Raw genomic sequence first — 519,308 nt, 5'->3', positions numbered from 1 at the left:
AGTGACAGAAGACATCCTGCTTGATGCTGGAAGTTAGCATCTATGCTGCTTTTGCCTTTCTTCTCTCCAGTAACCTGGAACCACAATGCCTAAACTGGGGAGATGGGGGACATGTGAGGGGCATGGCCATCACTGCATAGTTTGCTTCCTTTTTTCTCTAGGTGCCTATTTTCCTCCAAATGTGGTTTCAAGTCAGTCTTGCAGCACTTTGGACCTGTATAATGGTTTTGACACTGGATGTAAACTTAGCTGCATGACTCGTGCCACAGTTGAATCTGAGTCCTGCCTTGAGCAATAATAAATTTCTGATCTAAGCTGCTCTGCTTGCACTGCTGATGCATGTCATGTTCTTCTCCTCTTCCCTGTCTCTTCAGACTGCAGGCCACTGGGAAGAGCCTGGGAGAGACCTTCAGCTCTGTGCTCCTGCTCCAGGGGTACAGCACAGCAGTCATTCCACTGCCCTGTGCATCCAGCACTTACTGGATAAGCACTTGCATAAGTGGCAGGAGAAGGCACAGAAGGAGTTAAACAGTGCTGGAAAAATTGGTATTTAATCCATTGCTGTCCCTTCTAGCAAACCTAGATGGGAAAATGCCTCCCTGTTGGAAATAGTGCCTTTCAAAAATGGAAATGCAGGATGGCTGGGGATTAGGGTGCCTATCACTGGAAATGGGTTTCTTATCGTCCCTCTGAGCTGAATTGGTGGGACAGCCTCTGAAAATTGAATTGCCTTGCCTGTTTCGGTCTCTGCCATTGCATCCCTCCTGTGTTCCATCTTTGTACCCACCTTCCCAACCTCTGGCCTGTCTTGTCCCCATCCTCAGCAGAGCAGGGGCTGCTGCTGAGTGGGTCTATGTTTGTGGAGAGGGACTGTCCCAGCTGCAAGGTGGGCAGGACTGGCTACATCTGGGAAGATTCATCCTTTCGGTTGTCAAGTCCAGGAGGATGTAGTCACTCTTTCTAAGCTTCCCTCTGACCTTGAAAGGGCAGTGGTGGCCTGGCAGAGCCTGGTTTAGGAAAGCATGAGTGAAGATGTGAAATGATCAGAAGACATTAGCCACTGCTGGAAATGACAGCTGGTGATGAGGAGCTGGAGCCAGGATGGATGAGAGGCAGAAGAGATGAGGGAGGTATAAGAGATCAAGGAGATCTCCACATTGAACATATTAGAGCAGGAATGAGCATGATGGGCAGCCTGAGCCCCGGTCTGTGCTATGCCAGGTGGGGGCATCTCTCCTACTAAGCACTCAGGCTCTGTTCTGGGATGGCCAAGGTGGCTCTTCCAGTTCCTCCTCACAGTCTCTGCACGCCACAAACACCAGCCAGCCTGTCCCCAGCTCTGTCCCTGCAGAACCTGGGGTGTTCACTGCTCTCTTGGCCTATAATGGGCGAGGCTGAAAGCTGATCAAACCTTTTCTCATGGTGCAGACTGCAGGCCACAGCCCACATATGCCCAGGTGTGCCAGCGATGGATGTCTGCTCACAGTGCAGGGACTCCTTTAAAGGTCTTTTTTCCAGTGTTTGGTTGGGGGATGATTATCTTTTACTGAGCTGTATTTTTCCATAGGTTGCCAGTGCCTAATTTCATCCTTGTCTGTGTCACAGTATGGTTTTTTTGAGGTATTTCCCATCCTCTGTTAGAATTAAATGTGAGCCATAGGCACAAGAGCTGCTGAGTGTCCACCTGTCTATGGCTTTTCAATTCACCAACCTGCACTTGTGCTGTTCCAACATACAGTTGGTGCCCTTGATTCTTTGTCTGCCAGAACACATTGAGTTTGAAAGTAAAAATTATTTAGAACTAATTGGGGAATTTTTTTTTTATACTCTTACGGAGCTACCATCCATAGTTAACGGAATCTGAAGCAGATCTTTCTCTCTCAGAATAGCCCCTCTGCACTGAGCTGGAACACATAAAGTAATGCTGGCTGTCAGGGCAAAGCACTAACCAAGGGCCTGGCTTCTCTTGGAAGAGCAGGCTGTACTCAGGTTGCAGAGTCTTCCTGTCTGCCCTGAGAAAGAGAAGTCCTCTCTTCTTGCAAGGGTGCTGTTCTTGCCCTCTGCTGAAGGACTGACTCAAATTGCTGACAAATAACAGAAGAAAGCTTACATTTAATCGTAAAGGTGCCTCCTTACATGCTGAGGGGCAACTGTGGTCAGGTCTAGCAGCATGAGAGGGGTGGGACCTTTATCTCTGCAGCAAATTATGGCCAAAGGCTTTATACTGTCTGAGGGCCCTGTTACAGAGCTTATTTCTGGAGTGGGATGCAGGTTTGCTCATTGATCCCTAGCAGCATTCACACTTGCATGAGAGAACACACTGGTTTGTTATGTGTGACACAGGCTCAACCTGCAGTGGTGGCCTGGAAAGGAGGAACAGAGAAGAGGGAAAACCAAAGCCACAGAGCAATCCTTAATGCTATTTTACAAAGTGTTATTGTTGCCAGTCCCACATGCACTGGAGTGGGCTGCCCAGGGAAGTGATGGAGACTCAGTGTGGCACTTAGGGTATGGTTTAGTTGATATGGTGTTTTTCAGTCAAAGGTTAGACTTGATGATCTCAGAGGTTTTTTCTAACCTTAATGATTCTGTGATTCTATACTTCTTCACAGCCTCAGTCCTGTCTCAAAGCCCTGTGCTTGGGGAATGGACCCAAGGAATTATCCCAGGAGTATTTTGCAAAGGGGTTGTTTTCCCAGCTCTTGGTCCAGGTCCACCCGCACTTAATGCAGGCCAGCACAGAGCTGCCCCTGTGTCATCTGTCAATGTGAAGGGTCACCAGCTGGGTACAGGTGCCCTATGGAGCCATCACAGACCCCTGGTCATGTGTCATGTGTGGTCATGTGTTTAACAGCTTGTCCAAAGCAACTTACTATTTCATTTTGGGTTAAAACTGATAAATCAAGGTGACTTTGGGGAGAGAAATAATTCCTTTTGCAGGATTTGCATAATCCTGGCTGGTGATATGATAATGGTGTTTGTTAAAGACAGAACACAATGAATTAATACTGTTAAGTTGCTGCTGCAAAATGCAAAGCAGGTAATTTACTGTGGGTGCAAGCAAGAGTGTGAGTACAGCAGGCTCAGCAGTGGAAGCATGAGGCCCAGAAGACTCCTTGCCACAGGTCCAGCCAGGGTCTGGCACAGAGTCAGCACTGAACTCTGCTTGGCCCCAGCTAAAGGCTGTGCTTGGCTTTGCTGGGGGAGGATTGCCTGTTTGAGTCCCTTTTCCCACTGTCTCTGTGGGACTGGGACCTGCTTTGTCCCCCAGATCATTCTGGAAAGCCAGCCTCCCTGCTGGAGAAGAGACAAGGGAGCTGAGGGTGACATGTGTCATGCTGGTTCTGAAGGTATCTCTGGGCCCAGAGATGCCCTGGTAAGGAGATGGGTTGTGGCACCAGCCTTTGTGCCATCTTGGCCACCCCTAGGAAGCTCTTGAGGCCATTCATTCCTCCCGCAGCAAAGACAAAATCCCTGGGGTGGGTACAGCAGCCTGGGGACCAGGCAGCTCTGGCCTCAACCCTCAGTTCTCACCTTGCCCAGCCAGGCTTAGCTGAGTGAGGATGAAGAGCTGGTGTGAGGCAGAGGTGGAGGGAGGTGTTTGGGAAAGGTACATGGGTGTCTTGCTCATTCCCTGGGCTGGTGCTGCACTTCCAAAGCCATCCTTCCTGCCAGACCCCACTGGAATCCTAATGCACTGTTTATCTCTGCAGTTCCACAGCTCTGTGAGAGGGAGATGCTGTGCGGGAGCCAGAGCAGGATTTCAAGCTAATTGGATTCTGTGTCTCCGTGGCTTCCCGTGTAGGCAGGCGACTAGGATTAGTGCAGTGTTTCTGAGGAATGGAGGAGAGCAGGGATGACCTGCATAGGGATTTCCTCCTCCATAGCCTCTGCTGCTACCTTCAGGAAAGGACCGAGCAGGAAAGGTTTTGAACAGGCCATCAAGGTAGAGGGGCCCAAAGCAGCCTGTCCCCACTGTCCAAATTGCTTCTTCTCTTCCTAAATCTTTGAGCCAGGTGCAATCCCCTTCCCAGGGATGGAAACAGCTCAAACACCTCCTGAGCTTAAGCCAGCCTGACATGGGATTGATCTCTCTTGCTGACTCCTTGTCAGGGAACCAGAAAGGGAAATCAAAGAACCAGTGGCTCCTGTGCTCCGCCAGCCACCTGCCTGGCTTTGCTTCCCTTTCCCTCCCCAGACCTGGCTACTGGCTGGGAGCAGCACACATTTGAACCTTCTCCCTTCTCCCTTCTCTCCTGTTCCTTGCTGAGTTTCAGAGCCTGTCAGGGCAGGCGCAGGATCCAGCTCATTAACACAGATTTATTCCTGTATAAACATTTCATTCCTTTAATTGCACGGCAGTCATGCCGCCAGCAGCAGTGGTAATGGTTCCGATTGCACCAGGTGTATGCGCCTGCAGCCGGCACACGTGGCTGAGCACTCACACCCTTGTGACACACACCATGGTGCCCACGGGTAGGAATCTGAGCTGTGCAATGCAGAATCAGCTGGTCTGGAGAAGTGTGGCCCCAAGCACGGTGCTATAGGATCCCAGCAGGTCTGTGGGGTTGTAGAATCATACATAGAATCCTATAATGGGTTGGGTTGGAAGGGACCTTAAAGGTGATCTCAATTCCAACACGCTATCATGAGCATGAACTCTTTCCACTGTCCCAGGTTGCTCCAAGCCTTGTCCAGCCTGGCCTTGGACACTTCCAGGGATGGGACAGCCACAGGTTCTCTTGGCAACATGTGGTAGTGCCTCACCACCCTCACAGGGAAGAATTTCTTCCCAGTATCCCATGTAACCCTATCCTCTGTCACAGGGAAGCCATTCTCCCTTTATCTTTTCACTTCATAGCCTTGTCCAAAGTTCCTCTCCAGCTCTCTTGGAGCCCCTTTAGGCACTGCAAGGGGCTCTAAGGTCTCCCTGGAGTCTTCTTTTCACTAGACTGAACAACCCCAGCTCTCTTAGCCTGTCTCTAGAGCAGAGGTGCTCCAACATCACTCTGACTGTAGTTCTGTGGTAGGGCTGGAGTATTTTTCTTGCTGTGCAGAGGAAGGGCAGAGGCCTAGAGGTGCCCAGCCCCTGACTCTACAGGCAGTGTAGCAGAACCTTGAATGAACCCCTGAGTCAGCAGCTGTGCACCCTGAAAGCTGCTGGGATGATGGGTGTCAGTGTCTGTGCTGTACTGATGGACAGCCCTTGGGCACCTGGACAATGGGAGGGAGCCTTGACAGGGTGCTTGTCCCCACAGCACAGACTGAGCCATGTAGGAAGTTGAGGGTAGAGAGAGGGTCTTAGCCACTGTGAATGCCAGGGACGGGTCTCCAATGAGATCTAGGATGTGGCCTGTTCCTGCCCTTGCCACTTACTCCCCATGGCACTACCAAAATGCTGCCATCTCCCAAAAGCTTTCTGGCAATCCCTTTCTGGCAATGGAGCACCTCTGGGGCCCCACTCAGTCAAACATCAGTGCAGGAGGGTGCACCCAGTCAACACTGCCTGCTGGACTCTGAATGTAGGAGTGGCAGGTACTCGAAAACCTGCTGCTGCAGCTCATGGTCTCTTCTCCCACATGCTCATTCAAATGTTAATTTTATGGACGCCTTTATAAATCTTGTGGCTTTCCCCTGTCCACAGGCTACATAGATTTCATCTTGTTGAGAGGTGACACTTCTGGCCTTTGGTACCAAGCTATCAATTTAATATTCTGAGAGTAGTAAAAAACATGGGACCATATTAACTCACAATTACTCTGCTGCTCCTTCCTGTAACTCTTTCTATGCCATCTGAAATGCCAGGATGATAAATAGGTGCCTCAGCTGCTGGCAGAGCCACAGGCATGGAACAGCACCAGCCAAAGCCAGCCTCCTAGCTGGAACAGCTACATGGTGTCCAAATTGTGAGCTGTTATTCTTCTGCTTGCCAAGAAGACAGAGGTTCGTGCCCACCTCTTTGTAAGACCTGGCAGTCTGGAGAAATGCTTGTACCTTACCTTTGAAGCCCTTCCATGTGTTCTGAGCAGGGCACACCCGCAAGTCTGCCAGCCACCCAGCACATTGATTTGCCAGGCTGAAAGGAAAAGGCAGCCCTCTGCTCACTCTGAGGCAGCCTTGCTGCCGACCAGACTGGAAAAACATGTTTAGGTCATTCCATCAATGTAAAGGTTAAATGTTTAACTGAAGCTATTGAAAACAAAGCAACAGCAGTAACAACAACAGCAGCAGAAGAACTGGATACCTTATCAATGTCTGGAATTAAGTTCTGCATCTAAGCACCTACCAGGCACAGTGCACTGAGATTCTGTCTGGGCCATGCTGTGTTGAGAGTGTTGCCTCTCAGCATTTTGTGGAGCTGCCCATAGGTGACAACAGCTCAGCCCCACTTCACCCCAGCTGACAGCTTTGCAAAACAGATTTTCGGACTCTTATTTTTGCCTGGGAATTTTGAAGAAGCACCTGATGTGCTTTCTCTGCTGATGAAGAGGGCTTTTTTATGTTGTATCCTTACTTTCAGCCACTCAACCTCTGTGATTTTGCTAGTGACCCACTGTAAGAGTTATTTGAATACGAGTCTTTTGTTTTGAGTAAATACGGACCTGGAGGAGTCATCATTTTTCTACCCTGCGCATCTCCTGTTTCAGTAAATCAGTAGATTTCTCATATATTTATCTCTTGCTGCTTTGCAAAAAAACATTTTATATTTTAGCATTGTAGAGCAGGTTGTCGTTTGGAAAACAAGGCTCACAGCTTTCATGGCTCCATAACAAGTTACAATATGCATATTATTAAAAGAAAAACTGAATAAAAAAGAAAAACGTCATAATGCCATATATCTAAGAGTCCCATAATGCCTGAATTCCTTCTTCCTTTAACATTTGTGGGCATGGCACAGCAACTACCCTGCTGCCTGGCTGTTGTCTCTGGAGTCTGAATTTACCCTTTGCAGTCATGTGCTTGGAAGAACTGCAGAGCCCAAGGCAGACTCCAGGAGACATGGGCAGAGGTCCTGCTCCATGTATATTCCTCCCTGTGCTCTGTCTCTCTGTGTGCCAGTTCTTGTCACCCTGTCTCCCCGCGATTGTTGTTCTTCCAGGCTCCTGCTGGCACAGTCACCCTGTGATAAGGCCCTTTGGGCTTGAGCTATGATCCACTGCAATCCACAACCAGCAGGCTCCAGTGACCAGCAGACTGATCTACTGGGGGACTTCATCAAAAGGCTCAGTGGCAGCAGCCCTGTGACTCTGCTGGCCCCTGAACTGAGCTCTGGTGTGATGCTGTGGCTCATGTGCTGCTGGGCATCAGCCCAGCCACAGGCTGCTGCTCTGGGGTGCAGGGACCCAGTGAACACCCAGGTCTCTGCTGGGCTGTCACCTGAGGACAGCCATCCTGATGGATGTGGAAAGCCTTTAAATTCAGCACATGATCAATACTAAACTGATCTTCTGGAGTCTCTTATAAGATTACCCCAGCCTCATGCATCCAATTGCAAAAAAATCACTCAGCACACTAGGGAGATGTGAGAAACACTGCAGCCCCCATTTAGGATGCATAGAGCCAGAGTAAGTGACTTCACAATTGTTTATTGCAGTAAATAATTCATCCACTTTACATTTGGTTTTTTGTTGCTATCTCCATGCCCCTGCCTCAGTTCCTTTCTCTCAGTTTCCCACTCTTGTGCTAAAATTCCCATGCTGGGTCGTTTCTGTCATCATGATTCCCAAATACACACACAGAGACACAAATCTGTTTCAGTCCAACTTTTCCTGAGTGCCATACCAGGGAGAGCAGTGCTGAGGGAGAGGCAATGCTGGTTCACTGCTGGGCTCAGCCCATGCCCAGGCCTGGCTTTGCTGCCTTGGTCTCTGCCCCAGTGCTGCTTTCACATTGTGCCAATGTGCAAGAAGTGTTTGGAATACATTAACATTGCTAATAGTGTTTCTATACTAATTAATAATGACATTTGAACAAACTCTAACACAAATTATTAGCTGGCCGGGTGTGGAGTGAGGGTTACAGCTGAGACAGAGCAGTAGTGAAGGAGTAGGTGCTGCTCTGGAGTGGGACCTGGCTGGGGCAGGTGCACCTCGCCTGGCACCTGTCTGGAAGCCTGGGCTTCCCCACACCGTCAGAGACAGGAGGGACAAGGCAGGTGGATGGGATCCAGTGTGGGAGTCATGCAGCATCTGAGCTGGAGTGCCTGGAGGGCTCTGCCCATCGTGATAACACACACTTGCCAGGGTGGACTCTGGTGGGCTTGCTGAGCCTGACAGCTCCTATGTCAGTGCAGGTTGTTTCAGCTGCTAAAAACAGATTGATGAGATTCTCTGCCATGGGATGAAGCTTTTCAAGTCCTGTCAACTGAGACAAGACTGTTATATACATCTCTGAAGCCCTTGGCAGCATACTAACTCCTGCTTCTGGATAGTTTTGTGGAAAAGACTGAGTACAAATTGGCACATATCTCTTTGAACTGAAAATTGTTGCAGTCTGGGAGAGTGTTAGAAGAGCATCTCACCCGCATGCTGAAGGCAATTGCTCCTAGCCACTTTGGAGACACAACACAGGCTAGGAAAAGTTTTGATGCTCCCTGTGGAAACCATTTTGACTGTCTGTGCATTGGAACCTCGCAGACACCTTCCTGGGAGTGCTCTCATTTGCACAGGTGGGCGCTGAGGCTCTGATCCTACCTCTGGTTCTGTCCACCCTGATCACTGTGAAGGGCTGGAGAGTTGAGATCTTGGTGACAGTGGTCTAACCTCAACTGCATCTTCAGGGATGGATCCTCCTTTACAGGCATTGCCCAACCATCTCCACTGGCTCTTTTAACACTTCTTCCAGCAAAGCAGCAGGTGACCATTTGGAGTAAATTGATCCCAGCATCCACATGGTATTTTGTATGTTCTCCCCTTCAGATCTGTAAGTATAGGCCAAATCAGCATTATCCTCATCCACTGCTTTCAGAGGTGCCACTGAGATTTCACCATCTGGGATAAAGTGGCTGCTCTGAGCAATTTTTTTCTCCAGGACAGAATCCCTGAAATGCCTCAGGGTCGTTTCTTGATGTGCCTATTTGGGGCCCTTCCTACCACCTGGTTTTTTGGGGGCTGGAGGACCTCAGGCACAAGCCAAATTGTGATTCCACCTACACCCTCCACAGGAATCTATCTGCAAAGGTGTGAGTCCAAGGTCCCCAGTGCCTTGGGCATGCAGAGCATTGCTGCACACGTTTTAAGTTGTACGACCTATGGTGATGAGCCCCTGTGACCCACTGCCACAAGCTGCCATCAGGGGCCTGGGCCAGGCTGGAAAGGTCTAAAGAGCCTGGAGCTCCAGGCACAGTGGGGCTGCAAAGGCCCCAACATTGCTGCTCCTGCATCTTTCTGACAGGGAAAACCCAGGTAGCGTGTTGGGGTAATTAACTAGGGTTAGGGTTAGGGTTATGCCTAGGGTTAGTGTTGAGAGATCTAAAGGGCCTGGAGCTCCAGGAAGAGTGGGTCTGGAAAGGGCCTTCCGAGATGATTTCGGCAAGACCCTAACCTTGCTGCATGTGTGCTGTCTCGGCGCCAGTCCTTGTAGCAGAGCACTCTGGATACTCCTGTGAATGGCTGGTGGTGACACTCAGTGCCTCTGGGTGCATTCTGAAGGCTCTGAGTTTGTTTCCATTCAAGCATTGTGCCTTGGCTGAAGCCCACGTTTCCCGTCGGTTTTTGCAGGCTGTGTCCATGGGGCTGGCTGCTGACAGCCCTCCTCTGCCAGCAGACTGCAGCTGGGCCTGGGCCTGCACTCGGCTGCATCAGGCTCAGCTGACAGGCCTGGTGTGAAACAAGATGAATGGGCTGAAGTTGGTGAAAATTATTCTGATTTATAATCTGCTGCTTTGTGGAGCTCCCCAATTAATTCTTTCTAGATATACAAGTAGGCCACATGTTTACTTTGCTTCAAATGCAATAAACATTACACTCTGTCCCTTGCTTTTGGTACTGGTTCCTGTCAGAGCATTATTCCCTGTAGCTAATTCCTCACACCTGTCTCCGAGGCTCCTGGGACCTTGGCTGAGCACGGGGCGGAAATGCCAGGCTCCAGGAAACTTGTGGCATGGAGAGATAAATTGCTGATCAAAGGGCTAGTGCACAGTGCCTCTGAATATTTAGTCACAGGCAAGGCAGCCCAGCCCACTTGGGAGAGGGCTTTGTTCCTGATGGTGCAGCGAGCAACCAGGGCGGGATGGGGTGCTGGGTTCTGTGCAACCCCAGGCCACAAAGAACTGGGGAAGAGTGGGGCCCATGTGGTGCAGTGTCTGTGGGGAGCTGCTCTTTGCAGCTCTGCTGGGGTCTGGATGTCAGCACAGGGCTACTGCAGCACAGAGGCACCAGCCCTGGGCAACAACATCAGCCTCTCTGGCTGGTGCAGAAGTGACTCCTGCACCCATCCTCAGGGAGGAGGACTGCTGTTCCTGCCCTCCACAATGTTGCAGAGCAGGAGCTGAGCACAGCCACGGCCATGGAGTCAGACCAGGAGCTGCAGTCTTGTTGCCCAGAAATCCTGGAAAAGCCAGGAAGAGGTGGGAAGGTTCCAGCAGATAGGAGCCAACAGTTCCAGAATGTCCCTGGGATATTCATGGCCCTGAAGTGTCAGGATGCCCAAGGAAAGGCCCATACTGCCTGTGCAGCCAAGGACAGTACAGCCCAAGGGTTCGGGCGCTGCTGGCCCAGCCAGTGCTAGTCCTGCTGGGAGGGGGAAACAGAGGGGATGGGCAATTCCTTGTTCCTTCTGTGCATGTAAAAATAGGACCAATTTTGTAATGCCTTGCTGATCCCTCTCACCTCCTGCCCTACCTGCACGGGATGGAGGCTGATTCCAAATTTGCTGATAACAAGGGTGCACAGAGGTTTGCAGAAGTAAAAGCCAAGTGCTGGATGTTGGGCTTTGTTTTCTGTTTTGATTGTCATGTGACTGATTATGGCCATCACTCTCTGCCTTGATTTCTGCTTCCTTCCCTGGTACCATCAGTGTGATCTCTTCATCTACCTAACAAGTTAAGCCCATCTCACAGGCAGTGAGTGTGAAAGTGGGTTGAAAAGCCCAGGTTTTATCATTGCTGTCACATCCATCCTCCACCTAAATTCCAAGAATTGCCAGCACTGAGGCAGGAAGTTGTGATGCAGAAGCATGCATAAACTTTTACTGACCTAGAAGTGACCCTGCTGTTTGTCCTGTTGCCTGTGGTTTCCATGGTCCCCAGGCATCAGGAGACTGTTTCCAAGCCTTCCTCTCCCTTCTGCAGACAGGAAACACTCTCCATCCTTGCCTACTTTCCCCAGCCTGCTCAGTACTCTGGCCTTGCTCTGGTGCTGTGTTGGTTCCACGGGTGAAGCAGTGCAGAGCTACTTTGCTTGCTGAAACGCCTTTGGTGGAGGATGAATGAACTGGGGCTGGTGCCTGCTGGTAAAGGTGCCCACTTCCACCTGGTTTGATACAATGATGCCTTGCTGTTTGCTGTGCAGAAAAGTGGGCGCAGTTTACTTGGCACTTTCTTTGCACCATCTGCAGAGGAAAGAGAATTTTAAAAATGAGCTTAGAGCATAGTTTAACGGTGAATTTTAGTATTCCTGCCACTAGCACTGCCTTGTTCTTTTCTCTCACCTGGCTTTACCCCACACACACAGCTTCTCTGCTGCCATCCAAGTGCAAGAAAGCACCTGCCTGGCCTTTGGCTCCTGTCCTGCCCTGGGTGGTCCAGAGCCAGTATCTCCCTGCCTTTCAGTGAGTCTTGGGACAGGGATGAATTCCGTGAGCCCTGTTAGGGGAGAGGTGCTGGCTTTGCATTCTGAGCCTCAGCACCCAGTTCAGTGCTTGCTGTAGGCATGAGGAATCTGCCAAATGTCTGAGCACACCAAGGGGACGCACTTGCTACCTACCCTTCACCGTGGGGGCAAGCATTGTATTTGCACTCCCTTGGAATGATCCAGCAGCAATGTGTTGGGGGCTCTCAAGGGGAGAGATGCCAGCCTGGCCTTGGGGCATGTGGCCCCTCTGTTTCCTGGAGTCCCAGACATAGGCACTTGTGTGCCCTGTGCAGGTCTGCCAGGGAGGGAAGCCAAGCAGCCGCTGTTATCAGGCTCACACAGACCTTTCCCATCTGGCTGCTCTTCTGAGGAGTGATCCACATGCCCTGCAGGTGCCGGCAGCCATCACCATTGCGGGAGGTGCAGCTGATCTCTCTGCAGGGTCTCAGGCTGCCCCCTCCAAGCCTGACTGGTGCAGCCCCTGCTGCACTTGCAGCCCCTTCCTTCACCTCAGTTACACAGGTTGGAGCTGACAGGGATTTGAGTCGGCTCAGGCAGCTTGAGCTGTGTTGCAGGGGGTTGGAAACACAAAGCTCAGTCTGGGTCAGTGTCTGCAACCAGCTCTGAGTCCAGAGTACCAGGGATGGAGAGCTGGTTGGCAGCAACAAGAGGATGCTCAAAGCCCTTGCACTTCTCCCAGCTGCTGTGAGGGGCAGTCCTCTCTGAGTCCTCCCCCCAGTCCTGCTGAGATCTGCTAGGGCACTGAACACCCAGGGGCAGGGATCTGCTGGCAGACATAGTCTGTGTCAGCATTGATGTTCTTTGTCCTCCCTACAGCCGTTTGCAATGTGCCCCTGACAGCACGTGGAGGTGAAGGCAGAGCTGCCCATTAGCCTGGATGGAGCTCAGAATGAACACCTTCCCTGTGGTTTTGTCAGGCTCTGTCTGCAAAGCCACTGCGGCTGAGCCAGGACATTGTCACCTCTCCTGTGTCTCCCAAAGCTATCCCCTGAACTTCTGGGAAGGCCTGAGCTAAGTGGGTGTCCACCACGTTCTTGGCAGAGGTGTGGGGCTTGGACTGGCTGTGCTGGGGAGGTTGAGCTGGGCTGCAGCCACACCACTGCCTGCAGACACTCCTGCATGGCACAGGGAAAGCAGCAATCCCTCGAGTGCCTGCATCTTGCTCAGTCCCTGGCAGATGGGGAGGGGCGCTGGCTCCTGGGGAGCTGTGCCAGGACACGTTTCCAGGCTTGAGATGGGAGTGTTTCTCCCTGATGGATGCAGTTTGTTTCAGAGGTGATGGAGCACTTGCTGCAGAGCAGACCAAAGCTGGTGGGCACAGGGGCAGCCAGGCTGGTGAAGCGAAACATTTTAAATGCTTTCCATTCCAGCTCTCTGCAGCCTGTGCCTTGCCAGGAGCTGCTCTCTGTTTTCAGTTAACTTGGTAACGGCATCAGGACCAAGGAAACAAGCTTTCCAAATATGCTGCAGGAGCAGCTCTGGGCATCTTGGTCATGTTCCTGGGGACGGTGCTGCTGAGCATTGCTGATGCTGTGACACAGCCACTCCCACACCTTGGCTTTGGGGATCCTCAACACCTTCTTTGGGCAGATTGAGCCAGAGGTCTCGCTGTGGAGAGGGAGAGGGCATCCCCCAACTGCATCCTTGGAGAGCAGGACTCTGCTCTCAGTTTGGGCTGGACACTCCAACACAGCTCTGCACAGGTTTCCTGCTCTTTTCTCCTTCCATCTTCACCACAGACACAGGACAAAGGACCATGAGGAGTTACAAGAGGTAACAGAGCTGAGCACCTAGAACCACAAAGCCCTGTCTTTCAGGTACCCCACTACTCAGAGAGCTTCCAGTGTCAGACACCCCACTTCCCTTTCCTGGCCTGGCTCCTCTTCTGAATATATTTTTACATTTTGTGACTCTCAGAGGTTTTTAAATTTAATGGGTTCCTCTTTTTTCTTTCCTCCTTCTTATCACCTGAGCTGGATCCTCTCTGAGCTGCTGCCAGCTCCAGGGATTACAAGTGAATAATTTACGTCTGATGGCACGTTTGAAGTTTAAGAAAAGGAAATGGCAAGTGTAGCCTTCTCCTCATCCCTGCCCCAGAGGTGTGGTGCAGGCTGCTGCTGTTTCTCCAAAGGCAATTCCAAGGATTCCCTAGGGAGCCATATTCTGCACATGGCATAGCCCAGCTTGGGCATGGCCATCCAGATCCCAGCTGCCTGGAGCTGAGGGCTCCCAGGGCACCACAAGGACAAAGGGCTCATTTTCATCCAGCTGCCCTTCCAGGCTTCTGCTCTGCCACAAGGCAGCTCCCCAGCACCAGCACGAGGATCACTGTGTGTGCCGTGGACTGTCCTCCCTGCCTGTGGGAGGGACTCTGGGCCCCACTGGCCAGCCCCCTGTCAGGAGGGGCTTACTACCAAACCAAGATGTGTGTGCTGGCAGCTCTGCAGCACAGCGAGGAAGGCAAGGGGCAAACATGCCCTGCTGGAGAGCTGATGCTGGGCTGGCTCCTGCTGGTGGTGCCTCGAGGATCACCAACTTGTCTCCAGGTGCCGATGGAGGAAGGAGAGCCTGGCTCCCTCAGCTTTGCTGAGCACAGCACACATCTCTTCTTGACCGAGCTGCACAGGGTCTGGAGAAGAGAACTCCCTCCCACATCCAGGGGCTGTGCTGCCACTGATGGGCTCTGGGCCGGGCTTTCAGAATGCCAGGCTCGTTGCTAATTCTCAGGACAGGGGCCACAGGAAGATACTCTGGGAAATTATTTTTAACTCCCCGCGATTCGCTCTTCAGAGCTAAGTCACTTTTATCAGCGCTAGTTCAGCCCCACTGAAGGCAATCTTTCCTCATACATACACTTCTCTCTGCAAGGTGGCTCTGACAAAATTTAAATATGAACTTTAGTGGTTTCCAGGAGCTCTTGGAAGAACTAACAAGCGTATCACAGGGTCCAGCATTAAATCCTTCCCTGCTGGGATGCAGTAGAGAACGGAAACTGTCAGGCAGTTTGAGATCCACTTAGCAATTAGTGCAGATGAAAGAAGCACTAACGCGAAAGCCCTGGTCTCTGTGCTGCTGGTGGGAGGAAAGGAACGTGTAAAAGAAACATAACAAAATGCGACTGTGTATCCCACAAAACAATGAATCATTTTAACATTACCAGTCCTTTTCAAGCAAGCAGAAACAGTTGATCAATATGTGACAGAATTAAAGATCTGCAATAAAACCTTGGAGCTGAGGATCTGTGAGAATTGTGAATGTAGACTAATCTGTGAAATTCTGCATATGGCAAGAGCACACCAGGAAAGACCAGCATATGTACGAGAGCCAGAAGCTGCAACAGTACAAGTCTGCTGGGCAAGAAGGCTCCTCTGCCCACCCAGAGGAACACCCACTGCAGAGGAGAAACCAGCATTGGCAGTGGATATGCAGCAGCTACAGAAAGCAGGAGTATTTCCCAGAAAACTCAGAGTTACAACAAACGTGGCCCTAAGCCATATCCTTGTAAAAGCCTGCAAAAAATGTGATTCAGAATGTGTATTCATAAAAGCTGCAGCCACAGCTGTGGCTCTGGAGGATTTTGGGCCAGTAAGAGCATCTCATTGCCTTTACAGTCTGAAGTAGTGAAAACAGCTGAGAGATGCCATTCCATGACTGTGCCACAGCTAACTTCAGGAAAACAACAATTTCAGGGTATGTTAGGAGGACGGTATCCCTGGAAAAAGGAAAGGCAGGTGTACAACATCTAAACAGGTGGCTACTTAGTAATGTGCTCAAGGGACATGGTGGACTGTGTTTGAATCTGTTCTAAAAATATCTAAACTGGATGATTTGAAAAGTAGTAAGGAGGACACAAGTGCACAGTTTGGAAATACTAATATTTTTAGAAAGTTAGGATAGTTGTTTGAGTCCTGGTAATTGAGTGAGCATAGGAACTCCACATGATGCACTTAAAACATGTCTTTGGGAGGTTCAAATTGCTGTTTTGGGAAAGCTGTAGAACCTTGTCATGTACTCAGAGAAACCTGTTAGTCACGACAGCAGGACAATAAATGGCACAAAGAAAGTGTAACTTTAAACTCAGTGCAGTGGGACTGCCAGGGACTAAGGAAGCCAGGGAAGTGGCTGCATGTGCACATATATTGTGAGTTAATCTAATAGTGGTGGTGGCTGAGCAGGATTTGAGTCAGAGGGAATGGGGCATGATGAAAGATAAGCAGAGCTGGGGCTGATGTAGCCCTGAGTAGGGCTTCCTTTCCCTTGGTTACAGGAGGGCTTTGCTAGTCCCTCCCAACCACATTCTGGTGCTCTTCTCAGCCCAGAGTGCGTATCCTTCAGAGCGCTGGACTCAGCACTGGGGTACTCCAGAAGTGCTCACATCACTCTTCCTTTCTGGGATGTGAGTCCAAAGACCATCCTAGTAATGGAAATAAACAACTGTTTTCCAGTTTACAGCCCCTCCAATGCTTTTTGCAGCCAGACTGTGATTTTCACTGTACCACAGTTCTCCTGCTGTTTTTATAGGAAGATTCCAATTGCTTTGAACCCCGTTTGTCTCTGCCCTTGGGTGACTTCAGGGATGCAGAAGAGTGTGTGTGAGTGTGTGAGTGTGCCTGCATGTGTGTGTAGCAGGGAGAGGACAGAGGGAGACTGTATCATGGTCCACCTGCCAGTCAGCCCTGGTCCTAAGCTTTCCATCTAGCTCGGATCCTTGAATGCAGCCCAGACCTGATAGCCCCAACCTCTGCCTTTCCTCATTATCTTTGCTCTGTCTTTTTTATACTGCCTATCTGTGGCATAGTTTCAACTATTCATTCTGTTGCAACACCTAGGTGGTGAGCTGTCTGTCTAGATGTAGGTCTTGGGAGCAAAAAACTTGGAATAAGTCCCTGTGCCACTGAAGGAGGGCACTTTGTGAACACATTTCACAGCAGGGGTAATTCATCTGCCTACCCAGTAGCAGAGCCAAGCACTTGTCATTGGCCTTTCTTGAGTCTGGGCCTGGACCAGCAAAGCAAATGTTGAATGACTGCTACAAATAACTGCCCCAACCACCAATTTTTATAGGCAGAGTGGCAGCATTTCATGCTGGGCACAACAAGCAGTGGAGATGAAAGCTCAAAGCCAAATAGACATCACAGAGCCAGTACAGATGTGATTTATTAAAGAAATGTCTGGATTGCAGAGGAAGCAGAAAGGTGTATCTTGAAAGGAACCTTTAACGCCTGTGACTGAAAAGGAACAAGGGCTGGGAAGCAAGAGAAGCTGCCAGGGGCAAAAGCTAATGGACCTGGTCCTGGGGTGTGCTGTCAGCAGGGGATGTGTGGCTAGAAGCCAAAGGGTAAGCTGTGTTGCTTCATCTGTAGCCATAAAAGCAAGAGCTGAGCAAAAGGGCTGCCCAAGCTGAGATGAGAGGCAAGAGAGTGCTTCTGGGGAAGGGAATATCCCCAGGCTCCCACTGGGAAGTGACATTCTTTACTGTGGTTTGTGTGGAGAAGCCAATAACCACACACTCTTGTCAGCAGGACACATTGTATTCTGCACCCTCCCAGGGACTCCAGCTCCCATCTGGTTGTCCAGATCCAGTACCTCAGCTGCCAGGTTCTGGACAGACTCCTCATCCATCCCTCCTTTCTCATTGTGCCAGCACAGTTACTCCAAGCTGGTTTCAAACCTTGAGTCTCCCATCACTGCAAACAAGCCTGCCCTGTGGAAGGACAAGTGTCTAGCCTCCAGAAGCTGACCAGGCCCTTCCAGCTGGACATGCTCTGGCATGAGGTACTTGTGGGGGGAGCCTTAGGCCTTCCCTTCCCTGTGCTGTTGCCCACCACTGCCCAGCCTATCCTCCCATGCCAGCACACAGCAGGGACAGTGCCAGCACATGTTGTCCCCAGCCCTGGAGCCACTCTGAGCAGCAGAATCTGCTGCATTAGGTCGATTTCAAGAGCCCCTCCAGGTCAGTTAGCAATTACCTGCACCAGATACACGCTTGGAAAGGAGCTTCTGATCTCTTCAATGCACTCGTTTTCCTCTTTCAATTTCAAATTCGCCTCACTGGAAATAGGCACTTCAGCCTCTTTTACAGACCATGGTAAATTAGGATTTCGTCCAGTTCTGTTGGTTTTGCTGATATAGATGTTTTCCTGTGCAGAGGCGATGCCACGGCCAATCTGAGGTGTGTCCAGACCCTTCCTGTTCAGCCACTTCCAGCTGAGCCTGCAGGTGATGTCATGGTACAGAGTATTCCTGCACAGACCACTGGCCCTTGCATGTGCTGAGCATCCTCTCCTGGGATGGGCACCCTCATCCCAAAGCTCCTGTTATCAATTCAGTCTGGTGCTCCATGCTGTTGAGACATGGCCAGTGAGGAATTCCCTCACTTGAAGAGTTAGCTGAAGAGCAGGTTTTGATCTGCATACTCTAGTCTTGTCCTGGGAGGGGAAGGACCTGAAAGAAATAAATCTGATGCATCTTTGCATGCATCCTTATCCTTGTGCTTAAACCTGACTGCCATCCACTTGTCACAAAGACATTTTCCACAGTGACATCCTTCCTGCAAAGCTCTTCCAGCATGGCACTGGTCACACTGTGGGAATCCTCCAGCTGGTTCATTCTGCTGCTCAGCTGAGGAAGACATGTCTCCTGCCTGTGCCCGAGGACATGCTCCCAAGGGAAGGGAGGCTCACTGCAATCCTGCAGCTGGTGCATCTGCAGCAGTCTCTGCTGCCAGTGTGGAGCCATCCCCTCATGGCCCCTCACAGGCTGCTGGGGAGGGGGTCTGGCAGTTTTTTTCTTGACTCATCATAGGGCACCTGGAGCCTGATGGGGTCACGCAGCACCCTATCCCAAAACCGGGGTTCAGTGCCCAGAGGCAGAAGCAATTTTACATAAAGTTCAATTAAATATTTGCTTTATAATTGCGCAACAAATTATTCATAAAGGCATTGGAATCTAATCACAAGGCTGACACCGTGGAGTCTGCAAATGACACAGTACTTGAAGAGAATAAAGATGGGGGGGAGCTGCCAGGCTCTGGTGACAGGCAATGCCCGAATCTGTGGGACAGTGGGAACACTCCCAGAAAAAGCCCCACAGCAGCACAGAAGAACCTCAACAGGCAAGGTCGTTTGGCTGACTAAGTGGGGTGGCATGTGAGAAATGGCTCTGGGCAATAGCTTGGGGGGTTTGGCTCATGTGTGCCCAGCAAACAGGGCAGTGCTGGGCTGTGTCCCTCCCAACCATGTTGTTTCACCTCCATCTTCCTGTGGACATGCTCTATGGTGTGTTACATAGTGTCCCCACCTCTGCAGGACCTGTGTGAGCACAGTACTGCTGCCTTCAGCTCATCCCCCTATCTCCAGCAGGAATCACGGTGCTGGACCTTTTAAGGGGTGCAGAACCTCTCCCATAGCCATGGGCTATGAAGGAAGTCATGTGGTGCAATCTGCCTGTGGGGTCCATCCTAAACCTGTGCCAGAGCAGCATCCAGGTACAGGCAGGAGGCAATCTGGTCATGTAATGGGGCATCCCACACTGCAGCCCTCAGGAGACAGGCAGTGTGAGACAAGGATGAACAGCTGTCAAGAAATGGCTGAAAAGCACAGCGGGACCCTCTGCAGGGAGTGGGGCTGGGGGACTTGCTTCCATGCAGCTTCATGGCATCCTGAGCTGCAGCTCCGTGAGCACAGCCCTCCCTGCCAGTCCTGACACACCGTGTTGAATTCCTTCCAGGGTGAATTTTGGAGGGCAGAATACTAAATCCTGCCCCCAGAAAGAGTGAGACTGGTGGGACTGAGCTGTGTGCATCTCTGTTGGTTTGGCTGAGATGAGGTAGGGTGTGGTCAGGAACTGAACACAGCTCTGCCAGGCAGGTGCTGAGCCTAGCAGCCACTGAAGCCAGGGATCGCTTTGCCTAACAAGTGCCCATCCAGCCCAGATTCTGTCCCCTGCTGTCATCCTGGGCAGTGGGCTGCAGGCTGCCCTTGTCCTGCCAGGGAGGAGCCCTGCAGGGCACCCAGCATTTGGAAAGCTCTGACTGACAGGGGAGCTGGATCCTGGACAGAGCTGGACTGGAGATGGATTGCCTGCCTGCCAAATGTGGACATTAGACAGGGAGTTAGATTAATGGGAGATGGCTCTGCCAACAGAGAGGTGAGTCACAAAGCTTGTCCTGTGCTGAATCTGTTTCTCCAATAGGGAAGGAGTAGGAGGATTTAGCAAGATTAATCTCTCATAGAGTTGTGAGAATAGCCAAGATTCATGGGCTTCTCAGCAACAAATTTCCAAGTAAGCAGACAGCACTTGGGCTTGCTCCATGTGACACAGCACAGATCTGTACTGGTAACTCTGGAGTTTCCTGCCACTGGTCACAGGTAAGATTGACCATACTCCAGTGCTCACCCATGAGCCAAAGCACAGGCTGCACAGAAGCACTGAGCAAAGTGGCTTGAAAACATCAGTTCCCTGAATTTCCCTGAAGTGATCTGCATCTGCTCTACCCAAAACAAACAATTTTGGACCTTGCACAGAGCACGAGAAGGATCTAAGAAAGAACTCCTTTTGGCAGCTGGGATGAACTGGTGACACATCAGCTGGGAGAGTTTCCCAGGTCTCTGCCATCTTTGCATGAAGGAAGAGTATGAGAAGGGCTGGACAAGAGCCAGAGCACCTTTCCTGGTGTGACCAGCACTTCCCTCTGGATAGCAGTTTGTGGTAAAGCACTGTAACACGTGGCAGGACCTCCTAGAGATGGGGGAGGGAGAGCAGATTGGTCATGGCTAATTTTTGGCAGATGATGGGGAGCTCTTGGGCACCCCTCTGTCAAACCCCCTCCAGACCCAAACTCTTCAGGGAGGAGGATGAGGCCAGGAAAAGGAAATCTTGGTAAATGGGTTTTATGTTTTGTTTTAGAGAGCTGTTGAGAGAAAATCTCAGTGCTAGTGAACCAGACATATTTTTTTTGGAAAAGGAAGATTTCAATTCCATGTTGGGAGTCCTGTTTCTTTCTGATATTTCTTCAGTTGTTCATGTCATGGCTCTTCAGTCTGAGCAGTTTTACAAATGTGTTGTGGAGATGAAAGCACCAGGGAAAGCTGCTCAGGATCAAGTTGGAAAAGCTTTTAACTTTCAACTCCTTACAGACAAAGGCACACAGAAGAAGGGGGGGAGTGCAAAGACTAGGAAAAGGAAGAGGAAGAAGCAAAAAGAGATGAGGAGAATAGATGAGTGAAAGGGACAGAGCAGAGAAGACAAATCACAACAAGGAAAGGAACAAGGCACCAGCAGAAAGAAAGGGAGAGATAGGGAGAGAACAAAGCAAAGGGGCCTGGAGCTCAATTAGATGGGGAGAGTGTATCAGAGGAAGAGAAGAGTTGCTGCAGGTAGAGGAGAGCTAAAAAATACAAAAGAGCTATTTGAATGATGGGGTAAAGCAATGATGGGAATAAGAGGAAAGAAGAAGCCAGATGAGAACTAAATTCCCATGGAGATAAAGGGGATGGCAGCAAAGTCAGAGGATAACCCGTCCATCCTTCTGTCACTGCGAATACAAGACCTGACATGAAAGTGACATGTCAGCTTCTGAGAGAGGCTGTGAGACACAGCTGTGGAGGCTGCATTCACTGTTTGTGGGGAGCCACACTCACAACAGGAGTGATCATGTCATGGGTGGTCCTTAGTTCTCCTGCTTTGCATCTTCCATCATTCCTTCCCTGTGGTGGCTCCTGGCATGTGCTGCCGTGTGACCTGGGCATACTCTGAAGCACTGCTGCTTTCAGGTCTCATGGAAGGACTGTCATAAAGTGCCTTGTTATGGTGTTCTCCAGGGCTCATCTGAGAGCTGAGCTGGGACAAACTGCCTGGCCTTATCAGTACCTGCATGGCAGCAGCAAGAGGGCATGGAATCATTGAGTCATAGAATGGTTTGGGTTGGAAGGGACCTTTAAAGGTGATCTAGTCCAACCCATATGCCATAAGCAGGGACTTCTTTGACTAGATCAGGCATGGAGCTGCTGTACCACAGGGGAGGGGGCGATGGTAAGAGAGACAAATCTTCTGTGTCTCTAGAATAAGGGTGTCTTAGCTAAAACAGGCTGGAAAAGGGCACCATGACTACACACAAGTGCTGGGACCATCTTCTCCCAGTATCACACCAGCTTATTGGATGCTTTCAGCCAGGTGGGTTCAACTCCATATGCAGTGTGGGAGGTGGCCTCTTGGCTGTCCCAGGGAATGGATGGGGGTGTTCCCAGTGCCAGTGTCAGTGTTGGCACAGGAGCCTCACAGCTGTCCTAGGTCTAGTTTGGCAATGAGCACACGGTCTCTGTTTGCAGACTGTGTTAGCAGCGGAGCAGCTGTGCTTCAGGCTTTGCTCCTTTCCCTACAAGAGCATCAGGCTCAAGTGGGATCTACTTTGGCAGCAGTGCTTGCAGCTGGGAGGTCTCTCACTCTCACGCTGGGATTGAGGACATTTCTAGATGCTTCTCTGTCTGAAGAGGCTGATACGGAGCATTTCCTAGGATGTCTTCAGGGCCCCCTTGGCCTTTGAGGGTGGGAGTCACACCATAGTAGGCTGGTGGGAATCCTTGTGCCGGCCAGTGTAAAGGTGGGAAGGACAGCTACCAGACCCTGCTGCTGGATCTGCGTTCTGCTCATCTTTGGGTCCTGGAAAGGAAGAGCAGCTCCTCCTGGATCCATGATGTAGTCATAAATCTCTCTTTTGCTTTCCACTCACCTCTCCCTCACCTGCAGGCCCCCTGCCTTTGCAGGAAAAACCTGATCCAGGTAGCTTCTTGATAACATGCTGCTGGGTTACTACACTTTCTTGATCATATTGCCCGAGCAGAGGATTTGTTTTCCTTGTGCAAGGTGCTGTACACCTGGAGCAACACAGCATTCCCTCCTCAGTGCTCTCTTTTGCCCCTTTCAGGGCCAAACTCCAAGGCCAACTAACAGAGGATTCTGTGGACACAGAAGTGCATTTTCTCCCAGTAAGATGTGAGTCTCTGGGCAATGGAGACTGGAAAATGTCCCACTGGGGTCTGTTTGCCTGAGCTGTGACTAAAACCTGACTTGCGAAATCAGATTTATATGTCCCCAAACAGTATTGCAGTCTCACCAGCCTTGAGTTTCCCTGCTTCCACCTTCCACTGGTTCTGATCATGCACAGAGTGGTCTGTACCCCCAGGATCCTGCTGCTGGTGTGTGACTCTACTGCAGGCAACAAGCTGTGCTGCCACTTCTGCGCCTGCACCCCCAAAATACTGCTGGGTTAGGACAGTGCCCACCACACTTCTAGCAAGACTCTGGAGAAGGTACCAAAGACCTAAGGTGGGTGCTGTGGATGCCAGCGACCATGGCCACCCTCATGCACAGCAGGAGCAGGTCTGACAGCCCCAGCCTCAGCCCCAGAGGTGCCCAGAGCCCCTGACAGAGCTCCTGCCACGATGCCACTGGGTCATCAGTGTCTGGCACCATTCAAAGGCTGTGGAAGCATGGGCTGCAGTCTCTGTCCCTGACCTGTCCAATGCCCTGGCATCCCAGCTCTGTCCTGTGCTCCATGCACCGGGCACAGAAGGGCTGGCTCTAACCCGGGGGGGCCAGGTCTGCCCCTGTCCCTGTCCTCGCCCCGCTCCCGTCCCCGGGGCCGCCGGCACGGCATTGGGGGCGGCGGAAGCGGTGCGGGAGCCCGGGGTGGGGGTACCACGGGAAGGTGAGCGGACCCGAGCCGCGGGCAGAGCCTCGCCGCCCCGCCGGGGGCCGTGCCAGCCCGCGGGGTTGCGGGGCCGCTGCCTCGGCGTCGGGGCCAGGCGGGATGCCCAGGGCGGGTCCCGCGGCCGGTCTCTAGGGGAGGCCCCGGGGCCGGTCCGGGGCGCGGACCCGGCGCTGCATTCTCAGAATCTCCAGTAGAGGCTGGGCTGGGCCGGGCCGGGCAGGGCTGGGCTGGGCTGGGCTGGGCTGGGCTGGCGGGGAAGGAGGGGAGGCAGGCAGGGAGCGAGGGGAGCGAGGGGGTGGAAGGCGGCTCTCGCCGCACATGCAGCCCCCGCCGCGCACCCGCCGCCCGCGCCCCGCCTCGCGCCCTGCCCGCCCGGTGCCAGCAGCCGGCTCCGCTCGCCGCCGCCGCCGGTCGGGGCTCCGCGCTGCTGCCGGGGCTGCGATCCGCTCCGTACCGGGGCGCCGGGGCTCCGCTCCGCTCCCTGCCCGCCTGCCGGGGCTGCGATCTGCTCCGTGCCCGGCTGCCGAGACTGAGATCCGCTCCGTGCGCAGCTGCCGGGGCTCCGCTCCGCTCAGCTCCGTGCCGGGGCGCCGGGGCTCCGCTCCGCTCCGTGCCCGGCTGCGGGGGCTGCGCTCCGCTCCGCGCCGGGGCCGCGCCGCCGGGTGCCGCGCAGGATGCCGCGGGAGGCCGAGCGCCCGGCGCGGGGGAGCCGCCGCGGCCGCCGCCCCAGGTAAGAGCCGGCGCGGGCGGGGGCTCGGGGGGCGGCGGGGCGGGCACGGCGGGGGAGCCCAACTTCTCCGTCCCTCGCCGCGCCGCAAACTTTGCCGGCGCTCGGCGGGGCTGCGGCGGGCGCTCCCCGCGGGTGAGCGCGGGCTCGGCCCTGTCCCGCCGCCCGGCCCCGGGGTCGCCGCCGCCTCGGGCCGTGCAGCCCCGCGCCCCGGGGTGCCCCGGTCTTCTCGGTGTCGGCGGGCGAAGCCAGAGGTTTGATGCCTTCGGCGCGGCCCCGCCAGCGGCGGTTCCGAGCACACCCTCCAATTAAAGCAGTCCAGTGCTTAAGGAGCTGCAGCTCGGTTTTTAACCGGTGGTATCTTAAAACATCCTCTTCGGCTCCTTCCTACCCAAGAGCCATCTCCCCATTTCTCTCACTCAGACCAGAGCCGTCGTGCTCATTCCGTGCCCATTCTGCACGGGCTTTGCTTGGGGCGCGTGTGGATGTGTGGTTGCGATGCCTGAGGAACCCAGCGGGAGCCCTTAGAGCCGGCCGGGTAACATCTCTCCTCACAGAGCCACATTTTTTCTAACAACAAACTAAAAATAACTGTTCTAAAACTAGCAGTTTCCTCATTTAAAATGTGGTTCCCAACTGGCTGTGCACAGGCCTTCTGGGAGCGAGAGCTGCAGCCGCATCTGCTCCCTGGCGTGCCCTGGCCCAGTGCTGCCACACCAGGTGCCTCTCACCGGTCATCCGGGGAAACCCACCCCGTGGCATTTGGGCTCCTGCGGGCACTGGCAGTGAGTCTGGGAATGGAGGGATGCGGTTGATGCCTCTGTTCATTTTTATTTGATTTCTGATAGTTTTAACATCCCGCACAGTCTGGGGAAATCTGCCCTGTCTTCTCATCTAACCTCATTTTATGCGTGAACAAGACTAGTTACAGGGGTGATGGTGCAGACAGCAGCAAGGAGGGGCAGGCTCAGGAGTTCACACATAACTTCATAAGACAGTGCAGTGCACCTCAGGGAAGCCTTTGGACCTGAGAGGACTATGAAGGATGGGTGGCTCCACCAGAGCTCTGGTTTTCCAGAGCTTGCTTGCATGGCCTGGGGAAATAAACGGGGGGCTGTGCCTGTCTGTTTCTGCTCCTAGGTTGGTACTGCGCTGTTAAAATGCCATGAATTGTAACATAGTCTTGCATACCACTAAGGAAATCTCAGCTCGTGACTGTTTCTTTGGGACCTGTTTCTATCTCTTCAGAGTGCCCAATGCACAGAGCATGGCTGAAGCCTGCAGCCAGTGTACTCATAGATTCCATGCCCAGCTCGAAACCCGGGCTTTGCCAGGTTTTCCTTTTGAGGCTGGTGAATGCTCCCCACCTCTGTCAAGAGCACTGGGTAAGGAGTATTTGCAGCAAACAATTATCAGGGTTGGAGATCATTGTCCTGGTACATCAGTTTTCAAATGCTGAAATAAACTGTTTCTCTGGCTTTGAGTCTGAAACAGTTTCTCTGTGCTGGTGCTGTGTTTGTTTGTGTTCAAGGCCAAAAGGTGGTTGTGCTGCTCATTGATGAATTCCCTGAAATGTTGACAGTACCCTGAGAGTAGCACAGGGAAGAGCCTGCTGAAATCTGAATAAGCTGGCCCAGATTCTGTGCTGACTTTTGTCTCACGTATGTCTCTGCTCCAGTGAGGTGAGGGTCAGATCAAGTCAGGTTTGGTCTCTGTATGAAATGCCGGTTGCTGAATAATACAGCACTGAAATTGGTGGGCTTATAAGAGAAAAAGTATGTGCTGTTTCATAGGTAAAAAACCCAGCTTTGTTCCTGCCTGAAAAAAAAATGCCCTTTGCTTTTTGGTGCATTGACACTTTATAGTATGATATGGTGATTTCAAACCTATGACAGAGAAGTGGCTATTGGAACAAGGTCAGTTTTAAAACTCCTTTTCAAAAGAAGCTAGCAGGCCTCCAGAAAAAAAAAAACCAAGAAAGAAAAGGTTGTCTTTGGATTAAAAATAACAGTTAAAATCCTATTCTTCCTAACTCCATACCAAAAATTATGATATTTTCATGATTTAAATGCAATGTCACGTTTGAAAAATTCATAGTTCTTTTTTGTGTGTAAGGGTTCTGAGAAAAGGGTCACAGTTTACTGTTTGTTGTTTATATTGTCTGGTCAGCTTTTGGGGGGTTTTTGCACATTAAAATAATATTGAGCTAGGAAGGGGTTTTTTGTAGCAAATTTTACTTTTGTGCTAATGATGACTATCCCAATAACAGTAAAATTTGGCTGCAAATATTGCAGAGGTAATGCTTGTTTATTTGAAACCCCTTTTTCAACCCATGGACTTTATTTCATTAGAAGGATTAGATTGTTCATGAAAGCTTTGAAACAAAACTGGACTTCAGGTGGGATTTAATCTGCCATTCTTCCTTTAAAGTACAATTACATATTTTTTCAAATAATTTGGTTTTATATTTTAAAAGTCAAGAAAAACAGATTGAAAAAGAAATGGCATGGTGAGACTTGGGTTCTTCCGACATCATGTTGCTAAAGTGTTTGTGTGTGAGGATACAGCCATGTATGAATTTGTGTCATTATCTTTTAACCATGTGGTTATGCAACTGTGTTTGGGTTTACAAGCAATGACACTTCTCTGCAGATAAGTCCATACATATCCTGAGGCACGGGCCATTTTGAGTGATCTGCTTTCTTGAAAAATTACATGTAAAGATGAGGTGGGTGTGAATCCCAGCCAGATTGCTTGCCCGAGGTGGTAGGTGGACACGGTGTACAGCTCCTTGCTGTTCTCAGGATCTCTTTTGTCTTTACCACCAGTTTATCCCATAGTGTTTCTTTGTGGAAGGGGTGCCTGATGGGGAGGGATGTCACCAGCTTTGCCTCAGACCGTTTGTTGCTCTGGGAGTGTCCTGCCCTGTGCCCTTGATACCTGTATGCTCTCTGCTCTGTGGTGAGCAGGGTCCCCTGTGTCACCTTGTGCCCATGGGTCTGTGTGTGGCTGCCCTGGGCTGCAGGTGAGGGCACAGAACTCTGTCCTTCCATTAGGCTACTTCAGCATTCACAAGGCTCACGCCTGCATATCCCTGTGAGCTGTGTCACTTGTGAAGTCCCCATTCTACCCCAGCAGAAAAGCCAAGTCCTTGTGGCTGGATTTGGGTGGCAAATTGCTGCAGAATTAGAGTGGGGCTGGACTTAGACTCACCCGTGCACCTGGCATAGGCTGGGTGTCCACTCCCTGCTCAGCTCTGTGGGACCTGCAGTTGTGCAGGTTTGTGGGTTAGTTTCTGCTCTGGAAAGCTGTGGAGGGCTCAGGCGTGGGGCTCTCTGTTCCTGCCAGCAGCCACTGCAGAGACCCATCCTCCCAGTTAGTTCACATTTTGTTTTTCATTTAGTCATCACTTTCTATTATTTGCAAAGTCCATAAAAGGAATACAGCACATTAGAGTAATTTTCAATTTTATCCTTTGCAACAACTCTGCTTTCAGAGACTAGTCCAGACTTTACTTTAGCCTGGCTCTGTATCTCTTTCATTTTTCTTTCTTTTCACTGTCCTTTGTGCTGTGGCAGGAAGAAGGGAGTTCTGTGTTATCCTGTTGGGGAAGGATTGTTGGACGTTGTTCTGCAGTACAATGTCTGGGCAGCAAAAGTGGATCTGTCTCCAGTGGTGTCTGCCTTTCCTTGTCCCACAAGGCTGATCAGGACACCTGCAGAGGGTCTAGGTTCTTTTCTGACAGAAGCTGTGGGTCTTCTTGGTGATGCCTCAGATCCTCTTGCAGTGTGGTTGGAATTCTTGCAAATGGATGTCTCAGCTCTTTGACAGCATTACAGCACCTTCTCTTTTTTCCTTTGAAAGCCTGTGGGACACTGGGTCTCAGCAGGTGGCAGCTGGCAGCCAGGTGTGGGGCTCACAGCAGCCTCACTCAGAGCTCCCTTAGCTGTTGATGTTTCCTGGTGCACATACAGCAAACAGGGATACAGGACTCTGCTGGGAGGTGGGAGCACAAGAAGAGACTATTCACAGCATGTGGGTTGTCTGGAAGTGCCTGTGCCTTGGTGACTGGGCACAGATTTTGTCTTCAAACGCTGAGCTTCTCAGTGCTATCTCGGCTGCTTCCACACTGTGCTGACCCAGTCTTTTCTGGCTGCCCCTGCCCAGCGTGGGGAGTGTGCTGGTGGTGAGGGCACACACCAGTGTCACCTGAGGGTAGCTCTCCCCAGAGGTCCCAGAAGGCATTTTTGAGTAAAAGGTGAGGGACAGACCCTGCTAAGCTGAGGCCCCTGCATTTTTCTTCTTGAGAGCAGGTGTAGTTGTGCCCTTGGGCATAGGAGAGGCAGCCAACCCAAAGCTGGTCCATCTGTGTTCCAGCCCAAAGCTGGTCCATCTGCTCCAGCCCAAGGGCTGGGTTTGACTGCATCATTCATTGCTGCTACACCTACAAGCTGAAAATCAAGGTACTTTTCAGAAAGTGTCTCCTTTCTGCTGAGTGCCCCATCTCAGGATAGCTCACTGAACACGAGGGAAGGTTGCAATACTCATTGAACCTAATGACATTTTTTCAGGAAAGGGCTGCACTTCTGCATTCCCAGTCCTGCCCTGTTGCTCTTGTCTGGGAAATCTGCACTTGCCTCCTCTCTGGCTGCTGTGCCCTGTTCTGCTGTCCTGCTTTTACTTACTTCCTTGCCCCTCACTCTGGCTCTGGCAGTGCCATCCATGAGCCTGGGAAAAAAAAAACCCAACAGAACTCATTCAGTTTTGACTGTACTCAGTGCTACACTTCCTAATTTCAGATCTCTTGTGACAGAGCCATGCCTTAGCTCTGCCACACGCTGCAGGACTGATGCTCTGGGCTAAGTGCCTGTTAACACTGCTATCACACTGTTGTGGGCAGGGTCTGCTCCCCAGACAAAGTAACCTTGCTTGTCTCACACTGTCATTGCTGTCATGTGTGCTGAATTTGGCCCTGCCAGGCTGATGGTGGAAGCTGTGGCTCTGATGGAGGTGATGCTGGGCCTGGTGCTAGTCAGCAGTAGCCACGGATCTGTGACTGCTCTGTAGGAGCACGTAGTGAGGTGCTTGCCAAGCAGAGCTGGGAGCATCCTGGCTGTTTAGGGCAGTGGTGTGTCACTGCATGGGGCAAAGGGGTCCTATACTTTGGTTATGGCAGTTCTGTGAGCTTTGCTGATTGGGAAGTCCTTCAGGGAATCATGAAAACAGAACTGTTTGTCCATTACCCTTTTGCAGATACCTCCTGCCCCTCTTTGTTGCTCCTCTCTGATACAGTACTTGAGGAAACACCAAGGGGAAGGAAACATGGGCTTGCTCCTCTTTGCTTGCTGACACTGCCTCACTCACCATTGCCTCTTCAGGTGAGGTTTTGCTAATCTCTTCCCAATTGACTGTAGCCAGTGGTATTAACAAGTGCAAGTGGCTTGAGGCCCTCAACTCACCTGAAGCTGCTGATGGCCAGAAGCTTTCCGCAGCCAATGATGGGATGTGAAGGGAGTCGCCATAGAAACATCTTTGGCAATAAATGGAGCCTTGAAAGCTCTGAATGCCTTTTGGCAGGAGCCTACTTGTGAATGTGGGTTCAGGTAGTGGTGTGCACCCTGCAGACCAGGGATGTGAGTGAGGCATTTGGAAACAGCAGCGGCAGGAACAAGCACAGGATCTGAACACTGCTTTGGTAAGCTGGCACTTCCCGGAGTTTTTGATGGCAAAATGGAGTCAGAGCTGGAGGGTGTGATGCAGTCCCGATATTGGCCCTGGTAGGAGGGAGCTCATTCCCACAGATGAACTGTGTCCAGTTCTGTGCAGCCATCAGCCTATCTCGGATGCTGCAGCCACACGCTTGGGGCAGCCTTGTCCCTAGTGCTGTGCATGGGTGCAGCCTCTGCAGGTGACACCCATCTGTCCCTTCCTTGAGCACTGCTGCCCTTCCCTGCGCTCTGCCACTTGACAGCTGTGTGCAGGTAGACCCCAGCCTAGGAAGGGCCCTGTGCCCACCTGAGAGGTGTTGGAGCTGGATACCCTGGGGCTTGTGTCCCCTTGGCCCTGGCCTGGGTCTGCCCCATTGGTGCCCCTCTGCTGCCTTCCTGGGCAGGGTCTGCATGTCCCTCACTGGCTGTTTGCTTACAGGTCACAGGCTGACCAGAGAGCCTGATCACCTTTATGGCAGCCTGTAGGGCACGTGCATCCTCTGGCTCTGAGGTCCCATTGTTGGCCAGAGTCAGGGAGGACAGATAAAGGTTTGGCTGGTACAGAGAAACCATCCTGGTCTGGCCATCCAAGGAGAGAAGAGCAGTGGAAGCCCTGGGCCAGGCTCTTCTTCTGGCAGCATGCTGCTCTGGAATGGCTGTTCCCCTGTGCCAGACAGTAACTTGTGTGTGCCTGTGGATGCTGCACTCCTCTCTCCAGTCCTGCTTCCTTGTGTCTGTGTCTGTCACACTGGGATTATCTCCCTCTGTTCCTACTGCAGCTGCTTCCCGGAATCCCAAATCCCCAAAATGCTGTTTCTCCAATAATCCTTGTCATTAAAAGTGGCTCCTAAGCTCTGAGAACCTCCTCCTGTCCTCATCACCCCCTCTAGAGAGAAGCAGTTTGAGATGTGCACATACTAACACTGAGCAAGTCATTTTGTTAATGTGGGACCGGACACGTTCCCCTCTACCCCCCCGTACCAAACTTTGGCATTACCCTTGGATCTTTTTGTATTTTCCTTATTCAGTGTTTTTAGCTGTGTGAGAATGTGCTTTCTTCCCTGTTTTTACAGCCCAAACTAGGCATGTGGCTGTTCCTGACAGCCTTGTGCCTGTGTGGGAGAGGGAATTGTTCCCCCTGCCACTGGAGTCTGGAAGGTCGAGGACAGACAGGTGAGGGAGGGGCTTGCTTTGAGAGCTGGACTTCACCAGCTTTCTGAGCTTGGCTGCCTTCCCACTTATGAAATACAGCTAAACCTTTTGATGGCAGGTAGGAATAGCTGAGCATCAGCAGAGTCCTTAAGAAATTACATCCCTGCTTAAACTTTTAAAAGTCAGCTGAACACTCGTTTGCTACAGCCCTCCCGGGCTGTTTCCCAGTGGCATGGTATTTTTTGCAAAACAACTCCTGCTGCAGTAACACTGTCCCAGTGCAGGCACCCCCGCACTGGGCATCCTCAGCTGTGCCGCAGAGATGGGAATTCTTCCCACGGCAGTTCTCGGATATTGTGGCAGTGCGAGGTCAGCCGTGCCCAGGGCAGGGGTCCGGCTGCTCCTGGGTGCCGGAGGGGACGGAGGACGGGCGGGGGGCTCCTCGTCGGGCCGGTGCCGGCAGAGGGAGCCATCCTTCCTCCTTTCATATGCACAGCCCGCCGTGCCAATTAACCAATTAATCTGAAAGGTGCCGTGAGAGGTGAGCTGAGAATCGGGATACTCCACTGGGCAATCGCTCTGCTCGTCTCGCTGTGGCTGAGGAGTGACTGTGTCTTTCCCCAATCCATCTTCTTTGCTTTGTTGCCCAGGTTCATCTCTCAGGTGAGCCCTTGGGCGGGTTTGATTTGGCCCAGCTTCTCGTGGCCATGCCAGACGGGAACAGCCTCCATGGCAGGTATGGCAAAGGTTGATGCCAGTGCCTTGGCCAGCTGGGTGTGTGGACAGTGGGCAAGCCCCAGGTGTGCAAAGGACTGGGGCTGCAACTGGGACTCCCCATGGACCATGGCATGAGTGACCAGGGACTGTGGCTGACCCTGCAGGGGTAGACATGGCCTTGCTTTGCCTTGCCCGGGACTTGGCAATGGATTAGCAAAGGCAGATGAGCTTTTGAGCTGGAGCTGTGAAGTCCTGCCTAGAGGACTGACTTGTGCTGACAGATGATGCTGCTCCCTTCCTTGGTACCACAAAGTGAGCGAGGTATGAAGTGAAATGCAAGCACTGAGCCTTCCCCAACTGGAGTGGCCGCCACAGGTGAGCATATATAGATTTTTGTCTGAAAAAGCTGTTTACATTTTTCTACAATGGGAGACGTGTGTCTGGCTGGGAAGGATGCTGGAACCATCAGCAGAGGCTTTAATTGGTTTTGCACCTAGAGTGCTAATGTATTTTAGTGGATTATATGGGAAGTGGGGTGGTGCTTGGCTGCTCCAGAATTGGAGATGTGAGCTCACATCACAAGACTCAGGCTCAAAGCGTTGTGCAAGGAGAATGGCAGCTTCTCATTCTGCCACGGCTGCTGCTTTCTGGTTAATGCATTTGGAAGGGTTCAGTCTGATTTCCTCAGCTCTGGCTCTGAACATGGCCTATACTGGTGCTGCCAAGTGTTTTGGGTCTGTTGTGGGATAACCTTGGTAAGCAGCTAAGCCCTACACAGCTAATTGCTCACTCCCTCATTCCCAAGTGGGGCATGGAAAGAGGAAAGAAAGAGAAAAAACCAAGAAAATGTGTGGGTTGAGATAAAAATGGTTTAATAAGTGGAAGTGGAAGAAGAGAGAAAGAAAACAAGAGATGTAAAGGCAAACACTCCCTGTCTTCTGTGGGTAAACTGATGCCCAGGCAATTCCTGAGCTGAACCCATCTGATATCCCCCTCTTCCTCTTTATTGCTGAGCACGACATTAGATGTGACAGGGTAGCTTTGCAGTTGGTCTGGGTCATCCACTCCCAAATTCTTGTGCATCCCCAGCCTACTTACTGGGGGGCATAGTGAGAAGCAGAGAAGCTTTTGACACTACAAACACCACTGGGCACTAATGTAACTAAAATATTGTTCTGTTACTGGTTTTGTTTTGGTCACAAATCTAAAACTCAGCACCATATAAGCTCTTGCAAAGCAGATTAACTCCCTCCCAGCCATACCCAGTACAGTACAGTTAAACACCTTTTAGTGCTCACTCTGAGGGAGATGCCTGGCAAAGAGCTCTTGTCAGACCTGGCCAGCAGGAGATGGGGCCTAAGTCCTGGGGATCTAATGGCCAAGGCACACTCAGGGTGTCCAGGGCAGAGGCATGGCACTGCCTGGGGTGCTGCCAGGCATCAAGTGTGTTGAGAGAAGGTAGAGAGGCAGTGGAGTGCTGGAAAACAAGCCTTGGGAAGCAGGGCTACATGTCAGCCGTGAGCTGCTTGCTCAGCTGGTGTGAATTAGTCTCAGTCCTTCAGAGTGCTGGAGCTGGCAGGAAAGGGTCTGACCTATGACTGTTCAGGGCTGCTGCTCAGTGTCTCCCTTCACTTCCTGGCCACAGGCTCCAGTCAAGCTTGGTGCTTCCAGGGAGGCATTTTGCAAACCTTAGGCTGTCCCAGAAGGAGAAAATCCTGCAGCTGAGCCTGTGTTGCTTATAGTAAGCACTGTCACGGTTGTGAAAAGCTGCTGTGAAATAGAAACGAGAGGGAGGGACTGTGAAGCACCAGGCTGGAAGGCCTTTTCTTTAAACTGCAGCTGAGCTGGGCTTAGGCAGAGGTAGGACACAGTGTCTGGTCCTGGTTTCCAGAAGGCAGCACATGCATTTCCCTTGTGAGCGATCAAAGGCTGGGACTGAGACTCATCTCTATCTTCTTTATATCTAGTCCATCACTGTGCTATCTGGTGCTTCCCAAGTATATATAGAAATAGTGATGACAGTTTTTCTTTGTCCTCTTCTAGCCAATGCGTGGAGTCTTTGATAACATTTTATGTTTTGTATGTTTTTGTGTGTGAGGTCTGTCTGTGCCTATGTGTCCCAAGTTGAGAAAAGCTGTTTCATGAGTGCATGCTCTTGGTGTCCCCCAGCATGGGGGACCAAGGACTGCACAGATGCAGTGCTTGTGTCTGGCTCGGTCCTGCACCTCTCAAATGTTTATCAGCCCTGCTCAGGGAAGCTGTGTGTTATTCTGTTTTGGAATCACAGTGACTGCGTGTTCAAGGTGTGAGTTTTGGTTTCACATCACTGTGAGGTCTGATGGGAGAGGTGAGGGACAAGACATGTACAACTCAGAGGCCAAGGAGAGCTGGAATGGCTTCTTGGCTGGACACTGCTTGGCTTTGGATGCCCAAACTCTCTCTGAGGCAGCTGCTAGCCCAGCAGCCTGAGAAGGGTGGTGATTTGGAGAGGAGGACACAAAGGAATTCATTTTTCTGCACTGCAGTCCTCCTGGTTGACTCAGTCCAATGTCCATCTGGAGCAATGGGGGCCTCAGTGTGGCAGCACACAGGGGGTGCATGTGCAATTTGGGATTTCAGCACTTTTGCAAGTGGCTGCATGGATTGGGGGTGGTGGGCTCTGCACTGGGGACTTGGGGTTGTGTGAGTGGTCCTAATGTAAATGTCATCAAATGAGCTAAAAAGGAGTGTAGAGTGGGAGAAGTGAAGCAGCCCAGAGGAAAGAGGAAGTGAAAGTGAGGGAGCAAGTGTCTGCAGTGTAGTGACAGAAAAGGATACAAAGGGTCAAGATGTGTGAGGGTGACAAAGCTAGAGAAAGCCATCAGGAAAGTGGCACTGTATCTGTACATGTTCTCCCACTTTCACATGTGGAACTGCTTTGGGAAGAGTGGAGGGTGCTCAGAGCCAGTGCTTCAGTTTTTTAGGTTGTGAGAATCTTTCACAGTCAGAGTGGCTGTTGGACTGGATGGAGAAGGTTGGGTCAGAGGAGTCCTGCACATGCTCTGGGGTGGTTTTGGGGAGACCCCATCCTGAAGCAGAGCCAGGCTGCCAGCCTGGGTGGGCAGGAGGACTCGGAGCTGCAAATGGCTGCACCTCCTGTGTGAGTGTCTGTGCCCTCTCCTGCATGCTCACACTCTCACGTGTTCCAGCACAATCCTGCTTGCTCACGTGTACATGTATCTCCTTGGCTCTATTCTTTCACATGCACTTTGTCCATTTGCTTTTCTGTCCTCCCTGTTGCTACTGTAATCTCTCTCTTTCTTTCTCCCTTTGTTCCCTGGGCTGCTTTGCTGCCTCTTGCTACACCATGTCCCTCTTTATTCCTTTTGATAATAATAACATTAGAACCTACATACAAGGCCCCAAGGTCCCTGCTTTGTGCAGATACGTGAGGAAAGACCCTTCAAAGCCTGTGTGCTGAGTTGAGAAGATTTTCATAGTCTCACTATTGCCAGGAGTGTCAGAAGCAAAGGGCTTGATTGTGAAATAAGGCCTGTGCAGAACCTCACGCTGTGTGCTCTGTCCATCCAGCAATGTCAGAAGTGAAGACGCTGGCCTTGTTTGATGGAGTTTTACACCAAAGCCCTGTACCCCTGCGCCTGATGGAGGAACTGGACGATTAATCTCCCTTTATCAGTTGTGCTGAGCAGAGTGGTTGTTCCCAGGGCTCCCAGTCTGTCCTTTCCTCATTGTGCCATTGGTTTGGTAGTGACATTAAAGTGAATCTACTTGCAGATTCTGTTCCAGTCTGCTGTGTTCACGTGCTTCAAGCTTTCAGAAATGTTCTCCCTTTCAACTGCAATTTGCACATTTGGCCTCTGCTGAGAGGTGATGCTTCAATGGGATGCTGAAGTCTGGTGGTTGGAAAGCAGTGTTTCTAGTGATACACTAAGCTGTCTTGCTTTGCATATGTGATACCCACTATATTTCCTGTGCTTGAAGGCCCTGTGTGGCTGCTGGATGCTGGTTCACAGTCTGCAAATACAGCACTGTGTGGGTGGTGGAGGGGGAATCAGATTTTTTTCTTCACTTGACAAAGTGGTCAGAGTTTCTTGCAGAGGGAAGGCTGGTACTGTAGCTGGCTTGCAGAATCATATCCAGAGACTGAGTGACTTGCTGTAAGGATGTGGCTTTCCTGTGCTAGTCCATCACGATTCAGACCCTAAACAGCAAAGGGTTCTGAAATCAGGAGACACATTTAACACTTTTTGTCCCTCTTAAAGTCCTCCAAGGAATGTACATCCTGTCTGTAGTGGTCTCTTTCAGCCTTGTTCAGCCACACTCCAGTTTTCTGATGCTTCCACTTTAGCTCTCTCATAGGTGAAACCGTCTGTTATTTATGCCTGTGTCCTGAATCTCCTTGCTGAGAGCTGGATTTGGGAAAAGAGCAAGCAGTAAAATCAAAAGCCATCACCTGTTCCTATGGTTTGCTGCTCTTTGCAGCCCTTTGAGTTTTTATACAGCAAATGTCTGTTGCAAAGTCTGTCCCTGAAAACAGCAGCAGGCTGTTTTGGGATATTTGCTTCCCCTGTGATTTCTCTTTGGGCAGCATGACCTGTAGGCAGGGTTCTGACTCAAGAGCAGTAGAAGGAGATGGGGGTGGGCTGTGTGGCAGCAGGACCCTGTGTTCTTGTGTCTGCAGTAAAGAGCAGAGGGGCTGTAACACCCATGTCAGCCTTTTCCTGGGCACCACGGGCCACTGTGGAGCCTTTTTGCTAGCACTCACACTGGTCACTTTGTTGGAACTGGTTGTCAACAGGATCATCTTCTTTCTTTCTTTGGGCAAAGTGCCACAGAGAGCCTGAGCACTTTTTCCCTGGAGAAATTTGGTCTCTTTTCTGAGCCACAGACCTGGGGGATGATGTCATTTGCAGATGCAGCAGGGTTGGGACCTCTGGGTCCTGCACATGAAGAATTTTGGCAATTCAGCCTGAGAACACCTGTGTTGTGTGTCAGTGCTGGCAGCAGAAAGTAAAGCCAGGGGCTCCCAGAGCAGGTGGCCAAGGTCCCTCTTGATGAGATGTCTAGCCCTGTCCCAGGCTACCACCCTGGGAGAGGGGAGTGGGTGGTAGCTGTTGCTGCCCTTAGGTCTGCCCCTGGTTGCTGTGCACATGCCTGCAGTGCTCAGGAGAGTCCCTGATAGCTGAAGGTGGAGGAAGAAGAGAATGATTTCTCCCTGGGCAAGTCATGCTAGTGAAAAATAAACTGGATCTGGCCAGGGGGAATTTTTGAACAGCACCTGTAAGTACTGTTGGGGCTGCTCTGTGGTGGCTGCCTTTCCAAGGGTGTGTGTCACTTTGGACTCATCCTTAAGCTGTTTGGAATGTGGAGAATGGCATCATTCTGCTTATGGGGGGAGTGTGAAAGGTGTGATGTTGGCAGAACAGGGAAAGTTGGTGTCTGTCCAGTATAAGGCACTTCAGACAGGACAGAAATGGAACAGGACCTCCTCACCTGTTGTAGCATTTACGGGTGTGTGTTGGAAGATCCAGGATCTGCCCTCCCACAAGGGGAGGCAGAAGGACCAGACCAGAGAAAGACAGTGGGACTGGTGTGTCTCTCTAAACTGTCCCATCACTCCTGGTCTGCAAACTCTCCTCCTCTTGCTAGTTAGTATTAGTATTCCGTTTGTGGAACGGGCGATGCAATTAACACAAAGGTACAGTCATTCATTCTGACTGGAGGACTCATGGGATCAGATGTACTGGGGATAGGAAGCGGAGGCTTTCTGCTGGGAAAGAATGTCACAGCACAGCGGACACAGAAATGAAAAGCTATTAATAATGATCCCGGAACTTCACTTCCATCAGCTGTTTATTTAAAGGTGCTCCATATTCAAAGCCTCCTGATTTATGTGGGCAATAACACTCACAGTCCTGGGATCACTTTTTTAAGCAAGGCTAATGGGGTGAAACCATCATACTGCGACAGTAGAGATCAAGCTGGGAAAATGATACTGGAGAGAAAAATAAACTATTGCCTAGATAATCCCTGAGCTACGCTGGGCTGGGAGCTGGTGTGAGCTCCCTGCTCTTCCAGCATTTATTAAGGCTTTTACTTCCTTTTTTTCTTGGTCTTTGTGAGCAGAATTTAGCGGGCATGGAAGGATATGAAAATTTGATTCTACCAGACAGGTTGCTAAAATACTTCTTCATTTGCATGCAAGTGACCTGGGACGGGTGGTCTCTCTGTGCTTCTCTCCAGAGCTCCCATCCTGATTTGGTCCATTCCCAAAGGACTAATTCCTCTGGGGAAAGCGGTCTCTGCTCTCTGCTGTGTGGGTTTTGCCTGCAAAGTGAAGGCACAGGAGTGACTGGAGTGACAGAAGTGGGATGTTTCAGTCTGTGGCACAGAGCGGAGGAAGGGCTGCCCTGCTCTGGGGGAGTCTGGTTTCTGTGAGGATTCTCTATATGGAGCTGTTTGCCCTGGCAGGGAGGGCTTCTTGGTGGGGCCCAATTTGGACCACTGATCTGGCATGTGAATTTGGCAGAAGCTCATAGTGATTATCTTGTCATGCAGTTAAACCCCAACAGGAGGCTGGGCTCAGGGCAGGAGGAGCATGAGAGTGGTGCAGGTTTCTTCTGACTGTGCAAGTGACCCATGGGGAGAGAGAAGCTGATTTCAGCAGCTCCTTCTGGACATGGGGCAGTGTGCAGGAGTGCCAGATGCTGGCCATCAGAGGATATGTGGCTTGTGGCGTCTGCAGAGCAGTGAGTAGCTTTGGCAAAGCTTGGATGTTTTTCCTGGGGAGGTGAAATAACCCCGATGCTGCTGGGCAGCAGTTTGAGTTGCTCTGGGCAGCAACTGACTCCTGGGACCTGACTCTAAGCACTGCTCATTGTCAGGAGCTGGTAGTGGTGATGTGATTAGCAGAATGAAGCAAATGATTCCAAATAAATAATGCATCAATCATTAATGGTTGAATGCAAAATTTAGCCTGTTGCTGTTGTCTGCAAGTCACTTACAAGGAGGTCAGTCTTTTAGTCTGGAGAAGGCTGTTATCTGCAGCTCGTGGGCAAATGCTCTGCTGTGAGGATTCCTTGCATATCTGCTCTAGTGTGGCCCAGCAAGAGGCTCTGGTCCCTCCTGGTTGTCCTTTGTGAGGGTGAGGTGGGCTTTGCTTTGAATAAGTGTCTACCAGGGTGAGCATCCAGAGGCTCCTGTGGGGCTGTGATGCTCCTGTGCTCATTCTCAAGAACACCTGCCCACTTGTGACCTGTTTCTGCTCCACGTGCAGCCTCAGGGACCCAGGGAGGGACACAGCAGAGCTCCTATCACCTGGGCAGCCCTGGTGGGTGTGCAGGGGGCCACTCCTTGCTGTGCTTCTCTTGGGGACATTGATTTTCAAACAGACTTGGCCAAAATGCACTACCTGTGTTGGAGACTCAGCTGACAGGGGTTTCTGCCAGCTGTGGTGGAGTGTTCTGCACAGTGCTGCGCCTTAGCAAAGCGTGTTTGCTTCCTTTTTGGGGGATGAGGCTCTGTAACATTCTGCTTCAGGTTCCTAAATTCCTGTGTTAGCCAGATTCCTTTTTTCTTCCTGGTGCATAGGTATTCCTGGAGAGCAGGCAAGTTTGGAGCATCTTCTTCCAAACCAGAAAAGCCTGTGTATAGGCAGGGCAGTATTGGATTTTAGCAGGATATTGCAGAAATAATTTTCTTACCCATTATACTATCTTGTTTCTAATTTTTATTTAATGAGCTCCTCTGAAAAAAAGAAAATCGTTGTAACAGTTTTCTTAAGTGTGAGAGATCAGGTTGAAATTGGCATTAAAGAGACTAATTACACTCATTCTTCCACCTTTCTAACAGCTGTTTATTGCTGCAGGCTTATCCTGAGGTGCTGAGGAAGCCACTTAGCTTGGGCCAAAGGCACCTGAAGAGGTATCTGAAACAGCAAATTGGTGCCTGCTTCTAGTCTGGGCTGTGCACAACCAGATCATCTTCTTACACTGCAGAAAAGTACTGTGAAAACTGCAGGTGCAGCCCCCTCAGGTCTTATCCTGGCTTTTTGCTGCTCTCTTGTCCTCCCTCACAAACTTGCTGCTTCTTGTGGAGGATCCTGTGGGGGACTGGTCTTAGTCACAAAATGATAGTGTGCTGCCAGGGGAAGGGACTTCCTCAGTCTCTCGCATTCTGTAAAGAGGGGTTGCAGATCTCCTGTCATGAAGACTGAGGGATTTCCAAGGACAAAATTGCTAAGAGGATTAAGATGTATGGGGAAGAAGAGTGAGCAGCAGCAATAGACCTTCCTGAAAGTGATGTGTGCCTGCCATAGTATTTATTTCACCAGAGGACTGAGTCTGAACGTGACCTTGAACCTTGAGAAGCATATTGAAGGAGGTTTCTTTGAACCTTTCTGACTCAGTATAATACCCACTTGTTATTCTATGTAGGAATTTGGGGAGACTTTCACAAGAGGTGGAAAGTTGCAGGCAGAGCTATGAACATCTTCAATTTTCCATTTAATCACACAATATTGAATGATAAATAATTCATGCATCTGCCAAACATTGGCTTAAAAGGACCCAATTCCCTCCACATTTGTCAAAGTGGAAGAATTCCATTTTGGGCTTTTTTATTTTACTTTTTCCTTTAATTCCTATCCAAAGGGCCCATTGTCTGGGCCATAAGCTTTGATTCCAGTATCCTGTTTTGAGGTCATGCCTTTCCTTTCTTGTCACTTCTGCTGGTGTTCAGGCCCCAAAGAAGTGGCAGCAGGAGGCAAGGTGGGGAGTGACAGTGGTCTCTGTGTGTCCTTGGGCTGTGCCACAAGCTCTGGCAATGGAGGCTAGTGAGGGTTCTCTGCCCCACTGCTCAAGAGCACTTCTGGCTCCTCAGGAGGTGCTGGGGCATAAAAGATGTGTCTCTTTTGGGAATGCCACTTCTGACTCTCTGCAGGGTGTTTGTAAGGGAATGACTTTCAGATGCAGCTCTCTTTCCAGATTCTAAAATTAAAGACTTGCTCTGAGCTCTGGAGGTTTCTCACCACAGCAGGAAGAGCTATGTCCATCCCAGCAGTTGTGACAGAGATGCTGTGATGGCTGCTTCCACCTCCTCTCAGCAATTGTTTTTAAAGACGAATTAAAAGTATTGTATTCACGTAGACAAGGCATGAAAATTCCATATTTGGAAAAGAATTGCTGCAGAGCGAGACCGTTATGGCTGTAAAACTCTCTTCCCTAGGGCAAATGTTGAGATTTTCTTTGCAATTAAAATTTCTTTGAAACTTGGACTGGAGAAGATTTGGAGAAAAAAAAGAAAACCTTCCTAAACTTCGAAAATACTTCTTTCCAAACAATGCTTGTGTGAGAGCTTTAACAAATACTGTTCCTCCCAGTGTGTCTGGGAGAAAGTGACTGAACATGAAAGTCAAAGGTTGTGAATAGCTCCTGCTCTGGCAGTTGTCTCATTCTTCTATTATAATTTCTTTAGGCAGCATCAAAGGGGACAATAATTAAACTTAAAGCAACTTAAAAAGAAGGAAGAAGATACATGTTTAGTCATACAGTCCTGAGCATTGTGTAGGTACACATTCCTCTGGAAAAACAACTTTTCTCAACTATGTGCAAGTTTATCTGAGAAGGAAGGCAGGTGAAGGAGTTCCTTGCTGGGAGAATAGTTCCAAGGAAGCAGAAAGAGGAAATCCAAAGCTTTACCTCAAGAATAAGCATGACTAAACTTTTACTACGGATAATGGCTTTTCTGCCCTGTTGTCAAAGCTGAGGCTAGGGTGACATCAGTGAGAGAACTTGATTTTATCATTGGCTGCCTGTCTTCTGTGCTATGTATCAGGGCTGAAGAGTTGCTGAAAGGCAGATTGATACCAAACATTGCCTTGCACAGTCTGAACCTGCACCTGGGATATGTTCATCCCATAAGTGGTTACATGACCCTTACACTATATAAGTAAAGATAAAAGTAATTTAAATATCTTATTTCAAAAGCCTCTACAGTTTTGAATCCCTTGGCTACTGATCTCTGGCATTTGTACACACTGAGATGCTATGTGCCATCCAGGTTAATATTTCTACCCATCTCACTTGATTGGCAAAATTTGTTGGTGTTCTGGAAGGGACATTGAGTTAGGGCATGCCTTCTGCAAGATCCATTTCAGTAGAGGGTGAAACAGGGGGTTCAGAACTTGTAGTGGCAAAAACATCTCTAGCTTCCAGTTGCTCTCTGTGGCACCAGTTTTCTAATACTTTGTCCAGCTTTATCTGAACATTGAACCTTGAGAGCCACTTATGGGATCTGCTGTGGAATGGCAACTTGCAGTGCAGCAGCTATGATCGTCATCTGTCTTGATGGTAGTGGGCATCCCACACCTTTGCTTTCAGCAGTGTTGCCATCCCTTACAGAAGTAATGATGTGTGTTCAGGTATTCCAGTCAAGGACACTGGTGTGTGGGAGCTGCAGCAGTGCAGAACAAGTTGGAGCTGCAGCCAGGTTGTGTTCTTGGTCCCTGGTGTTTTAAAACTAAAGAGGGCTCAGTGTCCTCACCATTCCATTGTCCAGCCCAAAGGGGTAACCCTGGCATGCCTCTGGGATGCTAGAGAGGAGCTGTGGGAAGTTGTGGGGATACAGGTGGGTGCTTGGCCAAGGTGCAGTGGTCCAGGCTTGGTGTAGTCCTGATGTGCATTGTCAAGAGACAGTACGTGGGACGTTGGAGGTTTGATTGTGATACGCCTGCCTGGCTTGGAGTTGACAGTATTTTATGTCTGGCAAGATTGCCTCATCTCTTGTCTCTAGATTTTGAGGAGAAGTTTATAAAAGGGGAAAAAAAAAAAAAAAGGTATCTTTGCCTCATCTTGTCTTACAATATCCAGTAGAGGAAGTGAGCTCCAGAGAGCCTGAGTTCATGTCTTAGCCCTAGGCCTGGAGATTATGAACCATCTTAAAGCTTTGCAGCAGCCTTGCCATGCTTGTATTACCTCCGTACAACAGATATGGGGAGTGTGCTCCAGCCAGCCTGTTCCTTTTCCCAGGAAAGGGAGCATTTAGCGGATTTGAATCCTTTTTAACTGGAGCAGACGTAGTTACAGCCCCTGTGCTGCACTGTAGGCAGTGCTGGAGAAGAATTACTGTTGGAGTAATTTCAGGCTTTTTCCTGCCCCATCTCCCATCAAGGGCTGTGTGAGGCTGAGCTCTTGTTCTGCCCGCGCTCTCAGATGTGAAGCAGGTGGGCTCCCCATGGATGCAGACTGAGCTGGCACTAATTTGATCCCCAGAGCTGCTCTTGTGCCTGCTTGTGGCCTCAGCTGTTCCCTTAAGGTGACACATCTGGCACAAATGGTACTGGAGCCAGTGCACATCCTCTGAGCTCTCAGGTAAAGGTACAGTGTGGTCAGAAAGGGCTTGGCAGGGAATGGAGGGGGCTGGTTGGTGCTGGAAGTCGGCCTCACTCCTTGGAAAGGGTTTCCAGATAGGTTTGCATGTTTTGGGAACAAGCTGGTGTGAAGCTTGTGCTGCTCTTGTCGCTCTAACTGTGGGGCATGTATGGCTGCTTGCTGGGAGTCTGCAGGAGCTTTTGTCCATCTGACTTCTGCCCTGAGTCATCTCTAAAGATACTGTAGTCCTGCCTGTTGGAAACAGCACTGCAAACCTTTGACAAAGCTGTGACTGTGCTCTGTGTGCATCTCCAGCCTGCCTCTTGTATCTCCACATGCTCTTCTCTGCAGCCTCCATGTGAGGTGACTGTGGTCAGTGCCAAAGCCTGCAGAACAATGCTGGACCTGTGTGGCTTCCTTGTGACTGTGGTCAGAGATAGCCATTCCAAACCAACATGACAGACCTTAGAATGCAGGCACACTGCAGCTCTTCTCCAGCCCCTTTTGTCCCTGCATGATCTGCCCTTGGGAGAGCACATTGTAATGAGCAGCTCTCTGGCAGCATGAGAGTCCACAAGCTCCCAGTTTTCAGCCATGAGTTTGGGATTCTGCATGCAAGTGCTGGCAGCCACTGCTGTCCCCTCCCCGAGGACTGTCCCTGCTGTGCTGCTGTCTGCTCCTTCCTTGGCTTTGCTGGATAGCAGGGCTGGAGCCGGGTAAGGGACACTACCAGTTTGAAGTCATTCTGTAGCCAGCTAATCCAGCAGCAAGAGGACTATGGGCATCAGGACTGAGTGATTGTCTCTGACCAGTGACCCTCCTACTGCAACCTTCATTTCCTTGTGTCCTCTGGGGTGTGGAAGTGCCGTGGAACAGCAGAAAAAAAGCCCAGGCTTTAAGGAGCTCCTGTCTTGTGCTTGGTATTCATGATGTGACTCTGCATTCTAGAGGGTGGCACAAAAATGACTTGCTCCTGCCTTGCTCCTCAGCAGCTTTTGTAGCATCCTTGTGACCATTCTGAACAGCTGGAGCAGTCCTGATGCTTGTGCTGATAGCTGATGCCTCTCTGCCAGGAGGAGTGAGGAGCCAAGACAGGACATCCAAGCTCACATTTGCTGAGACTGCAGGCTGAGGTCGAGGAGGGAGGGCTCTCCTTCCCCTCATTTGCATCTTCTGGTAGCTGGTGGGAAATTCTGCATTTTCTGCCAATTATTAGGGCTTGTCTCAGAGGAACAGTACCGGTGTACCAACCCTTCCAGTAGAGCTATGGGCATGGCAGCACTGCATGAGGTCCTGGGGTGCTCCCTGGCCTCTGAGTGGGATAACCCTGCCTGGGCTCCTGGGTCACCACTGCCCTGGTCCTGTCACATTGGGTGGTAATGTAGGACTGTGGTGTACTGGGCAGTGCTATGCTGGTGTGCTGTTTCCTGCTCATGTCTTCCCCCTCCCCCTGCCTACTCTCTCCTGCATCAGCCTGCATTTGTAAAATGAAATAAATATTGACATGGACGGGATGCTATTCAATTTGTCCTGATCACTGGGCTGCGGTGAGTTCTGACAGAGCACAGTGTAAAACATAAGCTCAGGATGTAATTTCTACTGTCAACATGATGTACAGTATAGCTGTGCCAAATGCACACCAACAAACTGCACAAGCTCTTGAGGGGAGGGGAGGGGGGAGTTGTGCTGATAATTAGGAAGCAGGGATGGCAGAACAGCAGGACAGGGGACATCACCCTGGGCCTGAGGTGATGTGAAGGTCTGGTGGCTCACCTCTGCATGTAAACCTGCCTGGTGTGGTGAGTGCTGGGCAGGCTGCCATGTGGGTGCATGTGTACTGCTGTGGGCTGGGCTGGCTGCAGCAGCAGCTCCCACTGCTTATTTATGGCCCTGCTGCTCACATGTGGCAGAGAGAAGTGGCACTTCCAGCTGTTTTTTATTGAAAAGTTTTCAATAACACAGGGAAATAAATATTGTGCTCATCCTGATGCCTAGGCACAGGACTTTCTGAGGTGCTTTGATTCCTGCAAGGGCACAAGCAGGACTTGAGGCTCTTGGGTTCTCAGCCTCTGAAGAGGTCTGTGATGTGACAGGTGGAAAGAAGGGTGTGCACAACGAGGAGAGATGTGACCCTGAAGCTGTCACAGAAGAGACACAGGCTGAGAATTTGCCACTGGAGAAGAAGGATCTGGTTTGTGGCAATGAGCCTGGTTGCAGATGTGTGTCTGGGTCAGTGTTTTGTAGTGCAGGGGACTGGAAGTCACCACAGGTTCTGTAGGTGGTTTGATGTCTGGGACCTGGTTGAGGCAACTTGGGTTACAGCACCTGCATTGCTGCTCACAGGAAGAGCATTCAAACCGCTCAGCTGAGAGTATCTGAACTTTGGATATGTGAGACAGCCACCAGCAAACCATATTAGCTCAGATGATAAATCTGTTAAATATAAAAAACCAGCATAATAGCTAAGACTATACATAAGGTTGTGTTTCCCACAGCAACGCAGCCCAGCCCATGGGTGCTCAGCAGGACTCTCCTCTCCCTGGCAGAATCTGCTCTGTGGAGTGCTCAGATGCAACAGGGCTGAACAAGTTGCCTTGGGAACTGTGGGCCAGCTTGTCTGCCAGCCAGGGAGCAGCTCTGCTCAAGTGGAGCTCGCCCACTGCAGCATCTTCTGCCCTCACTTCCTCTTTTCTGCCTTGCCTTAGCGTGTGCATTTAAACAGTTATTTTTACTGGTGTATTGATACTGTTTGGGATTGTGCTGCTTCCATTTATGTGCTCTAACTCTAGTCAGTCTGACAGAGCAGGCTCAGTGTCCATTTCTGAACAAGGAGCACTGCCATTCCTGTGTGCACAGGGCTGTCTGCACTGTGTTGCTGGGATAGTTGTGTTGTGGAGGAAATAAGCTGCCACTAAGATGTGAAATGGTTTAATGGGGGGAATGAAGGTAGCTCCTGCTGCCATCACAGAGCCAGTGTTAGTGCTTTCTGCCAGCTGTGTGCCCTGAGTGCTGCGTGCTAGAGGCAGTGGGAATGTGCTGCTTTCATGTGCCAGCTCAGTCAGGGGCCCTGGATGCTGGTGTTAGCTGTGGTGCCAGGACTTGCTCCATTGGACTGGCTTTCTTTCAGCCTCCCCATGTGTTCAGAAGGTCTTCAGTGTTGCAGAACTCCTCCCTGGCACTGGTAGTGCTGCCTTGTCAGGCTTCTGGCAGGGCTTTATAAATAAGTGTGGATGCTCCTGGATGGGAAGGAGAGGATGCTGGGTGGGCAGAGTGGGAGACTTCAGCAGGTGGTGGCTGTTTCTCCCCAAGGCTCTGCTGACATAGTTGTCCTGAGAACACATGCAAATCAAGTCTTTGTTAAATTCTTTTTTTGGCACTTGAGTTTACTGTGTACAACTCATTTGTACTCAGACTTTGGATGTAACTGGAGGTGTTGCCTGCAAAAGTGCTGCAGAGTGGCAGGGCAGAGATGCTGGATAAGGTGTTCTTCCCACACCTACTGTTTGCCCTTCGTGCTGACCTGAAGCTCTTGCTCTGGCACAGCTTTTGCTGTTCAGTTTATTGACATCTCTCACTGTCTGGGTAACTACTCCAAAATACCCACAGATTTCCTAGGTGTGAGAATGTGGAGAGGTGCTGTTTGTGGAAGTGGTGTACTATGTGTCGTATTTATCTTCTGTGTACCCACGTAAGCATGATAAAGCACGTTTGCACATGTGCTGTTCTTGTGAGTGTCTTGCTCTGGAGGCTGCTCTGGGTCAGGCAGCCTTGACTCCATTCCCCCTGAGCAGGGACCCTGATCCCTGATTTGATCAATGAAGTTACTTAACCTTATGGGTGGGAAGAGATGGCTCAGTCTGTCACCCCCTTACATGTCATGTTGTTCCCCTAAGTCTCCAGTGTTAAATACTCTGGTGTTTGATAGGGAACCTCACCAGCTGTGCAGCTGTGCTTTGGGAGCAGGGGCAGGAAGCATTTCTGTGTGGGGAAGCCCAGCTGCAGGACAGAGTTGTGGCATTGCCAACAACCTCACCTGGCTGGTGTGGAAATGTCTTCATACCAAATGGGCTGGCAGGAAGGAGGGCTGGGGAGCAATGTTAGTGCTTCTGTACCATGATTGTTGACATAAAAATACACTGGAGACCCTGTCTTCCTTGGAGCATGAAGTGCACAGGGCTGGCACATGTGACAGCTGATGTGCATATGTGAGTGGAATATAGCATGTGTACATGGGGAGCAAATGTGTGTGTGCCTAAATGAGGCACAAATAGACAAAGGAGGCCAGTGTGTATGAGTGATCTCAGCTGTGTATGGGGTGGGATGTGTGTGAGCCCTTCTGGTGAATAGATTTGTGTGACACACGACTTGTGAACCATGAACAGACAGTGTAGAACGATGCCTTGCGGTTCTTAGGGAAGTGCTTGTCCAGACAAGTGAATGCAAAAATGACAGTGCAGCAGACATTCCCTGCTTGGGAAATGGTCCCACTGGTGGAGACACGCAGGGGAATGGCAAGTGAGGGAAAGAACTGGAGAAATGTGTGGGAGCTGTCCTTCCTCTGAACAGCTGGGGCGGTTTAGATTCATGCAAAGGTCTGTGCAAAGCACAGTCCAGTTCCCTTTTTATGGGGAGTCTAGTCCAGGATCATTTCCCTTTCCATTCACCCTCTATCCCCCTCCTATTTAGAGTAACAGCTGACAGGAGATGGATTCTGCAGACTGGTGCATGTTTCATGAGTAGATCAGGCTGTGGCTGGTACCGCAGAACTCTGGTGGAAGCTCAAGGTGTTGGTGCAGGGAGAGATGGATGCTGCATCCCCATCTCCTAATCAGGCCTCTTCTCCCCAGTGCGCACTGGACTCTGTACCCTTGGCTAAAGGTCTCATGTCTCAGCTCTTAATGCCTTGAGGGTGGCTTGAAGCTTACACCAGAGCTCTTTTTCAAACTGTTACCTTTAGAGTCAGCCAGGTGGTGAATTCTTGAACAGATGCTTTTCTCCTGCCCATGGCTGTCTTAGAGGTGAGATGACAGAAAGATTCTGCAGGGAAGGCTGCAGGAGTGTCTGCACAGGCTGCACCTCCCATGCTCAGGGGCTGGCACCTCCCAGCATGAGCCTTGTCTGCCTGTGCAGGACTGCTGTGGTCTGGTCCTGTGCAGGCATTGGCAGCTGTGCAGTGCCAGAGGTGCTGCTACACATCTCCTGACAGTGTGGGCACCAATGACCCCCTCCAGCCACAGACCTCACTCCCCTCAGCAGCCAGGACCATGTGGTGAGGGGCTGCCCTTGTCAGCAGGGTCTTTGGTCTCAGAGTCCCTGTTGGAGCAGATGTCTGCAGTGCTGAGAGCTCTGCAGCCCTCCCTACTGTGTTCCTGCTCTGGCAGGACCTGCGGGGCTTGGCCCTTCTGTGGAGCACCTGGGGCAGGGCAGGGTGGGAGACATTTACCAAGGCTGCAGGAGCAGCACAGGGGGACATTGGGCCCTGTTTCCACACCAGCTCTGACACCTTGGCCTTTTCCAGGCTCCTGGAGATGCTGCTGACTGCCCTGCACCTCTCTGCGTGAACCAGCAGAGAATGGAAGTGACCAGAACCAGCTGGGCAAAGGACTCTTCACTGGGCACTGGGATGTCATCCCTCTGAAGATGGGAGTTACAAATAGCCTTGTGAACTGCACATGTGGCACAGGCACCTGCACTGCCAGACTCCTCGCACTGTAGTCCAAGGCTGCCACAGGACAGGCAGACCTTGGCCACAGCAGCTCATCTTCTGTTAATTCCTCTGTGAAAACATCCGTGGAAAAGCTTTCCTTCTCCTCCTGTGCCTGCTGGTGGCGGCTGCCTGTGCCCCGTGCACTGCTGTGGTGTTCCCTGCCTGCCAGCGGGGTGGGCAGCAGGCTGTGCATCACCCCCTTCCCCAGTGAGACCAGCAGCAGCCGAGCACAGAGCCGTGCAGCTCTGTCCCTGGGGACAAATGCCAGCTGCCAGACTCTTCTCTGGAGACCCAGGAGCAGCCTGCGAGGCATCAGCACTGACTGCTCCCACGCCAGCAGCGGGCAGTCCGGGACGCCTCTTGTCAGAGATGTGACTCGTGCTGGGACAGGAGTTCTCCAGCTGCAGGGCACGGCATGCAGCAGGGATGGGGATGCTCTGCACTGACCGGGCAGCCTCCTGCTGCTAGCGTGGACTTTACTCCTACTGTTTCCTAAAGGATGCTAGCTGCCCGTCCAAAAGCTCCTGCTCATGCAGCCTCCTAGAGTGCCATGGCGAAGGGTCTGCAGGGCTTCTCGTGGACCATGCTGCTGCTGTTCTGTGCCATCCAGGAGCTGGGGTCCTGGGCCATGCACACAGCAGTGGAGGGCCCTGGCCTTGGCCAGCCTGGGGATCCTGCACTGCTGGCCGGTGGGCGAGTGAAGCGTGGCTGGGTCTGGAATCAGTTCTTTGTGGTGGAGGAGTACACGGGCACGGAGCCACTGTACGTGGGGAAGGTAAGCTAACCTGATGTCTCCATGGGGCTGACAGAGCCAGGGGGAGAGTGGGCATGCTGGCAATGATGAGCACAGAAAGGGCTCATGTGAAGGTTGATCACAGGCTAGAGAAATATTCTGTGGGCTGCGAAGGCAGGAGCCTGGTCCCTGCTGGGGGGTGGTGAGGTTAATATGCTCCCACAGTTGAGGACAGGACACACAAGAATTTACAACTGTCTTCCTACAATCATGTACTGTGTTCTTGTGATGTCTGGGGGTGGGTGCAAGAAGCCCTGTCTCTGTGGGAGCTGTTGCCAGGTGACAGTGCCTTGCTGGGCAGGACTGGGTCTGTAGGTGGGAGCTCACCACACATCCCTGGTGTGTGCGACCTCCTGGGAAGGCTGGACACGGACCTCTGCTCCCTCCACTCCTGGTGTCCTGAGGCTGAAGGAGCGTTTCTCCTTGAGTTTACTGGGCTTTATCCTTTTCTGGGAGCTGTGGAGAAGCTGCTGTCCCACGTGTTGGGAAGATATGTTACTTGTATATGGGTGAAGGCAGTGCTAGCTGTTGGGACCAGTCAGAGGAGCACACTACAATTCAGCTAAGCTGGAGGCTTGGGCTCACCCTGAAGGAAAGTGCCCAAGAGCTTGTACAGCAGGGCTGTCTGATGGCCTCAGCCGTCTGGGCATGAGTCTGGAGGAGCTTGAAAATGGGTTTGTTGGCTGGGGGCCAGCAGGGATTTCAGCGGTGATTTGTGTCCGTTTCAGCAGACACTCAAAGCCGCGCTCCTCCGCCGCCCTCGGAGCAGGCACAGCTAATTCATGGTTCCCCTGGGAGCAGTGGAGGCACCGGGCCCTGTCACAGGCCTGGCAATGCCTTGGCTCCAAATGAACCGAAACCTACAACTCACCCATTTTACAGCCCCTTTCCACATCACCCACCACATCACCTGCCTGGCTCAGAACAGCCAGCCTGCACTGAGATCACTGCCTGTGGATCCCCAGGGCTGAAAGCCAACAGGGCCACGCTTCTGCTGGGGCTGGGAGAGGATGGAGTGCTTGCCCAGGATGCTGTTGGTCCCCAGCAGTGTGCCAGCTCTCCTAGCATAGTCTGTGGGTCTGAAGCCTTCCTGCACTGGGGGACCCTGCAGAGTAGCTGGAGCTTGCCCTCTGTGGATGCCTCTCACACACCTACATGTGCTTTCTGAAGGGCCGATACCATTTCCATAAAATCTGGGTTCTCTAGCTAATCCTTCTTCTGAACTGTAATTTCCCCTGAGGCTGCTGTCAGTTTGATGTGGATTTCTTTGGGTTTTTTAAATAGAATTATGGGGTCAGCACTAGTTACAAACTTCTGCATGTGGACAGATCTATTTTAGATAGAGGAGAGGATTAAAGGGAAAAAAGCAGATTTAATTAAGTTGCTAATATTTAAAGAAAATTGATGAACTCGGGCTTTATGAGTTGGAGCAAACAGAGTGCGCCTTTATTACGGGCTAGTTTTTGTTTGATTTTCTTTCTTTTCTAGCCCCAGAGTCATATTTTATTTGTGTATCTGTGCTTTCTGTTTAATTGCTTTTAATAAGGAATGTGCACCTCTGTTCATATTTAATTTTGATTTAATTATTAGTATGTAATTAATGGCTTCGTAAGAATTCTGGTTGTAGTCTTTTAGGACAAGGAAACTATTTTTCTATTTAACAAATGGGACAGATCAGCTTTTTGTCCACCCTCAGTTTTGCAGGCACCGTGGTCCTTGCTGGGGGCTGAGCTGCAAGCAGGGCAGGATGGTCACTCTGCTCTTGGGGCCCACTGTGTGCCAGGGCTGTGTGACTTCCCTCTCCAGCCATGCCCAGGGCTGGTGGCATCCCTGAGGCTGCGTGGGAGCACGGTGCTCCCCAATCCTGCCTGCTGTAATAGGGAGGAGAGAACATCCTGGGATGTGGTCCAGGCCCGTGGCATCTCCCCTTGGGTTTCTGTAGTCTACGATCCGGCCCTCCCCCATTAGTTGTTTAGCCAAGCAGCACAGATTTAGCTCTTTTAATCTTCCCCTGTAAATCAATCTCTGCAGCCCCTTGAGCCCAGGCTCCATTTTTCTTCCTGGCGTTCCGGTTTACAGGGATGCTGGTGTCGGCTCCGAGCAGTCAGCGATGAGCAAATATGTGAGGAGGATGTGCTGAGAGCTCAATGTGGCGCTGGATGCTTTATCTCTCGCCTAATTATTAATCATGAGCCTGGTGTTCGGCAGAAAAATGCAGGTTTCTGTTACCTGCACTGTACAGACCTAGTGCTCCTTCATTCTGAAAAGCTCACAGCGTAGCAGTGAGAACTGGGGAGAGGATGATAAAGTGAAGATGGGGCAGCAAGCTCTCCACCAGCCAACGAGGAGGGTTGGGACTGGATGGCCAGACCAGGAGGACCATCCCCACACGCAAGGGCAGGATGCTTGGGATGGCCAGGGCAGGATGACCAACCCATAGGCACATCCCAAAAGGTGCTGCCCTAGCAGATTTTCAGCCGAAGCCATCATGGTGGTCCCAGGCAGTGCTGTGCACACAGCCCTGTTTGTAAGCTGAGTGAAGGTATCCTTCCAGGCAAGCCTTGGGAGATGTGTCACCATGGGCAGTAATTTGTGACCGTTGTGCAAAATGCATTGAATTGTCTAATGTGTGGGTCCCTCACTCATGAAATAAATATATAAACTGTATCTAACAAGACAAATATAATGAAGGCATCGTAAAAAAAGAGGCAGCTCTGGTATAAATTCTTGCTGGTAGAGCTGTATGTCTGAAAGGTGGATTATAGAACCGCAGTTTGGAAGATTGAATGGCCCATAAACATTTTCATATTTCATTAGCCGATTAATGGACGGCTTTTTTCTTTTTTTGGAGGGGGGACATGACTTTGCTGATTCTAAGCAGAAATTGTAGGAAACAAATGAAAGCAGCTGATGAAACCTTTCCGGGGGCCTGTCCTGTTATGGATTGTCCCAATTAATGCCCATGCTGCTCTCTGTCAAGATGCATTCTGCCTGTCCAGTTACTGTTAATAGATTTCTCATAAGTGGCTGGATTGTAAAAACCTCATAACTCAGTTTAATGCCACCAATAAAATTATCTCTGGACGTCTGGCCTGGATTCCAGTCAGCTCTTGGTCCGTGGGGAACTGCTGTTTACCCTTTCTTTTCCTAATTCCAAACATTGTCTTAATTAAAAAATGAAGCAGCAGAGAATGCTTGCAAAGGCATCTTCTTCAGGGTCTGCTTTTAGTGCTGAACATGAGTTGATTTGTCACATTTTCTTGGCAGATTTTGCCCGGTGGGGCTCTGGGCATGATGATGGGGTATTGTGACTCCCTTTTACCCTGCCACATAAACCCAGAATAGGGATGCAGTGAGTGTGTGAGCTCTTCGGCAGGGAGACTTGTCAGCACCAGCTGCTCAGACCATGGAGGGTGGCCGTGCCTGAGGCAAAATGGGTGTATGAGGATGGACTCTAAGCAATTGGTTGGGTAGAGCAGGATGGATGCTGATGGTGAGGTACCTATGCAGCTTGGGAGAGGTGATCTCACGCTGCCAGAATCCTGGGTCCTTGCCCATAGGGAAGCCTCTTTCTTTGGAGTGCAGTTGAGTTGTCCTTCCCTTTTCCATTGTCTCCTAACCCCTTGTTGATGGGGTTTGTCCCTTGGTTTGTAGTGGGGATGGGCAGTGGCAGAATTTGTGATCTGCAGAGCCATAAAGGCAGGCCTGAAGTTCCCGTTTATTGGGCCTTCCTTTGTGCACCGTAGTTGTCTGGTGGTGCTCTCTGTCACTCTCCAGTCCAACAAGAGCAGAGGGAGCAGACGGGCATCGTGCAGAGACCATGGGCAGCTTGTGCAGGTGGCTGGGGTTGGGTACAAGCACAGCCCCATCCTGCTCCCACCCTCTCCCTCTTTCCCCGGCAGATCCACTCGGACTCAGATGAGGGAGACGGCTCCATAAAGTACACTATCTCCGGGGAGGGCGCAGGGACCATATTCCTCATCGATGAGATCACAGGTGACATCCACGCCACCGAGCGCCTGGACCGGGAGCAGAAAACCTTCTACACGCTGCGGGCACAGGCCCGTGACCGGCAGACAGACCAGCTGCTGGAGCCCGAGTCGGAGTTCATCATCAAAGTGCAGGACATCAACGACAGCGAGCCGCGCTTCCTGGAGGGGCCCTACATTGGCAGCGTGGCAGAGCTGTCCCCCATCGGTAGGTCTGCTGAGGGGGAGCATGTGGGTTGGGAAACCTGCACCTTTCTCCTGTCAAACCTTGAGTCTGCTGTACCCCACAAAACCACTTGCAAATCCCAGGGATTCCAGAGCCAGGGAGGCAAAAGGGAAAAATAAATAAGGTGGCTTAAGAAAAACAAGTGGATAAATCCTCTGAGCTGATTGCCAGCCTTTGGCTGAGCGCTCAGTCTCAGCCCTAAGCTGTGCTCTGGGGACGGGTCGTGGTGATGCCAGCTGCCTGCTGTGCATTGACTCTGGCTTTGCACAGCCCCCTCCCTCCTAAATGCTGGGGGGTTGGACTAAGCCCTCGCAAGCCAAGGGGCTCATGTCTGCCTGTGGTTCAGATTGGTCTGCGTGTTGCTTTTCCCCCAGCTCAGGCCATCCTCTGTGTGCTGGTTTGCTGCTCTTCTGAGCCCTGGGGCTGTCCAGCCATCACCCCTTTGTGTGTCCCCACACAGCACTGCCAGGCCCTTCTCAGCTGGATCCGTCCTTCTCTGAGGGGCTGGGCCTTGTTTGCTGAGATTGGGGAATTCATGTCCTGGTGACATAAGTGTGGCTTCCCTGTGTTAGCCTGAGCTGCCCATCCCCTTGGCACCAGGCCCCTTTTAAGTGTGTTGGTCACCAGCCTTAGTGAATCTCTGAGGGCCAGGCTGGGTTGATAAGGCTGCATGAGTCCATCCTCCTGGGATGGTGGAGCAGGACAGTAGGCTTTATGCTCACCCAAGCATGGGAAGTGTGCATGGAGGTGATGTATGAGCTGCAACACTTCTGCCCTCATTCCTGGTCCTGGGTTCCCATGCTTCTGAGCACAGCTGGAGTCCAGGAGAGTGGCTGGTGCTGCACTGCCCAGAGCCACACCATTGCCTGTCCATGCTGGGTTCTCTGCTACCCCTATAGCAGGTTGTGTGTGTCGGCATGTGCTGCAAGCAGGAGCTGTAAATCACTGTTCCCAAAGGCTGCATCCAGGTAGAAGACAGCTTGTGAAAGGCTGACATCGAATATCAGGCAGGACTGTCAGCGAGGGATGAGTTGGCACAGGGGACACCAACAGTGCTGGGACTGCAGATAGCCCCCAGGATGAGAGGAGCAGCTGAGCTGCACCGGGGGCTTGACAGGCCAGGTCAGGTGAATCACCAAGTCCTGCTATGCTGCTGCAGGAAGGTCTGGCTGCAGAGACATCCTGGCAGCAGAGCACAGGGGATGGTGCTCAGGTCTGCAGTGCCTCAGGACAGAGCTCTGGCTCTCCATGGTTAATGTGCAGCATATTGCAAGGCTGGTGTGTGGTCTCCAGCAGGTACAAATGTACAGGAATTGCCTGCACCAGAGGAGCTGCTGCTGTCTGGATTTTGTTGCTGTCTGGAGAACAAGTTCTCCTGAGGCATCCCAAGCTCTCCTTCCGCTTCCAGTTACCTGCGCAAATCCTTCCCTCAGTCAGAGAGTGACCCCTTGAACTATAGCTGTGTGCTCCTGGAGAAATGAAAGACAGCATGTGGGCACCAAAGCAAGAGGCATCCTGTTCCCAAAGGGAAGAAAGAAATTAAATTAATCTAATTTGCTTGAACAACATTTTAAAAAGCAAGGAATTCTCAACTCTGAGTATTAGACAAGGATCCCAGTTCTTTGAAAATCACTAACAATTATGGAGCTGCCTGATCAGACTGATGTGAACAAGACATATCAAAGGAGACAGTTTCTATGCGAAATTGGAGATCAGAGGGAGAAAGAAACACGGTTTCACAACATGAAAGAAGGCGATTCCTGCAAATTAAAATACTCGGAAGTTAAAAGTAAAGAGAAGTGCTGTGAACGGCGTGGGCTGCATTTCCCAGCTGTGTGCTTAGAGAGGGGAGCTGGAGCCAAGAGCCTGTTCTGCTTTCCAGGCTACTTGCCTGCCACAGCCTCGGAGCCTTCTGCAGCCTGGCCATCCTGGGGAGTGTATGGGCTTCTCCAGAGCAGCCTTGTCCTGGAGATGTGTGAGGCTCTCCCTGGGACATCATCTTGCCATGGTGCTGCTGCCCAGGCCCCAGCAGTGTGAGTGCAGAGCTGGAGGGACCCACACGCTGCTGCTGCTGAAAGTCCCCAGCTCCCTCCCACTTCTCCCTAGGCTTACCAGTGCTTTGCCTAGGAACAGGCAGCACGAAGGGCAAGATGGACACATCCTGTGAAAGCATAAACAGGCAAGGCTGGCAATGACCTTTCTGCTCAATCTTCTGAGACTGAGCAACTGGGAGATGGGGCTGGTCACAGACCTGGTGAGTGAAGTTCAGTACCAGGTGCTATGGGAAGGGCTGAGAGTGCAGGACATGGGAAGCTGCTGGGCCAGGGGGAGAAGTTCAGGATATTCTTGTGGCAAATGCCCTGCCAGGCTCTTTTTGTGTGGGAGTTCTCCTTTTGTGGCATCAAGGCTGGGTGCAGCTGTGATCATGGCTTTGTCATGGTTGGTATTGGTAGTGACATTTGCTGTCTGTGAGCTGGACAGAGCACCTCCCCTAGACCTGAGGGGTATTTTCAGAAAGAGTGAATGGGGAGTGTTCCTTGCTGCCTGCCTGAGGCTGGATGGATGTAATCCCAGCTTGGTGTTGGCCAAGCAGGGGTAAGAAGCCTGGAGAACTTAGGCTGGCTATTAGTGTATCAAGATCAAAGCCTGGGGACCTGCTAGTGAATGTGCTGCTCTCAGCACCATTTGGATTCAGCTCTGCTCTGCTGGGTATGGGGCTAGGATGGAGCTGCTCCAAGGGCATGGCTGCTCTCCAACCTGAACCTATAGGGAGCTACTCATTCCCTGTCTCTGCTGCTCTCAAGCCTCTGCTCTGCATCCCAGCCTGAAAAGTTAAGGGTGACCCCTTCTCCTCCTCTCATGCTCCTGCTTTCCCAGACCTCACTGGGGTTTGTGCTTGGGTGGTTTTTGTTCTCACTCAAGGCAGCTCTCAGCTGCACTCTCCATTCCCTGCCAAAAGCAGAGTCCCAGCTCCCAGAGGTGGGTGCCTTCCTGGGGCGTGAAGAGGAATAAACCAAATACAGTCAGATCCGCTCGGTGACAGCAGGAGCAGATCAAAGGACATTATTTGCATAATGAAGGAGTACTAATTGGGAGGGAAAGTCATTTGATTTCCTAGTGTCTAAGAAGGAATAACAAATGAGAGAACTGCACAAACTCTCAGAGTAACTGGAAGTGTGTTGCAACACAACTGCCCCTTGCCCTGTGCTGGGGCCAGGGCAGTGTGTTTGGGTAAACATCATACGTGCTGCCTGCAACTGTGAGACTGAGGGTGGACTAAAGGCCTCTTTGTTCCAGGATCTTGCCTTGACAGTGGTTCAGAGTGCATTCTTAGGAAGGAGAAACAGCACACATGAGACATGTGATGCTCCTCTTAGTATTCTCCCAGCCAGCATCTGGTTTCAGCTTGGGGATTTCTTTGGCTGTGGGTGGTTTCTGGGGGTTTAGTCAACTTTAGTATCTGTCTTCTAGACTCATTGTAAACCTCTGCAAAGGGAAAAGAAAAGGGGTTGCTGTTGTTATATGATGGATCAAAAGTGGCAGATGCAGGATGGTCAGGAGGATAAGGCTGGAGTGTGGGATTTGTAAAGGGCAGACATGGTGCCTGGAGCTAACCCCAGCCAATGAGCCAGGCTGGAGAAGTCAGTGTTTTCTACACGGGGATATCCTGCGCTTGGAAGAAGCACATCCACAATGGAAGCTGACCCAACAGCTTTATCTAGCCTCCCTTGGCATGGCAGGACCAGCTGCAAAACTAGCAATTGGCTTTTCTGTAGAAACCTGACCTGGCTTGGGGCATCAGGAGCAGTAGTGCAGCTGCTGTAGGATGTTTGGGCTACTCTTGGAGTGCAGAGGGGGCAGTTGGACCTGTGGCTAGCAGGGTGGGCAGCCGGGGCTGTGGAGGGGTGAGAAGTCCCTGCTCAGCCCCCTGAGGGATCAGGGCTAGAGGCAATGCCCTGGAGTCCCCCAGGCTGTGGAGAGCAGGGGCTTCTGGGGCCACTTGGGAGCATTTTTGCTGACTGCCCAATGCCCACTGCTGTGCATGCCAAGGAGCATTCTGTCTGCAGGATGGGACCTGAGCTGCAAACCCTGTTTACAGCTCCACTGCTGTCCTGTCACCTCAGGGAGAGGCTGCTGGCCAAGAGCTTGCAGGCTGCTTTGTGCTGGCACCCAAGGCTCAGCCTCTGGGTACCCAGTGTGGGTCACTCCAAAACATCAGAGTTGAGCAGAATCCAGTACCAAAGAGAGAGACATGCATCTGCAGAAGAATGTAGGATGAGACCCAGCCAACTGCCTTGGAACTGCAGGAGCTTCACCTTGTTACAGGAGATGCTAAAATTAGCTGTATTTTGGGCTCCTTTCCTGAGCTCCCTGGAGTCTGCTTAACACCTGTCTGCTGCACTCAGGCGTGAGCCCAAATCCAGCACACAGTGCCTCCTGCAAGACAGCTGTGTTGGTTGTACAGGGTGGGTGTTGCAGCCCAGAGCTCACTTGTGGGGTCTTTGGGGAGCAGGCAGGGCCTGGAGTGAGGGGCATTCTATGAAAAGCATATCCTTTCATCAGAACATCACTCCTCCCTTGGTGCTTTTCACTCTCATTTCTCTGTGTAGCACCATGTCCAGATTAGAGGCGATTTGGCTGTACAGACAGAAACTTGGGGTCAAGCCCTGACTCCAGCACAAAGCTGGCTGAATGCAGAAGTGATTATTGTGAAGAGAAATTGTTTAATCTCCATGCTGGAAGCAGAGAAAAACACTTTGTTTACCATGCAGGCAGAACACTTGCAGACAATCTGATTTTTTTTTTTCTTTCCCCTTGCTAGAAAGTGTAATGTGATACATGTGTGTATCTAGAAATCGTTGGGATAGCAAGTGGCTGGTATCTGGGGTTTGTCCTGTCTGTTGATCCTTGGTGAGATGAGTCCTTCCTCTTCTGCCCTGTACTCTGAGTCGTGGGACAGGCTCCAAACACTGCCCTGCCTGAGGGAGCACCTCATCCAGTCTGCATTTGGGGAACCTGAGCCCCTTCATGGAATGCTTTGGTTTGCTCCCCAAGGCACCACATTTATCTGCTCAGTGCCAGGGGCTGGGGTGCCTTGTGCAGTGGGTTTCTCTGGCCAGACACCCCAAAAGAAGTTTCCCAGTAGCACATTTGAGCAATTGCACCACTGCCAGGTTATTGCCCTCGGGCTTGTCCTGCGGGGTGTGAGGGCTCTGCAGTGAATCTCCTCTGGGCCTGGCTTCCTACCAAGTCAGGATGTTCACAAGATTGCAAGAAACTCACTTCTGCTCCAGTAATTTTTAAGCTACTCTGGTTCATTTTTTCCCCTGATGTCCTGCCTGAATGTGTCTGGGGTGCATCAGCCACTGCAGGTGCTTGGGGCCAGATAAAAGCTGTAAATTCCATTGTTTATAAAATCCCACCTGCCTCCTACCCCATGGCACCCACGCCCCTGGGATGGGAGTGCGGCACACTGGCATCAGGCCAGGGCACATGGCTTTGCATGACACAGCACTCCTTGCAGGGTCCCTGATGTTCTGCAAGGCTCAATACCTGAGTGCTGTCCTGGAGCTGGCCAGATCCACACAGAAAGGGATCTCAGCATGGCCAGAGAGTGTCCCTGGGCTCTGCCTGAGCTGAAGGTGGTAATGGAGCCCCAGAGCTGGTCTGGAGAGCATCAGGAGGCTTCTGGTTCCACTATGGAAGGGTGACTGCTGCCGTGAAGAGAGGTAGTCAAATTTAGCAGGTGTTGGTTTTTCCTGCTGCTCATTTGCCTCTTTGCCTGCCCAGAGCCTGGCTGTACTTCTGTCCCTGGGGAAGTGACAGATCCCAGCCACTTACTTGTGGATTCAGTGCAGGGCATCTCTGCTCATGGATGTGTTTTGGAGTTTGCCTGTCAACATTTCTTTTAGCTAAACGTGTTTGGAGTGAGTGGCATAGCAAGTGGTCTGGAGCTATCAGCCTTCTGCATGCAGGGCTGCTGGACTGGCCCCAGAGGCTCTGGGTTCTGTGAGAAGGAAGTCAGGGATGCCAGGACAGGCCTGCACTGGTATTCCAAAAGTGCCCTGCAGAGCCCCATCCATCCCATCCAGAGCACTGGGCTGAGCTGCTGTGCCCTGCCAGCCCTGGGGACACTCACGGGTGGCTGTGGGGGCTGAGCTCTGCACTCATGGGAAAGGACCCTGCAGAGACACAGCTCCTGCATCCTGCATCTCCTGGGGCATCGCAGGCACCTTTTGATGTGGGCAGCCCCTCTCTGCCCTGCTGACCCTGGTTCTCAGCGGAGAAGGGATGCTGCTGGTGGAGCTGAGGGCTGGCTGCTGTCGCTGGCAGGTGTCCAGGATGGCTCAGGGTGTGGAATGGGGACAGCCCAGGCAGGGCCCATGGGGCCGGAGGATGGCTGGCAGCCAGAGTCAGCTGAGCTGGGGGAAGGATTGCTCTGGAAGTGAGGATCTTGCTCCCCCATCCTTCTGGGGGGAAGAAGGGTTTGTTTGATCTGCTGTGCCAAACCTTTGCAGAGGGAGAATAAGAGATTAATTCTGACCTGTTAATTTTTATGTAAAATTGTTGGTTTCCTCTCGGTCTGTGGAGTGAGCTGGTCGGGGGAGGAACCAAGGTCTTATCTCATTTTACATGTCTAATTATCTCTCTGGATACGGGCTCAGGCTTCTTGGTTATGGGAGGCGGGTGATAGAGTACATGATGGATGTTTAGATTTTATTTAGTGTATCTTTTATGGCTAAGGCATGTGCCAGAAAACTAAATAAAAGCTGTACATGCTGTACTTGCTGTGGGCAGTGCTGTGCTTGGAGAGCAGGGACTAATATTGGAGCCGGGTGGGAGCTAGGGAAAGCTGGTCTCTGCAGGAAGGAGGGGACCAGGTTAAGCTGAAATTGAACACCATTGCTCTTCACATGGAAAGAGAGTGGAAGAGAGAGGTGGAAAAGGAATTAGTGGGGGTTAGGGGAGGATGCTGCTTAGTTGAACTAATAGATTTCTGATGCCCTTTAGGTGACCTTGAGCAGTCTGCAGTGCACCTTCACAGACAACAAGTCAAGGCACAAAGTGGGGTCAATGTTCCCTACCTGATGTTGCTCTTTTGTTAATGAGATGTTGTCAGGGCAAGTGGGGAAGGGCAGAGCTTTCATCACCTCTGGCATTGCTGGCTGCAGCCCAAGGGCAGTATGCCCCATCCTCTGCCTCTCAGTGGAGGTGCCTTGCTGCAGTGCTCCTCGTGCTTCTTGGTTTCCTTGCCCTAGAGCAGAAAGCTCTGGTCCCAAACATGAGGCTCAGCCCTGGGACCTGGAGCTGCTACTCTGTTGCTCCAGCTCTTTGGAATGCCCAGCAGCTTTGGGCCAGGAGCCTTCTGTGCTGGCACAGGAAGCCTGAGAGCAGCAGCCTACCTCGCCTGTCTAAGGCATGGTAGAGTGGTGATACAAACTCTGCTCTGGGAAGGCACAGGTCCTGTGTCCTCTTCAGCATTTGGCACTGCTGCAGTTGTGCAGTGTTCAGCTAAATACTGGAACATAGAGAGTATAGCTGATAGGGATGGATTAGGAGGTGAGTTATGCAATTGAGTGAATGCATCTGGTGGGAAGCAGCATGTCATATAGTTTGGTGCAAACTTTGAGTGGGCAGCCTGCCTCTAATGATCTCTGGACTGGCATCTGTGGGATAGCTGTTTAAAGATAGCTGGAATAGGAGGCTGTGGTGTGGTCCTCAGGGCACCTGCTCTGTCTTGCATGTGTGCAGTCCTTATGCAGGGTGTGCTGTATACAGAGCGAGTGCAGTGAAATAACCTGTGGGTGAGTTTTGAATCTCCTAACCCTGGGCAGGAACAAGTGGAGCGTGGGATGTTTGTGCAAAGTCAGCAGGCTCTGCCTGTGGTGCAGGTGCAAGAGTGGGTGCTGCTGTGGACACCAGGCGTGGGCTCTCAGTTGATTGCTGCCTGGCTTTGCAGAGATAGCCCTCTGTGTTCCCAGGGGCAGGTACTGCTTTTTGTGGTTCTCAGGGTTTGGCACCTCCAGCATCCCTAGCAGGCTTCTCTGCTGCAGCTACAAGAGGGATGCTTGGAGACCCTGGTACCATTTCCCTTCTCTGGTCCTTTTTTTGCTTTCTGATCAGAAGCTTCCCAGGGGAACATGCCAGGCTGCCTGAGGGAATGTGCAGTGCTGGTGTGGGGGTGATCTGCCTTGGCTCATACCTGCTTGAAGGAGTTATGTGATGGCAGGGAGAGGAGGAGGAAATGCAGCAATAGTATTTCTTAAACAGTTGTTTGCCAGGCAGAGAGCCAGTGTTGCTGTGGTGTAAAATCTGGACGTGCCTGGCAGGAATGCACCATAACTTCACTGAAGACAGCAAGGCGTAAATAAGTTGACTCGAACTAGCTTGTTGCTGAAGACCGATGAGGGGGATTCTCCTGTTATCAGCAGAGCTGCAGCTCTGAGAAGGCTGCCAGCGAGAATGAAAAGCAACCATGGTAACTGTTCATTTCCCTCAGTGAACACCCTTTCCAGGAGATCAGAGTGAACTGGACTGGGGGGCGCATGTGCTTCCCAGCTGCTCACAGCAGCACTGCTGTCTACACTGCTTCACCTTATGCCTGAGTCCAGGCAAGGGCTGGTGCAGGAGCTCCCTGGCTTGCCTGCAGGCTCTGGGCTTCCAGTCTCCTGACAAGGCAGGAGGAAGGCACCAGGGACTGGTAAGCTTCTCATCCTCCTTTGAATGGGTTCAGCTCCATATGTGCCTGCTGTGACATAGGAGTAGAGGCTGCTTCTGACTGACTGTTGCAGTGCTTGACCTCTGGGCAGGGATGCACTGAGTCTGGTGCTCAAAATGAAACCAGGTAGCCTGTCCTGACTTCACTGAGGACACACCACCTTCCTTCCTTCCTTCATCTCTTCTGTTGTCTCTGTAGAGCTCAGCCCTTTTGCTCCTGCCCCCATCCTCATGTCCTGGGTCCTGCTTTTGTTAAATTGAACATGATGTCAAATTAAAGGCATCACAGGGACAGTTGGAGTGAAGTACCCAGTTTAATGAGGCAGCCTTGAAAATCAATAACTTAATTGCAGACATTTGATGGACTTTTATCCAATTTATAGTCCTCCTGCCCTGCTACGTGTAGAGCATGAGGACCTGGTGTTATGTCTGGCTCTGGGCAAGTGAAAGCCTTTCCTCTCCTGTGGCTGTTGTCCCTGTGCAGGTCTGCCTGCTGCAGTGTGGATGAGACCCTAGCTGGGTGGTCCCTCTGTGGTCTGGAGGTGACCATGTCCTTCTGTGCTGACAGGAAGGGCAGGTGTGACTATGACATCCCCAGCTCCATGCCACATGGTCCAGTAGAAGACTACTGGGGGAAAAGTTCCCAGCTGCTCAGACTAGTGATCTCCTGGAGAGCAGGTCATGGCCCAGGATCCTGTCCCTCCTGCCACTCTGTGGCACACAAGAGGCATTTGCAGCAGTGTCTGGAGTCCAGGTTCTCAGGCTTTTGGGGGGAAGTGATGCTACATTTGCACCCAGCTGTTCTTGTTTCCCTCAATTTGCAAGCAATTGGTGTAGGGCCTTGCTCTGAAGTCTGTGTTGCTCTTCTCAACTCCTCCCTGTCTTTCTGTTTTCCTCCTTATCCCTGCTGCAGGCACCTCTGTGATGCAGGTGATGGCCTCTGATGCTGATGACCCCACCTATGGCAGCAGTGCCCGGGTAGTCTACAGTGTGCTGGAGGGGGAGCAACACTTCACTGTGGACAGCAAAACAGGTGAGCAGCACCCAGCCAGGCTTGGGCAGGACCATGGCTGTGTGTTCTGGGCATGGCTGTGAGCCAGCAGCCTCCTTGCTGGGCACTGATGCTGGATACTCGTGGCAGGGGTGTTGGAAAGGAAGCTCAGCAGCCCTGCTCAGGCTGCTGCCCAGCTCCATGCTCTGCCTGCAGCAGGCAGGACTTGCAGCTGCCAGACCAGAGTGCCTGCTCTGCACCTGCACTGGCCAGAGCTCCTCTGTGCCTGGAGCAGGGATGCCCCCACAGGCACATAAAACTTCAGTGTAGAAGGTTTAAATACTACCAAAGGGGCCTTACCAAAGGCTGCATCGTTATCACCAGGGCTTTGATTAAAGGTAACACTTTAAATTAAGGATAGGTTTATAAATGTTCTATTAATATTTAATGAAAGAACAGTAGAAGCTGCTCCATTCCTTAATAACTTATAATAGAGCCTGTTGTAAAATGCCTCTGCAATAAATCCCTGGCAGATGATGCTCTGACATACTGGTTAGAGTAGACCATAACCAGGAGATGTTGGGGTATATATTCTCCTTGCCTCCCAGGAGTTTGACTCTCATTACCCTTAATGGGAGCCTCACAAGCTTGCTAAGGAGGGAAGACACTCAAATGCTAATAAGAGATATTTAAGGCACAAAGCATGCAGTAAAGTGCCCACAGTTTAATGAAAATTTGTCAAAGGACAAGCAGGCTGAGGAGCTGCAGCTTATGTTGGAGAACTGGACAGCTAAGTCCTCCCCATCCTATTGCTGAACCTCAGTGGCATGGACTGAGATCACCCCCTGGGCTGAAGTACCAAGTCTCTGTCAGGCCTGGTGCTTCAGATCTGTCAGGCTTGGTACACAGATCTGTGTTTGTGCTGATAGATATTTTCTAAGGCTGTTTTTATGTAAGTCAGAGTGAAATCTGTTTGGAGATTCTGATGTAAGAAGAGTGCAAAGAAGGTCTGTGTGCCCGAGCCTCTGCCTCTGCAAGAAACCCTGCATCTCCTGACAATGCTCTGGTACATGTGGGGAAGCTGGTTCCAGCCCTGCCTCTGCCCCCAGCCTGACTGCTGCTGGAGGAAGGATCAGATTTGGGAGTTGGAGAGCTCCTACACACACCTGACATCACCACTGTGGCACGTGGTGGGAAATGCCTTTGTCTGGACAGAGGCTGGTACAGTGGGGAGATGGCACAAGCAATAGTTTGGGGCTGTACCTATTCCTTCCTCAGGAGCTGTTGCACCTGGGCTCTCTTCTCTCCCAGATTTGCTTTGTTTTATATTGTGTGTGTGTAGAAACAATAGGCTAAACGCTGAAAATTCAGTTGCACATGAGATCCTGTTAATCTGAGACAGCTTTGTGTGAGTGGAAGTCTGGCTGCTAGAATGGAGAGGTACCACTGGGAGCAAACTGTACAAGCTGGGACGTGCAGAGGCTCAGCTTCCTGCCACATTAATGCTCTGTATTAAGGCATAAACTAAAATGTGCCCTGTGGGACTGTGGTGAGAATTAATGTCACTCTGGGAATCCAAGCTTCTTGATTCCTTGACTTTTTGTGTCTTAATTCTCAAGCTGGCTGTTTCATACACTGGGGGGTTGATTTACTGTTTTACTTGCTTGTGATTCATAAAGGCAAAACTGCTGACAGTCTGCAGAAGATTCTGGCCCCTCTTGAGCACGTCTGTTTCCAGGATATCAGGCTGCTAACACAGGTGTTGGGGCTGACTCTGGCGATGTCTGAGCTGCAAACAGCCTGTGGCAGCTGCCTCACCAGGGCTGCAGGAACTGCAGGGCTGCATCTCTGCCCATCAGCCACTCAGGCTGTGGCTGCAGCCTGTCCTATGGCCTCGTGCCCCTCTGTCAGTGCTGGCCCATAGGGATGCAACAGTGCTGCAGGGGCACATGGTATCATCATATCCACCCAAGCACACCCCAACCCGCTCCCACTCTTATTTTGTTAGGATAAGTCTTTATGCTGCACAGGGGAATCCAGGTCTGATTGCCCGGGGTGGCCCAGCTTCTGCCCTGAGCATAAGATTTAATTATCCATAGCAGCAGCGTAGCTCTCAGAGCCACCATTGTTATTAATGGCCATAAAAAGAACCATAAAAACCTGGCATGTTACATTTCTTATAATATATGATAATGAAGAACAATTTCATTTCCCTTTTTGGTTTTGACCTCCTTCTCTGCCATTTCTTGCAGGTCCATGCATGCATGTACTGCCTTGCACACCAGCTCAGCCCCTGACTCCTTCCAGCACAGGTTCTTTCTTCCCTCCTTGTCCTGTGCTCTTTTCACACCCTCCTTCACAGCACAGGTGTGGCATGTACAGGAGTGGTTTCCACACTTGAGTACAGAGCATGGACCATGTGTAGCTTACTTTGTCTCCTGTTTTTGGATGTTACCAGCTGTAGTGTTCAGCTGGGATTTTGTATTCAATGGACTTCCACAGGCAGACCCAAACCGTCTGGATGCTGTGCTATGCCAAGTCCTGCCACTCAGTAAGCCCTGAATGCCTGTAGTGTATTGGGTCTTTTTGGAGGGAGACAAGCAACTAAATGGCTCCACTGGAATAGTGGGAGCAGCAGTGTGGCATTTATGCTGTAGGAAGATTCCAGTATTGAATGGCAGTGAAGAGAAAGCACAGCTGATGCACATGAGCTTTTCTTTCTTTCATATACACCAGCCACTCTCATGCTTTGAGATTAGTCTCACAGACTGAAACTTGTGTACCCCAAATCAGGTTCAAGAACTTCACTTGTGTGTGCTGAAGGTCTAGGCTGGCTTTTTTGGTGTGAGTGGGGAGCTTTGTGTGCACAAGCTTTAGAGGCAAGATCTTCTTGCCAACTGTAAGAATATCCCTGTAGCTTGTTGCAAGAGCCTGCAGGCATTAAGCTTTGTAAGCTTTGTGCTGCTTTCCTCACTCAGACGGGATGCAGCCAATCTTTGCTCCTTGCAGCAGGTGAGCTGCAGTGCCCGTGCTGTGGCTGCCCTGATCTGCTGAGGAGGCTGTGCTCTCACAACGACCAGCACACAGCTCTGCCCTGCTGCTTCCAGGGGGAAACAGCTGCTTCTGCCGCTGTGGTGGGTGTTGGCTCTGGGTGAGAGCACTTATCTGACAGCAGAACCCCCCTCACTGCTGCTGAGCCATGAGCCCAGCTCTGCCCAGAGCAACACAGAGTGGGAGGTTTAGTGGCAGCTCCATTTCCAGCTCCAGGAATCCCATCCTCACCAAGATCTTTCAAGCTTACACTTTTCAGATGTGGAGATGGGCACCTGAGTGTGGACACTCTCAGTTCATTTATGTGAGAACAGAAATCTGGGCATTTAAATCTGCAGGCTGTGTTTTCATGCTGCTTTATATCACCCTGCATTCTCTCCACCACTGCCGATTATTCACCTTTATAGGGGCAAATCTCTGTTTTGGCAGGCAGCTGTGCCTGCCTGCTCATGTCTGTTCCCTTGTTGTTTGCAGTGCCCTTTCTTTTCCCTGGGCTGGAGACTCCCTGCTGCCTGTGATCCCTTGCACACAGCCTTGCTTGGGAGGGAACATGAACATGCTCAACACCCCACAGCCTGGTGCCTCTCTTTCCAGCAGTCTTGTTCATCCCTTTGCAGGGATACTGAGTGCTACAGAGCAGCCACAGCACATAACACTGTACACTTTGTGATGTTTGTGCTTTCCTTAAAAGCCATCTTGTCAGTTTGGGAAGCTGGCTTTTTACTGTGAGGAAGCAGTTGTTCTTCAAATCTGTCACTGCTGAACGCAGGAGAAAGGCAGAAGGACTCAGAGGGTATTTGAAATGCAGTCTGGCATTTATGATGACTTAAACCAGCTCCTGAGTTCTAGAGCCTGTGTCCTGATTTAAAGACTGAGCCCATAAGGGCTTAGAGGCTTTTATGCCAGGGAGAGCAAGAGTGGAGATGCTGGCCTCCTGGGATGAAGCTGATGGTTATTTGTGTGCAGTCCTTTGTTGTTTCATCCCTACCTGCCAGCCTTGCTGTATTAGGAGACAGACCACAGCCCTGGTCCTGGGGCAGTAAAGCTGGACAGGGAGAGGAGCTGTGTCTGGGAGCCTGCTGCACACTGAGCTGGGCTGATGAGCCGTTGATCTGTGTGATGTGGTGGTGGGAGGCAGAACATGTTTCTCTTCTGCTCTTGCCAGTTTGTTTTAAATGCTCCTTGGTGCCTGAAAACACAGATGGATCAGAATGTGTTCCTGTGTGCCCAGGGGGTTGTGCAGGTCTGTGCCCTATCTCTGTCCTTTATCCACCAGAGCTGTGCACAGGCACAAGGGACTCAGAAAATGGAGCACGAGAGTCTGCAGAGAAGCCACATTTATTTGAAGGGATTCCTCTTATTAGCAAGATTGAACATTAACAGCCCTTTTCTGAGACTTCAGGAACTTCAGCTGACTTGGGACCAAATTTTATGTTTGGTCATCTTGAGGAAATTAGAGTGTATCTACTAATGTGCCAAGGGAATTAATGTTAAATGATGAGTGACTTAACTGCTAAAAGAAGAGACAAAGGAAGGGTGAGTGTCCTGTCCCATGTGTCAGAGCTCACTGCTGGTGAGCCTCTGTCCAGGCTCTCTGACTGGCATGGGCAAGATTGATTCCAGCCTGGAACAAATCTTTGTTAATTGCTCCATGAACCTTGTGACCCTTATGCCTCATACCTTGCTCAGATTGCCTGTAGCTTCTGCCTTCCAAATTGTGCTGAGCTGAAGGACAGGATGAGGGGTTGGAGGGTGACTGAAGTGCTGGTTCTTGGGGCTAAAACCTCTTCTGCAAGGGCTGACCTCCTCCAGGATGTGAGCTTCCAGCAGGACTCATGTCTTGGCAGATATATTGGTATTTCTGTGTCCCTGCAGGCAGGTGAGAGCACAGGTGAGGAATCTGCAAGGTGTCTTGCCACTCTTGGCCTGAGGCAGATATGGGTTTGATCTCACTGACCAGACTGCTGGCAGAAATTAAGCTGTTTTATCCAGCTAAATGGGAGTGGGATAGAGAAGACAGACCCAGACTCTTCTCAAGCATGCACAGTAAAAAGACACAAATGGCAGGAAGACAAGGCTTTTTACCATGATGATGGTGTTTCCATCCTTGGGGATACTAAAAATCTGACTGTTGATGGCCCAGGGTAATCTCACCTGCCTTTGAAGACTGCCTGCTTTGAGCTGTAGATGGACTGGGAATCTCCTGAGGATAGATCCCTGTTTGTTACTCCATGACTTTCTGGCTTGTTGCTCCTCCTGCCCTCAGCTGGAAGGTGCCTTTTCCAGATGGTCTCTAAGGGTGTGGACATCTGACCTAGAAGTCAGATGAGCAAAGCAAAGCCCATAATGAGGGGATTCCTGGAAGGCAGTTACCTGCTGAGTGCTTTGCCCTGTTTTGTTTTTATCACCAGAAGAGAGTCTGCAGTTGGAGCAGATTCAGTGGTATTTATGTGATGCTGTAAGTGTCCCCTTGCCTGGTAATTATACTGATTAATCTGGATCATGCTGGAAAGCCACATGTGCCTTGTACCAGAGGGTATGCCACCATGTGTCCACATTATTCAGCTATAACAGATACTGACAAGAGCGGGGAAGACAAGTCTGAGCTCGAGGTTGTTCTTGCTTTGTTAGCAGTGTCTGGGAAAGACAAAGTTTGTCAGTTTTTCCAGCTGGAAAGAAGGTGAATCTTGGGAGAAGATAGCAATGACTTTTCTGTGCTCTGTGTACAGCCCTGAGGAAGGTCTGTCACCATCCCTTGCAGCTGCTTTGCAGAGTCCCTGGAGGTCAGGTTCTGGAAGCAAAGACTATCTTGGCTCTGAAAGATGGGACCATGCAGATTTTTTGCTGGTGGGTGTTTTAGGCAGTGCCCATAGTGCCACATGGATGTGGAGACCCTGATTTGCCATGACCATTAGCAAATGGTGAGTGATACCTCGGCCCACAAGGCAAAGGGGAGGTAACCTGGTGTGGCCCATGCAATTTGGAAATAGCATCCCAGTGACAATCCTCCTGGAGGTCTGGAGCACAGACCAGTTTTTCTGCAGCAGATCCCCACTTTTCCAGGATGTACTGGGACACACAACACCGTGAGAGGGAGTTTTTGATCAGATTCCACCCCTGCCACAGGCAGAGATTTTGTCTGCCTTGTGCTGCTGGAAGAACAGGAGCTGGCTGGGGACATTTACCCTACTCTGCATGTGCCAAATGGCCTGGACTTACTCCCTGTTGGGACGAGTGACCTTGGAGGTGTTCTGGGAAGTGCCTGAGCACTTTTCTCCCATCTTGCATGGCGTATTATGAGCTATATCATTACGAGCAGCACAGTTAAGTCATTACAGCCTTGGTGAATGCATGAGCTTTTTCCCTCTCATCCCAATTCATCACTATTGTGCTGACATGAATCATTTTCATTATAAAATGCTTCAGACCCCGTTAATTAACAGAATTGCTTAAATTTCAATGAGATAGTGCTTGCCCAGAAATAACGGTTTTGTATTCACAGTGGAGTGGCAGGAGAGGCCTGTCAGCATGAGCAGCTGGGGCTGGTCCCTGAGCCCTGGGTGTTTGTGCAGGGCTGGTCCTGCTGCCCAGGTGGGAGGATGCCATCCATGTTGGGATGGGTGCCCAGGGGAGCGTTCTTGCCTCCCTTTCCTGAGTCCCCTCTTTGTAAGCTGGAGTGGGACTCCATGTCAAATGGCTTTCTCTGAGCAGAGCCAGGATGAATGAAGGGGTCAGAGCAGACCCTGGGCCCCATCACAGCTGATAAACACCTGTTCCCTTATCCGTGGGGCTGAAGGCGGGGGAGTCCAGGTAATTACAGAACTTGAAGTACAAAGGGACAAGGGAAACTGGGTGATAATTGTGCCTATCCATGAGATCTGGAGAATGGCAAGGATCTGAAGTGGTGGTTATGTCTTTATAATAAATCCTAACAATGCTAATCATTGGAATAATTGCTAGTTTCAGAAAGGAAGGAGTGATAAATGTCTCCTGAACAGTGTTGCCAGCTCCTGCTGCACCTGTAATGTCACGCAAAGGGCGAGGCAGAGGAATTTCATCCTCCCAGCTCGGTGGCATTTCTGACTGCCTTTGGGCCACAGCACCAGTGGCTCTGTGGTGTGAGCCCTCGTCTGGAGGTACACAAGGCCACACTGGAGAGTGAATGGGGAAGCTGACAAACCTGCAGGCTGTGGAGTGCAGATACCTGGAAGCCCTGAGGCCATATCTTGGCTCCTTGCTGCCTGCTGGAACTCCCTGCTGCTGTGCTCTTGGTGACTTGGATCTTTGATGCTCTACCGCTTCTCAATGTGCTGCACGTCAGCTATTTGCTCAGCAAGAAGAGAGCTCCCTGTTCCCTCTGAATCAGACCCCTGCACTGGAGACCCATTCCAGCAGCCTCCTCCAGTATTGTCCCTAGCACAGGGCAGGATTACTGCTGAAACAAAGCAGCAATGAATTCGCTGTTCACAGTAGGAGAAGGTAAAGCTGATAGTTAAACAGAAAACCCTGGAAGAGAGAGGATTTACAAAAACATAAAACAATGTCTAAATCTGTGGGAATGTTAAAAAACTGATCTGGAGGGGGCTTTAAGCTGCTTCCTGTCTGTTATAGGAATATAACAGATAGGTGGTACTGGTACTGCTGGCATAATGGAACTGGAACGTGCTGCTAATAAACTTGTAGGCACTCACTCCTTCGTGACCCTCGTGCCACGTCAGGGCAAAGTCCTTTCTTTCTTTCTTTCAGCCTCAAAATGTTTTTTCTCTACTTTGTTTCTATTAAAATGAAACAGGTGTGGGTGACTGGTAATTTCTGCCATTCACAGAGGTTTCAGGCTTTTACTGATCTTTGTTTCTTGTTTTACATTCTTTTATATTTTAGTCCTGGTCATTTCCCCAATCCCAGATGAATAGTGGAGACCTATAAAAACTGTATTTAAGAGACTTACTTTTGTAAGAAGTACTACCATACCATTCATTTTGTTAAGCTCCAGTGCATTCTCTGACACAGAGCATGTGTATTGTCGTCTCTGGTCTCCTTAACTTAGAAGGGCACTTGAAAATGAGGGGGTTTGTGCAGACAGACTTTTAGAAATGTACTGCCCCCCTCCCATTCTCCAAATAACACAGGTGCCCCAGGGACCTGGGCCATGGCACCTGTGAGATGGAGCCTGGGCTAGGGACACCCCTGTTCTGTAAGGAGTGCTGAGACAAGCCTGGCTCCTGCCCAGCAGATCAGGATAAGTGGGCTGTTGCAGATCTGTGCCAGAGGGGTTTTGTGACTCAGCCTGGGTTTTTTCAGAGCAGACCTTGAGGCTGGCCCCAGCACAGCCCCCGCATTTGGGTGGGGGTGAGGATGAGTCCTCTCGCTCCTGTGACTCCTGCCCCCATCAATCCTCTGACCCCCACAGATCTTTCACCCAGCTCCAGTCTCCCTGGAGAGAAGCACAAACCTCCTCTGTGCCAGGGTTTAACCCAGTGGGAGCTGCCAGTAGCCCATGGGAGAAGCAGCAGCTGGGAGCCTTTTATGCTTCATGAGGAGACTTGCTGGGAGCAGGTTGGGCCTGTGGCCATTCCTGGGCTTCAGGAGGATTTTTGGGATGTTTCTGCCTGGCTGACACCCCTCTGGCCTTGTTCTTCTCTCCAGAGCCCTTCTCTCCCCTTAGCTTTTGCTTACATGACCTCTTGCAAAAGGGTTCAGCAGATACTGTTTGTGGCCAGCAGTGCATTCCTGTGGCAGAGGTGGCTGGGAGCACCAGGGGTGTGGTTGGGGAGAGTGTCCCCAGCAGTCAAGGGAGGTGACAGTCCCTTCTACTGCACACTGGTGTGATGCAAGTGGTGTGTCTGACAGCCAAATATGATTCTGTGGGTATACCAGAGTGAGTCAGAGGAAGGGCCATGAAGGTTGGTGAAGTACTGGAGCATCTGCCCTATGCAAAGAGTTTGGGAGATCCAGGTGATCCTGTTTAGGTCTGGATCTTGTCCAAAGTAATCTCTAGTGGCCTCTTCCCACCTCACTCTGTGTGTGGCTCTGTGACCTGCCTGTGGTCACTCTGTCCTGCTGGTTTCCAGGTGTGATCCGGACAGCCGTGGCAGACCTGGACCGTGAGACACAGGACCGCTATGAGGTGGTGATCCGTGCAACAGACATGGCAGGACAGCTGGGTGGCCTGTCTGGATCCACCACAGTCACCATCGTAGTCACTGATGTCAACGACAATCCTCCACGCTTCCCTCAGAGTAAGTCCTGGTGGCAGTGGGGGTGGGCATTGGAGCATGTCCTGGTTCCCTGTGGGTGGTGGGATGGAACCTGCAGGCTGAGCCAGCCCAGCCACTCCAGCTGCTGGCAGGGTACAATACCAAATCACCATGGCATGCACAGCTCCTGTCCTGGCTCTGATGTGTTCCTGCCTGGCAGCACAGTGGGTACAAGTTCCCTGCTCCGGTGCAGGTCCTGAAAGCTTGCATAGTAGGATAGCAGAGCTGTGCCTTTCCTGAGCCCTCTCCAAACAGCAGGAAGCCAGCAAGGTACACCATGCTGCTGACCCTTGGGAGCTGGAGCAGGGACTTGGCTGCTGGCCTGGCCCCTCCTGGCTGCTGTGTGGGAGCTTGGCACACCTTTGCCCCTGTGCAAGGACAGTGACACTGCTCACGGACAGCAGCCTTGTCGCAGCACAGCTCTGTTTTCTGACTTGCTGCTAATGGCCTGTGGCTTGTGCTAGTGTTTGACCTGGGACCCTCCCCAGTCAGGGTGCTGGGCGATCCTGCTGTGAGGAGCAGGCTCTGCTGTACACTCCAACTGTGGAGCCTGGCAGATCTCAGCTGGCAGGCCAGGGAAGGGGCTGCAGGTGGAGAAGGCTTGGCTCAAAGGCTGCGCCTCTTAGAGATCAGAAATTGCAAAGGAATCTTTGCAAGGCATCAGAGAGCACTGATTGTAGGGCAGTGTCCATGCACAGAAATCAGCCCATTCTTCACCCAGCACCTGCAATGTCAGTGCTCCCCAGTTATCTTCCCTCAGCCCTTCCTTTTGGCTGGTGTATTTGTTTCTCCTGTTGGTGCGTTCTGGGCTGGAGACATGGTGGAGTTTGAGCAACCCTCTCAGCCCAGGGAGGTTTTTGAAGGCTGGGGGCAGTTCAAAAGCAGAAGCAGTGATTCTGGTACCTGTTTCTCCTCCAGAGATGTATCAATTCAGCATTGTTGAAACGGCCCCTGTGGGCACTGCCATTGGGAGGGTGAAGGCAGAGGACTCTGACGTCGGGGAGAACACAGACATGACATATCAAGTGAAGGATGAGGAAGGGGTGGAGATGTTCAAAGTCACCACGGACAGCAATACCCAAGAGGCTGTCATCACGGTACAGAAGGTGAGAAGGTGTTGGTTGGGTAGGGACAGCACAGGTCCCTAGGAGGATGCTTTCCTTTGGGGATGATGTTGCACTTGAATTAAAGAAAATGCTCTGAGTGCTGCTCTAGCAGTAGCAGTTGCATTTTTGTGCCTGCTGATGCAGGGAGGGACCTGTCTCTGCTCTGCCTGGATGAGAAAATTTGGGCTGTGTCTTGGAGGAAAGGCTGAAAAGGAGCAGCACAGAGTACCTGCTGGAGTCCCCCAGGGCAGCTTGGGGGTAGCAGTGAAACAGTGAGCTGTGCAGAGGAGACACCATGCATAGGACTACAGAGAGGAGCGCTTACAGCTGTTATTGATAGCACCTGTTAGGGGAGAAAAATGCCCACCTAATTCCTGTACCTGACCAGCAGCACTTTAACTGTATCTGCTTTTGGTGGCAAAAACAATCAAGCAAATACTTGGTGCAGGCAGGAAAGAATGATTGTTCTTCAAGGCCACTGTATGCAGCTTGCCTCCCCTGTAGAAATAAGAGCAGGGTGATTAATGATCAAAACTCGTTCATGTGCAGCACACGCTGTGCTCTCTTCCCAGTGAATCCTGGCTCCTCACAGTCTGGGCACCCTGTTGGAGGCCCTGAGGGGAGTGGGCTGGAGGCTTCTGCTTCCTCCTGCCCCCTTGGTGTGGATGCTCCTGGCAGGAGGGCAAAGTAGAAACCCCCAGGCTGCTATAGAGGCACTGCCTGGAAGCAGGTGGCTTTAGTGGCTCTACTGCTGCCCTGATATCTCTGGAGAAGGAAGGAGCATCAGAGGGGCTCCTTGGGCTGCCTGTGGCTTACCCTCTTCCCTTGTCCCAGCCTCTTGACTACGAGTCAAAAAAAGTGCACACTGTCGTGGTGGAGGCCCTCAACAAGTTCGTGGACCCACGGTTCGTGGACCTGGGCACCTTTCGGGACCAGACCATTGTGCGGGTCTCAGTGCTGGACGTCGATGAGCCCCCCGAGTTCCGGCCCCCCTCCAACCTGATGGAGGTCCAGGAGGATGCACATGTTGGATCTATCGTGGGGGTGGTCACTGCCCTGGACCCAGACACAGCGAACCACCCTGTCCGGTAAAGCAGCCATCCGAACCTCCCTCATCCCCCTTCCAGCAGAGGCTGTAGGGTAACCTGCAAGGGACACATGTGGCCTGGGGGGGCTTGTGGCCACGGCTGGGACAGAGAAGGTGGGAGAGTGCAGATAAAAGCAGCAAGTGCTGCATGTGTGGCCACGTGTGTGAGTGTCTCGTGGGACAGGCAGCTGGCAGGTGAATGGCAGCCTGTGCACAAGCAAGCGGAGCCGTCTCACAGGCGACGGATACATCACTGACAGGTGATGGGTTTGTGAGTGCAAGGGAGTGTCAGGGAAAGTGGCTGGGTGATGCTTGCATGTCCTTGCTGCTGACAGCAAGGTATCTGCAGCGGTACCTGACACAGGCCAGACGCCAGAAGTGGCCGGAGGACAGTGGTGAAGGCTGATAAATGGGGTGAGGCTTGGGAGGTGCAGAGCCACAGCCTGGCTGTGTGAGCGTGCATGTGTGCATAGGATCAAAGATCAGAGGAGTTTATATTTGGGCAGGGGACATAATCCAGGCAGCAGCTTATCTGCACAGGACATTTCCCATTTCCATTTAATTTGTGGCTAAAGAGATTGTTACCTTGTTAAATTGTTATTACCTAAGGCACAAAGCAGCCTTCTGGCTCTGCCAACTGGCCTGAGTCACGAGCAGTTGGGTTGGAAATCTGGTGTTCAGAAAACATCCTCAACGTGTGGAAAATTTCCTTGAAATGTGTGTTCTGGTGCCAGGTGCCGGCGGGGCTGCAGGCACCCGGGGAGCCACGCACTTCCAGGGATCAGCAGTGGCTTTGGACTGAGAACTCTGCAGGGAGTCAGCCCTGCAGCAATGGACTGGAAAGGACAGGGATAGGGATGTGGGGTGGGGAGAGACAGGCCAAAGAGGGCTCAGTTACAGCACTTGGTTACATTCAGTGATGTCCCCTCCATGCCGGTTTGGGGCACTGAGCTCAGTGCTGTGCAGCCATGGGGGACCTACTGTTTCATGGTGGGCTGAGGGGGATCTCTTAATCCTCATGGAAGCAAAGTCTGAGATGGTAAGAAAGCTCAGAAGGGAATTTGCACATGGAAAGCTGCCATCTACAGATGCCTGGCAGCTAGCAGAGAGTACTGTGTCACAAAGCTGGATACTCAAAGTTGACTTTGGGGGGGAGGGGGGGAATGTGAATGAAATCAGTCTTGGTGTGCCAGGACCTGTGTATGTGAATGCTGTACCACTTGCACTAGTGGGTGCTGAGCCTTGGATGTGTTTTCAATATACCTCTGTTGACCTTGTCCAGTGACTCTCCAGACTCTCTCCAGCTACCTGTCTGATTTCTTCCTTTTCTGCCTCTGAGCATGTGGCTGTCAGCTCACACCCTTCAAGAGGGTGGTGTGTCCACACATCTGTGTCTGTACACATGTGAGCATGTAGTTTTTCACTTGACTGTTTCTAGCAGTGCTGCAGAACATAGATTTTATTTTCTGATCTGTAATTGTCGAAAAGGGGCCTTGGGGACAGAACTATTCTTATTCTTGTTTTTTCTTGTTCTTTGTGTGGCTTCCCTGTGGAGTTTGCTGCATTGTTTGCAGACAGACCAAAAGAAAGCAGTGGAGGGAAGCTCTTAAAGCTGTGCAGAAGGCGGTGGAGATTTGGACCTGAGAGAAGCAGACTCAAGTGCTGGGCAAGATGGTGAAAGCCTAAACTTTGCTTTGGGAGTCTCTCCTACAGTGAGTTCAGTGCTGGCAAGGCAATGCCTCGTGCTCAGACACAAGGACCCAGCCAACAGGACTCCAATGCATCTGCTGCAGCTTGGGAATTGCCATGTGTTTTCTCTTGTCAGGCTTGATGCATTCAAATATGTGTCCTGCCTCCAGCTATCCCCAGGCAGATAGCTCATCCTGTGTCCCCCATGCTCCCCTGTGGCACTTGGTCCATCCCTTCACTCCCTCTGTGCTGGCAGTCCCTGCTGTCACAAGCAGTGGCAGTGCAGCAGGGTGAGCCTTCACGGCCATTTTAACGTGCACCAAGTGGAGCTGCAGGTTGATATTCGTCGTGCTGATGCAGCACCAATGCAGGAGAAAGGTACAGCTGGATCTCTCCTGCTTCCCTGTCCTCTGGCTAGCCAGGTAATTTAATAAAATACTTTGCTGCATAGGCAGCTGTTCACAGCTTCAAAGCAATGCACAGACATTAATGCCAGCACCCTGCAGCACCAGGATGTGACACTAACCCGGCAGCAGGAGACAGCAGTAAGTCACCTCTCGTTTCAAGTGTGCTGCTTGGAAGTACAGTCACAAGAAGCCAGCACTTGTACTTCACCTCTGATACATTGGAGAGCACCTGGTCCTGACGACACGACCAGCATTTGATCCTTGTTGCCTTGAAGTTGGTATGAACCCTTTGAAGTTGCTGCAGTTCAGTGGATCCCTTTAACTTCCTGCTCCTCGTCTGCCAGCGGTGGTAGCAGAGGAATGGCTGTGCTTCTGCTCTCCTGGACTTCGGTCTGTGTGTTGGCTCTGCCTGTAAATAGGGGAAAGCCACAACCTCCTGTCATGTCGAGATGCACTCTCCCCTTGAGGCAGGAAAGAACAAGGATTGCCAGAGACAGCAGAGCAGAAATCAGCTCTGTCAGGGTTTCCAGGTCCTGCTGACACCGGGCTGCCAGTAACAAGGTTTGGGAGGTATTTTTAGCCAAATGGGAAGGGAGGTGCCCTTGGCTCTTTGTTTTCAGCCCCAGGCCAGCACGAACAAGGCTGTTCAACTCCTGCTGCCCAAAGCAACTGCTAGAGGCACATTCCAGCCTGATGTTCTCCTGCCCTCCTGGTGATCCACTGTCCCACAGGATGCAGTGACTTGGTTTGAGAACAAATCCCTTCCCGCAAGCTGGACTGGGTCGCAGTGACCTGTTACAAAGACGTGAGGACTGAAGGGTGCCCTGAGGCACCACTCCTTGCTGCCTCACTCCAGCTGCACACTGGCTGCAGAGTCCCTGGCAGCTGCTTGCCTTGGGTGCAAAGAGGCACCCGGAGATCACCTCTCAGAGAAGGACACCCTCCCGGTGACACCACTGCATGAGCAGTGCTGTGCTCAGTATGGCCAAGGGACTGTGTAGGACTCGTGCCCTCGGTGGGGCACAAAACCCTCTGTGGTACCAAGTGTGGGAAATGCCCTCTTAAAGGTCCAGTTCTTTTTATTTTATTCCATCCTTGGTTTTATTGCCTATCAAAAGCTGGAACTGTTCCTGTTCAGAAAAAAATTAGTTTCCAGTTGGCTTTTTGGCTTTAGCTGTGTGTTTGCTGGGCGTAGTGCAGTTTTTCTCAGCTGAGCCATTGTATGAAGTAATACAGTGATAGACTGTCTGTGTGTGTAAGGCTGTTTGTATAGGAGCCTTTTGTTTCTCTCTCTGCAGTGGGAGCCTGTGCTCTGATTGTGTTCGTTCCAGGCTTTATCAGCACTGGGAAGATGTTGCTTGGGATTTAAGGTTCTCAGAGATATTCTTGTTTGGCATTCACCAAATCCAGAGACACGTGTTGGACATGGGCATTTTATAGACTCCAACAGCACAGCAAGAACTACAACCTGCTTCAATACAAGAGGGAGAGGAAGAAAAAACAAACACAACAAAAAGCTTTTCACACAGTGTTTGAAAAGCTCCCTATTAACAAAACACATGGCATAAAATGTGCTTCTTGTTGCGTTTAGGGGAGAAGTGAAACAAACTGCTTGAGAAATGCATTCATGGGAAAGATGAGCTCTGAGAAAGCTGTCGAAATTAAACAGTCGCTTGTAGCATCCAAACCAACAGGCAGTGCCAGCAGGAAGAGAGGAAAATGGAGCACAAGGTCTGCATCCCAATCAGAGCTGGGGACTGCAGTTCCAGATATGGAATACCAGCCAGCTGCAGGGGAGATGAGCATGGGTCCTGTCTCTGAGTACCTGGAGGATGAGGCATTAAATGCTGCCTCTCCCCAGGTGAGAAGCACCGTTTGACCTCAGTGGGATGGGTGAATATGACGTTGGAGTAGAAGTGGAGAGGCTGGTGGTGAAGGTTGTATTGCACACAATTATAATCCCAGCATGGGATGGGATGGAAGCTGTTGGAAAGTGAGGTCTGTTTTGTGATCTGCAGCTCGGGGCAGGTTATGGCTGTGGCTTTGGGGAGCAGATGGACATCACTCTGCCATCCCCCAGTCCCCAGCTCCCACGCCAGCCTAGTGATCCAGAGCACCCATGGCCTTTGGCACTTGCAGAGAGCTGCAGGCTTCCTGGATTGGCCTCCTCCACAGTCACAGTGAGTGGCAGCAGGGTCATCCGCCCTGCTGATGTGGCCAAGGCAGTGTGCCAAGCTCTGTCTCTTTCCCTGGGGCAGTGCTAAGGTGGTGATGGTTCTCTGTAGCAGTGGTGATAAAGGGGTCAGAGTTGTGGTTTGGTTTGTGCCTGGCCCTGGGGTACAGGCAGCATGTCCTTAACAGGCCATTCAGAAGGGACAGAAGACAACCTCAGCAGTAAAGAAATGAGAAGCATAAGAACAGGTTCCCATTACACTGAAGACTCCCTGCCATCCTCCTGCCCTCTGGCTGGGCAGGCAGCCCTGTCAGATGTGTCCAGGCTTGGGGGGTGTCTCTCATCATTAACTGGGTTTTTCTGTGGATATTTTTTGCAGATGTTTCTGTGTATGCAGCCATGACACAAGTGTGATCAAAACAGGCATGTGCTTATCTGAGAGGCATGGAGGCCATGGGGAGGGTGAAGTACCATCTTGAACTTAACAGTATGAGAAAGTGGAGTGGAAGGCAGGACGTGTTCGAGGTCGGGTGATGCGGGAGAACAATGGAAGCAGTTATGTAAATGCATCACTTATGCTATTGGAAAGGTATTATGTGTTGTCATCCCAGTTTCTGTTCATCTTTCCAGCAGAACATTGGGCTGATCTGTACAATTCTGAGTGGCCAGACCTCTCCTTTTCCTTTCCAGTGAGTGGACAGAGAGTGGATAAGAGGCTGCAGTACGTGCCAAGACAGTGTCACTGTCCCTTTTGGAGTTGGCTGTGTGCCTGTAAAAGCTCTGCTGCCAGCTGGGAGTTGGGGCAGAAAATGCAGACAGTCCCTGGTAACTGGTTTGGAGATACATGAGCTTGTACCTGGCTTTGTGTGAGAGATGTCCATCACGTCTAGATGCAAGGGCAGGGAGGAAGTCAGCTACATAGGTGGTGGCTGTAAATGCAATTTAGATAGTGACTTTTGAATGTTTTTGTTTGGCTACTAGCAAGTGCTGTTGTATTTACTCTCACCTCCCCATCTGTCTGAGAGGGAGTAAACTAGGGAATGTAATCTGGTACTGTATAACAAGTTAAGCAGTGTAGGAATGCCTTTTTGTGTGCCTCCATCAGAGATGGAGCTGTGTGGATGGACAGGGGCTCTGCCAGAAGCGCAACCATCTGCAGCTGGTCCCATCCCAGGGCATGGGGCAGAACAGCACAGGGCCATCTACATTCATCCTTGCATGAAGAAGGTGAGCTCTTGTTCCTTGGCTGTGAGCCATGTGGATGATGGACCCACAGCTGGAAAATGCTCTCTAGGATTCAGAGCACTTCCCCTGTCTTGAACCTACTAGCCTGGATCCTGTCTGCTCTGCTCCTGTCCAATGTGGCCTCTCAGTCCTACCTTGCCAGCTTTCCAGTTTGCTTTGTCCCTACATCTATCTTCCTTATGTGGTTGGGCATGTGACTGAAGGCTTTAATTTATTCACAGCCCTCCTTTTGGTAATTTATCCTTTGTACTCTTTGCTGTCTTGTATTATTTAATTCTGTGAAGCACTCTGGGATTCAGTGTGTGTGAAAGATGCTGTACACAATAACATTATGCTGTATTGTTTGTGATTTGCAGGCCTTCTGGATTTCTAATTCTGATTGCAGTGGTGGTTTGTGTTATTTGTGCTATGGCTGTGCTTGAGAGCCTCAGCTGGATCAGACTTCCCTTCCAGCCCTTTCCCCCAGGAGCTCACATCTCATTGTGCCCTGATTTAATGTTGGCTTGCTTCATTCCATGTGTAATGGTTGGAAATGCAGGACATGCCACTGGGACATGCATGGACTTGTGGTGTCCTGGTGAAGGCTCAGGGCTAAACCTAGTGTCTGACTCCTCATGTGAGCTGTGGGCTTGTCCTTGGGGAGAGGTGGGAATCATGCTCTCTGGAGGTGGCCCAGGGAGTATGTGGGTTCCACCCCCAGGAGAGGCTGTTCAGGTCAGCACTGGAGCAGCTGAAGGAGCAGAGTGAGAGCTGCCCATTATGGGTCTCTACTGAGCAGCTGGACACAGAGCTGGAGAAGCTCTTTAGCCAGTTCCTTGTGGGACTGGGAAGCTCAAAATAGGGTAAATCTTGGGGCTGCTGTCATGATGTGCTGCGCTGATGGGGGTATGCTGGCTGGTGCCCACCTCTGTGCTGACAGGAGTGCTGAACCAGTTGCACAGGTTTAGTCCAGCTGTCCTTTGTGCCAGCTGTAGCTGCAGTTGAGGCATCTGCAGATCTGGTTCACAGCCTACCCTGTGCTGCCCTCTGCATCTTCCATTTGGGTGGCAGGGGCAGGAGAGAGGGTAGTAGGTGAGATGGGTTCCTCAAGCAGGGGTGCCCACCTTCAGTTTGGGTTCATGCTTTTCCTGAACCTACAGGGCTGAAGCTTCCCAGAGTCATGAGTGAAGTTACAGCCCACGATTTCTGTACTGCTGTGTCTGTTGAAAGCATAAGGTTCCCATCAGAGCAGGCTTTTCCCTTTGTCTAAAGTCTGTGCACAGTTCCACTTTATGCACCAAAAGCCACACTTTAATTTTAGTTGAAGTCTCTGGGCTTGCAGCCTGGTAGAAACATGGCCTTCCTGTACCATGCTGCAGCACAGCACAAGGAGAGCAGTGATACAGGGCCTGTGGTGTTATATTCCAGTACTCCTGAGGCTGATGGTGAGGGTGAGCTTGCCACATCCAGCTGCTCATGGTTTCCCCTTTTGCCTGGTCACAGGTACGCCATCGACCGCAGCACGGATGCCGAGAGAATCTTTGACATCGATGCCAAAACAGGTGCTATTGTGACAGGAAAGGTCCTGGACCGGGAGACAGCAGGGTGGCACAACATCACTGTCCTGGCAATGGAAGCAGGTGAGATGGAGGAATGCTGTGTGGAGCAGAGAATCTGTGCAGAACTGGAGTGGGGCAGGAAGAGGAATATGGGTGCTGTCATTGCAAGGGTGGCCAAGAGGCAAGTGTTAATCAACACTGAAGGAAAAAGAAAAATAAATGCAGCAGCACTGAGTCTGACATCTCCCTAGACAACCTAAAAATACTCTTCCTGAGTCGAGCATTAATAAGGGAGCATGGTCGAATAGTATATTTGATGAACACTAATCAAATTTGTGTTATCTCCGCGCCGTCTCTGCCAGTCATCCCTGCTCAGCTCGCTCCCTGCACTCACACCTGCTGAGCAGCACTGGGGGCTCCCGGGGGGCTGTGCTCACATCACCTGCCTCTCCCAGATCAGTCATGTGCTGTGCATGGATGTCCCATCAGCTGGAGCCCTGTGGCACTGCGGGACAGTCAGCACTCACTTCTGCTGGGGCTCGCAGTGTTTGGGATTCACAGGCTGTACCTGCGCCTGGGTTTGTAGCTCTGGATGCCACCTGTGCACCTGGGGTGGCGCAGGCTTGGCACAGAAGGAATGGATGGGAGATCCCACCAATGCAGCAGTGGGAAGGGAGTGTGGGGGCAGAATTTCCCAGGCACCACGCTGGGAAACAGAAAGGCATTGCCAGATTCTTCAACATTTTCCATATTTTGGATGTGCAGGTCATCAGGGTAGCCTGGGCCCTGCTGTGCTCTGCCCTGCAGTGGGTACCGGGAAGCTGCTGTGGCTGCAGAGCACCTCCTTACCCCTGCTGACATGTGCCAGGGCCCATCTGTCTGTGGGCAGGAGCCTTCCCCACACTTTGCTCTGGGAGAGTTTCTTTGCTCATTCTTGAGCCTTGAAAGTGCTGTTCAAGGAGCCCAGGTCAAGGCTTGACTTTGGTTCCAGAGGTCAGGCAAGGGCACAGACCCCATGGCCCCAGGAGAGGAGGGGTCAGTGGCCTTGGCCAGATCCCCACTGCCCTGAGGGGACATCTCTGGCTCCATGGTGCATCCCAGTCTCTCTCTGTGCTGGTGCTCTGTGCTGGATGGCAGGAGTGACCCCTGCACTGATCACATCGCAGGGAGGGTAGCCCCCTGCCGAGCTGTGGCTTGTGCTGGGGGCTCCATGGGGATGCTCTGCAGGGAGGAGGGGATGGCAGCATTGCAGCACAACTCAGCATCCAGAGGAAACGTGAGGTGACAAGAATCAGAAGGACAATATTTACACGCTGTGGCTAGGATTTCAGAGCAAGTCAGTAAATGCTGCTGCTCCCCTCTGGCAGGGAAGCCTGTCAGGCTGGATTGCTTCAAAAGCCGGGGAGACTCTTCAGTGCTCTGACTTCTCCCATGGTGAGCTCTGACTCATCTGTTTTAACTGCCCAGACATTCTTCCCAGTGACATTATCCTTAACGTTTTGTAATCATGAAATATTAATGACTGATATTGAATTTAAAGTACAATTTATGTCTGAATCCTCTGGCGGAAAGGGCAGTTGTAAAGGTACAGCCTTCTGAGTGATGGAGGGGTTTCAGAGTGGGGCCATGCAGCAGCTGTCAGGATGAGCCTGGCGCAGTGGGATCAGCCATGGCAGTGGGAGTGTGGAATTCAGGGCAGCTGGGAGCCTCCACGCTGGCATCAGCACATCCAGCAGTGCAGCTCCCAGCACACAGGTGTCTGGGACCAGGGGTGCTGGCAGGGCTCTGTGGTCCTGACCATTGGCATGTGGGGTACAGCTGGATGCCACAAGGCTGGATGTCACAAACTCCATCAGAGGCAAGTGGTCAAATATTCTATTTTGTCAGTGAGATGTAAACACAGCGGGAAGAATGGAACAAGCCCGCCGGGCATTCTGCTGTCCAGGCTTGTGCCTGATCCCCCAGCTCATTTGGGCTGGTGGGAAGCTGTGGCCACTCTATTGCCATGTTGCCAGGCCCACCTGATTCCCGTGGCACCAGTCACATGGCCTGGAGAGCATTGCAACAAGATGCTGCATCCCTGTGGCCTCCTTGAGCTGCCCTCCTGGTCTGCTGACAGGGCTGTCCTGGGCAGGGTTTGACCACTGCAGGCTGAAGGATGGAGAGCCCTGTCTGGTGCCCACTGCTGCTGCAACAGAGACCATGTCCATGTGTCCCACCTGCACATATCACAGTGTATTTGCCCCTGACAGCAATAAGAAAAGCTGCAGAAGGTGCCTGGCTGTGCCCATGAGTTGTCTGGGCTTCCCACTGCTGGCATGAGGAGCAAGGGGCAGCTCTGCCCCCAAGCCAGGCAACCCCAGCAGGAGCTGTTTCAGCCAGCTGGGGACCAGCAGAGTGTTTGGCCTCACAGCGTGGCAGCAGGCAGGAAGCATGGGGGCTGTTCAGCTAATCTGGCCTGGGACCAGGCCAAGCGTTTCCACAGATAAATCTTCATCTCCCTCGCAAGCTGTTTACCTTCCTTGGGCTAATATTAGTGATTCTCTTCCTGTTTTCCTCTTTGCTCATGTAAAATGATGAGGCCTTGACTGCTGTGTCCACTGCTGGTAATTGAGATGATAAATCTTCCTGCTGGAGACTGGCTTTAATCAGAGCATTGTGTTTGGATGCAATTTAATGACTCTCATGCTGCTGAGTTTGGGCAGGACTCAGGAGAGGTGAGAGCCATTTATATGTTACTTGGCTTAACTGCTGCTTCCACTTTGCTTCCCCTCAGCTGGGAGCCACGTTTTCAGCTCCAGCCTCTGATACAGCCACCTGTCAGACGAGTCATACCCCTGGCATGCCCCTGCTCTGTCCTTGGCATCAACACTCTGCTTTGCAAGCAGGAGCTGCACCAACAGCTACAAACCCACCCTGTGCTCCAGAGCTGTGGCATCCAGGCTGGAGAGCAGAGTGGCACATCCCAGTCTTCTGTTCTGCATTTTTTCTCCCAATTTGCTGATATAGTGAGGAATAAATTCCACTCCTGCCTCTTCTGACTTCCTTACTAATGTAAAAATTTTGAATTCAGTATTGTAGCAATTTGGTCTTGATACAGAAGAGCAGATTGGATGCTATGCCCAGCAGTGTCCCTGAGCTGGGCTGCTCCAGGTGCTGCAGCTGCACATGGCAGCCCACAGTCCCCTGGGCTCTCCTCAGACCCAGAGAAGCTGCTGAGCACATTTGGGTGTGTGATACCCTGCACACCTGTGTGTGTGGAGCAGGAGGGCAAATGGCACATATGATTTGGCAGTGGCTGGATTTGGAGCTCCACAGGAGATGTTTGGGTGTAAAAATGCAAAGTGCTTTATTACTGTGAGATTGCGTGAGGGTCTGGAGGAGTAAGGGCTGGATCCTGGCACAGCAGAAACCACAGGTCCCCTCCTTTCCTGCCACAGCAGGGGTGACCAAGCACTGTCAGTCCCTTCCCATCCCTGGGAGCTGCTGCTGCAGAGCTCCAGCATTGCTGAGCAGTTGCCCAGAGCTGCTTGCTGTCAGTCCTGTGAGCACTCAGCTGTCTGCAGCTCAGGGAGAGGGCAAGTTGGTGTTTTGTATCTGAATATTTAAGAGAAGAATACTGTCCTGTTCAGATTACTTACGTGAATTGCATAAGGAAATACTCTGCGATGTAGATAAAGATTCCCCCGAAGCATTTGACTCTTGGCCTGAGGGTTGCCATGCTGCAGGACTGTGACCATCTCCTGCTCCAGAGTCCTGTCCCTGCCTGTCCCATCCCTGCCAGACCTGTCCCAGTTCTGCCTGTTGTGCCACGTGGCACCTGGGCATGGGGGGTCTGGCTGGCATGCCCTGAGCCATGCTGGTGGCTGTGTTGTGGCAGCCACGGATGCAGCAACATGGAAGCACCGAGCAGAGCTCTGTCCCCCATGCTCTGTGGCTCCAGTGACTCTGAAATAATTCCTCCCATGTTGGCAAAGGCAGCTGCCAGTCACCAGCCTGGAGCTCCCATACTGCACGGCTGTGCTTCCAGCATCTCCCTCTTGTTCTGTGTATTTTCCATGTCTCTTTCCTCAGTCTTTTCAGATTAATAGCATTCCAACTCCTGAAGGAAATGCAGAAAAACGGCATGTTTAATTTTAATTTAGGAAAGCGTTTAGGTAGCAGCCTAGTTTTCTCGCTGCTGTCAATCAGGTTTTCTCAAGGCTGACATCAATTAGTTTAAAAATATTGAATGTAATTTTGCCTGACACAACATATTGCAGCCACTGCAAAATATAATTTATTTTAGAAGAAGAAATAATTAAACTAATTTGCATGTCAGTCAGCTGAGCTGGAATACCGAGGAGTCACTGCAATAGAAAATGGCTTTTTTCCTTTCCAGTTGCCCTCAGCCAGCACGTGCTGCCCTCGTCCCAACCATGGGCCAGGTGCTGCTCACAGAGCTCTGCAAGGGCAGGTGCCTGCAGCACCCATGCCACAGCCTCATCCACCCTCTCTGCTGCTCTTCCTGGCAGTGCTGAGCCTTTGCTCGTGTGCTAGGGCATTTTGGGTACATGCACACAGGTAGAGAAAGCACAGGCCAGAGTTTCTGACCTCGCAGACGTCAATCCTGCATTAGGAGTTGTGTGCTTTGTGCCTTTCATCACAGATTTACTCCAACAATCTAAATCACACTTCCGACCATCGTAATATCAGTTTATGCCACTGTTACAGAAAATGTGTTTTAAGAGTTTTAAAGATAATTTTTTTCAAATACATCCAACCATTTTTCATTTTTTCCATGGGTAAATCCAGACATTGGCTCAGAAGAAGAGGCAAGTTGATAAAGCATTTGAGGAACCTTCAAATATACATTGTACAGCCAAAATAAAAAGAAGCTGATGTGTGCCTCACTGAAAAGGTAGACAAGAGTGCAGCAGCTGCATTTCTAACCTTGATGTTCCTGGGTACATCAAATTTTGACCCCGTCACTGAGCCAGGAGTGAGCATAAGCCTCAGGCTTCAGCAGTTTTGGAAGGGGCAAAAGGCGAGCTTTTGTATGACAGGGTGCATTTAGAAAGGTCACTGTCTCAGAGCTGTGCCCAGGGATGCGGGACGCAAGCCCTGGCTCAGGAGGGGGTCGGTGCAGGTCCTGAGCTCTGTGCCGAGGCAGGTCCATGACCCCGTTCTCTTGCGCTGCTCAAAGCGCTCCTGGCAGCTGTGGCTGGCGCTGGGGAAGGCACAGACCTGTGCTTCTGCCCGGCTCTAAACACGCTGATCACGTCCCTCCTCAGGAGGCTGTGGGAGGGGATCTCAGAGGGAAGCTGCTGTGCTCAGGATCACCTGGATGTCCAGACCTGGTGTGCACAATCCCAAAAGGTGCTGGGGAGGGTTCAGCAGCACTGGGATTGGATCCTGCTCATAGCTGGCTCCCATACTGTGGGGCACTGAGGGAGGATCCCTGTCCTCTGGGTTACAGTTAGGAAAGGAAAGAGCTGGGGTCCTGGATTCTTCCTCCCTTCAGGCTCTACTTCCTCTCCTCTCTTCCTGCCTTTCCTCATCTTTCTCTCAGCAGTCCCAGCTTGCTCCAGAGCTGAGCAGCAGGGATGGTTATCCATCTTCCTGTAGGCTGAGGAGGGGGTGATGAAATGCTGTCATCCTCCTTCTTGCAGGAACTGAACCCTTTTTCTTCCTGCTCATTTGTGGGCATCAAGCGCGCTCCCCTCCGCCTCCCTGGGTTCCCTTCTCACCCTGCTGCCTCCCCCTTTTTCTCTTCCTGCAAGCAATTGCAGTTTATTTCACTGCACCAACATGCCTTTTAAAATAACACATAGTTCCAGGCTTTTAGTCACGACTTCTGCCTCCCTCCCCCAAAAACAACTATCTAATCACCAGAGCAGCTGGTCTGGGTGAGAGGGAGTGATAACGTGAGAACCGGGTGAAGGCAGCTCTGGGGAGGGGGCTTAGATTCCTGCCTAATTATGGAGCAGCGCTAAATCTCCTCTCCCCTGGGTCCTCCCCCACCTGATCTGTTGGGGCCAGTATTAATGTTATAGACAAACAGGCAGCAGAACTCCTGCCTGAGTGTGGAGAGAAGCATTAGTTCTGTCACAGGTGCAGCCTCTGGGTAAAACAAAGGAGATGGAGTAAGAGGGAGTTCTCATTTCTGGAGATATATGAGGTGCTTCAGCAAACATCAGGCCCTCCAGAGTGATTTATAATCCTATGGCACAGGCTCAGTGTCCCTCAGCGGTGTGTGTGCAGCTCAGTGACGCTGCAGTGAGTGGAGGTGTAAATGCTGCCCCATCCCATGTGCAAAGTGAACTCTAAAGGAGTAGTGGGGTGTCCCCAGGACCACTGCCTGGGTGAGGCTGGCCTGCTGAGGGCCTGGGTGAGAGGGCTGCCCTCAATCTTTCTGCAAGACTCCCTCCTGCCAGCTGGCAGACCATGCTGTGTTTAAGTTTAAGCTGCTGATGGCAATAAAAACCCAGTGTCAGCATAAGAGGTTTGGGTCCCTGGGCAAGAGCCTCATGCCTCAGCGGGGCACATTTGACCCTGGGTCACCTGGGCACAGCAGAGGTGGAGGGACAGATCTCACCACCACCCTGTGCTCTTAGCTGATCATAGCTGTTTCACGTCCCAGCTCTGTTCACTTGGCTCTCAGATGTTGCTGCCAGCCCCAAGGGCCTAAGGGTCAAGATCCAGGTCAGGGAGTGATCTCACATCCAAGTTTTTTGTCCCATCTTGGTGCTGGGACAGATCCTCACTGCTGGATGACTGACACTTATAGCTGGGACTAGCTTTGAGCTGTTTTAGTTTTCCAGGGATAGATCGGGTGGTGTTTCAGTTGTCCTTGGCACAGAGCCCAGTGGTTGGGCTTCCTTTACAGGGTGTGGTGATGCTGAGCAATGCTCTTCAGGTGCTGCTGTCCTGTAGGCAGTCCGTGCCACAGGCAGGCAGAGGTGCAGTGCTGTGTGACCCTCGGAACAGGTAGCAGCCATGATGGCCTCTGGACAGATGGGGATGAGGGGGTTTGCTCCCTGATAGCAGCAGTTGACACTTTGTCCTGAAGCTCTGCTTTTCTTTCTGTTTCAGATAATCACTCCCAGGTGTCGAGGGCCTCTCTCCGTATCCGTATCCTGGACGTCAATGACAATCCGCCTGAGCTCGCCACCCCCTATGAGGCTGCTGTGTGTGAGGATGCCAAGCCAGGCCAGGTAGCAGGTGTCCCCCAGCCCTGGTCTCGGGCTGCAGGCGGTGCTCTGGACCAGTGCCAGCCTGCCTGTCTGCCCGCTTCTGCCTGAGAGTGTTCCTTTGCAGCCTCTGTCACACTGGGAGTCACTCTGCTGGTGCCACTGAGCCCATCTGCAGGGTAGAACACTTGTCCCTCTCTGTGGCCACAGCCGGCGACGCCACTGGCTGCACCATGAACATGGGACCCTGGGAGAGGCTGCAGAGGCAGCAGAGGTGCTCATTTCTGCCTTCTCCCCACAGCTGATCCAGACAATCAGTGTTGTGGACCGGGATGAGCCTCAGAGTGGCCACCATTTCTACTTCACGCTGGCGCCTGAAGCCACCAACAACCACCATTTCTCTTTGCTGGATATCCAGGGTAAGTTCTGCTGTACCTTTGGCCCAGCATCCCTCAGGCTGAGCATGACCTCTGGCCATGGAGAGGGAGATGGGTTACAGTCTCTCTGTGCCAGCTCTGTGTGCTTTGGGCATGTGGCAGAGCTGCTTGTCAACCTGAAATGGTGGGACTGGTCAGCTAACAGCTTGGATTTCCTCAAGGAGGCTGTGCCGGCTTTATTCTTTGCTGCAAGCAGCTACAAAGCTCCTCTCATGCTGTCTTGTTAAGCCTTTGGTATTTTCAGGGCTCTCAGTCCCTTTCTTGATGGGAAATCTCCAACCTGCCTGCAGGCAAGGAGATGATGTGGATTTATAGATGAACACACTCCCATTTTGAGCATTATGATTTATCCCTCTCCAAGGTAAATCCTGGAGCTTGGGTCATCTCGGCGCTGCTGTGTGGGTGGCCAGCCCTGTGCCACTGACAAATGGGAACAGCTCCAGAGGCCTGGGAGGCAGTGGGACCATGCTGCAGCCAACCCCCAGCCACAGTGGGTTCTCTGGGACACAACCTGCAGAGCCTGATTCCCTGTGAGGTGGTGGCTCTAGAGCGCAGTCCTTTTTTTCTTCTGAGGCTCATCCTCTCCTTTGGGACATGCAGCCAGGCACAGCCTGTCTGTTCCTCTGGGCAGCTCTGGGGCTCTCTGCATCCTTGGGCTCAGCAGTTCATCCTGGGTGATTTGATGCTGTGAGCGACAGGTTGCAATGCAGGTTCTGCTGGCTGAGGCCTGGCTGCTATTGGGTTTTGCAGGCTGTGAGGCCAGGTTGCAATTTTGTGGACAATCCAGAAAAGTAGTTATCAGGCTGCTTCCTATTTTTGGCTGGTGTTTAGGGTGAATTTAGGTGCTATTTGTAGCAGTAAATGCAGCAGGGTCCCCTGCAGATACTGGGACCTTCTCCAGCCACATGTGCATGTGCTTGTCACAGGGGCTAGCAGACCACATTGAAATTCTACTTTGGTTTTAGTTGGGTTTTCTTTTAAAATCATTTTCTTTCTCTGCTTTTGCAGCTTTATCTGTCAAAAGCCTGGGTTAGTTTGTTCTGAGCTTATCAAAGGAGCCTTCTGCTGACGTAAGATCCTGCTTGCTCAGTTTGGTTCAGCATTATTAGGGATAGTCAAAATGGAAAAGCTTCAGATGCAAAGGTAGCAGGGCTGGATATTGCTTTGTGTCCTGAGTGGCACAGCTGTCCCTGACCTGAGTCCCTCCCCCCCTGCTCAAGGGCAGCTGTTCAGAAGACCTTTGCTTCTTATCATGTAAACAGGCTTTAATCCTCAGCAAGATTTTGCCCCACACCCAGCGATTAACTTCCCTCACTTTCTTTGAAGGATCTTATGAAAATGTGCTTGCAAATGTGCTACACCCGGGTGTGCCTTCCTGCCCAGACCCTCATGAGGCTCCCAGCTCTGGGCCAGGGTGTCTGCCATGGCCAGGTTGCCATCCCAGAGCCACCACCACTGTTTTGCTCGTCTGGCAGGGCATGTGGCTGGGGGTATACAGGGCTTAGCAAGAGCTGCTTGGCTCCCCAGTTCTGTGGGGGGGTCCAGCAGCAGTGGCCCAAGAGCTGGCATTGCAGTAGATGCAGGACACGTGTGCCACCATCTCCTCCAGCACTGCTGCTCTCTTGAGTGGGACGAGGCTCTTGCAGCACGGGGTAATTCTTTGCGCTAAACGATCCCTCGAGATTTTTGTGTGGTGTAACACTGCATAAAATGAGTAAAAGCTGGCATCACCTCCCGCCTCCTGCTCTTGGGAAAACAAATGTTGGTGCTGCAGGGTTATTCCCAGAGCGTTTGGAGACCCTCCCAATTGCTGATCAGTGCTGTCTTCCACAGCAAGCGGAGGTGGCTGCCTGTGCAGATGGAGGCACCCCTCATTTCTAACAGGGTCCTCTGATGCCATCTCCCTCTCTTTGATTTCTGCCCCCTTCTCTAGTCCATTGACTGCCCTGGGTACACTCACCTTTGCCCCTGCTCTCGTGGGTGTCCTTGCTGCAGCCTCCCTTGTGTTCCCCCATTGCTTCCCTCTCCTACATTCACCCCTCTTGCACTTGTCTTTACTCCCCCGTATAAATATCAGTGGTGACAAACTGCTACCACCAGCCCATCTGTTTCTTTGTACAAATTTGTAGCCAGTTTTGAAACGTGATTTATAAATATTGCTTTTGCAGCCAAGGAGTGACACTGATGGATGTCAGCACAGATGGATTCGCTAAGCTCTTGCTTAAATCCTCTCTTTTGCTTTGCACCTACTTCACTTGGTTCCTTCATGGCACCAGAAAGCCACCTCGAGAAGTGACTTGTTTTCGGCAGGGCAGGGACCAGCACCCGCTTGGGAGTGCTCCTGTTGCAGTTGGGCAGGGCAGGAGCATCTGGCATGGTGGGGCTGCTTGTGGGGAGCCTGGGGGGCTGTGAGCTGCCAGCAGTGTTGGGGCTCACTCTGGGAGTCCTGGGAGGGGCACACAGAGCTGCCCTGGCTCTTGTGCTCTGGGTTGGAGACACTAGAACCAAGGGTGTCCCTGCAGGTGACCACACAGCTGAGTTACAGCTGGTTTGCAAGAGCTGGGCTTTTGGAAACAGCACCACTGCCTGCTCTCTCTTTCCGTGCTTTTGCTCGCTCTGAGGGAGTGCTCGCACACTTCCTGATTCATTGGACAAGGAATAAATGTCACCTGTGGTAACAGCAGTGATGATCCAGGAACAAGATGTGCATCAAATGGAGTGACTAAAGGAAGAGATGGAATTAGAGAAGCTGACCACGTTAAGGTCCAACTGGTGCCATTCCAAAGGCATTCGCCATCCTCTGTTACCTAACTCGCCTTTTGCTGGGTCTTTCTGGCCTGAGAAAATTGATTACAACAGGATCAAAGGCAATTAAAGCCTGAAATCATGTTCTCCAAGAAATGCTAATTGTGTTGGAAGGGATGGTAGAAAGCATCCAAGCCTGGCAACCTGGAAGGAGCGCTAGGTAATATGGAGTGACACATGGAGCTACTGACTCCAGGGCTCAAGGGCTCAGCAAGCAGATGTCTGAACTCTCTGCAGGTCTCATTAAGTGCATGTAATGGGTGATAGAAGATCTGAAAATCACAACAATCAAAAGCAAAATGTTAGGATTTGAGGATTGCCTGAGGATAGAGGAAGCCTCCTCCAGCCCCACAGGGATGCCCCTCTCAGCACAAGCAGCACAGATGCTCGTTTGACCAGGGCGGCAGTGGTATGAACGTGTAAAAGAGCATCAAACCTCCTCGGGGCCAAGCAAACAGTGAAGGAGCTGTAGACTAGTACCCAGAGAACTCAGGAGAAGGAAGAGGCAAAAGGGAAAACCAGGATGTTTCTTCTACCAGCTGCACCACCTGGGGCTGGAAGAGGTCTGCTCCCTTCGGGCAGCTCTGGCAGCAGCATGCCTGCAGGCTCAGCCGGGTGCCGTGTGCTCCTCCCCAGAGCCGGTGTTCCCAGGCTCCAGTACAGCAGAGCAACAGCTGGAGAAGGGGAAGGCAGATGCTCCCAGGGCCCTGTGAGTGTGGGAGAGGGAAGGGACATCAAAATCCCTCCTGCTCCCATAGCACTGTTTGAGATTGAGTTATGAGAAGGATTTATTAGTTCTGTCTTTGAGGCTGCCAAGAGCCTCTTTGGAGAGGGAGTCTGAGAGACTTAATTATTTTATTATTCCTAGTGACGTTAAGCTACCACCAGAGTATATTGCATTTTTAAACTTTCCTCTCAGGGCAGTATTGATGAGTCCCTGTGCACTTGGCTCACATTGGTTCCTGCCCTGCCCAGTGACCTGCTCCCTCAGGTGGAGAGAAGAGCCATCTCCTGCCCTGTCACACAAGGTGATGTGATGTAACACAGGATAATGTCACTGCATGATCAGAGAGAGGGTGGCAGAGGAAACCTACAGAGAAAATGTCAGTTTGTGCAGCAAGACGGCAGTGATAGTAAAAGGTTTGGGTTGGGGCATCAGAGGACACTCAGCACAGCCTTTGGAGCAGTGTGACCACAGCAGAAGGTGCAGCTCTGCAAAGACTGGGCAGGAAACCAAGTGTGGAGACCCAGACTCGTCTGTTGAGGAAAGCTGTGGATTAACGTCTGCTCACATTCTAGTGCTGCTCCTGAAAAGCGCTGCTCCTCAGCTCATCACCCCAGAAATGGATTTGGCACGAAGCTGCTGCAGAGGAAGAGACATGAGGGCTGTGGGGCCAGGGCTGCCTGTGCTGTGCCAATGCAAACAAATCTGCACCAAGACACATCCCAAAGCAGCTGCTGTGGGTCAGCTACATGGAAAGAAACAACTGCACCAAGAGAAAAGACAATTGTTTTGGAGAAGGTTGCTTTGCATGTATCTTCCAGATGCACGTTCCAAGATCTGGGCAAAATTTTCCCAGATCTGTGATCAAAGGGACTACAATCTTACGGCAGCAGCACTGCTTTTTTGGGGTATCTCAGAGGGGAGCACAGAAGTTTGCAAGTTACAGGGGTGCAAACACCCAACAGAGAAGGGTTCATGGTGGTGGGGAGCAGGGGGTAGTGAGCAGGTGGTGGAGCCATTTCACTGCCAGTGGCAGGTGGAGCCTGGCAGGCTGGGCTCTGGCTGTCCAGCCTTGGTGAGCGGTTTCATTGGTGTACTTGGGAAATTTCTGTGGATCTCCCTCCTGTAGGAAGGGCTCCTGTCACCCTGTTCAGGAGAGAAAATATAGTTTCATGATGTTTAAAATAGTGTGTGTAGTTGTGATTTTTGTTGCTCCCTTGCATCATGTTTTGGGTCACAGAGCAAACCCTCAGCCCCTTCCTGAGGCGAGGTTTCTGAGAGCAGACCTGTCTGTCATGCTGTTGTTAGATTTAAGTACCAGCTTCTTTATTTTGACTTGGTGGGTGGCAATATTTCTTTTTCAGTGGTGCCGGGCTGCCTGAGTTGTCTGGGCTGAGCTGAGGTTGTTCCCTGCCCCTCTGCCACTTGCATGTGTAGTTCCCCTTGATTTCTAGAGACTGTTTCTAAAAATACAGCATGCCTCATCGCAGGTCCCTAACAGGAGCTGGAGCTGGTTGTAAACAGAAGGGAGTTGCCAGCCTCCTGCTGCATTTCCAGAGAGGTTTCGTGCTACCCCTGTGTTTACACAGCACTGAAGAGCAGCTGGGAGAGTTCCCAAGCACCAGGTTCCAGCAGCCCTGGGTGAGGGGTGGGCTGCGCTCCATGGAGGTGCAGGGCTGTGTGCTCATGGATTCTCTAAGCCAGGATCTGACCCCAGCCTCAGGCTAATGACCTGACTGGAGTGACAATGCCAGCAAAGGTGACCCTCCTGGGCTATGGCTGGAGCCTGGCTCCCTTACAGCACTTTGATCTGTCCTCTTTGTCCTGTGACTTTATTTCCACTGGATTCAGATGTCTGAGGCTTACTTTTAGCTGGGCTAGCTAGGAGTTAGCCCTGGCCTCTTGCTGAGATGGTGCCATTAACGTTATTTATATCTTCCAGCTATGCTGCAGCAGGGAGGGGGGAACAGCACCAAACGAGATCTCATTACCTTTGTGCAAACGATTAGCATAACAATAATTCTTTTTCCTAGCTCATCCTTGGAAGGCCATAGGGAGCTCTCAGGTGTTGCTGCCACCACACTTAGTTCAGCCTCCTTGCACCCAGGGGCCAGTGCTCCCCTGCTCCTCCTGACACCTCTGCCCAGTTGCCATGGTGCTGCTGCCACATGCTGCTCCAGGAGTCCCAGCCACAGTGGCAGGTGTCCTGCAGGATAGGAGACAGGAGACTGTGCTCTGCTGTGCCCAGCTGCCATGCAGTGCCTCTGGGAACTGCTTCCTGGCTGACCAGTGAGTCTTCCCTGTCCTGCACTCAGTGCATGCCTGCACCCTGGCTCACTGCCTGTCCCCACCGTGCCCTGTGTGCTCTCATGCAGCACCCAATCCATACAGCAATTTCCGTGGTGGCAGCAGCCCAAGGGCCAGAATTACAGTAGATGTCTTTTCCAATGGAAGAGCTGATTCATAGAGAAAGGGGATGGTCTGGCATAAATCAGGTCTGATGAGGAGCATCCTCATAGACAACAGCACCTTGCTGTGAGTGGGCCAATCCATGGTTTATTAGATAAAGATTGCAGACAGTCGGCAGCGGCTTGTGACACCTGGCTGCAATTGTCACCTGCTGTTCAGCCCTGTCCTGCCCATGCTGCTGCTGGCTGGCAGCCTGCAGCACCCCTGAGCAGGAAGTCAATCCCAGTGTCAGTCCCTCTCCCTGCCCTCCCTCTCTGCTCCTGGTCGGCAGCAGCTGCTCCTTGGGTTCATCACTGGCACTGGGGCCCTGGAGGGTCCCGTGAAGTGGCTGTGTTAATGGGTTCATAATGAGTTGTGCTGTGCCAGCTGAGCCCCTGAAGCAGCAGGGTGTAAGCAGATGGGGAGGAGGATGCCTGACTTGGCTGTTAGGCTTGGAAGGACCTCTGCCTACTCCTTTAGGAGTTACAGAGGATCATAGGGGTACCTGGCCCTCCGGCTGAGGCAGGACCATTCACCCATGGCTCTTGGCTTTCGAAGCAGTGTGTGCTTTTGCAGTCTCAGTGCCACCTGCAGACCCTGTCTCTTCTTGTGTACATATCAGCAATTGGTTTTTATCCTGTTTCTGACTCTGTGCCATTCTCAGAGGGTCTTTTGGAAGATTTTCCCCTCTCTTTGTGCCACCTGCACTGTTTGTCAGTGTGATTCAGACACTCATGTGCTGCTGTTCCTGTGCCAGGTGCACTCCCAGGTGTGATGACAAAGGAGATGCCAGGCTGGCCCTGAGGTGCTGCTGGCAAAGGGGAATGTGCTGGAGTGGAGCTGGCCATGTTCAGGCATTCAGGCTGCTGAGGTGCTGCAGGGCCAGGGAGCCATGAGCTGGATCCATGTGATGGACGAGGGGGAGGCCCCAGGCTCTCGGGGTGGCAGCACAAATAGCTGCTGTTCATCTAGAGCATGGAGAAGCTCATGGCAGGTCCTGCAGGCTGTGATGTGGGGGTGATTTTGCTGTGGTTTCCCTTGTTCCCTGCAGACAACACGGCAGCAGTGCACACACAGAGAGTGGGCTTCAATCGCCAGGAGCAGGATGTGTACCTGCTCCCCATTCTGGTGGTGGACAGTGGCCCCCCAGCTCTGAGCAGCACAGGGACTCTGACCATCCGTGTCTGCGGCTGCGACAGCAATGGGGCCATCCAGTCCTGCAACAGCACAGCCTATGTCGTGTCAGCCACGCTGAGCCCCGGTGCCCTCATCGCGCTGCTGGTCTGTGTCCTCATTCTGGTTGGTGAGTGCCTGCCTGGCCCCTGGGTCCTTCCCATCCTGTCCCAGCTCCACTCCATCAGCATCACATGCATGTGTGCGGGCAGGTGCTGTGGGCACAGGGCAGGCTTTTCTGCATCTGTCTCCTCCCTGGTAGATGCAGCATGCAGGGCAGGAACCTCAGCCCCTTCCAGGGGGAGACTCCTGTGGGGAAGCTCCCGTTGTTGCCACAGCTCCTGCGTGCTGGGCTCCAAAAGGCAGCCAGAGCAGAGCTCCCTGTGCCAGGCAGGTGAGATGCTGCCCAGCAGAGCCTGGAGAGCTGCTGGCTCGCTCCCTGCTTGGACAGGCAGGAGCCAAGTGCTGCTTGCCAGCTGCCATGCTGTGCCCACAGCAGGCATCTCACAGCAGATGGGGCGTGTGTGCCCCCAGCGTGTGGGCAGGGGTGGCAGGGGTGGGATGTGCAAGTGTGTTCTTACCCAAAAGGGTCAGTGTTAGAGTGTGTGGGCAGGACACAGAACTGGGCTGCAGTCAAACCAGAGTGCTGCCTAGGTCAGGACCTGTACCCCGGGAATGCTGCTGCCTGCCACTGACACACTGGCACAAGCTTTGCTGGGCACGGCGAGCATGGGCTTGTGTGCATGTGAGAAGGGACTCTGAGCAAGGACTGCTGCAATGCCTTCAGGTTTAGCACAGGGCAGTTGATGGATGCAGCTGCTAGAAGCTTTCTCTGGCCCCAGGGCTGGCTCCTGGCTAGCTCCAAGGGCTGTCCAGACACCTGTGGGAGCCAGTGCACTGTTTGGTGAGGTCTCCTCTTCTTGGCATGGCTCCACTCCCTGTCTTCCGCTGCATGTCTGTTCAGAAAACCCTTTCCCACAGGGTGCACTTTACACTGGTTTCATTTTCCAACGCAGTGCAAACAAATTTCTGCCTAATTGCCCAAACGAATAAAGTGCACATCGGTGCTTTAAAGGTGATGGGCTGAATGGATGATCATCCAGGACACAGCTGCGGCTCACTGCTCAGGCTCTGTGCCATCTGCTCCACACTCACCCACCCAGCATTTGGCTGCTAGTGTGAATCATGCACCCCGTTTTCCTACTCATCTTCTGCAGAAGCCATCCGTTTGTCTGTCCAGCTGTGTGTTTATCCATCACTCCCTCCTGTCTCAGTAGTCGCATGGCAAAGGAAGCTCCTGGTCTGCCCTGGAGCCTGGGCAAACCTCTCTCCAAGCCAGTACGTGGCACAGCTGCTGCTTGATGAGCCTGGCTGATGGGAACTGTCTGGCATCCTGGCAGGGCTCCCCATGCCAGGGGTGCTGTGCCTCCACACCTGCCACCAAGCAGGGGCCATCCTTGCCCTGCAGGAGCACAGCTTCCCTGAGACCCTGTGCCTGTCTGACTGTCTCTTCCTTTCCCAGTGCTGGTCCTTCTGATCCTCACGCTGAAGCGACACCACAAAAGCCACCTAACATCTGAGGATGACGAGGACATGAGGGACAATGTCATCAAATACAACGATGAAGGGGGTGGTGAGCAGGACACAGAGGCCTATGACATGTCAGCCCTGCGCAGCCTCTACGACTTCAGTGAGATCAAAAGTGGAGATGGAGGTGGGGGGCCAGGAGAGGGGGGCCCGGGCAGAAACCCAGCCTCCGAGCTCCATGCCCTCCCGCAGTGGGTGCAGAGCCCAGACCTGGACTTCTCTGTGTTCAGAGACTATATCTGCAGGAAGGTGGAACAGGCAGATGAGGACCTCTCTGTGCCGCCCTATGACTCATTCCAGACCTATGCCTTCGAGGGCTCAGACTCCCCAGTGCCCTCCCTGAGCTCCATCAACACCTGGTCCAGCGGCTCGGAGCAGGACTTCTCCTACCTGCGGGGCTGGGGGCCACGTTTCCGGCAGCTGGCAGCGCTGTACGCGGGGCGCAGGGGCGAGGAGGACAGCGAGGAGTCCTAGCTGCCCCTCCAACCCCGCAGGCTCCCGGCGCCTCCTGGACTGGGAACCCAGGCTGAGAGGTGCCAAACGGGAATCGTGTGCTCTTGGGCTGGACTGCACAGCTGCCTGCGAGGGGCTGCACCGCAACTGCTTCTCTGCAGCTGCCTCTGGCTCGGGAAGGCTCCACACCCACGAGGGGAGGCTGGGGAGCCCAGAGGAGCCGCTGGGGTGTCCTCATCTCCTCAAAGCCAGTCTCCATTAAAGCACTACCGTTAACTTAAGAAAGAGAATATCTAATTCAAGAGGGTTTGGAGAGGGTTTCTCCCCCACAAATTATCATTTAAATAGATCTGTTCGGTGATCCCCATCCAGGAGAGGAAGAGCAGACCGGGAGCCTTTTGTTGTCTAAATTGTTTTTGTCACTTGAGTCAGAGCATCTGAAGAGCTTTGATTTCTTTAAGAGCTTTCCTTGCAGAGGGAAACATGCTTTTAACTTCTGTTCAGATTTCCCCCTCTTAAGTTAACTTGTTTCTGAAGTCTTCCTTCTCTCTGCTCCCCTGGGCCTCTCCAAAGCCCCCGGCTGCTGGCATGGTGTAGGAGGGAGGATGCCACGCTGGGATCACATCCTGCACTGAGTGGCTGCTCACCTCAGACCAGGCTTCATCTCCATGCTGCAGTAGCTTCACCCTTGTCTTGTGGTCACAGAGGTGCTGGTGATGTGAAGGGGATCCCCAACACTCCCTGCACAGCAGGTGTTTTCTGCGAGGTCCTGCTGTGCCCCAAAGCCCCAGTGACAGATGGGGACGTCCCACCTGTCACCGAGGTGCGATGCCGTGGCCTGAGCCACAGAGCAGCTGCAGTGCTGGGGAGCACTGTCAGAGGGGTGCAGAGCAGCACCCCCAGGTGGGTTCTGCCAGCCCCTCACACAGCACCTGGGGTTTGCAGGGCTCTCGGCCAGGCACTGGCTGTCACCAGATGGTGTGAGCTGTACAGGGCAGCAGGCTAGACGTCTGTGCTCCCCGGCCCACAGTGGCTGGGGAGAGCTGCATCCCATGGAGGACCATGCTGCAAGGTGTGGGAGAACCCAAGCCCCTGGCTGGGAGAAGTAATTCCTGCTTACACCCAGCTGGCAGCAATGCATCACCATTAGCAACAGAACAGCCAACCCCAGGAGATGTGTATGAGGCCAGAACCTGCTGGCACTGCTCTGTGGCCAAGCTGGCTGCAGACTGGGCAGCAGGTCTGTGACACCTTGGAGTAGTCAGGGTGTCCCCACCCCAGCACAGTACCTTGTAGCAAACCAGCATGTGCTCCCAGTGGGACTGCTTTTGCATGTAATCCCTGGGCTTGGGAGGCAGGTGAGAAGAATGTCAGTGGGACGTGCCATTGCTCCTCAGGCTGCAGATGATGCTGGAGGGAAGCACTGCCTGCCCTGTGCCTTCCCAGCCTACCAACTACTACAGTGAAAACTGAACATTCTGTAGAGTGATGTCCTCATGCAGCATCTCAGGCTGTGCTGGCTGGTGCAGCTCTTTATCTGTTCATGTTGGGAAAAAATCAATTATATCATTGATAGGTAACTGATATGGTCTCCCAAGGCCTGACACATCCCGAGCTTGTCATTGGGTTTGTCCTTTTAGTTTAACCACAGACGCTGTTTTCTCTGCTCAGAGAAGGTTTAACTGTAAATGTACATGCGTGTCCATTTTCTTACTGTGTGTTGCTTCCCGGCTGCTGGCGTTGGTCCTTTGGCTGCAGCATGAGACTCAGCAGCAGAGAGGGACAGGATGTGTCTTTGCCACACTGCCTGCCCTCGGCTGCTCCTGCTCACTGCCACCATGGCCCCTGTGCAGAGCCCCAGCTTGGCTCATGCTGGGACCAGGAGCTCCATCTTGGTTCATGCTGGGACCAGGAGCTCCTCACTGGTCGGGGCCTCTCTGGTGCTGCCGAGGAGGCGATGTGTGCTGTGGCTGGCACCTGCGCCCAGCGTGCTGCTGGTTCACTGTGATGATGCTGGGGAGGCAGCAGGGCCCTCGAGTGCCACCTCAAGCAGGTGATGCCCTGCACACCCGAGCAGGAGAACGGAGAAAGCCCTCTCTTTCCTCAGGAATGTGTTCGTGTTTTCCCTCTGGGCTGCAGAGCTGTGCCCGAGCCCCTCCGGCACTGGCCCTTCCTCTAGCCAAGTGTTGTGCAATAGCAGGGCTCTGTCCTAGGAGATGGGGTCTGACAGGGTACGTGTTTAGCAACCCTCCCGGCGGGTTCTCCCCCATCCCTGCCCAGCCCGTGCTCCCCGGCGCGCATGCACGCACGCTTGCCTTTTAGTTTCTCCCCACGTGTAAATACGGAGGAGCGCGGTGCCTGCACCCCCTGCCACCCTGCAGGAGGAGCTGGCAGCTGCCACCATGTCTGATGGAGTCACTTTGGTTTTGTTTCTCTACCCAAATGAAATTAGAAGGTTGATTTCCTCACCCTTGTTATTTTTTTCAAGGTCTTTCTGGGACCTGGAAATAAATTATTTCCTTGTCGTCTAGCCTGAGTCTTATGTGCTTATTTTGTCTTGTTTCCTTGCTTCCCATTGCCCTGACAGTGTGGTCCCGTTGGTGCCTTCCCAGAGGTGGCTGCCTGCAGCAGGACAGCCTGTGGCACAGCCAACCCCCCCTGCAGCATGTTCCCACTGGCAGGATGCTGTATCTCTGGCTTCTTCCCATTTTTCATTGAAATGCTCATCAGAAAAAGTTTCTTCAAGAGAAGGGTCATTTTTTTTACTCTGAATTTGAAGGAAAGGAAAAAAAATGCCTTTGGTTTTCCCCATCCTTTCAGGAGAAAGTTGGGCTGTGCTTTGAGCAGCCCAGACCATTCTATGATTCTATAGTTCTTCATAGCTTCGTGCCTCTGGGTGTTGTCAGCAGCTTTGGTACCTGACCCGTTCTCATTTTGGTGATGTTGTATGTTACAGCAGCATTCAGTTACTGGCAGCAGCTAAAAAACCCTCCTTCATACTCAGTTTTAATACAGCAATGATGCAAATAAATAACTTTCTGGCCTCACCACAGCTAAATCAATTGCTGGTGGGGTTTTTGATGGCCAGGGGCTGGGGAAGGTTCCAGGTGCTCATGGCAAACAAGCATGAACCTCCCTGGGCCTGGAAAGCCTCGCTGAGGTGGCTGCAAGTGCTCCAGCACCCATCAGTGTGACAGTGGCATGCCATGGAGGGATGGAGTAGGCACGGAGAGAGGGGACACGGCTGAGCTCACTGGTGGCCTCAGTGTAGGTCAGCAGATAGAGCAGGCAGACTTTAAACTGCTCCATAAGGCAGCATTCATTTAAAAAGCATCTTGCAGTCCTGGCTCCAAAACAGGATTATTTTTCCCCAAGGTCTTTGAGTGTTTCCTTATCCTTCACTATCCCCATGCCTCCACTCCGTCCTGCTCCCTTGATTATTCACTAAATGTTATGGAAGAAGCATCTGGTGACCTTTGATGACAGCAGTTAGAGGGATGCTGTGACAGAAGGGGGAAGTCTTGAGGCCGTAGGGTTTTCCAGAGGCACAAGGTGTGCTGCCAGACCTCAATGTGTGCGTGGTTTTCCTTTTCACAGTTAAAATGAGCGCCTCTACAGCTGCCAGCCTTGAGGCAGCCTTTCTGCCAGCATCACCATTAATTGCCCCATTAATTGCCCCCTCACAGTGAGTCCATCAGCACTGCACTCAGGTTCCCTGAATGCTCTGGCAGGTCTGGACACTCAGCCCATTGCTGTTTGCAGAGAGCTGAGCATTGCTGTGTGTTTGCACCCGGGTTTATAGCCCAAGTCCTTAGCAACAAGAACTCTCATCCAGCTGCAGCTCTCCAACTCCTGCTGTCCCACTTTAGGCACCCAAACACTTTGGAACTCTAGGGGCCAGAGTCTGGAGTGTTCTGGGAACTCTACGTTGAGGAGGAGGTATCTGCAGTCACTGTGCTCCTTGCAGTGGAGGTGACAAGTGCCTGGCATCAAGTGGTGAGCCTGCGCTGTGCAGGAGGATTTGCTTCTTGTATACTGTGGAGAAATGGAGAGAGCTCTAAGCAACAAATTGCCAGTCAGAACCAGACCCTTCACTACAAAAGAGGAGGATTATTGAGAGTTCTGATTGCAGAAGCATCTGTGAAGATGCTTGAATAGCTCCATGCCTCCTCAACACAGCCCCTTCTGAGGAAATTTTCCTGTAGCAGCTTCTCTCTCTCCCGTAGTTGCACAACAGCCTCATTGCAGATCAGGCCAAGGGCAGGTCCCTCTCCTCCTCCTTCTGCAGGAGAGGAAGCCAGTCCTGCTCTGTAGATGATGGTTGTGACCTGCGCACGGGATGTGACCTGTGTCTCTCTACTGGCAGTGCTGGCCAAGGATGGTGGCATTTGCCACTGTCATATTCTGAACAGGTCCTACAGGGCTGGTGCCACTGTGTCCCATCAACCCTTTCCCATCCCCAGCACAGGGAGGCTGCATCAGTCACCTCCAATGCCTGCACTGAGCCATGGCAAGCTCCAGAAGGCAAGGTGTCCAGGCCTCCTCTAGAGAGGTATTTGCAAAAGATGGATGTGATCTGCTGGGATCATTAAGGGGAAGTGAAAAAAGGGCAGTGATACCTTCACCCCCAAGAGGAAAATCCATCTCTGGTAACTGAATGTAGCAAGGCTGTGTCAACCTCTGCCTCCTGTTCCCAGAGCAACATCTTGCTCGGGAAGGTGATCCCTTTCTCCCCCCGCCATATCCTCTGAGGAAGCTGCTATATCACCAGAAAGCTGACTCCTTTAACCACCTCCACCACAGCTAATATCCCAGATCCCTACGTCCTTTCATTTACCAAGCCCTTGAGCTTCCTTCAGGCTTGGTGTCAGTTGCTCCCTGCTCAGCAAAACCTCCTTTTTACATCTCTGCCCTGTGCTTGGTGCAGGCAGCAGCTCTGTCTTGTCAGGGCTCTCTTACTGTGCCACAGCACTCCTGTTTGTGCTGCTTGCTGTGGCTCTGCTGCCTCCCAGCCCATCCCAGGAGTGTTCCCAGTATTTGGAGATGACCCAGCTTTATGCTCAGCAGCAGCAGGTCTTGCTCCCTTGCTCACTGGTGGGAACAGAGCTGTGTTTCCACACAGCTGTCATGGCTCTGTCACCACAGCCAGAGGAGTTGGAGAGAAACAGAATCACTGAATTTCACTTGGCCCTGGAATTGTGCTTCTGGACAGTCAGTGGGGTTGAAACCACCCCTCACCTTGCTGAGCAGTCAGGGCAGTGTGGTGGAGAGCTGGTGTTCCTGCCGCCAGCAGGACTGTGTCCTCTCGGGATGCTGGTGCCATGCTGAGCAGCCAGGCTGGCCATCATCTGTCACTCACACATCCCAGCCTGGGCTTTATCCAGACTTACAACCCCTTTCTAGATGAGTGTTGATTTACTGACTGTTCTTCAAATTTTTAGAGAAGGACCTGGGGCTTTGCAAAGCTGGATCCAGCATGGGTGGGCAGAGTCTGAAGCAGCTGGGACACACATCAAAGCACAACCAGGGGCCCCCACACAGCAGTCACACAGCTCTGGCTTTCCCATGGTCCATCCCATCCCACTTGCCCTCACCAACATTGGAACCCAGTTGTGAGGAATCAAATCTGGCATTTAACATTGTGACATTGGGCAACAAGGAAGGGTAAAAGCAGGAGCAGGAACCCAGTGCCTTGGTGTTTGCCTCCCCTGGGTTGTGCAGCATCACACCATCCACCCACCTCTTCTGCTGCTGCATGTGCCCATCAGCCGTGGTTGGGAGGCCAAGTGGTGATTCTTAGATATCCCTCATCTGTAGTCAGTGACAGCAGGTGTTTGTGGCTCGGGGGTTGTTAACTTCGCTGTCCAGCTACACTGCAGGTTTATAGACATCCATTTTTCATCTCTCTCTTTCGCTGCTGTGGAGGAGCTGCTCAGGTGAGCATGAATTGGTCCAGCTGTTCACTAGGGGAACAGCCACAAGCCATTTCTAAGCAGAACACATCCCCTTAGCTTGTGTTTTAACTGTGGTAATTTGGGAAGTTTTAATCCCTCTTCTGCTGGGGGAAGCACACGCTGCCATCCACCCCAGCAGAGCCAGCCCACGGCAGCCTCCACCACGGTCAGGAGTCACTCACCTTTAGCCAGGAGCCAGGCAGCTGTTGAAATCCCTTCACACTGCACGCAAATTAGGCATTGAAAACACTCATTACAGGCAACATGACACGCCTTCATTATTCCAGAATAATTGTCTGAAAAGCTCAGCTCGCAGCACAAGCTTCACTTGGTGCAGGAATGCGATAAAAAGAAAACAGGAAGTGCAATCAATGCTTGTAATCCTTTTAAATAAAAAGGTACTTGCTAGTAGCTGCCAACATCTTTAAAAAGCCGTGATTTCCCCGGAGAGAGCCCTTATCAGCTATGACTGCGTGTCATTCTGGCTGTCTGTCAATCCATCAGACTTCAGTGCCACTGACATTAAGAAGCCAGGCGTTAAGATTATCACATTTACCCGTAATGTAGCACAGATTGTGTTGACATTTGGGAAGTATTCCACCACAGGAGCCATTTGACTTCAATGCTTTCTTCCTGAAGAAAAAAATGCTTTGAAATACTCGAGGGCAGGAGCCTGCTCTGCCTGCAGTGTGCTGGCATGGGGAGTAGGAGGAGAGTGAGGGTGCACAAGCAATGACCCAGGATGTATCCCAGGAATGCTGATCCCCTGTTCTTTGGCTGCACCTGGCATAGAGCAGGCAGGTATTTGGGTTGGCTGAGGAGGGTTGCCCTGTTCCCCTGCCCTGGAGCAGCTGTGGTGCAGCACCTGCTGTGCTGTGGGGACCCAGAGAGCAGCATCCTCTGCTTGCACCTCTCCTTCCTCTTCCTGGCACTCCTCCTGGGAAGGCCTTGGCTCTGTCCACAACAAAGAGGGGGATATTCCAGGCTAGGCCATAGAAACAATAGTAAATGACCTAAAATGAACTGATTAATCTCTTTAAATAACTGTGAAACTGTTTTCCAGAAAAAGTTAATCTACTCTAAATGGCTCTGGTGCTTTTCTTGGGCTCCAATCAATATGTGGTCGCTTGCTTTTCATGTGTAATTCACAGTAATTGCAAAAGAGCGTTTTCTGAAGAAAATGACACTCTCCAAGCAGAAATGCAAAGAGAGACAAGGACCAATTGTCTTTAAATCTCTGCACAAGGCATGCTGTCAGACACGCTGGTGAGCTGGAGGTGCTTCAGCATCACAGTTCTGTGTCCTAGGTTCTTCTCTGGGAAGCTGCTGGAGGTGCTGGAGCGTGTTGTGTCCAGATGGCTTGATTTGGAATCTCATTTGATTCCAGGTCTGGCTGCCAGGGCCCTGGCTTGTGGACCTCTAGCCCACCGGCTGCAGAGAGAAGTTGGCTGCAAGATTACAAGGTTAGGCAGAGACACATCCCTTTCCTGTCACCAACAGACATCGCTGGCATCCAGATGCAGCCTTGCTCCTTGCCAGGCTGTCCCATCCAGGGCTGCACAGAGCCAGCACTGCCTGTGCACAGCAGCACCCAGCCATGAGCCAGAGCCTCTGGGGCCCAGTATGGGCCTTGTGTGCAGAGCTGGTGCAGTTCAGCACAGATCACATTCCCAGGTCTGTCCTGTCCCCTTCATCTCCTGCTCAAGTTTGCCCCAGCCAGGTTTGCTTCATCCTTGCCCAGCCTCGAGCCATGGCTGCCTGACGGTAGGACAAGCATCCCTTTCCAAAGAGTCCATTGCCTTTCCATCATATGCTGTAAAACCAGGGCATAATTTTCCAGGATGTCATTCTAATTCTACTGAGAAAGCTTATTACTTGTGATTTACCCATAAAAAAGCCCGGTGACTTATGCTGGTGTGTCTGTGGGTTTGCCCATCAATCCATCACGGCGGCGGCAGGCTCTCCGCAGGGCAGGGGGAGCGGATGCAGGGGCTGAGGTGAGCATGCCACTGTGATTGACACGCTGCTTTTACCGGCCCTAAAGCCTCTGACATATTCCTTTTGGCTCGGTGCAGATCCGCACTGCTGAGCTCCTGCACAAATGTCATTAAAACATGTTCTACCCATGGTACCTATAAATAATTGAGGCAGCAGGTCTGCACTAAGCTCTGTGCTGCAGCTTGCTGCTCGTCCAGCGAGGGGGCCTGGGGAGATGACCTCTCCTTCTCCCACTCACCATCTTTGACATGAAGGGGCACCTGACACTTGTCCCCACAATAATTTCTCTGCTGCATTGGCAGGCCATGCTCCCAGGGCTGGGGATTCTGGGCTGCTCCCTTCAGGGAGGTGAGTGCAGACCATTGGGCTCCAGACCTTAACTTTAATGGGCTATGAACAGTGCCTGGCTCCTGCCCGGGGCACTGCCATGTGTGGATGGGTGGGGAGAAGCTGGCATTTGGGCAGAAGGGCCCAGTGATCTTGGCAACTCAGAAGTCCTGAGTTGGGCAGCAGTTCCTGGCTGCCAGTGCCCACCACTTCCCAACCTGCTCAAGGTTCCAGAACTGCTCAGGGCAGCACTTGCAGGTCTCATTGTACCATCACATCGCCTGCACAAGTAAATACTGTCTGAAATAGCTTAATGCGCTCAGATGCATTTCCAATACTGTCAGTAAATGTGTGGGAAATTCGCTATCCATGGCTGAGAATGCTTGTTGCTGCTGTGGCCTTGGAAACACAATCCATCCTTGAGCACAGCTTTCCTCACTCACCTGGCCAAGGCTGGTGGAAGCATCCTGTCCCTTGTGAGTCCCACCACAGTATAGTACCTGCCACCCATTCTGTTCACCACTCAGACCACTCCAGCTCTTCTGCAAGTCCTGGCACAAGTGCAAGTGCAATTCTTGATCTGGGCTCCTGCAGGCCAGCAGGCATGAGCTGTGGGCTGGCAGATAAACTTGCAGGCAAGGCTCACCCATCTGAGATACCCATGTGGGACACCCATGTGGAACACCAGCAGGTTGCCGTCCTTGGTGAGAAGGACACTTTAGCATCAGCCCCCTGCACCTCCCATCATGTGGTTCTGGCTCCCTTCATGCCCACAAACAAGTTTTTTCTTTCCTCCCTCCTCATGACAGCCACCAGCTCCCCCGTGCCTGTGGGAGTCATTAGCAGGCATCGTGGGAATGTGCAGGTTAAATATGGAGTGCTGATATCCCACTTTGCTATGCTGAGAGCAGCAAGCCCAGATTGACGCCATTCCCCTAGCAGCCCCCACCCATCAGCCTGACCCTGGATGCTCTTCAGCTCCACAGGCTCCTTCCAGCTCCCTGGGTTCATGTGAGCACAGTGAGAGAGAGCTATGATGTGGCCACACATGAAGGCATACAGGGGCTCATCCATTGCCCAGCACAGAGACACACATGGAGCTGTAGCAAGGTGTTCTGGTGATGGAGGAACCACCTCCTGCCCAAGAGGCACATCCTGGGCCCGCAGGGCTGAGCATGGCTGTCCTGCCCCTGCACACACGTGTGCACAGTGCTGGGCACGTGCAGAGGCAGGTGCTGTCTGCGTGTGGAGGCGTGCAGCCATGCAGAAGCATGTGTGTGCTGAGGCAGACGCTGCGCTGTGCAGCGCGTGTGTGCCCTGACAGATCGTGAAGGTGTATTAAATAGCAGCTGTCGGGCTCTTCCCGAGCACAGCGGTAACACAGTTGGGACTATTGTGATGTCTTCTTAATTTAAACTCGTGTTGTCTTTCAGCCACTTGCTAATGAGGGCTAATGGGGAGATCAGCTTGCTGCTTGCCAGCCTTGCTGTGTGCATTGCCATGGCCCTGTCACTCCTGCAGCCTGGCTGCCCTCACTGGCTGGTGTGTTTCTCTGCCTTGCTGCTCTGATGGGAAGAGGGATTCGGGGTCTGCTCCCCCTGGAGCTCATGTGGCATGTCAGAAACTGCTCCACCAAGCCAACCTCTCTGACCACAGAGCAGCAGGACTCATTCGAGAAGCTGAGCCTCCTGGTGCTGTCCATGGGAAGTCCTCAGGATCTCCAGGGTTCCCTTTTTTCAGAGCATCAGCAATTCCAAAAGCTCAATCGGCCCCTGTAGCTGGGACTCTCACAGTGCTGCCATGTCACCTCCTGCCCCTGCAACCCCAGGACAGCCTTATGCACCCTTGGAACCCTCCTCATAAAGAAGGGGCAGCCAGCTACTCACAATCTGTGTCAGTCTCATGCTGCCCCACTCTTCCTTGGGGTCTGCACAGGGCACAGCAGTCACTGGTACCCAGAGGAGCAATGGTTTGGCCACAGCTCAGTAACTTTTCGCCACCTGCATTCTGGCTTGCATGGCTGTGGCACTGGTACTTGGGACCAGTGCATGGGACTGCTCTGCATGGGACATCTCTGCTCCACATAGCTGGTGTGGGCTCCACAGCAAGGATGGAGCTCTGGGAGTGACCTGAGGACAATTGTCCCTCTCCCTGTGCCTGTCCCTGCTCTCCCTGCTCCACAAGCACAGGTGGCAGCTGCACAGCAGGACACTGTCCGAGGGCTGGTGGAGGGGCTGCCTGATGGTCGCCAGCACTGACCCATCAGAGCAGGAACAGAGCGCAGGGAGTTCCATGGTGGCAGCATCCCTGGAGCTGCTTCTCCCAGCACTAACCCACACATTTATCAGGATTAATGAAGCGTGCAACAAACGGATCAGGGAGGCAAAGAAAACAGCAGAGACAGAGCCAGCGGCTGGCAGCAGGCAGGAGGGAGATGAGGGGGGATGTGGACCTATGAAGCTGGCTGGGGCTGCACAAGAGCAGCATGCTCCCAGATTCTCACATGGACAAGCAGGAATGCTCATGTTTGCTTGTCATCATGCGCACAGGCATGAAGAAAAGGGAGACAGTCTTACCAGAGATCAGCCATCAATAGTTGAAAAAAAAGCCATTGAATACTAACACAGCCACTTACGCCATATTTGCATACTTGCTTAATAAAAAATTATGGCCATTCAAAGCCCAATCATTAATTACCCAGCATATTTTTGTTTAACTCCCTCCCTTTTTTATTACAGACTAAGCTGTTTTCCTGCTTATTCAGCAAAAATTCCCTACACTTCCACCAGGACGAGACATGCAATAAATATGTACTTATTAAGTGTGCATTACAACTGCACGAGCTGGGAGAAGTAATAACAGGCCCAACATAAAGCTGAAGTATTTATGCATGTACCTAGGGCCACTTTAGCTATTTATTTTCACAAAGAAATTAAATTAGATAGTTTGATAGCTCTCAGTGTGATTATGGTGGGAATTTACATAGGCCCCAGCCTGTCAGGTGGGGATCTGTTTGAAGGCATGATGAGGACAAGCTGCAGACATCCTGCCAAGCCAGGTGTGCTGGGCAGGACTCCCTGCCAGGAGGGTCAGTGCCCAGCCAACCTCCTCTGCCTCCCAGCTGGGAATTCCATGGGGACACCAGGCAGCCAGGATGGACACCAGGCCGGCAGGATGAGGCTGCCCACTGCTGGGACCACAAATGACTATGTGGGAAACATGGCCCTTGGAGAAAAACTGTTGGGACGTGAAGAGGGACAAATTTTCTCAGGCAAATTGCCTTTTCAAACCGTTCTCACTTGAAAGAATCCCAGCGCCTTTGTGAGTGTTTAAAGCCCACTCCCCATAGATGCCTTTGAAAGGAGATGTGACACCTGCCCCGGACAGGAGAGGGGATGGGAGGGCAGGGCCACCCCCCTCCGCGCCCCCCGGCCCTCACCACCCTGCGGGAGGCCCCGCAATTAGTGAGCGACCTGATTAGCTCTGATTGCGCACACGCCGCCTGCAGCGGCGAGAGCCTGCGGCGCTGCCTGCGGCGCTGCCTGCAGTGCTGCCAGCGCTGCCCCACCACGACCCCCGCACCAGTCCCGGGGCCAGCCCAGGGCACAGCGGAGGGCACCAAGCCTGGGGGCACCAAGCCCGGGGGCTTTGAGCCTGGAGGGGACACTGAGGGGGCCACCCAGCTGTTCGCATGGGGCCGGGGCCACCTACAGCATCCCCTGCTCCCCAGGGAGTGGCTTCCCCTTGTGCTTGTCCCCTTGGTGTCTGACATCCCCCTGTGCCTGTCGTGCACGTTCCTGATGTCCCCGAGTTATTAAAGATGGGATTTTTAAATAGCACAGAGGATGTACAAGTTTTGCGGTGTCAGCACGGGGGAGTGACAGGAGCTGCTGGGAACAAGCCCAACCCCGCCAGTGACAGTGTCCTTTAATTACAATTGATGACCTGGCATCTCCCTTCCCTAGTGCTCATCAGCTCATTGCCTCTCAGCAGGACAATGGGAGCCCAGACCCCATCCAGCCGCTCCCTGAACCCAGGCACAGCCTGCTCTGCTCCTCCAGTTGTCCACGTTTTATCTGATTTAAAAGAAACATTGGCAAGTTGCCTTCCTAGGAGGCAGAGGCATCTCAAAGATGTGCCCTGCACCTGCCCATCCACGTGTACCGTGTCACTGTGGTCATGGTCACCCCGTGCCCTCTGGCAGCTGCTCCAGTGAGAGCTCGTAGGGTGACCAGCAGCTGCCAAGCACGGGGTGGTATTTGCTGGCAGAGGAGTGAGAGGAAAAGTGCCTCTGCCCGCGGCATGGCTGGGGTGGGAGCACGCGAGCTGAGCGCCGGGGCTGACCGTGGATGTACCAGCTTGCCAAGAGAAGTGTGAGAACTGCCGCTCGCTGGTGGAACAGGAGGGAGCACAGCTCAGCAATTACAGCACAATTAGCTCAAACAGCAGGTTGATTGTAAATTGCAGCTCTGTGCCAGCTACAAGTACGGAGCGAATGGCTGGCGGGAGCTCTCCCGCAGCCCGGCTGTCTCTGCTCAGGTCTGAGCCAAGCGGGAGGTGCAGGGCCATGGCTCACAGCATCCCCCGTGGGGTCTCCTGGCACCTGGCCCCACAGCCCTGCCCTCGAGCTGCTGTGGACACAGGAGAGGTGGTGAGGAGCCCTGTGGACTTGTTGGTACAGTTCCTCTGTGGAGAGCTGCCAGGAGCAGCTCTGCAGGCAGGAGCTGTTGGCCCTTCTTGGGGCCACAGGGTACAAGAGTCAGGATGCCTTCCCAGAGCATCCCTTGCTCCAGAAGAGCTCCTGGGCCTCCCTGCTCCATGCTGGAGCCTGGACTGCCACTGGCTCGGAGACCAAATGAGCAGTGCCACCCAAATCAACAGTGCCACAGGTCCCCAAAACAAGTGTCCAGGAAGTAGCAGCCTTGCTGGAAAGTGGGTAGTTGTAACACTTCTCCTGCATCCTGTGTGGGAAGCAGCTGTATGGAAGACCACTCCTCAGAGGGGGATCCCCAGCAGGGAGGGATGGCTGAGCATGGGCTCATCCTGCAGGACCAGCTGCAGCCAAGCAGAGAGCATGGGTGTTGTGCTGCCAAAGGGATGTGTGGCAATTAATGTGTGCACTTCTCTTGGGAATGACCCTACCTTAAAGCAGCATGTTCCCTGCACCATCCCATCCCATGCTGTCTTGCCTGGTGTACACAGGACAGGCTCTGTCAAGGAATAGGACGGGGCTCTGGAGTGGGCTGTATCTCATGCCTGAGTGGGCATCTACCCTAGCCCTTGTGCAGAGCATGAGGCAGCCTGGCTGTTCCAGCCAGCCATGGAGACACGGCAGGACTCCTGTGCAGCCCTGGGGAGGGAAAGGCTTCTGGGGGCTCACAGTGGAGCCCCACTCACTCTCCTGTGCAGGGGGAATCTGCAGTACCGGTGCAGGAGGGCTCAGTGCTGCCCGCGGGGCTTGCAGCAATCCCTGTCCCCAGAGACAGCACCCCTCTGAGGGATGACAGGGGGATGCTCATAGCCTGCTTTGGGGATGGCCAAACCCTCAGCAGGGTGTCCTGTTGGCTCTGTCCCCCAGATCATGCTGGCAGTGGGGCTGGCATGCATGGGGCCATGTGCTCGGCGGCAGCAGCAGACGGACACCAAGTCTGTGCCAGGGAGGGACAGGAGGGGCCCCTGTACCCCGGCTGTCCCTGTGCGTGGGCTGCCGAGGGGCCTGGGGCGGGCGGGGGGCAGCGCCTGTCAGCCTGCTGAGGCTGATGCCTTCCATCTCCGAGTTACTGGCTCGTGTCAGGGCAGAGCTGGAAATGTCAGGGACTGCTGCAGGGTGACCGTGCAGAGTGGCAGATGGTCAATGATGGATTTGTCACTTCAGATTCAGGCGGTTTTTAAATATTCAGCAGAATCGGAGGTGACAGCTCATGGCAGCAGGCAGAATTTCTGTACGTCTCGGTAAGACCTCCTGGCCCCCTGGGAGGGGGGGCACAGCAGGACAAACCCTGGCACCTCGCGGCAGTGGCTGGGGACAGTGCATGCTGGGACCGTGCTGTGCATGGCCAGGGCTCCCTGTGCTCCCCGTGGCTGGTGACCCAGTGGTGGTGCAGGCAGGAGGCTGCTGCTGTGCTTGTTCTGCCCCAGCTGCTCCCTGCGAGCAGCAGCATCCAGGTAGCACCTGTGCTGCCCGTAGCCACCGTGCTTTGTCAGCACCAGTGGATTGGGGTGTCTCAAGGGTGCTGGAGGCTCCCACGAGCTCCACACAGGAGCTGGAACTCCCCAGCCCTTTGGAGATGGCGGTGGCAGCCACATTCTGAGGAGAAGTCCAGTGAGTGGCAATGTGAGGGAGGCTCCTGAGCCAGGAGAAATTGGGGTCCAGGCAGGCGAGTAGTGCCAGGGCTGTGGGCAGAGCCAGTGGTGGGCTCAGCTGAGCATGCAAAGTAGCTGGGTCAGCAGGGAAGAGAGATGGAGCTTGGCACAGCCTGCAGAGCCACCCTCCAGAGAGTCGTGCCTCAGGATAGGGAACAGATTACCTGCTGGGGTGCATACAGGTGCTCTGCAGATTCACAGTGGCAGCAGCACTAAGGCAGGACCAACACTGCAGTGCTGTGCAGCAGGTCAGGGCAGACTGTTGAGAGTGATTCCTTCCAAAGTTGCTGGCATCAGCCCCGGTCCCACTGATGATTCTGAGGAGCACTCACTTCTCCTGGCTGGTGTTTCTTGCCACAGCACAAGTCATTGTTCAAAGACTGCCTTGTACCTGGCCAAGGCCACTGGGGAATGTGGGAAGGACACAGCCCTGCAGAGCCAGCAGAGAAAATGTCTCCTGTTGCAGGAGGTGAAGATCCAGGATAGAGTGTGGGTCCTGGCTGATCCAAGGGACATGGAGCTTCCCCTCTCTGGGGATTTATGTGGCTACAGCCACTGGTGGGAGGGAAGCAGTGAGGTCCGTGCAGTTATGAGCACACTGGCCCTTGAGGGCAGGGGATGCAGCATTGACTCTTAATCCCCTGTGCCTGCTGCTTTGAAGGGAGCTCTGCTCATGCCAGCTGGATTGGCTTGTCTGTCCCTGTGCTGCAGCTCATCAGGTGCAGCCCTGGCCGCAGGGTGCTGCTGATGGCACACATTTGTATCAAACTTTGCTAAAGGTGCAGGTCCTCCTGTACATCCACCACATGTGCAGAGGTGCCTGGCTGGGGGGCATGAGCATGCAGATGGTATGCTCCCTCTGATCCTCCTCTGCTGCAGGCAGGTCTGGGTATACTCCCTGCCTTCCCCCAGCCCAGGTAGTGGTGTCCTGTGCAGATTTGCCTCCCGGCTGCCCATGCCACCCGCAGGGTGGGCAGCACTGAGAGGGCTGTGTCCATCAGGGCTGTCACCCCATGCCCCAGCACAGCAAAGCACCCTGGGTTGGCAGCAAACAGCTGAAACTGCAGCCCTTCCCTGCCACTGCCCAGCCCGACCAGGAGCCTGATAGGCAGCCAGTGATTAATGCTGAAGTCAAACTCTTTCACCAGCTCCAACTTGAGTGTTCTGCAGCAGCACTGCAGCCCCCACCAGGGAACCCCTGGAGTGTTCACAGAGCACCCTGAATGTCATGGCTCTGCAGCACTGCCCCGCTTCACAGAGCTAACTCCTCTTCATTACTGTGTCTGCTGTCAACAGCCTGTTTCTCTCTCCTGCACAGGCTCTCCTGCATGATGGCAGCAGCTTCCAGCAGGGCCAGTTCTCTGCAGCCCAGCCCAGTGCCAAATTCTTCTTCCTCCATTAGGTGCTTCTCTGATCAGCAAGCAGAAGGCAACTTGCTGGTCAGACTCTCCTGGAAGAGCTGAGCTTGGCTCTGGCTCCAGCCTGTGCTTAGAGCAATTTAATAACAGCAGCAGGAGGGGATGGGGAATTAATTTTGGTTGCTGCCACCCCTTCAGGCCACACCTACGTGTGCTGGATAGTGCAGTGTGCTGGCTCCCTCCTTCCTCTGCTGGAACAGCTGCTTGAATTTCCTTGTCCTGCCTTCATCCCTCCTTGCATTAACCGTTTCTCAGCCACGAAACACTGAAGGGCTGCAGCTGGCTCTGCCCAACAGGCTTGGCCCCTCTGCTGATGGGAAAGCACAAAGCTCTCAAGGAAAGCACAGGCCATAAATCAGGGGCAGCAGCAGCATCAGGCAGCCCTTGGCTCTGAAGGGGCCATGCAGGGCTCATGAGCACAGCTGAGGTGCTGGCAGCCACCAGCCCCTCCAGATGACTGCAGTGGGACTTCTCAGGTGGGTGCAGAGTCCAGGTTTTACAGGGTAGCCCCATGCAGCAGGGGGGTGTCAGGTCACTCAGCACACCATGCTGTGTCCCCACGCCCGAGAGACAGCACAGGATGTGTCCCAGCTCAGGTCTGGGGGTGGTAAGTCTGGGGGGCACAGCCTGAGGAGGTGGGTCTGGGCACTTGCCCTGCAGAGGGACACACAGCTCCAGCTGGCTCTGAAGAGGTTAAATCTTTCTAATCGCTCAGTAAGACCTTCTCTAAGAATTTATCTACTTTCTGCCTTCCAAGAACATATGGATAAAATCCCCCTGAGCGGGACTTACATTTATAGCATCTATTACTGAGATCAAGGTTAATCCAGAGTAATCTAATGGGGTGAAAAGGACTTTATATAAATCTGTTTTAATCTATGGGACATGATAGCCTGACAAGGCCATCAGAACACTCCTGCGCCACTGCTGGGGCAGGGAGAGGTGCCAGAGTTGCACAGGGGATGCAGGAGGGAGAGCTGGCTCATCCAGCACCCACCAGCCTGAGTGCAACAGGGTCAGGAGACTGGCAGGGCTGGAACGTGGCTCACCGGGCCCAGAGCCAGGCCAGCTGTCCTGGTGTGCAGCTGGTGACAGTGACTCCAGAGAAACTGAGTGGCCCTGTCCCTGACAGGATGTTGTGCCATGGGGCAGGGAGGCTGTAAATGCTCTAAATTAAGAGCTGTCCCTGATAGGTGTAATTGATCCACACTTGAAAAGAGGGCATTCAGCAGGGAGAGACAGAAAATGAACTTCCATGGCTCCCAGCACTGGGGCCACATCCTGTGCACATGCCCACGCTGGGGACTGGTACTCCACTGTGGCCAGTGCCACAGGGCATTCCAGGTGGGCAGGGAGGAAGGACTGCCCCTGCCAGCATGTCACACTGTGGTCCCTGCTGCACCCCATGTCCCCCACATCTGGGCAGTGCACCCCTCTAAGCTGTCTAGTGCTAAGCACTGCTCTCTCTGCTCCCCATCCCACCAGCCCCAGGCTCGCTCCAGTCTCAGCCCTGCAGCAGTGCCTGCTGTGTGGGGGTGTGATGAGCCCCAGCCAGACCTGGTGCTGAGGGCAGCCCGTGCCTGCTGTCAGCCCAGGCAGCAAGGAGTGAGTCCCATGGACACAGGAGGCCAAACAAGACAGTTCTCCGGAGCATGGCGTGTCGTTTTACATCTGCTCAGATGGAGACTGAGTTATCCAGGTCCCTGAGTCCCAGACCCGCCAGAAGACAGTATCTCAGCTAAACGATGCAAAAATGATTTAATGGAGGGAACTAATCAAGGAATCCAAGAGAGACTGCTCACCAAGGGCTGATGCAAGATTCAATTAAACTGCAGCCTTTGTGGGTTCACCATTTTAATTTTCCACAAATTAGCTTAAAAAAGGTATGGAAATGAAGATATTAGATTTTTTTTTAAGTCAAAAGGAAAAATCCTTTGAGGATTATATTAGCTATTTCGCTTTAACAAACATAATTTCTATACTCATTTTCTTGTTTTAATCTCTGCTGTTGAGATACTCCTTCCATTCCAGCTCCAGTGTCAGTCTGGAAGGCTGTTAACCCTTCCCAGAGCAGGTCCTACAGCCTGGCTGCTGCAGTGCCCTTCTCCCATGCCAACCACAGTGCACAGGAACCCTCCTGGGACAGCTGGGTTCCGATGCAGGAGCACTGAAAGATGCAAGTACAGCCCCACAGTAGTGATGGAGATGCTTCCCCAGTTCAAGGGCTGTGCTCTGTCCCTGACTGTGCCAGGCCAGTTGGACAGAGTCCGGCTGTGAGTGATTCCCGTGCAGATGGGGCTGTGGATCTGCCTGGGGCTGCAGCAATGCTAAGCTCCAGACACCCCACATTTCCTGTAACTTCACCTGCTTTTGCCCTCAGGCAGCTGGAGATAAACACGGAGTAACAGTGTTGTGTGTCGGCTGTGATTTGTCTTCTGCAAGAGTATGTCTTGCACTGAGGATCTCCCGTGAGTGATAACAGCTGCTGTTATGCCCCTGCCTCCACTGGCACCTGCTGGCCTGGCATGGCTGGCCTTTTCCTGCCCTGTGTGGTACAGCTCCAGAGTTTGGTTGGAGGCTGCTTTCTGGCAGGAATGGTGCCTTGAAAATGTCAGGGCTAGTGGCTGGTTAGCTGGGCTTTTCCTGGCCAGACAGCCTGCTCCCTCCCTCAAGGAGCTGTGTTCCTCTCCCTGGGTTACTGCTTGTCAGTGGAAAACAGGTCCCCAGCAGCAGCATCACTTACTGGTGTGGGGGCTTTGCCAGGACTACAGAAGGTCTGGCTGGGCCACCCTGGCCAGGGCTGGCATGGCCAGGCCATGGCCCAAGGCCTGTACCACAGTGCTGAGGAACATCATCCACATGCCCTCTGCTCCCAGGATGGGGTCAGCTCCTCCTTGCGCTCTCCTCCCAGCACTGTCTGTACCTTTGGCACTGTCCATCGTTTGCCACATCCACTCTCTCACCCTGCTTGCACCTTCCTGTCCTGCACCATCCCCTCCTGGACCCCCCCCTTTGCCCCATGGCAGCATCATCTGGCTCCTGGGTGACCTTCAGCTTGCAGCTCCTGGAAGCACCTCCCTGTCCCCTTCCGCTGTGCCTCGAGCTGGAAGGAGCTTCATTTGTCACTGTCTCTTTTAAAAGGTCCAATCTCTTCCGTGGGGTCACCTGGCTGCTCTGCCAGCAGCTCCTCGTGCTGGCACAGCTCTGCTGCAGCCGCCGCAGCTGCCAGTCCAGGATGCGTCATCCCTGTCCCCTTGTCCTTGGGGTCCTGAGTGGTCCCCCCTCTGCCCATGGGTGTAGTACTCACAGTCAGAGCCCAGCCCACAGGTGGCTGCAGCCCATAGCTGGGGCTCAGGGCATCCCATCCCCTCCTCATGGAGAGGGGCAGCAGAGCCAGGGACACAGAGCCTCCCCTGCACCACGCTCCTGGTGCAGCAGATTGTGCAGGGCTGGCTTGGCCCCACGACACAGGTCTGGCAGTGGAGGCTGTGGCCAGGACCCTCCCTGCCCTGCACACATTGAGCCCTGAGTGGAGCTCAATGCAGAATTAATTTGTCATATTGACACTGATCGTTTATTAGGGAGCAGAGTGGAGCCCATTCATTTGAACAGAAAACATTTCATCTTATCTCCTGCCTTTTCATGCCTCAGCTCTCACTCTTTAACCTTGGACAACGAGACATTCATAATTTCCTCACTGGCTCTATGGCTCCTCTAGATAAGAAACTTATTTTTTAATCTTTCTTCCTATTGAATTTTAAACATGTTCCATTACAAAACCTGATGCACATAACAACATGTTTCACCCAGCATTAATGTGGCCACGCTGTGCTGCAGCCTCTGCCCTAAGCCAGGCTCCTGGCCCTGCCATCTCCTGGGGTACGAGGACCAGGGAGCAGCTCTGCTTTTTCAAATGGCTGTAGGGGCTCTGGCAATGGTGCCAGGGCAGGCAGGGCACAAGCAAGCCCCCACTCTGGGGACAGTGTGACACTGGGGTGCTGCCAGCAGGAGGGTGCACAGGTCTGCAGGGCTGGCTCTGCCCACTCCAGGGATTGCAGCCAGTGGGACTGCAGGGCAGTGGGTGCTACAAGAGGAACATTATGTCACCACCTGATGGTTTTCAGCAATTCCCATTTGCTCTAACATGGTCTGAGCCTGGAGAAGCATTTCTTGTTTGGACATGGTCACTGGACAGCCGACACATGACTGGGAGCTCTTGCAGCCTCACTCATGAGCCCCACTGCAGCCCCACACAGCAGTGTGGGGTCTGCCCCACCCCAGGGCCGTGAGCAGCTGCAGAGAGATTCATCTCATTTCCAGTCCACAAAGCTACTGCCCTGACAGCAAATAGCCCCAGCAGGGCCCCTACAAGGAGAGGCCATGATTGCTTTCCATGTGCGGGGGAGCCACAGAGATAAGGCTTTCACCTCCAAGGCTCTGCTGAAAAATTAGGGATGGGAGGTGGGAGGGAGCAAATTGAGATAAATGAGTGTGCTGCATGGCATCCTGCCTGCAGGATGCTGAAATAAAAAATCAGTAAATAAAAAATCACCAGTCTTTATCTGGTCAGAGCCCGAATGGGCTGTGTGATAACTATAACGGATGAGCCTGCCATGAGGGCCTCTGAGAGGGACCTCGTGCCACGTGGGAAGGCACCCGCTGGCACTGGGGACACAGCAGTGGCATGCACAAAGGGCCAGGGCAGCAGCTCTGCCGTGACACACTGGGTCCTGTCCCTCTGTGTGCACTGTGCTGGCTGCTGCACCAATCCCAGGTGGCTCTGGGAAGGGCTTGGCTCCTTCCTCAGTGTGAAATGCACTTTTCCAAGTCGTCCTTCACAGTGAGAAAAAGGCAGATCAGATGCCGAATTAGCCTGCGAGAGCCGTGTTCCCGTCTCTCTTATCTAACTCACTGTAACAAGCTCTTTGCATTTATTCTACCAAATGTGCTGCAGAATTGCGTTACAGCTCATGGCTGCGAGCCATCTGTGGAGAGAAATCCAGTTATACCTTGTATAATAAGTTCCTGACAATCTTACAGAGGACTCCGGGTCATAAAAGTCTCCCAGTTTTATCGCCAGTAACAGACACGGAGAGAAATTAAGTTGTCTTATCAAATTTAGATAATATATATCCCTCTGGAGTGGAAGGTTTCTGATGGATCTTTTACAGTATTAGAACATTTAGAGGGGTGAACAGAAATGCACAGTGGGGGTGGGAGAGCAGTGGGGTGCAGAACACCCCAGGGCAACCAGGAACAGGGGACTGGTAGCCGCTGGGCAGACACCGGCCCTGGGGAGCCCTTGGAATGCAAAAGGGAGCTGAAGGCTGTTTGCAGGCAGGAACCATGCTGAGAGGTGGGCTCTGCTCCTGCCTGGCTCACCTCGAGCACTCTCATGCAGCTATTAATGAAAGCAATAACCTCCAGCATCCTGATACGCACGCTCCTTCCCACTGCTTCCTGCGCCAGTCACTGCAGGGAGAAGGAGCCACAGGGTGTCTGCTGAGTTCCTGGGTCCTTGGATCTGCTGAAATCGGGAGCCAAGCCCTGCAGGGAGGCTGGACATGGGATGTCCCTGTCACATATCCTCCCTGGCCAGTGCAGGGATGAGGATCCTTGATTCTGGAAGGGTCCTGCTCCAGCAGCATGCACAGCATTGGTCCTGTCCGGGCTCTCCTTGCAGCAGTTGGCAGGCAAAGGAGCTCTGCTCCACTCAGGCAGTAATTTTAAGCTCCCTGGAGAAGGGTCCCTGCTAATCCCATTGCCCAGGGCTTGGACTGTCCCTGCCCCTGGCTTGGGTGTGAAGGCTCCTGCAGCTGGGAGGCTGGGACAGGGATGGTCACCACCTGGACTGACCTGTGGCCCCCAGCCAATCTCTCCCTCCTGGGAGACTAGTTGCCCACAGGGATGGTGCTGGTGGCGTGGGAGGGCTGGGATCCTCAGCACACCTGCTCTCTGTTCAATATTTAGTTTCTGCAGAGGCAGAGTGCAGTAGCCATGGCAATGCAGCGGGCAGGCCCAGCATCGCCAGTGTGCCGTTTATTATGAGCTGAGCAGTCTCGGGCACTGGGAATGCAGACACATGCCTCCCCCGAGAGCCCTGTGCTAATAAAAAAATGAATCCTCACTTACTGATCTCTGTATTTTTAAAGATTGGTTACTCTATCTTTTCCTTTTTCATTCATTTTTTAAAAATCTATCTTGCCGTTCAGGGCAGAATTATCTGTTTAGCACCGTTGTTACTTTAATCACAATTAGCTTTTCCCACTCCATTAATAAGACTCTCAATGGTGCTACATCATGGGAATGTGCCTCCACAGCCATCCTGGCACTCTGCCGAGTCTGATGCCCAGGGTTTTTCTTCCCTGCAGCACTGGCAGCCAGTGCTCTCAGTGCCATGCTGTGCACTCATCTCCATTGCCCCTGTGCTTCGAGGGGTGCTGAGCCCCATGACTGAGCAGGCTCTGGGACTGGCAGGTGCTGGCAGCACTTCCCTAGAAGGCTTGTGGCTGAGCTGGAGCTGTTCCCACTCCTGGCAGCAGGAGCAGAGAGGCTGGGAATTAGGATTTAACCTCAAGAGTGGGTCAAGAGACTACCTCGCCTCCCCACATCTTTTCTTCAGAGCATTTGGTGAACAATGCATGCAGAAGGCTTTTTATTTTTGTGTAGAAACGTGTGTCTAATGAATTAGCCACGGATTGAAGCCTAACATGGGTAATTTACACTGAACATTCGCTTGCTCAGAATCATCCATCAATTTTGTACCACATTAAAACCCACGTCCCGCCCTGGGAGTGCGTGGCTGGTGCTGCACCTTGAGACTCCCTCCCAGCACATCCCTTGGTGTGGTGTGACCTCACTGGTGCCCTCTGCAGAGAGGGGGACTGCTGTGCCACAGGCTGTGGTCACATTGGCCTGGCCTCTCCATGGGCAATGGGATTTGCCCAGGACCCATTGGCATGAGATGGGCAAACACGAGGTCAGGCACAGGTTCCCTGTCCTGCAGCCTCTGGGCACAGGGTGTCCCTGCCCCATGGCACTGGAGTCAGCAGAAAGACCTGCTGTGTGCTCAGTCTCCCCCAAAAGCACAAACAGCTTTTCTGCTGGGAGTTGTGTCTCCTCAGCTTATGGTATGGCATGAGCCTCAATTGCCCTCCTGGGAACAGGCACCAAACCCAGGGGAGGATGCTACCGCCAAAAACCACCATGTCCAGAATGTGGTACCTGCAACAGCAGCAGGGTGTGGGGAGGGTGGTGCATGGCCATGCCCAGGGCACAGTGGGCAGCTCACCCCTTGCATGGCAGTACTTGGCCCCCTCCTCCCACTGGCCTCCCCACCACTGCAGGGACCCTTCCCAGGGGAGGGATTACATGAGGGAATTGCTGGCACAGGCATAATTGCTGAGATAACCGCTGATTGTGGAGTTTGCAAACAAAAAATAGAGTGGCCAGGGTCAGTCATAATTGGTAAATATTTGTCTATCTAATCAAAAGGCCTTTTAATTAACAATTTTCTTCTTGCAACTGGTTTAATTTTTTTTAAGAACTTCTGCAGGAAGTCAATTAGACCCAACAGATGGCAAAGAACATCCCAGCATCAGCAGATCCTGCCATCTGCCACCTCTGGAAATGGCAGCCCCACCAAAGCCTCATGCCCCATGGCAGCCACCCCTGGGACAGTGGAGCTCTGACCCTTTGCCACCCCCATGGAACACAGGCAGGTAGGATTCTCTCAACAGGAGTCATGCACAGCCAGTGCTGCTGCAGTTCTGGGGCAACTGGAGGGGCTGGGAGTGCCTGAGCCACACGCTGGGGCCTCTGGGGCTGCAGCTCTGTCCCAGGCATTTTGCCTCATGTTACCTCTGCCTGGGCAGCTCTTGAGCCCTGACCCAAGCAAGCAGCAGGCAAGAAGGCAGCTCTACAATGCAACAGGCTGGCTCCTGGCAGCACCAGCAGCTGGCTCGGTTCAAGGTGGGCATGGCTTGCCCTGCTGACAGGCTCGGCCCCAAAGCTGGAGACTGCAGCACAATGCCCCTGCCTGCTCTTGCCCATGGGGCCTCCTGGCCCCTGGCTCCCAGGTGGACTGTCTCTGCCAGGCTGGGGCAGAGCTGCCCAGCCCTTGGCAAGGAAATGCCTGCAGGGACACAGGGCACTGTCACATGGGGACACAGGGCACATGCTCTGCAGGGACACAAGACACATTCCATCTCACATCCCCCCTGCCCTCCCCACTGTCCTCCCTTCCACCTCGGCAGGAAGAGCTCCTCTCTGCAGGTGAGCTGGCAGCACTCACACCTGCTGCTCTCCACAATCAGGAGATTGCTGTGCACAAGAGGCAGCTGACGCATCTCTTCCTCAATCAGCTGCTCTTCACGCCCAGCTCCGTGCCACTTGCTGTGCCACTCTCTGTGCCACTCGCTGCTGATTGCCCTTTGTCTCCTGCAAGGCCACACTCGGTGGCAGTGCAGACAGCAGGGCCAGGGCGCTTCCATGGCACTCCTGTGGTGTGGCTTTGCCCTTTACTCCCCATGAGCCCACAGCTCCCAGTAGGGGAAGATACTGGGGTTCTCCCAGCTCCAGGGGTTTGAGGGGAGCCCCGAGCACAGGCTGTCTGCAGGGTGTTAGCTTTGGCCCCACGTGGATGCAGGACCCTGCTGCTCCCACCCCTATTCCCACCCCCAGGAAGGTGGCCAGAGAGCCTGCAGCTGGCTGAGTCTCCAGTCTGTCTGGTCACTAGCCATGGGGCAAGCAGATGGTCCTGCAGCTGGCAGGGCAGGGAGAGATGTGGGTGAGCAAAGGGGTGGTCTGGAGGCTGGGCAGAGTGCCCTGTGCCTCAGGGCAGGAGGAGGTACAGCCACCCCGGGCATCGCTGCCCGGCCACACCACTGGAACCTCTCCAAAGCACCAGGGAGCAAAGCACCTAAATCTTTCCTGCCAGGCCCTTCGGAGATGTCCCCCTTTATTCACAACTGCTTTTTAATTGCCTTTTGTCAATTAGAGCGAGATGGATCGGGTTCCTCGGGGAGGCAGCAATTAGCGCGGGGATGAATGCCGAGGCAACCAAGCTCCCTCTGCACGCAGCAGTGGTGATTTGTAAACCTGTCACCCAGGCACAGAGCTCCGCTTCCAGCCACGGCAGCCGCACGGCCTCACGGCAGCGGGAGCACCTTGGCACCTCACCCCCGAGCGACAGGAGCTGGGCACCCGCCCCAGCCACTCCCGGCAAAGAGCCCCGGCGTGTCCCCTCGGTGCGGCTCCGGGCGGGGGGTGTCCGGCCGGTGTCCATGTGGGGTGTGCCCCGCAGATGGATATTAAGGCGCATGCAGGGCAGGGTGAGGACGGGGACACGGTGCCAGGGCCGATGGAAGCTGCTCTGGACAGGCTGGGCGGCAGGAGCCCCTCTGGATGGGGCATCACCCCTGCCAGAAAGAATTAACACCTACAGTTTCCAGCTGGCTGTGGCCAGCCTCCTAATTAGGTGTGGTGACAATGGCGATTAGTCATCCAGGTTCACCAGTGCGGTGCACGGGACGTGAGGGAGCTCTGAACAGGTCACTGCTTTCCACACTGCAACTCCAGGTGTCCTCTTCATGGCTCAGCCTGCAGACACACTGCCTGCTACTTCGCAGCCACCACAGCTGACTGTCCTTGAGCTCAGGATGCTCTCATTCATCCCAAATTCATCCAAAATCCATCCCTGCAGATAACCTGGTTTGTCATGGGACAGCCTAGGCAGGGTTTGTTTTGGCTGCACCCAGAGGTTCAGACTGCCAGGGGCTTGTTCTCCCTCGCACCCATCCCTTCCTGGCACTCACTGATATCTCTCACTATCCTGGTCCCAGTTCTGCGGGGCTTTGGGCACCAGGGACATTTAGCCATCAGCCCACTCTGGGGCTGCAGCAGTCACTGCCTGCTCTCCCTGAATTCACCCAACCCTCCCTCTCTGCTTCATGGCCTTTGTCTAATTCCCTATGCCCCTTTCCTATTTTTCTTCTTGACAGAAGCAGCAGGCTCATGCATCCAGGGACTCCACAGCCCTTTCTTGTAGCTGTAGATTAAATTTCCCAGCTCAGTGTCTGCTGGCCTCTGGCTGAGTCACTGTGCACAGGTGTCCTCCTGTCCCCAGGAGCAGCAGGCAGTCCTGGTGGTGCTGGAGCTGGGGAGAGGGTGCGTACAGGGACACAGGGTGATCCCTGCCAGCTGAGACTAGCTGAGCTAAACTAAGCCAAGCCCTGACAGCCTCCTGGGCCATGGCTTTGGGCAAAGAGAAGGGTAAATCTTGTGTGGGCCCAGCAGCCAAACTCTGCAAAGCATGCCCAAGCTCCTGCTTCCCTCATTCCACTCTGTCCTTGACCCCGGGGAGGGTGCAGCATGTGGAAGGAGCCCGGCTGCTCTAATTAAACCATGTTTGCAAACTCCCATGGCAAGCATCCCTAATTATAATTAGGGAGAGCAGATCCGCCTTCCCTGCCTCTTGGACATGTGAACAAGCTCCATGCATGCCAACCAGGCTCTGAGGGCACTGAAGGCTGGCACATGGCACTGCTCAGCCTCCCCTGGGCTGGGCAAATCCCTGGAACAGCCCCCATGGGGCGACAGCACCATTGGCGCCCTTGGGCCAGGGGTGCCAGGCTGGGGGCAGAATGCCACGGTGCAGCTGGCACCAACCCCTGCACCCAGGCATGGCGTGACTGCACCCCTCTCCCTCAGCACGCACTCTTCATGCTTGAACCATTGGCCTAACGATTTCAGGTTTTTCCCCATTTTCCTGTATTATTATTTGTCGTTGTTCCTGTTGCAGTTCAGTGACCATGAATTATTGAACGTCTGCTTGCTCAGTAACTCTTTACTTCCACCTCGGCACACTGCTGCCGTGCCGCCTGCATGGGACAGCCGCCAGCTCCTGCCCCTGGCCCCTCCTGCTGCTGCGGGACCCCTCACCATGCTCGGCACACGGCAGGGCAGGCGAGGGGCCATGCAGGCTCTGGGTCCAGCAAAGGCCCTTTCTCTGGCTCCACTACATCAGTGCAAGGTCTCTCAGCAATGTGAACCCTGGCTGGGACATGGGATGCACTGGGATGTGCTGGGGCACATTGGTGGGCTTTGCAGTGAGTGCTCCTGCAGCCGCAGTCACAGGCATTAGGGGGTTTGCCTGGCACCCATCCCTGCTGTCAAGGACTCTGTGCCCATCCATGGGCAGGGACATGTTGGTGATCATTGTGCTGCTATGGTGGTGATGGCAGGACAGGAGTTGGAGCCAGGTTGGTGCCATGGTGTTTGCAGGAGTGAGGAGGCTCCTGATGGGTGACAGTGCCTGGCCCGGCCACCAAGGCACAGGCATGGCTCAGCCTGCTGATGCCCTGGAGCTGCTCTGGACAATGGCACAAGAACTGGGGATGAGCAAGGGAGGCTCATGTCATACCCCAGCCCAGCCTGGGATGGGAGGACTGGGCTTTCCCAGGGCTGCAGAATATGTCCCTCCCCTGTGTCATACTCAGGATGCATTTGCCAGGGACAGAGAGGAGTCCTGAGGTTTAACAAGCCCTGCAAGTGGCCTTGGGTGGGTGTGAGGACTCAGGTATGGCCTGTCCCCGCAGAATCCAGTCTTGGCAGTCAGGGGCTGCCAGGGTGGCTGTGGTAGGAGCTGCTGCCCTTGCAGAGCCATTGCTTTCCCTAATCTGCTTTTATACTTGGGGCAGAGTTGAGAAATCTCTGCAGGTATTGTGGGATTTCACAGACATGAAGGATAAAGTCTCTGAACTCCCACAGCTGCATTTCCTGAGCACTGCAACACTCCGATACCTCTGAAATGCTATTAAGCACCTGGCGCTGGTTTGTCTTTGCAACTGTGTCCCCTAAATAAATCCCTTCCCCATGCTGAGCCATGCTAATGGCCTATTGTTAAATGGCCAGCCAGTGCACTGTAAGCTGAAGTCATTATTTTTTCCACTCATCACTGGGGAAAAAATCTCTCTCCAGCATCCGTCTTGTAGGTTAAGACTGAAATTTGCAACCTGCAAGCCCCTGTGCATGGCATGTGCCCCTTGCCCTGAAGCATTGGATGGGGGCCACTCAGGCCCCTGCCAGGGTTCTCACAGGAAGCAGCAAGGGTTTGCCATTATTGAGCTGGATGAGGCACCTCTGTGTTGGGACAGGATGGCACCAGGGCTGGGGAGCAGTGTGGCAGCAGCTTCTCTGTCAGGGTGGGATGGCAGCACCCACAGGGACTCTCAGCCCTCTCAGGCTGTCCTGGACCCACCAGCCCCACTGACCTCCCCAGTTCTGAGCCTGGGCAATCACTGCCTGATTCTGGGCTGTCTGGCCTGATAGTGAGGCCAGACAGGGGACCTGGCCCTTGGCACATGTGTGTGCCTGGCACTGCCTCCCAGCGCGTCCCACCCTGGCTGCTCCCTGGCACCCACGCCTGTCTCTATTGGCCGCCATCTCACACGTAAGTGGCTCCCTGGGAGACTTGCTCCATTTTTTTCCTTTAACCTTGAAATGCAATTTCCTCCCCAAAATATCCTTTTTCCTGTAAACAACATCTCTTTAGTGAGATTACAGCAGAAATCCCCGAGCTCCCAGGTCTTGGGCGCTTTATCACCTGGTGAGCCCCATCCGTCACGGCCACGCGTGTGTTCTCGGCACCCCGCCCTTGCCGATGGGCGATGGTCTTTTCATCATTTTTACAGATTTATTTTACAATAATTTAATTTCATCCTCAGCCCTGGGAAGACGAATTGGCCCCTGATGTGACTGGGGATTCAGAGCCAGTCTCATAAATTTGCCGCCTCTACACAAAGCTCTATTTGGAGTCCCCGATGCAGCCGTGAGCGAGAGTCCTTAAACAACAGGGGATGGGCTGTAAATCCCATGTGTGGCAGAGGGATGTTGCGGTGCCAGCGTTGCTCCACGAGCCTCAGCCTGACTTGGTGGCTCTGGGTGGCCACCGGGACAGCAAAGGGCTCAGGCCCTGTCTCTGGGGCAGACAGGGCTTTGCAGGCTGCCCCACCAGCTGCCATGCGACACCAGGTGCGGCCAGAGCTGCACTGCTGGGATGCCACCTCCCATATGGGCACCACTACACAGGTGCCCTGAAGTGGCCAGTACCCAGGACCCATCTCTGCCAGCATGTGCCTCACCTCCTGACTCACTGGAGCCAGTGCTGTGCCAGTGCTGCGCTGGGCACGTGCGTCAGGATGGTGCCGCCAGCCCTGCCACCAAGCTCTGTGCATTCCTGCACATCTGTGCTCGACACATCTGGGACTCACTGTGCTTTTGCTGTGAGAGGCTTGCCAATGTAATTAAACTCGAGTGACTCCCCTGCCCCCAGGCACAGCCCCTCATTTCCCTTTGATTTATTATGTCTTCTTAATTTATTTAAATGAGCCTCGGTGTTTGCACAGGCTCGGAGAGGGCTGGCTGGAGTTCTAATTGCCGGAGCGAAAGGAAGGCAGCTGGAGGGCTCCAGGGGATCTCTGCAGTGGTGTGTGCTGTGGGGTAGGGGGCTGTGGCCAGACCCCCAGCAGAGCCCCAGGGACGGGAAGTGCCTTTGCAGCAAAGTTTCCTGCACATGTGGCGGTGGTTTGGCCCCTGGTGCTGGGTTGTGCCAATGCCTGGGGATCTGCCTCAGTGGGGCTCTGTAGGAAAGGCTGAGCATCTTTTAGAGCTGGCATAGGGGCATCTCCCTGGGGCATTGCAGTGCACGGGGGCTGGGGTGCAGCCAGATCTCACTGTAGCTCCTGGCCAGGTGGGAGAGGTGTGTAGGACAGTGGGGGAGCCCACGGCACAACTCTAAGGGGTCAGTCTGTGCTTGAGGGCAACAGAGATTTCTCTCACTCCCTCCCTCCATTCCTCCTGCCTCCTCATGGCCCTACTTCCCCAGCTCAGAGTGAGCAGGCAGCATGCCTCCTGCCTGTTCATGCCTCCTGCCTGCCCCGTGCCTGCCCCGTGCCTGTGTGGCCTCATGCCCAGCTGAGCTCCGCGCCGCCGGCTCTGCTTGTGTTTGCACAGCTGATTGTTCCCAGCTCGGCGTACTGCCTTGCACTTGTCCCTGTTGAATTTCATCCTATTTTTTCCAGTCCATTTCTCCAATTTGTCAAGATCATTTTGAATTCTAATCCTGTCCTCCAAGATACTTGTAGTCCCTCCCAGCTTCGTGTCATCTGCAAATTTAATAAGCACTTTCTCTATTCCATCATCCAGGTCCTTAATGAAAACATTGAGCAAACCAGAACCAGGGCAAGCCCTTCACCATCCTAGCAGCCCAACACACACCATGCTCACCATACTCTGCCTAAATGTGATGGGAAAGGGTACCAGAGCATTTTCATGTTTGGCTGTGCCTTGCTGCATCCACCACCTCCCATGGGACCTCTCTCCTTTGCTGCCCTGGAGCAGTGCTGGCACAACGGTGGGCTGCCAGTGTCAGGGGAGCCAGTGCTGGGTTGAGGATCAGAGAGGACAGGGGCTCATCTCCTGGAGGGCTCCAGCTTGAGCTGCCACTGGCCAGTGCAGTACAAAGGCCTGGGGGCAGCTCCCGTGTGCTGAACACTATGGGGCCATGCCCCACAAACCCCTGCTGTGGGATATGCCAGAGGCACAAGAAGGGCATGTGGAGTGGCAGTGGGACACAATTCTGCTGGTGGCTGGTGCATCCCAACCTGGGGTGCATGGCAGTGACCATGGCTACAAGTGGGTTGCTAAGGGGAGCAGGCATCCAGCCTGAGGAGGGCAAGACATCCTTCACCCCAGTAGTCAGTGTGGGCACAGGAGAACCACAGCAGCCCCTGATGGGGCTGTCCTCCCCCTCACAGCTGCCCACCCCGTTTTGTGCCAGGTGAGGCTCTGCCCAGCCCCACTATCTCCCCAGTCTGAGGCTGCTCCCTTGGGCCGGGGACTGCTCCTGGGGCTGTGTGGCAGGCATCTGGAACCAGCCCCAGCCTGGAGCCATCTCGTGTGCCACCTCTGGCCACAGCAATCTCTTTTCTTTAATTGATTGTAGAAAGCAATTTACAAAATATAAACTTCTGCCTGTGCCAAGCCCTGCGTGTCCAGGCACAGCCTAATTTCACAGTAAAATTTCAAGTGCAATGAATGGCTTTTCCCAGCACCAGTCCGTGTCCAAGCCAAGAGCTTTACAGTCTGCATAGGCTGTGCTGAGCAGCCCAAAAATGGCTTTGCACTGCCCTGCGGAGCACACAGCTCCCAGGGCTGGCTGTCATAATAGCCATAGCAGCTCTGCCAGCACTCACTTCTGGGCTGGTGCTGCCTGGGTTGACATGGCTGTGTGGGACCACCATGGCTGCAGCCCAGTCTGCAAAGAGCCACAAGCCCCAGCTCTCCGTGCAGCCAGCTGGATGATGAAGGGACCCTACATGGTCTGTGTGGCCATCAAGGAATTGTCCCAGCAGGGCTGACCACAGCTGCAATGATGGGGGCTCAGCTGAGAGCTGGTGCTCCCTGCTCTGGCTCCTTTCATGTCAAAGCCATAATTTCATGGTCAGGGTCTAGGAGGTTTGTACACAGAGATGCATTAATTCCGCATTTAGCGATACAGGAATAATTGGTGTCACATCAATTAGATCAGTTCTTGGATACTGCAGTGATAAGTGCTGTGCAAAGACCTCTGGGCTGCAGGATGTGAGGAATTCCAGCAGTGAGCGAGCCTGGTGGGTCTGGCAGCAGCAGGAAGAGGGGGGCTGGCAGGGACATTGGGTGTTGAGAGAATGGTGGAGTATCCAGCACTTTTGGTCTTTGCAGGAGAATAGTGAGGCCTGGGGCTCTCATGGTAGTCAGTGCCTGGAGCTGCAGTGCTGGAGGCTGCTGCACATAGGCCTGGAGGTGCAGGCCTATGCTTGGGGGGGGGCTGGCAATGTGGCAAACCTCTCTCTGAGCCTAATGTCCCAGTCACATCACAGTGATCAAGCCACTTGCTGGGTGCCTGGTTCAGCATCATCCACTGTACCCCTCATCCCTGTGGCATGGCTTTGCACACACGGTGGATTTGCTGACTCGCTGCTGCCAGCCCCACCAGCTAATGGGAGGAGGCTCAGGTGGGTCTGGGGCAGCGTGGAGACCCCCTGTGCTCACACTCCCACAGTACAGATTGGCGCTGTCAGTCCCATCCCCGCTGCAAACTGTAGGCAGAGGTAATTTGCAGATGACAAATATCCCTGACAGTAAATATTTTTCCCACCCTCATCTTTCTACAAGCAGATAAGGTGGCAGCACTGTAGCAATACGGTTGCTGGAGGGAGACAAACTCTTTGGCAGACTTAAAAGTCTATTGTGTCCCCGCAATTATTTATAGATAAAGAGAAGAAAGCCAATAAGCAGAGAATGGGGCTGCACAACTGCATTTGTTATGACGATGATGATGTTATCTCTCCCTCACACCCACACACACATCTCCAGTGCATGGAAACTCGCTGCTGGCAACAATCAAATCCCCAATCAGGACAAGGCAAGACGGATTGGAGTCTTTGCCCTCTCCTCACTGACTTGGGTCCATCGTGTTTTCCCCCAGTGAACCCACCACACAACTCCAGTGGCTTCTCTGGAGTAGCACCTTTAGGGCCCCAGGGTGCTGCTGTTTCTGGCTGCAGGATGTGGAGGCCAGGTGATTTTTGTCCCTGTAAATCAGCCCCTGGGGTGCTGGATACCTTGTGGTGAGGGGGTCTGGGGTTGTGTGCAGGGAGTATGGAACTGGCTGGGTCCTCACCAGCTCGAGCTGCAGGACCCCAGGGTGTGGGCGCTCCCCACTGCTGCGCAGGGTGCAGGGGAGTGTCTGTAAGCTTTCCCTGCTCTGCATGCCCAGGATCTCCTCTCCCATCCCACACCATAGCCAAGAACAGAAATGTGCACGTTTGGAGGGATCTGGGATTGAAATATGTGGCAGGGAAGAGTGATGGAGGTCACTGCCAATGAGTGTGTTTCTGCAACCAGTGGAGCAGAGACACCCTGAATGAGAAACACGGACTGTGGCATGGGAAGGGGTTGGGAAGCACTGTGTTCTCCCTGTTCAGTGAGCACTGCAGGAGCCAGTGGAGGGGACCCTGGGCCTGGCATGGCTGGACCCACAGAAGGGAAGAAAAAGGAAGTTGAGGGCTCAAGACCTGGAGTATCACTGTGCCAGGCACTGGGATCCCTGAGTGACCTGTCACATGTGTGACGCTGGGGCCCTTGACCAGCCCATGTCTCCCCATGCTCCAGGGTGCTGCATGGCATTGCCTGGCTCCTGCTGGGGCAGAAGTCTTGCAGCTCCCCAGAGCACACATGGCCACTGCTCCTCTCCAGGGCTGGGGGTGCAGGAGGGATGTGGGCTCCTGCCAAATGCTCAGCCCTGTCTCAGTGGGACCCCCACCCTGGGAAGGCCCCAGGGCAAGCTTTCCAGCTGGTGAGATAGTGCCTGAGACAGTGACTGGGAACCCTTAACTGGACTGGAGAATGGGATGATTTTTCATTGCTTCCTCATAATAAGAGGACAGGAGTAAGTGACTAGTACAGTCCGTTCACTCGGTAAAGATTTATACAATCACTTCATCCGGTAATTGGTATTCTGGGGAGAGAGAGCAAGCTGCAGCTCCAGCATCCGCCTCTATTTGTTTTATCTCTGTCTTTCTCTCTTTCTCTCCCCTTTTCAGAATGAGTAATTCTGTCCCTCACAATCCCATTTAAACAGAGCATTTGCAGAGTGAATAATTAGTTACATTCAATTAGGCCTCACACGCTCTCCCTTCTCACTTTGGGGGACAGACACACTAATGAGATGGTACATGCCTGACACGCGGGAATGGGCACTGAACATACTGTGTGCCAGCAGGGAAGGGTCAGCCCTGGGGAAGGCAAAGAGGTGACCCCAGAGTGGCCAGCCTGCCACCTTGGGGAGGCAATCCTTTGGGGAGTGTTCAGGACCAAAGGCTTCATGTCTGGGGCCAAAGACTGCATCTGTGGCCCACATAGCACTAGCCTTCTCCACCAGCAGGAGCAGGATCACACCTATCCCCAGGAACGCATGTCCTCTGGGCTGGTACCAAGGGAATGCTGCCCAGCCTGTGACCATCCCACTGCTACTGCTGGGAGTGCCAAGCCCTGAGAGGAAGGAAAGCTGCTGCCATGTTTTTATCTCCCTTATTAAACCTAACATTAGGTTTTAAGAGGAGCCTTAAATAATGTGCCGCTGCCTGTACAGGCAAAGTTGCTCCATGCTCCAGCTGCTCCTGCTCTGGGATTTATGGCCTTATGCCTGTGTTCAGGTGATGGTGGGTCACAGGCTGAGGCTGCTCCCACCACCTAAAGCCTGCAGTGGGCTTTGTGCCACTGCAGCCCCACACTAATGCTTTGGAGCCCATGGTGGCTCTGCTGCTACACCCCAGTACCCCGCAGTGCTGCCCTGCAGTGGGATGAACCCCACTTGTGCATTTTACTGCCAGAGCAGTGAGGCGAGGGGCACGGAGCCACCTGCAGCAAGCAGCCCTGCGTGCACCCTCCGTGTCCTCTGATAGGGGACACAGGCAGGGCACGGCTGTGGAGGGAGCAGCTTCTGCTGTGGGGGTCAGTGAGGGCAGCCACAGGGGACACGCATGCAGGGGAGTGAGCCCAGCCAGGGTGTGCTGGGGCGGGCATGGGGAGACAGTGGGGGTCAGCACAGCCGGTAGTGGCTCTTCCCTCCCTCCTCTGGCGTGAGCCTCTGCTCTGGGAGCACCCGGGAGCACCTGCCCACTGCCAAAACATCCTTCCAGGAGCATCAGAGCTCGGAGCGCCGGTCCCGGGAGCGCCGGGTCTCGGGGCTGCTCACGCACAGGAGGCAGATAATCACGTTTAATCACAGGGTTTTGCCAGAGGTGGGTGGAGGGTGACGGAGCGCAGCCGCTCCCGTCCGTACGGGTGAGTGTGCGGGGCAGCCGCGGGAAGGGGGCTGGCGCTGGGCAACCCCGTGGCCAGAGCCCTCCGTGCCCACCAGAGCCCACGCGGGACGGGGCGGGGGCGGGCGGTGCCGGTCCTGCCCGCACAGTCCCAGCCGGTCCCGCAGCACCATCTCCCGGCCGCCGCACGCCGGTGTTCGCGTTCCGGCCCCGCCGCCGCGATCCCCAGCCCCAGTCCCAGGGCAGAGCCGTGGGCTGGCCGGTCCTGCCTCTGTTCGTCCCAGGGAGCCCTGCAGCGCTGGGCAGCACGGCGCGACGGGGTGCCCTGTCCGGGCGCCAGCCCCCACCGGGCCCTGCTCCAGCACGGGCAGCACTTCTGCAGCGCCCCAGAGAGGTGACTGAGCTCTGATGTGGTGATCTCACACCAGCAGTCCCCTTTCCCAGCCCTGGCATCCTTGGCACTCAGGGAGCTGGGCTCTGCACTGGGGTCTTGATGTCAGCAGTGACTGCATGGGGCTCTGCCAGGGCTCAGCAGGCGAGCAGCTGCACTGGGCTCCATTGCAGCACCTGGGCAGGAAGCAGGTTGCGGCTCTTTTCCATGTCCCCACACAGGCAGCCAAGCCTTCCTCCACCAGGGCAGCCCTGTGCAGGTGACCAGGTCAGGAGTTGTGGTGGTATTCCTGTGCGGTGGTCATACCAGGGTCCACTTCAGCATCACATCATTTGCAGCCAGGCCAGATGCCAGATTTCCTCCCCAGCTGGAGAGGGGACAGAGGAGATGGTGGTGTCCCCAGTCTGTGCTCCTGTTGGAGGCAGTGCCCTGCACCTTCACAGCATCTCCTGCTCCGAGATGCGGCTCTCCTTGCCATCCTCCTGGGCCACAGGCTGGCCCCTGAGTAGGGTCTCCTGCACAGGCAAGACATTCTCATCCTGCTCCGTAGGCTGATGGGTATCTGGGTTCTCTCCGGGCTCCCCAGCCTCTATCTGCACAGGGGCAGGGGTCAGGGGCAGGCAGCTACAACCCCTGCTCTGCACCCATGTGTTTCCACAGGCTCCTGCTATGCTCCCGTGCAGGCCAGAGTGTGGGTCCCTCCCAAATGCTCAGCACTTTCCAGCAGCACCCTTGGGTTGCCCCAGCCGTCGTCCTGCCCCAGCCAGGCAGCCTAGTCCAGCCCCCAGCCCTCCTGCATTGCAAAGCCACAGCCCCTGCTCTGGTGCTGGCACATCCCCAACTGTGCCCAGGAGGGATCCCAACCCACTTCTGGAGGGGACTCTGGGTAGACTCACCTCCTTTGGCACCCGTCGCCTGGAATCTGGATGAAAAGAGGGATAGAGAAGGCAATGTCCACAGGGAAGTGCTCCTGCCCTGCAGGGAGCTTCCCTGGGTCAGTGCTGGGGCTGGTGCTGCTGCACCACAGGTTCTGCAGCTCATGTTTGCTGTCACTGCCAGGTTGGGCAAGCTGGGGACCACAGCAGGAGCCAAAATGCACTCATAGGGCACCACCGCTGTCCCCCAAGAGTTGGCACGGCAAACCCTGTCCTGGTGATGTCCTCTGAGGGGCTTCCCCACTCTCAGCAGAGCTGATGCTGCTCTCCCCGGATCAGCTCCTCAGCCCTTTATGGCCCCTCTGGCCAATGTTCTCCCTCCCTTGACCAAGGCAGCACTTTCCGTGCTTTAGCCCCTCACCTGTGTGGACCAGGCAGTAGATGCCGACACCCACAAGGCATGTGACAACTGCAGCTGTGATGGGGATCAGCACTGACAGTGAGGAGCGCCTGCTTGACTCTGCAGAGGAAGATGGGGTCAGTGAGGCACCAACCAGACATTCAGCACAACACAGAGTGCTCTGCTCCAGCCCCAGCCCCATGGGGATCCCTCATGGAGTCAGAGAGGCAGGAAGGTGTCACACTGGCCATGCACCCAGACCTTCCTCTCCCAAAATCACCATGGACCAGGCCAGCTCTTCCCAGCACTGCAGGAGCTGGAGCCCTGGGGAGGTCTCTGCTTTGCACTGGAACAGCCCTGGGCACTTACCGCAGATCACATCCGAGGAGTTTGTCCCTTTCACCTTCACCACCAGCCCCTTTTCCTCACAACTGCAGGGAAGAACAAGACCATGTAACCACAGCAGTAACTCAAACACAGGGAATAGTTGGGGCTGGGCAGGCACCCAAGCTGCCCCAAAATGCATCCTGCTTTGAGCCCACCGAGCTCCAGCAGGGTGAGCAGGAGCACCTCCACTGACACAGCATGATGGGGACAGCAGGTACACAGCAGGATACCAACCCAGGAGCTTGGCCTGGAGTTGCTGAAACAGCTGAGGATGGGAGCAAGTTTAGGGACAAGGCACAGGTGGGAGCAAACCTGCCCAGTCAGGGAAGCCCCTAAGGCTTGGGCACTGTAGCTATGACAGAAAACCTCAGATAGGCTACAAGTGGCTCCATGGGGAAGTAATTTCTGGGCACAGATAAAAGCAAAGTGAAATCCAGTAGCTGGCAGCTGAAGCAAGACTAATTCAGCCTGGAAATAAGGCTCATGTTTCTACCAGGAACTGCAATTAACCCTCAAGCAGCTTTCTAAAGACAGGGATGACCTGCCAGTTCATGGCATCCTCAAAGCCAAACTTCCCATGGAGAGGACTTGTGCCTTGGCTGATGACTACAGCTGCGCAGAGCACTGGAACAACCTGAACAGAGCATGGGGTGTCCCCAAAAATCCTGATCCCTTGCTTCCAGCATGGACACCCCTGAAGGGGCAAGCAGTCTGTGCACATACTGAGGGACACACACAAGCACCTGGACATCTGCCTTGACTTCAGTCAATGCTGTCCTGGATGTCACTGTGCTCCCAGCCTCATTCCTCTCACTCTGGCCCTACACCAGGCAGATGCTGTGTCCCACAGAGATGAGCCTAGCTGCCCAGTTCCCAAGGCCACCAAGGAAACTGGCAGCAGAGGATGTACTCACTGGGGCTGGGGGAAGGACATGGTGTACACTCAGACAATACCTTGTCCAGGGATGGCACGGCTCAGTTTTAGAAGAGACGTTGGAGAAGGTGCCTTCTACACAGGGTTCACAGGGGGATGACATCCGGTCCACAGCCTTAGCTGCAGAAGAGCAGAGGTGACAGGAAGGTCAGTAGGAGCTGTGGGAGGTGAGGGTCTGAGGGGGCAAGGGGCTGCAGAAACCAGCTGTGCAGCATGGCCTGTGGCAATGGCACAGCTCTCCCAAAGCCCTGGCAGGGGGCACCACACTGGAATGGTACCCCCATTCCCTGAGGTCAGTGCTGACAGGGCATGAGTCCTGTTGAGTGGGAACAGCTTGACAGACTTACCTGCCACGAAGCCAGTGCCGAGCTGGCAAGGCTGGTTCTCCACACAGGTCTGGCAGCTGATGTCAGAGCAGTGTGTGCCATCCCGGCACTGGCACACAGTGTTGTGTGTTGCATTTCCTTGTATCTTCACAATGAGGCCAGCATCTGGGCAGAGGGAATGTGGGAAAGGTGAGACACCAGGCAGGTGAGACTGGGGGCACCAGTTCCCCCAGTCCCCACAGGTTGGGGCCAGTGGTCACAGGGAGCACTTACTGCCTTCACAGATATCATGAGGAGCACAGTGCTTCTCCCTGGTCCAGCTTGGCTGATAATGCCCACTCTCACAGGGGGCACAGACAGAGTCTTCTGTTTCATTGCACTCAGAGACCAGCTTTTCCCCTGCAATAGAGGCTGGTGAGGAAGGGGCAAGGGGGCTTTCCCTCTCTCCACACAGCACCTCTGCCAGTAGGACAGGGGAATGCTGGCAGCTGTGGATGCCAGGACTGCTGCAACATTCTGCATGGTAGCGAGGGCTGAAGGAGCAAGCCCGTCTGGTGACTGCAAACATTGCAGGGCTGTGGGGCCACTCCAGCACTCCAGGGACTGGGAGACAAGTGACAGCAGGAGCTTGCAAACACAATCACAATTTGCTAGTGCCAGGGGCAGCAAAGCTGCCTTCACCATGGGGTCCTGCAGCTGCAAGAGTACAAACAGTCCCAAGAGAGCTGTGGCACATTTGGTGAGGTCCAGGGGGTCTTCTAGAGCACCCACAAGGTCCCAGTTGCTCTATCACTGAGATGACACAGGGAGGTGAAGCTAACAGCATTGCTGGCAATGGAGTGGAGGGGCTCAGTCACACCAAGCTGAGTTTGCCCCGCTGCAGCCAGGCAATGAATCCTGGCACAGCCCAGCAATGAGGTTCCCCAGGAAAACATTTCCATACCTGGCTGACACCGGTTGCAGCACTTGCCCTTGTATACATACTGCTTATCAGAGCATGTTAAGGCACCACCAGGCTCCCAGCACTGGAAGAAACAAGACCTGTGAATTCATATCCAACACTCCCGCATCACCATGCTTCCACAGACACACGCGTGCTAACCTGCACCCCAAGGTGAGGGCTTCCTCACACCACTCTTCCCACGCCTCCACTAACCACAGACCACAGCAGCCACCCACGCTGCCTGATGCCATCAGTGCTGTCTTTGAAGTGGGGTGGCAGTGATTCCGGTAGAGTTGCTCCACATTTCCCCAGATTTCCTACCATAAGGTGATTGCACATCACCCTGTGCCCCTGCCAACAGTGCTGCAATCCCACAGGGAGGGAGCAGCATTCACCACGCTTTCACGCCCAGAGCACTGGCAGCCCCTTCCCAAGGCTGACACACTGTCCCTGAGGGACGGGAAAGCCCCAGCCAAGAGCATCACCCATGCAGTTTGCCAAAGGCTGCCCTTGCTCCTCCTGGCAGGGGGCTACCTGCACAGGGAAGGGTAAAAAGGAGGCAGGGAATGAGCTCTCGGTTCAGACGGTGCAGGAGGGCACCCGGAGCACCCTCACTCTCACAGAGCCAGCCCCTCGCTGCCCATCCCCAGTAGCCCGACAGCTCCCGGCAGACCCGCCTGAGCCTGGCCAGCCTGAGGAGCAGGACGGGGGCTCCGGCAGAGAGCAGGGGAGAGAGAGCCGGGCCGAGGGTGCCATGGATGAGCACTCAGCACGGCCGAGCGCTGCCCAACCCCGTGGGCACCTCGAGCAGTCCCGGCTCGGGGGCAGCGATGAGGCCGCGGGGCCATCCCAGCCGTCACACCCGCCCATATGGAACCCGAGGAGACGTGAAAGGGGCGCCAGCAGCCGGTTCCAGTGCCCCGCTCGACTGGGGGTCCCAGCCGAGGGCCCCGGGCCCCGCCGCGGCCCGGCCCGGCCCGCGGGGACCCCCGAGCCAGCGCCGGGCGGGGCTGGGCTGCCGGGCCCGCGCCATCGGGGGAAAGCGAAAGCGCGTGGATAGGAGACCTGGAGAGGAGACCACGCAGTCCAGACAACTCCTCCGCCCCGGCGGGGACCCGGGGTCCCAGGCCGGCGGCGCACAGCCCCGGAGCTCCGGGGCTCCACGGAGGGTGGCGGCCGCGCCGAGGGGACGGGCCGGAGCGGACGGACCGTGCCCCTTCCCGGAAAGCCCGGCGGGACACAGACACAGGGATGGAGAGATGTCCCAGCCTCTGCCCCTGTCCCGCTCCCGGTACATGCCGCGATCCCGGCCCTACTCACGCCCAGCAGCGCCGCGCAGAACAGTCCCAAAAGCCGCAGACAGTTCATGGCGGTGCGCCCCGGCCGCCGCCGCCGCCCTCCTAAGAACGCTTTCGGTCCGTTCACGCCCAGGAAGGGGCGTTGGGTCGCCCGCCCTGGGGCTTCCCCGCCGGCCCCCCCGAGCTGGTGGTGATACTCCCCGCCGGCTCCCCCGACCCCCGCTCTTCCCGGCCGACCTGCGGGCGGCAGCTGCCCCAGCCGGGACCCCCGGCCCGGGATCACGGGTACCGGCAGGAGCAGGGGCAGGGGTCAGCCGCGGTCCGCGGGGAGGGAAGGGGGAGCGCCTGTGCAGCGGCCCCCGACAGGAGCTCCAGGTTTCACTTCTTCTTTCCAATAGCAGCTCAGAGAGGTTTCTTTTTCTTTAATTCAGCCTTCAAGAACCCCTGAGCCATGGCCCTGGAGAGCCCCCATAGCTTTGGCCATGGACAGCCCTTCTGGCTGCAACCCTGGAGAGCCCCCACGGCCGCCACGAGCCCCGGCCTCTGTGGAGTGTCCCCACAATCACGTCAGCCCTGAAACGGGAAAGGCCAACAGGGCTGAGGCCTGGCTGTACCTCCGTTTCAGTTCCCCAGAGGGGTTCCCAGCAATCCCCAGGGAATTTCCAGGATCTCTGCGCGCTCCGGAGAAGTTCCCTGGACTCTCCTTGGCATTGCAGTTGCTGGGCAGCGATCGGTGGCTCCTCAGCGCCCCTCGGCGCCCTGATTACATGTGGCACTGCCGCCCCGTGCCCCGCCACCACACTGTGCCCACACTGCCCGAGAGAACAACGAAGCAGCCGCCTCCCCGGTCACGGCCACGGTCTCGGCCCCAGCCGGAGGCTGGTGACCACACGCGGTTATCGCCAGGTCACAGCTGCTCGCGGGGAGAAGGGCAGCGTGCTCCCCGCGGGCAGCGAGAATAGGGAACCGAGTGCTCTGGACTCCCCAGCCCAATGTCACTTCCCAGAAGTGACTCGCTCGGGAGCACAAAGGGTCCCTGGGGAATCTCGAGGGCAGAGAGGGCGGCCGCGGCGGAGAGGGGATTTCTGGGCCCGACTTCCGTGGATCTGGCCTGGGAAATCCCCGCGGCCCCGGGCACTGCCTGACCCGGGCCTCCTGCGGCCACGGGCTGTGAGCGCCCCTTGCTCCCGGTCCCAGGCGGCAGCAGGGGCCCGGCCCGATGCTCCCGGCCGGCAAGAGCTGCTCAGGCGGGAGCCCCTTCGAGAGCACAGCGGGGCAGCGTAGCGGGGCAGCTGCTGCTCGGGGAGGCGCCTTGAGTGGGGCAGGAGCACCCGAGTCCTGGCCCTGGCCCCCGGTCCGGTCTGATCCCGAGCCCGGACCCGATGCAAACCCCGAGCCCCGTCCCGGTCTGATCCCGACCCCAACCCCAACCTAGTCCCGGTCTGCTCCAAATCGCCGGCCCGATCTGGGTCCCTGTCCCGGTCTGATCCTGACCCCTATCCCGGTCCCGGTCTGATCCCGATCGTGCCCCAGTCTCAGTCCTTGTCCCGGTCTGATCCCGACCCCTACTCCTGTCCCTGACACAGCCTGATCCCGATCCCTGTTCTGCAGCCTCCCCCGCACGAGGTCCGATAGCGCCACCCAGCGGCCGTCTGGCCGCCTCGGCACTACAACTCCCGGCCAGCCTTGCGGCGCCGTGCAGCAGGGCATACCGGGATTCAGGGCAAGTGGCCCTTGCCTCGGCACGAATGGCGGCACGCCGCCGCGCCGTAAAGTGCGACACGTCGCCATAGCAACCCTGCTCTCCCCTCCTCCGCTTTGCGACAGCGCCGTGCCGTAGCGGCGGGTGGCGCCTTTGTCCTGGCGGCGGCGGCCTGAGGCGCACCGGATCCGGGCCGGGACCGGCGGTGAGTGTGCGGGTCTGCGGGTCCGCGGCCCCGGTACGCGGAGCGCCCGAGCGAGAGGCGCACGGCAGCGAGCCCCGCGGAGGGCCAGGTCCCTCCCGGCCGCCGGCTGGGGCCGGGCCGGGCGTGCCTCGCGGCCTGCGGGCGGGCCGCACCTCCGCCTCGCGTCCGGGCGGCGCGGGACCGCGGGGCTCGGTGAGGCTGCTTCGCGTCCCCGGAGCGGCCGGTGCGCGGGTTGAGCGGCGCTGGCAGCGCCCAGGGCCTGGCGGAGCTGCGGTGGGCCCGGGGCGAGCGGCGGCCCGGGGCAGCGGCAGTGCGGGGCGCGTTGTAACGGCGGGAGGAAGGCGGAGGCGCTCCTCGCGTGGCCGTGTGGGTGGCACCGCGCCTGTCCAGGTGCGGGGGGCCGGGACGGGCGGTGCCAGCGCTGCCCCGACAGGGCCCTCCTAGCTTTTGGGAGGGCGCGGTCTGCCCCGAGGGAAGCTCCCTGCTGCTCGGCACCTCTGCTTTCCGTGCCGGCTGTTGTGCTCTCGCTGCCGGCTGTTCCTGCCTTGCCCGTGAACTTCTTGCAGACTTCTGTCGTGTTTCGCTTGTGGCAAATTAGTTTCAATATTCCATTCCAGCAGAGTCTTGCTTCCTGGAGCTGTAGCGCTATTAATAAACAACTTTGATTTTAAATAGAAGATTTTTAGTGAGGTGTGCTTTTAATTAATTTCCAGAGGATTCGTTGGCACATGAAGTGCCGTGGGCTGTCTTGTCATAGGACGCACAGTTACTGAACGGGGAATTGGCACCTTTAAACTGTCCCGGTGCCTCTCGGGCTACATTCATACGGCAAGACTTCATGTGGGAATTAGGTGTTCACCTGATGTAGCATGCCCACATCTAGGGCAACATTCATTTATTCAGGTCTTACGATCACTAAATGGCTCTTAACGGTGTAATCTGCTGCGTGGAAAATGGTAAGAGGCAGTGAATGGTCTTAGATGAGAGTTCTGGAGTAGCTCATCTGAGTGTTTGGGATTTACTGATTGTTTCGAAGTGGGAAGATAACTCTCTGTTTTTCTTAATGTGCAAAGTTCTTGCAGCCTCTTCCTCAGACACCCCCTGCTATCCCCATCCCTAAGGAAAACAAAAAGGAATTTCTTACAGCTTTTTGGACTTGACGTGAGATGTCCTGCCAGCAGTTACAGGCCTGTTTGACACCTGTTTGCTGTGTGTTTCTGTGACATTTGGAGACCACCTGCACAGGGGCTCCATGTCCCCATCCCTATCCCTACTGGTGCTCTGAGCCAGGCTGGAGAAAGCCATGACCACTGCATCCTGCTCCAAATGGGAACTTGGGCCAGATGGGTCCTTCCATGTTTTATTGCCACTTTATCATTTTGATGGGATTTTGAAGGCTTCTTTACCTGCAGCTGATGAGAACTTGAACTGCAGTAGTGGAATAGAAGTCCAATGCTTCCATGTAAAACCATGGGATGGGACTAGGTACTTTTCATGGGGAAGGTAAAACTGTGTATGCATGTGGACAAACTTGCAGGGGAATTGAGGCAAATATGATAGGGGAGATTAATTTTGTTGGATTTTGGTTTGAGTGTTGGGTTTTTTTCCTCACCTTGGTTCTGGCAGTTAATTTTTAAAAGTTTATTAGACAGGGAAGTGTTCTCTGCAGGGTGTTCTATAAAAGGGAAAGAGTGATACAAATGTGAAGTTGATTGATCTTTAAAGGATAAATAAATACATTTTATGTCTCAAATCTGGAGTAGATGTATTTTTCATGCCAGTTAAGTGTTGTTAAGGTATTTATATAGAGTCGTCTTATATTTTTTGACGTTTGATTTTTTGATTTAGAGATGACTTTTAAATTGTATTGACTGTAGGTTGCTGTTAGGATGTGTGTTGGTTGTATGCATTGCATGATTAAAAGGAGAAGTTTCTGTTGATACACTCAATTTCATCATCTTTCTTTTTTCAAGCTTCTTGCATGTTACAAACAGAAAATTACATCCTGCTTTCCTGTAGGTGAATGTTTAGGAAGTAGAAGACCTTTATTAAATAGTTTTCAAACTTTCAAGTTCATCTTGAAAGTTTCAGTGTTATTAATTTCTTTAAGCTTATGTAATGGTGAATTTTAAACCAGAAAGTCTGAATTGTGGGGATGGTGGTTTTTGTTAGCTTTGGCAGTGTTTGGTATGTTATTTTTTGTTTGCTGGGGTGTTTGTTTTTTTTAATTGTTTGGGTGAGTTTGTGCAGTGAATGTTGCTGACTGCTCCAGCTGTGCGCAGGGGTGTGGGCTAAGAGAATGTGCTTTTGCCTCATGGGGGAGATGAGGAAGGGTGCAGCATTTACCTGGGGGTGGTTAAATTCCCAGCTGTGGACCCGCCTCCTGTGGGAGCTTACATCTCCATGGGGACAAGGATATGCTGTCTAATAGACATGCAGATGAGAAACTGTGCTTTCTGGGATTGGAAAGCTGAGATTTCACATGCAGGGAAGTGATTCAGGTGTGGTCACTTAGGAGTATTTCAGCAGTACTTCTGATGCCTCATTCGAAGCCCTGCTGGCAGATTTGGGTGCTGTTATGCAATGTTACAATGAGTATTTCCTTTCTGCTTGTTAAAATGCATAAATTTCAACACTTCTTATCAGTGGATTGAAGAACTAGATGGGACAGCAATGGGTGTGTTGAAAAGCTTAAAGTTAGGGCATTTTAGCAGAAAATTAGTTTTATCTGTATCTTGGATTGGAGTTAAACCATTGAAACCCATCTGCAAAATAATTAGGTTTGTTACCTTTCAGTATTACAGAAAAGCTCAACCAAAATGCTGCAGTGAGTGTTTTTGTCTGACCTCTGTGTCCCTCGTATTAAGATTTCTCTGGAGTGAAGTTTGCGTCAAGCAGACCCAGTTGGCTCCTAGTCTGCAAAGCTGTTAAGTTTAATCTTGTTCCAGTTTAATTTTAATGTCATGGATTGAAATTATATGCATGGCCATTTTTTTTTTTTGCGAAGAGTTGGATTTGGAACGAAAGCAAAATGGCTCGAGGACGCAAGAGCAATAGCATCAAACAGAGCGACTTCACTAACAGCACCAATCCTCAGGATTTAGAGAGAAGACTTTTTGTCGGCAATTTGCCCACAGACCACATGACTCGTGAAGAAATGGAAGAGATATTTTCAAAATATGGCAAAATCAGGGGTTAGTATATTATCTTATGCCTTTTTGTGGCAGGGATTTCAGTGAGAAATATTGCTTCATGCTTGTCAAATGCTATTTGATCATGAGATAAGTGACCGATGTTGTTCCTAAATAGTGACCTTTTAATGATAATTTTCTCTGCCAGCATTTTCTCTGGAAAAGTGATTCCTTCACTACAGTGCAAATGTAATGCAAATATATCAACTATGTTTTAGCTTTTAAGGTTGCAGTGTGATGTCACAGTACTCTATCAAGTGACTTCATAGCCTCTTAATCAAATCTTGGTCACTTCATTGGCTGTATTTTGGTCACTGCCTTATCAGAAGGAAGCTGATCAGAGTCTTCGAGCTCTGCATTTTGATCCTGGTGGATTTGATTTTCCCAGGAAGCTTGCATAGTGGTTTCTGGGTAGAGTGCAGCAGGTGGGGTTAGCGATGGCCGGGTGTGGGTCAGCACTGTCCGTGGTTGTAACTGGTCTTGCCCTGCTGTTAACTCTTGCAGCCCTCAGCATGTACCATGGCTATGGGTTCGTGCAGTATGACCGTCTAGAAGATGTCCAGGCCGCTCTGGACGGTGAGAAGGGTCGCCTTTATAAAGGGTATAGATTAGGTAAGGAAAACTGCTCTGCGCTCTCCTGACCCCAGCATGCGTTCGGGAGAAAGAGTGCTTTTGTTTTAAAGCCCTCCAGAAGGGTTGCAATGTGAAACTTGTCTGGCCTTAGTCTCAATCACCCTACTCAGTATGTATTTGCCTCCTGAGTTCCTGCTGTGTGCTTCACCTGCAGTGTGGTTCACCTTGCTGCCTGGGTCTTACTCTGAATTTTTATGTCTTAGTATTTGGAAAGCTCTGTTAGCCTGTGTAAGAAACTGCAACAAGTAAGCCCTGCAAAGGCTTACTTCCAGCGCAGAGTTTAATAATGTTTGTAAACCAGAACTGGGCTTCATCTTGACACGCACAAAGGAATTGGTCACAGCACTTAGCAGCTGGTTGGATAAGTAAACTTAACTGGGATTTTTGCACAAGTGGAGCCAGTCTTTAAGCAGTGCTATAAATACTAGGTGCTTTAAAAAGGACACTTTCATAAAGATGAAGATAATTCTGCTAAATGTGCTGGGAGCAGACTTAAACGGAAATGAATGGTTAGAAATCCACGAGTAATCTTTTAAATGCAAGGCAAAAATTACTTTAAAAGTAAGCCTATGCTAATTTGAAGAAAAACAGTTTGACTTAAAATAAGAATGACAGGAGCAATAAATAGTAACCTGTGGGAAGGTGTATGTACAGTAACAAATGCCTGAAGATGGAAATGAAGGCAAATAGACAAGAAGGGTAGAAGGATGCAAGAAGAAATTATGTCCAGCATTATCCAAGTATAGAGGCTTAAATAGGAACAACTGGCTGGTTTAGAAGCTAAGGGTAACTGACTGACAAGGATAAAATATCCAACTGGAGAGGACCAGTTAATATTTCTGCAGTCTGTTTTTGAAGAGGCGGAAGGTTTGTTTAATATAATTTCCATCTCGGGAGCAAAACAAAACAAGTAAAACTGCAGCTACCAAAACTAGACCTCTCAAAAGAATGAACACTGGTGAGGCTCAGTGGAATGCTGACCTGCCTAGTCTGTTACTGGTGTTTTTCCACAAGCCTTGGAAAACTAGGGAGTTTCCAGGGAGCTAGTAGAGTGCTGCACGTGAACCAATAAGCAGGGTAAATGGGATGAGCCTGGCATCAGTGCCTGGAAACAGGGATTCTTTCATCTGACACTGGTGAGAAGTCAATTGATCAATGTCCATCAAAATAAATCCTTTCTTAGTTACTCTGCAAGCTCTGGGGCTGGAAACAGCAGTGTTCATGTACAGATTGCTGCAAGGAGTTTGATTTGGTTAGAAATAAGAGTAGTTAAAAACAACTGAGTTAAATGGATTTCAAGTGAATCTGGAATAGAATAGATTTAACGTAGATGGAATTTCTAAGTGCTTTGAGTAGTGGTCTAGAAAAACTGAGTCCTGGCCATACAGTACTTTTATGGGTGACTTGGAGAGAAAAAGATGTTTTAGAAGGAGGATAAAATAAAGAAAATTGAGTCACTGATGGTGAAAGGACCTGGACTTCCTAACCTGGATGCAGACAGACCTGAGCTTTCCCAGTGAAACCAGCAGGGAAGGTTTGCACCCAGCCAGAGTGCTTTGGTCATCCTTGACTGTGAAAAACACAGGTGTTCAAATAGGGAGGTTTTGGTACCTGTGGGATTTTGCTGCTGGAAGAGTGTTCACTTTTGGTATGCATGGTTCAAAGAGGATAATGCTAAATTGGAAAAGCCTTCAAAAAACCTGACAGAGGTTTAAAGAATGGGCCCTAGCAAAAACCGTAAGAGAAAGGAGTGATGTCATGTGTGTTACAGACAGACCTGGAGATCAGGGAGTTACAGTGTAGTATCCGTAGGTGTGACGGTGCCTTAAATGTGAATAAAGAGTTTGCTCTAACAACAGAGTAATTGGCTTCTGGAGTAATTTGTTGGACATGGTGGTGGTTTCTGTGCTCTGAAGACTTTTAAATTGAAATTGGATGTTTTGCTAAAAGATAAGCACTACTTCAGCCACTGCTGCCCTTGAGATGGGAATGTGATTCCAGAAACTCCTGTCACCTGTGTTTTTTCAGAAGGTTACACTGTGTGATTACAGTGGCCCTGTCATCTCAAAATCCTACAGGACAGAAGACTTTTTATTTGGGCTCTTTTTCCCAAAGTTTTGTCAGTGTTCAAATACTTAACTTGTAAATGCTGTTGGCATTAAATAAAATGTTATTAAATCTGTTCATTTTGCACAAGAGAAGGATCCCTGTCAAAGTTTTTTTTTTCTTCTAGTGAAATATTTTTGTGCAGATTTTAATACTTCTTATATTTGAAAGAAATGTATTTTATTGAGTGTAAAAATTATAATAGGTTTTTTTCAATGGCATCTTAAAATGGAAAATAAAAATAATCTTAAACCAAAGAAAGCAGCTAGTGTCTTGCTTAAAGATAACACTTGACTTTAGGGGAGAAATTTATCAACTAAAAAATAAATGCAAGGAGAGCAGTAACTTCAGTTATTCAGCCTGAGTATTAAATATAATCACTAATAACACAATAAGGTAAAAAGTTTTGGGAGAGTTTAACTCCAGTGTAGCATTATACAAGTATTTCCACAAATACACAGAAGTGTTTTCATATATTTAGTAGTAAAACTAGTTGGAGAATAAATGTCCTTCAGATGTAGTTTGTAACAGTAGACCCTGCAGCTGTGTTTGATCCTGGAGAGATGCTCTGGGGTGTCCTGTGAGAGGTGTTCTGCTGCAGCTGTAGTTAATGTGCAGATTGCACTTGCTTCTCTGCCCCCACAGAGAGGCAACATGCTGCTTGATTGACATCAAAAACAAAAATAAGACCTGATCCCTTAATTGCAATTTTAATCTTGAAAATAATGGGGGATAGTTTGGGAAGTTACAGAAGATATTAAGAGTGAGTCTGCCTAAAGACATTGTGTCTTGTCTATTCTCTTGCAAGAGCTTTGAAAGTAGTTCATGCAAATAACTCATTAGAAATGTTAATTGTTGATAGATTCTGGGGGAGCAAATAGAGCCTAGGTTTGGATTGTTCTTTTCCCTAAAAGGTTCTCAATAAAATGTCCAAAGTCACTTCTGTTTGCTCTTGCCCCCCTTCAGTGCATTATTTTATCTCCAGTTAGCTGTCATGGGAGGCTTTGTTTCTTCATAGTAGAACAGTGTGAGTCCCTGCCAGTTCTGGCCAACTTCATTTTTGCTGGTTGAGGACAAGATCCTGTTTCTTCAGCTCTCTTACTTCTTTGTGTTTTCCTTCATGGTGTTTTCCACAGAGATGCTCGGAAGCCAACCAGTTTTAAAATTCCCAATCTGTTGCCTCAGTTTGCATGACATTAGCAGTGGTGTTTTGAGTGCACCGTGTTGATGTCATAAGGAGCCTGTGTTCCAGGCTCTCGGATCCGTTTCTCAGTGGTGGGGGCTGTGCACCTTAACACTGCAGCAATCCCTTGGAAGGCAGTTGCACATACCCCTTTGAGAACCCTTGGATTATTTCCAACAAGGGTATCTGCATGCTCCGTTGAACAGGACTGGCTGTGAACTTAAGACTGTGCTGGCCATCATTCCTTTCTCGGAGGTTTTCAGACTCTGCTTTTTCTCCTAGAGTCCATGAGTCGCTTTCTGCTCACTCATAGACTGCAGAAGAAAGAGGTTCTCTTATGGAAGGAAGAGTCTGGATGTAGGCCTGAACATGCAGGGTTAAAACTTCACCCAAGCTGTCTACCCTATTTTGAAGTCAGAGAAATCCATGAAATTTTCATTATGTTGTACTGTCTAAACTTAATAAAAAATTGTCAAAGTGACAATGTCTCTCTGCTGAATGGATTTCCTTGCACCATCTGGATGTTGTTGAGCTTAAGTTGCTTTCATTTGAATTGTGCTGATGATCTTTTTTTTGTTTCATAGCATTGAACAGATGGGTTGATTATTCTTTACAGATATTAATAAAGCAGTGGAAAGAAGAAATATGAATAAGGCTTCATCAAGGTCCAGTCCGACACGAAGGTAAAGTACCTGGAAGCAGTGAGTTATATTAGGAATTCAGGCCTCCGGGGCATCAGCCCAGTGGCCTGTGCTAAATGTCTGTGTCTCTTCCCTACTGCCATCTCCCCAGTCAAACAGTGATGCTTCAGCAGGAAAGTGGCCTTTCCATCTCTGAGAGCCCTTCTGTCTTTGGCACCTCGGGAGGCACAAGGGAAACCTTGTGTCTGCTGCCATTACTGCAGCCCAGCCTTCAGTTTTGCAGCAAAGGCTGTAAGAGACTTGTGAGGAAGAATATGCTTGATGTTTGCTCTTGCCTCCGAGGATCAGAGAAGCCAAGGCGTATCTAGAGAATGCCAAGTGTTTCCAGTGTTCTGCTGCAGAGGATTTTGGGGTCCTGCCTCTTCTGATGTCGAAAGCTTCCAATACTGTGATGAGACTGGAAAAGAGCGCTTGAGTGAAATACAAGACAGAGCAAATGTCTCTTGCACGGTCCTGTCTGCACATGTGGTTGTGTTATCAGTGCTTGGAGCCAGCCCTCTCTGTGCAGTCACTGACATACCCTCCAGCTTCTCCTAGCTCTCCCTCCTCAGTGGGCACAGCACATTCAGCTCCTTCACCTCCTCTGTGTGGGCAGCCACAGGCAAAGGGAGAAGATATGGATTGATCTGTCACAGAAGGTCAACTTCAGTTTCCTTTCCACAGCATCACTAGGAAGCACAGAAAGACATGCTCCAGTGTAGTCTGGTGTAAGGTATCCATTCACCCTGTGTGCCTCTACTGTAAAACTTTCCATGAAAAGGAGTAGTGCTTGTTGAACTTTTGAAGGTAATCAAGGTCCCACATGTCTGATGTGCTTTACTAACTTGACCTGTTAATTACCAAAAATGAGGAAAAAGTCCAACTAGCAAGATATCTACACAATAAAAAAAAAAAAAAAAGGCCCCAAGAATGAGTAGCTGCAATTCTTGGCACCATCTAGGATTTTTTTGTGCTGCTCTTACCCTACATGGGGTCAATTGTGCTTGCATAGACCAGCATGTGGGCATCAGGCCCAGGAAGTGCTGGTATTCCTGTGACAGATTCAGCAAGCCTTAGGCCTGGCGTGTGCTCAGTGCACCCTGGGAGTATGTGAGCAGCAGGCACTGATGGCATGTCTTTGGCCTCGGTGCCGCCGATGCCACAGCACTGCAAGGCTGAGGGGCAGGTGTCTGTGCCAGGAGCATTGGTCCTCAGACTACGCTGCAGAGGGACAAGCAGTAGGCACTGATGCCGTGGGCATTGGAACCTGTGTCATCCTGTGTGTGTGCAAGAGCAGGTGGCTGTGCCACAGGCCTAAGGAGCACTGGAAGTGCATGAGCTGTGGTGCTGTGAGCACCGGGTTGTGGACTGGACACCAGCTGCTGTGGCCATCCCATGTGGCTAGCCCCAGGCCCCAAGCAGAACTGTGGGCACAGATGACAGTGGGATCACAATCATCAAGTCCTGGGTGTGGCTATGGACAGTGGACTCTAGACCACGCTGTGACCTGGGAACAACAGCTGCCAATGTCAGTGCTGCAGAACCCCATGCTGCGCTGCACACAGCAGTGCTGAGTTCCAAGCAGATGCAGGCAGTGGTGCTGATGCTGCAGGAGCCGGACCATGGTGACTGAGGTGTGGAGGCAGAAGGTGCTGTCCCTTCCTGCTGCCGTCTCCCTCAAGCAGGGCAGCTATACAGGCACAAGAGCCAAGGGTACCTATGCCACATCTCTGCTTCTGTCGCAGTTGTGCGTTGTTCATTCTGGATCTATTTGTCTCTGCGGATAGTGAATGTGGCCTGTTCTGGTCACCCCCATTCCAGCTGGAATAAATGTCATATGCCAAACAATTCCCCTGCATCTGGTTGTTTTGCTAAATGGTCTCATACCTATGGAAAGATCAGTTACTCAATATCTATTAGACCAAGTCAGAAGTTTCCCCTGAGCTTCTGCCATCATTCATTGTAGATTTTGGGGGATGGGGGCTCTTATGTGTCTCTCACAGGATGTGGTTTCAATGCAAATCACAAACAAGAAGTGGGTTTATTTGTCCAAGAGGCTGAAGGAGTTTACGCTTGGTTGTCTGCAATTTCAGTATGTCGCTTAGAATAGGAGGCTATGTCTGCTCTTGGTGGCATCTCTAATTTGTCCCAAAATTGGGTTTATATCTGACGTGCAAACAGAGAATGCCAGTGCTCTTGTGTGTTCCCAGCACAGCTGGGAGTCTGACACCAGAATCCATGCACAGACTCTGCTCTTCTGTCTCGTTCCTGTCGCTCTGCCTGACACCAAACTTGGGCTCATTCAACTCATTCTTTCCAGTTGATCTCTAGGTGACTGCACTGCAGTGGATGCAGACTTAGGTTCTGCTTATCTTTCATAAGCTAGATTAGGCTGTTTGAAGACTGTAAAAGTCATGTCAAGTATGGGAAATAAAAAGATTTAAAAATCTGGGGTTTTTTTCCTCATGGTTGTCAGTATTTTGGGGAAAAAACAGTCTAAACACATGAAGCTCCGTAGTTTGTCTGCAAGATTTTTTTTATTGTTTGGTTTTTACTACAATGAAGTTATGGTCTTCTCTGGAAAACAGAATACAACCTGGAAAAGACCCTACAGCTTTGGGAAAAGATGAAGACTGGTTCATTATTCTTCCTTGCCTCTGAAGACTGCAATACAAAGTCTGAATGAGATGGATCATTCAGATCCAACAGAGAAGCCTTTTGTGGCAGCTGAGGATGCAGTGCTGGTTGGGTTTCGTACCCTCTTATCATGGGGCATTATAAACATGACTGCCTTTCTACAAAAACTATCCCTCAAATCCAGGACAAGGCCATAGCTGTCCTTTGCTTTCTCTCAGCAGCGCAAACCCAACCACAACATGGAACCTGCAACGTCTTTGCTCACAAGCTGCTCCTTTTTTAATCATATGCCAGTAACGTTACTTCACGTGTTCTGCTGTCATTGATGAGTGAATTTAATGGATCTCTTGAACACTCCTGGCTATCACATATTTGTGGGTATTAGCCTACACCACCTTAAATTCTCTGAAAGAATTTGCAAAACATGATTGATAGATGATCTATGGCTGACGTTGGAGGACAAAGGCCTTGGAATGGTGCTTTCTGAAGTGCCTGTTCACTTCATTCACAGCTGCTATACACTTAGTGATACTCCATTAAGGAGCTTTTTGTGTCTTGTTCGGCTGTGCTGAACATTAGAATTAAGAACCTTCTCCAAACTGCTTCATAAATATGATTTTTGGTCAGTTTTTGCTGTTGTGGGATAGGAGGGAGGATTCAGCTGCTGCGAAAGGTCACTCTGGCACCTCAGGTAAGAGATCTAGGGATAACCATACTCATGTTGTTAGCAGGCTAATGGAATTTCCCTGGTGTTTTCCTCAGAGAGCAGTATGCCTACGGGGATGGCCGAGATGCCAGGCGCGACCGCTCCCCTCTTCGGGGGAGCCCACGGAGAGACTCCAGAGATGGCAGGGATGGCAGGAACGGGCGAGATGCCAGAGACGCTCGAGACATTCGATCTAGAGACATGCGTGATGTCAGAGACCACAGGGACCCACGGGACCTGCGAGACCCACGGGATATCAGGGATCCAAGGGACTTGAGGGACCCACGTGATGTTAGAGATCTTCGTGACCCACGGGAGCCACTGTATGATCGATACAGGGATCCACGGGATATGAGAAATGCACGAGATGTGAGGGATCCACGAGATATGAGAGACCCTCGTGACCCTTTGTACAGGTAAACCCTGAGGCATCCTCTTTGCCAACACGATGTTTTTATGGCACTTCTGCCACAATTGTTTAAGTGGAGTCAGGTGTTTAAGGAAATCACCCTGGCTGGGGACAGTTGGGTGCTTCTTTGTGTCCTGTGGGGAGCGGGTGCATACCTCAGAAATTAAACTTGGGGGAGCCTGTGTGTCATGCACTGGCCAAAGTCACTGCCTGAGATGGTGCTGGAGGAAACAGTTTACTGCTTCTGAATGTTGCAGACGAGACGAGGCTTACGACCGTTACCTGCGCCTCGACGACTACTATCGGCGTAAGGACGACTCCTACTATGACCGCTACAAGGAGCCAGAGGGTGAGTACCTGTACCACTTCAAAGGAAGGGTGCAGGGATTCCACAGTGCCAGGGTTGTGGTGCTCTGTGGCCCTCTGAGCAGGTCTGAAGGGTGTCATTTGTTCTGTCCCTGTGGCTTGTTTCAGACCGGCTGAAGCGCGAGGAGCGGCGCCGGGAGGAGCTGTATCGTCAGTACTATGAGGAACTCAAGAGACGTTTTGATGCAGAGAGACCCGTGGATTGTTCTGTGATAGTGGTGAATAAGCAGACAAAGTAAGAAAATAGTTATAATTAGTTTTATTATTGTATGGTAGAAGAGAATGGATTTAAGCTTGGTCCTGTCTTGAGGCTGTCTTATGGGTTGTTATTGTGGAGTGTCGCTTTAGAGTCCCCTGAAAGCTACAGCTGCTGTTTTTCTTCTGGGAATATATGTTGGTGAGATGAGAAAAGGTTGTATCTTGTGCTTTGCTTGTATTTTCCCCTTGTAATCTACTGCTCTACCTTCTCCTGATACTTTTCTACCTAGTCTCCATATAAGCCTACCGTTTCAACAGGTTGTAGCGGCCTGTACTTATTTTTCCTGGGTAGCATGATATGGAACTTAGGAATATGTGCTAACCAGTTGACAGTACAAAACAGGGGTCAGGGTGGAATAGCAAATATGTAAACAAATCACAGATCTGGCTTGTAATCTGAGGAAAAAGTTTGTCAGAGGGAAGGTTAAAGCTCTGTCTCCTTCACCTTTCAGAGAAAAGATCAAGAGTTGCTTTTCTTTAACTGCTGTACCTGTGGGGCAGAAGGAGACACCTGGTGCTTGCCTCATCTGCTGGTAGAAAACAGAGTAGGAATTGGGAACAGGAGAAGCAGTGAAACTAGAAATAAACTTTTGATTGAGTTGATTACCTATTGGAACAAATTTTGAGAGGAAATTTTAGATCCTTTATTCCTTGGTGACTAAAAGTCTTGGGAAGATATTATAAGAGACCACAAGTTATTGTGATTGACACGAGGAGATTTTTTTTGTGCTAGAGGATCAGCTTAATATCCCGAGAATCATTTTGGTCTGTAACAGCTACAAGCCTCAAGAGTTGGAGCCTGTTAATCTTAGGTATTGAAGCATTGATATCACCTGCTGTAGACCTGTTGAAAGATGACTCCTGAGTACCTTAGATAAAGTCATTTTACTTGAAAAATCTTTAAAAGGCAGTTGAAGGGAGCACAGTTTGGTCTCCATTACAGACTTTGCCTCCAAAGACAATAAATTAACCCTCTTTCCTGCGGTGTGGATGCACGCAGACTGAGTTTCTCAGACTTTTTATGCAGTCAGTATTGCAGACTTGATACTGAGTATAGTAAGCTCAAAAAAAAACTTGGCCATTTAAGCTCTGCCTTGTGAGCTGTGGTTTGTGCTTGGAAGGGGAAGTCTGTAAGACCAAGGTATACAGTAGCAGTGAATCCAGAGATGCTGTGTTGGCAGTGGGTTAGAGCAGAAAGCAGCTAGTAGAAAAGAGCAGGCCAATAAGGAACGAGACACGTGTGAACAGTTGAGATACTGAACAAAGCAGGAGTAACTGAGTTCAGGAGTAACTGCAGGTTGGCTCCTCTGCACTGTACTCTTTGGACCTCTGCTGGAGTAAACTTCTTTCCTTAATTAATTCAGTTGAAACACATTTATGTGTAAACAAATTTGTAATAGTGTAAATCCCTTTGAAAACACTCTGTTTCTCAGCTAAGATAAAGCTTGATTTGTAATTTATTGTGGTTGAACTGAAATTACTGATTCAGATCAGAATAAAGGCTTTTCTATTGCTATAATGGGATTGCTTTAGTATTGTCCTGGTAAACGTCATGAAGCTGGGCAAGTACTCAGAAAAGCAAATCTGAGATGGTAGAGAGGGTGCAAGTGCCAAGGTTTCTGTTTCTCTGTGTGACTGACTTGTTAAACTGCTGGCTTTGCTTTGTGCTAGGGAGTACGCGGAGTCAGTGGGGCGGAAGGTGCGGGATCTGGGCATGGTAGTGGACCTGATCTTCCTGAACACAGAGATGTCACTGACGCAAGCCCTGGACGATGTGAGCAGAGGAGGGTCTCCTTTCGCCATTGTCATCACCCAGCAGCATCAAGTTCACCGTTCTTGCACTGTTAACATCATGTTTGGCACCCCACAAGGTACTGAGGTCTCAGTAGGCTCGGAACTCTGTGATTACTCTGAACCTTTCTTTCAGGCAAAATCACACAAGACAAAGTTCATCCTTGCTGTCACATAAGTATTTCTTAATGACTTGACACCATGTCATAAAAGTGAATATCATTATTTACAAGCTTTCATAAGTCTCTATTTGCCCCTTGTCAAAAGGAATGTCTAATTCCTGCCAAGAGGGAATCTTAGCTGTGTTCTTGTCTTGGCTCCTAGCACTGCCAGCCTTTCCATCTCAGGGCGAGTCGTGGACCCCAGGGCTGCACTGCTTTGGAAGATCTCTGAGTAATACCAGCCCAACCTCAGTCTACCTCTTGTTGCTCTCAGAGCCTGTTGGGAATGTGACAAAGGATAGATTTTAAAACTGAGTGTGATTTAGTAAGTGTTTGGTCAAGGTAGAAATCTGATCGTGAAACTGGGAATAGTTATAAAAAGAGAGAGCTATGAAGTGTTTGGGTATACAGACTCCACCTTTTTCCCACCATTACTCCTGTCACATCACTCTTCATCGCAGGTGTGACTCAGTTGTTGTATGAGGGTGGGAGTAGGTACTAAAAATGTCTTGTCAGAATGTGACTGGGGAAAGCAGCTTTTGCTCTGATCACAGGCCTATTCATGTAATCTGTCCACACAGGTGGCAGGTTTGATCGCAGTTGAGCTTTTAAAGATTATTTCTCCCTTACTGTGTTCCCAAGTAATGTTCTGTGAGTTCGTCAGGGAGAAGAGATGTCTGAGTGCAAGTCAGTGCTTAGTGTGTGCTCACTGACTGGAGAAGCCCAGTTTCTTTTAACATCAGATGCAGATGGGATAGGAGAGTTCCCTCATTTCCTGCAGAAAGGCAGCTCACACACACTGTCACTGGGCTTTCCACTGCCCTTGGTTTTAACTCTTAACTCTTTTGGTTTAACACCTGTTAAACCTTTGGCAGGAGGCCAAAGCTTCTTTTCTTCACTGGATCTGCCGGTGTATCAGACCTGATGGGAACCCCAGTCATTAGCTCATCCACAGCTCATTCCAGAGATTAAATATGCTCACTTCAACCGCTCGTGGCAACCTTTCCCTGCACATTTGTTTCAGGGAACTCTTAAAAAACTTGTGCAAAGCCTACTGTTAAAATGAGCCCAAGTTTCCTGTTAGGAGGAAAAGGCTTGCAGGATTTGATGTTCTGCAGGTATAAAAAGGACCATGCCCAGAGCTTTTGGCACTTTTTGGAAGGTAAAGGCTCTTTTGATCTCCCAGTTTAAATCTGTGTTCAGGTGAATGTTTATGTGTGTGCTTTGGGAGGTAGAAATAATGACCTCAAAATTCACCATTGGAATTGCCCGTTACTCATTGTATCACAGAACTTGATTGCTGCTTGTTGCCTCAGAATGGTGAATGTGAGCAGCCCTGTGACACTGAGCCAGTGCTACTCCCTCCCCAGCTGCATCTGCACATGCAATGTTAAGGCACTGGCAGTACAGAAACAAAAGTATTCCCATGGCTGTCCTCCCCTGGGAAGCATACAGCCTTCAGAGGGCATGTTTTGGATCTGTCTAAGAGTTTAGCAGTAAAATGACTGGGACCGTCTCATCTTGGATCACTGAGGATTTATGTGAGAGGTAGAGGGAGCTGCTTTCCTTTTAACTGGTGAGAGACAAGAAGGACATTTCTGGGCTGATGGGATGTCTGCTTAGAGCCCTCAGCTGTGGAAGGAAAGGCTGGCCCTGCTGGGTGATAGCCGTGGGCCGTCTGTTGGCTTTGGAAATGTAACTGTTCCCGTGTGCCTGGGAAGTTCCCAAGTCTGCACTTGCACTCCCTGAGCAGGGCCTGCTGCTCACTGGGCTGTGGTGGCAGGTGGGAGGAACAGCATCTCAAACATCAGGGTCACTTTGGGTCACTCAGAGCATTTCTTCCTTTGTGCAGAACACCGCAACATGCCCCAGGCTGATGCCATGGTGCTGGTGGCAAGGAATTACGAGCGCTACAAGACAGAGTCCCGGGAGAAGGAGCGGGAGGAGATCGCCCGGCAGGCTGCCAAGATGGCAGACGAAGCTGTTCTGCAGGAGCGGGAGCGCCCACCCCCCATGGAGGAGGGTGTCAGAGGAGGTCACCCTCCTGGGATCCAGACTCTCTTGAACCTGCTGGCAGACAATCGCTATGTGACTGCTGAGGAGATGGATAAAGTCATTAATTACCTGAGAGACCGGAAAGAACGGTTGCTGCGGGGCAGCACTGAATCTCTGCAGGGTGAGTCCCTCGGCCCCAGACAGGGTTTGTCATGTGGTTTGTGGCCCTCAGGGCTGGGACAGGAAAAGAGTCCTGGAACTGCAGAGGAGTATGGGAGCATAATATCCTTATGCAGCACCTCATTTTAGTGAGATGTCCTTACATGCTGTGAGACAATTTAGAGTTTTCATGTGGAAGACCTTGTATACTGGATTCTCTCAGGGCACCAGTGGAACTGCCACAACTGGTTGGGCTGCTACACTCAGTTCTGCAAAGTGGTTTGGGTTCGCAGAGCTGTGCAGCTCCAGTCTGAGGGTGGATGTTCATTAATGCCATGTGTTTGGTAGCTGTTTCAGTAGTTTTCTTTAAATATCTTTTCAAGGGTATTTGCAGAGCTTTAACCATCTTTCCTTTTCTGTTCCAGCACCCATGTCAAGACAGCCTTTGGGGGCACCTTCAGGATCATCACTGGGTAATCAGTCCAACCTTCCAAGTTCTCAGGCTCATCAGGGTACACAGCCTCTGGTCTCTACTCCTTCTGTTCCAGTGTCCTCTTCTACTCCTCAGCAGGAGCTTCAAGCAAAAATCCTCAGTCTCTTCAATAGTGGGGCGGCAGCAGCAGCAGCAGCTGCTGTGGCAAACAGTGGTCCCCCAGCCTCCGCGGGCTCTTCAGGCAGCACTCCCAACCAGAACTTTGCTAACCTGGCTGGCGGGCAGCCTCGGCCACCACAGATTAATGCTGGAAATTTAAACCAGGCTCAGCAGAGGTTGCAGACTCCAAGCACGCAGCTTCCTGCTCTCCCGGGCCCTTCGAGAAACCCAGGTCCAAGACCTGGGGCTCCTCCACAACCTCAGCCGCTCTATGGTCAGCACCAAACCCGCCTCCCTGCACCTGGCAATGTGCCTGCCCAAAGGCCAGTGTCTTCTGGCATCAACTTTGACAACCCCAGTGTACAAAAAGCCTTGGACACCCTTATCCAGAGTGGTCCTGCACTCTCCCACCTTGTGAGCCAAACTGTGGCCCAGGGGCGAGCAGGGTCCTCAGCCCAGCAACCGATGGGTTCCTACCAGCGACACTATTAGAGCTGAGCTGTGGGGCCCATTCCCCTTCCCTTTGCCATTCCATACTTATAGCTGTTTAAGGAGTTTCCCATCCTTGACCCAGGACAGATGCCCTGGATATGCATGTCCTCTCCACTCTGGTGAGAGTATACCCTCTGCAGCATTGCTGCCAATGGTTGCTGGCACTGCCCTCCCTCTCCTTGGTGTGGTTAGCAATGTTTGGAGCAGAATGCTCAGTTTTCTCCATGGCACGATGTGCTGAACTGTTGTTGGATCAATGGTTGTCTTGTTCCATCCCAGAAGCTGCCGCAGTATCAGTCCTGCTATGTTTTCCTCACTTGCAGCACCTGGTGCACCTTCCCACTGAGGTGCAGTCTGGGCTCACCGATTGGTCTCGGTGTAGTTTTGGATTGGCGGTTTTGAGGAATTAGGGAACTGAACAGAACAGCATGCTGACGGACCTTGGACACCCACTGCTGTGGAATGGGCACTATTTTTCTTTGAAATTTTTTTTCCCCTTCTTCTTTTAATGGCATATAAGCCCTTTGGGAATTCCAGTGGTAGTGCTGGCAGCCCAAATCATGAAGCACATGCTCAGTAACCAGGACTGTGCGGTCTGTCCGCAGCTGGCCTGCCCTGTCCAGGCAGGGAGGCCAGTGTTGCTCATCTCAACCCACTCACAGAGACTGGCAGCTGTGGGCTGAGCACAGATCTGCAACACAAGAACTTGCAGCCAAGGCAGAGATTTCAAATGGTCTGTCAATTTTCCTACCCTGAGTAATCAGTGTTAAGATCAATCTAGGAAATTTGGTGTGTAAATTTCCTTTTCTTACAATCTTTGGCACGGTTGTTAGTGTAGTTTAGCTGCAGCCATGATGATGTGCTGCTGGCTCTCCCTGGGAATATCTGTTGCCAGGTATTGGGAGGAATGCTACTCTATCAGACCTCTCCTTGCTGTCGGTGGATGTTCTGTGTATCTGAGGAGGAGAGACAGTGCCAAGATGTAATACCATAATTTTAAATGTTTTACCAACACTTTGGTAGCTGCAGCAGACAGTGGAGTGGTAAATCTGGCAGTGATTCCTCACCGTGTTTTTAACCGGGAACATACTTTGATACCAGAACACAAAACATCACTTAACTGTGTAACCCTCCCCATCATGACCTTCTTGGAGTTGGTGGGCTTCCCACAGGGAACAGAGAAACACTAAGGAAGCAGTGGATTGAAGCAGAGGATTTTCTTTGTCCCAGGTGGTTCGTGTTGTAGCATTTTTTTTCTCTGTGCTGTTAACAAGAGGACATTACTTTCTAATAAAAGGCCAGAAAAATTACTTGTTGCATTTTTTGACACTTGAATACTTCCAGAATACATTATGCTGCTGTGTTTGCCATTAACTCTCATCTCCTGGATGAGCTGGGCTGGAAGCTCCACGCTGGAAGCTGAGCGGGATTTGTGTGGACCTCACTGCGAGCGCTGTCTCACTTCATAACGCCTTAGTCTGAGGGACCTCACAGGTCCTGACTCTCGCACAGCACTGGGCTGGTCTCAGGCTGGGAGATGTGGCAGGGCTGATGTGAGGAGGCTAAAACCTCTCCAGGGAGCAGTGATGGGAGGGGCAGGTCCGAGTCAGTGCTGCGGCCAGTGTGAGGTCAGGGCTGCCAGTCCCTGTGCCTTCAGCAGTGGCATCCTGTGACTTCATGCTGCCATCACACAGCCTGAGTCTGGACAGCAGTGTGTGTGTCTGCTATCCTTCCTCTTGTTAGATCCCTTTCTCCACCTCTACAACCCTGCATCCGGCTAAAACACCTTTGCTGGAGTGATGAGAAATCTTTGTGAGGTGAAATGTGGGAACCACATCCCTTTGGAGAGGTTGTTCCTCTCGTGCTTTGTTTCCTCTGCAATCTGCACCCTATCAGGGCTTGCTCCATGTTACTGAAATGGTGCAAAATAGCTGTGGAGACCTGGAAGCAAGTGAAAAGCCCCCATGCAAGTAGTGAAGGGTGTAATAAAATCATTTATTGCATTTTGTGCAGACAGGAGTCTAGAAAAATGAATACAGGTAAAGCAGTAAAGCATTAACAGGGAGCATTCAACAGCCGAGGAGCCACTCCTCCATGAACACCTGCACAGAGAACACGGGGTCTGCACCGAGGCGGCCTAATGCACAACACTGAAACACACACAGAAATTAAATGCAAGCCTAATAGGGGTTTTTTTTTGGTTTGCAACCTGTTTTATTTACAAGGTTTTAAACTTAATTGCATTGCTCTGCACACAGATTCTCTAAAACACAAAGCATTCTAGGTCACTACATGTCTATTGAAATATTGCACTCGAATAAAAGTCACTTGAATGGACAGAGAACATCTAGCTACAGTGATTAAAAGAGTATTGAATGAACCGACTTCGTGATAACATTCATAACAAATATATTGCACATGTAGCACAGAAAGTGTTGTAACCAGCAAATCTCAGACCTCTCGGTCTTTCTGCTAGTTTTTAGTCCTGCTACACAGAGGAGGGTCTTGACTCTTCTAGTGCAACTCTTGCCCTTGTGCAGACTCTTGTCCTTCCTCTCGTCCAGCCACAGACCAGCACCTGCCCAGGCTGGATGCTACCTGTGCCTCTGGTCCCTGCTGCCCTGTGGCTTGCTGCCTGTGCTGTGTGGTGGCCACAGCGATCTGAGCTGCCCTCCACAGTGACCTGAGCTGCCCACTGCCAGTCACAGGGGCCAGGGCTGCTTGGCCCTCCTGCAGCAGGGACTGGAGCACATGCCACCAGTGCTGTGCACTGGCCAAACAGTCCCTGCCTACTGTGGCCACACTGCAGCCCACTCTCCCATGGGTTGTGCTGCTCCAGCAGCAGCCTGCCTGTAAAACAAACCGGGGGGTCAAGACCTTCCTGTCTGGAACAAAAACTGGACCGTGTCTGCGCATGTGCCAAGGAGGAACTTGCATGTCTACCAGAGGAGGACACTGTCTTCACCACGGTGGAGCGGCAGAAGGGTGCTCCATGGGGAAACTGAACACTCACAGAGGCCAAACGTGCAGGGCTGGGTTTGTAAACTAACATGCAGTGCTGTCTGCTAAAACTGGCCCTCTCCAGCCGACGGCGAGGGGACGTGCTGTGGAAACCACCTCCTGTCTTGCCACAGCCAAACTGCCTGGCAGGAGTGTAGGAGCAGCCCTGACTCTGTCCGGAGCTGTGCTCCTGCTCTTGCTGGAGGAGGGGAAGGGGAATGCCTTTTTTCAGCAGTCCTGATGGAAAGGAATGGCCTTCCTGCTCCCTGGGGGAGCTGAGACCATGTCTTTGCCATCAGGGTGGAAGTGGTGCTGAGGGGAATGGGATCCACTGGTGATGCTGGGGGGATGAAGCAAACCTGTCAGAAGTGTGCCCTGCCTGCTCTCACTGCTGTTCTGCAAACAACGTCATTCCTGGCTGCCCTGTACCTGCAGCCACCAGAGGAGCCTCCCACCTGATGCTGTGAGGGTGGGTGCCGTCTGTGGCCTCGGCAGAGGCTGTGTGTAACCTGCCTCTGCCCTGTGCCATGTGCCAGGGCAAGAGGGGACCATGCTCACTGCCTCAGGCCTGGCAGCACAGGGGGCAGCAGCCAAGCTGCAATCAGAAGGTGACTGCAGGGAATGAGTGGCATCTTGTGAAGAGGCAGAGCAGCTGGCAAACACTCGAGGCCCAACAACATGGTGCTAACACATGAGCTGCGTGGGCAAGCTGCTGTGCCTCCCCCGCTGCTGCTGTAGTTCCTCAAATAATTTTGGGAGGCTGGAAACAGCACGTGAGCTTGTATGTGGTAGTATAGGGCCAGCTACGAGGGGCAGAGCAGCTAGACCCTGGCAAATCCTGGTTCCCATGGGCTGGCCTTCCCAAAACTAAAGGAACTTTTCACTTGCAGACCCCTACCTGCTCCTCCCACAACTCGCCAGCTGCTGAGGCAGAGGCAGGACTGGAGAGTGCTGCCCTGTGCATCTGCACCATTCATCAGCCCTGAGCTCCTGTGCTGAAGCCAGGTCTCAGCTCAACCTGTACATGGTGAGCTCGCCATGCCTGTGTGACCAGCTTCCACAGCAGTGTCCATGACACAGACCTGCAGCCACATAGGCAGCTGAGCTACCCTGGCAGAAAGTCTGGCTGTGACTGGGATTGCTCCTGGAGAGAAGGGAGGCACTTCGGGAGTGATGGAAATGTAGGAGCAAGGTATGAGCAGGCACAGATGTGCAGCTGGGGCTTGGTTTTGGTCTAGGAGTGTGTCCAAGTAGTATCTTAAAGCCAAAAAAAATCCAACATCAAAAAACCCACTGCTTTTTATCCAAGCATCCCCAAAAAGCTTTGGCCTGGACCTGGAGTAGAGGAGCTCTGCAGAGGGAGCAGGGGCTGGAGTGGCCGGTACAGGGGGCTCTCAGGGAGGCAGGAGCCAAGGTTGGCAGGGAGGTGGGTGGGCAGGGAGCTGGGACCAGTCAGGGCTGCCTGTGCCAGGCAGGAGGCAGCTCTGCCTGGATGGACACCCTCAGGGATGCTGTAGCAGCACTCACTCCCTCTGCACCTGCTGCGGTACAAGGCAGCACTGGGGAGTGTCTGGAGGGGCTGAGGGAGTGAGTGCTTCAGCACAGGGACTCAGCTCTGGCCGGGGACAAAGTGCTGCCCAGGGCTCAGGCTGGCACAAAGCCGCCAGCGCTGCCGGGAGAGGGCAACTCTTAGCAGGCTGCACTTTGAGTGGAAGCTCAAATCTGCTGTGAAACAAGTTCAGAAAAGTCTGTGACTTCTTTTCCCTGAAAACTCTTAAGAAGCTAAATTGAGAAGAGAATGAACCTGCGACCTGGCCCTTTCCCAGGGGCTGCTGGTGGCCGGGGAAGGCTGCAGCCTCCACCACCACTCTGGAGCACTCGGTGCAACGGATGGGCTCCTGGTTTGTGCAGGAGCAGCCCGGCTCAGCTCCCCGTCCCTGTGGCCTGGTGCTAGCAGAGCCCTGCATCTCTCAGAATAGATATAGATCTCTATATATAGACTTCATCTGGTTCTATTAACATAAATATGATCACTTTAAAAATACACGTACTGTATTATGTACACTATGTACATGGGGCTGGGGCGGGCGCCAGCGGCACCCTGCTGCCCTCGCACCGCTTCCTGCGTGGTTCCTGGAACCGTTCACATTTGTTAAAAGCGCCTCAGTTTCTCTTCTGTGAGAGATGCTGGGGGGGGCGGGGGGGGAGGGGGGACAGCGGCGGGGGCGACCCTGCAGCTGCTGCCAAAGATAAGAGGTGTTTGATCTGCCCCGGGGGGCTCTGCTGCCCAGGCGCGGGGGCTGACGGCTGTGGCGTGGCTAGTGCCTGGGCTGCCCTGGCCAGCCGGGTGAGGGAGTGCCATGATGCCGGGGGGCAGTGGGGCCCCTACAGCCCCCACCTCACTGTGAGGTCTTGCTGGTCAGATCAGCAAACAGCCTTTGCATATGTTAAAAATACACACAGATCCAGACTGTCCTACAGCCCCCGGCAGCATCTGCGACTGCCTGGGGCCGGGGCCAGGGCTGGGTTAGCAGCAAAGCCCTGGGGAGCAGCAGGGAGTGCAGCGGGGCACGGGGGAACCCAGACACATAGGCAGGTGCTGGGGCCAGCCGGGCTGGCTGGTGCTGGGCCCTGAGAGCCCCCAGTGCAATGCGGCGGGGGAGCAGGGTGGGGGTCCTCAGCACCCACGCGGCTCCAGCTGCCGGAGAGGGGCCCCGGCTCACGCTGCACATGGCAGGGCCTCCGTGCGGCTCCCGACACCGCAGCTCCACACCGCGACTGCTGCGCAAGCACCTGGAGAGCGTCAGGAAAGAGAGAGGCTGGAGTCAGCCGGGGGGGGACAGGGAGCACCCCGAGCCACACCAGGTCAGGGCTCCTGCTCTCACGGCCTTGCTGTGCTCCAGCACCTGACCCCTCACAGCCGCCCCCCACCCTCTGCCCCCTCCAAACCATGGTGCTGCATCTCCACAAGCTCAGCCCACGGCCTCCAGAGATGACGGTGCCCAGGCAGCGGCGAGGTGGGGCTGTCCAGACCCATGGCGGTGAGAAGCAGCGGGGTGCAGCGCCGTGGGAGGCAGCCCCGGGCGCGGCTGGAGGTGAGCAGAGGAGCGTCTGGCGAGGGGAGCGTGGTGGGAGCCTCTCTCTTCTGCCAGCGCCCGCGGGGAGGCACGGCGCAGGCGGTGGGCGCAGGGCAAGGGCGCATCCAGCCGAGTCTGTGCAGGAGTAGCAGCACGGTGGGGCCAAGGTCCGTCTCGGCACAGCCGCCCTCCTGCCCGGCCAGGGGCTGCAGCGGCAGTGCTGGGGCTGGCGGCGGGGCTGGCCCTGCCAGGGCGGGCGGTGGCGGCAGCGCGGAGCTCTGGTGCTCAGTCCGCGGTTCACTGTATATATTTATATATAAACAAGGACAGCAGTGCTGTGGTGTTGCAATGAGGAACAGCTGCTCTGGTGCTGGATGCTCCCGGAAGATCTGGTGCTGCAGTTCGAATGGAGAGATCAGGGGCACGGCCAAAGCCAGGTGAAGGTTCTGCGCACCGGCTGCCATCCGGCCTTCCCTCCTCCCCTCCGGGAGCACGGTGCAAAGGGGTGGCGGGGCTCTCAGTGTGCAGACAAACCTCTCTCGCGCCATCTTTCAGGAGTAGATGGTGATGACCTCCCGGCCCCCACCACGCACCAGGAGCACTCGGTCCAGATGCTCCGTCAGTACCTCCAGGAACTCCATGTCTGCACAGCTGTCAAGGAGGACAAACTCCACACTGGAACATGGGGACAGCCCTGTGCCATCCCTGCCCAGCCCCAGCTGAGCCTGCAGAACTGACACCCTGACACCAGAGCCAGGAGCTGGTGGGGTCAGTTCCAAGCCAAGGGCCCAGGGGAGCCCACCCATGCTGGTGCTATACACTGGGGATGGTGGCTGAGCCAGCAGATGGCTGAGACCCACAAATCTCTACCTGGGCCCCTGTCGTGTGCCATTGCACTCATGGGTGCAGGTGGAATGTCATGTGGCTCCACCACCCATCAGATGCCAGAGGGTGGTGCCAATGACAGCTGCTGGACCCAGCCAGGAGCAGGAGGTGTGGGGGGGGTCCAAGCTCAGGAACTAGACCTGTGCTTTTGGCACTCGCTTACAAGACCCCCCAGCTTTGGGGAAGACATGGACCCTGGGCCCCCAGTGTAGAGGGGTCTTGATGACTGGCCCCACAGGAAGGATACAGTTCTCATCCCCCTTCCGGTTACGGGGAGGCCCTGGCATGTTCAGTAGGACCAGCTTGGCATCCTGGGACTTCTTCACAATCACCTCATTGAGCTTCACAGCCGTGTGCATCCTCCGCACATTGGACTGGTTCCTGTGGGTGACAGCACGTGTGGGCACAGGACAGATACCGTCGGCCTCCTGCCCCACACCAGGCCCAAGGGGTCACAGGGCATGCTGGCCTCCTGCCCTAGAGCAGTCCAGGCTGGGCTGCAACATGAGCTCAGGGTGCAGCAAGCTTTGCCAGGCACAGCGCCGGTGACTCAGAGCCTGCATCGGTGGCCATGAGCCACAGGGCCACGCACAGTGCCTGTGGACAGTGGCAGCCGTGGCTGCTCAGGGCCAGGCCACTAGAGAGTGAGCAGGAACTGACAGCACAAGTGGCATGGTAGGTGCTTGAGCCCAGGCTTGCAGGGAGCTGCTGGCAGCATTGCAGGGCAGACAAGGAGCGTGCAGTGCGGGCAGTGCGTGGTGCACGGGGCTGGCAGCCACAACCCTCGCGCACTGCCCGGGTGAACCGTCTGGCACTGCAGCTGTCACGGCTCACTGAGCCGCCCTCCTGCACGGGGGCAACCCCAATGGCTCCCATCACACTGCCCCATGAGCACAACCCAGCTCCCTCCACCCCAGCCGCGGCGCCCAGCCAAACCCAGACTTACAGGTTCTCCCACTCCCTGCCAGGAGCACGATGGGGTCGGAGAGAGAAAGAGAGAGAGAGAGAAAGAGAAAGAGAGAGAGAGAGAGAGAGAGAGAGAAATGTGGTGAACACAAGGTGTGCACCATCACTCCCTGCAGCACACACAGCCTGGGCACCCCATCCCTTGCCAGCACATTTCTGCCCAGGGACCTCTCTCCACTTCCCCCCAGCCCCTCTGTAGGGGTGCACTCTGAGCACCCAGGCTGCCTGACCATTCCTCAGGGCAAGGATCAAGCTGGTGCTGCTGAGGCCCTGTCTGTACCCGCCTGGCTGAGGTGGGCAGGGACAGCCAGGGACACAGGGCATGGGTGGGACAAGGTGGCATCATGGGGGGCCGTACGGCTTCATGTTGAAGAAGTCCTTGATGCCCTCAGGGCTGACAGGGCTCTTGCTCTTGTTCTTCTCAGCAACAGACTTCTCCTTGGTCCAGGTGAGATGCACTTTCTCAGGGGCTGCCTCCACCTCATCACCAGGGGACTGGGAGCTGCTGGAGAAGGTGGTGGCATTCTTGTCGTGGATTAGTTGGACCTGCAGACAGGAGAGGGAAATGGTGGGCAGAGGCCAGGGCCATGTTCCTGCTGGATTCTGTTTTGGTACAACCCCTCACCTCCTCTTCTGGCTTCTCCTCCCCATCAGCAGCCTGCTCCTCGGGGACGTTCAGGCGCAGGCGCGTGTTGGCCGGGTTCTTGCGCCGGATGGAGCCACGGGACTCATCCGTGATGCTCTGGATCTGTGCAGGAGGGGTCAGCCAGGGGAGCGGGGCACAAGAGGGCTTGGCTGGGCAGAGCCCAGCCTGACACCCAGCTCCCCAGGAGGACAAGCACACACAGCTGCAGGGCAGCTCAGCTGGCATCAGAGCCACCACAGGGGTCAGAGCCCACCCAGCCTGTCCTGCAGCCTCACCTCCCGCTCCCGCTCATTCTTGGTGAGGTGCATTTGTTTGAGGATCTGGGAACGCTGCTCCATCACCAGTGTCTTCTCATAGGTGTAGGCAGAGATGTCACTCTCATGCTGTGGGGGGAATAGGAGAAATTTGAGGCAGGGTAAGTTGTACTGACTGCTCCCAGCATGGCCCAGCATATTCCTATGGTGCTTTGTCCCCATGTCAAGGTCTGTCTGGCTCTCCCGTGCACAGCATCCCTGACTGCAGCACGTGCCCCATCCCAGTACTCACCATCTCCACCACCTCCACCTCTGCAGTGATGCGCAGGTGGTACAGGAACGTGGTAAGGTCCTTCTTCATCTGGATGCTGTTGTCATCCATCTGCGCCACTGTGAAGATGCGCATCTTGCACTTACGCCACACCTGCGAGGGAGGGAGGAGGCTTGCACGCAGCTCAACAGGAACAGCCCCAGCCCCAGCCCCAGGGGCCAAGCCTACCTTGTGCTGCCGCAGGAGGAAGGGCAGCAGCATCAGCATCCCACCATCATGGACAATCCACCAGACATCGATGTGGCCCTCTGAGAACCGCTCCTGGTTGCCCGGAAACATGGCAACATTCTTGGCCACCAGCAAGGCCAGGTGCCCAGCTGTGGTCTCTCGCACCAGCTCTGGGAGGGGAAGGGCCACGTCAGCCAGAGCAGCTTGCAGCCCCCCAGCCCAGCAGCACCCGCCCTCCATGGTGCCTACCAATGAAGTTCCTCCAGGTCTGGTGGTCCTCCTTCTGGCGCCAGCTGCGGGGCCAGCCCACCAGCACTGTGTTATGCTGCAGCCCTCCCAGCCCACTGGACTGGATGAGGTGGGACATGCCATCCCGCAGGTTAGAGGAGATCACCACCTGACAAAAGCCCTTCACCTTCTCTGCTTCCATCAGGCGCCGGATGGACTGCAAGGGAGAGGGAAGTTAGAGATCCCAGGGCCTCAGGGACAGGCATGGATCACAGGCACAGCAACCTCCAGGCCCAGCAGTGGCCCAACACTGGCCAGATGAGGTGCAGGGCATAGGGTGTGGGGTACAGGATGCAGGCTGTGGGGTACAGGGCACAAAATGTGGGATGCAGAGAATGGGGTACAGGGCTGTGAGGTGCAGGGTGCAGGCTGTGGGGTGCAGGTCTCTGGAGGGTGCCCCTGGGTCTTCATGCCCCACAGCAGGCTGGTGGCTCTGGGCCAGGGGGGTGATGCCCAGTGGTGCACGGAGCTGGCACACAGCTCTGCATCGTGCAGAGCAGAGGGTGTTCTTGTGCCAGGGCTCTGACGGGCGGTGGAGCAGCAATTAGAGTTATTTACTCAGAGAAATTATAACATGTCTGCATGGGAGAGAAACTGTTTGCTTCCGAGGGCTTAATCTCATTAATGTGCTGCCCCGCGGGTGCAGGGGGTGGGGAGCACTCTCACTCTGGTGGAGAAAGGCTCGTCTCCCACCCTGCCTGGCACCAGAGCCACAGAGACCGTAGGGAGGGTGGAGGCTGTGGGGTCTGCTCAGCCTAGCAGCACACCAGCCCCTGGCTGGGCACTGTGCTGTGATATGCCATGCTGTGCCAAGTTCTGCAGCATCTGGCCAAGACTGAAACCTGTACTTGGCTGGTGCCAGCCTCTCTGGTGTCTTGGAGGGGGAGAGGGGTCCGGAGCATTGCAGTGCTCTGAGCACCAGTGCAGCATGGAGTCCTCAGGCTCTGCCTGATGCCACTCCAAGACTCTCCAGGCTATCCAGGGCCACCCGTCCTGGCCATGGGGCAAAAACAACCCTGGGCACCTGGGGACCAGGAGCACCTGTTGCTGGCACAGCCCATCCTGGTGCAGGCAGCTCTCACCTCCTCCGCCCTCTGTGCCTGAGGGTGGTTGTCCAGGAAGGTCCCTTCCAGCACAGAGGCCACGATAGTGAGGCCTTTCCCAGCCTTGAGCTGTGACGTGAAGGACAGGAGCTGCGGGTGCACCACATTCTGCTCCTGATCCCCGCGGACTAGAACCAGCAGCTGTGGCCTGGAAGGAAGGTCCTATAGTCAGTGCCTGCACCCAGCTGGTCCCTGCCCCAGCACCCTCAGATCCCCATCTCCCTTCCCAGCCTTACCTCCAGTTCTTGGTGTGTGGGGGTCCTTCCTCCAACCGCAGCAGGGCATAGCGGGCTGCGCTCAGGGACAGACCCCGGATCCCGTCGCCCCACTCCTTCTCTGCCCTGCAGAAACCAGCAGCACGTAAGAGATGCCCACGGCTCTGGCCACAGAGCACCACACTGGCACCCTGGAGTATCCTGGGATGAGCAGCCACACTGAGAGGCCACGTGGCCGTGGGGGGCTGGCCAGGACCTGCAGTGCCATGGCCTTCCTTACCCGCGGTACTCAATGTATTTGTAGATAAGGCCAGCGATCAGCATGGCCACCAGTGCGTAGTACCAGGAGCAGATGAACATCAGCGCCAGGCAGAGGCTCATGCCCAGGAAGGACAGGGTCCTGCAGAGAGCACAGTGGTGTCAGCATGCCCTGGGGTCCCCACACCAGGGTGTCCTGGGTGACTCCTGTCCTGCTGCATCCCACCCAGCTCACCAGTGGTAGTAGCGGAAGCGGGGCCGCCAGTTGGGTGTCCGCAGCAGCGTCTGCACCGCGCACGCCAGGTTGACAAACATGTAGCACATGAGGAAGAACCTGTAAGAGAGAGTATGGGGCTGAGTGGGCACCCTGTGAGGGACTGGGGTCTCCACACCTGGCCCCAGGCTGGCCAATGCTGGAGCGGGCCCCGCTGATGGACAGAGAAGAAGTGTCGTGGAGTAACCAAGCCTCAATGCTGGCCAAGATGGGACCCTGGAGTCCCCACAAGGTCCTCCCACTTCCCAGGGAGGGGCCAGGCCAGCAGGTGCATCCCCCCACCCTGAGAAGCAGAGACCCACACGTGCCACCCGCTGCTTGGGAAGGTGTGGGTGGACAGCACGCTGCCTACATGGAGAGGATGGGAGCCACCTCGTCCAGGGAGGCGATCAGGATCCCGATCTCGCAGATGCAGGCTGTGAGCAGTAGGGCCCATGTCGGCTCCCCGTTGGCTTTGCCGTGGCCAAAGACCTGGAAGCAGGGGGAGAGGGGTGTGTCAGGCTCTTTGGTGCCCTGTAGCCCTGGGCAAGGGTACTTAGTGCAGCTCGATGAGGTTGGACCCTCCCATACACCCAGCCCTGGTGGGAGCAGGGACTGGGAACACTGGATGCCATGAGCTGGCACATGTCCCACTCTGGATCCTGCCAGGACAACAGTCCCAGCGCTGGCAGGACTGGCTCCTGCTGACAGTACTGTCCCATTCCCAGCAGATCCCATGGCTCTCCCCACACCCAGCACAGCAGCCCCCATACCCCTGTACTCCCACCAGGCTCACAGCCTGGTCACAGCCAGAGCAGAATCGGGCGCCCTATGCCTGGGACAGACACGCTGCCGGGGGATAGTGGCCCCTCCTGCCGCTGTGGGGACACAGGGGGGCCGGGGAGGGGGCCGAGGGCGCGTGTCCGGACGCATTAGAGGGTGCGGGCGGCGCGAGCGAGAGCTCGGGCTGGGGCTGGCAAGGAGAAAGAGGGAGGATAAAATTAGCCCGCTCTTCCCTGGGGGGAGCTGTCGGGTTGGATTTGGAGAGATGAGGTTGTGGGAACGCGTCTTCAGAGAGCAGATAAAATATGAAGCGGCACGGCAGCGGGGGGGAGGGGATCCTGACCTTTCCCGACACTCTCCTCCTACCGATACTGCAGCCAGAGCCACCACGGCCGCACGCCACCACGGCCGCCCACCGCGGCGCCGGTGCCCGCGGGATGAGAGCAGGGAAGCGGGGCTGCTCTGGCAGCGGCGGTGCCGGGAGGAGGCAGCGTGGGTTCCCACCGCTCCCTCGCGCTGGTTCAATCTGCAGCCACAGTGGGCATTCAGGGTGGGCAGCGCCGGACTCGGGGGACACCTACCCTGAGGAAGGGTACGATCCCGTCCCTGGAGATAGCTTGCAGGAGGCGAGGGGCTCCAGTGAGACTCTGCAACCCGGCCCCACAGGTGGAGAAGAACGAGCCGATGACAATGACCCACGGGGATGGCCATGCCAGGGTGCCAACCACCAGGTTCCCATTGACGGCCTCACCAAACCTGCGGGGCATCAGCATCACCTGTGGTTCCTTCCCATGACTGAGCCCCAAAAGCACCAGCACCACAGCGCCCCAATCCAGCCCCCCACAATGACACCACCTTGGAGGGATGTGACACGACCGGAGAAGGGCACACTCCCCCAAGGGGTGAGCAAAGGACCAGGGTCAGAGGTTGCCAGGGGTCTGTCCTCATCCCTGTACCCAAAAGTGTGGCCAAGGACAAAGGGAGGTGTGGGATAGGACTCCCTGTCACTGTGCCGGGGGGGCCAATGATGATGCATGCAGTTGCATCCTGTTTGTGTTGGTGCTGGCGACCCAGAAGTGTCACCTGCCATGCACGGTGAGCGGGGCTGCCCCAGATAGGCAGGAGCATAGGCAGCCCTGCCTGTTGACAAACAAGTGGCTGCCTGCAGCCCCAGAGCGGGAGGAATGCAGCAAAACATGGATGGTCGGGGTTCATACAAGCCCCCAGTGCCTGTTACAAGCTCCAGTCCCCCTGCCCCTTGACACCAACAAGCCGTCCAATGCCACCATGTCTGCCCAGTGTGTCTTGGTTGCAGCTTCCCCCACACCTCTGCCCACCCCTGGGTCTGCCCCTGCCCCAGCCGGTTCCAGGGTGCTGCCAGACTCTCCCCCTGCCCCCTATGGCCTTGGGACACTCACTTGTCTCGCAGGACAACCCCCTCGATGCATGCTCCAAAGAGAACAACAGAGCTGATATCTGCCAGGTGGTCAAGGAGAGCCAGGAGAATGCAGATTACTGCCTGCCCAGCCAGTGGGGTGCTGGGCCCCTGTCCCAGCCCAGCAGAGCACCTGAGCAAATCAGCCCTGCAGAGTGAGCCCACCCACCCTCAGCCCCACGGCCCAGGCTTGGGCAGGCCATGAAGGATACAGACTGCAGAGGTGGTGGCAATAGCCAGGATGGTGCCCGTGGGGATGGACTTCTGGGCATCCCGCAGGTCTCCAGAGCGGTTGGAGCCAGCCATTATGCCTGGGGAAAGAGGGGACCATGTCAGAAGGAGCAGAACTACAGCCCATACCACAGTCCCAGATGCCCTCATGCCAGGCACCGCGTGAGCCCTGGGCACAGCAGGGCGCGGCTCGGTGTGTGCCAGGATGCGGACCAGACGTGATGGGCAGCAGAGAAGGCGCTGCTGCGGCTTTGAGCCCCCAGCCTGCTCTTCTCATCCCTCTAGCACCTCCCCCCTACCCCAAACCGCAGTCTGAGGCCACTCAAGGATTAGGCTCAAAAGCTCTCAAGTGCCTTGTCTCATTAGCCCTTAATTAGCTCAAGCAGGGACGGTGGCTGCCGCAGGGGCAGGGACAGGGTCCAGCCCCGACGCTGCTCTGCGAGGGCAGGAGGTCACGCAGGGACGCGGCTGCATAGGCGGGTCCAACACAGCCCGAGGGATGACCCGCGCTCCGGCCGCAGCAGCAGCCAGGGCAGGACCCCACAGCCCGCGGCACCGGGGGACAGGCGTCCTGCAGAAACCGGGACCTGCTGCTGAATGGGCAGCGGCAGGGAGGGCAGCGCAGGCTGAGGGGCTGCCGGGGACCCCGCAGCGTCGGACCCGCCGTCGCTCGCCATGGCCGGGGTAGCCCGGCGGGGGTCCGGCCGGCCCTGGCCCCGGCGGAGCTGCAGGGGAGCCCCGGCGGCTGCGCCCCGTTGGCTCCGCAGCGGGACTGGGGCGGGGGGGCTCCTCTGCCCCCGGAGAGCTAAAAATACCAAAGCGGCGGGACGTCAGCGCGCACCGGGCGGCACCGTCAGATCTGGAGCGCGGGCGGCTGCGTGGGAGGCGATGGCGACCAGCCGCCCCCGCGACGCCGCTGTCACAGCCGCACCCACCGCGGGGGTGGCACACGTGGGGCTCCGCGGAGCACGCCCGGCGGCACGTGCCCTGTGTGCCCGCGGCACGGAGCGGAGCCGGCGGCGACTCCCACCTGTGACTGAGGGGAAGTAGATGCCGACGAGCAGGGTGAAGTAGGACGTCATGTCGCTGAAGACGTAGGGCTGGTCCATGTCCACTGGGGTGTCGGGGGAGCTCACTGAGGGCATCCCCCGCTTCTCCACGATCACGCCCTTGGTCAGGTACGAGCTCCAGAGGTTCTCTGTGAGGAAACAGGAGGCCGGGCAGTGCTGCCGGCATGAGATGCCCACAAGCCCCCATACGCAGCACAGCATCTCCTCCCCACAGGGATGGAGCCGGGGGGTGTCTGGTTCTGCCTCCCCTTCCCCGGCCCCACTGAGCAGCCGGCACAGCCAGCAGATGGGGTCACAGGCATCCAGAGGGTGAGGGACCGGTCTGGCAGCACAGGTGGGCAACCAGAGCAGGTCCGTGCTGCTGCTGGCAGCGTCCCCACAAGATACCGGAGCAGCTGACATGGGATTGCAGTAGCAAATAATTAAGAGGGTAATATAATTAATGCTGATCAACACAGGTTTAAGGGAAGTGGATCGTGTCAAAGTAACTTGATAATGTTTTTGATGGGATTACGAATGCTGGGCTGATGTAACAGGCTTAGTGTCCCTCCGCGTGCTGCCTTGGCCGCAGATCGCAGGGAGAAACTGGAGCAGTGGAGAGCAGCCAGCACCGGGCAGGGCAGGCACAGGCAACTGCCCTTGGCAGGTCACTTCCAGGAAGCTGCTAAGCGGGGCAAAGGGGCCCACAGGGACCAGCCCTCAGCCCCCAGCACTGAGCCCCCTTCCTGGCTGCTCACAGGTGACAGATGGGGCTGGCAACCCCTACTGACCTCACTTGTCTCATCCTCCCAGAAACGTGTTTCTCCCCACAGGGAGGTCCCTTGCCTGGGGCTCAGCAAGCCCCAGTCATCTCTACCAGGACCAAGCTGTGCCACCTGTCTCAAGATGCTGCTAGCCCAGTAACCCTCACCACCAGCCACCCCCAGAGTGGGGTCCTGGCTCTGTCCTGATGCCCCCAGTGTGGGAGTGTTTGCTGCCTGTTGCCCTGAGAGAGACCAGCTGGGTGGGTGGGGGTCTGCACCCCGTCCCCAGCAGCAACATTGCCAGTGGGAGAACATTCCACCCAGCAGCCAGGAACTCCTTATCTCACCCAAAAGACCTCAGAGTGAGACACCATCGGGAGGCTCACAGACACCCTGCGACTGCGTTCCAGTAACCACGGTCACAGCTGCAGCCCTGAGCACCACGTGCTTAGCCAACTCTGAGCTCCCATGCCTGTGTCCACACAGACACCATGGCAGGATGGCAGGGGCAGCCCCACAGCCATCAGGAAGGACTGATCCTGATCGTGGCTCTGCTGCTCTCCTGAGTCCCAACAAGCACTCTGGCATGGGGGGTCTGCAGACACCCTCTGAATGTGGCACAGAGCACCAGCCTCTGTCACCCACAGCTGAGCGTGAGCACCTGGCAGATGTACCAGCATCTTCAGAAAAACAGGTCATAAGTGGCTCCTCCCAGCAAATTCACGCATCTTTCTGTGGTCCTGGCCACTCTCCCAGCATGGCTGTAGCCACAGCAGAAAGTAGCCCCGAGGGGTGATCACTTCTTTCAAAACCTCAGATCAATACCAGCCTTTCCAAAGGCCAAGAGGAAGCAGAGGGAGGATTTATTTCTCCCCAGCCTTTGGGCATCATTCTGAGCCACCCCTCTGGCTGACACAAACTGTGTGACAGTGGCTGCAGTGCCCTGCTCTGTCACCCGGTGCAGGAGCCTGTCCCACTGCCCAGCACAGTGTGAGCACAGCTTGCTGTGCCTCAGGGGCAGAGCAGCCCCCCAGCAGGGATCACCCACATGCCCTGTCACCTGGACCCAGCAGTGTTTGCCCCCACAATACCTGGCCTGGCCGAGGGTCCATGCTCAGGATGGCCTCCCACAGCACCCCTCCACCAGCCCTGCCAACAGAGCTGCCTGGCAGACACAGCCACTGCCCCACCACAGCTCCCCTGCACTTCTCCATGCTTTCATTCCCATGCCTTCATGCCTGTGCCCGTGTTCCCATGCCTCTGTCCGCATGCTCACCTTGGATGAGGCCACTGGCAGCGCCGGGGATGCCCTCGATCTCAGTGACATTGTTCATGGTGAAGTACTCGTCACAGGTGGCGTTGAGGAAGCGGGAGGTGCAGAAAAGCTCCCAGAGCTTGGAGCCAACTGTCTCGTTCCCCTCCACCACCATCTTGGTGCAGAGGTCAAAGCCGTGGCGTGAGAGGGTCCTGTTGCCCAGAAGGCAGATCCTGGGGGGACACAGGCACTCAGCCATGCACCTGCATGCCCCAACCCTGCTGCAGCCCTGAAGGACCCCATACTCACGGGAAGCTTGGTGGGTCGAAGGCTGATTTGATGACACCGGCATAGATGGCGAGGATGGAGAGGATGACACAGCCCAGGAAGACCAGGGCAAACTTGTTGACGTACTTGACACCCACAAACACAACAGTGGCCATGCAGGTCAGCACACAGGTGCCATACACACGCATGTTGTTGAGCATTGCGGCAGCTTCCCCACTGGCATCCTCTGCCTTGAAGATGGCCATGGCTGGGAAGATGTAGGCCTGGGAAAGAGTCATGGCATCACCACCTGGCTAACAGCCTGCAGAGAGGATGCCCAGGAAGGGTCCCTGAGGCTCGCTGCCCTGCCAGGAGCTGAGCCCTTGGCACTGCACAAGGCAAGGGCCATGTACCTACCAGCAGGATTTCGATGGTGCCCAGGATGTACATGGCACCAGCAAAGGTGGTGCCCAGGTAGAAGCAGAGCCCCACGGCCCCACCAAACTCAGGTCCCAAGGAGCGTGAGATCATGTAGTAGGAGCCACCCGCTGTCAGAGAGAGCAAAAGTGGGTCTCAGACAGACCCCAGCGACACCCTCAGCCCTGTCAGGTATCCCAGAGGGCAGACTGGAGCCCGGGTAGCCACGGGCCCTGCTCCAGCACTGCAAGATGCCGTCCCCAGGGCCCCAGAGCAACAGGAGTGACCACACAGGCAGAGTCATTCCCCAGGAGCCCAGCAGGCAGGTGCAACAGCCACGGGCACAGGTGTTCCCTGGACACCAGACAGGAGCTGGAGCCCCAGGGACCTGGGCCATGTCCTGCTCCATCCTCCCAGAGGAGCCCTTAGAGCTGCTTAGGGCTGCCAGGATCGATGGTCCCGCTGCGGCAGCAGGATGATAAATAGCTTTAATTACACCCCATGTTGGGCTGTCAGTGCTGTGCCCAGCCTGGCGCAGCTCACAGCTCCCCAGGGCTCTGCAGGACTGGTGTGTTCTCGGGGAGGCAGCCAGGGCACCCACCGGCCAGACCCCACGGTGCCTCCCGGGGGGCAAAGCCCACGCACAGCAGCGTCCCTGTGTCCGGCGGTGGGAGAGCCCACCCCACCACCCAGCCCATGGCACCCAGCGCGCCCTGCTCCCATCCTCCTGCCGTGTGTCTCCCGGCTCCCCGCGGCCTCGCCAGTCTGGCGGAGGGAGGAGCCGCGGCTGGCGGCTCTCGCTGCCATCTGCACCTCGCGGCTCTGGGGACGGGTGGCGGCTCCAGCTCTGCGCTCCCCCGGGCCGTGGGGATCCCGCGCGGGCTGGTGGCAGAAGGCTGGGGAGCGGCTGGCGGCCCCGGGGGATGCTCTTGGGGAAAAGCCCCTGCAGGCACCCCACCCGGCAGGGACCGGCTGCCCGCACACGCGGCACACGCACGGACGTGGGCTTGGCTCTACCTGGCACCACACCGTTGGTGGCGATCGCGCTCATGGAAATGGCCGTCAGCATTGTCTGCAGGAAGAAACACAGTGTGGGCAGCCGGCAGAGCTGGGCAGAGGGACAGGGGATAGGAAGGGAGAGCTGGGGCCATGCTAGGATGTGGGGCTCCCTAGGGCCAGGCTGAGAGGTGCCACAGGGCAGGGATGCCCAGGGAGGATGGATGGATAGATGTATGGGTGGGTGGGCAGGCCGAGCTGTTGGCTGGCAGCACACCTGAGAGGGCTGAGCCCCTTGGAGGGGCTGGCAGTGCTGGGAGGGAGCCCAGGCTGCTCAGGATACTGGGCAAGGCCAGCTTCCCCAGCCTGTGCCCTGGGGTGACTGTCCTGGCGAGGTGGCTCACTGCAGCACGGCGTGGTGCCAGAGTAGGGGACCCCTGGCACATCCCCCCCACATGGCAGCTATAATTCTGGGTCACCATTTGAGCACCATTCTACAGCTGATTCCTCTGGGAAGCTGAAGGCTTCTTTTTGCTCTAAGTGGGGCAGAAGCTAGGGCAGGGGCAGAAGCTGGGGCAGGAGCAGAGCAGGGCATGGTGGGCTGGCAGATAGTGCACCTCTCCACAGTTCAGTCAGCCAGATGGGTGACCCCCCAGGCCAGGGGCAAGGCCAGTGGAGGCTCATCTGGCTCCAAAACTCACGCAGGAGCAGCAGAGGAAGACCATGCAGAATGACTCCATGATGCCAGCAATCCCCACCACCCAGGTGAGACGCAGGAAGAGGATGACCCCAAAGATGTTCTGGAGGCAGGGCAGGTAGACACCCATGAAGGTGCCCATCCGTGGGGCCTGTTGAGGGAACAGCAGTCATCAGGGCTCAGGGGTCTGGCTGGCAGAGGAACAAGAGTTCCCACTCCTCCAGCACAGCAGCCAGGGACAGAGGGTAAATCAGTCCCTGACCGAGCCCAAGGGGTCAACTTTTCCCAGGGCAGTCCCTGGCCCAGCACTTCACTGGTGATGGCTGGAGAAGGAGGGAGGGTTACCTCCCTCCTAAGTCCTCACCTGCACCGGCTTCTTCTTGCCTCCATCATTGTTCTCAGCCTCCTCATGCTCCCGGCTGCCCTGTGGCAGGTTGGTGTAGTTGGCCAGTCCACTCAGCAGGGATGAGACCATAGGGCTCGTGTCCATCTCCTCCTGTGGAGAGCAGAGCCCAAGTCATGAGGACAGTCCCTCGGGACCCAAGCCAACCCCAGGAGACCTCACCAGATGCCACCACCCTGCTTGCCCCACCAGGAATTGCTTTGGCAGTGTGGAAACCCTGGCCTGGGGCTCTGGCATGTCCCAGTGCCTGGGGTACAGGTCAGGTGCTATGGGACAGCTGCCCAGCTCAGCCCCCTCCCCCTGCCCCACTGCCCGCATGCCCTACCTCAAAGAGGGCCATGTTCTTGCCATCGTACTCTTTGCCCTTCTCCAGGTCCGTGCTGTTGATGAAGGGGCTGCTCTCCTTGGGGTTGCCATCGCCTGCAGAGACACCACTGGGTCAGTCAGGCTGCCCCTGCCCTGCCCACACCTGGAGAATATCCACCCTGGAGGGTCACCCGTGTGAGGGGCCTCAGCTGCCCATGGCTCTCACAGGAGAGCTCCAGGCCTGTGAACACCATTCTTGCGCCCAGTCCCAGCACAGGTGATGGCACCTCGGCATCCCAGCCATCAGCATCACCTCCCACACCACACACGGGCAGGGGCTGCCATCCCCAGGAGCCACACGCTGTCCTGCCAGGCCGTGCTGACACCAGACCCGCTGGAGTGCATCCACGCAGCGAGGTGAGCAGAGTGGATCCAGGGGGAACCCTCGGGAGGGATGGCTGGCAGCAATAACTCACAGCACGGGGTCCCCACGGGTGAGGGCACTGGGGCTGCCCGCAGCACTGCGTCTGCAGGGGCAGGATCTGGACGGCTGCTCAGTGCCAGCACAGAGGGGATGGTCCCGGCACAGTGCCTGGGACTGGGGCGAGTGGCCAGGTGTCTGGTCCTGCTCCCAGACATACACCGCAGGAGTGGGGGCCACAGGGTGGGGAGGCATCCGGAGGTGCCACCACTGAGGGCAGGTAATGCCTGAGCCGTGGAGTCACCCGTAGCAGTGCAGGGCCCACAGAGCTGCCAGGATGGGGGCCATGGCCACTCACTACGTTAATGACTTAGTGCAGAAGAAACCTGGAGTTGGCTTAATAGCGACAAAAACAGCTGAGCTGCAGAGCAGCAGAAATAAATCAAGCTGGAAATGGAGCAGCAGTGAGGACAGTGCTGCTAGAGCAGCACAGCTCCAAGACAAGGCCCGGAGAAGAGGGGGACCAGGGCATAGCAGATAGTGCACCTCTCTTGGGACCCAAGAGCCAAAGGGCACAGTGCTGGGCAGAGCAGCTGAGGGGGCAATGGCACCCATGACGTGAGGAAACCTGGGCAGCCAGGCTGGTCCCCAGTCCTCAGTGGGGGGAGAGAGCCTCCCTGCCACACACCCATCCCACTGCCACGGCCCTGCAGTCAGAGCAGTCACACTGCCAGTGGCCACTGCACCACTGGGCAGGCTGCCCGCATAGGCAGGGTCACAGACAAGCTCCATAGTTTGGGGCCAGGGAGAGAACTGTCTCCTACACCATCCTTCAGCATGGAGACCTTGAGTGCCACTGGGCAGAGTGAATGGTGTCCCAGCAGTGCAGTCGTGCACTCATGGTGGCAGCCCAAAGACAGACCCTGTGACCATTTGGAGCATCCTGGTCCTTTGAAGACCGCCATCCTCCTGCCAGTTGACTCATATTTGGAATCCTGGAAGCCCACGTGCAGCAGTGATTCACCATCTGCAATTCCCTGGCAGACATGGCACTGGTGGCTGACCATGAGGTGAAACCCCAAGTGCCACAGGTGACACTGACCTGAGGGCTGGCCCCCTACTCCCACCATCCCAAGGCTCCTCCAGCATGTGGCAGCAGGGCAGCAGTGTCCCTAAGGGTACAGCCAAACCCCAAGGCACAGCCTGCAAGATTCTCCTGTGGAGGAATGGCCATGGCAGTGGCACCGGGACACCCAGGCCCACAGGTCCCATGAGCCTCACTCTGGAGTCCCCTTGGGCACACACCCAGCACCCCAGGCTGCACCACCAGCATGTGCCCTGCCCTGTATCTCCCATAAAGGGTCTCAGCACAGACCCCATGTGTTCCTTGCTCTGTATTTGGTCTAAAGACCCAATGAACCCAGCTCTCATTAGGTAACAGCAATGGCTGGCACCCACCCACTCGCTGTGGCTTTTGACCACCTGCACCAGCTGTGGGGACCACACCGATGTGAAACATCCAGCATGCCAACAGGACACCCTCCAGGCTGATGTTGTGGCCATCCCCAGGGTGGTGACACAAGGGTGCAGGAACAGGGGTGGCTGGAGACCACCTCCCCCTTGAGGCTGGGTGGCGCCGGGGGGCACGGGCAGCTTGGTAGGGAGACATGCTCGAAACGCGGCAAGGCTCCGGGACCCCTCCGGGAGAACGGAGCCCGCGGGGGCCTCGCCTCACCGCCTGGTACCCAGCCGACGACATCACCGTGCAGGTTTCCATGGCAACGGCGAGCCACGGCCGCCTCGGCTCCCGCTCTTATGTAACGGCGCAGGCAGCCGGACGCTGGCCCCACATGGCACCCGCGCCCCGGCCCACCGGCGCCCGGCGGATGGGTGCAGCCGGACCCCCGGCCCCAGCCCAGCGCGACCCCACGGGACTGGCACTGCTCGGCTCCACACGACAGGCACCAGCAGCACCCTGGGGTGCCCACGCTCCAACCCACGGCACCACAACAGCACCCACAGCTCGCAGTCCCTCCACCCGCACCTCTGGCCAAGGCTCCCCACGCCGGAGCCACGGCCCGTGCTGACATCGCCCAAGGTGCTGGGACTGGCCCGTGGCGCAGGAGCCCCTCGCCTGATGATGCTGCCGTGAGGACCGGCACGGGGAGAGGCCCCGGGCTGGTGAGCATGAGGATGCAGCACGGTACGGGGAGACTCTCAGCCTCCCACGTTGCTCTAGCCACACAGACTGGAAGGAGTTAAGAACGAGGGCGCAGGGTCCCAGGTGACAAAGCGCTCCTGCTTCTGCTCCTGCTCCTGACGGAGACCATTTTGCCGCAGCGGGGCTGGTGCAGCCTCTCCTCGGTAGCTGCCACCGACCCGTGGTCTGAAGGCAGGGGCAGGCAGGGCAGGCAAGAGTAACGCACCCGACCCTCACCTGACACCGACACGGCCAGCCCTGCCCAGCGGCACCACTGGGGTGCTGCCTCTCGGTCCTGGGGACGCGTGGGACACTGCAAGTCCCACCAGCGCCACGGGCCTTCTCCTGCCCCACTCCCCCAGCGCTGCCAGGACGGAGCAGCGCGGGGCCGGAGCGCTGGACGGGGCTGGCAGCACCAAGGCCAGCAGCCCAGTCGGGAGAGACTGTGAGCGGAGCAGAGCCGAGCCGTGCCAGGCTTCGATCCCGGCGCTCAGCCGCCCCCCTCCCCAGGGATCACTCAACATGAATCGGCCTTTTAATTTGCTGCGGCGGCTGGAAGGGCTGGCGGCGGGATCGCTGGCAGGAACCCGCAGCCCCGCCGTGGGCACCGCGCAGCCCCACTCTCGGCAGGTCTTCCACTAACCTGCCTGCTCGGGGCAGCCCAGAGTCAACTGGCAGTGCCTAAGGACTGTCACTGCATCCCTGGACCCCCCCAGGGCAACGCTCAGGCAGAAGCACCAGCCGCAATTTGATCTTCTAATGGCTTTTTACTTAGCCCTAAATTGGGTTGGGAAGCGTCATGTCCCTTATCCCAAATCCTCCCTAATCGCTTTACAAGGCGCAGGGCACCGAGCACTGGCTGGGGTAGCCCCAGCAGCCACCCCCCACGGGCCAATTAAACAGAACTGCTGCCGGGGTTGCTGCCTGGTCCTGCCCGACGGCGGCCGGCCCATCCCCTCCGCAGCATCCCAGAGCAGGGTGAGCTCCAGCCAGGGACATCAGTCACAGGGGCTGCGGCACTGGCCGGGAGGTGCAGTGGGTGAGGGGGTACGTGGTGGGGATATCCCGACCTCACAGGCCTCTGCGCCTCAGTCTGTGCTCCTGCGCAGGGCTGCTGGAAGCTCCGGAATCCTCCACTCCGGTCCCCCAGCCCCAGGGGCAGCAGCAGTGTGATGGCTGCTCTAGCACTAGGGATGCCCTGAGGCTCCCCTGGAGGTACACAGGACACCTTGACTTTTGCCACAGGACACCTGGACTCCCGGGGCTCTGCCTGCGGCAAGGGGCACCCCAGGGTGACCCCAGCAGCCCAGCGAGCACATGGGCAAGCACGTGGCCCTGGCTGATGTCCCCAGTTGCTGCCGTTTTGCAGGAGCTGCTGACCAGGGAGGCCATGCTGCTGTTCTGTCACCACCAGCTATCAAGGCGACTTGGCTATACAGCCACTGCCTGGCCCTGGGCTGTTGGCCTGGGGTGCCTAAGGCAGATGGGGATGGCCAAGGTATTCTTAAGGCAGTGACATCTCTGCATCCACCCAGCTTCCTTCTACCCTGCACAAGGGGGTCTGACAGCTGCCCTGGGGAGGGTGACCCTTAGAGAGACCACACGGCCCTTGCAGCCCCACTGAGGCAGAGACCACCAATGATCAAAGCAGTGCTGGCTCGTGCTGGCAGTGTCACAGCAGAGACGGCTCTGACTGCAGCATGGCAGGGCAGTGGGGGGTGGGGGTCGGGGGTGGGATGACGGAGTGGGATGCTCCCCCCGTCCCAGGGCCGCACTTTCCCCCTCCAGCCAGCAAGCACACCCAGTGGCCTTTTGGGCTGGATTCCTTCACAGCCTGACCCAAATTGGACCAACTGCTACTTCAGACCTATCCTCTTCCTTCCTAAACCCAGGATTATCCTCCCTTTGATCAGCCGGCCCTGCAGCGCAGGATTTCCATCACAGGCGTTTTGGCTGGCTGCATTTAAACAGCTTCCCAGATTCTCCGACAGTCCAAGCCCTGCCTTGGAAATGGCCGTGGACACAAGTCCCGCCAGAGCTCCTGACCCTGGCTCTGCCCTTCCCAGGCATCCTGGTGCCCCCCAGGCTGGGTGCTGGCAGGGCACCCTGCAGTGGGGCTGCAGCTTACATCCCAATACCCCAACCAGAGCAGTGCAATCTGCCAGCCCGGACACTGCAGGCAGCAGCCCTGCCTGCTCCCCACTCCCACCATCTCCCCAGAGGGTCTGCACTGGTCCAGCCCTTGTTGGGCTGTTGGGGCTGGAGCCCTTCCAGCTCTTGTCATGCGGCTTGCACATGCTGTCCAGAGCAGGACCTGAGTGGGGACACTGCTGGCCTTTCTGACAAATATGGCCTAAGTGGCCCCCAGGGCTTCAGTGGTTGTGCTGGGCTTGGCAAGTTGCTGGACAGCCAGCACTGGAGCCGCCAGGAAATGTGGAGGGGGCCCACTGGCATGCAACAGCTTTGCCGCCCCCCGGGTTGTCCATGGTCCCTGAAAACAGACCTCATGATGGGAGTTCAGCTGACCCTTGGTATGGGGCGACAACCCACCCCCCCACCACAACCACCCTTGTCACGGCCGTGGGTAGATCTGCTGAGCCCCTTCCTACAGACAATCCCTGCTCTCCCAAGCTTCTCAGACCCCTGCTTCCTGAAGCCCTTCACCCACCATCCCACAGGGCACCATCTCGCCAGGCTCAGCTCCAGGGACAGTCTGCCTGGTCCATCTGTAGTGGCACTGTGTTGAGCCCTCCTGCCAGACCCCAGCCTGGCAGAACCGCCTGCTGCCATGCCGCCGGCACTGCTGCGATGGAAATTGGTGAGTGGGAGAGATCCTGGTGCTGCAGAGGGCAAGGGGAGGGCAAGCGCCCAGGGAAGGGCATGGCCAGGGACCAGTGCGACAACCCCAGCACGGCAAGGTGCCCCCAAAAGTCTCCTGACAGCCCTGACCTTGAGTGGAGCCGCAGATAAACAAGCAAATAAACAGACTGGGGTCAGCAGAGCAGAGGAATACACAGAGCCTGTCTGTGGCTGTGCCCAGAGCCCCACTGTGGGCATCCAGGACCCCCACAACCACTGCCATAGCCAGCCATGTGCTCCCGGCTGGGGCTTTGGCAGATCCCACGAGGGGACCTGGTGAGGGGACTTGGCGGGGTCTGGGAGGGTCGGAGAGGCAGTGCAAGTCCTCCTGGACACACACTACAAACCTCTCGCTGCAGCCCATCCCTATGCCCGGCAGGAGCACCCGCAAGAACAGGGCCTGTGCTGCCTGGCTGCCTGGTGCTGAACGTGGCCCCGGGGGGAACGGGGACCCTCACACAGCTCGGCGGTGCCGGGTGCCCGGAGGGGGTCAGGCCAAAGCGCCGGCACTGATCGGGCCGCTGTGGGGCCGAGCGGCCCCTCGCCCGCGGCAGAAGGCGGCCCTGTGCAGGGGCTGCGCAAGGGCTGCAGCCGGACGGGACACGGCGCGGCGCGGCACGGACTGGACCGGACCGGCTCGATTCGGCACGACAGGACTCGCTTCAGTTCGGCTGGGCTCGGCCCTGGGACGAACGGCTCCTGAGGTCCTGGAGCAGGGCCCGGGCGGCCACTTCAGCACCGCGGACAGCGGCGGCGGCCCCGGGGGGCGGTTAGTGAGGGGAGGGGGCGGCAGGGACGGGGGCGAGAGAGGGGAGAAGGGAGCGGGGGGCGGCTGCCGGAGATGGGGGGCGGCAGAGGAGAGGAATGGGGGGGGCAGCGGGGGTGAGAGAGGCGATATGGAAGGATGGGGGGGCGGCAGCCGGAGATGGGGGGCGGCAGCAGGGAGGGCTGGGGAGGCTGGGGCTGCAGCAGAGATGCAGGAGGCAAAGGTGGGGGGGCGGCAGTTGGGCACGGGGACCCTTGCGGGGGTCCCAGGCGGGCGGGAGCGGGACTGGTGCGGCGACTGGCGGGGGCTGCCCGGGAGGCGGCGGGGCCGGCCCGACAGGGTCGCCAGGAGCACAGCAAGCAGCCTCCGCCCGAGAGGAGGCTCCTAGGTGAGCCCCGCACCGCTCGGCCACACTGCCGCTTCCCGAGGTTGCCGCAGCGGCGGGAGTGCGGTCGGCGCTGCGCGGAGGCGCCGGGAGCGGGAGCATCCCCGCACCGCCCGCCGCAGCCCCGCGGGGCCGCGGGTCGAGAGCCGCCGTCGCGGCCAGTGCCACTAGCCTTCCTCGCTGCAGGGCACCCCCAGCCCCCGCGGCCCCCGGCTCCGCGCCGCTTCTGCCCCGCGCCGGCGCCGAGCCCCGGCCCGGCGGGGGCGGCCGCCCCGGGCTGTCCCGCTGTCCCGTTCGTCGGTGCCGATGCCGGTGCCTCACCTTGGCTGGCGCCGCCGTCGCCGTCCTCGCAGTCGGTCAGGTTGTTCAGCATGGCGCCGGTGCCGCGGCCGCTCGCTGCCGCCGGTGCTGGAGCTCTCGCTCCGCAGCAGCCGCGTCCCCGCGCCGCCCCCCGCGCCGGTGGGAGGGGGCTGCAGTGCGGAGGCGCCCGGGCTCACGGCTCACGGCTGCCGGCGGAGCCCAGCCCGGCCGCCCGCTTCATCACGTATGCGGGAGGCATTGCCCCCGCCGCGGCGGGGGGGGTGGGGGGGGCGCGGCGGCGGGGGGGTGGGGGGGGCGCAAAGACGAGCGAGCGGAGCGGGGCCGCCTCCCGGCTGCGCCAGGCGTGGGGGGGAACTAGGGCAGCGCTGCGGGCCCGGCTGGCGCGGGCGGGACGGGACGGGACGGCCCCGCAACCACACCGACCCCGCACCCGCCCGGCCCCGAACCCCGCCTCCAGCCCCCGCACTCCGCACCGGCTCTCTCACCGGCCCCGCATCCGTCGCCAGCCCCCGCACCCCACACCAGCTCCCACATCGGACCCGGGCGCAGCCCCGGGACCAGGAACACAGTTGAGGTGCACAGCGGAGCAGAACCTGCTCCTGCAGAACCGACGCATCTCCAGAGGCAGCTGAGGCCGGGGATCAAGGCAACCCCTGTCCGGGCGGCCCCCGCCTCGGCAACCCCCTGCCCGCGACAGACCGCTCCCGGGTGGGGTCAGCTCCCGGGTGGGGTCAGCTCCCAGGTGGGGAGCACCACGTCACGCAGGGGACCTCTCTGCGGGCATCAGGCCCTGGCCATGGGTGGAGCCCCGTGCCCCAGCAGCAGGACCATCCAGGACACCCGGGGAGGGCAAGACGTCCAGACTACCCCACAGCGGGGCCAGGGGGACGGCAGAGGTTGTTCACCCTGCTCTGCCCGGTTGACCTGCAGCACAGAGAACGCTGCCTGCAGAGGGGAGCAGGCTTGATGTGACCTATCCTGGTTCCCAGGGGGCCAGGATCATGCCCGTAACAACATTCTGAGACCTGGAGAAGGGTTGCAATGGTGCCGAAATCCCCAGACCCTGTGCTGCCTATGGAGGCCCCAGCCCTTGTAGCTGTCCCCCACAGGGCCAGGGGCACAGGTCACTCTCGAGCTGGGGTTATTGAGTGACCCTGCAGGGCTGCTTGCAGCCCCCTGTTCTCTCATGCATTTAATCCAGGAGGATCCCCCAGCCGGAGCTGGCTGCAGCTCCCAGCATCTCCTCCGGCACAGGCTGAGATCATGACAGCCCGCTGGCCTCCGTTACTTCTTGACGGCTGTAATTAATTGTTTACTTTCTCCTGGTGCGGGGCCAGCTGCTCCGCAGCGCGGATGCTCTCTGGCCTGACCTCGCGGCCAGGAGAGAGGCTCAGACCCCCCACCCCAGCCCGGCAGGCAGCATTGATCCCTGCCCTACGGCTGCAGCCAGGACCCCAGGACCTGGCAACCCTGGGGAGCTGCAGCAGCACAGCCCCATCTCTGTGGCAAATAGCACAGGATAGCTGCAGCGAGGATGGGCAGTTCAGGGTGGGCATCCCCCCACCCAGGACCCTGTGTGGCAGTCAGCACATGGGGCTGCCCCGTCCAGCCGCAGCAGCACCAGCCCCTCACTCCTGCATCCCTCAGCAAGAGCCAGCGCTGGAGCAAGGGGCTGGCCCACTCCCAAGAGTTGGGACTGGAAGGAAGGGGCTGCAGACAGGTTGTAGAGGACAAATCCACCTTCCCATGTGGGTCTGGGTTGTGAGCAGAGAACCTCCTGCCCCTCCCCTCCAAGGAGGCTGTGGCTGGGCAGAAGGGCAGCGGGCCGGGGTCCAGCCAGCCATGGTGAGTGCCAAGCGCTGGAGGGTGGATTTTTGCAGGAGGCCACAGTGCGTGGGCTCGGCACAAGAGGGATTTTCCTACTAAAACAGATGGGGGGGAGGGAGCACGTGAAAGACCACTAATCCCCTAATCCCTGGATTATGGCTCCATTTCAAGGGTTGGGATTTGACGGCAGCACAGGGGGCTATGCTATCAAGACTGCATTGGCTTAGCCTGTGCACAGGGTGCCACCAGCATGGGGGAGCAAACTGAGGGTGTCTCTGGGGCAGAGCAGACCAGAGGGGTTTGATCTCTCAGTAGAGCACTGACCTTAACCCTGGCCCAAATGCCCAGGAGTGGGGTACCTGGTGCAGTGTGTCAAAAGGAGAGGGGTTTGACATGGTCTGGGCATCATCCTTGCCCTTGCATTGCTTGCAGTCCCACTGCAGGCAGCACAAGGGCATGGGGAAAGAGGAAGGCAGACATTTTTCCCTGGCTGTGGAGTGGGGGATCAGCTGCAAGTGGCCCCTGAGTCCGAGTAGGAGGCAGGATCCTGGCACCAGGCCAGGCAGAGCATCAGTGCCCCACTTAACTGCAAGAGGCTGCCCAGGAATGACGATGGAGAGTGGCCAAGCCAAGAAGCATCCCTGCAAAGTGTCCTGTACCCCTGCAGAGCCTCCCAGCAATGTCTCAGACCCCTCTGCGTAGAGCCTGGGTGAGGGGAACCATCCTCACAGACATTACCAGGGCTGGAATCCTGGCTGCCGGCCACACAGCCCTTGCCTGTCCTATTACCAGCAGCGGTCAAACCTCCCAGGAGCGAGACACGTGCTGGAGTCACTGGGAAACCTCCTGAGGGCAGGGAGCGGGCAGCCTGGCAGAGTGCCGCCCGGGCAGCGAGGGCGGCCGTGCTGCGGAGATGCCGATCAGCACACTGCACTGCCTGCTGTGGTCCCTGGGCACTGTCGGCAGCCGGCCCATCTCCATCCCGCCAGGATGGGACGCCCCATGCTGAGGGCTTGAGGGCATGAGGGCAGGTGGCTCCCAGGGAAAAGAAGAGCTGGGGCAGGAGAGACTCCAGGAGGATGGAGGTGCAGCAGGGCAGAAGGACAGTGATGTCAGCCAAATGTTGTAGCAAGGAGTTTGCCGGTGCATCCCGCACCATTCTGCCCTGATGCCCCAGGGGCCACACATCCTGTAACACCTTAGCAGGATGGAGTGGTCTTTTTCATCCCCATCCAGACAGATTGGGGCCCTGCCACCACCATGGGGTGAAAGCAGAGCCCAGAGGTGACACGGGCACAAGCTGGGACTTGATACCAGCTCCAGCGTCAGGACAGGACATGGAGGGAGGTACAGTGTCCCATGGGGCTGGGAGGGGAGGCGCGGGAGCCACTGCAGCTGCCTGAGGTAAAGATCAGAAAGGTGGCAATGGGGCAGGGCAGGCAGGTGCCATGGGGCAAGGCAGGAGGCTGTGAGCTCCTGCGTCACACGAGCCCAGCACAGCACGCAGCTGGCGCAGCGTCCCCAGCTGCCCTTGCCCAGATGTCTTGCCAGCAGCAGGGCCACGGCAGTGGGCGGCTGGGCAGCCTGGCACAGGGATCAGTGGCGGAAGCAGCCTCCTCCCACCAGGCCCTGCTCCTGGCGACACAGCTGAGGAGCCCCCAAGCAGCCCTGTGCCAGTCGCAGTACCCTGGGGACGCCAGGCAGCCGCTGCTGAGCCAGGGCCAGAGGGCTCAGTGATGGCCGAGAAGCAGCTGCATGGCCACTTGCCAGCCGCTGCCAGAAGGGTTTGGGTGCAGGATCATCTGATGAGGCACTGGAGTGTCCTGTGTCCCACAGGACCCACAGTGTTCTGTGTCCCACACAGCACCCCTCATTCAGCCCCACAACCTGTGCAAGGACCTCCACTCTGGCACTCTGCCAAAGCACCTGTGGAGGTTCAGTGGCACAGAGATTCCCAGAATCTCTGCTGGCAGCAGATGGGGCTTTGGCTGTTCCAGCCCCCTGGCTGCATCTCACCCCCCAGTATCATCAGCCTCTAGATGGTGCAGACCCTTAGCAGTTCTAATGACACCCCAAGGGCTCCCTGCCACAAACCTGAACTGAGTGTCTGCGTGGGGGCTGGGAGAGATGGGGAACCAGGAAGCCCTGGTATGGGGGAACCTCCTTGGCAGCTCCCATCCTTCACATGTACCCCTCTGTGCACGGTGCCTCAACTGGGGGCCTTGCCCCCCTCAACCCTTGCATCCTAGCTGCTCTGGGCAGGGGCCCTGCATGGGGGTGCAGCCAGGGCTGGTGGGGTCCCTACTCCTCCCAAGCCCCCTTCAGGGGCTCACCTCCCACCCGGGGCCAGCCTCACACAGCTGCCCCACAGAGCCTTGTCCATGGCTTATGGCCCACAGCCCCATGACCTCACGGCTCCCAGGGGGGCCGAGAGAGCAGCTGAACACCCTCAGCATCGGGAGTCGTGGCAAGGGTGACACCGGGACCGGTTTCCATGGCAACGAGAGAGGTTCCTTAACTGGTTGGTTGCCATGGCTACTGCCGCCGACTCCGACCGCTCGGGACATAGAGGGGCTCCGCGGCGAGGATGCCCCGGTGCCCCCTCGGGCCAGGGCTGCTGCGCCAGGGGCAACGCACTGGGCACGGTGGGAGCAGTCCCACGTCCACCGCCCCGGGGGGAACCCAGCCCCACGGTGGGTCCCAGGTGGAGCACATCGATCCTCGGTCCCACGGGCTCCGGCTCGCCTCGCGCTCGCGGTGGGACCGGGTCCCCGCGGGACAGCGGCACCGGCGAGTCCCGGGGCGGGGCGGGCGGCGAGGGGCGTGGTCGGGAGGGGCACACGCCCCACCGGAGCCGTCCCGTCCCGTTATCGCCCCCTGGCGGCCCCGGGGCCCCACGCAGCCCTGTCCGCCGCCGCCCGCACAGACCCCGCGCAGAGCTCGCCAAGACCCCGCGCAGCGCTGTCCGCCCCCGCCGCCGCCCGCACGGACTCCATTTCCCGGCCTAGCCCCGGATCCGGCCGGACTGCAGCAGTGACCTGCGCCAGGCCCCCGCGGCGGTCCGTGCCCTACCCTGCCCGGTACCGGGCGGTCCTCTGCCGCCGCCGCCCCTGCCCGTGGTCCTCACGGTGCTGAGATCCCTCCTCAGCACCACCCGCCTGGGGCCGCTCCCGGGCAGGGCCTTCCTGAAGGGCGGCTCCGGGAGCCACAAGGCGCCCTGAGCACGGCAGCAGCTCTCGGACGAGCAGGGGCCCTCCGGCTGGCGCAGAGGTTCCCGCACCGTCCCGGCACCGGCAGCACGGCCGGCTGCAACCCCTGCCCCCGCACTGCTCCGACGTCGCCGGGATCTCTGTCATTCTGTGTCCCACTCGTGACACTGAGGTGGGGCCAGGCAGCAAGGAGCGCTCGCCCAGGGCCGAGTCCCTCCCGGGACTACTGCTGTCGAGAGCTCCTGCCTGCCATCCGCAGCTCCTGCCAGTCCCACAACTGCCAACCCCATGCACCCCCTCCCATCCATCCCCCCGGGAGGAAGCATCCACAGTCCCAGCGCTGTGGAGCAATGTGGGATGTGAGGAATCCCTGAACGGTGACCTAGGTAGCCACCCTGCCAGGGCCCTGACCACCCCATGAGACAGGGCACCTCCAGCAGGGCCAGCCACTGCCTGTCCCCTGGGAGGGCACAAGGTCACAGCTCAGCTGGAAGGATGTGTCCCTTGCTCCCACCATGGCCCCTTGGCATGCCCAGCCCAGCTCCCCGCAGCCCCCCACCAGCAGATTGGCTGCCAAACCGAGGAGCTGTTCCTGGAGAGCCGCAGAATTCAGCCACGGCCCTGGCTCATCACCATCCGCTCTGCCCCGACACAGCCCACAGGCCAGGCCCAGTTGGCCCAGCTGCCATGAACTGACAAGTGGCTCTGCATCGCCTTGCCACTGGATCCAGCCCTACATCATCCACAACAGCGTGATCCTAGACAGGGCCCCAAAGGCCAGAGCCCCCTGACAGAGGTACAGCCCAGCCCGGGTGTTGTGGTGTCCGTCCGGCTGCTCGCACCTCCCACCCGCGCCCTTCGCCGAGGGTGCAAGGTCACAGCTCCGGCAGCACGGTGCTGCCGTCGGCCGCTTTTCTGGGATCAATACGGCTCTGGTGACAGCACAGCCCCACCGCCACGTCCCTTGGGCACCACGAGGCGATGGCTGCCGGCTCCAGTGCCTGTGCCCACGGCAGCCTGGCTGGCACTGCTGCCACGGCGGGCTGACCACAGCCTACCCTTCCCACACCCTCGCCCTGGCCCACCTGCAGCCACCCTCCACTATGGCTCCCTGGGGAGCAGTATGTGACCTCGTACCCAGAGCCGACCCCCAGCTATAACCCTGCTCCATCCCGCTGCCGGTCCGGCCGCAGCAGGGCCTCTCTCCAACAGCCCCCGGGATGAGGACAGAACAGGGGAGCTCCCTGAGGAGCGGCGGAGGCCCCAGGGAAGAGTCTGGGACGAGGGGTCCTGCCCGGGCGGCTGACCCCCACTCCCTGTTTTGCACCTCCCATCTCCCGGATCCCGCAGCTCCATGCCATCCCTACTCCGGGGGTCTGCACCGTCTCCGAGGGGCCAGACCGACCGGGACTCCGCACCCCCCACGGTGCCCCGACGGCCCGGCCCTCCTCGCGGACCCTCCTCGCGGACCCTCTCCGCGGACCTTGTCCTGCCCCGCGGATCCTCATCGCGGGCCGTGTCCCGCCTCCGGAGCCCCCCCGAGCCCCCCTTGCCCCCGGCGCTCACCCCCGCCGCCGGTGACGGTGAACCGCCCGCTCATGGCCCCGTCGTCGCCACAAGTGGCTCCGGCCCCGGCGGCCGCTGAGCGCGGCCCCGCCGGGCGCTGACCGGGGTCCTAGTGCCCGCGGCACCGCCCGCCGCGCCGCCCCCGCGGCCGCAGGGCTGGCTCGAGTCCGAATGGATGGGCTCGGCCCCGCTCCGGTCGGCTCAGTTCAGCTCCCTTCGGCCCGGCTCGGCTCGACGGGACTGGACAGCTCCTGTGCGCCCGCTCGGTTCCGCAGGCGCCGCCGAACTGGGGGTGCTGGGACCGTGCCCCAAAGGGACGGGAGGGGACGGGGCCTCGCACTACCCCCGCCCTGTTCGGAGCCGTGGCCGCTAATTACAGCTAATTACAGTCCCGGGGCTGCGGCTGCCCCACCCTGCCGCGGACCCGGGCACCCCCGGGCACGGCCCCGGCCATGGCCCTGCCGCCGGGCTCTGCGGCCACGCAGAGACAGACCGGGGCCGGTGGAATCTGCGAGGCCAGCCCGCGACGGGGGCTCGCTGTAGCTGGGAGTCCAGTCACACGGTGTGTCCCGACCACACGCGGTGACAACCACGCGCTCCTCCCCGCAGTGCACAGCTGGAGTGTAAGAGAGGGCAGCAGGTGTAGGATTATGCTTAGCCAGGACTTGGGAGGTCGGTGAGGTTGGGGCGGGGGTGCTGCGCCTGGCACAGGGCTGGTTACGGACAATGCTGACACCGAGGGACATCCTCCCTGCCCTTGGACCCAGGTCCCCGAGGGATCCAGAGTACTTAGCAAAGGGGGACATCCTCCCCCACCCAGTGCCCCCTTCCCCACTGATGCTGGCACCCCCCAGATCAGGGGAGGATGATGCCCTCAGCACATGGAGGTTCTCCAAACCATGGCCCCAGTAGCTGATGGAGAACTCGAGGCTGTGTCCAAAGAATTTTCTTTATTACAAATGGACAGGCAATTGGCAAAGGGGGTAGTTGGCAGAATGGGCAGTGGGCAGGATTAGGCAGAGCCCCGTGTCCCGCCCTGGCATGTCCCCAGGCGCCAGCTCCCAGTGGGGCTCAGCCTGACCTGGCATCGTTGGCTCAGGAAAAAGACAAATTTGTCTCAAATCCGTGTGCAGTTTGCACCAGGCAAACGCCTCTGTGCAGTGGAGCTGGGATGGCACAATGCCAGCTGTGGCAAGAGTCCTGCTCCCCAGCTGGGGCTCCCCAGGCTGGGCAGCTCCCAGGGGGTGACCCCAAGGTGCCCTGCCCCTTTCTTCCAGGAAGATGGGGACCACATCTGTGGTCCATCTACCCACAGCCACAAGGCTCCCAGGGGTCAGCCTATGAGACAGGAGCCCGCAGGTTGGGAACATTGGGCAGGGAGCAGTGCTGGCAGAGCTGGTGGCTGGTCAGGCCTTCAGTGCTGGGGACACTGCAGGATGTCATACTTGACGTAGCCCACCCGGTCCACCTGGTAGCGTGGTGTCATCCTCCAGTAGAAGCTGCCCCGGCAGAAGTGGTACTTGCCTGGGCAAGGAGGGGGACAGAGGGAATGGAGGGTCAGCAGGAGTTCGGCCATGCAAAGACCCATCCCAGTGGCTGCCCAAACAGCACAGGCACCTGGCATCCTGAACCCTGCCGGCATCCTGCCAGCTCCACTGCACGGGTCCGCCAGGGCTGATGGCATGCCCTGTCCCAGGGCCATTCCCCACACAGCCGAGCATCCCGAGCCCGGAACCGGAGTAATGCCACAAGAGGCTCAGGTAGCCCAGGGCTGAACACACAGCACCCACCCACCAGGTTCCACTCACCTTGGTAGAGGAATACATTGTGTGCATCAAGGGGGATGCCAGTGAAGACGTCATCGGTGGCACGAGGATAGCCCTTGTCCACCCTCTGGACCTTCACATCCAGCCTGTGGGAGAGCAGAGCCGTGCTCAGGGCTGCTGGGAACCCTGCTCCCAGTCCCTTGCCAGGGCAGGCACTGCTGCTCTCCCGTCCTGCTCACCTCCAGTAGTTCTCCCCGCTGAAGAGCAGCACTTTGCCTCGGCCCCGCTGCAGGGCCCCTGAGATGCGGCCAGCTTCCTTCCCTATACCCAACTTCTCGATCCCCCGGGGGCCCAGCACACTCTTCCCAGAAAACACCCAGAACTGCCGACCTGCGGTGGGAGATAGTGGGGCTGTCAGACAGCCCTGAGGGCTCCCAGGCTGCATCAGGCTCCTCCCATTGCCCATGGAACCAGGGCCGAGGGCAGCGGGGGCAGAGCTCACCGGCAAAGAAGAAGACCCTCTTGGTTAGCACATCCTGGAAAACAGCATCGATGGTGTCTGGGAGGCCAGGCCAAGTATCAGCAACAGAAAAGGCACCCTGGATGCCCGATTTCCAGAAGGTTGAGTGAGTCCAGTATTTCCTGGTGGGGAAGATCAGCAGTCCTGATCACCTCAGTCTGGCACAGCCCATGTCCCCCATACACCCCTGACACAGCCTTGTGTTCACCCACATCCTTTCATTACCATGGCACTTGCCAGGGCAGGAGGTGCCAGATGCTGCCACTCACCCATCCTTGAAGAAGTACAGCTCCCCATTGATCTCTGTGATAGCATCAAAGTTCTTCTCCATGCAGGCATCCCGGCTGGGGTCCACAGGAATGGGTACAGTTGTTGGCTCTGGCGTCTCCTCCTCCTCCTCAGTGGTGGAGGTGCTGCCAGCTTCCGTGGGCATGGCCTGGGTCTGCTGTGTGGGCACAGGTTGGGGCTCCTGTGTGGGTGCAGGCTGGGGCTCCTCTGTGGGCACAGGCTGGAACTCCTCAGTGGGAGCAGGTGCAGGTGGAGTGGGCTTAGGGCCAGAGCCACGACCTGAGTGAATACAGGGGAGGGTGTGAGGCTGGTGCCAGCCTGGTGCTGCAGGACACCCAATTTGCCCAGCTGTGCTGCAGTGTCTCACCATAGAGGTACTGGATGCCCTGGACATCATCGGGGTGCAGCTGGAAGTCCTGGATATAACTGTACATGGGGTACATCAGGGCCTCACGCACGCTGGAGTGGTCCAGCCCCAGTGAGTGTCCAAACTCATGGGCAGCCACCAGGAAGATGCTGTAACCTGGGGGAAAGTGCAGGCCTAAGTTCCTGGTTGGGCACAACAGGACAGAACACGCTGTCCGGAGACTGTGGTCCCCAGAAGAAGTGTGATGATATGGCAGGAATTTGGGGGGCACAAAGGGGAGTGCAAGCAGGGGGGCCAGTACCTCTGTCAGGGCAGAAGCCCCACTTCTTGTCGGTGTCATAGTTGCTGGTGGTGGCACACCAGAGCTTGCCATCCTGACGGCCCTGGCTGGTGCAGGCACTGTAGGACTGCCCCAGGAAGGTGAAGGGGAAGACACAGGGGTCCCCCTGGGAGTTGCCACCGATCACCGCCGTGTCTGCAGCAAAGCATCATTGAGATTGTCCCCGACCCCTGGCTGCACCAGCCAGAACCTGGGACAGCCCTGGTTGTCACATGAGATCCTTCATGTGCCCACCCTCTGTGCCCTCCCCCCCACATGCCCCCCTTCCTTCTGGCACCTCGGTTGGGGCAGAAGCCATATTTCTTGTCCTGGTCAAAGCTGGAGGTGGTGGCACACCAGCGGTAGCCATCGGAGCGCCCATCTGTGGTACAAGTATCGTAGGAGTTGCCCTCAAAGACGAAGGGGAAGACGCAGGGGGCCCCATCGCTGTTGCCGCCATTGGTGTAGAGGACTGTGGGGCAAGGGAGAATGAGGAGGGCTCCAGGCACTGCGAGGCTGGGCAGGGGTTATGGTCACCACTACTCACGCTCGCTGGGGCAAAAGCCATATTTCTTGTCCTGGTCATAGTTGGCGGTGGTGGCACACCAGGGCAGCCCATCCTTGCGCCCATCTGTGGTGCACCGGGAGTAGGAGTTGCCCTCGAAGATGAAGGGGAAGTGGCATTCGGCTCCATTTGCATTCCCATGGCGGGTCTTCACCACTGCTCAGAGAGGGGCAGCTCAGTGCTGGGGCTGAGATTGGCACCATCAGACCCCCCCAATCCACCACACCCTGCCCTTACCTAAGCCAGTTCCCAGTGTCCAGAACTCATCGTCATCAAAGTGGGCATCGCCCTGGATACCCTGGCCTGGGGGAAAGGCGTGGGCCAGGAGCCCGTCCTTGCCGTCGAAGGGGTACCCGTCCCCATGCTCTGCAGAGACAAGAACCCTCAGCTGGCCCTGCCAGAGGAGCCCTCATATCCCCAGCATGCACACAGACCCCCAAGCCCTGCACACTTCTTGCACAGCTGGGGACAGAGGGCCCCTGAGCATGGCCCAAGGAGACATAGGGTGAGGACCCCACAGGTAGGGCATGTCACCAGTCCCCTTCTCATTCCCTGCCTGCCCACAGGACATCACCTTGGCTGCCAAACATGATCATGATGTCTGCCTCGCCACTGTATATCTGCGTGAAGGTGAGAGGGGTGACATCGCTCCACACTTGGAATGCCCGTCTGAAGGCGTCATCGATTACAGCACGGTCCAGGTCGGGGGAGTAGTTTATCACCCTGCCAGGGAAGCAGGGGTTCAGTGCTGCCAGGTCCCCTCCTCCTGCAGGACTGATCCTGTTCTGGGCAGGGACAGCCCCCCATCCCCCTGAGGGGATAGCAGGCACCACCACCCTCAGACCAGGGCTCAGATGCTCTCCTGGGCACTGGGAAGCAGATGTTGCCGCTGTGCTGGCTTGGCCCTTGCAGCGCTGGGACCCAGCTGTACAGGCAGCACCAAGCCTGGACAAGGGCTGAGCAGAGGCTGCTGCCCACCTGGTCCCTCAGGCTCTCTCCATCCCCCTGGGACCATTGCCCCGGGGACACAAGGGTTCATCTCCAGAGCAGACTCACCGGTAAGTCAGGTCCATGTGGTCCCACTTGAGGTCCCCCTCAAAGGTGAGGAAGGTTCCCAGGTCAGGGACGCCGCAGCGGGGGGCTCGCATGGCCTCCAGTGTGGCGGCATCCAGCTCCCCCGTCTCCTCCAGGCCCAGCTGCTTCTGCATCTTGAGCAGTGCCTTGCCCAGGGACACGTGCCTGTTACCAATCTTTGCTTCTGCCTCCGTGGTGTAGCCGAACCTCTGCAGGTAGCGCTGGGGAGGAAAGGCGGCCGGAGAGGTGAGTGAAGCGGGAGGGGGCTGCGGCAGCACGGGGCACCCATCCCAGCCTGGGTACCCCCCGAGCTCAAGGAGACAGACAGCTCTAAAGCTCTGCCTGCAGCCTCTCACTGCCAGCCTGGGAGCCCCTTGGGGTCCTAGGTGCCAGGAGGGCACCACGGGGCCATGCTCCCCTCACCTCTGCCAGCTGCAGATCCGGCAGGGTGCTGACCAGGTCCCCCGGGAAGGTGACAACCGCCTGCGGCTTGCCCTGGAGAGGGGCCGCACAGCAGGAGACGGCCAGCAGCCCGACCACAAGCGGGGCCAGGAGGAGTGCCATGGTTCAGCGGTGACAGGAGGGATGTGGCTGTGCTGGCCCCGCTGTCTGGTCTGGGTGCCGCCGGGCTACCCGCTCCTATTTATGGGGTGGGAGGGCATGAGTCACCCTCAGACCCCTCAGCGCCGACTCACGCTCCCTTCTCCCTTCCCACGGTGACGAAACGCACACTCCATCTCTGCCTTAACTGTTTCATCACCTTGTTTACTAAACACACTGCATTCTGCGGCCACGCGAGGACAGGAAGAGGCAGAGTGGCTGGGCAGCTGCACTGGGCCATAGCACTGCATGGCACGGCCACCCTGGGGCTGCCCTGCATGGGCACTGCCCCACTGGCCCCAAGACCATGGTAGCTGTGGGGACAGCAAGGCATCATTGGGGGCTGGCCGAGTGCTCAGGACTCCTGTAGCTGTGTCATCACACCGGCTGACACTCAGCTTGGTTCAGTGGTGCTGGAGCCAGACCCATGAGGGCCTGGATGTGCATGGGGGCAAAGACCAGTAGAATTGCCTGTGCCCCAGTGCCTGCAACCTACCTGCCTGGGATTTGGGAGCTTGGACCCTCACCACACTCTGGATCCCTTCCCACCACGGCTGCATCACCCCAGTGGGTCCGAGTGCTTCCAGCATTGGAGAGCCCCATGGCACCTCACCCCACGGTTCCTCTAAACCCATATGCCAACAGCTGACTGGCAAAGCCCCCTGAGACCAAGGGCAGTGCCTGCCTGGGAGCAGCTCTGGGCATGGGGATGCTCCACGTCGTGCCACGGGACATTAGGGGTGCCCCATTCTTGCTGCCCTGCTCTGCAGAGTGCTGCTGACTCAGGTTCCCACCCAGCACAGCAAAGCACAGCACAGACCTCGCCATGGGATGGTGTTTTCCTATTTCTCCCAAAGTGCCGACGCTTGTGGGAACGAGAGCAATGAAGGGGAAAGCAAACAGGGATGAGGAGCAAGGGGAAAACAGATGGCAGAGAACAAGGCGCAGCATCAGCGGAGGGGGAGGGAGGGCTGGTGCAGCAAAGCAAGGCTGCCTGAGACAAGGATCTTAGAATGGATCCCTTGCCCCAGCTCTCTCAAACCCCAGGAGCCCAAGGGATCCTCAGTAGGCTTCGTCAGGAGGATCTTCCTGGTCACTCCATTCCTGTTTGTGCCTGTTCTCCTGGATCCCAACAGCCCCAGACTGTGTCTCAGAAGCCACCCCCTCAGCATCACCCCGGCTCTGGCTGAGCCAAGCTAGCAGCTCCTGGGCCAGCCAGAGGATGAGCAGGTTATGCTGGCACCCAGCACAGCTGTGGACAGTGAAAGATCAGGGCTGTGCTCCCTGTGCCCTTGAAGTGGAACCCCCATGCCCAAGGGAGGGCTCAGTCCTGGGGCAGCATCACCTGCCAGGTGCCCTGGTAGTGGGATGCCTCCCAGGGCTATGGCTGACTGGGCGCAGGAAATTCACCGGTATCGTGGGCTATGCTGGGAGGAAGCAACAGTGAGAAATCAGAGGTTTGCCTCACTCCCCCACCGCAGCCCTGCAAGAGCAGCCCCCGTTCCCTGGGACAGGATGTTGCTTCATAAGCAGCCACCATCCTGCACCCGGTGTGACAAACACATTCAACCAAACATCCCTTCATGGTGGGACACAGCCCAGGGACCCCGCAGCCAGGTCACACTACAGACCCCTCCCACAGGGTCCAGCCTACCCCTCTTGTCCCTGTCATGGCCCGGCTCTTCACCAGGCAGAAGGCAGTGGCTTTCTGTGCTCCCTGACTGGCTGGAAGCTGAAGCAAGGAGGGGGCTCTGCTGAGCTGCCCAAGAACCCATTGAAACTGGTGGCTCCTGTGGCATTTGGGGAGCAAGCACTGCTCTACATCCTCCACTGTCCAGGCTGCCAGGACCTCAGCCCAAGCACAGAGCTGCTGTGGGAGCTGGGTGCTAAATAACACCTGTGAGGATGCACCTGCAGGGCAGCCTGAACATGGAGACTTCTGACTCCAGCTCTGAGATGCAGTCAGAGTCAGACCTGGCTCTGGTCTCCCTGGCACTGTGGCAGATCCCTTGGCCTTCCCCATGCTATTCCCAACCCTCGTTTCCACCACATACAGAAGCTGCAACTTCAACAGCCTGGGCACTCTGCCATGGCACACCATGGCATCGTGTTGCCTGTGGCACCCTGAGGGCAGAACCACACACAGAGTAGGGCTGGCAGAAATGGGGCTGGGAGGGGAGTGGGGTCTCGCAGCAAGTGATAGCAGGAGGAGATGAGGGCCAATGCCCCACACATTGTGCACTGGTCCCAGCCAGCCCTCGAGCTGGGCAGTGGGAGCCCCAGTGGGGGGTTGCCAGCTGCAGCTCTGCCCCCAGCCTGGCCGCTCCCACTGACTCATGGCCCTGCTCACCAGCTTCCTTCTGGCATCATCCCTGGGGATTTTCTGGTGACTCTCTGGAGGCTTGTCAGGGAGCAGGGCCAGGGCAGCAGGGAAACCCCCGTGTCTGGCAGTGCCGGCAGTTTCTGTGCCAAGCAGGGAATTCTGTGGGATGGGCTCGGCACTGCTGGCATGAGCCCCATGCAAGGCAGCCTTGATCAGCTCATTGGTGGGAGCTGGGTCAAGGCACAGGTTCCTCAGAAAGTGCACATGTGGAGGGAGGCCTGGGTAGCCAATGCAGCTGGCAGGAAAGAGAGGAGGGCAGTGGTGACAGGGGCAGTGCCACAGGCAGGAGAGGGCAGTGGCTGGCAGAGACCCCAGGAGCTGTGCCCAGCCCAGGCTGCCCATGGCCTTTTTTACTCCCAGAGCCCCTGAAAGGAGTGAAATGGAAAAACCCACACAAACATCCTCCAACCCAGACACTGCCCGAGCCACGAGGCTGCCTGTCACCACCGTCGTGGCTGAAAGGGGAAGGAACAGACACCGCAGCCCCTTCACACACCCTTACTCACAGCCACCCTCATGCAGATCCTCTGTGGGAAACTGGTCCAGGACCTGAAAGGGGACTGATGGCTGCCTGGATCCCTGCCCAGGACAGAAGCTGACTGGACACAGTAGCACCTTGCGAGGCTGCAGGTCTCCTGCTGGGAGAAACTGGTTTGGCCAGCGGTGAGGTTTGGGGGGACTGTATGGAGCCAGGGCCTAGATCCTCCCCCAGTTCTATTCCCCCATGTGGGCAAGCAGGGTGGGGGCCAGCCATGGAGGGAGTGTGGCACCAGACAGCCAGGGGAAAAGTCTACAAACATGGGATGCACCAGGGCAACAAAGCTGGTGGGGTGATGAGGAGCCACGGGTGAGGGAACACCTAGGTGCCACAGTCACTTCTTCACACCTCAGCACCCCAGGCAAGGGACAGGGGGACACAAGAGCAAAGGACAGGCCCAGCCATGTGGATGGCATCAGGTGCCCTCCCAGCACAAGCAGGAGTGTGGTGGCAAGGGGAAGTGGGGTGAGAAACAGTCAGCATCTTGTGCGGGTGAGACAGCACTGGATCCGGGAGAGCAAGTGCCGGTCGCGCTGGGAACACGACCTGTGCAGAGGAAAGGGAGTGCTTGGACTTGGCAGACACCACAGGGAGAGCCAGTGCCATGGCCACCATGGCACAGCCAGATACCCTGAGCCGTGGGCAGGGCATTACTGCGTGCCTCCAGCTGAGCCGGGCAGCCACTGGTCCCACTGCCCTGAGCTACGGTGCCCTGAACCCATCCCTGCTCCTATCCCATGGGCTCTGCAGCACCCCATGCCCAGAGAGCAGAGCTGACCTCCCAGCACTGGCTGCCCTGGCCAGCAGCGGTCCATGGTATGCAGTGACCGGAACATGGGGACACTTGGCACGGGAGCAGGACAGGGCACAGGGAGCAGCTCTGCGTCAGAGACTCGGAGCCCCATCACTCCTGCTCAAGGGCTCCAGACAGAAACAACATTCCAGCACGCACTTCCCGTATCTACTGCCCCGGCACTGGGCCCTGCGTGGGCTGGGACTGGAGTCTCCAGCTGGGCCCAGGACCCTTCCTGGCAAACCACCCTGCATGCCACAGACCCGCAGCTCTCCAGCACCACCAGTCCCTGGCCCTGCATCCCTTCCCTGCCTGCCCCAAGCTCTGTGCATACACCTGCTCAGCTCCTTGCCTGTCTCTTGCCTCACCTGGGGAACTCCGTACCCCACAGCATCAGTTTCTTGACAACCCGTCACCCATGCTAGCCTGGTGTCCTGCCCCACCACTGCCCCCAGGCCGATGCTGCTGCTCCCGCACCTCTAGTCTGGGTGAGGATGACGCAGCCGCTGTCACCTGGCAGCTCACTCCTCCCTGCAGGCGCTGAAACCAGCACTGCCTTGTCACCACCCATCCCAGCTGCAAGCTGCAAACCACACATGACGGATCCCCTAGCTGCCACACCGACTCCCGGTGTTCAGGTGGGCGGCACAGTCACCTCCCTATTTTGGGTTGGGACATCCCCCTCCGTGCTCTCCCCCACCCCTGTGCACCCTGGGAATCCCCACTTCTATTGGAGTCCCACGGGGATGCTGCAGCAAGAATCCCACCCAGGCACAGGGGCTGACAGCTGGCACTGTAGCACACCTTGCACTGAGGCTACGAGCAGCCTGCTCCAAGCATCGCAGGGCTCTTGTGCTTCAGGACTTGCTGTAAACTCCATCCCATCCCTTGACCCTCCTCCTGCCTCAGCTTCTGCCTCCAGCTTTGACCAACCTTTGTTCTACCCTGCTGGGAGCAGGAGCACAGGCCATTCAGGCAGGTGAGAGGGGCACAGGGGAGCATTTGGGAAGGGGTATCCAAAGGCAGCATCATGGCCCTCATCCCCTCAGCATCCCTTCTTGGGTGACCTGCTGGATCAGCTCCATGGAAGCATCTCCTGTGCACCACGGGAGTGAGGCAGGAGCTGGGAGGGGAGCGAGGCAGGACAGAGCTGGATGGCAGCCAGTTCTGGGGGTCACAGCTGCTGCAGTGAACCATCAGCACCATGGCACAGGACGGGTGGGCAGCGCTTTGTTCCTGGCAGTGACATGGGCACAGCAGCTGCCTGCTAAAACAGGAAGAGCAGAAATTGTGACAATGACAGGGAACCTGGTCTGTGTGTGAGGGGACAATGCTCTGCCAGGAATCCATGGCTGTCAGCAATGGAGCGGCTTGGGAATAAGGAGCGGGGGTTTGTGGAAGGTGGAATATGGGCAAAACTGGTGGTATTTAATTGTAAACTGCGCAAAGCAGAAGGAAGGGCGGTAGATGCAACACGCTTGGGTTTCAGTAAAACATTTGACAACTGTTCCAGCGCTTGCTGCCAAATTAACTCAGAGCATCTCAGTTGTCAACACAGGCATATGGACAAAGCCCAGGCAGCCCAGGAATGGCACACAGCCTGGCTGTCCGCCGGGAGCTGCCCTGGCCACACGACCTGAGACCTTCCAAAACATGTGAGCGGAGGAAAGCAGACCCTGGGCTGAAAGAACAGCGGGATGGACAGAACTGCCATGCTTCCAGGGGAGGAGAAGGGCTGGAGAGCACCCAGGCAAGAGCCAGCAGAGCTGTGGGAGCTGCCATGCCCCCACGGGGTGGGGAGCAGCCCAGAGCCTGCCTGCTCTGCCCCGGGGTGTAGTGACTCCCTCCCATCGAGGGGCTGGAGTGATAGGGACTGAGCAGAGCAGCCTTGCAAGACCAGCCATGGGCAGGGATGCGAGACTGGCAGGGTCGGGAGCCCCACAGCAGCACCAGCTATTGACCCCCACTCTGGGAGTGCTGATCCAGGCACAGCCCCATGCAGGGGACGAGAAGAACCTGGCCCACCACACATCCGAGGTCTTTGGGACCCTGCTACACACACAGTTCTCTGCCCACCTTGTTTATTTTACTTATATTTCAGTAATTTGCTGATTACCATTTTTTAACTAACCAGCAGTGATGAATCAGCAGCACGGGAGAGGGTGGAAGCTGGTGGCCTTGGACTGTGGCTCCAAGGTCTCAGGGTCTGGGAAGGAAGCCACAGGATCCCTCCAGAAGGGGAAAAAAAACACTCAGCAGTAGCAGCAGCAGCAGCAATTCTGGCAGGCGCAAAGAAGCCAGCTGTTTGCATCCAGCAGCTCCAAGCACATCCTGGAAAGGTTGTTGATAGTTCCAAAAACTTTTGGGAATGGTATTCATGGCGCCGACCTGGGTGTGGGACAAGACACGTGGGAGAGGGAATGCACAGCTTGGCGCCGCCATCGCTCCATCCTGCGGTTGGGGCAAGCACTGATGGCACAAGAGGTGCCAGGACACACCAGAAAAGCCCTTCCATGTCCAAGGCATAGCCACCAGCAACACGTCCAGGCCCAGTGAGCTGCCTCCTGCCAAGGGGACTGTGTGAAGATATGAATGGTCTCAGCATCAGCTTCCATGGGCTCCTCCGCTGGGAGTGGCTCCTGCCTGTCCTGGGAGTGCCCTGCCTGAGCCCAAGGGTGGCATTATGGCTGAGGTCACGGGTTCAGCCACAGCCTTGGTGGCCACAGAACACAGGCATTATCCTATGGCACTCCCACTCACACCAGCGCTCTGGGAAATGGGGATCCCAGCAGGAACAGCTGGCACCAGGGAAAGGCTGCTCGCCACAGAAGCACCACCCTGGCACAGGGCAGAGGGGCTGAGGCAGTGCCTGGCAAGAAGCTATCCCAGCTCTCACAGCCACCTTGGCACGGAGTGATCCCCCAGGAGTGCCCCAGGAGCCTTCTCCAGGAGTCGGCATTGCTGGGAAGGCACAGAGCGGTGAGGCAATCTGCTGTGAAGAAAAACCATTTCCTGCAGCAAGGGCTGCTTTGCTCAACGTTTTACAAAATGTGCTGATGCAACTGCCCTTCCCAGGTGGGATATAAATACAAGCCTTGATGTGAATTCAAGCCCTGCAGCTACACAAACATCGCAACAATGTTTTCTTTGAAAAGCAAAAAGAAAACAAGGAGGAACAAACAGCACGGATGACAAAATCACCGGCAGTGGAAGTCCGGAGCTCGGGTTGCAGGAGGGGGGAGGCTGAAGCTCTGCCTTGGGCACTGTGCTCAGCACAACCATCTCCTATTTTGGGACACTGACCGGGGCCATGAGCTCACGAAGAAGCCATTGTGGGAGTGGTACAAGCCTGCTCGGCAGCTCAGCAAACTGTGCTGGGGAGGGGGCGGCCGGGCGTGGCCACAGGGCACCAGCAAGGACTAGCCCCTCACCAGGGTCACCCATCACTGCATGCTCGCCCTGCCTAAACGGCAGCTTGTCTGGCTGTAGCTCCTTCCCAGCGCTGCATCCAGGCTGAAGAGCACGGAGCTGGGAAACCTCCCACGACCTGGGACAGCCTGTCAGTGCAGCCCATCAAGTAGCCTGATAAAACCAGTCTCACACTCCGCCCAAGCCTGAGCTTTGTCCTCCAGGCACAAGCGCTGCGTTGTCTCCTCACCCCGTTCCGAAAAGGCCTTTAACCTGCTGCTCCCCCCGCTAAGGTATTTGGACACACATCCAACACGTGTCACAGCCATTTCTGGATTCTCTTAAGGCTCTTGCTGAGATTTCTTTGTGTTTTCTTTGGCTCTGAAGTGATTTCAGGCTCCAAGGCACAACAGCAGAGAATTATCAGCAAGGAGCTGTGGCTCCGGAACTGAGGACGAGAGCCATGCTCTGCCTGCCCTGGAAATCCCCCACTCACCCTGCTCAGGGGCATGCAGCATTTTTAAAAATAGCAGGTTACCCATCACAGCAAAGCTCTGCTGGGACAATTCACCAAGACAGAGGACATGGGGCACCTCTGCAGGGTGACAGGGAAGCTTGATGCAACTTTCCATCAGCCGAGCCAGCACCAGGAAGGTTTGTGTGAGCCCCTGAGGCCCCCGGAGCTCAGGCTTTGCCCTACAGCCATCACCCACTGGGAAAATCCTTCACTAGTCTCACACAGCAGCTGACGGAACACAAAAAGAGGAAACCTGCTGGTCTGACACAAATCCATCCTGCTTCCTCTACCTGAGAGGCAGCTTTTGACAGGGGTTCCTCTGATACCACTCCCCCTCTCCAAGAGAAACACGGAGCTTCCCCCAACAGGGAGCACAAGTACATTCCAAACCCAGACAGAGCCGGTCACAGGCAGTGCTGGGCTCTACCGGTGTGACCTACAGAACTTTGGAGAGGGGACATCAGGCACAGGAGCACCTCCCTCCCATCCTCCCAGCTCCACTTCCCCCACAGAGCTATGCAGGGCTGCTTTAAAAAACAGTAGTGGGAGAAAAAAGCCCTTGGTCTTTCTGGGTTTTTGACATGACAATGACGGCAGCAGCCGGGGACTCAGCCCTGAGGCACTGGCAGCAGTGCTGCGGCAGCAGAGCTCACACAGCCAGCCCGGGGATGGCTCTCACCGCTGCTGTCTGCCCATGATGGATGAGGGCATAAACCTTTCAAGGATGCATTTAATTAGCTTGAAAAAGAGCCGGAAGGTGCACACGCAGCAGCTGGCGGTGCAGCTCCTCTACTGCCTCTGCTGGGCACATGGAAACTCTCACCTGGGGCAGGACACAAGGGACCCGCAGAGCCCCAAGGAAGAGCCACGGGCTGCGGGGACTGGATCCAGGCACTGCCTGCCTCACCCTGAAGCAGAGGCACCACAGCCAAATGCTGACCCAGAGTGCTGATCCAACCCAGCACCCATCGGCTCGGGTTTCTGGCAGGCGATGTCCATGCTCACAGACTGTGCCAGATGAGACACTGTCTGTCCTCTTGCAGCTGGCACCGTGTCAGCACCAGCTCCGGACCGGCTGTCCTGGCCAGTGACACGATGGCACTGCCCGCCCTGACCTGCACTGCGGGCTGGCTTGGTCTGAGTGGCCCCGGACCTGTGTGGGATCAGGGCTCCGGCCACCTTCACCCCGTGTGTCCCTTCCACAGGGACCCAGAGCCAGACTCAGCCCAGCATGGCTCAGCCCCATAGGAAAGGCACAACACAGTTGCCTTTCCTACACACACAAAGAAAAAATGGGATAGAGCTGTTCTCAATAGAGTGCTGCAACATGAGAAAACCAGTGGGAACAAGGAGCCACCTGAGGGTTTGTTAAATCCATCACCACGGAGCAAAGGCCGAGCCCTGGCCTTGCACAGCTGAGCTCAGCTGGAGGATCTGGAACAGCACCGAGCTCAGCAGTGCTGCAGGGAGCTGGGACAGCAGCAGGTTCTGAGCACACCCTGCAGGGAATACTATGGCATCAGGAGGTGCCAGCAATGCCCCACTGCCCGCAGTGCTCTGGGAGCTCTCGGTGAGGCCAGCGCAGCCCCTAGACTGCACATGCCAAACACGGGCACCGGAGATGCTGCCAGCAGCCAGCGCAGCCTAATCGGGTGCCCGTCGCCATCTGCGGAGAGGAGAAATCATCCCGGGAACAGAGTTTAGTGAGCGAGAACCCATCGGAAGGTGGCTGTTGTTCAGCTGTAGAGCTGCCATTGAAAGAGGCAAGTCAGGCTTCAAGGAACAAACCGACAGCAGGTGCCGTTCCCCGCCGGAGACCGAGAGGGAAAGTGCTCAGCAGCCTGAGGCTGGGTGGCCGCCAGGGCTGAGCGCGGTAAGGCTCCGGGCCCCGCAAGGACGGGCGCGGCGGAGGTCCCACGGCTCGGCCAGGATCACGCCAGGGATGGGCGGCCCCAGCCCACGAGGCACGCCGCTCTCAGCGCCCACCGCGGGCTATGGAACGGGAGCCAGGATGCCGGGGCAGCACGGCCCATCCGAGGCGCGGACACCAGCCGGGGGAACGCGCTACCGGGCCGGGCCGGGCGGGAAAGGGAAAGAGCCGAGAGAACGGAGTGAGCACATTGCCCGCCCGAGCCCAGCTCCCGCCGCCACTTCCGCCTTCCACCACGTGACCAGCGCAACCCGGCGCGACGCCGACGCTCAGGGCCCGGGCGCCGCTTCCTGACGCCATGACGCATGGACACAGCACCGCCGACCCTTCCGCGGGGAAAGTAGTCCCCGGCGGGGTGCGAGACCTCTCCCCTCCCGCCGGGGCTGGGAAGCGTTGGAAGGCTTCTGAGGCTGCGCCCGGGGCGAGGAGCGCGTCTCCCACGGCGGCGAGCGCTACAGGTGGGGCAGGGGCTGGGCGACGGTAAGTAGTTCCGGCGCGGGGCCAGCGCGGCCGTATCGCTGCGCGGCGAAAGGGCGGGGGGGCATGGCGGCCGCCGTGGTGCCGGCTCCGGCGGGGGCGCGGCGAGGCCGCGGCGGACCGGGTGAGGGCGCGGGTCGGTGGGCGGGGGGCGGCGGCAGGAACCTCTCGCCCCGGCGCGGCGGCGTCTCCCCCGCCCCGGCGGCACCGGGGCCGCCCCGCCGTGTGCGCGCGCGCGGAGGCGGCGGGGGGGACCCCGCGGCAAGATGGCGGCCGAGCGCCGGGCGGGGCCGCGGGGCATGATGGGACGGGGGGCGCCAGGTGGCGCCGGGACCCCCGGGAGGGCGCCCGGGACCCCCGGGAATGGGCCGGCGGCGGCGGCGGAGCCCCGGGCCCGCCCAGGCCGCACCCCCGCGGTGGCCGGGCACGGCGGGGAGCGGGCGGTGGCCCTGACGGCGGCGGTCCTCCCGCAGGTCGAGCGTAGCGGGCCCCGGCAGGGCGGGCATGGAGGAGAATGCGGTGGAGAGCAGCAGCGACGCGGCCCCGCAGGCGGCGCGGGAGGAGCCCACCGAGAGCGGGCTGGGCGTCGGGAGCTCCGATGCCGTTTCGGCGGACAGCAGCGATGCCGCCGCGGGGCCCGGGCTCCTCTCCCGGGCCGATGACTCCGGCGTAGGGCAGAGCTCCGACAGCAGCGGGGTCTCCTTGGTAGGCGCTGGTGAGAAGGATGGGGTGGCAGGGAGGGCAGCCGTGGTTCTGGTTCCTGGGGGTTTCTCTAGACATTTCTGACGGACTGACCTCCGAGGCCTCGGCAGGCACCTCTGGTCCGGTGTCTGCTTGCTGTTCGGAGGGCAGAACTCCCCTTGGTAGCAAGAGCAGCCCTGGACGACCAGGTTTTTGTCATTACCAAAGGGTTTGCTCTGCTGCTTTTCCTGGAAATTTTGCGGTGGTACTCTGGGTCATTTGCATAAGCCGGCTGTCCCGAGGGCTTGGCCTCGCAAAGGTGTCTTACCTGAGCTCTTCTGGATTCTTTATCTGCCAGGAAGAGGTCTCAGAGAGCAGCTCCAGCACAGATGCCATTCCCCGGATTTACCTGCCAGACTCATCCTCTATTGCCCAATCCACCTTGGTCTCCAGTGTCTCCACTGTGAGCCAGTCTGTCATGGTGTCAGAGTCCCCACAAGTCCTGGTCCACTCCAGTGTTGTCACCGATGGAGCCACAGTTGTGTCAGACTCCACCGCATCCACTTCCTCGGACCTGGGTTCTGCCATTGACAAAATCATCGAGTCCACTATTGGGCCTGACATCATCCAGAGTGAGTGTGTGCTTGCACGTGGAGATGGCTTGATGGGCTGGGGAGGGAGCTGCTGCTGCACCACACCTCAGGAGGCGGGGCAAATACATGGAATTGTTAAGGGTGGAAAAAACTAAGATCATTGAGTCTAACTGGTCAGCAGGGTTTTGTTTTCTTGCCTTGCTGCAGTGACTGGAGGGTTTGGTGAGGGCCTCCTGTTGCTGGACAGCTTTCCTTCTGTCCTGCTGCTCCTTCAGCCCAGACTAGGCTCCATCCCCAGAGCCAGACCTTCCTCACACCGTCTGGATTCTGTCTGAACTGGGAGAGCCCCAGTAAGCCCCAGTGACTCTGCAGCCCCTGGATCTGACAGTCACCACTCTACTCTCCTCTCCCTGCCAGGCTGCATTGCTGTGACCAGTGCAGAGGATGGAGGGGCTGAGACCACGCAGTACCTCATTCTGCAAGGCCCCGACGATGGTGAGTGAGCTCCCTGGGCTGTCTGTGGTGGTCAGCTCTGCCTCTGAACCTTGTGCCACTGAAGCATGGCCTGCAGTGGGTGTCCCAGCTTCATCAGCCATGGTACCTATACCACAGTCCTGTTGGGAGTCTGTTCCTGAGCTTGTGTTCAGCCCTGTGCCCCCAGTATGGGTGCAGCCTTGGATGCAGGTGAGGGTCTGCCTCTTGGCTGAGTGGGTTTTGTTGTTTCAGGTGCCCCCATGGTGTCCCAGGTGGCCACTTCTGCTCTGGCCAATAGCTTGGCAATAGAAGCAGTTGCTGATGGACCCACCTCCACGTGCCTTGACCAGCCTGGCCCTTCAGAGCCTTCTGAGCAGTTGGAAGTTCTGGAGCTGCCTGAACAGCCAGACCGAGCCCAAGAAGCAGATGGTGGGGAGGAGCTGGACCAGCCAGATTTGGAGACCCTGGAAGAGATGATGGAAGTGGTGGTGGTGCAGCAGTTCAAGTGCAAGATGTGTCAGTACAAGAGTGTCTCCAAGAAAACACTGATTAACCACATGAAAGAGCGTCACTTCCAGCCAGGTGTGTGCCAGGGGCTGAGGGAAATTTATCTCACTGCAGACAGGCACTCTTCTCTCCTGGGAAGAAACAAGAGAGGAGTTGGAGCATAAGGGCCTGTTCTGGCACACAGGTAAAGAGCTTTTGTGCTGTTCTCTGTGGCAGTGGGCTCAGCTCTGGCTTTGAAGAAAGGACGTCCACGAAAGGTGGGAGTTGTTCCAAAGACTGAGGATGAGGAGGCCCAAGAAGAAGAAGATGATGATATTATGGATGCTGGTGCTATTGATGATCCTGAAGGTAGGCCTCACCCTCCCCACATCTTATGTGGCTTAGTCTTTCCTCAGTCTCTGATGTTTTGGGACACTTGCCTGCAGAGGACAGTGACTACAACCCAGCTGAGGATGAGCCCCGGGGGCGACAGCCCAAGTACGGCCGCACTGTCCCCACGTCCAGTGAGGAGAGGCCGCGTCGACGCCCAGGGAGACCCCGCAAGCTGCTTCGTCTGGAGGGTGTGCCTCAGGACATGCTGAAAGGTGAGGGAGGTGGGAGGCAGCAGCCCCATTCAGGGCTGGAGCAGTGAGTGGTGCGCAAGCTCCTGGAGCTGCAGCGGGAATGTGACGGAGCTGTGCTGTGTTCTGTGGAACAGGAGAGGAAGTGGAGCCCTTGGTGACATCCCAAAGCACACCAAGCCAGGAGCTGCAGAACTCAGAAGCAGCCAGTTCTTCTGGCCTGGAGAATGGGACTGGCGAGAGCCTGGCAGAGCCTGGTATCAGCCAGTCTGACTCCGAGAACAAGGACCCTTCCTCCAACACCGGCACTGAGGAGGCAGATGTCATCCCCCGGCGGCGTGGGCGACCTTCCCGCCGCTTCCTGGGCAAGAAATACCGCAAGTACATGGGGCGCAGGTGAGGGGGGTGTGCTGGGCCCTCTGGCCTGTGCCCAGGGCCAGTCCAGCCCACTTGCCACTGCAGCTCTGAGCCCTGTTCCTGTTTCTGCAGGTACTACTACAAGTCCCCCAAGCCCCTGATGCGTCCCTACCTTTGTCGGATCTGTGGCTCGCGGTTCCTCACACACGATGACCTGCGCTTCCACGTCAACTCACATGAGGCCAACGACCCGCAGCTCTTCAAGTGTCTTCAGTGCAGCTACCGCTCCCGGCGATGGTCTTCCCTCAAGGTGAGCTTCATCTGCCTGCCCTGAACCCACCAGGTGCCTGGTAGCCCCAGGTCTCATGGCCCTGCTCTGCCTCTCACAGGAGCACATGTTCAATCACGTGGGCAGCAAGCCTTACAAGTGCGAGGAGTGCAATTACACCAGTGTGTACAAGAAAGATGTCATTCGGCACTCCACAGTGCACAGCCGGGACAGGTGAGGGCAGCACAATCCTGGGGACTTGAACAGCACTGATGCTCTTCTTCCTGCTGTGGCAGGGTGGCCATGGCTGCCCCATCCCCTGACCCTTTCCAAAATAGAGAGTTTTGGTGTCGGGATATAAGGCAGCTTGGACTTGGGGTGTGGCTGACACAAAGGGCTTTTCTTCTTTTTCAGGAAGAAGAGAGCTGATCCGGTGAGTTTGAATACTCTGTTGGCTTGTCTCTCTGCCCTGTTATATGGGAGGAGACACATCTGTGTCTCCCGCAAAGTCTTGGTGCCTCAATGAAGGCATTGTTCCTGGATCTCTTGAGGAAAGGCAACCCAGTTCCTGCAGTGGGGAGAGGGTAAAGAAACAGGTGAGCTCATCCAGGTGATCTCATCTTTATGCTCTCCATCCAGCCACCAAAGCTGAACTCCTTCCCATGCCCTGTCTGCAACCGTGTCTACCCCATGCAGAAGAGGCTTACGCAGCACATGAAGACACACAGCACAGAGAAACCACACATGTGTGACAAGGTGAGTGGGACACAGCCTGGGGAGGTGCTGGCAGCAGGTGAGGCAGGGCAGGAGGTGAGTGCTGCTTGTTTCACCACAGTGTGGGAAGTCCTTTAAGAAGCGCTACACCTTCAAGATGCACTTGCTGACACACATCCAGGCCATTGCCAACCGCAGGTAGGAGCCTGGCATGCCCAGGCAGAGCCTGTGTCCTGCTCCCTCTCAGCCAGCGTGACCAGTGGCTTTTCTCTGGCAGGTTCAAGTGTGAGTTCTGTGACTACATTTGCGAGGACAAGAAGGTCCTGCTGAACCACCAGCTGTCGCACATGAACGACAAGCCCTACAAGTGCAGCGTCTGCAAGTATTCCACCTTCCGGGAGGACTTCCTGGTCTCGCACATGGCAGTCAAGCACACAGGTGAGAGGAGCTGTTTGACCAATGTCCTACACCTCCCCTTTTTCCCAGGGACAGTCAGAGCCTGCCTGCTCTCTCTGCCATCTCCTGGGGACCCCCTGCCTGACTCCCCCTCCTGGGCCCTGCAGGAGGGAAGCCGTTCGCTTGCGAGTTCTGTCACTTCACCACCAAGCACAAGAAGAACCTGCGCCTGCACGTGCAATGCCGCCATGCTGACTCCTTTGAGGAGTGGGCACAGAGGCATCCCGAGGAGCCACCCTGCCGCCGCCGCCCCTTCTTCACCCTGCAGCAGATCGAGGAGCTGAAGCAGCAGCACAGCCAGGTGCAGGCACTGGCTGAGCCAGAGACCAGCCCACCGGTGAGTGCTGTGCCAGGCCCTGGTTCCTCCTGGTGCTCGCTGCCCACTGTGCTGTCAGCTTTCTCTCTCTCACACAGGCACCTCTTGGCCCCATCACCTGCCACACGGTCCAGGCTGTCGCAGGTGCAGAGCCCTCTGTTGTCTCACAAGGTTCCTTGGAAGGGGCCACCATCATCTATGAACAAGGTGAGTGAGCTCTCGGGAAGGGGGTGGGATAGGGAGGAGGTAGGTGAGCGCTTGCCTGACCCTCCCTATCCGACCCCTCAGGTGTGGCTGGATCAGCAGAGCTGGCCACTCAGACAGCTCTGGATCTCCTGCTGAACATGAGTGCCCAGCGGGATCTGGCTACCGGCTCTCTGCAGGTGGGCAGGGCCAAGGGGAACCAGGCCTGCTGGGGGCTGGCACAGGGAGCTGGCCCTGTTCTGCTGCAGGGGTGTCTTGCAGAGCCTTGTATCCTTGGCTGAGCTGCTGTATTGCACAGGTGGCAGTGGTGAAGCCAGATGATGACCCAGGAGAGACAGCAGGTCCCTGTGAGCTGCAGGGACAGGAGGAGGAGGCAAAGGTGGACTCTAAGGAGCAGCAGCAAAAGTTGGTGATGTTGCACATGGCAGAGCCTGGGCAGACACTTGTGCAGGAGGCTTATGGGGAAGCAAGCCTGAGTGGCTCAGAGCTGCAGCAGATCACCATCCCCTTCAGCGGAACAGCAGAGTACAGCATCATCGCGCCCGTCAGCGAGGAGATCCAGGCTCCTGCCACACTGTACAGGTTAGCTGTATGAGAGGAGTGGGGAGGTAGAGGCACTGTTGGCTTCCAGTGAGGCTTTAGTGGTGAGGAGGAGGAGGCAGATCCTCCCTGACCCTGTCCTCTCCAGCAGTGAAGAGGAGAGCCCTGTGGAGACCTCCCATGCGGTCGTGGTGAGTGGAGCTGTGATGACCGAGGAGGCTCTGAAGGACCATAGCAATCATTACATCATGTCATCCAATGTCCCAGGGAGTCAGTTCCAGACCGTGGAGGTAAGGATCTGAGCCTTCTCCCCGTCCCAAGCAGCAGTGAGAGCAGATGTGACTCGTGTTTCTCTCGCAGCCCCTCAGCGGGGATGCTGCCTTTCCCTCACCTGCGGAGGGCCAGGAGGCACAGCCCGCCGGCGTCAAGTGGCCCCTGGTGCAGTGTGTCACCACGCAGCTCCAGAAGGACTCGTCTTTATCCCCAGCCTCCGAGGGGCAGGAAGTCTCATCCCCAAAGGTCAAGTGGCCTGTACTCCAAGGCATGGCCAAGAAGCTCACGTGCAAGGTTTCCACAGCCAAGAAGCTCTCATGCAAGATTTCCACAGCCAAAAAGTTTTCATGCAAGATTTGCACAGCCATGTTCACAGGGAGAGCGGAGATGGAGAGTCACAAGAGAGCCCACATTGGGCCCAGCACCTTCAAGTGTCCCGATTGTCCCTTCACTGCCACACTCTGGCCGGAGGTCCGGGTAAGTTTCGTGGATCAGAGTAGTCCTGGGAGCAGTTTGTTTTGAGAAATGGCGGGGTTTGTGACCCAGCACTTCTGCCCCAGAGCCACATGGTTCAACATGCCAACCTCCGGCCACACAAGTGCCCCCACTGCAGCTTTGCCTCCAAGAACAAGAAGGACCTGCGCAGGCACATGCTGACACACACCAACGAGAAGCCCTTCGCCTGCACGGTCTGTGGACAGAGGTGAGTGATGCAGCTGAGCTGTTCCTGCTTTTGGAGATTCCACAGAACTCTACAATGCTCAACAGGAGACAGGATCTTGGCAGAGCTGTCTGCCTCGAACCTTCCTCAGGATCAGCCCATTAGAGGGGACAATGCCCTTAGGAATGGTTCCCGCTGCAGGTGGACCCAGCTTTGTCTTTGAGGAACCTCTACATGGGAGGGTTCAGTCCCTGGCCACTGATGGGAACATTCTGGGAGAGGGGACAGGCTGTGTTGTAGGATGTGCTTGTGGTGCCTGTGGCCAGCAGAGAGCACACGGTCCTGTGCTGCCTGTGGCAAGCTCCATCTCGCTCTGCCTCTCCATAGATTCAACCGTAATGGGCACCTCAAGTTCCACACGCAGCGTTTGCACAGCTCAGAGGGCAAGAGGCCAGGGCCGGCTGCTGCCCAGCAGACCATCATCCTGAACAGCGACGAGGACACCCTGGCCACCCTACACAGTAAGAGATGTCCCTGGCACCAGGGCTGACATGTGGGTGTCCTGTATCCAGAGCCCCATGTGGGATACACCCATCTTGTGGGCCAGGTGGGGCTGAAGGGCCAGGAGGATCCTGGTGCAATTGGGATTGCTGGTGGGGACCGAGACCCAAGGGGCTGGGCACAGGCAACTGCACAGAGTAAGGGGACGTGTGTTCCCTCCAGGCAGGTCCTGGTAGACCAGTGCATGTGGGAGCAGCTTACACTGCAAGCAGATTTCAAGGTCTGACGTGGAGGGTGTTTTCTGCCCATAGTGATTTAGCTCTGACCATGTGTGAGCAGAGCCCAGAGACTGCCCCTTGCTTTTCACTGGGGCAGATGCCAGGCAGCAGCCACTGGGGAGCAGGGCCATTGGCAGCCCTAGCAGTGTCCCCAGCAGTATCCCCACCAGCTCTCTGTGTGGTCTAGCAGCTCTGCAGGCTGGCCAGGCTGTGCTGGCTCCTGAGCGACTGCAGCAGGCCCTGGGGCAAGAGCACATCCTTGTTGCACAGGAGCAGAGCGTCACCAGCCAGGTGAGTTGGGTCCCTCAGCCTCAACGTGCTGTCAAGTGTGGCCACTCCCCACAGTGTGAGCTGCTCCTGGGGGACTGTGGTCAGGCCCAGCCCACCTGATCACACTTGGCACTTCCTCACCTTGTAGGAGGAGGCGGCATACATCCAGGAAATCACGACTGCTGATGGACAGACAGTACAGCACTTAGTGACTGCTGACAACCAGGTGAGGGGATATGGCCCACAGACAGGAGACTGCCAAGAGGGAAGAGCTGGCAGCAGTGGGGAGAGCAGGGGTCAGTAGGGAGAGCTGAATGCACTGGGGTTGTGGAAACAGCTAAAGGAGACAGACCACATTCAGCTGTTGTGATTGGGAGTGGGCACTGGTGACCTTCTGGGTCTGAATTCCCATGTTTGCAGGTTCAGTACATTATTGCCCAGGAAGGCGTCCCGCACTTGCTTCCCCAAGAGTATGTTGTTGTCCCAGAGGGACATCACATCCAGGTGAGCTTCAGGCTGTCTGCTCCCCTCACGTGGTGGGTGGGGCTCCTGGGGTGTCATCTATGGGGCTGGGCCCCCTCCAGCTGATTCTGTTAGGGTCACAGCATTGCTGGGGGCCTGGACAGCTGTAGACCCTAATGCAGCCTCACTGTCCCCAGGTACAGGACGGTCAGATCACCCACATCCAGTATGAGCAGGCCGGCCAGTTCCTCCCGGAGTCACAGGTAAGGAACCAGGCATGATGGCAGTAGCTGGAGAGTAGGCCCTGAGCCTGCAGATGGAGAGGGATATGTGAAATACAGAGACCTCATGGGCTGGTGCCTGAATGCAGCAACCATGTCAGGAGCAGCTCCAGGAGGAACCCTCCCCTCAGGCATTCTCTCTTTTCCCCTCTGTAGATCCAGTACATGCCCGTGTCACCTGAGCAGCAGCTCGTCACCCAGGCACAGCTGGAAGCAGCAGCACATTCAGCTGTCTCAGGTAGTAGCAGCGCCCTCGGCCAAAGGGACTAGTCCTCCCAGGGCTTGGGGGTGCCAGTCCTTTTGTCGGGGTTGGCAGGGAGCCATGCAGCAGCCCTTGGTGGGAGGGCTGGGAAGAGGCTGGATCACTGTTTTGCTGCCATCCATGGTGTCCAAGAGCAGATCTTTGCTGGTCCCAGCCTGTCATTTCTGGAACAGGGTTAATCAGAGCTGGGCTCCCTGTTGGAGCCCCACATGGGTGGGTGGCCTTATGTCCCTTCCCCAGGGAAAGGTGAGGACTGTGGAGGGGAGCCCTGAACAGCCACAGCTGCCCCTGCTCTCGATCAGAGGCAGTGCTGACCCCCACCTCCCCTGCAGCAGTGGCGGATGCGGCGATGGCCCAGGCCCAGGGCGTCTTCACTGCCGAGGCAGCAGCCGAGCAGATCCAGCAGCTGCAGCCGGGCATTCACTACGATGTCATCACGCTGTCAGACTAGCGTCGGGCCAGGGCCACACCGTGCTGGGCAGCGGCCACCCCGGCAGCAGCCACCCCAGCCAGCAGTTGCCTTATTGCACCGGGGCTGCGAAGGACGTGCCTGAGATGCGTCAGCACAGACACAACCACGGACCTGCTGCCGCTCAGCCCCGTGCCATGGGGGTCCTGCGCATCGCCCCAGAGACTGCTCAGCAGCCACGGGCTACAGCCCTCATGTGGACGGTTTCTTCGCCTATTGCACTTGATGGTCTGAAATCCCTTTTCCTGAACCGTCTGTGTGGGCAGCCATGGATCGGCGTCTGCCCAGAACATGAGGATCCTGGGAGAGCCGTGGGAATGGGCGCAACTGTGTGGTGCAGTGTCAGAGGTGAGGTGTGTGCAGCCACAGCCACTGCTCCTCGCAGCCATGGGGCCAGTGGTCCTAGTGTGCCAGCAGCCAGCCCTCCTGTGGTGTCTTCAGCCTGCGGGCAGGCAGCAGCAGGGCTTTGGACTGGAGGAAACTAAGGATTAGGAGGTGGAAGATGCTCTATTTTTCTTCTGAAGAGGGATGGACTCTCGTGTTGGTCCGTTGGTGGTTGTGAGAAGGGTTTAGCTGTGACATTCTGAAGCTTTGACTATGCTTATGAATAAAAAGGGATGGAGATCTGTGTGTGTGTGCCTGCCTGGGGGTCCAGACAGTGGGGGACAGGGATGGGACAGCCCAGCTTCCTCAGCACAGCCTCTGAGGCTGAGGTGAAGGGGTCCTGGAGCCCAGAGCTGTGCTGGGCTGGTCGCTGCTGGCAGACGCCCTGGGCTATCAGCTGCCTCTCGCCCGAGTGACCTTGACTCCTGGGAAGCAAGCCGGGCAGCTGGGACTGCGGTGGGCTTGGGGCTGGAGTCATGAAATTAATCGAGTGGTAAACAGCCTAAATCCCGTGTAACTCTGTCCCGAGCCACACACCGCCCTCCTGAGCGGCTTGTCTGGGCCTATTTACATGCGATTATAACAGCTAATCGCAGAGTTTTAGTTCTCTGCTCCTGCATTAAACTGATTATCCTCCGAGGGGAAAAAGGCCGGGAACCACCCAGCCTCGGTGAGAGCCTCTGACAAGCCTGAGCCCCGCGGCTGCGGGCTGGGGGCAGGGTGATCTCTGCTGGGCTCTCCGTGCCCCCATGCAGGGTACGGCGATGGCACGGGCTGCTGTGGGACAGCCCCCGGACCACCAGGGCAGTGGGGTGTGGGTGGCCCCACACCTCCCCAGAGTTTGCTGCAGCTCACGTGGCTCTTTCCCAACCGTGGCCCTGTCCTGGCCGCAGCTCTGTCCTCCTACCTTCACACCAGCCTTCCCTGTACCTGGTGGTGCTGGTAAGTGGCTGTGCCTGCCCGGCTGTGGCTCGGTAGGTATCCAGCTGTGTCTGCCTGCTGTGCCGGCGGCTGGCGCTGGCCCTCCCTCTCCAGCTGTGCTCTGCAGGGTCAGGGTGCTGTGCGCAATCCGCAGGCGCTTTCCTAGATTACAGCCCCATTATCTAATCAAGCAGATCCACGGTGCTGATTAGGGCTGGAGGAGTCCCGTGGGGACAAGGTTATGAGACCACTGTGGGGTCGTGGCCAGGGCTGGTCCCAGCCAGCAGCACTGGTGTACTGGCTGCCTTGAGCCTTCCACACCTGTGGCTGCCCAGAGCAGTAGACCAGCCCATGGTGGGATGAATGGGACCAGAGCTCTGGCTGCTGCACGTTGGGAGCTCCAGGTGCTGCTGGGGCTCTAGCCATGGGGTAGTGCAGGGGCTTGGGACTCTCAGAGCTGGCATCTCAGCCCTGGGACCTTCTGCTGTCACCAGGGCCTGCAGGGAGCCAGGGATGTGGCTGGGCTCATTAGCACCGGTGACCTTCGCCTTCCTGTCCTGGCCAGCGCTAAGAGGGTTTGTTACATATTTAATATCCTGAGAGCGTTATTAGTCGGTATTTAATGACGGATACAACCTGTGGGATAATCCCAGTCTTAGTGGGGAGGCATGGTGGCAGGAGCAGGCGGCTCAGGGGGTTGCAGGCTCTTGGGGCCCCTCACACAGCTGCCCACCACTGCCCTGCCCATCCACTGCCCCCTTTGTGCTGACCACAGGAACTCCCCAGTGCCTGTGGGGATCCCCATTTTCCCTGGGGCTGTGGGACACTTCCCCTTCGACACTCTGCTGCTGGGAATCCAGCGGCAGGAGTGACAGGGCTGGGCATTGGGTGAGAACCTGGCCAAGCCAGAGGAGGAGCAGAATGGGGCAGCACAGGGTGCTGTCCTCCCACCAGTCAATAGCTCTTCCACCAGCCCCTGGCCTTCCTATGCACCCTTCCACAGCATACGGGGCTCTGCCAACCACAGCCCCAAGTCATGGCTGGGGTCATGGATAGGACACAGCTCTCAGCACTGCAGTAAAGCCCCAGGTGCGCTGTGTGCTTGTGGCTGTGGGTGGCCGTGGGGCTCACGGTGGGCTCCATGCACCAGCCCCGGGGTGCCATTGTACCCCATCCCTGGGGGCTGTGTAGGCTGTGCAGAACTGGGGGGCTGGGAGGGACCAGGGCTCTGGCTGGTGGCAGGCAGGCAAGGAGGATGGTCCCTGCCCAACAGTAGCCGGGGGGGGTATTGGGTGCCCCAGATCCTGCTGCTGCTCTCGTGGGTGCTAATACCCCCTAATCAGCTGTCAGTCACTGCGGACCCCAGCAGCTATAAAACACCCGAGTGCAGCTCCCTGGCTCCTCTCCTGCAGTATGGCGGCACCTCGGGGTGAGAGGAGCCCAGGACAAGAGCTGGGGGGCTGCGTGGGGCCTTGGGGGACCCTGCGGGGGCCGCCCCAAGCCCTACTGCCCTGCCCGTGCCCCTACTCCTGCTTCTGTCCTGTTCTGGCCGGGTACAGCCTCCTGCCACCCCCTCTCAGCCTCCTGACGCCCCTGGTAAGTGCCGGCGCTGCAGCTTCGGGGAGGGAATGGGTTGTGGGGCTCTCCCAGGACCAGGATGGGTCTGTGTGGGGTGGTTGGAATCAGGCCTGGGGACCTGCTGTCCCGAGTCCCCTGCCCTCCTACATGTACCCTCCTGCACTTAGTACTTGGGGTGCACATGGGAGAGGAAGAGGACAGGCAGGATACAATTCTGCCGGAACCCACACACAAAGGGCGAGCCCTGACATCCCACAGCCCCTATCCTCTGGCCATGATGCTCCCCCTGTCCCACCCTGACACCCCTCTGCCCCTCTAGGTCTCAGCACCCTATGAGGTGCCGCTGGGGCTGCCCACGGAGCCAGGGCGGGTGAAGGCAGCGGCGGCGCGGGAGAGCACCGGGGCACTGAAGGCCTGGCTGGCACGACACCCCAGGAACCCCTATCCCAGCAAGGGGGAGAAGGTGATGCTGGCCGTGGTCAGCCGGATGAGCCTCACCCAGGTCTCCACCTGGTTTGCCAATGCCCGCCGGCGCCTCAAGAAGGAGAACAAGGCGAGCTGGGCGACACGCAGCGCCTCGGATGGCGAGGACAGCGAGGGCGAGGGGGTTCCATCGGGTGCTGTCCCCATTCCCAGCTCCAGCCCCGTGCAGGATGGCTGCGGAGGCAGCCCCGAGGCGAGGACACACCCTGGGCAGGGCAAGCAGCAGCAGAAACCCAAGATCTGGAGTGTGGCAGAGATGCTGGCACCTCCCCCCAGCAAGAACCGGTGTCCCCCCGGGGTGCCAGCGGTGCCGGAGCAGGTGTAGGGCTGGGACAGTCCTGTCCCCAAGGGCATGGCAGAAGAGACAGCCATGGGGCCCGGCAGCTGCCTGGCCAAGGAGAGTGGGAAATGTGGGTGGGGAGGGACACAGCACAGTAATAAATATGACTCTGTCTTGGGTCTCCTGGTGTTACCTGTCTGCAGTGGAGATGCTGGTGGTGGATGCTGGCAGGGATGCAGGATATCACTAGGGATGCTGAGGTGCCAGCAGGGATGCGAATAACTTCACTGCCAGTGCTGCTGCAAGCAGCCCTTGGAGAGCAGGGCAGGTCTAAGGCAGAGATCAAAAATAGACTTTGCTCTTCTTGATAAAAGCAATAAAATGGTTAGCGGTGTTAAATTAAACCTTAAAAAACAAAACCCAAGGAGGTTAAATAGAGACTGGAGGATTTGCAAAAAAACCACAACGACTACAAAACAGCTGCAAACACATCTTTACACACCAAAAAACTCCTCCACTCCTCCCCTCCCTAGGACACAAAGTCAGCAAACACAGGAGCTACACATGAGAAAGAAACACAGATGCGATGGGAGCAGCCCCACGAGGAGTGTGGTTGCCACAGACAGAACTATTTACACTATGGACACGGAGCCGTGCTGGGGCCAGTCTGGCTGCAGGAACCCCCGGGCTCTGCTGGTCTCTCCTGCCGGAGCCACTCCGGCCATGGCGCTCAGTGCCCAGCACTTGTGCTTCCTCAGTGGGGATTTGTGTCCCAGCTCCTGCTCTGTCTGCTGTGGAGGAGGAGGACGAGGAGCTGAGGGTCTGGCCCAAATGCCTGTAGGCTGCAACAAACTCCTGCAGCCACTCCAGCATGAGGTCCCACATGGAAAAGCCAGTGCTATTCTGCATGGGAAGGCACCAGGCACTGAGCTTCACCCTGTGGTCCAGGCAGAGCATGCTGTGGGTCAGACACCTGTACCCCAAGGGGCAATGCTCCAAGAAACCCAAATCCTCCCTGGCTCAGGCACAGGGGTTGGCTGTGCAGGGTCAAGAGTGGGGGAACCCAAAGACCTCCAGGCACAGGCACTGGCAGAGGCTGTAGACAATGCAGAGGAGGAGGGTGGAGGGCACAAGGCTGACCAGGATGATGCCCAGGCTGTGGTGTTCGATGAGCAGGAGGTAGATGCCGAAGGGCAGAGAACTGAAGTAGAGGAGGCAGAGGACGCCCAGGATGAAGCGGGGGACAGCTTGCCACCCCCAGGAGCGCCACTTCTGCCCAGGGCCATGGCAGGGCAGCGCACCCAGGCTGGCGGGGCGGTACAGCCGCACCACCTCCAGCCTGCCCAGGCTCTCCGGTGGGGCCACATCCTCCGGCACCTCCAGGATGGTGACAACGAGGCAGTCGGGGCTGGATGTGGGTTCCAGCACACTGGGGCAAAGGAGGACCTCAGGAGATTGGGGTGGACCCCGTTTCTTGGCCCGTTCACGGCCTGTCAGCAGTGCCAGTGCCTCACTGTCATCCTGCAGCTGCTGCACGTCCCCGCTGGGCACCGGGCTGTGCTGGCGGCAGAAGGGGCAACGGAGCTGGGGGGTTGATGTGTCCCCCGGGGACACAATCCTGCGCAGGCAGCGGGCACAGAGGCGATGGCCACAGCAGAGCAGCTTGGGCCTGCGGGCACGGGCGTCGAAGCGGCTGTAGCAGATCTGGCACTCCAGCTCGGGGGACGAGTGTGCCAAGGGCGGGGACCCCAGCTTGCCGTCTTTCTGGGCCATGCTCCTGGCTGGCTGCTGGGGGCTGCCTGGACTGCAGGGAGAGGGCACCGCTGTTAGCCAGGGTTTAGGGCAGGTCCGGGGCTCGTTGCCTCCCACGCGTGGGGTCCCAGCTCCTGGTCAGCCCCTGGCACTGACAGTGGGGCAGGGTGAGCAGAGTGGCGGCGACTGCCCCCTCCCCGGGCCCGACTCCAACCCCCGGCTGGGGCCATCAGCGCTGGGACTCGTCGTCATCCCGGCCCCTGCTTTGCGGGGGAAAAAATCCGCTCCCAATGGTCGGCACCGGCAGGAGGGCAGCTCTCGGACACATCACGGTGCATGCGGTATTCTGGGGCCCCGAGGCCAGGACGACTCCGGACACCTGCTTTGCCGGCAGCAGGGACCCCACCCCGCACCCCGCTCCCGGGGCGGGCAGCTCTCGGTCCGTACTCCCCGCCCCCGCTCCCGGCCCGCACCGCATCCTCTATCGTACCTGCGCTCCGAGCCGCGGCTCCCGGCGGGGACCCAGCGGCGGGTCTGTCCCCGGCCCCGGCGGGCTCGGTGGCACTGGTGGGCTCCGCGGCGGCGGGCGAGGGCCAGGCAGCCCCATGGGGGGAGGCGCGGGGCGCTGCCCGCCGCGCTGCGGGGGCGAGCACGGCGCAGGGGCCGCCGGCAGCGCCGCGGCGTTGGCCCGGTAACGGGGAGAGGGGAACGGGGAGGATGCTCGGACGGGCCGTGCTGGGGCCCCGCGGACCCCCCTCGTGCAGAACCGGGCCCCGCCGGGCTGCGAGGGTAGGCAGAGGGGTCGATGCAATGGGCGGTGCGGGGTTTGGCGCGGGATCGGTGCTGTTCCCGGTATTCCAGGGTTCTCCGGTCACGGTCAGCCCTGTGGATGTTCCTCCCCGGCCTGGGGCCTGCGGCAGCGGCACTTGGGGCTCAACACTCCCGGGGAGTCGAGCCGGGGGCACTCGGGGGACACAGCACTTGACAGGTTCCCGCTGGGCACAGCCAAACCCCCTGCACATCCCACGCCGCAGGTTGTGTCTCCAAAGCCCGGTAAGACACACCCCACCCACTGCCCTTACAGGGTGCTTCCAGCAGCCCCGGGGGAGGCATAAGCACTCAGGGACCCCCTCTTTCCCTCCTCCTTCCCTCCAGACAGGTGAGTGGCAGCACTGCCCACCACAGGGACAATGGTAGTATGGGCCTTTTAGTTCAAATGGTCCAGGTTTTGTACAGACTGATGAAGCTTTTATGCCAGGGCTCCAGCTCATGGTGTGCCTCATTCCCCCCAGTCCTGCCCATACCACCCACTGCTCCCAGCTGCTCCCACAGCTGCTCCTCGCACCACAGTCCCCTGCACAACTTGACCTAGTCCTGGTTATCTGCCCTCGAAACCCCCAAGTGTCAACCTGATATGCCCCATCGACCATCTCTTGCTCTGTTAGGATAAAGGAGACTCCAGAAGCAGCCCATGCCAATGGGCCTCTGGCCACTGATGTAATTTACATATCCCCTGTGAGACCACAGCCACTGGATACTTAACCAGATAACTGTTCCTCACCTGAGGGAGCAGGCAAAGGGCTCAGTGTGCACTGACTGACCAAAAGGTGGGTTAGGGACACTCCCAGCATCAGCACATCTCTGTTCACCTGTGCCTCGGGAGCAGACAGTCTTTGCTCAAGAACAATGATTAAAGGGGAAAAAATGCCTTACAACCTGCCACTTTCACAGCTGACATTCCCAACTGCCCTGACTTAAAGGACATCAGTGATCTCCTTGCCACCATTGAAAGCATCTCTGGAGAACTGTGGAGCCTCTGGAAGCAGAGAGAATTTGGGGCTGGGTAATTCCTGCCCACCTCAGAGTGGCACTGTCTCTGCTGTGGCAGAGGCATCAGCACTGCTGCAGCACTGGTGCTGCTGTGGCACTGACACTGGTCCAGCACCAGCAGTGCTGTGGCACCCCCCAGGAAAGATCCACAGGAAAGGTTGGCTGTGCTGCCTCAAGAGGTCCAAAGGCAGTGCACTTCCCTGCACTTCTCCAATGGGAGAGCACCAAAACCTCTCTGGAGCAGCCAAGAGCCAGCAGTGGGGTGGTCAGGCTGCTTCAGACGCTCACACTGGTCATTAGCAAAAAAAACTCACCAGGAGTGCAGGCTGCCCAGAACAGGGCAGATGCCAGATAGTGCTGAAAAATGAAAGCCCGAAGTTGTTCTACCTTCCACCCAGGCAGACACCAGACAGGGGTGAGCACAGACCCCACATACCAAAGAAAGAAAGTCAAGGACACAGGCAGAGCTGTATGCTGGTTTTAATGTTCCTAAGAACTAGGAAACAGAAATCAAAAATAGACTTTGCTCTTCTTGATAAAAGTAATAAAATGGTTAGCGGTGTTAAATTAATCCTTACAAAACAAAACCCAAGGAGGTTAAATAAAGCCCGGAGGCTCCGCATAAAAACCACAACGACTACAAAACAGCTGCAAAGACATCTTTACACACCAAAGAAACTTCTCCTCTGCTCCTCCCCTCTCCAGGACACAATGTCAGCGAACACGGGACTCACACATGAGAAAGAAACACAGATGCGATGGGAGCAGCCCCACAAGGAGCGTGGGTGCCACGGACAGAACTATTTACACTATGGACATGGAGCCGTGCTGGGGCCAGTCCGGCCGCAGGAACCCCCGGGCTCTGCCCGTCCCTCTCCTGCCGGGGCCCCTCCGGCCATGGCGCTCAGCGCCCAGCACTCGCGCTTGCCATCCATCCCTCCATCTGTTCCGCCGTCCTTCTGCCCACGTGCGCGTCCCAGCTCTGGCTGCCCCTTCCCTTGGCACTCCGGCGTCGCGGAGCTGCCGGCTTCTCCTGCCGCGCCACATTGGGCTCCCTTGCCCCTGGTGAGGGCTGCGGCTGAGCCTTCTCTCCCACTGGCTGCCGGGCGCTCCCAGCTCCTGGGGGCTGGCGTGCAGTTCGCAGAGGAGAGCAGGTGCCGTGGAGCTGCTGCGCACGAGTCCCGGGCCGGTGCTGCGCAGCCAGCAGTCTCTGCTGCCCCGGCCAGCCTCCCCCGGGGCCGCCGGCACGTCCCCTGCTGCCTTGCACCTCTGCCTTAGTTGGGATTAGTCTCTCGGCTGCTGCTCTGCTCTCGGCCCAGCTCCCGCTCTTTGTCCGCGGTCGAGGAGGAGGACGAGGAGGAGGAGGAGGAAGACGAGGAGCTGAGGGTCCGGCCTGAATGCTTGTAGGCTGCAACGAGCTCCTGCAGCCGCTCTGGCGTGGGCTCCCACTTGGCAAAGCCGGCGCTGTTCTGCAGGAAGAGGACGGCTGTGTTGTGCACAGCCTTGTAGTACATCTCCTCCCTGCAAGGGAAGAGCAGAGGCATCAACACCTCCCCTGGCCCCCGCCCAAAGCCATTGACACCTGCTCCCTCCTCTTCCTGCCTGCCATCATTAGGACAAGTATTTGTCCGGTCCTTTCTCTCGTTATTCTGAGAAGGGAGGCACACTGCAGCCTCCGGCAGATCTGAGTACGGTAGAGGCTCCTGAGCTTTCAGAGGGAAGAAGTACTGATGGTGCAGAGCCCCACTGCCCTCTACCAGTACGTGCATATGCTGGGACCTTGCTGTCTCTGCAGAGGGGACTCAGCACAGTGAGGCATCAGTCCTAAGCAGGTAAGGACTTCAGTGTTCAGGCACCTGTTGCTTAAACAAGTTGTTGCTCAAACTTGTTGCCTCAGCAGCAGAGCATGGGCCAGCCTGCCGTGCTGGGGACCGAGCCCCCATTGGCCCTTGCCTCTGCTCCCCCAGTGATACCCAGCTGCTGCAGCACAGGCAGCTACCAAGCCTGAGGGCTGACAGAGGCACAGATCAGCGCCACAGGTGTGACCTGCTCTGGCTGGACTCGTGCCCAATGCATACACCTCTCACAAGCTAAAGTTAGCAGTCATTTAACAGACATTGAATTCACCATGCTGTCTGCCCATCCTGAACACCCAGGGTGATGATGCACTGTGCTTGTCCTTGCCTGCTCCCTTGCTTCCCACTGATTTCAGCCTGGGAGAGGATATTTCTGTCACACAGCTTCAGAGCTGTGTTCCCAGAAGGATCTGAGAACAAAGCCTACTTTTTGCAGACGTGCTGGGACCCGCTGCGGTACTCGTGATCGAAGGCCGGCAGGATGAGCTGGTGCCGCTTGAACTTGCTCTGCTCCATGCGGATCAGGGCTGGTGTGGGGGGGTCCCGCCACTCAGGGATGAAGACAATGAAGGAGAGTGGCTCGCTGGAGCTCTCCAGTAGTTTCTAGTGCAAGAAGAAAAGGAACCATCTCAGCCAGTATGGAAAGGAAGTATTTCTGCTTCAAGAGCCCCCCCTCTGCCCCTGCCCTCAGGACACAGGCGTAGTGGGCAGCAGAGGATGGATGGCACAGCTCCATCCCAAATAACCCCACTGGTGAGCAGACGTACCTCAAAGTGAGAGACCATGGCATCCATCAGCTCCTCACAGAATGGAGGATTTGCCTCAAAAGAGCCACTTATAGGGAAGAAATCCAGGCATGGGCTGAAAAGAGGCAAAGATCCACATCAGCTCGTCCTGAGTCATCTCATGGGCATGCACCCACACCCACACAGAGCAAGGGAACGTAAGACTCACCCCCTGGATCCAAAATACCCGTCTGTGTCCAAGAAGGCTGAACAGTACTGTTTAAAATAGCAATTCAGGGGCGAGGCAAAGCATTCAAAACTCACTCCGAAGAGCTTGTGGAGGGCTTCAAAGATGTGCACGGGAAGTGCCCCTTGCAGACCAGTCCCTTCGTACAGCCCCACACCGAACATCATCTGAGAAGAGCAAACCCTGGTGAGTCGTGCCTGCACTCGCTGCTCCTGCTGCTCCCTTCACTGACCACGGACCCAGGGCCACATGTCCGTGCACCCACTCCTCTAGGTATGCAGGGCCCCCTTGTCCTTTCTCAAATTCGCGTAGGTCCCTGCATGTACCCAAGAATACTCTTTAGAGATTTAATCCAACTCTGACCCCACAAAACCATCAGTTTTCTCTTCCCAAATGAGCCTTCAGCTGCCCCTCAGAGTCAACAGCTACTGAAGGTTTCGTTCACAAAAATGTTTACCACACTGAGGTCTCATGTCAAGACCACAACTGCTTCCCAGACCACAGTCCCACCTCAGCATAGCGGAGCAGCTTACAGACCCAGTTTAAACCCTGTGTTGCTCCAGGCTCCCAAAGCCACGGCCCTTCCCCAGTGCAAAGACAAATTCCCAGTGCTGCGAAGGCTTTCTGATGTACAGCTGTGGTGAGATCATACCTGATATCGACGGAGAAGGCACCAAACCCTGGGCAGGAACTTTTCAAAACCCGAGTCATCAATGCAGCTGTACCGATAGAGGAGCCACTGGAAGAGAAAGCCCAGACATTGAACACACCAGAACAGCCGAGGTACAGTGATACATGCACATTGTGACAGGGAGAGGGAGGCTGAGGAGCAGGTGGGCTCAGCAGGGAATTGTCAGCACATCTGCTGTCACTGCATGAGCCACCAGCTTGTCACTAGCAAGATATGAATGAACCACCACACCAGCACGTGTCTCTCAGCAAGGGCTGACTTTCTGTGAGTGCAACATTCTGGCTGCACACCACCTATCCAGAGCACACACCCAACACCTGGGAAATACTCCCAGCAGAGCCTGACCCCAGCTAAGGTGAGAGCAGCTGTCCTCATGCCTGAGACAGTGCCAAACAGCCCTTTAGGGTCAGTTGGCCATCCTCTGCCCAGCCCTGCCCTCAGAGCACACGGATATGACCCTGCCCCAGGGAGCAGCAGACCCAGTGCCCAGCCCGTACCAGCTTGCTGAAGTAGTTGCGGCTCACTTTGACCATCTCCCCCTTGTACCGCACACACGCCACATTGTTCTCCATGTGCATCTCCACGCTGGGGAGCGGCGGGGAGGGGATGGCTAGTCTCACGGGGTAGCAGTACACCAGCCTGTCCTGGACCTCAGGAGCTTCTATCTCAGCTACAGAGAATGAAGAGAAAAGCAGCCAATAAGAATCCAAGGGCATTTGGGACCAACCTTCAGTGCCCTTTAGTGGGGTTGGTAAACAGGCAACAAAAACAATGGCAAAAACCAGACGTGGGCATCTGGAGTCTGAGGAGAGCCAGGACCCAAAAGGGAAAAGGATTAGAGAGTGATGAAAAGAGCAGGGCCCATGGAGGAAAGGAAAAGCGACTAGAAGCAGAAGTACAAACATGAACTAGGAAGAAAGAACAGAGAAAATATCAAGCAACATGAACTCTGCCAAGAAAGGGTGCACTGTGACGTGTGGGGAGGCAGAGGGGTGCAGAAGCTGCTCAGAACACAAGAAATGTGGCAAATGAGGATACAGGGAGGAGAGAACACTCAGTGTTCAGGAACGGGATGCCATCTGTCCCCAAGAATTCATGAAGCAGCAGAAAAAAGCATGGTCCAGGGAAATGAATGCCCAGCTCAGTGTGACCAGCTCCCAGCAAGCTACTTCATCCTGGCAAATCACATATTTATGGTATTTGATGTTACAGCTGGTCACAGCACCTGATGAAAGACAATCTGTCACTGTACAGACACTGTGAGACTGACAGTTGAGGCCTATGCTGGACCTGCTGTTTCTGACTTTGAAACACAGCCTTTCTGACTTTTGGAGACAGAGCTACCCTCCCAACAGGTAACACTCTCTGAAGAGGGATAGGCCAGAGCACAGGGTCTCTAACTCTAGTGTTGTAGCTCTACAGCTCCTCAGAGCTGGCTGCGTACCAGAGATGTTGTTCTCTTTGAGTATGGCAAGATGCTTCTCCCTGATGCGCTTGACATATTCCAGGGATATGTAGTAAATTTTACTGCAGATGCCTTCAACAGAGTCCTTGGCTGCAGCAGACACGTGGGGCCCACACTGTTTACGTAAGTGCTCCAGGCGGTCCTGGGGAAACAGAGAACTAGAGTCCCTCACACAGCCACCGCCAGCCCTCCAGGAGTACCCACCAGGGGTACTCACTGTCTCCAGGCTGCTCTCCCATGGCACACAGTGAGGAGAAGCAATGGCAGCTGTCTCCAGAAGGACCTGTACCTGCCCCCATGTGCCCCCTCCCCAGCTCCCAGTGCCCAGCCACACAGCAGTGGGACACGGACCATGTAATCCTCCTTGGAGGCGGAATGGTCCCGTCGCAGCCAGCTGAAGGTGTCCTCCACATTCCACTTCACCACCTTCCTGCTGTCTGGGGAAGCACTCCTGCAAAAACAGAGGCAAAATTTAACTCAGGGCTGCACAGCAAGATATTCCAGCCCCCCTCCAAAGTTTTCTGTCAGTGGGGAATGTGGACACTGACACTTCCTCAAGGCCCAGCCCTGTCACTCCCCTCCAGCTCTCTGGAAAGTGCTTTCAGACATTTGCATGATTATGGACTGCCATGCTCTCTCCAAATTGGTGTAGCTGGCTGCTGTCCTCTCTGCAACAGGAGAGGCCCACAAAGCCTTTATTTGTCATGGAAATGGTCCCTCTTGATATTGCCTGTAATTTTCAAATACTGCTAGAGGCTTGTGACTTAGAAAACTACCCTGTTAATAAGCTTTGCCTTCCCCTCACAAGGTTCTCCCCACAATCTTCCTCAGTTCTGTCTCCTGTGGCAGAACTGATCAGAAAAACCCTACCTTGTATACAAAATGCCACTCTAAGTTTGTTGCTCTGCAACAGCAGCGAGTGCCCAAGCACTGCTGTTTTTATCTCAGGGATAAGAGAAGACATTCCACATCCAGTACTTCATCAACTCTCGCTTGTCTCCACACACATCCAGCTTCCCAATATTACATTTTACAGAAATGTCACCACCAAAAGATGGCTCTGCCACTACTGTTTTTCTTTTGTACGTTCCTAGCCTTGCTTTTCCCCAACAATGTTATGACCAGTGCTGGATAAGGCAGGATGAGCAGCCCCTATAGCCTTTTTGTCTTCTCTGAACGTGACAGCACTGCGAGAGGAGCTCCCACCTGGATTCAATCAGCCGTTTCGCAGCCTCAGCATACTTGAAGAGCAGCCTCTTGGCTTCCTCCCGGAACTTGATTCTGGATAACCTGAGGTAAGTCAAATTCATATGCATCAGTCTCAGAAAAGCATGGAGGCCAGGTTCAGTTTCCCAGCTTTCCTCCACCAGCATTCAACCACTTCATCAGCTGAAGGGAAGCACCGCAGCACAGAACCACGGCAGGTTAATCACCAGACCAGACCGACACAGAACCTTCCCAGTAAGGTGGCCTGTCTGTGGACAGTACCTGATGGGAATGTCATTCATGATCTCTCTGAACATGGAAGGAGACACTACTGGCTCGCAGTCACTCGGTAATAGAGGATCTGTCCCTTTATCAACCACCTTCCTCTCCAACATCCAGCGATTAAATGACTCCCTCGGGGGGTCAATCCCTGGAGACACATAGAAGAAGGATCTAATCAGTAAAATATAGAGATTCCCAGTAGCTCTGATAAGGATGATAATACAAAGTTCTGCCTAATCAGTTAACCAACAATATCACAGAGTATAACCATCACAAAAAGAGAACACAGGGACTAAACAGGCATAATACAAAAGGTAGATCACCACAGCACTGCAGGACTGAGAAGGAAATCAAGGGAGCCCAACAGAAACTCACCTTCTCGCTGCTGGCAGAGCTCACGGTAATGCTGCCGCAGCTTGAGAATGAGCTGGGACCGGAGCAGCTCCACCTCGGGGTGTGGAGAAAGCACTTCTGATGGTGCCCTCTGCTTAATCACGGCGTTTGTCTGTATATCCAGGTCCCAGTATACTCTGTGGCATAAACAAATGGCATCAGGATAACCAGATCATTGGCTAATTATGAAATATTACTTCTAAAGATGCTTCCTTGGGCTGTTTCGCCAAGCAGGAAATCAAGACTCCTGGCAATGGTTTATCTCTCAGGTTCCCCAAAGATTTCTGGAAACTTGTCTCTGAGAAAGGAACAGAAGACAAACGGAGACAACTCACTCAGTTGGTCGTAGAAGAGCTGCCTGCTGTTTGTCTTCAGGTGAAACACACCATGCCTTCAAAACAGAGGTTCCTGGAATACTAGGAGAGCTGGGGACTGGCTGAGCAGCTGGGTTCCCTGGGACATCCGCCTGTGCGTGAAGACAAATTACTGCAGCAGAGAGACAGGTAAAGGGGAAGAAGCCCAGTGACCTAAACAGTCCTGCACCAGAACATAACGTGGGAGACCCCCATGATCTCTCCAGCTCCCCTCGCTTTCAGGCTGCACACGTTTCACAGCACCACACCCACCTTGGGCTTCTTCACACTGTTGCCACTTGATGGAACCTCCTCCGAGAACCTCCTTTTCCTCTGCTTGCTCTCCACTGAAGCATCTGCCACCCCACCTTCCAGTGGCATTGGAGCTGCGTTCAGTCCCAGAGGGTCTGACTATAAGAGTTCAAACAACGAGAGTGCACGTCAGCTCACCCACTGCCACCGCAGTGTCCCAAACGCAGGCAGAAAGCTCTTAACTTCCCATTGCACTGCTCCCAGCTCCCACGTGGATGGAAATAAGGACACCACTAGTCACACCTGCACAAAGCTAAAAGATTCTCTTCTAGATGTGTGTCCATATAGTTTTTTTAAAGACTTTGATCAGAAAAACTCATCACAAACCCCCCATGCTGTTCGTTGAGCAGTGCATGACGCCTGGAACAGCATCACCTGACAGGCACCCAACAGAGGAACACTTCCCCAGAATTACGCCAGACAATGGACCGAGCAAGGAACAAGGCACAGAAGACCCTCCCACACTGCGATCTGAAGTCCACAGACCATGAACACCCCAGTCCTGGCACAGCCCCTGAGGTGAGTGTGCACTTACGATGACATCGTGCTGTCCCAGCACAGGCATTTCCCACAGAGACTGGTTCGTGAAGCGGTTGAAGTAGTACGGGCGGTTCTCCCGCTTGCTCCAGCACTTCTCCCAGCCAGCCTGCACCAGCTCATCTGAGAGGACAGTGAGAGTCAGGAGAGGAGCATCCTGCACAACACCGCTGCCCTGCTGGTGCCCAGCACTGTCACAGCACTCTGAAATATCCATCATTCCCAGCTATTCGTGGCAGCCTCACTTCACCCCTCTTCCCACTCCCAGGGCCCAGCATAATTGCTGAAGGCAGTTGGTACCTGGCAGGTCCTGTACCAGGCGCATGGGTTTGGGGGAGCTGGGCTGGTTCTGGTTGGAGGTGCCAGGTGAGTGACTCATGAGAGACGCTTCCTCCGCAGGGCTTCTGTGATTCTCATTGGCCATTTCTCAGCAACCACACTAGAAAAAACAGAGAAACATCAAGTGTTACAGCACGAAAGGTCCCAGATCTGCTCAGCGCACTCAGGTGTAGCAGTACAAGTTCATTCTGACAATAAAACAGGGACTGAACCAGTACACACAAATACCACCTCAGCCCTGAAAAACACCTGTTATCCTGGACAATACTAGCTATGAGGAATGCCCAGTGTTAAATGAGGTTAACCAGGGTGTTCTTCAGGCATTTGAAATATTCCCTTCTCAGCTAGATTTCTCAAAAGAGTGGAGCATCAGTGTATAAAAAATAACATATGCTCCTCTGTAATTATGTGCCACCTTCTGCCACACCAATGCCACCAGCCATGTCTGATCCGTTATCCTCAGAGACAGTTTAAATCAACACTCACACACACATAACTGCACATCATTTCAACTAAAGGCTTTAATTAAAAAAAATCTGCTATATAAAATAGCCTTGGAGGTTCACTAACAACTTCTGTGGTTCACAGAACCACAGCCTGGGAATCAGGAGCTCCGGAATTATTTCCCTCTGCGTGTCCCAGGCTCACACATCCTAATCCTAGTCCTAGTCCCACAAGCAGAGCCTCAGCCAGGCTGTTTTGGCCCTTGCTGCTTCTTCATCTGCATAACAACAGTTATGCAAAAGAAAGTCTGTTGGAACAATAAAGCTCCTCTTAATCATAATTTAATGTTGCCAGCTGGAAAGAAACAGCCAGGCTTTTCCTCTCTTAGTCACCGCTCTTCCCCTGGGGAAGTTTCTGAAACAGTGCTGCAGATTGCTCTTCTCTGGCAGCCCGAAACACATTGGCAATGAACTGGGGGGGACACAAGGCATTTTACATAATTCCTGGCTACCTCACACACTTAACTCTGTTCACACTTTGGAGACACCCAACAGGACACACCAGCACCGTCAGGGTAGTAGCAGCACAATGCTGTGCATAATGTGCTCTTCACCTGAGCACCACAGTACCCAGCAGCAGGGGCTGTGTACAGTTCTTCAGTAAAAACTCTGGAATTTTGTGGCCTAAGTTACTTGGATTTAGTCCCCTTTGCTGTTCTTGCTGTGCATAAAGCTCGCTGGCTACTTCAGCAGAGCAGCATGGCAGGAGCAAACAGTGGTCAAGAGCAAGTGGGCAGTAGCTCAGCTTCCCACAGCATCAGCTGTGGGATCAGCACTGAGGAACTCGACCCCTTCAGCCCCTTGGAAGATGTTTCCATCCTTCCAGGTAGAGTACACCAGGGAAGCTGTGGGACACTGTGGACACCTGGAGTCTGGGTCTCTGCTCAGGAGCAGGCAGGTAGCGGCCTGTGCCTGCTGCAGAGTGCAGGATGCAATCGGGGACTTTTAATGGCCTAAGCAGGTGAGCGTTGTGCAATCTCAAACTCCCTCCTGAACTCGAACCCCTCTGTGCCCTTACAGTCACTTCACAAAGGTGCCAAGGTGAGCCAGGGCAGTGACAGCAGCTCAGGCTCGCATCAGCCAGTGTTTACAGGGACCCCGGAGCCCGAGGGGCTGCAAGGCAGGAGCCTCTGAAGGATGTTTAGTCCCTCCTCCTCAAAGCTACACTTGCACATGCAGCTGCTGCTGTGTCCTGCACATTACACAGAGCACATGCTGGAGTGAACTGGTGTGTACTGGGGGGATGTGTCAGAATTCACGGACAGCACTGGGCACAGAACCCTGCCCAGTGGATGGCACATGCCAGCTCCAATGACCTCCTGTTTTTCACCACCCGGCGCTCAAAAGAGCTGTCAGATAGGGTCACTGGCTCTGCCTTCTCCCATTTATGGATAAACTGGAATGATGGAAGTAGCCAAGAAGCTTTATCACTTGATCAGTGTTAACGAGTATTAAATACAAGTACCCTTAACGTCTGGGAAAAGGAAACAGCCAAACTAACAGGAATCCTGGCAGAAGCCACTTACTTTTATGTAACTACACTGGGACTTAGACAGTGACAGGGATCCAGAGGAAGCATTTTATGGTGATTACGGTATGTTTTTATACACCATGGCAATGCATACAGTGCTTCACAAACATGGTACAACGCTGTCCCTGCCCAGAGAGCTTACAACCTAGAACAGCAGCACAACCAGAGACCACAGCGAGGGGGAAAGAGACACAGAGTAAAGAAGTACAGCAAACAGGATCGGTATTTGTTTCCATTTCACCGAGGTAGGATTTTGTACAAGACAACAGCAAATGCAGACAAAGGATATCAGCGACAGCCCCCCGGGACAACCCCGCGGCTCTCCCCCATCCCAGAACCACGGCTGCTCCAGGAGGCTGGGAGCCAGGCCACCGCCTCCCTCGTCGGTACCCATCCCCTTCCCGAGCGCCGGCCGGCGGGCCCGGGGCTGAGCAGCGCAGCGCTCCCGAGGCAGCACGGGCACTGGGGACCGGGGCACCGTGTCTGCGCGGGGAAGCGGCCGGGAACCTCCTGGGGCTGCCCGGCGGCGAAGACGGCACGGAGCTCCTCGGCGCGGCGGGCCGGGACCGGCGGGCGGCCACGGGCGCCCAGCGAATGCGGAGCGGAGGCGGCGGCGGCGACAACTCTGCAGTCTGGCCGGGAGCGGTCCGGGGGGCGCGGCCTAAGCGGGGCGGCGGCCGGCCGGGCGGGTACTTACGGTGGCGGGCTGCCTGGCAGGACGCGTGGCCGTCGCTCCGTGCTCGCCGCTGGCGCGCCGGGGCCGCATCCTCATAGCGGGGCGTCCCGCGCCTGGCCCGCGGGGGCGGCTGCGGAGACAGGAGCCCGTTACAGCGCCGCGGGGAGGGGCCGCGGGACGCGCAGGCGCGGCGGGGGCACAGCGGGAGCGCGGCGGCAGCGGCGGCCGCGCTCTAAGATGGCGGCCGCGGGCCTGCGCCGCTTCCCCTCCGCTGCCCGCCCGCCGCCGCCGCCCGCCCCCGCCGCCTCCTCCTGCACGGCGGGCCGCGGCCACGCGGTTGAGCCGCTTACCTGGGCGTGAGGCCAGGGGCTGCAGGCACCGGGCACCGCTACGTCCGCCACCGCCGCCGCCCCACCTCCGCCTCGCCCGCCCCGCCGCCGCCATCTTGCGCCGGGGCCGCGGGTGTGGAGCGCATGCGCGAAGCAGAGCCCGCGCTCGGGGATTCGCGTGTCGCATGCGCAAAGGTCGCCCCGCCCGCCCAGTGCCATCTTTGTGGTGGGCACCGCCCCGCGGTGGGTGCGGAGCGGCTGCGGCCCCGCCCGCGCTGTGGCGGAGCCGCTCAGTGAAGGCCGGCTCCGCCCGCCCGCCCGCCGCGGGCGGTTCCCGGCACTGACAGGGCGCGGCCGCAGCGGTCGCCACCAAAGGGCCTTTGAAGAGCGGCGGCGCCGGGGCGGGGCGGCGGCCGGGCCGGGGGGGCTGCATTGATGTGCGGGCGCGGGGCTTCCGCCGCCCGCCAGGCACAGCGGTCGCTCCTGCTGCGCCTCAGCCCGGGCCAGCCCTGGCAACCGCTGCCTGTCCCGGCGGTCCCTCGGGCGCAGTGCTGACACGTCCTTCCCCACACTGTTGCCGTGGCCGTTCCCTGGCCCGCGGGTCCTGGTGGCAGGCGGCGGGCGCTGTCAGTGAGGCACGCGGTGCAGCGCTGGGCGCAGCCCGGTGGTCGCTGGCGTCACTCCCTTGCCCCGCGGCCCATGGCTGTTGCTACATAGCGTATGCAGGAGAATGACACGGGACGGGGAAGAGGGACTCAGGTGTTACTGGGGGTGTCCGTGGAGCCCCTCGCAGCCGGCTGAGCTCCTGGGGTATCCACTCAGCAGAGCGCCCGTCCTGCCTCGGCCCTACCTCCCTGGGCAGCCGATGGCCGGTGCTGGCCCACGGCCCCCGGTGAAGACGGGACGGGGAAGCCGCGGGGCCTCTCCTGCCCTTTTTCTCTGGGATATCCCTGCTGCCCCCAAGGGGTTTTCCGTCTCCCGGAGTCCTGCCCTCTGCTCCGGGAGCACCGGGGTCAGTTTAATGAGTTAACGCTGGCGCAGCAGTTCTGGAGGGATAAGTGCTGTGTAAGCACTGAAGCTCCCGTTTTGGGCTTCCAGCAGCCCGGCTCTGCTGCCCGGAGCACCGATAACCGCCCGGGGCACAAAGGGCCGGCTCAGACTGACCCCTGAGGGCAGAGGGGACTCTGTGAAGGAACAGTGAAACTCCATCCTTGGAGCGAGGCAGCTCAAGTGGCCAAGGGGGTGGCGAGGGCAAGGGCAACCCTTCGGCATGGCTCGGCCAGGCAGGATTTTTTGGGAGTGAGCCCCGGGCTGTGGAGTAGTCCGTCCTTCCCGTGAAGGGGGCAGGACAGCGGTGTGGGTGCTGCTGAGGACACTTAGGCTGTGTTCCTCTCGATGCTGTGACCCCGGTGCCAGCCAAACTGCCAGCAACACACGGGGCAAGGTCAGCAAGAGGCATGTCCTGTGGAACCAGTGCTGCCTGGCTTGGGGTCAGGGCAGAGGCTGTGGGGGCAGCCCTGAGGGTCCACAGCCTCGGCAGCTTCTCTGCTCAGGTTCATGTTACAGATGGGCACGGACCAGCCCCCAGCAGCACCCCCGGCCCGGAGCTGGGGTAGGTCAGCACTGGCAGAGGCTTCATAACAAAGACTGAAGGGTCCCTAACACCACAGGCCCTCCCGGACACCGTTTGCACGTGTGCCTCTCGCACGGGGGTGCCAGAAAGATCCATGGCCATGGCTACATGTGCAGGACGTGGGGAGCAGTATTTTCAGGGGGAAGAAGGCTTCGTGTCCAGCCAGGAGCTGGGGTGGCAAAGCGAGCCGCTGTTCTGGGCCGGTTGCTGGCAGCTAGCCGGGCTCGGCGGGACACAGACCTGCATCCTCCCCATCCGTCTGTCCCGTTGTCTCCTCCCAGCTGTGGGCCCACAAGGAGTGGCAGCTGTGGGCTATATAAAGGCAGGGAAACCTCAGCCAGCTCAAAAGAAAGCCTTGGAGCTGGTGGTGTTCTCCCTCCCTCCTGCCTTCACGTGATTCTGCTTCCCCACGCCGGGAGCCGAGGACAAGCCTCGCTGTAAGTACCCGAACTGAGCCGGAATTATGCAGGGGAACCCCCCCAACCTTTGGGCAGGACAGTGGCTCCGGGCCCCGGGGAAGGGGGTCCCCCATCCTCTCTCTTCATATAAGTGAAGGAAAACGCTGTAGAGGAGCCCCGTCTCATCACACAGCCCCGGGGAGGGGATCCCACGTCCTCTCCCTTCGGAGAACTGGGGGAAGCTGTGGGGGAGCCCCGTCCTATCCCATAGCCTCGCAAGGAGCTCGTGGGATGGACAGGCTCCAGCTCCCGTCTCAGACCAGCCTGGGGGCAGGCGGCACACCTCGGGGGGGCTGTGAGGGTTGTGGGATGGCCCCACGGGCGAGGGCTCGCTCCTCTGCGAAGTGCTGGTGCTTCTCGCTGCAGCAGCACGCACGGGGCTGGCGCCTGTCCCTGCGGTTTGGGGAGCGGGGTGTGTTCAGGGCGGGGGGAGTGCTGGAGTGGGTGTTCCCAGAGGATGTGGGACCCTCGGGCTCTACAGGGCCAGTGCTGGAGCTTGTGCACTGCACCCTGGGGTGGAGCCGTGCCCCTCATAGGCTGCTGGTCCAGAGGTTTCGGGCGAAGGGGAGCTGGGCAGCACTGGGGGTTTTCAAGGAGAACAGTGGAGCCGTCGGGTGTTCCTTAGAGCTATCCCCTGCCCCGGGCAGGTTGGGCAGCAGCTACTTCCCTTCCAGGGTAGCCGGTAGTCCCCCGTGCGTCCTCAAAGCCAGTCCGTGTTGACCCTGCTCTCTCCCTCCAGGTGCGAGATGGCTGCCGGCAGCTGTCTCCTTCTCCTCCTCCTGCCCTCCTTGGTCGCAGCCTTGCACAGCCCTCCTGGCTGTAAGATCCGGATTACTTCCAAGGGGCTGGACCTGGGTAAGGGGCCGGCCAGGATCTCATAGTCTGGGAGAGAGGGAGGTTGGACGCACTCGTGGGGTCTGTGCTTGCATAGGGCTCTGCCTGCACTGCCCCTCCATGGGGCTGCCGGGGAGGAATGGGAGTTGTCAGGGGCGATACTGCTGGAGGGCAGCACATCCTGTCTGTCCCTGCCCAGCCTCGTTTTTCCCTGCAGTGAAGCAGGAGGGGCTGAGCTTCGTGGAGCAGGAGTTGCAGAACATCACGGTGTCGGACCTGCATGGGAAGGAGGGGCAGTTCCAGTACAACATCAGCCAGTAAGTGCTGCCTGCTGCCCACAGCTTCCCATGTCCATCTGTCTGTCTAACCATCCCTGTCCCCTCCCTGTAGGGTCAAGGTGACAGACCTGCAGCTGGCCTTTTCAGACCTGAACTTCCAGCCCCAGCAGCACCTTGCCTTCAACATCAACAACGCTTCCATTAGCCTGCGCTTCCGCAGGCAGCTGCTCTACTGGTTCTTGTGAGCTGCCTCCCCTTCCTGCTGCCCTGGGTGCTAGCCCACCCCACAGCTGTGCCTGCTGGTTGCCACAGGTGCCTTGCTGTCCTGCAGCTGGCAGGAACTGTGTGCTCCTCTCATCTGCTTTCCCGGCTTCCAGCTATGATATTGGGTCCATCAATGCCTCTGCGGATGGCGTCTACATCTACACGGTGCTGCGGTTGGCCAAGGATGAGGCTGGACGCCTCAAGATCTCCAATATGACCTGCAACGCCTCCATAGCCAGAATGCACGCTGGCTTCTCTGGCACGCTCAGGTACACCTGACCCCTCTACCTGTGCCTGGCTGACTGATTCCCTTCCCACACCCTCAGTGCTTCCTCAGCCCAGCTGTGTGCTGGAATGGGCAGGGAGCCACAGGGAGAGCAGGCAGTGCAGTCACTCTTTTGTCCTCCAGGAAGGTCTACGAGTTCCTGAGCACCTTCATTGTCACAGGGATGCGCTTCCTCCTCAGCCAGCAGGTATAGCTGAGTGCAGACAGGCAATGGAGCCTGGGGGGCTGGGCCTTGTCCTGCCTCAGCAGCTCCTCATCCACTCCTGGGAGTGATTCCCCTCAGCCTGGTTCCTTGCCTTGCAGATCTGTCCATCCCTGGAGCATGCCAGCCTGGTGCTGCTGAACTCTTTGCTGGACACAGTGCCTGGTGTGTGTTGCCCTGGGAATGGGACTGGATCCCATTCACTGTGGGGCAGACAGGGCTGGGCATCAGGCTGCCAGGCAGCTCCAGGCTTAGTCACACCAGCACATCTTCCCTGGCAGTGAGGAACTACGTGGATGAGCACATCGGGATTGACTACTCCCTTCTACGGGATCCGTCCATCTCCACCGACACTCTTGACCTTGACTTCAAGGTGAACACTCTGTCCTGCCTTGCTGGCCTTCCCCATCCCTGTGGGAAAGGCTGTGCAAGCAGGCACACTGGGCTCCATGGAGCTCCCTGTGGCTATGGGAACCTCTTCTGCTCTTGGTCCAGGGTATGTTCTTCCCCCGGGTGAGAGAGGACCTGGAGCTGGAGAACCATGCAGTGGAGCCAGTGATCAAGGAGACCGAACGCATGGTTTATGTTGCCTTCTCTGAATACTTCTTTGACTCAGCCATGCACTCATACTTCCAGGCAGGAGTGCTGAACATAGAGCTCCAGGGGGAAAAGGTAAGGAGCACTAGACATTTGGACTTTATGCAGGCAGGAGGGAGGGGTGGGCTGTGTCAGAGCAGAAGAGGTGCCAGCCAGGGAGCAGCTTTGCAGCTTGCTCCCCCTCCAGTGATTTGTGCTCTCCACAGGTGCCCAAGGACCTGGAAGTTTTGCTGAGAGCCACATTCTTCGGGACCATCTTCATGCTGGTGAGGAGCCCCCAGACAGGGTGGGAGGCATGGCAGAGCCCCAGGGCAGAGCATGGCCCTGCCCTGCTCCCTGCCTCCAGCTCACCTGCCTTCCCCAGAGCCCCTCCGTGGATGCTCCGCTGCGGCTCATGCTGCAGGTCTCTGCTCCCCCTCGCTGCACCATCAAACCCTCGGGGACCTCAGTCTCTGTCTCTGCCTTCCTGAACATCTCACTGGTGCCTCCAGACCGCCCACCTGTCCAACTTTCCAGCATGGCCATGGTGAGAGGGGGCTGGGGCTTCCTGAGTTGTCACCCTGGTGCATATAGGAGCAGTGCTCCCCATCCTGTGTTTTAAGGCACTGGTGTCACTGAGCAGAGGGTCACTGGGCCTGTGGGACGAGAGTAGCGGGTGGCTTGGTTGTCCCTCTACCTGCTATAAGTCAGCCTTCTCTCTCCCCAGGAAACCAAGCTGAGTGCCAGGGTGTTTCTGCAAGGCAAGGCACTGCGTGTGCAGCTGGATCTACGACGGTATGGCTGGGGTCCCATGGGGACATGGGGAGAGTCCCTTCCACACCCTACTCACAACTGTTTCCTTCTGTCCAGGTTTCGCATCTATTCCAAGCAGTCGGCACTAGAGTCACTAGCGGTGAGAGCATGGTGATGACCTGGGAACCCTTACACCCAGCCACAGCGGGGAGTAGGCTGGGGAGGGGGTGTCCACTCAGGATTCCCACTTCCAGCCCTCTCTGCCCTGGCTGGCAGCTCTGCACTACACTGACCCCAGCTCCTCTCCTACAGCTGTTCTCGCTGCAGGCCCCACTGAAGACCCTGCTGCAGCTGACCATCATGCCCATCATTAATGGTAGGCACTGCCACTACCACACAACTGGGAGCATGGGCAGGGGCACAGCAGGGCTCAGCCTCATCCCAGCTCTCTCTCCCTGTAGAGAGGACAAAGAAGGGGGTGCAGATCCCACTGCCTGAAGGGATGGACTTCACCAGGGAGGTGGTCACCAACCATGCAGTACGTAGTGGGATGGGACAGCCTGTGCATCCACGTCGTGCTGGAAAGGGTATTGTCACCCCCAGCCTTGCACTGACTTTCTCTCCTCTGCAGGGATTCCTCACAGTGGGAGCTGACCTCCACTTCTCCAAGGGGCTGCGGGAGGTGATTGAGAAATACCGCCCAGTGCCCACCACTGCTGCCTACCCCAGCTCCCAGCCCGCAGAGCCCAGCCTGGACCCCAGCTCACTCTAGCTCTTCTCCCTGGATGGAGGGCAGATCCCGGGCTGGACCCGTAGACTGTAGGTAGGAAGCAGCTTCCCCGGTACTACCAGCATATTGTCAGGGTGTCCATGCCCTGGTGGGGTGCAGCAAGGTGGAGAGGGTGCTCTGGGAACCCCTGCTGCACCCCTGCTCATTACATTAATAAACCACCTGACTCCTACCACATAGCCTCGTTGCTTGGAGGACATGTCCATGCTGGGCTACACAGTGGGGAGATGGAAAGGGGGCAGCCAATGCTGCTGCCCAGCTTGGGTCCTTGGGACCAGACGCAGCTTAGCACAGTGCCAGAGGGCTCAGAGTGACTGTGCTGCCGCTGTTTAGATAGGTCACTCATTTCCAGGATGCAGGGACCCCTACAGAGGGGGCACAGCTCAGAGCCTGGGGCTCCTTGGCACAGGGTATTGGCACTCACTGGTGCTTCTCAGAGAGCAGAGGAAAGCGAAGCAGGGGCTGGCACAGAGGTGCAAAGAGGAGCAGAACCACCTTGGTCAGAGTTTATTGCGAGTTCCTGAAGCACTGCATGCCCTGGCAGTGGGATTGTTGTGGTAGTGGTGGTAAGTCTCCTTCAGTGGGAGCAGAGGTGGCGGGAGCAAGGTAGAGGTGGAGCAGGGCCCAGCCACCTCCTGCTGCTGCTCCTCATAGTTTGCGCAGGCCGTGTGCATGTGGCAGCCAAGGGGAAGTGCTGGGGATTGCTCCCTGCCTAGGAGGGAATCAGCTGCCACCGCAGACAAGGAGGAGGCAAGACAGGAAGCCACAAGGGAGGAGGTGGCTGCAGCAGGTGCACAACACCTCTCCCAGCAACCACAGAGCCCCCAGGACTCGGTCCCCCAGCCCATGCCCCCCACCCATGGGCAGGCAGACCCATCCAGCCAGGGAGGGAAGGCTGCAGGCATGCCAGGTCCATGGTGTAGCCAAGCAGCAGCGAGGACTGGCTGTGCAAGGTGCCGGCGTTGAAGGCAGGTGGGGTGGTGAGGGCAGCCAGAGTGCCGGGCGCTGGCTCTGCAGCTTTTAGTAAGGCTGGTTCTTAATGAAGCGGCAGAACATGGTGAAGGCAGCAAGTGGCCGGTCTGTGGGCACCATGTGTCCAGCTCCCTATAGGAAAGGGGGAGTGGTGGTCAGTGTGGCAGTGATGCTGCTACAGGCCAGCTGGCACCACCCCACCCTGACTGCAGCCTGACACCCACCTAGAGCCCCATCCCTGGCCCCCAGAGTCCTCAGGCCTACCTTGACAGTGAGGAAAGCGATGTTGGTGAATTCCTTCACAAAGCCGCCGATCTGGTTCTCACCATTTTCAGTATAGAGCCAGGGCCGGCGAGCCACCTGCACCTGGGAGTAGCGGCAGTGCCTTCAGTGCCTGGGGCTGGCCCTGCCCACACTCCTGCCACAGCCAGTCACGGCACACAGCCCCGAGCCAGTGATTGGTCTGGCCTGGGCCCTGCCCAATTACCTTCTGGCACAGGGAATCCACAAACCACTCATCCCCGAGGAAGTTGCAAGCCATGTCGACGTCCCCATTGTACACCAGGATCCGGTATTTCTGTGGAGCAGAGAGTGATCCGTTGGCAGGCCAGCAGCCCCAGCTAGGTAGGAGGCTGGGCTGGCAGAGACAACCCCAGGGTCTGTGGGCTCCCCCAACGCACCGTGGCTCCAAGCAGCTTGAGGTACTGCTCGTTCATCTGCATGTACAGGCGCTTGTAGCTGCGGTTCACTTCAAAGCTGTGGAGGAAGCATTGGCGTCATGTCTGGTCCTGCTCAGAGGAGTCCCTGTCCACCCACAGCTTGCTCACCTGCACACCTGCCACTCCGGGGCATCGGGGGAGATGTGCAGAGCCTTCCGCACCTCCGGCGAGTTCAGATACATGCTGGGGGCTGTGGAGTTGGTGCAGGGCGGGTCCATCCGGACCTTCTTTCGGGCTACTGGCATCCGGAACAGGTTCTGGGAGAGTTGGGAGAGTCACTGTCACAGCAGTACCTGCCCCATGGAGCAGTTGCTTTCTCCCTTCCTGCCCACAGCAGCATGACTGGCCAGAGGTTGCTCACAGCCCAGAAGCACGGGCACGTCAGCTCACCTGCCGCCAGGAGAACCTCAGTGGCATCCGGATAAAGGAATTGCCCAGGTCATGTGTGATGAGATAATCACCCTCGTACCTGCAGCCAGAATGAGTATGAGGACAGACTGAAAACCCTGGGGAACCAAGGGCTCAGGGCCCTCTATGGGGGAGTCCTTGGCAGCAGCCAGACACCATCCATCTGTCCCAGAGGGAATCCCTGCCCAGCCCACCATGTCCCTGTGTGCCAGTGTGACCAAAGCGAGCTGGTGGCTGTGGATCCATTTTCCGTAGGGCCACTCTCACCTCATGCTCCCAGGGACACCTCCATCACATGGGGCATACAGGTTGTAGATATTGAGGCCAGACTCCTCCACAATCTGAATCATCTCACCCATCTGCAAGGAGCCACAAGAATGGTTTGGGACTCAGCAGGACCCTCACAAAACTGTGGGCCCACACAGAGCCAGGTGTGTGCTGCTCAGCACACATGTAGGGGCTCTGGCTACCCTCACCTTCAGTGTGCAGTTCAGGTTCGAGTTGTCATGGAAGTTGCACTTTCCCTGGGAGCAGCAGAAGGCCTGCAGGTCCTTCCACAGCCTGCGGGCAGAGACCAGGACCACTTGGATCAGGTGTCAAACTGACATGATAGCTGCCCTGCAGTTCTTTACCCAGTGACCACACTGCACAAGGCTTGGCCTCATGCCCTTTGTACCCCCGAACAAATGCATCCATGGGCGCTGCCTGAGACAAGGGGCCACCTCCACAGCCCAGCTGCTGGCCCAGGAAGTATAGGTGCTACCCTTCTCCCAACCCCCTTCTCCCAGCCCCAGCCGTGCAGCCATCCTGCCCACACAGGAACGGCACATAGAGCATTCCCCCTGCTCTTACTCAGTCCCCAGCAGCCCGTGGTAATAGGCAAAGTAAACCAGGGAGTTGTCATTGATCTCGTAAGATGAGAGGCCGTTTCCCACAGCGATTCCCTGCGAGGCAAGAAGAAAACAACCCTGTTGTGTTCCAGCTCCCTGCGGGGCAGTCACAGCACAGCAGCCGCAGGCAGGAAGCAGATGTGGAACTGTTTACTCTGTGGAGGGAACAGGGAGGGTCGGGGGTGCCTGAGGACGCTCCCCCGGCAGCAGGGACAGACACGTCCACCAGCAGCTGCTGCCAGCACCCCAGGAAGAGATGAAAGGCTGCAGGGCCAGGCCTGCCCTACGTCCCAGCCACTCCCCACCCCAGCACTGCTTGAGGGCCCCAGTGAGGCTGTGCCAAGCCCTCTGCTCCCCAGCACAGCAGAGCCAAGCTGCCCACCTTCAGGTTGAGGCTGGGATCCTGCATCACCCACTCTGCCAGTGTGGGGATGTAGACCCCTCCATAGCTCTCCCCCGTGAGGAAAAGATCATTCTTGGAGTACTCGGGGAAGAGCCGGAGGAAGTCCTTCAGTGCCAGGTAGTTGTTGTGAGCAACCTGGAGGGAGGAGGAGATGGCAGGGTCAGGTGGTAAGGCTGCATCCTATGCCCAGAAGGGGGCAGGCAGGGGAGCAGGGCTCTCTCTGTACCCCAGTCACTCGCCTCAGTGTCATTTGTGCCATACTTCTTGTCATCGGAGTATGAGAAGCCAACACCAGCGGGAGACTCCAGGTAGAGGATGTTGGCAATCTGTGAGGACAGCAGAGGAGCCGGCAATCAGGGAAAACCCTTCTCTGGCTCAGTGAGGCCAAGGGCTGCTGGCCTCGCTCATGGCAGCACCCGTAAGAGCCTGGCATGCCCCAGGGCTGTACTGGGGTGGCCACATTCCTGCACTGCTCAACAGCAAATTCGAGAGGAGGGTGTGTTGGATGGGAGTGGAGCAATGCTCCATGGTCGGCTCCACGGAGAGGGCAGGAGGAACCAGCTCAGGGCCACCCCATCTCGCAGCCACAAAGAAAAGCAGTGCCTGTACCTTGTTCCACGCGTACTCATTGTACTTCAGTGTGACCCCATCAGGCTGGATCTGAGGAAGAAGGTGGTGACTGATGGGCAAAGCCAGGCAGGGCACAGCAGGATGGCTCGTGCCATGCAGCCGGTCATCCCCTGAGTCCCCGAGCCACGGGGATAGCAGTAACTACTAACCAGGAAGGGGCCATGCTCCTTGAGGAAGCCCTCCATGGAGCTGCAGCCGGGGCCCCCGTTCAGCCACAACACCAGGGGGCTGTTCTGGGGATTGCTCTGGGCCTCCACGAACCTGTGGATGTGCAGCCATGAGTGCCCGGTGCCGGCCGATCCCCCCCAGCGCCGGGCGCAGTCCCACGTACCAGTAATGCAGGTGCTTGCCCGGCCCGGCACAGAGGTAGCCCGAGAAGTGGCGGAAGGAGGGCTGCTTGGATAGCCCGGGCAGGTACGTCACCTCATCGTCCGGGGGGGCAGCCAGGCTCAACCCCAGCAGCAGCAGCGACGACAGCAACACCGGCCCCATCTGCGGTGGGCGGAAGGGACGATCAGGGCGCTTTCGGACAGGAACGGCCGCGACAGCGCCCCGCGAGCGCCCCGGCCCGGCTGCCCCAGCCCGGACCCCCACTCGGGGCTGGCCCCCGGTCCAGCCCGATCGGCTCCCATGGAGCCGGTCCCTGTCCCTCCATCCGATGTCCCCCCGCTCCCGCCCCGGTGCCCCCCTCCCCCCGGTCCCGCTGACCGCGGCCGCTCCCGGCGCGGCGCTCGCAGGCGGTGGTCACGGCTGGCACATGACACGAGCCCATATGACCTGCGGCCCTCACGTGAGCGGGGCGGGGCCCGGCGGCGACCAGTCAGTGTCCCGGGGGCGGCCAGCCCCGCCCCGGCCCCGCCCGCGCACGTGGGAGCGGCCCGGGACCGGAACCGGGACAGCGCGGGGACATCGGCGGAGCCCCCGCACCGCAACGCGGGCAGCCGGCGGGGGGTGCGGTGCGCCGGTGGGCACTACCGGGCACCACCGGTTACAGTTGGGTACCGGGCACTGCTGGGTATAGCCGGTACCGCTGGGTACCGCCGGGCACCACCGGACACAGCTGGGTGCTACCCAGCACCGCTGGATAAAGCCGGGCATCACCAGGCACTGCCAATCATCACTGTGTGATGACCATCGGGCACTGCTGGGTATAGCTGGTGCCACTAGGCACCACCGGCACTGCCAGGCACTGCTGGACAGCATGGGCACAGCCAGGCACACCGGCCCAGGTGGCAGTGCTGGGCAATCCAATGTGGAGTGTCTGTGGGTCTGGTTTGGACCTGATTGTGCCCAGCAGCCACCGCCCCCCCCAACTCCCCCGTGGCACTAGGACCCCTCCTGAGCCCTCTGGTTGTCCCTCCCAGCCGGCCTGTCACCACCTCACAGCAGCTGTGACAGGGACAGTTAAAAATAGCTCCGGCCACAATGGCTGCCCGGTGCCGGCTTGCTGCACGCTTCCACCACATCCATGGCACCAACATCCACCTGGATGCCTCACGCACGCAAGCCACACGGGTGGAGAGCTTCGCCAATGGACTCTGCTTCAGCCAGGAGCCTCTGGCACCCGGGCAGATCTTCTTAGTGGAGATTGAGGAGAAGGAGCTGGGCTGGTGCGGGCACCTGCGTGTGGGGCTGACCACCCATGACCCTCAGAGCCTGGAGGTAGTGCCTGAGTACTCGCTGCCAGACCTTGTCAACATGGGGGACACGTGGGTGTTTGCCATCACCCGGAGCCACAACCGCGTGGTGGTTGAGGGGGAGGACACGCAGGCACGGAGGCGCCCCTGGGAGCCCTTCCTGCTGATCGAACGGGTACGGATCCCCCGTGACACGCTGGTGGGGCGCAGCCGGCCTGGCCGCTACAGCCACATCCTGGACGACCTTTACAAGATGAATGTGTTACCTGCGACCGCCCGGCGCAGCCGTATCGGTGTGCTGTACACCCTGCAGCCTGATGGCACTGCCAACATGCACATCATTATCAACGGTGAGGACATGGGGCCGAGCGCCAGGGGCCTGCCCACCACCCGCCCGCTCTATGCCGTCATTGACGTCTTTGCCTCCACCAAGAGTGTCCGGGTCATCCCGGTGGATTATGGATGTAGGTACCTGTGCCCCTCCCTGCGGCATGTGCTGTGTGGGACGGGAGTGGGGGAGCTTGGGAGGGGTCATCCCATAGTTCCCAACAGTGGGAATACTGGCGTGTGCCACTGGGCAGAGGGACACAGTGGATAAGGGAGCACAGGAAAGGCTCTGGTCCTTGTGGAGCATAGGCGAGATCCACAGTACTGCTGATGGGCAGTGTCTGCCAAAAGCTCTGCAGGGGCCAGGGGAGAGACCCCTAGCAGCAGCAGCAGTCATGCAGAGCCCCCCTGACCACCCTTCCCAAGCAGAGTGATTGGGGTGGGTGTTTGGGGCTGCCCCATGGCTGTGAGGCCTCACCATGCTCAGCCTGGCCTACAGCATGTGCAGCCAGAGCCAACGAACACCCTGCCCTGGCATCAAAACATCCACCTACTCCACCACGGCACAGCATGCTACGCCCACACACCTGCCGCGTGCTCCAGACACAGTGTTCCCTGGGCAGGCACCCTGTGATGCCATCGGAGCCTGGGCATTATCCTGTGTCCCTTGGCTTGCTGGGAGTGACCAGGCTAATGAGTGCTAATTAGCACCATGCTGGAAAAATCAGGAGATGGATCAGGTGAGACAGAGCCAGAAGAGCTAGAGACAGAGTACTGGCTGCCCACACTGGGAGATAGCGCTTTCCATGCTGGTGTGAGGAGTAGCTGCTTCTGTCCCGAGGCTGGAACCTGGTATTCTCCCTGGTTTAACACCTGAGGAGAGTACTGGCTGCAGCAGATAGTACCCAAGTAGCTGAGCCACCTGGGGCTCTGGGAAGTGCAATCCTATGGGGTTTATGTCACAGGAGCAGGAACCAGGCAGATTCTGTGAAGGTGCCCAGGGGGACAGTTCTGATGGTGGTCTGCCCCCAAAGGCACGGTCAGTGCTGTCTCTGCAGGCAGTGCAGCCCCAGCCTGCAGGCATCCACCCAGCAGCCTGGTGCTGGGGCCAATGCAAGCAGACCAAGGGAGTGGGATGGAAATGAAGCACAGCATGAGCATGTGAAAGCCTGAAGAGTTGCTTGACAGCCACCAGAGAAAGACATGCAAACCAGCCACAGCCACGCACAACTTGGGCACATAACTGTCTCTCAACCTTCCTCCTAATAACGGGAAGAGCTTTGCTGCCCGGGGGCCTTGAGCTTCCAGCCCTGCCAGAGTAACCTGGCACCAGCCCCCGCACAGCCAGTTCGAGCCCAGGGCAGGACGATGCCACAGAACAAACTCACCCACCGCTGCCTTTAACCACAGTGCCTCCAAGGAGCCCCGCCAGCTCCTCCACCCCTCTCTGCTAGGCCTCACTGCCGACTTGCCCAACTCAGCTACTCTCCCTGTTCTCTTCCAGTTCCTTCACTGCAGACGCTGTGCCGACTGGTTATCCAGAAACACATTGTGCATCGCCTGGCCATCGATGTCCTGGACCTGCCCCCACTACTCAAGAGCTTCTGCCAACATGAGTGAGGTATTGAGGGTGCTGCTGGGCTGCTCCCCACATCAACAGCTCCCCAGTGATGGCTGCCCAGCAGGCTCCGTGCCCCTCCCTGCTCCCTCACCCCAGCACCACCTGCTGAAGGGCTAACACAAGAGCAGGGTGAAGTGGGGTTGGTATTTTCCCCATACAGACGGTGTGGCATGCCCAAAGCTTGGGCAGGGGGGGTGATGTGGGTCAGAGAGAGCAATAAAGTGCTTCCAGACGAGTTTGTCAACGGAGGCTTGGGGGGCTGGGACCCCCCTGTGCTTCAGCAACCTCTTGTGGGAGCAGTTCCCTCACTAGTGAGGACGGGAGCACAGGCCACAGCCCTGTGGGGCTCAGGACCTGTCCCCAGCCCTGGAATTATGCTGGGATTGTCTGGGTGGATCAGAGTGAGTACTGGGGTGGGTGGAGCGTGGGAGGGCACAGGACAGCACTCACGTGGAGGTAAATTACAGCCGGACGCTCATCATGGCCAGTTTCACTCTTGGGAAAGATGTTTACCCAGAGAACGATGAGTTATTTCCTGTGTGTTCAGCTTGAAGGGGGACGAGTCAGATGCTGGGGAACCCAGTGAGCAGCGCTGGCAGCAGCTGTTGCTTGGGCACGTGTCTGTGGCCAAAGAGCCAGTCACAGTGACCTAGTGCAAGGCCCGGCCATCCTAACTTGGAGCTCCATGCCCTCGGCTCTGTGCCCTCAGCCAGACCTTTCATCTGCTGGCTAGTGGGGATGGCAGCCAGCATCTGGCAGTGCCTGTGCCAGGCTGTAGGGGAGACAGGGTGGGAGCTGTGCAGAGGAACAGGTTGAGGGGAAGAGGTCTCTGAAAATCAGAGGGGTGCCCACAGGTGCCAGAAAGATTGCAAAGGGGCTGTCAGAGCCTTCCAGGCCTCTTCCACAGAACAGCCAAAGGGGAAACAAGCAGCTCTAAGGTGTTTTAAAGAAACATGATGCTATATTTAGTCGGACACTCGATAGTATCAGATCATGTTACAAAACCCTTACTCAAAGGAAATCCCCAGCCCGCAGCCACGGCCAACTCCATCAACACCAAAGTGTTAATGAAGGAATTGCTAAACGGGGAAAACATGGACAGTAACCAAACCACAGCAACAGAGCGAGGTCTCTGACATTCCCTGCTATGTCCCAACAGCAGGCTGGGAACTGCTGGGGCTGGAGCTCATCTGGCTGTGATAGGGCTGAGGAACTCACCCACACCAGAGCAGCGCCCACGGACCAGGGTGTTTACTCTCCAGGCTGTTTTCCCTCCCCCACCCTTGCGTGAAGCCTTTGCTCCCCACCTCCCTGCAGTGTTATCTGCCCGGCAGTGACCCCTGCACACGAGGGTGACTTCCTCTTTCTTGAGGAATTGAGAGCAGCTGCTACAACCAAACAACACCCTGCAGCTGAGGCTGCAGCACAGTGAGATTGCCACCCTCAGGAGCTGTGCTACCTGGGGCACCATGGTGAGACACGACCACCGAGGAGTACTGCCCAAAGCCCTGCCCGACCCCCCATGCCCTGCTCCCTGGGCAGGGAGGTGTGGCTGCAGCTGGCGCAGGGACAGACTCAGCTCCCAAACAACACAAGGGTGATTTATTGGCTCTGTTGCACAACACCTCACAGCTGGATGCTGCAAAGACCTGCGGGTGCTGGCCACAGATGAAATAGTTTTGTCATGTTATTATACCCAGATCCATACAAATCTATGGGGCCTTATGGGATTAATTTCAGAAACCTCAAAGAGCTGGTCGATGTAATCACAAAGCCTCTCTTGATGATTTTTAAGCAGATTCTTGGGAATCTGGAGAGGTCCCATGTGACTGGAAGCTGGGGAACATTTCCTGATTTCCAAGAAGGCCAAGAAGGGGAACCCTGGAAACTACAGGCCTGTCTGTCTCACTTCAGTGCCCAGTAAAATACTGGAAAAGATAATTCTGGAAGGTATTGAAAAACATCTGGAGGAGAACACATTCACTGGTCATAGCCAGCACAGGCTTCATGAGGGGAAAGTTCTGTTTGTAGAATACGGTTTCCTTCTACAACAGGGTAACCCACCTAGCCTGCCCAAGGAAAGCCAGTACATGTAATGTCTTTGGGCTTCAGCAAAGCTTTTGATAGTGTCTGTCCCAGTATTCTGGACAAAGTGTCCAGCTTGCAGCTGTATAACCCTGTTACACAATAGGTGAGCAACCGGCTCACAGGTTGGGCACAAAGAGTTATAGTGAATGGGGTGACATCAGGCTGGTGTCCAGTCACTAGTGCAGTTCCATAGGGCTCCATCCTCAGCCCAATTCTCTTCAACATCTTCATTAACTGCTTGGGCACAGGGCTTGAAGGAATGTGAAGTGCTGACAACACTAAATTGGGAGGAGTTGTCAACACCATCAAGGGCAGAGAGGCCTGCTGAGACACCTCGACAAATTAGAGAGATGAGCAATCACCAATCATATGAAGTTTAACGAGCGACTGGCAGATTCTGCACCTGGTACAGGGCAACCCTGCTTGTATGTATACAGTGGGGAACAAGAAGCTGGAGACCAGCACCATGGAAAGGGACCTGAGGATCCTGGTCAATGCCAAGCTGAATATGTGTCAGAGGTACCCTGGCAGTCACGAGGGCAAACCCTGTCCTGGTGTGCATCAAGCACAACATCGCCAGCAAGGGAAGGGATTGTCCTGCTCTGCACCGATGCAGCCTCATCTTGAGTCCTGGGGGCAGTTTTGGCACAACAATATACAAAAGACATTGAGTTATTAGAGATGGTTCAAAGGAGGCCTCGAGGATGGTGATGGGACTGAAGGGGAAGCTCATGAGAAACAGTTGAGGTAATTTGGTCGGTTTGGCCTGGAGGAGACTGTAAGGAAAGACCTCATTGTGGTCTTCAACATCCTCTCTTCACTTTTGTAACCAGTGACAGAACTCGAGGAAATGGTATAAAGTTGAGTCAGGAGAGACTGAGGTCAGATATCAGAAAACAGTTTTGCACCTAAAGGGTGGTTGAGCACTGGAATAGTCTCCCCAGGGCAGTGGTCAAGGCACCAAGCCTGTCCACTTGTTCAGGAAGTGTTTTGACAATGCTGTCAGGCACATGGTGCCATTATTGTAATGTCCTGCAAAGGACTGGGAGTTGGACTTCAGCCTGATGGGTCCCTTCTCACTCAGCAGATTCTATGATTCTGATATCAGCACCTCCCACATCACACCACCCAGAGCTGGCTCCCAGCCACAGCTGTTACCCAGGTCAGTGGCTGTTACTCTTCCTGCGGGATCAGGAGCTTCCAATCCAGTTCCTCTGCTGCCCTGTGCAAGAGGTGTTGCTTGCTCAGCAGATCAAGGACCCAAACTGCCCCTTCTACACCAACGAAATGACAGGCTGAGGGGAATGAAGGTGGAAGACAGGACACAGTGGAAGTGCCCAGCTCAGCTCCCACTTGGTGCTAGAGCTTCACCTTGATGTAGGGCCCAATCCAGCTGTCAGCCACCTCCCAGAGAGTCCTGTGCCTCTGCTCAAACTCCTCACTACAGTGGCAGGCAGCCGGCTGATCTCTGCTGTGAGGAAGGATACCACCAGGGATTTATCCAAAGACTTGTTCCAGGAGCTCTTTAGGACCTTCAAGAGGCCATCAGTACTGTCTTACCTGGCCTGATGGGCATCACATCCCCTCTCCCATGGTCTGCCGAGCATCTCCCTCTGCAAGGGCTTCCTGTCTGAATTCAGCATGGCTAAGATGTACCAGCAGGGCAGCTGGAAGGCCTGGTTGAAGTGGCAAGTCTAAATGCCACTACAGGGTGGGCATCCTCCAGGTTCTGTATACTGAGAGTGGCCTACCCAGTGCCAATCAGCTGCATGGACATCTGAACCACTGCCAGCTCAGTCAGGCACAGCCTGGCAACAGCCTTTGTGCAAATGTTTCTCAAAGACTGCTTGATGCCTTCTTCAGTCCTTTGGGTAATCTCATCCTTGCTGTCATCCTCTGAGGTTTCTATAGCCCCCAGTTTCACCACAGGAGACAGGATCTAATAGGGACTGAGGGCTTGTGGGCTCACTCTGGAGAAGAGGATGAGGTGTTTCAGGCTGACACTGAAGGGCCTCAGAGAGCTGGGGAATGGCTAGTGGACTCTGGAGAACAATCACAGGACTCTGAATGGCTGCAAGAGAGGCTGACATGGGCTGCTGCTTCTGCCACAGTGGGGGAAACCTGGCCAGAGCTCTGGGATGTGTTACCCTGGCACATCAGAGCAGCAAGAGACAAGTGTGAAGTCGGCAGACTTTGGGGAGCTGCCTGAGCAGCACAGTGATCCAGGATGGGGAGCAGAGCATGTCACGGCACCAGGAAGGATTTTAGAAGCACAGTCTTTGTTGTGCTGGGCCAAGGCAGTGATGCAGCTCTCCAGAGAGACCCCAGCACTGAAAATCTGATTTAACCCCTGGGTGACAACCTCCAGCTCCATTAAGCAGTCACTGCTCTCCCCCACAGCTGCCTTCCCTGTGCGTGGCCCAGATCCCATCCTCGAGCAGCCAGTGAAGTTGGAGCTGAGGCAACAAGTCCGGTGTGATGAGGTCCCTCAGGCCGCCGAGCAGCTCCCGCCGGTAGCTCTCAGTGCCTGCACCCATGGCCTTCCTGGCGGCGGTCACGGCCAGGCACTCACTGTGGTGCTCCAGGCTCAGCCGCTGCAGCCGCTTGCAGAGGTGGAACGCGCCGCCGGGAAGGCGCGGGCCAGCGCGGCTTGGGCCGGCAGTGCGGGCTCGCTCCGTGCTGCCGCTACCGGTGGGGACATCGCGGCGCGTCCCGGTCCCTGTCCCGCTCTGCCGCCGCCTCCCCCGCCCTCGCCTATCACCGCGCGGCGCGTCACCATGGCGGTGTGACACCACACGGCACTCGGCACCGCCCGCCGCGGCGGGACCGGAGCGCTCGGGCGCCGCCCGCAGCGGCCGCTGTGCATCGCACCGGGCCGGGGACACCGGGAGCGCCCCTCGGTGTGGCCGCTACCCAGAGCGGTGTGCGGGCGCCGGCTCCTGTCTGGCTGCCTCTCCCTGTTTCAGCTGCTCCCCATGGCTCTGCAGCAGCTCGAGGCTCAGCCACTGGATTCTTGTCATCCTTCAGCAACAAGTGCACCACTCTCCCCCCTCACTCCTTGCTCTCCACAAGGAAAACACAGAGGATGTGTCCTCCCTTGCTTGGCACCCGGTGTAGGAGGAGGCTCTCAGGAACGGCTCCAAGAAGCACTTCATCACAGTGGTCTGGATGAGCCTGTCCTGGCCACAGGCACTCTCTGCACGGATGGAGGCCAGCAAACCCTGGTCCACCCACAAGAAAATTTTCATCACCTTGGCCACCCTGACGAGCACCAAAGCCAAGGCTCTCTCCTCCAGTGCCTCAGAGAGTTTGAGAGCTGTGCTTGGAGCAGGAACCCCCTCGTCCACCAGTTGTCCCACAACCATGTGTGAGTCCTCACTGTGGCACCACTTTCAGTGTCTCCCACCTGCCACTGCCAATGTGGCTTTGTCATGGTGCTTTCTTGTGGAGCACCCTGTGATTGTGTGGGCATGGAGGTTGTTCACCTCACTGATCACGAGCTGGTCTATGTCCTCCTTGTACTGCAGCACAGAATAGGCTGGGCACAAGCTGGGCTGCTTCTTTTTTCTCATCTCAGTATATTATTGGATCCAGGCACATCCAAACTTCGCCTGCATGAACCTGCAAACGTTGAGAAAGCATTCATGGAGGAAACAAAGGTGCCACAGGATGCCAGCATTTAGTTTTGCCTTTTCTTGTGTGCAACTCCGTATTCAATTAGTGGCCACATAAACCCATGTGTACAGCTCAGACACACGGGCTGGCTGCTCAGGTCTGAGGTGAGAAAGCTCAAACAAAGGAGAAACAAAGGGACAGAGAGTTACACCTGCCATGACCAGGCAGAACAGAGCAACCCCAGCTCTTGCTCCTAACAGTGCCTCTGATTCTGCTCTCCACAAACAGCAAAGACAATGATGAGAATTTCATACTCATGTGTTTGTGTCTTAATCCCTAAACCACACGGCTCTGCAACTCTGGAGGAGAAGGGTAGAACATGACAATAAAAGCTTCAAGGAAGGAGGTTAAATTGTATGTTAAGAAGGCAAGTTACATTTTAAAAGGTCAAAGGGAGCAGTTGTGTAACTAGTGAGTGACCTTGCAGCCTTTGTGCACACAAGCAGATCCACCAGCTAAGACAGAAAGGAAACAGTGTCACTACACCCGCTTGGAGAAGTGAAGGCTGCGGAATCAAGTGCTCCCTGATATCACCTTTCCACTGCAGTGAGGTAAGGACAGCTGGAGAATGCTCATAGATGCCGATGCTTGGTGTCTTGATACTTGAGCTGAAAAAGGCAGGAGCTATACAATAGACACGGCAAGTGTGTGGCACAACTGGCAGCGCCCGGATACCGGGGCATCACACTACCGGGATCAGCCCGGTTATCAAAGCCAGGTTCGGCACAGGGTCTGTGACCGGGGGCAGCGCTGAGCCCAAGCGGCGGCTCCGCGGGGCCTGGCGGTGCTATACCGGAGGACGCCGGGCGCACGGCCTGCCACAGGGGCTGCTGCGAGGTCCGGCCGGACGCGGCGCGCGGGCCTTACCTGACGTCCTGGCGGACAGCGGCGCAGTGCTGCCGGTTGTGGCTGCACACCGGGACGCAGCTCCGCAGGCTATAGAGGCAGCCCTTGTCGGCGAGGAAGCGGGCGCCCGACTCCATGGCGAGGGGTGGACGCGGCGAGACTCTCCCCAGCCGCCCCGCCCAGCCGCCGCCTCCGCGCCCCCGACACCGGCCCAAGCCCAGCCCGCCGCCCCCGTTAAACCAGCGGGGCACCGCCCGCAGCCTGACACTGACCAATCAGCGCCCTGTTCTCCGGATTGACAGGAGGCGAACCAACCAGCCTAGAGAATTCTGACAACACAAGGGTGACTGACGGCTCTCCAGCCCAATCACATGGCGGCCCGTTCCCTGCGGGTGGGCGGTGCTTCCTGGTCCGCGGTGTGGTTCGGGTCGCGGTGCCGGTCCCGGGTCGCGGAGGCGATGGGGACTCCGGGCGGCACCGGCGCGGGGCCGGGATCCGGGTCACCACCGCCCGGGGACCTGCGGAGCGTGCTGATCACCAGCGTGCTGAACCTGGAGCGGCTGGAGGTCGACCTCTTCAGGTGCGCGTGGGCGCCGGGGCGGCGGGACTGGTCCCCTTCCCCTCCGCCGCCACTCTCAACGGCGCTGGCTTCTCCCCGCAGGGGCCGGCACCACTGGGTGCCCGCCACGCAGCGCCTCTTCGGCGGGCAGATCGTGGGGCAGGCGCTGGTGGCGGCCGCCCGCTCCGTGAGCCGCGACGAGCAGGTGCACTCGCTGCACTGCTACTTCGTGCGGACAGGTGCGCCCGGGGAGCCGGGCGGCGGGGGCGGCGTGCAGGGGACCGGGAGGGACCCGACAGTGGCTGGGAGGCTGGGGAAACCCGCAGGCGTGAGCAGGAGCCGTCATCCCGGCCCAGGGTGTGGGTGGCACTGCCGGGCTCGGCCTGTGGAACAGGTCTCTGTGCGTGGCGCGCCGTGGCCCAGCGGCGGAATGTCCCTTTGCTGTCCCAGGGGACCCCAGCGTACCGGTGCTGTATGAAGTGGAGCGGACCCGTACAGGGAAGAGCTTCTCCGTTCGCTCCGTAAAGGCCATCCAGCATGGACAGCCGATCTTCACCTGCCAGGCTTCCTTCCAGCTCTCCCAGGAGAGCCCAGTGCAGCACCAGTTCACCATGCCCACTGTGCCGCCCCCCGAGGAGCTGCTGACACAGGAGGAGCTCATCCAGAAGTTCCTGCAGTGAGTGGGGTGGAAGGGACAAGCCGTGGACGCCCCTCTCATTGCCTGGGGCAGAGGGAGGTGCCGGGGGAGGACTGTCTGAGGAGCTCCCAAACATGCCTGGGAGGGGAACAGAGGAGCAGAATATGACAGGAGCTGTGCTCATGTCTTTCTGTGTGCCCCTGGGTCCCTGGGCTGGCGCTGCTGCCAGTAGGATGTGCTCCAGCCTGCCTACTTGGCTTTAAGCTTGCTTCTCCATACTGGGCTGCAGGAATCCTAACTTGGCTGAGAGACACAGGAAGCATCTCACCAAGATCCAAGCCAAAGATGTGCCGATTGACATTAAACCTGTGAACCCACCAGATATGTTCAGCTCAGAGCCACAGGAGCCGAAGCAGCTCTTCTGGGTGCGAGCACGAGGCTACATCGGTGGGTCCTGCTGGGTCCAGGTGCCTCCCAATCCAAGGGCTTAGGCACCAGCTGACGCTGTGCTCCACTGTTGCGACAGAGTGGGTTGGGAGAGCTGTGATTTGGGGGCTGCCTGCACCCCAGCCTTGGCATTTCAACGCTGTAATCCAGGTGTGGGTGCAAAGGTGATGCTGTGAGCCATGCTGGGTGGCATGGCAAAGGGAGCGGGTCTGGAATAATCTCAGCTGTGCTTGGCAGCTGGCTCCAGGGGTACAGAGCTTCTGGGCTCTGCATCATGCTGCACCCCAGGGTGTCCCGTGGACCCCCATGGGACAGGCAGCACTGGTTGCTCTGCAGGGGAGACTGACATGAAGGTGCACTGCTGCGTGGCTGCCTACATCTCCGACTACGCCTTCCTGGGCACAGCCCTGCTCCCGCACCGGCAGTATCGCATCAAATTCATGGCGTCCCTTGACCATTCCATGTGGTTCCACGCACCCTTCAGAGCTGACCACTGGATGCTGTACGAGTGTGAGAGCCCCTGGGCTGGTAAGTCCTTGGTGTGTTTCTGGGAAACCTTCATGGCTGAGGCCAGCCCTGCCTGTCCTGGGGGCAGTGGGCTGCAGTCTGACAGTCCCTCTCTGCAGGTGGGTGCCGGGGCCTGGTGCAGGGACGGCTGTGGCGCAGGGACGGGGTCCTGGCTGTCACCTGCGCGCAGGAAGGTGTCATCAGGGTGGAACAGATGGCAAACCAGAGCAAGCTCTAGCTGAGGAGACCCTACAGGCTGCGGTTCAGGCATGCCGAGGAAGGGACCCTGGGACCAAGACAGGACCTGGACAGGAACAAGAAGGAGACCAGGCGAGATCCAGCACTGCGGGGAGTCCCAGTGCCAGAGGTATCTGCAACAGACAGTGACCAACAGAGCATCGCTGCAACCAGCTGCTAGCTGCACAGCATGTAACCACACGCTGCCCTCAGCTACCCTTCACCCACCTTAAAATAAAGCCATTGGGTGAAGAGCTGGATTCTGTCCCTGGAGTTTGTCCTCTTGGACCGTGACCGTGACTGTGCTTGCCCAAGGGCGGGCAGTGCCAGGGGCACAGTGGATCAGCTCTGTCCCAACCGCAGGCTAAGTCACAGGAGGGGAAGGTGCTGCTTTATCACACGTTGCTTCCTGTTCTCACTTCTGCACTGCTTGTGCCCTGGTGCCTCAGTTGCTACTTCTCCTTGCCCTTGGGCTCCTCCCCAGGACTGGGCTTGGGTCCAGCTGGAAGCTGGGAGAAAGGGATGAGGCAGCTCCCACCTCCATGTGGAGGCTTGAGGCCTCCCACTGATGGTACCCTGGGGTAGTGGGGCTGAACAGACACAGCAGGCGCCTTGCTCTTCTTCCTGCCAAGACTTTATTTAATAAAGTCCTTTCTATTATGTAAGTTTCATGGGAAGTCCCTGGCAAGAGCCCTGGACCCTGCCAGAAGCCTTCCCATTCCCTTGCAAGGTGCCAGTACGTTCCAGCTAAAGTCCCAGCCAGTCCAGGATCCCCCGCAGAGGGGGAACAGCTTCTGGCAGCACCGGTGTGGGTGGTGGACCCTCGTGAGTCCCCAGCCCCACAGGGCAGACTAACCACAGAGAAAGTGCATTCAGGAGGCAGCTCCAGGCATGGGCTGTGCTGCCTGTGGGACTGCAGTGCTGCTCCCCTGCCCCATCCCTACCTACGGCATCACCCTCACTGTTCCCAGCCGCCAAGGGCGTGAGCCCCCACAGCCCCTGCCCTCCCTCCCACGTGGGCACAGGCTGCTCATTCCAGAGGCTCCTTGATCAGACACTCCTTCAGGGAAGGCTGCTGCTGCAGGGGCAGCCCAGCTTCCCGTAGGTCCTGCAGCCGGGCCTCCGAGCGCCGCTTGTCCTTGCCCACCTTCCAGGCCAGGTGGACGTGGGCCTGCAGGAAGGGTCCCAGCAGCGGGTGGCTGCCCTGGGCCTCCAGCAGCTGCAGTGCCTGCTCACAGCAGCCATGGGCCTCACTGAGCTGGTCCAGCTCCTGGTGGCAGACAGCCAGCCCAGCCAGAGTCAGCAGGAAGCGGCCGGAGCTGCAGACCCCCAGCCGGTCCTGCAGCCGGTAGGCATTGGCCCAGGTGGCCAGGGCCTCGCGGTACATGCCAGTGCAGGTCAGGCGCTGTGCAGCCTGCAGGTCCGGCAGGAAGAAGAACTCAAGGAACTCAGGAGAGCGGCGGATCTCATCGATGGAGTGCAGATGGGACAGGAACTGCTCAAAGGCTCGGCTCCGCTTGGCAATGGTCTCAGCGGTGAAGTTCCGGCGCAGCCTCTTCCTGGGGAAGGCAACGCTGGCCATGTCGCAGCTGAAGCGGCAGCGCAGGCGGCGGTTCAGCTGCTCGAAGTCCGAGTAACGCCGGGCGATGGTGGCAGGGGCCTTGTCAAACTGGCCAGAGCGGATCAGGTAGATGGTGTAGAGCTGCAGGGGAGGCAGGTGTCAGGCAGTGCTGTGGGCACACTGCTCCCCGCACCGGCACAGCCGGGTGTGCGGCCACAAAAGGGCTAGAGGGGTTTCCCCGGAGAGAAGGCAGTTGACTGGGCTGCCCCAGCCGAAGCACCCATCAGCAATAGTTACCTGAGGCTCATCTGAGCCGCCAGCACCATCCGAGCAGCACGGGGAAAGAGAAAAAAATAAGCGGCAGCCCTATGGGATGCCTGCCCCAGGGGGAGCAGGACTCGTACCCATCCTGTGCCTGCCCAGCCACGCCGGGCTCACTCACCACGTACTTGGAAGAGCGCTCGCTGACCACGCTGGCGCTGGTGACCTCGAAGAGCAGCCGCTGCGGTGCCAGGCTGCCCCGCGACCTCCGCCACAGCTCCTGCAGCTGCCGGGTCAGCAGGCTGCCGCCGGGACGCTCCGCCGCAGAGACCCACTCTGTGCCGGGAAAGGAGTGTCAGTGCCCTCCGTGGGGACAGGGCTCTGACATCTGTCGGGCTGCCAAGAGCCACCATCGCATAAGTGTCCCTGGAGTCACCCCAGTCCCCCCAGCTCACCGCCCCAACACCTGCCTCCGTCCTCCGTGCCTGCTGCCGCCCCCGGTGCCTGCGGCGGTTCCTCCAGCTCTTCGCTAGCTCCGTCCCCCTCCTCCTCCTCCTCGTCCTCGTGGCTGGTGAAGCTCAGGGTGCCGCTGAGGCGCGTCGACAGCCCCTCGGTGTCGTCCTCCAGCTCCGAGCTCTCCGGGCAGTCCTCGGTCTCGCCGCCCGCCGGCTCCTCCCGGCCGCCCTCGCCCGCCAGCGCGTGCCGCAGCCGGTGCAGGATGCGGGCGGCCATCGCTGCCGGGGGTCCGGGCCGGCACCGCGACACGGCGGGGCCGGGGGCTGCCCACCGCGGCACGGCCCCGCGCGGGGACAGCCCGGCCCCGGGATATCCTCCCGGTCCGTTCGCGCTGCCCCGGGCCGGGCCGAGCGGAGCCGGGTGGTGCCGAGCGATGGCCGCTCCGCCACGGCTCGTCCCGGGATCCTCCCTGCGCGGCTCCGCCTCCGCCGGGAACCCGGATCGGGGCGGTGGAGCCGGCACCGCCCGGCACGGCCGGGATCGGGATCGGCCAGTGCGGCACCGCCCGGCACCATCGCGATTGGTTCTCCCGGCACTGCCGGCACGGTTGAGATCGGGATCGGTTCCTGCAGCACCGCCCGGGACCATCGGATCAGGGTCAGCCTGGCGCTGCCCGCAGCCCCTGCCCGGGAGCCGACCCAGCCCTTCCCGGTCTCTGCTCCTCTGTCCCCTGTCCGTGATGTCCCGGTCGGGCGGAGCCCCGGATATCTGCCCTGGGGCCACAGGAGCCCCACATTTCGGTGCCCTGTACTGTGGTGTTCCAGGTTCTTGGTATCCCAATACCCTGGCACCCCTGTAACCTGACCACCTGGTTTCCCTGTGTCACGGTACCCCAGACTCAGACTCCTGGTCCCACTGGGCTGGTGGGATGTCCCCCGAGCCACCTTGGCACCCTGCTGCCCTGTCCTCAGTCAGCCTCGCCACGCGTCCCATGGCCAGGCTGCACCCCTGGCACTCGCCCGGCCTTTTTTAGTACCCGCCCGCTCACTCCTCACCACCTCCTTGGGAATGTCTATTAATATCAAGGAACCAGCCCAGCTGCTGCCATCGCTCTGCCCTGCTTGCCCGCTGCGCCCTGTTCCAGCACCCTGCACTCCATCTGGGTTTAGACGGGACCCCTGAGCTTTCCCTGGCCAGGGTGGGATGCAATGGGGGCTGGACTTGTGTTGTTCCCAGCTCCCACGTGGGGAATGAGGATTCTGGTAAAACCAGGAGCCAGGAAACCCCTGGGTGTCCCTGGCACTAGGACCTTATGGGACAGGGATGTCTCACCTGATCCCACTGGAGCCCCGAGGCTCTAAGCACTACAAGGCACAGGCCAGTTGGCCAGTGCATTCCCAGAGCCACCGGCCCCAGCTGGCCCTGGCAGCAGTGGCTGGCACAGGCTGCGGCTGAGCCTTTAAGGAGGCACCGGGCATAATTCCCACTCCTCAGAAGCACGAAAAGATGGAGCCATTTCCGGACCCAGGTGCCAGCAGCTCTGGGGACCTCAAACCGTGGGGGTCATGCTCCAAATCTCTCCAGGGACTTCGTGCCCCAGGTCCCACTGGGGACTCCCTCCTTTACTGGGGCAGGGGACTGCAGCACTGCTTTACTTAGGCCCACTGGAGCAGAAAATGGGGGTGCAGGGAGGGGATGCTACACCAGAGAAAGCCAGCTCGGTACTGAGAGCTTGGCCCAGAAAGGGCTGCATTTTCTGGGGGCAGTGGGTGATGGTCCATGCCCCTGGTGCAGGGGGGACCCTGGCCCACTCACCCGGGTGATGCTGACAGCTCCAGGGCTATTTTTAACCCCCTCATTGCTGAGTTGCCTGGGATGGGGGTGTTGGGGGTGGGCAGAGCCACTTTCCTGCCACAGCTTCAGTGTCTCTCCTGAAAGGCTTGAATTTCCATCCCAGCCTCAGCCCCATGTTAATCCCAGCCCTTGGCCAATAAAGCTTTGGCTAAATTAGGTAAAGGCACCAGTTGCGAGTGAGAGGAGACAGGTGCTGTCAGCATGCTGATAGGCTGTGGGGGCCAGTGGGCAGTAGCTGGAGGCACATCCCACAGAGGAGACACTACAAATTGGGGTGCCAGGGGCTCCAGGAAGCTTCTGGGAGTTCCTGCTGCAGGAGCTGGTGATTCTCCGGGGGTGGGAAGCACCATAAACTCCCAAGATGGTAAGAGCTCCCGTGTGCTGTGTGCCAGGACACGACCTGACTGGGCAGGAGGCACCAGAGGGATCTGGGCTGTGGAGGTGCCTCTGCAGAGGGCAGTAGGGAGATGGTCCTCAGTGCTGGGCTGACTGTGGCGGTGAGGGCAGGGAGGTGTTGGGGTGATGCAGGGTCCCTGCAGGACAGAGCTGGGAGTGACCATGTGGCTGCCAAGGGGTGCAGGGGCCTGGGGACACTGTCTCAGCTCTGTTCGGAGCTCAGGACTGCACAGAGGCAGTGGCAGCAGGGGGTGGCTGAAAGCTGAGTGCTGGGTCATGCGACACGGTGCTGCTGGCGGCTCCACAACCAGCCTGCGCCTCCAGGAGAAACTTGATCAGGGCCGACAGGTGCCACAGCTATAGCCCAAACGAACCCTACAAGGGGAGCTGAGGAGGTCCCAAAAATAGCACTGCATGCCTGCGATGCCAAGGCTGCACAGAGGGTCCATGACCCCTGCACAATGGAGCCCCCCAGATAGTGGGGAACTTGGGCAGGCAACTCCCTGCAGCCCAGCATGCTCATGGATGTCATGGGACATCCTACTGGATGTAAACCCTACCATAACTGTAGGGTTTACTGGGGTCTGTGGCTCATGCCAGCACAGGATCGTCCTGCACCAGGGCAGAGGCTCCTTCCACAGCCAGGCACTGTTGGGCCATGCTGTGTAAGGGGTCTCTGGCCTGATGTTGGTGGTGCAGTGACTGCTCTCCCTTGCCTTGCAGACAGACCAGCAGGCAGAAGCCCGTGCCTTCCTCAGCGAGGAAATGATTGCGGGTGAGTGCGGAGATGGCAGGGAGAGGGGCCAGATGTGGCTGTGGTGCAGGGCCTGGCTCTGCCCCACTGCCTGGCCCTGACATCCCCCTCCACAGAGTTCAAAGCCGCCTTCGACATGTTTGATGCTGATGGTGGTGGAGACATCAGCACCAAGGAGCTGGGGACGGTGATGAGGATGCTGGGCCAGAACCCCACCAAAGAGGAGTTGGACGCCATCATCGAGGAGGTGGATGAGGATGGTGAGTAGCCCTAGGTGCAGGGTGGCAGGGGTGGGTACTGGACCCTGGACAGGCAGTCTGACCCATGCTCGGCTGCCACGCCACAGGCAGCGGCACCATCGACTTTGAGGAGTTCCTGGTCATGATGGTGCGCCAGATGAAAGAGGATGCCAAAGGAAAGTCTGAGGAGGAGTTGGCCAACTGCTTCCGCGTCTTCGACCGGTGAGTGGGGGGGCAAAGTGGCCCATCCTGCCTGCGGGGGCAAGCGGGGTCCGATCCCTCCCTCCCCTTCCTGCAGGAATGCGGATGGGTTCATTGATATCGAGGAGCTGGGTGAGATCCTGAGAGCTACCGGGGAGCCTGTCACTGATGAGGATATAGAGGACATGATGAAGGACTCAGACAAGAACAATGATGGTCGCATTGACTTTGATGGTGAGTGATGGCCCCAGCCGAGTGCCCATGCTGTGCACCCAGGCAGGGCCATGGGCTGAGGCTGCTGCTCTCTTGCAGAGTTCCTGAAGATGATGGAGGGTGTGCAGTAAGGGACCAGACATTCCTCGGGCCGGCTGCTGCATCCAGCCCTGCTCCCCTGCTGTCCAGGGAGCAGCAGCTCCACAGCACCTGGCCCTTAGCACTGGCTGGGACCTTGTTCTGTGTCAGGGTCCCAGTCTCATCTCACCACCGGCGGCTGAGCTTTTCCTCCTATCTGTCACCCGTGGCTTTGATTCAAGCCTCAATAAAAGAGGAAAAGCTTGAGCTGCTGGTGCAGGACTTCACTAGGGTTCCATGGGGAGCGGGCTGTAGCTCTGTGTCCGTGCTCTGCTCCCCAGGGAGGGAACATGGGCGGGGTCACACTACAGGGCAGCGCTGCAGGGGCAGCACAGGGCTGTGGTTCCCACGGGCTCTTGGGCAGGCGCCAGCGCTGAGCTCAGAGTTTCCATGCAGAGCAGCTCGTTCACATGCCAGACTGAGGGAGCATGGCCCTGGCCCCAGGGACCCTGCTCCAGGGCAGGGCAGTGGGATCACAGGGGTTCTAGAGAGCCACACTGCCTGCCCCACACTGGGACCCACATCTCCCACCCAGAGGGCCTGGCTATAATGTAGAAGGGCAGGAAAAGCCGCCTCCGTGCAGGGGAAAGGTGACACTTATCTCCATCTCTCTCTGGCCAAGCTGTGCCAGCCTCCTGGGCATCACAGCTCCCTGGGGACCAGCTGGGGCGGAGAACAGCAGGGGGGATAAGGCGGGGTACAGTCCCCAGCCAGGGTGGGTGGGACCGTGGGACCGAGACCCAGACACAGCTCAGAGCTGGTCACATACCCACAGCACAGCACTGTAGCACAGGGCAGCCGAGACCCCTGGAGAGCCAGGGACCACAGTGGGCATCCTGAGCCTGCCTTGCTTTCACGGGCTGTAATGGCACCGGGCAGAAGGGATGCGTGCCGCAGGAGGGGGGCAGTGGGGATGTGTGCCACAGCCCAGGCTGCCCTCTGCAAGGCCATGGCCGGACACCGGCAGCTGGTGCTGCAGCTTGGGGGAAGTGGCGATGGCCTTCGGCTGCGTGAGGAGCGACGCAGGAGGAGCACAGAGGCCTGCGAGCTCAGCACGGGTAAGGAGGGAACTGCTGTACTGGGCAGCAGCCACAGAGAACCCTCTGCACCCACACGGGGGCCAAGGAGGGGATCCAGGGCCACCCCAGCTCAGAATGGCTATCCCACAGGGCTGCGGCAGGCACTGCTGGTGGGGCTGCGGCAGGCACCAGCGAGCCCCCTGGAGCAGCAGGAGCTGGAGCGGCTGTGGGTGCTCTTCCTCTCTGCCCTGGAGCTCTTCCTGGAGGACCTCTACAGAGCCCAGCACCTCTGCCAGCTCTTCTCCATGCAAGGGGGTGGTGTTGCCCCACTGTGCACCGGACTGAGGGGCTGGGGGCTGCCCAGCCGGCGAGGAGGGGGTCCCACACAGCCCCCGACTGCCCAGGGCTTGGAGGAGGAGATTGAGCAGGTGAGGGCCATGCTGGCAGAGATGGAGAGCGGAGCCAACATTCCACCATGGACAGTGGAAGCCACGGAGACCACAAAGCCAGCACTGATGGATGACACCAGAGGGGCTCAGGGAGGCCCCTGCACTGGGCACTGCTGTGGGGTGTTCTGAGCTGAGGGGACAGAAAATAGAAGCTGAGGTGGCACCCCCATCACAGAGCAAGGGACAGAGCCCCTATGTACCCCTACAGTCCTCAACCCCCTGCTTCTGCAGGTGATGGTGGGGGCTGCTCCCACTCTACTGAGGGAATGGGACCACTCCAAGTCCCCAAATATTGATAAAGCCCCTGTTACCCCACATGGGTCAGTGTCCCTTCCACCCTCCCTCACACTCACAGAGGGCCCTCTGGGCACTCAGGATGTACCAGGCTGCCACAGAATCCCCTGCAGAAGTTATAAACGCGCATTTATTTATACATTAACCGTGGCTCGGACTGCAACATTAATTTAAAAACAGCCTATGATACAGAACGCGGGGGATGGCCGGGAGGGAGTGGGTATGGTGGGGGGGCAGTGGTGATGGTCAAGTCTCCTGGCTCTTAGTCTGCTTGTTGTACGTCTCCTGCACATACTTCTTGTAGGCTGAGAAGAGAGGGGAAATATAGTACCAAGGGTCCCAAGGCAGCTGTCAGGGCAGCTGTGGGGCCAGAGAGGCACTGAGGGCTGTGCTGCTGCCCATCCCAATGGCGACGGGGGAGGAGGGTTCTGCTCCAGGCACTCACCGACTTGGTTCTTCCAGAGCTCGGCAGCATGTGTGTTCAGGGGGCTCTCAATGTTTGGCTCTGGAAACAGGGGCTGGGTCAGCTGGTGGAGAACCTGGAGACCCTTGAACCCTGCTCTGGGTTGGGGATCCCCACCACCACCACCAGCCCCTCCCCCAGCAATCCACAGCAGTTTGTCCATGAGACCCACCTGCCAGCAGGCTCTGTATGGAGAGCAGGATGGTGCGGACGTCATACAGCGCCGACCACTTTTCCTTGAGGATGTCGAGGCAGATGTTGCCCTGGGTGTCGACATTGGGGTGGTAGCAGGGGGTCAGGAACCGCACGGTGGGTGCTGTGTAGGGGTAGCCGCTGGGGAACTCCAGCGACAGCTTGTACCGCAGCTGCTCGTAGGGCTGGGGGTGGAAGTCGAGGGGGACAGGAGTCAGGGGGGGTCGTAGCCCCAGAAGAGTGAGGAAGCCTCGGGGAAAAGGAGGTACAGGGGCAGTGGAGGGCTGGGACCACCCTCGGCTGAAGGAAGGAAGGCGGGGAAGGGTCAGGCCCTCCCCCCCAGCTCGGGATCTCGCCTCTCACCGTCCCGGCGGCGCCGTCAATGGTTCCGATCCACTTGAAGAGGTTGTCAGACTCGGGGAAGGCAGAAATGCCTTTGTCACCGGACATCTGCGGGAGCAGCGCGTCACAGCGGCCCGGGATACGCCAAGACCCACTCCCCCGCCCCACTTCAGCCCCAGGAACCCTTGGGACCCCCAACCCCCGTCTTGGTCCCAGGATCCCCAAACCCCGACTCGGCCCCGGGACCCCACTCACCATCAGCGCCATCAGTTCTTGCTGCAGCCTGCGGAGAAAGCGCACGTTACCGGCTGGCTCACCGGGGCAGCCCCCGCCCGCAGCCCCGGCCCCCAGCGCCGCTCACCTCTTCCCCACCGCCCCGCGGGCCGCCGTGGCGCCGGTCTCGGCCGCTTTGCGGGCGGCTGCGCTGGACACGGCGGCGGGGTCGGCGTTCTGTGAGGCCATAGCGGCTCCCGGGCCACAGACCGGCGCACCGACCTCCGGCCGCCGCTGCCGGCGTGTCACGGGCTGGAGGCGGCTCCCGCTCCCGGGCGGCACCGCACCAGGCTCCGCTCGCTCCCTCCCTCCCGCGGTCGCGGCCGCGGTGCCGAGCGGCGATGTTTGGGGCTCTCCCGTGCAGCAGCGGCGGCCCGGTCCCAACCGCTCTTCGGTTCAGGAGCGGCTCAGTCCCAACCCCGTCTTCGGTGCAAGAGTGGCTCGGTGGTGGATGCTCTACGGATCAGGAGCGGCTCGGTCGCAGCGCCACTCCCGGACACTCCGGTCCGCTCGTCCCGCGCTCCGTTTGAATATTTCCGCGTGCGATCCCTCCACCAATCGGCGCGCAGCCCCGTTCGAGCCGGCCAATCACCGCCCGCCGAAGATGCGGTCTCACGGTAACGGCCAGCGGCTGCTGATTGACCGCCGGCCGCTGACGCACAGCGCTGTGATTGGCCGATGCCCTGCGATGGGCGGAGCCGCGGGTCCCGCAGGCCCTTAAAGGACCAGACACTCCATCCCCAGTCCCCAAGAGGCGGCTAGGTGGGAACGAAGCGGCTTTATTGGGGGGGCCTCAGGGTTCGGGAGGGTCATCGGGGGGTGGCACGTCCCCTCCGCGTCGAAGCGTTTCCATGTGCTTCTGCATCTTCTCAGTCATCCAGGCTGGTGGGATGAAGGGCTTTAACTCTTCTAGCCGCAGATCAACTGAGTCCCTGGTGAGGAAGGGAGGTGAGATGGAGGGACTCCAGCACCCCTGCAGACCGCAAACGCACCATGTCCCCTGGCACCCATCAGTACCAAGCTCAGACCCACCAAATCCACCATGGATCTCAGTCATGGGCACCGAGCCCAAAGCTACCATTAACCCCCAATGAACAGGAAGTCCAAACCTTAGTCGCCCAACGTGGCCCCCTGGCACCAACCCCCAACCATAACCGAGCCCTGCAACTGTCATGGAGAGTCCCTCCAGCACGGGACGCCCCTGCAATGCAGCAGTGAGAGGGGACATGGTGGGGGCCCCCAGGGAAGTGACCCCAGGCATGGCAGCACCTTCAGAATGTCTGCTTTGGTCCTCACCTGTAATCCTCACTGGCAGCCAAATCCCGAATGTCCTCTTCGATGAGGAGGTAGGCCTGTGGCACAAGGCGGGGGACACCTCAGGGCACCTGTGAGGGGTGGCCAGGGCAGCGCCACACACCCTGTCCAGCGCTGTCCCCACGGGAGCCATCCGTGCCTCCTGGCTCACACCCCAGGTCCGTGGGCAGGGGATGGACCTCGGCAGCGCTGTGTCCCCACGCCCTGCCTATCCTCCTGCCACCGCCGCCTGTCCCGTGGCTCCTCCACCCGTGCTGGCCCTGCGGCGGGCCCTGCGCCTGGCTGTACTCACCATCTTGCCCCCAATGGCCCTCATGTGCTGCTGTTCTGTCAGCCAGTGCTTATCCTGCGGGTCGGCCGCGTACTGCAATAAAGCAGCAAGGACCGAGCTGAGCACGGGCGACAGACCCTCCCCTGACAGCCTCCTCCTGAGGGATGCTGTGCCCCGCTCTGCTCTGCCCCCTGCTCCGCCTGCCCTGCTCCAGCCTCAGCTCTGGCTCTGGCAAACCCACTACCTCGGCGGGCACGCGACACCATTGGCTCGTTTTCCGTGTGCTAGCCAGACTTTGGGAACGTGCTCTGAGATAACAAACAAGGGCACGGGGGAGAAAGTAAACAAGGGAACACACGCTTCCAATTCCCATGGGAAACCACCCGGCTGCGGCACCTGACCTTAAAGAGGTGGGGATGCTTGATGTAGAGTCGCCCTCTTGTTCCTCCCATCCCGAGAGCTCTGCAAGAGGAACAGGAGGGGTGTTAGGGCTGTGGGGAGGGTGGCTGTGGTGGCACAGGGACACCCTTCTCCTCCCCAAGCCCTTCCTACTGCTTTCGAGGCAGAGAAGCGAAGTGACCGGAGGAGTGTCACGGGCTCCTGCCTGGGGACACCACCCTCCATCGACAGGGCCGTTCCTTACTTGTTTGCTCGAGATCCCAGCACAAAGGTTGTGGTTTCAGTCAGTCGGGATGGATCCCACTACAGAGCAATTGGAAAAGGGGCAACATTAGAAATGAAGTTGGTGCTGGCCATGCTCCACGAGCCTCGGCTCTCTCACAGGGAACCTTGGAGCTGCCTCCAGCCTGGGAGGAAGGGAGCTGGCCACAGACCTCCAGCCTTCTGCAGGGGAGGGACGTTACATTCTGCCCATAGATCTGGGCTGATCTAAGCAGTTTCCCTCGAGGGAAACACTTGTGGGATTCTCCTGGCTACTCCTGCTCTCCTCAGGTCTCTCCCTCAGTGGCACCACACCGCAGGGCTACAGGCTACAGTGCCTGGGGAGACCAGCAAAGGCCTCCAGGCACTTCGCTTCCCCTTCTTGCTCCACCCCTGCCCAGGGCCTCGTCAGAGCAGAGCACAGCCTGCACTGTCCTGCGCTCCTGAAGCCGCAGGGCTCCGCTGGTGGGAGCAAAGGGGAGGAGAGAGGGAGCCCACAGTGTTGGACAGCCAATACCTTTGGTCCATCCCTTTTCACAGGCTCAGAGACTTTAAGCTTCCACCTGAGGGGAAGGAAAACATGGCAAGAATGAGTCCCAGTGAGACCACCTTAGTCACCATCAACAGTAGGGAGTGAGCCCAAGTCCTTCCAGATCCACCCTTGTTCACATCCTCTGTTCCCCTGCAGTGCCCAGCTCTGGACCTTCAGCTTTGCTGCATATTCTCCTCTGCTGGCTGCCCAGATCTCACCATCCCCCATGTCTCACTGCTCACTCTGGAGAGCCCATCTGGACCTTTTCACCCCTTTGGGCCTGTTTAAAACCCCTTCTTAGAAGGTCTTTGCCTCCTGGGAGAAACACCTCAACCTAACCCCTCTCCTGCCTGCATCCATCACCTCTCTGCAGGGAAGAAGGAGTCTGTGGGGTATCTGTGCTCCCCCCAGGCAGCCTCATTCCCCCTGCCCTCCCAAAACAGGGGCTGTAGCTCAGGGTTCATACTTACGCTGCCATGCCTGAGACTCCACGGTCATTTGACAGGCTCTGTCCTGGAGGCCTCCCCTTTCTCTGCATGGAAAAAACCCTTCTGTGACTCAGCTGTGCCACCTGAGGGAATCCTCTCAGCATCCCTCTCTCTCCCAGGGAAGGTGCTGCTCCTTTTGTCACAGGCAGAACCACTGCCTCGCACCAGAGTGAGGACCAGACTTCCCAAAACATAAAATCTCTAGTGGAAAAAAGCGTCCTACCTTTTTTGGAATGGGGCTCCCTCGACGGCTCAACTCATCATCCATCTGTCGGGCACGCTGGAAGAGGAAGGACAGTGGGATGAGCAGGGCTCTTCTCCCTACCTGGCCAGGTGAACACTGACCCCAGCCCACCTCAGTGAGCAGCACTGAACTGCAATGAGCAGCATCTATACCTGGCATTCTCCTTGCCCTGTACTCCCTTCAAGCCCAACATCCTCCACTCTGCACTACTGCACTGATGGCCAAGAAGAGTCAGAGAACAAAGTGATTCCAACTCTACTTCTTCTCCCAGCTCTCACAAGTCGTTTAAACTTCTGTGTACAGTCACAATGTTTACCTTTGGCACTGCCTGCTCATGGGGCAACCTGGGAACCACCTTTTTGCCATCAGAGAACAACAGTTTGGCCTGGAGAAAGGAAAAGAAGGTTTCACAGATTCTGGGCCCTGACAGGGCCCCACCAGCAACCCCCAGCTCCACATATTTGCCTAAAAGCCCTGCACCAGCTCTACTTTTGGAGTGCCACCAGGCCATGCTTCCACAGACAGCCAGATGCAAAAGCATAATCTGAGCATGATAAACTCTGGTGAAGTGGCAGAAGAGCAAGATGTGAAAGGAAAAAAATCCTGCCCTACCCTGCCAGAACCCTCTGACAGGTGCTGGGGGCCAGTTTCTGTGGGAGCTCCAGCTGTGTGCCATTTTCCTGCAGCAGCAGTGAGAAGCAACAGCATGAGCTGTCCAGTCCTGACTGCTCCACTCTTTCTAGTGAGGATGAATCCCAACATAGTAGTCACACAAGGGCTGCAGATGTCCCCTTATGGTGACAGCAAAGCTGTTTAGAGGGACACATCCTAGCCAGGCTGCTTTGCTTGGCCCGGCACACAAGAACCCCCTTGCCAGTGCCCACCTGCTCCAGGCAGCTCCGACAGGTCTCCTGGATGAGCTGCTCCGGGTCCACCTCCTCCCCAACGTTATCACGCACATTGATTGCTGCTGTCTGGAAAAACTGCAGAGGAGAAGGCAGGACATGGTGACAGCCTGTGCAGCCGGGCAGTGTCGGCCCAGCTCTCGCAGAGATGTGCGATGGCCTCGGTGGCAGCCGAGCTGTCCCCACGCACCTGCTGCTGCCCACCTGTCCCCAGCGCTCACCTTCATGTACTTGTTGAAGACACCTCGGATCTCCTCGTTGATGCTGGGCTGCAGCACAGCGCGCAGCAGGTCCATGGACACGCTCGGGTCGGTGAAGCTGCGGGTGCAAGGGTCATGCGGGGGGCGCGGGACCCCCTGCCCCGGCCCGGTCTAACCCGATCCGCCCTCCGCCCGGTGCCCAGCCCGGTGCCGCCGTTCCACCCTTCCCCTCCATCCCCCACCCGGCCTGGCCGCCCATCCCGGTCCCGCCGTACCTAGTGGTCATCTGGGAGCGCCGCCCGCGCCGCTGCACCTGCCGGTGCTTGATCATGATGTTCCAGGGGCTCTGCGGGACACACGCGTCAGCCGCGGCCCCTCCGCCGCCCGCTGCCCACCCTGCCCGGCCCGGCCCGGCCCCCGCCTCACCGTGCTGACCAGCTGCTCCTCGGCGTCGCCCGGGCCCTCCTCGCCCGGCGGCCCCGGCTGCTGCTCCGCATCGCGGGCGGCGCCCATGGCCCCGCTCCCTGTGCGAGCTCCGCTGCGAGCGACCGGATGCGCGGGGATCCCGCGGCTGCATCATCGAGCCCCGACGGATGTGACGCGGAGCAGGGCGATAGCGCCGGTCCGAGCCCGCGGCGGGTCGGGGCGGCACCCGGTGTGTGCTCGGGGAGCTCTGCTTTCACACGGTGCCTGCCCTGACGGTGCCGCCGGAGCGCGGACCGCAGCCTCCGGGTGTCCCCGGCGGGTCCCTCCCGGCGCTGAGCAGGACCAAAGGGCGGCAGCTCATCTTAAATCCCGAAGTCTTAAACTCGCCCTGTCTCACCCAGAGCAGGACTGTCGCGGGTGGAGCTGCACACACGTGGCTTCTGCCCCTGAGACCCGAGTACGTGTAGCTGCAGGAGTGTGAATGACAGTCCTTCCTTGAACTGTGTATTCCTCGTGCAATTTCCCACCACTCATCTTTCTGGAATCTCTGAGTAAACACCCCAAAACAGCATTTCCTCATCTTGTCTAACGTGTGCAGAATAGTCAAAACAACTTTTCTGTCGTTTCCTAGATAATCGCACCCCATATTGTGGTTACTGAGAAGCTTTTCTGTTGAATCAGATGGATAACAATTTGCATTGATAAAACCATTTACTATTTCACGTGTTGCTCTGTCTTGTTTCATTTGTGTTCAAGAAATGAGTGGATGTGGCGCTTGCAGCCATGATCTAATTGACAAAGTGATTGGTCAAAGGTTGGATTCAATGACCTTAGAGGTCTTTTCCAACCTAAATCATCCTGTGGTTCTGTGATCCCAGTGCCAGTGCTGTGGGAGCTGTGGTGGTGGCTCCAGAGGATGTTGTGCTGGTGTCTCTCAGTACCTGTCACTGCAGCCTGTGGCTGTGTCCCCTCTGTGACTATGCTGCTGTAGCTGTCAGCTCAGCAGTGACCACACTGGGCTTCCACGGAAGCCTGGAGTGGCTGTGGGAGCAGAGGCTGCTGACCCATGGGCTCACACGCTGGAAGAAGCTCCTGCCCTTGTCCCCTTCCTGCTGCTTTGGTCGGGGCTGCGCCAGCCCAGGGTAGGCTTTGGGCTGTTAACAAACCCAGTGGCGGATGTGGGGCCAACCAAGTCACCATCAGCATCATCATAACTTCATTATCAGCAGCACTGGGCTGCTTGTGTGTTTGTTTCAGTTGCTCCAAATTGTCAGCAACAAAAATTGGACATTGTCCAGGGGAGAGGAAGAATAGCTGTGGCTGTAGGAACTCCCAGGGAAAGGTGAGGAGAACTTCTGTTAATCTGTGAGCTCAGCTTGCACTCTGTATCCACCTTGATGGACAAGCTGTCCCTTGTGTTTATTTGAATCAAGTGAGGCTGGGATCAGATCTTTGGAAAAACTTTCCAATTAACAAGACTTAAAGCCTGGAACAAATTCTCAGTGAAGGAGTTGCTACTTTTGCAGGGAGAGGGATATCTTTTTAAGAGGGTGTCAGAACAATATCTGCCAGGGATCACCTAAATGTAACCAGTGTGATGCCTTGTTCGGGTCTCCTCCAGGCCTTGGTTTTTAATGGTAATTTTTTCATGGGTCTGTGTGGTAGGTGCATGTCTGCCAGACATGAATGGCTGGTTCACAGCTGAGGTTACCCAAGCTCCTGTTTGATTCTCAGGGAGACTTTGAACAAGTCCCTCTTACCCTTGGTGTCCTCAGGCATTTGTTTCATCAGAGCAATTTGCTTGTCAGACATTCTCCTCCATTAGTTATCCTAAATGTTATCCAGGATTATAGTCTGCTAAAACAGGAATGTGGCAAAATTGTGACGTTGTTCCCTAGAGGAGGAACCACCAGGCAGGCACAGGGATGGTAGCAGCACAGAGATCTCTGCTGTGGCTCTCCTGAGGTTGGAAGGAGCCCTGTGATCCCTCAGGTTGTTCCAGATGGTTTGCCAGGTGCGTGGAAGGGAGTCATCACTGCTGACACTGGCTGGCCAGCACTGCCTGCCCTGGAGTGTCCAGCTTGGGGGTGATTAGCAGCCACAGAAATGAGTGATATGCACTGGGCTGTCGTGTTCCACTGGGCAGCTGCGAGGTGTGGAGCCCCAGATCTCTGGTGGACATGGGTGGTTCATGGAGGGATTGTGTCCACCCTGAGTCACGGCAGGAGGAGAAAGATAAACCTGTACTTAAGGCATTTTTCTCGCCATGAGCCCTCTTCCCACACAGATTTGTGGAGGTGTGTGCAGAGTTGTTCTCCTTCCCCTGCACTGTCCCTGCATCGTCTTGGCATGACATTGACAGAAAGCTTTTGAGCATGACTTTGCTTTTCCAGTGCTCCAGTCAAGTGCCAGCTTACACTTGTAGAAATAATGTCAAGCTCAAACAAATTAATTTCTCTTACCCCACAGCTGCAGATTTAAACTTTGTCTATTATACAGAAACTCCAACCCATTTGTGCTTGGTGCTAATGCGTCCTGGGCAGACCAGTCCTTAAGTTCTGCTACCCTCTTGATTGCACGTTGCTTTGTGTGTAATTCAGAAAAAAAAATTAAATAGGGAAGGAAAAAATTGCAACATTACATTCCAGCTAGCACTCCTGGGTGACTGGAGAATAACTTGGTGAAAATGGATTAGCACTCACAGAATTGGATCTTAATTAAGCTTAATCGGCTGTCTGAAACATATTTCATAAATCTTTACCCTGAGATCACATGCAGAGGAAAGGGAAGGCAATGTGGCAGTGTATCTAATTTTCATTTACTCTGGCTGTGGGTCTCTGGTAAAGGCCAGAAGTTTGGCTGGCAGTTTGAAGACAGGTTCTTGTGCTCTCCTCAGCTTGGGTGAGCTCTCGTGATTGAAGTCCTGAGACCTTTTCTTCCAGAGAGGTCCATTTTAGTGCAGTACTGTTTAATTTGAGCAGATGTTCTCTTGGACAGTAACTAATTAGGTATTTGTGCATGTAGTAACTGTGCACTCTGATTGTGAATTCATGTGGTTATTGAGTGTTTGTGTGTAAATTAATGAACGGACACTAAATCCTGCAATTCATGTTCAGGAGTTCCCAAAAACTGCATAGAGGCCACGTTGATGGAGTCTGGTTGGTCTGGGGAAAGGACACACTGAGCTCTGGCTTTGCCCAGAGTGTGCTGAGCTGCGTGGGCTGCCCTGTGATAAGGGGGGGTCCTGGGGAGGCCACGAAGCAGGAGGATAGTGAGGCTGGGGGACAGCATTAACTTGCTCAGGAGCCTTTGAGCTCATTTGTGTGCCAAACCTGGCAAGTGACAGTAGGAACACTGAAAGAGCTCTTCTTGGGAATGGGATGGTTCAGAGACAAGTGCTCAAATGAAGCCTTGAATACTTGACCTACAAAAATCTGCAGTGGCTCACACGTGAAACAGCAGCCTTGAATGAAGGGCATTTTGCATGTGGAAGGAGGGAGCTCCTGGTGCTGCTGCCAGGTGCTCTTGTCCTGTTCCTGTTCCATCCAGGATGGCAGGGCCAGGACAGGCTCCTGTCTGCAGCAGAGCCCAGCACTGGGGCAGAGCCTGGGGCCACTGCTATCGATAAAGGTCCTGGGGATTCCTGTTGAGAGTAGCAGTGCCTCTGTGCAGTCCTGGTTTCCCCTTTCCTCCTGCAGTCCTTGTGCTGTCCTCCTCAGAGTGCAGCCAACTCTGGATCCTGCTCTTGCCTTGGCTGTGAGTGGAGCTGGAGTGGCTCTTCAGTAAACAGAATTAGAGCCAAATGTGGGAGGTTCCTGAACTCACCAGTGGGCTGCCTCCTCCCTTTCCTGGACCCGGGGTGCCTGCAAGGCACTTTAAATTGCAGGTTGGCACAGCCCTGGACTCAGACTTTGTCAGCATGGCACGAAGCGTTCTCCTGCTGGGGCTCCTCGCCCTGTGGGCACAGCTGCAGGCAGCACCCGTTGCAGGCAAGTGTGGGCGGGTGGGAAGAATATGGAATAATATTTTTCCTTATTTTCATAGAATCACAGATGCTTTGCAGGTGCTGGCAGGTGCCAGACTGCTGCCTTGTGAGGGCCAAGGAAGCTGTGGTGGGAGCAGGGTGGGATGAGCCTGGGTGATGTGGGGCTCACCTCAGTGCCACAGTGGGCTGTGGCACAGTGCCATCTCCCTCTGGTTCCCCAGTGCAGCCGGAGCTACCCAGAGGGCAGAGGCACCCAGGAGGCCTCCTCAGGCACCACTCCCACCACAACCCTGCCATGAATCAGGAGGCACCAACGTGGCCTTGGGCTGAGTTGCCCCAGCCTTGAGGGCAGCAGGGTACAGGCAGAGCCCTGAAAGCCCACCAGGAAAAGCTGCGGAGAAGATGCCACAGCACTGTGACAAAGAGGGCTGCTGGGTGGCTGGGTGGGAGCAGTGGATGTGAGGGCAGCATGCCAGGGCTGATGCTGCTGCTTTCTGCTCTGCTACAGAGTTCCATGGTGTAGATCCAGCTGGGTGGCCACCACCAGGGCAGCTGGGAGGTGTCCTGTCCCTTGAGCCTGGGAAAGAGCCCATCATGGTGCCTGACAACGATTATGGTGATGGTGTCAATGACAACAGCTCCAACAGCAATGAAAATGGTGATTCCAATAGCAGTGAAACTGGTGACTCCAATAGCAATGAAAATGGTGATGATGGCAACAATGCTGATGACTGTGATGGTGATGATGGTAATAAAAAACAGTTTTGTGATGGCAGTGACCATGATGATGGTGACAATGACAGTGATGATGATGATGGTGATGATGGTGATGATGATGATGATGATGGTGTCAACAGTGACAATTCCAATAGCAATGAAGATGGTGGTGATGGCATCAGTGATGAAAATTCCAGTAGCAGTGAAGATGGTGGTGATGGCATCAGTGATGAAAATTCCCATGGTGACTCCAATGAGAATGAAAATGATCACTCCAATAGCAATGAAAATGGTGCCGATGAGAGGGGGTGGAGATTTTAAATTGTAAGGGTAAAACTGCCCAGGGATTTTTGGGTCCCTCTTTTGTGGCTCGGGCTACCAGATTTTGTGATTGATCTGTGACAATAAATGTATCTGGCAGACATGAGAGCTTAGTGTCAAAAATTTCTTTAATAACTTGGCAACCCAAATGGGGCACTCAGTCACTTGCCCGATTTCTTCTAAGCTCCAGACATTCAAATTTGCAGCAGTGGGTGGTTTCACTCAGGAGCTTTGGAGTAAGGAAGGACTGAATAGTGAGTGTCAAATCTCTAAAGGAGGTTTAAGTCCTGCCTTCTACGAGTTTGAGTTTTGTGGGTTTTGGGAAAGGTGAGAAATGTACCTGGCATAAAGAAGGGGATGCTCTTAGCCGAGGTACTGCAGAACTGGGGGAAAATAGTTGGCACTACTACATGATCTCAAAAATTCACAGTAATATTTTGCCAGGCCATATATTACTTGGTGTGCTGGGGCAAGATTTGCAGAATTGTGGCCCACACAGGGGGCTTTTGAGAAGACTATTTTGATTTACCTTCAACGTAGGTTACAGGACCAATACACAGGGCAGATGGACTATTGATATGTATGTGATAACTGATCTTGGGAAAATCAGCATCTTGGGAGTGGAGTTGTTACATATCATCCTAAGGTAAACTCACCCTGCTCCATGCTGTGTGACCACTGAGAAAAGGTCTCCCATGTCTGTTCTTGTTCCTACTCCTGCCCCTTTGCTTTCTATGCTCACTGCTACTTCTATCTGCAACCACCCCAACCCAGTCTGGACAAATTATGTGAGTACATATGTTATTAATGGGCAGCTAACAATTGTTTTGACTTGTATCCATTGGCCGTGGATTACAGTAGATTTAGTGTTGTGAGCTACTAACATGCCAGGGCTGAGGGAAGATGCAGGGCAATGTGCTCAGTGATTTTCTTTCACATTTGTGCTCCACAGGATGATAACTGGCATGGTTGGAAAGCTGTGGAAAAAAAGCTAGAGGTGGCCAGGGACTGTATTAAAGATGAAAAGGGCAAAGGAATTTTTTGTAAAATATTAGGCACCTGCCTAGAAGCTGCCTGTTAGGATAGGAAAAACTGTAGTAGAGAGAAACAAGATCTGAGAGAGAAATAGAAGACAGAAAAGTGGTTGTATTATTTTTGTCTTTGAAAATTGAGAAGCTGCAGAAACAGGAAGAACAGCTACAGGAAGAAAAAATAAAAGTCAGAAGAAAAGATTGAGATTATGTTTATGTGGACTCCCAGTCCCCCTGACAGTGTATAAATTGGAAAACTAAGTGTTATCCCCTGAAGAATGAGATTGGAAACATTTGGAGTAGCCCTGACCATAGTGAACCTCGGGAAGATGATTCTTTGTTTCCTTCAAATCCCCCTGAATATGAAACCAGACTCATTACAGAAACAGAAGAAACCAGTGGACCTTGGGATGGAGTGGGAAATTATACATCACATCAGCCCCATTTGATTTGATTTAGATGACTGATTTGCAAGAGCACTATGGCTGTAAGCCAGGCCAGACTGAAATCTGGCAAGTGGAATCCTATTAATGCAGACATGATAATGGTCCAGACATTCTGATTTCAATTGGACCTTGTCAATGATTAATGAAATTTTTAATAGACACAGGAGCATGAGATTCAGTATTAACACAACAGAATGTTGTTGGGTGTTCAACCTAGTCAGCAAAGAGTTAAACAGCAAGTGCCAAATGCCAAACCACCCAGGTTAATTCATGGCTCCTGGGCAAGAAGCACATGTTGGCATGAAGTGCATGTCAGCCACTTGCTTTGTAGTTAGAGACCACAATGAAAACATTTGGGTTTTGATGTTCTGAAAGGCCAGACCTGGTGTCTGCCGTTCAGCAGGGTATGGTCCTTTGCCTCAAATGCCAACCCTAACCCTGACAGAAATCAGGAGGCTGCAGTGTTTGTGCTCTGTGCAGCACCTGCACTCCCTGATTCAACAATTACTAATGTACCACAATACACAACTACTGCTGCAGCACAAAATGGGGTTTCTGCCGCCACACACCCATGGATGGCAGCACTGGATATGAAAGATGAGTCCTTTATGGCTCCCTTATTAGAGGAGGATAAACAGAAATTTGCATTTCCTTGGGAAGGGACAATATACCTTTAACAAACTCCCATGGAGGTGTAAACATTCGCTGAATGGTTAAAGTAATTCCCCTGGCAAGAAACCAATTGAGGGAAAAAATCCCCAGAATGTGAAGGAAGACTGTGACTAGGAAAAAGTCAGAGGTTGTCAGAGGTCCTAATAAACCCCACAGTGGCCATTGGCTGCATGTGACAAGCTGTCCTTGGTCAGTGCCTGGCACAGCCAGGTCGTTGTGGCTGCCCCAGCCCTGTCCCTGCACAGGGAGCCTCTGGTGCTGCTCCTGCCCAGGGGGGGATCAGCAGGGCCTTCTACATAGTAACATGCTTCTGTTCCCTGCGGGAAACCCCCAGGGACAGCCCCAGCCAGGCACCCACCCAGGACCCACAGGGCATCTCTGGACCAGGGGAAACCTCCCTGTCAGGTCTGTGCCACCAGCTCCATGAGGCTCCTCAGAGCGGGTTGCCCCATCATGCCCAAGGCCCCTAGCATCCTCCAAAAGCAGCTGCTGTGGCAGAGCTTGACCAGCAGCCATGGGGACAGGGACCCCATCCCTCCCCCGAGAACTGAAGGGCCCTCAGAAGCTGGCGGGGGCTCACCAGGAGACAGACACACCAGGAGACAGACACAGCAGGAGACAGACATGGTTCATTACAGACTGGGTTTACTGGGGGGTGGGGGGCATGGAGACCCCCATGGTAAGCACAGAGCTGAGGGTCAGAGGGTAGAGGTGGGATTGTGGGTCTGGGTGATTATGCAGCAGCTGATGGAGCCCTCCATGGCTGGCTGTCCATCTGTCCAGCTGTTGTCTGGCTGTCTGGTATGGGTTGGCTGCACAGACTGGGTCCTTGGTCCGGGTCCAGGTGGGGGCTAGGTGAATTCTGGGAAAAGACAGGAATCCATGCTCAGTCCCTCATGCTGTAGCATGTCTGGGCACAGCTGTTGGCCCCACAGCTGAGGGCTGAGGGCTCTGGAGACCCCAGACAGCTCTCCCAGGGAGCTGTGGGGGGTTTGCTGGTCACTTCTGCAGCATGCAGAGATGTAGGGGGGATGGCACTGGTGGGATGCTGCACCCCTAGCTGTGGTCACAGTGGTTTCTGTGCCCATGGGTGCACATCCTCCTGCAGCACTGTTCCACTGGCTCCTGCCTCCACCTGTGCCCCCCTGTGCCCACCTGCACCCACCTGTGCCCACCTGCACTCACCTGGGGAGACCAGCCGGGCCCAGAGGCAGCAGAGCCCCAGGAGCAGGAGCAGCGACAGCAGCCGCATGGCATGGATGGGCAGTGTGGGGGCTGCCTCTGCAGGCACAGGCAGGGGTTTAAATCCTCCTGGGCCAGAAGGTTGGTCCCCATGACCTGGCCCATGCCCCAGCACCTGACACGCTCCATCCGAGCGTGAACCCTCCTGCCCCCTCCCTCCCGTGGGCAGTTGCTGCTGGACAAGCCTTGGAGGAGGCAGGAAGGTGCTGCTGCTTGGTGCTGGGCTCCATGCAGCCCCGAGAGAGCCGTGCTGTGCTGCAAGACAAGAGCAGCCACTGCAACTTCCCACTGCAGGAGACAGGTATAGGGCAGACTGCAAGGGGCCGGGGGACCCTGCCTGGGGCTGGCCTGGTGAAACAGTGGAAGAGACTCCCCGGACTGGGCGCTGTGGAGCAGCCCATGGTGCCCTGGCAGCTCTCCGGGCATTGTTCTGCCTCTGTGAACAATTGCTGGTTCCTGAGGGACGTCCTGTGACTGGACACGGTCTACAGCCCCATGCTGCCACCAGCCCCTCAGCCCTTCATCTCTTGGCCAGCAGCTGCTGCCCAGCTGCTCCAACACCTGGAGACCAGGAAAGGTGCAGGGCCATGGAATCGTTGTGCTGTGGACAGGGGATGGGGGCTCTGCGTGAGCGCCAGGACTGCAGGGCTGGAGCAACGGGTGCTGTGTCCTTGCCAGAGGCAGAGGGGATGCTCAGATCCCCGTCACACGGTGCTCAAGCTGCCTCTCGCCTCCTGCTCCCTTCCATGGGACTGGCCGCAGAGGGCACTGCAAAGTGCTGCAAGGACGACACCGGAGCTGCCGGGGCTTTCCCTGACAAGTCCCTTCCGGGAGCGCCTGGGAGAGACAGGAGAGCTCCACGCACTCGGCGGGGCAGCCGCCTGCACGTGTGTGTGCGTGTGCGTGCACACGTGGGAGCCAGGTGTGGACACGTGTGTGTGCGTGTGCAGTCCACGCTCCCTGTGCTCCCGCTCTGCCCCTCGGCACCTCTCCTGCTGTGCGCCCCGGCCTGGCCAGGAGCAGCATCCCGGTGGAGCAGCACCGCCTCTGTCTCTGTCCCCGCTGGGTGCCCGCCCTGGGAGGTGCCGCATTCCTGGGTGTTCCCTGGGCACCTGGGTGTTCCCTGGGCACCCCGGTCACTGCTTTCCCGTAGAGGAGGTCTGGCTGGTGGCTCTGCCCTCACGGCTGCACCCATTGCTCACCCGGCGGGTCCCTGGTGTCACGGCAGGTCAGGGGATACGACACAGATCCTCCCCTGGGAGTGGTTTTCTGTCATGTGCAACTCCAGGATCTACCTGGGAGCAGCCCTCACCCCATCCCTGGGACAGTTCCTGCATCCATCGTGGTGTCGTCCTCGCCTGGCCATGGCGTTACTGCCGGTGCACGGACAGCCGGGGCTGCTCTGGAAGACGCCATCAGTCACACCAGTGATCGGCCGGCCGCTGCGATTCCCTGGGGAGATAGCGGGGAAAATTCAGCCCCAGTGGATTTTGGCGCTGTGGCCACCGAGGGTGGTCGCTAAGTCCCCGCGCAAGGGTATCTCCCACTGCCCACCCTGAGTCCGCACCACCGACTGCCACCGGCACGTTCCTCCGGCTTTGCTCCCACCCCTGCTCAGGACTGGCCACGTCACCGTGTCCCGTGCCGGGGACGCTGCCAGGACCTCATCCTGGGGCTTCATAAGAGGCAGGAAAAGTTGCGGTGGGGCGTGGGCGGGGGGCGCGGGCGGGGCGGCACCGCCCTCTAAACCCCACCCCGACTCCGACTTTCCTGGCCCATCCCCACGGAGCTTTCCTCGCCCTCCGCTTCCCCCTTGGGACAGTAATTACGGCAGTAATTAGGAAGACAATTATTCTTGCTGAATGGGAACATCTTAATCTGTTTCTCCCTGCTTTTGGCAGGTTTCACCCCACGCCCGCCCACGGGTACCGGCGGGTGCCGCCCAGCTCAGCACCCGCAGCCCTGCGTTGCCGTGGGTTCAGATCCCCGCCTGGAAGCCGAGCGGGCTGCGAGCCGTGTCCCATCCTCAGCGGCCAGCCAGGCACTGTGCAGCCGCTGGACCCCGACCTGCTGCCGGGAGCAGGGGGCTGCCGGAGGGCACAGGGCAAGGCTGTAAGCTGGTGTTCCCCGGCAGGGGGGCAGGTGAAGGGCACGGCCCCAAACCAAGAGAGGGCGATGAAGAAGGCGGCAAAGGGCTGAAGGTGTCTACAGGATGGGAACGGATGGGAGCACCACCGTCCAGCGGGACCTGCCTTCTGCAGCCGCAGTGGTGGGCAGCGAGGTGGTACCCACAGGCTCAGCCCTTTGCGTGGGCCCATCCTGCCTGGGATGCCCTCTGTGAGACATGACGGAGTGTGGGAGGAAGTGGTGAAGGGACACAGCTCTGGCACAGCCTTTCCCCAGGACTTGCACCACAGGGAGTGCAGGGAGAGCTGCAATGTTCTGTGCCCCAGCCTTTCCCTGGCTGATAGCTGTGCCAGAGTGGGCAGCTTCCCATGCCCTGGCATGGCACTGCCATGATCCCTGGCAATGGAGAAGCCAGTGCCAACCTCCTCATGTTTGTCCCGAACTCAGGCTTGTCCCCAGGAAGCTGCGGCAGTCGCTGGTGGTGTCCCCAGCCCAGCCTGGGCATGCCGTTGCCACCCAGCTGGGCTCCCCGAGGGCTGTGCCGGAGCAGCTGTCCCGTCCTACCGGTCCCCCCAGCTCGAGGGCTGTGACCAGAATGCCACCAGAGAGACCAGGCCCTGCCTGGGTGTGGCTCGTTACCTGTATGGCAGGAATTAGCTGGGTTTAGGCACCAGCCCTGCTCCCTCTGCCCCGCCCGCGCACCTTAAATCCCAGCCCACCACACCCGGGGCCAGATCTGGCCATCCAGGGCACCATGGAGCTGCCGCCTGGCTGCCTTCTCCTCCTGGCTGCCCTGCTTCCCCTTGCCAAGAGGTCCAGCCCGGCGCCACATGCAACTGGACGAGAGGAGCTGGGGATGGGTGAGTGTGACTAGGTCGTGTCCTGGGAATGGGGATGCTCCGGGTGCTGCTGTTACCCAGCTCTTCCCACTGCCCTGTGTGCTGCCAGGTCCCCACTTGGGTGTGGGGCTGTGGGTGCCTGGAGTCTGACCCCGGGGCACTGGGGGCCTGCTGAGGCCCCCGCTCTGTGCCTCTCACCAGCATCCTGGCCACTGTGTCCCACAGCAAAGCCTGGCTACTGCTACCACATCGCAGAGGTGGAGGACCCGCTGGACAAGAACTGCGGCTCCTGCCGCATGGGCGCCTCCTGTTCTCACTGCACCAGCGATGCTGACTGCCACGGAGTCACCAAGTGCTGTCCCAGCAAGTGTGGCTACACGTGCCAGGAGCCAGTGTTGGGTGAGGGCTCAATGCTGTGGTGGTGGGGCTCTGGAGTGGTAGCAGGGCATGTGCAGGGGTGGGTAACAGGAGGGGTGTTGGGTCACGTGTGGTAGCAAACTGGGAAGGGAGGTCCCTGGGGTGTTCCTGAGCTGTTGCTGGGTCTTGAAGACCCTGGGGGTCATCACACTGCTGTGGGGAAGCTGCTGGTGTGTGGGGCTGTGGGCGGGTAAATGCCGAGCTATGTGTTAGCACAAAGGGTTTGATATTAAGAAGGAACCAGAACAGTGCAGAGCTCTCTGTGGGCATGAGAGCACTGAGTGTGGCTCCCCACCCTGCCCTGGCTCAGCCTGTCCCCTTTGGATCTTGCAGATTTCTGCTACCTGCCCTCAGTCTGTGGGAACTGCAAGGCACTCTTCCGCCGCTTCTTCTTCAATGCCTCCAGCCAGCAGTGTGAGGAGTTCATCTATGGTGGCTGCGGTGGCAACAGGAACAACTTTGAGACCAAGGGCGAGTGCTTCCAGGCCTGTTCCCATGTCAGTAACTAGCAATGTGCTGTGGGCCATGTGCCACAGATGGCAGCTGCTCCCGTGCCACTCCTGATCCCCATCTCTCAGTTCCAGGTACCCGTTAGTGCTGGTCCAGGAAGTGCAGTGGCTTCTGCATGACCCCTGCCTGGGGGAAGCTGCTGCTGGTGGCCACGTCCCCAACCCCACAGGGAGCCATTCCCTGCAGGGTTAGTGGCAATGAGGGCTGTGGGCCAGGGTGGCCATACTGGGGGCTGCGGCTTGCCTGGGATGCTCACTGGCCTAAGGACGGGGATATGTGCCTGTGCCAGCATGGATGACCCCTCCTAGGCCTGGTGCCTGACCCGAGGAGCCTGTCACTCACCTTGGACTGTGACAATACAAGGACGGGTCCTTGGATGAGCACGTCTGGGTCTGGTCCTTCCTGCCTGTGCTGACAGGAGCAGACAGCGCCCGTCTCTCTGGGCAGCCCTCCCTCATGGGGATTGGGTGGTGGGTGCCTCCAGCAGCATGGCATGGCAGGGCTCACCCAGCCACCACCCTGCAGCTCCCATTGCCACGGATGGGCTCCCAGCCCAACCCTGTCTTCAAGCTGACATGACCTGGCTGGGAGCTGAAGCCACTGAACGGAGGAGGAACAGCTCCTGCTGCGATGGATGCCAGGGATGGTGCCTGTCCCCAGCCTGCCCTAGCCTGGGTCTGTGTCTGCACCACTTCACTGGCCCCTCGGCACCAACTCCAGCTGAACCTCCTGGCCCTGGGGGCTTCAGGTGATTTCAAGGCCACTCCAGGACCACATGGGGCAGCTGGGGGCAGCCAAGCACACAGTTTATTGCTGGAAATGGTGGGGAGGGGACAGGCCAGCTGGGGACCATGACTGTCCCATGTTCCTTAATGGAAGGCGTCTTTCTGCTGCAGAGGAGCTGCTCTCCCATCACGCAGCATCTGAAAAGGAGAATGTGCTTTTAGGGAGCACTGAGACTGCAGGAGTGAGGGACCAGTGGCCACGACTGCAGCCATGCTGGCCAGCTCCATGAGAGCTTCATCCCACTCCACATCACTTCAGATTCCCTCGCCCTGCAAATGCATCTGCTGGGAGCAGAGCAATGGGGCAGCAGTGGGAACTGGCTTCACAATGATGCTGAGCTGGGAGCATACTGAGGGCTGTGCCCTTCATACAGGTCAGCTGGCACCCTGTATGTATTAGTCCTGATGCTGGCCCCATCATGGTGGCCATAGGCTTCCTTACCGCTAGGCACCCGTGTGCAGACGTGGCCACAGCCATTGCTGCAGCACTTGTGGCCCCAGGGACACTCCTCATCGAGGCTGCACAGGTCCTGGCAGGTCCCACTGCCCCTGGGCGTGGGGCACGCTCCACTTCTGCCTGCAAGGCAGAGCACCCTGCCGTGGGCCACACAGCTGGGACACCCCACACCTCCTGGGGCAACACCTGGGTCTCCTGTGTCTCACCTCCAGGAGTGTCCACGCAGATGCGGCCACAGGAGGTGCGGGTGCACCTCTGTCCCCAAGGGCACTGTGAGTCAGCCTCGCACTCCTCCGAGCACCGCTCAGCACCATGCCGGGGCACAGCCACAGTGCCATGCTCTGTGGGCAGGGAAGGATGGTCACTTGGTGACCCTGAGCTGAGACCGTGTGTGCTCATCACTTGCACAGAAAGAGGGGGAGGCATGAAAAGAAGGATGGGGGCAGATTGTATCCCTGGAGGGTGTGAGACCCCTGCAGGAACAGCTGCCTTAGCAGACCCAGCTCAGGGTTCCAGTGTGGTCCCAGTGTGGGGTCCTCCGGGGAAGGAAGGGCCAGGATGCCCCAGGGGTGGGTGCCAGGGTGACCTGGGCTCTGTCCCTGCTGGGCTCGGCAGGTGTGAGGCACTGACCTTGCAGAGAGGCTGGCATGCAGACACGGCCACAGCCGTTACTGCAGCACTTGTGGCCCCAGGGACATTCCTCATCGAAGCTGCACAGTTCCAAGCATGTGCCCCCCTCCCTGGGGATGGGGCACACTCCAAATCTGCCTGCAAGACAAGCACCCAGCTGGGGGGCACCTGGACTGGGACATCTCACCATGGGGCACCCCAGGGCAGTGCCACATCGCTCCCGGAGGGCCTGGCTGGTGCTCACCTCCAGGGATGTCCATGCAGACATGGCCACAGCCGATGCTGGTGCACCGCTGTCCCCGGGGGCACTGTGAATCAGCCTGGCACTCCTCCACACACGGGCTATCAGCTCTGTCCCCGCTGTCTGCAGGGGGGTGGCAACCAACCCGCTGTCACCTGGCTGCCTTTGGGGGGCTGGGGCCAGCTCCCCCCAGACAGGCTGTGCCCACTACCTCTGGGCACGGCCACGCACTCCCAGCCGCAGCCAGTGTCACAGCACTTCTCCTCTCGCCGGCAGACACTGTCATCCAGGCACTGGCTCCCACGCCGGCGCCGCGGGTCCCAGCACGGCTCTGCCCGGGGGCACTCCCCGGGGTGCTCTAGCAGAGGAGGGGACCCGGGTGAGAGCGGAGGTCCCAGCCCTGCTCTCACATCACTGCCGTGTGCTGGTGGCCGTGCTGCCACGCTCACCTCGGGCAGGGCGGGTGCAGCGCATGGCGCAGCCAGAGAAGCAGCACTTCTCCTGACGGGAGCAGTCCCTGTCGTGGGTGCAGGAGTCCCTCTCCGTGCACGGCTCCGATGTCTGTTGTGGCCTCACCTTTGGGCACTCACCGGGTTTGTCTGAGAGGGGCAGAAAGAGACAACAGGAGGAGGGACCACCCTGTGCTGTGGCACCGCCTTTTCTGCAGCCTCGGGGTGCACCCAGGGATCTGAATGCCTGCCCTATGGCAGCACCGTCCCACATCCTGCGCCCAGGGGCTTTGACAGCGTTCCCGGTGGAATCACTGTTCAGGCGACCATCTCCTCACCTGGTTCAGGGGCTGAGCACACGTGGCCACATCTGCTGCTGCTGCAGCACTTCTCAGCCCCCGGGCACTGCCAGTCCCTGGTGCAGGTGGTGCCACACGGCGCCGCGGCCAGCAGAGCATCCTCAGCCAGCGGGCATATGCCTGGTTTCTCTGGGGGCAGGAGGCAGCGGGGCTGGGGGTGCAAGCGGCAACAGCGGGTCTTCCCCACCCAGTCTCACAGTCCCTGGAGCTGAGGGACACCCCTGCCCGTATCTGGCACCTCGGGATGGGGACAGGCAGACATAGTCGCAGCCACGCAGGCAGCACTTCTCCTCGCGGGGACAGTCGCCATCGTGCCAGCACCAGGCTCTGCAATCGTAACTGGGGAACAGCCCAGCATGGGCTGGGCAGAATCCGTCCTTTCCTGCAGGCATGGCATGGGATGGCTTCAGTGCCACTGCTTGGAGACACAGCCGTGGGGACCAGGGCACATGGGGCTGTCGCACCTTTGGGCTGGCTCCCAGCCCCCTCTCCTTGGCTGTGTGCCACACAGTGCCGGCTGCACAGCTGGTGACAGCACACGTAGGGCGGGGGACAGTCCAGGTCCTGGAGGCATCCCCACTGGTGCATCAGTGGCCGCTGAGTGGCTGGAGCAGGGCTGGTGTCCTCTGCACCGTGCAGCAGGATGAGAGCAGGTTGGTGGCCCCACCAGAGGGTAGTCTGAATGGTCCCTTCCCTCCCCAGTCCACTGCCCACCTGAGAGTTGTGCAGTTTGTCCCCAACCCAGACCCGGCAGAGTCCACCCCTGCAAGCATGGGGTGAGATGTCCCCTTTGTGTCACAGCTGTGTGCTGCTGCCGCACATCATTCCCGGTCTCTGAGCCATGTCCCCGCCCGCACTGCCCATCCTGTCCCATCCTGCCTCACCGGCCGGCACTCCCGGCAGGCACTGGTGGCTGCAGCTGCTGTTGCAGCATTTCTGCGCGTCGGGGCAGTCGCCGTCGCCTCGGCATCGCTCCCGGAACGGTCCTGGCTGAGGCGTGGGGCCCTCGCTGGGCCCTGGCTGGTCTGGCAGGGCAGAATGGGTGTGACGATTCAGCATCAGCCACTGGCCGCCCTGCCTGCCCCAAGAGTCCCTGCCTCTTGCCATGACCCGCACATTCCTGGTGCCTGCGGCCACGTCCCGGCGTTGGATTTTCCCGGCAGCTGCCAGGAGCTGCCGGTGCAGGGGAAGCTGCGTTGTGCTGCCCCGGGGCTAGGGCGGCAGGGAGAAGTGTATGGCACAGAGGGACCGCGAGGTGGGCCAGGGCTCTCAGCCATCCCTGCCGAGTCCTTACCCTGCGCCGGCTCCAGGCAGGCAGAGCCACAGCCCAGCGGGCAGCACTTCTGCGCTCCCAGGCAGTCCTTGTCCTCCAGGCAGGGGAAGGAGCAGGGGGCAATGAGCCCCTCAGGGGCTGCTGTCGGGCAGGCACCGGGCTTCTCTGCAGCACCGAGGGGCCGAGAGGTGAGGCTGCATCCAGTGTCCTAGGGCAGCACCGGGAAAATTGCCCCTGCCAGACCCCTCTGCCTCCCTCTGGCTGGATCCCTCCGTGTGTCCCATCCCAGAACATTCCACATATCCCAGCAGCGGTCAGGAGGCTGCCAGCAGCGCACAGGGAGCTGCTCCATAGCAATGTGGGTTGCACAGGGAATGGGACAGGGAGAAGGGTGCCAGCTGCCCCGGAACAGGGGTGCTGTGAGCGGCTGTGCCGCGGTGCCGTACCTTCTGCCGGGGGGATGCAGCGGAAACGGCACTCCCAGTGGCAGCACTTGAGCCCAGCGGGACAACTAGAGTCATTGGCACAGAATGGGGACTCCAGGCGCAGGCAGCGCATGAAGTCTCGTGGACACCTCCCTGGTTTCTCGAAGTCCCCTGCCGTGGGATGGCAATGTCAGGACAGCGCCAGAGCCCCTCATCCACCATCCCCGGGGAAGCAGGACGGGGGTCTCTCTGGAGGGAGCAGGAAACTGGAGCAGGGACTGCAGCCCTGGAGTCTCCTCTGCATCATGGCCCGGGGCTGCTGGACCCTCGCATCGAGACCTGCATGGCTGAGAACAGTGTGGAACGTGCAACGTGGCACGGCTTGGTGTGGCATGGCACAGGCCCACGTGTGTCCTTGCAAGGCAGCAAGTGACACGAGGAATGTCACTGGCCCTGTAAGGGTGAAGTCAGCGCTAGCTGGAGGTCAGGATTTATTCCTGAGCTTCCCGCTGCCTCGGGCATCCTCACTGCAAGCAGCACACTCCTTACGGCTGCTGTCTCCTCCTCTTCTCCTCCTCCTCCTCCTGGCACCCTGTGCTCTTCCTGGCCATGCTGGGAAAACTGGGACAGCCCTGCCTCTGGTACAGGCGAGCTCCAGCTGGCTCCTGTGCCCGGCTCCTGCTGCCAGCTGGGGCTGCGGCGGGAGACGCCTTTGCCAGCAGCCCGTCCGGCTGTGGCGCGGTCGTGTGTTTGGGCTGCAAACAGACGCTGCCGGAGTTTCACTGCAAACAGCAGCTGCTTGGCTCAAAAAAAGAGGCACCGGCTGTAGTCTCGGTGTGGGCAGAGCCACATCGCAGCTGGGCACCACCGCCCCAGGCATGGTCCCACGGCGGGGGGCTGGCACCAGGGGTCTGTGCCCAGGATGCAGCACAGACCCTGCTGCACGTGGATCCCTTGGGAGCTGACAGTTTTGGTGCCCGTGGGGTACAGGGGGTGCCCACGGGGGTGAGGGCATGCACACATGCCCCTGCAGCCTGGGGTGGCAGCAGGGTCCCCCAGGCAGCAGGGCTGCAGTGCAGGTGCTGCAGCCAGCTGGGACATGGTCTCTGTCAGTGTATGCTGGGCAGGGACAGAGGGGACGTGGCAGGGACATGGGGGCCAGGGTGAACGGAGCTGCTCCCAGGCTGCCTGTGCCTGGCAGCTGCTGGGTTGGACTCCTTGTACTCACCGCTCTTCTCTGGTGTTACACTTGGCTCTGCCCCGAGGATGAGGAGGCTGAGGAGGAGGAAAAATCCTGGGCTCATGGTGCTACCGGGGATGTTGTGCGTGTCTGTAGCTGTGGTGGGGCTTGGTTTAAAGTCTAAAATTTAAAGTTTAAAGTGGTAGGGGTTCCTGACGTGCCAGGGCAGCTGAAGCCCGGCTGCCTGCTCTGGAGGCTGGTTGTGCTGCTGGCGGGAGGGACAGGAGGAGGGGCAGTTCCCAGAACCCGCCGGTGCCCCACCAGCCATCCCCCTTATCTCTGCCCTATCCCTGCTTTGAGGTCAGGGTGACCTGCGGGGTCGGGGAGGCCAGCTGCGGTCGGGCACTGCTGTCTCCCATGTTGCACCGCCCCATCCCTGCTGCAGCTGGCTGCCACCCTCTCTCTGGGATTCCTTCCAGCCCCACTCGTCCCTCTACTCCCTGGAGTGGGGGCTGCGGGTAGACCCCATGGTTTGGTCCTGGCACGGCAGTGGGAGCAGCCCGAGGGGTTCTAACAGCTCTGCTGCCATGGCGCTGCCCCTCAGCCAGCTGTATCTTCCAGGCATGGCACTGCTTGGGATCCAGCACCACGAGTAAGCAGGTCCTGCCATGGCCCCTGGCACGAGGGTGATGCTCCCTGTCTCCTTCCTTGTCCTGTTGCTCCATCTGTCCTGATCTGTGGCTGCTTTTTCCACCAGGTTTTCACACTCTGGGATGCAAATGAGCCCTTCCTGGGCACAAGGAATCCGAGGGAACTGGTTCTCCAGCCCATGACTGGAGGGGATATTATGCAGCCCCAGGCCCAGCAGGATGGTTACTAGGGAACGATGATGGCTGGAAGTCACCTGCATGGAACTGGGACCCTCCCCTTGCCCTGCGGCAGCACCTGCATGCAGGGACAGCAGCCTGCACCTCCCTGCCTGCACGCAGCCCAGGCTGCCAGCGCCTCTGGGAATCAGAGCACAGAACGGGGATGGTGACCCAAAGCAGAGATGGCTGTGGGATGCTTTATTCTGTCTCAGTGCTGTGCAGCAGCTGGAGCCATTGTGGATGCAGGGTTTTGCCTCATGCAGGGTTACCAGGAATCTTGGCCATGGGGTAGTGCAGGCAGTATGCAGCCCTTAATGGCATGGCTGGGGGTGCCAGGTACCCAGAGGCATTGGAGTAAATGCTGGTGCCATCCTGCCAGGGCAGAGGGTCCAACGCAGGGATAGGTGTGGGGGGCAGCAGCACCTCTGCTCACCCCACAGGTGCAATGGCAGTGGCGTGAAGGATGACCCTGAAATGGCAGCTCCTGGTGCAGCCCTTCCTGGCCATGGCTAGGCTGTGCCTGGAAGAGGCAGGTGAAGTGGTCAGTGAAGATGGCTGCTCCCTCTCTGAGGAGTGGGGGGCCCTGTGGTGCTCCCACACTGGGGCCCCCTCTGTCTGCTCCAGGCTGGACCCAGGGGGCAGCAGGCTGTGGGTAGCCATACCCCACAGTGGGGGGATGCAGACCCGGCTGCAGCCCTGCAGGCAACACTTCTGGCCAAGGGGACAATCCTTGTCCTGCAAACACAGGAGGAGGCACTTGGCTGCCCGGTCACCCTCTGCTTCAGGGGGACAGAGACCTGGCCGCACTGGCACATGCAGAGAGAGGAAGGTGTGAGGGGCTAAGGGCACCTCTCCAGAGTGGGGGAGCTGCCCTGCCTGCAGGGGTGAGCTCCTCACCCAGCTCCTGCCCCATAGGACAGCAGCTCAGTCCCCAGCTTCCCATTGCCCCTGGGAGGGTCATGGTGACAGGGTAGGGAGGGGGGAGAGGGGTCTTGGCCCCATAGGGTGTCAGTGGTTTACCCTTGGGTGGCTTGCAGATGTGGCCACAGCCGGTGGTGCAGCACTTGTCGTTCCCAAGGCAGTCACTGTCGGTGTCACACAGCTCCAGGCAGGGCCCCAAGGAGCCCCGCAGCACCATGGGGCACACTCCGGGCTTCGCTGTGGCACGATGGCTCTCTGGTGACAGTGAGGAGTGTGGCTGTGCCGGGATTCTGTTCCCATCCTGTCTTGCACCTCCATCTTCCTTCCCAGAGCACCATGATGGCCTCAGCCACCAGCCTCACACCCACACCAGTCTCACCCAGTGAGACCAATCTCAGCTCAATATGACATGCCAGCTGGTAGCTGGAGTGGTGAGGGACAACCCCTGCTCTGGTAGCAGCAGCACGTAGTCTGAGGGGGGTGCAGGAGGGACAGTCAGGAGGGGGTTCAGCCTTTCACCCACTCGGGGCCATCTCTCATCCATTACAGAGGAACTGGGCATGGGGATCCCTTCCCACAGCCACCTGAGGGCCAGCTCTTGGCAAGGGGCTCATGAGGGCTGGGGCTGTGCCCAGGGCAGGCGTGCGGCACACACTCCCCGGGGCCTGGATGGATGCCACCAGCTGCACACTTGACCAGGCACAGCCACTGTTCTTGTCCAGCGGTACAGCCAGGCACATGCTGGCTGGGGGGGGAGCTGGGCTAGCACCAGTGCAGTGGTGGGCTGAAGGCGGGGATCGGGGAAGGCTGGCATGGCTGTACCTGTGTCTGGAGGGGTGCAGGCCAGCCCACAGCCAGAGAAGCAGCACTTGTGTTCCCCAGGGCAGTCCCGGTCATCGGTGCAGTGGTTGGGGCAGGCAGCAGCTCTCCACTGGGCATGCTTCCGTGGGCAGAACCCAGGTTTGGCTGGAGGGAAGGCTCAGGGCTTGGCATGCAGCCAGCCTGGCCCCACTGCCCATCACTCCCCTACAGTGTGATGAGGGCTGTGGACCCCTGGGGCTGTCTCAGGGCATCCTCAGCCTGGCATGGGGATCCTCAGGACACCTTACCTGGCTCAGCAAGCACGCAGCGGGTGCAGCAGCCGCGGGTGCAGCACTTCTCCCCCGAGTGGCATGTGGTGTCGTTGTGACATCTCGTCCCACAGCTTGGACCAATGGCACTGCCAGCACGTGGGCAGTAGCCTGGGCTCTCTGCAGAGGGAGATGCTCCATGCAGCTGTGTCCCAGGGAGCAGGACTTGCTCCAGGGGCACCAACAGGGACACCAGCCTACATCCCACCCATTTCCCGATCCTCGCCCTGGCATCCCTTGGAGTGAGCAGCAGTACCTGTGGTGGGCAGGAGGCAGGTCCTGACCTTCCCGATCTGACAGCACTTCTCAGCACCAGGGCAGTCGTGGTCAGAGAGGCAGTACAGTCTGGGGGGCCAAGGGGCTCCTCTCGCCCCTGCCGGGCACTCGCCAGCCTTGGGAGGGTCAGGCAGGGCAGTGGAGGTCCAGTGTCCTTGCAGGGCCCGACGTGGGGATGCAGTGAAGGTGGGGGCAGCGCCCTGGTCCCTGGGGCTATGCTGCTGGGCCAGGGTGAGCAGTGCCAGGAGCACCAGAAGAAGGGTCCGGTGGCCCAGCATCGTGCTGCGATCGATGTGCTTCTGGTGATGGGCTGGGATTTAAACCCTCCTGAGTGGGGGCTGGCCAAGCCAAGCTGCTCCTTCTCATGGCAGCACAGTTTCTGGACTGTGGGAGTGCTGGGCATGAACAATTCAGCTTGGGGGAAACTCCCAGGGCAGTGCTGGGCTCGTAGCCCATGGCTGACACATCCTCCACAGCTCCCTTTCCAGGTCACTGGTGACCTGTGAGCAGCTGGGCCAAGGGCCGAGCAGCACTCCCAGAGCCCCACCATTGTTAGCAGGGATGGGACACAGGAGCAGTGCCCTGTCCCAGCCTTCAGTATCCACTGGATCTCTCCTGGCACACGTGGAGCAGGGAGAGCTGCTGTGGAGCTGTGGTGCTGTGCTAGGGTGCACAGCCTTCACCTGCACTGCAGACAGAGGGGGAACCGGCATCAGATACTGGGCAGCGCTAGGCAGGGTGTAGGGCTCACTTGGTCCCAGGGGATGGCTCCACTCTGTCCCCTGCCAAGGGTGGGGGCTCTGGGGGTGCCAGCCCCTCTCAGGCAGGAGGGACATGCTCTGGTCCCAGGGGCTGGGAGCAGGAGCAGGCAGGTGCAGAAGGAACAGGGCCCTTGGAGACCTGTGGAGAGTAGGAAGTGCCAGGGGAAAGCAGGACAGGAGCAGGAACCCAGGTTTGAGCAGGTGGGGAGGGATGTGGCAGGGGCAGGCATGGGACTGGGGCATGTGGGCTGGACTGCCCAAAGCTCCTTCAGGGTTCTGCTGTGGGCAAGGTGCCACGGCCTGGCTGGGAGGGCAAAGGCAAGGAGGAGTTTGGGTGATGCTCGTGTACAGGCACACACTGAAGCCTGTTTGTCCCCTGGCCATTGCAGAGCAGGGAGCAGAGAGCACATCTGCTCTGATGGGACATGGACACAGCTGCACCTCGACAGCCCTGCTTGGAGCATGATGGAGGAGCCAAGGTGGATGAGACAGCGTGCTGGGACAGCTGGGGCTGTGGACCCATGGGACAGCCCCAGGCAGGGTGCAGGCTGGGGACCCTTGGAGATTTGACAGAGTCAGTCAATGCTGCTGCTTTTGTGGAGCCCTTCCAGGCATCCCTGGCATGGGATGGAGTGGCAGCCATGGTGCATGATGGAGAGGTGACCACAGCATGCAGTGGAAAAGCGGCCACGGCATGGCATGGAGAGGTGGCCATGGTAAGGGATGGAGAGGCAGCCACAGCGTGACAGGGAGAAGCTGCTTTATTGGTGAGAGTGAAGGGGGCTCGCCCCGAGCAGGGAACCCCAGGGAGGAAACTGAGGCTGAAGGCTCCAAGCCGGGGGGATGGTGCAGGGCCAGGGCCAGGGCATGTGGGATGGGCATCGAGCAGCAGCTTCCCCGTGGCTGGGCTGGCAGGAGATGGCTGCACCTGCAAAAGAGCAGAGGCTGTGAGCAGGATGGGTGCACAGGTGCCGTGCTGTGGTGCTGCAGGATCCCTGAGGCTGGAGTGAACCCAACTGACCTCAGTGGATGGGCGTCACGCAGGAGACCTTGCCGCAGCCATTCCTGCAACACTTCTGGATCCCAGAGCAGTTGGCATCGGTCTTGCACTGGTTGGTGCAGACGCCCAGCATGGGGATGCCTGGGTTGACAGGTGGGCAGGTGCCAGGTTTCTCTGAAAGGCAAAGGGACACGGCTAAGACCTGCTGGCCCTGGCATGGGGGGCAGGGCCCACCCTGCAGCTCCCAAAGCTGCAGGCACTACCCTGGCCCCTTACTGCCATGGAGGAGGGACCACCATGGTACTCGGCATTTCCCCCATCCCATAGCTCTGCCTGTTGGTGCTCCTTGCCAGCTGGACCTGATGGGGACATGTCAGGGAGGCCACATGGCATGGTGGTCCCCAACAGTCCCTATGCCTGCTGTTCCTGCTCAAGGACACATGGCTGGCACAGGATGCACAGTTGCAACACACAGACACGATGAAGGCCTTGGCCCTGCTGTCCTCCACAACTGCTACGGATGGCCCTGGCTGTTCATGGCATGGGGGCTCAGCCTAGGCCTCAGCCAGCATTACATGCCCCCCAAACAGCCTTTGCCTGGCAGCGTGGGGCCCCTGCCCCGCTGTCCCACTGCCTGTCACTGGCACTGAGCTCTGGCTTTGCACCGTGCTGCCCTCCACCATGGTGCAGCCAAGCCAGAGTTGTCCCATAGGCAGCCATGGAGGCACCAGAGCCTACAGGTCACATCCATGTGTCTGCAGCTGTGGATTCCAACTCCTGCACCCATCTCCTTGGGTCACTCTCCGGAAGGACTGTTGTGGTGTGCTCAGCACAGAACAATGCCCACATCCTGGGCTAGCACCTGCCAATGAGGCTGAGCAGGCAACAAGGGTTGCAGTGGGGAGCATCCCACCCTCCAACCAAGCTCCAGCATCATTTGGGGGTGTCCACTCAGCCCCTGCATCGCTGAGTAGAAGAAGGCATGAGCGTGGCCCAGCAGGAGCCTGCTGGGCTCCCATGCGGCCCCCAATCCCCACGCTGCAGCCGGACACACATGGGGCACCCAGGCCTGTGGCCACCACTGCACCCTGGAGCACCAGTGCTGCCGGCTGGGATGGGCTGCTGGCTCGTGGCAGTGGCACCGACTGGGCAGCACGGCCAGGAGCAGGAGGGAGTGTTACCGTCAGGCTTCTGGCAGGCCTTGCCGCAGGCTGCCGGGCAGCACTTGAGGGTGCTCTCGCAGTCGCCATCGGACTGGCACCCCACTGTGCAGTTCACCGCATCCATCGCCGGGCTCGGGCACACGCCGGCTTTTGCTGCAAGGCAAAGGTGGGGGCGTGGGCAGGCGCGGGGCGGCCGGCGCCGGGCAGGGCGAGCGCTGCGTCTCTTTCTGGGAGATGCTGCCCCGGCCCCAGGGCTGGCTCCAGGGATGCTGCCGAGCCCAACCGCGCCGGGCACAGGCTGGTGCTCGCCCCGGCCCCCGCGCCGGCTGCCCTGGGGCTGGGAGGGAGGGATGCTGGCCGCTCGCCGGGCGTGCCGTGACGAGCCGTGCCGGGCCATGCGCTCATACTCACTGGTGTCATTCTGGGCGGATGCTGCCGGCAGCTCTGCCCAGAGAGCCAGGAGCCCCGCCAAGATGAGGACGCTGCGGGCCGTGGGCATGGTGCAGGAACCGGCTGCGCTGTGGCCGCCCGGCCGGCCTTTAAGCTCCTCTCCAGGTGGGGCCGGCGGGCTCGGCCTTCCGGGTGGCTCCCAAGGGCCGGGCAGGGCCAGGCTCCCCCTTCGCGCTTGCACAACCCGAGTATCAGGTATCTGCCGCTGCTGGCTGCCGACCAGGGAGGGGGAGCCTCGAGGAGACTGGGCGGCCATGCTGAGAACTCGCCCGGCAGGAACAGCAGCCAACCACCCCTGGCCACGGCCCCGCACGCTGGACCCCAGACAGCCCGACACTGAGCCCACCGGGGCGCTGGGTCGCCATGGTCCTGCATGGGCATCGGCCGTGGGGATGTAGTGGTACCGCTCGCAGGGGGCGAGGCAGGCGTGAGTGCACCAGGGACAGGGCATGACCCGTCCCTGCTCACACCCTGCGCTGCCCTAGCCACAGTCGTGAGCCTGAATGGAGACCCTGGCCTGGGTCGCTGATGCCCCGAGATTGAGAGGGACCAGCAATGCAGAGAGGGCTGTGGTTCAGCTCTACTGCTGCTCACCCAGCTCCTGCTGCTGTTCCAGCCACTGTTCTCCTCCGGCTCTTGCTCCTCAACTGAAGGGTCCTCCAGGTTGCCTGTGCCTTGGGCAGGCGCCTGTCCCAGGGCTGCCCTGCACCTCCCCGCAGCCACAGGAGCTTCTGCCCGGCCACAGGCCTGTCCCACAGACCCTGCCATCCTCACAGCCTCCCGCAGCACTGGGGATACAGATGGACCATCCAACAGCACCATTTGTGCAAGTGGCTGTCAGGGAGTGAGCCATTGATGTGCACTCCCAGTGCTCTGGGGCACGGTGGTACCGGGGCTATATGACCTCAATCCATTCGTCCTGTCCGGGATACCCTTCCCATGACACATCTGGTGGGTCAGGACACTTCACTACCCCTAGGAATGTCAGACTGGGGATGGTCTGAATGGGCCTGGCTTGCCCAGCTGGCATGGCTGCCCTGCTCACGTGAGCGTTTCCCACTCAACACCCTCTCCTCCACAGCCTCCTGCAGGAGGATGAAGCCTACCCTGTTCCTGGTGCTGTGCCATTGTTGCTGGCAGAGGCAGCCCCAGCTCTGGGCTGGAGCATCCTGCAAATTTGCATGGGCCAAGGGTGCATGAGGCCAAGACACAATCCCTGCCTGAGTCACGAGCTGGCATCTGCTCTGCCGGGGTCCGTTTCCAGGTAATTTAACCCCACAGTCAACAATGTGGCACTGCGGCGTGGCAGTAAATCAGTAACTGTTTGCCTTTGCCGGTGGTTCCCTCCCTGCCTGGGTGTTTATGCAGGAACAGGAGCCGGTGCAGACGGCTCAGCTGCCTGCCCCACCACCGCACCTCGTGTCACTGCTGTCGGCAGCGGGAGTGACACATGGGGACTGGGCAGAGGCCTGGGTGGCAGGCAAATCATCAAGGCAGCTCTTGTCCCTGTGCCCTTCAGGATGGAGACTTGCTGGGGAGCTGCTGGGACCTGGCCATGCTCAGGCTGGCTGGGATGCTCCCACAGTGGGCCCCACTGGGCTGGACTGAGATTTAACCCAGGGCCAACTTTGGGATGCCAGGAAGGAAAACAACCATGTTGCAGCCCAGTGGCTCCTGCACCAGGGCCAGAGCACAGTGCTGTGTCGGCCAGGGTGAGGTGGGGGTGATAACAGCTGGGAGGTGAGCACACTGCCCACCAGAATGGAGGGGAGGGACCTGCACCATCCCTGCCTGTACTGCACAGGGACAGAGCCCACCTGAACCCCGCGGCAGCTTCTCCAGAGCAGCAGCACTGCTGCCAGTCCCACACTGCCCGCCCAGGGTCACTGATGTCGCACTGTGGCTGGGTTGTGGCCCTGTGCTGGTGCTGTCTTTGAGGGTCCTCGCCCTGGTCTGACCCTGTGACAGCTCTGCCCCAGTATGGGGTGAACCCAGCTTGGGGTGACCTTGGTGAGCAAGCAGCCAGCACTGGGAGGCTGTGACGGTACATGCCAGCAGCCAGGATGCACAAGAGCAGCTGGATGGGAGCCCAGAAATTGAAGGCCCACGGAAGGAGATGAGGGGGAAACCACAGGGGAAGCTGAGAGCTGGGGGGAGCAGTGTGGGCCCACAGTTGTGCCTCAGCTCCAAGGTGCCCAGCTGACTGCTGAGGGGACAATCCAGCTGAAGCTGCCCCCAGCCAGCTGGAGCACCTGGAGAGGGACTGAGCAAGCTGGCAGCAGGGCCAGCAGCTCCAGCCCACACAGTTGGCATTGCCTTCTGGGAGACAGGAATGCTTTGGCTCCTGTCCCCAGTGTATGGCATTTGGGATATTGGTGTCCCCACCCTGGGCCTGCTAGGTGCTTCCTCAGCAGAGGCTGAGGATGGCTGTGGGAAGTACAGGGGTCTGCCAGCTGTTCCCACAGCTAGGGAGGATTCTGGCTGAGCACATGGGATCAGCAGCCCCAAACCCGATGCCAAAGGCTCTTCTCTGCTGCATCTCTCGGGAGCTGTGCCCACCACCACTGAGCCTGGTCACGGTGGCTGCACCCAAGCCTCCCAGGTGACCGTGGCTCCTCCATGGCAGCAGGGAAGGTGCTGGAGTCACGTCTCCTGACTGCTGAGGGAATGTGGTCAATGATTAAAAGGGGTGCCCTCGAGCAGCGAGCCAGTCTCCCACGGCTGGCACAGAGCAGGGACCACAGTACAGGGATAGAGAGGGACACCACATCCTCTGGAGGTGCTGGACCCCTCAGTCAGCAGTACAGGGTCCCCACACCGTGGGCATGGACTGGTGCATGGAGAACCTGGCCCCTCAGCTCCAGCTGTGCACCTGCTGAGGGCTCCTGCCACACTGCCACATCCTGCCACCTCAGAGCCCTCCACTGCCCACACTGCCCCTGCAGCACAGACCTCAGTGGCCCTGCTCTGCGGCGTGGCCACAGCTTCAGTGTGCATGGATGCTCCAGAGCTTGGGATGTGCCTGGCTCTGTGCTGTGGGATTGTTCCTACCTGCTCATTCCACACAGGACCCCAGCCCCAAACAGCCCTGCAGTGCTCCAAGGGCTAGCAGAAGGCAACCACCCCAAACCCCCAGCACTCACCTTTGCTCCCATCGGTTGCAGGGGCAGCCTGCAGCTGGGCACACAGGGCCAGGATGCCCAGGAGCAAAATGATGGTGGTCTTCATGTTGGTGAATGCCACAGGTATGGATGGGCAGCACAGGTTGGCGGGGTTTATATCCACGTGGAGCTGGGGAGGGGCCATGCGCACAACCTTCGTGTGCCAAAACACGCACTGGTGCTGCGTGTCACAGTTGTGCCCGAGGCAGTGACGGCCTGAGAAATGATTTACCTGGCCTTGTCCAAGCTGAGCAGGGGGAAGAACATTCAGCACCCTCATGGGGAAAGGGAGATGAGGCCATGGGCTGGGGTCACCCCATAGCCATAGGGAGCCCAGCTCTGCCCAGCTGTGACAAGTGATTAGGTGAGTTTGTGGGATAGGAACCCACAAACAGCTGCTGTCCTGGCAGTGTGTCACGGGGGTGTTTTGGGACACAAGAGCTTTGGATCTGCTGGGCTGTGCCCATCCCAGAGACTTAGCGCCTGCCTGCCCCAGTCCTGCCACGCCTGCATCCTGCCACGTCTGCCCATAGAGCCTCAGGGGACAGCCGGCTGGGTCCCCGTGGGCAAGCATGGCCTCAGGGGGAGCAGAGCGTGGGAAGCTTCCATGAGACATAAGGCTGGGTGCACCCGTTGCTGAGCACCATTCCTCCGTGGGGACTGGCTGGTGGCTCGGTGCCGAGACGTCGCTGGTTGCAGACGTGTCCCAGCAGATGGGTGCTGTGGCAGGGTCAGCACTAGGGCTGCCTCTCACCTCTCCATGCTCCCAGACTGGTGAGAGGTGACCCTGGGATGCCCAAGGTCAAAGGTGTGCGGAGGTCACAGGGAGCCCAATTGAGCGTGTGAAGGGTGACCATGCCAAGGGTGGGGTGTGCTCCATGCTCTTGGGGATCCTACGGTGCTGCCACTGCTGTGTCTGAGACCCTGCCAAACAGGACCTCTGCTTCCTGCATCCCATGCTATGCAGACAGGGGCATAGTTGGGGAACTGCAGCCTTGCCAGGGGGCTGTTGTGTGGCTCCTCTCATTGTTGAACTGTGGCCATGCTGGCACAGCTCTCTGTGCCTCACCAAATGGCAAAGGGCACCTGCAGGTTCTGCCGTCAAGTTGGGCAGAGGCAGCCTGGCTTGGGGGCCACAGCAGGGGACTGGCAGGGCTGCAGCAAGGCACGGGGGACACCTGGGGCTGCAGTGGGTGGAGAGGGACAGGACCAGGTTTTTTGAGGGGCTGGTGGAAGAGACTTGGCTTGTGGTGGACATGGAGCTGGAGCTGGAGAATGGCCACAGCTGGGCTAGTGGTGTGTGTGGGGACACCACGGACACTCCCTGCCTGGGAAGTTGTGGCAAGGCCAGCCTGCCTGGACGCAGGCATCTGTGTTGAGGCACTCGTGACCTCTGTGGCCTCATCCAGGGTTTTACAGCTCAGCGATCATACTTCCCCACTTGGAAATTCCACTGTGTGCGTCATCCCTGTTCCGAGCAGCCAAATGCATTTTTTACTGCCAGAACTCGGGGTCTAAAGCAAAAGGAAACATGAGCTGGAACCAGGGGCTTTGAGAGCAGCCTGTTCACATGCATGGGGTCCCTTTGGGTGACACCTTTGCCCCATCTGGTGTGTGCCGCAGTGCCGTGGTGGGGATGTGGGGGTCACCTGCCTCTCCTGAGCAGCGCTGGCCCTTTGCCTGGTGCTGGCGGCCCCGGGTTCTGCAGGGGGACTTGCGCTGTTCCTGCCCATGCGTGTCACGGCGTGGAGTGGCATCAGCGATGGCCCATGCCAGTCGTGCGGCACATGGCAGCGTGAGCCTGGCGTGCCCTCCGCCGCTGGGCTGTGGGGAATGGACCCGCTGGTCTGGGCAGCCCCCTCCCCACCTGCACCCACGTCCCTCCCGCAGCCCCTCCCAGCCGATGCCGGTGCCTCTGGCGGCTCCCCGCGTCCCATCCAGCCGTGTCTCACGGCCCGGGGGCAGGTCCCGTCCTGGTCCCGGCGCCGATCCCGCACGGCAGCCGGCAGAGGAGGCTGTTGCTCCGCCGGAGCGGACCGGGAGCGGGGCCGGGCTCTGCCGGGCTCCAGCCGCGCCGCCCCGTCCCTGTTCCCGAGGCTGACCCAGCAGAAGAATGTGGAGCTGCTGGAGCGCGTCTGGAGGAGGCAACGGAGGTGTTCTGATGGCTGCAGCACCTCTGCTCTGGAGACAGGCTGGTAAAGCTGGGATTGTTCAGCCTGGAGAAGAGAAGGTTCCATGGAGACCTTGTGGCACCTTCCAGTGCCTAAAGAGGCTCCAAGAGAGCTGGAGAGGGACTTTGGACAAGGCCATGGAGTGACAAAACAAGGGGAATGCCTTCCCATTGACAGAGGACAGGCTTAGGTTAGAGATTAGAAAGGAATTTTTCCATGTGAGGAATTTTTCCATATGTGTCCTCACTGAGGACAGTGAGGAACTGGAACAGGCTGTCCAGAGCAGCTATGTCTGCCCCATCCCTGAAGTGTTCAAGGCCAGGTTGGATGGGGCTTGGAGCAAGGTGTCTGTGCCCATGTGCTTCAGGACCACTTGGCACCGAGCTGGTGCTGGGGCTGCTGCTGGGTGCTGACATGAAAGTTCCTGTGTGGGAGACGGAGGGGGATGGCACCCCATCCTCAGCACCCTGTTCCTAGAGCTGGGGGAGCTGAGGGAGATCAGGCAGGACCATAGCTGTCCCACCCTATGTCCCACGGGGTGAGGAGGATGCCCAGCACAGGCAGGGTACTACCCACTCCAGGCCCGCTCAGCCCCACCTTGAGCTGTCCCTCGCAGTTTGGCTCTTGGGGTTAACAGCAGTAGCTGCCTGAACACCCGCAGGGACTGCTGTTCCATAGCAGCTCTAATAGCTCCTATCCATAAAGCAGTGAAGCTGAGACAAGGTGCAAGGGTCTGAGCTAGGCTGGTGCTGGCTGCTCACAGCTCTGTGCCACGCACGGCGCCCGGCTGGTGGCACGGCCACGCGTGGCGCCTGGCTGGCGGCGCGGGAAGGCGGCCTCCCAAAATGGGGATTTTATTACAGCCATACATCATGGCAGCGGCCTGATGCGGGCAGATGGTGGTGATTTTTCTTCATGGTTTAATGACAAATGAGGGGAAGGAAAATTGATGTGAACTTTGCTATAGCGAGAGGTCGGGTGCGGGCAGGGAGCTGGTTATGGATGAGCCAGGGACTTCTGGGGCTGCCTGTCCCTGGGCCCCTCCTGGCCTCCTGCTCCAGGCCAGATGGATGGGAGCACTGGCAGCAACAGGACTGGGAGCATCGTGTCCAGCATGGAGACTGTGCTCCAGGGGGTTGGAAGAGCAGTGGTTCCCATTCCTGTGGAGGGATGCCTGGAGGGATGCTCTGCTGCTCAGAGGGACCATGTGGGCAGAGTTATTAATTGCAGCATGGTTTGGCCATGCAGTGGGATGTGGGCTACTGCTCGCCACTGACTGCTGGCGAGACCTCGGCCACTCTCACCACAATTAAAGTTGCCTCCAAACATCACAGTCCTGCCCAGTGTGAGATAAGAGCTAATATTCTCCAATAGCAGCTATCAGCTTCTCCATACGCTCCATAAATATTAATACAATTCTAATTAGTTCCTTTAAATACACTGCCTAAATTAAGGATTTCCAGGGCAATAAATCAGCACAGGTTGGCTGCTCACCCTGCTCATGCTCATTGCACAGGGACTGATAAACCGCATGGCACAAAACTAACCCCTGCCCTTAGATCTAAGGAGAAGAGTGGCCCAGGTGCAGTGTGCAAGCTGGGAATGCCTTGTGACCATCATCAGCAGTAATTCATTGATGTATTTCCCCAGGTGCACCTGGTTTGCATTCCCAGTGATTTGCTCAGTACCAGGACAGTCCGTGTCTCGCTCTGGCAGACAGTGCCTCTGGGTTGATGGCTCTGTGCTCCTCTGGAAGCTCTGTTCCAGCTGGAGCAGTGCCACGTGTCCCCCTGGCTTATGGCAGTCCCTGACCTGCGAGGCAGGAGGGACTGAGTGCCTGGGGGGCTGCTGCTCTGTGTAGCCCCTGGCTTTCACCCCCACCTTTGATTCTTCCTTCTTTTGGGAGGTGGCAGCAGTGACCATCCTGCTCAGAGCTCTGCCATGAGCTGGAGGAGATGGAACTCCTTCAAAGCTGCTCTGTGCTGTGTGTGGGGGTGTGTGCACAGGGTAACATTGCACACAGGGGTGCAGGGGGGACAGAGTGCAGACTGGGGCACAGGCAGCAGGTCTGAGGGGGGCATGGCATCCGTCCTTCTGGTGCTCTGGCTTTGGCAGTACCGGAAAAGAACAAATACCAAACTCATTTGCTTGAGGAGGAATTAATACGGTGTGAAGCCTGTAGTGGATGATTTAGGAAGTGAATTTAAAATCTCAACACAAATAGATTTTTTATAAGGTCAGAGGAAAGATTAAATGCTACAGACAAGCACATCACTTGCCATTTCCAGCATCACTTTCACCATAAATATTTTGGGCTGGTGCTGTCCCTGCGCTGTCCACGTGGGTCTGAGCCTACTCACCATGGTGGAGCTGGGTGAGCAGGGATCTCCCTAGGGAGGGCAGGATGCCTCACCATCTCCTTCCTTACCAGGTTGCTGCTGGCACACAGAAACAGCCTGTGCTCCATGGTGTGAGGGAGGAGAGGTGGTGTGTGGCCACACTGCTGGTGGTACCAGAGGAACCAACTCTAACTGCTCAAGCTTGGGCAGGATCTGTTCCCAGACCCCTCTGGTATTCCTGCCAGCAGTGCAGGGGGAATCCAAGCTGTGGTTGCTCACCTGGCATGGTGTGTGCCCACTGCCAGTTCCTAGCTCCTCCTCTCGGTGCCTGGCAGCAACCAGGATTGATGGCAAGAGATTTGAAAGGCTCCAAATGCGGAGGTTATAGCACTGAGCCACCCCCATCCATCACTGGCCATTCATTACCAAGTAACACCCTGCACGCTGGGCTGATTTCACACCTTATCTGAACCCAGCAGCTGTGCCCTAAATCCTGAGTGCTGAGACTGTCTGGAGGAATTCGGCTGCCTGTGCTTAAAATTAGTGTTAGCATCTATCATTTCCCTACACCAAATGGCTTTTGTGTCGGCACTTGGCAGTGCTCATCCGTCACCAGGGCTCCAGGCTGCCCAGCACCATGCCCTCTCTGTCACTGTCACAGGACGCCTAGTTGGCAAAATGTCACCCAAAGGACAAGTGCAGCAGCTTGGCTTCTCCCTTCAGCTGGCCTGGTGGCACTGCCAGCAGTGAGGGTGTCCTTCGTCCCCTCAGCATGGCAGGCACCAGCTCTGCTCTCCCCATCCCTCCATCCCCACTATAGCCAGGCATCTGGCACTGGCACAGCGTGACATGTGTCCCCTGGCATGGTGGCTCACTGCCTCAGGAGCCTCGATGCCAGTACAGCCATGGCGCCAGGCCCCTCTGGCCGTGGTGCCCACAGCCATTCCTGGTGAGGTGAGTCGCTCCTGCCAGGCTGGTGCTGCCGGAGCTGTCGGCGTGATGAAAAGCCTCCCGCAGCAATGCAGATAACATACAAGCACAGGTCAGGCGAGGCCCCTGTAGCTCATCCATCAGGCGCAGCAGCTACAGGCGCTCCTGGTGCCACCATCTGATGCACGTTATCCGGCACAAATGTGTTTCTTCCCCCAAGGTTAAATGGATGAGTGAGGTTCAGGCACTGACAGCTCCGCCTGCCCCGCGCCGGCGATAAACGAGCTGCAAGAACCAGAGGGGAAAAAAAAGGTTTGTTTTCTGTCAAATGCTCCTTTTGATGGTGCTGGCATGAGGACAACGGCAGTGCTGAGATGAGCGTGAGGATGGGAACTGCTCCTGGCATGGCTGCAGGGCAGCCAGTGATGGCACCGTCACGGCTGTGTTGGGTGACGGTCAGGAGCAAGGGCTTGGTGAGCTGCTGGAGCACTGAGTGGTGCTGGCACCATGTGCTTGGTGTAGCCCCAGTGGGCTGTCAAACCATGCTGGGACAGGCAGGGATTGAATGGGACAGCAGTGAGCCTGATCCTTCCCAAGGTGCCTGCCTGCCCTGGGCACTGCCCTAAATAGAGTGCCAGGTGGGGGGTCCTCCACCCTGTGCAGTGTCCCTGCCAGGCTGCCGCTGCTGGGCTGTCGCTGCCCTGCTCAATGTCACACTCAGAGCCTGTCAACGTGAAAAAAGGTTTGCAGGCGATAAGCGATGGGGCTGCGGCCGCGCCGTGCCGCCTGCGCGTGATTTACTGCGGCGTCGCTAACGGAGCGCAGATTTTTCTTAATCTAAATTGAAAACTACTCAAGTAGAAAAATAATTTCATTGCTTCATCCTGAAGGGGCGGGGGGAGAAGGAGGGGAAGAGCTGTGCCAGGGCATGCAGAGCCACGGCTGCCTGCACCCCCTGTGCCACCAATCCCCATGGCCTTGGGCAGCTCCTACACTGGGGACATGCGGCAGCTGCTCCGGCTCGGGCAGAAAAACCGGGCTGTGTGTGTGCAGAGGGGGACAGCGGCAAGGGTGACTCTGGGGTGACAGGGAACAGCCCAGTCCTGGCAGGGACACAGACCCCCAGTACAGGTTCATGCTGGCACAGGTGGGGATGTGCAGCCTCACAGATAGATTGGTAATTTGGAGCACGAGTGAATTCTGGGAGCATTTGCTGAGCTGGATAATAACGTGCCCAGTGAGCTGCATCCCATGCATACTGCCAAATTAAAGAAATTTTTTTCTCCTTTAATTTAAAAGTCACCGTTGGGAAATCTCCACTGGCCGCAGCAGTGATTTCCCCTAGGCTGCCTTTCTGGAGAAATCTTTAATTTTGATTGTCACACTTTGTGGAGTTTAACTCGGGGAAGCAGGGCCGTAAATAAGGTGCTGCTTCAGCACCCAGTCTCCGGCTGTACCAGGACAGGGAGTGGCACCGGCATGGGTGGGGAGCAGGGAGAGCCTGACCACAGCCACCCTCACTCCTTGCACCTTCCTCTTCCCTCCTCCCTCCAGCCCCATCTAGCCTCGGCTCCGTGCCTGGCTTCTCACAGCCTGATTTCACAGGTCAGCAACCTTTAATTACCCAGACCTTTCCCCACCCCTCCCACCAAATGATTCGCAGGTTCATGAAAATCTCATTAACCATAATACCACAGCTGGGTTCCCCTGCAGGCACTGGACCTCTCCAGCCCCTGCTATGCTGTGGGCTCAGCCAGTACTCTGCCCTGGCATCCAGCACCACGGGACCCCAGGACCAAGCATGCAGGGACGCTGGCCAGGAGCTGTGGAGGGCTTTCAGGGTGGGAAGGTAGCACTGGAGAGGGAGGGCACAGGCTATGTTTTGCTCCACACTCACACCTTCACAGCCTCAGCTCAGCTGGTCATGGTGCTGTGGGATTGGAGAGCATGTCATGGCCAGCCTGGGGAGGGGGCATCTCCAGCTCTGGGGAACCAGCATACAACCCTGACAAGGGGCCTGTCCTCTCCCTCCTGGGGCCTGGGGAGCGTATCTCCCAGTAGCTTTTGAGCAATTAAGAAGTGGGAAGGGATGCAGGCAGCTCCCTTCGGTGTGGAGCCTGAACAGCAGTGCCGGGTGAGCTCAGGAAAGGTTACACCATTTGCATTTTACCCTTCAGTAATTCCAACACTTACGGGTGCAATTAAGTGGCAGCCTGGTGTTATGAAGCTATCAGGGCAGAGAGACCTGAATCCCAACGAACTCCGTGTGCGTGCCTGTCCCACACTGTTCCATCTGTCTGCGGTGACACTGTGGCGATGCCAGCGAGTTGCAGGGATGGGCCTTTATTCCATCAGATGCCCATTGTTCCCCTGCTGGTGGCTCAGCCCTGTCCAGGCACCTGGGTGCTGGGTTTGGTGCTCGTGGAGGGTGAGCACAGATACCACAAAGGGGAGTGGGCGTTGGGATGGTGACCACAGCAGGACCAGGAGCAAGTCCAGGCTTGTGCCACACTCATCACCACAACAAAGCATCTGAGCTGCTTTTACCCTCCAAAGAAAAGCCCCTGGCCTGCTTTGTTTTATGTGTGAACCACTGATCCTGCAGCACTGGCTGGACTGAGATGCCTATTCCAGTGCTGGTGGCGTATCTCTCCTATGGAACAATGATTGGCAGCCCCTGCCCTCTGTGGGAGGATGAGGGCTCTGTGGCCATTCTCCTTTCCTGCTTCAGTGGGACACCAGGCTGGGAGAACTGCTGCCTTCCCCTTTAAGCCTCATCCCAGCTTAATTTGATGGTTTTGAGTCCCGGCTCATGATTTCTGCAGCAATTTGGGCTGAGATTTCTCTCTTTCCCTCCATTATCCACTCTGATTAACTCAGCTGGCCCTGTCAGCTCCCATTCCGGCACGGGGAGCCCTGTGAGAGCCTGTTAAAATGCATGAGCCTATGGCAGTTGCTCTGCTGCCCAGCGAGGCTGAACCGAGGGAAGGGGCTGCAGGCAGCAGGGCTGTGGTGGAAACTGGGGGCTGTGGGTGTCCAGGGCTGGAGTGTGGATGCTGTGGGGGTGCCAGTGTCCCCCTCTGGCAGCACGGAGGTGTCCTGGCTGGAGCTGAGCCAGGTGGGGACCTCATGGGGTGCAGGACCATCACATCACCCTGACATGCCAGGCTGTTGGGTGGCTGCATCTTCCCCCATGCAAAGGCTCATTTCCCATTCCAGCTCTGACTTGTTCCCTTTTCTGATTTTAATAAAGACGAAAGCATCCGGAAGCGCGACTGCACCCGCCAAAGAGCGAGATCTGACATAATTAAAAAGTGGCTTCAATCAGGCTGTTTTCCTAATGGTTTGTCATATCAGCCCACACGGCCCTGCACCCCCTGTGCTCCCAACCCCCTGAGGCATCATTTACATTTCTTAATAACCCCTCATTAATATTCATGACGTGGGGAGGGTAATAACGGCTGAGCGCACACCACTAATTCAATTTCAGCGAGCCTCAGTGTGTTTAGTTAATCACCGGGGGACCTGGGTTACTCAGTACAATTATTTATTCGGAATTAGATCTCGAGGCATCTGGGTTGAAACCTGAACTCGGAATAAAATTAAAGCAGGATTCTCCTCCTCTCCTTCTCCTCCTGTCACCGCTCCCAGCTGCGATTCTGAGCATCCCCTGCAGCTCTGCCGTGGTGGGATGAGGAACTGGTGTTTCCATGCTGGGACCGTTGCAGTGGCTGGGACTTCTCCTCATCTGTGGCTACTGCTGGGTTCCAACTGCTCTGTGTCCATCCAGGGAAAAGGGTCAGGAAAGGTCTGGGGACATGGTCAGCCCCGAGAGTGGCACCCCAGATGCTGTGGAAGGTGGATGCCTGGGGAGAGAGAGACAGGATTTCCAGAGTCCTCACCCTCCCAGCCAAGCCAAGGCCCAGGGTTTGCTCCAGCCTATTCAGAGCCTTCAGCCCCTTACCCAGCTTTGTTGTTTGTTTTACTTGGGAGAGGCTGGTGCCAGCCCCATGCGGCACCCACTACCCAGGGCAGCTGCTCATCCCCATCCTTTATATATTTCCTTGAGAGCTTTTTTAATACTTTGATTTTTGCTCCTGGTTTCGCTTTTTAATTCAATATTTTCTGCCTGTGCTCCAACTCCCCTTATTGGATAAAAACTCTGTTATTGAATCCTGCCCTCTAGGACTGGATGAGAATTGGGTTTCCCAGGCAGCAATGCAGTGCCTTGGTTCCTCAAATTCCTGATTTTGTTTTTTTCAGTGTCCCCCCTGGCCTTTGAGTCCTCTCAGGGAGGTGAATCGAACATTTTCTGTCCCTTTGTTTAACAAGGAGCTCGAGGCAGCAGGTGCCAGAATCACTCGCTGTGCTCGAGTTGGGTCTCTTCATTGAAGATTTTTCCCTTTGCCTTCCCCCAGCTCCTCCCAGAGCTGTTCCACTCAGCGGGAATGAGGTGGAGGGGAAGCCTCGGGGTAGGAGCAGGTCACCATGCTCGGTGTGTGTCTGTGGATGGTCAGTTCTTGTCCCCACTTCTCTCCGTGTGTGCTATGCCTGCTGGTAGTGGTTATCCCTGGATGGAGGTCAGGCTCCCCAGTAGCTGAATCCTGTTTCCAGTATGTCCCAGTACCCCTCAAGGGTCTCTGAAATGTCTGGTTTCACAGCTGGGGAATTATCTGAACACTTAATACCCCAAAGCCAGATGAGTTAATAATTATCTTCTATTTATCTCATCTTTAACATGAAGATTTGTTGAGTTAATTTTGCCATGACTGATCTCCTATATTTTCTTGAAACAATGGGGGATGCAAGGGACTCCTTCAAAAACATTATATATATTTTTAATTTTCCGAGCGTTCTCAAACCAGACTCCTGCTGAGATAACTGTGTAATAGCTGTGATCATTACGAGAGATACTTTTAGCTCAAAACTGTTTTTTAAAGCACAGTTGAAATAAATTCAGTAGGATTTTGGCCGACTTGACTCTCTCCTAATTATTCATATTTGTTAAATTGAAAAATGCCTCAGTCTGTCTGCGCTTCTGCATCTTGTGGGATTACAGGACGATTTGTCACGACCTCAGCAAACAGAGAGGCTGTCACGTCGCTGCTGCCGCACTCAGAGCCCAGTTATTGGCCTGTTTTCAAGGTGACAGCGGTTAATGACGCCGGGTATAAATAGAAGTGTGTTGTCAATAAACGCTGGCAACAGCCTGCTGCATTCCTGGCTGAGCCCGGAGAGCGATTTCAGAAGGTTATGGGAAATGTGTCACGAGAAAACGCTGATTCTCGGTGTCCCGGGGGGCAGCGCTCGGGGGTGGCTGCAGGGGGCTCTGCTCGGTGTCGCATCCCCCGTAGGTGACAGCAGCCCAGCACGGCCCGGCCCGCGGGGCACAGCGGGGACGATCCTCCGGTCCCCTTCGCCCGTGGCACCGTCTGCTCGGGGCAGGGAGAGCCCTCTGGCACCCGGGAGCGTCTCGCCCTCTTCTTGCCCTCTCCAAGCGGCACCGGGGGACAGGCGGGATGTCCCGCAGCCCTGCCCTGGGCTCCCCAAGGGCTCGGGCTGGCCGCAGCTGGGCTCGCACCGTGAGGCGGGATGGCCCCACCTCTGCCCGCTCCCGTTCACGGCAGCCCCGCGCTGCTTTACGGCAGTGTGGCGCCTCCCGCCTCTCGCTGTCCGGCACGGCCCCTTCCTCGTCTCGCTTTCCGGCAGTGTGGCGCCCCACCGCCCGGCCTGTCCTCCCTGCCTTACGGCAGGTGTCGCGCGGCCCCGGTGGTTTGCGACAGGTTCCCGGTGGCGGGGCCCGGTGGGTGCGATGGACGTGGGGGAGCTGCTCAGCTACCAGGTGAGCTCGGGAGGTTGGGCCGTGCTGCGGCTGTCGTGGTCCCTAGCGCCCCGGCCGGCAGCGCGGAGGTGCCCCGGTCCGTGGCCCCGCTGCGGCGGCAGCGATGCTGCTCCAGCTCCGGTGCGGCCCCGGGCCTGGGGCGGCCGCCGCGTGGGGCCTGCCCCGCCACACTCGGGCTGTTTAAAGTGTCGCTGAGTTCTGGGGGTCTCTGCCCCTCTTGGGAGCAGCGGTGCTCGGTGGTTACCGGGGGCTCGGCGGCTTTGCCGGTGCCGTTTGGTCACAGATGGCAGCTTGGTGCTCGCCCGGCCCTGCAGCGAGACTGAGCTCGTTCCATTACTGTTCCACCATGTCTTTTTCTCCGTTTTATGACAAAACTCATTTAATTTCATTTTTATGAAAATATTTTTTAAAAAGGTTTTTCTTGTGAAAGTTTTGCTTTTCTCGGAGCGTTTTGTTCCTCTTACCCTGTGGTGGTTGATTACTCGTGTGCAGGTATCGGGTGTGTTGGTTTATTGTCCCAGGAGCAGATTTAGCGTGTTCCCTGTGGATCAGGGAATGAGGGTGTTGTGGCAACACAAATTCTTTCCCACGGTAATCTTTTCTTCTTCCTGTGTTTTTATAAATAAAGTTTTAATGTTATTGAAACGGTCTTTGGAAGATAGGTGGTTCAAGCCTGACCAATCGGCCTAGGGGGAGGTTTTGAATGGGCCCAATCTGAACGACCTGTGAAAGTCTATATAAGTTCTTAAAATAATTATTAAATAGAGAATTGTGTTCACCTGAGAATCTGTTGTTTGGAGGTGCTCAGGAAAAAAGGGAAAGTTACTGTTGGCTTTGAGAAGTTTTTCATCCATTTTCCCAATGGTATTGAAGTGTCTGGAGCACGGCTATGAGAGGAGGCTGTCTTTTGAGAGCTCCACTGGACTCCTTGATAATCTCCACAATGTTTCCATCTGTGGGTTACTCTGTCTCAAACATCCTTCCATACCCTGCTACATCCAACAGCTCAGCCCTGCTGGTCTGAGGTTTTCGCTTATGCATTTCGCTACCTTTTTAAAATGTGATTTCTCCACATCAAAGCAGAATCACCATTTGTCACGTTCCTTTAATTATTTGGCCTTCTCCACTCTTGTTGGGGTTAACAATGTCATCCCTTACATGTCTGGGATGCAGGTTAAGGCACAGAGAGGTAAACCTGAATGAACTTTGTCATTTTTTAACTAAGTTCCAGTTTGGGGTTTTCTTAGTTGGTTTTTCTCTTGCTCTGAGAATATGAACTCCACAGGATTCCCTCCACTCTGGAGGGAAGTGTCCATCCACTTTGCTTTGCTCACTTGGATTTTGTACCGCTTTCCCTTGGATGAGCTTTCAACATGCAAGGGAGTGATTGCTTGTGACAGTGGGGGATGTATCCTGTCGAGGTAAAGAAATGCTGCTTAGCTGCAGGGTAGCTACATTTTAATTTCATTTCTTGCCACTGAAATTGTTCTTAGCTGTGGGGAAAACCATTCTGCAGCTTTCAACCAACTACTGAAATTGCTCCTGAAGGGTTTGTCCTGGCTCTGTGCTCTCCTAGGCTCTCACCTGAATGCAGGTGGTTCTTGTGTCAGTAGCTGAGGTGATGCTTCAGAGTGATCATTGGAATTCAGTGGTGCTGAATTCAGGCCTCCAGAATTGGGTAAAATGGTAAGTACAGGTGAAAGAAGTGGAAGAGCAGAAGGCAGGCAAATAGCTCTGATTCTGAGAAAATGAGATTCCCTTCTGAGAGGGCATTTCTGGCTGAAAGATGGGGGAAAATAGTAGGAAACAGCAGATTTCACTGCCTCCCATCCTGTGGGTCAGGCTCTGCCTTTGGGGAGGGTGGCTTGAGGAAGATGGCTGGGGAGATGTGGCTTGGCAGCTTGCCCAGCAGCTCCTGGCACACTTCAGCCCTGGATCTGGGAGCATCCCTGCTCTGGGCTGAGGTGTTGGCTGGCTCAAGGTCTCCTTGGTTGTCCTCACTGCAGGGGTGGCACCGGCTGTCGGGGAGGTGGTGTGGTGCCTCAGCTCTCTGATTTTAATCTCTCGCTGCAAAATGAGTTGGTCTTCTCAGCCTCCCTGAGCACAACCCAAAATAATTGCTTTTCTCTTACACTGTTTTGAATTTTCTCCTCTAAATGTGTAATCTGTGCCCTTGCTTCGGCAAGAAGATGTTCTCCCTCAGTGCCAAACTTGGCATAGAAGACTGCAGGCACTGTGCCACCAATTCAGCACCAAGTGTCTGCCAGAACGGGAAAAGAAACCTCTTGCAACAAAAAATACAATTAAACAGCACCTGGCCGTTTATACAAAGCTCAGGAATCCATAAACTTTATGTGTTGCTGCAAAACAGTTGCAGATGGTCTAAAGTGATGATTAAATATTGCTGCTGTTTGCCCAGGTCCTCCGTGTTTGGTCTCCGATTACAGAGGGTAATTAAGAGGACAAAGCTAAATCTGGGGCTATTCAGAGCCCTCTTTCAGTTGTCTTGGGAGGGAGTAAGGGAGATTATTTGAATTCTCATTAAAGGCAGATTTCATCACTGTGAGTGATCATTACAAATTGCTTATTTTTTAATGGAATGTTAGTAAAATTAAATAGCAGGAGAAGCAGTAACTAATGGGATGAGAGCTGACTTCACCGTGCTGGGCGATCTCCCCATTGTCTGCCGGGGTTGAGTGCAATGCGCATGGGGATGGATCTCCGTGTATCCATGGAGGCACATCATCATTTCTGCTGCTGGTACGGATAATTTACTGTCAATTTGCGATGTAATGGATGCATCTGATGGCAGGGGCAGCTCAGCTGAGCTGGTTGTTGACTACTTAAAGCATTATTACCCCCGTAGCTCCTCTCCTGCTGGCAGTTAAAACAAGGAGCCGACACCAGGTCAGCTGTTGGCCTCAGCTCTGCTCCTGGGAGTATGGCCCCATGCTGCCAGAGCTGGGTTGATGTTCTCACAGGGTGGGTAGTGAATCTCTAGTTTACTTCCTGATGTGTTGTCTTTGGCCACCAAACCAGTGTCAAGAAAAATCCCTGTCCTGCACCTCCCTGGCATGCTCTTTGGGTGGTTCAGAGCCTCATGGGAGAGGCTGGAGGGCACAGAGATTAATTCCCTCTGAAATTAATAATCCATATCCATGTGGGTACAGTGTGCACCTGTCATTGCATTTGCTTCAGTTTGTGTGATTTTGGAGCTCTTGGGTCTCTGAGATTTCTGATTTTCTTGGGGTTCCAGTTCTTCCAGTTTTCAGCACTCAGATCCTGCCTCATTTAGAAGTGCTGTATGTCACGCCTCAGGAAGAAAAAGCCTGAGATTGATAGTAGCCTGGTTTATCACAAACATTGGAAACAAAATTAGGAAGTTATTGAAGATTCCTCTGGAGATGTGGGCTTGTTTTTAGGATCCCAAACTGGCAGCTGCTGCGCTGCTTTCTGAGTGGCTCTTTGGAGCGGGCTGGGATGTGGGCACAGAAGAAGCTGCATCATTTATGAAGATTTATTTCAGATTTCATTAACAAATAATTTCTGAGCTTCACAGTAATGAGGTTACTTACAAAACAGATACCTTAGTAATATGAAACTCCTGAGTATTTTCGGAGTAAGATGAAACTACCGAGACCTCTCTAAACCTTCCTGATGTTTGGCAAAGGCTGAAGCAATCAGCATTCTGAAAAATGTGTGTTCTGATTTTGTGGGGTACTTAACCCTGATATTAATGTGCAATCACTGCTTGGAGGGAGCCCAGGGGCACTGGCAGATTACTGTGCTTTGATTTAGGATGTTGTTTCCCTGTCTCTCGTGGCACATATGGCGGGTGCTGCTTCTGTCGCCTACACCGAGGGCAGGCTTGGCCTTACCTGGCTGTGCACAGACCAGGACCTGTGTCAGGTGTGTCTGGAGAAAGTCTGTACCCAAAGGCTTGGTCCCAGGCAGTGTCAGTTCAGGGTATGTCAGCTAACAGATACAACCAGTACAGGAGAACTATGAAAGAAAGGGAAAGATAATTCTCCCTTTCTCAATTACCAGCTTGTGTTTACTTTATAATATTTTATAAACAGTAGCTTTTTTTAAACCCTTTTGTATTCATTGGTTTTTGTGTGGTGCTATCAGTGTTAGATTTAAATGAAAATGCCTGCTGAATAAATTACTGTGAATGCCCTGCATTCAACAGGAACAGAATTAAGCTTAGCTAACAAAACAATTGAAAAATGCTTTTCTTGTGTGTTTTCTAATGAATTCCAACTTCTAGCCAGATTCACCTTAGCACAACTGAGTAAAAAACCCCACATTTTGTTTATCAAATGATTAACTTTCTCTCTTCTACCAGAAAGGCAGAATTTGTGCAGATGTCTGTGAAGCTGTGGAATTGGTTAAATAAATGTGTTTGGACACAATCTGTGTATTTGCTGAGTGAAATGCACCAGGCTCAGTGCAGCAACCTATGGGCTTAATTCTTGCTGGTTGGTAACAGTCCTTTGGAAAACACAAATGCAAACCCAGGATGAAAATCAATGAACAGATACTAATGCCTGCCTTAAATCAGTTGTTCATGACTGTGCATCTCTTGTGGAATGAGCAGGACCCAGGTGTTCCACTTGGACCTTGGTTTTGTGGTTTTAATAGTACTGGTTGGGAACTGCAATGTTCTTAGTGAGGTTTTGCATAACATCAATAAGGAGAGGCAAAGCCTTAATGCCTGCTTAATAGCGTTTGCCTGGAATTCAATTACTGCCTATTGCCAGGCTGCTGGCAGCGTTAATGATCGCATGCGGGGCACTTCCATGATTTATCATAATGATTCTGGTATGTGTTAGAGACGCCTCCCCCAGCAATGCATAAATATAAAAAAGGATGAAATAATTGAGATGGAAGCAAGGGTGTAAATTCTGATCTTGAGGATTGTGTACTCGGAGGAAATGGGGTGGGTTTCATGATGGAGTTTTAATTTAGGTTTTGTTCTGGGATGCAATGCCTTCCCATGGCACATTACTTTGCATCTGACAGACCCCCAGCTCCCTCTGCCTGTTGTTACACCTCAGGCTCACCAGGGGCTTTGGTCCTTTGTACTGTTTAGAAATAAGAGTGAGGAATGAGATTCCAATTCCTAATTAGGGACATCCAAGGCAAATCTTGTTGGGATTTTGCTGTAAATTTTGGGATTTATGTCACTAATTGCTGTATCTGTGTTTGTGACATTAATCTGTCAAGGCTGGTTTATGACAAATTGGGTATTACTGAGAAGTGAATGGAAGGACATAGTAAGGATGGGGACCCTTGTGCCTTTAAGGACACTGAGTAAGGAGTATGGATTTACTGAAGTTTTTTCCTTAGGTGATGTCATTTGGAAGAGCACCTTTTCCTTATTCTTTTCTTTATTGGGTTGCTGGTTGCTTGGGGAGTGTTTGAATTATTGGTTGTTGTCAATGACATGTTTGTTTCCAAATGGATCTACGTGAAATTATATTTTAATGTACCTAGAAGATAAGTAATAGGAATATGCTTAAAATACCTCCAATCCACAAAACCCTCCAAACAAATAAATCTTTCATTTCACAGAATCTCTGGGTATGCTTCCACATCATGGCTATTGAATTATGAGCCGAGTAACTGCTTTAAAAGTGCATGGAGGCACTTTAGAAGAGGTTTAAGTCAGAAATGTACCATCTGTAATGGAAATGGCAGAGAAGATGTAGGGAGAAAGGAGACAGATAACAGAGCTTGAACACGTCTGCCTGGGATGGAGCAGCTACAGCTTTGATTTGTGCTAATGTGTTGTCTGGGAAACTTGAGTCTGCATCTTCCCTAAAGGGGTGACAAGGTGGTAACCCTGAAAACAAGGTGATCTCAGCCAGGCTCCTGTCTGGCCTGCTTCTTAATTATAATTAACTCCTTATGTGCTTTTCAGGTCCAGGGGGAGATTTGTATTTTTTTTTACCTCCTGAAAGCGGCATTTTCTCCAGATCACATCCTTTACTAGCTTGTCATTTGTACTGGGCTGTGCTGCCAGTGCAGTGCATGGTGGAACTGGAACCACAGCAGGATTGCCTTATGAGGCTGGAAGGTTTATTGCCCGCTGCAGCCCAAAAGTTCCCAACCTGCCAGGGAGCTGGAAATTCCCATCTTGATGCTCACTGTCATGCTAGACCTGGCAGGAGAATGACGCTGTCACCTGTTCCCTCTGCAACTTTCTTTGGATCAAATACGAGAAGGATCCCAGTCTCAGTTAAAAGCAGGACCTGTGTTCATGGAAGCCTGGTGTGACTTTTGCTCTTTTAGACAAAGGGTCCCACAGAGCAGAAGAGAGGGGGCTGCCTGCCAGGTTGTGTTTTATAAATTAAGATGGCCACATGTTAGACCTAACGAGGTTACAAAATTATTTACCAGATGACTTGGGCAGTGATGTAAAGTAAAAATACTTTTGTTATTATTTTATTATTCTTGACACACACACTCTCTTTAAATAGTGAAGAATTAAGCTTTGTTTTGCTGTAGTTATAGAGCATGAAGTACTCTTCCAGCTTGGTTGTCCTTCAAAAAATATGAGAGACCAAATTTAATGTCCTTGTAGTTTTTGAGGGGAAGGTTTTTCCTTCCATTGCAAATGCTTTTATCCCTTTCTGCCTGAATGAAAACATGGGATTAGGATTAATGGATTTTTTTCTTGTTCTTGGCAAATTACCTTTAATTTTGACAATCAACTAGAAATAGTGGGATAAAATAATAGGTTGTTCCAAGCAAACCATGACAGTATGGGTGCTGTTTAATCTGGTGCCAAGCCCCTGCAGAGCTGCAGCAAGCAGCAATCCTCCTTGTCCTGCCTACACTGAGTTGGGATGATTCTGCTTTTACATGTCAGCAAACTTCAGACAGAAGGATGGGGGTGAAATGGGATGCACACAGGAATTCAATATAATCTTGTATGTGTTGTCGGTAAAAAATTATCTTTCCCTGCTGTCTGCTGAGCATATCAATCTGCTGGCTGTGAAATGTGGGGCTGTCTCAGCTGAGTCAGCAGGTTGGGGTTCTTTGATGGGCAGCTGTGCCCCACTGAGCAGGGCTGGTTGGCCACTCCTTGTCTGTACACTCCTCGTCCTTGCTGTCTATGGAGACATTTTCCTGTGAATCGTGTTCATAGATCAAAGAAGGTAGGATGTTGACACAGCTCTTGGCAGAGACATTCATCTACTCATGTGATGTTCCACTTCACTAAATTAATTTCCTTTCCAGTTTTCAGAGTTGTTAAGCATCGTGTAAGCAAATCTTTTAAACAACTTGTAAGAATGTCCTCAGTATGGCTTGTATTATTGGTATTCTGGTTTGCAAGGGTCACTAAACACTTGTATTCTTTCACCTTTTATTTCTCTGACTTCAGCCTAACAGAGGGACAAAAAGGCCCCGCGATGAAGAGGAAGAGGAAATCAAAGCACGTCGGAAACAAGCCAGTGCCCGAGAGCATGGTCGTCACAGGGAAGAGGAGTCTGCTGCCCTAGAAGAAACTGATGATGAGAAGAAGAAACTCCTTCAGATAATTGAGAGGGATGGAGAAGAGGAAGATGAGGAAGTAAGTCCTATAGGAAGGGAGAGGCAGTGGCAATAACCAAACACCAAACCACTTCTCTGTGATTTCCATTTCTTACCATGTAGGTGGTGAGACTTAACGTGATCTTCCTGTGCTTGTACAGCTTCAGTTTGTGGGTTTGCTTTCCTGCCCTGTGGGGTATTCATTAACTTCAAATTTGTCAAATAGATCAGCTGAAGATTTAAATTGGGGGCAAAAGGGAGGGGGCTTTCAAGTCTAAACTCTGTTTCATCTGAGAATACCCAAATCACCTTCTAAAGTATATTTTTAGGAAATAGTTTCTGTGTTCTAATTTCCTAACTATTGTTCTTGTCAGTACCCCCAGCCATGCAGCTTCTCCCCCTCTTTGTAGCTGTGCAGCAACAGAATCAAATAAACAAACATTCTTCTGTACAAGAAAGGTCTTGGGTCAGAGGAGGGGGGTAGCAGCTGTCAAGGGTAAATGATTTCAAGCCTTGGAGACAGAAATCCAATGCTGCATTGGCCTTTCTGCCAAGGGCCAGGGAAAAGATCACTTTATAAATGTGACACATGGATTGGTATAAATCTAGAAGATATTTGCTTCCTGCTGCCCGTGTCCTGTTTGATAAAAAAACAAGTGATATTCACCACTGCAGAATCTTGTAGCTTTGTAAAATATCATTGTCCTTTGTATACAGCATTGCCAGCATCCATCTCTGAGAATCTCCCTCGTTTTTTTGATGTTGAGCTATTGCCATGACAGTTGTTGCTGATAGCAAGGAAGGATAATGCAGGATTTCTGTAGCATTTGAGCTCCAGGGAGGATGGATGGACAGAATCAAGAGTCCTTCTGACTGGCTAGAGTCTTCTGGATTCCTGCAGCGTGCCAGTCCCTCATCTTTGTCAAGTGGAGTCCTCCCAGCCAGACATTTTAAAGGCTGAAAGTCCAGGCTTTCTTTAGAACTCAAATCTCTCGTTATTACTTTGGACTGCAGTTAATATAAGTGCCATTAAAATGTGCTTTGTCCCAGTAAATTTGATGGGAAAAAGCTAATCTGTAGGACACTGCAATACTGAATGCAAATTCAATACGAGATATAAAGCTGATCCTAATGGAGATATTGTGGTGATATGTGTTAGAGGAAGCAAAAAATCAAAGGGAATAGAGGGAAGCAGTGTCAGCATGTGTGGGTTGAAATCCCAGTGTAAGAGGAATGTGCTTTGGGCACTGTAGTATTGATTACCTGAATGGGATGGTGACATGAGTGGGATGGCAATGAGACAGGCTGGGCAAAGGAATGAAGGAAATCCAATAACTGAAGGCTTGCACTGGTGTTATTATTGTAATGGAGTTTGCTGAAGAAATGGAGGTTTTCTCTCTCATACCAGGTTACTGCTTACAGTCACTGACCAAAGAATCTTCAACACCAGTAGCAACTCTTGATTTAATCCTGAGGAGGGGATGGACACCTTACCAAAACCAAACCAGACACCTTTAGATGTGAGGGTGTCTGGTTTGGTTTTTGTTTTGAGGGCTTCTCTTAAATAGGGGTTGTAACACAGTCAAACAGAGGAGAGGGAAGAGGTTACACAGGGAAATCTATACATCAATTTTTTAATAAAAGAAGTGCGTTAAAATCATAAACTAAGGAAAATGTTTGTAGGTGTCAGGGAGGCAGCCAAGGTTACATTGCTGCTGTACAGTAAATATACAATGCCAACTGAGAAACACCTCAGGAGCATTTACAAAATAAAGAGAAAATACTAGAGTAGAATATTGATCTATTTTTTTCTTTAGGAAAAGGCTTTAAGATAGCAGTGAAAGCTTATCCAAGTGAGGAAAATGTGGAAGAGCATAAATTCAGGGCAGTTAAATGTAGACTTACAAAAAGCAATAGCACAAGGGACTTCTGCAGAGAAGCTCTCCATGGGCACAGGCTGGGAGTGCAGGTTTGCTTTATGTCAGAAGCAAAAAATTCTCTATATGTGCTGGTGGTGCCAGGTAATAACAGGTGTAAAAGAACAGCTCAGGGTCCAAGCTGGAGTGGGTAGTGATGGTGTGTGAGGTGTTTGGCCACTCTCTGCAGTGAGATTCAAGAGCTTGCTGGAATTCTGAGGGCTCTGGGCCCAGCTGCAGTGCCACCACATTGCTGGTGCTTCTCCAACCATCCAAAGCTCACTTTTCTGCCTTTTGTGATTTGGTCAGGAGGAACCTTTGGATGAAAGTTCAGTGAAGAAGATGATCCTCACCTTTGAGAAGAGATCTTACAAAAACCAGGAGCTGCGGATCAAGTTTCCTGACAATCCAGAGAAGTAAGACTATGCTTAACTTTTCTCATTTGATTTTAGGTGTAAGCCCTAAATCAATTTCTGAAGTATAGAGATGTTTTCAGTTACATAAGGCTTATGTAACACCAGTTATTGCCTTATAGTTCTTCTAAATTGTATTCGGAACTGACTTTGTTAATTAAAAATGGCTTTATTGAGACTCTTGTGTGGCCGATATATGGCTGGCAGCACAAAAACAATGATTAGCAATAATTGAAGGTTTCATCCCATCATTTGTTGTGAAGCTGTTGTCAGAGGTCTGTGTGGGGAGGAAATCATTTCGTGTTACTCAGTGCTGCGATGAGCAGAATGGCTGGATGGTCTTGGAGAGCCAGCTGTGGTGTTTGTGTTCTAGAAGCCTCTTCCTCCCTTCAAGGTGTTCTATTACTCACATTAAAGGGATTTCTTCCTACACTCCAATTCCATTACTTTTTGTCCAGTTTGCTGCCCTTTCCCTTACCCAGATTATTTTTATGGACTTCAGACTCATACAACCCACATACTAATATGTGGTAGCTAGGGAAGATGCAGTGCTCTGCAGAATTTGTTTCATAAGCAGGTTTTTTCATGTGTAGCTACAGCATCTTGATTTTAATTTTTTTCTAGAACTTCTAGAACTGATTTACACAGCTGGAACAAATCTGCTGATTTACTTTATGTAAATTATATAGTAGAAATGCTTATCCTGCTGCAGGATTTAACTTCAAGGGGCAGGTGTAGGACAGAGGATAGAAATGCTGGTACCATGTGCATTTAGGGTAACAAGTCCTACCTGGTGTCTCCTGGAAGGTAGTGGTCTCCTCTTGCCTTTTCATTACCCATTTTTTTCTTGCCTCAGGTTCATGGAGTCGGAACTGGATTTAAATGACATCATTCAGGAAATGCACGTGATCGCGACGATGCCCGGTCTGTATCACCTGCTGGTGGAGCTGAATGCTGTGCAGTCTCTGCTTGGGCTGCTGGGACATGACAACACAGATATCCTTCAGTTGTTAAAGCAGCTCTCATGGGAGAGGCTTTCTACAGACTTTTCTGTAATCTCTCATATCCTCTTTCCAAGGCTCCTGTAGATGTTTTTCTCTTCTTCCCACCACACTGAATTTATGTGTTGGGTTTTTTTTTTTTTGCCCAGTGAAAGCCTTCTTTGTTCAAGTAATATTGATTCTGAATTTTTTTCAGTGCTGTTATTCTCCTTTCTTGTTTTATGACCCTTTCATCTAGTTTTGAGTGGCAGTGTTAGAGTGTGAACAGATGAGCAACAGAGGAGAAATGAAGGCCTGGGTTTAGCGGTGATAATCTCAGACTGTGCAAACTTTGTCTGGAACAGCCCTAGTGAAAATAAAACTGTTTTACCCCTTCTTGCTGAGAGCTGAGCTGTCAGGCTGTGAGCTGTTTGTCATGGACTAGCTCACCACATACTGCACCTTAGTTTGTAAATGTGCCTTCTTCATGTGCCCATACCTTTAGTTTGGTGTGCATGGAGCTCATGTGGCCCCTCTGGTTAAGTACATATCCATAGCCCATAAGACAATTCTATTTCCATGCTCAGTGAGGTCTAGTGTCACTGAACCTGATCTCTCTGTGGCTCTTGTAGCTTTGAAGCTCTGAGGACATCTGAGAAAGAGTTTCTCGTTTTGGTAGTGTTGATCAAAAGCAGTGCCATTTCTTGAGTATCCTGCTGCCTTGATGCTTAGCTGTCAGCTAGGAACTGGCACTATGCCTGGCTCACCGCTGTGCAGTCTGTGAAAACAAAGCTCAGCTCACCCTGCTTGTAAAATATTCTACAGCAGATTAAGCTGAAAAATTACATGACTTGGGAGGTTGTGTGTCTGTGTCCTGAAAATGTTAGTGAGTGGAGAGAGCAGTGAAAACCCGTGGAAAGGGCACTGGGTGTCGACTTGGGACTCAAGCAGGCTTTTCTTTTTCCATTTTTATTGATCCATGGCCTTAGGAAGGTAATTTATTCTTTGCTTCTTTATGTGTAAAGCAGGAGATAACACTTAACCAGCTTTCCTGAGGTGTTTTGGAATATACAATGTGAAAAGGCCTGTTAGTGCTGAATGTTGTGGTCGGATGCACAGATCTTGGTTTTCTTTTTTAGCTCTTTTCTTTATAGCATCATCTATTGAGAATTCGTAATTCATTCTTTCTAAGTGGGTGCAGTGATCAGAAGGTAAAACCAAAACATAAATATTTTATTGCATGCTAGCTTATATTAGAGAGCACTGCTTATGTGTTTGGGTATTTTGACTTGCATCAGATGGAACCTTGATGTGGTGAATGCTGGTCCCTGCAAAACAGTAAACCCCACAGCTTCCCTTATCCAAGATCTGTAAGGAAATGGCTCTCAAATAACTGTTAACAATTTATGTTGTACAGGGGGAAGCTCCTCCCATGCAAAACCAATTTTGTGGTTACTGTAGTTTAATTATTTATTTTATACCAGACACCACAGACTTTTTTGGACTATGTGCTTTTACCCTGAATTTCTCATTCACAGGGAAAAAAGGAACTGTGGGAATACTGACTGGGATAGCAGAGCTGTTTTCCAGATGAAGTGCACTGGAGTACAGCTTGCTTTGTCCTGTCAGCCATGGAAAGCTTTGTGGTGGGGTCACTGCTGCTGTCAAAGAATTGTCAGGGTTTCCACTGTGAACTCTTTATTCGGTTTGTAACTTGCCTGTCAGTGAGTTTATGGGTATGAATTTGGCTTGAGAACTGCAATTTTGGGAAAGGTATATTTCTTGTTATAAAACTGTTGGAGTGTTTTGAGCTCGTTGGAAGCAGAAACTGCTGCTGCTCATGTATAGGGTAGAAGCATTATTAAAGTGAAGCATGTCCACATAAAACTGAATTGATGCAGCTCAAGTTTTCTAATGATGATTTGTTAAAACAAATGGGAAAATATTTTTAAAATGAGTTCTTCTAGAAGAGAACTAAACAAATGGCTCTTCAGATGTGATTTAAATTTGGTGTCTTGAAGGACTAATGCAAGGAGACAAAAGCAATGTCCAGGGGGAGCAAATAATCTGCTGAATGATTCATACAGTTTTACGCAAAACATGTGAATGAAAGATGATCACCGACAAGATTTTATTAATGAAAGACATGAAAGCTTCAAGCCAGGCTTTGCTTTACTATCTCCTAAATTTTATAGGATAGCTGTTACTTTCACTGCAAGCCTCGACAGAAGCTTCCCAGACAGCAATGGCCTGCATGATGAACTCTGCTGAGCTCTTTGCTGTGCACTCTCAAAAGAACCTGGTTCAGTTGTCTTTGTAGCATCCAGGAGACAGCAGAAATCTTCAACTGATTCCTCCTTGAGTCTTCTTTTCCATGGGTTGATGAAACCCCATTCCCTCAATTGGTCCTCATCCATCATGTACTAACCCCCAGACCACCTCGGTGGTCTTCTGCTCTCCCAAGCCCAGTATGTCAAGGTCTCTCTTCTACTGGGAGAGTGCACAACTGAATGAACTATTCTGCAAGTTGCTCCATGAGTGCCAAGGAGAAGGTAAGAATTCCTTCTGTTGACTCGCTGGTTTTGCTCTTGCTGGTGCAGTGCAGTCTGTGATTAGCCTTCGTCACTGCAGTGGCACTTTGCTGAGGTGACACTTTGCTGAGGTGGCATGCTGGTGACTTGCCTGCCACTTGTCCAGCAGAAGGTCCAGTCTCTCTCTTGCAGAGCTCACTTCTCCAGCCAGCCATAGCACATGGCTGAACCCTACTAAGAAAAGACAGATGAAAATACTTTTCCTGTTGCTGCTTGTGTGTCGGAGCAAATGCACAAATAGGAGACCTGGGAGCTGGTTTGTCAGCCTGGGCACTTGAGAGAAATCCATCACAGAGTGGTTATTTAGGACATGCAGAAAACTGCGTCTCCCGCTCTGCCCCTGGGACGTGGGTAGGATTGATCAGCATGTCTGAGAGAATAGGGAAGTGGGTCTAATGAGCTGGAATACGTCTTGTCGTACAAGGGAGCTGTGCAGCAGGCAGGGGAGCTGTGTGTTATGCAGCCCAGAGTTAATGAGTGAAAATTGGGCTGGCAGAAGCTCTGCTGTTCCTGCGAGGGCTGCGGTTTGAGGAGCATGCTGCCCTAATTGGGCCAGGCAGAGGGGGGTGATGGCTCCTGCTGCCGGCGGTGCCCTCGTTAGGGGTGTGTGTGTATCAGGTTAGCAGGGCTATCACTGAGAGCAGAATACCCAAATCACATTATTATAACTCATTTCTCTTTGCTTGTGTTCCGTCTTGACAATGCAAGACGGTGCCTCATTAGACCAACTCCAGCATGTTTGATTTGAAAAAAATAAATAACTACCATGAAGAGACAGTAAAATTGCCTGATGCTGTAAGCACAGAATCACATTTGTTTTTATCATTCCTAAATGTTTGAATTCCGTAATTTTAGTGCTTGTGTGGAGGGTCTGCTGCAATAGTCTCTGTGCTCTTAGGTCTGGTATCCTGTGCCCTGCTGCTGCAATTGTAATGCATTGTATCACCTCACTGGTAATGTATTGCCAGTTGTTTTGGGGTTGTGTCATGAACACAGGCTTTTAGGCCATAATAGCCATCTGCTATTGATATTAAATGTCTCTGCCTCCCTGTTGGTTGTCCTTAACTCCCAGCACATGTTTCCATAGCTGTGGTTGACTTGTTGCAAGAGCTGACTGACATTGATACTCTCCATGAGAGTGAAGAAGGAGCTGAAGTCCTCATAGATGCTCTTGTAAGTAGGAAACCCCAGATTATTTCAGTGCCTCTACATCTGCCTCAGACAGGCCGGCAATGAACACCAATCCACCCTGCTTTCTTCAGCTCTGGGTATCTGTGCTACCAACATCACGATGGACATAGGCAGGAGAAGCCTGTTCTGAACCTGAGAGCACAATGGGTGTTTTTGATGAAATGCTAGAGTTAGGGGAGTGGGTGGTTGCACCACTGGCACATAGTTGCACCACTTCTTTTTTGGAAGGAACACCGTCATATTGCAAAATTTGTGTGGGCTGAGAGATTTTTTGGTGCAGGGAGGGAGACTGAATTAATAATATTTGTGACTTGGACACTGTCCCATTGAAAATAGGAGCTTTGTTTGCATTTCCTTTCTCTCTTGTTGAAAAGGGTGACCTGTGTTCACCCATGGAAAACTGAAGTTTGTGGCAGGGACTGTTACCTGAAGGACAGTGGTGCTGCTGTGGTCTTTCAGTCTAACCTCTTGTGCAGGACACTGGTTGTCTTCTACCCAGCAACTCTTGTTTCAAGCCCAGAAATCTGGCCTTGAACTGGGGCATCTGTTGGTGAGGGTGTGATTTTTTTCTTAACAAGATATAAAAGCTTGAAAGTTTTCAAGTAGCAGAGCAAATGAACTTTAAGGGTGAAGGAGGGTCTAGAATTAGGGATCTCTTTTGGCATGGAGTGTGAATCAGCCCAGAAGATTACCTAGGTGGGTAGGAGATGCATTGGTTGGTGTTAAGTGTTCCCTGCACAGTTAACTCTCTTAGTGTCTCTTGTCCTCAGTGGGGGTGGATTTCCCCTTTTCCTGGTGTTTGTGCTGGATGCCTCCTGCTCCCTGGCTGCAGAAGGAGGATGCTAAACTCTCCAGAGAGGTGATACCCAGCCAAACATGAGTTTTTACAGGCCTGTCCTACCTTGGAGCTGGTGAATCACTGCCTTTGAGGGTCGCTGTGGCTGTGTCTGGTTCTGTAACTATTGTGTTGAAATTGGAAAATGGGGAATTAGAGGTTTTCTTTTGTTTGCTTTGTTTGGCTGCTCTGTTTTCTCCTACAATCCTTTCTGTCCAGTCACTATAATGTTACCTTCCAAAGGTTAATGGCAGTGCCTGGAGCCCAGTTCCTCCAGCTGGCCTCTGGGCTGTTGTTAATTACTCTGCCTTGGTGGGGAGATTGCTGGGTGAATGAAATGGGAGAGAGGAGCTGCTAGAGAAGACATTTTCTATAAAATACTTGGAGAGGTAGTAAATCAAGTGAAGTTCTTTCTCTGTTTTCATTGTGACTAGTCCCTGATAATAGCCATGTTTAGAGGTTTCATTGTCCTCATTGAAAGAAACAGGTCAGGCCTATCTGGGGAGACATGTTTAGATATCTGCTTTTTAGATTGCTTTTTTTTTTTCAAAGAAAGTAGGTAAAAGGTTGTAGGTATCTGAAGATTGTTGCACTGTATTCCACAGCAGCCCATATTTGTGTTTTTTCCACATATTCCCTGGGCTCAAAGCTGCTTAAGAGTGTTTGAATTGTAAATGTTATTTTTAACTTTTCCAAGCTCATGTTCACAATAGAAAGTTTGCCAGAGTCAAGTTTGACTCTGTCCGATTCCAGCTTTAAAGGCATATTTTGGGTGTGAGCTCTGTGGTTCAGGGAACTCCCCCTGCTCTGTCTGGTTTTCCTTAACTCTCTGAAGTAATTTTGGTGCATTCATCTTGAGAGGAGCTAAATGCAGGACTTCAGCTGGTGATTGTTCATCTCTTGGGTTTGGATCTGTGGGTGTGAGCGTTGTTCTGTCAGCTTTCTGTACCTCTTAGGTGGGAGGTACAGCAGCAGTGACCAGCTGGGAGTGGAACTGCTTACAGAGCTGACAGTTTTCCCATCCACAGTGGTTTGTGTGCCTCGTGCTTCAGAATTCTGGGGGATTATAAATCAATCAGGCTGGTTCAGGAAATAAAACTGTGACAAGGTTCATGTTTACCACCTGATGCTCTTCTGTTTAATCTGAAACACAGAAGTTGTTTAATTAATTAGGAAAAAAACATGGTGACAGATTTACATCATGGTTCCTTCACTTCCTCTGAGATTTTACAGCAGGGTTTTTCATGTCTTCTGATCATGTCTGGCAGGGTGTTTCAATAGGGCTGTTGACTTTTATTATTTATTAACTCTTCCACTCTTTCTTTCTCCTTCGTCTCCTTTTTTTTAATCTTCTTATCTTTTTATCTTTTCCATGACCCCGGGGATTTAGGTGGAGGGTCAGGTTGTGGCCTTGTTGGTCCAGAATTTAGAGCGCCTGGATGAAAGTGTGAAAGAAGAGGCTGATGGTGTCCACAACACCCTGGGTAAGTGGCTGCTGCATGTCCCCTCAATTTTCTTGTGGTTTGTACCAAGGGGGGTGGGTTGTCCCTCCCCTTCCTTCCTCCCACACCTCGTCCTTTCACCTTGGACTGCCAGCACTGCAATACAGGACCAGTTGCAGCTTTTATTCAAGCACAGCTTGGAATCACTTGTTCCTAGAGCCAGAGGATAAATGGATCAAACTGCACTGCACCAGAGGCAATCACGGAACTGTTTAGATTGGAAAAACTCTCTTAGATCACTGAGTCTGGCTGTTAACTCAGCACTGCTAAGGCCACCACTAAACCATGTCCTGAAGTGCCTTATCTACACATCTTTTAAAAACCTTCAGGAAAGTGCTCCACTGCCCATCTATTTACTATGTACAGATCTGTGAGCTATACTTTGTTTCTGTCTTAGCAATATAGTTAAATTTCAAGCTGTAAAGCATTTCCATTTCGTGGAAGGACATAATTGCCTCTCTGCTCCCTGATCTTTGCACAGCACGGAACCATTGCAGGATGTTCCCACTGTTGGCAGTCAGGCCATCATCCACTCCTTGCAGTCCTTCGGGATTGTAATCTCCCAGGACTGTAAGAATGCGAGAAAACTGGAAACATAAGGTTTGGAACTGTTGGTGGGGAAACCATCTGTTTTCCATGTCTGTCTTCTCAGGAATTGTGGAGAACATGGCAGAGTTCCGGCCAGAGATGTGCACAGAGGCTGCACAGCAGGGCCTCATGCAGTGGCTCCTCAAGAGGCTGAAGGTGAGCTGGTTTTCCACCTTCCTTCCACAGACCAATTAGCACAAAAATTAGCTTAAGAAAAACCAGTTTTGTTTGTGTGTGCTGTAAAAGCCCAGTTATGGACAAAGAGTTATAATTCAGGGTCTGTGTCCTCAGCAGTTGTAGTTTAAAGAGATACACTTTGGTCTTGTCTTTATAAATGTCTTGCAGTAGAAGTTTTCTCTTTTCTCTTTTCATACAACTCGTGTATGGTGGATTTCCAGTCCATGTGTGAGATCTGTAGGACTATAAAAGCTGACCAGTGAGAGGGGACACTAATATTAACCATTTAATGGCCTTTGCTTCCCATGTCTCTAACACTTACTGGAGTTTTAAGTGATACCCGCGTTTAAATGCTGCTGGGGGTGGCTTTTGCTTTGAACTCAACTAATTGCCTTTTAAATTAAAAGCTGCTTTTCATCCTCTGCATCCTGTAGCAGTGAGTTACACAGTTTAACTCTGTCTTGTGTTAAAAGATACCTAAACATTCACTGGAAAATCTGTAGAAATGGGATGGATAGTTCAGTTCTCTCATAGAGCTAGTAAAGGAAATATAGCAAAGAAATTCTGACTGTTCTCTAACCTGTCAGTACGGCATTAGCACTTCCATGCTTAAATGTCTGCATGATCAGAAAGCCTGCGAATTCCAGAAATGCTCCATCAGCTGTGTAAGTGCAGGTACCCCTCTGTGCACCTCACATCCTTGTTAGCAGAAGTAATCTGTAATTTCTCACTACAGGTAGTAACATAATTATGTCCTTTGCTTAAAAAGAAAAAATGAAGTTAATTTTAGTCCTAGCAGGTAGGTACTGCTACCTACCTTGGAATTGCTCTGGCAGCTGAAAGACTGTGAAACTTGGGAAAGCAAAATAATCCCAACTAGAATTCCCTTGCTTGGAGCCACAGAACATGAATGCTAAATGGCATTCCAAGCTTGTGCAGGATGTGTCTGTTGTGCTCCCTGGCTGTGTTATCCCTGGGTTTGGGATGTGGGATCAGGCAGGGCTTTCTCTTGCCTGCACACTGTTGAAGGGAGCTAATGAACCCTTCTCCAGGTGCTTTGGCTCTTGGCAGCGCTTGGTCTTGAATCTCTCACCCTGACAGATGTGTTTGGGATTAACCCAGGATCTCAGCAGCTGGGTAGAGCTGCTGTACAATGTCTGTGGGATAAGTTTTAAGATCAGGGTTCTGTCTGTGCAGCAATGAGGATATCTGGCACAGAGCACAGAACATGAATTTCTGTTTCCTGACAACATTTCAGGTTTCATTGTGTTGTGACTGTCAGAGCTGCCTCAGAAAGCTCAGGTGGAGAGCTCATAGCATGCTGTGCTCTGTTCCATGGCAGCAGGATGGGATGATTGGTCCAGCATCCCTGGACAGGCAGGACTGTGCAGCATGCTGCAGGGAGTCGTATGTTTGGAGAAAAAGCTGGGTGACAAATGTTATGTTTTAAGCCTAAGACTTCTGCTTTTCCCCCTCTTGAACAGTGGAATATAAATAGCTGGAAACTGATGATTTTTAAACTTGTTTTATTTTATGAATCCCTCAGTAAACCATGTTGTGTTATTGTCTGATTGGTTAATGTTCAATCTGTTTCTGTAGATGAAACAGCTTTGGCAACATGCAAAAACATTGGATCAAGTTCAGAATCCACTCCAGGGTTTGGTTTTTTTTTTGGGGTTTCAAATTCAGTATTTTGGTTTCATTATGACTTTTTTAGCATATTTGAGGATGGAGGGAATATCTGAAATGGAAGTCATGTGATTGTGCAGGCAAAACCCATCTCACGTTCTTCTGACTGTTACTCTCTGATTCTCATACGAAACTCTGGCAGTTACTATTTAATGTTACTGTGATGTATGTTCTGCAATTCTGGTTTCGCTGACAGGCACAGAGATCCAGAACAGGGATAAGTGCCATGCACCCATGGAACATTGTGGAAAATTTATCACAGGAAAGAGATTCTGTGTGGCAAAGAACTGAAGACTGTTCTTAAGGGTTTTAAGCCAACTTGGCCAAACCTACTGATATAGGGTAGGGCTATGTGAAGGATCACAGCAGAGCTTCTACCTGTGTGCATGAGCCTACATGCACCTCCTGTCACCCCTGAATCAGAATTACTAGTGTTCTGTCATTGAGGAAAACTGTAGAATTACTGCTGTTGTGTTTTATTTTAAGTGCTGCTCATGTGTTTGGTGATTTGATTAATGTGTTCTTCAAATCAGTGAGATGCTGAGGGCTGTGCCCTGATGTCTCTCTTGTTCCTTCCTTCATAGGCTAAGATGCCTTTTGATGCCAACAAGCTGTACTGCAGCGAGGTGCTGGCGATTCTGCTCCAGAATAATGATGGTGAGCCATGCCTGCCATATCTCTGTCTTGTGAGGGCAGCATCCAGGCTTTTCTCAGATCACAGCAGTCCTTTTCTGCCTCCAGCTCCCCTTTGCTGGCTTCACTCTCCCTCATGTGCTCTTTCGCCTCCACCCTCTCCTTCTCTGCAGCTTTTGTGCTCTGTCAAGCTGTATTGATTTTGTTTGCTGATGTATCAGTGTTAGATGGCTGTAAAATCTGACAGTTAGCTTCATTTTTCTCTTTCTTTTCCCCCTTCCCCCCACCTCCGTCTAGACAACAGAGAATTGCTTGGGGAGCTGGATGGGATCGATGTGCTGCTTCAGCAGTTATCTGTGAGTAATTCCCACATGCCTTCTCTTCCACCGGGAGACTGCTGGGCTGGGTGGGAGGGGTGGAAAATATCCAGGGTGCAGTGCTGTCCTAGCAGTGCCTTATTTTTGGTGAAGTATAGTCCCCAAACACCTTCCATGTATGTGTCATCCATGCTCAGTGAGATTAATCCCTTTTGTAAAGATGTTAATGCTGAGGTACACAGAAGTTAAATTATTTCACTATTTTTTAATGCCAAGTTGGAGATAGGCAGGGTTGGAATTGGTCCTTCTTCAGCATGCTCCACTCCAAGCACAGGGCTGCCCATGTTTAAGCTGGCTGAAGGTAATGTGTTCATAGCTTGCTTGTATTTCTTCAGGTAGTGCTGTCTGCAGCACATCAGGTATGAATTGTGTAGGAATTCTCTGGTAATCAGTTTATTCACATACTTGAGTGTGAATTTGCCCTTCCCCTTGGAGGCCCTGTGTATCACCCTTTAAATCCTGCATCAGGATCCTGCATGTTTGTGGCTGCACAGTCAGGAGAGCAAAGGGCAGTACCTGCAGAGAGGATGCAGCAAGGACCTGTGTGATCACTGGCTGACACCTGTCAGGTGCTGGAGCTTTTGGTGCAAACTCTTCAAGTGTGTTCTGCAACAGCATGGCTAATTTTGCTTTCTTTGTCACGCAGGTGTTTAAACGGCACAATCCGAGTACAGCAGAGGAACAGGAGATGATGGAGAACCTGTTTGACTCCCTTTGCTCCTGCCTAATGCTCAGCTCCAATCGTGATCGCTTCCTGAAGGGTGAGGGTCTGCAGCTGATGAACCTGATGCTCAGGTACCTCTTCAGCATTGTGATTTCCTTCCTGCTTTTCATGTGCCAACACGTATTCTGGCTAGATACTTGTGGTTTTATTATAAAAGCTCTGTGTTAGGGTGTTTGTCTGTCTTCTCTTTAGTTTGTTCTAGCTGGTAGGCTGGACCTTCTCAGACATGGAATCTCCCCTTTTTGTCTTTAACTTTGTTTCTTAAGAACTGGGGTTGCCACAGTGGCTGCTGGAAAGCAGCAGTGCAGATCTTTCATCTAGAGAGAATGCTGTAGGTCAGGCCACTAACTCTCTAAGGATTTAAATTACCTCTATGAGTGCAGGAGAGAACATTTGGATGTCTCTAGGGAAGACATTTTCCCCTTTTGTTCCCCAGTTCAGGCTCCACTGTGTTGTGTAGCCTCTGAGCTGATGAATTTTTGTGGATGCTGATACCAAAATTACTTTTGTGAATGGGGCATGAGTTTGCATTCCTTGTGCTGTGCTTTGCCACCACACCCTGAACCTCTGGGGCTTCTCTTCTCTCTCTTCACTTTTCCTTGCTGGCCTGGCACCGACTTGTGTCTGCTGGGCTGTCTGGCTCCCCAGAGCTGTGGGAGGGCACAGCGGGCTTCGTCTGGCTGTCCCCAGAGTGCCAGGCTGTGTGCTGGTGGGTTAGCAAACACCAGCCAGGAATGCTGAGCTCCTGCAGCTCAGGGCTGGGGAATATGCGGCAGCAGGGAACTGAATAAATAACCCAACGTGGATTATTCAAATAGGAACACTGGGTTTTCTTGCGGCTAATTAAGGAAAAGCTCCAAAACTAAGAACAGGAGGGAGGCCTCCCTTTGCCTGGAGTCCTAAGCTGCTAAACCAGCCTTGCAGAACTAATTAGTTGGAGTTCTTGTGGCATGTGGATGGGACTCAGTGTTTGGATTTTTAACAGCTTTTTACTCATTTTTTGACTCTACTGTTTACCACTCTTTGTACCAGGATCCCAGCTGGAAAATTATGACAAGAGGAAAATTTCTTCTTGGATGCATTTGCCCCCCACAGTAGTTGCAAAGGGGTTGGGAGGGACAGGGTGTGATGGATCTCTCAGTAGTAACTCTGTCTGATAGACAGAGTTTCCAAGACTTCACTCTGTGGATTCTACAGTTTGAGTGGGATTGGTAAAGGGACAATGGAAAAAAACGAAACACAGAATTCACAGAATTTGTGAACAGTAGTGACAGAAGCTTCTAGAACAATTCACAGAATTTGTTCTAGAAGCTTCTGTCACTACTGTCCACAGTCATGTACTATACTGACAGCTGATTATTTTATCTTTTTTTTAACTCTTCAAGTCTAGTTCTAGTGCTTAGAAGCTCTCCCAGGTGCTCAGTTTTTCTTGGACAGCGTGACTTAGATGGCGACAATCTGGTGTTGTAAATAGGGAGTGAATGTGGATAGTTGTGATCTGGAGCTGAACATCTGTATCTTCTTGATACCTTAATGACAAACAACAGAGAGCAGACATGCCATTCAGTTGTGATTGACAACCTCACCCACAAACAAGGCAGAGTATTTTTCTTTCCTGTTGGTGTCCTCTGATGGCCGGGGGCAGAGATCTGTTATTTTTTGGTTTTACTTCGGAGGTGGTTAATCACTGTGCCACAGCCTGAAAGGACAAATAGGCAAAGTTGAAAGTGTATTGACATGATGTGAGATAGATAAGCTGTGTGAGAATAAAGATATCAGGCTTGAATCTCCATTACTGTCGTAGGGAACATGGCATTCTGTGTCTTGTGCTGCCCAATCCATCCAGCCAAGTCGTTCCATTATTGATGGTTGTGCACACAGACCTGCAGAGAGCTGCAGCCACTTTTGATCAGTATTTAATGTGTCTGTGATATTCCTACAGATAGTAATGCGAACAGGATGATTTTTGTTGTGCTGAGCCTTAAAATGCATGGCCAAGAGCAAAAGGTGATGTGGTATCATGGGAACTTCTCCCAGTTTATGGGGAGACAGTGGTAATGCTTGAAAATGAGCCTGATGGGGCTGATGTGGCTTGTTCATGTCCTTGGCCAGACAGGTCATGGACTTGTGCTGTGGTCTGGGACTTGCAGTTGGCCCTGAAGGAACTGGGGCTTCACCAAGGAGGTACATAGGAGTGAGCAGAGGGTCTGGGAGAAGAGCTGGTGGCAGCAGAAGGTGAAGGAGGTAGTTTGGAAGTAGAACGAGAGCAGGGCGATATATTATTTCATTTGCATCTCTGCACCAAGGGAGGCTTGTTTATTTTATGTAGCATCTTTATCAAAAACAGTTTATCAAGGTGGTGGCCACCAGCAGAAAGTTTAGAAATACCCTTTAGAATTAAACTAAATTTTCTTTTTAGGTCAGAAGGTACTTTTAGTGCTCAATCCCTTGGCCTTGCCGTAGTAACCTAACTGCAGCTTAGCCAAAATAGAGGAAACCAGGCTTGTCCTGTCAGCACCCTGGTGCACACTGACAGGCAGCTTATTGCTCTGGCTGTAGAGTTGTGTTGGGTTTGAGGAGATGCAGCCGTGCTGCTCCCGGGGAATGTGTCAGGGAGATTCTCTGTTGTTCAGGGAAAATGACGTGTGGCTTTCCCAGTTATTAACTGAGGAGCATGTGTATGCACAGAGGCAAATGCAACCCTGGGAGCTCACAGAGACCTGTATCACTTGGGCCACACAGTGTTCTATCCTGCAGCTATGCTGGGACTTTTCTTGACCCTCAATAACAGCTTTTGTCTCCTGTACAGCAAAACGAGGTGAAAACAGACAACTCCATATGGCTCCCTGAAGCTTTTCTGTAGCTATTTCAGGGTATATTTTTTTATGATTATTAAAATCTTTTTATGTTTTCTTGTCCTGCTGTTCCTAATGACCCCTGGAAACATAAGCTGTCTCTTTACTAAATCTTCTGGTTAATTAAACGGAACCATTTTATGCACACTTTCCCAGGAAATCTAGTGTTCTGCTTTTACTGGTATTTTGGAAAGTCAGAGGCTATGTTCTGCTTATGTGGAAAGTCCAAATAATGTCAGCACCTCTTCTTTCTGAAATAATAGATGTACCAAAAGATTTGTCTCAGATGTAAAGGTGTTAAAAGGAGGAAAACAATGGTCAGTGAATCAAGTTGTAATTCAGAGTTCCCATGAACACTTAGGCTCCTCCCCATTTGGTGATTCTCATGTTTGCTTGTCTGTGAATTAGTGTTCAACTAAAAGTTCTCTCAATAAGGACAGATGAGACTAAGATAAACTGCTTGCCCTCTGGCAGAATAAATATTTCAAATAAAATCAACTCCAGACAGTCCAGGCAAGGAGCTATTGATCTCTAAAAGCCTGAACTTAAACCCAATGAATATTCCAGAGCTCAGCCCTGCACAGCCTTCCTAAATGCTGATCAATATGCAATTACTTCCCCTGAAAACATTTCTGGTGTCATCTGGCCTAAGGAGTACTTTATTTTTAGCTCTCTGTAGTGGGGATATGGGAGTGCCAAAGCACTCTCCTGCACAGCCCTTGGCTGGCAGGGGGAACTCAGAGTCTGGCTCCACACAGTGCCTTCCCACCATGGGGGTTGGAAGTGCCTGTGGCTGCACTGGGCAGGGTCTTTGTTTCAGGTTGGGGTGTTAATATATGGATGTTTTAGTTTGCATGTTGGTGGGGGCTCATGAAGTTGGCTCTCTGCAGGGAAATTGTTTTCCACAGCTCTCTGGAGGCTTTGAGGAGCCCCTGCTGATGGACACAGGTCCCAGATGGCTCAGTCTGCAGCCAGGCAGGGTCAGAGGAGATTTACAAGTGCTTGGGATGAAAGGTGGTGAGGCTTGTGACTGTCCTACCCTGGGTGAAATGTCCTCCTGGGCTGGCCTTTGGGATCATTGGAGCTCATGTTAGCTCCTACTGATTTTTAACTGGTCTGCCAGATTAATGGGCTCTATTAGCAACTAGTTCTTCAGTTCACATTTTACAAGGTGTTTTAAATTTTCCCCTGGATGGATTATAAATTCCTTTGTTTTGGTTTGAGAGGTACAGGGCAGCTGGAGATAATTTTCAGACCATTCCTGTGTTATTGATGTGAGTTATCACTATCAACATTCTGAATTAGCATTAAAACAGAGCAGCGCAGACCCCATCTGCCTCCTTCCATGTGTGGTTCCTGGTGATGGCATTTCATTATAGCTGACCCAGCTATGTTTACCAAACTTACTCCTTTATTAAATTAAGCAATTGTTTGATCTAAATCCTGATCTGTTTGATGTGACAGTATTTTGTACACAGCCCATCTTCCCATTTTGTTTTGTGCCAGTGTTTTTAAAAGGAGCGAAGAAATACCTTCTTCAGTAGCCAAGAAATAAGAAAATAAAACCATGACAATAAAATACATAAAATGAAATAAAAATAGAAAATATAAAGAAATAAAAGACATTAAAAAAAGAAATAACCAAGACAATATTATCCACCACAGTTTTGAAAAGAGTTATTGTTGATACAATGTTTTGGCTTCTAGAAGAAAAATCTTGGTTAGAGCTTGCGCACAGAGTCTTCATCTTTTCCTTGTCATGTTCCTTTCTCTTGTCTCTTTAAAGGAGTGTGGTCCAAAGCTCCTCATGTCCCTGTACAATTTAATTTGCCTCTTTCTTTTCACAGAGAGAAGAAGATTTCCCGCAGCAGTGCCCTGAAGGTGCTGGACCACGCCATGATCGGACCAGAGGGTACAGACAACTGTCACAAGTTCGTGGACATCCTTGGGCTGAGAACCATCTTCCCTCTCTTCATGAAATCACCCAAAAAGATAAAGAAAGTTGGAACAACTGAAAAAGAACATGAAGGTAGGTGTGCTTCAGATCCTTCTTTTTGCCATGGAGGAGGTGAATGGAGAGCCAGTGTCTGAAAAGTACTGCAGGGAGAAGGGAAAGGCACAACACCCATCATCTCAGGGCTCCTCCTGCAGCTTTCAGGTCTGGGTGTCCAGCCTGCTCCTTGTCACAGCTGGCTGTTGAGGGCCCACTTGTCCTGCTTGTTTTGGTATCAGCAGCTCTTGGCGATTCCATTTCGTGTGCTGTTAATAAGTTATTTTACTCCTGTAGAGTCTGTTGTTTGAAGCTCTCACTCTGATGCAAAACTCTTTTGAAAAGAGTAATGAGGCAACTACAAATGTCACCTCAAAAGCAGTGTTTTCATGGCTCTGAGCACTGAAGTGTGACTGGATGAGCATCAGACATTGCAGAAATAAACTGCATTGCTTTTGAAGTTGCTTTTTTTTCTTTTTCATATTTTTTAACTCTCTACCCTGGAAAACTCTGCTTTAACAGAGATCTGCTGTGGAGTATTACTGTGATTACTGTGTGACCTTATGCTGAGCTGAGGGGTCAGTCCCTCCTGCTCCTGGTAACATTGTCTTTCCCATTTTGTTGGTCATTGACTATGTCTTGAAAGAAACTTTAAATCACTGCCAGTGATGCTTGAGGTTTTGTACCAGTTTATTGCTCAGCTCAGTTCTGTAGAGGGTGAATATTGTCAAAAGCTGAAGAGGTGTAAGTGGGTCTCAGACATGCCTGGGATACATCCTGAACTGCTGCAGCAAACCAAGGGAAAATAGCGACAGCATGGAAGCTCTAAAATCAAATCTGCTGCTTTGGAACTGTCCTGGCAGCTCAGGTGGGATTCAGGTGTTCTCTCAGTCCCAGGAGGGAGGTGCTGTTCCTGCAGAGCTCTCTGGGTGCTGGCTGAGGCACTGGCTGGGAGTGAGCAGCTCCTTTGCCTGGCAGAGCTGCCTAGCTGGGGACAACTCCCTGGGCATCTGCTTGTCCTCCCTCCTGAGGACTAGGAATGGGCATTGGCATGGGCTGGGCATATGCATGGCAGTGGCTGCTTTCCTGGCACAGGTGGAGAGCAGAGACTCACCTGCCACCCAGCCTCAGCGCAATTCACTCCCCTGCTGACAGTTCTGGTCACTTTATCTGCCTTGTGTTACTTGTCTTGGGTAGATAGTGGTGAGGGGGAAATGCTGTCTTGTGGTCTGAGGTTTACATAATGGACTTGCAGAGATAGGTTTGGTTTCTGTAGGTTATGTAATAAAATTGCAGGTTTATGTAATGAAATAGGCAGTTGTGCTTCGATGGATTTAGGGGATGTTTTGAAATTTTCATTTGCAGTGTGAAAGTGAGGTTTGTTTAATTCTTCTCACTGAGAGAAAGCTTCAGCTGGAATAAGAGGTTCTGAGTAGAGATCTGAGTCTGTGGTTCATGTCATTGACTTAATTTTTCAGTTTTGGAAAGTGAGCTAATCTCTGTCTCATCTGCTTCTTCTGGAAATTGCAGTTGATACCTATGTGCAGTCCTGGCTGCTTTGAGGATCAGTCTGGAAAGACATGACAGGGTCAGTTCCTGACTGTTTCTGTGATAGCATGAAAAGCCAATCTGCCCTCAGAAAAATTGAGTGATCCGTGCAAACAGCCTTTGTATCACATCTCCCCGTCTCATTAACATGCAGAAGAAATGGAGAACATTAAGATGAGTCCAGAAATCAGTTCTATTAAAATAAACTCTCCCTAAAAGGCTGTGGTAGTAAGTCCAATTTTCTTTGTTTTGCATCACTGGGCAGGTGAGTTACTGAATTTCTAATGATGGGAGGTAATAGAGATATTCAACAGGGTTCCCTGGAGCCTGTCACACTGTTGTCCTGACACGGTGTAAGCAGCACAGTGTGTGCTCTTACTCTGCTGAGTGTTGCCCCAGCTATGCAGGAATTGCTCCTGGTGGGGAACATGACACAGGCTCCTGGGTGCCTCTGGCTTTAAGGGAAATGGTGCAGGTGTGGCATGATGCAACTGGTTCTCTCTGTGCTCTTCTGGTCCTAAGAACATGCTGCTTTTTGGTTATCTCTTCGTTTATTGATCAAAAAGAACGTTCATGTTCAGTCTGCTCTTGTCATCTTTTCTCATACAACTTCATCCTGTATTCAATCTGTTTTAAAAAAATTAATTAGAACAATATTCTATTAGGAGAGCTTTCATGTGTATGCCAAATTGAGGAAAAAATTCCTTTAAAGGAATCTTTGGAATGACTTTGCAGCAGTGGCATCAGTATTTATTTAAGGCAGTTCTGAGAAGCTGGGCTGTACTCACCCTCACTGCGTTGCTGTTGGGATGGTGTCAGCCTGGGACAAACACAAAATCCTCAGTGGGCTCTGAAACCTGGGGCCTAATTACAGCTGCTTAAAGGACAGCCTTGCTAAAATACTCCAGCACTGGGTGAGGTACTAACAGCTCTGCCAAAGGGTTTGTCCTGCCTGTCCCTTTGTCTGCAATGGCTGAAGTGGCACCAGGCTGGGGGTCCTGGCACCCGCTGTGGCTCCAGGTGCTTCACCTCCCACAGGACATCCAGTGCTGCATCTCTAGAGCACCAGATTTTCTGTATGTATCTGATGGTTGTAGGAAAATATCCCCTTGTCTTCATTTTGTATCAGGGTTGCTATTTGCATAAAAGATAGTCTATAAAACCATGTTTGGTTTATTGTCTCTAAGGCGGTGTTCTGAATGTGACAAAATAATAAATACCCTGGTGAAAAAAAATCTCAATGTGACTTGCTGAGCTTTTATTTATTGCAGAAATTTATAATCCAAATTAAATTTGATAAAAGTAACTTCTCTGTAATGTATTTCTTCCTTTCTAAATGCTAGCATAAAGGTGTCAGTGCTGGTTAGCTACATTTTAAACACTGTCAGTGTTAAAAAATTATTTTACTCTTGGGAGTCTGTGAACAATTTAAATCCAAACTGCATGTATTTATGCTTTATGTACACTATGTAATTAGGAAAAAAGGAAGGGAAAATTTCTTAACCATCTTTATGGATGATCTGAGCCTGAAGATTGGGCCTGTGGTGTCTAACTAAGTGCACATTATCTACACTTGAATTTTGCCTGTGTTTGTACAGATCATTATATTAGGATATTAGGTTTGGGAGAAAAAACTCATTGGAAGCAATTTCCCTTTTTCTGAGGCAGTGAAGCAACTCAAACTAGAAATATTTTGCCGCTGAAGACAGAAACAGCTTAGAGTTTTCCTGTGTCTGTGAGGTCACAATAATCATGTAAGTGCCCAGCTGGGTTGGACAGCCACAAAGAGAACCAGCCTGACTGTGTAGGAGGTGCCATGTCATGGTTCTGTGTTGTGAGCTGGTTGAACAGAGAGGTCCCTTTAGTGTCTGTGATTGCAGGGAATGGACTGGAATCTGGGTCTGGGTGGTTCTTGGCATGAATAGAGGGTAAGATTTTAAGTAACAATTCAGTGTTGTGACTTTTGAAATGTGGGGGCTGCTTTACAAGCATCTGCATTCCCAAAACCTTCCCATTGCAGAGCTGAGGGTCAGAGTGTCATCCCTGTCCACAAGGGTGCAGTGGCTCTTGGCACAGTCAAGTCACAGTATTGGATGCTGTCTTGAAATTCTTGAGCAGTCTCACTGAGCTAAAAATGGAGAAAACACAAATTCCTCCTGAATTAGAGAGTCTGTAGTGAAGCAATCATAGCTGGCTCGACAGGCTGTATATCCTCCTGCTCTTTCTCAGGATGGTTATTTGCAGCCGAGTTTTGCTCACTTGGAGAGTGTAATGAACTATAAAAGGATGTTTGTCCAATTCATCTTCATTTAAATGCCTTCTCTTGTCTGAGATGTCAGTTTTACTTAGGAATGCTTAATTTGATAACCTGAGAATTAGTTCAGCCAATTTCCAAAGGAGAATTCCTATCGCTGGGGTGTTTTGCTTGTTTGCCCTCTATCAATAACAAAGCCTCTTTTGGAGATCCTCAGCTATACCCTCCCTTTAAAAACAACAACAAAACCCATTTCTTAGTAAATATACTCTTACTCCTTTGTGACATGCACTAAAAGCAGCAGAGCCCTTGGAATGAATCTCTGCTGCAGAACCAGGTTCCCTGGGCATGGGAAAGTGAAAAGCCAGCAGCAGAAACACGGCCTGATAAGGAGTTATCTGTATTAACTAAACACCCTCTGCCAGACAGCAGCAAGTGTTTTTCTTATGGTGGTCTTGAGGAGTGAGCACCCGGGGAAAGCATCAGTCTGTTTAAACAGAACTTTATTATGCCAATTTGTTATTTCACCATCACCCTCCGACAGGAACCTGTGATTTGAGTGAGCCATGATGCCGAGAACACGGTTAAATTTATCTCAATTAAAGTGAGCGTGCTCTGTTGCAAGAACATCAGAAAAATAAACTTTCTCAGTCAATAGAAAGAATTTTGTTTTATGTTCAGCTTGATGACTGGATCCAGCTCACCAGGGCTGTTGAATGTGGAGCTTTTCCAATCCTCCCAGGCTCCCCTTTACCCATCCATAAAATTGGTGTTTCTTGCTTGTACCAGTGTTTTAAGATAAGATTTTTCTTGGCAAAATCTAGTGATACTTTAGGGGGTTACTCTTCTAAAATGCAGATTATTAATGCACATGAAAACAAGTCAGGTTATCAGATGCTACACTATTGGAATAGCACAACCCAGTGCCACCTGTAATCCTGGGACAGGCTGATGGCTTCATCCAGGTTTCCCAGCAGCCATAAAGCCACAGAGTTGTGTGTGTAGGAGGGGTAGAAGCATCTCAAAGAGCTGGCTTGCTTTTTTCTAGTATTTTCCTGTTCCTAATTAGAATCTACAATTTATTTTAAGCATTCTTTGCAGGACAGAAGGCTCTTAAATGTGTTCTGCAGGGTTCACCAGATCATCCAATGGGCTGCTGTCCCTGGCATCCAGAGCTGCCCACTGTCCCCTTCCTGCAGTATGATGCTTGCCTCCTCTTCCTCACTGTTGAGCGTCCTCCCCTGCCAGGCAGATGTCCATTATAATGAGATGTAAAAAGGAAAAAAAAAAAGAAAAAGGGGGGGTGGGGATAATAAAGGCAGAGGAGTGTAATGTTACAGCTTGATTTGACAGGACCTCCTGCTGCTGCAGCTGCCAGTGCCAGCCATGGAATAGATTAATCTGTATTCCAACACGCCGCGCTGAAGTCAAGATCGATCTAATTAGGGTGTTTTAAACACTGCTTGCATGCTGAAGTCTCTGTGCCTGTCTGGAGAGAGAAAGGCTCCTGAGAGCTTGGGGTGATTCTGGGCTAAGCAGGACCCTGGTGATGCTGTGGGAAGCACATGGGCTATGACCTCCTAGAGTCAGGGATGTGTCTGGCATGGTGTCCTGCAGGATTGGGTTCATGGGGAGTGGCAGGGCTTGAAGGTGAGCCAGCCATGGGGCAGCAGCAGTGCTACTGGCTGATGAGACAGAAGCCTTCCATCCTCACACATTGATGAATTTTAGGGGATTTTGGGATGTTTGCATAAAAAAAGTTGTTCTTGATGCATAGTAGCTGCCAGCTGGTACCTGTTATTTTTGTGAAGGCAGGTGGTGCTGAGCACACCTCACCTTTGTGGTGCTGAGCACAGCTCAGTTTGATGTTTGCTTCTCAAAGGAATCACATTTAGTCGTTCTTTGAAATGGGGCTCAGCAGCAACCTCTGCCTCTGGCCTTGTCTGTGCGCTCCCTGGAAGTGATGCGTTTTGTGCAGGTGCTGTGGACTTTGGCTGAGTGTTACATTCTTAGGGACAAACTCCTAGAATATTCTGTACCAGGGAGGCTGCCTGTGGCTTCACCCTGGGGCAATGCACAGCTCGTGGCCTCTGTCTGCACTGAGATCAAAGCTGGGCAGCTTCGTTCTGGGGACTCAGAACAGCACCAGCCACTCATCATTTCCCAACGGAGATCTGACCCTGAGCAAATATTGTGTTTATGGCTTTTACAATGTTGCACATGGGAGATGGAGATTGGGTCAGTCCGTGGGAAAATGGTGAGACCCCATCTGTGGGAGCCTGCACCCCAAGGTTAGTGTTTCTGCCTTCCCAAGGCTGTGCAAACACTTTAATCCATCAAATCGTGGATTCAGCCACTCATCCCATCAGGCTTTGCCGTCATTTTGGTCAGTGTCCTTGCCCATGGATGCTTGTGTTTCTTGGGTCAGGACTTACATCAAATCAAGGCATAGCCTTGATTTTGAGGAGGCAGCATAAAGCACACTAGTGCATTTTTTTCCAGGAAGCTGATAAAAAGCCAGTTTAGATAGTTCAGAAATACTTCTGTAAAATATTTCTCTGAACATTTTGACTAGGCAACTAAATATTTCCTGGATTTTCTGCAGTGATACGTTGAAAGAATAACCTTGTTCTCAAAATCTCTGTGTCAGCTCCTTTAGACTTGTCAGTAGTTTTAAAGATTTTATTGATAAAATGGATAAATATCTGCATATGACCACCAAAGCAAAAATGATGGCTAAAATACATTTCCTAGTAAAGGAATATTAGAAAAAAAGCAATGAAGATAGATCATTGGTGAGAATACTACTACTAAAATGCTGTGTCAACACTTCCAAAAAAAGAAGGCTGGGGAAAAAAATAGTGTGACATACAAAATGCTGGCTTCTTCCTAAACTAGCAGAGCGTATGTTCGGATATATAGGGGAAAAAAAATTCTTCGTTTTTTTGTATTTCTTTCACCATAAGAAAACGGGATCTCGCAACAACTTGAAGGTTTTTACAACACTTTTAATGTCAACACTTAATTTGGTGTTGCCTTTTGTGGAGTAGCAGTTTCTGTGCAGTGAGAGCATGCACTGGCACCCCCTGAGCCATCCTTCACCCCCGTTAGCCTGTCGGAATGACGGAGCAGCCACACGGTGCGGCCACCCGATAAACCTGTTATCTGCCTGCTCCTCCTGCCGGCAGCACTCCCAATCTCCTTGGAACATGAAAAATTGACACCACCTCAGGCAGAAATCTGTTTCGAAAAGGAAGCTCCATTTATAAGCAGCTAATGAAATGGGGAGGGGGGGCTGCATGCGCCTGTGCAGCCTCTCCTCGTGCTGCCCTTGTGCAGGATGCAGATAATCCGTGCAGCAGGGAGCACAGACACCCTGGCCAGGCAGCCCGAGTGCCCTCACCTTCCAGGGCCCGGGCAGAGCAGGAGCTCCCAGCAAACACAGTGGTGTTGCTCATTCTTTGTGCTGGACTGATCAATCAAGGCTGCTCATGGCTTCAGGATGGGCAGTGCTGAGGAAGTGCATGGTATGACAGCAATAAGATGGTGATCCCTCTCTGCACGCTGTGTTTCCCCCTCTGAAAATATCAAAACTTGAGGCCCCTTTGCTCTGCACCACCATGGGTGAAGAAGTGTTTGTGGCCATTAATTTTCATCAGTGTTAATCAGCAAGATTACAGTGAGGACATCTTGGAGAAGCTGGAGTGTCTAAACCACCAGCTCTGTGTTTAATGCAGACCTGCAGGTGGAAAGTAGTACTGAGTGGTTTGGAAAGGGAGAGAAACTCAAGCCCTTCTTCTTTGCCTTGCACTATTGTGCTTGGGCTCGAGGCGAGTGGCTCAGTTACCTCTCAGAGTGGTGGGACATTGATGCAGGTGTCTCCTGTATGCTTGCAGCCTTGACTTTTTACTTGTCTCCTTGGTTTGTGCTGAGAAATATGACCCCCAAGTGCAATTGAGAAGGCTGTAAACATGTTTATTTGGTCGTTCCTGGTTTGTTGTGGCCCATTTATATTCATTGATGGGATTTTCTGTAAGTGAAAGTGGTTGGTTTGAGGATTTTTCCACTAGCTCATACCACTTCATTCTCTGCAGGATAACAGTTATTCCCTTTCCCCAGCTCTCTTGTTTCAGTAGCTGTCCCTGCTTTGGTGACCTGAGGGTCATTTGGGTGTCAGTGCTGGCTTTGGCCATGGCTCCTTTAGGCCCAAAAGAGGAGGCAGCATGTGGTGGCTTTAGGCTGTGATGGAGGGTCCCAAAACATGTGCACTGCTGGGCAGGTGCATGGCCTGGGGAGGAAACCAGGGTGGAACTTGTGCTCTGTGTAAGGTGCTTTAGGTCCCTGAGGCAGAGGAGGAGGAGACCTCACTGGCTGGGCTGGAATGAGGAGTTATCTGTGCTCCCTGCAAACATGGCTTGTGGCTCTGTCTCCTCTCACTGTGATGGGAAGGAACCAGGGTTCTACTTATCAACAGCTACACACCAGAGTGCTAATAGTAAGTTTAATGGCATGTTACAGAGGGAAATAAGCTCCTCTTCCTGACCTCAGCATGCAGTTTTTGGTTTTTATTTCTAGAACATGTCTGTTCCATCCTGGCCTCCCTTCTGCGAAACCTGAGAGGGCAGCAGAGGACACGGTTACTGAATAAATTCACCGAGAATGACAGTGAGAAGGTGAGTGCTGAATGTGTGTCTCAGTCTCTGGGCTGCCAGGTTGGGAGGGTTCTTGATCAGGGCAGGGTGCCTGGTGCACTCACTGAGTTAGGGAAAGCCATCATCATACCTACCTGCAGAGACTTGTGCTGTCACAGACCTTTGTTCTCCCATTCACATTGTATCTACAAACTGCAAAACTGGACATTCAGTTCATGTCCTCCACATCACCTGTGCTCTTGTGTTCTGGTGTTCTTGCATATGGTAGTAGCAATTCTGTCCTGGGTTATGTCTCTGCTGAAACCTGGCCATAGAAGACAATATGTGGTGTAACATTGTGCTGGCTCTGAAATGAGGACAGCGTGGAAAGGTGCCAGTGTGTCTGGTGGAGCTCTTTTGCAGGGAGTTTAGGAGTTGCTGTGGTACACATTTAACATTCCCCACTTCTCTCCTAGGATGTTTCACTTTAGTGGTGTTTGCTCTGGGAAATTCTTCCCAAAATATTTACATGGTGGTGGATAGATCAAAGCTTTGCAGAAGAGAAATAGCAGCTTTTGCAAACCAGGGATCCCAAGGGATTTGTAAATTCTGCCACTGGGAAAATACTGGTTCCTTAGTATTCCTCATTAGTGTGTTTTAAAGGTGTTTTTCATAACCTGTTCTACCAATTGTAGATAATTACTAGATAAGATTTTAGTTGCCCTAACACAGTTCAGAGGAGACTGGGAGAGCTGGAACATCCAGCACAGATAGACAAGTCTGCTGGGGAAGCCAGGAGCCTGGAGGACCAGAGCCCAGAGAGTGAGCTGGGGACACGTGTCTGTTTGCTGCCGTTTATCTGGCACTGATGGGACTGTGTTCCCATATGGGATTACATCCAAACGCCTGCAGCCTCAGCGTGCTCATCCGACCAGCACTTGTACCCTCCTTCTGTAACATGTTCCTTCCCGGGAGGGACAGAGCTGCCTGTTGCTCTGTGAAGGCTGAAGCTGGGAGGAAAACAAAATTGCATGAAGGATTGAAGATGATTGCATTGTTCTTTTTTTCTTGCTTACCTATCTCTCTTCTGCTCTTGCAGGTTGATAGGCTGATGGAACTGTATTTTAAGTACCTGGATGCAATGCAGGCAGCTGATAAGAAGATTGATGGGGAGAAACATGTATGTATTGCTTAAGTTTTGCCATGTCATGTCTGTAACACCTCTGCACAGCCATGTCATCTGCACAGGACTTCTGGCTCAACCAGTCACTATTCTCAGATGTGCCCTCCTATCTCTGCTTAATTCCCATTGCCTTACTCTCCAAGACCTAGGTAACCTCAGATAAAATGGGCCAAGAATTTCTCTACAACAAGCGCTTCTGGCTGTCTCTTAGAGTGAATTTTACTAGAAGTACCTAAGTCTGTGCTTCAATTTGCTTTCACTTTTACCTGGCTGCAGTCCTGCTTGGTTTGGCAGATGGAGAGCAGGTGAAATGCAGAGAGACAATTACATGATAATGTGCAAGGCCTCCTACCCTGGCCTGTAGAGTTGTGATCAGTGGCGAGAAAGTGTCTGTGTTGATGAGTTGGCTGAGGTGCAGCCAAGGGCTTGTGTGCTCTCTGCACACCAGCAGTGAATGTTTGAGTGACACGAGCCTTGGTACTGCACAGCACTTTCTTGGAACTGAAGCTGGAACAGACCTTTTGAAAGGGAACGAGCGGCTGGAGTCAGGAAGCAGCTTGCAGAGCTGTTAGCGAGCTTGGCCAGCTTCCCACAAGATTATCTGTATCAGTGCTGGGGAGGGTGTGAGATTGATTAGCACCGACGGAGAGCAATGGCTGCAGCTGCCGTCTTGCACACCGCGCGCTCCGCGTGCCATGGGCAGCAGCCCCCCGCCAGGCCCCGACAAACAGCTGCTTGCCCACTGCCAAGGCTGCTTCTCTGGGCACTGCCAAACATTCCGAGGGCATCAGAGCGCTGCTGCTGCTCAAAGAGGCACGGGAGTGAGTGATGAATGGAGCTGCTTTTGCTGCCAGCACTCAGGCTCCATATGGACAGTGGCAGCGTCACCACTGAGCAGTGGTCTGGAGGAAAACAGCATTTACCCTTTCCTTCTTTCCTTCCATGCTCTGTCCTTCCTCCTCGGAACAGGGCAAGAAATTATTTGTTCTTTACATTTTGTTGTTAGTGTGGGGGTTTTAGAATTCAAAAACCAGAATGGATTTTTTCAGTTGAAGCCTTGTAGTGTGCTGGAGCAGCTGTACAGAGCCCTAAAATACCACATGCAGTGTGAGACTACGTGCCCTTTATCCAGGAACACTCTGGAGCAGCCTGCAAACGTTAACATCTGTAGCAAACAGCCAGCACAAAGCAGGAGTGGAGGGAATTTGAGTGAGAAGAAGCTTTTGTGGAAGCTCTTCAATTAATAATATTAACCCGTTCATGTCTACTAATGCATAAAAGAAGTTAAAGTAAGGAACCTCAGATTCTCCTCCTGTGTTCAGAATAAATGGACCTCAATTCTTTACCTCGTATTAGAACTAATAGGATTTTGCAGAAGCATCCCATGGATGCAACATATTGGACACAACATATATAAAATATGAAGTTCATTCCTAGCTTGGAATATTCTTGGAGAATTATCGTTTGCTTTATTTTGTAGCATTGTCAGATGGTCAGTGGGACATGGTCTCCTAAGATCTGAAGTGGCTCAAGCATTTTCCCCACACAGAATTGGGCAGAAGCCACCATTCTGTGATATGACATGTCATATCACAGCACTGTCTGGCTGTGGCAGGATTTATGGGGCACTTTAATGTTCCTTGTTGTGGCACATGAAAGACTGAGGTAGATTGTATGAACACTTGAGAAACTCTGCTCTGCCACTGGGAGGCTTTTGACCTTCCCCTGGGAACAGAGGACATAGTACCCCAAAATGTGGTATACAGATCCTCACCTTTCTCCCTGCCCCATAGAAAAATGAAACTTGGTGAGATTTTACAGGTTCAGCCTACACTGGCGAGAGCAAGATCCAAGTCTGATGGACAGAGTATCCTGGTGTAAGTCTTGCATTACAAGGAGTGAAAAGCTGATTACACAAGGAATGACTGAGTGCTTTATCTTTAGTAGTGCAGCTGGCATAAGAAGCTCCTGCTCTTGCAGTTCTCCTCCTTTTTATTTCTTTTAGCTTGGCTTATTTTAGTGATCTGGTTTATAGCCCTGCTTTTCAGCCCATGGCAGTGATAGTGGGGGAATAGTTGAGGGTGGAAGGGAGGGGAGGAATTTCTGAAGCCAGCTCTTTTGAGGAGGAACAGTTGTAATAAAAGTGCACCCTAATCTGGACTGTGAAAAAGGATGAGATTACTGAGCCCCTTCTCAGTGTTACCCTCTTGTTTGCTTCAGTGGAATCTGTTCAGAAGGGTTCAGAGGTGATAACTTGGTGATTATCCTAATTGCCATGTGAAACCCAGGAGCAAAGTCCATGAGAGCACTATCTCCAACACCTGATGCCTGTCTTAGCACTTTTCTCAGAGTTTTTAGTTAATGAAAATATCTTGTTCTCCTCTCAATTTCTTTAATTATTTCTGTAGGAAACGGTGCAACATCCTGTGGCCTTTACCTCTCTTTAAAATGAGGTATAATTATGGGTGGCAGCAATAGCCTTGATGATCTCTAAAGATGGTAGGAAATGACAAGAGATAGTTTAATATTTTTATAGTTCCACAGAAAATTATGCTCATCAGGTTTATTCAATAAAATATTCTCACCAGACACTTTGTGCTATAATGACTTACAAATTACATGCTAATTGTGCTACAGCTCAGCCACTCCATCCTTGAAAGGAAGAGGTGGAACTCCTAGGATGAGTATGGTATCCACAGGTGGGGATAACAGGTGGGGATTTGTGTCAGCCCATCCTTTCAGTTTGGTGTAGAAAGGCCAAATTGCCTGGAGCTGTGCCGAGGGCAGGACGTGGTGGCTGTGAGTGTGGCTCTTAGTGTGTGATCTGAAGGCACCTCCTGAGCATGTCTTGCATCCCTCAGCCTTCCCCAGTGATACAGAGACTCCATCCTCAGAGTAAAAGGCACATTGTGGTGGTTGTTTCAGTGCACAGCTATTTGGAATGTACGCATTTCTGTCCTCCTGGATTGTCTTTGCTGTTCCATGTGGTGAGGATGTAAAACCAGGATGCTGGAGGTGTTCTTTGTTCTTGATTAAGTACCCATTCCTTTTGCTCTGCCCAGTGCTTGCTGGAAGGTGAGTGATAGATGAGGAGGGAGGATGATGCAGAAATCTCCTCCAGTGCCTGTGTGGAGCAGTGTGAACTTTGGTACAGCATTGGCACATCCATCGCATCTTTAGGCTTGGAGTCTCTACTTGACACCTCGAGGCCTGTCAGTCCTGCCTCATTAGTGTGAGAGAAGCTCATTTTAGCTTCAGAGAAGCCCATCTTATTGCTGTCTTCTCCCATCAGCAAGGGGCATCTCAGTACATATTGCTGGCAGATTAGAAATGGCACCTGAGCGCTCATTTGGAGGTTAGCGACTGACAGCTTTGAAAGAGAGACCAAGTGGGAAGGGGGCTGCTTGGTACTGTACTGGAGGCAGATTAGCACTGAAAGGGTGGCTGTGGTTTAAAAAAAAAAAAAAAAAAGGACTGTGAAAAGGCACCTTAAAACTGTACTTGTCTTCTAATTCATATCTGCTTAATTTACTGGCACAAAATAATCTTCTCTGCCGAGAGGGGCTGTTAGAGCTGCCGCCGCTGTGTAATCAAGACCGCAGCTGCCTGGATCCAGCTCCTGTGATCTCTGTGCTCAGAGCAGAATACAGAGCAGACCTGGCCTTTGTTTCTTGCTCTGGAGATTCAGAGTCCTGGCCTGTGGATGTTTTTTTGCTCAAGAATTTAGCATTACTGGGCAGAGCAGCCAGTGAGGCTGTGTGCAGTGTGGAGTGTGAGTGGTGGTTTAGGGGTGAGTGTATTGTCTTTCTTGAATGTGTTTTTTTATAATTCAGTCAGTATTCAGCTCTCTGCCTAGCCAAACTCATCATCGTTTAGCTTTAGAGACCAGCTTTGAGCCATTTGTCATGGATGTAGGGTGAGGGAAATCACTCTCTGAACAAAATTGGATTTTTCTATTTACTGGCAAGAGTTCACATGCAGGCTTTGCCTGGTCATGCCTGTGCCCATGGTTTTGAAAACCTGTAGTAAATGAGAGTTGTGCATGTGTTGGAGTCTTCAGGATCTGATGGTAAAGCATCACATCTGAGTGTAGCCAAAGCAGTTGATTTCACAGCATGATTAAGAAAGTACTGGCTTTTAAACTTGTTCTTTTACTAGCAGACTGGATTTCTGGGAGGAAAGGAGAAGTATTTCATTACCTGAGCTTTCCTCTCCCTTTCTGGAGTAAGTGAGAATCAGCTGTCTAAGTCACTCCATCAGATTTCTATCCAAGGAGCATCCATTACACCCCTCCAGAGAGAGTTGCACAGGACTCGTTTTCCTTCTTGTCCCTAAAACTCCCAGCTCACCATTAGATGTGAGGGCTTGGCTTGACACAACAGCAAAATTTGGCAGCCTCAGTCAGCTTTGGTGCTGGTGACCTTGTGTGTGTGTGTGCCTGGAGCACGTGTGCCCGAGGAGGCGCGTCCTGTGGAGCGTTGCAGGTACGGAGCGCTCGCAGGTGATGGCTCTAATGAGGAAATATTGCTCCGCCAGCGTGCGCCCACCTGCCAGACGGCTGCGGAATAAATCACAGAGCTGCAGTGAGCTCACAGGGCTGACGAGCTGCTTCCTTTGTTTAAGAATGTAACCAGAAGACAAACCCCAAAATGCAGAATGTGACATGTAACACAGTTGTTTGGGCCTGTCGGTCCCCATGAGGATGGAGTGCAGGCATGTCCCCAGGGCCAGCTCGGAAGAGGCTGCTCTGAGCTCGCTGCCAGGTGGCTCTTGACAGTGTTTTGAAGAAGATGGGCTTTCTGGGCATGAGGGCTGGAATGGAATGGAGGATTGGAATGGCTTCTTGCATTCTTCACCTGGCCTCCATCTGGGCAGGTCTCACTGGTGAAACTCATATACAGAAGAAGGATGGATGGTGGGTTGTGGGACTTTTTGGCTAAAAAACCCTGGCCCGGGTCTGCCCTTGTGGTACCTGTTACAAACACAGCTGGAAAAGCCTGGCTGGGCATGGAAAAACTGTCCTTGTGTGGGATTTGCAGATGTCTTTTCTCATCCATCAGTTGATGATGAAGCTGGAAGCCTGGTAGGTCTTTGAATGTGCTGGAGTCATGTTCTGCACTGCCAAACAGCACCCTCAGATGGCCAGTTAAAGAGCAGGTTTTGTTCCATTCTCACAAAGAACTTGTAAATCATGGATACATGGGTCTGTTCCATAGTCACACACTCTCACCTCTCAATGTAGAAATGTAATTTCTATGTTTAAATTAAAATTTTAACTTGCAGATGGACACACTTCATGACCAGCAAAAGCAAAACCTTCTTCAAAACTGAATTAAATGTTTTGTGAATTTAAATGAATTGTTAAAAATACTTCTTTGGTGAGAAATATGTAGATGATAACGTTTGGGGGAACAAAACAGTTCTTAAAAAAACACAAATTCCACCAATATTTTGCCACTCCTAATGGGAAGTGCTCTGAGAGAATCCTCACACCTTTCCTTTGTGTGGCTTTACAGGACATGGTGCGTCGAGGAGAGATCATAGACGATGACATGGAAGATGAATTCTATCTCCGTCGTCTGGATGCTGGGCTCTTTGTGCTGCAGCTCATCTGTTACATCATGGCAGAGATCTGTAATGCCAATGTTCCCCAGGTAAAGCTTTGTGCAGGGGTGGAAGATCATCTGTGTTTCCATTCGTGGTGCAGACAAGGCTCTAAATCCTTGCAAATGCTGCTGCGTTGAGTAATTGTCTCTCTAATTCCCTTTTTGGGAGGAAACCTCCTGTTTATTTCACTTGTGTCCATACAAGTTGCAGCAGATAGGAGGGCATTGGTGGGGACAGAAGCTGATTTTTGTCACTAAATTCATATAACCTGCAAGAGCGAGGTCAGGGCTTGAAATGGAAAGGCCCTGTTGAAGCCATTGCTGAGGGAGTTGTGGAAAGGGATGTGCTCTTGGGAGGTCTCACAAAAGCACAGCTACAGCTTTTCTTGGTCTGTGCAAAATGCTGCATCTCTGCTTCATCTGTGAATACATTGGAATTTGTGAATGCATTCTTATTTCTGTGCCATGTGCCTTCCTGGGTGTTCCTCAGCAGATACTGAGGGCAGCCAAGACTGAGTTGGTTTTTGTGGTGCTCAGGTCTCTGCTCATCCCTCAAAGTGGGAAAAAGTGGGGCTGTGCATGGACTTGGATTGCATTGAAGATCACTTTCTTCTCTTTCCTACTCCCCATCAGATTCGTCAGAGAGTCCACCAGATCTTGAACATGAGAGGCAGCTCCATTAAAATTGTTCGACACATCCTGAAGGGTGAGTAGAGATGTCCCTGTGCAAGTGTCTCATCGCTACCAGGGACAGCTTGGTCATTGCTTTGCAGGATGAGCCTTCACATGTAATTCTCCTTGGCTTCCTGAGCATCTCCAGGCAGCAGCTGAGCAGTGTTCTGAGATCCTGGCAGGGCTGGAATCACCCTGATTAGTGGCGTGCTTTGCTTTGCCTCCAAGTTAGGACACTTGCTGTAGCTGCTGTCAGAGAACAGCACATCACTCCACGCTTCAATCAGCCCCAGCATGGCTGGAATTCACTGCTGACATTAATGTGAGAGTAAATATTTAAGGGAAGTGTACATGCCTGCTAGAGGGAAGAATAGTGGAGTCTCATCTTTCATTAACATTGCCCTGCATTTTACCATCTGCACCATATTAGTACCCGTGGTGTATTTGTCTTGTTCTTAGTGTCAGATTAATATGGATTATAGCATTAAAGTATCCTCCATAGCTTTAAAATGTAGCTGTTGTGATTTGCAATCCCAGTTTTAAAGTGCTGCTTGTTATTTTTAATGCTTATGGTGAATTAGAGCAATGCCTATTTGAGCTGTGGCCTTGCTCTGCAGCCTGCTGTCCTTCAGCAGCAGCAGCCAGTGGAACTGGGGGAGAGGAGGGCAGGACTCAGCCTCTTCCTGTGGATCCTTGGAGCTGAGAGGCTTAGTGGGAGCAGCAAGGAACCAGAACTGCCCAAGGAAGATGCTTTCCTATGGAATGTGCCTGCTCTAAAGGGGCTGTGTTGTTTTCAGTGTGGGGCGAGGAGTCTGGTTTTCTTCTGGAGGCAGAGGAAGGTTGGCAGCATTTCTGGGGTACTGGGCTGTGGGATGTGTTTCAGTGTTTCTGCAGTCTTTGGGAGCAACAGTATTCTTCTGGGCTTTTCTTTCCCTCACTTCAACACTGGCAGGTACACACAGTTTATTTTCTGCAGAACCTGTAGGTTTTCTCCCTTCTCATGTGCAGTAAAAAGGGGATCAGAAGGGATGGCTGGTTTGACGAAATTAAGAGTGATTTTCTGACAGTGTGAGATTACCTGCAGCTATAGGCAATCTCTTTGGCCCTTGTCCATGGCCACAAAGTGCAAATTAATGCCTGCTGGTGAGCAGGGGGGCTACATAGGCTGTCTTCTCTGATTTTAATTATGATACTTGAAAATTCCTGCCTCTAAACCGCCCCTTTTCAATGTGTTGTATGGCACACGTCTGCGTTCAGATTCCCACACTTGCCCAGGGCTGTGGGTCCCTGAGGGAGTTGTCTGCACACCTCACTGGATTTGCACACCTCACGGTCACGGCTCTGGGTGGTTGATTTACATACCAAGCTGAATTGGAGGGCAGCTGCATTAAAATTTCATCCGATTCGTTCTTTCCCAGACAGTGACTTGCATTGTGAAACTTTCTCCGTGGTTGTATTGGGTGTTGCAAGCTCAGGGTCTTGCTGGGTTGGGTGCTCTCAGCAGCACCACGTTCTCTGCCTGAAGGGGCACATTGGCTTGTTAATAATGCAGGGATGGGTACAGAGTTTGGGCTCTGACTGCAGCTCTCCCCAGCTCTTGTACTTGCCAGTTTTAGAGACTTTCAGAGACAATAGTCAGAGCCCGAGTGATAAATTTCTGAGTGGGTCCTTGTGAAATCCTGCAGTGGGACCCAGTAGGCAGGAGCAGCACTGAGCTCAGCCACAGTCTAGGCTCTGAAATCTGAGCTTTTCAGTAGTTACACACCTATATCCACATCTGTGGTCAGCACAGATGCACCAGCTTTTAACAGCAGTGACATCAGGGACATGCACCTGCTTCTCTGGAGGAGTCAGTTCCCTGGACACAGCTTCCTAGGGAAGGGAAGGGGTTGGAGCAGGGATTTGGATGTGGACCCTGCAGTGTGCTGCTGGGCAGCTGGGGCCAGTAAGGGACTTCCAAAACTTTACTGGAGTCAACTGCATGAGATTCCATTGCAAGTGACTGAAAGATCAGGAGCCTGAGCCTTGGCTGGAATGTTTCCAGGCTACTTCCCAACTTGCTCTCAGGACAGATGAGGACTGGTTTATTTTTACTTTTCGTTCAGTGTTTTGCTCTTGTTCAGTTTTTATTTTCTATTTTTGCATACTAATTAGGTGCTTGGTTTTTAGTTTGATTTTTATGGCCTACATATTCTCCATGTTTCTCTGGCAACCTGACAGCTGATGGATCCCTTGGGGTGGCTCAGAATTACTTACGATGCAAGCAAGGAAGCGAGACTGTTTTCTTGTGGTAGGACTTTCAAGGGGGAGGAGTGGGCAGGGAATAACGGGAGGCTCATTAATGCATTTCTGCAGGCTGACCAGTCCTCCCACACTTCCTTTTTCTAGAAGATCAAGCATTTCTTGCAACAGGACAGTTAGTTTATGCTTTGGAAGAAAACAACTGAATTGTGTGTACCTTGGCTAGGGAGATGTTTTGAGGATGGAGGCTGGTTTTGGGATGGCAGCAGTGTCTGTATCTTGGGGAGATGCCTGATCTCCGTCTGTCATTGGGAACAGTGAGGCACAGGCCTCTCTGAACTGATACTTGGCTCTGGAGTGGCAAAGCTTCCTGTTCCTCACTGATCCAGAGGGACTAGGCATTTATCCTGGCTCCCTGAGCAGCTCTGTTAGAGGTGCTCCAGCTGAGGGCCCTCCCAGGACACACCTGCTGTCAGGTGAGTGGGCACACTGGGTGCTGGGCATGTGGAATATCTGCTGGCATTCCAGCCCAATCCTGTTAGCACAGGTAAGCACAAAGGAAGGGTCAGCATGCTCTGAGGATGGAGCTCAGTCTGGCTCATGGTGCCTCCATCTGTGCAGGCTCTGGAGCTTCCAATATCCATTACAAGCCTCAGTATTTCCCGATTGATTTTTACTGTTCTGTAACCATTGTATTTTGTCTAATGAAGCAGAAACCAATCTTGGGCCCTTTCCCTTTGTGTAGCTACAGCAGTGTGTAAGCTCTGGTTAACTGTTGGCAGGGGCAGCTTACATTTGATTTTTTTTAGCAGCCTCAGTGTAGTGGTGGAATTTTAAATAGTAAATACATAAAATCTCTGTCAGAGATTTACTTTTTTAAGCCTGGTTCTTGGGGTTTTATCTGGTGTCTTCAAGCTGCTAATGCTTCAAATGAGCATTAGCAGCTGTCATAACCCAGTAAGCATTCTGCCTTGGAGTCACTGGGACTTTAGTCTTACAAAACCTAGATGTTTAGAAGGAGAAATGCTGAGCTTTTGGACAAGATTAGAAGAATTTGTGTCTTGTTTTTGTTTGGGTGATCTCCTGGGACAAAGGAAGGGCATTGCCATTAGTGGCACTCAGCAGCTCCCTGCTGGAGCCCTAGTCTGAGCAGTCTGGCCATCCTTACAGCTGGGGGCAGAGATGCTGGCTGTGCCAGACTTGGAGATTATGACTGGCCCTCACCTGGGCTTGGAGAGGCCACTGCAGGGGGGAAGTGTTGCCCTTGGGCTGCAATTAACTCCAGCACTTGCATCCATTGCAGCTGTTCCACAGGCACTTACCCTGATGGAGCATGGAAGGAGCTGCTGCGGACAGAGCTGGCTCTTCCACCGGCTCCCCAGGGCATGGTGCTGGCAGAAGGCTCTGGTACTGCCTGAGGGGACAGGGGAGCTTGAGCTAAGTGCCAGAGCTTGGCTGGGAAGGGGACCCCATCCCTGTGCACTGGGATCATCTCCTGCCTGATGTTTGGATGCCCAGAGCAGCCCTCAGCCAAAGCATGCACAGCACTACAGGGCCGGACTGCCCCACAACAACCAGCCCATACACAGGGAGCTCCAAGGAATCTGTCCTTGTAGGAGCTTCCTGCTGCCTTTAAGACCTAAGGAGAGCAGCTCCCCCATCGAAGGGAGGTGCCCTGAGCTGGTCCCTTTGGTGGGACAGCAGCAGCTCAGGTTCACCTGCAGCAAACCTCAGCATTACCACCTGCTCATGTTACTGGAGCAGTTTATAAATATTAAAAATATTTTTCCCAGAGGCCTGGCAAAGAGCTCCACTTCTTGTACATGGAGAGAGAGAGAGTGCACACAGGAGGGAAGACTCCCACATCAGCTAACTTCTGCCTGTCCTCACTGCTTTCAGTGCTCCTGTAACAAAGGCTTTGATGGAGCTCAGAGCGTGTAGCAGTGCTAAATGTATAAATATTAAAGCAAACTTTCTGCAGCAACTTACCATTCAGTGCTGAATACAAGCTGTTCTGTTTGTTTGGAAGAAGGGAAAGAATGCGAGCAGGCGGAGGCAGAGAAGCGCTGTCTTAACCATCAGCCTGCTCCTGATTTCCTCAGATTTGTTCAGCTCCTTGCTTCTGCAGCTCAGAACCTGCTTTTCATTTTTTCTTTTTAAACCATCTTTGAAAATGCAGGTTCTGGTGGCAGGAAGGAGGGAGCTGGTCGGGGATGAGAGCTGCCAGCTCCAAATGAACGTCAGGAAGGAGAGCTACAGAGGGAATGTTTAGTTCTGTGGTGTTTGGCTGTGTGCATTGATGGGCAAGACTGTGGTCAGGGTCTGGTGTCCTCTGCCTAATGACAAGGAGTTTGGTTTGTAGTTAAATCTGAGCTGGTGGATTTTCTTCTGTGTGGTTAAATGCACTGGTAGTTGGGGGAATTGGGCTCTTCTCGGTAAAAATCCTCATTCAGGATGCTTGGACAGCAGGCAGGTTAAACCCTGGAAATGATTAACAGTTGTCACAGACCCTGCCTGACCTTCCCTGATGACACTCAGTGTCCAAAGGGACCTAGAAAAACAGTGATTAGTAGTGATTTATGGCACTGTTTGCATTTCTTGGGATTTCTTGGTTTGCATTCCCGTGCCAGGGAATGGGTGCTCCTGGGTGTTGGTGTCTGCGTGGGCCTGAGCGGGGAGTTCTCTGTGCTCTGTCTGCCACAAAAGCTTTAATGAGTGTCAGCAGGTGTTTGTTATGCAAAGCTTTAACCCTGGGGATGGACAGGAAAACCATCAATGCTCCTTGCATTAATTTCCATTTGGCTGTTTGCAGTGGTTGTGGATGTAGATTCTGCTGTGGTGTCTTCAGGAGCTGTTGCCCTTCGTTCATTCCTGTTGCACTCTAAGCCTGTGTCCCTCTGCTTTCTCCCTGCAGAGTACGCGGAGAACATTGGGGATGGGAAGAACCAGGAGTTTCGGGAGAGCGAGCAGAAGCGGATCCTGGATCTGCTGGAGAATTTCTGAGGACCTGGGGGACACCTCTGGGTCTGCCCACAAGGACGTGGTGCCAGTTCCCCCTTCTTCTGCCCCTCCTCCAGCCTCTATTGCACGATGAAAGTGATGTTTCTATGAAACTGCTTCTAAATGGGATTTGGGAGATATTAAAGATAGTTGGCTTTTTTTTAGTTCCTGGTTTGTTATTTGAGCAGTGCTCTGTGAGCAGGGCTGCAGCTGTATAACCAGCATAAAAGCAGCATGAGGTTCCCTTTTTTTTCCTTTTCCCCCCTAAATCTAGCTGCCAAGGATCAGTGGGAAACAATACAAGTGTATGTGTGGCAGGGAGGGCAGAGAAGAAGCCTGGATGGCTTGAGAGACTGTTTGCAGGTTATTCAAACTCGATCCGTCAATGAAAACGTACAACCCTTGCTCTGATGGGAACCAGGGAGGCTGAGGTAGTGGTGTGTGCCCAGCTCATCCCTTCTTCACTGGCAGAAGAGATCCAGGAATCAGTCATATCAGCCATTCCTGTTAAATCTTCCCAAAGGTGAGTGGGACTTGAAAGTAGGTTCTGGCACAGGCTGTTCGCTGTTCCCTCCTGAAGAGGGAATGAGTCTTTTGGGGTTTTACCCAGAACCAAGAGTGAGGGGAGGTAAGCAATGACATGCCCAAATCCCATTGCCTTCCCTTCGCAGTCAGCTTTGGGTCTTGGCTGTGCTTGTTCAGTGGAAAACCAGTGTTGTGGTTCCTGGACAGAGAGCTCGGCTCTTGGAGCAACAGCAAGTCCCCAGGAGCAGAGGGACAGCCCTTCCCATCCCAGGAGACGGGGCCACAGCTCATTCTCATCACGCTCTGCCCCACGGTGTGGTTTTGGGTGTCATCGTGCCAGACTCTGGCACTTCCCTGAGTCGGGACTCCCAGCTGGGATAGGAAGAAGCAGAGGATATTTTCCTGCATCCTCTTTTCTGCTGCTGAAGTTAATGACTGTCATCACAAACCATCGTGGCTCCTGCAAGCTGGGCTGTGCCTAATTTAGAGAGATTTGCATGCTGGCAGCATTCATTTTTTATCTCCAAGAAAAATGCATTGTCAGGGAAGCTTAAAGGCTTCCTTCAATCCTGACTGCACAGGCACTGCTGGCCTGGCGCTATTGAACGCTGGTGTTCAGGGGATCAGCATGGAAGTCGTGGCTTCAGCAGCCACAAAAAGCTGCAAGAATACATTTTTTGTGCAGAACTTGTCAAATTCCTCGTTTCTTTCTTCTGTTTTCAGCCTGCTTCCTTAAAGGTGTTTTTTTCCTTCAGCTTTGAGGTGTGTGTAGGTTTTTACTTGAGTCTGGGAATCATTCCCTTTCCACACCAGTGGAGATGAGGTCAGAGCTGGTCTCTGGTTTCTCCTGGAAGGTGACTGGCTCTTCCCTCACGCTGTGCTTGTGGTGAGGAGCTGAGGAGAAAGAGAGGGATATGAGACAGAGGGTTTGAGGCAGAGCAGGGAGGGGACTTAGTGAGTGTGGAACAGCTTTGGTCGGGAAGTGGGGACATGTATCTGGGGAAGGAAAGGGCAGGGAGGGTCTTGAGAAAACTGCAATAAACTGCCTGAGGGCAAGGTAAGTTTATAAATCTGAGTACATTTTTAACCTGATTTCACTGTGTTTGCCACACCTCTGCGTGTGTACGTGTGATTGTTTCCATGCATGGTGAACTGGTGTGGGTGTGCAGTTCAGGATCCCTGCTCCGAGCTGGCTTCTCTTGGCTGGGGAAAACCTCCTGCAGCATCTGCTGGGAGTGAAATGTCGGTCACTGCCACAGTGGGTTGTGCCAGTGAACTTGCACTGGAAGCACTCGCAGCAAGGGACAGCGGCTGGAGGAACCAAAGGCACAGTGATGTGGTGTGTGGATTCCCTGGACTCCTCATGAAGTAGGGAAGGATCCTGGCACTGCTCCAGCTGCCAGCAGTCAATGGATCAGGAGAAGGAACTGGTGATGGAGTCTGGGCCTCAGCACCGTCCTGTGAGGTGGTGTTCCCTCTGCAGGGTTGGGGATGTGGTGCCACCCCGACACTGTCCCTCACAGTTCTTGGGGCTGTGGTGCTGCACCTGGGGAGCAGGAACACCTTGCCATATTTTTTTCTTCCCCATCTGAAGGAGAAATTTGTGGGATTAAGGAATGGCATTGTGCCCATCCCACCCAGCCCAGCCACTGTCCCTGTGATGGATGAGGATGCTCCAGATGTTGCTGAGGAATTTGCGCAGAGATGGTTCCTGCAAGTCAGGCTTTTACAGGGTGGATGATGAATTATTCTCTTCTAATTTCCAAGCTCTTTCAGAAGGAGGAACCCCACTGCTCCAAAGGACCCCAGTCAGTTGTGATCCTGGTGATCACACCAGGTGCTGCCATGCACCCACACCCTGACCCCATGCCCCACTGCTGGGAAACTCTGGATCCTCTGCCTTGGTCCTTGGGATGGGCTGGGGGCCCACCTGGCTGCTCTGTTATTAATTAGGGTAATTATTCAGCTCAATGTGCTGCTCCTGGCCAGCTCATTTGTGCTGTCATACTGAGCAGCACAGAAAAGCCTTGGAGGTATGAGGATGGGCACCCTGAGTCTTGGCAGTTGTGAATGACATTATTGCAACTGGGGGAGGATTAAAAGGTGGAGCTAGTAACAGATTTTCATGAGGAAGCATACATAGGCTGCAGATGGGAATTTGTGCCTTGGCTTAACCCTGCCCGTTTCTGTGACCCTGGAACAGCAGCATCACTGTTGGGTTTTGGGCTAAATGTGGGATTTGGGAGGGGGTGTGGGAGTGGCACAACCCACAAGCAGCTTCCCTGGGACTCTGGGCTGCTGGGAGTGATGGCAGGGAGTGGGTGAGAGGAGCCTGGTGGCTTTGGCTCCTCTGTGAGCCCTCAGCATGCTGAGCCACACTCCCCTCCCGGCTCTGCTCTCGGGCTACCAGACCAGCCTCGCCATGGGGCAGTCGAACTTACAGGGACAGAGACCCCTCTGCATCACACCCCCGCCCCGGGCCATGTTTTCCTGTCTCTGATTGTAAACAGATTTGACTAAAGAGGTAAATGAGAAGGTAATTAGAGGGAACATAATGGATGAGGCACTCGGGTGATGGGAAGCAGGAAACTTGCCCTCCAGGAGAAAGGAGCTGGGAGGGTGTTCTTCAGCAGAGCACCCCATGGTGCCTCACAATTCCCTCTGCAGCAGGATCCCAGGATGCAGTGGTGGGAGCTCTGACACCTGGGGATGCCCAAGGGCTGCCTCAGGCTGAGACAAGCTGTGGGCAGTGGGCAGTCAGGGATGCTGCAGGCAGGGCTGAGCCCATTACTCGGACATCTGGACTTTGCCAGAGCACTAATCCAGGTTTGGTACCAGGTGCACTAGGCTGCTGAGCACCTGCTCAGGATTTAAAAGCAGGAAAGCAGCCAGGAAGTGGGGGAGATGCTGTCTGCAGTCTGTGAGGTCGTTGGGTTCCTCTGCTCCATGCAGGCTCTTGCCCTGGTGGGGTTTGGTTGGGCTGAGGTCAGGCTGGGTTTGGCTGGGGCTGGGGGAATGCTGGGGCAAGTCCTGGGGGAGAAGGTGTGGGAAGGGAGAGGGATATTCACACCAGCCCTGTGGGGAGTGGTAGGGTGGGAGCCCTGGTGTAGCAGGGAGGGTGGGAGCTCTGGTTTCCTCCTGCTGGGAGTGGCAGGAGCTGATGGCACTTCGCCCTGGCCACAAGAGACAGGCACCGACTGTCCTCGCTGTGTGTCCAAATCCATCTTCAGCTCTGCTCCCGGCTGAGCCTCCCTAAATGGGGAGAAATGAGTGTAAATCACGGCTGAGGAACATCTCCTGATATCCCAGTGGAGGGACTGAGGCTGTGCTAAATACAGCGAGAGGCTGTCAGCACTGGGAACAAACCATCAGCTGCGAAATAAGTCACTTACACTATTGATTTTTTTTAATTTTTTTTTTCTTTTAAGGCCTTGCTCTCAGGGAAAGCTTTTCTCCTGGGGCAGGAAATTATTTGGAGGGGGAAGGGCTGGTTGGCTTGTGGTATTTTTTGTTTGTTTGTTTTTTTACATTTAATTTTTTGGTGCTTAATGGTTTGGAAAGAGGGAACTGTTCCACAATGACGGACACCTGTGATGTTGCTCCTCTCCATCGGGAACCTGGCGGTGGGTTCTGCAGAGGAAGGAATTAATGGCCTGGAAACGGGCTTGAGTTCTCTGAAGAAATAATTCTTTTCAAGTAATTTTCTTCTGAATTTTATGCTTTGGAGACTTCCCTGTGCGGGGGCTGCTCTGGGCAGAGGCCTTTGAGTCCCAAAGCTCCCACATGCTTGGAGGGGTTCCTGCTGCCTTTCTCACATTGTGCTGGGACCCCCAGGACTCCCCAGGGTGGGGGGCTGCAGACACAGGGCTGTGACCATTCCAAACCAGGCAGGGGGATGGAGACACTGAATGTCCCTGTCGCAGGGATGCTCCCACTGCTCTCCCAGCCAGGTCATGCCACTGGGAAGGGCTGTACCAGCAGTGACACAAGGAGCCCATGGTGGTGCTGGTAGCTGGAGCAAGCTTCTCTCTACCTAAAACCCTCTCCTGCTTGGTCTGTTATTTTTGGTGCCATTGTGGCTGCTGTGGTTTGGGTGGGTGGGTTGTGTTTGCCCACCTGAACTCCCCCTTGCCACCTCCCCGGCTGCTCCCTGCCCTGGGGGATCCTGACAGGCGCTGCCTCCATGGCTGGCTGCGCCCGGGATGATTTGTGGAGGAGCAGGCTCTAATGTTGCCTGGCGGGAGCATTGTTTTCCTGCAGTGCACGCAGACCTTTGCAAATAATCTAATAATGCAGGAATGTCAAACTTCAGCTGTGGAAGGAAATCCTTTTATACAGGAATTGTCAAGTCTCTAAACAAGTATCAGAAATGAGCTCAGTATCAATGTGGAGGGTGTTTATTCTGCCCGTCAGAGAGATGAACAATCCAATTCACTCTCCCAGGCAGACGCAGATCCGAGCATTGGCTCCTGGACCTCAGGAGAGCTCAGCACTGAGCCTTGGGGTGCCCTGCACAAACCCTTAAAGAGGTAAATTTCAAAATAATGCATGAGGCAGACCCCAGTGCTTCAGTGCCTCTGGGATTTGGGGTTTGAGGGTTTTTTTCCAGTTGCTGGGCAGCTTTTGATGTCAAAACAGAATGTGGGATATTGGCATTGGAATGAGCATGAGCAGCCCTCGGGAGCCAGCAGAAAGGACCAACCTTCTTGTTTTCATTCTGGATGTCTTTGGGCCGTGCCAGGTTGGAGCTGTGTCCCTGGGGATGTTCCTTCAGGGAACCCCACACAGGGTCTGGGGGTCCACGTGAGGCTGATGCCCCATGAGGTGCTGCTGATCTGTCTGACCCCCATCCCCTTCCAACCTCATCCAGCTCTTCCGAGCTCCACTGCACCCTCCAACTTCGCAGGTTGCCTTTGCCCAATGGACAGATGTCCCAGGGAATTTACATGCAAACCTCGTGGGCGCAGGAGCTGGGATCGTGGTGAATACCGTGCCACTGGGATCTTTGTGGTTTCACTGCATGGAAATGCCCGCTGGATTCCTCCATTTGGCGAGTGCCCCCCCGAGCAGAACTGAGCAGTGGGCAGGAACCTGGCACTGACAGAGATAAGGAGTGTTTCATCCTCGAGAGCGACTCCCTGGGCCCGTTCTGCTGAAAGAGAAGCCCTGTGAAGGAGGCGCCGGCTGTTCAGAGCAATAACGAGCGAGCAGATAAGGGACCTCATTACGCAGCGGGTGTTGTCTGTGCGCGGGGAGCCGCTGGCTCTGCTCCCGCCTCTGTGTGTGAGTGACCTCCCTATGTATCCCTGTCAGACACACAGGGGTTCTTTGGGGCCGCATGGCTGCACCCGCAGGCAGCACCTGCCCGAGGCCTTTTCACTGATGGATTAAAATCGAGGAGGAAAACCAACCCTTCCCAGCGTGCTTAAGACGTGGGTACAGGCTGTCTGGGCTCTGCTGGGCTCTGCACAGCCCCAGCACCCGTTTTTTATCCACTGTGATGGCAGAAAATCTACTGGAAATGGGACTTAATTCAGGCTTTGACTCTGGAGGTGTTCCCAACTCCAGGAAGAATTTATGCTCTTTGCTTCCTCCTGGCATGATTTAAATATCTCTGATAGTGCACGGGCAAGTTTCAGCCCTCGCAGTGCAGCTGTGCAGCCTCAGCTCCTGGTGGGGGCTGTGCCACCCTCTGTCAGGGTGCAGGAGCTGGGCTGGGTCTGAGAATCCCTGCCCATGCCTGGGATGCACAGTCCCCACCGGGTGAGATCTCCAGCTCCTGCTCTGGCTACGCCTGTAGGTGGGTGCTGGTACATGCATCCCCCTGTTCCAGCACGTGGATTTTGCCTCCACGTGTGCCTCTGAGAGACCTGGTGCTTTTGCTTTGTCAGGATCCAGCCCAGAGCTGCTCCCTGACACAGCTGTGTTTGCTCGGCAGCTCCAGGCAGCTTTACTTCAGGATGCCCGAAGTCCTTTGCTGCTGTTGCCATCTCAGAGTGGGACCCTCTGATCCCAATCAGCCATGGAAACTCCTGAATGCAGCCGGGCATGGCCATGCTGCCCATTTGTCTGTCACTGCTGCTCCCTCCTTCCCTCAGCTTTTAACTCCGGAGGGAGTAATGAACTTGGGCAGAGATCAATGCTCTGCTCTGAGCCAGGCTTTATTCTGACATGCAGCAAATGCTGCAGCAGGTACAACTTTTTTTAAAATTATTGATTAGCAACGCAGGTACGAGGCAGCACAGCTCCCTCCCAGGGACCTGCCTTGCTGGAGGGGAATGGGAAGAATACCCCCACTCCTTCTTCTGGAGCCCTGCCAAGGGAAGGGCGAGGAAATACAGCCAGTATTTTCAAATCCAATTTAAAGAATCTCTTTGTAGCCAACATCTGTCATCTCACGGCAGAAAACACCTGAAATAATCTGATTTTTTCTGTTTATCTAGAGAGCAAATAATATCCTTTTGATTGCTCTGTTGCATACAGATACTCTGGTGTGAGTGACGTCTGCTCTGTGCCTCCACTGGTGCTGAAGCCACTGCTTAGGACAGGGATACAGCAAACCGTGCCCCTTGGTGAATTTTAGGCTTTTCAGAAGAGATGTAGGAATTGCACAGGTGCTGGTGCTGCAGTGTGACCCGCTGTGAGGTGCAGCTCTGGAAGCATTGGTGCTGTCAGTGGGTTTGGCCTCAGGATTTGTGCACCCAAAGGGACGTTGGGATCTTATCTGTTCCATGAAATCCTATTTGTGGCAGGAGCAGGGTGGCTATTCCAGCTCTCTCCGGTGCCACCAGCCACAATCCAGCTGGGCTCTGAGGGTGCATGTGAGCTTGCAACCCACCCCGGCTCCAGGTTTTCATTTTGAGACAAATCTTGCACAGCCTGGGACAGCGATCGGGATACACGTGGGGACGCTGTGTCCTTGCTCATCCCGTAACGTTTCAAAAACCTCTCAAAGTGTCCCCAGGTGGGCCCTGGCCCTTGTCAGTGCCACCAGAGCCCCGGGCACCGCACCCGCCGGGCACTGCCCCTCCGGCAGTGCATCTGCAGACGCTGGGGCCGCGCCGAGATGTTGGGGATCGGACTGGGCTGAGCGGTACTCGGCCGTACCAGAGCGGGCTGTTCTGTACCGGGCCGTGCCGTACCGTACCGGGCTGCTCGGGTGACCCGCGCTCTGCGCCCGGCGCTGTCCCGGGTGCTGAAACCTCCCGCGCCGACACCGGCCGTGCCCGGGGGTCTCGCCCCGCGGGGAGTGGGGCTGCCGGGGAGACACCTTTCCCTGAGTGGGACCTGTGGGTGCCGAGAGGCTCTAGCGGTGCGGCTGGATGAGCCCAGTTGCAGAGGGAACCCACGAGGCGTGGGAGGCCTGGCGGGACGGGGGGCCCCGGGGGTGCCGAGGGGTCCCGCGTGGGCGCGGCGGTGCCGGTATAGCGGGGCTCCGGGTGGGGCGGTGCGAGGAATCCCGGCGGTGCGGGGTAGCACGGGGGGGTCCCGGTGGGGCTGTATCGGGGTGTCCCAGCGGTGCGGTGCCAGGGGTCCCGGCGGGGCAGTACGGGGGGTCCCGGCGGGGCAGTACGGGGGGTCCCGGCGGTGCCGAGGGTCCCGCGTGGGCGCGCCGGGTCCAGCCCCGCCCCGCGCAGTTTAAGAATGAACCGTGGGAAAAAAACTTGGGGGTGCGCGCGGGCCGGGATCCCTCCGCCGGGCGGGGGAGGCTCCGGGCGAGCCGCGGCACCGCCTCGGCGCGCGGCGCCCTCCGCGCGAGGGAAGAGCTCCGCAGCGCGGCGGCGCCGGGACCGCGGCGCAGCCCCGGGGACAGGGCTCGGCCCGGCGGCGCCGCCGCCCCCGGGACGGACGCGCCCGCGGCAAGATGGGCGCCCTGGCCCTGGCTCTGGGGATTTTCCACTACCTGGGGCTCTACCTGCAGCTCGGCGCCGCCTCCCGGCACCCCCCGTGGGACGCCCCGGCGGCGGGCAGCGGTGAGGCGGCGGCCGGGGCTCGGGAAGGGGGCGGCTGAGCGGCGGGAGCTCCCGGGGTTCGGTGCCCCGCGGGGCTGGCGGCGGCTCGGGGCGGCTCCTGCTCCGGCAGCCGGACGGGCGCGGGGTATCGGGGGTCCCGGTCGGGCTCCGCCGCCGAGGGCAGCCCCGCGTCGCGGTCCGTCGCGCCGGCGGCTCGAGGAGCGGGGAGCAGCCGGGGCGAGCTGGGGTTGGGCTCCGCCGCTCCCGTCTCCGGAGCCCGGGGGGCGGCCTCTGCCTTCGCCGCTGGGCTGCCGAGTCGGGGGCTCCGTACGGTGCGTCCCGGTGCCCGCAGCCACCCGCGCCCCGTGTCCGTGAGCCTCCCGGTGCCGCCGCCACCACCCGCACCCCGTGTCGGCGATCCTCCCGGGGCGCCTCCCGGTGCTCGCCGCCGTCCGCATCCCGTCTCCGTGTGTCTCACGGTGCCGCCACCGCCACCACCCGTGCCCCGTGGCTGTGAACCTCCCGGTGCGCCTCCCGGTGCCGCCGCCCGGCCAGCCGTGTGGTGCCCCACGCCCCGGCAGCGGGGCTCCTCCGCCGCCTCCCGCTCCTCCACTGCCTCCGGTGCACGGTGGCTCGGCGGATCGGTGCGGCCGAGCCCACTGGGATCCACCGGGGGCTGAGAAAGGGGAACCTCTTCCCGCATCCTGCACCCTCCGGTGAAGAACCTAGTGTGGTGGCAGCTCCCTCCTGGGTGCCGAAAGGGTGACAAGGGACCATGTCCCCTCGGAAGAGGCTGCTGAGACCCTTCTCGCTCTCTTTGGAGTGGCACTGGCATGTTTAAACCTGAGCCCGAGGAGTGACCGCGGGGACATGCTGGGTGCCCGGGTCCCAGCTCTTCCCCCCGGCCAGCTCCGGGGCCTCCCGTGTGCGGAGGTGTCCACTCTCTGCCCCAAGGAGCCTCCAGGCACCGACGCCTCTTGCCACGCCGGGGGGGAAGGTGTGAGGTGACCCGCAGTTTGTGTTGTCCCGCAGCGGTGCGTGGGCTGGCAGGTACCCGCCTGCCCGGGGAAGGGGCGATCAGCCTCTGCATTGAGGGAATCACAGCAGGAGAGTTTCCAGACCTGTCAGGCTGGCATGCCAGAAGGAAAGGTGGGTGAAGAGCCTCCATTAGCCACTGCTGCTCCCCTCAGAAATTCAGCAATAGGCAAATAAATAGTGAAATGGTCGCTGCGAGGGAGCAGGGAGCCAAGGAGAAGAAATATTCTGGGAGGGCGAGTGCACTTTGGAGCCACATTACAGCTCGCTACTCGAGCAGTTCTGCAGCAACTCACTTAATCACAACAGAAACCTTTATTAACGATACTGAAAAGCAGTGAATAAGTGGGTCATGTATAATAAGCCATTTGTGTTCAGTAGGTGAATACCAATTTGATAAAAGCTGTGTGTGCTGAAAACCTGTATAAATCGCTGTTTAGCAGATCGGAGATTGATCATTTCATTACTGGCTGGTGCAGCTTTCCCTCCACACCACGAGAGTCGGGCAGGTTGGAGACGTGGAGCGGGAGAGGGGCTGCAGCCAGCGGGATGGATTGAGCTGGGGCTGCTGGGCACGGGCAGGTCCTGCCAGGCTCTGCCCGCATCAGGCAGCGCCCGGAGCTCGCCGCCATCTCTGCCCGGTGCTGGAGGCCTGGAGGAGCCTCCACGGCATCGCGAGGGTCTGGCATAGCTCGGGAGTGTGGTCTCTCTTCCTTTTAACTTGTCCAAGCCGAAGACAGCGAGGCAATTGACCGGGAGCAGCATGTGCTCCGCGGGCATCGGCGAGCGGCCATGAACACCCCTGAGGCGCGGGCGGCTTCCCCATCCTGCCACCCCACAGTGGGCAGCGAGGTTCTGCTCGCGGGGCTGCCAGAGCTGTGGGGAGGGAAAAGTCACAATCAAAGAAAGTCCTTCTCCTGCCCTCACAGCAAAAGCTCTGCCTTTGGCGAGGATGGAGCCAGGATGGGCTCCAACTGCCCCGTGAGAGCATCTGAGCCGCAGGATTCTTCCCACCATCCCTTCACTACCCTCAGCGCTGCCTCTCCCCCTTCTCTTCTCTCCTCAGGCTGGCGCCTTCAATTATTCATGCCCCCCATTGCAGCCTGTGCACGCTGGGCTGCTGCCATCGGCTTTCTCATGCGCTGGCTGGGAAGCTCCAGCCGCTTTCCCAGCCTGCTGGCTCTGGAGCGGGGCAGGGGAGCCGTGCCGTGAGGAGGAGCAGCCCGGCTTCTTCCCGGCATCCTGTACAGGCGAAATCGCCTCGTCTCAGCAGAGCCGCGGCTGGAGGCTGGAGGGAGCGGGGCCCCGGCTCCCCAGGGCGCTGCCCTGCTCCGTTCCCTCACACCCCGGTGATTATTCTATCAATTACTTTCATAAACACTTTGCATTCTGCCGGATTTTTTCACACTTCCTAATGGGAATTCTCCATGCGATGTGTTTTTCCTGCTGCTGTTCGTGCAGTCATTCAACGCAATTACATCTGACACCTCTCCTCATCAAACGTCTGGGCTTTCTCTTCCCTTGAAGCGGCTGACAGACGATGGGCCAGACACTGGGAATTATTACGTTAGGACAGTGACAGCTAATTTTAATCATAACGTTCCGTGTGACCGAGGCAGGAATCAAACCATCAGCCAGCACGGCTGCACGCGGTCTGGGAGCTTTGGGCAGCACGGCAGGGCTGGAGTGAGGACCTGGAGTGGGCTGGGGAGCTGGAGGCTCTGCGCTGCTCTCCCCTTCATCAGGGGCTGCTCCGGGTCCGGATGGATGCCCAGGTGAGCACCTGCTGGGCCCTCTCCCCTTCACGGCTCCTCTGGGATTTGGGTTCATGGTGTGAATGGGACTCGTGCACCTCGGGACAGACAGCTCTTCCTGGCCCTGTCCTCGACGGCTCTGGCTCTTTCCAAGCTCCTCAATTCCATAGTCATTTCCCCTCCTGCAGGGCTCTTTGCTGCCTGGCTGCCCCTCGCCAAGGCTCCATCTGCGGTGGGTGCCCGACTGGTCACCAGGGATGTTGGCTGGGCTCGGTTGTGACAGGGGCACTGATACCTTGTATTGTGTCCTCTGCGTGGAGCTGGACTGGGATGAGCCCAGCAGTGATGGGGTGGGCAGGGATGGGCAGGAGGGTGCTGTGTCCATCAGCACCGGGCACTGCCAGCTCTGCGGGATGGTACCAACAGCTGTGTGTGGTGCTGGCAGCTCTCGGCAGTGGCTGCCAATGCCGGTGGTGAGTTTTGGGTGCTGGGTGAGACCAGGGGGGCTGATCTTCAGCAGAGCAAAGCTCCTGCCTCCCCCATTCCATTCCTACTGAATAATTCCTGCTGGGAATCCTCCTCTGCCTGCTGGGAACCAACCCCTGGCTGAGAGCAGCACCGGAACGAGCAGTGGCTGCAGGATGGCTGCACACACTGCTGGAACCCCACTGGGAGCTGTCAAAAAAAGGCCATTTTAGGGCTTTGCTACTTACACTATCAAATAACAGCTCTTCCTCGAGCCCCTTGGGAGGGAACTGTCTGAGAACTGCGACTCCCCAGGAATCAGATGGGAGCAGCAGGTCCCCGTGCGTGGGCAAAGCTTCGTGTAGCTGGGGCCAGACTGGAGGGACTCACCACTGATGTCTTTCCTGCTGTGGGGGTTAAACATTAGGGGAGTGGGAACAGCTGGGGGCAGGAGCTGGGACAGCCCAACGCGATGGAGCACTGTTGGAAATACCTGCAATTTTCAAGGTTAATTCCAGCTTCCCGGTGAGGTGTGCGCTGGCCTGATCACCGTCACTGAATCAGCTGGATTTATTTTTGTTTTCAATTCACATGCTGCGAATTTTAGCTCCTTCTGCTGCTCATATGACAGTAAAGAGGGCAGAGCAACGGCGCTGCCATCCCCAGCGTGTGGTGGGAGCCTCCCGGCCTCAGCCACGGCCGCAAGGCTCCAGCCTGACGCGTCTCGAGGGAAGGGAGATGGCTGGATCGCTGGAGGAGAGCAGCGCTCGCCGCCAAAGCCCTCTGCCCGCTCAGCTGGCAGGGCCGGAGCCACCTGCCCTCTCTCAGCAGTGACGTGGTCGTCACGCCGTGTTTATGCAGCGGTTTGCACCGCGATGTGTTTTCAGCGCCCCGGGGTCAGCATCCCTGCTCGCAGGCTTGTCAGGAGGAGAGGCATCCACAGCTGTTGGCGGCTATGGGAACGGGAGGGGAGGGAGGCTGCAGCTCGACCTGTGCAGCAGCCGCTGGCAGAGCCGGTGTCCCCGTGGTGGGGACAGTGTGGGGCACACAGGCAGTGCACTCAGGTAGTGCCCAGGCCTCTTCTCCCGGATCCATCCGGAGGGTGCCTCCGGTGCCTCCCGATCTGCCGGGGTGGCTCTTGCTCAGGCAGACTGTGCCAAGGGGTGGGGGGTCCTGTGGCACCCAGGAGGGTCCATCTGTGTCTGGAGCCTTGCCCTGTCTGTGTGCTGGGCTGTGCCTCGGGTGCCTTTGCTGCCGGCAGGACATGGAAAGCCGGGGCGGTAGCTTTCCGTCACCCAAAGGAGTCGCGGATTCCTGGGAAGGGGAGGGTGCTGGAGGGACTGTGGGTGCCTGGAGAGTGCCAGTGGTGGTGGATTCTGTTGGTCACGTTTGCTTTCCCTGCAGCCGTGCAGCACAAACCCAGCAGGTCAGAGCCAGCCCCACGCCAGGGACACAGGGCAGGTCTGGACGGATGTACCAGTGGGCAGGAGCAGGAGCAGAGGGACATTTCAGCTACCCCAGCCCCTGTCCCTGCTCAGCGTGGGACAGAGGCAGCCCCAGCCCCAGCCCCGCTGCCTGCTTGGCTAGTGTCACCAGCCCTGCTGCAGCTCCGGTGAGGGGCTACAGCTCAGCTGGGCACAGAAAGAGGCTTCTGAGCCCCAGCACTGCCATGGCTTGGGGAAAAAATCCCTCCCGGAGCAGGAACCTGCACGGACCGGGTGATTAACAGGCGTTTGCAAATGTCCAATGCATATTTAATTGCCCTCCGGTACATTTTTACACAAACATTAGCCTGAGTACGTGCCCATAGCGCTGCTCCAGTCGTGTCTGTCCTTGGTGCCTGGTGGGGGCTGTGGCGGAGGGCCATGGAAGGTGGCACAGCTGTGGAATGGCAGGCAGCAGGCAGAGTCCTGGAGAGGCTCCTGGGGGCTGCAAGGATTTCTGTGCTCCACGGGGCCTGTGGACGGGGCAGGCTGATGGAGCAGGGGTGTGAGGGTCATTTCCAGGCACTCGGGGCAGTGCACGACCTGCCCTTGCCCCAGCCTGGCTCCCTCCTGGCAGCCCCCTCCCTGTGCAGAGCGTGACCGAAGTGAGGGATGGTGCCCACTGCGGGGAGAGAGCCTGCAGCCTGCCTGTCTCCGGTTTATGAGAGCACCAAGCTATCCCAGCAGGCGTTTTCAATTCCGTTTATCTGTGTTTCCCCATTGAGTTCATTTTATTTCCCCTGATTTTTGTTTCTTGGAAGATTTATTGATCCTGGTGTTCTCAGTTTATGACAGGTAGCAGGCCATAAAGCACATGGAGCAAAGGCTCCTGACGGTCCCCTCCCTCCTGCCGCGGGGACAGGACACCAATGTCGGGGAGGGGAGGGATGGGGCCAGGGTGGGCGGGGACTGACCAGAGTTGGTGACTTGTCCAGTGTTAGTGGGAGCAGGGTCCAGGCAGCTTGGCCAACCCAGTGCAGGGTCCATGCCCAGCCTGGGGTCTAGGAGTGTCCTGGTCTCTGCTCGTGTCCTTGTGAGGGTCAGGGCTGGGAGTGCAGTGAGTCACCGCTGTCCAGGCAGGGTCAAGGTCCACAGCATCCATCGGGGAGGGCACACAGTGCTGCTGGGGGACACTTCTGAAAGACATCTGTCCCCACAAAGATGATGACCCTGGTCATCCATCTGTGGGACCTGTGCTCCTCTGGATGTGCTTGGAGGCAGCCGAGCTCTGGGGTTAATTAATACATACGCTTCCCAATTAAAATCGGAAAAAAAGAAGGCGCTTGATTCAATCCAGCCTTTTCTCAGCTTATCTGCCAAATTCCCTTCTGTGGGAGCAGATTTTAATTGTGTTCAGAGTAATTTGGACCCGGCTGGAACCCTCAGGCTATCACCCCGCCCCTGCACTGCAGGAGATGTGGTGTCTGGGGAGCTGGTGCAGGCTCTGCTGGGACCCACCGGCTTTGGCCATTGCTTCTGCCAGCAGGAATTCTGCGGGGCAAGAGCCTGACGGTGGCTGCAGCCAGGGAATGGGTGGGCAAGTGCTGCTTAACGGCTGGGCACAACAGCATCAGCACCACTGTGGCTGGAGCACGGAGGAACCCTTTGCCCTGTGCCAAGAAGACACCCCTGCTCCTCCCACAGCCCTCGGTCACCAGAGCTGCTCCTTTGCTGGGGTTCCCTCCACTCACCGGCACAGAATCCATGTGGCTGCTGGTGCTGTGCTCTGGGTGAACAGCATGTGGGAGCAGCTCTGGGAACCCCACTGGGAGACCCAGCCTTGGTAAACCCTGGTGTTGGGTATTTTCCTCTGTTCCCTGCTGAGATGGATTAAAGGAAAGCGATAAGTGGATGGGATTTCCATGCGTCCAGAGGGACGGGGAGATATTAGAGGTATTAACTTTTTGTCTGGGCTGATAATAATTGGTTTTCAGAGGGATCAGGGCTGGAGAGAGTGTTGCTCCCGACAGGCTGTGTGTCCCAGAGGGCTCCGGTGGCTCCGGTGGGACCTGCACGGTGGCAGTGCTGGCAGCGTGAGGTGGTGGGTGAGGACAGGAGGCACAGGGCAGCCTCTGCAACCAAAGCAGTGACCGGGCAGTGACAGGGCTGGCAGCCCTGTCCCCGTGCCGTGCCACGGAGAAACCACCGTACCGACAGCGGCAGCAGCGTTTGCCGGTGCTCTGAGCGCCGGGGCCGTCTGTACGGAGGAACAACAATCTCTCCAGAGGAGATGAAAAGAATTCTAATTACATCTCCGAACAATATTTGTTTTGAGCGAGGAAAGCAAACCATATGGCGTGTGGGAGCCTGTTTGGGGCCGCATTAAGCGAGGATTTGTTTTTCAGTTATGTCCTGATCTGAGTGAGATGCGATCATGCTCTATTCATTCCTTACACCTCAGAGGTGTGGCGGGTCCTGCACTGGCTCTGGGGCAGAGGTCCTAGGGATGCTATGGGAGTGGGGGCCACAGGCTCCTGCTCCCTCCCTTTCCCCCCACTGCTCTTTGCAAAGTGCATGGGAGGCCAGGCAGCTCTGCTGGGGGTGGGGAGGGGACACTGGGATGGGAAAGGAGAAGCTGGAGATGACAGGGACGTGTCTGCTCTGCTGTGAGGCCAGGTGTGTTTGGCTGGGGAAGGATCCAGGCACTCCTGGTGACTCCGGCTGTCCTTCACCAGGAGGCATTGTCCTTCACCAGGACAGTGGTGTGTCCCCGCAGGCACCCACAGCCCTCGCTCTGTCTCCAGCAGCTCTCTTCACTGAGACTCCCCACGACATGACGGCGCAGGCAGGTGAGGATGTGGAGATGGCGTGTTCCTTCCGCGGCAGCGGCTCCCCCTCCTACTCCCTGGAGATCCAGTGGTGGTACGTCCGCAACCACAAGGACTGGACGGACAAAGAGACGTGGGCTTCCAGTCAGGTAATGCCCCTTGTCCTCCTCCTCCACGGCAGCACGGAAAGGCAGAGCCCTTCCCCGTGCTCGCCCAGGGGAAGGGCTTTGTTTGCAGCCACTCTTGGGTTTTGGTAGGAGACCCCAACCTGCAGCAGCGTCCCCACTGCTGACCACACCCACAGAACAGGGTTTCATCGTCTCTGCTCTGACAGAGAGGAGCCTGAGGGTCCTGTGGTGCTGGACCCTGCATGGGCTGCTCAATGTCCAGCTGCACTGAGGATGCTCCGGGGCCAGTGGGGCTGGGCTGTCCTGGCTGCCCTTGCCAGCCAAGGGGCTGCCTGGCCCATTGCCATGACCTGTCCCAGGCTGAGGCTTTGTCTTTGTGCTTGTGCTTGTGCCTTCACCTATCTCACCACCAGCTCATCCCTCCTGGCCCTGCACCCTCCATCCCTCCCTTGCCCCCTGTTTCCCTATGTATTTGTCTGGCAAACAGCCTCTCTGTATTTCTCTCTCTGTTCACACAGAGATAAGGGCCAAAGAATGGGAAGCAGCTTTGGGGATTTTAATGAGCCTTTATTGTAGTGTCTTTGGCAGAGCTGCTGCTGGTTTTGCCATAAATTGAGATGCCTCAGGGCAGTGCTGCCGGGATGTGCTGCCAGGGGTCAAGGGTGGACAGGGTGTTGGAAGCACTGGGAATGCACAGCCAGTGGCTGCTGGAGGGGAACACTGGTGGGAATGGGGCTGGCAGTGATGGGAACAGAGTTCCAGGGACAGGGGGCACTGCTGCAACAGTGATGCCATAGTGATCAGGGCTCCATCCCCACTCCTGGATTGTGGGGAGCACCTGCAGCCGAGATGGAGAGGGACCTGTGGGTGAGCACCCCTGGCTGCTGTGCTGCTGCTGGTTCCTCCCATCCCATGTGCCCAGTGGGGCTTCATCTGCCCTGTGTGCCTGGGTTTGCTGGGGCTGAGCAGCCCCTGCTCCCTTCTCCCTTCTCCCTTCTCCCTTCTCCCTTCTCCCTTCTCCCTTCTCCCTTCTCCCTTCTCCCTTCTCCCTTCTCCCTTCTCCCTTCTCCCTTCTCCCTTCTCCCTTCTCCCTTCTCCCTTCTCCTCCTTGCTTGGGGCAGCCATCATGGGAGTGGGAAGGGGTCTGGTGGGCTGACCTGACCATTTCTCTTCCCTCTCTGGTCTCCCCCCACCCTGCTCTTCCCACAGCTGAAATCATCACTACCAGAGGAGCCCGGGAAGGAGGCGACCAAAATCAGCGTGAGTTTGGGTGATGATTCTCATGGGGGGCTGTGCTTGAGGGCTCACTGGGGCATTCCACTGGTCCCAGTGCCACAGGGTGGGAGAGCTGGGTATGGCCCTGGCTCAGTGCTGGGGGTGACCAGGGTGAGGGATGGCTGCCCTGCTCTCCCTGGCACCGAGAGGCACAGCCTGGACCCTGAGCCTCGTCCAGCATCTGAGCGACACATTAATGCCAGGGATAAAATAATCCAATTGACTCAGCGGATTAGCATCCCAAAACCATTTAGGCTCACGTGAGCAGAATGAGGAGCCACTAATCAGTTAAATAAAACACTCTTGGGCTTCTGCTGCCAGGTGTGTGCCCCCCTGCCTCTCCCTGCCTCAGGGAGCTCCACGACTGGGGGTGCTACAGACACAGAGCAGTGCTGGAAAGCTTCCCACCATCTCCTGGCAGCCTCTCCTGGCACTTTCATTTTTCCCTCACCAAGACAGCAAGTTGGGAAGGGGCTAGTCAGGCACCTGTGGCTTCTCTGATAGGTGCCCTCCACATCCAGGATCAGTCCCCCATCCCTGGGAAATGACCAAGAGTCTTTTACAAGGGATAAAATGCCAGAACCCTTCCCGACGGAGGGCATCGCCTTTCAGTGCCCATGTGCAGAATCAGCACAAGATTCTCCTGTTAGCAAAAAATCCCCTCCAGGGGTCATGTCCCTTTTGACTGATGCTCACCCACAACCCATATCCAAACCTAAGCAGGTTCCTCCAGGATCTGTCCCTCACCAGGCTGTTGTGGCTCTCTGCCTCACAAGCAGGAAAGTTCCAGGACTGCTGCTGGAGCAGCCAGAGCCTGGGCCCTGCCACACCCTGTCTACAGAGCCTGGGGGGCTGCTGCTCCCCACATCCCACCCCAGCCCTGCTCCAGGGGCAGGAGCAGCCAAGGCAGGTGCATGGAGCCATCCTGGGGCCAGCACTCCCTCCCAGCTCACCCGTTGCATGTTTCAGCATAATTAGGCAGTTAATTGCACGCTGGGATGGAATTGATGGGTGTGCGAGTGTAACCAGGATTTATTTTGAATCATTCGAGGCTTCTGCTGCCTCCTCCAGATCCAGCCAGCAGGGAGAGGCTGGAGCTTCAAACCTCTTTTGTTTGTTGTTATTTCAAACGTCCTTGATCATTAAGTGTTTATGGAATGGAGGAGGTAAATGAGCACGGGTGGTTCTGACGGAATTTGCGGTACAGCCACAACAGCAGGTGACTGGGAACAAACAGCAGAGTCAAACAGCGAGGGGGGTTGGCAATCCCATAAATCCCACACAGGAGCCACCATGCCAGGCACCCCTCGGCCCTGTGTTATCCACCAAACACACCTGGTGCTGGAGATGCTTTGCAGGGATGAGGAGAAGGGAAACAAGATGGGCCTGAGTGTATTTTTTCCCCTTTTAAATCCAACGGCACAGCACGTCTGCCCACCCTGGCTGTGCTGGGGGCTCTGCCCTGTTCCTATGGGCAGTGAGGGCCATCGCTGCCCTGCCTGTGCTGGCAGAGCCACAAGAGTTATGGCCAGTCATAAAATCCTCCCTCCTGAGGCTCAGTGACCTGCTGGGTAGCTGCTCCATGGCCACTGGTGGCACCAGCAAATTGGGGTTTTATTTTATTAGTTCTAAATTTCCCAGCCATTAATTTCAGTGACTTCTGGCTCTCCTGATGAAGAGGTTTTTCTGAAGCTCCTTTCCCATGACAGTCTCAACATCTGGGCACACTTGCATTGGAGCCTGGCAGCTCCTGCCTCTGTCTTGTCCTGTCCCCCCAGACTCCCAGACCCAGCGATGCAGGATTGGGGCTCATGGCTTCATGTGGGCTCTGAGCAGCCCTGAGACGCTGTTTGGGGTGGCCCTGGTTGTGACCTGCAGCATCAGCTGCCTCTCAGCAACTCATGGCATGCAGGGCAGCTGAATGCTTGTGTGTGCTCATGTGTGTCTGTATGTGCATGTGTGTGCATGTGCCTGCATGTGCCAGCACTGGAGGCCCCCACAGTGCAGGGCTGAGGGGACATCGAGGGGTCCTGGACCCTGTGCTACCTCCTGCACTGTTTGAGGTGGGGTTTGCCCCTCTCCAGCCCTGTTTCCAAACACCATAAAATCCTCAGCTAACAAATGCAGCTGCAAGTAGAAAAATGGCCTTTGCCATCCAGTGTGATTATAGGGAACAGAGCCAGGGGCCTCGGGGTGGGTTATAAATCTGATTTATTGACCCAGCCCAGAGCAGCCGCGGCTCTGGCTAGTGAGTAAGTCTTAAATTTCATTGGGTGATAAATACTGAGAGCGAATCAATTTGGTAGAAAAGCTAATTAGCCAGCGTGGTTCCGCATCGATCTCCGAGCCCTGCGTGGCCGGGTGCGAGCCAGGGCTTCCATCATCCCGTGGCCCAGGCTGGGGTTGGATCCCCCTGTACCAACTTCACCAACATTTACTGTGTCCTCCCCACCACAAGGCTGGGGCATGGTGACACACGGTCGGGGGTGGCATTGACCCAGGGGTCTAGGGGGCAGTGGGAGTCCTGGAGACCCCTGACCCCCCGTCTTCCCCGGTGCAGGTGGTGAAGGTGGTTGGCAGCAACATCTCCCACAAGCTGCGGCTGTCGCGGGTGAAGCTGGAGGACGAGGGGACGTACGAGTGCCGGGTGATCGACTCCAGCGACGGCAAGGCACGGCACCACAAGGTGAAGGCGTACCTGCGGGTGGAGGCAGCGGGGGGCCCGGGGCACCCCCAGGACACCGAGCTGCGTGGGGCCCCGCTGGCAGAGCTCGCCGCGCCGGGCTCAGCCCACGCACACCACCACCATCACCACCACAAAGCCGGGAAGGAGCTGAAGAAGCGCTCGGCAGACACCTCCTGTGTGCTGTAGGTGGGCGGTGCGGGGGGACGCCGGAGCCCCCCTCCGCCCCGGACTCAGCGGAGCCACCAAGGGTCCCGCACCCCCTGCCAGAGACTGGCCCCACCACCCCGTCCTGTCCAGCACCCCTCGCCACCTCCGTCACCCACGGGGCGCCGCGGGTTTCTCCCCCAGCCGCGCGGCGCAGCGGTGCCAGGGCTCGGTGTGGTGCGGGAGCAGGACCTGTCAGTGCCATGGGTGCATCGCTGCGGCTGTGCCCGGGGCCAGGGCGTGTGCCCACACGGGTGGTCGCCACCCCCCTGGCCTTGTGCGGGTGGGCGCCCCTGCCCGCTGCCACCGTGGTGCCGCGGGCTGCGCTGTGTCCCAGCTCTCCGCCCGGTGGGGACCCTCCTGCCCACGGGACCCTCCCTGCCCTCTCCTGTGCTTCGCAGAACCAGCCGCCTGTTCCTGTAGGTTGCCCCGTTTAGTTGCTCTGTTCCAGCCCCACAGTGCTTATCTAAGTTCCAGCCTCCATCCTACCGCCCGTGTGTATCCCCTCGCCCTGCCCTGCCCCTGCCTGCCCCGCAGCCCCCCGCACGTCAAGGCCTGAGCTCAGCAGAGGAAGGACGGCACGGCACGATCTCGGCACGATCCCGGCACACTCCGGCATCGCTCAGCCAGGCAGCTGCCCGTGCTCCGTGTGCCCGGGAAGCTGTGCCACCAGAGCTGGCCCCCTGCACCCATCACTCCTCCTGCCCCTTGCATTTCACGGAGGATGCGGGGCTCATCCGCCAGCCCTGCCCACCCTGGCCCCGTCCCACTACCCGTGCCGGCGTGGCTCTCGGCTCCCTCCCCGTCGAACATTCCTCCCTGCTAGGCCACAGCACCACATCTCCCCGGGCAGGGTCTGGCCCACGGGCTCCTGTGCTGCAGTGCAAACAGCAGAGCCCGTCCCTGCTGCCCCCACGGGTGACCACGGCCACTGGGGACAGAGCTGTGGGGAGAGGGAGGGGGGTCCCGAGCCTCCCCAGCTGGGTGCCGCTCCCCTGCTGCCCCTCAGCCTGCCACCATCAGACCTGCTGCAGCTAATAAAGCTCTTTAAACGAAGCCTCTGCAGGTCTGTGCTTTCTGTCCATGGCACGGCAAGGGGACACAGCTTTGGCACTGCCTTGGGTAAAAAAGGACAGAGCTGGGGCTGCTGGACTGGGGTGGATAGGGGTGGAGATGGAGATGGGGACGGGGAGGTGGATGAGGGCTGGCATCAGCATTGTCACCTGCAGCTGAGGGCTCAGAGCATTAAAAAGCTGCAGCTGGAGAGATCCTGCCCAGCCTGAGAGCTGCTGCCCTGAGGGGTGCAGGATACAGCCAGGTCCCAGGTGAACTGGGGGTGTTTCACATTGTGGCCATGGGGGGCTGAGTCCAGTGGGGTGGTTGGGTGGGCTGCCAGGGTCCAGCCCCTTTCTGTGCTGCCAGATGCTATCCCTGACACCCACCTGGCACCCAAACCAGACTTCCAGCCTGGTGGGAGATGGGGGTACCAAAAGCAGGGTGCTGACTGTCCCTGGGGCCTGGCTCTGCCTCTCCAGTGGGAGAAAACTCCCAGCACTGGCAATGGCCAGCCTGGCCCAGCTGCCTGGAGTCCTGCAGCTCCTTTGCAGCTTGTTACTTCCGGGATCTCCATCATGCTCACCCCTTGCTGTGCTGATGTGAAAGAGCAAGAGCTGCTAGCTGGTGTCATCCTGTGCTGGGGGCAGGAGGAGGCAGAGGTGTCTGGTGTCTCTGGAGCCATGGTCACCTCTGCCACCTGGACAGCTGAGGTCTTGGGGAGCAAAGGGCACAGGAGGAAAATTCAGGAGCTGCAGGGCAAGGATAGACTGCTGGTGCAGATTTCTGCTTTGCCACAAGCAGTAATGGGGGCTGTGCTGTAGCAATCCCTGGCAGAGCTGTGGCACTGGGGCTGTGCTCAAATTCTCCCAGTCAGGGAGTGGGATTGCTGGGGAAAGAAGAGAGATTGGGATGCATCGGTCACCAGTGCAGCAAAAAGCAGGCCACAGCAGAGGAAAAGGAAGAGCCAGAGACACACTGGGGAGGGCAGGAGGCTGCAAATCACCTCAAACGGGGAGTAAACAAATTGCTGTGCAGTGCAGTGATTTGTAAAACCTGGAGATGAGCTTTAACAATAACAGGTTTTATTAGAAGAGATTAATTTTGCTGAGTTTATACGAAATCTTGGGAGAGGACCCTGCTGGATCCATGTGTGTGGCTCAGCAGTGCCTGTTGCCAGGGGCTGTGTGTGGAACTGCCCTGGGTGTGGCAGTCCCCCATGGTCCTGACTGGGTTTGTACATGGAAAGGGCAGTTGGACATGGCTTTCCCAGCTCCCTGATCCCAGAGAGCGTGGCTGGAGTCGGGGAGCAAGGGGGTTCCTTGTGTGTTGGGGGCTGCCTGGGGGAGGAGGGTTCTGGCAGGGAAGGCCCTGGGCTTGTGAAGGGGCTGAGCTTAATATGCAAGTCACTGCTGGGGAGGAACCAGCCTCATGAAAATGCCATTTCCACGTAGTCCCTCTCCCAGCCATTATCCTGCCTCAGACAAAAGCAATTTACTCAGCCTCCAATAAAGCAAGGGCAATAACGAAGCTGAGAGGAGCTGACAGTGACAGGCAGGACAGCCTTTCCTGCCACCAGCACCCACCTGCTGGCTGGGGCTGAGGCTGTGGGGAAAATCTGTGTGAGAGCATTGTGAATCACAGGCTGTGGGGGCAGGTCTTGGTGCAGTCAGCTGTGCCAGAGCCCTCGCTGGTGATGTGGTTGGTTCCTGGGCAGTGATGGGACAGTGCTGCTCTTGAGTGTCATGCTTGTCCTGCAGGATGGCAAGCCTTGGCATGAGCAGGCTGGATCCTTGGAGCCCACACTGCTGTGGAGCCGAGCAGAGCCAGGCTGGATGCAGCATCTGCATCTAATGGATGACTTTTGTCAAGTGCTACAACAATCCAGGAAACTGCACCAGCCCCAAGGGCACGTGGAAACCAAAGACAGTATTTCACCTCCCTGCCTGCCCTGTCAGAGCAGCTCTGAAGGCTCCTTTGTATAAAACCCAACCAGCGTTAAGCACTGAACAGATATTAAAAGAGAGTAAAGCTGACCTGCAGCCCTGTCCTACCAGGTAAAAAGCCATTGACTTGTGTTTTTCCTGGAGAAGCAACCGGGAGTAAAGCCTGAATAAAACCAGGGAGACAAGGGGAAATGGCCAGCTGAGGGAGGCAGGCAGCAGAACAGTGCCCACCAGCAGACACATTCTGGATGCTCACCCAGAATCCCCAACAGTGATGCACAAAGTCTGCTCCATGTAACAATCCGTTTATTGCTTTGGTTTTTCTGTTTCTGAGCTTGCTCCCAAATTTAGTCAAGATCTGCCCTTTTGCTTCACTTGCATAGAACTTCCCCGAGTGTCAGGAGGCAGCCTGCTGCCAGGAGCTGCTCGGGTGGAGCTGAGGGATTTGGGAGCTGGTGAGGTCTGGGAACAGCAGAGTGAAGCAGTGCCTGTGGACAGTCTCTGGAGATGTGGGAGCTGGAGATCAGAGGAGAGGCTCCTCAGCAGGGGGTGAGCTGACCCCAAAGACGTGTCATCCTCTGCTCACTGTGCCATGTTGTACCTGCTGGGCAAACCATGGCACCGCTGAGATGCCACTGTGCTCACAGCCCCTGCCACTGCTGGCACTTCTGACCACAGACAGAAGCAGAAGCTGTACTGGGGCACAGGCAGGTTCTTCATCTAATTCTCCTTGGTGTGGGGATTAGAAATGGCCTGAGAGAACCGTGATGTGGGCATGGGAGAAGTTGTAAATCACTCCCAGGTGTAAATCAGGGCTGGCTGATTCTCTACAGAACCCGAGAGAGAGTGAGGTGGAGCAGAGAGAACATTTGGCCGTCTCCAGCCAGTCTCAGCAAACTGCAGCTGTGGTGAGCAGCCCTGATGCTTCTGAGAGGACACACTGTTCCTGCCAGGAACACAGGTGAGGAATTTATTGGAAATGCACTTCTGCGATTAAGTGGTTTTAAAATGAACAGGTTTATAGTGCACCCCAAACAAGATTATCTTCCTGGAAAAGGGTAAAGGCTAGAAAAAGCTTTTGCTTTGAGTTGTCAGTCACTGTCCAGCTGAGAATGGGAGGGATCATCACAGCTGTGAGGAGGTCGGAGAGGTTGGGGGATGCTAAAGGGTCACTCCCCAAGGATCAAGGGTTAGGAAGTAATTTCTGGAAGATGACTCACTCTTCATGTGCCATTTTCTCTGCATATGCTGCTGGAAAGGCACAAGTCAGGAGGAGTCAGGGTCATGTACCCACCTCATCCTCAAACACTGCTTCAAAAAATAAACCTTCTGCCATGGGGACAGTGTCTCAGCCAGTGCCCCAGACTGGGCAGCCCTTCCTTTGCCCCTGAACCATTTGGATCTTCAATGACAGTGTTTTCCCAGGTGAGCTCTATCGTGGTGGTTCCTCTTTCCCATCCCAGCCGCTGTGTAGGTCTGTCAGGGAGGAGATGCCTCCTGTGTGCTGATCCCTGGCCCTGTGCCCTCCTGCTGCTGCAGCCTCTGGAGCAGGAGCACCACATTGTCCGTGAGCTCGTTCCGTGGCCGTCCCATCCCGCTGAGCTTCACAGGGCGCAGGCTGGCGTGGGGAGGCTCGTACCCCTCGGGGCAGCACACCTCGTTCAGGAGCAGCCAGGTGCTGTCAGGGTCCACCCGCATCAAGTGCAGGAAAACACTGCAGAAAGTGGCAGGAAGAAAGGAAAGAAGAGTAAGGACAAGGTCTTTTGCTTGGGACCCAAGGTCATTAAGAGCTAAGGAAAGCTTTGATGGTGCTGGCAACCTCTGGCAGCTGAACAAACTTGGCTCCTTACAGAGGGCACTGCAGCGGCCCCTGTGCTTGAGAAAGCAGCTCTGTGTCTCACAGCTACTGGCACATGGGAGAAAAATATTTATGATGCTACAGTCAGTTGTGGACATCAAACAAGCAGCTGGTGCAGAACTGACCCAGGCTTGGTGCTGGCACAAGCCTAAACCTGCCTGTCCCACATGCTGGGGTGGTGACTGTGGGGCACTGCATGTGCTGCTCATATCTGGGATCTTTTGGACATCTCCTGCAGCAACCTTAGAAGTTGTGTTGCTCACCTCCCTCTCTGGGTTTTGGGGAGTGAGGGAGTTAACCCATCTGGGCTTCCTCTGCCTTTCCAGAGGTGACAAACTCAAGGGTGTTTGGGGCAGCTGCCCAGACTCAGCCCCAAGGGAAGCTCAACACTGCATTTGAGGGCTTTTTGCCCAAGTGAGGTCTCCCCCCATCCCAAGTCCTTATTAGCTGCCTCCGAATTTTCATTCTTCTGCACAGCACCTTTCACAAAGCAGGATTTTAAACCAAAACCAAATACAACCTTCATTAACAACAGAATGAAGGAAAACAGGAATCTCAACTTCCTCTGCAGATTTACTGCTGTGTTGATCGCTTTCACTTTGCATTTCCATACCTCAGTAAGATGGGATTTGCCTTTCCAGCATGCCCTTCACACTGGGCCCCAGCTGTGAGCTGCTGGGACACAGCTGCTGCTGGAGAGGAGGAAGCTTGAGGAGTGAAAGAGCAAATGCTGATTTGCATGACCTGCAGTTACCCAACCCCTCCTGCCAGCTCTCCCTGCAGCAACCTTTGGGCTTAGCTACGTTTGTGTCAGGGTTTAATGCACAGAAGTTGTACTGGGCTTAAATAGTATTAAATTCTCTGGCTGTGACATGGACAAAATTAAACTGGAATTCGCAAGGCCTCTTCCTGAATGGTGCTGAGTGCTCTGTGAGCACCAAAGGCACACAGCACTCACCACACCTATGGTACAGTTTCCCAAGATCCCAGTAGAGCCAGATATGCATCTTCAGGTCTCTAGTTTTTACTGAAATCATGGAGCTGTGAGGAGAACAGCAGCTGGGTGAGGTAATGGGAAATCAGGTAGGTCTGTCTCTGCTCCCCCAAGAAGCACAGGATTGAACTCCCACTCTAAAAGCAAAGATCACCTGCTACAAAAGCCACACAAAATCATGACTTGATTGCTGTCCAAATTTCTCCTGGAAGAACTTTGATCCCTAAAGTGAGGTTGCTTCCTTTGTAAAGCAAGGAGAAATCTATTTGAGCAGCTCTCCTCTGAAAGGAGTGTAGTGCCATGGGTAATGTGAAAGAGCACAGAAATGAGATGAAGGCAGGAGAGAGCTCCCTCTCCTCTTCCCAATAACCCTGTGGATGTGTGACTCCTTACTCCATGTGCAGCCAAAGCTGTTGCTTTTGCCTCTCTGCCATTAACACCTCGCCTGTCCCTCAGTGCAGGTCTCTGAACAGCAAGAGGGGAGATGTCACCACTGAAGCTGTTGGCAGTGTCCCCTCCCAAAGGTACTGGCTGTGCCTATCTGCCTGCTTCAGAGGAACCAGTGGGAATGTGCTCCACAGTGATAGCTGGACTTGGCAACAGCTGCCTCAGCAACATGACTATTTTCTGTGGATTGGCCAGCTGCAGGTGAGCTAACAGGACTCCTCGTTCCCCTGGCTTTGTTCCTGCAGCTCTGCTGACTGGAAGGGAGGACTGGCCCACTCAGTGCCAGCCCAAGCAAGGGGCTGACAGGGGCAGAGCATGGAGCTCTGACCAGCAGCATGCTGACTCCAGTTCTCCATACCCTGCCCTGCCCGTGCTCTTGGCTTGGCTGTGACAGGGGGAGCACATGGCTCTGACTGCCAGCAAACACAAGCTCCCAGCGGTTCCACCCAGTTTTCAATGGGCTGCTGCTGCTGGGCAGCTGCAGAGATAATCCTTGCTCCTTATGGCTGGGATAGGAGCAGGCATGGAAAATGAATTGCTGCGAAGTGGACATGGAAATGGGGAATATTGTTCAGCAGGCTGCTGATCCCCAGTACACACACAGCTGTACCTCTTACACTCACAGCACAGACACTCTGCTCTCCAACCTCTTCCCAATCAGCTGCTCCAGGGAGAGTGACCCTCAGAGACTATCCAGACCCTGGAGAACTCACTGCCTCTGGTGCCCATAATGGCTCAAGGCTGTGATTATCCCTGATAGCCTGGAGTGCTCTGCAGCTTAAAGAACAACTTGACTTTTACATTTTCAAACTAACTCCGGGGTAGTTTCCAAGCAACCTGTTTCCATAGCAAAGAATCCTGGGGTTAATCCAAGTTTGTTTTCTGTTGTTGCCTTTTTCTTTTCTTTTTTTTTTCTTAAATATCACTTTATTGAATTTTGCCTTGAGCAGGTGGCTGTTCTGGTGTGCTTCAATCCAGCCTGGGAGTGATAGCTGACAATCAGTATCCAACAAACCACACAAGCAAACCAATAGAGGTAAGCTGCATAATCAACCTTGGTATCAAAAAAGGTCCCAAAATAGCTCATATTTGTCCCAAATGTGCTAAACTTATTCTACTAGCACAGAGCAGTTTGGCTATTCTGTTGCCTTGTCTTTTCCCAAGCTCCAAGCAAAGCTATGGCACAGTGACCAGACTGGCAGAAGGACAAGGCTTCCTGGCTTTTTATGCCTGCTGAATGTTTAACTGGATACAGCTCACCATAGGCTTCAGTAAGAACTGAGGAAATTGTATCTTAGGGGGGAAAAAATAATCATTCCTACCCAGACTGTTCACTGAAAGGTCAAACAAACTTCACAGGCTACAAACATTTAGTAGGAATTAAGTGTAAATTTCAAAACAGTCACTTGAAGATGGAAGAATGGCAAACTACTTGTCAGTTTTGACAGGGGCCAGTGACAATTTCCTAATCTCTTTTCCTTCAAGGTTTTATTCCCTGAAGTGAAAAGCTTGTCAGAGATGATGCAACTCCATAAATTGATGAGAAGCTCAGATTTACATATTGTGACTTTCAGTTTCCAACATCTCCCCCTGCCTTGTTCCCAGTGCTGGGGCTCCACACACTCCCCTTTGCTCAAGTCTTTCTGGGCACTTCCCCACCCTTGGACTGGCTCATCTTCTTCAATGAAGGCAAAGACTTGTTTAGTGCTCCCTGGAATTCCCAAACTCCTCTTCAGTAGGTTTGGTCCCTTTGGTGATTTTACATTTGGTTTTTTTTGTTTGTTGTTTGTTTGGTTTTTTAAAAAAGCTTTGCCTAAAACTCTCCTGGAATACTCCCAGCAGTCATCTTCTAGTAAAGCCTACTGTTATGTGCTGGAGTTCTTTTTTTCTCAGTGTCTATTTTTGCCTGTTGAGTATTGCATGAAGCTGCAGTTACAAAAATCACTTACTCCCACTGCTTCATCTAATAAAGCTACAGGGTCCCATAAATGGGATTAAGCAGACTCCTTGGGGCATGATAACATCCCTGGATGACAGCCAAACTCCCTTTTTCCATTTCTTTTTTTTTTTTTTGTGTGTGTGTGGCTCAAGCACATTGGCCAAAAATTCCTGCTCAACCCCTTGCATGCCTACAGAATCCTCACGTAGTCAGTATACAGTTTTTGGAGCTACAACTGACTTTGCAAGTCCTGACCTTGCTCTTGACAGGTCACAACCCATCAGTTGAATAAGGATCCTTAAGAGCTGAGCAAAGTCCAGTTAGTATAAATCACTATGGCAAGCTGATTCCAAACATCCTTTTACCTCATATGATTTCTGTAGTGATAAAGCTGAGTTATGTGACGTACGCTGGTGCTCAGGCTGGGGCTAAGATTAGTTCTGGTCTATCTGTTTTTAGAAGCATTTAAAATGCAGAATTTCTCATGTATCAAGCTGATAACATTGCCCTTGCTTAGATGGAAAGGGCCTTATGTGTGACAGGCTGTGTCAGTTTGCAGGATTACTTTCAGGCACATGGAAGGCAAGAAGAGGCAGAACTTACAGGAATGTAGTGGTTCAGCAGCTGGAGAACAGAAATGGAAGTGTGGCTGAGAAGTGATTCTTATCCTAGCAAAGGAGCTGAGTGTTATGGTGCAGACTAATTTTGACTTTTCCAGGCTGAAACCTCCTATCAGTGCACTACAGGTAAAAGTTAGTGTGATATGACTAACTCTGATCCATCCACGCTCCAAGATCAGGGATTGCACAGGACTAAACTGAAAAAATTAAACCCCAAAGAAATCTCCAAATGCTGCCATGTGCATGGTGTCAAGGCCAGGCATGATGCATGCCTCAGTGCATGCATGTGTCTGGTCAATGGTGTTAAACAAGATACAGCAAGGGCTTCTATGAGGAGCTTGGTTCACTGACATATGTGATGCATGGTGCATCAAAAGCATGGGGGGAGGAGCAAAACATATGGCATTTTTCCCTTAAAATAAAATAAAAATTACATATAGGAGACAAATGTTACTTGCCCTGAACTTTGCTGCCCTTTTCCTCCAAGAAGTGAGCTCGCTTCACCGTACAGCTTCCAACAGGGCTCATTTTGTATTCCCCCCACCCCTGCTGCTGGGGGGAAATTGCACAGCTTCTCAAGCTGCTTGGTTAATGATTTAAAAGCTTCGGATTCCAAGTATCTAGATAAATCCTGGTGTTCTGCTTTCCATCCAGCATTGCTTGCACAGACTGAGGCATTATTGCATTAAGGGGATGCACGCCCACAGCACAGAGCCCCTCTGCAGAACAAATGCTGCTGGAGCCTGCTGTGCTGCCGTGAAAGCCTCCAAGGTAAAAATAAACCTGCTCCCACCCGCGCAGGGATACAAACAAAGGAATGCTCCAGCTCCGGAGAGCGCTGGCTCTGAACTGCTGCCCAGCCACACAAAGCCCTTCACACCCTGCACCCCCGGGAGCCTGTGCTTTGTGAAAGGGAACGGATGGGCTGCACTTCCCTTTGCTTCCCTTTCCAGCAGCCTGCCCTGGAAATCCGAAACCGCAGAGCCTTCGGAAACTGCTGATTTCCCTTCCCCTCGGGGGAGGGCAGGGCTGGCCACACAGAAAGGGGGGGCTGGCTTTCACTCCCATCCTTTGGCAGAGGGGCTTTCTGATTTATGTCCTGTGTTCTGTACCTGGACTCGTTTTGTCTCCTGAAATCTCCGGCCTTGGTTCCAGGTGACAACATATGACAATAGTGATTTCTTATCCTGACAGCAGAACATGCTGAGCAGGGTTTTGTACACCAAGCAGCAAAGTATGTCTGTCAACACTTCCTAGAGCTGGAGTGTGTTCACCTAAACTGCTTTTGCTCTTTTAGAATCTCCCAGCCTTCTCAGAGCAACACCGGTGCCAAGACTGACAGCTTTCCAAACAAACTCTGGTCCACCTGGCAGAGCCTGGGTTGGAGCCCAGGGAAAATGGAAGGATAACAGAAGTAAATCCCCCAGCCTGCAGAAGGTACTAAGTGATAAAATACAAGGGAATACCTGGCACATCCTCTTCCATAGCTGTCTTCCCTCTGCAGTTTGATGCCACCAGTGGGCCAAGCGCACCAAGTATTTGGTTAGGAACAAGCAAGTACTACATCTTCCCCTCTGTCCCCAAATGCACTGCAAGGTCACCTGTAATGTCTCTGCAAGCTGACAACTGACCTCTCCAGCTCGTTTTGGGGCATAAATGACACTGAATCACAGAAAACTTCCATGAGAGACCCTGTTGTACAGGCATGAATGTGCTGGAATGTGGAACAGGAAAGGTGTAAAAGGAATGGGATCACCATGCTCCCTCTGTCCCCCATAATATGTACACCCAACACACCTGCATTTAAGAGACATTACCTCTGGGCAGCTTCTTGCAGTTTCACAGGTTGCTTGGCACTGAGGTAAATCAGGCAGGCATCTGCCACTTTATTCAGGTCACTCTCGCCTGCAGAAATGGAACAGGAAAGAAGGGTAGGAGATGACCTCCTCAGCAGCTGCTGCCTAATGGAATCAGTTCCAAATTGGCAGCAGAGGCTTCTGAGCCTTTGAGCTGTCTGACCTGGAGCTCTTCTGACCTTGCCTTTTAAGCATTTGCTGCAAAGACAGGAAAGCAATCAAGGGCACTGAGAGGAAAAGAGCAACTAGCCAGCAAACCTTCTCCCTCATCAAAGGCAGCTCCAGAAATTTCACTTGGGGAGAATTTCAGAGAGTTTCATTCAATAGAAGAGTGTGATGTGCTGGATTTAAAGGGTCACCCAGAGATAAGCCCACAATGGAACCAGTCAAGCTAGCCAGAAGTCTTATTTGGGCATCAGCTTGTCAGGTAAGAACAAAGCATGGCCCAACAGGCCCTACAACAATCCAGGCACTCCACTCAGTACCCCCTTCTCATGCACAAGTGAGATGAGCAGTCAGATTTTGCATGGACTGGGAACCTTCTCTCCCATTTGTCTCCTGGGGAGTAAAGAATGCCCAGCACCTCTTTATAGAGCTCCTACAGAGGACAGACTTAGGCTGGAGAACGTCAGGAAATCAATTCTGTGGGCAGCTGGAGGAGAAGCAGTGAGTTGGGAGAGTAAAGTCTGGCAGAGATCCACACAACCTGTGCTTCTGCTGGTACTCACCCATGTCCAGCTTTTCGCAGAGAGAGCCCAGGCCCTGCAGCACAGCCAGCTGCAGCTTGAAGGCCAGTGTGTGGCTGTACACAGGCCCAGCTCTGGCACTTGCTGGGGCCTGGCTGAGGAGGGAACTGGTCAGCTTGGGCAGGACATCTTTGGAGAATCTCTGCCTCAGGAAGTCCCCACACGTTTGAGCCAGGGTACACAGCACCTAAGAGAGACATCAGTTACAGGGGAAGAGCACACAGAGGGGCCTGGAAGGAGCTCAGGGATCCCACACCAGCTTGGGGGGGATTCAGGCATTCATCCTCTCTGGAGAATTTATTTTGCAGGTAAGAGCAATGTGACCATACCTGCCCCAGTTTCCCCATAATAAGCAGAAAGTGGATGTTCAAGAGGCTGAGTGAGCTGCACCCTGCACAGCAGTGTCACCTGGCTGACCTCCTGGGCTGCCCTTCCCTCATTAGCACACTAAAGGTAAGAACAGCTGTGCAGTCTTACTCAGAATTACTGGAGGAGTCTCTGATGGAAAATGCCATTAAATATAATTATATCCTTATATCCTTTTTGTGGTGCAGACAGCCCGTCTTTCCAAGCACATCAGCAGGCAGAAAGGTCAACTGGCCACAGCACAGGGCACCCAGCACTACTGGTGTGTGCCCAGGATCAAACTCAACCTGGGTAAAGAATGGCCCTAAATGCATGTAAAAACAAAGGGGGATCCACGTGGCCAGAACACTGATCTCTCTTGGAACTTCACTGAGCTCATGGTCTCAAGGTGCAGGACTGAGATGCTGGTTATGTTGTGTTTGTTTTACACTGATATGACACTTCTTATTCTGGAATTTAGGCAGGAAAACACTTTGGTTTAATTCATACAACAAAACCCAACCTGGGTGCCAATTGTAATTTGAACTTTTCAAGAGTTAATTAGTTTTTGTATAGCAATCTCTACCTCCTTTTAGGGCAGGCATATGATAGGTATGGCTATTTTGAGATTCTAGTGCGTGGCTTCTGGAATTTGGGGAATCAAAACTCTCTTTATTCACACTGAAGGATTCTAAAATGAATCTCACTCTGCCCAGCAGATGAATTCCTCTGCAATGCTGGGGCTGGCAACCTCTGGAAACATGCTTTACTGGCCAGCCTGTGAGTCAGGAGAAAGGAGCCAGCTGACAAGGTCAGGAGCTCTTTAATAATGTCATTATAGAGCCAAGTCTTTGTTTAACCTCTCCCCTCCCTTGCCAATACCTCAATCATGAAATGTTCCCTCCTCTGCAATATGAGACTTCCAAAGAGGATGCTGTGACTGTGACTCCAGCAAGACCAAGCTGCACTGTATGGTGCCCCCAACAGCTGCTCAGGCTGTAGAATTGTTTTTCTCATCCTTGCAACAACCACCAACATTGTTGTTTCCCCTAAGAACAGCATCAAGGGTTTACCTGGGGACAGGCTGCAGTGAGAGTGGTACAAATCCACGCACTGCAGGGCAGTGACCCCATGCTCCAAACCACATTTCAACATCACTGCAGGAGCTTGGTGCTTTCTCCTATGCTGCAGCATTGCCTGAGCCACTTCCTGCCCAAGCCCCAGCTGAAAATGCTGCTGGCAGTCACTGCTGTACCTTGAAGGCTCTGAGCACTGCCAGAGGGTCGTCACTAATCAGCCGGGTGACGAGAGCTGGCCAGACACGGTGAGCCATGGGAAGCAGATGGTTTCCATGAGGATGCAGCATGATTACACAGAGTTCCAGCACGTCCAGAACCTGGGCAGGAAGGGAGGGAACAGACTCTGAGTGCTGCAGTGCCAGGCATTCAGGTGGATCCCAGCATCATGCTGGGAAGCCAGGAGGAGGAGGGGTTGACTAGCAAAGGGTGCAGTTTTACTGCAGCAGGAATGGGGACAAGTGAACAGCACTTAGAGATCAGGCCTGTTTGAAAAGGGACAAGTACCACAATGACACAACCTGTGCTGGGCACAGAGCAGGATTCCTGGCCTGATCCCACAAGCTGAGCTGCTCACTTGGACCCCACTGTGGCTGTGGCAGCAGGATCACCTGGCAGAGCTGGGGCCGCTGGGATGAGAATCTGGGTTATGCCTCATTTTTCAGTCTCACTTTGCACTTTAAAAGGAGGCCACCTTCAAAGGGTTTTCATAATTAGAAAAAAGCCAGGCTTTTAGCCCTGCTTATCATCACCCCAGCAACTTCAAAAACATTCATCAGCCTGTGTGTTGCAGCCTGAGGAAGGGGGATGGGAGGCACAGATGGGAGAAAGATGCTTCTGTTTCCTCTACCAAAGGACAAGGCACAAGACTTAACTGTCATGAGCATCAAGGGAAAGTGCCCAGTACAAAGCCACCCTTAAGATTCTGTTCCGCCTGGCTGCCTTCCTAATCCAGAGAGCTCCCAAAAAACTATCTCCCTTCCCCTTGCCAGGCTTGGAGGACCTGTCCTGCTCGAGCATATGGCAGCACAAACCTGGGGATGGCAGGGAGCCCAACGTGCATGGTGCACATGCTGATGAGCTACCAGCCCCTTCATGGGCACCATCTGTCCTCTCAGAGCCGGCGATTACCGACCTTCAGCCGCACTCGGAGGCTCCCGTCAGACAGCAAGTGGATGCACCTCTCCATCACATCCCTGGCCAGCTGAGCATGGCTTGGCATTGGAGCTTCTCCTTCCATGTCGCAGTTGGGCTCTGCCTTAGCATGGGGAACTTCATCTAGAAGACAAAACCATTACTAAAGCCATGAAAATGACTTGGGGGCTCTGGGAGATTACAACACCCACTCACAACCACTCTGCAAATTCCTGAGTAAGGCCTTTGGCGTTTTTTAATGCACTTAGATATAGTTAAGCCTATGAGTTCTGTGAGTTAGTGTCAGGTTCACTTAAGAGTGTGGGGCTAGGGAATGTTCGCTTTCTTTACTGGACAATGCAGCTGGTCTGACATTTGCAGTCTCTTCTCACCATGGACTTATTTCCCATTGATTTTTATTAAAAATGAAAAGCCTGGGTATTTAAAGATGAAATACTTAAAGGTCAGGATTGCAGCATAGCCCAGTAAAGACTAAAAAGTCCCCTATATGAATGTCTGCAGTGCTTGCCAAGGCCAAGCAAGAAGGGAGCAGTGGCATCATTAGCCAGGAGAAAATAGTACAGAGATTCCCCAGGGAGCACAAGGAAAATGGATAGCATCCTGGAAAGAGGAAACTTCAGGTCCTGAACCCAAATGAACTGTTATGAGGTAAGGAAAAACAAAGTATGCTTGTGTCTTAGAGTTAGAGAAGCCTTGCTCTGCAAACATCTGGCTTCCCTGCTCAAACAGAACAAAGCAAGAACATCCAACAGCACTTTACACGAACCAAGGTCAGCTCAAAGAAGAGCTGAGACCGTCAGTCTGGTCCCAAGGCCCAAGGCCACCCTGTGACAAAAGGACACCTCAGAGGTCATGGTCTGCAAGCTGACTGTGTTCCTCTCCAGGCATGCACAGCACTGACCTGCTTCCTCCTCCTCCTCCTGGTCAGGAAGATCACCCTCTGAGATCTGCTTCTGGCTGACATAGTCAAAGAAGAATCGTTCCACTTCTTGCCTTGTGATTGTCACCTCCTGCTGCCCCTGGGACTGAGCCCTGCTCTGCCCCTTGTCAGTCTGCCTTTGCTGGTGCTCCTCAGCGCTGGGCGTTCCAAACCACTGCACTGCAAAAGAGGAACTGACATGTCACTGAGCAACCATGATCTCCTCCTGCAAGGTGCCATGGATTCTGTGAGAGATGAGATGGTTCTCACATCTCATGGGATTGCACCTGATCCAGGCACCTGCTGTCACATCCCAGTCACCTCCCTGATGGTATGGGAATGTTAAAAAGGGATACATGCCATGAGCCCCAACAGAATGTTCATGGGAGCAGTGAATCCGTCCATTTCTCAGCCACTGAAGGCCATGCTCCTGTGAAAGGCTGCAAGCCAGACAAACTGGAGAGGGGAAGCTACTGGTGATCTTTGCTTGAGTGCTGCCCCAGCAAGCAAAGCACAGTGGCAATGACACTGCAGCACGTTGGCCACCTGGAACCCCCAATGGCAACTGAAAAGGTCCAAGACAAGAACCCTTAGTGACAGGAAGGCTGCATTACACAAAGTAAACATCATTTTGGTACCTAGAGCTGTCATGACTGAGTGGAGGACCCTGAGGAAGGTGGAAGCCTGGCTATTGTAGGACTGATCTAGTGCAGACAGGACATCTTGGATTACATCTTCTACCAGTGGCAGCAAGCTGGCATCCGAATGCCTCAGCATCGTGTCCAGGACCTGGGAAGCACGTGGCTGATGTGCCAGCTGGCGCAAATTCAGGGAAATCCCATTCACCAGATAGTCAGAATTCTCATTAATCAAACTCTGCACCGAGTCGTAACCGCAGGCCTCACATATGTCTGCCAGTGTCCCCAGTGCTGTCTCACTGATGAGCAGAGTCCTGTCACCAGCCTTTTCCAGCACAGGGTAGAGAGCTGAGAGCAACAGCAGCCGGAACTCCTTCCTGAGGACGGCAGCAAAGCAGCCAACGCCCTCCAGCTGGATGCAGATCTGCCAGATGTTGCTGTTCATGGTGCGGGTTGTGACTGGAGGCTCCAGGGATGGAAGGAGAACGCTGCTGGACACTCCTCCTGCACGGACAGCGAGTCCTGAGTGCTGCACTAAGTGCTCAGAGCTGCTTTCCTCTGTGTCAATGCTAGTGACCAAATACCAGTTCGCCTGGTCCATGTACTCATCCAGAATGGATGTTATGGACCCTTTGAGATCATCCACATTCACTGGAACTTCCCTCTCCTGCAGGACATCCACTCCTACTCCAGCAGCTCCCGTGATCAGCTCGTTGAGGATCATGGCTGCCTGCTTTCGGTACATGCCAGACTCGTTGTACAGCCCCATGAAGTGATCCACAAGCAAGTAGAGGTTCCCGTAGTAGCCAAGAACACGACACACTTGCTGAAGGAGCTGGAAAACCTTCTCCTCTGTGAAGAAGCGGAAGTATTTCTTCTGGCACCTGCCAGTGTGCACACCCTGCTGCAAGGGGCCTGGTGGCCCAGGGCGCCGGGCCTCCACTATCTTCACATCCGTCACATCCAGCTCCAGAACCTGCACCAGTGCCTTGGACAGGCGGTGCAGGTGGGACACGGAGTTGAGGACAATGTTAATCTTGGGGCCCAGCAGCTTCAGGTAGCCAAGCAACAAGCTGAGCGTGGAAACCTTGCCTGTGTCGTCCTGAGAGTTCATCAGGCGGGGAAGAGCTGTGGCAAGGGAATGGAGGTTCTCAGAGAGGACATCAGCAAGAGCTCTGTTCTGTGCCACGACCCTTTGCTCTGCGATCTCTTGCAGAACTTCGTTACACCTGCTCTGGACTTCACTGTTTTCATCATTAACCAGCCCAACCAAGGCCTTTAAGAGATGACTGAATGAGTCCACCAGTGACTGACTGCAGTTCCTGAGTAAGTGGTGGACCAGCTCCACCAGCTCCAGTCTCACCTTCCAGTGGGGGTGAACTGAAGAAGATTCAACCACTTTATGCAAGAGAAGAGAGAGTTTTTCAGCAGTACTTTTAGTCCAGTCGGGTCCTCTGTGGATCATTAGCTCTGATATTCTGCTTTGTTCCACCAGCAGCTTTTCTTTACTCTTTGGGATTCTGGCTAGCTGTGCATCTGCCATGACCAAGCCAACAATTAGATAAAAGAGTCTGATGGCAGAAACAGTGGGTTTGTGACCTTGTTTGATGTCTCCAGTAATAACCCGAGATAGTGCAATAGAAATCCCAGGAAGAAAAGAAGCAAACAAATCCCCACATTGCTGTGCCTCGTCGTCATCCAGGTGTCGGTGCTCCTGGCAGTCACACTGCAGGACCAGGACCTGCAAGCACTCCAAAGCAGAGATCTTGATTTGCTTTGCTTTTTCTTGCTCTGCAAGTGTCAGAAGCAAAGACACAGCAAATCCTAAGAGCGGAAGGGTGGAAGGTTGGTACAGAGACAAGATAACATCCCCATAAGCCGAGTGCATCAGGGTGTTGAGTGCCTGGACTACAGCCAGCTTCAGCTCCTCGGACAGCGGGGCGGCTTTGCCCGAGCTGGGAGGGGGAGCGAGGCAGGTACAGAGCTCAGAGAACAGCTCCTGCAGCAGCTCCTGCTTCTTCACGCACGTCGCCGCGAGCACGGAAGAGATGCACTGCACCAGGCTCTGCACCAGCCGCTCCTGCTTGGGCCCGGGCACCCGCAGGGCGAAGCGCAGCGGGAACAGCACGTACTCCTGCAGCTCCTGCAGGGCCGCGCCGCTCACCCCGGCCAGGTGCGCCTGGAGCTGCCGCACGTTCTCCACCGTCTGCGCCCGCGTCAGCTGCACGCAGACGGGGCGCAGCGCCCCGAAGGCCGCCTGCGGGGTGTCGAACACGGCCATGCCGGGGTCCCTGCCCGCTGCCGGGGTGCTGCTGGGGTCGGGCCGCGCTGGGCCAGGCCGGGCAGCGCTGAGGGTGCCGGAAGTGACGCCGCGCTCCCAGCGCCACAAAGCTCCCGCGGAGCGCGGCTGGCGCTGTCAGAAAAGTCTCTGATGCTCACAGTGCGCATGCGCCGGTGACACTGCCCTGAGGTAACGGGACCGGCAGCGCCACAAAGCTCCCGCTAGCGCGGGCGGGCGCTGTGAGAAAGATCGCGAGTGCTCGCAGTGCGCAGGCGCCGATCGCGGTTGCGCATGCGCCGCGCGCGCTCGCCGTGCGGGCCGGCTCCCTCCGGCGCTCCGTACGATGCCGCCCCTCGCCCCGCGGCGGGGTCAGGGCGCGGGCGGCCATCTTGTGGCGGCGGGCCCGGCGGGTTGTTGTCGGTGAGGCCGCGCCGCGCCCCCCCCGCGGGCGGAGCAGCCCCGGCCCCATGTCCTCCTTCTCGGAGTCGGCGCTGGAGAAGAAGCTGTCGGAGTTGAGTAACTCCCAGCAGAGCGTGCAGACGCTCTCGCTGTGGCTCATCCACCACCGCAAGCACGCGGGGCCCATCGTCGCCGTGTGGCACCGGGAGCTGCGCAAAGGTGCGCGGGGGGTTTGTCCGGCGGGGGCCGCTCCGGCAGCCCCTGCCCCGAGGGTACCATGGAGCTGCCGGTGAGCGCGGCCGGTTCCTCCTCGCGGAGCTCCGCGGCTCGGCACCGGGAGAAGTTGGTGCCCCGGGAGTTTCTGGGAGCTGTTTCCCTGCTGTTGTTTACAAACTTTGCGGGGAATACCGCATGTTAGGCGTGTATTCCGATGATACAGGCGGCGTTTTTGGGAAGGCGGAGGATGGAGGAGCGGCCCGGTGTGGGTTGAGAGGGAGAGGATGCTCAGTTCGGTGGGCAGTTCGGTTAAAAAAAGTTTGTTTTTTGGTAAAACAAGAGATGGACGAGTTACGTTCGCCTGGGCGTGCTCAGGGGAACTTGGAAGTGCTCTGGTTGTTCGGCTCCGTTTTTTAATGTTGCGTTTGGATTCGTACAATTCACCCATTACAGAATTTGGGAGAGAAGAGAAGCGAAGAATAATTAGTTGTAGAAAGCACCAAAGAGTTTTACAGCTATCATCCAGAAACATTTTATGCTCGTTTTTCTTGGAGATTACCTAAAGGTAATTTCCCAGATGGCTTCATCCTGAAGTCAAGGGAGACTGTCAATGCCTAGCTGAAGGTGTTCCTGCTGCTGGCAGAGGTTTGGAATGAGGTGATCTTTAAGGTCTCTTCCAACCCACACCACTCTGGGATTCTGTGTGGATGCCCTGTCGCCAAGTGCAGCTCTGAAAGCAGCCAGTGTCACCATTCCCACTGCGGGCACCAGCTCTGTGAGCCCCTTGGAGCAGCTGGAGTGTCTTCTGTGTGATTGCTAGTTGTTGCCATTTATATGTTTTTTAATGAATTTTTATGAAAGTTTTTTTGAGTTTGCCGTGTTGTGGAAATGAGCACTTTTGTTTCCTGCCTCCTCTCTGTTCATGGCTGTTTTGCTCTGGAGAAAACTAAATCCCCCCAGTTCTGCCATTGTGAAGTAGAAACTGATGGTGTCAAAATAGGAAAAGTTAAGGTATATAGAAGTCTGATGTTTGGAAAATATTTGAGTCTCCACATTCACTTTCTGCTACAGTTTCACTCTGTTCTGAGTTATAGGGTTTTCGCCAAGTGTTTTTCCTGAAGTTAGTTAATAAAAAATAAATCAATTGTTTTATTTATTTGCTTGTGGGTTAGAACAGCTTGTTTTAATCGTGTTTAAAATTTATTACACAACTTTTTTCAGAGTTGTGTCACTGTACACAAAAGGCATTAAACTCATGTTTGTTTTATGAATTAGTTAAAAAAGATCAGAAGTGAGTAGGTTGAGAACTACTTGACTTGAAAGCCCCTGATTTGCCTTGGTAACATGGAAATGTTTTGAACTTTGTTTTTAGACTGCAAAGCTATAAAAAACTTTTGAGAGTCCTGTTAATGATTCCAGGTGAAAGAAGTGAGAAATAAATGCAAGCTCTCATTTTTTTTTCTTTCTTCTTTTCTTTTTTTTTTCCCCCTTTCTCAGCAAAATCAAGTAGGAAACTTACTTTCCTATATTTAGCAAATGATGTCATCCAGAACAGTAAGAGGAAAGGTCCTGAATTTACCAGGGAATTTGAATCTGTTCTTGTGGATGCATTTTCTCATGTTGCCAGGTATGTTGCTGTATTTCTTTAGCTTTCCTCTCTAGGGGTTTGCATTCTTGTTATTCTAAGTTTAATTCAGTTAGGTTTTAGGTTTTTTTTAAGTCTCAGGGGTGCTTGTACACTCTCTCTAGTAGAGATTGGACTGACTGTTTTGTGGCTGGGGACTGTTCAGTCTGTATGTGCAACATTGTTTGTGTGTGAGCCAGTCCCTCTCAGCTTCACGTGTTTGTTCTTTATGTGCAGCTCCTATGGACTTTATTTCAATTGTTACCAAAAGATCTGGCAGATCTCTCCACAGGCAGTGGAATTGAACAGTTGGGTGTGTGTTTATTAAAGCCACATAATGAATGCTCTGCCCCATTGCCAGGAGACTTTAAAAGAGCTGATGTTTTGGGTCACTGGATTCTCACCAGCCTTTTGGTTTGAGCACAGTTTCTTTGTGCTTGTTCTAATGGTTACCTGATCAGTAATATCCTTGCTGGAGGAAGGAAGAATTTCATACAAAAGGTGGTGGCTGCATCACTTCTTCCCTTTTGTCAAAAATGCACTGTTACAATGTTGTTTGGTAATAATTCCTGTTATCTCAGCTAGACAACATTAATGCTCTGGTTGTTTGTTGTCTGTTCTGGAGGGCTGTCTAACTGTCAGTGCACACTCTGAGTGCATTTAAGTGCCTAATGATCCAATCAACCTGCTTTTAATTGGGATGTTATTGACTGAAACAACTGTTTAAAGTTAATACTCTGAGTTGTAAACTTGTCAGCTTGGGGGTATTTTTTAAACTCTTATTGCAAATTCTGAATGATAGCAAGTTTTTTCTTCCACAACTTTTCCTGCCTTTACTTTGAGGTGGGAATGTGGGGCACTTCCAGACAATCTTTAGGTCAAATAAAGGGGAAAATTTGACACAAATGTGTTCTGCACAGTTTGTCCCAGACAATATGAGCAAGATTCTCTCCAAATGTTCACATATTGCAATGGGTGCAGCTGCCAGTTTGGAAGATGCTCTCTGAAAACATAAGGAGTGTTGATCAGCTGAGCTACAATGATTTCCTAATCTTTGAACAGAGAAGCAGATGAGGGCTGCAAGAAGCCCTTGGAACGATTGCTGAACATCTGGCAGGAGAGGAGTGTGTATGGCAGCGAGTTCATACAGCAGCTCAAACTGTCTATGGAAGATTCCAACAGCCCCCAAACAAAAGGTAAATGCATGTTGCTTGTAATGTGTGTTTTGTTTTTAAATTGGTGCATGAGTTGAGCTCTGTTAGTTGAGTTGTCTTGTGCTCCAGGGCTGCCTTTTGGGGTGAAGGCAAGTCAGTCATGCAGGGAACTGTTGTGTCCACCTCAAGTCAAATGTCCTACTCTGCATCTCTGAGACTGCTCAGCTGGGTTATTAGAATGTCTTAATCAATACTCTTTATGTTTTTATTCTTGTATTAGTTGTTTCCATGGTTACTGTATTTTATTATTATGCAGCAAGGAGTTTTGAATAATTGAAGTCTGGAATATATGCCCGAAAGGCTTGTCTAGTCTCTTTTCTTTCTTACACCAGCTGATGTCATTTGGGGAAAACTCTAACTTTGCATCATTTAATATCATTAGGACATCTCAGGTATAACCTTATTACTGCATGAGGCATGTGAGAAACTGAGCGTAAGCTTGTGTTTATTGTGCTTTGATACTGCTTTGGCAGATCTTGCCTTTTCTGTAGTACTTGGAAGTGCTTCACTGGAAGTGCTCCAGTGGAAAGAGGGGAGCAGTGGGATGCCTAAAGTATGGAATGTGAGGGACATTAAAAATCAAGAGTGTTCTGGTTAAGGGAATGTTTGTCCACCTTGCAGCTGAAGTAAGTGGATGCTCCATTCCTTGAAGTGTTCAAGTCCAGGTTGGATGGAGGCCTGAGCAAGCTGGTCTAGTGGCAGATGTACCTGCCCATGGCAGGGGGGTTGGAATGGCCTTTAAGGTCCCTTCCATTAACCCAGTGTATGATTCTGTGAAGCGTCAGTGTCTTCAAATGAGCTGGAATGACATTGCTGCTTTGGTCATATTTTTTTCTATTCCCTGTAGGGCTGTGAGGGTGTGAGAGAGTTGGTTTGGTCATTAGTAAAGGGCTCTTATGCCATTCTTAGGTGGTGAAGGCAAGGTCTGATTGAGTTGGTATTTAATGTAGAATTAATATGAAGATGTGAGCATAAATGAGACCTGTATGTGAAAACATCTCTGGTTGTAGCTTTGTGTTTTTTCACACACTGCTTTGGGCAGAGCTGATGGATGGGTGCCTTAGCAGCTCACACCAGAGCCCTTCCACCTGCCCCTGATTGAAGTATGACTTTTGGAAGGTGATTTTTGCCATTTTTTTCCCCAAATGTTATGAGCCAACTGCCCTGACCAAAGGGGTTGTCCCATCTGTGTGGAGGCAGAGGGAATCTGTGCACTGAGGGCTGAAGGTGAACAGTCTCTGCATGAAGTGGCTCATATTTGGGTTCCTCTTTTCTGGGTGCAGTGAATGAGGCACCTCTGGGTTATCTGTGTTACCAGGTCAGGATTATCACACTAGTGATAATCCTGACCTGATTAATTGAGGATTTGAAACTTAATTTAATGTACCTGGGTGTTTCACAGGTGTTTAACTTTGAATCTAAATGCATTGGTAATTGATACCATGTGTTATTTCCTGGTCAGTTGGCAACCAGCTGTACCTCGGTGTCTTTTCCCTTTTGCTCATGGTATCGACCACTTCTGCTACTGATGTCTTCTCAACTTAAAAACATTTGTACAAAATTAAATTTCCTAAGAGTAACAGACCTTTGTCTGTGGGAAGCAGAGTGAAGGAATACAACCCCTTTAAGAGCTGCTGTGTGCACAGCTTCAGTTGGCAAGAAACTTAGTTTTTGTCTGGGTAATTAGAGATGTTAATGTAGTAGCTTTTATTTGGAGGAAAGTTCAGGTCTTTTCATGAGTGTGAATGTTGCTGCCTTGTCAATTCATGTTCAAAAAGAAATTGAGATTTTTAAGAGAAAAAGAACTTTGAAAACTTCAACACAGTTATCCTTTGGGTTTTTTCCTTGTTTTGACTGGTGTGTGTGCAAATTAGCTTATTGATGGTAAGAGCTAGTTTCACCTGGGGGTTTTATGGATTTCTAAGAAATTGATGTTTGAGTTTCTGGTGGGTTGCAGGCAACTTTGTTGTGGTTACTGTATTCCATTTTCAAGCACTGAATGTAAGCAAGATGGAGATTAAGGTGTGCTGGTTTACAGATAGAACAGTTGTTGTAAATGTGGAAAATCATAATCCAGTGCTTCTTCAAACCCCTTCTGGCTTTCTGGGTTTGTGGACACCCAAGGAAGACACAGCTGAGAAATTGGAAATACTAGTGTCTATAGATTGGTGCAAGCTGTGCTGTTAAAATGTTAGAGCTCCTTAAGAGCATCTGGTGCTGTTGGTAGCACCTGGTTCTGTGATAACAACTATTCTTCAGCCCAAGGGATGGCAGCAGGTCAGTGCAGGTAGTTCTCTGTGGATTTTTCATACGCAGTGTCTTAAATTCCTGGGCTGGTGAGTGCTTCTCTCTTGACCAGGATGGCTCTGCTTGTCTTGAGAACACCACTTAGAGTTGTGAGACTTGCCAAAATGCAGCAGAGTCCTGTATCCATGAGGAAATAAGTCTTTAAAGCTCATCAGTGAGTATTTCAGTGGTACAGTTTGTTTCTTGTTTTGTGAGTAGTAAGGCCTTGCGTAAAGCACAGCAATTCAGTTGTCTGCACATGCTGAGTTCCTGCTGTGGAACAGAGCTGATTTCCCTTCAGAGAGACAGAGGGGTAAGAGAACCAGCCCTTTCTAAGCATTGTATTCCCTGGTTTGACTGCTCAGTGGTGCAGCTGACTACCAGATTTTAGTCTTTCGAGTTCCTTAAGGAGATATGCATATGCATGGAAATGAGCTTTTGAATATTGATACATTGTTTTATCTCTAAATGTATTCGTTAGGCTTGCATTTGCTTTCTCATTAATCTAGTTTTTATTAGAATGTTTCTTTTTACAAGCAATAGGGAAGAGAAAAACCACCCATTTCTCTCAAAGACTGGAAAAACTAGGTCTTAAAGGTTTGATGTGGAGCCCTTCAGGCAATACAACTGATATAGCTGATGTGTTTTCTTTTTGTTGCCTTTGTAATAGGCTGTTGAAGGAGGTCCTTGAGTGTGCTGTGATGTAGGAATGTGTCACTCTTAACACAGAACTGAGCTGCTCCCCGACTGCTCTCATTGTGTTTATGTTGCAAATTCTGGCACAGAAAGCCAGACTTGTATTAAAATATGGAGAAGAACAGAGAGGGGAGCAGGCAGGGAGGCTTCTGAAGGAAGCTGAAATAAAGGCACTTGGACACAGGACTAAGCATGGTTTTGGAGCAGCTCAGGTCCAGTTATGCTCACCCCAGGAGAGGCTACCAACAAATATATAAATTGTAGTGAGAACTTCAGCAACCACAAGTAATCTACCCCCAAAGAGAGAAGGGGTTGGAACGGTTTGAGGGGCTGCTGGATCATATAGAAGCCTGTTTACCTCTAAAATCAGTCGTCAAGAGATAAGAACAAAAAGATGAGCACCTGAGATGGGAAGGACCCCCAGGTGGCCAGCTGACAGGAAAAGCTCATAGTTGTCAGCAAGGCCTTTGACACTGTAACCTTCCTCAAGCCACTGGAGGTGATTTGAAGCATAAAAATTGGTGCAGAAATACTTTAGCAGGTATCTGTGGACTCTGCAACAGCAAGGCAACAACAACCTGTAGTGTCACTGCAGGGCTGTTAGGAGAACAGCTGTCTGTCGTTTTTGAGAAATGGAGAGCGCTTTGCCCTTTGGAGGCTTTTAGGGAGTAGTTCAGTTTCTGAGCTGTAAAGAGCACAGCAGAGCAGGAGAGCCACCTTCGTTAGTGGTAGGGGCTTCTCTGTCTTCATTATATCTGTGTCAAGGTGGGCTCTTGATTTTCCTGGCAGAAGCTGTCTGTATTCTACAAGAATATCTTGATTGTTTTAGGAATGTGTTACATTCTGATCAATTTTGGATGCTCTAGATACTTGTTTTCCCCTTCTCTGGCTGGATTTGACAGGCTTTTCTGGTAGGGTAGACTGTGGTGGTTAAATTAGTTCTGGCTGACAGATTTGGAAAGTTACCCAAGCAAGGTGTGTTATCTGTGCTGTGCTTGTGTTCTTTCAGGGGTCCTTTTGCTCCACATGCTCTTGGGTTTAAAAATAAATGAGGGTAGCTTTTTCCTATTTTGATGAAATTGAGGTGGTGTTTCTAGAATTCTCCAGTGTCTGATGCTTAGGTCTGCAGGTCTTCAGCACCATGTGCTTCAGAGCAGTTCCAGTCAGACTCACTTGGCCTTGTTCAGATGGAATATTCAATGAATTCTGAATCCTCTGTGTTAGAGTGGTGAGCAAGTATAATGCTGTGTCTTGTGGTAGACCAGTTGGCAACACAGCAGGAATAACTCTTCAGCAATTTGAATCCCAGCTCTCATTTTAATTTTCACTTGTGTGATTTCAATGGTCACGCATTCTTCTGTTGGTTGGCTTGTGTTTATCCTCTGTTGGTTAATTATTTTATGATAAGTACATACAAATAATAAATACTGATGGCCCATTGTGTTGGGCTGGGAATTTTTAAATTATCTCTTTGGCCACTTTATCAACTGCTTATCTCCTGTTTGACTCAACTCGTGTTTCTCGCAGGCCTCAGTGGACAGCAGCTGTTTTCATTGTTGATCTGGTGTCTCACTGGCTTGTCAGTCAGATTGTCAAGCACTCACACATCAGTTGGATACATACAATAATTAAACTGTCCCTTTATCTAGTCTAGATAGCTTTGTTCTAGCAAACATCAGCAATGCATTTGATTTAGGTTAACTTTTCTGCTCTGCTTTACCTTATATGGAGTGAGTCTGTTCTCTGACAGATGTGTTTGTGTCTGCCTCGGGAAGTTGTTCAGCTCTTCCCCCAGTGGGCAGGATGTAACAGTACCTCTGATTTCTATCCATTAAAAATGAAGTCCTTTCATATGTCCCACCTGACAAGGCAAGCAAAAGTGCATATAAGGACAGAGCTTTCTGTTTAGTTCCTCATTCTAATGGAACAGTCTGTTTTTTTTTTTTTTAATTGAGTGATCTTGGATTTTCTTGTAAATCAAAGTATGTACAGAGTCTGTTCTTGAATTCCATGATTATCTTGGCAAGACTTGATTCCATTGAATAGATGTTCTTAAGACTGTCCAAAGATTTCTTACAAATTGCCCTGGACCTTATTGACTTGGGTGGCAAGTCTGAAAAATGATCTACCTTCTTTTGAAGGTTCTGTGGCTGGATCAAAGGCTTCATTAAGACTTCTGACTCATTAAATAAACTGTCCTTTCCCTTTCAAGCTAATGTTTGCCACCCTGAGGTTCATTTAACCAGTGCTGACCTGCTTTGGCATCCCTGTTTCTGAAGTGCTGCAGGTTACCTGCTTGGAGGTCAGTTCATGCTCTGCCCACTGCTGTTGTTGCTGTCACATCTTAGAGCTTTCACAGAGTAGTAGTTTCACAGAGTGTAGTTTCACAGAGCTGTTCTGAAGCCCTTATTTTGATGAAAGAGTGGAAGGCTGAATAACCAGCAATTACTCTGTTGATTGTGGGACCACCGAGAGCATATACTTGATACAGAAAGATAATTTGAAATTCTTCTGTCCGTGTGTACCTTCACATCAGTGCTTCATTTCTGCTGAAAGAAATCCTTACTTGCACACTCAGTGTTAGCCAGAGCATCTGAGCAGGGTTAAAATCTGTCATTTATTGACAAATAGCACATTTATTTGCCTTTTCTACTTTCAGTGTAGAAGACACAAACAGGTATGAAATGCATGCTGCTCGTGTGTATCCTAGTTCTGGCATGTACAGAGATACATGAGGGGGCAAAATCAACCTTTTACTGCTGTTTTGCATTTGAGTGTTTGGAATATGATGCCAGCTTTAAAGTCCAGCTCTGGTCATTCTCTAGAGAGCTTCATCATCAGAGTATCCATCTGGTGTAATTCTTTGAAGTAGAGATGGATTAAGGTGGGCAGATCTGGCATCCAAATGAGTTGTTTCTATGTCTTCAGTTGCAGAGGAGAAGAAGTCTCTGAAGCGAACTTTCCAGCAAATACAAGAGGAGGAAGATGATGACTACCCTGGGAGCTACTCACCCCAAGACCCTAGTGCTGGTCCACTGCTGGTATGTGAGATGGGATGAGCGTGGGAGGAGCTCTGGAAGCCACACAGCCACCTCCCCTGTGTCACAACCACCTCCCCTGTGTCACAGCCACAAGGTGGAGCTGACAACAAGTGAAATGGATTTAGTGGAGAGATGCAGTTTGAGGTTGAGGAGTCCATGTGAAATGCAACAGATTCTTTTTTCCTATTCCAATAGTGTGTCACTTCTGAGCAATTCCACGTAGTCTAACCCAAGGTCTGAATAGTGCTGCTAGGAAAGAATCTCAAAAGACTGTTAGAAGAACAGGCCGTATTTTAAATTCTTTTTAAGATCAGTGTGTAACCTCTAAAACCTAAAGCTGTGACACAGTTAATACACAATTTTCTTTTGTAGGCCATCTCTTTCCATAAGTTATTAGAAAGCACAGCTTTGTTAGGTTTGTATGGAACTGGTAGGAAAATGAGCTCTGAAGACTTTAGAGGCTCAAGTGTTACTGGTGTGGAAATAGTTGGAATGAAATAGAAAATCATTGCGGCCATTTGAGGCTACAGAATGAACATATGTTAACCCAGAGTCTATTTGAAGAGGATAAAAAATTACACCATCCATCTGGTAAACTGTAAACATTGAAAAATAAAAATAAATAACAGTTGTCAAGGAAATAAGTGAAAATTTTGTTGTTGTTTTTACCTCCAGATGCCTTGCAGCTTATGGTTTCTCTTGATTATAAACATTGTTATTGGAAATCATTGCAGTTTGCAAGGAAGTAGTAAATGTTAGGTAATGGACCTCTTTGTTTTTCAGATTAAGAAAATATTTATTTAAAATTTGTCAGTGTTTTCATTAGTTTTCAAACTATTGAACTGTAGTTTAATAATCAGTGGTTGTGTTTATGAGCCTAGTGTTCTGTTTTAAAAACCTCCCATAGTCCAGTATTTTTTAAACAAAAAAGCAACACTCTGTTCTTCCTGTTCAGGGAGTTTCTCTGTTTAAATTTTTCTTTGGAGCAAGGAGGAAATATAACATTTCAGGGATGGTCTTCCTAGAGCTGTCCTCATCCATGTATTTTTTAAGTTTGGATGCATTTTGAGTGAATTAATTCAAACTGACACATCTTTTCTCAGTGCATTGAAGCCAGCTGAGAGATGAGCTGAGGGGACACAGGGGAGCCCAGTTCAGTTGCAGAAAGCTGTGTGCTTGCAGGGAGCTGTTTGAGGACAGCCATGGCTTTGCCAAATCAGGGCATTACAAAGTTTGCTTTTTAGGAAGAGCTTTTGTCATCATTGGAGTCTATGGTTAGTAACAGGTTACAGAATTCTAAACCTTGTCATGATGGAAATCTGATACAGTTTTGTTTGGGCTGATGGAAATTTGGGGTTGGGTATTTTTGATCTGTCGGAATGCAGCTTTGGAAAAGAACAAAAATGTGCCTGTACACTCTTGTGGGGTGAAGAGACTGTCATGGGGTGCTTGGGTGGAAGATACAGTCTCAGCTTGAGACAGCATACAGGGCTGGTGGTTATCTCAGGCTATTGTGGTTATGTCCTTTTCACCTATGTCTTAAATTATCACTTCTCTTAATTGGACTGAGAAGTTTCCCTTTGCAGAGTCTTGGAAAGGTTGACCCTCCTGTAGTTATGCAGGAGTTGCTAAACACTGGGATAGTGTAAACTCAGTGAATGCTCCCTGTGTTAGAAAGCAACAGTTTAAAGATTACTTGAAGAAAATATTCCCCAAATGGTGGCTTTCAGAGGTGGGTGAGCTCATCTGCATTGGCCACATCCCTGGGAAGTGGATGTGGTTAAGGCTACCTGGTTTTACTGTTTGCTCACTTGTCTTGTAGACGGAGGATTTGATCAAAGCCCTACAAGACCTGGAAAATGCAGCGTCAGGAGATGCGACAGTGCGGCAGAAAATTGCTTCCCTGCCTCAGGAAGTTCAAGATGTTTCATTACTGGAGAAAATTACAGGTATGAGACTGGAAGATGAATGAACACAGGTCCAAAGAATAACTTAGAAATCAAAGTGTGGGCTTTTTAAGAAAATAATCACAATGTATGGTGGAGTGAATTCCTGCTTTTGTGTCCTTGCTTTGTAGTTCCGAGGTAATTAACAGATAGCAATCCTGTAAAGTAACATTGAAGATTAAACTTACATAGCTGCTTCCATTTTTGTGGCTTGGACTGAGGCTTTTGTACTTTGAGAACGTCGTCAGCGTTTTGCAAGAATATAAAGGAAATTGGGCCAGAGTTCTCAAGTGGATCTGTTTGCTTTTGAACACATCAACTGTTAAGATATCTTGAGGTTTTATCAGACTGTGCTGAGTACACACATACTCTTGATTGATACATTTTTGAGTTCTACCAGACTGCTGAGTACACACATACTCTTTGATTGCTATGGGAAAGGCAAATTTCTACCCCCATTAATCTGTCAGTCTTTGTTTAAATTAACTTTTGAAATTGCATTTGAAAAGTAATTTTAATAGAAGCATTTAAAGGTTGAACTGATTTGACTCTTATTCCTGGAGGTAGTTTTAATTTAGAACTCATTATGAAGTATCATTTATTCGGTTCTTTATAATATATTCTTCCAGTGTCCAACTGGACTATGTGCAATTCCTAGGCTTCTGTCAATACATTTGAAATTATTCAGATAAAAGAGGAATTAACAAGTCCACACTGTGTTTAAATGTGGAAGCCACCTGATTTGTTTACTGAAGCTGCTTCCTAACATTTTAATTAACATGTTCATAGAGGCTGACTATTCATAGATTTATACCCCACTCTTCACTGACATCTCCGCGAGGATAAAATGCAGTCAGTTATGTCAGTGTCTAAAATACAGCCCATGAAGGGTGTGTGTCTTATTTCCTGTACATCCCTGTGATAACAGCTCTTATTCTCCTGTCAAGCCAGAAGTATATTTACGAACAAGATGCTATTGTGCCTGCGGCTCATGAATTGCAGCCCTTCTGTCAACAATTGGAAGTTTTAAACTTTGTCCTCTAAATCACCCAACGCTTTTGCACGCAGACAAAGAGGCCGCGGAGCGGCTGTCGAAGACGGTGGACGAGGCGTGTCTGCTGCTGGCCGAGTACAATGGGCGGCTGGCGGCCGAGCTGGAGGACCGACGCCAGCTGGCGCGGATGCTCATCGAGTACACCCAGAACCAGAAGGATGTGCTCACGGAGAAGGAGAAGAAGCTGGAGGTGAGTGCTGTTACCAGGGTTGGCAAAACAACCGGCTCACCAAACACTCCCCTTGGACACCTTATCAGTGAGTTTCTCCCGAGGGAGGTGATTCCAGGTGTTATCTTTGCATTTGGTTCTAGGTTATCTAGGTTCTAGTTATCTTGACACTTGGAGTAAGATGGGTAAGACAGCAGTGTCATACCTGGAGAGTGCAAATCTGTTCTGATGTTCAGTCTAGATGTTTCAATGCACCTGGAAGGCCCAGAGCTCTATACTTCATAAAGAAAAACAGACTTGCCTAACACATACTTTACCTTTTTACAAAATCCTCCTTTTCCAAGAGCCAACCCCCCTTTGCCGTAAGTAGCTGGGTTTTTTTTATATTGCTTGGTGTTTTTGTTATTCTTTTTCTGACGGTTGGGTATCCTTCATCTGCCTCTTGAGCCCCTGCTTGATTAGGGGAAGCAGTTTAAGCCAGATCTTCTGCTCTCCGTCCTTTAACAGCCACTTACCTACAGCTTCTGTGGTGGAGTGTACATGGGGCTGATAGTGAAAGACAATTATTAGTGTCTTCTGTGCAGCTCCTTTGAACAGGGAGGGCAGGACCCCAAAAAAAGCCTGGCTGAGCTGAGCCCCCCTGCTCGGCCCAGTGCTGTTTGAGGCTGTGCAGCCAGCTGTTTACAGCTGTTTATCCAAAACGTGCCTTCTCCATGGAAGTTCTTTCAGCAGCACGTTGTGGGACTAGCGAGGAGTTTAATTAATGACTGTGGTTGTATGTCACTCTGCCATCTGCTAAACTGCCCCTTGGCGGCACATTAAGGGCTTCTCTGCACCACGGTGCTGGTGATGAGCAGCTGCTGCAGGGTGGATGGGAGGGGATGTGGAGGACAAAATCTCCTGGAAGGAGACTGTGCTGCAGCAATTGCAGACTGTTTACTCTCATGGCAAACCTCATCCTCTGACAGCTCGGCAACATTGTTCTCAGATAAATTTCATTTGGAGTGTTTTCTTTGCCCTGTGTTTATATTGGAGCTTCTCAATGCCTTGTGACTGAATTTCTTCAAGCATAGCGTCAGTCTTATGACTGAGTCAGTAAAAAACACTTTCAGACATGGATGCAGATGATGCCATGAAACCAAATCCTGATGGCAACTGATTTTTCTGTGGAAGTCTGTGGTCAGGTTTAGTTGTTTTTCTTGCTTAAAGAAAGACCTGTCTAGTAGAAGCATAGATGTGTATGTAAAAAAAATACGTAAATGACAGACACACTGCTGTTTGCTTTTAAAAAAGGCAATAAAGAGGTAGCAAAATGCTGCACAGTCACGTTTTAAAAAGCCCAGACCAATTCATAATTTGGAGTCAGTTTGAGACTGTGAAACTGAGAAATCTATAATGACAACATAAAATTAAAATTTCTAATGCGCTAGCTGAAATGTTGTGACAATTGTGGAGGTTTTTTGTTTGGAAAATATCCTTTTGGTAAGGAATGTTACTTGAAAATGGTAACTCTGGCAGAGGCAGAAATGTAATCCTGAAAATAAAGTGTTTTGCTGGCTGAGCTGCTTTGTTAATGGTAGTAATCCTGCTGATGGCAACGGGACAGGCTGCTTGCTCTCTATTAGGTGTAAACACAGTTCTTCACTACATTAGAAAATAAAGAACGATCTTATTTAAATATTAGGATCTTATTAAATATCTGTTTAGGTTGGCATCTTTGTCATTCTGCCAGACAAGGTACCCTCAGTGCTGTAGCAGTCTAAACAGAGTTGCAGGAAATGCCACTCCAAGAGTGCACATGAGGCACGATTGATATTCGTGTCAGCTCTCAAACCTCAGTGAGGGATGTTGCCTGATTACAGCGTTCCATTGTTCTGCCCTTGTAGAGGGTTAATAAACAGTGGAAGATGCTGGTTATAGATAAGGCAGGCCAGATCTGCTTATCAGTTTTGTTTGAGTCTTTGATGTTCTCACAGTATTGATAAGCCTGGATTTTTCTTTGTAGTGCTAATAAGCATTTTACTAGAAGGATCTGAAACTCTTGTAGCAATTAAAAATGTATTAAAAAACCAAAACATTTACTCAGGCAAAGTCTGAAATGAGAAAATAACTTAAAACAATCTAATTTTACATACCTACTCATTGTAGGCTTTGCTCTCTTGAGGTATCTTTTCCAGAATCTTTGGTACTATGAGTTTTTCCTCTTGTGCTATAAGTTTCCTGACTTAGATGAGAGGGTGTGTTTGGATGGAAGATGGATTGCTTACTTCGTCATCCTCATTTAAGCGGCTGGTTGGGGAGAGGGGCTTCTGACAGTAATAAAAATATTTTAAGAGATGGAAATAATCTAATTTGGAAATTACTCTGGATGTTTTTTGTATTTTATTTACTTGCAAAGTCTTTCACTGTGATAGCAATGAAAGTAGCTAATCTGTGTCTTTTTGTAAAGCAGCTTTTGTGGTCTAAAGAGCTACAGTTGTTTACTAATCCTGTTAATGCTGTCCCTCATGAAACAGCAAATTGTCAAAACAAACATAAACTCAGTGTGTTTGTGTCTTGTGGGCTAATGCTTAGAATACTCTGCATGTCAAACCCCTGTGACAGAGCTCTTGTCATCAGTTGCAGAAAAGCTGTTTTAATTGAGGGACACTGCTGAGGAAGGTGGCTTTGGAAAGGAATTACACATCAGCATGGATACAGCTGGCACGAGTAAGGACTGAAACAGTGAGGGGCAATAAAGCAACGGTGATTTGAAGGGAGAGAGCTGGCACAGAGCCTGAAGATCATAAAATATGGACAAACTCTGGGTTTAGGGTAGCAATGGAAGAAAAATCAAAGTGTAATAATTAGGATTGCTTTATCCTGGGAGTGGTCTTGTGGTGTTTTCATTGTGGTCCAAGAGCACTGAAAAGGGTAGATTCTCCTTCATTCTATCAGTCAGTGAAATCAGCTGGCCCCAAACTGATACTAAATAGGCTATAACAAGGCATATATTTTCAAAGGTAAGTATTCCTCAGGTTAACTTCCTGAAAGGTATGGGGGATAATGTCATTCAACAGCTGAATACTGAATTTCTTTTTAAATGGTGCTTCATCTTGTTCAGCAATTGTGGGCTTGATACTGCAGCTGCTGTTTGATCTTCCATGGCTGGGATGGATCAGAGGTGGCCTGGACATTCACAATAGCAGATGACAGGAAATAAAAACTTCTTTCAGACAGGCGTAGAACCAGGAACTGTTGTTTCTATAAGAATGAGATAAGGTGTCCTTGTATCTCACATTAGTATTGAACTTCTAATGGAAGTTTCCTGATTTGTGTTATTTTTGGCTATTGCTGCCCCATTACAATTACAGAGCACAATCAGCTGGGGAGGGTTTTTGTCCTCCAGCACCTGAGCCTGCAGAACTTCAAGGAGAATTGTCTTTTGAAGTCAGAGCACTCTTCTGGAATGCATGGTGGGCAAGGAGAAAAAAATCCAGGGAGTTAGTTTGTGTAAAACTGAAATGTAGCAGGGAGAACATCCTGCGTTGGTGTACAAGGCAGCTGTAAAAAGAAGTCAGATAAATAGATGAGACTGGAAGAACCAAGGAAAAGTAGTGCAAGGAAATGGCAAATTGTGTGGAAGCTTCATGTGTACCTGAAATAGCTGCTGACTGTAGAAAACATGCAGTGAGTGGAGGGACGGTTATTTTAATGGCAGGGGGGGAAGAAGCAGAAAAAATAAAATATTTTGCATTCAGAATTTTTGGTTTGATTTGCAGTTGGTGACTGCAGTTTTTCCACATACCTTCTGTACCTGTGTTTGTGAAGGGTGACATGAGGAACATGTTGTAGCACAGACAGTACGTGTATGTAGGGCAGTGTGTATGGAGGGGTGTGTGCACTCAAGTAAGTGTGTGTTTACATGTCTGCAGCTATAAATCTAAAGAACAGACTGTATTTAAGATCCAGTTCAGGGGAAATATTCTGAGTCTTGGCTGCAGCTGAAAAATTGTCACTTAGAGTCCTGCTGAGAGCTCTGGGGGTTTTTAGATGTTTGTGGGTTTTAATATTCATGGCTTCAAGGCACCTTTAATAAGGTGTTAATGCTGTGCCCACACAAATTTGCAAGCCTTCTTTGATAATGCATCTCTGAGGGATGAAGTGCACTCTCACTTGAGGTTTTCTGGACTGCCCAGCACTACACATTTTCTTGAAATACAATTTAGTTCAGTGGGTTAATAGGCAATTTATTGCTGCACTGCTTCCACTGCCTGGGTCTCTGTAGCGTGTCAGTGTTGGCACGGCTTTGTGGCTGCTGCTTCCCTCAGACAGGAATTCTTGGGTTGTGTGGTATATTCATTTCAGTGGTTTAGACAGTGAAACAGGAGATGAATTTTTAGGGTTCCTGCCAGGAGACAAAATTGTCAGTACTTTACATGCGTGAAGTGGCAGGAGCAGCTGTGGGAACCAGCAGCAGAGGGGGGTCAGCTCTGTGCCCCAGGCAAGGAGATCCTGAGCTGGAGCGCCCAGACACAGCATCACTCTGGGCTCCATAGTACCAAACTGGTGAATACTGGGGCAAGAAATGCTCAGCTGTGCACCAGTCCTGCCAGCTGTGAGCCACTGGTGCCTCTGGGTGTGGGACAAGAGCACAGGCTGCTCTGTGGGGATGTGATGAGCTGACAACAGCAGGGAAAGTGGGTCTGTTGGGCCATGTATGGCTTGAGGCAACAGCTGTGTTTCTTTGCGTGATGCAAAGGTACAATTCCTTCACTTTATAGGTGCTTGTATTTATAATTACTGTAGTGCTGCAAACAGAATCATGCTAAACAGTAAAACCAAAAATAATAATATTATAACATACAGTGTTTTTGTGCATGAAGTGAATGAGTGTATGACCACTCTCTTGCTTAGCTGCAAAAGCACTGAGATGCTTGGAGAGGTGAATATGTAGCTGTTGGCTTGTGCCCTAAATGTTGATTTTTGTTGTGAACATCAAATGCACCCCCTCAGTGTTTATTTCTGGAAGGTTATTCAGCAAATGAGGGTTTGTGTCCATCATACAGTGGCAGCCTGAGCCCTTTCTGAGAGCTTTTGAACATTGCAGAGGCTGGGGCATCCCCAGCAGCAGCAGAAATGCTGTGTGGAGGCCTCTACTGCTGTTTCTTCTGCTGCTCTAAACAAAGAGGAGAGCAAGGAAACGAGTTACGGTTTCAGAGCGTGTAATTCTGCCAAGAGCAGAAACACCATCTCTGCTGAAGTGTGATGAACGATGCCGCAGAAGAAAGAAGCCTTGTCAAATTTAAAAGAGCAAGACTGAACAAATTTAAGGTCTGAAAATGAACTGAAGGCTCTGTAAGGAAATATATCATTCAAGCTCTGATTCCTGGACTGCATTTTTTAGATAAAAACTCAGATTTGCTGGGTTTCTGCTGCTGCAGAATGGGGAAAGCTGGCTTCACCCTGGCATTTGGTTTCACTTTGCTTTTGAGGGGGTTCTGAACTTGTGGACTGGCAGAAATTTTCCTTTCTGTTCTTTTTCTAGTGAGTATGTTTTAAAAATACTTTACATAGGTTAAGTGGCAAGGAGCAGAAGCTAACCTAATCAACTTGCTTCAGTACTGTGGTGTATTTAATATTTTTAAAGAGGGTTTTTACCTGAACATGTAATCACAGAGTCAGACCTCTCACTTTACTACATACCCTCCAAATTTCTGCCGAGCCTCTGATGGATTTTTCCCCTGACTTGTGGTCTTTTGCTTTCCTACAGCTGGCTCAAGCTGCAGCATATCAAAACTGCGCCTGACTGGCTGCTCTTCCTATTCATTTTCCAAATTCTCATTAATGCTTAGCTAGATGTTTTTTCAGTAGATGCAATTGCTGTGATGACTTACAGCATGTTCCTGCTCGACCCTGCACAGGAGAGGACGTGTCCAGTGCACACTCTGAGCCAAAATAAGCTGAAATGCGTGCTGTGGAACGCAACAAGGTGAACCAGGCCACGCAGCGGTGCTCAGGATGAATTTCCTGTCATGTTGATTACAGTCAGTTCTATAATGTTCAAGCAAGGCTGCTTTGGAATGAAACACTCTGTCAGATTCATTCAGTGGTAGTTAATTCTGATTTTGCATTTGTTTCAAGGACTGAGTATCTAATTCTCTTGGCCACTGAGGATGTAGAATGCTATGCATTGAAAGGGAATGTTGATTAGCAAATGCATCCTTGTGGCACAGTGCCAGTATTTTCCTGTATCATCCTGAAACTCCTGCTTACAGCAGAGATCTCATTATTTCATCTAAAAAAAGCAAATAGCATCCAAATGCTATTAATCTTAATATAAGCCTACTGAGCAGTGAGGCAATTAGCTCAACATAGAGTACAAACAAAGGCCTCGGAAAGCAGCAGCTTCTTTTGACTGCACTTCACGTTGTTCAGTTTCACGGAATGGAAGGACCTTACGGAAAAATCTGCAAGGTGCAGTTTCCAGGCTGCATGAAAAACATGGTGTCCCATAAAACCTGCTTCCAGAGTCCCACATTGCAGAATATGGCCAGAACATGTGGAAAAAGCAAAGCCCTCAAGCTGGAAGGGAGTTCCATGTCTCTGCTGCCATGTATTCTTGAGGGGAGCAGCCAGCATTCCCTGTCCCATCTCTAGCTCATGGTCTCTCCATTCCTTGACAACTCTGCCAGGAGTCAGCACAGCATCTCAGGTCCAGAGGGATGGAGAGGGTTAAGCATGGAGCAGTTTTCTACCACGCTCTGTGTTGTGTATCCAATCTGTGCAATAAGTATTCATCTATTCTAGGAAATCTCAGTTTCTGGATTACTCCCTTAGTTTCCATTCCTGAATTTAGTGATGTTTTTCTGAGCCAGTTTTAAAGGGTTTGGGGGCTGTTGCTGCCTTTTCCGTGTGAGAATCTTTTCTCTCTCTTATTTTTTTTAACAAGTGGGATTTAGGCTTTTGCTGTGGACTAGATAATGCTTGCATTTACCTACTAGTAAGGTGGAATTACTTAATTTGAAAGGAACATGGTTCTTAAGGTGACTTGATTTTTATTTTTTGTCATCATATGTAGTCCCTCTTCAAATTGGGAGGGTATTTCTGATAACTCATTGTTCTATGTAGCCCTCAATGTAGAGTATCACTGAAAATAAGGACATGCTAAGAGCAATAATTTCCTAAACAGTTGAAGCTGTTAATTATGAATCTGGAAGCTGGTTGATGCTGTTAATTTTCAGAGGAATTGCTCCTAAGTCTGTATGTTTGCCAGCAGTAGTGTGGTTTGGACACGTCTTGGTGGTTCTTCATTTGTCAGTGTGTTTTATGAGAACTGGGCTGTCAGGGAAGGCATTGGCAAGATTCTCCCTCCCATAAGTAGCTCCATTGGGGAAGGAATGTTGTTTGCATCTAACATTACTGTAATGGTCACGCAAATCATCTTCAGCTCAAAAGCCATCGCATTCCAGTCCTGACTGTCCATGAGAAGTGGTGGATCCTGGTCCTCCCATCAGTTTTGCCCTGAAAATGGCAGGACATTCATCTTTCCATGGAGGCTTTACCTGTTTTTACAGAATTGTTTTATGTGGATCCATAATTGGATCCATAAACTGGTAATTGTTTGGTGTGGATCTTGGCAATTCAAGCCATAGTTAAGGTATTTTCTTGGCTTACGCCTGGAATTTGCACCTTCTTTTCATCTTCACTGCCCATTTATCAAACCTGGAGGACTTGCCAGCTGCCTTGCCCTTCTTTTTTTCATTCTATCTTTAGCGGGAATTACTACAGAAAAACCAGATACCTGCTGATACTCACTCTTGACAGTTTGGCATTCCTGAGGAGGAAATGCTGCCCATTCTTTCCTTGCTTGGTATCCGTCATTCCATGACAATGGCCTGAATTATGAATTCTTAACTATTTTTTTAGATTTTCTTCTCCAAGTCTCCAAGTGGATCTCCAAGTCCAGCCTTTTCACCTTCTCTCTGCCAGCATTTAGAGTACAGTAGCACAGTAGATGTTCCTGCTCTCCTTGCCGTGTGTGCAGGAGCTGGTGTGCTGGTGTCTCCTGCCTTGCAGCACTGGGGATGTGCCAGCCCTGAGCTGAGCACTCCGACTACTGTCTCTCCCTTTCCCCAGGGTTGGCTCCCATGTTCTTTCTGAGAGGAATCCCAAGTGTCAGAATGCTGTGCCTCCATGGCATCCCTCTTTATCTGCTGCTGTTCTGTGTTAATGCTAAAGAATCTGGGGTGTTTGTTTTTGTCCTCTGTCTTCATCTCATGACTTTCTTGACTTGTTTCCCTCTTTAGGAATTCCCCAAAGAGTATGACTAGGGATGTGGGTGCAGTCTTATTGTGGTCCTGATTCTGTCTTTCATTAAAACAAGACAGATTCTCACAAAAGTAATGTGCGCTCCTTCTCTTGAGGGTTTTTTTTTTTTTGTTACTGTTCTCTATGCATGAGAACAGCACCCTGCAGTTCACGGAGCTGGGAGGGCTTTGTTTGGACTTGACTATTTCACTGCATATCCTGTGTATGTTAACAGAAGTGTTTGGCTATGATGGTATGTTAACTCAGTGGGCCTCATAAAAGATTTAAGATTGAAAAAAAAAAGACATTTTTACTTGGTGCTGGCAGGAAATGTGTGGGATACACTTACATAGCCATTGCAGGGATATCGGGCGTTGTTGCGATTGACGGCTGCTCACTGTTCTAATTCAAAATAATGAAATACAGAGAGTGTAAACTCCTTGCTTGTAACCCCACAGGAACTGCTGTGCTTTGATGTTTGGAGAAGGTGAAGAGAATTTCCATCACTGAGAAGGTTAGAAAGTCTGGATTAAAGCTGTAAACTCTTCAGAAAGATGTTTTGATTAAACATGTGCCTAGTTTTATTTGATCTTCAGAGATACAAACTTCTGTTCTCTTTGCCAAGTAATTAAGAAATGAAAAGTAAATTGATATTCTAGCTGTCTGTGTGGAAGTCTGTTTTGTCTATGGCTCTTTTCTAAAGCTCATTGTTTCCTGCATTCTGGAGGTGCCATGAAAAGTAGGCCACATGTAGCTGAGTAAAGACTGGCACATTCCAAACGAAATTCTGTGCTGCTGGGGTTTTATTCCTTCAGTTGCTGTCTTCTATGACTGTTGCGAATGTATAGAATCACAAAACTTTGAAAATTACATTAACAGTCTTTAATTAATCTTCTGTATTGGATAACTTGGATGTGTGTTGGGCTGCTCTTAAGTGGCCTCTCAACAGAATTGGCCACAGTTCTTTCTTCCATTTTCAGGGTCCAAACTCCTTCTCGCTCTCCTCATTATGACACATGAGTCACTGGTGTCTCTGAGACCTGAGGGAATTTCTGTGCATGGATAGGGATTTCTTACTGCACTTTACTGCTCAATCCAGACCTCATTTGTAGAAAAACCACTTGCAAGTTTCCTCTTCAGGGATTTTTAACTGGCTGTTTTTTACCCTGTAATAAAATCCTGAAGGTGTTAGTGTCTGTGTCCAGTGTGGATGTGCCTTTCCCTGTTTTACATTCAGTGATCCTACGTGTGTTTCCATGGTGTTCCTGCCACTCCAGTCTCACAGAACAGCTGCTGGGGTTGTAATGTGAGCTCATAAAGGAGACCCTGTTTGACAACCAAAACTTGGGTTTGATTTAATGACTTGAAAGGGAAAATTGGATTAATTAAATGTTTAGAATTTATCAAGTTTGAAAGCAGTGAGCATTTTGGCAGCATAGTAATTCCTGTGGTGTGCCTCAGCCTGTGGCCTCTGGCAGTGGAGGGGTGTCAGAGGAACACTCTGGCAGCAGCTGGGAGTCAGTATTTGGGGAAGAATACAAGGATAAAGAAACTCTGCAGTGACAGTTCTCTCAAATGCTCTATCAGGTCCCAGTGTGTGCCCTTCTGGGGACATTTTACATATCAAATTAGTAAGGCAGGGCAGGGTTAGTTAGGGATGTCAGAGCCTGTGGGCAGGCTGTGAATTTGGGGCAGATGGCAGGGTCCACAGTCGTGCCAGCAGTTGCTCAGAGCACCAGGGCCTGGCTACCTTCTGTGAGTCCTCACTTGGAAGATACTCCTGGCTTGACTAACAGCACTGTTAATTAACCTGTGCTTAATCTTTGTTCTCTTTATCTCTTTCCCTCAGGAATATAAACAGAAGCTTGCTCGGGTAACCCAAGTGCGCAAGGAGCTGAAATCCCACATCCAGAGCCTTCCAGACCTGTCACTGCTGCCCAATGTCACAGGAGGTCTGGCACCTCTGCCATCTGCTGGGGACCTGTTTTCAACAGACTAGAGCAAGCTGTGTGCCCCAGTTTCCATTATTACCAGCAGAAGTAAGAAGACTCTGGTATTGTCTGGAAGTCCAGTCTTCCAAGATCTGCAGTAGGAAGGAACTTACAGACCCTGCTTTGAACCTCTTGGCTGCTCCTCCTCACCCTCTCTGTGTACACTGGCTCACATGAGGGGAGGAAGAGGAGTGAGTTTTGTGAGCTCTAAAAGGAGTGGGGGTGGTCCATTTAGGCAAACTTCTCTCATCTTTTCCCATCCTCTTTAGTTGCTGTTTGCTCTTAGCACTTGTTACCCTCACAAAGATCACAAATCATGTACACACATACCTGGGAAGCATCCAGAGGAAGGTTGCCCATGCAGCATCTTCCCTATGTACAAATATTGTATTATTTCTCAGTAAGTCTTGTCTGTTTTAGTTGGGTTTCTGAGCCCCATCTCTGGGAGCAGTGGAGTGGCTCATGAGCCTCGTAGGGATGTGTGTGCATGTGGGTCCTGTGCCATGGTGGGGTCAGGGGAAGGCATCTGCTCACCAATGGTACAGGGAAAGATTTTTTCCTAAACCTGCAGTTCCTCATACTGCTGTGGGCCTGATGTGAAGGTAGGTCCCATTTGGCATGGATGTAAATTGAAGTCACAGGCAATAAAAACAAGCAGCTTTTCTTTGTGAGCTAGAGGTAGACTCATAAGTTACACTGTGCTGAGCAAAGCAGAACTGGATGTTACCTAAGTGGGAGTGGAAGTAAATTTTGTTCTAGCTACCTTAGATTTATACCACATTTTTCCTCTTCATTATATGGAAGTAGATGGTGATGGAAGCTTTGTTTTAACACCATGAGAGGCTGGAATGGTGTGTGGCAGCTGCTGGTGTCCCTGTGACAGGCACTGTTAGTTCTACTCTCAGGATGGTTACATTTAAAATACAATGATATAAACTCTCTCCATCGCTTTAGTGAAGTTGTCTGATGCACAGAAGTTAAATGTGGTATAAAAATTTATTTATATAGAAAATAGACCCATATATATGCATATATCCTGTATGCACATGTACCATGTCCATGCATGTAGATATTAGAAGGATGTACTTAATTTTGTGTCACAGATTGTGAGTTGATTTTTACAATCAAGAAAAGTGTAAGAAGCAAAAAAGGTAAATTTAAAAAGCTCTTAATTCCATTATGTTGCTGGCTACTGTTTTAGCTGCCAGGGGTGTAGTTACATTTCAGTTCGTGTGTTAGGTGTGGCAAGGTAGACTCTGATCACTGAACCATTCCAATCTGGATACAATTCTGTTTAAATTTAGCACATCTCACTATAAAACAGGTTCTGTTTCTTGAGACGCTTGATCTGGTAACACAGGTTTTATAACAGAGGCTGAAGTGAGCTGAGGTGCTCTCTCTGTGCCTCCCTGTGGACTTGAGCTGCTGGTGTCAAAGCCAGGAGAGGAAAATGCAGAAATGCAAAACTCATTCTGCTCCACATTAATTTATTTTGCAGGCTGTTCAGTAGCCTGGTCAGCATTCAGTTACAGCAAACAACATACAGCATCTTTTGATCATTCAGTTGTTCAGAAGCTCACGTCCTTTTCCTACTGACTCTTCCTTTTGTCCTTTTTTAACGCTTCTTGCACCCTCACTGCCCAGCCAACAAATGTGTTTTTTCTCTCTAGTTTACAGGAATTTTTGCAGTGGCAGAACTGTCCGTTCCCTGAGTCACTTTGACTGTGCAGCCTTTATGGTCCAGACCTTAGATAAAGCACTGTACATTCTCTCTGCTTTTGCCAAAAATGAAAAACAAACAAAACAGAAAACCCCCCCACCAAACTTCAAGAACCCAAACCAAAAGACTCTTTTCCATCCTGAGTCAGCTCACAGAGTTACCCTGAGGCTGTTTAAACCAAGTTATTTTGAGCATTGATTGAATGTGTATCCATTATAGGACAAAAAAGCTGTCAAAAACTGATGTAGACAAATGTGTTGGCATCTCATGTTTGTGTTTTGGGCAGATCTGTGAGAGAGTTGTCTGTCTGTTTTTTATTTTTTAATTGAAATGTTTTGATTTTTTTTTCTGAATATATGTGTGTGTTTTATTTTGCTTAATTTAAATGAAGTCTTGTGGTTTTTAATTTTATTTGTTTTACTTTTTGGGCAAAGGGCATCTGGTGAACTGGGTGACATTTTCTGAAGGTTAAACAGATTTCCCCACAGTGTGTCTTTTTTAACAAAAGCTTAAATCTGTATATGAATTGACTTAGGAATTAATTTAGACATATAGGCTGCCATTTGACAGCAGTATATTCTGAAATGTCTCATAGATATCTATTTTTGAATAAAGAGGGTGTCATTGAACAGTAGTGTCTTTACTTTTTTGTTGAATGCTCTGGCACCCTGTGCCTTGTTTGGATTTTTAACCCCTCTAAAGCCCAGACAGGGACTTTAGGAGATCCTTATGTCAGTTTTCCATGCAGAGTGGAAATGTGGCATTTTTGGAGGAGATGTCAGTTGTTACTCTGGGAAAAAATACAAATAAAAGCAAAACCTGGAATGTGGGAAAGGTGCCTCCCTGCATGAGCACCAGGAGCTGCTGTTCCAGCAGGGTCAGTGTGATTGAAGCCTCTCAGCTTTGGAGGTCTTCGCATCGCCCTGGGAGTTAATTCTGGAGTTTTTGGCAGGGGCTTAGGGGTTCTTCAATTAACCAGTCTGCAACAGCCTCTGTGGGCAAACAGTGATTGTTTCATATGCCTTGGAGAGTATCTGCAAAGCGGATTATGTTTTATACTGATTTACACATCTTGCCTTAAGGGGACTATATTTAGCACTGCTTTCACAAAGCCCTGCAGAGGCTGGGCAGTGTTGTAGGAACAGGAGGGAGCTGGTGTGGTTCCTCCCAGTGAAAACCACCTTTGTGTGGTGTTGCAGAAACTAAGGTGGGGTTTTCAAAGACATAAATGTAGCAAGGTACTGGCTGTCCTTCCTTGACTTTGCAAATCGGGTTTTTGTTGTTTTTTTAAGAGCTGGAACAAACTCCTCCAAAAATATGTGACTGTTAGGCAGCTGTCTTTGCAGTTCAGTATCTCAGTGCAGTGGTGTGCATTCCCTACTCTGTGTAACCAAGGAATGGTGGCTTATGCACCTGTACAAGTTGAGGAGCTCACTCCTGACTAACTGGCAGGTCAATCTGTGAGATCCCAGGTTGTGATGGTGATGAGGAAGGGCTGGCAGAGCCTCGGAGTGATGGAGGCTTCCTGCAGGGTGAGGGTGGGCAGTTGTGCTGCCAATGTTTTGGCCCAGGGCGGGATGCTGTGGGCTTTGTCTGTTTACTTGGGCCAAGTTTTGATATGTTCCCTGGTTGTTCCAAACTTTATGTATATTTATCCCTAGGATTAGCTAGAAAAAGTATAAGCTGTCCCTAATGCCCTGGAAAAAAAAAATGACCTCGTAAAACACTTGGATGAAATGTCACAGCAGAGACGGCGCCAGGCTCTTGGACTGAGACTGGGAGACTGATTTGCCAGTGATGTCACTGGCTTTAGGGACATGCCACAGGCATCCTTTGCCTCTGTCCCACCTGCTGCAAGGCAACAGTAGGTAGGAAACAGGTTCTGTATTTTTATTTTCAGTAACCCCTCATGTGACAACATATAGGAAGAAGTTTAATAAAGGCCAAGGGCCTCACAGGTCTCCATGTGTGCTGGAGCAGATGGAATTATGGTTGTGCTGGTCCTGCACAGGCTTTGAGGCAAAACCCAGGAAACCCCAAGACCAACCAGTGTGGGAAGAGGATGTTTAAGGAAAATGAGCACCTTAGGTACAGAAATGTCCCCCAGGTGCAGAGCAGCCATTGAGGCTGGATTCTGGACAGGGGTTGCAAGTCCATGTCCCAGTGTTTTCCCTTGGCACAAGGGTGTGATGGGTTGCAGCCTGGCTGGCGCAGGGTCGCCAAGTGTTGCACTGCTGCTGATCAAGCAAATCTGTGTGACAACTAATAGTAAATCATAAACAGATTCAGGGTCTTGTCACTTCTTTCTGGGAAGAGGCAAATTTTGTCTCTTTCTGGGAAGGGACAAGTCTTGTTTTGTCTTTCTGGGAAAAGAAAAGGCTTGGCTTGTTCTGGGAAGAGACAAGTGGCTGGTGGTCAGCACATCCCTCTGCTGCCACTGCCCAGCCAACCAGTCCTTACTGGTCTGTGTGTGTCAGCCCAGCCTGCTGTGAGGGGCAGGACAGGGACCCCACAGGCGATGGACAGGGGTGTCCTCCTGGGAAGTTGCATCAAGGGTCAGGCAGGCAGAGAGACTGTTATCCATTGCTTTTACCATGAAGATGCATGGAGACATACATGTGTGGATAAATTAATCATTTATATCCAAGTTATCCATGGGATGGCCATATTGGAAGAGGAATCTCTCCATAGTGCCTCCTGCACTTCCTATAGCTGTGGAAGAGGGGATGGCTTCCCATGAGGGTGCAGTGGGACCTCCTGCTATCTGGCGTTTATTGTCTCTTTTGCTGTTTGATGATGCCTCAGTTGTCTCATTGGACTAAGGAGAGTAAAAATGTGTCCCATGTTTGTGGAGGAGGAGGGAGACCTTTGGAGAGGCAGTAGCACTTGGAAATCCCACAGATTTGTTCTTGTGAAAGCTCTGATTTATGGGAGTTTGTTCTAGTTTCGATCCATCAATGAAGGTAAGTTAAAGGTCATCAAGTCTAAAATGAGTTTACAATCAGTTCTTGGCAAGTCAGCATCTCCAGCAAGCCGAGGTATATCCATAACCTCTCCCCATGAGAATGCTCCTGCCTGGCTTTGGCACTTGGACTAGCACTGAATTGCAAACCCTCCCACGCAATGGATGCTGGAAATATTTAATTTATAATTTATTGCTTGCATGGCAAGAGTGCCAAAAGGTCTGATGGATGCAGCACGGGACTGCGCCAGTGATGCAGGATGGGCACTGGGAGATGGGTGCAGTGTGGTGCCGTGTCAGTGATGCAGGATGGGCACTGGGAGATGGGTGCAGTGTGGTGCCATGTCAGTGATGCAGGATGGGCACTGGGAGATGGGTGCAGTGTGGTGCCATGTCAGTGATGCAGGATGGGCACTAGGAGATGGGTGCAGTGTGGTGCCGTGTCAGTGATGCAGGATGGGCACAGAGAAGCTGACCCCAGCTCTGTTGATAATGGAAGACAAACTAGCCCTGAGAGCTAGCCCTTGTTGCTAAACCATAACTGCAGCACATTTGGAGTCTGCTCCCTTCTTGTTGGAGCAGCCTTGCTCTGCCGAGGCTCAGATGGATGGGAGTGACCTTCAGGAGTAGCTGTGCTAATGTTTATTTCATCGGGACCCAGCTCCGAAGCAGCGGAGCTGCTGGTTATTTTTAACCCAGGCGCTGAGCAGCTGGAGGCCTGGCTCGGCAGAGCCCAGTAACAAACGGTCTAAAGCAGGGCTGTGCATCATTGCTGGGCTGAGGAATGTTCCTGACAGGGGAGGCATCATTGCTTCATGCTTTAACTCCTTCAGGCTTCTTTGGGGCTCTCTCTGCTCTTGGCACTGGTGTCTGGGGGTTGGTGCTGCCAGAGCTGGGTGCTGGCATAGTCCCCACGCCTTGCCCTGGCTGCAGGGGGAGAGACCCCCCATCCCTCTCGCTCCTGGAGCTCTTGCCCTGTCCCCATGCCACAGGGTGGGCGCTCTGTCCCTGGGGAAAGCTGCTGGTGCAACTCCTAATTCCACCCTGTGCCTGACCCAACCTCCCCACTCTACCCCACAGGGGTCCCAGCCCCCAACTGCCTTTTTGGGTTGTGTTTGAGAAAAGCAGGGCAGCGAGATGCAGTGGTTAAAGCTCCACAAGGTAAGGGAGATGTATAACATGGTTCTCCTGGAGGGTTGTCTTGCAAGGTTTTGTTGGCCAAACAATCTGCTGCTGCACTTGAGGCCTGGGCTCTGCTGTGCCCACTCCAGTTCCACGCTGGGAGAAGGAGCCAGGGCTGGAGCTGGGGTGGGTCGTTGGCCTCCCATGGGAGAAGCAGAGCCAGGGTTTGGGGAGTTCTGGCTATGAACCCCAACCAGGCTTGGGAAAGCAGCAGCTGTGTCTTGGAGCACTGCACAGGGAGATTTTTATCTCATCCTAAAGATAAACAGAAAAGGAAGCTGGAGAACGGGTTGTCCTTGGTGGGAAACACTCCCAGCTGACCATCCAGCCTGAGTCTTGGCTGGGATGGGAGACACCACAATGTCAGGGTGACTGGGACCAGCTAGTGGGAGCAGGATCCCCCTGTCCCACAGTCTGTCCCCCTGGGCTGGTTTGTCCTCTCTGCTGGGGCTGCAGCAACTGTGGGACCCTCAGTTAGACACCACCAGCTCTGTAATGGTTTTTGTGGTGTTTGTTTCTAGGAGCAGGGAGGCTCCCACCCTGTTTGTGGGGAGCATGTGGGAGGGTCATTCTGGCACAGAAAGTGTTTATCTTCAGCAGAGCCTTGACCCTGGATCCAGGTGTGAGACAAATCCCCACTCTCCTCCTGCATCCCTGTGGGGGATCCAGTCACCCCTCCTCCTGCCCCAGGCTGGGTGGAATACCCTGCCCAGAGCCTGGGTGTACAAAACCTATTGGTTTTATTACCTGTATGTGTTCTCTCCAGTTCTCTGTGCACAGTCACAGCATGGAGCCATTCCTGATATGGTAGCAATTCCCTGGGAAGGTGTGGTGTGTCTGCCTTGGAGGCTGAGCGTAGCTTTACCCCACACCGTGGGTGCTGCCATGGGACTGGGAGAGCCAGTGGGTCACCCCTCTTCCTGGGTACAACCCCTGAGCTGCAGAGCACCCTGAGGGCACCAGGACAGGCTGATTTGGGGCCAACATGAGGCCAGTGTGGCTGCAGTGCTAGCCATGGCAGTGATCCCCCAACCTGAGTGCTGGGCTGGGAGAACTCACCCCACACCCACTTGAATGCTGGGCAAGGAGCTGCTGAGTCCTGCCATGGAGAGAGGAAGTGCAAGAAGAGCCAGGTCTGACTTTAAGTGAAAAATAGAGTTTTTATTCAGTGCTTGCATAGTTGATTCATGTCAAGGTAACATTACATCCCTCCCTGCAGCGTCTGCACTGCCAGGATGGTTACCTAAGCCAATGCCTGGCTGTACCCAAGCAGTAGGTTATTTGTAGTATGCATTTATAGATCCATTCTATAGATATATAGTACATATACAGCTTTCTGCTCACAGTATACAATCTCTCTCTATGGAGCTGCGGTCAGAGGATGCCAACAGCGGGTGCAGTCGGGGCTGAAGGGGTCGTTCTGCTGCTGCCATGGAAATGGGCTCTGCAGGCTGGGGCTGCCAGCATGGCACAGAGGAGGGAGCTGGCACAGGGGTCCCAGTGCACCTGGTGCTGGGGGACAGGCAGGACAGGGATGTTTCCACCCCACAGGATGAGGGAACAGCGGTGAAGGGAGCAACTACCACAGCAGCCCCCAGACCCCAGCAGCCCCTTTGTCCTGTCCATGCTCCCAGGGAGGAGCATGGGTATGGGTCAGGCTGGGCTCTGGCAGTCGTCCTTCAAGCACCACTGGGACAGTCTTGGGCTAAAGCAGGTGGGGGACAATGAGGCAGGGTTTCTGCAGATGGAGGGCCACGATAGCTGCTCACATGGGCTGGGGTGCGATGATGACGTTGCGGTAGCCCTTCACCCCCGTCAGCTGGTCACTCTCAAAGTCCACCATCAGCTTCTGTAGCCCCGACAGCCGTGGCATCAGATCCATCCGGAATTTGGCCTCTGCCTGTGGCTCCATGGGCTCCTCACTGTGGGAGGGAAGGGACTCATTGTGGGCTGTCACCCTCACAGCGCCTTGTCACCCTGACAGTGCCCATGGTGCCACAGGACAGTGCTGGGACCTTGGAAGGAAGGACCTCTGTAGGGTGGCCAAGCCCCTTCCCCAGTGAGGTGTGGGTAGGGATGCTCTGAATCCACAGGGACCAGCACAGTACTGGCTCCTGCTGTGCCCCAGGACTGCCCTCCCTGGGAGCTCCACCCCCTTCCCAAAATTCCAGCCAAGTGAAGGGGGAAAAGCTCTTACAGCTCCTTGACCAACTGCCCGTCAGTGAGGCCGGTGCCCTCCACCACGAACACGCAGCCGTTCAGGGGCACTGCAAGGGGGTTCACCAGGCTGATCTCTGCCACCAGCTTCCGATTCTGCATTGGCTCTCCTAGAATCTGCAAGTAGGAGAGGTTGGATGCCAAGCACCACTGATCCTGGAGGCCATGGTGCTTCCCCAGCCCTGGGGCTGAGGCAGGACCTAAGGTATGCAGGTCCAGGAGATGCAGCCCTGCTCAATGAAGCAGGACCTGCTTCCCAAGCCCCAGGGGTAACCCCCCCAGATGATCAAAGCAACTCATTCCTCCCAAGTCCTTACCCTGATCTTGATCGGTGGATTCTCAACATAAATATCCCTGACAGCCACGAGGACGTCGCCAGTCTGGTGATCCGTGAGGAGAGCCACCACCTTGATGAGGTTGTCCTGGGTCAGTTTGTCCCTGTACTCTTCGTACAGGATGCGCAGGGGCACCCTCTTCTCTGGAAGGGGAAGCAGAGAGGGGTCAGCACCCATGTCATCTCCAGCCCACAGCCCTGTGCTGGCACCTGGCTGCTGCTGGGATGGTTTAGGCTCCCAGGAGCTTCTCCAGGTGCCTTGCAAGGACAGGGGAACTGGAGTTCCCGCAGGGCTGGGGCTCCAATACTGAGTGCTGGAAGGGACGTTCAGGGTGTGGGGATGGGAAGGGACATGTCCTAGGGCAAGACTCTAGGGTCATGCCTTCACCAGGGGTTCAGAATGCCAGCCCTTGGCAGCCAGTGCAGGCACTGGGAGGCAGCCTGGTCCCTGGCAGCTGCCCTCACTCAGCCCTCAGTGTTGTTTATTCAAAAGTCCTTCAGGGATGGGGCTGTCCAGGGGGGAGGAGGCAGAAGGTAACCAGCTGCAGAGCTGCCTGGAACAAGGAGCCCAGAGTGGCGCCGGCCACGGGAAATGGAGCCTGGCATTCCCGAGGCAGGATTTGAAGTGATGTAGCATCAGCTGAGGCTGTGGGGAGAGGAACGAGCCTGGCCTCCTGCACTGACACAAACTGCTGGGATGCCCTAAAGGATGCAGTCTATACTCTGAGGCAGGAGCTGAGGGTAGAAGTTTCAGGAGCTTGTAATTGACGTTTCAGAGAAAATGATGTTGGATTAACTTTTGGACAGGAATGTGAAGTACTCCAAAGGCCACAGGGCTCCTCTAGCAGGGTGAGCATGTGCCCCCAATGTACCCACCCAGTCTTGCAGAAGGCTCCAAGTACCTGCTGGTGCTTCTGCCAGCATGAACAGAGGCATATCCCTCTCCCCTCCATGGTGGCAAGAGCCAGCACATTCCTCATTCCTGTAAAGCAGCTCAACTCCTGGCAGAGAGCCGAGCGCTGCGTTTGCGAGAGAGCCGGTGAGGAGCAGGGCTCGGCATAGGGTAAACATTTGGCTGTTCCAGGACAGCAGATGTGTGGTCTTTCCAAGCCCTGAAGGGTCTCTGGCAAACTCACGTAAACCCAAACTCGTGTTTAACGACCAGATGGTGATGTTCACGTGTGACAAGGGTGAGGGAAGTTCGGGGGCCGTGCCAGGACAGCTCTGCAGCCGAACGCCCACCCAGGGAGACACAGAGAGCTTCAGCACTGCTGGCCAGTAAACCCAGTGCTGCCCACTTCCTCCAGCCCCAGACCATGCATTCAAGGCTGAACTGGGCCAGTCCTGCTCTCCTTGCTGCAGGAAGATCCCACTGGAGAGCCCTGCCTAGCCCAAAGGCTGTGGGAAAGCAGGAGGGATGCAGATGAGTGCCAAGGAGTGCCTGGATATGGCAGCCTGGGTGTGCCCAGCTTGCTCCCTTGGCATAACAGCTACAGCAGCCCTGGCTTGTCCAGCTCCAAGTGCATTTCCAGCCTTTGCCTGAGCAATTTCCTCATCCTCTCATAAAGATTAAAAATCCACAGTGGTAGTTAACTAAGGAGGATTTCCCCAAAGGAGCATCGCCTACTGAGCAGCTGAACACAGGATGACCTGATGTCAGCCCTGGTGAAGAATCCCCTTCATCGTCAGTAGGTCTCTTACCTCCCCTGGGCTCAATGTCGATGTCAACTGGGTCTGTGAGACCGCACTGGGGCCCGAGGGTGCCGTTTTGGCTGGTGGCACGGGCGCACAGTGTCACCCTGCAGACACGCTCCTCGTCCGTGTTGTTGTTGACAACGGCAAAGACATCGAAGTCAGAGCCCTTGTTTGCACCCTGTGACACCTTGATCCTGAGGTGCAGCCCCTCATCCTCCTCTGCGATGGAGTTCTTCTGATGCTCTGCCTTCTCAAACACTGCCCGCTCCTCCTCAGACCCTGCAGTGCACAAAATTCCTGTGATTCCCTGGAGTATGGGGAGGGCCTGGTCTGGGCTGTTCTGCCCTGAGCCCTGGAGCCCTCCAGCTGCAGTTCTTTCCCAGCAGCGACATCTCTCCCTGGATGTCTCTGCCCCTGAGGCCCCCCGTACCCTCTGGATATTTATAGTTGTGGGTGATGTCCTCCCGGCCGTCTCTGCCTACACTCTTGGTGCTGATGTACTTCCCGACATCTGAGGACCGGATGCTCTTCTTCTGCATCCCGTTGTCCTGCACCACCCAGTACACCACGTCGGCGTTCACCTCCGCGAAGATGAAGGGGATGTCGTACTTGAGCTGCATGTCACCCTCTTTGATGGCTTTGACGGGGGCTGGCCCGCAGCAGAAAACTCCTGCATGGAGCAGAGCCACTGTCACCACCCCAGGGCTCAGCCACAAGGGGTGGCTGTGGTGGGGCAGCCCAGCCGTGTCAGGGTGTGAGCTGGATGCAGCATCCGTGTGGTGCACATTGTACCTTCACTCTTCTCCTGGGGCGTTGGGTCCAGCACCTGCCACCCATCGTAGCCAGCTGCCAGGTCTGGACGGGCCATCCAGGACTCCACCCAGCAGTGGAAGTTCCTGCAAGGGAAACCAGCATGTAGAAGTCTTGGGCTCCCCCAGCACCTGCCAGGCACTGGGGAAGGGGCAGGGGTCACCCCCAGGGGTGGCAGAGCGGGGCCCTGCCATGCTGCTCACCAGATCTTGTCCCAGGACTGCCGTGCCTGCTCCCCCTTCTCGTTGACGTAGCGGTCGATGGTCAGGTTGGCGTTTGTGTCATGGGCTGAGTTGTAGTTGGTCACCACACGGGTGGGGATTCCCAGACACCGCATGACTGTGGGGAGCAGGGCAGGGTGAGATGGGGGCTCAGGTTTGCACCACTCTCCCATCACACAGAGCCCCAGGTTTGCACAGCCCCTGTCCCGTGGAGCCCCACGACTCCTGCCCTTCCCTTTGCCTTCCCAAAAGGGTGCCTGGGGACTGATCCCTGGGAGGAGCTGATTCCCACAGCTGCTGTGCACGGGTGAGCTGGGTGGCACCTGGCTCTGACAGCCTGATGGGTTTGATATTGCAGCAGAAAAAAGGCATAAAAAGCGTCTGTGAGAGCTTTGGAGGTAGAGTGTGGGCAGCCGTGCTGAACCCCGGATTTCATCTCCCAGCTGTCTTTCACTGTGCAGGGAGCTCCCCAGGGAGCAGGGAGGCAGTTACAGCGCTTCAAAGGAAGGCTATAAACCTCTGTGAGTCGCTGAAAATCCACTTTAGTTTTCTGCCTATTTCTCTCCTCTAAAAAGGGTCTCGTCTGTCTGTGACACATCAATGCACTCACAGGCAGTGTTTTTCTTGGAGCAAAGCTGCACGAGCATATGTGAATGTTTCCCAGCAGCAGCCAGTCGAGAATTGTTCTCCTCTTTTTCCCCAGCCTGGCTGCCCTGGTGGCCATGACTTTATTTTGATCTTAGTGCATTCGTGACTTTATTGCAAACTTGGCCTTAAAGCCACTTCCCTCACCTTGTCCTGTCCCAGTCCCTCCCTTGCTGCCTGGCTGGGGAGGCAGTGCTGATTGAAAAACCAGAGCCCTTTTCTATAATTTTTTCCCTCTATTTCCTGACAAATTAGAGTAACAGAGAGCTAATTGCAAAGGAATCATTGCAGGCTGATTGCAGCCAGTCCCAGCTCTTCCCTCTGGACACAGCTCCAGGAGTGGATGGAGGGCAGGGGCTGGAGTGGGAGATGGGGGGAGATGGGTGACCCTGTCCTGTGGGGGAGACCAGAGACATCTGCTCTCACCAGTGCATGCCACAGCAGCAAAGACCCAGCACTGGCCGTACTTGACTGGCTGGCACCCAAACTTCTTCCACCTCTTGAGAATATCCACACTCCCAATCCAGGCCATGGGGCTCATCCCATCCTCGTAGTGGTTGTCCCACCGCCCAAAGAGCACCCCCTGGTCCTCGTCATTACAGTTCACCTGTGGCAGGAGAAAAGGGAATGGATGGAGGGGTGGAGGCGCAGGAGCAGGCTGGGGAGGGAGGGAGGGAACTTTTGCCCCAGTCACATGTGGTGTCAGCCATATTAACATCCTATATCTGTGCAGGAGCTCTGGGTTGTGGGTGCACATGGTGCTCATTAGGGATGAATTTTAGAAACACATCCTCCTGCCTGGGAATTTGGAAGTGATTATCCCAAAGCTGTTTCTGGGATGGTCAGGGCCCACCCGTGTCATTTGTTTCCTCTAAAAAGGCTCTTACACATTTGGGAGCAGTAACAGGGAAAGGATGTGAAGGGGAGAGGAAATACCCCAGAGAAGGAAAATGGTGTAACTGGGGGGGATGGCAAATGCTACCTGTCTGTCACAGTTGTAGCTGGGGGTGTTTGCACCCCAGGGGATGTGGGGTGCTGGGGACACCCTGCCAGGGGCACCCTGGACTCACCATGGCGCTCACCACCCTGCCAATGTACACAGGGTCATTGCGGCGGGAGCAATCCCGGTTCTGATCCCGCAGGTGTTTGGGGTTTATGTCCAGCATGTTGAGGCAGATGGCTAAGATGTCTTCCTCAAACTGGAGGAGAGCAGGGAGAAAAGGTTGTGTGAGGTCCCCACAGGGGCTCTGCCACCTCTCTCCTCCCTCTCTGGCTCACAGTAATGCCCTTGCCAGCAGAACTGCTGCAGACAGGGGGTCACACATCCTCAGGGTCCCCTCCCCAGCCAGCATCCGCTGAGTGAAGTCCCCACTCAGCCTGTGAAGCCCATGGGTGACCTCCTGCCTACGTACTGGGGCTGGATCTGACTTCCTGCAACCACACAGCGGTCAGGGCATGGACCTGACCTTGGGAAAACCTACTTCCGATCACAGCTGAGTCACAGCACTTCCTTGAATTGAGACACAGATCCTGTGGGGGCCATGGACACCCCCACTCATACCGTCCCCTAGCCCTTTGCTCAGCGAGGGAGGCTGAGCAAACCCCTGTGCCCCAGGGACTGCAGCTCGGGGTGTGGGCACTGCCTTATCAGCACCCCTGGCACAGTGCCTGGGAATGTGTTATCAGGCACTAGCTCCTGGAACAGCAGGGCCACCCTTATTAAGGACACGTGGCCATGGGGCCCTCAGGAGCTATGTGGAAACACTCCCCTTGCCTTGCCATGCTTTGAAGTCAGTGCATTCCCTCTGGGAAATGAGATTCCGGTTTCTTTGACCCATGGCTGCCCTCCAAGGTGCTTTGGGGTGCATGTTTGGCAGGGCCACACACATGGCACCACTCCCTGTGTCCTGCAGCACCAGAGCTGCAGGGCCTGGGTCAGCCAGGGGTCCCAAGGGTGCTGGGGGGGCCCTGCCCACTCACCTGGCCAAAATTCCACGGGATGGAGTAGATGTAGTCACAGGTGCCCTGGTAGATAAGCCCATGCTGGGACAGGACGTACTCACGTCGCTCGTTCTCATCCCGCATAAAAACTGTGTCCTCTGTGGGGACAGCAAGTGATGGGGACAGGGCTCTGCCCTGCTCAACCAGCTTCCTGACCCCCTCCCTGTGGATGGATCCGGCGGGAAATGAGGCACCGGGGGCTGGAACTGCTCATGCCTTAAACAGCTGCCAAGGAATTTCAGCCCAGGTTGATTTGAGCTGATGGGAAAATTTCAGCGGCTTTGTGGTTTGCTTTTAATTCTTTCTCATGGCTCTGTCTTTCCTCTCTTTTATTTAATGGAGATGGGTATTTTCCCAGGAGGGGAGACCTCTCTGGGGGTGCAGTGAGCAGTGGGAGTGGGTGTGCTGGGTCAGCACAGCCAAAGCCATTTCACTCACAGCAGCTACCACTATGAAAATCAACATTTACTGGAAATGTTTGCAGAAGGAAACCCCACATGTCCATCCCCAGTGCTCAGCACAGCCCTGGTTGAGCAGAGCTTCCTACAGCCCCTTATCTCTGCAGAGCCAGCATGGAGCATTTGAGATCCAGGAAATCAGCCGGTCCAGGAGCAGGGGAAGAACATGGAGAGAGGGAAATTCCAGGGCGGTTAAACCTTGCAGGACTGAGCTGAACCTGCCCTCTGTGTCTGGCTGTCCAGATTTCACCAGGACAGTGATATCCCTGTCACTGAGTCCACAGCTGGGTGCCTGGGTGAGGATGGGTGGGAATGGGCCAGGTGGGGGCAATTAGGGACAACTGGGGGGCAATTAGGGACATTTAGAGGCTTTTCCCCTGCCCACTGCCTGGCCAGGAGCTGGTGCCAGGGACTGCCAAGGGCTTCACAGCAGCACCACAGTGGTGAGCTTCTGTGGGCACTGTGTGGTGGGTGCAGCCTGGACAGGGCATTGGGTGTTTGGGGTGCTGGCAAAGGGGCTGTGTGTGCTGTAGGGTGGGGATGGTGCTCTTGGCTCCAGCCTACTGCAGGGATTGTGTGGAGATGGAATCAAAGTGAGGATTTCTGCTTACACCTGAGCTTGGACCAGGGTCTGGGACAAGGACCTGGGATCTGCAGTGGATTGAGAGCTGTGGGGGAAGATGCTGGGGTAGCACCTTGTGTCTGCCTGAACCTTGGAATCTGTGGATTCAGAGAAGTAAAAGCCTCACCTGGGTGCCAGGGGTTGAAGAGCAGGACAAAGTCCCCGATTTGGTAGCTGGAGCCCTGGTATTCAGTGGAGGCCTCCAGGGTCATGTGGTAGCGGCCGATGCGGGCGTTGGGTGGGGAGCAAAACGAGACAGAAAGGGACTCTCCATCCTGCTGCTGGATCACAGCACTCCAGCATGATTCCTCTGGGCAGTCAGTCAGAACAAAGTGGGAGCTGGTTCCTGATGTCTCACTGGGGCAGGGTCCTGTCAAGAAGGAGCAGGTCAGTTCTCCCAGTGCTCCAGGGCCCCTGGGAGCTCCCTGCCATGGAGGATGCACCAAGAGGACCTTCTCCAAGCCCCTGGTGGCAGCTACATGGACCTTGCTGTCCCAGGCTGGGAACATTCACCATGTGGTTTGTCATGTACTGAGGACACAGGGTAGCCCAGCTGTGGGGTGCTCAGGCATGTCTCTCACTGTTTGGGAAGGGACAGACTCGCCCTGTGGGTGTCTCTGGGCCAGCAGAGTACAGGGGGTGCTTGCCCTGGTGCTCACCCCAGGGCCAGGTGTCTGTTCTCAGCTGCACCTGCTCCTGCCTCTGCTCCAAGCAGAGCTGTTCAGTCCCTGTGCCCACACAGCCTAGTCCTGCCCCAGCCCATGGCACGGGGGCTGGCAGAGCCTGCCCATGACCCCCAGACCCCTGTCACCGGGTGCCCCACCGCGGGTGTGCAGCCTCAGGCGTTGCTGCAAACATCCCAGGATTAGCGATGACCTCAGTGGCCAAAGCGCCGAGCCCAGGACAGTGTGATCCTTGCTGGCCCCTCCAAGCTGCAGCCATGGCCAAGCCACCTGCACTGAGCCAGCTCCAGACCCGTTCCCCGGAGCGGTGACGCCCAGCCCGGCCCTGCAGCTCCCTGGCCATGCAGTGCCTGGCCGGCAGCCGAGGCAGTGGTGCCACTGCTGTCCGCTGTCCCCTGCCGGAGCACAGCCCCTGCTGGTCCCCCGCCAGCCCTCGCCCACAGCGTGGGCGGGGCGCCAGCCCAGTCACCAAAAATACTCTTGAACTCATCAGAGTGACACAGTTTCTCCTCCTGGGGAGGCTGGGCTGAGCTCACAGTGTCCTTTTGGCCAGAGCCAGCCCGGCGCTGCTGTAGGCTGGGCAGACACAGGAACCTGCCCCATCTCCTCTTCCTCCTCCTCCTCCTGCCTCCTCAGCCCACAACATCCCCCTGGACTTTGGGGGGCACCTGGACAGGCTCTGACAACATGGCTACTGCAAAAATACAGCTCTGTTTTCACTCTGTTATTCCTTTTCTCTTTCTCGTGGCAGGTGGCACATTAACGTGGTGGCTTTGCTGTCCCAGGATGGGGGGACAGGTCTGGCAGTCCTTGCCGTGACAGGGCTGCGGGTCCGGCCCCAGTGAGGAATGTGCTGAGGCCACTGCCGGCGGGGTGGCACTGCCACGTGTCTCTGCGAGCACCAGAGCACCTTTGCCCTCTTTCTGCAAGCGCTAGGCTCCAGCCCGGAGGAGTCTCTGCCAGCCTGCTTCTCGGCCTGGGAGGCTGTGCCTGTGGCTACTCGCCCTGCAAAACCAGCCTGGGACTGCCTGGCTGTAGCATAGCCTGGAGAAACCTGGGGTGGGAGTAGGTGGGCAGTGCCCATGGGGCTGCTAGGGCACCTACTTGTTTAGGGTGAAGCTGAGAGGTGCTGAGTTTGATTTTGTCACCAGAGCTTTTGAGGTGGAAAAAGGAGAGTTTTACTCTCTGAGGAAACTTGGGTGAAGTTTTACTTTGAATTCTAGCCGGGTTGACTCAGCATGGTGCTTCAGCCCCAAAATAGCTCTTGCCTGAGAAATAGTTTCCTCTCCCTTTGCTCTGAGCTGGCAGGGCTGAGCCCCTGCCCGGTGGCTGCACCCAGCCCTGGCTGTGAGAGCAATAGCCCAGCCCTGGCCCGGCTCAGGGGGCTGTGCTGGGGGTGCTCCATGGGAACATTTCCTTTCTCCAGGGTTTGTGTTTCCTGTGCAAACTCCACTCCAGGGATGTCTGAGAGGCAGCAGGGCTGGGTGTAAAGCCCATCAGCAGAATTGCTGTGATACTGCCGGCTGAAAAGATGCTCTTTGCTGATGTTTCTCAGAGGGGTTAGAGGGTTGGGCAAGGTCCTGGCCACAGCCAAGGTACTTCCTAGTGAGCTGGCAGCTCCAACATGCCCTAAGCCTTGCTTGGCCATGGGAGGAGGAGGGGTAGGAGATGATGCTGGTGGCTTTTTGTTTTATTTCTTTATCACTTCTCTCCCACTTTCATTAAGGAAATGAGTTTCTACCTTTTTTTTCTTGTTGTGATATAAAAGCCGTGCACAGCATCAGCCTTTGCCAGGTGGGAAACAGGGACTGTGTGACATGGGGCATGTGCCAGGGCACAGCCCCTCGGGGAGCACAGGTGAGCTCTGGGGCAGGGACAGAGGGTGGTGACACACCTACACAGCCCTCGCTGGCGACACAAACGTGGTGGCACTCACCAGTCTCGACGTTGAAGGCGAGTTTGTCCACGCCCTCCTCGTAGCCGCGGCCCGAGAAGCGCAGGGTGATGCTGAAGGGCTGTCCCCGCCGCACCACCAGCTGCGTGCAGCCCATGTCTGCCGTGCGGTGCTCCCGCCCATTGCGGTCGCAGTGCAGGTCCCACGTGTCCAGCACCAGATCTGCAAAGGCAGTGGCATGTACAGCTCTGACCCTGGGACCTCGGCACACAGCCCCTGCTCTTGGGAAGGAGGGCTGGCTGGAGCCCATCCTGAGCCCTGGGCTGGGACCTTGGTGAGGGGTCTGAGCCTCCCCCACCCACACTGCCCTGTGCTCCCAGATGTGCCTGGCAGAGCATCCCTCCAGGAGGGCACTGTGGCTGTACCAGACTGAGCATCCTTCCAGGAGCTCTCTAAGGGCTGGGCTCCCATCGTGTGCTGTGAGAGGGACACAGCTTCGGCAGCCAAACTCACAGTGACTTTTTGCCCTCCTGACCCAGCTCTCTGCTGTGTTGTGCCATGGAGCTGCCTCCATGGTATCACAGGTGCTGCCAGAGCTGTGCCAGGCCTGTGTTTCATGGCGCTGGAGCAAAGCCCAGTGCTCAGCTCTGCTCTCAGGGGGCCTTTCACTGGGGCTGCTCTTTGTGTGCCCCCACCCCAAGCTGCTGAGTGAGCCCAGGAATGTCCAGGATATTCCTGTGCCTCATCCAGGCCTCCAACAGCTTTACTGTGCTGTGGCTGCTGACAAATTGGTGAGAGCAAGTGGAGATTCACTGACAGAGGGTGTGTGATGCCCCAGACATTTGCAGACAGCTCTGCTCTGCTCCCAGTCCAGGCAGGGCTGTGTGCTGGAGCACCAACAGCCATGTCTCCACTGCCCTGGGCGCTGTGCTGGAGCGATAAGATATCATTCATCATCACTCGAGGCCATTGACCCCTGATTGCTCTGCAGTGACACGTTAATCACCAGAATAAGGAAAAGCATTCCGTGCAGGAGAGCACACGGCAAGCTCAGAGCCAGCAAGGGACTGGGTAGATCAATGGGCAATACTCAGCTTGCTGCCCCATGCCACTGCTCTCCCTGGCCATGCCCTTCCTGGTGCCAGCCCTGGTAGCCACCGAGCCGTCCTCAGACCAGTGCCAAATGGAAAGAGCAGCTCATGAGCTCACCATTCTCAGAGCTAAATGAAAATGCCACTCCTGGCTCTCTGGGCAAGGTGACTCTACAGTATGAGCCCAGTGGGAGCAGTGGGCTTGTCATTGTCCCCACCACAATGTGGGAGCTGCTTGAACTGTCCATAAATGAGGGCAAGGTCCCTGCAGCCAGTCCATGGGAACTGTGAAGTGGGGACAGAGCACAGACAAGCCTCACTGCCTCCCCCTCTGTGAGCAGCACAGCCCCGTGCTACGGAACACAGATTGTACAAGTGGAATCTCATGGCTGACATGGAGCCAAACTCACTGATAATAAGTCTGTTCAGAGCACAGGACCAGAGCTCCTCCTTGTCCCAGTCACCCTGGGGTTATCATCTTCAGCAGATTTAGCAAAAAGCAGATTTTTCAAAACACAGGTGTCGTGACCCAAACTGATGGGTGCCAAGAGAAGGGTGGGAAGGGGGCTGTGGTGCTGCAAGTAGTAGCAGTGTCCCATGCACCCAGGAGCCAGAGCTGCCCAGTGTGTTCAGGACAAGAGGACACAGACTTAAGCTGCACCACGGAAAGTTTAGGCTGGAAGTTAGGAAAAAGTTCTTCACAGAAAGAGTGATTGGGCATTGGAATGGGCTGCCCAGGGAGGTGGTGGAGCCACCGTCCCTGGAGGTGTTTAAAAAAAGACTGCATGTGGCACTTATTGCCAGAGTCTAGTTGATAAGGTGGTGTTCGGTCATAGGTTGGACTTGATGCTCTCAAAGGTCTTTTCCAACCTAGTTAATTCTGTGGTTCTGTAGTGGCTGAGCTTTGTGTCTGTGTCAGTGTCTGATCCGAGAGCCTGGCGTTGGTATTGCTACAGCAGTGCTGGGAGCCAGGACAGCCTGCGGCACTGAGGCACAGCAGAGCAGAGTGATGCCACCTCACCCAGAAGGCTGTGTGCCCGTGGAAATCACACAGACCCATTTCCTGGGACTTCGGGGCAGCTGTCTGGGAGGTGGGGACTATCTCTGCCCTGAAGAGCCGAGCATGCAGGGTTCCCGAAGGCCAGAAGCTCAGTTTTCGCCTGAGCCTCCTGACATCCCCTCACCCTTCAGGACGTGGGCACACGCTGCTGGCCCAGCTGTCCACCCTCCTCTACCGGGAAAGCTTTAAATAGCACCAAACTTCATTCTACGAGTACTGGTGACACCCGCGCCGGGGGAGAGTCGGTAGGGAAGGGCACAGACTTGCGTGAACCCAACACGGACCCCGCCGGGCTTGTTTAGCTCAGTTCCGCTTAGTTCCCCGTTTCCCATCGCCCTAGACTTCGGCTGTGTCAAGGACCGGCTGTAGCCCCAGGCGAGTAGGGAGCGGCGCGGGGGCAGCGAGACCGAGCCCGGCACCTGCGGAGGGTTCGCCCCGCGTCCTACCTTCGGCCATGCTGCCGGCGCTGGGCGCTGCGGGTGCTGCCGGTGCCGCCGCTGCACGTCCCGGTACCTGTCCCGGCGCCGCCGGCAGTGCTCTCGGTGCCGATGCCGCTCCTCGTCGCGGTCCGGATGCCGGGGGAGCTGCCCCTCACCACCCGCTGTCCGGCCCCACTGCCCGGCCCATTTATCCCGCCCGCCCCCCGCGCTCCCCCCACCGCGGGCCGGCGGAGGGAAGAAAGGGATAACAAAGTTTCCAGGAAACGGGGCGGTTTTAGGTCCCACCTATTGAAAACAACCACGAGGAAAAAAAAAAAGAAAAAAAAGAAAAAAAAAAGAAAAAAAAGAAAGAAAGTAAAAGACAAAAAAGGAAAAGCAGGAGGCCCGGAAGCCCCCCGGGCTGGACCCTCCCGGAGTCTCTCGGGACCCCACAGCCCCCTTTAGGAGATGGCCCCGCTGCCGATCAAGAGGAGGGGAGAACGAGGGGGCGGAGAGGGGCCGTGAGGCTCCCAGCGAGGTGCCAGGACTCTGTTTTCTCCTTATAAAGTTCTCTCCCTCCTCTGGCCGCGTCCCCATCCTGGCCGGTCACGGTGGGATGCGCTTGTCGGGAATCGCGTCCCCTTCTCGTAGCTACATCCCTGAGAGATGGAGTCTGGAGGGAAAATACGTTGAAATCTTTGCTGCTGAACAGCAGATGTGTTGGAAACAGCACTTGTTGCTCTGGGACATGGGAGTGTGCACACAGCAGTGACCAGCACATTCCCTGAAAGCCCCTGCCCCATGCACTGACTGCTCTGGGACGTGGAGGTGTGGCATCCCTCACCTGGTGTACCCAGGGTCACCCCACAGGGCTCCCATGGGGCTGTGCCCTCGTGAAGCCCCACTGGCCTGGTGTGCCCTGTTGCCCAAGTGTGGCACAGCTGGATCTGCCTTCCCCACACTTGGGGTGGTCCTGGTGAGGGGCCCCCAAAGGTGGGCAATACTCTGCTCAGGCATGCCAAGGCACTTCACTGGGAGGGTCTGCAGTGAGACAGACACTCCGGCTCCATGAAGGGATTTTTGGTGCTGACAGAGTTAGTAAGGTCTGAGCAAGCCAAGGACAAGAGACCAGGAGAAGCCCCATGTGTGGGGGGCTCCTGGTGTGTCCTGCTTTGGGGGCACATGGTTCATTTTGCAGAAGTGCTGCCCTGCAGTGCAGCTGTGGCTGGGGTCCCCCCTCCTCCATCACCATTTTTAAGGGAGGTGGGGAGGGAGGTTGGAGCAGGAGCAGCAAATCCTTGCTGAGAGAAAGCTCGGGACAGCTGGAAACAATTAATGTACTACTCCAGCATGTATTTGTGTGGGCTGGGGTTGTGCAGGTGGTGGTGGGGGGCCTTTACCAGGTGCACCACTGGTGCCAGCAGGGCCCTCCTCACCCCAGCAGTGCCACCTCACTGCAGAAAGCCCCACACAGGGACAGCCTGACAGTGCTGCCCTGTCAGTGTCCCCCTGTCATGCTGGGGTCCTGCTCCCCTTGCTCAGATTTGAGAGGAGATGCTGAAAAAGACACCCCCTTCCTCTTCCCAGACCACTTGGTCCTCATGGGCAGCACTGGGTGGAGTTGTTCCCATGGATGCAGGGAGGGCTCAGTGGGATTGAGTGTCCCATGGGTTGCCTGTCTCTCTGAGTGTCAAAGCCACAGCAATTGCTGTCAATTTCCAGACTGCTGTGATGCCTCGGGAGGGCTGGTGGCCCTGGGACCTCACAGATGGTGTCACCTGCCCCGAGCTGGCCTTGCTCCCAAGGCTGCTTCCTGGGCACAGAAACCTCTGCCACCGGAGCTGACAAGCACTGCAGGGTGCTGGGTTCGGCTCTGCCTGCACAAGCCTGCTCTTCCTCCTGTATTCAGTGTGAACTCTGGATGCACTCCACAGCGGACGTGCACGCTCGGGATGTATTGTTTGCTCGAGTTAATGTGTGGCAGTCAGAGTAGCACCGTTGGCTGTGGAGGAATTGGAACCAGTCATTTCTCACTGGGCTTGGAAGCACGAGCAGTTTGTTGCCATGAGGGGTGTTGGGGTATGTGGGATGTGTGGGACTGGGCAAGCTGGGGTGTCTGGTGCTGGGCAGGCTGTTGGAACTATCTTCTGTCTGGTTTACTGGCCAAACACAGAGCAGGAACGACTCACAGTACCTGTGCCTGCTCTGGCACCTTGGGCAGAAGTGGCAGGAGACAAGTGCCTGGCTGTCCCCTGGGGCTGTCTCCCAGGGCTATCCCTCTGGCTCTGTCCACTCAGGGCTGTCCCTCAGGGGCTGTCCGGGGAGCCCTGGGCTCGGTCCCAGCACCTCACCAAGAGGAATCCTCCCTTGTTTCCGGCTTTAGTGCCCACTTCACTTACCACCTTGTATCACGGAGGCATCTGTCTGCCCAGGCACTGGAAAATGCCGCCCATGGTAGGCTAACCACACGGCTGGTGTTATTTTTACTCTCCTTACTAAGACAAGGTTGCATTAAGAGGGTGTTTGCACTGCTGAAGCCCAGAATAACTCCTCATTTGCTCAAGGTGTTCGGTGCAGGACTGCGACTTTCCTCACCCCCGCCCCGCTGCTGGAGCTGCTTCAAAGCGTGCCGGTCCCTGCAGTGCCGGTCCCTGCCGTGCCGGTCCCTCTGTCCCGCACAGACAGAGCCGCTGTTTGCCCTGCTGGGTGTGTGCCGGGGCGCCTGCAGCCCCTCCAGTGCCCGCACATCCTGACTCAGTCCCTTGTGCCGGCAGATAAACAACCCGTGAAAAGGGGCAGTGTCTGTTCTGAGTCGCCCTGTTAAGTTAATGGGAGCTCTGCCCATCTCCTGCGGTGCTTCCCGCCCCGGTTGCTCCCCAAACTCAGCCCTCAGCCGAGCCCCTGCTCCTGCAGCCCCCCGAAGCTGGGGCACCTGTGTGCTCCTCGGTGGGGAGCCTGGCATCGTCCTGACTTGGGGTCTGTGAGGGACCGTGCAGGGATGTGACTTCAGGAGAAAGTGTTTTATGCCCATGATGACAGGGCCAAGTGGGGAGCTTTGGGGGCTGTGTGTGGGCTTCCTGGTGTGCAAGATGCAGCAATGACCCCTCTCACACCTCTGATCTGTGAGCATGGAAAAGTACTTCCAAAGGTGAAAGACCTGTAGCTGCTCCATATGTGGTCGGTGGAGCCAAGGGGCTCAGCTACAGCCACAGACAAGGGTCCATGAGGACACACAGGCTGGGGTGAGGGAGGATGGCATTGGTGATGGCAGCACAGGCAGTTTGGGCCAGGTGAGCTGCTGGCTTGGTGACAACATCGCTCTTGGTTTGGGGCTTGGTTGCCACAGGCAGCTCTGGCGCTGGGCCAGTGGCTGAGCAAGATGGGCTCAGTGCAGCGCAGGGCTCCTGGGGTGGTGGGGTTTGGAGCTGGCATAAAGGGGGGCTTGTTCCCAGCTGTGGGCAGCTGCCTGCCAGGCCAAGCAGTGAGGGGAATGGGCAGCCTTTGCTTTGGGAGGAGAAGTGGCTTTTTAAGGAAAAGCAGATTGTTTTTCCATCTGCCCCCACAGAGAGGGCTGGTGTGCTCCACAGGGTAGACACAGCCAGTGGAGTTGAGGCATCTGCTGCTCCCAGGGCAGGGGGAGGGATGTGCTGCTGGTGTCCAATGCAGTCGTGGGCTCTGGCTCCCAGCTCACAGCACAGGCTGAGCCAGAGGCTGTTCTCGAAAAACGTGGAGCCTGAACCAGCATGGTCTGGAGGGACAGGCCAGCAGCTGATAACCAGCTTCTCTGGGGAGTTCTGGTGCAAGGTTTCTACGGAGGGGTTCAGGAAGAATTCATTATGTAACTGTCTTTGTTTTTTGGCAGAGTATCTATTTTTATTTAAAAGAAATGAGAGAATAAAACCCTCTCGAAAGTCTCCTGGTTTATTGGGTCTGCAAGAACGGTGGGGGCAGGAAGGCTGGGGGCTTCCCTGGCAAGGCTCCCAGGCAAGCCCCTGGGAGGTGTGTCCTGTGTTGGACAGCAGCAATGCATGCAAGGGAGGTGGATTCTCCACCTGTGCCAAGCCTTTCCTTTCTGGTGGCCCCGGGATGGCCACAAGGTGAGTCCTGCTGTGGCAGGGTCCCACAGCTCTCGGGAGTGGGCTGCAGGATGGGCTCGTGTGAGCCAGGACAGCCACGAGCCAAACACGATGTTTCGTAAACTGATCTGGCTGTACCTGGTGCGAGCTGAATTCCAGCTCCTGGCTGTCATTTCCCAGCAGTTTGTTGGAATTCCCCCAGCCCTCCCTCCCCTGGGCACCTCTTCCCCCGGGGCGCCGCTCCCTGGTAATCCCTCACCACCTTCATAGCTTGCAGGCTCCAACGGGTCTGTAGGGGGACACAGGAGGGTCTGTGCTCCCCAGTTGGTGCATAGCATGTTTGTGGTCCTCTGTGAGTGCACAGGTCTAGATTTCATGCCTGAAGCTGGGTGATTCCCCCAGGGCTAACACGTGAACCATGCGTCTCCCCCATGAAGGTCACCTGTGCCCGACTGTCCTGTCATCATCTTCCCAGGGTGAGTGTCTGCAGGGCCCCTGAGCAAGCACTGTGCCAAAGGCATGTTTTCCATCCATCCCTCGGGATGCAGCACAGCTGGAATCTTGGAAAGCAGCTGGGTTGGCCTTTCCCTGGCCAGCTCAAATCAGATTGAGTTACGTCCACCCCTTGGAGCTCTACCCTTTGGCGTTACCCTTCACCCTTCCTGTTTTCCTTTGGTATCGCTGGTTTCTTTGGTTTTCCATTTCTTATGGCTATCCTGCAGCTCTCCAGAGCACCAGCAGCCTTGGCTCAGTGATGGGCAAGACCTCCATTTGCCCTGCCGGAGCAGGTGCTTGGAGATAACAAAGCTTTTCTGGGACATCTCTGCTCACAGCCACATCCCAAAGCCAGGACAGAGCTGGTGCTCTTGTCCCACAGCTCAGTTCCCTCTTGTACCCAGAGCTGCCTCTGTGTGTTTACCTGCTGAAATCAGACCCACTGCCCTGGCTGTCACCCAGGAGGACAAATCCAGGCATGACCAAACCCCCAACCTGTGCTTCTGAACTCCTGTGGCTGATTGTGGCTGAACCCCAATGCCAGGGGCTGCCAGAACAGGAATGGGCCTGTGGCAGCTCTGCTGGCACCAGAGCTGCTGGGGGGCCCATCTGGGGGCCTTTGTATTTTCCCACAGGCTGTTGTCACCACATCTCTGCTTTGTCACCCATTTCCCACACTTCCTCCTTGTCTGGGACAGGGCACAGCTGTGGCACTGACCGGGAGCGTGGGAGCACCAGTGCCTTTTGCTCTTCCTCTTCTTTTTTCCCTCCTACTTCTGTCTTGTCACGATTGAACCCAGTGACCCTCCAGCCCCCACAGTTTGCAGGGCAGGGCTCGATGGGAATCTGGTGGTGAGGAGGAGGAGGAGGGGAGGAAGAGTGCAGTGCCCGTCTTGGGTCAGAGCTCCCTGCTCTGGGCCAGCCCACGTACTGTCTGCTCTGCTGGAGCAGGGCTCAGGAACCACAGGAGGAATGGATGCCCCAGGAACTGCCATGGGGAAGAGACATTCATTCCCTGGGGTTGGGATCTGTGCCTGATCCACGAGTCCTGCACTTCTCTGGACTGATTTTGCCATCTTCTGCATCCAACATTTTTGACCTTTTATTCCTTTGGAAAAAAATATTTCCTGGGGTCTTGTGGGAGCTTCCCTCCAAGCCTAGCTGACTGCTCTGCACCCTGGCACTGCTGGATCCTGACCAGCCCACACTGCTGGACACCTACCAGCCTGCGCTGCTGGATCCCTGCCAGCCCCTGACAAATGATTTTGCCATTTCATGAGGGAAAGGAGACGTTGATTAACTCCAGTACTTGCCTTTCTGGAAAGGTTATGGCTTAATTGGTCAAACTTGGGAGTCATAAATCATGTGCTGAAGGATCAGCAGAGATAAGAAAATTTTTGCAGAATGTTGCAAAACACTTTTTGGTAGGAGGGAAGAAGGGATCCAGGTGAGCCCACCCAGCTGTTGGAGCTGATGGCTCTTCAATGCACAGGACTCTTCCAGGGAAACAATTCACCCTCCAGCCACAGGCTGGAAATACCCCTTTCTGTTATCAGTTAAACTCAGGATTTGCAAAATATCCTTTTTTGCTTTACTTATGGAAAAAGAAAACAACAGGAAAGTCATTGTTTGCTTTATTCGGACAAATCCTAATTCCATCTGGTTTGAAAAACAACTCTGTTTCTCACTGGAAAGTGCTATTTCTCCAAACTAAAAACTGTAATGGAAGGCGATACAGCAGATCAGCTCTCAGCAGACCAGAAAATTGAGCAAGGGAACTGTCAGGCATGGCTTGCAATGATGCTGGAGGGAGAAGAGATTTTTGGCGCTCACAATGAGCTGGGCCCCATCCAGGTGGGCACGGCTTGCACTGGCCACATGGGATGGGGAGTGGGCACACTCAGCTGTAGGGAATGGGGATGGGGAGCAGGGACATATCATGAAGAGGTAGAAATGTCCTAGCTTGGTGACCTTGGTGTTGTTCAGGACATGGCATTATTGGGGAATGGGACGAACTCCAGCCTCACTCAGGACAGGATGTTCAGGGTCTCTAGGACAATGACTTTTAAACCAAAAGGAATGGGAGGGACTCAGTGACCAAGATTTCAGTGGAGCAGGGACAGAATTGTCAGTAGGGAAATCAGTATTAAGCTGAGGAAGTTGGAGTCTAAAAACATTGTAGGGAGAAGTAAAGAGCAGACAATTGGGTAAGACTAGGAGAGGTGACAGGCAGGAGGTCCTGTGACAGGGCAGGGCTGGGGTCAGTCCCGTTAATGCTTCGTTAATGACCCAGACAGGAGGAGTGTGTCGCCCACGGGGGGCAGCTGGGGCCACAACCTCCCGAGAGGAGCTCAGCGGGGCTTGGCTTCGGGATCTGGCAAAAACAAGGCTGAGGGGGGTATGAGTGATTCTCAGCCAGACTGGGATGGGCGAGTGCCCTTTGCTGAGGCGCAGCATCCCGCAGGGTGAGAGCCATGACCGTGCTGGGCTGGGAGGAGGAGTGTTTTTCTGGAACGGCCTCCGAGGCAGAGGTTGCTTCTCCTCCGATGTGTCTTGATTAGCTCATGCTGTGGCTGCCCAGGGGGGCGGCTGGCCAGTGCCTGGCCCTGACAATCAGGGTCCCGCCTGCCGTCGCCGCTCCCGAGTGCCCAAACAGGCGGTGCAGGGACACGCCTGCAGGGACAGGGTCTCTGGGGACTTTAGGCTGCTTTGGACTGGGATCGTCAAGGTCGCACCCAGGCCAAACAGGTCCCCAAGGCTTCAGGACAGCGCGTTCCCAAAACAGTGGGGAGGCTGGGCAGGATGACACCATTCTGCTCACGTACTGGGAGGGAGAACAGGAGACTGAGGCGCATCACCCTTACAGAAGTGTCCTTTGAGCAGAACCAAGGTGCTGGCAGCAAGCAGGAGAGACAGGCTGTGGGCACAGCCCATGTTGGGGACACAGGGAGCCTTCTTGGTGGCACCAGTTGCCTGTGGGCACTGTGCTGAGGTGGTGGGAGCAGCTGGAGCCTGGGTGAGAACCCCACACCTGGCTCTCGGTGGGACACAACTTCTCGCTCCTTCATGAGGACCATCCAGCTGTTTCTCTACAGGTTTATTAATGTTAATGGAGTTAGTTCCGTGTTAATGAGTGCACACCAACCCAGGGCCCATCGCTGGGTCTTGGCTAGGGCTGCAGCAGCAGCACAGGGGATGGTAAAACCATCCAGTGGAGCAGGGAGCACAGTGTCAGGAACATCTCACAGGTCTGCGCTCCCCTGGTATGCTCCAGGCACAGCTTCTAATGTGGGAACCCTCCCTACTGCCTGAGACAAGGCTGGCACTGGTAGAGATAAAGGCACTTTATGGGAGAGATGCTACACACCTGGTAGATTGTGAACGAACCTCGTGAGCTGATGATGGAGTTACTGCTGATCCATGGCAGGGAGAGCACTGAGGACAGGGAACTGAAGATTCTGGGACTGAAGATGGGGTAAGAAGTCCCAGCACCCCACTTCTGAGTATGGGAAGTCTCAACCAGTTGATGATTGAGACTTACACAGCTGGACAGAAACAGCCTTAACTGGAGGGACTGGTTACTTGGCATTTGCTTTAGCTGAATTTTCAGTGTGGGGGTTCTCCAGGTATATGATCTGCGGGAACTTTTCGGAGGGGCAGGGTGGTCTGGGACTCTGGAGGTCCCTAGGCAAAGCCAAGCTTGCTGCTGGGGCTTCTTCCATGGAGTTCTGTGAGTCTGAGTCTTCAGAGGAGAAACTGCTCTGGCTGGAAACCTGGAAGTACTGGGCAGCTTCTGCCCGTGACCCTGCTGGTGCACCAGTTGTGCTGGGATCAGAGGCAGTCCCACAGGGCACAGCAGGGGGACATGGTGGGTCAGCACCTGGAAAGCGTGTCCAGGGAGGCAGGGTGAAGGGACGCCTTCGAGGGGGCTGTCTGCACTCCTGGGTGAGGTGTCCTGCTGCTCCCAGGCTGGCTTTTCTCTTGGGTTTGGGATTGGGGGTGTCAGCAGAGATGTGGTGGTGAGAAGTGCAGGCACCCTGCGGCCCCAGCTGGCAGTGGGACTGCAGGGAACTCTGCTCCACACCCAGCACAGAGCCAGGGGTGGTGCTGGTCTGGGGCTGTCCTGGTCCCTGGGGCTGTCCTGGCCCCTCAGGGCTGGCCTCTGGCTGCTCTGCCACCCCCCTGCCCCCCAACACTGCTGGCTCAGGGCTGGGGGCTGCTCTGCAAACTGGGGCTTCCATGCAAGGGGATGCAGACCCTGGGCTGGGGGGGCTGGAGGAGTCTCCCTGCCCGTCAGCTTGCACTCCCCAGGCCTCCTGCAGCTCTGCCAGCATCTCCTCCAGGATCTGCCGTATCTCCTGGTACCTGTGCCATGCCTCTGTCCAGCCTGCCAGTCCTTGGCTGCTCTGCATCCTGCGCACCTGAGCCTTCATCTCCTGCAGCTTCTCCAGGGCGAACTCCACCGAGAGCTTTTGGAAGGATCTCTGCAGGCACCGCAGTGCCTGGCCCTCCCCACGCTGCGCCCGGGCCGAGCACTGCCGGCAGTCCAGCTTCAGCCCCGCCACCTACAAAAGAGGTGAGAGTGGCTGGTTTCATGGCCACCAGCAGCACCAGGTCCTGCAGGGGAAGATCCCCTTCACCCACCTTGTTGGAGAACTGAACGAGCTCCTGCAGCAGCTCCCGCTCTGCCTGCCGCCGCTCCAGCTGCTTGGAGAAGCTCATCAGCTTTGTGTGGAAACGGGCTGCAGCCATTTGGAAGGCATTTGCCTCAGAGAATGTCGTGTCCTGGACCTCAGCCGCTTCCTGGCACAGGGTCAGGCCATGCTGGTACTGAGCCTGCAGGGATGACAGGGAGGAACAGGCTCCACTCTTGGGAATGGTGCTGACCTGGGATGTGTGCACAGGGTGATGAGCTGCACGTCAGCACTTGGTATCACCATCACAGATGGATGGGAAACACTCCTGGGCAAGTGAGAAGAAACAAAGGGATGGGATTCTCCAAATGTCTGCTTTGCCCTGGCTTGGTTCAAAACGCACTAAATGCACCTCCTGTCCTGAGTGGGGTCACAGTGCCTCGCCCTCCCTTTAGTGTGTGTGACTAAAGGGCCTACATATCCAGGAGAACAGGAAGATCCTCATCCCAATGTTACTTCTTGTCTGATAGACGCCCAGGCTTTGCAGAAAAAAGGAGCTGCATGGATGGAGCACAGCAGGGGTTGGGGACAGCAGTCCCAGCTCAGCACACATCAAGGAACAGTGCAGCCACCCCCTCACTGGAGCAGGACTGCCCGGAGTCCCCACAATCCTGAGCTTGACAACTGCAGCTTGACAACTGCAGTGACTCAAGAGCCCAGGGACACCCAGTTCTGCCTAGAAGCCTCTTTCCAAACCCTGGGGATGACTGTTACAGAAAAGTTCACCAGACATACTGTGGCCTGGGTGAGGAACTCCTTGAAGTGCTCAGCAGAGTCCTGGCAGCTGTCGAGACTCCACTCCTCAGTGCCCATCTCCTGCAGCCGCGCTGCTGCCTCCCCATCCAGCCAGGACCCCAGCTGTGAGAGAGCAGAACAGGCATCAGGCAGGAGCAGCCACAGCAGCAGTGTGTCCACAGCACCTCCCCTTCCTGCCCCAGCCGGGCATCCCAGCCCAGGCACAGTCACACACAGTCACCCGTAATGAAAATCAGAGCTCAGGCAATCCTGCCATAATCCAGGCTTCTGTCATCATCAAAAACAAAGGAAATGGGACCAAAACACTCAACCATGGAACACCACAGAAGGCAACTTCAACTTGTGGCACCGCAGGGACACCCAGCTCACCTTGCCAAACTCAGTCTCGAGCTCCCGGACCTTGCGGAGGAACTCCAGGCGTTCCAGGCAGCTGTTGGATTGGGACACGAGGTTGTGAAGATCTTCTTCCAGCTGACTGTACAGCCCTTCAGCCAACTCCATACCAGTCCTGAGGGTGGGGAGGAGAGGGACCATCAGTGCCAGGTGCTGCCAGGTGAGCTTGGGGATGCACAAGATGGAAGGGAGCTGTTGTCTTGACCAGCTCCTGACCCTGGTCCTGCAGGTGCCTGGACATCTCCCCATCCTATGGAGTAACATGGATGGCAGGGACCATGGGATGGGAAAGCCTTGTTTATCAGTGCAGCCCAGCCCCACTGTGAGAAGGGAACAGGAAGGAGCAGTGAATCAGTGCTGCATGCATTCACAGACTACGGAGCAGCATGGCATGGCTGGACCAGTCAGCATCATCAGATGGGTGCAGCATTACCAGACAAGAGCGACATCACCGGGTGAGGATGGAATGGCCCAATTACAGCACGGCTGGATGAGTGTGCCATGGCTTGATGAGTAACAGCACAGCCAGATTACAGCATCACTGGATGAGTATGGCACATCCAGGTGGGGGTGGCCTCACTGGATGAGTATGGCATGGCCAGAGGAGTATAACACTGCCGGATTATGGCATCACTGGGTGAGTGTAGCATGGCCAGACAAGTGCGACATCACCAGACGAGTGCGACATCACTGGATGAGCACAGCACAGCTGGCTGAGTGCAGCATGGCCGGCACTTGGCCCCATCTAGTGGCTTTTCCCGAGCCCAGCCCGAGGCATTGCTGCCGGCATTGCAGAGCTGTGACAGATCTGGCCTGGCTTGGGGCAGAAGACCCTCCAAGGGATCTGGCAATTTCCTCAGTAAGGATGAGGGGACTCCTGCAATGTGCTGTCCCAGACATGTGCTCCATGCTTCCAGAGCAGGAGAGAGCATGGCAACAGCTTGGGCTCATGGGGACCAGTCTGTTGGTGGGGAGGTGGCTCTGTCAGTCAGCAGAAGCTGGGGGTCCCTGACACTGGCACCCCTTGACCAGCAGAACTGCCCTGTCCTACCTGACGTGGTCAGAGGTGCGGAGGCAGGTGGCCTCCCTGCGCAGCCTGGCCAGCAGGAACCCTCCCTCACGCTGCACCCTCACCAGCTGAGGGTCACTCAGCACCTTCTGCATCAGCTCCTGGTGCCTCCTGATGCTCGCAGCCACATCCTGTGGAGGGAGGGTCAGACAGGTGTCTTACCTGGGGCCTCAGCCAGCACAGGAGAGATACCTGGGGCTGCACCCCAGGCAGGAGCAGAGGGGACAGGGGACAGCCCCATGGCCAGGAGCAACCAGTTTGGGAGCAGTTGCGCCAAGTTCTGGGCAACTGGAGTGAAATGATGTTGTGGCTGTACTGCAGACAGGCACTTTGGGAAGGTCCCCAACCTGTGGTGCTGCCGCCCCTGTTACCTGTGTCCCTGCCAGCACGTTGGTGTTCCGCAGCTCCTGGATGCAGCGCTGCAGCAGCTCTGATGCCCGCCTGAGGCCAGCTGTGAAGGGATGCAGCTTCTGTGGGGAATACACACAGTGGGTCAGTGGGGACGGCCTGCCCATGAGGAGGAGGAGGAGCAGTGCCAGGACAGAGCAGGGAATACTGTGAGGCACTGGGTTAAAGCTGATAAGGAAGGGAGTGTGGAGGTGGATGGGCAGCAGCAGGCAGGAGCAGGTGGGAAGGAGCTTGACCCTTCTGTGCTCAGAGCTCTCCTTTTCTTTCCCCTCTCCCAAGCCTTCCTGTCATTCTTCCAGGGATGTGTGTGGGACATGTAAGATGCAGTGGGGACAGAGGGACAGGGGGGAGGTGAGGCAGTGGCTCATGGCGTGGTAACAGACACCTGGAAGAATTGAACCCACTCGCCGTGGCAGTAGGGGAAGGCACCATCCAGCTCTGGGGGCAGCTGGGAGCTGTCGATGTGGCGGCCCAGAGCCTTCAGCGACGTCAGGGTCTCCACCTGCAAGGCATAGGGCTTGTAAGGCCACCTGGGGCAGGGAATAACCCTCTCTCACCCTAGCCCAGGGGACAGGGACAGGCTCACCTGCATTCCAGGCAGCTTCTCACGGTGGGAGACCAGCTCCTTCTCGGCCAGGAGCAGCACGGTGTGGATGCAGCCTGGAGAGACACTCTGTGGGAGGCAGGGGAGAGTCACCATGGGCACCATGGGTGCCATGGGCAGCAGGGCAAACCCCTCACGCAGCCCTCAGGTCACCCATGGTGGTGCTGGGATTTCCTGGGTTGGCTGAGACTGGTGTGCTCATTGCAAAGGAAAAGGCTTCCCAGCTCACTGGTGTAAGAGATGGAAGCAGGTCACTCAGGCCATGACCTCATCCCAACCACCAGCTCCCTGGCAAAGGACTGTGGGAAGAGCCTCATGAGTGAACCCTTTCTCTCACACCAGCGACATTTCACCTGAAGAGCATCAGGGCTGACGTGGGTTTTATCGGATATGCAAAGGGTGCTGTGGCAGGGGGGACCCCTTAGCCCCTGGACAGCACAGGGCACTCCTGTGGCACAACCTGGGCCCTGGCACAAGGACTCTGCCAGGACAACAGACTGTCACTGCAGAGCCCATTTCCTGGTGAGTGCACATAGCAGGATGCTGGAGGGCTCTGGGTGATGCCACAGAGCTCTGAGGGACCCCCAAAGGGTGGCAGCAGTCCCTCCCAGACAGGGACACCCGTGGCATGTCTATGGCACAGGCACATGTACCTGGACAGAGCGCAGGGCTGAGAATAGGACGGGAGCAGGCGGCTGCTTCCTGGCATCCACCACGACCGTGAGCCCAACATCCTTCGCTTCTCGCCTCTCACCATTCTTCACTTCTTGCCTAGTGAGGGGAAACACAGCAGGAGTGGGGGTCCTTCCCTGGGGCAGGACCTTCCCAAAGCCCCCTCCCACATGCTGCACCCCCAGGCAGGCAGGACCCCACAGCCACAGGCAGTGGCCTCGTCCCTGTGGAATGCCTCAACCAGGGGCTCAGAGCATGTGCCTCTGGCAGGGGCATAGTGCAGGGTCCTCAAGGATGCCCAAATCAGCATGTGTGGGATGTTGGGCATCCATCCCAACTTAGCCCTAGAGCTGCCTGGGAGCCCTGAATGAGGCAGCAGCTGGGGATCACTGGCAGGTCCAGCAGGCCCTTACCTGGGGAGGGAGCAGAGGCAGAGGATGAGCTTTGCCAGCTCGGCAGCTGAGCACCACGCAGCCCGCCAGGCACTGCCACTGGTGGTCACCAGGAGGAGGGCCCTGCCCAGCCTGTCTGAGCTCCCTGTGGGGAAAGGGTGAGTGACCCCTCTGGCAGCCACCTGCCATATCGTAGCACTCCACAATGGGCTGGGGCAACCATCTGTGCTGCCCCAGCTCAGCTCAGGGCCCACCATGGTGCAGCCCCTCTGGCCCTTCTGGAGGGGCAAAGCCAACTCGGGGGGGTTCTTGGCATGAATGCCTGGAATTCCAGAGCTGCTGGGGACGTTTTTCCTGAGAAAAAGATGGTTTTTGTTACTGCTTTTTGGTTCTTGGGAAAAAGAAGGAGCCAAATGTTTAGTGTTTGGCAGCTAAAGCTGAACAGCTTCACTGGAGAGGAATGGTGTGGGAGGGCTTGGGGCGGCTGGGACCAGGGCAGCTGCACTGCGCAAGCTGCCTGCATTTATGTTTTTAATGTTTTTGCCCAGCTGAAAGGAAATTTTCCGCTTGAAGTATTTCTGGCCTCCAGCAAAGCCCTAAAACCTTCCTCCAGAACACCCTCTCCAGCAGCCTGTGTTTCCATGCAGAGGCCTCTCCCGCCATCCCCCGTGCTCGCAGTGCCAGCAGTACCTGGCAGGCAGATGATGCCCGAGCGCAGCAGCCCAGCGTGCAGGTCCTGCCATGCTGGAGGCTCCCGACCAGCAGTGCCAGAGCTGGGCACAGAGGGACCATTCTTGCAGCTGGCACTTTCCAGGGAGCATTCCTCCATGGGAGCAGCAGTGGCTGTATTTGTACCTGTGCATGGGAATGGAGGAGAAAGGAGCTGGTGACACTCAAAAAAGCAGAGGAATTGCAAAGCCCCAGCAGTGCCTGGTCAGGCGCTGCAGCCCCACAGGATGGTACCTTTCCCTGCTGCCCTTGCTCTGCCCATCCTGGGTGAATAGATGGCTGACATCTTCTTCCAGGCCCCCTCGTGCTGGCTGCTGACTCTTTCATCCGCAGGGGCTGCCCCGAGCCGTGCACCCTTCAGGAAGGAGAACTTGTGGCTGGAACCTGGGGGGAGCCGGGAGCTGCCCTGCTGCACCAACCCCCCTTGCCCCGGTACCCCAGAAGTCACTCGGCAGGACTGGCTGGTGAGGAGTGTGGGGCTGCCAGTCCCCTTCCTGTGCTGTGTGGGGGTCTTACGGGGGGTGGCAGGGGGCAGTTCAGGGCCGGGGCTGTCCGGCTCCTCCAGGATGGCTGCCATCAGCCCAGAGCCGAAGCTCACCGGGTTCTGCAGCGCAGCCATGTAGGAGTCACGCTGGCGGCACTTTGGGCCATGTGCTTCTGGCTCCTGGCTCAGCTTCCTCCCCAGGCACGGGCTGCAGGGACTCTCCTCTGAGCTCAGTGCTCCCCCACAGGGCCAGATGTCTGTTCCCGGTCCCCCATTTGCCCAGGGGAGCATCACCTCTGCCCCAGCCCTTATTGTCTCTGAAGGGCAGGTAGGCAATAGGGATCTGGTCAGGACATCCAGGTCCTCCTGGGATTGCTCCAGCAGGTCCACATACTCCCCCTCCAGGTTCTGGCTGATGATTTCACAGAGGCTGGGCACAGCTAGCGTGGCTGGCTTCTTCCGCAGCCCTGCCTGCTCCACCTTGATCAGTCCTGGGTATCGTCCCTGGCTTGACTTCCAAGATGTAGCCTTGCAGCCTGGGATGGTGCCCACAATGTTGCTGTAGGGCGTGGGGACATTGGCTGTGCCATGGGGCACAGGAGTGCCAGGTGCTGCTGGCTCAGGTGCAGTCTCAGGAGTAGGCTCATGGTGGGCACCTGTGGGCACACTGTCAGCTCCAGCCCTGGGCTTGTCGGTGAACTCGGGTGTGGCAATCCGGCTCCACGGCAGTGGGGTGACACCGTTCTCGGTGGCCACCAGGCAGGTGTGCAGGGGAGCTCCAGCCCAGCTGCTGTTCACCTCCTCCAGCCACGCATTGGTGAATAGCAGTCCGTGGGTGGCCTCGGGGACCGGTGTCTCCTCCACTGAGCGCAGGTCCAGGGAGAGGTGCTTGACAGTGACCCGCGCCGTGTGCTCCTCGCAGGGCTCTGCTTGCAGGTAGAAGTCCCCGGGGCGCAGCAGGAGGGGATTGAGCGGCGCGAGGTGCACGACCACCTTCTCATGCAGACACAAGGGCCAGCCTTCATGGAGAAAGATGCGGTTAAAGTAGGGAGCCTGGGAGGGAGGAAGAACACAGTGCATGAGAGAGCCCTGCCAGCTCTGTGCCTCCCAGCCACCCCCACGCGCTTTCGCTGCCCAGCTCTGTGCTTCCCATGATGGGGGTGGAAAGAGCCTGGTAACCCAATGGATGTCCCTGAACCAAGACCCATCAGCAGAGCCCTGCAAGCCCACCCTGAACCATGGCTATTCCCAGGTGCAGTCTCCCCATGTGCTTACAGAGGAACAATCCCTACTTAAGCCTCTCTAGGATCAAGACAAGTCAACCCGAGAGTCCCCCTGCCCTTATTACAGGGACCGCATGTGCTGGACCAGTCCCAGGGACCTGGGTGTGCCATGGTCCCCTTTTGGTATGCCATGGTCCCCTCTGCAGGGAGGGGATGGGACAAGGAGCAGATGTGCAGGGAGGAAGCCCATAGGTCAGTGTGGCCATGCAGCCAGGACTCCTTAGGGCAAAGCCCCCGTGTTCGGGAGTGGCTCATGGGAGCACCGTGGTGAGGCACAGGGGCTTACACAGGCTGCCTGCCGCAGGCGCTCGAAGAGCCGCTTGGCCGGGATGAGGAACTGGAGCAGGCAGCAGAGCCCATCCCCCTGGTAGCTGGTCTCCAGCAGCCGAAACACCTGGCCCAGGACGGTGGGCGCCGTGGCTTCGAAGGGCGGGTAGAGGGCCTGGAGAGCACTTTGCACCGCCGCATCCAGCGACCCGGCATCCTGCGGGAGGGAGGTAAGTGTCACTGGTGGGACAGTGGCCCCGCAGTGGGGACACCGTTCCGCCTGACCCGGTGCTTCCGCCCAACATCCCACGCCGCACTGTGCCGCTGTTGGGCCCCTGGGATGCCCACACGGCTGAGCTCAGGGGCTCCAAACCCTCCTGGGCTGGATACCGGGAGTGGAGCAGAGCAAGCACGGCGCAGGCGGGGCGTGCGGCATGGCGGGTCCGGTTCCCAGCGCCGGGCTGTGGTTAAGGAGCCTGGGATAAGCCCCGGAGGCAGCAGCCGACTTGCTCGGCCGCCAACCATGTGGAGGCGGAGGAGTCGCAGCAGCCGAGGGGTTAAGCGGTGTCAGACCAGACAGATCGTAGGGCTGCGCTGGGCTCCGCAGCTCGCTGCAGGAATGCAGCAGATGGGAGGAAGAACAAACATCTGAAGATGGATAGGGTGTTTTGGTCCAGAATCATTGCTGAATTCGCCAAACTCAAAATTACTCCTGCATTTTCTGGGAAGCATTCTGCCGTGTTGCATCCCTCCACGCTGCCCCAGACCGGGGTGAGGACACTGGGTCTGTGCCACTTGTGAACCAGAGGTTCCCAGCTCATTCTCTCAGTGCTGCAGGAGCTGTTGGCTGTGTAGACCAAGCTGGCACAGCTGGTACATGAAGGGAAGCCATCCCACGGCTCCCGTGATGCCTGGGCTGCACTCCAGGCAGTGCGGGGATGACTGGCACAGCTGTCAAGGGGAGCCCATTGGCGAGTGGGGGAGAGGAGCATCCTGCAGGCAGCTGGGTCCTGCTCCTGTGTGAGCACCCAGGAAGTCCAGTGGGATTAGCTCAAGGTGAGCATTAGTTTCAGGCAGCTAATCCCTGGTCCAGGAGCCCATACACAGACAAAGGGGCCATGGTTAATTCAGCTTAATTAGTTTTAATGCGCTTTACCTAAAGCACTTTGCAGTCATGCTCTGGTTAATTCTTCATGACTTTTTTCCATGTCTCAACAGAGGAATCTCCTGCCCCTGCACCTGACAGGAGAAGCCACAGAGCTGGGCAGAGGAGGAGGCAAGTCAGTCCCTTCTCAGGGCCCTGATCTGCCAGTGTGTTTCCTGTCCAGGCTTTCCGCCCTTGGACCTTTCTCCTCAAGCTTGGTCTTACTGTGCACAGTTCCTAGAATGGACTGGACACCTTCCTCTGGAAAATCCCAGCTGAGCTTCACCCATTCCATGTTGCTCTAGTGGAGCCCTGGTGCAGCCACCTGGTCCTCAGTGCTCAACCAGGCCAGGTGCCCACCACCTCCATGCCCAACACTGCCAAGCTCAACTTCCTCCCCATCCCAACACCGAGGTGAGGAGCCACAACAACACAGGAGGATCCATCCAGCTCCAAACGCTGTCATGAGAGATGAGCCAGAACTTCCCGCCCTGCCTTCAACTGTTTTTTAAATCCTTCCAGGGATGGTGACTCCACCACTGCCTGGGCAGCCTGTGCCAGGGCTTGACAACCCTTTCAGTGAAGAAATTTTTCCCTAGTACCCAGTCTAACCCTTCCCTGGCACCACTTGAGGCTATTTCCTCTCACCCTATCACCCAGGACTTCATCCAGTGGCAGGGACCATGTAAGCCAGTGTCAGGGACGGATGGAGGCACCAGACAGAGCCCGGGTAGTGCTGGGGAATATTTTAGCCTGGAATGACTGACTAAAAATGTTTTCATGGAGTGTCAAAAGCACTTCATCACTGGGGGAGGCTTTTGGGGTAACCATGGTGCAGCAGCTCTGAGTTCGTAGGCGAAACCACATCCGGGCCGGCCAGGAGCCCATTGGAATCCAAAAGCAGCCAGTTATCCCAGTGCCTCCACCCGCTGTGAGGGAGCGGAGCTGGAACAAAGGCATTAGGGAGCATAAGGAGATTTACATTTGCAAAGCTATTTCCATTTTAATAAGCCAAAGTGCTGTTAAATAGAGATTGATATTTCTCCCCAAATACCCATATTTTTAAAGTGGTTTACACCAACAAGACGGGCTGGGCTTTGGGGTTTTGGTGCGGTGAAGTTGTTTAACCTGTGCCCAAAGCCACAGAGTGACTCAGCTCCAGCTCCTTTCTCCCCCCTGCTCAGGAAGGAGCGAGGTTTGAGCCTGGGACCAGTCCTGAATACCAATTCCTCAGCGTCTCCGGCAGCTCTTGCTGTCACCATCTTTGGCAGGACACGATGCTAGCGCTCAGCCTGGCCCGGAGCGGGAGGCCGCGCTCAGCACAGAGCCCAGGGCAACGGCACGTGCCGGCTGCGGTGACGAATGATCCAGTCGGTCTGCCGAGCATCCCCCTGTGCTGGCACGGCTCACACAGCAGCTCCCGCCCGCTGCGCCCATCCCCCTGACAAACTTTGCAGGGAAAGTTTAAGCATCGCAGGATGCAGCCCCGCACACACCTGCCCAAGCGGCTACAGCCACGTCCTCCTCCACACCTGATATCCAACTTTGCACTGACCTCCACCTTCACATCCAACCTCCACCTTCACATCTGTCTCTGCCTTCCCACCCACCTCTGCCCTCACACCCACCTCCACACCCACCTCTGACTTTGCACCTCCTTCCGCCTTCACTCCAGACCTCCCCCTGCTGTCGCTCCCGCTGCCCACCCCGTGCCCACCCGGTGCCCACCCGGTGCCCCCGGGACCGGCAGCCACGGGGAGGGGCAGCTGCAGGGAGGGGGATGCCACAGGAATTACCATGTTTCCCAGGAAGTGGCAGAGGGGCCGGGGACCGCGGCACCGACCGTCCCGTCCCTCCTCCTCCTCGCTGGCTCTCCCCGGCCCGGGGCTCCCGGCCGGTCCCCGCTCCGCCGGCGGCTCTTCCCGGCGCCGGCGCCTCCGGAGCCGCGGGCGGGGACGGGCAGCCCCGGCCCCCCCGGCCCCCTCCGCCCGCCGCGCCTCTTCTGGGGGAAAAAAGAAGGGAAAAAAAAAAAAAAAAGAAGGAAAAGAAAGAAAAGAAAAGGCGAAGAAAGCGGGAACGGGGCGGGGCGGGAGAGAGGAGGGAGGGGGCTGGAGGGGGTGGCCCGGAGAGAGCCGGGGGGGCCGCGGGCCGCTTTCCTGTGCCCGCGGGCGGGAGCCCCCCGAGCGCTCCCGAGGCGCGGCCCCGCGGGGGCTGTCCCCCTGTGTGTCCCCGCGGGCCGGGGGGGTCCCGGTGGGATGGGATTGTAGTAGAGGGAAAAAGAAGCCCCGAGGGGGTGGCAGGAGGCGGCTGTAACAGGGGTCCTCCCCCAGCCCCCGCCGTCCCATGGCCCCCGAACAACTCCAGGCGAAGGGTCCTGGAATACACCGAGAAAATGCAGAGCTGCATGTGCATGTGTGTGCGCATGTATGCAGATGTGATCATACATGCATTAGGTGTGGGGGTGTCCCTCTTTTCCAATCCACCCAGGGTCAGTGTGATGCCCCGGCAGTGATCTGTGCCTCGGATGGATCCCGTGGCTCCCAGTTCCCATTCCTGAGTTGCCCCAAAAGCGCAGCAGCAGGACAGTGAGTGCCTCTGTGGAGACTTTGAGCTGTTCCAGGGATGGGAAGGACCTACTGAGGGGCAGGATCACGGGACTCAGCCACCAGAACTGCACAAAAACAACCAGCACAAGAGCCAAAGCCACAGATTTGGTCTCTGCTAAGGCAAAGTGCTGCTTCAAACAGCCCTGCCAGTCTTGGGCACAGACGCCTCTCCCAACCCCAGACATGCTGGGCACAGCTCTCCCAGTCCCAGGCACTGTGGGCATAGTGTCACCAGCTCTGCCAGCTCTGTGCACAACGTCCAGCACTCCCGGTCTCTCTGCGCCTTGCTCAGGCAGGAGTAATTTCCACTGTTGCATTCGTGGGAATGGGCTCAAGGCCGGGACGAGGGCTGGGAAAGGAGACAGGACTAGGGCGGGTGGGACGGCCACAGCGTAGGCTGCAGGCTGCCGGGGCAGTCTCGCTAGTGAACATTTGTCCAGGGATCAGCAAGCGGCCAAAGGACACGCTGTGAAAACAAGCCGAGACGGGAGGAGGTGCAGCTGGGCTGCTGGCGTGTGGGAGGGAGGACGGCGCCAGCAAGGCCTTCGCGTTTGCTTCCCATTTCCTTGGGATCTGGCGAGAGCCCCCATACTGCCCTTATGGATCACAAGTACTGCAAGGGCTCAGGCACCAGTGGTGGTGGTGGGTGGGCAGAGGTTCTGCCATGGGTACCAGGCTGGGGTGCCCAGCGGAGCCCACTGCATGGCTGGTCCTTGGCTCCAAGCCCCTGCTCAGCATTCCCAATGCCACCTGGGCAGCTCTCTGTCTGCACCCTGTCTACAGTGGCCAGTTGCTCCTGTAATTGTGTTAGTTCACTTACCACCTTCAGGTTTTTCATAGCTCCCCTGAGTGCAGGGGAAGGTGAGCTCAAGGCTGTGACCTTTTTAAATCACATGGTCACCTCTGAAATGAGCTCAAGAGCTGTGGCTCTTGCACCTCTTGATGGACACCATGGCCAGGAGAGGGGGTTGAGGGCAGGGAGGATAGTGAGAGTGTGTCCTGGCACCAGCACAATGGATCAATTCCTCTGTGGTGCTGCTGAGCAGGAGTAGACAGAGGTGGAGCTGAGCACAGAGGGACCCCACCACCCTGCACCCAGAGCAGCAGCTCCCACCTACACGTTGAGGTGTCTCTTGCCATCTGTGCTCAGCCAGGCCACCCTGCAAAGGTAACCAGCAGGTCCAGCTCTGCATCCCCACCTCCCCCAAAGCAGCTCCCCATGCCCTTCGGCGAGCCTCACAAAGCAAGGCTGGGAGCTGGGAGTCAGGGTGCTGGGGAGCAAGTCCAGCAAAAGACAGAGCTTCTGGGGGCCACCCGGTGCCCCCAGGGCCCCTGACCCCATGAGCTCACCCTCCTCTGCTGCTCCCATTCTCCATGTCCTGTTTGTCCCGAGCAGCTGCTGGGACAGGCTGCATGTGGCCTCCTGCCCTGTCCCTCTGCCGGCACAGAGCCACCATTCAGATCCCCCCAGGCTCTGCCCGAGGTCACCATTCTTGCATTTTTATTTTTACTTTTCTGCAAAATCAACCCCCTCAGCTCTTTGCATCCCCTTTTCTGTCCCACGAGGCTCCCAGACCTTGTGTCACGAGCTGGCGTGCTGCGAGAGGAGCCCGCCTGTCTGGGGGAATGCAGTCCCTCGTGGGGGGAGACACACTGACTGTAGTGCTGGTCCCAAGGGTCCCCTGGGATGTCACTGGGATGTTGGGGTGGAAGGAGGCTGAGGGTGATGAGCCCAGCATCAGGGTTGGTCTCTGAGGGAGCCTTGTGGCTCCTGCCCACATCCCCACATCTAGGATCCTCATCTGCTGCTGCCTGTGCCCCACGGGGCTCTGGGGTCCCCAGGTGTCCCTGCTGCCTCTGTTGGATGAAGTGGTCAGGAGTGGCGTCAGCAGAAACCCTGTGCTGGCCCAGAGCCCTCCCTGCTCTAGGAACAGTCGAGTCTGGGTCATGCTGAGCCTGCAGCTGGGAAAACAACCATGGAGGAGCCCCCACATGTTGTTCAGCTGTATTTTTAGATGCTGCTGGGTCAGAGGCTGTCAGAGATGTGCAGGTGACAGAGGACAACATCAGGCTGTGACACCACACGCTATGTAGGTGGCAGGAGCTGCAGCTCCTCACACCTCGATGGCAGGGTTTCTCTGAGCTCTGGTGAAGTCCCTGTTGGTCTAGGGGCAACCACAGTTGCCACAGGCGCTGACCACAGCCCAGTTCTGTCGGTGACAATGAAGTAGGCCTGGCTGGAAATGGGTGAGGGAGGTATTATTTTGGGCTGATGACTTCTCTTTCCAAATTCCCTCCAAACCCAGCCAGGCTGCTCTTACTTTTCTTGCTGAGTCCCTGGGTTTTCCCTGGTGTTTCCCCAGCCCACATCCGTGTGCCAGTTGAAGGCTGGTGAGCAGCAGCAGCAGTCATGCCTCTGGCATGGGCAAACACTGCCTGGGGAATTCCCGGGCTGGTTATGGTACCAGGGAACACAGATGTGTCCAGACTGCCTTGCAGATGGCAAAAATGGCTAGTGTTCTTCCTCACAGCCCCAGTCCAGCGCCTGTGGTCACTGTGTAGCCCCAGCACGTGGCTGCATGGTCGTTTGAGCTATGGCATCGTGAGAGAGATGTGGAAAGAGCTGGGGCAGGATGGGGAACTGCCCACACGTGTCAAGGAGCGTGTGGGGCCAGAGGGACTCCTGACCTAGAGAGCAGGGGGTGGTGGCTTGGGGACATTGGAGAGAGGGGTCTCGACCTGCAGTCCTGGGCAAAGGACAACAGCAGCACAGGACTCCTGCAAGTCCCAGAGCTCCTGGTTCCCATCTGACCATTCCCATTCCTTCTCCAGCAGCCTGGGGAAACCAGCCCTTCCCCAGTGGAGCAGATCCCACACTCCCAGGGCAGGCAGAGCAGTTTGGTGGGAGAAGCCTTTACCTGTCTGAAGGGTTGGGTCAGGCAAGGCAGGATTTCCATCTGTCACTGCTTGCAGGAAGCACTACTGGGACCAGCAAATATATTGAGCTTTAGATGTGGATTTGTCTGTCCCTTGCCAAACACAGCAGTGTTTGGTCAGGGTTCGGCTCTTTGAAGGCTTTTTTTCAGTTCAATTTCAAAATTTGCTCAAACCCAGGGGGAAAACTTCCTGGTTTTGCTTCCTCTCTGTGCAACACTCTATCAAATATAATTTCTCCTTATGGAAGAGTTCCTCAATGCTCCTCCTGAAAATCTTGAATGTTGTTTTGAAGCAGCCCTTCAGTGAGATGGGGTATCACCATGGCAGGTGTGGGAGCTCCTGTTCTGAACTGAGCCAGACCCAGCAAAGAGCTGATGGTGGGTGACAGGCAGGGTCACAATGCCAAGGCCATTTGCCTTTCTCCTCTGCTCTTGGATGCTTCTTTCTGGGCAAAAGGAGCTCTGCCCCTGGGCTCCTGGCTCCCAGGGATGGATTGGGCTGGCACTGATGGAGAGTCACAGCCTGTGGGTGCTGATGGTGGCTGCCTGTGGGACATGGCTCTACCCTGGCTGGTGTGTCCCTCTCTGCAGGCACCATCCTTGCCATGTCCCTGTTTCCCAGGTCCCAGCACTGACAGTGACTGAGGTGCCACTTTCCAAAGCTGTAGGCACTCAGACAAGCCCAGTGGGCATTTGCTGGGTGTCTGCCAGGCAGCATGCAAGTGACCCTGCTGAAAACTTGTGGGGACAGAAGGCAAGGGGGAACTGAGTGCCCTGGTCTCTCCATCCTGGATCTCCACGTGCTGAGTTCCTCCAGCAGGGACACCCAGGACATTGTGGCCTCATCTCTTGGGGTCTCCTTACGCTTCAGCAGCGAGGAATTGCTGTGCTTGAGCAATAGCTGCATTTCACAACATCCTTGATTGGTTCAGGGATGTTGCCTCTGGCAGCCTGGACTTCCCTGGATGCAGCTTGAGATTTGCCTGCATCAGCAGCCATGGGTTTCCTGTGCTGGGACCCCAACAGGAAATGAAAGTGATTGTATCATTTCTTCTTCCCTCACTTTTGTCCCGCAAAGAGAGACCAGCCAGCACAGCTCTCCTGACTGGGGGGCACAGGCATGCTCCCCCTCACCCCTGCCTGGCTGCACCCTGGCTGCTGCTCCTGTCTCCAGCCATCATGACAAGAGCTGTGACATGTCAGGCCTCAGAAGTATTGTCTCTGGGGCTTGATCCTGGGGTGATGGTTTCTCCTCCTCTGCATGACTGCCCCGTTACAGGGCCTGGAGGTGCTGGGAAGTGCCTGGAGGTGCCTGGGGGTGGTGTGGTTGCCCTAGTGCAGCTGTCCAGCACAAGCAGGTGCCCCTTAGCCAGCCCTGCTGGGTGTGGGGGTGCCTGGGGTCTGCTCACATGGGGTGAGAAGCTGTGAGCTGCCTTCTTTAGCCATTGCTGTGCCCCAAGCCTACTCTGGTGTCTTTGGCAGCTCTGTGGTGTGAGCTCTGTGAGCAGCAGCTCACAGAGTAGTGAGGAGACCATGGGAGAGGAATGGGGAGCAGCAGGGCTGGGACACTGCTCCTGGGCAGCCTGGGCTGTTCCCAGCTTTTGCTGGCTTCAGGCTGCAGGAATGTGGCTCTGTCAGGCTCAGCTGGCAGTGTCAAACGCAGCTCTGCTCCACTGAGGATCCACTGCTGCCACAGGCAGGGACCACTGGCACTGACAGAGAGCTGGAAACTGGGCTGTTGCCTCCCAGGTTCCTCTGCCCCTTCCCTGCCTTTGGTGAGAGGCTCCAGATGTGCCTCTGTGCTGGGCCATGCCATGGTGCCTGTAGCACAGAGGAGCAGGGTGGTGGCCAAGTAGGATGTTCTGGGGCTGCCCCCGTGGCTCCGCACACCACCATCACTTGCAGTTCCCGTTTTGGCAGGGATATAAAGGTGGTGGTGGCAGGGAGAGCTCAGCACAGCACCGCACAGCACACCACTGCAGGAAGCCAGGATGGGAGTGCAGAGCCTGGTGGTGGCTTGTGGAGCACTGGCCTTGTGCCTGGCACTCACCACAGCCGCCAACCCCGGCTTCGTGGTGAGGATCACCCAGACAGGCTTGGACTACGGTGGGTTCTGCTTCTAATTTCTCTCCTCACAGATGTGCTGAGGGCAGAGGTGTGGAGCCAGGTATGCTGTGAGAAGTGCAGGGTCCTGTGCTAGGATGGGGAATCCTTGGCCATGGTTGGCCATGTGAGGAGCACAGGGGGCAGCAGGATGGAGAAATCCGTGGACAGGGGTGCCAAATGCACCATCGCCCATGGCTTCCTCTATTACACCTGTCTGCCCCCCACTCCGCAACCTGATGGAGCCCCTGAAGAGGGGACCAGCCCTCTGGGGTCTCAGGGGGCTGCAGCCAGGCAGTGTTGGATTCTGGCACAGCAGGAGGCACCTGGTCCCACACCTCATGTTCAGGCAGCTGAGCCATGAGCCCTGGAGGAGGAAGCTGCAGAGGAGAGAGGAGGTAGGGAGGTTCGGATGGAGCAGTGACAGAGATGGATGGGCCCTGTGCTGGTTTTATCGAAGCAGGCAGAGCCCTGGCTCCAGCAGTGCGCAGTTATGGATTGTAATACACTGTGTGAGAAACAGCTCATTTACCCGGCAGCTCTGCCAGCTGTGTGGGAGAGAACGTGGCTCCCCTTCCCAGACAGAGGCATGGATGCAGCAGCCACTGATGCTGTGCTGCTCCCTGGGACATAAATCCATTTTTGCCTGCATGGAGCAACCCAGTGCCTCAGACCTCCAGCACACCTCACCTGGTTTGCAGCCTGGAGAGGGAGGACTGGGGCCTCTCTCTCCTTTCTGTGGCCACCAACTTCAGCTGGGCTTGCAAGCAGGGCACCAAGCAGCATTGCCTGTGTGCTCGCAGGGCTCTGTGCATAGAGGTTTCCTTTAAAGGCAGCCTGGGAGGTGGAAAGCAGCCAGGGCATCACCTGGATGTTTCTTTTTATCCTTCTGCTGTGCGGCCAGTGTGTGCTCCAGCTCCTGCAACCACGGTGGCAGTGATCCTCTCCCTGTGTCCCTGCAGCCAATCAGCATGGGATTGCAATCCTGGAGAAAGAGCTGGCCCAGCTGAAGCTGCCAGACATCTCGGGTGACTCTCGTGTCTTGCGTGTGGGGAAGGTGCGCTATGAGCTCTCCAGGTGAGCCTTGCCAGTGCCTTGGAGCCACAAATTGCCTCCCAACCCAGCGAGGAGCAGGAGGGGTGAGCAGGGTGGGAAGCCCTTAGAGCAGCAAGGACCATCCTGGGTTCTCTACAGCTCCCTGAGATGTTAGCCCTGTCCTTGGTGCAGGCAGATATGTTCCCATTTCACTCCCTGCCCGAGGGGAAAAAGGAACTGGGGTGATGGCACTCTGGGTATGGGGGGATTTTGTGCAATCAAAGCCTGGGTGGTGGAGATGGCCTTGCTTGTGGGAGGAGAGCACACATTCCCATATGGAGCAGGAGCCCAGCCCCTGTGGAAATCGCAGCTCCCTGCTGTCCTGGGCACCACTCTGCTCCTGCTGTGCAGGATTTGGAGCTGCTGTGGGTGGCTGCAAGGACCATGTACTCAAAGGTGCTGCTCTGCTCTGTGTGCCTCTGCCAGACATAACTTTGCAGTAGCAGAACTGCAGCTGGGGATGTTGCCAGTGCAGTGACTCCACTCACATCCCTCCCTCCCTGCCTCCCTGCCTGCCTCCCTCCCTTCTTCCCCATCTCCCTCCTTTCTTCCCCCTCCTCCCTCCCTCCACAATCTTGTGCCTGGGAGGGAGGAACCACTCTAACATGACTTTTCTTTTTATTAATGTATTTTTAGACTGCGCCTTCGTGATTTCCAATTGCCGTACTCACGGATTACCCCGATCTCCAATGTGGGGCTGCAGGTCTCCATCTCCAATGCATTTGCCGAGCTGGATGGGGACTGGCGGGTGAAGTTTCTCTTCTTGTACGTGCCCAGCTCTTCCTCTCCCCATTCAGGCATTCACTCCATGTCTCCCTCTCTGGATCTGGACCTGGACAGGTTTTTTCTCTTTTCCCTCTTGCTTTTGATTTGGGCAGCTGTCACTTTGCTCCCCCAGGTGTGATGGATAGAACAGGGAGAGAGGCAGATATGAGGGACATGATGGGGAACTATACATCTTGCAGATGGGTCTCTCTTCCACATCCCCTACTTGCTCTGACTCCCTTCTATTTAAAGGTTACCTCTCCAAGTTCATGTGCCAGTAAAATGTGTTTCCCCTGGGTTTAAACACTTTGCCAGTCTCCTCTGGATGCAGCATACAAGGGGGAGACTGAGCTAGTTAGATACATCCTGCAGCTGATTTGAGATCCCTTCACAAGGCCTTGGCATTGAGAAACATCCCTTTTTTCATCCCATTCTCCCTTCAGCAGGGACCATGGCTCTTTTGACCTGAAGGTGGAAAATATCTACATCAAAATCAGCCTGAGGCTGGGCAGTGACACTGCTGGAAAGCCCACCATCAGCACCTCAGACTGCAGCACCCGCATCTCCAATGTCCGGGCGCTCTTTTCAGGCAAATTAGGGTATGTACCTTTACTGGAAAGTCTGGAAACAATGTGTGTTAGCTCACCTGTCATGGGGATGTGGCTCTGCCTTTGGAGTGTGGCCCTGGTGTGAGGGGTAAGTTGTTGGCAAATCTGAGGTTGCCAACAGGGTGTAATTCTGGCCTGAATTACTCCTGCTGTGGCTGCACACTTAAGGGCGGTGGGTGTGGTTAAGGCAGACACCAAACTTCTGTGGTTTACCAGCAAGTCTGCTTGCAAATGTAAACCCTGGGGAAAAGCCAGATGCCAAATTGGTGTGGGAATGATATTCCCTGGGTCTTGCATCTCTAGGGTCTCCCTTTCCTGGGCACACACTTCTGCAGTATGGCTCTGAGCTAGAGACAGGACTTCACTCTGTGTTTCTCTGCAGGTGGCTGTACAACCTCTTCCACAAAGCTATTGAATCCAAGTTGCGGAAGATTTTGGAGGACAAGGTATGTGAGCAATGGAGGGCAGGGCTCCAGGTTTCTTTTGGTGGTCTTCAGCCCTCACTTGTAGGTGATGAGCTGGAAGGATCAGAGGTAGGGATATAACTAGAGCCAGAGCACACAACTCTGTTGCCAATCCAGTGAAAACCAAACGAATGGGCATCGCAGGCTCCATAGCGGAGTGTGGCTCAGGCTGAATTTGAAACCAGCAGCCTTTGCCAAAGCCCAGTAATTGGTTCCTAATTAACAAAGACTTTTCTTTCCATGTGGTCAGTTAATTAGATCTTATGTCTCAGCCAAGCTCACAGTAACCTGATCAGAGCTGTCCTTTAACCAGCCATGCTCTGGAGGGCTTTGGGGAGCACTGGGGGGAAACTCTCATCCCTGGATTTCAACATTTGCTGTTTTGTTTTATTGAGGGGGGTCAGGGAGCTCTGGTACCACCACCTGGTACAGACACTGACATGCAGGAGACCTGCAACAAGACATGGAAACAAGCTGTTAGCAATAATTACTACAAGGATAACTGGCATGAGTTACAGCCTCTCTGGATGGGAACCTTGCTCAGGAAGGAGGCAGTTGGAGAACAGGCAAATCCCACTCCTGCAGCAGATCCCATCCTGCCCAGGCCAGATTCCCAATTCATGCAACACCTTTCCCAAGGCCCCTGGGGTCTGTGGCAGCAGATGGTCTGGCAGCAGGAGCAACACCAGGGCTCAGAGACCTTTTCTGCTGTTTTGTCCCCTGGAAGGAGGGCAGCTCTGGCATTGCAAAGGGACCTCACTGCCCTCTGTGTCTCCTCCAAGCCCCCTCTGCCCCACACACATTTCTTGGTGTCTTTGTGGAGTGATTGGCAATGGGCAGGGGAGGGCAAGGGCAGGGACTGAGCTGCACCAGGACCCCAGGGCACAGCCTGGCCCTGATCCAGCCCAGGCAGCCTGTGTCTGCCTCCTGCACTCACTGCAATGTTTGGGCAGCCCTCATGCCCCCAGTCCTGGGACACTGTTCAGAGGGAGACCCCAGTCACAGGGAAATCCAGGCCATGGAGAAATCCAGGTCATGGGGAAATCTAGGTCATGGGGGAATCCTGGTCAGTGGGACCAGGGCTGCATTTGCCTGCCTGCAGCAACATCCTCACAGGGAGTGATGGGGCATTTCCAGCACAGACAGAAGAATATTACTGGGCACAGGGAAGACCTGCAACCTGCTGTCACTAAGGCCATGCCTAAGGCTCTGTCCCCTCCTCCTTCTCGTCTCTGTCAGTGTGTTCACTGCCCTTCTGCAGCACTGCATCTCACCATTAGCTCTGTGGGCTGCATGCCCAGTCAGACAGATGATGGACAGATCCTGCCTGTGGTTTCTGTGACATTATAGGGAAAACACTGAAAGGAGATTGTGCAGATTTCCTCAGCCATCTGCAAGACTGTGCCCCGCAGTAAATTTCCTAGGCTAGTGGTGAGCCTGGAATTAAATCCCCGCTATTGCCAGGGCTTCACTCATGGATTACAGAGGCAGAGGGATGCACTCTTCGATCCTGGCACACAGAGCTGTAGGAGCTCAGCAAAGCTCAGGTTCAGTGCAGTCAGTGCTCATGCCCCTGCAGGGTGGGTTAACCCTTTCAATTGCTCTGTTTTGGCCAAGTCCTGGCTGCTCAACATGGTTTATTCCTGCATGGGCCACATGGGATTCCTTCCAAGGGCCCCCCCAGAGCTGAATTTTGCAGAGGGGAAATTGCTGCAACACTGCTTGTGTCTTGGACACTTAATGGGATGCCTGATGAATAGAGACAATCATCACTGTGTGCTCTTTTTATTTAAGTAGGCAATCATCACTGTGTGCTCTTTTTATTTAAGCAGGCTTTGTCATTGAGCAGGGAGTATGGCCAAGGCTCTGAGCAGGAGCTGTGGCCTGGCTGCCCTTGCTCAGCTGCGTGGCCTTTCTGTCCCACAGGTCTGTGACCTTGTGGCCAAGTCTGTGCACGACGAGCTCCAGACATATATCCGGACCCTGCCAGGTACTGGGGGGCTACATGTGGATGTAGAAGCAGTTCTTCCTAGGTTTTCCCAGCTGGGAGGACACTGTTTTACCTTGTGTCCACTCCCCATCTCCTTGTATTCCAACTCCCAAGTGTGGAGCTGGGCAGCACCTTCTCAGCAGGGAAAATTCACTGTGTGCCCTGTTGGGCTGCAGAGATCCCTCCAGAATCTGTGTCTCAGGATTGGCAGGGGCCTAAGCTGCCTTAGCTGGGAGACCCAGGCCATCATGGCTGAGAAACATCCAGTAGAAAAACGGGTTTTTTTATTCTAAACAGAAGCAAGCACCGGAGCAGTTGGTACTGAGTGGAGCAATAGGATGCCCAGGCGTGGCACTGCCTGGATACCAGCAGAGGCCATCTGCTCCCGGCTTTCCCAACCATCTCCTTCTCGCTAACTTCTGTTTCTTGTGTTTACAGTCACAGCCAGGATAGATGCCAAGACTGGGATCGATTATGCCTTGGTGGCACCCCCAAGGGCTACGGCCCAGTCCCTGGATGCAGAGCTTAAGGTGAGAGTCAGCCCTGGGGACACCTGATTTGGTCAATGCCATTGCTACAGGCAGGTGGGAACCAAGGTTTTGGCACCTGCTGCAAATGCTGTTTGTCAGCCTGAGTCAGCAGGTGAACCCCACTACTCTTTGCACCCTTTCTCCACCTCTCTCCTTTCTCCCAGGGTGAATTCTACTCCCTGGCCCACCGCTCTACTGTCCCCTTCTCGCCGCTGCCGCTGGCCTTTCCCTCGGATCATGACCGCATGGTTTACTTTGGAGCCTCCAGCTACTTCTTCAACACAGCTGGCCTTGCCTACCACGAGGCCGGGGCACTGGTCTTCGAAATCACAGACGCCATGGTGAGGGGCATGACTGGGACAGGGCTGGGAAAGAGGTTCCATTTGCTGAGGAGCTCTGGTGGCAGCCAGCAGTCTTGGAGAAGCCCCAGTGAGAGAGCAGGGTGCTGTGGGATGGGGCTGGGCTGCTGGACATGGCTGCGTCATGGGATGGCAGGGCTCGCCATGGGCACCTCTGTGGCACATTGCCCCAGCATGACAGTCCTCTCCCTGCAGATCCCAAAGGCTGCTGACTTCCACTTGAACACCTCCATCTTCTCAGCCTTCATTCCCCGGGTGAGCAGTCCAGCCCTGCCTGGCCAGAGCTCTTGCACACACAGGCTTTGCTCTGTGCCAGATGTCCTCCCCCAGGAGTGGGGCTTTGTGTGGCTCTTTCCATCCTCTCCCTATGCCCACACAGCTGGAGGAGATGTACCCAAACATGCCAATGAAGTTCAGGCTGTCCACTCCCACTGCTCCGTTCCTGACTATCGGACCAGGAGGAATCTCACTCAGGCCCATTGTGGATGCCCAAGCTTTTGCCATCCTTCCCGACTCCAGCCTGGCTCCTCTCTTCGTCCTCAGCCTGGTAAGTTCAGGCATAGCCTGTGGCAGTGAGGCAAAGAGGGGAGTTTGAGCTGTGCCCTGTCCTGTTGCCCAGATCCTGTTAGGGGATGTGCTGAATGCTGTTCAGGCACAGGGGAGGTGTCCCCAACAGAACAATCCCTGAGTTGACAAATGCCAGGTTTAATGCTGGTGCAAACATGGTCATGGATGGGCCATGGCTCTTGTGGGTTTCAGCTGGTCAGACCCATTCTCAGGTGTCTGCTTTGGGGTGAGGTGGGGTGAGCACTGCCAGAGCTCTCTGCTCTCTCCCCAGACAGGGAATGTGTCTGCTGTCATCAATGTGAGATCCGGCCGCATAGTTGGGAGCCTGGATGTGGGCAGGTACAGAGGGGAGCAGCCCCTGGCTGTGTTTCTGTTTTGGGTGTCCAGGGATACAGAGGGGTTGGGAAGATCCTGGGTATGTGGACTTGCAGCAGATGTAATGAGCTGGGGCTGGAGGGAGTGGGATCTGCATGGCCATCAATGGGTGGAATTGCTCCCTCCATTGGGACATCCTCCACAGCACCACTTCTGTCCCTATGCAGGATCAGGCTCTCTCTGAAGGATTCAGCTGTTGGCTCTTTCGAGGTAAGCTGTCCTTGGCTGTGACCAGAGTCTTGAGCATGGGGGTCAGGACAAGGGCTCATTCCTCCCTCTGCCTCAACATGAGATCTGGAGGTGCACCTAGGATCCCACATTGACCCCACAGCCACCTCCTGCCTCAGCCTGTAAGGCTGGGAAAGGATATGGAGCCAGATCCATTGCCGCTCTCACCCCAACACTTCCTACCCTGCCAATGCAGCCAGACAAAGCTGCTGGTCTCTGGCAAAGTGTATGCCCATCCCAGCTCCTCATCTCTTTTCCTAATTATCCTCCAGTGCCTGCATGTCTCCTGTCCTGAAAGCTAAAGGTTTTCTTAACCCTCTTCCCCTCTCCTAGGTGCGAACAATGCAGTCCTTAATGAACATCTTGACTTCCAATATCCTGCTCCCGCGTCTTAATGGTGAGAACCTTCTGAAGGGAATGGGGCAGCTGGAGCACCCTCCTCTCAGGTTGCTCTGTCCAAGTGGTCCCAGCTCGCTAATTAAATCCTCATTGCCAAGGCTGATCTGGGAGAAAAGCACATGCAGGAGGCAGCAGTGAAGCGGTGGGAGCCTCTTGCCACTCCCACAGGCTCCCAGCACAAAACGCAATGGAAAAATTGAGCCCTATGCATATCCTAATGCTTTCCAGGCCCTCTTCCTGAATCTCTGCTTCTCCTGCCTCACCAGCAATTCGGACCAGAGTGTGTCTGGTGGCTGGAAAGGCTCAGGAGGTGTCATGGCACAACGCGAAGCTCTTCTATGGAGCTTGGGAGCAGTTTGCCTTCCCCAGAAGAGCTGAGGAGAGGAAAGGGCTGGGGGAAGGAGGTGGCCACCTCTTCTGTATGCTCTGTTCTCCCCTCACTCCCATTCCCATCCCACTGCAGTCACGTATTGTTTTTTCCAGCCCGGTTAGATGAGGGTTTCCCTCTGCCACTGCTGGACAGGATTCAGCTCTCCAATATCCTCGTGAGGTTCCATCAGGTGAGTGAGGGGAAGCACCTGGCCCTGGCTAGGGCTCATCCTGCTGCCCCCAAACCCCTGCCTACCAGCACAGTCTCCAAATCCAGTTCCCCCAGCTATGCTGGGAAGTGAGGGAAGGGAAGGTGCTCTTGGCCAAAATCCCAATGGCCTAGTGGCAAACCAGAGCATGGTGGCAGCCCAGTGCTTTCTCACTTTCTCCCAGAATTTCCTGCTGCTTGGAGCAGATGTTCACTTCCAGCCCCAAGGATGAAGATAAGGCGATGAGAGCCCTTCAGCACTGAAAATGCTCCCTTCACCATTCCCTTCCCCTGATCCCACTGCCAGAGCGAATGACGACCGGTCCTGCTCATGTCCTGCATTGCTGCCTTGGTCTGGACCCTCTGTCCCCCAACTGGGGCCTCACCTGATGCTGCCATGAGCTGGGGGTCCCATACCCTGAGCCACCCCCTCCCCTCTCCCTCTGAGCAGCAATAAAGGCACTGGTGCCAGGGCTATGGCGTTGGTGTCACTGTCTGCACCTCAGGCCACACTGGGCCAGATGGGAGCTGGATCAGGACCACCTGGTTTGGCTGTTTCCATGGCTGTGGCCATGGTGAGGCACCACAGAACACTTGTGTCCCGCTGTCCTGTCTCTTCCCTCCAGGCTTGGGGCAAAGTGGGTGGAAAGTACCCAGTGGAAAAGGCCCTGGGGGTGCTGGCCAACAGCAGCTGAACATGAGCCCCAGGTGGCCAAGAAGGCCAAGGGCATCCTGGCCTGTATCAGCCATAGTGGGGCAGCAGGACCAGGGAAGGGATTGTTCCCCTGGCACTGGAGGCTACTCCTGGAGTGCCTCACTTCAAGGACATTGAGGGGCTGGAGCACTTGTAGAGAAGGGCAACAGAACTGGGGAAGGGGCTGGGACACCGGGAGCCCCTGAGAGAGCTGGAGGAGGCTCATCCTGGAGAAAAGGAGGCTCAGGGGGAGCTTCTCACTCTCACAGCTCCCTGACAGGAGAGTGCAGTCAGGTGGGGGTCGAGCTCTGTTCCCAGGGAACAAGGGGCAGGACAAGAGGACACGGTCTTAAGCTGCGCATGGGGAGTTTTAGGTTGGATATTAGGAAGAATTCCTTCGCAGAAAGGGTCATTAGACCTTGGAATGGGCTGCCCAGGGAGCTGGTGGAATCACCGTCTCTGGAGGTGTTAAAGGAAAGACTGAACTTAGTGCTCAGTGCCCTGATCTAGTTGCCATGGTGGTGTTGGGTCACAGGTTGAATTCGACGATCTCGGAGGTCTTTTCCAACCCAGTTAATTCCGTGATTTTGTGATTCCGCGGCAGCGCAGCCCAGCAGCGGGCGGGCCCGGAACGGCGGCGTGGCGGAACGCGGCGCTGAGGGGCGGAGGCGGCGGCGGGGCCTCCCCGTCCCCGGCCGGCCGGGCCATCCCCCAAGGGCCTCTGTGCACTGTGGCCAAGGCACTTTTTGTCCCCGGAAGCTTAGTCCCTGAGGTGTTTCTGCAATGGACATGCCCTCAGGCAAGCAAAGTGATGGTAGATTAGATAGAATCAAGACATAATCCCCACACCACAAACAGCACTTTCGGGTGCCATTAGATCCATCGCCTCCATCCTGCAGGAAGTGAGGATGCTCTCAGATCAGGTGAGGCTGAGCCGGGCTCTCCCACCTGTCCCAGACTGTGAGGGGAAGGGTGGTGCCTGTCGACAGTGTTTTCAGTGATACTTTTAACCAGTGGATGCCTTTACGTGGGGAGATGAGGGGTGGAAGGAGAGTGAGGGCGATGAGCCCACAGCATCGGGGTTGGTCTCTGAGGCTGGCTCCTGGTGGGAGCCTTGTGGCTCCTGCCCACATCCCCACATCCAGGATCCTCATCTGCTGCTGCCTGTGCCCCACGGGGCTCTGGCGTCCCCAGGTGTCCCTGCTGCCTCTGTTGGATGAAGTGGTCAGGAGTGGCGTCAGCAGCAGCCCCGTGCTGGCCCAGAGCCCTCCCTGCTCTAGGAACAGTTGAGGCTGGGTCTGCAGCTGGGAAAACAACCATGGAGGAGCCCCCACATGTTGTTCAGCTGTATTTTTAGATGCTGCTGGGTCAGAGGCTGTCAGAGATGTGCAGGTGACAGAGGACAGCGTCAGGCTGTGACACCACACGCTATGTAGGTGGCAGGAGCTGCAGCTCCTCACACCTCGATGACAGGGTTTCTCTGAGCTCTGGTGAAGTCCCTGTTGGTCTAGGGGCAACCACAGTTGCCACAGGCCCTGACCACAGCCCAGTTCTGTTGGTGACAATGAACTTGTCCTGGCTGGAAATGGGTGAGGGAGGTATTATTTTGGGCTGATGACTTCTCTTTCCAAGTTCCCTCCAAACCCAGCCAGGCTGCTCTCACTTTTCTTGCTGAGTCCCTGGGTTTTTCCTGGTGTTTTCCCCAGCCCACATCCGTGTGCCAGTGGAAGGCTGGTGAGCAGCAGCAGCAGTCATGCCTCTGGCACAGGCAGACACTGCCTGGGGAATTCCCGGGCTGGTTATGGCGTTGTGGGACACAGATGTGTCTGGATTTCCTTGCAAGTGGCAAGTAGGCAGGTTATGGCACCACAGATGTGTCTGAATTTCCTTGCAGATGGAAAATGTGCCTGGGTTTCCTTGCTCACAGCCCAAAGAGCAGAACTGCCCCAGGCTGGTCCCTGTAGTCACTGTGTAGCCCCAGCACATGGCTGCATGGTCGTTTGAGCTATGGCATCATGAGAGAGATGTGGAAAGAGCTGGGGCAGGATGGGGAACTGCCCACACGTGCCGAGGAGCGTGTGGGGCCAGAGGGACTCCTGACCTGGGGAGCAAGGGGGTGGCCTAGTGACATTGGAGAGAGGGGTCTCGACCTGCAGTCCTGGGCAAAGGAAAGCAGCAGCACAGGACTCCTGCAAGTCCCAGAGCTCCTGGTTCCCATCTGACCATTCCCATTCCTTCTCCAGCAGCCTGGGGAAACCAGCCCTTCCCCAGTGGAGCAGATCCCACACTCCTAGGACAGGCAGAGCAGTTTGGTGGGAGAAGCCTTTACCTGTCCAAAGGGTTGGGTCAGGCAAGGCAGGATTTCCATCTGTCACTGCTTGCAGGAAGCACTACTGGGACCAGCAAATATGTTGAGCTTTAGATGTGGATTTTTCTGTTCCTCATCAAACACAGCAGTGTTTGGTCAGGATTCGGCTCTTTGAAGGCTTTTTTTCAGTTCAATTTCAAAATTTGCTCAAACCCAGGGGGAAAACTTCCTGGTTTTGCTTCCTCACTGTGCTCCATATAAAATTTAATTTCTCTTTATGGAAGAGTTCCTCCATGCTCCTCCTGAAAATCTTGAATGTTGTTTTGAAGCAGCCCTTCACTGAGATGGGGTATCACCATGGCAGGTGTGGGAGCTCCTGCTCTGAAGTGAGCCAAAGAGCTGTGACAGGCAGGGTCACAATGCCAAGGAGGCTGTGAGTGGGGATTTGGTCTTTTGCCTTTCTCCTCTGCTCTTGGATGCTTCTTTCTGGGCAAAAGGAGCTCTGCCCCTGGGCTCCTGGCTCCCAGGGATGGATTGGGCTGGCCCTGATGGAGAGTCACAGCCTGTGGGTGCTGATGGTGGCTGCCTGTGGGACGTGGCTCTGCCCTGGCTGGTGTGTCCCTCTCTGCAGGCACCATCCTTGCCATGTCCCTGTTTCCCAGGTCCCAGCACTGACAGTGACTGAGGTGCCACTTTCCAAAGCTGTAGGCACTCAGACAAGCCCAGTGGGCATTTGCTGGGTGTCTGCCAGGCAGCATGCAAGTGACCCTGCTGAAAACTTGTGGGACAGAAGGCAAGGGGGAACTGAGTGCCCTGGTCTCTCCATCCTGGATCTCCACGTGCTGAGTTCCTCCAGCAAGGACACCCAGGACATTGTGGCCTCATCTCTTGGGGTCTCCTTAGGCTTCAGCAGCGAGGGATTGCTGTGCTTGAGCAATAGCTGCATTTCACAACATCCTTGATTCGTTGAGGGATGTTGCCTCTGGCAGCCTGGACTTTCCTGGATGCAGCTTGAGATCTGCCTGCATCAGCAGCCATGGGTTTCCTGTGCCTAGAAATGAGGCACAGGAAATGAAAGTGACTGTGTCGTTTCTTGCTACCTTAACTTGGTACTGCAAGGAGAGACCAGCCAGCCCAGCTCTCCTGACTGGGGGGCACAGGCATGCTCCCCCTCACCCCTGCCTGGCTGCATCCTGGCTGCTGCTCCTGTCTCCAGCCATCATGACAAGAGCTGTGACATGTCAGGCCTCAGAAGTATTGTCTTTGGGCTTGATCCTGGGGTGATGGATGTCTCCTCCTATGCATGACTGCCTCATTACTGGGCCTGGAGGTGCAGGGCACCCCACTGATGTGGTTGCCCTGGTGCAGCTGCCCAGCACAGGCAGGTGCCCCTTAGCCAGCCCTGCTGGGTGTGGGATCCCTGGGGTCTGCTCACATGGGGTGAGAAGCTGTGAGCTGTCTTCTTTAGCCATTGCTGTGCCCCAAGCCTACTCTGGTGTCTTTGGCAGCTCTGTGGTGTGAGCTCTGTGAGCAGCAGCTCACAGAGTAGTGAGGAGACCATGGGAGAGGAATGGGGAGCAGCAGGGCTGGGACACTGCTCCTGGGCAGCCTGGGCTGTTCCCAGCTTTTGCTGGCTTCAGGCTGCAGGAATGTGGCTCTGTCAGGCTCAGCTGGCAGTGTCAAACGCAGCTCTGCTCCACTGAGGATCCACTGCTGCCACAGGCAGGGACCACTGGCACTGACAGAGAGCTGGAAACTGGGCTGTTGCCTCCTAGGTTCCTCTGCCCCTTCCCTGCCTTTGGTGAGAGGCTCCAGATGTGCCTCTGTGCTGGGCCACGCCATGGTGCCAGCGGCACAGAGGAGCAGGGTGGTGGCCAAGCAGGAAGTTCTGGGGCCACCCCCCGTGGCTCCTTACACCACCTTTGCCCGCGGTTCCTGTTTTGGCAGGGATATAAAGGTGGTGTGGGCAGGGAGAGCCTAGCACCGCACAGCACACCACTGCAGGAAGCCAGGATGGGAATGCAGAGCCTGGTGGTGGCTTGTGGAGCACTGGCCTTGTGCCTGGCACTCACCACAGCCACCAACCCCGGCTTCGTGGTGAGGATCACCCAGGCAGGCTTGGACTACGGTGGGTTCTGCTTCCGATTTCTCTCCTCACAGATGTGCTTTAAAGCCAGCCTGGGAGGCAGAAAGCAGCCAGGGCATCACCTGGATATTTCCTTTGGTCCTTCTGCTGCACGCCAAGTGTGTGCTCTAGCTCCTGCAACCACGGTGGCAGTGATCCTCTCCCTGTGTCCCTGCAGCCAATCAACAGGGGATTGCAATCCTGGAGAAGGAGCTGGCCCAGCTGAAGCTGCCAGACATCTCGGGTGAATCTGGCCGGCGCTGGAAGAAGGTGCGCTATGAGCTCTCCAGGTGAGCCCTCCCAGTGCCTTGGAGCTACAAACTGCACCCCAACCCAGCGAGGGCCAGGAGGGGTGGGCAGGGTGGGAAGCCCTTAGAGCAGCAAGGACCATCCTGGGCTCTCTATAGCTCCCTGAGATGTTAGCCTTGTCCTTGGTGCAGGCAGATATGTTCCCATTTCACTCCCTGCCCGAGGGGAAAAAGGAACTGGGATGATGGCACTCTGGGTATGGGGGGATTTTGTGCAATCAAAGCCTGGGTGGTGGAGATGGCCTTGCTTGTGGGAGGAGAGCACACATTCCCATATGGAGCAGGAGCCCAGCCCCTGTGGAAATCGCAGCTCCCTGCTGTCCTGGGCAACACTCTGCTCCTGCTGTGCAGGGTTTGGAGCTGCTGTGGGTGGCTGCAAGGACCATGTACTCAAAGGTGCTGCTCTGCTCTGTGTGCCTCTGCCAGAAATAACTTTGCAGCAGCAGAACTGCAGCTGGGGATGCTGCCAGTGCAGTGACTCCACTCCCATCCCTCCCTCCTTCCTGGTCTCCCTCCCTGCCTGCCTGCCTACCTGCCTCCCTCCCCCCAGCCCTCCCCACTTTTGTACTTGGTAGCAAGGAACGATTGTAACATGACTTTTCTCTTCTTTCTATTAATTTAATTCAGACTGCGCCTTCCCAATTTCCGCTTGCCACACTCACGGATTACCCCAATCTCCAATGTGGGGCTGCAGGTCTCCATCTCCAACGCCTTTGCCGAGCTGAATGGGGACTGGCGGGTGAAGTTACGATTCCTGTACGTGCCCAGCTCTTCCTCTCCCATTCAGGCATTCACTCCATGTCTCCCTTTCTGGATCTGGACCTGGACAGGCTTTTTCTCCTTTCCCTCTTGCTTTTGTTTTGGGCAGCTGTCACTTTGCTCCCCCAGGTGTGATGGATAAAGCAGGGTGGGGGGCAGGAATGAGGGACATGATGGGGAGCTATACATGGAATCTTGGGTCTCTCTTCCACATCCCCTACTTGCTCTCACTCCCCTCTATTTAATGGTTACCTCTCCAAGTTCATGTGCCAGTGAAATGTGTTTCCCCTGAGTTTAAACGCTTTGCCAGTCTCCTCTGGATGCAGCATACAAGGGGGAGACTGAGCTAGTTAGATTCATCCTGCAGCTGATTTGAGATCCCTTCACGAGGCCTTGGCATTGAGAAACATCCCTTTTTTCATCCCATGCTCCCTGCAGCCGGACTCATGGCTCTTTTAACCTGAAGGTGGAAAATATCAACATCAAAATCAGCCTGAGGCTGGGCAGTGACACTGCTGGAAAGCCCACCATCAGCACCTCAGACTGCAGCACCCGCATCTCCAATGTCCGGGTGCGCTTTTCGGGCAAATTAGGGTATGTACCTTTACTGGAAAGTCTGGAAACAATGTGTGTTAGCTCACCTGCCATGGGAATGTGGCTCTGCCTTTGGAATGTGGCCCTGATGCGAGGAGTAAGTTGTTGGCAAATCTGAGGTTGCCAACAGGTCTTAAATCTGGCCTAATTTACTCTTGCTTTGGCTGCACATTTAAGGGTGGTGGGTGTGGTCAACGCAGACATCAGAATTCTGTGGTTTACCAGCAAGTCTGCTTGCAAATGTAAACCCTGGGGAAAAGCCAGATGCCAGATTGGTGTGGGAATGATATTCCCTGGGTCTTGCATCTCTAGGGTCTCCCTTTCCTGGGCACACACTTCTGCAGTATGGCTCTGAGCCAGAGACAGGACTTTACTCTGTGTTTCTCTGCAGGTGGCTGTACAACCTCTTCCACAAAGCTATTGAATCCAAGTTGCGGAAGATTTTTGAGAGCAAGGTATGTAAGCAATGGAGAGCGGGGCCCAGGGTTTTCTGGTGGTCTTCAGCCCTCACTTGTAGGTGATGAGCTGGAAGGATCAGAGGTAGGAATGTAACTAGATCCAGAGCACATGCCTGTGTTGCCAATCCAGTGAAAACCAAAGGAATGGGCATCGCAGGCTCCATAGCAGAGTGTGGCTCAGGCTGAATTTGAAACCAGCAGCCTTTGCCAAAGCCCAGTAATTGGTTCCTAATTAACAAAGACTTTTCTTTCCATGTGGTCAGTTAATTAGATCTTATGTCTCAGCCAAGCTCACAGTAACCTGATCAGAGCTGTCCTTTAACCAGCCATGCTCTGGAGGGCTTTGGGGAGCACTGGGGGGAAACTCTCATCCCTGGATTTCAACATTTGCTGTTTTGTTTTATTGAGGGGGGTCAGGGAGCTCTGATACCACCACCTGGTACAGACACTGACATGCAGGAGACCTGCAACAAGACATGGAAACAAGCTGTTAGCAATAATTACTACAAGGATAACTGGCATGAGTTACAGCCTCTCTGGATGGGAACCTTGCTCAGGAAGGAGGCAGTTGGAGAACAGGCAAATCCCACTCCTGCAGCAGATCCCATCCTGCCCAGGCCCTATTCTCAATTCCATGCAACACCTTTCCCAAGGCCCCTGGGGTCTGTGGCAGCAGATGGTCTGGCAGCAGGAGCAACACCAGGGCTCAGAGACCTTTTCTGCTGTTTTGTCCCCTGGAAGGAGGGCAGCTCTGGGATTGCAATGGACCCCACTACCCTCTGCGCCTCCTCCAAGCCCCCTCTGCCCCACACACATTTCTTGGTGTCTTTGTGGAGTGATGGGCAATGGGCAGGGGAGGGCAAGGGCAGGGATTGAGCTGCACCAGGACCCCAGGGCACAGCCTGGCCCTGATCCAGCCCAGGCAGCCTGTGTCTGCCTCCTGCACTCCCTGCAATATTTGGACAGCCCTCATGCCCCCAGTCCTGGGACACTGTTCAGAGGAAGACCCCAGTCACAGGGAAATCCAGGCCACGGAGAAATCCAGGTCATGGGGAAATCCTGGTCAGTGGGACCAGGGCTGCATTTGCCTGCCTGCAGCAACATCCTCACAGGGAGTGATGGGGCATTTCCAGCACAGACAGAAGAGTATCACTGGGCACAGGGAAGACCTGCAACCTGCTGTCACTAAGGCCATGCCTAAGGCTCTGTCCGGTCCTACTCCTCACCTCTGTCAGTGTGGTTACTTTCCCTCTGCAGTGCTGCATCTCACCATCAGCTCTGTGGCCTTTCTGTCCCACAGGTCTGTGACATTGTGACCAAGTCTGTGCACAATGATCTGCAGAAATACGTCCGGACACTGCCAGGTACTGAGGGGTTACATGTGGATTTAGAAGCTGATCTTTCTAACTTTTCCCTGTCTTTCTGTGAGGACAATGTTTTACCTTGTGTCCACTCCCCATCTTCTTGTATTCCAACTCCCAAGCTGGGAGCTGGGGAGCACCTTCTCAGCAGAGACAAATCACTGTGTGCCCTGTCGGGCTGCAGAGATCCCTCCAGAATCTGTGTCTCAGGATTGGCAGGGGCCTAAGCTGCCTTAGCTGGGAGACCCAGGCCATCCTCAAGTCCAGGAGTTGGTTTGCATGGCTGAGAAATAGCCATGAGCAAAATGTTATTTTTTTTCTTCCAAACAGAAGCAAGCACAGGAGCATTTGGTACTGAGCTGGAGCAACAGGATGTCCAGGCATGGCATTGCCTGGATACCAGCAGAGGCCATCTGCTCCCGGCTTTCCCAACCATCTCCTTCTCGTTAACTTTTGTTTCTTGTGTTTACAGTCACAGCCAGGATAGATGCCAAGACTGGGATCGATTATGCCTTGGTGGCACCCCCAAGGGCTACGGCCCAGTCCCTGGATGCAGAGCTTAAGGTGAGAGTCAGCCCTGGGGACACCTGATTTGGTCAATGCCATTGCTACAGGCAGGTGGGAACCAAGGTTTTGGTACATGCTGCAAATGCTGTTTGTCAGCCTGAGTCAGCAGGTGAACCCCACTACTATTTGCACCCTTTCTCCACCTCTCTCCTTTCTCCCAGGGTGAATTCTACTCCCTGGCCCACCGCTCTTCTGTCCCCTTCTCGCCGCTGCCGCTGGCCTTTCCCTCGGATCATGACCGCATGGTTTACTTTGGAGCCTCCAGCTACTTCTTCAACACAGCTGGCCTTGCCTACTACAAGGCCGGGGCACTGGTCTTCGAAATCACAGACGCCATGGTGAGGGGCATGACTGGGACAGGGCTGGGAAAGAGGTTCCATTTGCAGAGGAGCTCTGGTGGCAGCCAGCAGTCTTGGAGAAGCCCCAGTGAGAGAGCAGGGTGCTGTGGGATGGGGCTGGGCTGTTGGACATGGCTGCATCATGGGATGGCAGGGCTCGCCATGGGCACCTCTGTGGCACATTGCCCCAGCATGACAGTCCTCTCCCTGCAGATCCCAAAGGCTGCTGACTTCCACTTGAACACCTCCATCTTCTCAGCCTTCATTCCCCGGGTGAGCAGTCCAGCCCTGCCTGGCCAGAGCTCTTGCACACACAGGATTTGCTCTGTGCCAGATGTCCTCCCCCAGGAGTGTGGCTTTGTGTGGCTCTTTCCATCCTCTCCCTATGCCCACACAGCTGGAGGAGATGTACCCAAACATGCCAATGAAGTTCAGGCTGTCCACTCCCACTGCTCCATTCCTGACTATCGGACCAGGAGGAATCTCACTCAGGCCCATTGTGGATGCCCAAGCTTTTGCCATCCTTCCTGACTCCAGCCTGGCTCCTCTCTTCATCCTCAGCCTGGTAAGTTCAGGCATAGCCTGTGGCAGTGAGGCAAAGAAGGGAGTTTGAGCTGTGCCCTGTCCTGTTGCCCAGATCCTGTTAGGGGATGTGCTGAATGTTGTTCAGGCACAGTGGGATTCTCCCCAGCAGAACAATCCCTGAGTTGACAAATGCCAGGTTTAATGCTGGTGCAAACATGGCAATAGATAGGCTGTGGTCCTGCTGTGTTTCAGCTGGTCAGACCCATTCTCAGGTGTCTGCTTTGGGGTGAGGTGGGGTGAGCACTGCCAGAGCTCTCTACTCTCTCCCCAGACAGGGAATGTGTCTGCTGTCATCAATGTGAGATCCGGCCGCATAGTTGGGAGCCTGGATGTGGGCAGGTACAGAGGGGAGCAGCCCCTGGCTGTGTTTCTGTTTTGGGTGTCCAGGGATACAGAGGGGTTGGGAAGGTCTCTGAGGTGTGGACCTGGCGTGGATGTAATGAGCTGGGGCTGGAGGGAGTGGGATCTGCACGGCCATCAATGGGAGGAATTTCTCCCTCTGTTGGGACATCCTCCACAGCACCACTTCTGTCCCTATGCAGGATCAGGCTCTCTCTGAAGGATTCAGCTGTTGGCTCTTTCGAGGTAAGCTGTCCTTGGCTGTGACCAGAGTCTTGAGCATGGGGGTCAGGACAAGGGCTCATTCCTCCCTCTGCCTCAACATGAGATCTGGAGGTGCACCTAGGACCCCAGACTGACCCCCACAGCCACCTCCTGCCTCAGCCTGTAAGGCTGGGAAAGGATATGGAGCCAGATCCATTGCCGCTCTCACCCCAACACTTCCTACCCGGCCAATGCAGCCAGACAAAGCTGCTGGTCTCTGGCAAAGTGTATGCCCATCCCAGCTCCTCATCTCTTTTCCTAATTATCCTCCAGTGCCTGCATGTCTCCTGTCCTGAAAGCTAAAGGTTTTCTTAACCCTCTTCCCCTCTCCTAGGTGCGAACAATGCAGTCCTTAATGAACTTCTTGACTTCCAACGTTGTGCTCCCGTTTGTTAATGGTGAGAACCTTATGAAGGGAATGGGGCAGCTGGAGCACCTTCCTCTCAGGTTGCTCTGTCCAAGTGGTCCCAGCTCGCTAATTAAATCCTCATTGCCAAGGCTGATCTGGGAGAAAAGCACATGCAGGAGGCAGCAGCGAAGCGGTGGGAGCCTCTTGCTGCTTCCACAGGCTCCCAGCGCAAAATGCAGAGGAAAAAATGAGCCCTATGCCTATCCTAATGCCTTCCAGGCCCTCTTCCTGAATCTCTGCTTCTCCTGCCTCACCAGCAATTTGGACCAGAGTGTGTCTGGTGGCTGGAAAGGCTCAGGAGGTGTCATGGCACAACGCAAAGCTCTTCTATGGAGCTTGGGAGCAGTTTGCCTTCCCCAGAAGAGCTAAGGAGAGGAAAGGGCTGGGGGAAGGAGGTGGCCACCTCCTCTGTATGCTCTGTTCTCCTCTCACTCATTCCCATCCCATGCAGCCACATGTGTTGTCTTTTCCAGCCCGGTTAGATGAGGGTTTCCCTCTGCCACTGCCTGACAGGATTCAGCTCTCCAATATTCTCGTGAGGTTCCACCAGGTGAGCAAGGGACAGCACCTGGCCCCAGCTGGGGCTCATCCTGCTGCCCCCAAACCCCTGCCTACCAGCACAGCCTCCAAACTCAGTTCCCCAGCTATGCTGGGAAGTGAGGGATGGGAAGGTGCTCTTGGCCGAAATCCCAATGGCCTAGGAGGCAAACCAGAGCATGGTGGCAGCCCAGCACTTTCTCTCTCCCAGAATTTCCTGCTGCTTGGAGCAGATGTTCACTTCCAGCCCCAAGGATGAAGATAAGGTGATGAGATCCGTCCAGCACTGCAAATATTCCATTCACCACTTTGCCCTTCCCTGCCCCTCTGCCAGTGCAAAAGACTGCTGATCCTGCTGTTGTCCTTAGCCCAGACCTCCCGACTGGGGCCTCACCTGGTGCTGCCATGAGCTGGGGGTCCCATACCCTGAGCCACCCCCTCCCCTCTCCCTCTGAGCAGCAATAAAGGCACTGGTGCCAGGGCTATGGCGTTGGTGTCACTGTCTGCACCTCAGGCCACACTGGGCCAGATGGGAGCTGGATCAGGACCACCTGGTTTGGCTGTTTCCATGGCTGTGGCCATGGTGAGGCACCACAGAACACTTGTGTCCCGCTGTCCTGTCTCTTCACTAGAGGTTTGGGGCAAAGTGGGTGGAAAGTACCCAGTGGAAAAGGCCCTGGGGGTGCTGGCCAACAGCAGCTGAACATGAGCCCCAGGTGGCCAAGAAGGCCAAGGGCATCCTGGCCTGTATCAGCCATAGTGGGGCAGCAGGACCAGGGAAGGGATTGTTCCCCTGGCACTGAAGGCCACACCTGGAGTGCCTCACTTCAAGGACATTGAGGGGCTGGAGCACTTGTAGAGAAGGGCAACAGAGCTGGGGAAGGGGCTGGGACACCGGGAGCCCCTGAGAGAGCTGGAGGAGGCTCATCCTGGAGAAAAGGAGGCTCAGGGGGAGCTTCTCACTCTCACAGCTCCCTGACAGGAGAGTGCAGTCAGGTGGGGGTCGAGATCTGTTCCCAGAGAACAAGGGACAGGACAAGAGGACACGGTCTTAAGCTGCGCATGGGGAGTTTTAGGTTGGATATTAGGAAGCATTCCTTCACAGAATGGTAATTCGACATTGGAATGGGCTGACGGGCTGCCCAGCTAGGTAGAATGGCCTGTCTCTGGAGGTGTTTAAGGAAAGACTGGACTTAGTGCTCAGTGTCGTGGTCTAGTTGCAATGGGTGGGTCACAGGTTGAACTCGATGATCTCGGAGGTCTTTTCCAACCGAATTAATTCCGTGATTTTGTGATTCCGCGGCGGCGCAGCCCAGCAGCGGGCGGACCAGGAACGGCGTCGGGGCGGAACGCGGCGCCGAGGGGCGGAGGCGGCGGCGGGGCCGCTTTGTCGGCGCACGGCGGGGCCGCCCCATCCCTGCCCGGCCGGTCCGTCCCGCAAAGCGCCCCCCGGCCGCGGCCATGCTGCCCGGAGCCCGAGCGCTGCGGGCGGCCAGGCTGCTCCGCCCGGCCGGGGCCGCCCCCCGCACCGGGGCCGCCCGCAGAGCGCGCTGCGGGCCGGGACAGCGGCCGGTGGGGCGCGGCGCCGCGCTGCCCGCGGGACCCGACCTGCGGCACTTTCTGAGGGCAGCCGCCGCGGGGCAGCCGGGGCCGTCGCCGGAGGTGCCGCCTGAGCCGGGCTCTGCCCCTGGGGCCCCTAAAGGTCTGTGGGTCTGCGGGGCCGGAGCTGTTCGGGTCAAGAGCAGCCATAAGGCCAGTGCAGACAGTGGTGCCCCGCAGCCGGAGCGGAGTGGGGAAAACGGGTTGTTGGGGACGTTTTGGGGTCCTGTGGAGTTCTTGACGTTAGAAGGAGTTTAGTCCTTGGCTGCAAACTGGTGTGTCCCATGTGTGGAGCTGGGCAGGGAGCAGGCTGTGTGTTTGTCCCACGCGGAGCTGGGCAGGGAGCAGGTTGCTCTGGCACCAGCCCGCAGCGTGTGCTGAGCTGTCCGTGGGGCTGTAGCAGAGCCCTGGCTGTGGTGCCCTAGCAGGGGATGGTTTTCATTGTCCTGAGTGTTGTATCTCAGTAAGGACAGCGCTGCTGCTGCTCTGCAGTCGTGGGCCAGCCCTGTAGTGTTGCAGAGATGAGTTCTGAGCAGACAGGTGTCCCAGAGTCTGTCTTTTGGTTTATCCTTTGTGGGCTGCAGGTGAAGGCAGCTTTTGTCCTGCTTCCCTGACTCCAGTGGTGGAATTGAAGGCTTTTTCGCGTAGAGCAGGTGATAGGACAGGTTGTGGATGGGAGCTGAGCAGGCTCCTGCACCACATGCCCTTTGTTGCAGTGTACCTGGAGACCTATGGCTGCCAGATGAATGTCAATGACACAGAGATCGCCTGGACCATCCTGCAGAAGAATGGTTATGCCAGGACAAAGGAACTGGATGAGGTAATGCAGCATCTTGGCAGTTCTCCTGGAGCATAAGGCTGTGGAGCCCACATGCCCTGGTTGTGCCTGCAAGTCCTAGCATTTATCTGGAGTGCAGTCCTGCAGTCCAGATGTTATGAGTTTTGCAGTCTGAGTTCTGTGGAGTGAAGGAAGCTACTTAACAAGTGTGGTAGAAAGCTGTGGGTTGTCTTTTTTCTTTAAACTACTGGGCTCTCTCTCAGTTGGAGAGGGATTGGACACAGCAGGATCCTCCTGTCTCGTCTTTGAGTTTACTTTTACCATTTAGTGGAAGACTCTGCTTGTCTTCTGTTACTTTCTTGCACCTGTTTGTTGAAACCTGCTGTGTCCTCAGGCAGGTTTTTTTGCTTAAGTTTTATAGTCTCCCTTTTCAGGTTACCTGGGCAGAGCATGAGAACTTACCATTTGGCTTTTATAAATTTTTCCTTTTATGTTGCTTTCAATTTAGGCAGATGTGGTTCTTCTTGTCACCTGTTCCGTGAGGTAAGGAAACTTTTGTCACATCTGGGCTTGGACAGTTTTTAAGGAATTACCACTTGAAAACCAAGTTAATAAATGTGTTGTGTGAGGGGTGTGCAGGTGTGAAACTGCTGGTTTAGTTGAGGGTAGAGCTGGCTGGTGCTATGATTTACAACATTAATTGTGCTGCATATTGCTTCTCTATCTAGTGAGAAATTCTGTGGTAGTGTAAGTTTTGTGTATATGTCATAGGCAGTGAGAGAGCTACACAAGTAATGATTTTATTTTTAAATATTCTATCTTCTCTTGAAGCAGCTGTCTAGTACAATGTCTGTACTTCAAATATGCGAGAAATATGTTTAGGGGCAATTTGATATAAAGAGAACTTTGCTTGTTTTTTCTGAATGCAGAAGATACCAAATGCTCATTGTCAATTGCAGGGTACCTCGTACTGTGGCCAAGGTACTTTTTGTCCCCAGCAGCTTAGTCCCTGAGGTGTGTCTGCAGTGGAGATGCTCTCAGGCAAGCAAAGTGATGGTAGATAAGATGGAGTCAAGACATAATCCCCACACCAAAAACAGCACTTTCAGGTCCCATTAGATCCGTCAGGTGGATGACACCCTGCCTTTAGTGAATTCTCCTCACAAAGCACTTGGGCAGCATAAGGCTGGGGCTCTGCTCAAGTGCAACAGTTGGAACACCCAGTTTTCCTGGCTCCCCAGGGAGAAGGCTGAGCAGGCCATCTGGAACCGTCTGCAGCACCTCAAGGCGCTGAAGGCCCGGCGGCCCCAGGCTCATGCTCCGCTCCGCATCGGGATCCTGGGTATGGCTGTGCTGCATCCTGTGGGTCCCACTGGCAGCACCTGCCTTTCCCTGGGGTGAAAGCAGCTGGAAAAGGCTGCAGGGGAGTAACAGTGGGCAGGCACTGCCTCACGAGGACCCTTCTCCTTTGTTGGCAGGATGCATGGCCGAGAGGCTTAAGGAGGAGATTCTGCACAGGGAGAAGTTGGTTGATGTCGTGGCAGGCCCTGATGCCTACCGTGACCTTCCCCGGCTGCTGGCCGTGGCAGAGTCTGGCCAGCAAGCTGCCAATGTCCTGCTGTCCCTGGATGAGACTTACGCTGACATTCTCCCTGTCCAGACTAGTGCAGGTGGCACGACAGCATTTGTGTGAGTACCTTTTCCCAGTGCTTGTTTCTGTGGCTCTGGTTTGGAAATCTGCTGTGCAGAACAGATGTGTCAGTGACAGCAGCTGCCCAGGAGATGCAGTGCCTGGCTGCACTGAGTCTATCTGAGTGTGTGTGTTTGCTGCTGCTTTGCTGTGGCTTCTGTGTGTGGAGCTGGCTGGAGGCAGCAGTGCTGGGCTCACCCTGGGCAGGATGCAGCATGGATGGTTCTTCCAGTGCTGTCATGGTGTGACCTTTGCTTTACCTCTCGGCAGGTCCATCATGCGGGGCTGTGACAACATGTGCAGTTACTGCATCGTGCCCTTCACCCGAGGCCGGGAAAGGAGCCGCCCCATCGCCTCCATCCTGCAGGAAGTGAGGATGCTCTCAGATCAGGTGAGGCAGAGCCTTCTCCCACCTGTCCCAAACCATGGGAGGAAGGGTGGTAACAGTGTTTTCAGTGATACTTTTAACCAATGTTACTGCCTTTATCTGCTGAGATGAGGTTACTGTGGGATTCCACCAGTGACTTTTTGATTCCCCTTGTAATGCTCCATGACAGACAGGGAAGGGAAGGCTTCTGTTGGAAACTCCTTGGAATAAAACCATGACTGTCCATGCAGCTCAGCCATCCTGCCTGGATTATATTTTTCCCTCTCTGTTTATTTTGTAGGGAGTGAAAGAAGTGACCCTCTTGGGTCAGAATGTCAACAGCTTTCGAGACCTGTCTGAGGTGCAGTTTCAGTCAGTGGCTGCTCCCTGTCTCAGCCGTGGCTTTAGCACTGTCTACAAAACCAAACCAGGAGGGTTGCGCTTCGCGCACCTGCTGGACCAGGTCTCCAGGATTGATCCAGAAATGAGGATCCGTTTCACCTCTCCACACCCCAAGGACTTTCCCGATGAGGCAAGTGTGAAATAAACACCTTGGCCTCTGCTGGCAGGCAGGGAGGCGGCTCTGAAATGTGAGGTATGGGCTGTGCTGCCTTCCTTAAGGGAATGTGAGATGCCAAACTGGGAACAGCAGCTCCTGGGAGTTGGGTGTTGGGGCGAAAACTGGAAAGTTTGCCGTTTGCTGGCTTTTACCCAGGGAAGACTTTCCTTGGCACCCTGGTACAGTTAGGCTGTCTGACACATCTGATCACTTACCACAGGTTCTGCAGCTCATCCAGGAGCGACACAACATCTGCAAACAGCTGCACCTCCCAGCCCAGAGTGGGAGCACACGAGTCCTGGAGGCCATGCGGCGAGGGTGGGTCACCCCACAAGGAGCCCTGTGTCCTGCCCTCTGATTTGGGCTGCTGGTTTTTCCTCACTGATGTCGTGGTATTCCAGGTAGCAAATCCATGTGCTATTCATTGCAGATACACAAGAGAAGCGTATTTAGAGCTTGTGCACCACGTGCGTGACTCTATTCCAGGTGCGTTCCTTTGTCTTGGTCTGAGCTTGGCATGGCTGTGTCTCACTGTCCTTTCCTGAGTGAAGCATTTCTCTTTTCCATGAGGGAAGTGTACATCTGTGTCTCTGTTCCAGGAGTGAGTTTGAGCAGTGATTTCATTGCTGGGTTCTGTGGAGAGACAGAGGAGGATCACCAGCAGACTCTGTCCTTGCTACGGGAAGTCCGCTACAACGTCGGCTTTCTGTTTGCCTACAGCATGAGACAGGTGAGTACAGGCCCTGGTGGAGAAGGCTGTTATCTCTGGGTGTGTCACCTAAACTCCTCAGTGCTGCTTTTCACAATAATACATTTTTCAAAAAGCTGTTGAAAATCATACCCAAAGACTTGGTAAATTGGTAGATGACATTTCTCGCAGGCAAAACTTGTAGGGTATGTGGTTTTGCAAGGGCTGCTGTTGTGCCTGGGAGGCTTCTAGCTCCTCTGTAGGAGTGTCAAGATCGGTTACTGCTCAGTGACCTGGCTCTGCAGATGCTCCAGGGTCATTGCAGGGAAGCAACTGTGTCTGCAGAGGCTGCAGGTGCATTATTTGCTGATGAGGAATGTGCTGATGGAGCTGGGTTGGAGCTCAGCTATAGAGACTCTCAGTCAAGTCTGAAGTGAATTTTTGAGAAGATATTTCCATGAGAAGAGTGGGTAGTTGATAAGTCTCCATTAGAATGCTCTCTACAGTGTATGATCTTGATTGGGAACACGGTTGAGAAACACAAGTAAGCAAAGGGATTTGGACCACCATTCAGTACACAGACAAGAAGCAGTAGAATATATAGACAGACAGGCACAGGCACATCCCACACAGGAGTTGAAAACTATTTCACAGCCATTGGTACTCAGTGCCCCACGTCAAACTTTCTGCCTAAAAGGTGGAGCAGAAAAATGTGAGGAGCATGAGGACATGGCTTGTGCTGAGCACCTGGAATAGTTCCTTTGTGATACAAACTGAAATGCTGGGAAGCTGTTGCTGGAAAAGCAGCAGAGCTGGCTGGAGTCAGACAAGGCTCTGAGCTCAGGCTGGGTGCTGAGGGGCCGCACTGGCTCTGTGTGTGTGCAGAAGACCCGGGCGCATCACCGGCTGCAGGATGATGTCCCCGCGGACGTGAAGAAGCGGCGGCTGGAGCAGCTCATTGCCACCTTCCGGGAGGAGGCTGCCAGGGCCAACGCGGCGCTGGTGGGACAGGCCCAGCTGGTGCTGGTGGAAGGGGTGAGTGTGCCTGGAATGGAGTTGTCCTCCTCCCTTTGTGCTGGCTCTGAGGCTGTGCACATCAGTCTCCACTTCTGCCTTCCCTTCTCGCTTTCCCCATGTAATCCCAGGACTCCCAAGATGTTTCTTCACACTTAAGCAGACAGCCTGACTTTTCCAGAGCACTGAACTGAGCACAGAGGATGGGATCAGTTAGGGATGTGTCTCTGGCCAAGCACAGAATTAGTGCTTTGGGGTGTGTCACCCAGCAGCTCTGACCACAGGGCTCCGTTCCAGGGCTTGGTTAATGTGGGTTTAATACCGTCAATAGCGCTCAATTAATTCCCGAGGCAATAAAGCCTAGCAGTGAATCTGAGCAATTGCCATGCAGGTAATGTTCCCTGTCCTCTTTCCAGCCCAGCAAACGCTCTGCCTCGGAGCTGTGTGGGAGGAACGATGGCAACATCAAGGTGATCTTCCCTGACACTGAGCTGGAGGATGCTGCTGACTGCGGGGCTCCGGGCAGAGCCCAGCCGGGGGACTATGTGATGGTGAAGGTGACCTACCTGCAGTGCTCATTTCCTTGCACAGTGCTGTTCTCTAGGGCAGCTGCTGCCAGAAGAGCCTAAAATTAGAATGGATCCTCCCTAGCCTTTCTGTGCCTGAGGACCTGTGCTGTTTCTTTCAGGTAACCTCTGCCAGCTCACAGACCCTGCGGGGAGTTCCGCTCTGCCGGACCACCCTGTCCCGTGCTGCTGCTTCTCATTGAGGGATCCCTGCTGTCCCTGGATGGAAGCAGCATATTTTCCTCAGGAAGAAACAAGGAAGTGTGGTCAGGTGGAGATATGGTAGAAACAGGGAGATATATATGTATATTAAAGTTTATTTATGAAATAATAAAATACATATATATTTCTGCTTTGGTGCCGACTTTCTCATCATAGAGGCTTGCAGGTTCAAAGGCATGGAAGCTGTGTGTGAACTTGTAAAACCCAAGTACTGTGACATTGTGTATTTTGACTTGCCCTGAGGCTTGTCCCACCCTTGCAGTGCTGCAGGTCTGTCCTCTGTGATCACGTCCTCTGACACAGCCCAGCCTGAGAGATGGATGTGCAGAGCAGGTCCTTCCTGCGAGGTCAGCTGAATTTAGGAGCTGCAAAGGTAGGGCCTACAAAACACAGCTCCAGTAGCTGCTGGAGAATGGCAGGAGTACTGTCAAAGGGTAGAAAGAACTGGAAGAACAGAAGATTGATGAATTCTTTCCAAATAACATCAAAATGCTTGGGAAGGGGATGCAAGGACCCCAGCCACACTTGTTCTTGGAATGTGGCACTGGACTGTGGAATGTAAAACGGTGTTTAGCGTGCACCAGTGAATCTGTTGTGTCTGAGGCTGAAGGAATGCAGCCTTGCCCTGGTACTGGGGAGGACTGGATCTTGTCTGAAGATTTCCTTGTTTCCAGGCCTGGGGGATGCATGGGAAGAGATGGCTGCTGGTCGAGGGTCATCTCTGACCTCTTAAAACCTGGGGTGCAGTTTTGTAATCCAAATATCTATGGATGTCCTTACTTTTGCTCATAATGAGAAGTGGTTGTACTGATTTAAATGGCCAGTAAGTTCTTCAAGTGCATCTGACAGTTCCTTGTTTTCATCAGCCTGCAGCTGACCCTGGCTGCACAGTGTCACATTCCAGCCTGCTCTGTGAAATTCAAACAAGGACCTATGACCTGCACTTGTGAGTAAACTGAGATGTGAGAAAGGATCACCCCTTTTCGTACAGATAATCACGTCATTAAAATAAATCCTTGTAAAAGGCTCTGTCCAGTGACCAGTTTTGAAGGAACAGCTGGTACCAGGGCAGCCAAGACATGAATTTGTAGAATTTTTAAATAAACATGAAAGGGTTTTGCTCGAAAGCCTTCTCTCCTACTCAGCTCTTTCTGGGCTATAATTGTATCTCTTTGAAAACAGCATGGTTCACTGAATATTCATTAGGCTTCAAGAAACAAATACATTTTGCTTATTATCTCAGAGCTGATTCCCTTCTCCTAGAAGTGAATCTGCACAGTCAGCGCAGTCCGTGTGAGCTCCGAGGTGCAGACAGGCACACAGGGCTGGTCTGCCCTCCTGCTTCCACATGGGAAAGTGTCTTTGGCCCAAGTTCACAAACCTGGGTCTGAACCTCTGCTGTCCAGTGAGGGTGAGCCTTTGGCCCAGGGGGGTTTCAGGAAGAGGCAGCAGTTTGGGATAAAATTCCAAAGGAAGCAGCAGGATCTGTAAGCATCACCCCTCAGAAGTGATGGGCATTGAGGCCAACATGCTTGGCTAATCAAGCCCACGGGGTAGTGGCCCAATTTAAACTGCCCTATGGCAATTCTTTCAGCTCACGATTCCCAGGCATTGTGGGACCAGGGCCCAAGGCAGCACCCTGGAAAGGGCTGACACCCTCCATTCCCTGATCGTTTTTACCTCCCCAGGAGCACCCATTCCAAGTGGAAAATGCAGACCTCAGTGTGTCCTCCCCCCTCCATCCTGCTTTGAGGCCAGCTGTGTCCGTTTTACAATCATTATTTTAAGAGAGGGAGACTAATGAGGAGGAGAGCTGGGTTTTACATTTTGATGAGGAGGTGATAATGCTCACTGCGCGGGCTCCCCGGGGAGCCATAGCACTCACCATTTGCTTCGCCTCCTTAGTTTTTATAGGCCTCCGGAATGAAGACTGAGGTTTTAAGGCAGCAAAGTATCCATTAGGAAGTGCTCATGGTGACCTTGGAGGCTGAGTCAGTCCTTTGGCACAGCCAGGAAGAAGGAATGTGCTGTTTTCCTTGAGGGCTGGAGGTGGGATGCGGCTTGTGTGTCGCTTGTCAGGTTTACTCCCTGAATCCAGCTGTTGGGAAAGCTGAACTCACACCTCGTGCTCTTTCTTGCACTTTTCTGTTCCCTGAGCAGGGACGAGAGTCCTGAACTCTCCCGGACCTCCCATCTCCCACGCTGATGTACACCTGTGCTTCCTGCAGATCGAAGCAGTGCCCTTCCAGCCAGTCGCGGCCCAGTTACACCCATGGGCAAACACCTGAGGAGGCGTTTGGCAGATCATGTTTCCCAGTACAGACCTGAAGTGCTGGGATGACATTTACTTTCCACCAACAGCCGTGCCCTGAGGGCGTCTCCTGACACCGGAATTTCGTAACACACAGCCTGCACTTTCCTATCTGCTGGCAGGGTGTGTGGGCGAGGCTGGACATCACCCGCACACACAAATAGCTTCACCTGGCAGAAAGGTCGCTGTCGGGGAGAACAAGAGCCCGTTTGTTCCCCGGATCCCCGTCAGAGAACAAACTTGTTTATCCACAGGTCTTGCCTGTGCTCGAGGAGTGGAGGGACAGACAGCAGCGGGCGCTCACAGCCCCTGCTCACTGCTCAGCACTGGCTTCTCTTGACCTAAGGACAGTCTCAAAATTGATGCCCATTAATGTCATGGTGATGGTGGAGGGAAGGACGGATGTTTTCCCTGATGGGAGCCTGTAAGCACAGCTTGCTTTAGGTCAGCTGGAGCCTTGCTCTGCTGAGGCAGTGGCAAGTGACAAAGCATTGCTTCTGAGTGATGCCAGCAGCCTGCCAGACTGTGCCAGGGGAAACACTTTCCTCCCCTTCTCTCATGGGTTTTCACTTCAGCAGACAGGCTCCATGTGCCTGCCAGCCCATTCCCCCAGGCCTCCTCCTCCTCTCCGCAGTGGGACTGTTGTGGGCTGGGGGTCCAGGGAGCCTTCTTTCAGCAGCTTTTCATCACCATTTCTGAAGCCAGCTCTTTGCACGGAGCTTTGGGATTTAATTCAACATAAAGAACTTGCAAAACTGTTTTCTGCTTCTAAACCCAATTCTATCTTTAGCTCACTGTTTTCTGGAGCTAGCAGTGGTTGAGCTCTGGCAGGGCAGGTACAGCTGCTCCTACAGGCTCCTCTGCAGCTGATGGTGAACTTTGTGCTGTGCTGGAATTGCAACGAGCTCTCCATTGCCACTGTTTGGTGCACCCCCAGAACAGTCCCAAGCTGCTCTGCAGCCCCCCTGAGCTGGCATTGTCTGTCCCCAGCCTCGTTCCATGTCTGTGTGCCTTCTCGGAGCACTGCTGGGCTGTGACCTGCATGGCAATGACAGAGGCACTGGTGGTGAGTGGCAGCTCCGAGTTCTGGGGGTTTGTGAATTCAGAGGGTATCTCACAGTCTGTCACAGGCACTGCTGCTCTCTGGGGCCCAGGAGTCCTGCAGCTTTCCCTCCTCCCTTGTGAGCAATTTATTTGCTTTACTGACAGACAACTATTGACTTCTCATTCTCCTGAAGATGAGATGTCTTGTCTCATCAGGTTTAAATTAGTTTTATCTTTAGCCTTTCCTATTAATAAGCTCTCATCGTGGTGTCATTACTTGATATCTATTTTCTGATGTTTTTCATTAATGGCTCTATATCTTCCAGATATTTTTTCAAGTATTTTTTTCCCCGTGCTGCTGAGTTATTTAACAGTCAGACACAGATCAGAGACATGAAGATGGTCTGATGCTAGTCAGAGACAGTGTGGAATGGCCCAGCACCACTTGGTGTGCAGGGCAGGATGCTGGGACTGTGGTGGGGCTGCAGTGGGCCTGTCAGGGATGGTCACACATTCCCTCCCTGTCTCTCTGCATCCCTCTGATCCCAGCCTGAGCTCTGACATGCCTGGGGCTCTCAGGAGCACGAGTCAATAGAGTAATTAAAATGCCTCCCATGAGGCGAAGGTGCTGCAATTCCTTTGGACAGCTGTATCTGTGAAAAACAGAGGGCTGCTTTCTGTGCTTCGTGGGCCTGGCAGGGGCTCTTCCCCTTCAGCAGAACTTCCACTAGGAAATGTGAAAGGGAATTATTTCACATTATTTCAAGGGGGCCCCTGCCCGGGGTCCTTGTTCCTGGGACAGCTGCCACTGCCACCAGGAACATGGGGTTGGCAGTACTGCCAGCCTGGGGACAGGCAGGGCTCTCTTATTGTGTCTTCAAGGGTGTCAGAAGCAAAGTGCATCAATGTTGGAAACACTCAAATCTCAACCTCATTGCCCTACATTTATTTCTTGCATTAAGGCAGAGGAGGAAGGTGCCCAATTCCTTGACAGCAAACACGGGGATGACACCAGCCTGATGCTCAGTGTCACATCTAATAGAGCTGTCAGGGTGCTCAGGGGCACTGCTGGGGGGTGTGTTTGCAGAGCCAGGTCACCGTGGGATCCCTCACTGGCCCTGGCTGTGGCTCCCATGTGGGAATTACAGAGCAGGACAGGCAGTTTGCAGCAGCACCTCCAGCAGAGGGTTGAGGGTGATTAATATTCAGCACACTGCTGTGAAAATGAACAGCCAGAAAGGATTGTCCTACTCCCCTTCCTTCACCCACGAGGACAGTGAGGAGAACGGAAATGAAATTCACTTTTGGTCAGGCTGATTATGGGGTTTTGAGACTAAACAAGGTGCTCCATTCTCTTTGGGTTGGTGTATTTTAATCTGTTTCTTCTTCCTTTTTTTTCTTTTTTAATGTCATCCTTCTGTTATTTAATTACAGGAAGTTTAAAAGAGAATAGTAGGAGGCTTTGGTTGAAGCTATCAGAACCAATCAGGAGGTAATTCCAAAACCAGTTTCTCTTTAAAAAAGGGAAACATTCTGACATTTCATTAAAAAAAAAGATTCTTCCCATAATTTCTTGTCCAAACTCAATTTTGAAGATGCCTTATACTGTTGGTGGAAAAGCTTTCCCCATCTCATGCTCAGCAGCCAGCACAGCAGAGCCTGGCAGGAGCAGAGGCAATGCTGACAGTACCCCTGGGATGCTCCAGACAGCAGACAGATGTCAGTGGGTGCAGAAGGCTGGGACAGGCTCAGACCAGCCTCCTCAGGGGAACCCAGTAGGGTGAGAGGAACCTCCAGAAAAACCCCATCAGAGCCCTTGCAGCCAGAGCTGACAGAGATCTAAGCTGTTCCAGAGTCACCTGTCCTGGCACATTGGGGCCAGGGGGTGCCAGCATCAGGGACATCCCCTGTGGCACCGTTTTTATTAATATTGGTGGGTTCCAGTGGTGCTGCTGTCCTTGCAGGGCTCACAGTGGCCAGTGGCTGCCCATCCCTGGCTCTGTGACAGCAGAGGTGGGACCCAGCCTGATGGCACCACGCCACCTTGAAAGGGTTTGGCATTTCAGCTCTAGGGTTACTGAGGGAATATTTATGCCTCTCTTTGCAATCATTCACAGCAAGTGAGCCTACGATGGGGTTTGGCATGTTCCTTCATCGTCCTCCTTCTGTTTCCTTAGGAACTGGAAACTGAAGGTGCCTAATGAGGCGTTACAGATTCGATATCTTGGGCCAAAGCACTGCCACCCATCCTGTCCTCCCCCTCACAGCTCTGCCTCTGTCATCAAAGGGCACCTGGCATCTGCCCTTCACCTTTGTGCTCTGAGCACATGCAGATCATCAGCACCAAGATCCATTGCTGGAGCCCCCAGTGTGTGGGTGTGACTGCAGCCAGAGTGAGATGCACTGGGTCCAGCACAGATGTGCCCAGTGCCCACATCTTGTTAGCATTGTTACCTCTGCTATTAATTGGCAGGGCAGAGGTGGCATTGGCTGCTTGGGGTATGGCTTGCTCACAGTGGCGAGGTAAAGGGAGTGAGGAGCAGCAGGAGAGGCTGGGCTGCAGTCCTGTGGCGCTGGTGACACATCAGCCTCACCATTACCTTGGGAAAAGGGCAGCAAGAACCTCCAAGGTTTTTAGGGAAAATTTTAGCCACTCAGAAGATGTGAGCAGGAGCCCTGGCCCTGGGAGCATGGCACCAGGAGGATGCTGGCTGCAAACTCTCAGCTAACAGCACCAGGACTCCCCTGTGCCTGTACATGGGGCTCTGGGGCCCTGGGCATGACCAGAGGGACCCATGATGGGCAGAGGCAGAGGAGGGTTGGTGCTGCCCACCAGGAATGCCCAGCAGAGCCAATGTGGACACTTGGAAGTGGTTAGTGGCACATGGTGCTGTGCCAGTGGATCTGGAGGCTGCAGGGCTCAGGAATCCATCCCTGGTCCAGGCATCTCTCACCATGCAGCTGTTCTGCTCCAGGGCTGTGGCACAGGATGAGGTCTGATGCCACTGTGGCCAGGAGTGAGCTCCTGTGCCCAAGAGCTTGCTGGCTACTGCCACTGCTCCCCCCAGGGTCCTGAGGGTCCCAGCTCCAGCCTGGGGGACAGCTGTCTCCCTGGGATGTGTTTCTTCATGTCAAACAGCTCCCAGCTTGCTGGCAACGGGCAGGAGCAGAAACACACACTAAAGAACCAGCATCTCAGGTCCAGGAGCAGAATAAATCTGCATAAATACAAATGAGGGGAGTATTTATTTGCCAGATTGACCACGTTTCTGTAGCTACTTTAGGCTGTGAGAGTGGAGGTCCGGCAGCCTGGGCAGTGCTTGGGGTCCACTCAGGGCCAGCTCTGGGGCTGCAGCCCCCGTGGTTCCCCACCTTTCCAGCAGACTCACCTATTCAATATTCCTCACATGTGAGTTACTCCTGTAGCTGATGGGAGAGATAAATAACAAAACCCTTGCAAATGCAAAAATCCTTTGGCAGTTTGGAAAGAAACCAAGTCACGTGCTGAATGCAGATGAAGAAAAATCATTTTTATTGTAAGGAGTAACAGAATGGTGTGAATCTGCCTCAAATCCACCTCACCCACAATGCAGCACATCCAAATCCACTTGGAGATTACAAGGCAGGATAGCATTCGCTCTGATCAGTTCAAAGCATCGCTGTTTGGGAACAAATCGGCTGAGTGTGCTCCTGGATTAGGCTGGGGGCTTTTTTGCCTCTTTTTAACAGTATGAAATCACTGGAAACAGCAAAATTCCCTTTTGAAATGGTAAGCCAATCAAGAAGCAGAAGGAGAGCAAAGACAAAGTGTTTACAGCTCATTGCATTTGTCCCTTTCCTCTGTTCTCTTCTCAAAAGGTTTTGTGCAGTTGGTGCAGACTCATTAAATTCCTGAGGGGACCAAACCCCTGCCAAACTGTCTGCATCCAGCATCTGGAATGTCCCCTCTGTGCTGAGTTAAATCCTGGCCTAAACCCCAACCCCAGTGAAGCTGCAGTGGGCATGAGGAAGAACCAGGGGGTCAAGGTCGTCCCTTCATCAGTGAGTGGTTTGTGGCCATGAGAGCCAGGAGAGACACAGGTAAGACCTGAGGCTCCTGCCTCCACAGTCACAGCATCATCAACATGGTTAATCATCAACATGGCTAATTATTGACATGGCTAACCATTGGCATGGATTATCATTGACACAGATAACTCTGGGCTGGACAGAGACACCAAAATCTGAGAAAGCTGAAATGTAGATCAGAAGAAAGAGTGTGTTTTCTTGGTTGGGTTTCTCCATTTTCATGTCTGTTCTCCATGTACTGAGTCATAGTCCTCCCTTCCCTCCTCCTCCTCCTTGGGAATCACCTGCAGCAGCACCTGGAGGGATACCAAAGTTGAGATTTTAGGCAGCCCTGTGCTACCCCTGTCACCTCCCACTACCAGGTAGCAGGGTGAGGACTCTCCTAACCCAGCTCAGGCACTGGCACCAGCACAGTTGGCAGCAGAGCTCTGAGCCAGGTCCCAGCCAGCAAATCCTCCTTACCCCAGGGTGCTGCCATGCCTGCAGCTACGGATTGCTCCCGGGATCCACACCTGCAACTGGGGGAGAAACACCCAGGTCAGTGCATTCCCTTTCCCAGGGCCCTGGAGTCCCACAGTCCCCTGGTGTCCCCCACCACAGGGCTGGGCTCGGCAGTGCCTGGTGTACCAAGTGGCCTGAGAGCCTCCAGCTTTATGGGCAGAGATGATTTAGTGCCCTCAGGAATATGGCTCTGGGGAAGCTGGGAAGACTTCCAACTCTTCCTTCCCTTCCCTATATATTAACTTTCCATGCATATGAAGCTGAAAGCTCTTCCAATCACCTCTGCAAATATTAATTAATCCTCGCAGCATCCTGAGGACCATTATTCACTCTTATTAAGCAAATATTATTAAATCCTTTTATAAGAGGTGAAGTGACTTTTCCAGGGCTGTGCAGGGCATAAGTAGGAGTGCACAGACTTTCTCTTGCTACTGTATTCCAGACCTGCCACTGTATGGGGGCAAAGCTGCTCACACCTGAGCTGGGGGCCATCTCTGAGGACCAGGGATCCCAACCACCCTCAGTGCTGCTTGCCCTGTGAGGTACAAGTGCTCTCTGGGACTGTTCTGCAATGCACCAGCACCCGGCAACTCTGACTGCACCTTGGTGCCATGAGAAGCCTCCCCACTCTTGGCCACTACCCAGGACTGTGTCCCCCTTGCAGCTGCCCTGTTCTGGCTCTCAGACACCAGTGGGATCCCCATGGGAGCACTGGGGCCAGACTTACTCTTGAGGAGCCAGTCGATGAAGGTGCTTGGGAATGGGTTCTCCTGCAAAGAACAGTGAGGTGTTAGAGATGTGAATGTGGAGGGAGGACAGCAGTGCAGGGAGATGGGATAGGACATGGATGGGACATGGGATGGGACACAGACATACCTGCAGATCCAGCTCCACATAGTGCCCAGCTGTCACTGGCAATTTGGAGAGGGCAGAGTAGATTTTCCCCAGAAGCCCAAAGGAGATGACACCTGGGAAGAGGGAGAAGCCATCAGGGCTGGCAGAACTGGCTGTGAGTCACTGAGCCTGCTGGAGCCCTGTGCCTCCCTGGAGCATCTGGCAAGGGCTGGGACAGCATTGTCCTGCCCAGCAAGGAGGACAACCCCCTTGTCCTTCTTATAGATCACAAACTCCCTGGAGTTCAAAGGTTCCCATGAAAGCTGCTGCCCTGGAGGGAAGCATTTCCCAACAAGGGAAATGTTGGGGGTCAATGGAGACAACTCTGCTTCCAGTGAAGCAGCAACTGTGTGCAAGGTTTGACATGAACAGAGCTGGGGAAGGGAAAACCTCTGGCTCTGTGGGGTTGCACCTAGGGGTCCTAGCATAGCCAACTCTTGGCAGCAGCTTGGGTCTAGCTCTGGTTAGAAAAACACCCATGAGAAGAGCAGGACTGTGGTGTCTGGCAGTGGTGGTGAGCCAGTGTGGCTAGCACAGGTCTTTCCCATGAGAAATCCTTTTGTGTTTTATAAATAAAGATAAGGTTTGGATGTTATTAAAAACAGTGTCCCAAGACTTGGACGGTGCAGACCTGGCCAATCAGGCTAGGGGGAGGTTTTTGACTGACCAATCTGGGTGACTTTTGAAAACTCTATATATATGATGAAATCAAAACAATAAAGGCCTTTTCCTTCTTGCCACTGAGAACTGACTTCCTTACTCTGCTAGCTGCTCAACAGCGACAAGCCAGGACTGTGCCACCTGCAGAGTCTTAGCTAGCAGAGCAAAGCTGCTGCTGCTTCATGCAGAAAGCCCCCTGCTCCCACAGCTCCAGATCTCCTGAGGACACTTGCTGCCCTTGGAGGTGGCCAGATACACAAACCCCAGGTGTCACTCTAAAACTTAATATCTAAAACAAAATTTAGTGACTTACGGTTGAGGAATTGCAGATTAATGTTGATGATGCTGACCCAGATGTTCACTAATGGGCAGAGCTGCAATGTCAACAAGTGGCACAGCGTGGTGAGGACACAGTGGTTGCAGCAGTGCCATCCCCAGCACTGCTCGAGTTTCACAGATTTAAACCAGGATGGGAAAATCATCCTGATTTCACTCTAGAGCATAGTTCTTCCATGGAAAAAGAGCCATATGATTTGTTCAGCCCCCCTCTCAAAATGGCACAGGTTCTACTGAACAAGGTAAAAGATCCTCCAAAAGGCCCTTTTGCTCTAAACAGGGCTGTTGCTTTTGCTCACCCTCACAGGAAGCAGCTGAGTATAAATTACCCCATAACACCGCATGATGGAATTGAAATTACTCCTAACAAATAAATTCTGACTGAAAGGAAGATCGAGCAATTTTGTGTAATTCACTTATGGGCTGCAGGCACATATCTGTGCATGAACAAATATATATTGTGTGTGTCTAAATATATATTGTGTATATATTGTCCCTGCCAAGGGCAGGGGGATTGGAACTAACTAACCTTTGAGGTCCTTTCCAATCCAAACTGTTCTGTGATTCTGTGTGTGTGTGTAAATCTGCCAGGCAGTTCTGGCAGGAGCACTGATTGCAGCTGAAATGCAGCCTCACAGCAAAGAATATTCAGACACTCACCAGCGCAGGGACAAGGGACTTTAGAGTCTTGTTCAGCAAGCCGCTCACCAGATTGGTGAGGAGGCTGGGGAGGGAAACAACAGACAAAAATTACCAGGGAAGTTGTCAAAACCCAGGATTTGACATCAAGACAAAAGTGAGCTCCTCTGCACAGCTGTGGAGGAGCCCCCTCGTCTTCTCTCCTCTGATGTTAAGAGATGCTGCAAGCCCACAGCTCCCCCAGGCTTCAGCAGGAATTACAGATGCTCAGGTCTTGGTTATCTGAATCCCAAAATCTGCTTGTTATGCTGTCAATCCCTGCCCAGGTTTGAGACTGAAGTTCTGCCCCACTGCCAACTTGCAGCAGCTGACCCCCACGCTCACCCCTTCTGCAGGTTGACGCTGAAGCCACCAAGGAGGTTGTTGCAATCTTTAAGCACCAACTTGAGGTCACCAGGGGTGTCTTGGGTCACAGCAATGTGTGATGTGATGTTTGCTTCTACCGAGGATCCGCTCAGAAACTGGAAAATCCTGAAAAAAAGAAAGTGGAGAGTTATGAAGGAAATCAAAGCAGCACAGGAGAGTGGTGCCTGTGGTGGAGCCATAAGTGTGGCTCAGCTGGGACAGTGTTTTGGGACTTCTGTCAGCCTGCTGGTCCTGTAGCAGATCACAGAACCATAGAAGTGTTAAGGCTGGAAAAGATCAGTAAGTCCAGTTGTTAACCCAGCACCATCACCATGTTCACTAAACCAAGTGCCATATCCATATGTTTTTTGAACACTTCCAGAGATGGTGAGTGCCTGTGGAGTGAGAACAGCTGGAAATGGCTCCAGGGAGAGGCAGCAGCAGAGTCCAGATCTTTCCTCACCAGGCTCTTGCTCAGTGTTTGGGGATGTTTGTCCAGCACCCAGGAGTGTCCCATCCTCCCCAGCACCCTCAGGTCCCCATGGCCTTACTCTCCAGCCCCACTCACCCTGGAAAGCGGAACACCAGCTTTGAGTACAGGTTCAGCACAAGCTCAGACCCACGAAGGACCTTCCAGGACACTCGAGCATTCTCAAGGTTCAGCACCTTCAGCCTGGGGGTTGACACCAAGGCAAACCCACCTTGAGATGGCAGGATCAACAGGAGCAGATCCTACAGTCCCATCTCTTCCTGCTCATACTTTGATCTGTGGATATTCCCAGGTAAATGTGAAGGTGGGGAAGGACCAACCCCTACTCTGAGGTCAGCCAGTCTCAAAGCATGGTCAGGGTTCTCAAGGCTGTGTCCTACAGAGTCCCACCTCCTGTGTTGCCCATGGCAGTGTCACATCACTCCCACAGGTAAGACTTTTCCTATTTCTGGTTGGAATTTCCCCTGTCACAGATCCTCACACAAGCTGTGAGCCCAGGACTGGTGGTTTGTATGAGAGGGAGGGTCTGATCCCCTGGGCATTATGGGTCACCTTGCAGTGAGCCCCACCACAGGGCTTCTGACTCACCAGGCAAAGCGTGTCATCTTCTGGGAGGCTCCACCACCCAGCAGTCCTCCTGCACCCACCAGTCCTCCTGCACCCAGAAGTCCCCCTGCTTCACCCAGAAGGCCATCGAGACCAAGCAGACTTCCATTGCCTAGGAGACCTCCTTTTCCAAGCAGACCTGTCTCTCCAAGAAGGCTGTTATTGCCCAGGAGGCCATTGCTGAGGAGACCATTGCTGAGGAGACCATTGCCAAGTCCTTCCCCACCAAGGATGCCTGTGGCAAGTCCATCTCCACCAAGGATATCTGTTGCAAGGCCTTCCCCACCAAGAACACCTGTGCCAAGTCCTCCACCAAGGAGTCCTGTGCCAAGGCCTTTGCCACCAATGAGACCTGTGCCAAGCAGCCCGTTGCTGCCAGATTGTCCTCCTGCAACAACCAGAACTCTGTTAGTCTCCTGGCCTTCACCTCCCAGAAACCCTCTTCTCCCAACCCTACCCCATGCCAGCTCGGAGGCTTGTGCCAAGGACCCCAGCTCTACTGGGTTCATTTCCTGCACCAAATGGACCTCCACTTTCTGCTCCACTTGGACTTCCTTTGCCCAGGAGGCCAGTGCCAAGCAGCCCACCTTCACCCAGAACACCTATGCCAGGCAAAGCACCTTTTCTGCCAATGAGACCACTGCCAAGCAGACCTGCACCAAGGGAGTCCCATTTACTGACTGGACTTCCACTCTTGGGAGGATTTCATTGACAGGAAAGGTTGGTTTGGCCACTTTGGGGTGCTCTGCTGGTGAGGTCTCACAGGGACCCCTGAGCATCCTTGAGCTAAGCTGGGTTCCCCAGGCAATGAACCTGCAGGGATACAACTCCCTGATGAGCAGAGGACATGCCTTGAGCCCAAAATGGCACAGGGCTGTGCCACGACCCTCCCCTGGAAACACAGAAAATCTCTGAACTCACCCCCACTGGATTTCAATGGGTTCAGAAGGTTGAGGAGGCCCTGGGAGGGGGGCAGGAGGCCCCCAAGAAGGATGAGACACCAGAAGGGTGGCATCTCCTGACACAGCACCTGTGGAAAGACCCATATCAGCTCAAGAACCAGTTCCAGCACATGGGTATCAGCAGTCTGGGCACTGGTCCAGCTCTCCATCCTTCATGTGCCGTGCCCTGGGGTGGTGGGGAGATTCCCCCTGGACATACAGCCTCCAGACACCATCCCCCCATCCCAGGAGGTCAGCCCAGACCCACAGCACCCTTTTCCCACTTTTGGCTATCAGGGAGCAGCTGAAGCAAAGTGCCACACTGCTCCGGAGCCATCGATGTCTCTGTGCCCAGCTGGGCTCCCCCACAGTTGAGCTGGGTGCCTGACACTGCAGGGAAGTGAAAATGCCATTTTAAGAGAGGAAGAGGGATGGAAATGAGGCACAAGGACCTTGTACTGAGAGAGACGGATGGCTTCCAACCACTCTGAAATGGCCCTGAAAGAGGAACGCTCACAGGGGCACAGCCGAATAAAAAATGATGAGTGTCTCAGTCGTGTCCTTCTGCCCACTGTGAAGAGCACCCTCTGTTATTAAAGCTCAAAGCACAGCCAGAATCAGACTCACTTTCCCGTGGGCAGGTTGTTTGTTTTTCTCATCTTGCTCCACTCAAGCTGTGAAAAGAGCCCATTTTCCCTGTGTTTGATCTGCCCTCAGCCAAAAGAAAGTACCTTCAAGGACCTTCTGTTCCTGCCTGAGCTGGGCTTCTCGGGGTGACAACGCAGGCTGGGGAGTGTTTGTTTATGCATGGAAAGGTGTTTGCAAAGAAATGATAAAATGTTCCCTCTGCAGCACTGCTGGGGTCCCAGCTCCAGGAGCACTGTCCCAGACACCTCAGCTTGTCCCTCTCAAGAAAAGCAGTGTACAGGGTGCAGATTGCAGAGGTCCAGCACTGAGAAATAACATTATTTAGGTCAGACTGAACAACTTCTTTATCTCTTCCAGATACTTTAAAAAAAATCCCTCTATGACAGTCCTCGGCACAATTAAATTAGACTTTAATTCACTCGACTGTCTTTTACATTTTCCCTTTGATCAGCACGTAATGATGCACAGCTCCTGTAGCTGCGATTATTGAACAGGGGAGAAGGAGAGAAGCTCGAGCAGCTTCTATTGAAAATCGTGTCAAATAAAATCAGTGGGATTTGTTGGAGGGGCTCTGCAAGACGTGTGCAGCATTGCAAAAGGGTGCCAAAATGGATGTCAGGGCTCTTAGAAGAGCTCTTAGAGAGAATACGTGACCAAGCAGGCACCTATCTCTGCAGTTATTAACAATATCTATCAGGGTGCTGCTCCTCGGTCACACACATTTCAGTGAGCTGAGCATCTTGCACATGCAAAAGGCACGTCTGGCTTTGCAGATAAACACTTATTTTACACCAGCTGAGATGAGGTCTGGAGAGCTGAAAATTGCTCTGAATTCTGGTCACCAAGATCATGAAAAAACTCCCAGTCCTTTCTGCCAGCTTAGTCATTATCACAAACTTAACAACAACAGGAATAAATGTGGAATTTAACAAGCAAGAGCTCTGCTAGCTTTAAAAATTAATTTTCATAAATGATTAAATGCTGCTACAGAAATCAAAGGAAAGCATCATTAAAATTCCTGCTTTTCAAGCCGAGTTACACCGTGCTGTAGGTCGCCTGATGGAGCCAGCACGGTGGCCACGGTCCTTCAGTGCCACTTACCTGGACCCTTTGATGTTGAGGTGGAGCTGCCCATGGTCACGGCTGCTGGCAGCTGCTTTTATATACCTGAGCTGCAGGAATGAGGAAAGCCAAGGAAAGATGGAGCGGGGACAGTTCCCTTTCGCTGGCTGTGAAGTGTGACCCCTGCACCAGCCTGACCCCAAACACCACACGTTGCAGGGCTGGGCTGTGGCCAGCAGCATCCAGCCAGCCCAGCAGCTCACCCCTCACCTGGGGTGTGGTGCCCACCAGCTCTGGGGAGTGTCCCAGGGTTGGTTCAGGACAGCTCTGCACCATCATAAGGAGCAGAATCAATCCAAGGATAGTGAGAGGAGAGCAATTACCTCCAATGAGTTAATTACATACAGAAACGACACAAATTGCAAAACAAATGAAAGGGAGTGTGGGTTTGTGGCACACTGTCTGCTCTGAGAAAACTGCCTGTGCCCCAGAGGCAAGCGGGAGCTGGCTGTGTGTCCAAGAAAGATCTCCACTGCTTAAAGGAGGCTTGGGAGACAACAGATAAAAGAAAATGGAGAAATAAATACAGAGGAGAGAGAAAAATGAACATCAAAGATGGCAGAGAAATGTGGTTCTGGTGTTTCAGGTGTGATTCAGGGTGGATCTGGACTGCACCAGGGCAGGACAGTGTCACAGGCAGTGATATTACAGCTGTCCAAGCTACTCCCTCTCACCCCAGGAGCAATGGGTGGCTTTAGAGCCTTAAATTAGCAAATGTTTCATGTGGTTCATGCAGAGTTCATGGGCTTTGCTGGGTGATTTTCACCCCCTGGGTTCCTAAGTGCTCCCAGGACAAAGCCCCAGTAAAGCCCAGGGCAGCTGATGATGTGGTGGGTGCTCAACATGACCAAGATACCCCACAGCTTTTGAGTCCTGAAGAGTCTGACAGGTTTGAGTCTGACACAGCATTTGCTGGCAGAGCTCTGCACCCCACAGCTGGGGGTGGACAAAGGGGACTGCAGCCCTCCCACCTGGGGTCTGTCCTGAGCCCAGGGGTTTCACCAGAGCTGGCCATCCCCACGACCTTGAACACTGCTGTGGCTGCAGAGAGGGCTGGACTCTGTTGAACCTGAGCACAGGAATGCAGAGTGCACCCACACCCTTCCGAGCACCCACAAAAGAGCCCAAAACACAATGTTCCATGAAAAAACACATGTTCCTTCTGCTCAAGCAGTGCAGACAGGATGCAACATTTGCATGGATAAGACCAAGCTGCTGTTGTGCTGTGTTGGGTATGGAGAGAAACTCAGTGGGATCCTCGGGCAGGGGAAGTAAATTTTCATCAGCCTGAGCAGGGGAACCCCTCTCCCAACACGCCTGTGGGACACAAGCCAGCCCAGCTCAGTGCCATGGGATGGGAGGGGGGCACTTCTGGACTTCTTGCCAGGTCTCAGTTCCAAAGTCCATCCTCTCTGTGTGCAGCCCCTGTCTCCTCCCGTGGTCAGACAAAGAGGTCAAGCCTGGGGTGGCTCCTCCAGTCCCCTGCCAGGCTGCAGCTCATCCATGCTAAGTCAGATGCAGGTCCCATCTATGGGGAAACTGCCCTGTGGTGACAGGAAACTACAGGAGAAATTTCTGCATGGGTTGTTCCTTCACACCTAGGATATTCAGAAGGTAGAGGGACATCACCTGGACAAATCACCATCACCTCTGCTGTAGCTGTGAGCTGGATCACACCTGTATTTTTCTGTAAGGTCACCACCAGTGCTTCAGGGACTGCAATTTCCATCAGCAATTCAAGTGGCTCAGGGTATGCCTTGAGGATCTGCCAACATGCAAAAATGGAAAGTTTCTGCTGGATGGAGCACAAACAGTGACCAGGAATGGCAGAGTGGGTTGCCCACTGACGCAGCAATTGCACAGTTCTGCTCCCCAGAACAGGTCTGATCCTGAATTCCTGCAATCCAGCACAGCTGTATCTCAGCTGAGGAAGTTCACTGAGAGGCCCAGTGGGAGGAACTGGTGTCCACCATGGGTGGCAGGGGTGGCATGGGGGCCCATGGGGGTTTGGGGACAATCTCTGGCTTTCCCAGTGGGTAGTCCACCAGGTCTCCAGCCACACACCCAATGACAGTGTGGAGTCACAGGGGAGGAAATCACAAGTCAAAATGTTTGCAATATTTGCCTTTACGGTCAACTTCATGTTCCCTCACTGTGCAATGGCTGCACACACACCTCGCCAAGTCAGGCCCCGTGACACTTCCTTCTCCAAAAGTTCATGAAACCCAAACCCTGCTGCTTTCTCCCATGACAGAGGTGAGAGCAAGGCACAAAGCAGGGACCTCTGCCAGCTTCCACAGCCCCCTGCCCATGGCCCAAGGAGACCTTGGTGAACCCAAGGGAAATATCCCAACCCCTGTGCACAGATGGAAGGAGAAGATGCAGGAATGATGTTCAAGTTCACCTTGAGGAAGTAGCCAGTTACCAGGGGAAAGCTGGACATGGTGCTCTGAATGCTGCCCAGCAATTCCAGGGGCACCAGTGCTGGGGGGAGATTCCTCAGAGGAGTGGGGCTGGGACTGGGATCCAGGAGCCTGTGGGGGATGGCTAGAAAGACTCTGGAGCTTTCAGGGGGAGGACAGATTCCATTAGTCCATAGCAAAGTCCAGGGCAGAATTAGAAACTCTCAGCACCTGGGCAGACCTTGCATGGGAAAGGACAGAGAACATTCTCCCAAGCTGATGGAGACATGGAATATGTCCCCCATTAATCCCAAGCCATCAGGCAGAAGTGATGCCACAGGGAGCTGCACCACAACTTTTCAGACTCATCATTCCTTCCCAGAATGTTTTATTTTTCTGACTTACCAGATTAGGAAGAAGTGTGTTCAGGACACTTGCCAATAAATTATCCACAATTGGGAGCAGGCTGTGGAAAAATAAAGGAGCACCATGAAAACAACCTGCTGCAAAGTAAATGGGTCTTGTTAAACAATTCCCTGTGAACAGCGTGGAGCACAGACCTCCCGGAGCAAGGCAATTGCAGCAGCAGAGTGAATCGTTTCCGCTTGGATTTTGCATGAGATAACTGTAATTTGCATCCCAAAATAGCCGGTGGGAAATTTATTGCTGCCTTTTATCTACTAGTGTATAGTCTCCTTAAATGAGCAGAGAAAATCTCAGCCTGAGTGGTTCCTACACTACGTGCTCACGTCTCAGAAAACCCCACACCATGTCTGGTAAAATGATCTCTGAACGTGGCACAAGGGACAGAATTGTCCCCTGGGATCTCTGGGGCAGCACATCACCCACTGTGGCTGTCTGAGGGGCACACAGAGACCACTGCCACCGGCTCTGTGACATGGCTGGTGAGTGGCTGTCACCTGCAGGGGTGGTGGGATGGAGGGGTGTAATGGAAATGCCCTCATGTGTTTGCCATTCTCAGGGTGTGTGCTGGGGTTGGCAGAGCTCAATTGCAAGGTGGTTCATGCCTGCAGGGGAGGAACTCCACCATTCATCCTCTCAGGAGTCTGATTTTAATGTCATCAAACAGCAACAGTCCCTGCCTGACCCACCTCTTGAGAGCCACTCCAGTGTAGGGGTTGAGGTAAGCACCAATGCCAGGCAGGACCTGCAGGGACACCCTGGGGAGTGTCAGCTCCATGATCCTCAGCCTCCAGGGACAGCAAGAGGGACACTGTGAGTGACAGCTCCGAGCCCAGCACCCACCAGCTGGGCTCCACAGCTCACAGCCACGCTCAGGGGGTGAGGAAGTCAGAGGCCAGTTAGACCACAAATGGCAAAAGATACCACATTTTCTGAGTTATTTTCCTGCTTTAGTTATTTTCCTGCTTTAGTTATTTTCCAGTTTTACCAGAAGCTTGGTGCTTTTGCCTTGTTATTTCTTCTGCTTCTGCTGGGCTTCCAGCAGAGCCAAGCGGGTGGGCTGCAGACAGCAGTGGCTCAGCAGCCACAGCCAGCACGCAGCTTGTGCACCCTCTATGGGCAAAGGTCCCTGCACTGCCACCTCCTCTGCCCTTCCCTGGCCACCTCAGGAGCCTCTGCTGCCCAGTAAACCTGCAGGACTTCCAGGCAGCCATCAGATCCCACACAGAGCTTTCTCCTTTCAAGAGCCTGGCCAGCTGAAATTTTAATTGCATAAACAAAACTGCTGCAGGCTCATTTTGGAGGAGCAGGTTTGCTCACAAGCACTGTGCTCTTCCCCTTCCATATGCACTTCCCCTCCCTTCCCTGGCTGATCACGGGGCTGATATGAGGGTGACAATCCCAAAGGACCCCTGTTGGTTCCTGTCTTCCACAGTCCCACTGGTGACTCACCACCACCCAGAACTCCTTCACTGAGCCTGAGGATGGCATCTCCTGGCTGGCTCTGCCCTGGGCTCAGCAGGATGCACGGGAGGCAAATGCCCAGGGATGGTGGCATCCTATCTGCTGCTGGACTGAAAAAGCTGTGGGTGCTGTCAGGACCTGGGGAAGCACAACAGGAAGAGTGGAGATAGGCTGGGCTAAGATCAAGAGGTGTCAGGTATTTCAAGCTGGGTGACAATTTTTCAGTGAATAGAAAACAAGAGCTTTAGGAGAACAGAAACCATTCATGAGTTGGAGCCACACTGGGCCAATGGATCTGGGAACACACAGTGGAGAGAGGAGGAGTCCATCCATCCATCTACAGGGAGGTTTCCAGCCAGGTCCTGCTTTTCTTATTCCTATTTCTTGTTCCTGTTTATGGTCACCACCTAAATCTTTTCCATCCAAGGGTACCGTGACACCACTTATACACTATGAAATGGTTCCTCATAACCTGCTGACCCAAGCTCCCCCCACCCTGAGGTGAGTTGTGCAAATTAAGGCAGAAATTATATCAGTGACTCACATTGGCCTTTCTTATTAAAATGGCCCATTTTAACCTTATAATGATAAAAATAACCAGAACATCAAAAGGATACTGCTGCACAAAACCTTCTGAAATTTTTGTGTCAAATGAATGGCTTTTTTCATAAAAGGGTTTTCATTTTGCTATAGCAACCTTCATTTCTGAGTTTTCAGGCTAGTCACTAAATATAAACTAGAATTACTTACCTGCATTCCTACTATTGTTAAGTTTATCCCATGTTTTTTTTCTTGGTTCACCAGAGTTTATCATAAGGTTTGGGGATAAAATAGGGGCTCTGTCCCCCCAAGCTCACAGCACCCTGTACCACTATTTGGACTCTTTTTCTCTACCTCATCTTATCAAGCCTGGCTTTGCTCAGCTCCTGGTCAAGATGGGACCTTATACTGGACTGTGGGCACCTCTGCTTTAACCCACACAGCAGACCCTTGTGTAGTGATGGTGCTGGAAGGAAAAGAGGAAAGGTGCCTAAATTTTCAAAGCCAGCTAATGGATTGAGGGTGTAAAGCACCATTTGTGAGTTTCATTTATTCCAATATAAATAAGGATTTGTACACCAGGGCAAAGCATTGAGCAACAGGTTACTGGACACCCATATTGGGCAGCATTGTTACTCAAGAGCCAAGGGCTAAAGGGAAGGAAAAGGTGCCTGAGGCTGTGGCTGCAGCACGTGAGGCTGCACTGCCCTGAAAGAGCCATGCTGAGAAATCAGCTGTTTCCAGAGAAATCCCTGCTGGCACTTGCACATGGGCTGGCACACACTGGTTACCATATCAGGGAATTTTTTAAGTTTCCTGCAAGTGAATGGGGAGGCTTTGGAAAAGTGCCGAGAGATTTTTGTCTCCTTCAGTGCTCGAGGAACCCTGAGAAGTGGTTCCTGAGGATTGTCCCACCCATCCCTCAGCTGCCAGCTCCTTCCTGGCAGACAGTGTTTCCTCCAAAAAACCCCTGTGCTGGGACACCTCCACGGCCACTCCTGGCCATAAGGGCACTTTTGTTCTGGTGCCCTCAACATTTAATACCTTTGTGAGATCAAATGTGCTTTTTTAGACAACCTGGTGTGTCTTACACAACAAGGGGATATTACAGTCCTAAATAAATCCCCATGAAGTGTGTACTCAGGTTGTCTGTGCCTGGCTCTGGACAGAGCCTTGCACAACCAGCATCAGCTGGCTGAATGTGGGACCTGCTGCCAGCAGAAGCTGCTCCAGAGGGTTCCAAGGGGAGATACCAGCAAGAGCTGTGCCAGCAGTGCATTGCAAGCCCCCTCTGCCCCCATCAGAGGGCATGAGAGATGGGCTGCAGCAGGACACCCACGTGCAGCCAGCCCAGTGCCCATGTGAGAGGCTGTGTCACACCTGATGCCACAGGCTGAGCTTCAGAAATGCTCCATGAAGGTATCAGTTTGTCCTCTGTAGGCACAGCCTCCCCACCCATCCCTGTGCCATGTGGCAGAGGGGCATGGAGCACACAAACTGGTGTGGGGAGCCAGGAACACATATATATGAATGTCCAGAGAGGGAAATACTGAGACAGTGAGAGATTTTATTGAAAGAGCAATACAAGAGCAACCTTTGTGCCTAAGTGCTCTGCTTCCCAGCTGTGGATGTTAAAAGTGGCCACAGGACACCCCTAACATCCACCAGCTGAGCAGCTTTCCCACCCTGATGCTGGCCAGAGGCTGTTGCCTGTCATGCTCAGGTCACAGCCTCAGCACAGGGCAGCACTTGAGAGAAAGGAAGAGGGAGAGAGTGCAGCAGAGCAGGGCTCGGGGTGCCTTCTCCTCAGAAGGGGAGCAGGTTTGAGACTCCTCCTGAGCAGGACCTTTCTAGAGTGTTCTGGCCGGGAAACTCGTCCATCTGGAAGAAGTAGAACAAAAACTACTCCATTTTCTCATTCAGACTTTGACCAGCTTTTTCCCATATCCCAGGTGAGGTTTTCCTGTGGGTCCACACCAGCAGAGGGAAACTGGGAGCAGCCCATGGGAAATGAGGTGTGGGGCTGTGAGATCTTCATGTCCCAGCCCTGGGTGTGCACATTCCCACTCCCTAGGACACAACACGGTGGGAAAACACAATCCTTACATCAGTGATCTCAACTTCAGCATTCCTGAGGCTGCTGTTGAGGACGTTGGGCAGTGGGAGTGCCACACTGAGGGCATCTGCAAAAACAGGTGAAAAATCTTGTAACAGGGATGAAACCCTAAACACAGGCAGCAAAGGGAGGGGGAGAGCCCCAAATCCAGCTGAATCTGAGATGAGAGAGGACCCTGACCCCCCATACCTTTAACAGAAGGTACATATACAGCTGTGAGAACCTTCTTGAGCCATTCTGCCAACGAGGAGGCCTGCAGGGAAGAGGATGTGTCAGTAGCTAAGAGAGCAATGGTTGCTGGGATGAAACCAGCCTTGTCAGGGATATCAGTTGAGTTCTACTCCATTTGCTGTGAATCACAAGCACTAGGAAGCTTCCTTCAGTGAAAAACTCTCAGGACTGAGGGTGGATATGCAGGGACATGTTCCCTGGGTAATTTCTTTTCAATTATTCCTCCCCCATTCCTAGCACCGCCATTGTGCCTGCCACAAAATAAAGAGGGACACCCAAGTGGGCATAGAGGATCTGCAGGGCAGAGCCATCAGCCTCTGCCAAAAGAAATAAAAAAGATAAAGGCTGAAGAAGAATTGGCTTTTGGTTTCCCTCCCCTACACAGAGGCTCTGACCATTGCATCACTCACTGCAGCACCAAGATCCAGTGCATTCACTTACGGTGGGAGCGTCGAGACTCGGGGGGACCCGTGTCAGCTTGATGCTACAAAAGATAAAAACAAGGAGGGGTTGGGGTGTGTTGGTGCAGCCTCCTCCAGGCCCTTTCTAGGTCTGGGATTTGTCTCACCCTCATAAAGATACAAGATTTTTAAAACAGAACAACTTTTTTACAACCCTCTCATCACATCAGTCATGCACTTTGTCTGTGGTTGGGGCTGGGAGGAGGCAGGAAGGCTCCAGCAGCCCTTGACATCTTTATCATGTCTTCATCACTGTCCCCCATTGCTGCCACCAGCCCCATTTGTCCCCAGGCAGAGCCCCCCCCACCCACAGAGCTGGGCTCTACCTGTCAAGAGCCAGGGAGGTTTGCAGTTTGCCATCAGAGACTGATGGGGTGATGTTCAGAACAATGTCCTGGAAATGGAACAATGAAAGAAATGAGGTTATTCCCCTGCACAGCTCCCAAGACTGAAAAGTGTATTTGTAAATTACCCATTCTGAGAAAAAACACTTGTCAGTGCCTAGGAGCCACATTTCTGTGACAGATGGCATCATGTATCTCTCTCCCCAGGGTTCACCTTCCTGTCTTTATTTTGTGTTATTCCTGAAACATTTCACTTACACTTTATGCTTGGTTATGAGCTTGTTTAAAGGACTGGGCATCACCGTTTTGATGATGCAGTAAATACAAAAGTACTGCAGGGCCAAGGGTAGGGCAAGCCAAGGGGATGCCAGCAGTTATCCAGCCCCAGCCATCACCCTGTTCTGGGGATGTGATCCCCCAGGAGCTCACTCACCGCATCGAGGGAGAACAGGAGCCCCTGGGGGGTCTTCAGGGCAGAACTGAGGGCATCGATAGAGGCTTTGAGGGTGACAGTGGCTCTTCCATCCCTCACAGCCACCACTGGCTCGTTGCTCACTCGGACACGCAGCTCCAGTGGCAGAGAGCCAGGGAGGACCCGGGAGAGCTGCAGGGGCAGAAGAGGTCAGGGCAAGGGTGGGATGGGTGGTGGGGTTGGAATTAATGCACGTGGAGGAGGTGACTGACCTGGGGGATGAACGGGAAGAGGGCAGACATGGTCAGAGAGCTGCTCTCAGGAACCTGTGGGAACAGCACCAGTGACATTGCTGCCTGGGAGGGTCTGTGCAAAGCCCACGTTGGGCTCAGCTGTCCCACAAACACAAGCAGGCAGAGGTGAGCACCCTTGGGTCACCCAAGAGCATCCAGGACACTGACCTGGCCTTGGAAAGGGGATTGGCTGCCCATCAAGCTGGTGATGCTGCGGTTGAGGGTTCCCTGCCCCTGGACCTGCTCCAGCAGGGTGCTGAGGGTGTCCTCGGAGAGGCTGAGCCGGGGCGGGCGGCCAGTGGCCAACTGCAGGCTGGCGGCGAGTGGCAGTCCCTGCATGGGGGTCATCATGCCACCCTGGGCATTCTCAGGAAGGAGCTACAGGGGACAGAGCAGGGAGGGATGTTGGTGAGGCTCAGAGGGTTGCACTGGGCACCCTGCCTGCCTGTGGACCTCGTGGTGAGGCTCACATGAGGTTTGTCAGCATTTAAATGATTGCAGGGCTGCTCCAGGCTGCTCTGGCACAGGCAAGGGCTGCATCTGCTGCAGCTTCCCAATTGAAACATTGCCACATATCCTGATTGGAAAGACACATTGCTGATATTTTATGCATGATTCTGGTCCCTGTCAATTACCAAACTTTGACAAACCACTTAAAAACAGAACATGCCTGTGAGCAGTGACTGCTGCTCCTGTATGAAATTAAACTTTCCTGATTAAAAACTGTGAGAATGCTATAATTGTGCTTAACTGAGTAACATCAAGCAGCTCTTGCTCATGCCACCATCAACGATTAGCAGGCAAAAAAGAAAATAGAGATCCAGCAGTGGCAATAGGGATGTGGCTGGAGCAGACTCATCAGAACCTTCCAGTAAACGTGTGCCTGAAGGCAGCTGAAATCTGAGCACCCTTTGACAAACAGCCACCATGTGCCAATGAATCACCCAAAGTCAGAGGTTTTGGGACCAGGGAACACGGTGTCACTTACGTCCAGGTCCATCTGGATGGCGTCACCACTGAGGATGGAGAAGGGGGGCAGATCCCCCAGAGCCCCAAGAGGGAGCACCTCTGTGAACACAGGGAAGAAAGCTCTTCAGCTGCAATGGCAGAGGACACTCCCAAATCCCATGGTCCCAAGAGTTACAGGAATCAGCAGCAGCTCCTGCTCGCTAGAAAACCACTAGAAAGCACTATTTTGCTGCAAAAATACTGTTTCCATAAGCAACGGTTCCTGCAAGAAAAGCTGGCTGCTGCTGCTGCTGCTGGGGCAAGGAAGCTAATATTGGGCTTGAGCTAGGAGCTGTGGTTTTAGAAAATTGCTAAAAACATTTGTATTTATCTAATGTAAAAACCAAGCAATGCTGAGGGCAGGGTGTCACCGGGAGGAGGGGAACAGGAGAGGTCAACACTTACGGTTCCTGGAGCCGAGCAAGGAGCTCAACACCTTGAGCCTGGCATTGATGATGTTGCAGCCCTGGGGAGGCAGAGGGGAGTGAGAAGGTCCTGGGACTCACTGCAGCAGTGGGTGACATGGCAGTAACACAGCCAGTGACAGCAGACTCTGCTGGGCTGCAGATGTGGGCAGAGCTGCTGCAGGCAGTGCTGGGTGGGACAACCCATCACGCAAGGTTTAGAAGTGGGTGGGTGGGTGAGTGGACCCTCTGAGCCAGCATGGGTCACACCTGGGCTAGTGGCTGCTAAACCAGCACCTGGCACAGAAATCAGTTTGCCAGCAGAGCCTGGCGCAGGTGATGGTGCTGGTGCCTTTCAGCAGAAGGACAGGCTGACCGCCCCGCTGAGCCCACAGCTGTGCAAATATCCACATCCATGGGGCAGCCTGGCCCTCTGCCTGCCCTGCCCACACTGCCTGCCCACCCAGTGCTGGTGGGTTGCATGAAGGTGGCTCTGCAGACTCACCAGATCCTGCAGCATGTTGTTAAGGAGGCGTTTCAAAGGCTCATCCAGAATCGGCACTCTGGGTCTGGTAGCAGGAAAATAGGAAATAACAAGTGATATAGATCAATGCTGGAAAGTAAGAGGACTTCACCCAAGAGAAACATGAGGCCTCTCTTGCACTGTCTGTATTCAGCGCCGAAATATTACCATTCCAAAGTCATCTGAATCCCACCCAATGTTAGGTTCCCAGCACCCAGAAATATTCATTTCTTAGCCCAAATTTTAGAAGAAGGTCCCCTCTGAGCTTGACACCTGGATCACCTTCAAGGCACCAGGCAGAAAAGTGCTGCCATCAATGGCAAACAGCACCAAGGTGTCCTGCTGCCACAAGATCCACAGGCTGGCCTTGGGCCACCTGCTCACACAGATGTAGCCTCACACCTGGTTCATACCTCACATAGGTGTTTATGTCAACAGTCTTGCAGTTCATAACGTTCTGGTGAGCTGTCCACGTGTCCTGGAGCAGCATGGTCGCATCTACCTCCACCTGCTCGCAGAGCGGCTGGCTCGGCACACTGCCCAGGGGAAGCACAGCAGCCAGCTCAGGACATGTTTTGATCATTTGCTTTACACAAAGATAGTGACACCCCCACCCCAAGCCATGCCCCTGATGGACACGCCATACCTGCTCTCTACCAGCAGCTGGGTGTTGAAGTCCACCTGGTGCCCAAAGCCTGGCAGGGAGCGCAGACTGATTTTGGGGAGGGTGTTGTTCACAATTCTCAGTCTGGATGGTTGAAACAAGGAAAAGGCAGTGAACAGCATATTTCCACAGCCCTGTCCCCTCAGCCCCCAGCACTGCTGCCATGCTCTTGGGGTTCTCTTCCCCCTGGGTCATCAAGGATCCCCACTAGCCGGGAGCAGCTTGTGGCACCCTGGGATGCCAGGCACAAACTCCCAACAGATGAGCCCCATTTATGAACCTGCCCCAGGAGGGGAGAGAGGGAGGGGGCCCTGTGTGTGCAGGCTCCAGAACAGGACCTCCTGTCCCCTGCATGGGTGCTCAGGGACACCATCTCCCACTCTCACTCACCCCAGGAGCTCTTCGCCATTTCTACCAAGAAGACTGCCAACGAGACCATTTTTGCCAAGGAGACCATTTTGGCCGATGAGAAGCTCAAGGACAGCGTCAAGGAGACTATCAACGAGACCATCTTTGCCGAGGAGACCATCAATGACACCACCTTTGCCAAGGAGACCACCGAGGACACCATCTTGGTCAAGGAGACCACCAACTACACTATCTCCACCGAGGAGACCACTTAGGAGACCATTTCCACCAAGGACACCACCAAGGAGACCATCTCCACCAAGGAGACCACTGACAGCTCCATCTTTGCCAAGGAGACCTCCAACAACTCCATCTTTTCCAAGGAGACTGCCAACAGCTCCATCTTTGCCAAGGAGACTGCCAACAGCTCCATCTTTGCCAAGGAGACTGCCAACAGCTCCATCTTTGCCAAGAAGACCTCCAACGACGCCGTCTTTGCCAAGGAGACTGCCAACAGCACCGTCTTGGCCCAGGAGACCTCCAACAACTCCGTCTTTTCCAAGGAGACTGCCTACAGGACCATCTTTGCCAAGGAGACCTCCAACAGCACCATCTTTGCCCAGGAGACCCCCAACGACTCCATCTTTGCCAAGGAGACTGCCTACAGGACCATCTTTGCCAAGTAGACTGCCAACAGCACCATCTTTGCCCAGGAGACCCCCAACGACTCCATCTTTGCCAAGGAGACTGCCTACAGGACCATTTTTGCCAAGGAGACCTCCAACAGCACCGTCTCTGCCAAGGAGACCGCCGAGCAGGTTGCCACCAGGGAGACCACCTTGAGCTCTCTGGGGAACGCCTTTGGCTGGTGGATCTCTAATACCTGAAAAACAGGATGAGAGGTCACTGTGAGCTACATGGACTCAGCACACAAGGTGTGCCAGCCTGGCTGTTCCTTCCCTCCCCGACCCTCTGCATACAA

General features: G+C 54.4%; 34 protein-coding genes, 2 long non-coding RNA genes and 1 pseudogene across 65 annotated transcripts in view; 18 read left to right on the top strand and 19 right to left on the bottom strand.

Annotated features, from left to right (window-relative positions):
* Positions 1-24,153: 24,153 nt before the first annotated feature.
* On the top strand, positions 24,154-101,502 carry CDH22 (cadherin 22). 6 transcript variants are annotated; one of them, XM_085079601.1, is made up of 13 exons: positions 31,653-31,773; positions 31,992-32,202; positions 48,715-49,678; positions 53,599-53,893; positions 63,543-63,662; positions 72,743-72,910; positions 73,847-74,034; positions 74,869-75,122; positions 82,118-82,254; positions 89,248-89,369; positions 89,647-89,764; positions 96,811-97,062; positions 98,455-101,502. In XM_085079601.1, exons 3-13 carry the CDS (start codon positions 49,454-49,456, stop codon positions 98,991-98,993), a joined length of 2,418 nt encoding a protein of 805 aa, XP_084935727.1. In that variant the 5' UTR covers positions 31,653-31,773; positions 31,992-32,202; positions 48,715-49,453; the 3' UTR covers positions 98,994-101,502. The 6 variants fall into 6 exon arrangements, with proteins under 6 accessions (XP_084935729.1, XP_084935726.1, XP_084935731.1 ...); XM_085079604.1 differs by having other exon boundaries at positions 31,680-31,773; positions 32,109-32,202; XM_085079603.1 differs by lacking the exons at positions 31,653-31,773; positions 31,992-32,202 and adding an exon at positions 24,154-24,253.
* A 32,893-nt stretch (positions 101,503-134,395) lies between these two features.
* On the bottom strand, positions 134,396-140,851 carry CD40 (CD40 molecule). Of its 2 annotated transcripts, none has more exons than XM_085079062.1 (9): positions 139,475-140,851; positions 138,155-138,236; positions 137,485-137,610; positions 137,233-137,376; positions 136,906-137,005; positions 135,934-135,995; positions 135,586-135,684; positions 135,186-135,211; positions 134,396-134,804 (listed from the first exon to the last, which is right to left on the bottom strand). In XM_085079062.1, exons 1-9 carry the CDS (start codon positions 139,520-139,522, stop codon positions 134,727-134,729), a joined length of 765 nt encoding a protein of 254 aa, XP_084935188.1. In that variant the 5' UTR covers positions 139,523-140,851; the 3' UTR covers positions 134,396-134,726. The 2 variants fall into 2 exon arrangements, with proteins under 2 accessions (XP_084935188.1, XP_084935187.1); XM_085079061.1 differs by having other exon boundaries at positions 134,396-134,882; positions 139,475-140,843.
* A 308-nt stretch (positions 140,852-141,159) lies between these two features.
* Positions 141,160-160,028, top strand: NCOA5 (nuclear receptor coactivator 5). Of its 2 annotated transcripts, XM_085079059.1 has the most exons (10): positions 141,160-141,359; positions 144,367-144,553; positions 145,055-145,162; positions 149,089-149,155; positions 152,552-152,911; positions 153,162-153,253; positions 153,379-153,505; positions 155,200-155,399; positions 157,333-157,656; positions 158,060-160,028. In XM_085079059.1, exons 2-10 carry the CDS (start codon positions 144,391-144,393, stop codon positions 158,716-158,718), a joined length of 2,100 nt encoding a protein of 699 aa, XP_084935185.1. In that variant the 5' UTR covers positions 141,160-141,359; positions 144,367-144,390; the 3' UTR covers positions 158,719-160,028. The 2 variants fall into 2 exon arrangements, with proteins under 2 accessions (XP_084935185.1, XP_084935186.1); XM_085079060.1 differs by lacking the exons at positions 144,367-144,553; positions 145,055-145,162 and having other exon boundaries at positions 141,162-141,359.
* Positions 160,029-160,692: 664 nt separating this feature from the next.
* On the bottom strand, positions 160,693-192,441 carry SLC12A5 (solute carrier family 12 member 5). 3 transcript variants are annotated; one of them, XM_085079058.1, is made up of 27 exons: positions 192,320-192,441; positions 178,785-178,879; positions 178,421-178,552; positions 178,061-178,207; positions 177,381-177,435; positions 176,364-176,494; positions 175,989-176,230; positions 175,701-175,912; positions 173,642-173,809; positions 172,593-172,691; positions 172,364-172,421; positions 171,527-171,701; positions 170,536-170,654; positions 170,145-170,243; positions 169,932-170,051; positions 169,673-169,777; positions 169,416-169,584; positions 168,295-168,490; positions 168,046-168,215; positions 167,839-167,970; positions 167,568-167,675; positions 167,272-167,394; positions 167,005-167,192; positions 166,627-166,641; positions 165,928-166,061; positions 165,330-165,438; positions 160,693-165,190 (listed from the first exon to the last, which is right to left on the bottom strand). In XM_085079058.1, the coding sequence occupies exons 1-26, from the start codon at positions 192,351-192,353 to the stop codon at positions 165,347-165,349; spliced, it is 3,318 nt and encodes a 1,105-aa protein (XP_084935184.1). In that variant the 5' UTR covers positions 192,354-192,441; the 3' UTR covers positions 160,693-165,190; positions 165,330-165,346. The 3 variants fall into 3 exon arrangements, with proteins under 3 accessions (XP_084935184.1, XP_084935182.1, XP_084935183.1); XM_085079056.1 differs by lacking the exon at positions 192,320-192,441 and adding an exon at positions 185,718-185,953; XM_085079057.1 differs by lacking the exons at positions 166,627-166,641; positions 192,320-192,441 and adding an exon at positions 185,718-185,953.
* Positions 192,442-193,254: 813 nt separating this feature from the next.
* MMP9 (matrix metallopeptidase 9) lies at positions 193,255-198,055 on the bottom strand. The gene is made up of 13 exons (XM_085079070.1): positions 197,642-198,055; positions 197,201-197,439; positions 196,719-196,867; positions 196,382-196,510; positions 196,127-196,300; positions 195,878-196,051; positions 195,562-195,735; positions 195,261-195,416; positions 194,875-195,172; positions 194,588-194,727; positions 194,325-194,475; positions 194,128-194,231; positions 193,255-193,843 (listed from the first exon to the last, which is right to left on the bottom strand). Exons 1-13 carry the CDS (start codon positions 197,780-197,782, stop codon positions 193,734-193,736), a joined length of 2,139 nt encoding a protein of 712 aa, XP_084935196.1. The 5' UTR covers positions 197,783-198,055; the 3' UTR covers positions 193,255-193,733.
* Positions 198,056-207,852: 9,797 nt separating this feature from the next.
* On the top strand, positions 207,853-217,615 carry ZNF335 (zinc finger protein 335). Of its 8 annotated transcripts, XM_085079686.1 has the most exons (28): positions 207,890-207,988; positions 208,338-208,569; positions 208,904-209,177; positions 209,556-209,633; positions 209,865-210,194; positions 210,336-210,467; positions 210,545-210,703; positions 210,817-211,075; positions 211,169-211,346; positions 211,426-211,538; positions 211,719-211,737; positions 211,944-212,060; positions 212,140-212,216; positions 212,296-212,456; positions 212,582-212,811; positions 212,889-212,997; positions 213,079-213,173; positions 213,293-213,576; positions 213,683-213,824; positions 213,895-214,284; positions 214,368-214,510; positions 214,856-214,989; positions 215,435-215,538; positions 215,666-215,743; positions 215,938-216,021; positions 216,177-216,242; positions 216,417-216,498; positions 216,855-217,615. In XM_085079686.1, exons 2-28 carry the CDS (start codon positions 208,369-208,371, stop codon positions 216,971-216,973), a joined length of 4,158 nt encoding a protein of 1,385 aa, XP_084935812.1. In that variant the 5' UTR covers positions 207,890-207,988; positions 208,338-208,368; the 3' UTR covers positions 216,974-217,615. The 8 variants fall into 8 exon arrangements, with proteins under 8 accessions (XP_084935813.1, XP_084935812.1, XP_084935810.1 ...); XM_085079684.1 differs by lacking the exon at positions 207,890-207,988 and having other exon boundaries at positions 210,817-211,060; positions 213,686-213,824; XM_085079683.1 differs by lacking the exon at positions 207,890-207,988 and having other exon boundaries at positions 210,817-211,060.
* A 1,984-nt stretch (positions 217,616-219,599) lies between these two features.
* LOC146428741 (uncharacterized) lies at positions 219,600-220,777 on the top strand. Its single transcript, XM_085078930.1, has 2 exons — positions 219,600-219,892; positions 220,194-220,777. Exons 1-2 carry the CDS (start codon positions 219,710-219,712, stop codon positions 220,680-220,682), a joined length of 672 nt encoding a protein of 223 aa, XP_084935056.1. The 5' UTR covers positions 219,600-219,709; the 3' UTR covers positions 220,683-220,777.
* Positions 220,778-221,107: 330 nt separating this feature from the next.
* LOC146428740 (E3 ubiquitin-protein ligase RNF182-like) lies at positions 221,108-223,621 on the bottom strand. The gene is made up of 2 exons (XM_085078926.1): positions 222,880-223,621; positions 221,108-222,441 (listed from the first exon to the last, which is right to left on the bottom strand). The coding sequence occupies exon 2, from the start codon at positions 222,408-222,410 to the stop codon at positions 221,685-221,687; it is 726 nt and encodes a 241-aa protein (XP_084935052.1). The 5' UTR covers positions 222,411-222,441; positions 222,880-223,621; the 3' UTR covers positions 221,108-221,684.
* Positions 223,622-224,683: 1,062 nt separating this feature from the next.
* Positions 224,684-235,792, bottom strand: PCIF1 (phosphorylated CTD interacting factor 1). 2 transcript variants are annotated; one of them, XM_085078916.1, is made up of 17 exons: positions 235,686-235,706; positions 235,357-235,465; positions 232,587-232,725; positions 232,285-232,409; positions 231,711-231,848; positions 231,420-231,550; positions 231,067-231,221; positions 230,692-230,839; positions 230,410-230,493; positions 229,555-229,654; positions 229,183-229,345; positions 228,236-228,408; positions 227,700-227,786; positions 227,030-227,214; positions 226,843-226,936; positions 226,503-226,678; positions 224,684-225,740 (listed from the first exon to the last, which is right to left on the bottom strand). In XM_085078916.1, the coding sequence occupies exons 3-17, from the start codon at positions 232,708-232,710 to the stop codon at positions 225,494-225,496; spliced, it is 2,130 nt and encodes a 709-aa protein (XP_084935042.1). In that variant the 5' UTR covers positions 232,711-232,725; positions 235,357-235,465; positions 235,686-235,706; the 3' UTR covers positions 224,684-225,493. The 2 variants fall into 2 exon arrangements, with proteins under 2 accessions (XP_084935042.1, XP_084935043.1); XM_085078917.1 differs by lacking the exon at positions 235,357-235,465 and having other exon boundaries at positions 235,686-235,792.
* A 628-nt stretch (positions 235,793-236,420) lies between these two features.
* On the top strand, positions 236,421-241,910 carry PLTP (phospholipid transfer protein). Its single transcript, XM_085078918.1, has 16 exons — positions 236,421-237,734; positions 238,495-238,610; positions 238,807-238,906; positions 238,980-239,108; positions 239,245-239,400; positions 239,541-239,604; positions 239,721-239,784; positions 239,901-239,992; positions 240,115-240,291; positions 240,423-240,482; positions 240,581-240,742; positions 240,923-240,990; positions 241,066-241,108; positions 241,261-241,324; positions 241,410-241,486; positions 241,580-241,910. The coding sequence occupies exons 1-16, from the start codon at positions 237,406-237,408 to the stop codon at positions 241,718-241,720; spliced, it is 1,842 nt and encodes a 613-aa protein (XP_084935044.1). The 5' UTR covers positions 236,421-237,405; the 3' UTR covers positions 241,721-241,910.
* Positions 241,911-242,230: 320 nt separating this feature from the next.
* Positions 242,231-246,610, bottom strand: CTSA (cathepsin A). The gene is made up of 15 exons (XM_085078921.1): positions 246,469-246,610; positions 246,092-246,252; positions 245,910-246,021; positions 245,740-245,790; positions 245,370-245,456; positions 245,110-245,265; positions 244,690-244,781; positions 244,314-244,398; positions 244,105-244,196; positions 243,820-243,898; positions 243,538-243,686; positions 243,391-243,466; positions 243,198-243,287; positions 242,975-243,076; positions 242,231-242,842 (listed from the first exon to the last, which is right to left on the bottom strand). Exons 2-15 carry the CDS (start codon positions 246,250-246,252, stop codon positions 242,759-242,761), a joined length of 1,416 nt encoding a protein of 471 aa, XP_084935047.1. The 5' UTR covers positions 246,469-246,610; the 3' UTR covers positions 242,231-242,758.
* Positions 246,611-247,069: 459 nt separating this feature from the next.
* On the top strand, positions 247,070-249,578 carry NEURL2 (neuralized E3 ubiquitin protein ligase 2). Its single transcript, XM_085078925.1, has 2 exons — positions 247,070-247,861; positions 249,229-249,578. Exons 1-2 carry the CDS (start codon positions 247,186-247,188, stop codon positions 249,342-249,344), a joined length of 792 nt encoding a protein of 263 aa, XP_084935051.1. The 5' UTR covers positions 247,070-247,185; the 3' UTR covers positions 249,345-249,578.
* Positions 249,579-250,925: 1,347 nt separating this feature from the next.
* Positions 250,926-256,091, bottom strand: LOC146428735 (zinc finger SWIM domain-containing protein 3-like; annotated as a pseudogene).
* Positions 255,475-258,601, top strand: ACOT8 (acyl-CoA thioesterase 8). Its single transcript, XM_085078922.1, has 7 exons — positions 255,475-255,659; positions 256,257-256,534; positions 256,616-256,752; positions 256,964-257,189; positions 257,440-257,597; positions 257,934-258,125; positions 258,224-258,601. Exons 2-7 carry the CDS (start codon positions 256,326-256,328, stop codon positions 258,340-258,342), a joined length of 1,041 nt encoding a protein of 346 aa, XP_084935048.1. The 5' UTR covers positions 255,475-255,659; positions 256,257-256,325; the 3' UTR covers positions 258,343-258,601.
* Positions 258,602-258,953: 352 nt separating this feature from the next.
* Positions 258,954-261,587, bottom strand: SNX21 (sorting nexin family member 21). Of its 2 annotated transcripts, none has more exons than XM_085078919.1 (3): positions 260,619-261,587; positions 260,345-260,499; positions 258,954-260,043 (listed from the first exon to the last, which is right to left on the bottom strand). In XM_085078919.1, the coding sequence occupies exons 1-3, from the start codon at positions 261,265-261,267 to the stop codon at positions 259,372-259,374; spliced, it is 1,476 nt and encodes a 491-aa protein (XP_084935045.1). In that variant the 5' UTR covers positions 261,268-261,587; the 3' UTR covers positions 258,954-259,371. The 2 variants fall into 2 exon arrangements, with proteins under 2 accessions (XP_084935045.1, XP_084935046.1); XM_085078920.1 differs by having other exon boundaries at positions 260,634-261,580.
* A 1,105-nt stretch (positions 261,588-262,692) lies between these two features.
* Positions 262,693-264,621, top strand: TNNC2 (troponin C2, fast skeletal type). The gene is made up of 6 exons (XM_085078929.1): positions 262,693-262,837; positions 263,593-263,644; positions 263,740-263,883; positions 263,970-264,084; positions 264,161-264,297; positions 264,376-264,621. Exons 1-6 carry the CDS (start codon positions 262,835-262,837, stop codon positions 264,405-264,407), a joined length of 483 nt encoding a protein of 160 aa, XP_084935055.1. The 5' UTR covers positions 262,693-262,834; the 3' UTR covers positions 264,408-264,621.
* Positions 264,622-264,760: 139 nt separating this feature from the next.
* LOC146428731 (regulator of G-protein signaling 9-binding protein-like) lies at positions 264,761-266,321 on the top strand. The gene is made up of 2 exons (XM_085078927.1): positions 264,761-265,472; positions 265,584-266,321. Exons 1-2 carry the CDS (start codon positions 265,280-265,282, stop codon positions 266,009-266,011), a joined length of 621 nt encoding a protein of 206 aa, XP_084935053.1. The 5' UTR covers positions 264,761-265,279; the 3' UTR covers positions 266,012-266,321.
* UBE2C (ubiquitin conjugating enzyme E2 C) lies at positions 266,282-267,925 on the bottom strand. The gene is made up of 6 exons (XM_085078928.1): positions 267,535-267,925; positions 267,429-267,456; positions 267,195-267,281; positions 266,812-267,016; positions 266,622-266,681; positions 266,282-266,481 (listed from the first exon to the last, which is right to left on the bottom strand). Exons 1-6 carry the CDS (start codon positions 267,633-267,635, stop codon positions 266,423-266,425), a joined length of 540 nt encoding a protein of 179 aa, XP_084935054.1. The 5' UTR covers positions 267,636-267,925; the 3' UTR covers positions 266,282-266,422.
* A 284-nt stretch (positions 267,926-268,209) lies between these two features.
* On the bottom strand, positions 268,210-272,651 carry DNTTIP1 (deoxynucleotidyltransferase terminal interacting protein 1). 2 transcript variants are annotated; one of them, XM_085078923.1, is made up of 13 exons: positions 272,487-272,651; positions 272,336-272,406; positions 272,082-272,178; positions 271,840-271,938; positions 271,272-271,340; positions 270,935-270,991; positions 270,694-270,755; positions 270,209-270,254; positions 269,675-269,733; positions 269,433-269,493; positions 269,053-269,124; positions 268,743-268,798; positions 268,210-268,378 (listed from the first exon to the last, which is right to left on the bottom strand). In XM_085078923.1, exons 1-13 carry the CDS (start codon positions 272,571-272,573, stop codon positions 268,240-268,242), a joined length of 975 nt encoding a protein of 324 aa, XP_084935049.1. In that variant the 5' UTR covers positions 272,574-272,651; the 3' UTR covers positions 268,210-268,239. The 2 variants fall into 2 exon arrangements, with proteins under 2 accessions (XP_084935049.1, XP_084935050.1); XM_085078924.1 differs by lacking the exon at positions 269,053-269,124.
* Positions 272,652-276,288: 3,637 nt separating this feature from the next.
* On the top strand, positions 276,289-277,615 carry LOC146428728 (uncharacterized). Its single transcript, XM_085079661.1, has 2 exons — positions 276,289-276,475; positions 276,980-277,615. Exons 1-2 carry the CDS (start codon positions 276,289-276,291, stop codon positions 277,507-277,509), a joined length of 717 nt encoding a protein of 238 aa, XP_084935787.1. The 3' UTR covers positions 277,510-277,615.
* Positions 277,616-283,627: 6,012 nt separating this feature from the next.
* Positions 283,628-285,170, top strand: SPINT4 (serine peptidase inhibitor, Kunitz type 4). Of its 3 annotated transcripts, none has more exons than XM_085079658.1 (4): positions 283,628-283,887; positions 284,068-284,265; positions 284,617-284,780; positions 284,862-285,170. In XM_085079658.1, the coding sequence occupies exons 1-4, from the start codon at positions 283,782-283,784 to the stop codon at positions 284,910-284,912; spliced, it is 519 nt and encodes a 172-aa protein (XP_084935784.1). In that variant the 5' UTR covers positions 283,628-283,781; the 3' UTR covers positions 284,913-285,170. The 3 variants fall into 3 exon arrangements, with proteins under 3 accessions (XP_084935784.1, XP_084935785.1, XP_084935786.1); XM_085079659.1 differs by having other exon boundaries at positions 283,643-283,887; positions 284,092-284,265; XM_085079660.1 differs by having other exon boundaries at positions 283,654-283,887; positions 284,092-284,265; positions 284,617-285,170.
* A 408-nt stretch (positions 285,171-285,578) lies between these two features.
* Positions 285,579-290,793, bottom strand: LOC146428726 (uncharacterized). 2 transcript variants are annotated; one of them, XM_085079652.1, is made up of 14 exons: positions 290,641-290,793; positions 289,434-289,583; positions 289,009-289,152; positions 288,599-288,739; positions 288,179-288,340; positions 287,953-288,096; positions 287,694-287,843; positions 287,356-287,505; positions 287,118-287,264; positions 286,910-287,029; positions 286,666-286,803; positions 286,242-286,376; positions 286,021-286,155; positions 285,579-285,716 (listed from the first exon to the last, which is right to left on the bottom strand). In XM_085079652.1, the coding sequence occupies exons 1-14, from the start codon at positions 290,714-290,716 to the stop codon at positions 285,706-285,708; spliced, it is 1,803 nt and encodes a 600-aa protein (XP_084935778.1). In that variant the 5' UTR covers positions 290,717-290,793; the 3' UTR covers positions 285,579-285,705. The 2 variants fall into 2 exon arrangements, with proteins under 2 accessions (XP_084935778.1, XP_084935779.1); XM_085079653.1 differs by having other exon boundaries at positions 289,434-289,865; positions 289,962-290,768.
* An 853-nt stretch (positions 290,794-291,646) lies between these two features.
* LOC146428725 (uncharacterized) lies at positions 291,647-295,207 on the bottom strand. Its single transcript, XM_085079655.1, has 5 exons — positions 293,769-295,207; positions 293,492-293,632; positions 293,205-293,348; positions 292,124-292,637; positions 291,647-291,981 (listed from the first exon to the last, which is right to left on the bottom strand). The coding sequence occupies exons 1-4, from the start codon at positions 294,064-294,066 to the stop codon at positions 292,243-292,245; spliced, it is 978 nt and encodes a 325-aa protein (XP_084935781.1). The 5' UTR covers positions 294,067-295,207; the 3' UTR covers positions 291,647-291,981; positions 292,124-292,242.
* Positions 295,208-295,292: 85 nt separating this feature from the next.
* Positions 295,293-299,831, bottom strand: WFDC2 (WAP four-disulfide core domain 2). 2 transcript variants are annotated; one of them, XM_085079657.1, is made up of 4 exons: positions 297,124-299,831; positions 296,731-296,865; positions 295,571-295,723; positions 295,293-295,494 (listed from the first exon to the last, which is right to left on the bottom strand). In XM_085079657.1, the coding sequence occupies exons 1-3, from the start codon at positions 297,611-297,613 to the stop codon at positions 295,572-295,574; spliced, it is 777 nt and encodes a 258-aa protein (XP_084935783.1). In that variant the 5' UTR covers positions 297,614-299,831; the 3' UTR covers positions 295,293-295,494; position 295,571. The 2 variants fall into 2 exon arrangements, with proteins under 2 accessions (XP_084935783.1, XP_084935782.1); XM_085079656.1 differs by having other exon boundaries at positions 295,293-295,477; positions 297,124-299,415.
* Positions 299,832-309,293: 9,462 nt separating this feature from the next.
* On the bottom strand, positions 309,294-311,463 carry LOC146428723 (uncharacterized). The gene is made up of 2 exons (XR_014856060.1): positions 311,366-311,463; positions 309,294-309,629 (listed from the first exon to the last, which is right to left on the bottom strand). It is a non-coding gene; the product is annotated as an uncharacterized LOC146428723 (long non-coding RNA).
* CTNNBL1 (catenin beta like 1) lies at positions 311,446-358,907 on the top strand. Its single transcript, XM_085079578.1, has 16 exons — positions 311,446-311,605; positions 318,999-319,187; positions 321,373-321,479; positions 322,333-322,474; positions 326,125-326,220; positions 328,464-328,557; positions 329,228-329,319; positions 331,614-331,686; positions 331,960-332,018; positions 332,686-332,834; positions 337,466-337,647; positions 345,986-346,083; positions 347,141-347,221; positions 352,741-352,878; positions 353,464-353,536; positions 358,658-358,907. The coding sequence occupies exons 1-16, from the start codon at positions 311,576-311,578 to the stop codon at positions 358,744-358,746; spliced, it is 1,692 nt and encodes a 563-aa protein (XP_084935704.1). The 5' UTR covers positions 311,446-311,575; the 3' UTR covers positions 358,747-358,907.
* An 8,109-nt stretch (positions 358,908-367,016) lies between these two features.
* On the top strand, positions 367,017-380,075 carry VSTM2L (V-set and transmembrane domain containing 2 like). 2 transcript variants are annotated; one of them, XM_085078974.1, is made up of 4 exons: positions 367,017-367,241; positions 374,703-374,875; positions 376,064-376,114; positions 378,690-380,075. In XM_085078974.1, the coding sequence occupies exons 1-4, from the start codon at positions 367,133-367,135 to the stop codon at positions 378,999-379,001; spliced, it is 645 nt and encodes a 214-aa protein (XP_084935100.1). In that variant the 5' UTR covers positions 367,017-367,132; the 3' UTR covers positions 379,002-380,075. The 2 variants fall into 2 exon arrangements, with proteins under 2 accessions (XP_084935100.1, XP_084935101.1); XM_085078975.1 differs by having other exon boundaries at positions 367,018-367,241; positions 374,706-374,875.
* A 2,232-nt stretch (positions 380,076-382,307) lies between these two features.
* On the bottom strand, positions 382,308-397,082 carry TTI1 (TELO2 interacting protein 1). The gene is made up of 7 exons (XM_085079287.1): positions 394,612-397,082; positions 393,956-394,153; positions 393,035-393,177; positions 392,079-392,219; positions 390,461-390,665; positions 389,694-389,781; positions 382,308-383,732 (listed from the first exon to the last, which is right to left on the bottom strand). Exons 1-7 carry the CDS (start codon positions 396,890-396,892, stop codon positions 383,498-383,500), a joined length of 3,291 nt encoding a protein of 1,096 aa, XP_084935413.1. The 5' UTR covers positions 396,893-397,082; the 3' UTR covers positions 382,308-383,497.
* Positions 385,391-386,978, top strand: LOC146428720 (uncharacterized). The gene is made up of 3 exons (XR_014856006.1): positions 385,391-385,518; positions 386,268-386,353; positions 386,803-386,978. It is a non-coding gene; the product is annotated as an uncharacterized LOC146428720 (long non-coding RNA).
* A 109-nt stretch (positions 397,083-397,191) lies between the features above and the next one.
* RPRD1B (regulation of nuclear pre-mRNA domain containing 1B) lies at positions 397,192-422,166 on the top strand. Of its 2 annotated transcripts, XM_085079289.1 has the most exons (8): positions 397,192-397,510; positions 399,005-399,134; positions 400,194-400,327; positions 406,256-406,368; positions 408,191-408,317; positions 409,383-409,558; positions 418,285-418,340; positions 419,676-419,810. In XM_085079289.1, the coding sequence occupies exons 1-7, from the start codon at positions 397,360-397,362 to the stop codon at positions 418,315-418,317; spliced, it is 864 nt and encodes a 287-aa protein (XP_084935415.1). In that variant the 5' UTR covers positions 397,192-397,359; the 3' UTR covers positions 418,318-418,340; positions 419,676-419,810. The 2 variants fall into 2 exon arrangements, with proteins under 2 accessions (XP_084935415.1, XP_084935414.1); XM_085079288.1 differs by lacking the exon at positions 418,285-418,340 and having other exon boundaries at positions 397,194-397,510; positions 419,676-422,166.
* Positions 422,167-426,821: 4,655 nt separating this feature from the next.
* TGM2 (transglutaminase 2) lies at positions 426,822-440,037 on the bottom strand. Its single transcript, XM_085079691.1, has 13 exons — positions 439,859-440,037; positions 437,304-437,483; positions 434,812-435,054; positions 433,584-433,702; positions 432,674-432,802; positions 432,030-432,210; positions 430,941-431,076; positions 430,720-430,823; positions 430,358-430,597; positions 429,934-430,206; positions 428,216-428,376; positions 427,879-428,015; positions 426,822-427,603 (listed from the first exon to the last, which is right to left on the bottom strand). The coding sequence occupies exons 1-13, from the start codon at positions 439,866-439,868 to the stop codon at positions 427,447-427,449; spliced, it is 2,070 nt and encodes a 689-aa protein (XP_084935817.1). The 5' UTR covers positions 439,869-440,037; the 3' UTR covers positions 426,822-427,446.
* Positions 440,038-446,018: 5,981 nt separating this feature from the next.
* On the bottom strand, positions 446,019-460,010 carry KIAA1755 (KIAA1755 ortholog). Of its 3 annotated transcripts, XM_085078943.1 has the most exons (15): positions 459,094-460,010; positions 456,173-456,370; positions 454,718-455,622; positions 454,354-454,474; positions 454,081-454,245; positions 453,412-453,535; positions 452,980-453,097; positions 452,309-452,395; positions 452,108-452,224; positions 451,686-451,784; positions 451,297-451,445; positions 450,222-450,360; positions 449,832-449,954; positions 449,047-449,238; positions 446,019-448,967 (listed from the first exon to the last, which is right to left on the bottom strand). In XM_085078943.1, the coding sequence occupies exons 1-15, from the start codon at positions 459,737-459,739 to the stop codon at positions 447,981-447,983; spliced, it is 4,170 nt and encodes a 1,389-aa protein (XP_084935069.1). In that variant the 5' UTR covers positions 459,740-460,010; the 3' UTR covers positions 446,019-447,980. The 3 variants fall into 3 exon arrangements, with proteins under 3 accessions (XP_084935069.1, XP_084935067.1, XP_084935068.1); XM_085078941.1 differs by having other exon boundaries at positions 454,354-455,622; positions 459,094-460,009; XM_085078942.1 differs by having other exon boundaries at positions 454,354-455,656; positions 459,094-460,007.
* A 4,779-nt stretch (positions 460,011-464,789) lies between these two features.
* LOC146428715 (bactericidal permeability-increasing protein-like) lies at positions 464,790-473,374 on the top strand. 3 transcript variants are annotated; one of them, XM_085079487.1, is made up of 15 exons: positions 464,790-464,945; positions 465,905-466,019; positions 466,674-466,877; positions 467,246-467,401; positions 467,793-467,856; positions 469,801-469,864; positions 470,303-470,394; positions 470,559-470,735; positions 470,949-471,008; positions 471,133-471,300; positions 471,592-471,659; positions 471,863-471,905; positions 472,257-472,320; positions 472,806-472,882; positions 473,085-473,374. In XM_085079487.1, the coding sequence occupies exons 1-15, from the start codon at positions 464,831-464,833 to the stop codon at positions 473,130-473,132; spliced, it is 1,515 nt and encodes a 504-aa protein (XP_084935613.1). In that variant the 5' UTR covers positions 464,790-464,830; the 3' UTR covers positions 473,133-473,374. The 3 variants fall into 3 exon arrangements, with proteins under 3 accessions (XP_084935613.1, XP_084935611.1, XP_084935612.1); XM_085079485.1 differs by having other exon boundaries at positions 464,810-464,945; positions 466,674-466,802; XM_085079486.1 differs by having other exon boundaries at positions 464,816-464,945; positions 466,674-466,802; positions 467,249-467,401.
* Positions 473,375-477,867: 4,493 nt separating this feature from the next.
* On the top strand, positions 477,868-485,028 carry LOC146428714 (bactericidal permeability-increasing protein-like). Its single transcript, XM_085079484.1, has 15 exons — positions 477,868-478,029; positions 478,205-478,316; positions 478,962-479,090; positions 479,532-479,687; positions 480,079-480,142; positions 481,446-481,509; positions 481,979-482,070; positions 482,235-482,411; positions 482,625-482,684; positions 482,809-482,976; positions 483,268-483,335; positions 483,539-483,581; positions 483,934-483,997; positions 484,482-484,558; positions 484,757-485,028. Exons 1-15 carry the CDS (start codon positions 477,915-477,917, stop codon positions 484,802-484,804), a joined length of 1,437 nt encoding a protein of 478 aa, XP_084935610.1. The 5' UTR covers positions 477,868-477,914; the 3' UTR covers positions 484,805-485,028.
* A 923-nt stretch (positions 485,029-485,951) lies between these two features.
* CDK5RAP1 (CDK5RAP1 mitochondrial tRNA methylthiotransferase) lies at positions 485,952-492,163 on the top strand. The gene is made up of 13 exons (XM_085079488.1): positions 485,952-486,247; positions 486,861-486,964; positions 487,431-487,465; positions 488,164-488,264; positions 488,401-488,611; positions 488,883-489,003; positions 489,281-489,511; positions 489,759-489,856; positions 489,969-490,024; positions 490,138-490,268; positions 491,112-491,261; positions 491,657-491,797; positions 491,929-492,163. The coding sequence occupies exons 1-13, from the start codon at positions 486,007-486,009 to the stop codon at positions 492,007-492,009; spliced, it is 1,701 nt and encodes a 566-aa protein (XP_084935614.1). The 5' UTR covers positions 485,952-486,006; the 3' UTR covers positions 492,010-492,163.
* Positions 492,164-498,892: 6,729 nt separating this feature from the next.
* LOC146428712 (uncharacterized) lies at positions 498,893-506,748 on the bottom strand. Its single transcript, XM_085079142.1, has 11 exons — positions 506,673-506,748; positions 504,904-505,012; positions 503,965-504,370; positions 503,455-503,559; positions 502,866-503,012; positions 502,503-502,566; positions 501,820-501,880; positions 500,829-500,920; positions 500,680-500,722; positions 499,914-499,969; positions 498,893-499,747 (listed from the first exon to the last, which is right to left on the bottom strand). The coding sequence occupies exons 2-10, from the start codon at positions 504,995-504,997 to the stop codon at positions 499,938-499,940; spliced, it is 1,044 nt and encodes a 347-aa protein (XP_084935268.1). The 5' UTR covers positions 504,998-505,012; positions 506,673-506,748; the 3' UTR covers positions 498,893-499,747; positions 499,914-499,937.
* A 6,321-nt stretch (positions 506,749-513,069) lies between these two features.
* The window catches only part of LOC146428711 (BPI fold-containing family B member 3-like), a 7,352-nt gene continuing 1,113 nt past the window's right edge, over positions 513,070-519,308 (bottom strand). The window contains exons 3-16 of the mRNA XM_085079098.1: positions 518,369-519,209; positions 517,961-518,062; positions 517,728-517,850; positions 517,297-517,360; positions 516,793-516,853; positions 516,368-516,447; positions 515,548-515,757; positions 515,359-515,412; positions 515,108-515,278; positions 514,657-514,724; positions 514,311-514,353; positions 513,828-513,891; positions 513,629-513,705; positions 513,070-513,403 (exon numbers count right to left, since the gene is read on the bottom strand). Of these exons, the coding sequence (XP_084935224.1) occupies positions 513,329-513,403; positions 513,629-513,705; positions 513,828-513,891; positions 514,311-514,353; positions 514,657-514,724; positions 515,108-515,278; positions 515,359-515,412; positions 515,548-515,757; positions 516,368-516,447; positions 516,793-516,853; positions 517,297-517,360; positions 517,728-517,850; positions 517,961-518,062; positions 518,369-519,209 (2,033 nt within the window). The 3' untranslated portion in view covers positions 513,070-513,328. The remainder of the gene's footprint in view (positions 513,404-513,628; positions 513,706-513,827; positions 513,892-514,310; positions 514,354-514,656; positions 514,725-515,107; positions 515,279-515,358; positions 515,413-515,547; positions 515,758-516,367; positions 516,448-516,792; positions 516,854-517,296; positions 517,361-517,727; positions 517,851-517,960; positions 518,063-518,368; positions 519,210-519,308) is intronic.

The sequence above is a fragment of the Lichenostomus cassidix genome, chromosome 20 (genome assembly GCF_008360975.1).
Source record: "Lichenostomus cassidix isolate B80296 chromosome 20, HeHo_3.0, whole genome shotgun sequence".
Classification (NCBI taxonomy): Eukaryota; Metazoa; Chordata; class Aves; order Passeriformes; family Meliphagidae; genus Lichenostomus; species Lichenostomus cassidix.
This window is presented reverse-complemented; position numbering and strand designations above follow the sequence as displayed.

Excerpts from the sequence above, each read along its gene's own strand:
- CDH22 (XM_085079603.1), top strand. The coding sequence starts at position 49,454 with ATGGCGAAGGGTCTGCAGGGCTTCTCGTGGACCATGCTGCTGCTGTTC. Across the intron at positions 75,123-82,117 it reads ACAGCGAACCACCCTGTCCG|GTACGCCATCGACCGCAGCA; the intron begins GTAAAGCAGCCA and ends GCCTGGTCACAG. Across the intron at positions 97,063-98,454 it reads CTGTGTCCTCATTCTGGTTG|TGCTGGTCCTTCTGATCCTC; the intron begins GTGAGTGCCTGC and ends TTCCTTTCCCAG.
- CD40 (XM_085079061.1), bottom strand. The coding sequence starts at position 139,522 with ATGAACTGTCTGCGGCTTTTGGGACTGTTCTGCGCGGCGCTGCTGGGC. Across the intron at positions 137,377-137,484 it reads TCATGATATCTGTGAAGGCA|ATGCTGGCCTCATTGTGAAG; the intron begins GTAAGTGCTCCC and ends CCCTCTGCCCAG. Across the intron at positions 137,006-137,232 it reads CGGCACTGGCTTCGTGGCAG|CTAAGGCTGTGGACCGGATG; the intron begins GTAAGTCTGTCA and ends GCTCTTCTGCAG.
- NCOA5 (XM_085079059.1), top strand. The coding sequence starts at position 144,391 with ATGGCTCGAGGACGCAAGAGCAATAGCATCAAACAGAGCGACTTCACT. Across the intron at positions 144,554-145,054 it reads AAAATATGGCAAAATCAGGG|CCCTCAGCATGTACCATGGC; the intron begins GTTAGTATATTA and ends TAACTCTTGCAG. Across the intron at positions 152,912-153,161 it reads CCTCGTGACCCTTTGTACAG|ACGAGACGAGGCTTACGACC; the intron begins GTAAACCCTGAG and ends TGAATGTTGCAG.
- SLC12A5 (XM_085079056.1), bottom strand. The coding sequence starts at position 185,769 with ATGCTGAACAACCTGACCGACTGCGAGGACGGCGACGGCGGCGCCAGC. Across the intron at positions 170,244-170,535 it reads GTGGCTCCCATCCTCTCCAT|GTTCTTCCTCATGTGCTACA; the intron begins GTAGGCAGCGTG and ends TCTCTCTTACAG. Across the intron at positions 167,971-168,045 it reads TCCTCCTGCGGCAGCACAAG|GTGTGGCGTAAGTGCAAGAT; the intron begins GTAGGCTTGGCC and ends CCTCCCTCGCAG.
- MMP9 (XM_085079070.1), bottom strand. The coding sequence starts at position 197,782 with ATGGCACTCCTCCTGGCCCCGCTTGTGGTCGGGCTGCTGGCCGTCTCC. Across the intron at positions 196,868-197,200 it reads CACATGGACCTGACTTACCG|GGTGATAAACTACTCCCCCG; the intron begins GTGAGTCTGCTC and ends CTTCCCTGGCAG. Across the intron at positions 194,728-194,874 it reads CTGTACTTCTTCAAGGATGG|GAAATACTGGACTCACTCAA; the intron begins GTGAGTGGCAGC and ends CTTCCCCACCAG.
- ZNF335 (XM_085079686.1), top strand. The coding sequence starts at position 208,369 with ATGGAGGAGAATGCGGTGGAGAGCAGCAGCGACGCGGCCCCGCAGGCG. Across the intron at positions 212,217-212,295 it reads CAGGCCATTGCCAACCGCAG|GTTCAAGTGTGAGTTCTGTG; the intron begins GTAGGAGCCTGG and ends TTTCTCTGGCAG. Across the intron at positions 216,022-216,176 it reads CAGAGGGACATCACATCCAG|GTACAGGACGGTCAGATCAC; the intron begins GTGAGCTTCAGG and ends CACTGTCCCCAG.
- LOC146428741 (XM_085078930.1), top strand. The coding sequence starts at position 219,710 with ATGGCGGCACCTCGGGGTGAGAGGAGCCCAGGACAAGAGCTGGGGGGC. Across the intron at positions 219,893-220,193 it reads TCAGCCTCCTGACGCCCCTG|GTCTCAGCACCCTATGAGGT; the intron begins GTAAGTGCCGGC and ends CTGCCCCTCTAG.
- LOC146428740 (XM_085078926.1), bottom strand. The coding sequence starts at position 222,410 with ATGGCCCAGAAAGACGGCAAGCTGGGGTCCCCGCCCTTGGCACACTCG.
- PCIF1 (XM_085078917.1), bottom strand. The coding sequence starts at position 232,710 with ATGGCCAATGAGAATCACAGAAGCCCTGCGGAGGAAGCGTCTCTCATG. Across the intron at positions 229,655-230,409 it reads AAACGGCTGATTGAATCCAG|GAGTGCTTCCCCAGACAGCA; the intron begins GTGGGAGCTCCT and ends CTGTTTTTGCAG. Across the intron at positions 225,741-226,502 it reads TCCCAGCACGTCTGCAAAAA|GGAGGAGATGTACTACAAGG; the intron begins GTAGGCTTTGTT and ends CTTCCCTTGCAG.
- PLTP (XM_085078918.1), top strand. The coding sequence starts at position 237,406 with ATGTGCAGGACGTGGGGAGCAGTATTTTCAGGGGGAAGAAGGCTTCGT. Across the intron at positions 238,907-238,979 it reads TTCCAGTACAACATCAGCCA|GGTCAAGGTGACAGACCTGC; the intron begins GTAAGTGCTGCC and ends CCCTCCCTGTAG. Across the intron at positions 239,401-239,540 it reads GGCTTCTCTGGCACGCTCAG|GAAGGTCTACGAGTTCCTGA; the intron begins GTACACCTGACC and ends TTTGTCCTCCAG.
- CTSA (XM_085078921.1), bottom strand. The coding sequence starts at position 246,252 with ATGGGGCCGGTGTTGCTGTCGTCGCTGCTGCTGCTGGGGTTGAGCCTG. Across the intron at positions 244,399-244,689 it reads CACGGGCTGCTGGGGACTGA|GCTGTGGAAGGACCTGCAGG; the intron begins GTAAGAGCAGGG and ends CTCTGCCCGCAG. Across the intron at positions 243,288-243,390 it reads TCAAGCTGCTTGGAGCCACG|AAATACCGGATCCTGGTGTA; the intron begins GTGCGTTGGGGG and ends TCTGCTCCACAG.
- NEURL2 (XM_085078925.1), top strand. The coding sequence starts at position 247,186 with ATGGCTGCCCGGTGCCGGCTTGCTGCACGCTTCCACCACATCCATGGC. Across the intron at positions 247,862-249,228 it reads CATCCCGGTGGATTATGGAT|TTCCTTCACTGCAGACGCTG; the intron begins GTAGGTACCTGT and ends GTTCTCTTCCAG.
- ACOT8 (XM_085078922.1), top strand. The coding sequence starts at position 256,326 with ATGGCGGCCCGTTCCCTGCGGGTGGGCGGTGCTTCCTGGTCCGCGGTG. Across the intron at positions 257,598-257,933 it reads GCGAGCACGAGGCTACATCG|GGGAGACTGACATGAAGGTG; the intron begins GTGGGTCCTGCT and ends GTTGCTCTGCAG. Across the intron at positions 258,126-258,223 it reads GTGTGAGAGCCCCTGGGCTG|GTGGGTGCCGGGGCCTGGTG; the intron begins GTAAGTCCTTGG and ends CCCTCTCTGCAG.
- SNX21 (XM_085078919.1), bottom strand. The coding sequence starts at position 261,267 with ATGGTCCCGGGCGGTGCTGCAGGAACCGATCCCGATCTCAACCGTGCC. Across the intron at positions 260,500-260,618 it reads CGGAGGCAGGTGTTGGGGCG|AGTGGGTCTCTGCGGCGGAG; the intron begins GTGAGCTGGGGG and ends TTCCCGGCACAG. Across the intron at positions 260,044-260,344 it reads AGCGCTCTTCCAAGTACGTG|CTCTACACCATCTACCTGAT; the intron begins GTGAGTGAGCCC and ends CCTCCCCTGCAG.
- TNNC2 (XM_085078929.1), top strand. Across the intron at positions 264,085-264,160 it reads TGCTTCCGCGTCTTCGACCG|GAATGCGGATGGGTTCATTG; the intron begins GTGAGTGGGGGG and ends CCCTTCCTGCAG. Across the intron at positions 264,298-264,375 it reads TGGTCGCATTGACTTTGATG|AGTTCCTGAAGATGATGGAG; the intron begins GTGAGTGATGGC and ends GCTCTCTTGCAG.
- LOC146428731 (XM_085078927.1), top strand. The coding sequence starts at position 265,280 with ATGGCACCGGGCAGAAGGGATGCGTGCCGCAGGAGGGGGGCAGTGGGG. Across the intron at positions 265,473-265,583 it reads GGCCTGCGAGCTCAGCACGG|GGCTGCGGCAGGCACTGCTG; the intron begins GTAAGGAGGGAA and ends GCTATCCCACAG.
- UBE2C (XM_085078928.1), bottom strand. The coding sequence starts at position 267,635 with ATGGCCTCACAGAACGCCGACCCCGCCGCCGTGTCCAGCGCAGCCGCC. Across the intron at positions 267,457-267,534 it reads CGCGGGGCGGTGGGGAAGAG|GCTGCAGCAAGAACTGATGG; the intron begins GTGAGCGGCGCT and ends CTTTCTCCGCAG. Across the intron at positions 267,282-267,428 it reads AAGAACTGATGGCGCTGATG|ATGTCCGGTGACAAAGGCAT; the intron begins GTGAGTGGGGTC and ends CTGCTCCCGCAG.
- DNTTIP1 (XM_085078923.1), bottom strand. The coding sequence starts at position 272,573 with ATGGGCGCCGCCCGCGATGCGGAGCAGCAGCCGGGGCCGCCGGGCGAG. Across the intron at positions 272,407-272,486 it reads AGGAGCAGCTGGTCAGCACG|AGCCCCTGGAACATCATGAT; the intron begins GTGAGGCGGGGG and ends TGTGTCCCGCAG. Across the intron at positions 269,494-269,674 it reads CTGGGATCTCGAGCAAACAA|AGCTCTCGGGATGGGAGGAA; the intron begins GTAAGGAACGGC and ends TTCCTCTTGCAG.
- LOC146428728 (XM_085079661.1), top strand. The coding sequence starts at position 276,289 with ATGTGGGAGGTTCCTGAACTCACCAGTGGGCTGCCTCCTCCCTTTCCT. Across the intron at positions 276,476-276,979 it reads GCAGGCAGCACCCGTTGCAG|AGTTCCATGGTGTAGATCCA; the intron begins GCAAGTGTGGGC and ends GCTCTGCTACAG.
- SPINT4 (XM_085079658.1), top strand. The coding sequence starts at position 283,782 with ATGGAGCTGCCGCCTGGCTGCCTTCTCCTCCTGGCTGCCCTGCTTCCC. Across the intron at positions 284,266-284,616 it reads GTGCCAGGAGCCAGTGTTGG|ATTTCTGCTACCTGCCCTCA; the intron begins GTGAGGGCTCAA and ends TGGATCTTGCAG. Across the intron at positions 284,781-284,861 it reads GCTTCCAGGCCTGTTCCCAT|TTCCAGGTACCCGTTAGTGC; the intron begins GTCAGTAACTAG and ends CCCATCTCTCAG.
- LOC146428726 (XM_085079652.1), bottom strand. The coding sequence starts at position 290,716 with ATGAGCCCAGGATTTTTCCTCCTCCTCAGCCTCCTCATCCTCGGGGCA. Across the intron at positions 288,097-288,178 it reads GGCTGGGAGCCAGCCCAAAG|GAAAGGACGGATTCTGCCCA; the intron begins GTGCGACAGCCC and ends CCATGCCTGCAG. Across the intron at positions 286,156-286,241 it reads CTGCGTGGACACTCCTGGAG|GCAGAAGTGGAGCGTGCCCC; the intron begins GTGAGACACAGG and ends TCTGCCTTGCAG.
- LOC146428725 (XM_085079655.1), bottom strand. The coding sequence starts at position 294,066 with ATGCTGGGCCACCGGACCCTTCTTCTGGTGCTCCTGGCACTGCTCACC. Across the intron at positions 293,633-293,768 it reads CTGCCTCCTGCCCACCACAG|AGAGCCCAGGCTACTGCCCA; the intron begins GTACTGCTGCTC and ends CTCCCTCTGCAG. Across the intron at positions 292,638-293,204 it reads CTGCACCCCTCCAGACACAG|AGAGCCATCGTGCCACAGCG; the intron begins GTACAGCCATGC and ends CACTGTCACCAG.
- WFDC2 (XM_085079657.1), bottom strand. The coding sequence starts at position 297,613 with ATGCCCTGTCCCTGGTGCACTCACGCCTGCCTCGCCCCCTGCGAGCGG. Across the intron at positions 296,866-297,123 it reads ATCCGCCCAGAATGACACCA|CAAAAGCCGGCGTGTGCCCG; the intron begins GTGAGTATGAGC and ends TTTGCCTTGCAG. Across the intron at positions 295,724-296,730 it reads GGCCTGCCAGAAGCCTGACG|AGAAACCTGGCACCTGCCCA; the intron begins GTAACACTCCCT and ends TTTGCCTTTCAG.
- CTNNBL1 (XM_085079578.1), top strand. The coding sequence starts at position 311,576 with ATGGACGTGGGGGAGCTGCTCAGCTACCAG. Across the intron at positions 319,188-321,372 it reads GAGAAGAGGAAGATGAGGAA|GAGGAACCTTTGGATGAAAG; the intron begins GTAAGTCCTATA and ends TGATTTGGTCAG. Across the intron at positions 326,221-328,463 it reads AAGTCCTCATAGATGCTCTT|GTGGAGGGTCAGGTTGTGGC; the intron begins GTAAGTAGGAAA and ends CCGGGGATTTAG.
- VSTM2L (XM_085078974.1), top strand. The coding sequence starts at position 367,133 with ATGGGCGCCCTGGCCCTGGCTCTGGGGATTTTCCACTACCTGGGGCTC. Across the intron at positions 367,242-374,702 it reads CGCCCCGGCGGCGGGCAGCG|CAGCTCTCTTCACTGAGACT; the intron begins GTGAGGCGGCGG and ends CTCTGTCTCCAG. Across the intron at positions 374,876-376,063 it reads AGACGTGGGCTTCCAGTCAG|CTGAAATCATCACTACCAGA; the intron begins GTAATGCCCCTT and ends CTCTTCCCACAG.
- TTI1 (XM_085079287.1), bottom strand. The coding sequence starts at position 396,892 with ATGGCCGTGTTCGACACCCCGCAGGCGGCCTTCGGGGCGCTGCGCCCC. Across the intron at positions 392,220-393,034 it reads GCCTCCGAGTGCGGCTGAAG|GTTCTGGACGTGCTGGAACT; the intron begins GTCGGTAATCGC and ends CTTCCTGCCCAG. Across the intron at positions 383,733-389,693 it reads CTGCAAGAAGCTGCCCAGAG|TGTTTTCCTGCACTTGATGC; the intron begins GTAATGTCTCTT and ends CACTTTCTGCAG.
- RPRD1B (XM_085079288.1), top strand. The coding sequence starts at position 397,360 with ATGTCCTCCTTCTCGGAGTCGGCGCTGGAGAAGAAGCTGTCGGAGTTG. Across the intron at positions 397,511-399,004 it reads GCACCGGGAGCTGCGCAAAG|CAAAATCAAGTAGGAAACTT; the intron begins GTGCGCGGGGGG and ends CCCCTTTCTCAG. Across the intron at positions 406,369-408,190 it reads CTAGTGCTGGTCCACTGCTG|ACGGAGGATTTGATCAAAGC; the intron begins GTATGTGAGATG and ends CTTGTCTTGTAG.
- TGM2 (XM_085079691.1), bottom strand. Across the intron at positions 430,207-430,357 it reads CAACTATAAATATCCAGAGG|GGTCTGAGGAGGAGCGGGCA; the intron begins GTACGGGGGGCC and ends TGTGCACTGCAG. Across the intron at positions 428,016-428,215 it reads ATCCACCGATCAAGATCAGG|ATTCTAGGAGAGCCAATGCA; the intron begins GTAAGGACTTGG and ends TCCTACTTGCAG.
- KIAA1755 (XM_085078941.1), bottom strand. The coding sequence starts at position 459,739 with ATGATCACATCTGCATACATGCGCACACACATGCACATGCAGCTCTGC. Across the intron at positions 454,246-454,353 it reads AGCAAGGGCAGCAGGGAAAG|GTACAAATACAGCCACTGCT; the intron begins GTACCATCCTGT and ends TCCCATGCACAG. Across the intron at positions 452,225-452,308 it reads AGAAGCTGCCTGGAATGCAG|GTGGAGACCCTGACGTCGCT; the intron begins GTGAGCCTGTCC and ends TATGCCTTGCAG.
- LOC146428715 (XM_085079487.1), top strand. The coding sequence starts at position 464,831 with ATGGGAGTGCAGAGCCTGGTGGTGGCTTGTGGAGCACTGGCCTTGTGC. Across the intron at positions 471,906-472,256 it reads CAGCTGTTGGCTCTTTCGAG|GTGCGAACAATGCAGTCCTT; the intron begins GTAAGCTGTCCT and ends CCCCTCTCCTAG. Across the intron at positions 472,883-473,084 it reads TCCTCGTGAGGTTCCATCAG|AATTTCCTGCTGCTTGGAGC; the intron begins GTGAGTGAGGGG and ends ACTTTCTCCCAG.
- LOC146428714 (XM_085079484.1), top strand. The coding sequence starts at position 477,915 with ATGGGAATGCAGAGCCTGGTGGTGGCTTGTGGAGCACTGGCCTTGTGC. Across the intron at positions 479,091-479,531 it reads CGGGTGAAGTTACGATTCCT|CCGGACTCATGGCTCTTTTA; the intron begins GTACGTGCCCAG and ends TGCTCCCTGCAG. Across the intron at positions 483,336-483,538 it reads GGGAGCCTGGATGTGGGCAG|GATCAGGCTCTCTCTGAAGG; the intron begins GTACAGAGGGGA and ends GTCCCTATGCAG.
- CDK5RAP1 (XM_085079488.1), top strand. The coding sequence starts at position 486,007 with ATGCTGCCCGGAGCCCGAGCGCTGCGGGCGGCCAGGCTGCTCCGCCCG. Across the intron at positions 486,965-487,430 it reads GGACAAAGGAACTGGATGAG|GCAGATGTGGTTCTTCTTGT; the intron begins GTAATGCAGCAT and ends CTTTCAATTTAG. Across the intron at positions 490,025-490,137 it reads CGTGCGTGACTCTATTCCAG|GAGTGAGTTTGAGCAGTGAT; the intron begins GTGCGTTCCTTT and ends TCTCTGTTCCAG.
- LOC146428712 (XM_085079142.1), bottom strand. The coding sequence starts at position 504,997 with ATGCCACCCTTCTGGTGTCTCATCCTTCTTGGGGGCCTCCTGCCCCCC. Across the intron at positions 503,560-503,964 it reads AAGATGACACGCTTTGCCTG|GCTGAAGGTGCTGAACCTTG; the intron begins GTGAGTCAGAAG and ends GTCAACCCCCAG. Across the intron at positions 499,970-500,679 it reads CATCGACTGGCTCCTCAAGA|TTGCAGGTGTGGATCCCGGG; the intron begins GTAAGTCTGGCC and ends TTTCTCCCCCAG.